At 39.6% G+C, this 576,716-nt stretch overlaps 9 protein-coding genes, 1 long non-coding RNA gene and 5 other non-coding genes across 24 annotated transcripts in view; 5 read left to right on the top strand and 10 right to left on the bottom strand.

Annotated features, from left to right (window-relative positions):
• Positions 1 to 103,132: 103,132 nt before the first annotated feature.
• SPTSSA (serine palmitoyltransferase small subunit A) lies at positions 103,133 to 124,525 on the bottom strand. Of its 4 annotated transcripts, none has more exons than XR_009051457.1 (2): positions 123,964 to 124,092; positions 103,133 to 104,280 (listed from the first exon to the last, which is right to left on the bottom strand). XR_009051457.1 is itself a non-coding variant. In XM_057723431.1 (2 exons), exons 1-2 carry the CDS (start codon positions 124,457 to 124,459, stop codon positions 104,177 to 104,179), a joined length of 207 nt encoding a protein of 68 aa, XP_057579414.1. In that variant the 5' UTR covers positions 124,460 to 124,525; the 3' UTR covers positions 103,133 to 104,176. The 4 variants fall into 4 exon arrangements, 1 of the variants encoding a protein (XP_057579414.1); XM_057723431.1 differs by lacking the exon at positions 123,964 to 124,092 and adding an exon at positions 124,357 to 124,525; XR_009051459.1 differs by lacking the exon at positions 123,964 to 124,092 and adding an exon at positions 124,107 to 124,172 and having other exon boundaries at positions 104,162 to 104,280.
• Positions 124,526 to 165,520: 40,995 nt separating this feature from the next.
• On the bottom strand, positions 165,521 to 185,511 carry EAPP (E2F associated phosphoprotein). Its single transcript, XM_057724460.1, has 6 exons — positions 185,331 to 185,511; positions 182,217 to 182,398; positions 181,062 to 181,157; positions 179,224 to 179,341; positions 175,754 to 175,867; positions 165,521 to 166,099 (listed from the first exon to the last, which is right to left on the bottom strand). Exons 1-6 carry the CDS (start codon positions 185,402 to 185,404, stop codon positions 165,823 to 165,825), a joined length of 861 nt encoding a protein of 286 aa, XP_057580443.1. The 5' UTR covers positions 185,405 to 185,511; the 3' UTR covers positions 165,521 to 165,822.
• Positions 185,512 to 190,537: 5,026 nt separating this feature from the next.
• On the top strand, positions 190,538 to 190,701 carry LOC130847411 (U1 spliceosomal RNA). The gene has a single exon (XR_009052175.1). It is a non-coding gene; the product is annotated as a U1 spliceosomal RNA (small nuclear RNA).
• A 3,778-nt stretch (positions 190,702 to 194,479) lies between these two features.
• Positions 194,480 to 196,467, top strand: LOC130844567 (uncharacterized). The gene is made up of 3 exons (XM_057720745.1): positions 194,480 to 194,514; positions 195,140 to 195,731; positions 196,210 to 196,467. Exons 1-3 carry the CDS (start codon positions 194,480 to 194,482, stop codon positions 196,315 to 196,317), a joined length of 735 nt encoding a protein of 244 aa, XP_057576728.1. The 3' UTR covers positions 196,318 to 196,467.
• Positions 195,405 to 195,495, bottom strand: TRNAY-GUA (transfer RNA tyrosine (anticodon GUA)). Its single transcript is given in 2 exon segments — positions 195,405 to 195,440; positions 195,459 to 195,495. It is a non-coding gene; the product is annotated as a tRNA-Tyr (tRNA).
• Positions 196,468 to 197,512: 1,045 nt separating the features above from the next.
• On the top strand, positions 197,513 to 197,676 carry LOC130847400 (U1 spliceosomal RNA). The gene has a single exon (XR_009052164.1). It is a non-coding gene; the product is annotated as a U1 spliceosomal RNA (small nuclear RNA).
• A 17,139-nt stretch (positions 197,677 to 214,815) lies between these two features.
• On the bottom strand, positions 214,816 to 214,979 carry LOC130847388 (U1 spliceosomal RNA). Its single transcript, XR_009052153.1, has one exon. It is a non-coding gene; the product is annotated as a U1 spliceosomal RNA (small nuclear RNA).
• A 2,016-nt stretch (positions 214,980 to 216,995) lies between these two features.
• TRNAY-GUA (transfer RNA tyrosine (anticodon GUA)) lies at positions 216,996 to 217,086 on the top strand. Its single transcript is given in 2 exon segments — positions 216,996 to 217,032; positions 217,051 to 217,086. It is a non-coding gene; the product is annotated as a tRNA-Tyr (tRNA).
• Positions 217,087 to 229,830: 12,744 nt separating this feature from the next.
• SNX6 (sorting nexin 6) lies at positions 229,831 to 289,023 on the bottom strand. 3 transcript variants are annotated; one of them, XM_057721561.1, is made up of 14 exons: positions 288,938 to 289,023; positions 288,737 to 288,784; positions 277,480 to 277,584; positions 276,736 to 276,846; positions 274,860 to 274,981; positions 272,790 to 272,913; positions 266,664 to 266,759; positions 264,192 to 264,297; positions 257,456 to 257,531; positions 256,244 to 256,283; positions 243,648 to 243,734; positions 237,241 to 237,400; positions 237,073 to 237,158; positions 229,831 to 230,536 (listed from the first exon to the last, which is right to left on the bottom strand). In XM_057721561.1, the coding sequence occupies exons 1-14, from the start codon at positions 288,941 to 288,943 to the stop codon at positions 230,483 to 230,485; spliced, it is 1,221 nt and encodes a 406-aa protein (XP_057577544.1). In that variant the 5' UTR covers positions 288,944 to 289,023; the 3' UTR covers positions 229,831 to 230,482. The 3 variants fall into 3 exon arrangements, with proteins under 3 accessions (XP_057577544.1, XP_057577545.1, XP_057577546.1); XM_057721562.1 differs by lacking the exon at positions 276,736 to 276,846 and having other exon boundaries at positions 288,938 to 289,015; XM_057721563.1 differs by lacking the exons at positions 276,736 to 276,846; positions 288,938 to 289,023 and adding an exon at positions 279,681 to 279,720 and having other exon boundaries at positions 288,737 to 288,931.
• Positions 289,024 to 290,732: 1,709 nt separating this feature from the next.
• LOC130845479 (uncharacterized) lies at positions 290,733 to 342,508 on the bottom strand. Its single transcript, XR_009051409.1, has 5 exons — positions 342,309 to 342,508; positions 334,204 to 334,488; positions 292,137 to 292,328; positions 291,094 to 291,172; positions 290,733 to 290,924 (listed from the first exon to the last, which is right to left on the bottom strand). It is a non-coding gene; the product is annotated as an uncharacterized LOC130845479 (long non-coding RNA).
• Positions 342,509 to 343,795: 1,287 nt separating this feature from the next.
• On the bottom strand, positions 343,796 to 348,089 carry CFL2 (cofilin 2). The gene is made up of 4 exons (XM_057725258.1): positions 347,973 to 348,089; positions 346,573 to 346,880; positions 346,382 to 346,458; positions 343,796 to 346,301 (listed from the first exon to the last, which is right to left on the bottom strand). Exons 1-4 carry the CDS (start codon positions 347,973 to 347,975, stop codon positions 346,189 to 346,191), a joined length of 501 nt encoding a protein of 166 aa, XP_057581241.1. The 5' UTR covers positions 347,976 to 348,089; the 3' UTR covers positions 343,796 to 346,188.
• Positions 348,090 to 362,415: 14,326 nt separating this feature from the next.
• On the bottom strand, positions 362,416 to 363,041 carry LOC130845314 (cell division control protein 42 homolog). Its single transcript, XM_057722336.1, has one exon. It carries the CDS (start codon positions 362,989 to 362,991, stop codon positions 362,416 to 362,418), a length of 576 nt encoding a protein of 191 aa, XP_057578319.1. The 5' UTR covers positions 362,992 to 363,041.
• Positions 363,042 to 371,405: 8,364 nt separating this feature from the next.
• BAZ1A (bromodomain adjacent to zinc finger domain 1A) lies at positions 371,406 to 454,780 on the bottom strand. The gene is made up of 27 exons (XM_057720864.1): positions 454,542 to 454,780; positions 453,899 to 454,069; positions 442,351 to 442,629; positions 416,149 to 416,292; positions 414,155 to 414,256; positions 410,733 to 410,820; positions 408,281 to 408,418; positions 407,387 to 407,486; positions 406,440 to 406,606; positions 404,058 to 404,153; positions 403,221 to 403,359; positions 401,765 to 401,911; positions 397,458 to 397,553; positions 397,117 to 397,341; positions 395,845 to 396,010; positions 395,503 to 395,616; positions 390,987 to 391,111; positions 387,809 to 388,405; positions 385,873 to 386,036; positions 385,006 to 385,157; positions 383,740 to 383,888; positions 378,168 to 378,415; positions 377,849 to 378,075; positions 375,530 to 375,999; positions 374,351 to 374,493; positions 372,831 to 372,918; positions 371,406 to 372,390 (listed from the first exon to the last, which is right to left on the bottom strand). Exons 2-27 carry the CDS (start codon positions 454,009 to 454,011, stop codon positions 372,194 to 372,196), a joined length of 4,674 nt encoding a protein of 1,557 aa, XP_057576847.1. The 5' UTR covers positions 454,012 to 454,069; positions 454,542 to 454,780; the 3' UTR covers positions 371,406 to 372,193.
• Positions 454,781 to 510,528: 55,748 nt separating this feature from the next.
• Positions 510,529 to 537,780, bottom strand: LOC130844744 (uncharacterized). Of its 2 annotated transcripts, none has more exons than XM_057720848.1 (8): positions 537,258 to 537,780; positions 523,937 to 524,058; positions 522,261 to 522,399; positions 519,848 to 519,969; positions 517,701 to 517,811; positions 516,111 to 516,217; positions 512,735 to 512,825; positions 510,529 to 510,843 (listed from the first exon to the last, which is right to left on the bottom strand). In XM_057720848.1, exons 1-8 carry the CDS (start codon positions 537,352 to 537,354, stop codon positions 510,727 to 510,729), a joined length of 906 nt encoding a protein of 301 aa, XP_057576831.1. In that variant the 5' UTR covers positions 537,355 to 537,780; the 3' UTR covers positions 510,529 to 510,726. The 2 variants fall into 2 exon arrangements, with proteins under 2 accessions (XP_057576831.1, XP_057576832.1); XM_057720849.1 differs by having other exon boundaries at positions 537,186 to 537,298.
• Positions 537,781 to 537,786: 6 nt separating this feature from the next.
• LOC130844741 (signal recognition particle subunit SRP54) overlaps positions 537,787 to 576,716 on the top strand; it is a 70,329-nt gene continuing 31,399 nt past the window's right edge. Inside the window, exons 1-17 of one of the 4 annotated variants that reach the window (XM_057720840.1) lie at positions 537,788 to 538,040; positions 543,289 to 543,425; positions 547,627 to 547,737; positions 549,975 to 550,066; positions 551,047 to 551,131; positions 556,243 to 556,347; positions 557,135 to 557,201; positions 557,282 to 557,339; positions 561,766 to 561,916; positions 562,990 to 563,138; positions 563,439 to 563,539; positions 564,044 to 564,130; positions 567,118 to 567,191; positions 567,395 to 567,503; positions 571,930 to 572,100; positions 574,820 to 574,915; positions 575,804 to 576,311. In XM_057720840.1, the coding sequence (XP_057576823.1) occupies positions 547,660 to 547,737; positions 549,975 to 550,066; positions 551,047 to 551,131; positions 556,243 to 556,347; positions 557,135 to 557,201; positions 557,282 to 557,339; positions 561,766 to 561,916; positions 562,990 to 563,138; positions 563,439 to 563,539; positions 564,044 to 564,130; positions 567,118 to 567,191; positions 567,395 to 567,503; positions 571,930 to 572,100; positions 574,820 to 574,915; positions 575,804 to 575,895 (1,515 nt within the window). In that variant the 5' untranslated portion in view covers positions 537,788 to 538,040; positions 543,289 to 543,425; positions 547,627 to 547,659 and the 3' untranslated portion in view covers positions 575,896 to 576,311. Of the gene's footprint in view, positions 538,041 to 538,975; positions 539,090 to 543,288; positions 543,426 to 547,626; positions 547,738 to 549,974; positions 550,067 to 551,046; positions 551,132 to 556,242; positions 556,348 to 557,134; positions 557,202 to 557,281; positions 557,340 to 561,765; positions 561,917 to 562,989; positions 563,139 to 563,438; positions 563,540 to 564,043; positions 564,131 to 567,117; positions 567,192 to 567,394; positions 567,504 to 571,929; positions 572,101 to 574,819; positions 574,916 to 575,803; positions 576,312 to 576,716 lie in introns of those variants that run through there. The other 3 variants (XM_057720841.1, XM_057720839.1, XM_057720845.1) reach the window with 3 other exon arrangements.

The raw sequence follows: 576,716 nt of genomic DNA, 5'->3' as shown, positions 1-576,716 counted from the left end.
CTACAGGAGGTGGTCCACAGCAGGTGGAGTTAATGCTCTCAGTGGAGGTGGTGAAGCCAGAGGTCTGCAGTTCAGACTGAAGGTGCCAATGGGGTGTACATATAGAACAAAACCACCTCGTGTGGATATAGTTCAGGCATAATGAACATGAATGCAGTCATGTTAATGCCTAACATCTTCTATCTTGTGCCTCTTCTCAGGGATCCCCTCCTCAGTTCCTGAGGTTCCTGTGACTCACATACAGAGGAATGGAGAGTGGGCTCTGTCCAGTCTGAGGCCTGAGTTAGCCTGTGTGTAAGTCTGCTCGGGGCTGCCATAACAAATACCCCAGACAGGGTAGTTCAAACAAGAGACCTGTCTCCTAGTCCTGGATGCTGAGATCAAGGTGTTTCTCCTGAGGCTTCTCTCCTTAGCATATAGACAGCCATCTTCTCCTCATGTCCTCACATGGTCTCCCCCTGTGCCTATTGGTGTCCTAATCAGTGACACATCATATTAACAAATTGAAGGATAAAAACCATATGATAATCTCAATAGACACAGAAAAAGCTTTCGACAAAATTCAACATCCATTTATGATAAAAAACTCTCCAGAAAATGGGCATAAAAGGACATTACCTCAAATAATAAAAGCCATATATGACAAACCAACAGCCACCGTCGTTCTAAATGGTGAAAAACTGAAAGCATTCCCTCTAAGATCAGGAACAAGAGAAGGGTGCCCACTCACCATTATTATTCAACATAGTTTTGGGAGTTTTAGCCACAGCAATCAGAGAAGAAAATGAAATAAAAGGAATCCAAATTGGAAAAGAAAAAGTAAAATTGTCACTCTTTGCAGATGACATGATATTATACATAGCGAACCCTAAAGATTCTATCAGAAAACTGCTAGCACTAATCGATGAATTTAGTAAAGTAGCAGGATACAAAATTAATGCACAGAAATCTCTTGCATTCCTATACACTAACAACGAAAGAGCAGAAAAAGAAATTAAGGAAACTCTCCCATTTACCAATGCAACAAAAAGAATAAAATACCTAGCAATAAACCTGCCTAAGGAGGCAAAAGACCTGTACACAGAAAGCTGTAAGACACTGATGAAAGAAATCAAAGATGATATAAACAGATGGAGGGACATACCATGTTCTTGGATTGGAAGAATCAACATTGTGAAAATGACTATCCTACCCAAAGCAATTTACAGATTCAACGCAATTCCTATCAAATTACCAATGGCATTTTTCACAGAACTAGAACAAGAAATCTTACGATTTGTATGGAAATGCAAAAGACCCTGAATAGACAAAGCAATCTTGAGAAGGAAAGACAGAGTTGGTAGAATTAGGCTTTCTGACTTCAAACTATACTACAAGGCCACAGTGATCAAGACAGTATGGTACTGGCACAAAAATAGAAAGGTAAATCAATGGAAGAGAATAGAGAACTCAGAGGTAAACCCACGCACATATGGGCAGCTTATCTTTGACAAAGGAGGCACGAATATACAATGGAAAAAAGACAGCCTCTTCAATAAGTGGTGCTGGGAAAATTGGACAGCTACATGTAAAAGAATGAAATGAGAACACTTCCTAACACCATACACAAAAATAAACTCCAAATGGATTAAAGACCTAAATGGAAGGCCAGACAATATAAAACTCCTAGAGGAAAACATAGGCAGAACACTCTATGACATCCATCAAAGCAAGATCCTTTTTGACCCACCTCCTAGAATCAGGGAAATAAAATCAAGAATAAACAAATGGGACCTCATGAAACTTCAAAGCTTTTGCACAGCAAAAGAAACCATAAACAAGACAACCCTCAGAATGGGAGACAATACTTGCCAACGAAGCAACGGACAAAGGATTAATCTCCAAAATATATAAGCAGCTCATGCAGCTTAATACCAAAAAAGCAAATAACCCAATCCACAAATGGGCAGAAGACCTAAATAGACACTTCTCCAAAGAAGACATGCAGATGGCCAACAAACACATGAAAAGATGCTCAACATCACTATTCATTAGAGAAATGCAAGTCAAAGCCACTATGAGGTATCACCTCACACCACTCAGAATGTCCATCATCAAAACATCGAGAAACAATAAATGTTGGAGAGGATGTGTGGAGAAAAGGGAACTCTCCTGCACTGTTGGTGGGAATGTAAGCTGGTACAGCCACTATGGAAAACAGTTTGGAGGTTCCTTAAAAAACTAAAAATGGAACTACCATATGACCCAGTAATCCCACTACTGGGCATATACCTAGAGAAAACCATAATCCCAAAAGAAACATGCACCATAATGTTCATTGCAGCACTATTTACAATAGCCAGGACATGGAAGCAACCTAAATGCCCATCAACAGATGAATGGATCAAGAAGATGTGGCACATATATACAATGGAATATTACTCAGCCATAAAAAGGAATGAAATTGAACTATATGTAATGAGGTGGACACACTTGAGACTGTCATACAGAGCTAAGTAAGTCAGAGAAAAACAAATACTGTATGCTAACTCATATACATGGAATCTGAAGAAATGGTACTGATGAACCCAGTGACAGGGCAAGAATAAAGATGCAGATATAGAGAATGGACTTGAGGACACGGGGTTGGGGGGGTGGGCGTTGAAGGGGAAGCTGGGATGAAGTCAGAGAGTAGCATAGATATAGATACACTACCAAATGTAAAATAGATAGCTGGTGGGAAGTTGTTGTATAACAAAGGGAGATCAACACTATGATGGGTGATGCTTTAGAGAGCCAGGACAGGGAGGGTGGGAGGGAGTTGCGGGAGGGAGGGGATATGGGAATATATATATAAATACAGCTGATTCACTTTGGTATACCTCAAAAACTGGTACAAGAGTGTAAAGCAATTACATATCAATAAAGAACTTTAAAAAAATAAAAATATATATAATAAAAGACATCAGCAAGAAATCTCCCTGGTTAGGAATCCAAAAAAAAAAAAAAAAGGAAAATGGCAAACTTTTAAGAAGACAATTTACAGAGGTGAATTTTACTCACACTTTCTTTTCAAAAAGGACAGGAAAAAATGTTCATCAATTATTACACATATGCAAATACAAACTACAATAAAGTATCCACTCACACCACCCAGTATAGCATTCAGCAACAGCCTACTAACAGCACACGCTGAAGGGGTTGTGGTGAAGTGTGTACCCTCTATTCTGTAGGTGGGGTATAAATTGGTAAGAGCCACTAATGAGAATAGAATGGAGGTGCCTTTTGAAGGTAAAAATTGAGCACCATATGATGTGGCAGACCCACTACTGGACCTATAACCTGAGAAGACCAGAATGGAAACAAAACAGACAGCCAAACGTGGATGGAAGCAATATTTACAATAGGCAAGACATGGAAGTAAATAAAATGTGCATCAAGAGATAAATGGACACAGAAAAGTGGTATATGTTCACAAACGAATATTATCCACAAAAAAAAACAATAAAACAATACCCTTTGCAGCACCGTAGTTGAGCCTATAAATCATCAGACTACTTGAAGTAGTAAGGTGAAACATAAATAACATCTATAAATATAATCATAGTTTATCTTAAAATTAAAGCCAATGAACATATTTCCACAGAGAAAGAAACTCATAGAATTACAAAGCAAACTTATGGTTAACCAAATGGAAAGTTTGGAGGAATGGATAAATTAGCTATTTGGGGTTAAGACATATATAATAATACATATAAAATACATAATCACCAAAGACCACCCTATAGCAAAAACGTCTACGCAGCAACCTGTAATACACTATATGAGAACAGGATCCTAAGATGGATAGATATATAAATGTATAAATGAACCAGATTCTGTATACCCAGAACAAACACAACATTGTAAGCAAATTTACACCAATATAAAATAACAATTAAATTCAAAAAACAAATAGAAACTAATAAGGCCTAAGGATTTGGGGGTTTGTCCTGGTACATTCCACTCTAATTTAGAACCTAGAAACAGGACTTCCAGGAAGGCTCTATTGCCCTAGTAACCAGAGTTGGGAATGGAGAAATCCTGCTGCCTTGTGGACATTTCCCGCCACAGCAGCTTTAAACTCAGTGCTAAGGGTCACTTAATATTCACAAGGACTGCAGGTTTGCAAAAGACACCTGCCCTGGACAAATCTCCTATGTTGGTAATCAACAATAACAACAACAAATATTTGCAGACGAATCAACAGACAAAGGATTAATCTCCAAAATATATAAAGAGTTTATCCAGCTCAATATCAAAAAAATAAACAACCCAATCAAAAAATGGGCAGAAGACCTAAATAGGCATTTCTCCAAAGAAAACATACAGATGGCCAAGAGGCACATGAAAAGCTGCTCAACATCGCTAATTATTAGAGAAATGCAAATCAAAACGACAATGAGGTATCACCTCACATCTGTTAGAATGGGCATCATCAGAAAATCTACAAACAGTAAATGCTGGAGAGAGTGTGGAGAAAAGGGAACCCTCCTGCACTGCTGGTGGGAATGTCAATTGATACAGCCACTATGGAGAACAGTATGGAGATTCCTTGCAAAACTAAAAATAGAACTACCATATGACCCAGCAATCCCACTCCTGGGCATATACCCAGAGAACACCATCATTCAAAAAGACACATGCACTCCAATGTTCATTGCAGCACTATTTACAATAGCCAGGACATGGAAGCAACCTAAATGTCCATCAACAGAGGAATGGATAAAGAAGATGTGGTACATATATACAATGGAATATTACTCAGCCGTAAAAAGCAACGAAACTGGGACATTTGTAGAGACATGGATGGACCTAGAGACTGTCATACAGAGTGAAGTGAGTCAGACAGAGAAAAACAAATATTGTATATTAACACATATATGTGGACTATAGAAAAATGATACAGATCAACTGGTTTGCAAGGCAGAAATAGAGACACAGATGTAGAGAACAAACATATGGACACCAAGTGGGGAAAGCAGGGAGGGTTGGGGGGGAATGAATTGGGAGATTGGGATACCAAATTGTACACTCTAAATATATGCAGTTTATTGTGAAAAATAAAAAAGTAAAAAAATAAAAAAAAGTAATGAGACACAAGCTTTTGGGGGTTTGTCCTGGCACATTCCACTCTATTTTATAATCTAGTAAAAGGAGTTCCGGGAAGGCTGTGTTGTCCTAGTAACCAGAGTTGGCATAGGAGAAAACCTGCCTCCTTGTGGCCATTCCCCACAACAGCAGCTTTAAATGCCGTGCTAATGGTCACTTAATATTCACAGGGACTGCAGGGTTGTAAAAGACACCTGCCCTCAAAAAATGTCCTGGGGTAGGGAATCAACAAAAAGTTCAAAACAGAGCAAAGGTTCAAGAAGACAATTTCCACAGGTAAATTTTACACACTCTTTTTTTTTAAGGACATGGAAAAATGCTCAATCAACATCACAAATTATTAGAGACAAGCAAATCCAAACTACAAAAAGGGATTACCTCACACATGTCAGAATGGCTGTAAACCCATTCAATATAATTCAAAACGGAGTAACACCTGTCAAGGGCCCCTATCAAGTTTCTTTCAGACATCCAAGAACTGGAAAATTACTGTGAACAGCAGGCTTATTCTTGGAAAAACCACATCCTATAGAGATACAGCAAGCCCGGATCCTGCTGTGGACCACAACAGACACCAGCTCACCCCCTCTTTCCTGCACCTTTCCCTTAAACCTCAATAAAAGACTCAAACTCCCACCCTTTGGGTCCAATGCCATCTATGTGTCTGGCCCCTTTTCTCCCATGGAAAGTGAATAAAAACTTTCTTTTCTTCCCTTGTTAATATTTCTGTGAATTCTTTCACAACCCCTGTGGGCTCACCAAACATTTTGGTTGACGGTATGGGGAGAATCTTCACTAATCAAACTCCTTTCGTCTCCACCTCTGGCTCGACCTTCATCATCACCCACTAAGACATTTACCAAACTGTAAGTTATTATCTTGGATGGGTCTTTCTCAGGAGAATAGTGGCAGCATCTAGGCAGCAGAAAACTCGGTATCAGGTCTGCCACTATCTGGGTCAGAATTTGGCCTCCGGAGACATCCCTGTCCATCTTCCTCTGGTCACTGATTCATCTCTGACTCGGGGACACCAGACTCCAGAGTGAACCCTTCTAGGTCTGTCAGAGTGGGGATGCTCCTTCTGAACTCTGGGATCCCAGAACGCCCCTGTCCTCAAAATTTTCTCTTCACTCTTCTTCCTAGTTGTCATTATGGGCAACTGTCAATCCGCCCTGGCGAAGAACTCCTCCTTCGGATGTCTCCTCAAACATTGGAAAACTCTCAAATTAGATGACCTTAAACCCAAACGAATACTCTTTTTCTGAAACATGGCTTGGCCTCAATATAAATTGGGTGACCAGGAGGTCTGGCCCCGGGACAGCTCTCTCAACTATAATACTATTCTCCAACTCGATCTTTACTGTTGCCACCTTAGCAAATGGTCTGAAGTTCCTTATGTCCAGACCTTCTTTCAACTCATTCAAGACCCCAAACTGCGGTCCTCTTGCCGCATGCTGCTACTACCACCCCCTCCTTCCCTACCACCAACCGCTCCTCCGCCGGCCCCTAGTTCTCCTCCTCCTCCCCATCACACCCAGTCTGGATGTCCCCTTTAGCCTACTCTTGAGCCAGCCAGCCAATTTCCTTTACATGAAGTGGGTGGTCCCAAAGGAATCATTTGCATTCATATTCCTTTTTCTATGTCTGATCTCTCCCAAATTGAACTCAAGCTAGACAGTTTTTCAGAAAACCCCCTTCTTTTCCTGTCTCACCTTTCAGAGACACTACACCTTTTCACCAATTTAGATTTAACCTCTGAGGAAGGTAAAATAATCTTGGCAATACATTTCATCTCCCAGTCAGCCCCTGATATCTGTCACAAACTCCAAAAATTAGAGCAGAGCTCTCAGACTCCCCAGTCCAAACTCACCGACCTGGCCTTTAAGGTCTCTAATAACTGAGATGAGAACAGACAAGGGAAAAGAGGGAACAAGACTGACAATGGTCTCCAGAGCAGAAACAATCTTTCCAAATGATTGCCTCTGCGATGGGAGCCTCCCTCACCCTTCAGGATAAGACTTATCCAAGGCCCCCCAACCAACAAGAAAAACAGCCACTGGGCGCCAACGCTGGCTCCTGCTTCAACTGCAAACAAGTGGGGCCCTGGAGCCGAGAATGCCCCAGGGAAAGGTTACCCCCAGGACTGTGCCCACTTTGTAAACTAAAGGGACACTGGAAACAGGATTGCCCTCTCCTCAATAAGAGGGGACAAAATCCCCTTCCAGAGCCAAGGAACCCTCCTGTGAGGATCTCCTCCATCCCCAGAGATCTTCAAGGACTTCGGGCTGACAAGCCCTGACGCTGGAACTGGCTCCACAACATAAGATCAACTTGGCCAAGCCTCAGGTAACTCTATCCACGGCAGGTAAGAAAAGCATTTTCTTTTCTTTTTTTTTTAATTACTTAATTTATTTATTTATTGGCCGCATTGGGTCTTCGTTGCTGTACATGGGCTTTCTCTAGTTGTGGTGAGCAGGGGCTACTCTTCATTGTGGTGTGCAGGCTCCGCATTGTGGTGGCTTCTCTTGTTGCAGAGCACAGGCTCTGGGCACACAGCCTTCAGTAGTTGCAGCACATGGGCTTAATAGTTGTGGCTCATGGGCTCTAGAGTGCAGGCTTAATAGTTGTGGTACACGGAATCAGTTGCTCTGTGGCATGTGGTATCTTCCTGGAGCAGGGATTGAACCCGTGTCCCCTGCATTGGCAGGTGGGTTCTTAACCACTGTGCCCCCAGAGAAGTCCTGAAAATCATTTTCTTAATTGATACTGGAGCCACTTACTCTGCTCTTCCCGAGTTCTCAGGTCCCTTAATTCTCTTTCCTATCACCATTATTGGAATAGAAGACAAACCTCAACCTACGCGCCAAACCTGTGACTTACCATGCTCACTGGGACATCAAATCTTTTCACATTCCTTCCTCATCCTTCCCAATTGTCCCACCTCCCTCCTAGACAGGGAACTTATAACCAAATTAGGGACTCAACTAATTCTCCATCCACAAGCCTCCTTCCCTGGAATCTTAGGGGACCCTCCCTCTGATGCTCAGCCCTCCCCTCTCCCACCAGAAACACTCAAACAGTTTCCCTCAGTTGTATGGGACATTAACACCTCTGGGAGAGCTTCTCACATAACTCCCGTCAGTATCACCACGAGGGACCCCTCTCACTTTCCCCGCCACTCTCAATAGCCTTTAAAACTGGAAGATCTTAGGGGACTCAAACCCCTCACTGATAAATTCCTAAATGCTGGACTCCTTAGACCCACCAACTCCCCTTATAACACCTCATTCTACCCGTTAAAAAGGCAGATGGTACCTGTCATCTAGTACAGGACCTACGCATAATTAACGAGGCAGTTGTCCCTCTCCACACAGCAGTCCCAAATCCCTGTGCCATCCTCAGTTCAATTCCTCCTAGCACTCAAGTCTTTACAGTCCTCGATCTAAAAGATGCTTTCCTCACTATCCCTCTCTCCCGAGATTCCCAAGACATGTGCTTTTATATGGATGGACCCTGACACTCACATCTCTCAACAACTCACCTGGACCTCCCTTCCCCGAGGATTTAGAGATAGCTCCCACCTCTTTGGTCAAGCCCGAGCCTCTGATTTATCCACCCTGTCACTTCCAGGCAGCATTCTCATTCAATATGTTGATGACCTCCTCCTCTGCAGCCCGGACCACAACACCTCCCTTACCAACACCATAGCCCTCCTCACCCACTTAGCTCTATGAGGCTACCGAGTTTCTCCTTCCAAAGCACAAATTTATCAGGTCACAGTCAAATAAAATCTAGGATTCTTGGTCCCCAGGACAACAAGCAATCACTACTCAATGCAAAGAGCTTACAGCCTTTCTCCTTCCACCTCATAACAAAAAGGAATTAAAGGCCTTTCTGGGCCTCACTGGTTACTTTCCCATCTGGATCCCCCACTATGGTCTTACAGCAAAACCTCTTTATGAGGCCCTCCAGGAACCCAAAAATGAACCCCTGGAATGGAAACCCCCTCCAGTCACCCTTTACTTCACTCCAGACAGCCCTCGCCTCTGCTCCAGCCCTGGCCCTCCCAAACTTAGATAAGCCCTTCCTACTATACACCTATGAACACAGAAGGATCGTCCTGGGAGTCTTAGGACAAAAATATGGCCCCGATTTTAAAGCCGTACCTTACTTCTCAAAGAACCTAGACACCACAGCTAGAGGTGGCAGTAGCTTGAAGGCACTAGCCGTGGTTGCCCTCCTCGTAACAGAGGCCAACAAACCCACACATGGACAAAAACCTCATGTTCTTACACCTCACCAGGTGATGGACATCCTAAACAGTAGGGCGGATCACTTTCTCACCAGCAATAGAATTACTCAATATCAAACTCTTTTACTTGACAGTCCATTACTCGGTCTCTCTACTTACGCAATTCTCAACCCTGCCACATGACTGCCAGACTCTTCTCAACCCCAAAACCCAGATCACTGTTGTTTAGGAATCCTAGAACTGTCCACTGATGCCCGATCCGATTTAACAGACACCCCCACACCCTCCCCGGATCACACTTGGTTTATTGATGGCAGCAGCTATATGGTCAATGGACAATACAAAGCAGGGTACACTACTGTCACCACCACCCAAGTAATAGAGAGCTCCTCACTGCCACCCAACACCTCTGCCCAAAAGGCCAAATTAATAGCCTTAATTAGAGCTTTACAACTAGCCAGAGACCTTAAAGTCAACATACACACAGATTCTAAATATGCCTTCCATATCCTTCACTCACACACCTCTGTTTGGAAAGAAAGAGGCTGAGTCACTACCAGGGTACTTCTATTAAGCATGCTGATCTTATCCTAAAACTCCTACAGGCAGCTCAGTTACCTGCTCAGGTGTCAGTCATGCACTGCAAAGGACATCAATGGACCCAATCCTTAGAGGCTGTAGGCGACAACAAAGCTGACAACGAAGCCAAACTGGCAACTTCATGGCCTCTCCCTTCTACCCAGGCTCTCTCTATCCCTTATCTCTCTGAAATCACCCCTACGTACTCACCTACTGAGGCTGAGCTATACTTAAAACCAGGAGCCATTTGGGAGGGACCATGGCTTTTACTCTCAGGAAAATTTATCCTACCCGAACAACAACAACAGGCCATTCTAAAAGACCTCCATAACTCTCTCCACATCTCTCTTTTAAGGGCACAAAGCCCTTAAAGGTTCTCTTAGCCCTTCTTCTCCATTCCAATAACTTAGAAGTGGCCCTAAGAGATATCACTGCACATCATCCCATTTGCAAACTAGTATACTCCCAGGGACATCTAAAGCCTCTGCTGTCTCTCCCAACCCACCAATTAAGGGGACACCTGTCGGGACTGGACTGGCAATTGGATTTCACCCATATGCCCACCCATAAAAAATATAAATACCTGTTAACACTCATAGACAATTTCTCCGGATGGATTGATGCTTTCCCCACTACATCCGAAAGGGCTTCTGAAGTAACTCAGGTACTTCTTCAAGAAATCATTCCTAGATTCAGTCTTCCCACCTCTCTCCAGAGTGACAATGGCCAAGCTTTCACCGCTCAAATTACCCAACAGGTGTCTCAAGCTTTAGACATTAAATACAAACTACATACAGCCTGGCATCCCCAATCTTCAGGGAAAATAGAAAAAGCTCAGTCTTCCCTTAAAAGACAACCCACCAAACTCACCTTGGAACTCAATCAGAACTGGCTAGAATTCTTTCTCTATGCCCTTCTCTGACTCCGGATTTCTCTGAAGGCTCCCTCATCCCTCAGTCCCTTTGTACTCACTTACAGATGCCCAGCTCTTCTCAATCCCTTTCTATCACAAAGCCTCCTCCTCTGGGCTCTTACCTCCCAGCCTTAGAACTAACTCACAACCTCTTACAAACCCATGCTAATAGATACCTACCTCAACTTCAAGACTTGCCCCCATCTACAATCCTACAATCTGGGGACTCAGTCCTATTAAAGGACCTCTCCAGACATGCCAAGCCCCTCCAACCTCCTTGGAAGGGTCCATTTCAGGTATTACTTACAACTCTGACAGCAACCAAGCTCTCAGGATATCCATCCTGGATCTATCTGTCATGACTCAAGCCCACTGGTCCTCCAGCTGTGCCCTCAACACAGTCCTCTCCCTTACACCTGTCAACAGTTATCCAACACCAGAACCCAGAGACCACCAAAACCTTGAGCACAACTCCAGATTAATATGCCCTGTTGGGCTTACATACTTCTTACTCTCTTATTTCTCCTTTTACTCTTTATAATCTTTTATAACTGCAAACATAACCCTTCTCTTATCCCCAGAAGAAAATTCCTAGCCCCTTGCTGGACTAGTCTCGAAGACTGCTAAGACAAAATGCTTGGTCTCTTTCTCACCTTACACCTAACCACGCTCTTTCACATCAGCCACCCCTCCTTAAGTGCCACTCATCACCTCTACTTCCACACAATAAAAGAAACTGCAGCCCTTCTTCGAAGGCCAGTGGCTCACAATATCGCAACTGCTGGCTGTGCGCTAACATGGGCAGGACAGGCTTCTCCGGATTCCCAGCACCACCTCAGACATAGGCAACCTCGTCCCTACTCACAGCCGCCTGATTGGGCCCCTACCCCTATGATACTTCCAGCCTCAGGCTGTCTCATGGGTCCAAAAGAACCTCTTTGACCCACTTCCACAACTGCCTCTCCCCATCCAGGGACCTATTTTCCAGGACATTTCTTTACTAACCCAGTCTCCCCTATGTGTTACGGCCAATACTACCTCATGGGTGGTCCCCTGGTCTCACATCCAAACCACCACCTTTACCCCCAACTTACAACAACCACAACCAATTGGAAACCTAGCTCCTCCCAACGGCAATCAAACTCTAGATACTTAAACCCCTCCAGGCAATGGGACAAACCAAAACACAAAGGTTAAATAAATAATTTCCCTAACAACTGAATTTACCTTCCTGAACCAGACAACTGGGAACTCTCATCCTCCTTCAATGAACAGGCCTTTCATAGGACTTCTATTTGTCTGCCTGTCAATTACACTGACTGCCCTCTGGCCTCCTCTATAAGCAACTTTTGGCACTTGCCCGACGAGGGTGAAACTAGGACCTGTCACAAGTACATTGGCTCTTTCTTTCCACAAAAAGCTTGGGGCTTTGACTTTTAACAACAGCTTCTCACCTGGGAAAATAACACCTCCAGCCTCCCAAAAACTTCTGCCTGCTTAAACCTGCTGGCGGGACTTTCCCTAACTGCCACATACCCCTCTACTAAAAAGGTTCTTTTCTTCCCTTCTTAACATTTCTGAGAATTCTTTAACAACCCATGTAGGCTCACCTAACAATGGCCATCAGCAAAAAGTTTACCAGCAATACATGTTGAAGGGGTTGTGCAGAAATGTGTACACTCTATGCTGTTGATGTGATGCAAACTAGTAACCGCCACTAATGAGAACAGGATGGATGTGCCTTACAAAGGTAAAAATTGAGCCACCATTGGATCTGGCAGACCCACTACTGGGCCGATTACCTAAAAGACCAGAATGGAAAAGACACAGGCACCCAAACGTGGACTGCAGCAATATGTACAGTAGCCAAGACATGGAAGCAACCAAAATGTCCATCAACAGATGAATGGACACAGAAGAAGTGGTGCATGTCCACAATGGAGTATTAGCCACAAAAAAGAATGAAACAATACCCTTTTCAGCACCATAAACGAGTCTAGCGATAATCATACTGTGTGAAGTCAGAAAGAGAAACACAAATATCCTCTGATATCATTTATAGCTGTTATCTACAAATTGATACCGATGAACACATTTCCACAGAGAAAGACACCCCGAGGCTGAGAAAACAACCTTGTGATTAACCAAATGGAAAGATGGGAGGAGGGTATAAATTAGCATGTTTGGGTTAACATACATATACTAATACGTATAATATATATATGTATATATATTATATATATATAAACCAGAACCTACCGTATACCAAAAAAGGTCTACACAACACTCTGTAATAACCTACGTGGGAAGAATATCCAAAGATAAATAGATATATGTATATGTATAAATCAGATTCTGTACACCTAGAACAAACACAACACTGGAATCAAATTTACTCTGATAAAAAATAAAAATTAAATGATAAAAACAAGAAGGAATGAGATATAAGCTTTTGGTGTTTTGTCCTGGCACATTCCACTCTAATTTACAACCTAGGAACACGACTTCCAGGAAGCCTCTGTTGCCTATCTAAGGCCCTGATGCTGTCAACAACGAAGGTCCTGACACTACCCCTAGCTGATGTCCTGACGCTGTCCCTAACTAAGTCCCTGAGGCTGGTCCTACCTAAGGCCCTGATGTTGTCCCTAAAAAGGTTCTGATGCTATCAATAAATAAGTCCCTGACAGTATCCTTAACTAAAGCCCTGACGTATCCCTTACCAAGGCCCTGACACTGCCCCTGTGTAAGCCCTGACACTGTCCCTAACTCAGGCCCTGACACTGACTTTAACAGAGACCCTGTCACTGCTCCTAACAAAGCCCTGAAGCTGTCCCTAACTCAGGCCCTGACACTGACTTTAACAGAGACCCTGTCACTGCTCCTAACAAAGCCCTGAAGCTGTCCCTAACTCAGGCCCTGACACTGCCCCTAACTCAGGCCCTGAGGCTGGTCCTAACTAAGGCCCTGTTGCTGTGCCTAAGGTAGGCCCTGTCACTGTCCCTTACTAAGGCCCTTAGGCTGTTCCTAACTCAGGCCCTGACACGGTTCCTAGTAACATGAGCTGTCCCTCAGTAATGCCCTGATGCTGTCTGTAACTGATGCCCTGAAGATGGTACTGAGGTCCTGACGATTGCACTAATGACCCAAAATGTCTCTTCCTAAGGCCCTCGAGTTACCCCTAACTGAGGCCCTGAAGATGTCCATAGTAAGTCCCTGACACTGTCCCTAACTGAGACCCTCAGGATATCTTTAACTGAGGCCCTGACGCTTGTCCCAAACAAAGGCCTTGATGCTTTCTCTACCTAAGGCCCTGACACTGCCTATAATAATGGCCTGACTCTTTCCCTAACTAACACCCTGACAGTGTCCCTAACTAACACCTTGACGCTGGTCCTAACTACGGCCCCGACACTGGCCCTACTGAATGCCCTGATGATGTCCTAAGGAGCAGCCTAAACTGTGTCTAACTAAGGCCCTCAAGTTCTCTCTAACTGAAGACTTCACACTGTCCTTAACTATGGTCCTGACATTGTCCCTAGCTATGGCCTGTGCTGTAAATTATGAAAGAACTACCCTGTCCCTAAGACCCTGAAACTGTTCCTAACTTAGGCCCTGAAGCTGTCCCTTATAGCCTAAGCTGCCCCTAAATAACACCCTGATTCTGTCTATAACTAAGGCCCTGAATACGTCCCTAAGAAAGTCTCCGAAGTGTCCCTAACCAATGGTCTGAACTGTCTCTTACTAAGGCCCTCAAGTTACCTCTGAGGCCCTGACACCGTCCCTAAGGCCCTGTTGCTGGCCCTAACATCCTTATGCTGAACCTCACTGAAGGCCTGATGCTCTTTCTAACTAAGGAATTGATGATGACTCGACCTAAGGCCCTAACACTGCCTGTAACTAACGACCTGACTCTTTCCCTAACTAACAAACACCCTAATTTTGTCCCTCGTTAAAGCCCTGACACTGGTTGACACCACAGCCCTTATGCTGGCCCAATCTAAGGCCTTGATGATGTCCCTAATAGCCTTAGATGTCCCTCACTGTTGGCCTGACCCTGTCCCTAACTAAGGCTCTGACCCTCTTCCTAACTAACGTTGTGATGATCTCTCTGCCTGAGGCACTGACACTGTCTATAATAATGGCCTGACTCTTTCCCTAACTAACACCCTGAGGCTGTCCCTAACAGCTTCATATATATCTCAATAACACCCTGATCCTGTCCCTAACTAAGGCCCTGAATATGTCCCTACGTATGTCTCTGACGATGCCCCTAACTAACAGCCTGAACTGTCTCTTATTAAGGCCTTCAAGTTATCTCCAAGGCTCTGACACTGTCCCTAACTAAGGCCCTAATGCTGGCCCTAACTAACGACCTGACACTGGCCCTTACTAAGGCCTCACCCCGGGGTTATCCCAGGTTGCTAGGCAGTTTTCTCTTGTCCACATCTCTAGCCAGCTGCCTGTCATTGGCCAATCTAAGATACTGCGACGCGGTGGTCCCACGTGAGATGTGCCTGAGTAGGCTCAGCTGCGGGAGGAGGGTCATGGCCACTCCGCCCTCCAAGGTACCACACTCAGGGTGGGAATCTCTCAGCCAGTGTCTGAACACAGGGTTCTGTGTCCTTGTTTGTTGTAAAACCCTTGGAGTTACCTCTACCATTTTTTAAAACGGATCTCCCTCTTGGCACAGTTACAATATAAATTATTTACTGCATTAAAATTTAGTACCAATATTGTCAGAATGAGCAGGAAGGCACAGAATGCCCCTCTAATGATCTATTATTTGGAGGAGTCTAAAATTCGAATAAGAAAACACTCACTCTCATCACCCTCTTGGGCATCATCGTAAGGTGGGAATCAGCTGCATTCTTTATTTATCCCTCTGATTTTTCCAGAACATTTCCTTCAAGGAGAAATCTCTGGGCTCTGCAGGAACTATGAGTGGTGACCACCAGGTAAAGCTGAGACTGAAAAGTAAGAGGAAAAGAGACGGGAGGAGAGAGAATTGGTGACAGGGAGATACAGGGGCATCCACGTTCAATCTCAGGGTAAGGGTCTGGGTTAACTTCCAACGAAGGTCAGGACAACCAGGAGCTGGCCCCACTGGCCTTGGCACCTGGTGTGGGCATTGGGGACAGCCAAACCACCATGGCCACTTTCAGAGAAATAAAGAAGGTGGGAGGGCACCCCTGGGAGCCAGATTGAAAATGGCCATGCTGTGAAATAAGATGCACTTTTCAGAAAAGTGAAGACTGTTCTCTTGTTTTTCAAAGATTTGCAAACACTCTGTGATCTTCTGGAGGCATGCTGAAGCCTTAAGCCTTTTTTTTTTTTGTGGCACACGGGCTTAGTTGCTCCGCGGCATGTGGGATCTTCCTGGAGCTGGGATCGAACCCGTGACCTCTGCATTGGCAGGTGGATTCTCAACCACTGCGCCACCTAGGAAGCCCTGAAGCCTTAAGCCTTTGAGGGCAGTTAACAGAAAGAACCCGGGCTCCAAACAATCCAGCGCTCCCCCTTGAGGGTGCTGAGGATGACTAGTGTCCACCCCTTGGGTGCTGTGGGGCCTGAAATCCCCTTATCACCTAGGATGGGCAGGGCCACACAGACACTCCACTGGACCAGCAGGGGGCTTGGCTGGTGGGCTACAGACCTTTATCAGATACATGATTTGCAAACATCTCATGCTATTTTGGATGGTGGATTATCTTTTCCTCGCTCCTTTTATGCACAACTGTTTTTCATTTTGGGGAAGTCCAACTCATCTAATTTGTCTTTTGTGGCTTATGCTTTTGGTAGCAGATCTAAGAAATCACAGCCAAATCCAAGGTCATGAAGATTTACTCTCATGCTTTCGTCTGTGAGTTTTATAATTTTGGTTCTTACATCTAGGCCTTTGACCCATTGTGTGTTAATTTTCTATATGGGGGGAGGGAAGAGTCCAAATGTGTTCTTTTGCATGTGGGTATCCAGCTGTCCCACAACCTGTGCTGTTTGGGAGAAAATATCTGCAAATGATGTGACTGACAAGGGCCTAATTTCCAAAAATATACAAACAGCTCATACAACTCAAAAAAAAATTAAAAAATAGGCAGAAGTTCTAAATAGACATTTCTCCAAAGATGACATACATATGGCCAAAGGCACATGAAAAGATGCTCCACATCGCTAGTAATTAGAGCAATACAAATCAAAACTACAGTGAGGTATCACCACATAGTGGTCAGAATGGCCATCAACAAAAAGTCTACTAATAACAAATGCTGGAGGGGGTGTGGAGAAAAGGAAACCCTCCTGCACTGTTGGTGGGAATGTAAATTGGTGCAGGCACTATGGAATACAGTACGGAGGTTCCTCAAAAAACTATGAGTTGCCATATAAATCAGCAATCCCACTCCTGAGCATATATCCAAGCAAAACTATAATTCAAAAAGCTACATGCACCCCAATGTTCATAGCAACACTATTCACAATAGCCAAGGCACGGAAGCAACCTGAATATCCATCAACAGATGGATGGATGAAGAAGATGCGGTACATATATACAATGGGCTACTACTCAGTCATAAAACAGAACGAAATAATGCCATTTGCAGCTACATGGATGGACCTAGAGATTATCATACTAAGTGAAGTAAATCAGAGAATGACAAATGCCATATGATATCACTTATATGTGGAATCTAAAATGAGACCCAAGTGAACCTATCTACAAAACAGAAACAGACTCACAGACATAGAAAACAGACTTATGGTTGCCAAGGGGAAGATGGGAGGTGGGGATTAATTGGGAGTTTGGGGTTAGCAGACGCAGTCATGTAGAGGATGGATAAACAAGGTCTTACTGTACAGCACAGGGAATTATATTCAATACCCTGTAATAAACCATACTGGAAAAGAATATGAAAAACAGTGTGTATGTATATATATGTGTGTGTGTGTGTGTGTGTGTGTGTGTGTATCTGAATCACTTTGCTATACAGCAGAAATTAACACAACATTGTATGTTAACTATACTTCAATAAAATAAATTTTTTAAAAATTAGGTTGAGATTATACCGTCAATTCATTTGAAGGCACTCTTATAAAGTAGGCCTATTTCTCTTTTCCTTTCATACTGGAACAAATGTATGATAGATGGAAACTAACCAGGATTACTCCAGTCTGAACTCATATCACACAGAACTTTAATTGTTGAACAAACCATGAATACCAGTTACACCATTGGGATGTCCTGATCCAATATCAAGGTTGTAAACCTTGTATCAAGACTGCAGAATCCACTAAATTTGTAAATTCAAATTGAAATAGCACCAAATATCCCATGACTTCTCCAAAACTAGTTATACAATAATCAACTGGAAACCATATGCAATCAAATGAATGTAGACAGAAACAACTATACCCTTCCTTTTTTTTCTTTTTAGATGAAGATGGTATTTAAGGTGATGTCTTGGGCCACTTCAGGGTGTTACTCAATTTCCTGGGTATCTCCCATGCACACAGGAGATACACATGTTATTTAACTTGTTTTTGCAACTATATGAAGGTAGTTCATACCACAAAACTGTATATGTAAAATGAATTAAATGGTAAATGTCATGTTTTGTATTTTTAATGACAATGAAAAAAAGTGTAGTGCTGATATTTGTTACAATATAAGTGAACATTAAAAATACCCTTAGTGAAAAAAGCCATGCTGAAAAGGCCACCCAGATCCCATAGTCATCTTGTCTGCTTTAAATCCATCAAGGTTGTCCAAATGAGGGAAAAACTCAGTAATGGTTCCAGAAAAAGAATACTGGATCAGGAGGGAAAAACACATTTTCATACAGTTGGGACAGCAGGTGAAAGCTGAATGGGCCTGTGTATTAAATTATAATGCGGACATCAGGATTTCCTCATTTAGGGGTCATGTGCTGGTTCCTCAGGAGACTGTCCCTGTTTTGGGTAAAACACACTGAGCATTTTGTGTGAAGTGGCAAATGTGAGTACTCTTTGCCATTATTAAAACTTTTCTGTACATTTTAAATTAGTGGAAAGTAAATTACTTTACAAAACACCCATGTCAGTACCATGCCAGAAAAATCAGATAAGACAGCCATCAAATTTTGTTATAGAGGCCAAGACTTACCCAGACCAAGTTCAACTTCAAATTGTGATTCTTATTTCCCTTGTAGCAGTCTACATGGTATTAAAGACACCATGGGAGGTATATATTAGTAGCTACCATGTCTTGGGTCCTGTGGATTACCTGGGATGCAATAGAAACAGTGAGACTTCAGCATTACAATTTTTCACACTACTTCAAAAAAATGTTAAAAAAATTCAGTAAAGTTGCAAAATATGGAATCAATATGCACAAATATGTTTTGTTTCTATACACTAAAACAAAACAAAACAAGAAACACCAGAAAGAAAAATTAAGAAAAGAATCCCATCTACAATTCGATCAAAAAGAACAAACCATTTAGGAATAAATTTAACCAAGGACATGAAAGACCTATACTCAGAAAACTATAGGGCATTAATAAAAAAGTTGAAGACACAATAGAAAAAAATATTCCATGCTCATGCATCAGAAAAATTACTATTATTAAAACATTTATTCTACCCAAATCTAACAAACAGTACCAGGAAAACTAGACACCGCGCTGCAAAGAATGACACTGGTCACCATCTATACTGCACATAAAACTAACTAAAAATACACAATATTCCACATTAAACCCTGTCTCTCCTGAGTCCCCTGAAGATGGACCTCCCCCCTCCCCCAGCAGTTAGCTGCACACAGGAAGCTTCTCCCCACTTTCTCATTTTTCCCTCTTGTGGAGTCTCCTCACAGGTGGGTGCTGAGACAATGCAGTTCCTGTCCACACTGTCCAAAAACCTAAGCCTTGACAGGTCCTCAGGAGACAAAGCTCCTGTCCACTTGTCACAGAGCAAAGTCTGTGGGCAGGATGCACCTGTGCTCCAAGGGTCAGAGAGGTGGCTTCTGTGCCCCCTGTGGGATGTCAAAGAAGTGCCAGGAGTACCACACTCACAAATCCAGAGGCCTCATCCCGAATGCAGTTCTGCTGTGCATACTGTTTGGAAACCCAAACTGAAATGGAGCCAAGTATCTCACCATATCTTCTCAAAAGATGGTTAAGGAACAATTAATTAGGAACCATATGTAATGAAATGAATGTAGATACCAACTTTACAACTTAAACCAAAATTCACTCAAAATTGCCCATAGACAAATTTAAATTACTGAACTATAAAAAGTCTAAAAGAAAAAAGAAAATCTATATGACCTTGGGTCTGGTGATGCATTTTAAACACACAATACCAAAAGTCCATCAATAAAAGAAAAATAATTAATAATGTGGACTTTATACAATTAAAATTTTCTACTCTATGAAAGACCTTATTCAGAAAACTGAAAGACAAACCACAAACTGGAAGAAATTATTTCCAAAACACATATCTGGTACAGGAGTTGTACTCAAATTATACCAAACAATGCCAGTAAAATTTGGTAAAGACTGAAACACACACCCGGCCAAAGAAGATAAACAGTAAATAAGCATACAAGCATATTCTCAGCCACAGACTAGGAGAAAATATTTGCAAAAGACATAACTGACATAGCACTGCTATGCAAAATATACAAAGAACTTGAAATTCAAAAATAAGAAAACGTGGTTAAAAAATGGGCCATAGACCTTAACTGATACCTCGCCAAAGAAGGTATATAGATGGCAGATTAGTAGTGAAAAGATGCTCCACATCATATGTCATCAGAAAAGTGCAAATTAAAACAACAAAGTACCACAACATACCTATTTGGATGGCCAAAAGCCAGAACCTTGAAACACCAAATGCCAAGAGGATACTGAGCATAAGGAAAACTCATTCATTGCTGATTGGAATGCGAAATGATACAGCCACTTTGGAAGACAGCTTGATGGTTTCTTACAAAACTAAACATACTCTTATAATCCAGCAATTGTGCTTCTTGCTATATTTATGCAAGGGAGAGGTGGTGAAAACCTATACACACAAAAACCTGCTCCCAGATGTCATTTATACTACCTTGAATTGGTTTAGCATAAAAGGACAGCAAGACTTGTGATTTATAGACTTTCCTTTTAGTTTGTAACTTAGGAACTCAAGATTGGCATTTACTTTTTGTTGATATTCCCCAAGCTTCATTGTACATACACAGCTTCTGTCAGATAGGATTGCACATAATTCACTGAAAGTTTAACTGCTCAAACACAAGACTTTAACATTATATCTTATCAGAAAGTAGAGTGAGTCATTTATTGATGCATTAAAAATAAAATACATGTAAATTACAAAAAAAAAAGAATATACTTAAGATGCTGGTAGAATGCACGTACAACCAACTTTGGAAGACAGTTTGGCAACTTCTTCGAAATCTGAACAGTCTCACCTTAGGATCCAAGAAGCATATCTCTTATATTTAAACAACTGCTAACAAAAACTAGCATCAAGTAACGCCCCGCAGCTCTATTCATAATGGCTAAAAACTTAAAGATATTGCGATGTCCTTCTGTAGATGAATTCATAAGCAAATTAGGGCACATATATGTCAAGGGGAGCAGAATACACCACCCCAAAATATGCCCAGCTGACAAAAGGATTATTTTGGACACATTAATTTAAAAAACAGCAGACCCAGGAGAATCTTTTAAAACCAAGTAGAAAATGCCCTTTTATGAGATAAATTTACATTTATTAAGGATATCTCCATTTGTAAGGGTGTGTCCCTCTCTGGACCAGGAATTGAATGATGACTAAATATCAAGAAAGTCTTGTCGGGGCTTCCCTGGTGGTCCAGTGTTTAAGACTCCGCACTCCCAATGCAGGGGGTTTGGGTTTGATCCCTGGTCGGGGAACTAGATCCCACATGCATGCCACAACTAAGACCCAGCACAGCCAAATAAATAAATAAATAAATTTTTTTTTTTAAAAAAGAGCTTGTCAATGAAATAGGCCTGGATGTAAATCTGCATAACAACCATACCCTTGTTTACTGTGCCTTGCCTAATTACCTCTCTTAAATGGCTTCCTCCATTCCCTAACATCTTTCTTTTCGTTCTTAGCTGAAGATAGCATTTAAGGTAAAGGCTTGGGCCATTTCAGGGAGTGACTCAGTTTTCCCGGGTATCTTTCAAGTATACAGGAGGTATTTGTGGTATATATGAAAGTTCTGGTTGGTTTTCTCAAGTTCATCTCCTTTTCATTACAAGGGGGATCTCAGTGAAGAACATAGAAGAGTAGAGGGAAAATTATTTTTCCTCTCATATACACGCAATGCAATAGTATTCAGAGTTATAAAGGAATGAACCCATGCCAAAAAAAAAAAGGATGAATCTAACACCTATATTGTTAAGTGGAAGAATCCAGTTTGAAGTGCTACACACTGTATGACCTCATTTATATGACATTCTAGACAGGCAAAACAGACATGGTAAACAGTTTATGGAATACGTGGTTGAAATAGTCCATTCGATACTTTAGTGGTGAATACCCGTCACTATGCATTTGTCTACACCCACAGATTTTTTTTTTTTACAACCCAACAAGTAAATTATAATCTATTCAAATTTAGTTACTTAGGATATGGGAGTGTCAAAGACTGGAATACAGAATGTAACAAAGAATCTAAACTGATTTAGAAATGTATGGAAAAACCTCACTGTTGGTGGTGGGACAAAATGGGCTGACCTAAGTTAACTTTGGAAATGAATGGAATCTGTAGGCCAAAGGCAAACTGTGCCATGCATAAACGGTGGACTCCAAGTTCTTTCCCATGGGGGTGGTAGCTAACAGTACTGAAACCACTACATCAGTAATTGAATGAACAAGCACTGAATTCAATAAATGACAAACAGTAGAAGCCAGGTTCCTTACCACTGGAGTGGGAAGTTACATACAAACAAAGGGAGAAGGTTACAGTATTCAGGTCATAACAGATCAGGTTGGAGACATCAGGATAACCTATCTTTAGCCTAATAGCAAGATATGCAGTTCCACATGGAAATCTTTATAATTAGGTGTATATGCATAGACTGGGATACGTGCATATATTTCCACGCATTGTCAGCTGTAGCTTCCACATATAAGTTTTTAATACCATTCCTAATAAAAGGAACAAGGGCTCTTTGAAGAAAGGGCTGATACAAGGACTGAGACAGTAAATATGCAAAGCAGAAAAGCAGAATAATCTGCAAATATCAGAAAGTAAAGAAGGACCAAAAAAAAAAAAACCACACAAAAGAAAAATTATGTAAAATGAAAACAGGAGCGAATACAAAAAGCTCAACAGTCAAAGCAAGAATGAACTAAGCAGTCTGATAATGTAGTGCTGGATTATAACCAAAAGTTTAAAATGATTATTTATGTGTCCAAACTGGTAAAAATATATTACATAGTTTTTGGTGAATGGTGTTAAATAGAAATCTTCTCTGCAGCAAGATTCTAAACAATTCATATAGACACTCAGCTGTCCATCAAGTACGTGAAGCTAACTCCCCTCTCCTCCCTCAAGTGTGGGTTTTCCATTATGACTTCCCCCTAAATAAGACACACAGGAAGGACATGGAAAAAAAATTAACTTCACTGTGGGAAAACTTGAAAAACACTACCTCAGCTAGGTGACCAAAGTTAAGAATGTAAGTGATAAGTTCCCCTGAGAGCCTGTTCTCTTGATATATAGTGAAGAGGAAGCACTTTACCTCTGTGATCTGCTTTTTCAAAGCCCAGTCTAATCACGACAAAAACACCAAGCAAATCCCAGTGCAGGGAAGTCTATGAAATAGCTGACCAGTCCTCTTCCACACTGTCAAGGTCATTGAAACAAGGAGAGTCTGAGCAACTGTCAAAGCCCAGAAGAGACTAAACAGACATGATGACCACATCCTTTTTGATCCTGGAACAAGAAAAGGTACAACAAAGGGAACATGAATATGGACTTCAGTTAATAATAAAGTATCAATATTTGTTAATTATTTGTGATGATCTGGTAGAAAATCAGACAGAAAAAATTAAAAGTCAAGTAAGAGAAACCTATTGTAACAAACTGGAAATCTAGAGGAAACGGGGGATTTCTTTGTAAAAAACACATTACCAAAATGGACCCTAAATTAAGGAAAATACAAAAAAAACCAATTAACCACTGAGGAACCTCTTCCCCCTACTGGTTATCCTATCACTGTTCCAGGGTCTCCCTCTCCCAGGACAGGGAAGGAACAGGGACACAGCTGTTTGGAAGCTCCCCTAATATCTGACCCCACCCAGTGTCTTCATCTCCCCCAGGCATGCCTTACCCAGTGAGGACACCTGAGGAAGTATCAAGGATTACTGATTCGGGTGTGTCAACTAGGACTTTTTGTTGTTGTTGTTCCCAGTGACTGGACACACTTACTGAAGTAAAGTAAATTCGTATTTACTGTAATGGCAGAAATAAATTAATACTTGCAAGTGGCAAGTGTAAGAATGGGTTTAGACCTGGCAGGTCCAGTGGCTCACACTATCTCAGTGTGACCTTGCTCCTCTCCAAAACTTTGTCCTGCTCAGGGCCTTTGGGGACCCCATTCACAGGCACAGTCTCTCTCACTGCCCCTTGGGCCAACAGCAATTCTAGGCTGACAACCACTCACCATCCGTTTTCTGAGAAAGAGTTTCTCCTTTTCTTGGGTTCCAAGAAAAGTTATGGTTTTAAATGCCTTTGGCCTGGCTTGGGTTACATTCTCATCCTTGACCCCATCACAGGAACCAGAAGATGGAAAATGGGACTGGCTAGATGTGGGTTGTAAACCCATCTTTGAGCTGGGTGGAACATGGGGTCATCCTTCTGGAACCGTTCAGACCGGAAGCAGGTGCGATGTAATTCCCAAAAGAAAACCGAGGCACTAGACTTGGGCATGAGAACAGATCCTGGCTGGGAGAAAGCAGCCGATTCTATGTCAATGACAGCTCACTGCACAGCATAGAACCTGACACGAAAGGAAGAAAGGGGTTCACTTAGGGCCAGGGGCTGCAGCTACTCATTGCTCTTATTGTCCGCCCAAGGCCGCAAGAAGCTCTTTCCCTGCAGAAAAGCAGTGAAAAAGTGAAAGAATCGCCGTTTGCGAAACTCAAGTTTCCGGCCTGGGGCACTGAGTCCTCACATCTCAGAGGTTGGTCCAGAACAGCCCATGTGCCCTCAGAAGACACACAGCCATCATTCCTGCCCCTGAGAGGTGGGAGCCCTTGAGTCATGCCAGCTCCCTGGCCATATTCATTACCCATCCCTGAAGAACAATACTGCTCATTTTCCGGTTTCTTCTCTCTCCTTTACTAAGGGAAGAAACCAAATGCTAGGGTGGTAAGGAAAATCTCGTGCAATGAAGTACTGGGAGGCTCAAGAATTATTCCAGGCCATGGAACCCATGACTGGCAGGTTTCCAGAGGCCACATGGATGCATGTGGCTCTCCAAGACCTCACAGCCTCAGTGTGAACCTCCCATGTCTTTGATTCTTAATGAATATGAATGTCAAAAGTTTCTAACAACTGAAAGGCTAAAGGACTTCAGGGCCATGACCTGCTGTAAGGTTGTTGTGTCAGGGACACACTCGAATGTTTAGAGAGTTATTACCTCTCTTGGCAGGCTACGAGCTGTGAGGGGGAGGACTTTTTCTCAACCACATGGACGTTGATAGTCGAAATCTGCATGGCCCAGGTAGCTGTTCAATTGCCCAGCAGCATGGTCAGCTCAGTTATTGTACATGAGGACCTGACAATGCCCAGGCCAGACTGAGCTAGACGACCACAAGATGCCTGCCTGGGTAGTCAGAGGTCAAGGGCTGTCCTGCCTGAGACTTGACTGTCTATTGATGCCCACTCAGATGGGACAAAAGGGCCCCACCAGCCCTCGAGAAGACAGCATCTGGGGGCTGGCAGGTCACTGCACCCAGTCCTCTATGAACCCACACACGTCCACCCAGTGCCCTCCTGTCTGGGCTCTGCTGGAACCTGGGGCTGCCCATGCAGGGTAGGGCCGGCATCACCCTTCCCAGGTGGGAGGGCAGAAGGAAACCCCGCATGACTTCTGACACCCTCCCCAGTGCTTGACTGACGCTGAGATGGATAAGAAACAGTTCAAGACAGGAACAGACTTCATTCTTCTCTCAGAGCCCAGGACTAGCGGAGGGGAGGCCCGAAAAACAATTATCGAGCTCAGCTCCCTGACTCCTGTGTGACCCTGGGCAAATCCTATTCATCCTGGAGGCCTCAGAGAGAAGGAGAGGGGAGGGCACTGAGGGCCAGGTGTGCTTAAACCTAACTCTAACCTTAACCCTAAGAACCCCAACCTCTAACCTTAACACTCTAAGACCCAGACCCCTAGACCCTCGCCCCTGAGCCCCAAACTCTAATCCCTGACCCTTTAACCACAACCCTCCACCATGACTCTCCTACAATGACCTGTAACCCTAAACCATGACCCCTAAACCTTCACATTGACTCAGACCCCAGACCTAAAGCCTGGGATAGTGGGTACTGAAGAATGACTGCATGAACTCTCAGGTAAACCAAGGAATTAAGTCTTCATGACTTTGCACTTAGCAATGGCTTCTTGGATTTGACAGTAAAGCATAAGGAATGAAAGAACACAAAAGATAAAGCAGATTTCCTCAAAATTACAAACCTTTGTGCATCAAATAAGGCTATCCAGAAAGTAAAAAGACATCCCACAGAATGGAAGAAAATATTGGCACATTATATATCTGATAAGACTCTTCATCTATAATATATCTAGAACTTTTACAGCTCATCAACAAAAAAAGACAAACAATACAATTCTTGTAACAGACAAATGACTTGCATGGACTGTTCTCCAGGCAAGACATACAAATGGTCACCAAGGACATGAAAAGATGTCAAACATCAGTAGTCATGTTGGAAATGCAAATTAAAGCCACAATGTGATACCCCTTCACACACACTAGAATGCTTATGTTAAAAATAAATAAATAAAAATTACAAATGTTGGCAACAATGTAGAGAAATCTGAACCCTTAAAATTTACTTGTGGAGATGTACAAGGGTGCAGTCTGTGTGTACAAAATTTGAGCATTTACTCAAAAATATAAAATACAGTTACCATGTGGTTCAACGACTCCACTCCTAGATATATACCCAAACAAGGGAAAACAGGTGTTCAAACAAAAACTTGTACACCAATATTCACAGCAGCACTGTTCACCATAGCCCAAGGCAGAAAAGATTTAAATGTCCATCAGCAGGTAAACAGATAAGCAAAATAAGGTAGATCCACAAGCTGCATTATTCTGTCTTATAAAGGAATAAAGTAAAACTGTGCAGCCGCTGTGGAAAACAGTATGGCAGCTCCTCAAAAACTGAAACATGGAAATAATGTATGATCCCTCGATTCCACTCCAGGGTGTACACCCAAAATACTAGAAATCAAGGACTGGAAGATATTTGTATCCCACATTCATAGCAACATTATTCACAAGAGCCAAAAGGTGGAAGCATCACAGTGTACTTCAACAATGAATGAATAAGTACAGTGTAGTATACACACTATGGAATATGATTCAACCCTTAAAACTAAGGTAATTCTCACACATACAACAATGGGGATGAACCTTGAAGTCACTGTGTGAAGTGAAACAAGCCAGACACAATAGGACAAACATTCTATGATTCCACTAGTATGAAGTATCCAGATAAGTCAAATTCAAAGACAAAGTAGAATAAGACTGCCAGGGGTTGAAGGGAGTTAGTGTCTAATGCTTACGGTTTCACATGGGGAAAACGAAAGAGTTCTGGAGATGGATGGTGAGGATATTTTTACAACAATGTGAATGTAGTTAATGCCATAGAATCATATACTTAAAATGGTTTAAATCATAAATGCTATCTTTTTTTTTTCTTTTTTTTTTCTTTTTATAAATGCTATCTTTTTAATCACAATGAAAACAATGAAATAATGATAAATGTTACAATGTGGATAAACACTGAAAACATCCTAAGTGAAAGAACCCACACAGGAAAAGCCACCCAGATCATGCCTGTCTTGTACACTTTACATCCAACAAGGTTTTAAAATGAAAATCCCCGTAATGGTTCCAGGAAAAGAAAACTGGATTAGAATGGAAAAAGACATTTCCACACAGTTGGGGCAGCTGGTGAAAGTTGAAGTCGGTCTGTGGATAGCATTATAATGTGGAAACCATAATTATTCCTCATTTGGCGCTATGTGCTGGATCCCTGGGAGAGTGGCCCTCCCACTCTCGCAGGATAAAACACACTGGAGTATTTTGAAAATGTGGAAAACTTCGTACTGCTATTTAAAGTTTTTTTATTCACTTGCAATTTACTAGAAAATAAACTACTTATCAAGACAACCATGTCATACCACGTCAGAAAAACAGACATCAAACTTTGTTACAGAGGCCAAGCCCCACCCAGATCCAGCTCACCACAGTGGTGACGCTCCTCGCCCTTGAAGGTGCCCTTAAGAGGCACCACAGCAAGATTATATTAGGAGCCACTATGTCTTGGGTGCTGTGGATGACCCAGATGTATTTGAAACAGGGGGATTTCTGAATTCTAGTTTTCCACATCCAACCACGAAAAAACCGTTAGAACTAAAAAATGAATTCAGTAAAGCTGCAGGGTATCAAAAAAATCAATACCCAAAAAACATTTGTGATTCTATGCACTAATAATGAACCATCAGAGAGAGAGACTTAAAAAAAAAAATCCCATTTACAATTGCATCCAAAAAGATAACTAGCAGTAAATTTAACCCAGGACCTGAAGGACCTGCACTCTGAAAACTATAAGACACTGATAAAAGAAACTGAACAGACAAAAATAAATGGAAAGGTACCCCGTGCTCATGGATGAAAAGAATATTGTTAAAATATGCATTCTAAGGTGGGACTTCCCTAGCAGTCCAGTGGTTCAGGCTCTGTGCTTCCACTGCAGGGGCCACAGGTTCCATCCCTGGTTGGGGAACTAAAATCCCACATCCTGCATGCCGTATGGTGTGGCCAAAACAATAAAAAAAAATTATGCATTCTACCCAAATTAATGTACACATTCACTGCAATTGCTACCAAAATTCCAATCACATTTTGCATAGAAACAGAACAATCTTAAGATGCGTGTGGAACCACAAAGGAGCCAGAATAGCCAAAGTGACCCTGAGAAAGGAGAACAGGCTGGAGGCATCTCGCTCCCTGACTTCACACTACGTTGCAAAGCTACTGTCCCCCAAAAGGTGGAATTGCCACAAAAACGGGCATAAAGACCAGAGGAACAGAACGGAGAGCCCAGAAATAAACCTACAGTTATGTGGTCAGTTAATTCACAGGAAGCGAGCCAAGAATATACACCGGGGAAAGGACAGTCTCCTCAATAAATGGTGCTGGGAAAACTGGACACCACACACCAAAGAACAACACTGCACTCTGTCTACACCACACCCACACCCACACAAAATGCCTAAAAACCCAGTTTTCCGAACCAAGTCCCTCGTCTCCTGGGTCCTCTGAAGACAGACACCCTCAGCGGTCAGCCACGCACAGGAACCTTCTCCCCCACTTTTCCTCACCTTTTCCTTCGGTGACACCACTTCCCGGCAGGTTCTGAGGAGACCGGACTCCTGTCAGAGAGAACTGGACCCCACAATGTCCCAAAGCTGAAGCCCCAGCAGGTCCTGTGGACTCGGCCCCGCGTTGTCCCGAAGCCCAGACCATCAGCATGGACTCAGCCCTGCATGTTCCAGAAGCCAAAGCCCCAGCAGGTCCTGAGGAGATGGGACTCCCCGTCAGCTGTGCACGGAGCCAAATCCAGGGCAAAAGGCACATTCCCACGGTGGGTCAGGGAGGCGGGCTCGCGTTCCCTGTCAGCCAATGAGAACGTGCATACCAAGCCGCCCTCTCAGTTCAGCGGAGGCCACGCCCTCTCAGTTCAGCAGAGGCCCCGCCCTCTGAGGTCAGTTCTGCTAGATCCACTCAACTGTGGAAACTCAAACTGAAATAGAGTCAAACAGCCCAAGACCTCTCCAAAACAGTTAAGGTACAATTAACTGGAAACTGTATGAAATGACTGTAGACACAAACTTTAAAACGTACACCAAATTCACTCAAATTTATTAACAGACATTTAAAATGTGAAACTATCAAAATTATAAACAGAAAATCTACATGACCTTGGATTTGGTTTGTAAGTCATGAGCTTTGAGTTTTTTGTTTTGTTTTTTTAAGAACTTTTATTGAGATATAATTGAGATACAATAAACTGCATATATTTAAAGTGTACAATTTGATATTTTTTCTTATTAGTAATGTGTATATGGCAATCCCAATCTCCCAATTCATCCCACCCCAACCCCCCCTGCTTTCCCCACTTGGTGTCCATATATTTGTTCTCTACGTCTGTGTCTCTGTTTCTGCCTTGCAAACAGGTTGATTTGTACCATTTTTCTATATTCCGCATATATGTGTTAATATACAGTATTTGTTTTTCTCTTTCTGACTCACTTCACTCTGTATGACAGTCTCTAGGTCCATCCATGTCTCTACAAATGTCCCAGTTTTGTTCCTTTTTACGGCTGAGTAATATTCCATTGCATATATGTACCACTTCTTCTTTATCCATTCCTCTGTTGATGGACATTTAGGTTGCTTCCATGTCCTGGCTATTGTAAATAGTGCTGCAATGAACATTGGGGTGCATGTGTCTTTTGGAATTATGGTGTTCTCTGGGTATATGCCCAGGAGTGGGATTGCTGGGTCATATGGTAGTTCTATTTTTAGTTTTGCAAGGAACCTCCGTACTGCTCTCCATATTGGCTGTATCAACTGACATTCCCACCAGCAGTGCAAGAGTGTTCCCTTTCTCCACACCCTCTCCAGCGTTTACTGTTTGTAGATTTTCTGATGATGCCCATTCTAACCGGTGTGAGGTGATACCTCATTGTCGTTTTGATTTGCATTTCTCTAATAATTAGTGATATTGAGCAGATTTTCATGTGCCTCTTGGCCATCTGTATGTCTTCTTTGGAGAAATGCCTATTTAGGTCTTCTGCCCATTTTTCTATTGGGTTGTTTTTTTGATATTGAGCTGAATGAACTGTTTATATATTTTGGAGATTAATCCTTTGTTGATTCGTTTGCAAATATTTTCTCCCATTCTGAGGGTTGTCTTTTCGTCTTGCTTATAGTTTCCTTTGCTGTGCAGAAGCTTTGAAGTTTCATTAGGTCCCACTTCTTTATTTTTGTTTTTCTTTCCATGACTCTAGGAGGTGGGTCAAAAAAGAGCTTGCTGTGGTTTATGTCACAGTGTACTTCCTATGCTTTCCTCTAGGAGTTTTATAGTGTCTGGACCTACATTTAGGTCTTTAATCCATTTGGAGTTTATTTTTGTGTATGGTGTTAGGGAGTGTTCTAATTTCATTCTTTTCCATGTAGCTGTCCAGTTTTTCCAGCACCGCTTATTGAAGAGGCTGCCTTTCCTCCACTGTATATCCTTGCCTCCTTTGTCATAGATTAGTTGACCATAGTTTATTTCTGGGCTTTCTATCCTGTTCCATTGATCTATATTTCTGTGTTTGTGCCAGTATCATATTGTCTTGATTACTGTAGCTTTGTAGTACAGTGTGAAGTCAGGGAGTCTGATTCCTCCAGCTCCATTTTTTTCCCTCAAGATTGCTTTGGCTATTCGGGATCTTTTGTGTCTCCATACAAATTTTAGGATTTTTTGTTCTAGTTCTGTAAAAAATGCCATTGGTAACTTGATAGGGATTGCATGAATCTGTAGATTGATGAGCTTTGAGCTTTAACACACCGCATAAAAAGCCTATTCACAAAAGAAGTCATATTACAGACTTTATAAAAGAGAAAATGACAGAGTAATTTTTTGAAATTATGTCAGAGCTAAAAAAAAGGCTGCTAGCATTCAGTCTCTGACTCCTTCTTTCCCTCTGCTCCTCAGAACTGCCTGGCCCAGGAGCTCTTCTTCTCTCCAACTCTTCCACCTCCTGCTGCTACCTCTTCCTCAGTATAGGAAGATTTTTTAAAAAATTCAGAATGATTATAGCTCCCTTTAAGAAGAAACCTATTGCAGGGACAGTTGAACCATCCTCAGTGCTTACTTACATACCCTGGACCAGAGCAGAACTTAGAGCCTTGGCTAAGGTATTTCCTGATTGATTGAGATTTGCTAAGGAATTTGAGTTAACCATCCAGCTCTACGAGCCTCTGTATCAATTAGTATTTACCTAATTGGAAATTAAGAAAATCTCACCCTAAAAATGAGGAGGCTCTTTTTATTGTGTACACAGTTGAGTTAAGGTTAAAAAGCTGGCTAGGACTTCTTAGGTGGTGCAGTGGTTAAAGAATCTGCCTGCCAATGCAGGGGACACGGGTTCGATCCCTGCTCCAGGAAGGTCCCACATGCCAGGGAGCAACTAAGCCTGTGCGCCACAACTATTGAGCCTGAGCTCTAGAGCCCACAAGCCACAACTACTGAGCCCATGTGCAGCAACTACTGAAGCCCACGCACCTAGAGCCCATGCTCTGCAACAAGAGAAACCACTGCAATGAGGAGCCCGTGCACCACAACGAAGAGTAGTCCCACTCGCCACAACTGGAGAAAGTCCGTGTGTAGCAACAAAGACCCAACACAGCCAAAATTAAATAAATAAATAAATAAATAAATAAATAAATAAATAAAATCTTAAAAAATAAATAAATAAAAAATAAAGGAAACCAATAGGGTTACCTGAGCCACACAATAAGTAAAAACTGGGAACTAACATTTAAGGACTAATAAAAAATAAAAATAGTAATTTTGCTCTGGGCCTAACTTATAAACTTAAAATGAAGGTCTTTGCTGAATACCTTATACAAATTTTGAAGGCATATTAAATTAAACTCTAAAGTTCTAGAACATAGAACTTGTAAAATAAATTTCAGTTTAGTTAGAAATCTTGTCACTGATAAAATCCTTAGTATCATTTAGGTGACAGACCTGTTCTTTGGGGAACTAAAAACAACTGTCTTTCTTCTGCAAATCTCTATGAACCAGAATGTAAATGCAGGCCACAAGGACCTGAGACTAAGCCTAATTGGCTTAATCAGGCAAGACCTGAAACTAAGAAGAAAAAAAAAACTGGCAGTTTTAAAATTCAAACTGCTGAAAACGCTTCCTGGGCCAAATTTTACAAATAGCAAAGCCTTGTCTTCTAAGCAAACAGCTTTAATGTATTCCAACTATTTGTAAACTAGTAATTTTATATTGTAATACCTGATTCATAACAAAGTTTCTAAGTTGCCCGCTTATATTATATGCTTGTGTATACATATGAGACTCTGAAAAGTATTATCAAAATTGAATTTATAAAGAGCTTTATTCAACTTAAAAGTAAGTGCTTACAGGGACTTCCTAGGTGGCGCAGTGGGTAAGAATCCTCCTGCCAATGCAAGGTACACGGTTCGATCCCTGCCCCAGGAAGATACCACATGACGCAGAGCAACTAAGCCCATGAAGCACAACTATTGAGACCATGTGCTGCAACTACTGAATCCCACGCACCTAGAGCCCGTGCTCTGCAATGAGAGGCCATCGCAATGGGAATCCCGCACACCACAATGAAGAGTAGCCCCCGCTCGCCACAACTAGAGAAAGCCTGTGTGCAGCAACGAAGACCCAACACGCCAATAAACAAATAAATAAATACATTTTTTAAAAAAAGTAAGCACTTACAAATTAAATACAAAAGAAACGAGCCAAAATGACTTTCAGGTTCACATGAACTGGGAAATATTCACTGTTAAGTTGATACCTGGTATTAAAGTTTGTTTGTTGATCTAATTAATATAGACTTGTCTTCAGAGTCATCAATATTAAGTATAATACTTTATTGTACCTAGGTTTAAAAGAAATCAAATAAGACCTTATTATATCTGTTGCAAGGAAAATAACTTGATATGATGAGACTTTAAATGTAAATGAGATAAGAACTTTTAGTAAACTCTTTAAAAATAATTATATTTTAGAAATGTCTACTGAAAATAATCTTTAGAAATATTTGGTAACCCAAAGTTCTAGAGTTATGCTAGTTTAAGTAATGGAAGTTTACTGAATAGATAATTTCCAAAAGAAAAAAGAAAAAAGAAATTAAGATACTGAACTATCAATTACTAAATAGAGAAACTAAAGGTGTTTAAGACTAATAATGAAAATGTTTGGTGCCACCCTGAGATGTTTTCTATAAGAAAATAAATGTTTTTAGAAATTATTGCTGATATTTATGTTCATCAATCTACAAAATGCTGATGTAAAAAAAATGATTCATAATTGTTTACTTCTTAACTTTCACTAGAAATTAAGGTTTTTAAGAGTTGAGGATTCTAATTTAAATGTGTAATTAAAGCCTTTAGAAATAATACGGAAACATTTTAGTGTACAGTAGGAAAATAAAATGTGTGTTTTCAGTAAAGAAGGTATGAAGAGAGACTTCCCTGGTGGCCCAATGGTTAAGAATCCCACATGCCATGAAGCAACTAAGCCCATGCACCACAACCACTGAGCCTGCACTCTAGAGCCCGTGAGCCACAACTACTGAGCCCGTGTGCCACAACTACTGAAGCCTGGGTGCCTAGAGCCCATGCTCCACAAAAAAAGAAGCCACCACAATGTGAAGCCAGTGTACTACAACAAAGAGTAGCCCCCGCTCACCACAACTAGAGAAAGCCCATGCACAGCAATGAAGACCCAATGCAGCCAATAAATAAATAAAATTAATTAATTTTAAAAAAGAAAAAAAAAGAAGGTATGAGGAAATAAATTACATTTTATTGAGGGAAAAGAAAGAAAGCATGTCTTAGCAGTGGTTGGTTTATTTGGATGGCAAAAGAAGGTACTAAAACTAAAATTAACTTCTAAGGAAACAGGTCAGGTTTGTATTTCATCATTTGTGTGATTGGATAAGATTGTATCTTTTGGTCCTATGTGATGACATGATCACAGCATGCTCTTGCCTGTGCCTAACTCCATCACATCCAGTGGCCTTGTCTGATGACAGTGTTGTTTAAAATGGTTTCTGTCCAGGGAAGTCCCTCTGAAGTGTATTTTAAAATATGGAACTAATGGAATGCAAGATAATTTTGTTTTTAACATTATGTTCCAATCTATCTTACTGCAAGCTCTAACATGTCCACTCACACCACTGATTTTATACTTTCTTGGACTGATGACTCTTTCCAACATTCTCTTTTCTCCAGTTCTTAACATATTTGTGTTAGGTCTGATTTGTGCAGTGAACATCTTCTTATAACATTTCCGGAGATCCTGTGTTCCTGACTTTACCCCGAAAGTTACAACTGTGATGTCAGGAAACACGTAGGACTTTATTTCCTGATGGCATTTTTGAGTGGTTGCATTTACCCTGGACTTTTTGGTCCCAGACTATTCCACGTGAGAAATAGGCACCATGCAGATATATGAAGCAGATTGTGTGAGTTTCTGTGCCCTTAAGGGATCCATATTTGTTCTCTTTTAATCGTTTTGTGACTTTGGTTAAATGAATAAGTATTGTTTCACAGTGACCTATGATCCTGTTGTGTTTTAAAACCTTTTTTTGATATTTTTAACAAACTTCTCAAAATCTAACTAAAGCTCTTTTAGTCTCTAGCTGTCTCTGGAATGCTTCAAAGGAGCATCCTAAGACATCTCAGAGATGAATGTTAAACTGACTTAGTTTATTTGGTATGTTTAATTACTTCAGAAACATTGTCAAGTGACTGGAGAGGAACCTTGGGTTATAATGTATGAATACATATTATGAGATGTCCTGATATAATATCATAATTCTAGTTATTCTAAAATGTAATATGTCACAGAAATATCCAATTTCCTACTAATTACATTGTACTCAAATCTTTAACCATGCTATTTTAAGTTTTATCCAGATGCTCTTACAAAATGAAAATTTTCAAGAAGACTCATAAAAAGAACTTTAAACATAAGTTTCTGATGGCCTTTAGATGATACCACTGAACTATGTAACAAATGTTGGAAAGCCTGATTACTTCATCCAAATCAACAGGAATCAATTACATGGGATTAAATGAACTGATGAATATTATTTATAAATTTATGACTTTGGGAAATACACTAGCCCACTGAATTCTTAGGTCTCTATGAGGAAAAAAAAAAAAACACAACCTCAGAAAACTGAGATCGCCCTTTTGTGAAGGACATTTACAGTAAAGAAATCTCCATTTGTAAGGGTATGGCCCTCTTTGCACCAGAAATAGCAGTATAATTAAATCTCAAGTAATTCTTTTTTTTTTTTTTTTTTTTTTTTTTCCCACAAACAGGAACTTTATTAAACTATACATTACATAAAAGAACATATAAATGGACCTTTAAATACATTCAGTTCATCTTAAATTTATATAGAAACTTATTTACACTTCTGCATTATATACTTAAATTATTTTTCCAAGCTTACTACCAATAAAAGGTAACAGAATGATCACCTGCCCACACAGATGCAGGCAAGCTGTCCACAGGGCTAAGCAAAACACCACTTCTCAGGACACCCAGCTTCTTCAATTTCAAAGCAACAACTCATTCTGAAGGTGCTTTCTTCTGAGCGGGCCTTTACGTGGGACCTCTGCTGTAGAGATGCTGGGGTTAGTTCTGGAAGCTGATCCCAGGGCAGAGAAGGGTCCTTGGTTGTTCAGGAAGACTTGGACTCTTGGCCTTAGAAGGACCCTTGAAGACCATGATCGAGGCCATGCCCCCACTTTTGCAGACTGGGAAACAGAGGATGAAGGAAAGGGAGCGACATGCCAAAACCACATGGCATCAGTGATGGAACAGGGACTTGGACTCTGGTTTCTAGGGTCCCCCCAAGGGGTCCCAACCCTGGCACTACCCACAAATCCACAAACTTCTGACCTCTTTCACAGGTCCTATGTTTTGAACATTTTTGTCTGCATGGTTAAAAACATGACTTTTTAGGCTTTTTGAGATGGTGAAAAATGGCTCAGGAGTCTCACAGCCGTCTACGTGGAGTCCTGGAAATACCTGCTCAGGGCTGCTTTTACAAGAGGTTTGTGGTCAGGTGCCTTACTTCTTCAACCATAAAGTCTACCTTTTCAATTTAGCTGACTTATGGAAGCTCAGAGTTTCCAATTAATTTGGATGGAAGGCAACACTCTGCAGGAGGGAGACTGTAACATTAACCGTATGGATTCCTCACAAATACATTGTATTTGCCAAAATCCACCTACCACTGTCAGAACTAAAATAAAGTTTCACTCATAAGTGATCAAAAGTGAAAAAAAGTGAGGGACAAGTTTTAAACAACAACAAAGTTTCAAGAATTCCCCCATTTCCCAATTAGAGGGAAATAGTGAAATTGGCACTGAGCAGAAATAATACATTTTCCTCTTTCTTTTGAATGAAGCCTGACTCCCCGCCCCCCCCCCCAAATTTCCTGATAATATAAAATCTTCTGAAAGAAATTTCATTTTTTTGGTCTGTTTTTAAAAACTTGATCTGGTTCTTCTCAGGATTTAAAACCACTGCACCAAAGAACAGATATCAACATTAAAAAAGTATCATCGCCAGAGGGAGAGAAAGAGGAGAGAGATCCTCTCCAGGCTCCAGGTCACATTAGCAAAGTAGAAAGGCTGGGAGACTGAAGGGTTTGTTCTTCCCTGTAACTAGAGTGAACACAAGTCATAGCAGCCTTCACTCAGTTTTACAACAGATACTCAAATGAGAAAACACAGAATGGGAAAGATGTGCTCAGCTGAACAGTCCCTGATGACCTTCCATCAACATATGGCACCTCTAAATTCTGGAAGCTTCCGCATCCTCCCAGGGGCTGCCACCCATCTGCTGGGAGGCTTGCCCCACTGCCCACGGCGCCTGCCCCAACACACGGGAGCATCCGATTTCCGTGCACCAGTCTCTTGCCCTCCTGTTCACACCCAAATCCTCACCAAAGTCAGCAGGGGGAGGTGAGCAAGGAAGAAAGTCTTCAAGAAGACGGAGCCAACCACAGGACACCCAAGGGCTCTCAAGTAATTCTTATCAATGGAGAAGTCCTGACTTAAATCTATAAACAATCATACCCGTGTGTACAGTGCTTTGCATGATAACCTGCTTAACTGGCTTCCCCCTTTCCCCAACGTCTTTCTTCTGTTTTGAGCTGAAGAATGGTTAAGGTGATTGCTTTGGTCATGTCAGGGAGTGATTCAGTTTTCCCTGGGATCTCCCCTGTATAAAGGAAGTATACATGTTACTAAACTTCTGTTTTCCTCCTGGTAACCTTTCATTATTGGGGGGCAGGGGACAGTCTCAACCAAGAACCTAGAAAGGTAGAGGGAAAATTCTTTTTCCTCCCAGACACGTGCAATGGAATATTACTCAATAGTAGAAAGGAATGAACCATCAACCCTTGAAACACATGGATAAATCTTCAGTATATATTGTTAAGTGAAAGAATACAGTCTGAGGAGGCTGCACACAGTATGTCCCCATTTATGATGTTCTAGGAAAGGCAAGGCTACATAAATGATAAGTAGATCATGGGGTGGGGGGGTTGAAGTATTCCATGTGATACTTTAGGATGGACACCTGTCACTATGCATTTGTCTAAGCCCACAAATTTGTGCAGCCCAAGGGGCCAATCCTAATCTATTCCAATTTAGTTATTTAGAAGGTAGGAGTGTCACAGGATGGAATACACAAGGAGACAGAATCAAACTGCATTAGAAATGTATAGAAAAAACTCACTGTAGGGGATGGGGTAAAAGGTGCTGACCTAACCTAAATGCCCATCAACAGATGAATGGATAAAAAAGATGTGGCACATGTATACAATGGAATATTTCTCCGCCATAAAAAGGAATGAAACTGAGCTACTTGTAATGAGGTGGATAGACCTAGAGACTGTCATACAGAGCGAAGTAAGCCAGGAAGAGAAAAACAAATACCATATGCTAACTCATATATATGGAATCTAAAAAAAGGGTATTGATGAACCCAGTGACAGGGCAAGAATAAAGATGCAGATGTAGAGAACGGACTTGAGGACATGGGGTTGGAGAGGTGGGGAGTGAAGGGGAAGCTGGGATGAAGTGAGAGTGTAGCATAGACATATATAGACTACCAACTGTAAAATAGATAGCTAGTGGGAAGTTGCTGTATAACAAAGGGAGATCAACTAGATGATGGGTGATGCCTTAGAGGGCCAGGATAGCGAGGGTGGGAGGGAGTCACAGGAGGGAGGGGATGTGGGGATATGTGTATAAATACAGCTGATTCACTTTGGTGTACCTCCAAAACTGGTACAAGAGTGTAAAGCTATTATATTCCAATAAAGAGCTTAAAAAAAAAAAAAAAAAAAAGGTGCTGACCTAAATTAACTTTGGAAGTGAATGGAACCTGTAGACTAAAGGCAAAATGGACCGTACATAAACAGTGGGCTTTATTTTATGAAGTTCTTTCCAGGGTGTAGTAGCTAATCATTTTGAAACCACTGCACGTGTAATCTGAAAAGGAGAAATGAATTGGTAAATGGCAGGTGGAGCCAGGCTCCTCACCGTGGGAGTGGGAAGTTACAGAGACGCAAAGGAACCAGAGAATGAAGCTGAGCCCCTGATGGCCACGTCTTTCTGGCTCTGAGTTGCTTCCATCAGGACCGCAGTCACCTGCATGGAGTCTGCTGTGACCCACCTGCCCCCACTTGGCCTTTCCTCTTTCTCCCTGTGATGATTCCAGTGACATTTTCAGCCTGGACCCCGCTCCCAGGTCAGACTCATCTGTTCAGCTACTGCATCCCCGTCTCACCTTGGGAGCTAACAGGCCCCTCAGAGGACTGTGACCCTGCTGCTCCCCACACCCCAGGAAGCAGCCCCACCTCCCCTGGTTCCTAAGCCCGGACACCTGGTGTAACCCAGCAGGACCACAAAGAAGAGTAGCCCCACTCCCTCCCCGCTCGCCACAATTAGAGAAAGCCTGCGTGTAGCAACAGAGACCCAACGCAGACAAAAAAATAAAATAAAATAAAAAAATAAAAGGTAGTTCTCTAAGGAAAGCTGATGGCCCCACATTTAAAACTACTACCTCTGGCAATTCAAAGGCTCTAGAAGCTAAAATTAATCCCACAAGAGCAATTAAGCCAGTTCAGGTGACCCACAGGAATTTGGCTGTTTTTCAGTTACCTGAGGTAACTCAGTCCTTGTATGGGAAAGAAAACAAAATCCATGAACTAAAATCCATGATCTCCAACATTCCCAATTTTCTGATATTAATGAAGACTCTCTATCAACCCATATCTTGACTAGAAGGAAAGTAAGTATGAAGGCCACACTAAAGAAGTCTTTCTGCCTTAATCTTTCCATGGATTTAATTTTAGACAATGCCCAGAGGTTCTTGGATCTGTCTATTCCAATTTCTTTGAGAGATTAGGCTACTAAGAAGTCCTCCTATGCCAATCTGACCAACAGTCCAGAAGGATTCTTCTGACAGATTTTCCCAACATCCTTCCCTCATCAGGGACACGAAGGGGAAGCTGTACAACATTATTCAAAACTAGTCTTTAAAACAAAAGTGGCCGTAGTCCTCTGGGCTCCCAACAACAGACACAGCCCAAAGCAGCCCCAGAGCCTTCAGGTACGGGAACTCAGGACTCCTCCCAGCCCAAGGCCCCACAGAGTTTCTGATGCACAGAAAGCATTTAGGATGGGGGTTAGGGGGGATCCTCTAAAGCCCTTTCTGGCCTTCAGGCATGTAAGAGCTGTGCTGGGGAGGCTTGAGACTCTTCAAAACAAATCATTTAAGACCCTTAAACTCCCCTCACTAAGAATCTTTTCTGATATAATTCTTGCCAACTAAATTTCCCACGCATCCTGTCTTTGTCCAATTAGTTCCCAAATGAATCGTTTACACTGGCCCATCTGGGGAGCATATCCTGATGCTGGTCTCATTGAATGGCCACTGGATCCCCTCAAATGTTTTCTTAGTTATCGCTCCAATCCTGCAGGCTGAGCCTTGGCTGTACAGTCTTCCGGTAACAGGAACCAAGACATCCTCAGCGCGCAGCTGACTCCTTGATGAACATTCCCTTCCCTTCCTCAGATGGACTACAATAGGAAGCCCATAAATCTTCCCATTAAGGATCAGCCTGCTCAGATTAGTTAGGTCTGCCTAAGTGGTGGTTTTATACATCAGGAAGTGTAGAATCACAAAACCTTTAGACCCAAAAGGAATTAGTTGCATTTTTTTTCCTGACTCTCAGAGTATTTTGGAATCTGCTCTTCAATGCTTTAGAAATCCTGGAATGTGGCAGAATGAGGACATAAATGCAAGTGTCCTGATCACCAAGCCAGGCTCCCACATCACCCATAGATTACTACAGATCTAGTTTGGGGGAAATGATTTACCCAGGTCCAGGATTTCTGGCCTTTTCTTTATCCTGCTTTCTGATAGGTAACTGTGATGAAGAAAACATAATTTATCATGTTACCTCCAGTTAACCAAAGTGGAACCACTTTTAAGCTACTCGTGGGTCTGTCTTTCTTTCCTTTTCTTTCTTTCCTTGTTTCCTTTTCTTTCTTCCTTCCTTTCTTTCCTTCCTTCTTTCCTTCTGTGTCTTTCTTTCTGTGTCTTTTCTTTCCATTTATTTTCTTTCTTTTTTCTTTCTTTTTCTTCCTTCCTTTTGTTTCTTTTTCTTCCTTCCTTCCTTTCTTTTTCTTCCTTCCTTCCTTTCTTTTTCTTCCTTCTTTCTTTCCTTTTCTTCCTTACTTCCTTTCTTCCTTTCCTTTTCTTTCTTTCTCTCACTGGTTCAAAAATATCTATATGCCAGGCTCTCTTCCAGGCTCTGAAGAGACAAAGAGTGGGCAGGCCCCTGCCCCCAACTTCATGTCCTATTGGAGGAATCTGGACAAATAAATGTGCAATAATAATACAGCAAGATAACCTGGTGAGGAAGTAAGTTCAAACAGCACACAGTAAGGGGTTATTACTCAGGTCAATGGATCCAGGGTGAAGAGGAATCAACTGGGGAAAGAAGTATTCTGGAAATGGGGAAGGACATGTGAAAGAGAATCAGAGAAAAGGACACAGTTCAATGGGGACCGGGATGTGGTCCCAATGGGCTGGAACAAACACGGGATGAGAGGCTAGAGAAACAGATGGGGGTTCTCATGGTACCTAGAGAAGGAGACAGGACTTAATCCTAAAGGCAACTGAAGCTATTAAAGGGCTTTAAACACTCGCTCATTCATTCTAGGCGCTTGGCAGACAAAAAGCAATTTCAGAGTGTGAGAGCACCCTCAGGAAAGCAACAGAGCACAGCGAAGCAGGTGCCTGGGGAGCAGCCGCTCTGGGGCCCTGACGAGACCCACAGCATCCCCACTTTAGCAATCTGGCCGCTGTGGAAAACCTGCTGGAGGAAAGCCAATCCGAAGTCTACTGCTTAATTCAGAGAGAAAAACCTGTATGGAAAAGATCATTTCCCAAAGGATCGTTCTCCAGGTACAAGCTGCATGAACAAAAGTGGGGAAATCATGATCCCAACTCACTTTTCAGCACAGTCTAATCATCTTAAGTAACAGAAGTTGTGAGAAGAATGAGTGATATGAGTGGATTTCAAGTGTATCTTTTACAAAGGGGTTGGTATTTTTTAATTACTTAAAAATCAACTTTCCCTTGCTTATCTACATTATTGAAACTGATTTTTTTTTTTTTTTTGGCCATGCTGTGCAGTTTGCAGGATCTCAGTTTCCCCACCAGGGATCGAACCAAGGCCCCTGGCAGTGAAATTGATATTTTAGACAGAGTTGACTGTGATTCTTTATGCCCTAAGCCTCCCTGTAAGGCAGACAATAGGATTAGGGTTAAACAAAAGTCTTCTCATTCCTACAAACAACCTTTTGAGAATTAAAACAATATAAACTTCTTTTCTGGAGCATTCTCCCAACTGCCTATCAGCAGATTACAGCACTGAAACCAGCACTGGCTTTTCTACGTCCCAGCAACCTCACCTCAATGCCCATCCCACTCCCTGCTTTGATAACTGCTGCTAAGAAAAAGAAAATCCTGTCAAAGTAGTGAGATCACTGACACAAGGGAAGAAACAACATTAACCACTTTTACTGATCGCTGAGATTTGAGGGCAATTAATTCTTTTCTCTTGTTGACAGCTAGGAAGACCCAAACTAGCAAGACCATCTCATTTGTATGCCAGCACCAGTGGCTGCATGGTGGCCGCCCGAAGCATCGTGCTGGGAAAGGGTGGAGGGTTCAGGGTTTGGTGAGACAGCTCAGGTGCTCTGGTAATGAGTGCTGTGAACACGGAGGCACAGAAGATAAGAATTTGCCCTCAAGGAGGTAAGTCCTACTTACAGTTACCCTGAGGCAAGTACATCTGGCGGAATTAATCAGAAACATTCGGCAAGGATAGATGACTCACAGGGCAGAAGAGGAAGGATTTGGGTGGCAAGGAATCTTTTCCCGAAGCTCTTTGCTAAGTCTGGATAACTGATTTCATGTTTTTAAGTAGACAGGGTTATTGAATCCCAGTGAGGGAGAACCCCACTGTTTTGTAGCTAAAACATGGAAAAATCCTGCAGAAGTTAGGATTCAACAGGTTGGAGCTGTACTCTTAAGGTCTGTGTACTTTAGCGCATAGATAACTCACTTTTTAAAAGTAAATTTAAAATAATCCCCACGCAATGCTGCTGATCAGCCTGTGGTGCAGTCAACACTGTTACCATGGTTTTGGTGGTGGTGGTGTTGACTCCTGTCTCCAGTGTCCCACCCAGCGCCTGGTACTAGTAAGCAACCAATAAAGAGGAGTTGAATAAACAAATAAATGCTCTACACGGGAATTCTTTTAATGGTTAGAGTAACCAATAACGCCTGCTTTTGCATTTTCTTCAGGTCCAAATTCTCTCTCCCGGACAACAAGGTACAAAGTCTTATGGGTCTCAAAACAGTCCAAAAGCTTGGAGCACGTTCAATATTTCATTTCTGAGAAAAATTGTCACCTTCCCCATAGCCATCTAAATCATGCAGTGTACATGTTCACATACTTGTCTGTTTGGGCCTCCAGCAACCATTTCTTCAGCTTTGGCCTCAGCTCCCAGGTTTCCCCCAGAGAGCCCACCCACTCTCAGTCCCCAGCTCTCCAGAAGCAGTTTACTCCACACCTAGCCCCACAGTAAGTGCATGTCCCACCTCAAGCCTATTAGCCTAGCACATTCTCTTGGCCACAATAATTTCCTCAGCGGAGGAAATTATTTGCTAGGCTCACGGGAATGAGAGGCTTTCTCTTATCTTCCTCAAGACTGTGTCAAAAAGATGAGACGCTGAAGATTCCAGGGACCACTTCATGGAGGCTTAGGTGGGGCCAGCACGGAGGAGCAGAGCCAAGAGGGGCGTCCTGCGAGCATCACCTGGGTCCTGACTCAGTTCTCACCTGAAGCTGCTTTACCTGTGGCCTTCTCAGTGACAAGAGCCAATGAATTCTTTTGCTTGCTTGCTTTCTTTTGTGTAAGCTAGTTTATTTGGGGTTTGGGGTCACTCACGATCAGAAGATTCCTAACCTATGTGTCTTCCACCAAGCAAATGTGAATGAGGACATAAGTCTGACTTCTCCATCTTCACCGAAATATTGATAGGCAGTGTCTAAGGCACACAGGGATGCTTTGCTCCAAGACTTGAATGATCAGCATCCTGACACTCCTGAGAGAGTTCCGCTGTGACATTATCTAGAGGTTCCCTTAGTCAACTGATGGGTGAAAAGCACCCCTCTCAGAGTGGCTGAAGTGAACTATTCAAAGGTGCCATGAATGCAGGGTAAAATGGTTGAAAGTGATGTAAAGAACCTGTTCACTATCCTTCTCTCCAGGTTCGCCTTGCTCCCTCTCAGTGTTAAATCAGATGCTCAGAAAGCACTAGCCTGACCCCAATTACTTGTTTCCCTTAAAGGAATTGATTGATTAAATCTCCGTATTGGGTTCTTTGAGACTTCACATAATGGCCTGGGGGTTTGTAGAGAAGAGAGGAAAAGGAGGGTCAATCCACAAAGGAAATTGCTAGTGAAAGAAGGTGAAAAATGGTCCATGAGAACAGAGTAAGTAATCCTAAAGAAGGAAAAATGTTCAGGATTCAAGTATAAGAAGCCAGGTACCACCCCTACATTATCCATAGAAAAAGGAAAGCCATAACAAGACTATTACAATGCCTCAGAGTCAACTTGTCTCTCCTGTTATTCTTCTTATCTCCATTGAGTTGAGGAAGTGGGGGCGATTTCATGGAATTGAGGGCTGTGGGCCTTTAGGCTTTGCATTTAACTCCCAGGTTGCTTGGCGGTCATATCTGCCTGTTGCTACAAACAGAACTCACTGAACAAAGGGCCTCCTCGTGTGGAGGCCTCTTCCCGGGTTACACTGGCTGGTGATTCTTCCATCCAACAGGGCTATGAAGCACTTAAAAACAAAGGGCACATGTTTCTGGACCACAGCCTGGCTACAGGAAGAGACCCTACAATGCCAGAACACAAGCCTCAAGGCAGAAGAATGAGAAGCCATTGAGGGACTTCCCTGGTAGTCCAGTGGTTAAGACTCCATCCTCCCAATGCAAGGGGCCTGGGGTTTAATTCCCTGGTTGGGGAACTAAGGTTGCCATGCCGTGTGGCCAAGAAAAAAAAAAAAAAAATTAAAAGATAAAAAATCCCCACTAAAAATAAACTCACAATTTAACAACCAATAATAATAACACATACAAGAGTCAGTAGATACAACAGAGGTAAGAGAAACTGAAACAAGAAATACATTCTTAAGTATTAGAGAAATAAAAGGGGAATAGATACCAAGATGAGAGCTGCCCCTGTCAAACCCTAACTGCTGATAAGTAGGGCACCCAGCCAGGTCTCAGCCCCGGCAGGACTGCGGGAGCATTCCTCTAGACTGGCTATCCACGTTTCTCCTCGGCTGTGTCTGCAGGAGGGGGATGGGTCCAGTTTCTCACTGAGGGGCGTCTCGGTCATGGATGTTTACAGATACGCAGGGTGTTCACAAAATGAAGCCAAGTGTTGCCACCTTTTCCCTTACGGTCACCTGGAGACCTGGGGTCTCTTCCCTCTCCCATCTCTCTTCTCTTCCTCCACTAGCCCCTTGGTCTTTTCCCATTCGATCTGTCCACCCTACAGGGTCCAACTGCCTCCCGGAAGGACAGTGGTGGGATCTCACTGGGCGTCTGGAGGAGACTTTTCATCTCAGAACGGAGTGACCATGGAAAAATCCATTTTCTGTTGTTTACACTGACTGTCTCATAACATGACGTCAGCGCATTACTATGTTCCTGAATATTCTGTGTTTTCCTCTATTTTACCAAAAGTCTCCTCCTAAGGCAAACGAGGAAATCCTGCACTGCCTCTTACCACAAGTGGCTGGGCTCTAAGCCACAAGAACAGTCCGCTCCTCCCCCTCCCATTGCTGCGGGGAAGCCCTTCCCAAACACGAGCCTGCCGTGCACACCGCCTGTCCCGTGTGAGGGCCACGGACAGGACCCGTGAGTCAGGGGACCCCGGAGGCACGCGAGGGTCCCAGAGGGCCTCGTCCTCTTTCACCAGAGCAGGGAGTGTCAGGCTGCTCCCGGCCCAGGAGGACCCTCTGCTTCCACATCAAACAAAGGTCACACCTGCCAGGTGCAGGCAGCCACAGTAGCCAAGTTCTGAGTTCTCACCTGCCATTTCCCATACCCACTCCCTCCGCAGGGCCCTTAGTCATCCTGCTACGTGCCTCTTCCGCCTGGATGGTAGCCACCTGCCTCTCACCCCGCCCTGCCCTCCTGAGCCACACAGCGGAGATCCCCAACCATTCTGTCTGAGGTTTGAGACAACCAGTGTTCTAGCAGGGTTCTCCATAGCAACAGAACCCTAGGGTGTGTGTGTGTGTGTGTGTGTGTGTGTGTGTGTGTGTGTGTGTGTGTGTGTGTGTGTGTGTGTGTGTGTGTAGAGGATGGGGGAAGAAAGGGAGAAAGACAGAGGCAGGATGGGGCAGAGGGGTAAGGATTTAAGGAAATGGTTCACACGATGATAGGGGCTGGCAAATCCAAACTCTAGGGGGCAGACTGGCAATTCCAAAAAGAAGTTGATGCCTTGAATCTCAAAGCAGTCTGAAGGCAGAATTCCTTCTTCTTCAAGGGACATGAGTCTTTTCTCGTAAAGCTTTCAGCTGATTGGATGAAGCCCACTACATTATGAAGGGTAATCTGCTTTACTCAAAATCTACTGTTTTAAATATTCATCAGTTTTCAAAAATGCTTTCAAAGCAGCATCCAGACTGGTATAGGACCAAACAGCTGAGCACCAGAGCCCAGCGCAGTTGACACAAAATTAACCATCACCACCTGGGTAGGGGAAGCTGGTGACCATAGAGCCTCTAAGTGAGAGATGGGAGTTCAATGCCGACATATGCACCCCTCCCCAGCGGAAACCCTGAAACCCCTCAAAAAGGGATTTAGAGAAAGGAGGGGGAGAGGCAGGGCAAAGAGCAGGGGCTCAACAGCAGTAATTGTCTAGAAAGGCCGAACCCCCACAGTCAATATTCTGAGCACAACACCCCCCTTCTTAAGCCACTGGATGACGTCTTCATCCTCATTAGATTTAAGCCGTTCAATTTAGTATCATATAAACTGCTCACAAGAGACAAAAAATAACTCCAAAGAAATCTAAAGCTTCACACGTACATCACTTCAACTCATATAGTGTTATTGTCAATAGTGATGTTAGTATTTCAATTTTGCAACTGTTTTATGTAAGTATAGAACAAAGCAAATAAAACATATCGATGTTATTAGGAACCAAGATTCTCAGCTTAAGAGAAAAAAACAGAGTTAAGGAAAAAATCCTGCAATGTTGAATTGGAACTGTCAATTCAAACACATGATTATTCTCTTTAGTGAATTTTCTAGCTTTGTCCACTAAAGGGAACTAAAAGCAATGACTTCCCAGTATCAATGAGCACCACTAGCACACAGACCTGGGTTTTTAAATACTATTCCCTATTCAAAAGCACCAGGGCTCCTCAGAGAAATGGCAGATTCCAGAGCTTGGGCAGGGAACATACAAGATGAACCCTTCTGCCAGAAAGTAAAAGTATACCAAGACCGATGGGGTTATAGCCAAAGGAAAAACTTTCTGGCAGTATTGAATAAAGCTGAGCATACCCTATGAACAAGCAATTCTACTGTTAGGTATGTCCCCCTTCCAAAAACAAAAAGCAAACAAACACGCAACGATGTATTCACCCAAAGACAAGTATGAGAACGTTCATAGCAGCCCGGTTTTAACAGTCAGAACCTGGAATCAACCTAGGTGCCTACCTACATTAGAATGGATAAATAAATTGCAGGAGAGATGAAAAAGAACAACTACACACACCATAGATGTAGCTCATGAACAGAATGATGAACAAAGCAGACAGACACACAAGGGTACGTGTTCTATGATCCCATTAACACAAAGTTCCCAAGCAGGCTAACTGATCAATAGGTTTAGAAGTAAAGCTCTTGGTGGTTACTCTGTGGGCGGCAAGATAGGAAGAGGGTGTGATGGGGGCTTCTGGGATACTGGCATTGTCCTGTTTCTTGATCTGGAAACTGGTTACACAGGTGTTTGCTCTGGCAAAATTTTAAACTATAAACTTGACTTTTTGTGTATTTCTCTATATGTTATAATTCAATGAAAATTTTCACTTAAAGAGAAAAAAAAGCCAGCTTGAAGGGGCTCCCACTGGCCAGATTTGGTGTACTTGGAATATCAAAAAGCATAATGATTGTAGCTGGTTAGTAAATGAAAATACATGAGTCCGGGGGTGGGGAGAGGATTACCAGGATAGCTCTTCTCTACAAAAGAAAGTCAAATAAATTTGGAAGGAATGACAAGATTAGAAGATCACCATTTATAACCCCCCTTCCCCCAATATAATACTTGATCCAGGTAATAATCACCAGTGGAGGCTAAAACCACTGGATTAAAACTTGTTAGCAACACCAAGGTATCATCCCAGAGACCACTTACCTTTGTGAATGGGAGCAATTGTACCCTGGAGATGAAGAGGTGATGAAGAGGTCTGAGGTGACCACCTTAGTCCAGTGACTGAATTTAGCATCACAAATAATGGGTGTGACTTTACGTGTCTCCCGGTAAGATGCAAATTAAACAAAAAAATAACCTAGGCCACGCTACCAGACCAACTATATCAGAACCTCTGGGGTGGGCCTCAATCATCAGTATTTTTTAAAGCTTCCCAGATGACTGCAATGTGCAGTCAAAGTATTCTAGACAAAAATGTACAGCCTAACTTCTCATTTATAGGATCTGCAGGATAGAGCAGCAGTTCTCAGTGCTGACTGCTTACCAGCATCACCTAGAGAATTTTGAAACTAGGGCCACCTGAGCTTCAACGCCAGCGATTCTGATTTACTTGGTTTAGGGTGGAACTTGGGCATCAGTATTCTCTTTTCTAGGCTTTCAATTTGACTTAAATATTCTCCCGTGAGAACAGAGCGGGCCAGTTAATCCCCGTTCCTTGTGATGCCAATTAATGAAGACAAGCAGTTCTGACGTGCAGCCAGGGCTGAGGATTACCAGGAGAGAGGAACAACTGAACGTCACGGAGAAACAGACACATCTAGAATGTGGGACATTCATACGACCACTAGCCTGGATTCTTCAGAAGGTCAATGTCAAGGGAGAAAGAAAAAAAAAAAGGAGGAACTATTCTAAGTTAAAATAGGTAACAACCACGAAAAAAAAAGGAATTGTGCATTTGATTAAAAAAAAACAGCTATAACGATGAGGGGAATTTAAACATTAAGTTGATTTTAAATGGTTTTCTTAGTACGGATAATGACATTGTGGGTCTGTAGACAAATGTGTGTATTCTTGAGTGATGTATGCTGAATATTGAGAAGTGATGTGTCATAATGTGTACATAACTTGAGAATTCATTGTACTAATGCTGGGCTGCACCCCACAGGCCTGTAAGTCTTGTAATTGCCCAGACACAAGACTGAAGAAAGAGCCCAAAGACAGGGACAGAGGCATCAATGGCTCGTCAGACAGGGAATCTTACAAATCATAAGCAAAAGGTCCTGGAGCAATACCACACCGTACGCAGGAGGCAGGACATGGCAGCAATCTTCTCTGCTCGAGGAATAAGGCAGCTACTATTTACAGGGGGAATTGACATAATTGACATCAGGCTAGCGCATCAGTTACCAAGAAGACCAGGGCCTGGGACAGGGCGCAAGCACGTAGGTAGTTACTGCGTAAGCTCTGTGATTAAGAGGATTGGATAGCCATGTGAGTAGCTGAAGCAGGGACTGGTCGAGCAGGAGATGTAGTGAGAGCAAGAAAACAGTCATCTTGAGTGGCCTGACCACACAACTAATCTTTCAGTTCTCCTGTATGTATGAATTAGTTTATAAGAAAAAGGTGAGGAAATGGGAAATCCCAATTTTTTTAACAGGGGTAAACACCTATTCAGCGGTCCATGTAACTTCCATCTGTGTTAGTTCTCTCTTGAGAATTTTCCCAGAAAACCCACTCACAACTCAACCTTACACAACCAACCTCACAACACACCCAGCAATTAAAGCTGTATTTCTCAACCTTTGCCCACTGCATTTTTCCCATTAAATAGGAGTTATCTGGGGAAGATCTCTTATTCAAATGAGCTTGAAAAGTGCTGAATTATGCAAGGTTGTCTTGTTACCAGATGCCTCATAAATCTTAATATATTTAACGTACATTGTCCCATTGGGGTCAGGGAAGGACATCTGCATAGTAAAGCAACATTTTTAACCCTATTTTGTTTCAAGCCCTTTTTGGACACCAGACACCTTTTATCCCAAAAGATCCTGCAGCTGAAGTGTTCTGCAAGCATTTGGGGAAATGTTAGCATGAGACATCTTCTCCTTCATTTTGTATCTCCTCCATCTTTGATTTACCAAAGAGCCCCTGGCTTTCCAAATGCACCCTAATGGCACATGGGCAGCCAGATGAAGATCCATCTCCCAACTAGTGCAATTTCCTACTCAGCAAAATACAAAATGTAATTTTTTTCAGGAAGATTTTTTTTCAAATATGTATGCACTGTTTTATGTAATTTCTATGCAAGCTTTGTTTCAAGTGTACTAAAGATGTCTGTTTTAAATTATGAGTTCCTCCCTCCTGCACTGCACTGTTGGTGGGAACGTAAATTGGTGCAGCCACTATGGAAAACAGTATGGAGGTTCCTCAGAAAACTAAAAATAGAACTACCATATGATCCAGCAATTCCACTCCTGGGCATACACCTGGACAAAACTATAATTCAAAAAGATATATGTGGAAATTCCCTGCCAGTCCAGTGGTTAGGACTGTGCGTTCTCACTGCCAGGGGCCCAGGTTCAATCTCTGTCAGGGAACTAAGATCCCACAAGCCATGTGGTGTGGCAAAAAAAAAAAAGATACATGCACCCCATGTTCATAACAGCACTATTCACAATAGCCAAGATATGACAACAACCTAATTATCCATCAACAGATTAAGAAGATGTCATACATATACACAATGCAATACTACTCAGCCATAAAAAAGAACAAAATAATGCCATTTGCAGTAATACAGATGGACCTAGAGATCATCATACTAAGTGAAGTAAGTCAGAAAGACAAACACCATATGATATCACTTATATGTGGAATCTAAAACATGACACGAATGAACCTATTTACAAAACAGAAACAGACTCACAGACATAGAGAACAGACTTGTGGTTGCCAAGGGGGAGAGGCTGGGGGAGGGATGGACTGGGGGTTTGAGGTTAGGAAATGCAAACTATTACATTTAGAATGGATAAATAACGAGGTCCTACTGTGTAGCAGGGAGCTATATCTATCTCCTGGGATAAACCATAACCGAAAAGAATATTAAAAAAGAACATGCATGTGCATAACTGAGTCACTCTGCTATACAGCGGAAATTAACACAACACTGTAAATCAACTATACTTAAAAAGAAAAAACTTTTAATAAATAAATAAATAAACTATGAGTTCCTAAAAGACCATCCCACGTGCCTCCTTCCTTTCAGCATCCAGGATGGCACAGCCACCGCAGACAGAACACCTCCTGATACCCAAACACCAAGAAAGAAGGGGATAAGGACTCTCGTCCAGGGTGTGCCCCCGCCCCCAGCTCAGCGCCCCCAGCTCAGCGCCCCCAGCACTGTGGTCTACAGGCATCTCCCTCGTCCTCCCCCCACCACCCTCTCAGGGTGTGTGTTTTGATCACAGTTGAGGTTCCTGAGAGTCAAAGAGCCCATGAGGCTTGCCCGGAGCCAAATAGTGGAGAAACAGCAGGCCAGGATCTGAGCCCCAAGCTCCCGCTCTCACGACAGTCACCACTGTGCTTCCTGCAACCTCAGCCTTAATCCTCTGCTACAGCTTCTGCGTTGTCACACACACTGTCAGGAATTTCAGTTCTTCCAGGAAAAGCAAACTCAAGTGCAACCTGTGCTTTTATGTGGCCCAAGGAAGCTGGCAAGCGGCAAGTGCAGATTCAGAAGCGAAGTCATCAGGGGAGTCATGCTTTGACTAAGCCAAGTTGGCCAGCCCTGCGGTTCATCCAACCTGTAAAAATCAGCTTGCAAATGAAGGACTAATGGCAAGTGTTAAGACAAAGGAGCTCATGGCGCCACCGCCCAGAACTGCCCGGCCAGGGCTCGTCTTGAAGTCTTCGAAATCTTGAGGGTACCTGCAAACCCTCCTTGAACTCTGAATAACAGCCTGCCACTTCCCCACTCGCTCCCCTCCCTGCAAAAACATAGAAGCACTGTCGAGCAAGGCATATGGATTTCACTCTACCAGGACCGAATTAAGACTAAAAACTGACCTTAAACTAAAGAGATGAGAACTCATTCTCAGCAGACCTCAGACCAGTATGGACTTTTCAGTGGTCAAAGGAAGGAGGGACTCATAATATTTCCCCAGTTGTTCAGGGGAAAGGGAGACCCCATACCATTCTGTGCAACTCTTAAGCCTGCACCAGAGCCCCAGGCTCTTGAGCTGAAGTCAGTCAAAGCCGAGTGAGTGGAGGCCCATGTTTGCCACCTACCCAGAGTTCACAGTCAGTCCAGAATTTAAATTCCTGCCCAGGATCTGAATCAGCTTGTGATTCAGATACGTAAAGTCGTGGAGTGATGAAACAGTGAAATTTTAAGTTCAACTCCAGGCCATGTAAAACTAGTTCCTCAGCTTACATTGCTGCTCTGCTCATGTCCGGTCAAAATGATGGGCATTGATATCTGTCATAAGGAACACTTTTAAGCAACGTAAATTCCTGTTATTCAATAACCATTTCCCAACCACCTGCTCTGTACCTGCTCTGTGTTATGTGACTGTACAGTATCCTGGTGTTTTAGCGACAGTTTTGTCCAAATATCACGGCAGTCTTCCTTCTCCCATAAGCCCCCAAAATGGTAGGCAGGTTCTTTTTATAAATTAAGTTGTAAGAGGTTCTGAACTCTGAGACATCAAACTGAAGGGCTTTACAGCAAAGTCTCTTTGTTTCTACTCAATATTAAGGAATTAGATATTACTTATATTGGTTTCTCAGACTTCCAATGCAAATGTTCTCTCCTTAAATATTCAACATTTTAAAGTCCAAGTGGACTTTTGGGTCCAAATGACTTGGGGGTCAAGATCCCCCAAGTTAGAAAGGATGAACTATATAACAAGAGCTGTCCACAGTCAAGCCTGGCGAACACCACCTAGAAAGCGCTTCTCTTTTCCGGTGACCCACCTCCCTATCATGTTGAAGATGATTGACAGTGACAGTATCCAATCACAACCTTTCCAATCTCCTTTGGGCTTGGGAAGTGGGCTGCTTCTAGTCTCTGCCAGAGGCGCTTCAAAGTAACAAGTCTGAAAATGCTATGATGGAATACAAACCACATGTAAAATATGAAACTAATCTACAGCCACACCCTGCCTAGTCTTGTGAGATGGAAATGCCCAGCACACTGGTTGGGCTCTCCTGGTAACTATTTAGCAAAGGAAAGAAAAATGTGGAACATGACAAATGGCCAAAGGCTCTCCATCTTCTCTCGCAGAATCTTCAGGGGCTCTGCCCACCCACTGAGAACACAAAGGCAGGTAAAACATTGCCAGTCTGCAAAGAATTCACAGTCTACAGGGATGAGCAGACACCCTGCTTTTAATTAGACAGATGGTGATAACGGCCACAACAGGGATGTTTCCAGAGTGGTGTGGGTCTGCAGAGAGGGTGGTATTCACTCTATTTCTGTGTTGGGGAAAGATACTCAAGCAGTTCCTGGGCTTTTGACCACTGAAAATGTTGGGAAAGTGAAGGGAAAGATGTTCTGGGCAGAGAAAACCATGTCATCGATTGCACCAGCAGGTGAAAGGGCCTGGTGTGTGGGGGTGGGGGTGGATGGGTGGTGGCTGCTTGACAAGCAAATTGTAGGCATCAGAGCTGGTGATTCCAGGTCACCACAGGTCTTGGGCTGAGGAGAGCAATCCTGGAATCTAGGTCACCGAGTCCTAAAAGTAGGACAATGCAGATGCTACATCCTAACAGCAGATGAGTTTATTCAGTGTTTTAAACTATATTAACTTTACAAATACTCTTTGTAAAATAAAAATAGCTAAAGTTATTTATGCCCAACACTTTTGCATATCATCTCTTTAAAAACTCCCAAGAATTCCACAAAAGAGGTACCACTATTATGGCCATCAGAAAACAGGCTCAGAAAAGTTCAGTAACTTATTCAAAGTCACACAACTAGGAAGTGGAGCATCTGGGACGTGAATTTCTTCAGTCCAACTCCAAAGTCTTTACCTAATCTCTTATGTTAAATCCATAAGATGCAGTTAAATAATGGTTCTATTGTGTTCCGATCACTAGAAACAAAAAAAGAAGCTTTTATTTTCTGTATTTCAGAGTTGCCACATTCTTGCCAATCTTTTATATTCCCCACAGCACACAACATATTACTGGACACCATTGTTTATCATTCTTTTTTTTTAATTTATTCATTTATTATTGATTGATTGATTGGCTGTGTTGGGTCTTCGTTGCTGCACACGGGCTCTCTCTAGTTGCCTCGAGTGGGGGCTACTCTTCGTTGCAGTGTGTGGGCTCCTCATTGCCATGGCTTCTCTTGTTGCAGACCACGGGCTCTAGGAGCATGGGCTTCAGTAGTTGTGGCTCGTGGGCTCTAAAGCACAGGCTCAATAGTTGTGGCGCACAGGCTTAGTTGCTCCACGGCATGTGGGATCTTTTAGGAGCAGGGATCGAACCTGTGTCCCTTACGTTGGCAGACAGATTCTTAACCACTGCGCCACCTAGGAAGCCCTCATTTGTGTTGATTTTAAGAAACATGTAAGAAAACATCATACTGGACCCACACTAACAAAAGAAAAATTTGAGAGAAAGGGCAAGAGACATGATCAATGGCTTGGTATGTCTGAATTCTGTACATCTGTGTCTCTGTCTGTCTCTCTCTCTGCCTCTTTCATTCTATGTGTAACTTAGTATGTCTGTTGCTTTTTAGCTTGTTTCTCTTTTTACCTTTGTCTCTCCATCACTATCTCCATCTCTCTGTCTCTCTTTCTCTTCCCCTCTCCCTGCTCCCCTTCCCCTCCTTCTTCCCCTTCTCTCAATATCTCCCTCCTCCGCCCCCCATTACACTGCAGAGTGGCACATCGCTTCTTAGATCTTAAACAGACCAATAACCTGGAATTGATTCAATATCATAAAACAGTCCCACAGGAAACCTAGAGACCCCCGGAACTCAAGTTAAGCACTGAAGAGCAAATGAGAGCAGCAGTGAATAATGTGGACTCATCTCATGAGTCACACATATCTAAACCTTTTCAAGCTACATGACCTAGGGCAAGTTATAAACCTATCTGGACTTCGGGTTCCTTTTCTGTGAAATGGGTACTGTTGTAACCATCACATACTGCTGTTGTGAGGATTAAATGCAATAATGTATATAAAGCTCTTAATACAGAGTCTGATCCATGCTAAGCAGTTAGCAACAAGGTCAGTTGCTGTTGTTACTACCAGTATTCACAGGGTCTTGTATGCCTTTGGACTCTCAGAATCTAGCACAGTACTTGGCACAGAGTTGGAGTTCAACATCTGCTCAGAGAAGCAAAATAGAAAGAGAGAAGCATGTTGAGATATTCACAGAAAGAAACAAGACAGAGAGAGTTACAGCAAAGGAGAGAGACTGAAAGAGAGACAAAGACAGAGACACAAGAGAGGAAGGAAGAAAGAGGCAGACAGATGCACAGCCCAACAGACATGCCAATCCACCCACTGACCAAGTCTCTAGCTCTGTCTAAATTTTCCTTCAGTAGTATGGGTCCAGTATAATGTTTCCTTACTGGTTTCTCGTAAATCAACATAGATGATGAACAAGGAGGTCACATTCTCCATCCTACCACCAGGCTTCCCATGCCACAGAAGGGGAGCTGAGAAATAGGGGGACTTGGTACCCACATCCAACATACAACAAAAGCAGTGAATAGTCACTGGAGCAGGTTGTCCTGGCCCTCTCTGAGGCATCCCTCAAGAATAGGGCAATGCTGTGTTCAGCCAGGTTCAGGGGGTAAAGAGTCTGTGACCTTGAACTCACTTGCAGTGGACTCTTTAATCGAATGAAGACACCCATTTCCCTCCCTGGCAGAGCTACTGGTTCTGAAATGAAATGAGAAGTTCTGAAGACAAGAGGCCCCATTGGACACTGACCTTGTGAGAGTCCACAGTAGTCCAGGATTTGCATTACAGCTCAGCCCCCAGGCCCTCACAGCTATTCTGCTGACAAGATGAAGTGGGGTTTATTTGGAGGGCAGAGGAAAATTCCCAGGTTTCTGTAATATCTGGAGCTGCGGAGCTGGGGGGAGTTTGATGCTGAGTGACGTGGTGGCAGCAACATTGATGGCCCGAATCAGTTGCTGCAGCTGCCTGTGTGATGCCACACAGAAGCGGTAGGAGGGAGGAGGGAGGTGGCTGGGAGGGGACAAAGTGGCACAGGATCTGTCCTCAGGGAGTGAGAAGGGCACTGCCCCAGAGTGCTGACTAGAGGAGAGAGAGCATACCCAGATGCTTGAAATCAGCTTCACATCCTGTTGGAAACTTCCCCTTTCTTCCCATGCAAGCTGAGAAATGCCATTAGCTGGGACCAGGGTGGAGAGTAGTTTAGAAATTTCAAGCATAGAACTCTGATGGTCTTCAGCTCTTTCCCGATGATTCAGTCTTTCTCTGGCATCATACAAAAGAAAGATATCATCTCCATAATGTTTTGCTCAATACCTGTTTCCTAAAGACTGCCTTGTTCCAAATGTAATTTCATCCATACTCACCCTTGTTTTATCAAAGAGAATTATGACAGGTGTTAAAAAACTCACAATTTGGGACTTTTCTGGTGTTCCAGTGGTTAAGACTCTACACTCCCAATGCAGGGGGTTGGGGTTTGATCCCTGGTCAGGGGACTGGATCCTGCATGCTGCAACTAAGACCCAGCACGACCAAATAGATAAATAAATAAATGTTTAAAAAAAACAAAAACAAAATCTCATAATTTACAGCCAGTATTGTACTGAAGGTCAACACAGCAAAGAGAGGACCCTGGTGTCCTCCTAACTGGGTTAAATGTCTTCTTTGGAGGACTGGGTTGTTTCTCCCTTTGATGTGGGGATAAAAGTTTGCCCTTTATATTTGTGGAGGAAAGTTTTATGTTACATACATTTTACCACAATTTTTCAAAGTGAAGAAATTTAAAAAGAATAAATTGAATGCAACACATTTTTTTTTTAAATGAGGTACAACTAAGTCCCACGTGGCCTAATGATCACTGATTTAGTATTATTAAAATTTTCAATTGAAGTATAGTTGCTGTACAATATTATATGTTATAAGTGTACAATAGAGTGAGTCACAATTTGTAAAGGTTATACTCCATTTACAGTTATTATAAAATACTGGCTGTATTCCCTGTGTTGTACAGTGTAGCCTTATAGCTTGTTTTATACACAATAGCTTGCACTTCTTACGCCCCTACCCCATCCTGCCCCTCCCCCTTCCCTCTCCCCACTGGTCACCACTAATTTGTTCCCTAAATCTGTGAGTCTGCTTCTTTTTTGATATATTCACTAGTTCATTGTATTTTTTAGATTCCACCTATAAGTGATATCACACAGTATTTGTCTTTCTCTGTCTGACTTAAAGTATTATTCAATTATTTTTAAAGAGAATCTCACTAGCACAGAAAGGTTACTAGCTTTGAGGGTTTATGAAAATCGAAAGTAGGAAATATATGCCCTTATAATCAAAAATGCCCTTAAATTAAAAAACAATATGCTCTGTCTGGTATATGAGTATTGTCCATGAGTACAATTTTCTGAAGAATGTCACAGAGCTTTTCTTTCAGAAACCGGTTCTTCCACAATTGCAGCTTGGAGAACCTTCAGATCACAGGAGTGGCCTATAAGGGTTTCCAGCTCTCTCTAGCAATAACGTGTTCAACAGACTGTTTTCATGGTACCTCTCTGAAGGTCAACAGACACAGTCCCCCTTTAACATAAGTGGAAAATATTATTTGCATTGGCAGATGGTAAAATTAAGGTTTGGTGAATCTAAAAGACAGAGCTGAGATCATTCCCAGAGATGAGAAGTTCAGATTCCAGATCCTGAGCTCCTGGCCCAGAGGTCACCCTTTCCCTGCCTTCAGGCTTGAGATCATTTAAGAAACAAAGGTCACTCATTGTAAATTAATTAACTTCGATAACCCACCTAAGCATCATATCTATTAACTCACTCTTTGCCAGGAGACTCTAACACAAGAAGCCCCAAACTGCAGGAAAGTCCTGAATGCAGCTTACCTTTAGGAAAGGGAGAAAGTGTGATGATTGCTCACACTAGTCAATTTCACCTACAAGGAGTACTGAGTGACCTATAGAAGGTCTTAGGGGCAGGGCAGGGGGAGAGCTCCAGCACAGGTCAGGTTCTAACTTGCCATGCATGTCAGGTACCAGTGACAAGGCACATCAGTCAGGAGCAATCATGGAGGCAGAAAGCCCAATGGCAAGCCTAAGAAAGAGGACAGATTATGACCGTCTCTCAGGCAGCTGTCCATAGAGAGTTTTTATCCTGATACCAGACCAAGATGGACCAAGAAAAGAGAGAGAAATACAATGCTCACAGTTTCCTGTCATGCTACCCACAAAGGCGTCCGCATCTGCCCTGGATTTCACATCTTTCCTATGGTCTCAGCAGAAAAAAAATATCAACCTCTTCCCAAGAAGGGTAATAATTTCCTTTGAGATCTGGTTTCCACCCTGCCATCCTCCTCAAAGGCATGCTCCAGTTATCACCTCTCTATTTCTTTCACCTCTCCCTTTCTATTCCACACTTTTTTTACCAGTGGTTCTAAATGTCTGTGGGTAAGTTCTGCATGCCATTCCTAAGGGGCTGCTAGATTCCTAGGCTCATGGAGCCCAGGTGAGCAATCCCTGCTTTAGCAAGTCTCTTCCACTCTAGACCTTAGCTGCTAGTGGACACCTCTCCTTCCTTTCCAGGCAAGCTTCTAGAACACAGACCTCTCTGCTTCCTATATCCTATTTCTTCCTCAATCCACTGCCCTCGCTCCACTACAACTAATCTTGCTAAAGTTACCACTGACATTCCAAATGCCAAACCCAATGGGTACATTTTTCTCTCTCATTTGACTCCCTGCTGTATCTCACAGTGACCCACCCCACATCCTAAAACTCTTCCTCAAATATCTTGGCATCACAGCAATAAAGCCCTCTTAGAGCCTGATTAACAATTTTCCCTTCCCTGGGAAATGTTCAAACCACCCCGCTGGGCCCCCCGGCTACGTATTTTGTATACTTAGATGCCTCTACCTCCCCGCCATAGTTGACCAGCCCAGGGACGGGCTCACCAAGCAATACCAATCAGTGACTTCCCTGAGATTTTTTTTTTTTTTATTGACGTATAGTTGGCTTACAATATGATATTAATTTCAGGTGGACAACAGTGACTCAATATTTTTATAGATTATACTCCATTTAAAGTTATCACAAAGCAATGGGTTATTTCCCTGTGCTGTACAATATATTCTTGTTGCTTATTTATTTTATACATAGACTTTCTTGACCCTTAATCCCATACCCCTATCTCACCCCTTCCTCCTTCCCTCTCCCCACTGATAATCAGTAGTTTGTCCTCTACATCTGTGAGTCCACTTCTGTTTTGTTATATACATGTGTTTGTTTTATATTTTAGATTCCACATATAAATGATGCCACACAATATTTGTCTTTCTCTGACTTATTTCACTGAGCAAAATACTCTCTAGGTCCATCCACATTGTTGCAAATGGCAGAATTTTATTCGTTTTATGGCTAATATTCCATTACATAAATATGCCACATCTTCTTTATTCATTCATCTGTTGACGGACACATGTTGATTCCATATCTTCGCTATTGTAAATAATGCTGCTATGAACACTCTGGTGCGTATATGTTTTCAAATTAGTGTTTTCATTTTCTTTGCATATATAACCAGCAATGAAATTGCTGGATCACATGGTCATCCTGTTTTTAGTTTTTTGAGGAACCTCCATTCTGGTTTCCATAGTGGCTGCACCAATTTACAATAGCACCAATACTAGGGTTCCCTTTTCTCCACATCCTTGCCTACATTTGCTATTTGTAGACTTTTTGATGATAGCCATTTTGACAGGTATGAGGTGATATCTCATTGTGGTTTTGTTTTGTATCTCCCTGATGATTAGGGATGTTGGGCATTTTTTCATTGCCTGTTGGCCATCTGTATATTTTCTTTATTTTGCATACCATTCATTAGTTTGTATAATGAATAATGCTATGTATTCATTTGTTTTAACACCCTTAACAAACTGTAGTTTTGTATTTTTTTAAGCTCTTTATTGGAGTATAATCACTTTACACTGTTGTGCCAGTTTTTGCTGTACAACAAAGTGAATCAGCTGTATTTACACATATATCCCCATATCCCCTCCCTCCCAAGACTCTGTCCCACCCTCCCTATCTCAGCCCTCTAAGTCATCACCCATCATCAAGTTGATCTTCCTGTATGCAGTGCTTCCCACTAGCTACCTATTTTACATTTGGTAGTGTATATATGTCAATGTTACTCTCTCACTTCGTCCCAGCTTCTCCTTCACCCCTCACCCCCCTGAGAATTTTTGAACAGAGAGGAAAAACAAAACAAAACAAAACATCTTGGGTTTCCCATAATGTATGGTAACAAATTCCAGTTACATGCCCATACCTACACACCCCATATCTTTAGCATACATTTTCCATTTTTCTTCTGGCCAGTTTGCACTTGGCTTCTGTCACCTGCCATCAAAAAGGGTCCTAACTGATATAAACATTCTCTCCTCTCTCAACCACCTCCCCTCTCTCTGGCTGCTCCTTTTAGTCTTCTCAGCAGGCAACTCTCCCTTTGTCCACCCCTCAAACATGGCCTTATCTATCACAATTATAGGGGACAATGGTTGGTGAGACAGAATCATAGCTACATCAGTGAATCAGATTGACCTAAGTAAGGCTTTGGATTTCATTAAACCCCACCAGGCTTCACTCAGGATAAGCTATTTGCAACACAGGTTTCTATGGGAAAATAAAATCAAGAAAAACAAAAAACAAAACAATGGGAATTAACAGCAGCAAAGTTGACTTAGTTTAGACTATATTTTAGTTGTGGCGTGCAGGATCTAGTTCCTGACGAGGGATCAAACCCAGGCCCCCTGCATTAGCACAGAGTCTTAGCCACTGGACCACCAGGGAAGTCCCAAGACTGTATTTTAAAAATGGGAGACTCAGAATATGTATCACTTTGAAGAAAAGACCAGAATATAGATATAGATAGATAGATGATAGATAGATAGAAGGACATATAAAATTTGGATTCAAATACATGTATTTGTCAGATCCAATAATTTGGGCAGTTTCTGATAAAACAGTCAAAAACCTAACTATAAACATTATAACCTCTCTGACATGATTCAGTGGGAGGTACAAACTCACTTACTGATGAGCTACTGGAAATGGCTGCCCTAGGGGTTTCCCTGGTGGTCCTGTGGCTAAGACTCCACCTCCCAATGCAGGGGACGGGGTTCGATCCATGGTCAGGGAACTAGATCTCACATGCCACAACTAAGAGTTTGCATACAGAAACTAAAGTTCCCACAGGCTGCAACTAAAAAGATTCCACATGCCACAAATAAAAGATCCCTCACGCAGCAATGAAGATCTCACATGCTGCAACTAAGACCTGGCACAGCCAAATAAATAAATATTTTTTACAATAAATAAAAAAATATATATGTATACATGTTAAAGAAAGAAAAGAAAGAGAAAAAAAGAAAAAGAAAGAAAGAAAAGAAAGAAAGAAAAGAAAAGAAAAGAAAAGAAAAAAGGCTGATCTAAATCTAACTATGGTCCAGAATGTGCAGTGTCCTGTAGAACAACTGGCCTGGACCCTCAAAGCACTCAATGTCATGGAGAATAGAGGGAAGTGGAAGGGAGAAGAGGGAGACTTTCTAGACTGAAACTACAGAAAGGTAGCATTCAAGTGCAATGCATAAAACTTGAGTGGAGCCAAGATTTTAAGAAATATCTTAAAAGAACATTTTCGGGAATTTGAGTATGAACATGATTTTGAATGTTATTGAAATAACAAATTGAAGTGTAAAAATGTCATGCACACTACTGTATATAAAATAGATAACTAGTCAATAATAAGAACCTGATGTATAGCACAAGGAACTCTACTCAATACTCTAATGACATATATGGGAAAAGAATCTTTAAAAAGTTGACATATGTATATGTATAACTGATTCACTTTGCTGTACAGCAGAAACTAACACAACATTGTAAATCAACTATTCTCCAAAAAAAAAACTTTAAAAAAAAAACCCACAATGTCATGGTTTTCTAGGAAGATCTTTTTGTTCTTGAGAGACACAAGTTGAAATACCTAGAGTTGAACTGTCCTGATGTCTACAGCCTGGGGCTCTTTCCTTATCCCTCTTGTCTACTGACTCTTCTTACTCAACTCTACTTGTACTCGCCTGTTCTCCTCACACTGACTTACCACACCTATGGACAAGCATGACTCCCAAACCAATCTCCCCAGCTTGGAACTCTCAGCTCCAGAACTCTGCAGTCCACTTTCTACCCAACATTCCCACCTGAATGTTCCAGCAACTCCTCACACTCACATTATTCAAAGCCAAACACATTTTTCCTCTTCTCAATCCCTGCCACTGCCCCCCCCCAAAAAAAAAACCTACTCCTTTTTCTGTCTTCTCTATCTTAGTAAATGTCAAATTGACCAAGTCAGAAACTTCCCTCTTTCTTTCCCCATACCTAATCATTACCAAACCCTGTGTACCTCATAAACCTCTCTTCTCCATCTCCCCCCCACTATACTATTCTTGCTGTCTTTGTCTCCTGAACTAAATATTATGGAAGCAGCCTCCCTGGCCTTTCTTCTCTCCAGTCTTGCTGCCTTCTAATCTATTTTCCACCCTTCCACCAGAGTAGATTTTTCTAACATACAGGGAACTGTAGTCAATATTTTGTAATAACCTATAAGGGAGAAGAAGCTGAAAAAATATACATATATATCACTTTCCTGTACACCTGAAACTAATACAACATTGTAAATTAACTATACTCCAATTTTTTAAAAAAAATCATATCAGTACACTGCTCAAAATTCTTTAGCGGCTCCCCAGTGCCTCCAAGATAAAATCTAATAAACTCCTTTTGCATGATACTCAAGATCTTTCACAATCTTTTTCCCCACCTTCCTTCCAAGTCTCATCTCCTTCTGTACCCCACCACACAGCCAGCTCCTCAAACATACTACACTCCTGTGGTCCCTCTGCGCATCCCTTATCCTCCAGGGCTGCTGGGCATTTGTACATGCCATTCTCTCCTCTTAGATGCGATCCCCGGCCACCTCCGTTCCAACTGCTCTCCACACTGCACACATACATTCCTACTGGGGAAGATAGTCCTGTTGGAAAGCTGCCTCGACATTCCCCAGGTTGACTTATGAGCTCCATTTCTCCCATGGCCCCATTGATACCGGTACACAACCACTTTAAAGCCATTTAGCTTATTACATTAGGTTATTTGTTTATGTAATTGGTTTCCCACAGACTGTAAGATTCTTAATAACATGGGACCTTATTTTTAGTTTGTTTTTTACTAGTCTATTCCTAGTAAATAGCAGGCACTCAACAGTTATTTATTTTAAAAATTGACAGGGCGAAGGAGGGATGAATAGGTGAAGCAAAGCAGATTTTCAGAGCAGTGAAACTGCTTTGTATGATACTATCAGATGGACATACGTCTTTAGACATATATCCAAACCCATATAATGTACAACACCAAGAGTGATGTAAGTGACGAGCTCTGGGTGACAATGATGTGTCAGTGTAGGTTGATCAATGGTAGCACATGTACTCCTCTGGTGGGAGACATTGATGATGGAGGAGGCTGTGCGTGTGTAGGGGCAGGGGGTATATGAGAAATCTCTCTACATTCCATTCAGTTTTGCTGTGAACCTGAAACTGTTCACAAAAATTCTATTACAAAAAAAAAAGAAATACACAGAAAGAGAGAGAGAGAGAATCACCTTTGAGAAAGAAAGTACAGAAACAGAGAAAGAGAAATGAAGATACATATAAATCCCAGGATGGACTAGTGCATAGCAGCTATTCAGTGCCAAAATGAAAAAAGAAATGGACAGCCAGAGATGACCTTTGAGAAGAATTTGCTAAAAAACTATTTTAGATGAATTACCATGGAGGTACTACTAACAAGCAGGGCAATTTTAAGAGAAAATTAGGAATTCAGCCTCCTGCATTCAGTTGTAAGGGGCAAGAAACTAGTCAAGTGGTGGAGATGAGAGAGAAGCCAGAAATGAACAATTTGAAAGTCCCTTGCACAGACATAGCAAGATAATTATTTAAACCGTGAAGGCAGTAATTTAGGTCTAAAATGTCACCACCATCAATTCTAAGTTTTATTGTAGTCTGTTAGGGAAGAGTTCTCTGGGGATTATGAATAACTGCTTCTTGAAATGGAAACTCTGCAAAAACAACTGACATTTCTCTAATCCTTAAGGAATAGGACTTAGAGGAAAAATGACTATTCAGGTGGCTCTCTGAACATCAGTGTCTGAATAGCTAATATTCATCCTTGCTTTATATCATCCTCATTAATCAGTTCCTATTAAAGATAATGCCATACATGTAATTATACGGCATAGCATTATGTTAAATATTTAAGACTTTCATATTGCACCATCTCAGGTGTAGTGATATATTGCCCTGATTTGAATACATGTGTCAATTTTTCATAGACTTCATCTATTTTCATGGCTCAAGGCCCCTTAGCAAATTAATAACCAAAAGAGAATGGACTCCTCTATTTGTAAGTCCATAGTCAGTTGCTTAGCATATTTCTTCACACTTGCTTTATCTCTAAAAATCCTATTCAGCTTTCTAAAAATATGCCTACCCTTTGTTTTCTAATTGCCCTGGCTCCCATGTTAATTTTTTAAAATCTAATCACACATGATTTCAAAATTGCATCACACTTGTAAACCTAGTCATCAAAACAGACTATAAAGGAAATAAACAGTACACTATAAGGGAAGCCAGATTAAACCAAGTCCAAGATTTACAATAAAATCTAACTTATCCCGCTTACTCTACATTTTTCACATGCAATAAAACTCATCTTTAAAACAAAACTCATGTTTATAAAGTTTCCAAGTGTTAACACAGTGTTTCATTCATTACTCCTTACAACAACCTAATGCAAAAAAGTCAGCACTGTCCTAATTATATAACCAGGAAAACATAAGGCCAGAACCCTAGGCCAAATTTCCATAACGAATAGCTGAATGGGGATTAACATTCTGTGTTTGCACGCTTATAGTCCATTTTGTCCTGCATATTTTCTTGTGAAAATTCTGTTGTCAGGTACCTGGACTCCCCGAGGCCACTCACATCAATCATTAACCACCATTAAATCAATAAACTCCTGCTGCTTCCACCCTAAGCCCAGTCCACTCTTGGGAGAAGCAGCATTGTCAGAATTCGGTGCCTGACACCGCTCTGAAGATGGCTGCCTCTCTGCAAAGGACCCCATCCTTAGGAACTCCCAAAGTTCACTTCCTTTACCCTGTCTTTTAGGTCAGACAAGCCCAAACATGCTCTTCTAATTTGATGAAATCTATCCAGCTGTTTTCACTTGATGTAATAAAGAACAGGCAGAAACTTTGTTCTATCCAAGTGAGTAATGTCCTGGACTCTGGGGCAAACTCTGCGGCAGTCAGTAATGCATGTTCTAATGCAGTAAACGCTGTTTCAGTATGCGGTGCTAATTAGAAGGCTAGATTATTATTTTTCCATGGGTGCTTGTTAAAACACAGATTCTTAGGTCCCAATTCAGACCTACTGAATCAGACTTAGGGGTGATGATACATTTAAACCCACAGCACTGTGATTCCTCTGCAACCAGAAGGAGGAAAGCCCTAGGCTGGACTAGGGCTTCTCACACTAAACTGCATGCTTCTGAGAACAGGAACCAACTCTTATTCATCCTCATGGCCCCGGTATCCAGCTGAGGTTCTTAACAATGTTCAATGATTGAATGCATATGAATTGATTGTGTTAATCATATGTGCAGTAGAAGTGTCCAAAATCTTTCCTGTTAGAATTCGTTCATGCACAGTTACTTAGGAAGCGGTGTAAACACTTATAAACCCTTTATACTAATGTTTAGCTTTGTCCTTAGTGCAGGGTTGAATGAGCCAAAGCCATGACCTCTGCAAAAGTCAAGCGTAGACCTTCTCCATCCCAGCCCGAGGCTCAGAGGTTCTCCAGTCACTCCGAACATAAAAGTCCTTTGGTCATTTCATGCACAAAGTCTAGTCTGGTCAAAAAGCCAAGCTCACATTCAATGAAAACTCCTTTCTTCCCCCAGTTGGGACCTACCTCAGCTGGGAAAACTGCTGCGAGTGTGACGCATGGGTCAGCATCAGCTCCTTCTCTGCCTCCCCCACTGTGCCCTCTGCTGCCTCTGGATCCCCCAGGGGCAGGCGGTACTGGGAGGGATAGGGACGGTGATGTCTTCTTCCACTGCTGGGGCTGTCATCCGAAAGCAGGCCTCAGCACAGCAGACACACAACTACCAACACATCTTCCTCACGGGGGAACCCTCCTTCCCCCCTGAGTACCCCAAGGTAGTTGCCAGTATAGGTGGTACTGTTACCAGTCCAAGCTCATTCTGCTTGCTAGACAACAGGCTAATAAATCAAAAGATGAGTTGTTGGGGCAAGAAATAGCAACTTTCAGAAAGCTGGCAGACCAAGAAGATGGTGGACTCATGTCCCAAAGAACCATCTTGCCTGAGTTAGAATTTAGGCTTCTTTTATACTAAAAGGGGAGGAGTAAAGTCAAGCATTTCCTGGTTCCCATCCGCCTCCAGAGGGGATGTGTCTTCCTTGCCATTCCCAGAGGGGAATTTCTTCCTTCCTGCAGTCTTTCACAGGTGGGCCTGGTCATGAAGTTTCCAGTGAGGTAAACAAAGGTATTTTAGCTTAATGCTCATTACCTGGGAGGCAGGGTTCCCAGAGAGGGGCCATTATGTATAATTTAAGCTTACGGGCAACATACCTTTAGTGATTAACTTGTAATAGAATACAAAGTTTCTTCCCTAATCTGGCCACAAAAGCCTTCCCCTCAGCTCTGGTGTCCATACTATCCACCTCCATCTCCTGATGCTGGGTTTACCTTGTCCCTCTACGAGATCCTCTTCATTATGATAAAGTCACACTGCCTCTCTCATGGGTCTTCGCCTGTTCATACCTTAGTTCGTCTGCCCATGGGATTTCAGCTCCTCCATCATTGCCTTCCTGATTTATTCTGCCAGATCTTGCAAGAAAGAAACAGGTAACAGTCCCTTCACCTGAAACTCTGAAGGCTCCCTGATTTGGCTTACTACCCTGAAGGAGCTCTCTCCCCCATCCCCGAGGAAGATACACCGAAGAAGATAACTCTCTCTCCAAAGGATTCTCACTGTCCACTCCCATGGTGAGTCTCCCTCCTCTTTCCCCTCACCTGGAGCACATAACGGGTGAATGCCGGCCACACCAGTTCCACAGTCTCTTAGCACATCCAGCATAGGTGGTCCAACATCTCACAAGAAAGTAGGGACATTTGCCGCCTGTTGTAGTATCTGCGGAGACACATCTAATATCCAGTTGCATTAGTCAGCCTCTTAATTACAAGTAAAAAGACTCACTCAATTCATCTTAATTAGTGGAGGTTTGAGATAAGAACACTGGTGGAAATAAGGAATTCTAAAATACCACGGCAGCCCAAGGACAGACCTTGGCTCACGACAACTGGAATGCAGTTCAGAGTGTGGAACAGCTCTAATGACCAGTAACTTAGAGCCGCGACTGTTTCTGCTGCCATTTCTCCTTTTGTTCTCACCCACGTGCCAGCTCCCACTCCAAACATTGTCCCCTGGAACACAGTAAGATGTGAACAGCTGAGAGTTCTGTTGTCAAACACACCTGGGAAACACTGAGTTAGTGCGTAGGCCAGATTCTTACTGGGGGATCTTCAGAATCTTTAAAATGCTAAAGCACATTGTGACTCTCCAAGAGGGGATATGGATGTGGTGTTTCCCAAATGCACTGGCCTAGGAAACCCCATTCAAGGAACACCTGTTACCATGCTCAGGAGCTATGCGTGGCTGGGAGTTATACATGCCCTTCCTTTACCTCTTGACTTCAGCTTACTCATGGTTTCGAGGCCCCATGGCCTCTGCAGACTGCCCTGTCTAGGTATTTTTGGCTCCTGCTCTCCCTACCAACCAACTCTCTCTACATCTTGATCCTCTTAAAAACAAAGAAATTGTTTATTCCAGTGTGGTCACCATCAGGACAGTTTGGGCGGATCCTTGGTATTGAACCATCTTACAGGCCATTGACCAACCTGCCGCCTGATTCACCTTGGCCTGGGTGCGCACCTCTGACCAGGAGGGTGGAACGAAATATGACCTCCCACCCTGAGCAGGAGACTGTGCACAGGACAACACCAGTGCTGACCCATAAACACCAAGTCTCTGTAAGCCCTTTGTGACAGCCAGCCACTAACTGAAGGAGGATAACGGGGAGACTTAAGTCAAATAACTGCTTTTCATGTGTCCTGAGAGTTCACCCCCACCCTCACCCCTACAGCCTAGTGAAGTATACTGTGATCAAGATGAAACCAGGCTCGGGGCTTCCCTGGTGGCGCAGTGGGTAAGAATCCGCCTGCCAATGCAGAGGACACAGGTTCCATCCCTGCCTCAGGAAGATCCCACATGCCACGGTGAAACTAAGCCCGTGAGCCACAAATATTGAGCCCTTGTGCCACAACTCCTGAAGCCCGTGCACCTAGAGCCTGAGCTCCACAACAAGAGAAGCCACCACAATGAGAAGCCCACGCACCACAATGAAGCGTAGCACCACACTTGCCACAACTAGAGAAATATCGTGTGCAGCAACAAAGACCCAACACAGCCAGCAAGTAAATAAATTAATTAAAAAAAAAAAAGATGAAACCAGGCTAGATACAAACTACCATATATAAAAAACAGATAAACAATAAGGTCCTACCATATAGCACAGGGAATTATATTTAATATCCTGCGATAAACTATAATGGAAAAGAATATATATGTATAACTGAATCACTTTGCTGTACATCAGAAATTAACACAACATCGAGAAAAACAAATAGCATATAATATCGCTTATTTGTGGAATCTAGAAAAATGATACAGAGGAACATATCTGCAAAGCAAAATTAGAGACACAGAAGTAGAGAACAGACATATGGATACCAGGGGGGAAGGGGTGTGGGATGGATTGGGAGATTGGGACTGACATATATACATATATAAAATAGATAACTAATGGGAACCTACTGTATAGCACAGGGAACTCTACTCAATGCTCTGTGATGACCTAAATCCAAAAAAGAGGGGATATATGTATACATACAGCTGATTCACTTTGCTATAGAGCAGAAACTAACACTAAAGCAACTACACCCAATAAAAATTAATTTTAAAAAAAGAAATTAACACAACATTGTAAATCAACTATACTTCAGTTTTTTAAAAAAAGAAAAAAGGGAATATACGAGTAGAGAATCTGTGTTTCTGGAGAATTAGGCTCCTCTAAATTTTGATTTCAAAATAAATAAATAAAAATAAAAAAGATAAAACCTGGCTCCATATTAATACCTCTAAGTTTCTTTACTGAATAGGTGAGCCACATTTTAAGTACACAGAGCATTTTAACTCTGTGTGTGTGTGTGCGCGCACTCTATAAGAGAGTACATTTTAAGTATACATAGTATATATGCTTATATAACATTGACTTCTTTCCTTAACCCACGATGTAGCTCATAGTCAAGGGTGAATTGTTTCCATGTTTTTGATTACTACTTACCCACATGCTTAATGTCAAACAGCTAGTGGATGATTTTTTAACAAACAATTCAAAGTAAAAAGATAGGTGCAAAAATGTTTTGTAGGCTTCTGTTTTCACAAATGCTTATTGGCAACACTGCATTTAAAATGTCCGTATGTGGCCTTTGGTCTCCCTGGCACGAGCTTATGCAGCCCCGTTCCAGTTAAACAGCTCGGCCCCCCTCATCTTCACCTCAGCAGTCACATTCAGCCCATGTGACGAAAGTCCTGGTTCATTAACCTCATTCGACAGATTGGGTCATAAAAATGCACCTTTGACATTATAAAAACAAGCTGGCCAATGTGATCGAAGGTCAATTTAAAAAGTCATGCCCTCTTCCGGTCACTCCTTAAAAGGGCCATCTGTGAGCCGTAATTAACATGCAATGTCAAGACAAAGGACTCCCCAACCAGGAGAAGGTTAGTGCAGTACAAAATGCATGGGGCTGGAGTCAGACTAGCTCTGTGACTACGAGCAAGTGTGTTACATTTTCTAAGTGTCAGCTTCCTCTTCTATAAGATGGTGAGTATCATACGTGATGTTCAGAGAGAGGCTCTGTACATAAAGGACCTGCTCTGTGTCTAGAACACAACAGTTGTCCAATAAACAGAGATAGTGGTAGCAAAGAACATAGCAGTGGTGGTGGTGGTGGTGGTGGTGGTGACAGGGGAGATATCTCTTTGGTTTTCTTTTCTTTTTTTTTCTTTCGTCTACCCAACATGTCTTTCCTCCATGTTCTAATAACAACATCCCCACTTCTTTGGGTGACTGCCCCCCCAGTGCTATGCAGTTCTGGATGAAGTGCCAGTCACAGCGCCCCACTCCTTGACCATAGCGATGGGCTTCTGATCTCAGGCCTTTGTAGTAAGTGGTGTTCCTCTTCCTCCTGAACCAGGGATTGAGGAGGGGCAGGGAGCAGGTAGGATAAACGAATAAAGCAGAAGCAGAGTCTTTCCTCCGGATTTTATAGGGAGATATTGAGGGAGAGGAGCTCTCATTCCTCTACGGTGCTGGGCTGGACTGACACAAGTTCAGAGCTATCTGCAGCCGTGCCACCCTTCACCTCCTGCACAGGAACGCGTCTTGAGATACGAGAGGATGTGGCCAATACAGAGAGTAACAAAACAGAGAGAGAAAACAAACACACAATATTTGTATCCCTGGATCCAGCTCTACCCCTAGATTTACCGGTTAAGTAAGTTAATAAATTCCTTTTTTAGGCTTAAGCTAATCTAAATTGACTTTCTGCCCTTTGCATTAAAAGATTCCTGTCTAAAGATTACAGAGAACAAACGTATGGACACCAAGTGGGGAAAGTGGGGAGGGTTGGGAGGGGAACAAACTGGGAGATTGGGATTGCCATATATACATTACTAATAAGAAAAAAAATACCAAATTGTACACTCAAAAGAAAGAAAAAAGAAACAAAGAAAGAAGCAAAGAAACAAAGAAAGAAATTTCCTGTTCCAAAGAATATGAAAAAGAATGTGTGTGTGTGTATAAAACTGAATACATATATATATACACACCCATATATATAACTGAATCATTTTGCTGTACAATAGAAATTAACACAATGTTGTAAATCAATTATACTTCAATATAATAAATTTCTTAAAAAAGAAAAAAGATTCCTGTCTAATATAAATATACGATTTTTTGAAGTTGTTTTTGTTTTGTTAGTTTTTTGTTTTTGTTTTTCTTTTTGGTTGTGTTTTGGGGAGGTTTGCTTTTTGGGTTTTTTTGTTTTTGTTTTTGTTTTTAATGTACAAAGAGCTAGTATTGTTTCTGTGGTAAGGTAGCTATCTTGGGTAACCCATTCCAGGAAGTTCACTTAGTCCAATTAATGAAGCCAGTATCCTTGGGGTACTGTCAGAAACACTGGCAGCACACACTCAGGTGGTATTTCCAGATCAGATAGGTTGGCTTGAGCAGCAGCTACAAGAGGAAAACCCTGGCCGAATTTTCTCAATGGCTACAGGAGAGCTCCTAGTGACCCATCTTGCTTTCTCAGAAGCAATGAGGCAAACGACTATACTTTTTTAAAAGGGAAGAAAGAAAAAGAGGAAGAGGACTAGACAGGAGAACACAGGAGCAATACCCAGAGGCACCCTCACACACTCATTTGAGGTCAGAAAACAGAAGCCTAGGGCTTCCCTGGTGGCACAGTGCTTAAGAATCTGCCTGCCAATGCAGGGGACACACATTCGATCCCTGAGCCGGGAAGATCCCACATGCCTCGGAGCAACTAAGCCCAAGTGCCACAACTACTGAGCCTGTGCTCTAGAGCCCACGAGCCACAACTACTGAGCCCACATGCCTCAACTACTAAAGCCCGTGCACCTAGAGCCCGTGCTCTGCAACAAGAGAAGCTACTGCAATGAAAAACTCACACACTGCAATGAAGAGTAGTCCCTGTTTGCCACAACTAGAGAAAGCCCATGCGCAGCAACAAAGACCCAACACAGCCAAAAATAAAATAAATAATAAATAATAAATCTTTAAAAAAAAGAAAGAAAGAAAAGAAAACGGAAGCCTGCGTGTCTGCATCACTGCTACACTGAAGTGAGCAAACGCTGGAGCAGCACGACCACGAAATCAGAAGCAGGCGACCTGCTGGGGGACATAAAACACCGTGTGGCATCACTGCGATTTCTTGCCCACGGCTTGGTCAGTGGAGGGAGCGAGGGGAACCCTGACCCTGCTTTCCTGGCCAGGATTGTCCTCCTGCCCCACCCCTGGGGCCAGCAGAGCTGGAGGAGTTGATAGGGACCATGTTATCGTGGCCTCACTGTGAAATATAAAGGATCTTGGATTTTCTCTAGGAAGCCATGGGAGCCATTGAAACTTTTTAAAAAGGAAAATGAGGGCTTCCCTGGTGGTGCAGTGGTGAAGAATCTGCCTGCCAATGCAGGGGACACAGGTTCAAGCCCTGATCCAGGAAGACCCCACATGCCTCGGAGCAACTAAGCCCATGCACCACAACTGCTGAGCCTGTGCCCTACAGCCCTCGAGCCACAACTATTGAGCCTACACCCCACAACTACTGAAGCCTGCACGCCTAGAGCCCATGCTCTGCATCAGGAGAAGCCACCATAATAAGCCCACGCACTGCAATGAAGAGTAGCCCCCCGCTTCCCCCCAACTACAGAAAGCCCGTATGCAGCAATGAAGATCCAATGCAGCCAATAAATAAAAAATAAAATAAATATTTTTTTAAAAAGGAGAATGACATGAATTTTGTGTTTTTGAAAGCGTTCCCTGGCCTCAGAATGGTGCCTGGATTGGAGGAGGACCAAGCTGGAAGCTGGGAGACCTGTGGAAAGCTTTAGCAGCAATCAAGTGAGTGCTTGAACAAAGAAAGCCAGCCATGACAGAGAACAGAGAGTGTATATTTGGCAGGTGATATCTACAAAACTTCGTGTGATTGAATGTATGGGTAAGGTAGGGGCATGGAGGTAGGAAGAAGGAAGGAACCCAAACCATACAGTCACCGCTGACTTCAGTGATCCAGAAAGAAGGTCTGACCATAGGCGTGGAGGAAGGAAAGGAGTTCAGGCTGGCCGTACTCAGCTGGAGAATCCATGGGCATATCCAGGTAACGACGTCCAGTAGGAAATCAGGTCATTTGAGTCACTGCTTCTGTGATCAGGGATGTGTTACTTAACTTCTTAGTGCCTCAGTCTCCTTATTTGTCAAGTGGGAATAATCTTCCCTAATCAGAGATTTTAAGTAATTTGCCCAAATCAGCCCAGCATAAAACATCATCCTTAAACAGAGAGGAAGAACTGATAGAAAATCCTAACTACTCTGAGAGTGAGAGTCCTAGGAGGTCGCTGGCCCTGGGGAAGCCTCCTGCTCCCCCGAGTCACGCCCCAACTCCTGGCCTGTCCTAGTGAAGCCCGAAGACTTGAGGAGCTCAGGCTTTGCCCTTGAGGGTTTTTATGTAACTCAGCCTTTTTTAGGGTTTGGACCCAATTTTTGGTCTTTGCATCTCTTGTTCTTTCTCACTGGAGAATCCTTCTTCCACTGGTTTGCCTAAGGAAATCCTTTGCATTCTTTGAGACTTACTTCCTATCACCAGCCCTGTGATTTTTTTATCTGCCTCATCTCCCTGGAACAAGTCTTTCTCCCCTTAAGTCACCAGATTGTCCCTTAAGTCATTGAAGTCTTTAGGCCTTATGTATAATGCTAGCTGACACAACTTGCAACAATCTGAATTTAGACACCACTGAGGTGTGTGCCAGTTACTAAGCTATAGTCTCTCAGCTTCAAACCCATCTTTCCATGTTGTGCCCTATGGTGCTGAGACTGGGCGTCTGCAAATCACGTTTCTGCTTGGCCAGCAGTCTCCCTGTTAGGTTCTACTCTGCTTGAGGATGACTGGGAGGCTGGAGGAGGGAGAAGGGACTCCTTTCTGTCTGCTCGCAAGTCATGTAAGCATCACACCAGCAATGTGTCTGCCCTACCTCCCACCCCCAGGAGGATTTAAATCCAGTTTACAATTTTTCCAACACATGCAGTACTAGCCTTATCCCAGCTGCTGTCTCCTTCCTAGTGGTCCAGTTCTCAAGCCCACAGGGCTCCTTCTCTGAGCTCAGAGACACTGGTCCCAGCAGAGCTGTGCCTCCTCCCCAGAGGTCTGAGCACCACTCCATGGGTCCCTCCTCCAAGCACCTAAATTTTAGTAACCCCAGTCTTTGCTCCCCAAACCCTGTGAGTGGTAGTTTCTTCCTGCAATTGCTATCTCTGCGATGCCTTGGTGCTCTTTTCTTGCCTTTTCAGTTACTTAGTTAACAACTTTATATCTAGTCAACAGTCTGTATATTAAATTCTCTTTGCCCAAACAACTGGTGTGATTTCCGACTTGACTGGACAATGATGGTACAAAGCGTTTTGGTTTGGTTTGGTTTGGGAATTTTTAAAGAGTTTTTTGATGTGGACCATTTTTAAAGTCTTTTATTGAATTTATGACAATATTGCTTCTGTTTTATGTTTTGTTTTTTTGGCTGTGAGGCATGTGGGATCCTAGCTCCCCGACCAGGGATCAAACCTGCACCCCCTACACTGGAAGGCAAATTCTTAACCACTGGATTGCCAGGGAAGTCCCACAAGGTGTTTTTAGTGTAAGTGTGGAATTGGCTTGGATCCATATATTTCATAGTATCAATGAGTTATGTTTGCCTGGGGAGTCCCAGCTCCTAAGTATCTGGCCCTTAATGTGACTGTGTAACCCAACCCCCAAAACACCTGTCTACCTTGATATAGTAATTAGGCTGCCTAGGCCACCTGCACAGATTCTTTGCAGAGCTGGAACCCTACAGCTGGCCCCATTCAAGGAGAGCCCAGTAGAACAGCCTAAGGCATGCACCTGGATCTTATGTTGCCTCTTGCCTTCCTAGACTCAGTGGGGAGAGGCCCTAGGCAGAATGGCAAGGGTTTATAGGGCAAGGTTCCATCCATACCAACAGTAGAGAAAGGAGGGTGGTGACATCCCAGTGGACCGTGGATACTAGGCAAAGCCTGGGTATTTCTTATCCTGCCCTTCTGCTAGGGACCCTCCCTTTCCTTCCCCACTGAGTCTAGGAAGGCAAGAGGCAGCAGAAAAGTTTGCTTGTCTCTTACTTGTACCCTGTGTATTTGTGTCTCATCAAAAAAACAAACAAAACACCCTTATCTGAGTTTTTTCCCTCATTTGGAGGAAAAAAATGAATCTGTTTCCAGTTCCAGAGCCAACCAATTAGTCCTGAACTAGCTGAACAAATGGTGACTAGGACATAGTGTCCATCCTCAAGGAGCTTCAGTCCACTGAGGAAGACAGACAATAGGTTTTTAATTAGAATACAGGTTCAGATGCATGAAGCAGAGACCCCAAATTGCAGTGAGTTAAATAAGATTTATTTCCTCTCATGAAACAGCCCAGATATAGGTATAGGGCTGGCAAAACTGCTCTCTATTCTATGAGGTTGTCCAGAGACCAAGGCTCTTTCTATCTTGTCGCATCACCATCCTTTGAGGGTTGCCATTGTTCACAAGGTCTAAGATGACTTGCTGTCATGTGCACATTCTACTCAGCACAGTAAAAGAAGGGAAAGAGACAGGGCATGGCCTTCTTTCTAGAAGCTGCACACATTACTTTACCTCAGAATAGAGTCATATGGCCACAACCATCTGCAAAGGGTGCAGGGAAATGTAGCCTTTATTCTCAAGGCAACCATGCACCCAGCTAAAAACTAGAAATTCTATCTGTACAGAAGAAAGAAAAAATGGATATTGAGGGGAACTAGCAGTATGTATCATAACAGACAATTATAATAATGTGGAAGGTGGGGAATAGTGAAGAAAGGGCCTGAGAAAGCCTGAAGGAGTCTTCATTTTCCTGTGCCCAAGAAATGCTTAACATACTTTTATTTTAATAAATTTGGACAAACACAAAAACAAATAGGAGTTCAGATGCAAGCGGAATTAAAATCAAGTACTACCAAGAAAAAGTCAGTAGAAAAAATATATACATAATGTATCACTGTGGCAAGGCTGGACATCAGGATATAAGATCTTCTCTTTCTGGAGGATTAAGATGTGGGAGTAGGAAGACATGCACTCATTCCCTCTTGGAAGAGCACCAGAATTACAACTAACTGCTGAACAATCAACGACAGAAAGACACTGGAACTCACCAAAAAAGACACCCCACATCCAGAGACAAAGGAGAAGCCACAATGAGACAGTAGGAGGGGCGCAATCGTGTTAAAATCAAATCCCATAAATGTTGGGTGGGTGACTCACAAACTGGAGAACAGTTATACTGCAGAAGTCCACCCACTAAAGTGAGGGTTCTGAGCCCCACGTCAGGCTTCCCAACCTGGGAGTCCAGCAACGGGAGGAGGAATCCCCAGAGAATCAGACTCTGAAAGCCAGAGGGATTTGATTGCAGGACCTCCACAGGACTGGGGGAAACAGAGACTCCACTCTTGGAGGGCACACAAAAAAGTGTGCTCACCAGGACCCAGTGGAAAGGAGCAGTGACCCCATAGGAGACTGAACCAGACCTACCTGCTGGTGTTGGGGGGTTGCCTGAGGAGGTGGGGGGTGGCTGTGGCTCACCGAGCAGACAGGGGCACTGGCAGCAGGGGTTCTGGGAAGTGCTCATTGGTGTGAGCCCTCCCAGAATCTGCCATTAGCCCCACCCAAGAGCCTGTAAGCTCCAGTGCTAGGTAGCCTCAGGCCAAACAACCAACAAGGTGTGAACACAGCCCCACCTATGAGCAGACAAGCAGATTAAACTTTTACTGAGCTCTGCCCACCAAATCGGATTAAAGTCTTACTGAGCTCCACCCACCCAGCCCTACCCACCATCAGTCCCTCCCATCAGGAAGCACCCATCAGCCTCCTAGATAGCCTCCTCCACAAGAGGGCAGACAGCAGTATCAAGCAGTATCAGCAGTATTTCATCTTGTGGAACTGAAAACCACAGCCACAGAAAGATAGAGAGAATGAAAAAGCAGAGGACTTTGTACCAGATGAAGGGACAGGATAAAACCCCAGAAAAACAACTAAATGAAGAGGAGATAGGCACCCTTCCAGAAAAAGAATTCAGAATAATGATGGTGAAGATGATCCAGCACTTTGAAAAAAGACTGGATGCAAAGATCAAAAAGTTTACCAAAGACCTAGAAGAATTAAAGAGCAAACAGAGATATGCAACACAATAACTGAAATGAAAAATACACTAGAAGGAACCAATAGCAGATTAACTGAGGCAGAAGGGCGAATAAGTGACCTGAAGACAGAATGGTGAGAATCACTGATGCAGAAAAGAATCAGGAAAAAAGAATGAAAAGAACTGAAGACAGCCTAAGAGATCTCTGGGACAATGTTAAACACACCAACATTCGCATTATAGGGGTCCCAAAAGGAGAAGAGAGAGAGAAAGGACCCGAGAAAATATTGGAAGAAATTATAGTTGAAAACTTCCCTCACATGGGAAAGGAAATAGCTACCCAAGTCCAAGAAGTGCAGAGAGTCCCAGGCAGGATAAATCCAAGGAGAAACACGCCAAGACATATAGTAGTCAAACTGACAAAAATTAAAGACAGAGAAAAGTTATTAAAAGCAACAAGGGAAAAATGACAAATAACATACAAGGGAAATCCCATAAGGGTAACAGCTGATTTCTCAGCAGAAACTCTGCAAGCCAGAAGGGAGTGGCATGATATATTTCAAGTGATGAAAGGGAAGAACCTACAACCAAGAATACTCTACCCAGCAAGGATCTCATTCAGATTCGACGGAGAAATCAAAAGCTTTACAGACAAGCAACAGCTAAGAGAATTCAGCACCACCAAACCAGCCCTACAACAAATGCTAAAGGAAATTCTCTAAGCAGGAAACATAAGAGAAGAAAAGGACCTACAAAAACAACAACAAAACAATTAAGAAAATGGTAATGGGAACATACATATGGATAATTACCTTGAATGTAAATGAACTAAATGCACCAACCAAAAGACATAGGCTGGCTGAATGGATACAAAAACAAGACCCATATATATGCTGTCTACAAAAGACCCACTTCAGACCTAGGGACACATATAGATGGAAAGTGAGGGGATAGAAGAAGATATTCCATACATATGGAAATCAAAAGAAAGCTGGAGTGGCAATACTCATATCAGATAAAATAGACTTTAAAATAAAAAACGTTACAAGAGACAAGAAAGGACATTACATAAAGATCAAAGGATCCATCCAAGAAGAGGAGATAACAATTATAAATATATATGCACCCAATATAGGAACACTTCAATACATAAGGCAAATGCTAACAACTATGCAAGAGGAAATGCAAGGCAGAAATAGAGACAGAGGTGTAGAGAACAAACACATGGACACCAAGTGGGGAAAGTGGGGAGGGTTGGGGGGGAATGAATTGGGAGATTGGGATACCAAATTGTACACTCTAAATATATGCTGTTTATTGTCTGTTAATTGTATCGCAATAAAAGTTCTTAAAAAAAAAAAAGATCTTCTCTTTCTGATCCTGCTACTTTCTTATTTTATTGATAATCGTAAATCCAGTGTTACCCATGATTCAATACTTTGAAGGACATGCCAATAGGCTTTCACTTCAGACAAGCCAGAAGTACAAAGAGTTTGACTCTGAGGTTTCCTCAAATTCGTACGTGATAACATCTTTAAACAAGGGGGATCCAGAGTATCTCATCCTCATTTCTACTAATGACTAAGGTATCTTTCAATCCTGGGACATACAGAAAAATTAGTTTTGGTTTCTCCTAACACAGTTAATTATGTCTGAAGAATGAGACAGTTTGAAGAATTCTAGAGGGTCACCAATAACAGATATTTCTTTTTCTCTCAAATTCATTAAAAGGGAAACCAAATATCTTGGCCAGGAAAAGAGCTGACCCTCTTGGCCAATCCAGAGCTCCTTGAATCAAAAGAGAATTGCAAGGCCACTGCTTTTGAAGATAACAAATCGGTTCAGTCAAGGAAAGATCGTAGATCTGACAAGGGAAAAATGGCATGCTCAAGAGAAGATGAATTTTTCCATATTTCATTATAGAAAGCCACAATGAAAGAAAAATGACTTCATCAGTCCCATTCTAGGAGCCCTGGTGATGCTAAGGATAAAAGGAGAAAGCCTGTGGAACTGGCTTCCTGTCACACAGGTTGCATCCATCAATTCAGGGCAGCTTCAGAGAGGCACATGCAATCACCGCTGACAGTGGATAAATCACAATTATCAAGACCTTATTAGCTATTGCCCTAGAGTTAAAGAGGGTCATTTGCCTCTATCGGGTAGCAATCGATTGCTTTGTATGGGCTACAACTTATAAGGCCAAGGTCAAGGTATGGTGATGGAAAATTAGGTTAGATATCATAAATCCTCCAGCGCCAATCCTTCTTATCTAAACAAGAGTGCTATAAAATATTAACCCTGAAGACAGGTTTGTGGGAAATATAACAGTATCCAAAATCATAGTGAACTTTTTGATGGATAATACAGCACACCAGAAAAACCTAGAAAGACTGACCTTTCTTCACTTGATAAGAAGAAAAGAAAATTGAACTCACTCTGCCTTGACGTGCATGGCTAATTCTTCAGACTAGCAAGTACTCACCAAAAAACAGGAGGGGGAGGGGAGAGAGGCACTTTATAGAGAGAATATTCTCTTATTTCCCCTCTTCTTCTCCTCTTGCTGTAATACAAGAGAACCCATGCCCTAAATGGATGGCTCTTAAGTGGCAGATACCATGAGGTTGGCACTGACCAAAGTGAGGGGATGATTCTGTTATAGGGTCTTTTTGTCTCTGTAGCTAATCACCAAGGAGCAAACTACCAAAAAAATAAACAGAAACAAAATATAATTCTCAACTGCCCAAATAAAAGATGTAACTTTTTAGATTGTTAGAAAATATTAACAATCAGTAAATGGAGGTAAAAGGCACGATTATGTGGTTACGTGTACCATTCTTCCAACACTGCTGAATTACTGAAAATATTCCAATTTAAAAGTTGGAAAAAAATCTTGTCATAGTTGGTGCTAAAGTAAAAGTAGCTGTGATTTAATTCTAAAAATAATTTTATGTGCTCCTGGTATTTGTTTTTCTTATAGTTACTTTCCTTTTTACTTTTATACCTGGAATTGTACCAAATAGAAATATTTATAAATCAGTACTTTCATACTGATCATAACAAATATTCCAATCAGTGAAACTACCTATGTCCTTGGCAAGTTTAAAAAACTTTGAAAATAAGACACAAAGGAAAAAATTAACATCATCTCTGATGACTGTTTTTAACATAGTTGAATTAAGCAAGAAAAAACATGAATAAATTTTCTAAACTTTTACACAGCTGAAAAAGTATAAAGTTTTTTTTAAGTCCATGAGAAATGAGAGATATTTTTCAAATGAGTCTTGTTTAGAAATGTCAGAAGTTAGAGATTGTCCTTAAAAACAATGAGCAATGAGAATGCATCTGGTAAATTCTCCAGGCCCAGAAATGGAAACAAGAAAAATGTAAATCCAAAGTTGTCTCTGGGTTCTTAGCTAGTTGAACAAATCCTGACACAATCAAATTTTGCTTAAATCAAAACTGAATTTTTCTACAGATTTCTGTAGAGATAAAAGCAGGAAGCTTCAGAAACACATAGGTATGAAAACTTTCAAGGATTAAACATTTATTAGTTTGCAATCTCCCACTGCTTTCTCCCACTATTGTTGGACACTATTATCTTAAGTGACCCACTGGAAATGCTAGATTTATCATCTACTGCTACATCTCAGAGTCTCACTAGCCTACACATAGTTTTAATTACTCAGTGACAATTTATGTTTGCTCTAGCAATCTTTCAGTTTTAAGTATAATTTTTGACCAGAACCTTCTATTTTAAAATATTGGGATCCTCCACTACCATGTCAAATTAAAAATAAAACAAAAACCTGGTTACTCTGCTAATTATGAGCATGAGTCAAATATTATCTGCACTCTGGTTATATTAAAACTTCTGCAGGGACTTCCTGGGTGGCGCAGTGGTTGGGAGTCCGCCTGCCAATGCAGGGGACACGGGTTTGATCCCTGCTCCAGGAAGAGCCCGCATGCCGAGAAGTGGCTGAGCCCGTGCACCACAACTATTGAGCCTGCGCTCTAGAGCCCGTGAGCCACAACTATGGAGCCTGTGTGCCACAACTACTGGGGCCCACATGCCTAGAGCCCGTGCTCTGCAATGGGAGAGGCCACCGCAATGAGGAGCCTATGCACCACAGTGAAGAGTGGCCCCCACTCGCCGCAACTTGAGAGGCCTGTGTGCAGCAACAAAGACCCAACACAGCCAATAAATAAATAAATAAATAAATAATTTAAAAAAAAAAAAACTTCTGTAAATTCTACAGCCAGCATGCGGATAATTTTTGACTCATCCTCGTATAAGAAGTTTTAGAAGACTTTAGGGCAGTATAAAATCTTTCTAGATTTAATTACATTTTTATATTATCTATGCTGAGGATTTAGTAAAAACAGATGAGTAACTATAAGGGGAAAATTGTCCTAGAAATGTAGTTTCTTCTGCTAGCTAAATTTCAATGGTAAATAATAAAGTGAGCTTTTCCTTTCTAGGCTCCTAACAAAAGGACTGATGTTTCAGGGAAGACTCTTTTTTAAAAAATTAGTATGAGGGGCTTCCTAGGTGGCACAGTGAGTAAGAATCTGCCTGCCAATGCAGGGGACACAGCTTCGATCCCTGCTCTGGGAAGATCCCACATGCTGTGGAGTAACTAAGCTCATGTGCCACAACTATTGAGCCTATGTGCCACAACTACTGAAGCCCACGTGCCTAGAGTCCGTGCTCCACAACAAGGGAAGCCACCGCAATCAGGAGCCAGTGCACCACAACGAAGAGTAGCCCCTGCTCGCTGCAAATAGAGAAAGCCCGTGTGCAGCAACAAAGACCCAACACAGCCAATTAATTAATTAATTAATTAATTTTAAAAAAGACAATGGAGAAATTTCTATAAAGTAATAAAAGAAAAATAAACATCAACCTAGAATACTATATTCAGTGAAAATAACTTTCAAAAATGAAGATGAAATAAAGATTTCCTTAGGAAGATAAAAGTTGAGAGAATTTGTTTCCATTGCACTTCTAGACTTTTGTACTCGTGCCTAGATGGGATGATTCTATAAACCTATTTGCAATTTTTTTATGTGTCCTTTGTTATGTTTTGTTAACTTGCAATGTATTCTGGACATCTTTCCAAGTCATTTCAGAGAGTTAGGTCATTCTTTCCAATAACAGTGTGGCATTTCATGCATAGATGTACTATAATTTATCTATCAAGCCCTATTGATGAACATTTGTGATGTTTCCAATTTTTCAATATTAAAAACAATGCTAGGACTTCCCTGGTGGTCCAGTAGGTAAGACTCCACACTCCCAATGCAGGAGGCCTGGTTTCCATCCCTGGACAGGGAGCTAGATCCCACACATATGCCGCAACTAAGACGTCCATGTGCCACAACGAAGATCCCGCATGCCACAACGAAGATCCCGCATGCCCACAACTAAGACCCGGTACAGCCAAAATAAATAAATAAATATTGAAGAAAAAAAAAACAGTGCTGTAGTATGCAGTTTATATTATGTCAGTTATATCTCAATAAAAGTTCTTAAAAAAAACTTATAGTTTTCCCCCAATAAAAAAAAAAAAAGAAGAAAAGCAGTGCTGTAATTCTCAAACACTGCTAGTGGGGGTATAAATTAGCATAGTATCATGGATAAACAAATTGTAGCATATATTCATAAACTGGAATACTATACATGAAAATGAATGAATCACAGTTATATGTAAGAGCAGAATTAATTACATAAGCAAAAGAAGCGAGATATGAAAGAATACATAAAGCATTTTCCATTTATATAAATTTCAAAAATTGGCAAAAACTAAACTATATTATTTTACAGATACATACACAGGTGGTAACAATTTAAAGAAAAGGAAAAAAATTATTATCAAAAAGTCAAGATAGGGGGCTTCCTTGGTTGCGCAGTGGTTAAGAATCCACCTGCCAATGCAAGGGACATGGATTCGATCCCTGCACCAGGAAGATCCCACATGCCTTGGCACAACTAAGCCCATGCGCCACAACTCTAGAGCCCGCGAGCCACAACTACCAAGCCCACACACTGCAACTACCAAAGCCCGTGTGCTTAGAGCCTGTGCTCCACAAGAGAAGCCACTGCAATGAGAAGCCCAAGCACCGCAATGAAGAGTAGTCCCCACTTGCCACAGCTAGAGAAAGCCGTGCACAGCAATGAAGACCCAACACAGCCAAAAATAATAAATAAATTAAATAAATAAATAAATACACAAACAAACAATAAAATAAATCTTGAAAAAAAAGTCAAGATAGTGGTTACTTGTAGAGCTGTGCTGTCCAACATAAATATAATGTGAGCCACGAAAGCAAGCCATAAATGTAATGCTACATTTTCTAGTAGTCACATTAAACAAAGGGGAAAAAGTGGTGAAATTAATATACATTTTATTTACTCCAATACATTCAAAATATTGTCATTTTAATATGTAATCAATATTAAAAATTATTAATGAAGTGCTTTACATTTTTTTATACTGTCTTCATAATCCATGTGCGTTTTATACTTACAGCACATCTGAATTCCACCTAGCTACGTTTCAAGTGCTTATTAGCCATGTGTGGCTGGTAGCTACTATACTGGACAACCCAGTTCTAGCAGATATGAGTTAGGAGAGAAATTATCTCTATAGGAAAGAAGTAGGATTGTAACTGAGAAGGACACCTGGGAACTTCTGGGGAACTGGCATTATTATCTTTCTTGATATGAGTGTTGGTTACATGAATGTTCCCTTCATAATTATTCATTAAACCATAATGTGAACTTTATGAGCTTTTTAAAATATTTATTTATTTATATTATTTATTATTTATGGCTGCGTTGGGTCTTCATTGCTGCACTTGGGCTTCCTCTAGTTGCAGCGAGCAGGGGGCTACTCTTCATTTCCAAGCTCGGGCTTCTCATTGAGGTGACTTCTCTTGTTGTGGAGCACGGGCTCTAGGTGCGCAGGCTCAGTAGTCGTGGCACACAGGCTTAGTTGCTCCACGGCATGTGGGATCTTCCCGTGTCCCCTGCACTGACAGGTGGATTCTTAACCACTGCGCCACCAGGGAAGTCCCTATGAGCTTTTTTAAATGTGTTTTGTTTCATAAAAAAAAAATTTTTTCTTTCAATACTGAATGTATATTCTTGTAATTTATTGTTATAAACGAGCAAGTATTTCTGAAGGATAAATTTATAGAAGTGTAACTACTAGATCAAATAATACAAACATTAAAACACTGAATAGTATTAAATTACCTTCCAAGTGCTTGTACCAATTCTCACTCCTACCAATAACCACGAGTGAAAACTCCCATTTCTCCTCGTACTTACCAACACTGGCCTTAATCAATTTTAGGGCATTTTTGACAGGTATGTGTACGAACATATATGAAGAGTTAGGGTCACTCAAGGAGTATGTCAAGAAATTACAAAGTATTCCATTCAGTACAAGTTCTCCTTTTGCACACGCAGGCACTAACAGTCAGCTTGTTGGTCCTTCTGGTGCCTCTGAAACAGATGGGACACCTGGGTTCTTGGGTTACCACTGCCCTGCACCAGCAACTTTACCCTGCAGCTAGATAATATGTGAAATAGCCTTTCCTTGAAAGTAAATACACCAGCCTTCCTTTTGACTGAACACATTAGCATTCGTACTTCACCTCAGGGCTGTTCATGCTTGTCAAGCTTTGGCTTGAGCGGTGGCCAAAAGCAAAGACCTCAAAGCCAAAGATGACCTTGATTCCACAGAATGAAAAAAAATCTTCCATCTTGGCACTATTCCAAACTTTCTCCTCTAGTGGCATTACAGTTCCGTGTCCTCTTATGTGACATTTTTAAATGTTTAGAATATATGTTTGGGACTCCCTCATAAAACTGCCTTCAGAGATGGACTATCAGCCGTGTAGGAAAAATGAGTCCTATTACTCTAGAATCACAAAATACCTCTTTGTCGGATTCCTCTCTCTCTCCCTCCGCTTCTCTTTCCTGCTTCCCTTTCCTCTTCCTTCTCTCTCCCAACACTGCTTAGCTTAGTTCTGACCTCTCTTTCCTTGCTCTTCAACAGCCTGAGACTCCCAGAGGCGCCATCCCCCACCAGAAGGTGGGCAACAGAGAAGTAAGGAACCCCAGAGACAAACTGAGACGTTAACCACAGAAGGACTCACCCTGAACATTAGCAAGCACTACTGTACAGCCGATTGTGTTAGTTGCACTTACAAACAAACTGGACTTACGAACGCACTCTCGGAATGGAACTCATTCGTATGGAGAGGAATTACTGTAGCTCCATAGAGAAGAGCATCTATATATAGTACTTATTTGCTGGCAGGAGTCAGTAACATGGGCACAAATAACTTGGCACCCAAGTGAGATAATCAGTAATTAATTCAGGCCTACTTATACTTTTCTCTGAAATAAGGAAAAGAGACTATCTGGTATTGAGGAACTGTAATTACAGAACAGCATATCTGACTAGTAGGAATTTCCAGGCTCCATTGCAGAACTCCTGAATCAGATACATCAAGGATCATCCTCCTGGTTAGGAACCACTTAAGAGAGGGAGGCACGTAGAGGTTCAGCCTAACAGCCCAAGGTATAAATCTCCTCACACACGGAGGCCCATCACTTATTAGTATGTGACTTTGAAAGTCGTTATGAATCTTGCATTTCTTGTCTGTAAGACAGAGATGATGCTTACCACACAGGGATAGTTTAAGGATTCTGTGTGTAAAGCACTTACATATAATAGGTTCTCAACAATAAGTACGTATGATCATAATAAGATAATGATTGTAACATGATAAGTGCCATCCAATTTTTCTGAAATTTTTATAAGAAGCTCATATTATTTTTATACTTAGGGGAAAAAATTAAGCTCCTTCTATTTTTAATGGGTCTTGCTTTTTCAAGAGCATAGCCTTTAAGTATCCATTATAGCATCTGCTCTTAAAATTTTAAAGAGGAGGGGGAATGTGGGTCAGTTTCACGGAATAAGAACTAGGGAAAAAAGTAATTTCCATCTCTTCAAAACATAACTTTTTTCACCCAAGTTATATTTACAGAAATGAACAAGACAGACACACAATCTACTCTCAAAGTTTTTATAGAGCAGTAGGAAAGCAACAACGTATAATAGAAATCACTGGAATTGTGCTAAGTGACACTGTGTCACAAGGCCCCTTACTGGGTCTGGAGGGTCACAGAGGTTTCCTGAGGAAGAGATACCTCTGCTGGGTAGAAAAGAGAAAATCTAGAAGAATAGTAGGGAAGCACTCACCAGGTAGAGGAAAGAGCCTGGGTAAACACCCTCAGGCGGAAAGAAGAATGGGAGAGGGAGGGATATTTGGTTGAGAATCATAAAAAAAGCATGTGAAGCACAGAAGGGCAGATCATCCAGGCCTTGCGAAAATGTTAAGGATTTAGGACTTGATCCCAAATGCAGTAGAAAGCCATGGGTGGGTTTTAGGTAGAAGTGATATCATACAACCTGTTCTTTCATAGATCAGTCTGAGTGCTTTGTGAAGCATTGAGATGTTGTGATATAAAAAGAAATACAGGGACTCCCCTGGTGGTGCAGTGGTTAAGCACCCACCTGCCAATGTAGGGGACACGGGTTTGATCCCCTGGAGCAACTAAGCCCGTGCACCACAACTACTGAGCCTGCACGCTGCAACTACTAAAGCCCACACACCTAGAGCCTGTGGTCCACAACAAGAGAAGCCACCGCAATGAGAAGCCCATGCACTGCAACAAAGAGTAGCCCCCGCCTGCCACAACTAGAGAAAGCCTGCATGCAGCAACGAAGACCCAACACCGCCCAAAATAAATAAATAAATAAATTTTTGAAAAAGAAAGAAATACATACTTGGTCCTCATCTCAGGTTCTTGGCACAGAGCTTCTAGAATTCTTGGAATTTCCTGAGTGGACAGAGGTGAGAGGAGTGTTTTTTGTTATTCATAAGAAATCCTTTTCAACCACAGCTGGGTTGAATTAGGAACTCTTGATAAGGCCCTAGATAGCTTCAGGATGGGGGCTGGGGGAACCAACCATGTGACTAGAGTGTGGGGACTTTTAGCCCCACCCCTCCAGAGGAGAGAGGCTGGAGATTCAGCTTAATCATCAAAATCACAGCAATATCTTTTTGGATCCACCTCTTAGAGTGATGAAAATAAAAGCAAAAACAAACAAAAGGGACCTAATTAAAAGCTTCTGTATAGCAAAGGAAACCATAAACAAAATGAAAAGACAACCCACAGAATGAGAGAAAATATTTGCAAACAATGCAACTGACAAGGGATTAATCTCCAAAATATACAAACAGCTCATGTAGTTCAATATCAAAAAAACAAATGGCCCAATCAAAAAATGAACAGAAGATCTAAATAGACATTTCTCCAAAGACATACAGATGGCCAAAAAGTATGTGAAAAGATGTTCAACATTGCTAATTATTAGAAAAATGCAAATCAAAACTACAATGAAGTATCACCTCACACCAGTCAGAATGACCATCACCAAAAGGTCTACAAACAATAAATGCTGGAGGAGGTGTGGAAAAAAGGGAACCTTTCTGTACTATTGATGGGAATGTAAATTGGTACAGTAACTATGGAGAACAGTATGGAAGTTCCTTAAAAAACTAAAAATAGGGCTTCCCTGGTGGTCCAGTGGTTAAGAATCTGCCTGCCAATGTAGGGGACACGGGTTCAATCCCTGGGCCAGGAAGATCCCGCATGCCACGGAGAAACTAAGCCCGTGTGCCACAACTACTGAGCCTGTGCTCTAGAGCCCACGAGCCACAACTATTGAGCCCAAGTGCCACAACTACTGAAGCCCATGCGCCTAGAGCCCGTGCTCTACAGCAAGAGAAGCCACTGCAATGAGGAGCCTGTGCGCTGCAATGAAGAGTAGCCCCCACTCACCGCCACTAGAGAAAGCCTGTGTGCAACAATGAAGACCCAATACAGCCAATAAATAAATAAATAAATTTATGATAAATAAATAAATCTGCCATCATGTATTAAAAATTATATGTTCAGATCTCCTTCCTGTATGACAGAAAAAAACAAAAAAACAAACAAGCAAACAAAAAAAAAACTAAAGATAGAGCTACCATATGATCCAGCAATCCCACTCCTGGGCATATATTTGGAGAACACCATAACTCAAAAAGACACATGCACCTCAATGTTCACGGAAGTACTATTTACAACAGACAAGACATGGAAGCAACCTAAATGTCCATCGACAGAGTTTAATCACTAACGGTCAATGATGTAGTCAATCATACCTACATAATGGAACCTCCATAAAAAGCCTAAACAATGGGGTTGGCAGAGCTTCTGAGCCAGTGAACACATCAAGGTGCTGGGAGGGTGGTACACCTGAAGAGGGCATGGATGCTCCGTGCCCCTTCCCACATACGTTGCCCTATGCATCCCTTCCATTTGGCTGCTCCTGCATATTCTTGGAGTCAGGCATGATATCATTTCAACACGAGGTCCCACTAAGTATTCTTTATAATGTACCAGTAATAATGTGTTCTTATGAGTTCTAGCAAATAATCGAACCCCAGGAGGGAATCATGGGAATCCCTGATTTATAGCCAGTAGGTCAGAAATAAAGGAGGTTCAGACTTTCCATTGGTGTCTGAAGTGGGGGCAGTCTTGTGGAACTGGGCCCTAAGCCGGTGGGATCTGACACTAACTCCAAGTACACAGTGTCAGAATTTAATGGAACTGTAGGACACCCAGCTGGTGTCAGAGAATCCGTCTTGGTGTGGAGGTAAAAAAAAAAAACATACGTTTGGTTTCAGAAGTGTTGTGAGTACAGAGAAAGAGTGTTACTTTAAGAATGGATTCAGGGAAGGTAGGAATTAATGTAATAATGGCCGTATAGGTAAAAATGAAAAATGGACAATTCTGATCGATTATGTAGGAGGTGGAATCGACAAAACTTGTTGGTGGAAATGGCAAATGAGGAAAAGGGAAGCAACAAGGGTAAATCCTTTGTTTCTGATTTGGATAACTATGCTTGGGAGTTTCATCTACTGGGATGGCAAACACTGAACCAGGATCAGGTCTTAGGGGCCAAGAAGAGGAAATTAGAGTGTCCAGTACATAGCAGGAAATAGGCACTCAGAAACAAGGTCTGGACTGCATTATAAATTTGGGAGTGGTCACCCCAGTGATGTGTAATCAATGTCCCCAAACCCCACCTCCTCTAACTGCAAAGTGAGGTCACATCTCCATGAACATCTACATTGCTTCATCCTTTCCCAGGGCTCTCCTCCAGAAATACCCAAAGACTCTCAGGGCTGCTCACACTGGCCTAGCTCTCCCAATCCCCATGTGTCTCTTGCTGTCACCACAGCAAGGGCAGAGGACTCAGATGTGCCCCTCAAGGCAGGTCTCCACCACCACTGACCCCTCTGTGGCCAAGCCTGCAGGTCACCTCCAGCGCCTTCTCCCTGGATGTCAGAATCAAAGGCCAGTGTTGCCATCAATTGCTCTCACTTCTGATTTCCTTGAGGAAAGGTTTTCCTTCAGTGCACTCCTGGCCCCTCTCCACTTGGGGAGGTAAAACGACTTACCCCGTTGGAAATTCGGAAAGAACTGGAAATGCAAGATATTCACTATCTTCTTGGGAATGAGCTACCCACCAGGAGACCAGTTTGGCTGCTCCTCCAGAGCCTGGCTCTTCCCCCTACACCCTGCTCCAGCACTGCCTGTGACTGATAGGGAAATTCTGCCTAATTCTGAGCTTTGAGATGAGCAAGCCCATTTTGAATAACAGACCTAAAGTACATCATGCCTTTTGACAGTAAAGTGGGGGGGGGGAATGGATTTTGGCCCATTATGGTATCTAGTACATACTATTTACTACTTGCTATCTCTCCATAACATAAACTAGATGTGTACATCATTTTTAAGTATAAATACATCATAATTGAACTAGTCCTCTATGAACAGTCATTCACTTGTGACCATTTTTCTACTATTTTGAGCCTCATCTCAATTAATATCTTTGAACAAGTAATTTAATATAACTGTCTATATACTAAGAGTAGAGCCGTTGGTCAAAAAGATATATATATATGTTTGTTTTTCTTTTTTCGCTTGTTTTTTATTTTTTAAATATTGATACATCTTATCTGAGACAATATATACTTCTACCTGCATGAATGTCTTAGTAGTATTGTATTGCTGCATAATAAACAAAATTAAAAGCATAAAAGTGTTTGTGGTTGGGGAGTACAAGTACAGCTGTCCTGTGTCCTTCACTAAGAGTTTCACAAGGTTGCAATCAAGGTGTCAACGGAGCTGTGTTCGCATCGGGACACTCAACTAGAGGCAAATTTTCTTCCGGGTAGCTGTATGAATGAGGGTCTGACTTCCTACCGGCTGACAGCTAGAGGCTGCCCACAGTTCCCTACTACACGGTCCTTTCCATAGTAAGCTCAAAGCACGGCTCTTTGCTTCTTCAAGGCCAGCAACAGAATCTCTCTCAGTGTTGTCACTGAAGCACACCATATGTCCTACCCACTTTCAAGGGGAGGGGGTTTTAGAGGACATAACACCAGCAGGCAGAGATCACGGGACCATCTTAGAATGGTGCTTCCCACTGTGAGGGTACCCAGCTCCCCATGCTAGGTTATCAACCTCTGCCAATCTGACAGGTAATGAAAGATATTTTATTTTTATGGGGATTCTTTGATTACTAGTGAAGCTAAATACCTTTTTATATATTTTCTGGTTATTTCCTATTTCTTCTTTTGTGACGTTTCCTCTCTTGCCCAATGTTTTATTGAAACAATCTCTTATCAACAGTCCCCAAAATCAGAAACACTCTGAAAATCTTAAATTGTTCACAGCCCATTTGGTAGCATGATCTGGCTTGATCTGAACTTATTTGCCAGCAAAGCCTTCTCTGGACTGATGCAAAGTTATTTATAGTTTTATTTACCTCATTTACTGTGAATATTCATATAGGTCAATGTAGAACTAAAAATATATTTGATAAACTGCATATTGCCCTGGGCCTCACTAGGAATATTAAATAATATACACAATTTACCTTTCTAAAGCCCCCAAAAATCAGAATTCTGAAATATCTATAGTCCCAAGTGTTTTTGATAAGGGGTTATGGAACTCTATTTCTTACTGATTTCCAAAATGTTTTTGTAGATTAGGAAAATAAACATATTTTCATAGGTATTGCCAGTTTTTCCCCATTTTGCCATGTTCCAATCTATCTTACAGTATCATAGGTTTTTTTAAATTACTAATTAATTCATGTTCATTGCAAAAACTTTCAAATATAGACTAAGTGGTTCTTAATCCTTTCAAGTAAGTGATAACTTTGAAAATCTGATTAAAGTGATGGGAAAGCTCCCCAGAAAACTTACATATAGTTTTGCATATAATTTCAGGTGCTTTATAAGCTTAGACATCAGATTAACAGCCTTTGCCTTCTATGCTCTTCCTTGGAACTTTCATTCTTTCTTTTGACTTCAATTATCATCTATCTTTGACATATATATATATATCTTCAGCCCAGATCCATTTCCTGATTATTATATCTCCATATTCATCAGACTACTAAACATCTCTCCTCTGAAATATTTCATTGACCTCAAACTTGACACATCAAAAACTTAAAATCATTTTCTCCTATGCTAAACCCATTCATCCCTTTATATTAATTTTTAATGAATCAAAATTCATTAAAAATTCACTAATCACTCAGCTGAGTCAGCCAAAAATCTGGTCAGCAACCATGACTTCCAAATCTCCTCCACCCCAACATCTCTCAATTTTATCCACTTCTCATCTCCATTGCAACAAACTTAGTTTCGCCACCCTGAATTACTCTAACAGCCTCCTAAATAGTTTTCCTATCAGAGATTTTAATCCCTTCCAGTCCATGTTTAACATTGTAACCAGAATGATCTTTCTAAAATGCAAATCTAAGACTCCTAGGTGGTACAGTGGTTAAGAATCCACCTGCCAATGCAGGGGACATGGGTTCAAGCCCTGCTCTAGGAAGATTCCACATGCCACAGAGCAACTAAGCCTGTGTGCCACAACTACTGAGCCTGTGCTCTAGAGCCCGTGGGCCACAACTATTGAGCCCGTGTGCCGCAACTACTGAAGCCCATGTGCCTAGAGCCTGTGCTCCACAAGAGAAGCCACTACAATGAGGAGCCCACGCACCACAATGAAGAGTAGCCCTCGCTTGCAGCAACTAGAGAAAGCCCACGTGCAGCAATGAAGACCCAACACAGTCAATAAATAAATAAAAGAAATAAATTTATAAAAAATAAAATAAAATAAAATAAAATGCAAATCTGGGGAATTCCCTGGCAGTCCAGTGGTAAGGACTCCATGTTTTCACTGCCCAGGTTCAACCCCTGGTCAGGGAACTAAGATCCCACAAGCCATGCCGTTTGGCCAAAAAAAAAAAAGGAAATCTGATATCACTCCCTCATTTAAAACTCTCTAATGACTCCCACTGCTCTCTTTAAAATGGCTTACAAAGTCCTTTATCGTCTACAACCCACTCACTCCTGCATGAAGGTCCCTATACCTGATCATTTCCCCCCAAGTCCCTGTGTAAATGAATGTCACCACTTACCAAGACTTACCAAGTTGTTCAAGACAGAAACCTGGACTCTCTCCTACCCCTCACCCTCTGTATCCCATTAGTCACCATATGTTGTTTCTACCTCAGTGCCACCACCTTGGTCCAAGTTATCCTCTTCTTCTCACCTAGACTACTAAAGTAGCCTTCCTTCATTGATGAGGGAGTGAAACAAATGGTTCTCATGACTAGTTTAACCAACCATTAGTAAAGAGTTCAATTTTGTACCGTAACAATGTTTGTGTAAGGACATTTGACATATGCTTTTAAAAACCCTGGTGAATATTTAAGAATAGACATATTTACACTACCAACTGTAAAACAGATAGCTAATGGGAAGTTGCTGTATAACAAAAGGAGATCAACTTGATGATGGGAGATGTCTTACAGGGCCAGGACAGGGAGGGGGGGAGGGAGTCGCGGGAGGAAGGGGATATGAGGATATATGTATAAATACAGCTGACTCACTTCGGTGTACCTCAGAAACTGGTACAAGAGTGTAAAGCAAATATATTCCAATAAAGAGCTTTAAAAAAAAATCATAGAAACTAGAGTTTCCATGTAAACTATAAAATAAAGTAAAATTTAAAAAAAAAAGACCAAGGCTTTGTATACATTCCAAAGACTGAAAGCTGACAAATCAAGAAAACAAATACCAAGAAAAAATATTATGCTTTAATTAAACCATGGTACTATCTTATTATGCAAGGTAAATGCAGCAAAGAAGTTTAAAGGAATTGAGATTTCATTCTGCTTGAAAGCTGACGTTAGCTTATTAACTGATGGCTGCTAACAAAGACAGGAGACTCCGGGGTCAGAGACAAAGGTTTTTATTGCCCTCAGCAACAGCAGTAGCTGGAGGACAGCATTTTCTTGTTAAGGATCCTCAAGCTCCAATTCTCACAGAGAGACATAAAGAGGGCCTAGGTAACATCTACACATACAATGGGTTTCATTACAGGCCAGAACCCCTGAACTTCAAGAACCCAAATCTTTGTATACTGAATAGTAAGCATGTCTCTGCCTTTTACTCCAAAGATGGACATTGTATCTGCCAAGGTTCTAAGCAAACCTACCATTCACTCTAAAAGGAGACCCAACATCTTCCAAGGCTGTTCCGTTAACAAACATCCTTAAAAAGATAGTCTGGAACAAACGCAATCAAAACCATTGTTCATAAGACATGCAGAAATGTGAGAGGCCCACAGAGAACTATCTCCCAACAATATCCACTCCACACACACATTAGTTTCTATACAACCCTCTCTCTCTCTTTTTTTTTTTTTTTTTTTGGCCGCGCTGCACAGCATTTGGGATCTTAGCTCTCTGACCAGGGCTCGAACCCGCACCCCCTGCATTGGAAGCACAGAGTCTTAACCAGTGGACCGCCAGAGAAGTCCCAGTTTCCATACATCATTATGCTGCTCCATCAGCCACTCTAATTAATCTAACCAACAGAAACTGGAAACAAATCAACTTGTCTAGCACAGCATTTAATTAATTAAGGCTACCATCAAATAGGATTCTGACAGCAGGATAAGGCCATCCTAAATATTGATCTCAACCATGGCCCCCAGCATCCTAGAACCAACCAGCTTAACAAATCCCCCAAACTACCAGGGTCTAATTTAGAAACTCATGTTTCCCACTTGGCCCAAGGCATTAATGCAGGCACAGCAAGGTGTACTTGAGATTGCACAAAATCCACCTTGACCCATAAGGAGGAAGTCTAGGGCAATTCTCTCATCCGTAACAACTTTGGCTAATGAGCTGGGGCTGACCTGAAATCCTTCCAGGGGCAAGGCAGTGTTACAGATTACTTCAGCTAAAATCATGAAATTTTGTACCGCCTTTTCTAATTGGGTGACTGCTATTATGGGGACCACTGCCCATAAGGTGTGAATGAAAAATGAATCAGTTACCTTTCTGGAGAGCCTTGTTGGAGAGTTCTCTGCAGTCATCTGAGGGCCACATGATCTGTCAGGGGTATGTTTTTCAGGTGACAAGTTAACTCCTGGCTTCCACACAAGAAATAAAGTCCAGAGGTCATATGTGATGTCCCTAGAAAGAAAATGTTTTTACAATTGTTGACCTCAAGTGAGACCTCCATCATTCAAAGGGCATAGGTTGACGGTTCCTCCAACGGGGCCTCCTGGCAAGCTAGTACACCTTAGGTAGGGATCCCAGTTCAAATAATTGAATCTAGTCTCTTTATTTTTGGAGGGATTGCCTGAGGGCCGACAGTCCAAACTGTCCTGTCTGTCCAATGCCACCAGAAAGGTGGCATCTGTTCACCCCTCACCCCGGAGACTGAGCAATGGCTATGGGAATGAAAGCTATCCACAGGTGTTAACCAGTGTTTCACATGGGAGATAGCTGGGGCTATCCTCTGCTTTATTTGATAGACTTCTTGGTAAGGTCAAAGGGAGTGGCGATCAAAATCACTGTCAGAGCCATCTGGAGGCGGGGGAGGAGGATGGCAGATTCAGCGGTCAGTTCCATTTAAGGGGCTTGCACCAATGAGAGAGCCACACCAGGGCACTTTCCTTCCTGAGGGAGGCTCCAGGGTAGCTCTGAAAGACAAAAGATCATTAGAGTTCCTTCCTCCCCACCCTGGGGTCGAAAGTGTTCTCACTTCAAACATTGGAGTTGTTCTTTCCCTCCATCACCACAAAATCAGTCTGTCCCAACTTCACCTTTTTTTTTCCCAATCATCTCTACTCATACCCAGACCTCTTTATTTGGAAGAGTCAGGTACAAAAGAGATAAGACATTCTATAAAACGTACAGAAACTCATCATGCCACTGACTTTGGCCTGCACGAACCACTGGGTGAATCCTGAGGTGGTGTATTCAACCAAGCACTGATTAGACTTATGATATGCAGCTATATCAATCCAACACGAGAATCCAGGTGGCTGCGCCAGTTTGCAAGCCATAGGTCCCCTTTTCACTGGGCAGCCAACCTACCAGCCTGGGGTTGCCCTGAATGAACAGAAAAGCATCATGCCCAGGAATGGTCCGGGAGGAATCCCAAACTGTAAAATAATAACAGATCATCCTAATCATTAACCAGGAAGTGGCTGAGAAGAGATGGTCCCTCTCAGAGCCCAGCCACATACAGTGACCAAACTGCCTTATTAAGCCATATGGATCAGGAAGAGATGAGGGAGCTGAGTCAAAAATCTATTTAAATTGTTTTTTCAGGAGGCCATTCCAATGCTCAACAGTATCAGATGCCTGTGAACGGCAGGAAGCATGAAATGTCTCTTGAATACCTTGACTGTCAGTGCACTGTTGGGTAGCTTTTGTGATGATTTAAAAAAAAGCACACCACTGTCAAGCTGCAAATGAGCCATGAATTCATGACACTCAGTTTCAAGGGTCACAACGGCGTGGCTGGAATCAGTTGATTAGGCTGGAACAGCAATATCATAAGTCCCAAAAGCAGTGAGGCACAACAGACTGCCTCAACAGGAGGTCAAAGCCTGATGTATTCAATCGGGCAAGAGCAAAGAGGTTGGGGTGATGGCCCACACTATGTCACTTCCCTCATCGAAACACTTCTGGCAGGAGTCACAAGTCTGGCTTGCAGTGGTAGCCTCTGCATAAGAAACAGAGTTCTTTACTCTGCACAGAGCCTACAAGGGTAGATGTGTTGCTACGTCCAGTACAGTGACGGACCCAGGCAGTAATGGTGGCAATCTGGGTAGCAGTCTTTTTTTTTATATATATAAATTTATTTACTGATTGATTGATTGATTGTCTGTGTTGGGTCTTCCTTGCTGCACATGGGCTATCTGTAGTTGCGGAGAGCAGGGGCACTCTTAGTTTTGGTGTGTGGGCTTCTCATTGCATTGACTTCTCATTCACAGGCTCTAGGCATGTGGGCTTCAGTAGTTGTAGCACATGGGCTCAATAGCTGTGGCTCACGGGCTCTAGAGCACAGGCTCAGTAGATGCGGCACACAGGCTTAGTCGCTCCATAGCATGTGGGATTTTCCTGGAGCAGGGCTTGAAACTGCGTCCCCTGCACTGGCAGGCAGATCCTTAGCCACTGCACAACCAGGGAAGCCCTGGGTAGCAGTCTTGATGTGAACAATAGCTTTGCACTGTGCAGGGAGCTCCCCCAGAACAAAGTAACAGTAGGGCCCAGAGGCCATAACTCAACTAGAAAGGAATGCAGTTGGATCCTGCCATTATCTTTATGTGCCCATTAACTCTGAAGCCCCTCCTGCATGGTTCCTGCATAAATCTGTTGCTATGTAACTCCTGCCTAACTCTGTAACTTAGCAACGGCCCAGAGGCCATAGAAGGGGAAGTACCCAATCAGGTTATACGCTCCTTTGCTTTTTACCTTATTTGGGAGACAAAAAATTCCAATGTATAGGAGTTTAACGAAAGTATATAAGGGGGTGCCCCGCTGTGTTCGGGGCTCAGCCTTTGGATGTGAATCTGCTGAGCCTGTGCCAGCACAAATAAACGCTGCTTCCTGCATATAGCCTCAGTGTCTTGCTTCACTCTGTAAAATCCTGCAACAGTACCAGGGAACTGGCCCATATTATGGGTATCTACATGGGTGACCCAGATACTTTGATCAGCAGCTGTGATTTATCACATTTTGCAGCCCCAATGAGGGGTGTCTTTAACCTACCAATCTATAGTTTTCCAAGTGACAGACTAAACTGCTAGATCATTCGCTACAGCCCAGGGGTCAGTGAAAAGATAACAAATTTTATCAAGGGAAGTACTGGCCAGGTCTGTGATGACAGCCTTGAGTTTGTTGTTGCTGTTGTTGTTTGGGTCTTCCTTGCTGCACACAGCTTTCTCCTTGCGGTGCATGGGCTTCTCAGTGCAGTGTCTTCTCTTCTTGCAGAGGATGGGCTCTAAGTGTGCTCATGGGCTTCAGCAGTTGTGGTTTGCGGGCTCTAGAGCACAGACTCAGTCATTGTGGAGCATGGGTTTAGTTGCTTGGTGGCATGTAGGATCTTCCCGGACCAGGGATTGAACCCGTGTCCCCTGCATTGGCAGGCGGATTCTTAACCACAGTGCCACCAGGAAAGTCCTGCAGTCTTGAGTTTTAACAGCAAATGGAATAAGCACACCCGTGTTTGGTTCTGCAGAGGTGGCACTGAGGCTGAATTACGTAGCAAATGCTCAGTGAACGCCATCAGGTTTAAGCTTAGCCAAACCATCAGTGAAGTAGACCTTGGCATTTAACATAATCTCTGTGAATCAAGGTCCCCATTGAATCAGCAGTTTTGCTTCAGGCAGCAGAGCAAGAGATAAAGTATCCCCAGAGGGACAGTTGCCACTTTTTCATGTAAAGCTGAGGTGCTGCTGGAGCCCAGTCAGCTGCACGCTAGAATACAGCATTTCCCTCTGACAATGAGGCTGGTTTGGCCTCCTCATCCTGTTTTCTGAGTCCAGTTGATTCACCCTGAAATGAGACTCTCATGCCGGAAAGTCACAAGGCTTCCGTGGGTCAGTTCTGAGAATAGCCCAGTTGCAAGTTCCTAGCTGCTTTTCAAAAGAAAAGCCACCATCGGGGGCAAGAGGGCCCAGGAGTCCAGATACCCAAGAAGCACCTCAGATGTAAGATGCCTTTTTTTGCCAGACTCTAAATGCTTAAATCATTAGTCATAGAGACTTGTAGCTCAAAGGGGTTATTAGGGTTGTGTGGATCCAAAGGTACTAGTATTGCTACCAAAATGCAAGTCCACATGCCAGACATACAGTGAGGCCAAACAAGACCAAAACACTGGAGTTTGGAACAGAGAAATGTTTATTACAGGGCCATGCAAGGAGATGGGTAGCTCATGCCTGAAAAACCCCAAACTCCCTGAAAGCTTTCAGCAAAGCCCTCTTATAGGAAAGGTAAGGGAGGGGTGTCGTCAGTTGTTGCAAACTTCTCTGTCAGATCCTTTGTTCTGGAGGTCAGGTCATGGTCAGATAAGGATGTTCCTGTAAATCTCCACCAAACAAATGTTACTCTCTGTGCTGACAAGAAAAGGCAAGGTCCCAAGGCACAACTGTCACCCTCCGAGGTCCAGGCCTGGCTAAGAGAAGGGCAGTTACTCTGCCCTGGAGCGTTCTTCCAGCACCCAGTCTGGGTCCTCCAACCAGTGCCCAGGCCTGGCTGAAGAGGCAGATCTCAGTTGGTGGCTCCCTCAGGGCAAGGTCCCCAGACCCTGCCCAGCTGTCATTGATGAAGGAGCTGGGCGCCCAGGACCCAACCGGCCCTCAGGCTCCTCAGTCCGCTCCAATAATGGAGCAAGGTCTCCCAGACTGTGTCCCATGCAGACTGCGACTGCTGTAGGTCTCAGAGGCAGGGATGGGGGAGAGGTTCATGGCTGCCTTAGGGCCTAAGGCTGGTCAGTGGGCGGTCTTGGCAAGGGTTCTGGAGCCATGCAGGACACAACCCGAAACCTGCTCCCTGGGCCCCCCAGCTCACCCACAGGCCTGAGGCCCTGGGGAAGAAGGCCAGGATCTGCCTCTTACCTCACTCTCCACCTGACCACCACCACTGCATCACCCATTGTCTCAGTGCCCTGCTGAAAGGGGCCCACTGTGGTGAACCATTGGCTGAGCAGGACCTCTAACAGGCTCTAACCATTCCGCATTAATGGTGTCCTGGTAATCATTGCCTGGTAATGGGGGGGGAGGGGTAACGGCTCGCAGCAATGGCCAGTGCTAAGGGCTGTGCACTGCACCGCTCTACTACAGTATTTCTCTACATACATCTCTTCCCAAACATGAGTATCACCTCTGGCACTTACAAGCATTCATGGCACAGACATGTAAACATCAATACCCATTACATATTGACAGTATGGAAGCTACAACAGTACGCTGAATAGGCTCAAAGGGCTGCATCCAACAGGGTCATATAAATTTGCCTTCTCCGCTGCAAAAATTGCCCAAACTCCACTAGTTGAATTCTGATGCCCCTCCTCCCACAGGAATGGGTAGAATAATGACTTGGGTAACTATATCCAACACAGACATGAAAGTTTGACTTTCTCCCCACTGCGAAGCATCCCAGCATACTCAAGCAGGGGGCACTGGGTCTCACCTTTGATCGTCCTCCTCCTTGATGAAACAGAAGCCAGCATGGAAGAGGGGCACAGAGAGCAGCTCTGTGCCAATAAGCAATGCTTTGTATTCAGTTCACCTGAATAAACATGGATGTTTCAAACATCCAAAGTTCTCTGTTGAATGACATGCCCCTCACTGCTGTCACCACTTATCTCCATTTGGGGTTCTTTGGCTGAGCAGCCACAGCCACATCGTCTTTAGAGTTGTCCCATTATCATAAGATTCCTTCTTCCACCTATGCAGCAGAACATGACCAACCACTAAGGCACCATATAGGCAGCTTGTTTCAATCATCTCACTGCTCAGCCTCTAATGATCAATTAACAAGTAGAATAGTGGGGGACCCTGGTTCCACCAACCCACCCAATAGTTGAGCAAGGGCATTTACTACAGGATACCAGGGTGTGTCTCATCTCCAAATCTGGCCTGTGGGGCCATCATCCTTCCTCTTCTAGGAGATCACATCTCTTCTTCGTTGCATTCTCACCACTAAAACTGACAAGAACTGTGAAGGGTCTGCAAGCTAACAAGTTAGTTGCACACAGTTTTGTGGGTACTGGCAGAAGACATGAGGTTCCAGGGGCAGACACAAAGAATTTAATCACTTACAGAAATAGTCTAAGTACCATTTTCTTGTTCTGGTTTCCAAGCTCCAGTTACCACCGAACAATGCAGAGGGCCAGGTGACACCTGTACATGCAGAGGGTCACATTGCAGGAGAGGAACCCTAAGCACAGTGAACCCAAATCTTTCATAGTGCCCACTGCTTCAGAAAGAGGTGATCTTTATCTTCCAAGGCTCTAAGCAAACCTGCCCTTTGTTCTGGAGGGAGATGTTATCTCTTCTCTATCATACAAACATCCTTGAAAAATATTCCAGAAAAAAGGCAGTCAGTACCTCTGTTCAGAAGACACACAGAAACATAAGTGACCACAGAGAATTGCCTAACACCTGCTTATAAACAGAAAAAGTGAAATGATCTCCCCATTTGTTACTTACTGACAAATAGACCAGACCCTTGCATCAGCAAGAATGTGCTTCCCTGATTACCTCTCAGTGCACCTGCTCCAATTTTCTCTTTCTGACTCTTCTCAAGATTCTCTGTAAGGACTTCCCTGGTGGCACAGTGGTTAGGAATCTGTCTGCCAATGCAGGGGACATGGGTTCGATCCCTGGGCAGGGAAGATCCCACATGCCGCGGAGCAACGAAGCCTGTGCGCCACACCTACTGAAGCCCGCACGCCTAGAGCCCATACTTGGCAACAAGAGAAGCCGCAGCACTGGGAAGCACACGCACCACAACAAAGAGTAGCAGCCTCCACTCGCCACAACTAGAGAAAGCCCACATGCAGCCATAAATAAACAAATAAATTAATAAAATTGGGGGGGAAAAAGGATTCTCTGTCTTCCATCTATCTCACAGGGCAGTGTTTCATAACAACCATCAGCTATACAACAGCAACTTAATGGATTTCAGCAGAGTGAGGATGAATTAACGATTTCTGAGTAGAGGGCTAGGGTAGATAATCTGGATATCCATCTAAACTAGTGATTCTCGAATTTTCTGTCTTCAACTCACCAGAGATTCAGGAGGATGTCAACAGAGGCAAGCCAAATGTGAGCATTAACTGAACAAATCCAGACAAATCCTCATTTTCATCACTTTGCCTGAGACAGTATGAATACTGTAATTACTCCATAACCAGACATAACCATATCCACCTCCCTTTAACCACTTCAAAGCTAAATAATTATATACTATCCTCACCACCCCTATCTGATAGCGATGATAGAAATTGATTCTCTAAAATTACCAGACTTTTATATATTACTTAGTACCTCTGGACTAGAAAACACTTCAAAAGTCTAATCCGTACAATTTGGGGCCAAAAGTACTTACTTGAAAAAAAAATAGCAAAACATTCTGGGAGGCATGTCAAAAATACATATATAATTTTTTTAATTAGCAATACTTTTATGTTGAGAGACATGTTAAGATACACTTATTGTTTATCTGCCCACAGCAATCAATTCAGAAGTATAAATATTAGATCAATATTTAACCACTGAGAAAAAATGTTGCCACATCAGCTGATTTTTCTCTCTTTGAATTTAATGAGTTTACATCAAAAAATTAGGTAGTCATTTTACATTTAAGGAATAAAAATCTTTAAAAAAAAATACAAAGAGTGAGAGGATTTTAACCAAGTTTACATTTCTTTTTGCTATAGTTCACAATTCATCTCTTCATATTGCAATGTGCAAATGCATTTGCAGCACCCATTACAATCATGAAACTAAATTTAAGGAAGTACATTGTTACTAATGGCCCTCAAACTGATTTACCTTCTATTAAAAACTCTACGGTACATAAGCCTTATGTAATAATGCTACTTAACAACCATGTGTCACGAGAACCATCACCAAAGTTTTCTGGAAATAAGTCCACACACAAATTAAATATTTAAAAACTGAAATGTTCCTATTTTAACTTTAGCAAGATCTTCCTTTTTCATTGTTAAGAAACACTTTAACAGTTTTAAAGTAAAAGCTGTTTAGAGTAGAGTCCAGATAGCTAAAACTGTACTCCTGAGTTCAAACTTACAGATAAGTCTTTAGTAAATAGTTCTCGATAAAATATCCTCCCTCCCCAAACCCCTGCCCCAAATCTTGAATTTTTTCTTACAAAACTTTGGTCAAGAGTAGAAATATATCCAGGCAGATATGTATGCCATACGATAGCAAGAACAGTAAAGCCCAACTAATGACTTTGGGTTTTAGAAATAGAAGGCAATTAAAATGTACTCAAAGTTACATTAAGAAAAGCTTTCACTGGATAATATTGAAACAGTCACAAAGGTTAAGAAAATACTGATATCAAAGTACAAATGACTACAATGTTAAAATAGACAAAAACTACTATATAAGAGCCTCTTTTAAAATTAAAAATAAAGAACACAACACATGAGTCAGGATCGTCCTGTTCTACTCATGAATTTTAAATTTAGTCTTTATATTCATAGGGTTGGTGATGTTGACATCTAGTAGAGTTTCTGGTGACATCTGATGAAGTCTCGTTCCAACTTCAGAAGGTGGCTCTTCCCTAAGGAACTCCTTGATTGCGGTCACATCTTGGTCACTGTACTATTTCAAAGTAGTGTAGTATGGCCATGATGTGCTGAGGCATGAAGACATATCCTGTGTACAGTGCCATCCCCACGATGGAAACCAGCATGGAATCTGAGTCGTAGTTAAGGAAATTTCATTTACTTTACTTTTTCTCAGTTTATTCAAAACTAAATCCCCAAATTTTTGCAACAATTGTTCTATGCAGAAGTACCCATTCATTTAATGCTTTCTCATACCTATCAAGTATTCATAAAGAACTAATAACTATAATTATAGCCACTAACCTTAGCTATGCCTGACACCATTCTAAGTTTTTTAAGCTCATTTTATCTTCACCGTCACCTTACACAGTGCATACTATTATTCTCCCTATTATATTTCAAAACATCAGGCTGCTTAAAATGAAGCAGCGAAAGTGACTCTGTTCAATCTAAGAAACAGAAATGCATAGGAATAAAACTGTACAGTATTTAATGGCGGCAAAAGGTCTACAAACTTGAATAATAAGAATGTCTGATCCAAGAATTTTAGAATTATTTAGACTAGAATGTGGCTAAAATATTGGTTTAGAGCCAAAGATAAGATCAATCATATACTAGTGACATAAACTGATAACACCTGTTACTATTAAACATTTATTATTATCACTAAACTTTGCAACAACGTCAAATAAAAGTCATCTTGATAACCGAAACCATAAACATTCTGCACTGTGGTCCTTTCTCCGCACTCCGAAAGGAATTAAAACTGTATATGTACAAATCAACACGGCGCCCTCTTCTTGGGCCACATGAAATACTGCTAACAAAAATTATGTAAAACCTAAGGGCTTTTTGCTTTGCAGAGTCACGTAGCCAAGCGAAGGGGAATAGGTGCTTCTGCACTGAGACTGTCTTTTATTCATTCACTCACTCATTCCTTCATATTTTCTCTCTCCCCTCCTCCCCCATTTCGTCTCACATATCTTCAGCTCTGCATGTAGTTCTATAACACCTTACATTCCTTTATGAGAAGATAGGGTTTAAATAAACAACGTGCTTACTTCCAACTAATATTTGTATAACTGTTTAGTTGACAAACCTCTTTTATGTATTATCTTGCTTGACCCTTACAGCTTTCCCGTCAAATGTTTATTGACTACTTCTCACCAGCGATGGACAAAACACTGAGGGGACCTTGTCCAGGGCCACACAAGAAGCTGTCTTTAGAGCCAGAGCTCAAACCTGACTCAGACCCTAAGTTCATTCCCCTCATTTGGCAAACAGGGGTGAAAAGTCTCCCATAATTTTTTTGAAATGCAATTAAAATCAATGATTTTGGGACTTCCCTGGTGGTCCAGTGGTTAAGACTCTGTGCTCCCAATACAAGGGTCCAGGTTAGATCCACGGTCAGGGAACTAGATCCCTCATGCTGCAGCTAAAGATTCTGCATGCCACAATGAAGATCCCACGTGCCACAACTAAAGACCCAGCGCAGCCAAATAAATAAATAAATAAATATTAAAAACAAACAAACAAAAAACACGATCCCACATGCTACACGGCATGGCCTTAAAAAAAAATCATACTGATTTTATAGTGAGATTTTACAGTCTTCATGGGAGGATCAGCCTCATTCAGTCTTGGCTCTTTATTTATTTGCTTATTTACTTATTTTTATTGGCTGCATTGGGTCTTTATTGCTGCACGCGGGTATGGGCTTTCTGGGGCCGCTCTTCGTTGAGGTGCACGGGCTTCTCATTGCAGTGGCTTGTCTTGTTGCAGAGCACGGGCTCTAGGTGCGTGGGCTTCAGTAGCTGTGGCGCACAGGCTTAGGTGCTCCACGGCATGTGGGATCTTCCCGGACCAGGGATCGAACCCATGTCCCCTGCATTTGCAGGCAGATTTTTAACCACGGCACCACCAGGGAAGCCCCTCAGTCTTAGCTTTTAAGCTAAAGCTGGTCAAGTGCAGGTCCCGAGGTAGGGAGGGCAGGTTCTTGCTGATTAACCCAATCCTGATTTGGCGACTTACATTTTTCTGGTGAGGTAGGAGGGGTAGTGGGGTGACGGGTAAAGCCTTGGGGACAGGGACAGAGCCAGAGTCGACATTCTTAGGCCTTCAGTGTCCCTCACGGTGCCCAGAAGAGTGACCAGGACAATTAGGACACAGGGCTCTCCTGACGTGGGATTTATGAAGAAGGTGGACAGGACTCTGGAAACCGCCACTGCACAAGGCAGCAGAGGCCAGTGCCACGTCTGGGGTGAAACTGATGACCCTGTCAGGGGTGCCCGGGGTGGTGCTGCTGTCCCTGTGAAGAACGTCACAAGGGGGAGGGTGTTTGCAGCAAGGAGATGTGCACTGAGAGAGATGCAGACGTCAGATGTGGGTAGTTCTCCTGTGATAATTTTTTTAATTTACTTTTTAGCCTCCCTTAATCCAGTTCTTTCTTAAACAACCACCTTGTATTCACCACTTAATTTCTTTCAAAAAAGAGAAAAAAGTACATACTTGCTGCTTCCCTATCATTGCTCATCACCCACACAACCATCTGCCTTCTACCCCTCCAGGCTATAGACACTGCTCCCCGGTCAGCAACGATCCCCTATCAAATTCAGTGGCTATTTGAATTGACACAGTTTTCATCTTTCCTCTTCAAAACTCCCTCAACTCTAGGCTGAGGTACTTCTCTGGGACTCTCCTCCCTTCTCTAGCACCATTTTCCTATTTCATTGGCTCTTTTTCTCTGTCTGCCACTAATGTGTAAGATGATTTGAGTTAATTTTGTGCTTTTCTCCCAAACATCAACTCCACCCCTCCTGCTAGTATAGCAGCCATGCTCTTTAGGTGGGTCTAACCCTATCCCCTCTCCACGGATAAGCCCTGACTGATCTGAACCAGTTAAGATCTTCTCTTTGTAACAATGCCCACCCCCTAAATCTAATCAACCAGCTCAAAGTTTAGACTTCTGCCAGGAATTCAGGAACACAGATTCTCCTTCTAGAATATGCAGTTTGCTGATGGAATCCAGAAATCACTGGAGTCACTTTGCCTCCATGAGAAAAATGCCTCCGTTTTTCTGGAGCTAGAACCCTGATCAAATGACCTGAAGCCCACCCTACCACCAGATTTTCAGATACATAAGCCAATGCATAGGCCCTTTACCTGTAAACCACCTTGATATTCTTTGCCATACTGCCAGCTGAAAGGATTCTAAATGATAAAATGGGGTTCCCAGTGATCTGTCTTGGTCCTACACTCTCTTATAAGTTAAACAACCACCTTAACGTTGTTGACCTGACCCCACCTTCCATACTGCAGACAAGTATTTCTTACGATACTGGACATTTTCACCTGTGACAGCCTTAAATCCACAGCGCCAAAACGGAACTCATTAACTTTCTCCAAAATTACTTCTTCTTATAGGTCCTATTTTTCCAACTATTTGAAAATAGTTGACACACTAAGTATAGATTAACTCGTATTTGCCTAGTCACTCAATCCAGAAACTGCTTTGATTCCTTCTCCCCAAATTCAAATGATTTAAGACTTCTCAATTCTTTCCAACCCCTGCAAATGACTTTTATCTCATGTCCCCCTACCCTAATCAATGATAAATGACTGAGGTATTTACCATTCCTTACTTAATCATGTAAAAGCTCCCATTTTAGGCCTCTAGCCGTTGTCCATGTCTCTCTTTACTAGAGTGATCCTTTTAAAATGCATGCTTCCCAATGCCTCTAGGATTGCACTTGGAATTCTAAGCCAAGCATCCAAGGACCTTTCCAATCTAGCTCAAGTACCTGTCTTCGGTTGGAGTGGACAACCTCAAAAGGTTGTAGACAAGAACTGAGTGATGGGAACAGGGATTCTTGTATAAGCTGTTCTGAAGGGAGTTTTACCAGAAGGGGAGTGAGCAGAACAGAACAGAGCAGGGGGGAAAGCTAAGAAGGTTCAGGAGCTCAGCTCCCACAGGTCATGAATTGTACCACATGTTGGTGTTGCTTTGAGGCAACAGGCCTGACCTTTTTTAACCCTTAATCTGTCAATCACTGGCTGTATGATGGGATGAGGAAAAACCACCTGGACAAAACAGCTGCCTTGGCCAAGGCAATAGTCTGGAGAAGGGGGCAGCTAGAAGGCAGTAGCAGACAACACTCCCAGCAGCGGGGAAGAAGTGCATCACCTGGCAAAGGGGATCAAGGTGGGGACCAAAAGCATCTACAGCTGATCCTTGAATAACACGGGTTTGAACTGCACAGGTCCACTTATACGTGGATTTTTTTCAATAAATACCTACTATAGCACTACACAATCCACGGTTGAACCTGCCAATGTGGAGCCACAGATACAGAGGGCCCAACCGTAAAGTTATACTCAGATTTTCGAGTATGCAGCGGTCAGCACCCCTAACCCCTGCCTGTACAAGGGTCAATTGTACCATGCTGCTTTTCCTTCATACCTCCCAATACTCCAAATTACCTCCCCATAAACACACATCATCCTACTCACGCCATATTATGTGAGTCTCAGAAAACAACGTTCTATATCTTCATACTGTGCTGCCTTTGCTCACGGGTTAATGATATGAGTAAGGATAATAGCAGTAGCAGCTTTTTATTTTGTGAATGTCTAGTGTGCTCACGGCACTGTTAAGCCCTTCAGTAACATCCCAAAATCAGAGTAAGCAATGGAGCCAATTCCAAACCAAATCAGTCAGACTCCCAAAATGTGTTCTTAACCATTGCACTATAATATGTTCCTATATATGAAAAGTCCTATTCCTCCAGGTAAAACCTAATCTCTATGAGAGCTCCGCTAGTCATCTCCTCCTGTATGAGGCCTTCCCTAGCACTCATACCATCTGCATTCTTACCCCAGCGTCCTGGCAAAATTACTTACTCCCTGATGCTCAAGCTCTTTATTCATATCACACAGTGCTTATCACCTGACATTACCTATTTGTAGATGTACTGATATTTATCTCATCCAGATTATCAACTCCTTGAACACAGGAACAATGTCTAATCATTTCTGTATCTCCAACATCTAACGTAACACATGCTTAATAAATATTTGGTGAATAAAGGAATTGCTTAGGAAATATTATTTGACTCCAGATTCACTGTGGTGCTTTCTGCATATTCCACATATTACTGTGACCAACAAACTCTATAGAGACTACAGCAAAGAAAAACAAAATCTGTTTCTAAGCAATACTATATTTTCAAAATGCGTTTTGGGTTTTTTACAGCTTTTATGTAAGACTTATGAATGTATACACCAAGCAAATGAAATGGTATAGTAACAATCTTCAGGTCATTGGCTCAAATTCAATTCAAATAAGAAGTAATTACTAAAAACAGCCATTTGAATGATTATATTACATACTGTTTATGGCACTATAATTCTTCAACTTAGTATGGAGAATGTATCAGTTAACATGCATAAATTAGCTTAACAGGGACTTCCCTGGTGGCGCAGCAGTTAAGAATCCGCCTGCCAATGCAGGGAACACAGGTTCCATCCCTGGTCCAGGAAGATTCCACATGCCACAGAGCGACTAAGCCCATGCGCCACAACTACTGAGCCTGCATGCTGCAACTACTGAAGCCCACAAGCCTAGAGCCTGTCCTCCACAACAAGAGAAGCCACCACACTGAGAAGCCTGTGAACCGCAAGGAAGAGTAGCCCCCACTCGCTAGAGAAAGCCCGAGTATAGTAACGAAGACCCAACACAGCCAATAAATAAGTAAATTTATTTTAAAAAATTAACAGAGATTGTTCCACTACAAGACAGCTCAATTTTGTGAACACTAAATTGTCAAACCTTTAAACTTTTATATACATATAAAATCAGGATATTTTTCCAAGTGAAACAAGAACTTATTGAAACTTTTTTTTTTTTTGGCCACACCATGGGCATGCAGGATCTTAGTTCCCCCACCAGGGATCGAACCGTGTCCCCTGAAGTGGAAGCATGGACTGTTAACCACTGGACTGCCAGGGAAGTCCCCAGAAAAAAAAAAAAAAAGTTAAAAATATATATATATATATTTTTTTGCCTGGTTAAACTACTGGACACTAGAGTTCATGACCTTCTATAGCATTATGTTGTGATGGATACATATGGAGTAAGAGCAATAAGAAATAAATGGCAATTATATATGCTGAATTCAGCATAGTGGTTACTTAATGGGGTGAAATGGAAAGAGGAAGAAGGGAGACCAAGTGAGAAGCGGCATAAAGAATCTTCAAATGTATTAGTGATGTTTTTCTTCAGCTAGTTGGTGGTATGGGCACACTTTCATTATATTATCCTTTACGGTTTTTTTGCATGCTTGAATAGTCAATAACTTTTTTTTAATAAGTAAGAACTGTAAAGGAAAATGGAATTGTATACAGTACTAGACTAAAACTGTTTTATCTGAAGGACTGAAGGATCTTCTTCCTTGACAAAGTTTGGGTTAGGCATCACTGGATTTAATTTGTTACTAGGAAATAAATAGAAAATCTTAGCTCTCAGAAACAGAATAAACAACTCTCAATTCTGACCAGATAAGCAGAAAATTACCAAAAGTCACTTGAACCTAGATGCAAACGCCAATTATTAGCTGCTCAAAATAATAATAAACCTAACCTTTTACCCAGAGCCACTTATTAAATTTAACTTTTAATTCCATTTCCCTCAAAAAAAGTTTCTATATTCTGATCCCACTTCTAAGTATTTCCAGAATCATAATAATTAAATAAGCCTCTAAAAGTAAGTTTTCTATGCAATTAAATTTCAAAATTATTCCCCAAAATTACCCTAAAGCTCTCAACCAAAAGACAGTATTTATTTTTTTTACTGAAGTAATGTTTGATTTACAATGTTTCAGGTATACAGCAAAGCAATTCAGATATACATATATATTCTTTGGCAGATTCTTTTCCATTATAGGTTATTACAAGCTACTGATTATAGTTCCCTGTGCTATATACAATAGGTCCTTGTTATTAATCTACTTTATATATAGTAGTGTATATCTATTAATCCCAAATTCCCAATTTATCCCTGACCCCCCAAATAAGAGACTATTTAAAACTGACAACTATACAGTGAAACTCATATTAAGTGAACAAGTAAACGATGAGACCATAGAAATTCCATGAAGAATTTCTACTAGCCTTATAATCACCTTGCAAAACACGCAAAAGAAGTGCCTTTTATAAGTAACTTTCTACAAATGCAATGTAAGCAGTTTTAGCCGTGTACTTGAAATAGGTCCAATATACCGAGTTAAACACTCCCTGAGATAATGCCTGGCACCATTCAAAACGGCAGCTTTACGGACAGTCTTAAGCATTGGTTTCATTGTGACATTTGCAAGGTTGGGGAACACGTGACCTTCATATTCTTAGAAATGTTCTCACAAACAGAACTAAACATACACCATTTAGAATATAACGGGTATTATTTGCTATCTGTGTACTTGAGTGGATTTCTCAATCCACTGCGTTCTTTCACATACCTCTCAAAGTTTAAAGCACCCTTGACACACCGAAGTAAGAAATGGATACTGGAATCATCATGGCACTGGAAGAGACCTAGGCGTGAGCAGCAATTCTGTCAATCCCTGGTTGTGCCAAAAGCTCTCTGATCACTAGTCTCCTTATCTGTGATATGGGGACACACATTACCTACCTTTCAGGGTTGATACAATAATTTGGAGTCAAATCTATTCTGCAACAAAACATAATATAATCTTTATTGAAAATACTGTTTGAGGGCTTGGCCACTTAGCATTATGACTCAGACCTCTGTTTGGAAATTGCCCAAGGTCACCCTGTGATGAATTTGTTATTTATATTATAATCCTAGGGCATCACAACCTCTCTGGACCTGAGTTTCTTCTCCATAAAATGAAATTCCTTCCTGCAGTATGTTAGGATCCCACTTGCTTGGAGAAGGCATTTAGGCACCACTTCTCAATCATCCTTAATGTAATCTTCTCTTTGAGACACTGAGATGCACACACACACACACACACAGAAAATGTTATATAATACACATATATTGGAAGGTAATACACAAAGTGTATTAATCAGGTTTATGTTTTAGAGGGGGCTCCATGATTCAAGAAATATACAATAAAGCTAGTGAAATCTAGACTATAACAAACCAGAAACCTCAACAACTATAAAAAAAAAAAAGTCTTTTCCGTTTTGTGTGTATGTAACTCTCTCTACCACTGAATTTTAAGTGCTTGAGAGTGAACGCCCTGGCTGCTCTTTGCTTCCAGCTGTAGTGCATTGTTAGTCAAAGCAGGCACTTCATCAATCATTCAAGAAGTGAGCAGATAATGTGCCAGGACTGTGCCAGCACTGCCGATAAATGTTTGTTCAAGGGCTGAGTGAAAAATCAGAGGTTATTAATAACCTGGACATAACATAAATATTTTATGGGTTCAGTGGATTAAAAAGCAAATAGATGCGAAACCACATATCTGTGTGTTGTTTGCTGTTTTCTTTAAAATGGATCCCCAACTAATCATGAGCCAATAACATCCCAGTTACATAGGACAAACAAATAAATAAATAAAGACACTTTGCCCATCCAAGGGATTGGCCATTCCCAGTCCTTTTCCCAGCAACTTAAATAAATAAATAAATAAATAACAAAAAGAGGAAATGCCTTAAAGATAAGTACAGTACATCAGAAGTAAGACCACACTAACTAACATTTCCAGCCCTAACCAGTAACTCCGCACTATCACCACCTACCTTAGCAAACTATTCGCAAGACTTTGGAGAAACCAAAAGTAGCTCCTCATTGGGAAAAGGGCAGGGGTCTTTGTTCCACTGAGTAGGACTTATTCCTCTTCACTAGTCTAAATAATTTCAGTGTTTTCAGTCTCTGATGGCCCTGGTCACATCAAAAAACAAAGCTAAAATATCATCTAAAACAATCCAATCTTCTATCAAATTCCTTTTGTAAAATCAACTCTAAAATGCTACTTTCATTCTTAGAAATATCCAGAAGCTTTGATAAATCTAATTTATTGTAAGGAATCATCGTTATGAAAAAAGAAAACAAAGCATCTGACAAAGTATTACCATAGGCTGCTTGGTGAAAAGCAATCAGAGCTCTAAGGGAGGGACTTCCTAGGTGGCGCAGTGGGTAAGAATCCGCCTGCCAATGCAGGGGACATGGGTTCGATCCCTGCCCCAGGAAGATACCACACGCCTCGGAGCAACTAAGCCCGTGCGCCACAACTATTGAGCCTGTGCTCTAGAGCCTGTGAGCCACAACTACTGACCTGTGAGCCACAACTACTGAGCCCATGCGCCTAGAGCCCATGCTCTACAAGAGAAGCCACTACAATGAGGAGCCCGCGCAACACAATGAAGAGCAGCCCCCGCTCGCCGCAACTAGAGAAAGCCCGTGTGCAGCAACGAAGACCCAACGCAGCCAGTAAAATAAATTAATTAATTAATTAATTTTAAAAAAAAAGCTCTAAGGGAAAGCAGATGTTGGCTGCTGAATGATGCTCCAAAAAGGAATCTTTATTATTGCAGGTTTTGTCCCTTGAACTTGAAAAACTGGAGATCATCACCAAAAGAAATGTTAAGAAAGCTTATTTGGGGAATTCCCTGGAGGTCCAGTGGTTAGGACTGCGTGCTTTCACTGCCGAGGGCACAGGTTCTGTCCCAGTTAGGGAACTAAGATCCCAGGACCAATTTTTGGCGTGGCATGGCCAAAAATTTTAAGAAAAAAGAAAGCTTATTTTTACCAAATATATCACTTTTGATACTTTCCTAGTTGCCATAAATGAAAGCAAGTAGAAGATAATGATACAATTACAGTTCTGTGTGTGTCAGCCAATTTGATATTCTTGGGCCATAGTAAAGGAGATCACTTCAGCATCATAAGTTAATATTAGCAAGCAAAACCCATTCTCTGAGCTTTCTGTAGTGTTGGCCATACCTAAGTATGGAAGTTGATTTTAGAACAACTTGATGACAAACCCTTTAAAAACTAAACAAACAGGGCTTCCTAGGTGGCACACTGATTAAGAATCCGCCTGCCGGACTTCCTAGGTGGCGCAGTGGGTAAGAATCTGCCTGCCAATGCAGGGGACACGGGTTCGATCCCTGCCCCAGGAAGATCCCACATGCTGCAGAGCAACTAAGCCCGTGCACCACAACTATTGAGCCTGCGCTCTAGAGCCCGTGAGCCACCACTATTGAGCCCATGTGCCGCAACTACTGAAGCCCACATGCCTGGAGCCCGTGCTCTGCAACAAGAGAGGCCACCGCGATGAGAAGCCCACACACCACAAGGAAGAGTAGCCCCCACTCGCTGCAACTAGAGAAAGCCCGTGTGCAGCAACAAAGACCCAACACAGCCAATAAAATAAATAAATAAATTAATTAATTAATTAAAAAAGAATCCACCTGCCAATGCAGGGGACACGGGTTCAATCCCTGCTCCAGGAAGATCCCATATGCTGCGGAACAACTAAGCCCGTGAGCCACAACTACTGAACCATGTGCCACAACTACTGAAGCCCACTCGCCTAGAGCCTATGCTCCGCAACAAGAGAAGCCACAGCAATGAGGAGCCCCTGCACCACAACGAAGAGTGGCCCCCGTGCACCGCAACTAGAGAAAGCCCATGTGCAGCAACAAAGACCCAAAACAGCCAATTAATTAATTAATTAAAAAAAAAAAAAACTAAACAAACAGAGCCTGCTGCTGAAACCAACAATGATCACGTTCAACTCTGAACTGAAATCCTAGAAATGGTTTGTAACTCTGAGCCTAAAGACACCAAGGCTATGTATCGTTATATGCCTTTCTAATTAGAGCTTCTATTAATCTCATGAAGTTCTGAAGTCCCTGAGTCAAGGGGGAAAAGTTACCTGTCTTCTCTAAAATATAATCTGTTCTTGCAGAGAATGAACTGGAGAACTCAAGGTTTAGGGGGACGGGGGGTGAAGGGGAAGCTGAGATGAAGTGAGAGAGTGGCATAGACATATATATACTACCAACTGTAAAATAGATAGCCAGTGGGAAGTTGTTGTATAACAAAGGGAGTTCAACTAGAGGATGGATGATGCCTTAGAGGACTGAGACAGGGAGGGTGGGGGGGAGTCGAGGGAGGGAGGGAATATGGGGATATGTGTATAAAAACAGATGACTGAACTTGGTGTACCCCAAAAAATAATAATAAATAAATAAATTAAATGAAATTAAAAAATAATAATAAAATATAATCTGTTCTGCTATAACGCATTTCTGGACCATCAATTAGCTCATATATGACTAGGACAGCATAGCAGCTGTATTGTTTCACGTGGGATTTTTCGTAAATTAGGAGAACCAGATTAGTAAGAATTCTAATTTTCAGCAACAAACATCCCTCAGCTTAGCAGCTGCAGTCCTTTTAGCTCTATTTTAAGAAAATTAAAAATCAGCACCTGCACCCAGGCGCCTTCTCCAGAAAAGTACACCTCGAGGCTAGCACAGCTCTCGACTGATGGCAGGACTGCACTGCCTCCTGCACCTCCTCGATGGCAGCCCACACCATCTCCACCACTTCAGCAGCTCCACTCAACTCTGTCCATGCATTTTTTTTTTACTTTATGTATTTTTTTAAGCTCTTTATTGGAATATAATTGCTTTACATTCTTATACCAGCTTCTGAGGTACACCAAAATGAATCAGCTGTATTTATACATATATCCCCATATCCCCTCCCTCCCGCGACTCCCTCCCGTTCTCCCTGTCCTGGCCCTCTAAGACATCACCCTGTCCGTGCTTTTTTTTTTTAATTAATTAATTAGTTTATTTTATTGGCTGTGTTGGGTCTTCGTTGCTGCACACGGGCTTTCTCTAGTTGCAGCGAGTGGGGGCCACTCTTTGTTGTGGTGCACGGCCTTCTCATTGCAGTGGCCTCTCTTGTTGCAGAGCACGGGCTCTAAGCGCATGGGCTTCAGTAGTTGCGGCACATGGACTCAACAGTTGTGGCTCACAGGCTCTAGCGGGCAGGCTTAATAGTTGTGGCGCACGGGCTTAGTTGCTCCGCGGCATGTGGGATCTTCCTGGGGCAGGGATCGAACCCGTGTCCCCTGCGTTGGCAGGCAGATTCTTACCCACTGCGCCACCTAGGAAGTCCTGTCCATCCATTTTTAATGTCCCCTAGGGCAGCCCCCAGCCTGCCTGCCCAAACTATCCAAGTTGTCCCCCAAGATGCCAATCATTGTTTTTCTAAGCACCTGCCTTACAAAGTTGCATCGATTTTGAGGGGTCTGCGCCAATGGTATTTTCCCATAAACTCTTCTATTTGAGTTTTCAGGAACACACACAACATGATGGCCAAAATTCTTGTATCAGTAGTAATTCTACTTTTCATAACTATTGATCATAAATACTATCTTTCTATCATTCCATAGCTAATATTTTTTTAAGCATTCCAATTCATGAAAAGTATATATCCTCTACTTAGTAGATCTGGAATATATAGTTTTAATTATTAAATTTGAGCATTTTTTTTTTCCTAATCAAAGAATTTATTTTATCCTTGCTGCTAAACACCAAAAATGTTACAACACTCACACCCTGAGCTAGGGTAGGGTCACAAGGTCTTTAAGAATATGAAGCAGTGGAGACAGGATCCACACTCGCCTCTACTGAAAAAGTCACTGGTATCACATGCTGAAACACTGTAGATTATTGATATGTGTTTTGTCCTCATTGCCCGTAACCTCCCATGACTTTCCCTGACATCCTGGTACAGATCACCTAGTTCTTACGTAGCATAGTTTTTATCTTCCACCTTTCCTACTAAAGTTATCCTAAGGAACACAGGTAAGAGAGTCTAACATTCTCTTGTAGCCAGCAAAGTATCCAGGTAGTATAAAACAGGCTAGAGCAGTTGTTTTCAAACTCAAGCACAGGACCCTGGAGGGACTTTTCAGAGGATTACGATCAGTTAAGAGGAATCAGTTTACAAATCTTCAGTTTCCACTGTAACCTCTCCTGAAGCTGATCTGAAAACTGTGATCTGCTATTTCTCCTTCCCATCCCCCCCCCCCCATCCCACCCCTACAACTTCACTTCTCCCACTTCACTTCTGGAACCTTACAATTACCCATTTCCCCAGGGTATAAAATAACCTCTGGGACAGCAAATAAAGGAATAGTAACTAACTTACATTGTACTTTATTTCCTTCAGGTAACAAACTCCTGGCACAGATCCAAGCCTCATCTATCTATCCATTTAATACTGTGAATTTGGAAATGAGACATCTTTCCAATCTGGGCCCCACAAAATGCCTCCAGCAAGGATGATGGCTAGAAGGGTTGTTCTGCCATCACTTAGGTAGTGACCAGAGACTCCACTGTCAACATTTACAAGCGCACCCATGGAGTGGGCTTTACTTTAAGAAGCGTGCCCCTCAGGCACTGAAAGAGATCCAGAAATGTGCCGCAAAGGAGACAGGAACTCCAGATATGCTCAGTGACACTGTTTTCAACAAAGCTGTCTCAGCCAAAGGGATAAGGAATCTCCCATACTGTATCCACGTGCAGTTGTGCAGGTGTCCAGAAAACATAATGAGGCTGAAGATTCACCAAACAAGCTCTATACGTTAGCTACCTATGTACCTGTCACCACTTTCAAAAATCTATAGTTGGACTTCCCTGATGGCGCAGTAGTTAAGAATCTGCCTGCCAATGCAGGGGACACAGGTTCCAACTCTGGTCTGGGAAGATTCCACATGGCGCAGAGCAACTAAGCCCGTGCACAACAACTACTGAGCCTGCGCTCTACAGCCCACAAGCCACAACTCTTGAGCCCACGTGCCACAACTAATGAAGCCCGAGCGCCTAAAGTCCGTGCTCTGCAACAGGAAGCCACCACAATGAGAAGCCCACGCACCACAATAAAGAGTACCCCCATTTGCCGCAACTACAGAAAACCCATGTGCAACAACAAAGACCCAACGCAGCCAATAAATAAATAAATAAATTTATTTTGTAAAAAATCTATAGTCAACGTGGATGAGAACTACTAATTGTCAAATAAAATTATAAAACAGCAACAACAACAAAAAAGTGAGACAGGAGTTAAGGTGCTTACATAATTATTTGAATAGAAAAACAATGCTGAGCTTTTTCTGAAAGAAATTAAGGCTGATTTTGCCTGTTTGGCTTCACAGTGAGGACCAGCTTTGCCAGTCAGGTCATGTGATGAACATTTTCTACAAATTGTATATGAAAAAAATCATAGTTTTAAGGTTTTTAGCAAAAATACACAATAATTTTTAAAAAGCAAAAAAATTAAATATTTTGTGATTGTCTTAATTTACTAAGAAAGATTTCAGATGTCAGCTTAAATGAGCAAGAGGATACACAGTACGTATTTTCTGTTCTTTTAGGGGATATACAAATGAAAAGTCTGAATACCACTGGGCCAGAGGATTGGAAGTATTAATTTATCAGTTACAGTTATTCCTACCTCTGCTTTCCTCATTTAGCTCTCCCTGGTAACGGAAGACTGCATTCATTTCTACAAAAGGAAGATCAAAAGGAAACGGCATAAAATACAAAAGAAAGATTGTTGGGAAGAAATTCTTTTTCTATCTAAGTTTGAAGGTAGTGCAAAATGTTCAGGTTATTTCAAGGTTATTCAGAAATCACATCTGACTTGAAGGTAGCTTGATAAAATCTTTCCAAAAGGCACTAAGCTTATTTACTAAGAATGTTTTTCTAGAAGTAACTTTCTGATATTAACAATTTTGCCTAGGTACTTCCCTGGTGGCACTGTGGTTAAGAATCCACCTGACAATGCAGGGGACATGGGTTTGAGCCCTGGTCTGGGAAGATCCCACATGCCACAGAGCAACTAAGCCTGTGCGCCCCAACTACTGAGCCTGCACTCTAGAGCCCATGAGCCACAACTATTGAGCCCACGTGCTGCAACTCCTAAAGCCCACGTGCCTAGAGCCCATGCTCCACAACAAGAGAAGCCGCTGCAATGAGAAGCCCGAGCACCGCAATGAAGACCCAACTCAGCCAATAAATTAATTAATTAATTAACTTTTTTTAATAAAGAAGATATGGTACATATATACAATGGAATATTACTCAGCTGTAAAAAGGAACGAAATTGGGACATTTGTAGAGACATGGATGGACCTAGAGACTGTCATACAGAGTGAAGTGAGAAAAACATCGTATTTATTAACACATATATGCAGAATATAGAAAAATGGTACAAATCAACTGTTTTGCAAGGCAGAAACAGAGACACAGATGTAGAGAACAAACAAATGGACACCAAGTGGGAAAACGGGGGGGGGGGGGGGGAGAGGGAATTAATTGGGAGATTGGGATTGCCACATATACGTTACTAATAAGAAAAAAATATCAAATTGTACACTTTAAATATATGCAGTTTATTGTATGTCAAAAAATAAGTAAATAAATAAATGCATATGCACAAAAAAAGAAAGAATTTTGCCTAATCACACACTGATTTTTACTGGAAATATTAAAATTGTCAGATGATTCTATGTGTACAAGCATTTTCTTCAAAAGAGAAGCTTATTGAGAAAAAAGTTCTTGCAGAAGACTCTGGTGAATTGGAGTTTTAATAATTCCCTTTACTGACTAGTTCAGGGGAAGCTCCCCAAAAGAGAGACAGGCAATGATCTAAAGGTCCCCACTGGCCAATATATAGGGTTTTTCTTGGTCAACTTTGTTTTGTTTGTTGTGTTTATTTACAAACTACATATAGAAAATATACAAAAAACAGAGACACTTCATTGTATGGAAGCATATCAATCATTATTAGTACTTCCAAAAAGGCATGGCAAAATATATTCCTCAAACACTTCTCTAGTGGCTTATAAAACCTTGATTTCACCAAACCATGCATACCAAAACAACATTATTTTCCAGGTGTTCACAGAATGATGATGCAAAGGAAACTGCTGACAATGGTTGCCCCAGGGTGGCTGGGGTGGGGATGGAAGGAAGGCTTTCACCATCTACATTTTTGCACCTTTTGAGTTTTGACCTATGAGGATGTATAATCTATTTTTCATTTATAATTCAAGAATTCACATTTTCTAAACTCTCAAACATGTTATTCTAATATATTGAGATGTGAAGAAAAAATCCTCTCAACTCTAGCTACAAGCATTTGAGGATACAGCAAAAATCTAAGAAAATAAATTAACTTAGTCACTACTGAAAAGAACATACAGCTTACAATATGTACTGCTGGGGAGGGGCCCTGTGAGGGGGGAGGAGGAGGCACAAGCTACTGAGTGCAAGACAAGCTCAAGGACGTTTTGTACAATTTGGGGAATTTAGACAATATTCTGTAATAACTGTAAATGGAAAGTAACCTTTAAAATCGTATAAATTTTTTTTAATTTCTTAATTTAAAAAATGTAATGCTCTTTTTTTCATTATCATTCAAAGCCTACCTCAAGCCCACCTTTGCTACTACCCTTACCTCCCCGAGCCACCCTTAATTTATTCCAAATCCTGCAACCAAAGTAAACCTTTTCAAAAACTTAAAAAGTCAGACTGGATCACTCCCGTACCAAACCTTCCAAGAGTACCCTTTTTTACCAAAATTAAAAACTGAAGTCCTTACAAAGACCTCCAGAACCTCCAATGAGTCTGACTTCATGGCCTACTACTCTCCTGCACGCTCAGTCTGCACTAGCCATACCTGCTTCCGTAATGGCCTTCACCCATGCCAGGCAGGCTCTGGACTTGGACTTTGCAATGGCTATTCACTCTGCCAGCTATGCTCTTCCCTCAGATTTCTACCCTGCTAACTCCCTCACCTCCTTTATGTCTTTACTCAAATATGCTTTCACAATGAAGCCTCTTCTGATATCCTCTTTAAAAACAGTAACTTCACCCCATCCACACATTTCTTATTCCCCTGACCTACTTTTCTATTTTCCATAATGCTTACCACCTACCATTATGGAAAATAATGTGCCACAACTAAGACTTCACATGCCATAATGAAGACCTGGTACAGCCAAATAAATTAATAAATATTTTTTTAAGTAAAATAAAATAAATTAAAAAACCCTGTTCCCAGGATGTGTGTCTATGTTCGTTTTTTTGTTTTTTTCATTCAAAATGAAACAAGTTTTGAGTCTCATGGGGAAAAGAAATGTATTTTGGATGGCTTATTTTCCTACTTTATTAAATATTTAAATGTCAGGGAGAAAAAATGTCAGTGAGAAAACTTACTGGACTTGAGTGACTCTAAAGGTATGAGCACCTCCCTTCATCTCTAGAACTCTTACTCCATGCCTAGGAGGCCCTACCTGATCGGAACTGACCTCCTCTCCTACTACTACTCACGCCTACTTAAGCCGCCCCAGCCACACCAACCATTCAGCTATCCCAGAAACAAGCCAGAATGCTGGTGCTTCAGGGCATTCGTAGTTACTGTTCCTTCTGCCTGAATATTCAATCCCCTGGAATTTTTTTCCTGCTTAAAGCTTTCTAAATGTCCCCTTCCTGACCACTCTAGCGAAAATCAAAGAGCATGCCTTCTTCCTTAGTTCCTATCCTTCTCTTCATTTTATTTTTCTCCATAACAGCTATAACAATCTAATAATCTATGTTTTTTACTTATTTATCTAGTGGCATTAGAATAAATATTTTTATCTATTTTATTCATAGGCAAAACCCTACTATCTAGAATAGTATCTGGCAATTAGAAGCATATAATACTTGTAGAATACAGAATTCAGCAAATGTACATATTTTACAAATGAAAAGACAGAGTAATACAAATGTTAACATCTCCAAAATAAAGTTCTTTCAGTCTATAGCCTTTTCTACTTCTTTAAGTTTGAATTCTCTACAAGAACTGAATGTTGTTCATCAGAAACAGTCAAGTTCCAAAGTTATTCTAAAAGTAGCTTAAAATCAGTACTTCTGCAATTTCTTTGAAATGACAAATCAACATATAAACAAATGTTTGTCAAGCCTTATTTGTGTGTCCAGCACTGTGGTTGAAAAACACCCTTTCCTTAAAGAAACATGTACTGTCTTTCAGGGGGAATCTAATTCCAAATATAAACCAAAAAAAACTGCCTACATTTTGCTTAAAATAAATAGAAGTATAAAATGCCATGGAAACATAAGCCATGGAGAATATTTTAACAAAGTATTTTTAATTTTCCATCTCCCCTCAACAGCATGGTTACAATGTTACTCAGTGAGGCACTACAGGGAGTGTCTCACTGGTTACAAAACCTGTCTTGGCTACAAAACTTGGTCTTTTCCTTTCCCACTGATGGCTGCCAGTAGGGAAAGGGGACTTCTGAAACATGCTAAAATTTCCCCTTCAGAGGTGGATGTCAACAGGTCCCAGCAGGTCTCTTTCTAGTTGGCTGCAAATCTCACTAGTTGTGTTTTTTTTTTTTTAAGTGAAATCATGTGCTCACATAAACCAATGAGAAGTCAAATGCTTCAAATGCAAAAATCCAGGGGTACTACATATCATTTCAGAATTTATTTCTCCATCCCCCCTAAAGAAGCCATCAAGGAGGTATTGATTGGACGCTATTACTATTGCAACATAATACAGAAAAACTCTAACACTACTGACACCGTAGCAGTTATCCACGGGCCAACAAAAGCCTTTAAGAGTAAAATCAGAGTGTAGACTCTGATAGTGAGGCACTACATTCAACTTCTGAATTAAAGAGTTTCAATTCAGCACAATATTGTTTAAATTCACTTTTTAATACCTTTAACTGAGTCAAGAGATGGTCTACATTTCAGAATACATTTTAAAAGGATGACCTCATGAGCTGCAACCGATAGAACTCAGTGAAACTAATCTACAGCTACAAGAAAATAGTGCAGGACATTAGAACATATTTTATATTCAGATTTTAAACACAAAATATGCATTCTGGTTCTTAAACTCCAGGTTTAGAAAGAAATGCCAACAATAATAAAACTAAATTTCCTTGTAAAACAGCTAAAATGCTTCAAAAGTGTAGAAACAAAAGACTCAGCTTTGAGTACAATCTTATGCTAGTTCAATACAAATAAACACACTTATTAAGGCTTGGAATGAAATTACCTCAGTCACTCTAGCACCACGCAACAACATATTTGCAAAGCTGTTCTGAAGCTACTCCAAACTAAATCACACTGAAAAGGAGAGGCCCTGTATGAAGTCAGCATGCTATGTAAAACATTTGCTTAATACTGGCCCTCGAGTTTAAAAAAAAAAAAAAGTTATATCTCATTATTAGTATTTATTCTGCAAGAATACTACCGAGGTATGTCAACACAGACAAATGGAGACAGACTTCAGGAAGCCTCTCTTCACAACCTTGAGTTATTAATTTAGATTATGAAAGTTAGATGAGTTAAGATACAGGCAAAGTACTTCGGACAGTTGCTTCTCTGGTAGTAAACGCTCAACAGTCATTAACAAGTACTTATTAGCTATCTACTAAAACACAGTTTCAAACACTATCTCCAACTAACCACAAATTCCTTTTCGGGCTCGACAGTTACGGACTGTGCAAACAGCACATTAATGAGTAGAACACACTTTTTAAACTAACCATCTTGAAGACCAAAAAGGTACAATTAACAAAGTGCTTTCAAAAACTGTACTGGGACGCCATCAACACAAATTCACAACCTGACTTAAAAGCTGATACACTGGTTAGCATTCTCATTAGGACCAAAGCCAGCTAAATCAGGGACAGTTAAAGGTCAAAAAGCGTCCAAGCCGGGAGCGATGTGCTCCACTTACACGGTCCCTGCCTCCCACAGGAACAGGAGACTGAACCAAAGGCTGGCACAGCCAAAGTGCAGGCGAGGGCACACCAGGCAGACATCGCCCTAGGGGATCTCCTCCAGCAATAAAGATGCTTCTATCTCGGTCCAGCGACTCACCGGCAGACTCACCCTCAGATCTCAAGGGTTCTCGCCCCCCACCCCCAACCGCGGGAGCGCCGCCCTCGGCCCCGAGACCTCGGCCCCGCGCGCCCGCCGCGGAGAGGCGCGTCCGCGCGCGCAGTGCCCGCGGGGCCGCCTCTCCGCCCGCCCGCCCGCCCGCCCACCCGCCCGGCCCTGGGCCCGGGAGGATGCCGCCCGGGCCCCCGCGCCCCACCCCGGCCCCGCGCCCGCGACCCGGGCAGGATACTGAACACAGTCCGCTCCCAGGGCTCCAGCATGTAGAGCGCCGTCACCAGCAGGTACTGGTAGTAGAACCAGGACATTTGCTTCCAGGCCCGCGCCAGCGCCATCCCCGCCACGCGCCGCCCGCGTTGCAGCCAAACGTCAGTCTGTCCGGCCGGCCTCCGGTTCGCGTCCTAGAGCCCCTGGCCGCCAGGCCCGCCTGCCCGCCCGCCACCCCGCGCCCATTGGCCGGCCCGGCCCGGAGCGTCACCCGTGGGCACGCCCAGCCCCGCGCGCTCCCGCGCAGCCGGCCGCGAGCCCCGCCCGGCCGGCGCCCATTGGCCAGGCCTCGGCCTCGCGCCGCGCCCGCCCCCTCCGCGCTTCCCCCTCCGCGCTTCCCCCTCCGCGGGCCGCGCCCACGCGAGCCCGAGAACTGTCCCCGCGAGAGCGCCCCGCCCGGCCCCGCCTCGCCGGGCCGTTGGTGGGCGGGGCGGTAGTGCCGGGTGGGGTCCGGCCGCGGGGGCGGGCGCAGGCTCCTTACGCGGTGGGTCCCCCCAGTAGGGGCCAGAAACGCCAGTCGAAAAAGTGTTTGTGGAATACCAGTGACGTCTTAGGCGTTCTGCTGGGCTGGGGGGTTACAAGGGTGAATAGGAACATACTAGGGTCTTACCTCGTGCAGTTCACGGTCTAGCGAGGGAGACAGGCATTCATCACACAAATGCAAGTAAAGCTGTGATCCGTGCAGAGGAGGAGAATAAGGTGCTCGGAGAGGGTGGGGAGGCGAACATCACCCAGGCAAGGAGGTCAGGAAAGGTCATCTGTGAGGAGTGAAGCACACGTTGCCCTCTCCCTGCCTCCTCACCCACACGCGGGCTCACACACACAAAAGCACACCCACGTAGATCAACATACCCTGTGCACTCCTTAACCTAAAGAGAGAGATTACCGTAAATATTTCTATCTGCCGGCCTCTCTTAGTGGCTGTAGGTGCCGTGTAGGTCAAGGCTGGGAGAAGGACACTGATCTGGCATCTTGAGATCTCCCTGTGGGGCAGATACCTCCTGGAGATGCACTGTTAAATGTCCAGATTTTCCCACTGGCGAATAGGCCAGCAACATTGCACCCACCTTCAGGAATGAAGAGGCACGATCAGCATGTGAAATGGCACAATCTAATGGCCTGCTATTTAAATGTTAAAAGATTTCTAGGTTGGGACTTCCAGGGTGGTCCACTGGCTGACTCTGTGCTCCCAATGCAGGGGGCCCAGGCTGGATCCCTGGTTGGGATCGCCTGCAACTAAGAAGCCTGCATTCAGCAAATAAAAGATACCATATGCAGCAACTAAGACCCTGGCACAGCCTAAATAAATAAATGGGTTTCTAGGTTAAGTAGCCTTCTGCCTAAACTTTAAAACTTTGATGGTTGATAACTATTTATTTAGAAATATCAAGTACTGTTCATGAGCTAAACATTGGGGATAGAAAACCAGATAGACTGAGATCTGCCTTCATAAAGTACCCAGTCTGCCAGGGAAGAGAAGCAAGTTAACTGATTGCAGTGAGATGTGGTAAAGGGTATTTTTATGTTATGTGTAGGATGCTGTGATAGCCCAGAGAATATCATATTGGGATTGTAAAAGCCTTCTGGGAAATGGTGCTTAAGCTGACTATTGAAGGAAAAGTAGAAATGGCAGAATGAATGGGGTGGGGTAGATATTACAAACACAGGAGTATGGAACCCCTATATGAAGGCCTGGTGCTTTTAAAGAGCTGGAAGAACTTCCATGTGGCTGAAGCAAAAAGAATGTGTAGGCAGAAGCAAGAGATGGGGCTAGATAGTAACCAGGGACCATATACTGAAGGACCTTGTGTGAGGAGCAAAGGAATTTTTAACTTGCTTTCCAAAAGTTAAAAGAACCAATGGCTTAATAAGATTTGTTTTTTGGACAAGACACAGGGGTGTACAGTAGCCTGGGGGAAAAGAGGATTCAGTTGGAGATGTTACAGAGGTAGAAACTGTAAATGGGACATGTATGAACCACACTCGCTAGGGGCCTCCTTATCCTTGAGAGATCCAAGTACTTCTTGGCCCTCCCACTTCTGAATCTTACTGTATTGGGCTTCTCTCTACCCCTGATCCTCTTTGAGCTCTCTCTGTCTTCAGATCTGTTTGAGCACTGGCAAGCTCTGTTCCTTTCTCTCCAAGAACTCCAAATACCTCAGCCCTTGGTGATGTTCAGTTAAGTTTACACAAGATTGGAAGCATCACCCATAGCTACCCTTCCCTCCCTGGGCCAGCTCCCTAAGTGCCATTCCTACCATGTGGACCTCCCGGCTGTATGTAGCCCCCAAATCCAATGCATCTGTTCAGGAGAGCAACCCTATGAAGTCAATCTCCATCACTCAGCTTCCCTGGGATTCCAGTGAATATAAATCCCTCCATCTCTCAAAGAGTTGATGACTGACTAGAAATGGTAAAAAGAGGCCAGGATCATGGATAATGACAATATTCACAAAGAATCCAGGAGAAGTCTGGCTTAAAAGATATGAATTCTGTTAGAAAGAGGCTGAGCTGAAGTACCTAAGAGACATTTAAGTGGAGGTATCCAGAGGGCATTTGGACATGTGGGTCTGGAACTTCAGAGAAGCCTGAACAGGACCTAGAGATGTAAATTTTCAATAAGCCTTGGTAATTGAAGCCATGATTACAGACAGGGTCAGCTAGGGAAAGCAGTCAGAGTGGGGAGAGCAGAGTACAGAATAAACCCAGCAACTCTGCATTTAGGGGATGAGAGTCCAAAGGGAGCCAATAAAAGGCACTCAGAAGGAGCTAACAGATTTGACAGCAAAGAGGATTAGATAAATGGGCAAAGCCAAGGGAGGAAGGGACAGCCAGCAGATCAAATGGCTCAGGGAGGACAGGGGAAGGAGGAAGGGAAGTGCCAGTTTGTTTTGTCCACATGGGGCTCAACTGCTGACTCATTGATTGTGGAGTGATAAGGGCAGAAAGTGCATTAGAGGAAGACAGGGAGGTAAGAAAAGAAGAGAGCTGATGGGTCCTGTCTTTGCAGGAGAGGGGAGAGAGAGAGAGAGAGAATGATAACAAGGGTTTTTGTTTGGTTTGATTTTCAGACGGGGAAAGTGTGAGCAAGTTTATGAGCTTAGAGTAAAGATACAGGCGAAAATGGTGGGATGGGGGAGAGGGCAGATCTAAAGCCTTAATAAACAGGAATCGGTAGCTCTTTTCCTAAGAGGGGAAGGATAGGAAGACAGGAACCAGATGGACATAAACATGGAAGAGTAAGTTAAGGCATTCCCTGCTTTACAGCCTCAGTCTCAGTGAGCAAGAAAGGCCTTTGAAAAGTAAGGCCTTCTGTTGAGAATGAGCGAGATGTTGAAGTGGGCAATTGGAAAAGGAAAAGGGGGGAGTGGAAGAAACTCCCTAAAGCTTCATGGGGACCATCAGGCAGAGAAACATTTTGCCCATTTATCTAACCCTCTTCGCTGTCAAATCAGGCACATCAATTTCACCAGCAATCCACGGGTTCCATGTATAGAACTAGAGAGGATGAATTAGGCGGCTTGCTCCAGGGTGGAGTCTTCTTTGCTGGCTAAGTACAAGGGAGAGACAAGAATGCAAGAAGGTTGATGGGAAAAGAATCATTGAAATAACGGCTGTGAGAATTGGATCAGAGATGGAAGTAAAGGCAGAGAAGTAAAAGTGGAATTGTCAAGAGCTGTGCAAGGTTGGGGACTGTAGGAGTACATGAGCGGGAGAGCTTCTGTCCTGGAGGAGAATAACCACGGATATGGTGCCGCAGCTTGAGATCAGAGAGACGGGCCAGTCCGAGGCAAGGACAGGCACAGGTTGTGACCATGGAACAGGAAGCCAGAGTGGGGTAGAGGGGAAGTAAGGGACGGTTGTTTCTGACGGACAGTCGTCAGGGCTGGCCACGTGAAAGTTGAAGTTATGCAGGATGGTGGCAGGACTAAGGGTTGAGAGGAAAAGTCCACGGACCAAATGTCAAGGTCTTTGGGGAGCACTGAGAAGGCTCAGGAGAGAAGTGGAACAGAGGGGACAAAGTCTGGTGGCATGTAGTCTTGCATAGGAGGCAGTAATGGGGACAAGAAGAAGGCCAACCTGCCCTGCCCACAGCACCGTGGTGGGAAGAGACGAGCCCCTCAGGGGACAGGGAGGAGGTGGAGTGTTCACGATGAGGTTGACGGTAGAGGAGACTTTGTTTACGTGGGAAAGGAGAGTCTGGCCCAAGAGAGGGTTGGCAGGGACGGCTCGGTGTGGAGATGTGTCTGGAAGAAGGAAATGCCGGAGCAGAATGGGACGGTGGGACATTGGTACCACAGGGAGGTAGTGCTAACGACAACATGGGCCAGGCTGACCTCCAGATCTGGCTTCCAGAGAAGCATCAGTGTGGACACGGCAGGGCCCAAGTGGTGTCCGGGGCTAAGGGGTGACCACTGACTGCAGTCCAATCAGCAAGCCAGGACCTTTGCTCATTCGCTGCCTGTCTTTCAATTTCATGTTAGTAAGAAGTCACTTTGGACCTCAGCAAAGCTCAGTCCTGGAATAGCCGGCCATGCAGTTGATAAAAGTGACCAACAGCCCATGCAAACCACCCGCCTCAGGCTCCTGCCCAGACAAGGGAGGGGCAGGAGGAAACACATCAGCACAGGGCTTCCAGCTTCTGAAAAGCGGAGTCCTGGGTAAAAAGTGAGAGGCACAATGAGGTCTAAGTGTGAAAGAAAACAATGTATACTGCTGCCTCTTTAAAAGAAACACACACACACACACACACACACACACACACACACACACACACATCCATGAACAACCACATAACCGTATTCTTGCATACGATCAATGCCTGACTGACATATCATAAAAGTAACTTAATTCAACCAGCATTTATTAAAGATCTAGTTCCTTCCCATCTATATTTAGATTCGTATGAAAGCTAGTAGTTCTTAGTTGAATGTGACAAATGAACATTTGTATTTGCAAATCTTTGTATGTGTTCTGTACCACAAGAAACATTTGCTAACTACCTAGCTCTCCTTCCCAGCACAGTTTCAGAGCTTCTCTCCCAAACTGCCCAACTTCTCTGCAGTTCTCTCTCACTCTGTGCTGACGGGTGGCCTCCACACTTTCAGACCCTCACATTCCCCCCCAGCCTCCAAAGGGTTCTCTCTAATATGTAAAGCTACTCCCTCTGCCTAGACTAAATGTCACCCTTTCTCCAGCTCCTCAAGAATCTCCTCTCTCCCTCCATACTTCCCTGCACCCTCAGTACACTCTCAGCCAATCTTTCTGCCCCTACTTTACCCCTCAAATCCTCTTTGAAGTAAGAGTATTAAAAAAAAAATTATCAAGCTGCCTTCCTTTTGCCATTAAGCACCTACAGTTGTGGTGATACCCACAGCCTCCACCTCCTCTCTTACAGGACCTTAACATGTAGCCCCAGCCACCCCTCCAAAATACACAAAGTCTGGGTTCTACCTCTACCCTCTCCAGAAACCATTTACTCAAGTTTACCAGATTCAATGTAGTTTAATCAACCCTCTTATCACTCAATCTCTCTGCAGCATTTGACACTGTTGAACATTTCCAGCTTCTAAAAATTCTGCATAGTCTTGGTTTCTACTACCCCACAGTATCCAACCCTGTCTTGGAGTTCTCACTTCTCTCGATTAAACCCTTTTTCCTCCCCCGTCCCTAAAGACTTGCTGGCCCCTCTAGCCCTCTCCACTCGTGCCTGATCCTCGGTTGTCTCATCCAGCCCTTTGCATCCCAAATGTCACCTCAAGTCTTTTTTTCTAACGGCTGGCAGAATACGTCTAAGTATAATTAAAATAGGAATAAAAGCTTATTGTTACATAATTGTCTAGCCCTTCCCAGTTTTCAAATTTCAAAGTGCTCTCACATCCATTATCTCATTTCCTCAGAAATGAGAGCAAGTACAATCCCTATTTAATAATTACGGACACTGGAGTTCAAAGACATATTCAAGCCTAAACTAATCTTGCACCCAAAATTCACTTTTCTTATCTTTATTAATGATGAAAAGTACTTTGAACTCTAGGCCAGAAATCATGTACCAGTTTTAATTCTCTTGTCTTCTCCCCACCTCTGATTTCCCTCCCTGAGTGATATGCAGTCATCCTCCCAAGTATCTTAGATTTGCTTCCTTTCATAGGATCTGTACATAATCTCACTCTTATCAAGATAAGGAGCTGGCTATTGTCTCCCAAACTTGGTTTATCAGCTACCACTGCCTGTTCCTGCTTCAAAACTTTCTTGCTGAAAATGCTTGTAGCCTATGAGAAAAGAATGACAGGTTTTCAAGAAATTATCCTATGTTGTTTGCATCCTGAAAATTTTCACTTAAACCATCTTTTCAGTTAAAACAACCCAGTACTTCATCAATGCATTCACCGACTGCCCACATATGGTGGCTGTGCCAAGGCTGACTTACAGAAAAATCAAAGCAACATGACCTCTGCCTGCAGAGTTTATGGTCTAATGAATAACATGTCCCTGTGTCCCATGGAAAGAATGTTACAATCAGGTTTAAAACTGCACTGAGTGCCTCCTTCGCCAGGGGCTGTGGGAGTGATAGGACGGGTCACCCAGAGCCACCTTTTAAGGAGCCACACATAATGCCAAGGAAACACGGAATTCATCCTGCCCACTAGGTTTTCACGATATTCCCGCACCCGCAGCCATAGAGGACCCTGTGTCTTGAGAAATCCGAGGCTGAGGAGGCGAGGAGGCTGGGGAGGCAGGGAAGCCTGAGGAGGCAGAGGCACCCAGGCTGCTGGGAGAAGAGGAAGGCAGGGAGCATTGTCTGGCTGGAAGGGTCCTGCAGGTAGATCCCAGAACAAGAGCCAAAGATACCCTTTCAGCTGCCCACAGTTGCAAATCTGCTTGTTTCTTTAGCAAATGAATGTAAACTAGAGACCCCACGTAAGCCTCACATACAGCTCCTACTTCCTGTAACTCAACCTACTTTCCAAGTACAAATACAATACTGATTTCATGTTTAGTTTCCTTTATGCTGCAAATAAATAGCTGGCCTAGTCCACATGTTATTCTTTGTAGCCTTTATTATAACCTCTATATAAATATATAAATATAATTTATCTTAAAACTTTGCTGTGAAAAGTGAATCATTTTGACAGGTAATCATTTTGACAGTTTTAGGGTGCTGAGCTTTTCAGTCTAAAATTCATACGCAGGCGATTTGGCTACTTTAGGGAGATATTTGAACTGATCAGCAGTTCACCTATGAGGCAGAATTCTACAGAATACTCATTTGGTAAAATAAAATTACCTCCCTTCTATGACTTTGAAAATTATGTCAAACAAATTTTGAACTCTGCTATTTATTCTAGACATAATTAAATCAACTTAAGGTCCTGGAAGAGCTCGTCCAAAACTTAAGGTGGAGGTGGTTTCCAACTATTTGCTTAAATTGCACATCTGCTCATTAAAACTAATTTGTGTTTCCTGTCATTAATGCTAGAATGCCAGCCTTCCTACTGCTGAGTTTCAGTCCCATCTGGAACATACATCACACAGGCCAGGGACTCAGGAGCAGCTGCCCTGTACCATTATGTCACATTACATGTTATCTCATTATAATTTTATAAATTATATGTATAATAAAAGCTGGAGTGATTATATGACATTGACCTAATAAGTTCTAGGAATTGGTATCTCTGACACTCTCCTAAAACAAATCTTTATGCTAGCTGAATACTAACACTGAGATTCAACCAGTGTCAACACACTCTGAAGACCTGTCAGAGTTCTCTCAAAGTCTTTAGATAAGCAGAGTAAGACAAGAAAAAAAAAAAAATCAATCAATCTTTCTCCCACAATTCAAAAATAAGAAAGACTTCAGAAGCCACTATGGAGAACAGTATAGAGATTCCTTAAAAAACCAAAACTAGGACCTCCTTAGTGGTCCAGCAGTTAAGACTGCGCTTCCACTGCAGGGGGCACAGGTTCCTTTCCTGGTTGGGGAAGTTCTGAATGCTGCCACAGGGAGGCCAAAAAAAGAAAAAAACCCTAAAAACAGAGCTACCATATGATCCAGCAATCCCACTCCTGGGCATATATCTGGTACAAGGACTTCTCCTGTGGCTCAGTAGTTAAGAATCCGCCTGCCAATGCAGGGGACATGGGTTCCATCACTGGTCGGGAAGATCCCACATGCTGAGGAGCAGCCCATGTGCCCTAGAGCCCGTGCTCCTCAACAAGAGAAGCCACCACACTGAGAAGCCTGCGCACTGCAACAAAGAGTAGCCCCTGCTCTCTGCAACTAGAGAAAACCTGCACAGCAGCAATGAAGACCAGCCAATAAATAAATAAAAATAAATAAATTTTTTTAAAAAAAGATGTGGTACATTAGATAGATAGATAGATACAATGGAATATTAGCCATAAAAAAGAACTAAATGATGCCATTTGCAGAGACATGGATGGACCTAGAGATTGTCATACTGAGTGAAGTGAGTCAGACACAGAAAGACAAACACCACATGATATCACTTACATGTGGAATCTAAAAACACGGTACAAATGAACCTATTAATAAAACAGAAATTGAATCACAGATGTAGAAAACAAACTTATGGTTACCAAGGGGGAAAAGGGGTGGAGGGATAAACTGGGAGATTGGGATCGACATATACACACTACTATATATAAAACAGGTAACTAATAAGAACCTACTGTATAACACAGGGAACTCTGCTAAATACTCTGTAATGACCTTTATGGTAATAGAATCTAAAAAAGAGTGGATATATGTATATGTGTAACTGACTCACTTTGCTGTACAGAAGAAACTAACACAACATTGTAAATCAACTATACTCCAATAAAATTTAAAAATAAATTCCATTCCTCCAACACATAAAGTAACTAAAGCTTGTAATGTGGCATAACATTCGGGTATGGTACGAAAAGGACACTAGTGGGTGATGTCTAAAGTTAAGAGTTTCCTTTTTTCCCTTTAAGTGGAGGGCTGCCCCAGTGGTAGGAAAGTTGGCACAAAATAGAGGGAGATTTCCTGGTTCTGCTCTCCTAGTCAGTACCAGCCCCTGACCTTCCGTTGCTGCCATGACAAGGCTGTGAGTCTCCTTAACTCTCCCATCACCCCCACAGAGAATATCTCAGCTGGTCCTTTCACCCTTTACCACTGAGGTACCCCAAAAGGCAGGGGAGTGAGTCTTCCCCTGAGGCTGGGGGCTGGGTATAGCCTGAAGGAACCAGCCAGAACAGGCACAACATTTATTTGAAACCTCATTCTAAATTTGCATTCTACTCCAAAAACATATATCTGCACTTGCTCCCCATCCCCTCTAAGCCTTCCCAGTGAATCCAATGTTCCAGGAAGATGGGAATTGTTCCTACGGTGGCTTCAAGTATCCCCAGCACACACACCAACTGAGATTCAAGTTTGAAAACCTGGCCACAGGCTTCTCCCACCTTAGCTTCAACTCAGATTTGATTATCAAAGTCTCCAGGCAATTCCAGGATTCCAGGATCTGCAGGCTTTAATCAACCACTCACACCATCTCCTAAACACATGGCTGGTCCTCTTCTTTCTGCTCAGAAAGCATAGGGGGCCCCTATTTCCTTCGGCATTTGGTACAGATTTCCTTTGCTGTGCTTTCCAGAATCTGCACAGTTAGACTGCACCCTCCTGGGTACTGCAGTCTCCGCACCTGCTGGTTGGCACCACCCTCACAAACGGCCTCTCCATTCACAAACTTCATGCTTGCTCCCACCTTTATGCCTGGAATTTCTTTCCCACTGGCCTCTATAAATGTCCAAATCATGTTTTTTCAGGCCCAGCTTAAGTTTTCCTTCTCAAATTTAATGATTCCCTGCTCTTTCAAAATGTAGTAACAGCTACAGTCTGTGCCAGCTGTTGGACTCATCACATGACTTTTTTCTCACATTTTGGGTAACGTCTTCTTCACTCTGATCCCTAAGCGCCCTCCCTAAATCATTCCAGTATCCCCTTTCCCCCACTCCCCCAACCCAATACCAAGTCCTTGCCTTACTCCCTGTCTACCTTGCCCCCCAGGCCTTCCAGAGGCAGTAATCCTGGCCCCGAACCCGAATCCACATCCTACTTTCATTTCACTTCTCCCTGGTGCCCACCTGTTGCTATCGCCAGGTGCCCAGAGGTTCTGTCCCCTGGCTGGGCACCCTCATGTAGCCTCCTCATGGTGAGCTCTGAGTTCCAACTCTCCCAGGCAGATGGAACATTCATTACCACATTTCTGAATCCGCTACAACTCAACCAAATGAATGAAACTTATGCTAAATCCAGGTGTGTGAATGATGGTGACTCAAAGATGGGCATGTGAGGTCTCCATTAAAAGAGTGCACAATCAACCGGAGAAAACAGCCTGGAAGAGGCAGTGATTTTCCTGCCTGGGACGTGAGAGTGTAAGGAAGGCAGAAGAGGTGACATTGAACCTGGGCCTCAAGGGATGTATCTGATTCCCCAGTTAGAAATGGGAAGGAGGGTGACGTGTGGAGACTCTCCAGGCAGGAAACTGCCTGAGTCAGAGGCACAGAGGCCATAGTCTCTTCAGAATGTCAAGCACACCAGTGTTGTTAAAGACTGAGTTGGCACTAAATTTTTCCAATTATAAAATGTTTTCCCAGTTCTAGATAAAAGGAGAAAACGTTTTATAGGACAGACCTAGGGCGTGTTCTCATGCAGGTCCTCACTGAGGGTAAACATTACGCTTTGAAAGCAAATCCTTTCTGTAAATATCCCGAAGTCAATTTTAAGCAGAGGATGATCCCGTGATTCACGGAGGTTATCAAACTGGTTCGTGCTCTATGGGATAAGTAAAAAGAGATGACCAAATGAGTCATCTTTCATGCTCTGCGGAGTGAGTAAAAAAGGAATGAAACTCATCTTGTTGGCCCATAAAAGAACTCAGAAGGCAATTTTAAAAGTCACTGACCAAGCTGGAAATATAGAAATTATCCTAGAGTATACTCCTTCAGCCCCTAACTTCATCTAAAATTACTGACCAAGATCTGTAATCATTTGCCCAACCACTGAATGACTCCATTGTCCTGGCCACCTCCTTCCTTTCCTTCCCAGTCCCTACCTCAGGTTAACCATTGACTCTTACCTGGATGGACCAAAGATGCAGCATGACTGGCAGGTGTTTTTTTTTTTTTTTTTTGGCACACGGGCTTAGTTGCTCCGCGGCATGTGGGATCTTCCTGGAGCAGGGATCAAACCCGTGTCCTCTGTATTGGCAGGCGGATTCTTAACCACTGCGCCACCTAGGAAGCCCCTGGCAGGTTTTTTGATTGGGTGAAGGATGGGGGAAACCAGGTTGTCGTTTTCTATCTTGATGAAAAATGTTCAATTGTTAGGTTCCTACAGAACACGTGGAGCCGTGGGCTACATTTCACCATGTACATGTACGGTTCACATATGGGATAGTTATCCTGTGTCTGAGACTTATAAAAGTATACAAGATACACACCACTATATATAAAATAGATCAACAACAAGGTCCTACTGCATAGCACAGGGAACTATATGCAATACCATGTAATAACCTATAATGGAAACGAATCTGAAAAAGAATTTTACATATACACACATATATAAATTATATATATATATATATGAACTGAATCACTGTGCTGTACACCTGACACTAACATAACATTGTAAATCAACTTTACTTCAATTAAAAAAAAAAAAGTATTTCAAGTATCTCTAGGAATCCAGGGAGGAGGGTGCATATTCCCTCGGGCACCTCCCACCACACCCCGCCGCCCCAGCTGGTACAGATAAGCAGTATTAGCCTCGTACCTCATCTTCCTGTCTTGCCCTCAAAGCCAGTCCTTCCTCACTACTGCCGGAGTTGACTTTCCAAGAATCTTCCCGCAACTTTCATCACCTCAGCATGGTGGGCAAGGTTCTTCGCGCTTCTGCTCTCTCCCCTCAGCACACTGCTCTCTGTGGAACACTCTTTCTCCGTTTCTACATTAGAGAATTTTTATTCCCTCTGCCAGGAAGCACCCGAGTCGCTACTCCTGCTCCCCCTGGCGAACTCCAGCTCACTGTTGCAGCACCAGCTCCATGGCCCCTCCCCACAGGTGCCCTCACTGTCTCCTTCAGACCCCAAGCAGCCCTCCCTCCCCTAGAACACCTGCTACCTGCATTGTCACTGTTACTGCACTGTCACCCCACCATTCAGTGAGCTCCTCGAGGACCAGCCCTAGGCCTCTTCATCTTTATGGCCCCAGCAGTGCTTGGGACAAAGTAGATTCTCAACAAATGTTTGTCAAAAGATAAATAAAGAATGAAGAGCTCCGAGAATACTTTAGCAACAAAAGTATCAGAAAAATAAGCACACAGTTTTGCAAAGTCACTGCCATATATAAGAATAAAATTAATTTTTAAAAACTACTTTTAGTGAATTCCTTGGTGGTCCAATGGTTAGGACTCCATGCCTTCACTGCTAAGGGCCTAGGTTCAATCCCTGGTCGGGAAACTAAGGTCCTACAAGCCAAGAGGCATGGTGTAGCCAAAAAAGAAAAGAAAAAAAGAAGTTAAAAAAATTATTTTTAAAAATAGTGTCATGTTATAATTACATTGGATGTTGCAGGGGGGAAGTCATGTTTTGATTCTATTTTTAATACAAAGTTTTCACTGATACCATCTCCTGATTTTAAAGATATTTAAACTGTGTCGTACTTAAACACCTAAGAGTCATGAGTAATTAAGCCAGAAATGATCACCCTTCTCTTCTTTTTCCAGCCTGAAGTAAAGATAGAAATCAGAAGGTATAAAAATTTGATGACTAGAAAAATGCAAATGTCTGATGTACTGATATCATTCTAAGTACTTAGTAACATACACATCAAATCAACAAACTAGAAGACTTTTGCCTTCTCTGTCGACTTTTCCTTTCTTCCTTCACAGGTCAGCCCAGCTGAGAGCTCATGTGATGAACACGGTCAGTGTTCTGTGCAGGCCCCGTGACGCTCGCTCCCCCCACCCCGTGCCCCGACCCTGAGGAGCACTCACTCCAGTCTGAGAGACGTTCCCCGGACGTAACTGTAACTGCTCTGATGAAGGGCCCAGAGAGGAGGCACCCAGCCCAGTGAGGAACACCGCCCATCCCCCAAGGAGCTCAATTTGTCACTTTATTTCATCAGCAGGCTGCCCTTGATGTTCACGGCGTATTACTTCCACAGAACTTGCATTTTTCAAACTTACATGGGTGCCCCCAAACAACCCTTAAAAGAACAGAATTCAGCTCTCTCCCCAACTTGACCAACGTTCTCTCCTGGTACTTCCCATTCCAACCAAGAGAATCTTGCCATTTTCCTAAGCATGATTTGCTCATTCCCAGCTTACAGCCTCCATAAATGCCATCCTCTAGAAAGCTTCTCCCTCAGGTAATCCAATGCATTTCCTTCCTATCAGGCAGTGGTTCTCATGCAAGGGTGATTTTGCCCCCCAGGGAATATTTAGCAATATCTGGAGACACTTTGGTTGTTAAAACTAAGGGTTGCTACTGGCATCTAATGGGCAGATTCCAGGGACACCGCTAAATATCCTACAACGCACAGGAAAGCTCCACACACAAAGAATTGCCTGGTCCCAAAAGGTCAATAGTCAATAGTACCCAGACTGAGAAACTCTGCTTTAAGTTGAGCTTTTTTTTTTTAAAGGTAGTTGTCAGTCATATTCTTCTTCTTTTTTTTAATTAATTAATTTATTAATTTATTTATTTATTGGCTGTGTTGGGTCTTCATAGTTACATATAGGCTTTCTCTAGTTGCGGCAAGCAGGGGCTGCACTTCGCAGCAATGCGCGGGCTTCTCATTGTGGTGGCTTCTCTTGCTGTGGAGCGCAGGCTCTAGGCACTTGGGCTTTGGTAGTTGTGGCACACGGGCTCAATAGTTGTGGTGCACAGGCTTAGTTGCTCGGCAGCATGTGGGATCTTCCCTTCCTGGAGCAGGGATCGGACCCATTTCCCCTGTATTGGCAGGCGGATTCTTAACCACTGCACCACCTAGGAAGCCCCATTAAATCTTTTCATGTCTGTGCACTTTGCAGACATTTATTGGGCACCTACTGTGTACCAAGCACTATTCTAGGCACTGGGGACCCAGTGATAATTAGACATTGTCTCTGCTCTTATGAATATTAATTTTAGTGAGATAGATATATTTTTTTAATTATGTAACTTCCACGGTGATAAGTGCTCTAATGGGAAGAACGTAGTTTACCTGATAACAGAAGCTCCTTGACCTGATCTGTGACATCAGACAAGGTTTCCCTGTGGATGGGACTTTCAAGCACCTATTAGACACTCAGTCATTATTGTTGAATAAACAGAAGTGAAGCATGAAAGATAAATAGAAGTTATCCAGGGACTTCCCCGGTGGTCCAGTGGTTAAGACTCTGCACTTCCACTGTAGGGGGCACAGGTTCAACCCCTGGTTGGGGAACTAAGATCATACATGCTGCACAGTGCAGGTTGGGTTGCGGGGCTAAGATGTCATCCCAGTAAAGTGTGCAGAGGTGGGAGGCGGACTGCAGGGGAGCTGAGTGGCCATGATGGGTTTGAGGTGCCAGTGAGACATCAAGACAGAGAAACCAGGTGCCCCATTGAATGTATGTATCTGGAGCCCAGAAAGAAAGGCTGGGACCACAGCCAGGGGCCCTCCAACTCCAACATGTAAGTCAGGAAGAGGAGGAAAATCCAATGAAAGACTAATTAGGGGAGGTCAGAAACACAGGCAGAAAATCAGGAAAGGATATGCCATAGAAGAAAGCTTTTCAAGAAGCAGCCAGCCAGCTTCCAAGACTGATGGGGAGGCCCATTCTCTTGCTGCCCACATCTTCTCAGTGCTGGGAAGTGAGCAGCCGGGCCTGACTATACAAGCTTCCTATAGGACAAACAAACTACTGTTTTTTCATTTTGAATTAAGATAAAATCTTTCTTCCTAATGAATTTTCTACTTCAAAATTAACCATATTGATTTAAGTAGCAATTAGCGTTCAATTTTGTGCGTGTTTTCATTTATGACACTCAAATTTTAAAAGATAAACTCTACCTAATCTCAGGTTCATTTTAGGCCTCTGTCACAATGCTCTCCCAGTTTTAGAGTATCAAAGGGAAAGAGTTTGGAACTAGGATTTCAGTGGCTCAGTAAACAAAAATGCATCTAGCAACATGAAAGTAGACCTTGATTATTTGTGCCAGTGAGGGGTAGGAATATATGAATAAAATTAATGAAATCTAAAACCCCAAGTTCAACCTTTTTTCCAATTAAATACTTATTTTTTAAATTACTAAACAAATACAGAAAATCTTACAGTAATCTCACTGTCAGTTTCCTTTTACCCTGATCTGGAAGAGATGAAGCTGCTGAAAAGGTATCTAGATGTGGGGAAATTAATAATGTGCCAGATAAACTAGAAACTGAGAAATCAACTCCTCAATAATATTAATATAGCTACCTTTTATTGTTTCAGGTTAGATCTCCGAAGAGTGCTTCTGTTTCTAATTTTTTTCAGCAAGCTTTCACTGAATATTTACCCAATACAAGACACTTGCTAGAATTATGAAATAAAAAAGACATTGTCTTGCCTTGAGGGGTCTTCGATTCCACCAGTGAGACAACAAGCTACAAGGCTGAATGCACTAAGTCTAACAGAATCACAGACAAAACGGTGGAGCACAGCGGAGGAAATGACTTACATTCCAACGTGTGTGGTGCCCGGGGAAGGAAGTGGATCAGGGAGGCCTTCATGGAGGATGATGAGAAGTCAGGATAGACCATTCTGGGTGAAGGAAGAGCAGGAACAGGACTTTCCAGTTACTCTGTGAGCCTAAGGTAAAACTCTTGATTAATTTGGCTGAAACGCAGATGCATGAGGAAACGTTGGAAGAGTGGGTAGGAAAATCTGTTGGGGCTGAAGCATGAAGGATCTTGAGGGTCTTGAGGATGGACCATACTTTTCATGAAAATGGAGAAGTTTTTTGAGAACTGAAGTGCCAAGATTGGCTTTGTGAGTTAGAAAGAAAAGCGTGGCAACAATATAAATCAGGGGGCGTCCTAGGTGGTGCAGTGGTTGAGAGTCCGCCTGCCAATGCAGGGCACACGGGTTCTATCCCTGCTCCGGGAGGATCCCAGGTGCCACGGAGCAGCTGGGCCTATGAGCCACAACTATTGAGCCCATGTGCTGCAACTACTGAAGCCCACGCGCCTAGAGCCCACACGCTGCCACGAGAGAGGCCACGGCAGTGAAGAGCCCGCGCACAGCAGCAGGGAGTAGCCCCCCCTCACCACAGCTAAAAAAAATAGCCCACACACAGCAAAAAAGACCCAACACAGGCAATAAAATAAATGAATAAATAAATAAATTAAAAAAAAAACAATATAAATCGGGGGTTTAGTATAAAAGAGACTGGAGACAAGGAAAAACCCCTCAGGCGGTTATTGAAATGACCCAGTTCAGCATTGCCCAACATGTTCCAAGGAACATTGGTATTCTCAAAAGAAAGATGGGGTAGGACAGTCTTCTGGGGGAGTTATAATGCATATTAGCTTATTAATTGCTCTTAGAAGTCCTGCAGTAAAAATCTAACTTTGGACAACCCAATGTATCCTAAACTCATTTGACCAAAGCATCTTTATTGTCATGGTGGTGGTGGTGGTTGTAGAACATCGGTTAATACTCTACAAGACTAGGGTTAAACAGGGTATAAGTCATGAAATGTAGGTCAGGTAGTAGATGATGAGATTCTGAACTAGGATACAGCAATGTAAGATACAGCAATCAGTCCTATATTTGGTATTTAAAATCTTGAAATATTTCCAATATAATGATTTTCTCAGTTCAGTCATTTCTCTTTGTAACCTGTACATAGGAAAACCCAAGTTGAGAATTTGGGGCCACAGCAGGAATTGGGGATCCTGGGTTCTGCTGGAGGGCTGAGGGAGTGACAGGAGAGGCTGGGGACTAGAGAACTGGTTAAAAGACTGGTTAAGAAGCTGTTTGGCACCAGTTCTCATCACCACCCTGGAAAGCCAAGCGACTTTCCCTTTCCCCCAACCCCTCAGGAAACAGGAAGTAAAGGTAAATTTTATCTCAGGAAAAATACAATGTAGAAGAAAGAAACTGTAACCATCTTACAATGCTTGGTTCAGCCATAATAATGTAATGATTTAATATTGACTTGAAAGGCTGCACTACATTCACATTGAGAGGTGGCATGGTATGAGAGAGCTCTAGGTCCTTGCTGATCAGAGAGAAAGTAAACAGCATGATCTAAGGTTGATGCATCAAGAATCCATGGTATAAGCATATTATTTATTTATTTTTATTGATTGATTGATTGATTGGCTGCGTTGGGTCTTCGTTGCTGTGTGTGGGCTTTCTCTAGTTGCAGAGAGCAGGGGCTACGCTTCACTGCGGTGCTCGGGCTTCTCTTGTTGTGGAGCACAGGCTCTAGGCTCACAGGCTTCAGTAGTTGTGGCACTTGGGCTCAGTAGTTGTTGCTCATGGGCTCTAGAGCACACACTCAGTGGTTGTGGCCCACGGGCTTAGTTGCTCCATGGCATGTGGAATCTTCCCAGCCCAGGAATCAAACCTGTGTCCCCTGCATTGGCAGGCAGATTCTTAGCCACTGTGCCACCAGGGCAGTCCCTAAGCATATTATTTAGATAGAAGTGAATACCAGAAAAAACAATTACATTAGAAGAAGATGCCTTTGGGTAGTTGCATCATGGCTAGTGGAGGGAAACACTGGTTTTGTTGTATTTTAATACTATTTTATTTTTAAAATCGTTATATATTAGCTTGATAAAAACTAAAATTAAAACATTCTAAGATTTGCAGTGATAAAGAGCAAAGCTTTATGCATTACCTAAAGAAGAAGATCATTCTTTTATTCAAGACACATCGGCAAAAGGCATCTTCTATGCTAGTCTGGATCATCCACGTAGAGTTCTCTTGAGATCCCCAGATAAAAGCTACTGAAGGCACAAGCTATATTTTGACAATGACTCTCCCTATGAATTATTTATCATATTTTTATATAGTGGAAAACTACCTTGGCAACTGATGTATCATGGTTACATTGTAGATACAGATGGTTAATAAGCAGGGACTGGTATATCTGATTCAATAAAATAATTCTAAACCAGAAGCTGAAGTCACTTTAGAAAGCAGCTTACTACCGTAAAAGGAGAAAGGAAATCACTGTGGCCCTAGCGCCTAGACCCTGTAAAAGCTGACATTTCTGCATGTGCAAGGAATCCCAGGTCAAGCGCCAGACAATTGAAAACCCAATAAAAAGTGATTTAACTTGAAAGCCTTTAAAGAGATTCATGTTAACTACTCCTATGACAACATAGATGGATTACACATCGATGAAGTTAAAGAGGCTAAGAGTTCATTTAACTATGAGACTGCTCCTTTTAAACTCTGTAAATTGAGGACTTCTTAGGTGGCGCAGTGGTAAGGAATCCACCTGCCAATGCAGGGGACGTGGGTTCAAGCCCTGCTCTGGGAAGATTCCACATGCCACAGAGCAACTAAGCCTGTGCACCACAACTATTGAGCCTGTGCTCTAAAGCCCATGAGCCATAACTATTGAGCCCATGTGCCACAACTACTGAAGCCCACGCGCCTAGGGCCCATGCTCCACAAGAGAAGCCACTACAATGAGGAGCCTGTACACCACAATGTAGCCCCCACTCTCAGCAACTAGAGAAAGCCCGTGTGCAGCAACGAAGACCCAACGTAGCCAATAAATAAATAAAACAAATAAAAACAAATAAATAAATAAACTCTGTAAATTGAAAATCCATGCCTGTTGCATACCTGTTTGCATTTTTTTTTAATATCTTCCAGAAAAGCATCATCTCACATTCCCATGACAGCCTATGCCTGGAGGGAGCTTCAGTACCATACCTGCACAGCTAAAGAAGAGGCCTTGTTTGTAAAGGTTGGGCCAGGGATTCTGCAAGAAGCTCAGAACATGACTTAAGGTTCTGTGTGAAATCAGCCGATTTTGACACATATGCAAATGAATTCCCTTGCCATTCTTCACTGATCAAGTAACACCTGGAGTCAAAAGCGCTTTTACGGGGACTTCCTTGGTGGCCCAGTGGTTGGGAATCCACCTGCCAATGCAGGGGACACGGGTTTGACCCCTTGTCCTGTAAGATCCCACATGCCAAGGAGCAGCTAAGCCTGTGTACCACAACTACTGAGCCCATAGGCCACAACTACTGAAGCCTGCATGCTGAGAGCCCATGCTCCACAACAAGAGAAGCCACTGCAATGAATAGCCCGCACACCACAATGAAGAGTAGCCCCCGCTCTCCACAGCTAGAGAAAGCCCACACACAGCAACAAAGACCCAACATAGCCAAAAAATAAAAATAAATGAAATAAATAACCTTATTTAAAAAAAAAAACACTTTACAGTCCTTGGGACTCTAGGGACACACTGCTTAGGTGACTGGTGGTGCTTGCTACCTCCACCTTGGATGTGTTGAAAGAGTGGCAGATCAGTAAAAACTTAGGGGTGAGCAACCCTGATGACTCGTCTATGAGTTCACTCAACATTGTGTGCCAGAACTGGGAGGACAAAGGGAATCTCTGAAAGGCCCAGCACTCAGGAAGCTCACAGTCCAGATTCATAGCAGATGATTACATACCATTCCATTACAGAGGTAAGGCTGAGGCCGGGAGCATGGAGGCCCACCAACCACAGGCTTCACAGAGGAGCACCCATCTTCATCAGACCCCCCTCTGCCTTTTGTCTACAGATCCTGCCTTATTATAATGTGAGCACTGAAAAAGTCAAAATTTGGTAGGACTGAGAAATTTTAAAATCTGCCTTGCCATTACCCAGGCTAGGATAACAGACATAGCTGAAGGCAGCTGCAAAATAACAAGAAAAGTGTCTCTCCCTGTGACACATTACAGCTTTAAAGTATCAAAATAACAGCCTTCTTTGCATGACTCCTGCTTCTTACTCACTGAAAGCTTTTGTTCTCTAAAACCACAGATTATCAGAAACTTTCCTATTTGAAATTATATCCATAAAAGTGAAACATTCCATTTCTGATTGAGACTCCAAGACACTCTTACACAGAGAAGCAGCCTTGATTTACAACCCAGGCATAAAGTTTCAGAAAAGGAGTTGTGGACACAGCATTCCGCAGCTAAACTTTTAGTTTCCAAGGAAACATCACTTTGAGCTCCTTTCCACAGTTTAAACCTGACACTGACCACATGAGCCCTGCTTTGCTTCAGCCTATCAAAATTCTGCTTCATTTAAATTTTACCTCCACTCTTCTCTCAAATCCTGTATTTTTAAAAAATATTTATTTTTCTTGCTGCACCATGTCTTAGTTGCGGCATGCAGGATCTAGTCTCCTGACCAGGGATCAAACCCAGGCCCCCTGCATTGGGAGTGCAGAGTCTTAATCATTGGATCACCAGGGAAGTCCCTCAAGTCCTGTATTAACTCTATACTTTGGTCCTCTTGTGTGTAGCCTCCCTCATTGTAATGGGTTAATAAACCTGACTTTGTCAGATTACTGGTCTGTGGGTGAGCTAAGACAGCATCATAATCTATGAGAGCCTTGTTGATTGCCAGAATCCTATCATAACAATCTAGGTAGTATTTGGGATATGATTATACAGCTGTGACAGGGGGAAAGATTAGCAAATTTATACCTAAGGTTTAGTTTCTCAGTAAATCTAGCCATTTGTTAGCTTAAAATTTGATTCCATGCTTGAATTACAGTTGAAATGTGACAACAGTGCTTAAAGAGCCTTAAAGTCTACCCCCACCCCCCACACACACAAAAAGGAAAATTTTCATTGAGAAAAACTTTCCCAAAGAAGAGTTTGATCTAACAGAGTTAACAACCTCAGAGGACTGAATTCCTGGCCAATTCATACCAATCCTGTAAAACTCAGCTCAAACATTACCTCCTCTCCAGAGCTGTCCCGAGTCCCTCCTTTTCTGTACTCTGGCGGCACCTGGTGTTACATTTGCACCATGGCACACACCACACAATATTGTGATTGTTGGGTTGCTTGTTTTCCCCATTGATCTCCACTCCTTGAGAGCAGCCCCTGTCTGTAAATTCCTAGCACCTGACACAATCCCAGGCAGAGAAGAGCTCAGTTAATGTTGATGAACCAATGAATGAAGGGGAGACGGGGAGCAAGAAAACCAGCTGGCAGGTGGTTATAAGGGTCCAAAAGGGATGGAAATGACCTGGATTCAGTGTGACTAGAAGAAAATGATAGATAAATATGGGACATTTGAAAGGAAGATGAAAACATACAAACAAACAAAAAAAGACTTGATAACTAAGTGGAAGTGGGAAACAGAAAAATTTAAAATTTTAAGCCTACACAGCTGAGAAGTGGATACCACAACAGGCATAAAGTGATCCTAGAGTAGATAATTTTGTTCAGTTTTAGGGTTTTGGGGGAGGGGTTTGTTTTTTGTTTTTGGCATGCCCTGTGCAGCATACAGGATCGTGGTACCCCAAACAGGGATCTAACCTGAGCCCCGTGGAGTGGAAACTCAGAGTCTTAACCACTGGGCCGCCAGGGAAGTCCCTGTTCAGTTTTAGATAAACAGATTTTGCAAGGTCCTAGGAAAATCCAGTGTGCGTCTAGACATTCAGAATTAGAGTCAAGGCTCAAAATAGACTTGGGAACCATTAACATTGAGGCTGAAACTTTTTAAAAAATTGGATGAACTCTTTAGGAAGAGACTATGCACTGAATGGTTGATGGACTGAAACTTGGAGAATGAAAAGGTCTAGAGGAAGAGAAGTAAAAAGGCAACAAACAGAAAGCATGTTCACAGAGGAACAGGGCAGTACAATATCCTGGACACCAATGAAGAAAGACTGCCTGCAGGTGAGAGGAGGAAAACCCAAGAAAGTCACCTGAAAATCTATTAGAACTCAAAGTTCAGCACAGTAGTGTTCTAAAATATAGCAATTGCTTGCAGTGATCAATGGCTTTCCTCCAACTGTTACCTGTTAGAAAATGTAATGGACAAAAGATCCAAATTGCAATAGCAAAAACCAAAACAAAAATACCTAGTTGTAAACTTTGAAAATGTGTGGTAACTTTTACAAAAACTGAAAGATTTTTTTTTAATATTTATTTATTTATTTATTTAGCTGCACCGAGTCTTTTTTTTTTTTTTAAGCTCTTTATCGGAATATATTTGCTTTACATTCTTGTACCAGTTTTTGAGGTACACCAAAGTGAGTCAGCTGTATTTACACATATATCCCCACATCCCCTCACTCCTGCTATTCCCTCCCCACCCCCTGTCCTGGCCCTCTACGGCATCTCCCATCATCAAGTTGATCTTCTTTTGTTATACAGCAACTTCCCACTAGCTATCTATTTTACAGTTGGTAGTGTAAATATGTCTATGCTACTCTCTCACTTCGTCCCAGCTTCCCCTTCACCCCCTACCCCAGCCCTGTGTCCTCAAGTCCATTCTCTACCTCTGTATCTCCACTCTTGCCTGTCACTGGGCTACCATTTCTTCAGATTCCATATATGTGTTAGCATACGGTATTTGTTTTTCTCTTTCTGCCTTACTTCACTCTGTATGACAGACTCTAGGTCTACCCACCTCACGACATATAGTTCAATTTCATTCCTTTTTATGGCTGAGTAATATTCCATTGTATATATATGCCACATCTTCTGTATCCATTCATCTGTTGTTGGGCATTTAGGTTGCTTCCATGTCCTGGCTATTGTAAATAGTGCTGCAATGAACATTATGGTACATGTTTCTTTTGGGATTATGGTTTTTTCTGGGTATATGCCCAGGAGTGGGATTACTGGGTCATATGGTAGTTCCATTTTTAGTTTTTTAAGGAACCTCCAAACTGTTTTCTATAGTGGCTGTACCAGCTTACATTCCCACCAACAGTGCAGGAGAGTTCCCTTTTCTCCACACCCTCTCCAACATTTATTGTTTCTCGATGTTTTGATGATGGGCATTCTGACCAGTGTGAGGTGATACCTCATAGGGGCTTTGACTTGCATTTCTCTAATGAATAGTGATGTTGAGCATCTTTTCATGTGTTTGTTGGCCATCTGCATGTCTTCTTTGGAGAAATGTCTATTTAGATCTTCTGCCCATTTGTGGATTGGGTTATTTGCTTTTTTGGTATTAAGCTGCATGAGCTGCTTGTATATTTTGGAGGTTAATCCTTTGTCCGTTGTTTCATAGGCAACTATTTTTTCCCATTCTGAGGGTTGCCTTTTAGTCTTGTTTATGGTTTCTTTCACTGTGCAAAAGCTTTCAAGTTTCATTAGGTCCCATTTGTTTATTCTTGATTTTATTTCCATTACTCAAGGAGGTGGGTCAAAAAGGATCTTGCTTTGATGGATGTCATAGAGTGTTCTGCCTAAGTTTTCCTCTAGGAGTTTTATAGTGTCTGGCCTTACATGTAGGTCTTTAATCCATTTGGAGTTTATTTTTGTGTATGGTGTTAAGAAGTGTTCTCATTTCATTCTTTTACATGTTGCTGTCCAATTTTCCCAGCACCACTTATTGAAGAGGCTGTCTTTTTTCCATTGTATTTTCTTGCCTCCTTTGCCAAAGATAAGCTGCCCATATGTGCTTGGGTTTATCTCTGAGTTCTCTTTTCTGTTCCATTGATCTTCCTTTCTATTTTTGTGCCAGTACCATACTGTCTTGATCACTGTGGCCTTGTAGTATAGTTTGAAGTCAGGAAGCCTAATTTCACCAACTCCGTCTTTCCTTCTCAAGATTGCTTTGGCTTTTGCGTTTCCATACAAATCATAAGATTTCTTGTTCTAGTTCTGTGAAAAATGCCGTTGGTAATTCGATAGGGATTGTGTTGAATTTGTAAATTGCTTTGGGTAAGATAGTCATTTTCACAATATTGACTATTCCGTTCCAAGAACGTGGTATGTCTCTCCATCTGTTTGTATCATCTTTGATTTCTTTCATCAATGTCTTACAGTTTTCTGCATACAGGTCTTTTGCCTCCTTAGGCAGATTTATTCCTAGGTATTTGATTCTTTTTGTTGCAATGGTAAATGGGAGAGTTTCCTTAATTTCTCTTTCTGCTCTTTCATTGTTAGTGTATAGGAATGCAAGATTTCTGCACATTAATTTTGTATCCTGCTACTTTACTAAATTCATCGATTAGTGCTAGCAGTTTTCTGGTAGAGTCTTTAGGGTTTGCTATGTATAATATCATGTCATCTGCAAAGAGTGACAATTTTACTTCTTCTTTTCCAATTTGGATTCCTTTTATTTCATTTTCTTCTCTGATTGCTGTGGCTAACACTTCCAAAACTATGTTGAATAATAATGGTGAGAATGGACACCCCTGTCTTGTTCCTGTCCTAAGAGGGAATGCTTTCAGTTTTTCACCATTTAGTATGATGTTGGCTTTTGGTTTCTCATATATGGCTTTTATTCTGTTGAGGTAATTTCCTTCTATGCCCATTTTCTGGAGAGCTTTTATCATAAATGGATGTTGAACTTTGTCAAAAGCTTTTTCTGCATCTATTGAGATTATCATTGCACCCAGTCTCAGTTGCTGCATATAGGATCTTTTAGTTGCGTCATGTGGGATCTTTAGTTGCGGCATATGATCCCTTAGTTGCAGCATGTGGGATCTAGATTGAACCCAGGCCCCCTGTGTTGGGAGCACGGAGTCTTAGCCACTGGACCATCAGGGAAGTCCCAAAACTCAAAAGATTTTAATAATGAAGAGATGTGGTAGATGAGAAACATATTATGAAATGTTAGCGTCTTTCAAATTTACACATTAAATACAATTTAAAGCCAGAATAAATTCCAAGTGGACCAATAAGATATTTGAAAATAAAAAACAGATAAAAGATGTATAAATGGGGGAGGGGAGAAAGAGAGAACATTTCCTAGGCATAATCCCAAAAGCAGGACTGGTTTAAAAAAAAAAAAAGGATTGATAGATATAATTGTGAACGAACCTGATCCTAGAGCCCAAGCATCCCAGCTCAGGCCTTTAAAATGTCCTCCTCAGTCCCTGGATCTGTAATCATTACAATTTGCCTGCCCCAATTCACCGCCTGGCCTTAGCTCAAGATATTTCCATCCCCTGTACAGACGAATCATCTGTAAGTATTCATCAATGACCTTCACAATCCCACTGTAGATGAATCAACACTGCAGACCCTCAAATTCCAAAGCCACTCCCAGGGACTTCCCTGGTGGCACAGTGGTTAAGAATCCGCCTGCCAATGCAGAGGACACAGATTCGACCCCTGGTCCAGGAAGATCCCACATGCCGAGGAGCAGCTAAGCTCATGTGCCACAACTACTGAGCCTGTGCTTTAGAGCTTGCGTGCAACAACTACTGAAGCCCACGCATCTAGAGCCCATGCTCCACAACAAGAGAAGTCACTGCACTGAGAAGCCTGCACACCACAAGGATGAGTAGCCACCGCTCGCTGCAACTAGAGAAAGCCCACGCGCAGCTACAAAGACTCAATGCAGCCAAAAATAAATTAATTAATTAATTAAAAAGAAAAACAAACCCACTCCCAAAGCCTTGTGATACAGCTACCCCTCAGCCCTGGCTGAGAAATGGGATCAAGAGAAAAAAACAACAAGGTAATGGCTGGCACCGATAAGCCAAAAGCCAAAATTCCACACCATGAGTGTTCTGGCTCTAGAAGTAACAGCAACACACCCCACCTGACCAAAAGCAGGAACCAAAAGCAGGGGAAAGATAGTAGCAAGTACCTATTAGGATAAATGTTCAAATGTTCTCTGGCTTGTTTTTTCCTTGACTTAAAAAACAAACAAAACAAAAACAAATAAGCAAACAAAACCAACAGTCTTTCATAGCAGTTCTCAAACATCAGAATCACCTGGAAGTTTTGTTAAAAAGATGGCTGGGGGACTTCCTAGGTGGTGCAGTGAGTAAGAATCCGCCTGCCAATGCAGGGGACACGGGTTCCATCCCTGCTCCAGGAAGATTCCACATGCCTCGGAGAAACTAAACATGTGCGCCACAACTATTGAGCCCATGTGCCGCAACTACTGAAGCCCACATACCTAAAGCCTGTGCTCCACAACAAGAGAAGCCACCGCAATGAGAAGCCCATGCACCACAATGAAGAATAGCCCCCACTCGCCGCAACTAGAGAAAGCCCTTGTGCAGCAATGAAGACCCAATGCAGCCAATAAATAAATAAATAAATGGCCAGGCCCCACCCCCCAAGTTTCTAACTTACTTGGCCTGGAGTGGGACCTGAAGGTTTCCATGTATACAGATGAGTTAAACCAAAGTTTGAAAGAACAAATCAGCACAATCTCATACAAACACTCTCAGAGCGCAGAGAAATAGAGTTCTCCCCACCTCGTTCTATGAGAGGAAATAACCTTGATCCTAGAAACAGATCAGCTAAGGAAGGACAAGTACTGGATAATATCACTTGAGAACACAAGTAGAAAAATTAAAATTGACAATCTGATTCTAAAATTTCTGTAGAAATACAAAGGGCCTAGGATAGCCAAAAGAACTTCAAAAATAACAAAACTGGAGGGATTATACTACCTGATTTCAAAGCTTATTATAAAGCTACAGTACTCAAGATAATGTGGTATTAGCATAAATACAGACCTATATTTCAATGACAGAGAACAGAGTCAGGAAACAGATCTACACATATATAATCATTTCATTTTCAACAAAGGTGCCAAGGCAATTCAATGGGAAAGAATAATCTTTTCAACAAATGGTGCAGGAACACTATTGGGTAGCTATAATACAAAAAAAACCCACTCAACTTTTATCCCATATCACATACAAAAATTGACTTAAGATGCTCACAGATCTGAATGTAGGAACTCAAAGTATAAAATTTGTATTTTAATTATTTTTGGCCTTGCTGCATGGCATGTGGGGTCTTAGCTTCCCAACCAGGGATCGAACCTGTGCCCCCTGTAGTGGAAGGGCAGATTCCTTTTTTTTTTTTTTTTTTACAATAAACTGCATATATTTAAAGCATACAATTTGATTTTTTTTTCTTATTAGTAATGTATATATGGCAATCCCAATCTCTGTAAGGGCAGATTCTTAACCACCGGACCACCAGGGAAGTCCCTAAAGTATAAAACTTGTAGAGGAAAGGACTTCCCTGGTGGTCCGGTGGTTAAGAATCCACCTTCCAATGTAGGGGGCATGGGTTCAATCCCTGGTGGAGGAAATAAGATTCCACATGCTGGGGGCCAACTAAATCCATGCCTCAACTAGAGAGAAACCTGCGTGCTGTAACCAGAGAGAAGCCTGCCTGCTGCAACTAGAGCCCACATGCCACAACTAGAGAAGCCTATGCAGTGCAACTAGAGAGAAGCCCACAATGAAGACCCAGCAGAGCCAAAAAGAAAAAAAAGAAAAAAAACTTGTAGAGGAAAACAAGAGAGAAAATCTTAGCAACCTTGGGTTTTGCAAAGATTTCTTAAATATGACACGAAAAGAAAACATTGATAAGTTGGACTGCATCAAAATGTAAAGCTTTTGCTCTGTTAACTAAAACGAAAAGGCAGGCCACAGACTGAGACAAAATATTTGCAAAATACTTATCCAACAAAGTAGACCCAAATAGACAGTTCACCAAAGATGGCAAATAGACATAAGAAAAGTTGATCAACATCAATTAGTTAATAGGGAAATGCAAATTGAAACCATAATGAGAAATCTCTACACACCCAATTGAATGGTTACAATTAAAAAGACAGACTAGGGACTTCCCTGGTGGTCCAGTGGTTAGGACTTGGCACTTTCACTGTCTGCCATGGCCCCAGGTTCAATCCCTGGTCCTAGTCAGGGAACTAAAATCCCACAAGCTGTGAAGCACAGCCAAAAAAAAAAAAAAAGACTAAAAAAAAAAATAAAATTAAACTTAAAATTAAAAAAAAAAAAAGACAATACTAGGACTTCCCTGGTGGTACAGTGGTTAAGAATCCACCTGCCAATGCAGGGGACAAGGGTTCAGTCCCTGGTCTGGGAAGATCTCACATGCTGCAGCGCTAAGCCCATGTACCACAACTACTGAGCCTGTGCTCTAGAGCCCATGCTCCTCAAGGAGAAGCCCCTGCTCACCGCAACTAGAGAAAGCCCCTGCAAAACAATGAAGACCCAATTCAGCCTCCCCGCAAAAAAAGAATAAAACATGTTATATGGAAAAAAAAAAAAAAAGACAGACTATACCAAATGTTGTTGATGTGTACCAGTTGGAACTCTCATACACTGCTGGTAGGAATGCAAAGTGTTGTTATCACTTTTGAAAATAGTTCAGAAGTTTCTCAAAAAGTGACACATATACCAACCATGCAACCTAACCATCCTACTCGGAAATGAAAAAAGAAGGCATGTGACCATATAAAGACATATACATGAACATTTATAGCAGTTTTATTCGTAATGGCCAATAGTTGGAAACAACCCAAATGTCCATCAACAGGTGATAAATTGTAGTATAATCCATACAAAGTTCATACAATAGAATACTACTCAGCAATAAAAAGGAACACCTATCTGTAATATGCAACAACATGGATGAATCTCCAAATAAGTAGTCTAAGTGACTGAAGTCATACAAAGAGTGTATACTGTATAATTCTATGTATATAAAATTACAGAAAATGCAAATTATAGTGACAGATCAGTGGTTATCTGGGGTGAGGGGTGCGGAGGAAGAGATGGATTACCAAGGGGCATGAGATAACTATTGGGGTGATAGATGTGTTCAGTATCTTGACTGTGGTGATGGTTTCATGGGTATATACATATGTCAAAACTAATAAAACTGTACATTTTAATATGCATTTTATTGTATGTGTTATACCTTAATAAAGCTATAAAGACACTAAAATATGCAAAGCAACTCCAGCAACATATAAACACTATAATTTGAACCTAAACCGCTCTAAAAAAATTCAGTCTGTTAAAAAGGAAACCTGTAATTTGGTCAGGGAGAGGTTCCCAAGACCACCCCCAGTTTCAATGATCCATTAGGAGGACTCACAGGACTCAGTGTGTAGTCACATTCATGGCTATGATTTATTATAGCAAACAGGTACAAAGCAAAATCAGCAAAGAAAAAAGGCAAATAAGCAAAGTCCAAAGAAAACCAGACACAAGTTTCCGAGAGTCCTCTCCCAGTGGAGTCACCAGGACACACTTAATTCCCCAGCAACAAGTTGTGACAACATGTGTGAAATGTTCTCTACCAGACAAGCTCATTAGAGACCCTGTTCCCAAGGTTTTTATTTGGGGCTGGTCACGTAGGCAACCTTGGTCTAGCAGTACCAAAATTCCAGACTCCCAGGAGGAAAGCAGGTGTTTAGCATAAACCATATTGTTTATACAAACAGTTCAGGCACAGTGAGCTATTCTCATCAGTCAGGGTGGTTGGAACCTTCCCCAGATTCTTAGTTTCCAGAAGCCAGCCAGGGCCAATCTTGTAAGCAGGCTTTTCAAAGGATAGCAGTCAGGGGGATTTCCCTAGTGGTCCAGTGGGTAAGACTCTGTGCTCCCAATGTAGGGGACCTGGGTTCGATCCCTGGTTGGAGAACTAGATCCCAAATGCATGCCGCAACTAAGAGTCTGCATGCCACAACGAAAGATCTCATGTGCCTCAGTGAAGATCCCGTGTGCCACAACTAAGACACGGTGCAGCCAAAATAAATTAATTTTTAAAAAATTCTTTTCAAAAAAAAAAAAGGATAGCAGTCAGGCCTGCTATGTTAACTCTTTCTCACATAATAATTTAAACTAGTTGAATTTATTCCAGGAAAGCAAGGGTCGTTAATATTTATAAAATCTATAAATAGCATTCCTTATATTAAAAGAAAACCAGTCATTTCAAAAAACAGAGAAAATATTTGATAAAATTCAATATACATTTATTATAAGCCTTTTAGCAAACCACAAGTTAACTTGATAAAATATATCCACCAAATACTTACAGCAAACATTTTTTTAATTAATTTATTTTATTTATTGGCTGCGTTGGGTCTTCATTGCTGCATGCCAGCTTTCTCTAGTTGCGGCGAGCAGGGGCTACTCTTCACTGTGATTGGTGGGCTTCTCAGTGCAGTGGCTTCTCGTTGCGGAGCATGGGCTCTAGGCATGCGGGCTTCAGTAGTTGCGGCTCGTGAGCTCTAGAGCGCAGGCTCAGTAATTGTGGCACATGGGCTTAGCTGCTCCTCGGCATTTGGGATCTTGCCATCGGACCATGGCTCAAACCCATGTCCCCTGCACTGGCAGGCGGATTCTTAACCACTGTGCCACCAGGGAAGCCCCCAAACATTATTTCGTAAAACATTAGAAGCATACTCTTTAAGTCAGGAACACACAATAATGCTTCTATTTAACATTTTACTGGAGATCCTAGCCAGTCCAGTAAGGTAAGAGAGGGAGAAATAAAAGATACAAGGATTGAAAAGAAAAACAAAAAAGAAATGCCATTATCCACAGATGATAGAGCTGTTCTATCCCCCAAAAAAGCCAAGACAAAAGTTTAGGGAAACAAGAGTTTAGCAAGATGACTGAATATAAGATCAATCCATAAAAATTAATTGGCTTTAGGGACTTCCCTGGTGGTCTAGTGGCTAAGACTCCACACTCCCAATGCAGGGGGCCCGGGTTTGATCCCTGGTCAGGGAACGAGATCCCACATGCCGCAAGAGTTCAAATGCCACAACTAAAATACCTTGCACGTGACAATGAAGATTCCGCGTGCTACAACTAAGACCCAGCACAGCCAAATAAATAAATAAATAAAATTAATTGGCTTTAAATGGGAAAATTGTATACTGTGTGAATTATATCTCAACACAGCTCTTGTATTTTTTTAAATCAGTTAGGGCTGGTGAGCTTTGGTGAGTGTGGACTGTGTGACTGAACATCTGCAATTCCCAGGCTTATACTAACAGCTGGGATGGCTCCACTTCCCATCCAAAAGAAAATACCAGATTTTTAAAAATATAGCAGATGTATAGAGATACAATACACATATCATACAACTCACCCATTTAAAGCCAACCTATTTTTTTATATATCAATCTTATATTCAGTCTTCTAGCTAAACTCCCATATTCCTAAAAATCTGTCTGGCCTTTTTTAAGTAGAGAACGTTATCACCTACGAATGGCATTTCTTTTTTCCTTTCCAATCCTTACATTTTTAATTTTTTTTTCCCCAGCCTCATGGCTTGTGGGATCTTAGTTCCCCAACCAGGGATTGAACCCGAGGCCTGGCAGTGTAAGCGCTGAGTCCTAACCTCTGGACTGCAGGGAATTCCTTATATTATTTTTCTTATCTTACTCCACTGGCAAGGAGTGCCAGAAAAGCAACCTAGGCCAGACACTTATTAAAGTTTGGGCACTCTAACAGAGACCATGATAACGATATTGTCTAACCATACCTTAAAAAATCCAAACTTAACCTGGAGTTAGATACAAAAATTAAGTTCAAAATTGAAAATCTGAAGATGCTCCACTTCAAGTGAAAACTCCATCCATAAATAACAAGCTCTGTCAGAGAGATTTAGAAGTTCTATCAGCATTACCAGTGAAGGAACCATCAACAGTCTCCAATGGTGTGCCAGGGGTTCAGGGTAAAGGAACTGAAAAGTGTGGCAGTACTGAAGCAAAAACAATGAGTAAGCTTTCCCATTTCTCTAATTGTAGCACAATTAGTGATTATCTGAATTTGGATAAAATTACTGAGGCAGATGATTTGCATGATAGTTAATGCTTGAGTAAAACAGAGGAACATTCTTTTGAGAGGAAGCCCTAGATCCAGTATTAGTGACCTGACTTCAGTGAGAGTGGGGAAAATGATGAAGAACTCACCATGAGTAAAAATAAAGTTTGTTTTTAGTGAAGGAAAAGCCCCCGTAAAAAAGAACCCACCTAAATTAAAATGTGATACTTTGAGGATACCAGTAGATGCTGCTGCTGTAGCAGCCAATGAAATAATCAACTCACACCAAAGAAGTGTTTCTTTCACTTCAGAGCCTATAAGGAAACCATTACAAATATTCAGCCCTGCAGCTAAAAGCAAGAGGTCAAAATAGGTTCCAACAGCAGCATCAGGAAGTAGTGGCAAGAGCAGCAGCCTGGGGCTTCCCTGGTGGCACAGCGGTTAAGAATTCACCTACCAATGCAGGGGACACGCGCTGGATCCCTGGGTCGGGAAGATCCCACATGCCGTGGAGCAACTAAGCCTGTGTGCCACAACTACTGAGCCTGCCCTCTAGAGCCCGCGAACCACAACTATTGAGCCTATGTGCCGCAACTACTGAAGCCTGTGTGCCTAGAGCCTGTGCTCCTCAACAGAAGAAGCTACCACAATGAGAAGCCCATGCACCCCAATGAAGAGTAGCCCAGCTCGCCACAACTAGAGAAAGTCCTCGCAGCAACAAGAGCCAACGCAGCCAATAAATAAATAAATTTATTTTTTAAAAAAGAGAAAAATTTCTTTAAAAAAAAAAAAAGAGCAGCAGCCTACTTGTGAATATTTGTATTGTCTTGATAACTGGTACAATGTTTTACAACAATTTCAAGCATATTCCCGTAGAACACAACATCTGCTGAAACAGAAACACAGTGCAATTAAGAGATCAGCACTTCCATTTAAGGTGTGGAGGACAGCTATGTGAGTGCCTATGTGTGCATGTGTCTCGTGTGTCTGCCTAAATAATCACTTTATATTAAATCAATGACATAGGAAGTGCTTCTCAGGTACTTTGCCCTACTATAATGCCAGGTAATATCTTTTTTAGGTAGATCTAAATTTATCATGAATAGAGTTACAAGTATTTTATATAAAGGTGTGAATTTTAATCATCTGCTAGTTAAAACTAATTTATATCATACATAGAGAGATATCATTTATATATGTCTCAGATCTTGTTAACCATTAAAAATTAATAATACCTAGCCAAGTTTATTGTGCTTTGTAAAAACATAGATGTTAACACAAAAAAAGCAATTCAGAATTATGATTAAAGTGGGCATTTGCCTTTTTATTAAAAAGCAATTGCTCCTTCAGTAGCTGAATGGCTAAACAAACTGTAACACATACACAAAATGGAATACGACTCATCAATAAACAAGGAATGACCTGGTGACACATGCAACAATTTGGATGGATCTCAGGGCATTACATTGAGTGGAAAAAAAAAAATTCTTCTCAAAAGACCACATACTGTATGAGTCCATTTAGAGAAATTCCTCAAGCTGATAAAGTTACAGATATGGAGAACAGATTATTAATTACCGGGGTCTAGAAAAAACAGTGGAATGCCAGGTAGATACATCTACAAAGGAGTAGCATGACAGAGAGCTTTGTGGTAATGGAATAGTTCTGTATCTTTTTTTTTTCCAGCAATGCAATTTTAATGTTATCAGTAAAATATTACCTGAACACCTACTGTGTGCAGGGTACTATTTGAACTATTTTCTGTACAATTTAAAATTTAACACAATAAGAATACCTAACTGCACTATTCCACATTATGGTTACAAATTAAATACCATATCTGAAACGTATTACTTAAAAGAAGTTGGACAAATGCCTGAGCATTTGAAGTTAAATTCCCAGTTCTGATTATTTTCTTTCTACATTTGGAGGGGGAGGAGAGGAGACAAGGTCAGGAAGCTCTGACATAAAGATGGAAATCAGGAGACTAGATTCTGGTCCTGGTTCTGCTTTGTGATCCTGGGCAAGGCACTTAACCTTTCAATCCTAGCCTACTCATCTACAGAGTTAGGCACTCAGTAAATGATGTCTAAGGTTCTCTGCTTCTAAGTGTTCTTGATCAATAAATGTGGGAGAATCATAGAAAGAAGGTAAGGGTTGTTGTGAGGCCCTTATGCTCTGTGAGGATAATATTCACTCCCATGGAAGATAACACTCATTCCCATGGGCAGAATAGGGAATCTCAACTATGCTATCAATCGGGAATAGTTCTGTATCTTGATTGCAGTGATGGTTACAGGAATCTATACATTTGATAAAATGGCATAGAACTGTATAAATGCATTGTACCAATGTTCACTTCCTGGTTTTGATATTGTACTATAGGTATATAAGACAGAACCATTGGGAAACTGGGTAAAGAGTACATGGAACTCTCTACATTATTTTTATAACTTCCTGTGAATCTGTAATTATGTAAAAAAGTTAAGAGAAAAAAGAAGTTGGGAATTCCCTGGCGGTCCAGTGGTTAGGACTCAGCGCTTTCACTGTCATGGCCCTAGGTTCAATCCCTGGTGAGGGAACTAAGATCCCACAAGCCACGTGGCATGGTTAAAAAAAAGAGAGAGAGAGAGAGAGAAAAGAAGTAAAAAAGCAATTGCATATCTATTTAACAAAGTTAGAGAGTAATGTTTTTAAAGATACTATTTAAAGGAATAATAAAAATCATTAGTCACCTAGGAATAAATCTTTTTAAAAAGACATTCAAGAGTGGTATGTAAAAAATTATAAAACTTCATTGAAAAATAAATGGAGAAAGGGACTTCTCTGGTGGCGCAGTGGTTAAGAATCCACCCGCCAATGCAGGGGACACAGGTTCGAGCCCTGGTCTGGGAAGATCTACATGCCGAGAAGCAACAAAGCCTATGCACCGCAACTACTGAAGCCTGCGGAACTAGAGCCCATGCTCTGCAACAAGAGAAGCCACCGCAATGAGAAGCCTGCGCACTGCAACAAAGAGTAGCCCCCGCTCGCCACAACTAGAGAAAGCCGAAGTGCAGCAGCGAAGACCCAACTCAGCCAATAAATAAATAAATAAATAAATTTATTTTTAAAAGTTTAGAGGACTTCCTAGGTGGTGCAGTGGTAAAGAATCCGCCTGCCAATGCAGGGGACACGGGTTTGAGCCCTGCCCTGGGAAGATTCCACATGCCACGGAGCAACTAAGCCTGTGCGCCACAACTATTGAGCCTGTGCTCTAGAGCCCGTGAGCCACAACTACTGAGCCCATGTGCCACAACTATTGAAGCCCACGTACCTAGGGCCCATGCTCCACAAGAGAAGCCACTACAATGAGGAGCCTGTGCACCACAATGGAGAGTAGCCCCCGCTCGCAGCAACCAGAGAAAGCCCATGTGCAGCAACGAAGACCCAGTGCAGCCAATAAATAAATAAAATAAATTAATTAATTTAAAAAAAAGTTTAGAAATGGAGACACATATTCATTGATAGGAAGATTCAATATTGTAAACACATTCAATTTCCTTAAAATGACCTAAAAATTAAATGAAATTCCAATGAAGACCTCAAATAGTTTTATAAAACTGACTAGCTGATTCTAAAAGTAATAGCATGACTTACCATAAAACCACAGTAATAAACATGGTATGGTATTGGTACAAAACAAACAAACCAATAAAACAGAATGAAGAGCCAAGAAGTAGATCCATGCATATTTGGAAATTTGATAAGATGCCTGCATTGGGAGTGCAGAGTCTTACCCACTGTGCCACCAGGGAAGTCGCCAGAATATACTTTAAATTTATTTTTAAAAAGTAAAATGAAAAACAGATTGTAATCAGGAAAATAGAATTAAGATCACAATGCAAAATTGTTTTATACTCTTTAGATTGGTAGAAATTAAATCTGCTAAGTATCGACAAGAATTAAGCTTTTTATGGGAAGTTTGGGAGATTCTTAAATGGGATTTCTTTTGTTTTCCTCGTAGGTACGTAAATTGGTATACCTAATGTGGAAAATGATTTGGCACTAACCTGAAAACTAAACATTCACATACAGTACAACCTACAATTACTACTCCTAGATTTAACCCTAAAATTCTTGCAACTATGCATCAAGAAACATGTATAGGAAAGTTCATAGCATTAATGTTTATAATACCAAAATAAATAAATAATAAGTAAAGCAACCCAAATATCTATCATCAGGAAAGTAACTCTTCTTATCAATGGGGGGATTTCAGCTCAGATATCATTTCATTAGGCATTCTCCAACACCTATCTAAATTTAAAACACACACATACATAGTCACTCTCTTATAGCAGCTACCCCTTTACTTTCACATCAAGACACAACTATCAGTTACCATCTAAAGACAGTGCATTTTTTTAAAGGTCTGTCTTCTCCCCACTAGACAGTAAATTCCATGAAAAGAACATTGTGTCTCTTCTTACTTTGTATCTCTAGGCCTTAGCACATAGTAACACTGAAAGTGAAAAGGAAGGTGAAAAAGAAATCAAAAAAGAGGGGGATGGGTGAGGTGGATGAAGAAGAGTTCATTGAGAACTTAGCTATGAAACAGACTCACAGACATAGAGAAAAGCCTTGTGGTTGCTGGGGGTGGGGGAGGGATGGATTGGGAGGTTTGGGTTAGCAGATGCAGCTCTTGCATATAGAACGGATAAACAACAAGGTCCTACTGTATAGCACAGGGAATTATATTCAATATCCTGTAATAAACCATAATGGAAAAGAATATGAAAAAGAACGTATATATACATATAAGTGAATCACTTTGCTATAGAGCAGAAATTAATACATTGTAAATCAACTATACTTCAATAAAATTAATTTTTTTAAAAAGTTCATTTAGATCTCAGACAAAAGGAGAAAAGGGAACCAAGTTATAAAATCTACCACATGGAATGGAGTAACTCTGTATCTGGAAGGTATGCTCATCATCTAAGGAAAGGCTATAAAGAATGACAACAGAAAGAAAAGACTTGGTAAAACTGGAAGAAGAAAAAAAATGATTTGGGGGTAGGATCTGGAGGGTACTGAGGAATTCAAAATTGTTTCCACTTTCTAGCTTAAGGTCTTATTCCAGCTATTGATATGTCTCTTTAAGGGGTGGGAGGACAGTGTATTCCCAATGGAAGACAGTAGGAACTAAGATTCACCTTAATTGAAATGTGCTTTATCTTCAACTTTGCTGTTGCATAAAATAAAGGATGACAATTGTTATGGGCTTGATTGTATCCTCTCAAAATTCATATGTTGAAGTCCTAACCCCCAGTGCATCATAATATGACTGTGCTTGGAGATAGGATCTATAATGTGGTAATTAAGATAAAACGAGGTCATACAGGTAGGCCCTAATCTACTATGACTGCTATCCTCATTAAGAGGAGATGAGGACAGACACACATACACACAGAGAAAGATCATGTGAAGACACAGCAAGAAGGCAGCCTTCTGCTAGCCAAAGAAAGAAGACTCAAGAGAAACCAAACCTGCTGACCTTGATCCTGGGCTCTCAACCTCCAGAACTGTCAGAAAATAAATTTCTGTTGAGCCACCCAGTCTATGGTATTTTGTTATGGCAGCCCTAGCAATACACCAATCTAAATAAAAAGTACTCTGCCTAGAGTTGCTTTCACGCAAAAGAAATTTTCCTGTGCTTCCCTAGGTCCCATAAGCCAACATCTATTAAGAGACAGTAAAATCTTGGGACTTCGTAGATGGCGCAGTGGTTAAGAATCTGCCTGCCAATATAGGGCACATGGGTTTTATCCCTGCTCCAGGAAGATCCCACATGCCGCGGAGCAACTAAGCCCGTGTTCCACAGCTACTGAGCCTGCGCTCTAGAGCCCATGAGCAACAACTACTGAAGCCCGTGCACATGCCTAGAGCCCACGCTCCACAACAAGAGAAGCCACTGCAATGAGGAGCCTGCACACAGCAATAAAGAGTAGCCCCCCCGCTCTCTGCAACTAGAGAAAGCCTGTGTGCAGCAACGAAGACTCAACACAGCCAATAAATGAACACATCAATCAATAAATACATTTATTTTAAAAGAGATAGTAAAATCTGTCATGCTATTAAAAATTATTGAAATTGCTCAATTATCTGAATATGGGATGTTGACAAACTGCCAACTTTTCATCCCCTTACTGGATCCATAGAAAGACTCAAACAAATCCAATTTATCTATTGGCATTGCAGGCAGAGTGCCCAAGGGCCACAAGCTTTTCCAGAAAAGAAAATGTGCAAGAAAATGTCTGAGATCTGGACAAGAAAAAGGCAGGTACCAGTTCTAAATAAGAAAATAAAACTACAAAATTAGATGTTTCATTAAGTTCATATATGAACCTAATTTTTCATTTTAAAATACAAATTTCCTTACATCTGAAAATAATTAGGACATTAGATTTTTGGATTTCTCAGGAATTCTCACATATGCACAATGATTGCTTAAAACTCATATCAAATCATAAATGAGTCAACATAGACAAATAACTTCAAAAATAAAAATAATCCATTCAAAAAGCTCTTTGAGAAAAATATTCAACATTGGATATGGGTGCACCTTTTTTATTTGTTTGTTTGTTTACTGGCTGTGTTGGGTCTTCGTTGCTGCACAGGGCTTTCTCTAGTTGCGGTGAGTGGGGGCTACTCTTTGTTGTGGTGCGCAGACTCATTGCCGTGGCTTCTCTTGTTGCAGAGCACGGGCTCTAGGTACATGGGCTTCAGCAGTTGCAGCACATGGGCTCAATAGTTGTGACTCATGGGCTCTAAAGCACAGGCTCAACAGTTGTGGCGCATGGGCTGTTTCTCTGAGGCATGTGGGATCTTCCTGGAGCAGGGATCGAACCCATGCCCCCTGCATTGGCAGGCAGATTCTTAACCACTGCGACACCTAAGAAGCCTTGGGTGCATCTTAATATTTGATGACACAGGGTAGGGTCTCCCTTTTCTCCCTCCATTCCCTAACTGCCTGTCTCCTTTAGTTCCAAATCACTGATAATAGTTCAGAGAGGCAAGGGCAGTGATTCCTGCCAGAGTGGGCTGGGGGTTTGTGAGGGCAAAACTTCCAGGGCCTAAGAGAAGGAGGAGCTCAGAAAAGAAACAAGCATAGGGACTTCCCTGGTGGTCCAGTGGCTAAGAAATTGCACTTCCACTTCAGAGGGCACACTTTTGATCCCTGGTCGGGGAGCTGAGATCCTGCATGCCTCAGGGTAGAGCCAAAAAATACCCAAAAAAACTAAACTGAGGTAGAAAAAACTGTTGCAGCCCTCTCTGCTTCAAGTCAAAACAGCGTTGACCACCATTTTTCTAAGTTAGAGGGACATAAATTGTTATATAGTTTTATATTTTGTAATACTTAAATGTATTATAGTCTATTCATGGATCACTTTATATTTTCTAATTGTTGCAACATCTTCATGGTTACCCTGGGGATTACAATTGTTATCTTACATTTCTAAGAAACTAGCTTGAACTCAGCTTCAGTAGTACATAGTTATATTCTACACAGTTCTGTCCTTCCCATTTATGTTGCTACTATTAAAACAAACTTTATCTTTGTACATTGTGATTTCCTGCCTCACATGTATTATTTAGTCACATTCTGAGTAGGGCCTCAACGATGTGCCTTTTTTTTTTTAATTGGTTGCATTGGGTCTTTGTTGCTGCACAAGGGCTTTCTCTAGATGCGGTGAGCAGGGGCTACTCTTCGTTGTGGTGCACATGCTTCTCATTGCAGTGGCTTCTCTTGTTGCAGAGCACAGGCTCTAGGTGCATGGGCTTCAGTAATTGTGGCATGCTCAGCAGTTGTGGCTCACGGGCTCTAGAGCGTAGGCTCAGTAGTTGTGGCGAATGGGCTTAGTTGCTCTGCGGCATGTGGGATCTTCCTGGACCAGGGCTCGAACCCGTATGCCCTGCACTGGCAGATGGATTCTTAACCACTGCGCAACCAGGGAAGTTCCAATGTGCCTTTTTAATATCTGCTCCAGGTGATCTTTATGTGTAAGACCACTGAGATACTCCTACTGAAGTGGAAATAAGAGTACAATGAGGGTGCTTGAGCAATGTAGGAAGAAAGTGGAGTTTGCAAGGATAGTAAGACAGAAAGAGATATTACAAAGCTACAATAAGGCAAAAACAAAGTTAAAATAAATCGACTAGTAGTGTTATTCTGTAACGTATCATCTGACAATATGTTGAAACATTTAAAAGTATATATATTGCTTCCAACTGGACAGATACCAGCACATTATAAAAATTATCAAATATGCTATTAAGACATTAGAAATTTTCTCCATCCAATTCCTACAAACACCACACCATCACTGGTTCCAGTTCACCTTATGTGTAGCTTTTAGAAAGTGCAAAAGACAAGGAGGTGGGAAGGATATGTTTTCCCTTCTGGAGGTGTATCATTCTCTGAGGGTGTGTGCAGAGGTCCCCCTCAAGCTCTGTTGACCCCTAACCTCTATGGGGAATCACTGCTTTCCTCCAACTTTTTCATTTTATAAATGAGAAAACTGGGGCTCAAAAGAACAGACTTGCCAAAGATTAGCAAGTTGAGCCTGAATTAAAACCTATTTCCTGATACCTTTCCACTCCATCCCATCTCTATTAAACAAGAGGACCCTGAGTTTCCTAATGTTGTTTTTGGAAACAGTGCAATCATACTATTTTAAAAAGCTAAAATGTACAGATGCCTACAATGCAATTTCCTCCAATAATGATTTCTCTATTATTAAGAGCAAAAACAAACAAACCTTGGTTGCTGGCAACAGAAATTCTGGAATAAATGCTAGCACAAGAGACAGCAACGAAATTTTTAAGTCTGAGCCTAGAGGATGAGTTTTGCTCTTCCTTACCACAAATTTCTATTTTACTATGTTAATTCATTAAGTTTAGAATACTGACAAGTACCATCCTTCTGAGGAAAGACCTATGTTAATTACTCAAGGTACCCCAATACTAACTCCATGTAATTGTAACAGTTACTAAATACTGTTCACTCCATTCTATGGGGTAGAAAGGAAATAAAGATACTTCTTTGCAAAATCAATACAGACAGAGGGGGTGGGATGGAGGTCCAAGAGGGAGGGGACATATGTATACCTACAGCTGATTCACTTATTTGCACAACAGAAACTAATACATCATTGTAAAGCAAATATACCCCAATTAAAAAAAACAAAAAAAACCAATATAGACAAAAGTGAGGAAACAGTTTCTAGTTTAAGCACACCAAGGGTATATCCAAAATAAAAAATAAAAATAACACTCTGAAACAAAAGTTACCTGTAATTCCAGAACATTTTAATTCTAAAGAGCTTTAATAAATAAAAAGCTCCAGTTTCCAAATATCTATCAACAAGGGAATGAATAATGAGTCCCATTAGAGCTGGTGAAAAAATTTTTAAAAGGAAGGGGAGGGATGAAGGTAGATAACCATGTTCTTTCAAAAAAAATAAAAATAAAACACTGCTTCTTCAAATCACTACTCAGAATGACATCTGAGATGAGTAGGCAGGAGGAATATAACTGTTCATATTTGCCTTGTATACAGTACTGGGCAACTAAATGCCAACTTAGCTATTTAGGAATGGCTTGCTAAAACGTTGAAAAAATGAAAGACTTCGTCCTTGTCATAGACTGCCACTTCAGTGGAACATTCAGTGCACATGACTGGGTGATAGATTTCTTCCACATCTGTCTCTGCCTGCTCCACAGCATCTTCTTGGTTAGACCTCATTTTCTTATGGCCTCGCCTTTTCTTCCTGTTTTCTGTGGTTTTGTATCTTAGAATCTCTTCTTTGTTGACAGAACAATTCATTACAAACATCGCTCTATATTGAGTTTTGTATGATTCATGCCTAAGAGGAAAATGAAATGGAGAATTTGGATTTACGTTCTATTTTAATAGTTACACATTTAGATAAAATTTGAGAATACCAAAAACTTACTGAAATACCAAAGTAAAAACATGAGAACAAAACGAGAAATTAAAACACTTCTAAGAGTTATTTTAAGAATACGAAGACACTTGTTAGTAGATAATAAAGAATGAATATATCCTCTTTTCTACTGCTTAAAAAGTAACATATCTCAGAAAAAAAAATTTTGATTTGCTCTTCCAACTCAGAAAGACAAGAAAAGTTGCTGAAAACTTGAAAGGTAATGTTTAAAAAAGTCTTCGACTGTGTCTTTTCCTGTTGTGGCCTGAGACTCTGCCCTCCTCTCATAACAGGTGGTGCCATTCTGGTCACTATTTTAGCAAAGGCTACAGTTTGAAAAGTTTAAAGAGCATCTGAGTTTATTTTTTATTTTTTATTTTTTTTGAGCATCTGACTTTATAATGTCCACTCTTGGCTTTACTCCAACAGTCTAAAGAATAGATAATGCTTTCTTTGTTCTCCTCATATACTTAATATTTTCCTACTTCCTTCTCGACTTACAGTATGTTATTTTCCTTTTATTCCCCTTAAACCTCATGAAACAGAAGTATCTATCTGGCCAAGAACAGTGAAGTCAAGTTATGCCTTCATTAGTTCTGAATACTGATCTTCTCCTCTTCCACCACCACCACCAGGCTGGTGCTTCTCCAGGTGAGAATAAGAATGTCATTTATACTCCACCTGGAATCCTGTCTTAATATGGAACACAATTTTTACCAAGTCCCATTTCTACTGTTAGATCATGAAGCAACTTCTCTTGGTAACATGGTAACATGTAACATGGTAACATGGTTTAATTTAAAAGAGAAGCAACTTAAGTACAAAGATATTTTATTTTTTCTTTATTTCATATTCTAGGTGTCAATTTATATACAAAAAGCTTAAGAGTTCATATGGAGAGTACAAAAATTAATTGTTCCAGATGATCAGAAATCTCAAGCTAGTTAATAAGAGTAAACTACATCTGGCTACCCACTAGTGACTAGAATAAATCCACCACCTAACGTCATCATTTAGTTTCAGTTAACCTGATTCAGAAAACGGACTAAGCTAGACATTTATAAGGCTACCAGAAAAAGAGAAAAGAAAAAAAAAGAAAAGGGCAAAAGTATATTTGGACTGACAGACATGAAACACATGATCATCTCAATTGATGCATGAAAAGCATTTGAAAAATTCAACATTCTTTTATGATAAAAACACCCAATAAGAACTCCCCTGCACTGTCGGTGGAAACGTAAGTTGGTACAGCCACTATGGAAAACAGTTTGGAGGTTCCTTAAAAAACTACAAATAGAACTACCATATGATCCAGTAATCCCACTACTGGGCATATACCCAGAGAAAACCATAATCCAAAAAGAAACACGTACCATAATGTTTATTCCAGCACTATTTACAACAGCCAGGACATGGAAGCAACCTAAATGCCCATCAACAAATGCATGGATAAAGAAGATGTGGCATATACATACAATGGAATATTACTCACCTATAAAAAGGGATGAGATGGAGCTATATGTAATGAGGTGGATAGACCTAGAGTCTGTCATACAGAGTGAAGTAAGCCAGAAAGAGAAAAACAAATATTGTATGCTAACTCATATATATGGGATCTAAAAAAAAAAAAAGAAGGTACTGATGAACCCAATGACAAGACAAGAATAAGGATGCAGATGCAGAGAATGGACTGAAGGACATGAGGTTGGGGGGGGGCAAGGGGTGAAGGGGAAGCTGGGATGAAGTAAGAGAGTAGCATAGACATATAATACTACCAACTGTAAAACAGATAGCCAGTGGGAAGTTGCTGTATAACAAAGGGAGTTCAACTCGATGATGGATGGTGCCTTAGAGGACTGGGACGGGGAGGGTAGGGGGGAGTCGAGGGAGGGAGCAAATATGGGGATATGTGTATAAATACAGCTGACTGACTTTGGTGTACCTCAAAAACTGGTACAAGAGTGTAAAGCAATTATATTCCAATAAAAACAAACACCCAATAAACTAAGAACAGAAGGAAACCTCAATATAATAAAGACCATATACGAAAAATTCACAGCTAACATCATACTCAATGATGAAAGACTGAAAACTTTTCTCTAAGACAAGGAACAAGACAAAAATGTCTGCTTTCACCACATCTACACAACAAAGTACTGGATGTTCTAATCATAGCAATTAGGTTAAAAAAAAAGAAATAAAAGGCATCCAAATTGGAAAGGAAGAAGTAAAATTTTCTTTGTTCACCAATGACATGATACTATATGTAGAAAACTCTAAAAATTACACAAAAAAACTATTAGAGCTAATAAACTAATGCAGCAAAGTTGCAGAGTACAAAATGAACACACAAAAATCTGCTGTGTTTTTATACACCAATGAACAATTCAAAAAGGAAAGTAGAATAGAGATTACCAGAGGTTGGGGTGAGTAAGGGTGGAGAATGGTGAATTATTGTCTAGTGGGTACAGGGTTTTTGTCTGCAGTGATGAAAAAGTTCTGGAAATGGATAGTCATGATGGCTGTACAATTGTGACTGTAGTTCATGTCACTGAATTGTACACTTAAAATGGTTAAAATAGGGAATAAGATAAGAGTGCCCATTCTCACCAGTGCTATTCAACATATTTCTGAAAATCTTAGCCAAAGCAATCAGGTGAAAAAGAAAAGAAAAGAAAAAACAAAAGAAAGCAAAAGAAAAGAAAGCAAGGAAGATAGGATTAAGATGGCGGAATAGGACGACGTGCGCTCACTCCCTCTTGCAAGAGCAGCAGAATTACAACTAAATGCTGAACAATCATCGACAGAAAGACACTAGAACTCACCAAAAAAGACACTCCACATCCAGAGACGAAGGAGAAGCCACAATGAGATGGTAGGAGGGGTGCAATCACGTTAAAATCAAATCCCATAAATGCTGGGTGGGTGACTCACAAGCTGGAGAACAGTTATACCGCAGAAGTCCACCCACTAAAGTGAGGGTTCTGAGCCCCACGTCAGGCTTCCCAACCTGGGAGTCCAGCAACGGGAGGAGGAATCCCCAAAGAATCAGACTTTGAAAGCCAGCACACAAAAAAGTATGCTCACCAGGACCCAGGGGAAAGGAGCAGTGACCCCATAGGAGACTAAACCAGACCTACCTGCTGGTGTTGGGCGGTTGCCTGCAGAGGTGGGGGGCGGCTGTGGCTCACCGAGGAGACAGAGGCACTGGCGGCAGGGGTTCTGGGAAGTGCTCGTTGGCATGAACCCTCCCAGAGTCCACCATTAACCCCACCAAAGAGCCTATAAGCTCCAGTGCTAAGTAGCCTCAGGGCAAATAACCTACAAGGTGTGAACACAGCCTCACCCATTAGCAGACAGGCAGATTAAAGCTTTATTGAGCTCTGCCCACCAAAGTGGATTAAAGTCTTACTGAGCTCCACCCACCCAGCCCTACCCACCATCAGTCCCTCCCATCAGGAAGCACCCACCAGCCTCCTAGATAGCTTCCTCCACAAGAGGGCAGACAGCAGTATCAAGCAGTATCAGCAGTATTTCATCTTGTGGAACTGAAAACCACAGCCACAGAAAGACAGAGAAAATGAAAAAGCAGAGGACTTTGTACCAGATGAAGGGACAGGATAAAGCCCCAGAAAAACAACTAAATGAAGAGGAGATAGGCACCCTTCCAGAAAAAGAATTCAGAATAATGATGGTGAAGATGATCCAGCACTTTGAAAAAAGACTGGATGCAAAGATCAAAAAGTTTACCAAAGACCTAGAAGAATTAAAGAGCAAACAAACAGAGATATGCAACACAATAACTGAAATGAAAAATACACTAGAAGGAACCAATAGCAGATTAACTGAGGAAGAAGGGCGAATAAGTGACCTGAAGACAGAATGGTGAGAATCACTGATGCGGAAAAGAATCAGGAAAAAAGAATGAAAAGAACTGAAGACAGCCTAAGAGACCTCTGGGACAATGTTAAACACACCAACATTTGCATTATAGGGGTCCCAGAAGGAGAAGAGAGAGAGAAAGGACCCGAGAAAATACTGGGAGAGATTATAGTTGAAAACTTCCCTCACATGGGAAAGGAAACAGCTACCCAAGTCCAGGAAGCACAGAGAGTCCCAGGCAGGATAAACCCAAGGAGAAACATGCCAAGACATAAAGTAGTCAAATTGACAAAAATTAAAGACAGAGAAAAGTTATTAAAAGCAACAAGGGAAAAACGACAAATAACATACAAGGGAACTCCCATAAGGGTAACAGCTGATTTCTCAGCAGAAACCCTGCAAGCCAGAAGGCAGTGGCATGATATATTTCAAGTGATGAAAGGGAAGAACCTACAACCAAGAATACTCTACCCAGCAAGGATCTCATTCAGATTCGACGGAGAAATCAAAAACTTTACAGACAAGCAACAGCTAAGAGAATTCAGCACCACTAAACCAGCCCTACAACAAATGCTAAAGGAACTTCTCTAAGCGGGAAACATAAGAGAAGAAAAGGACCTACAAAAACAAAAAAAAAGCAATTAAGAAAATGGTCATAGGAACATACATATCAATAATAACCTTGAATGTAAATGAACTAAATGCACCAACCAAAAGACACAGGCTGGCTGAATGGATACAAAAACAAGACCCAAACATACGCTGTCTACAAGAGACCCACTTCAGACCTAGGGACACATACAGACGGAAAGTGAGGGGATGGAAAAAGATATTCTATGCAAATGGAAATCAAAAGAAAGCTGGAGTAGCAATACTCAGATCAAATAGACTTTAAAATAAAAAACATTACAAGAGACAAGAAAGGACATTACATAAAGATCAAGGGATCCATCCAAGAAGAGGAGATAACAATTATAAATATATATGCACCCAATACAGGAGCACCTCAATACATAAGGCAAATGCTAACAACTATGAAAGAGGAAATGCAAGGCAGAAATAGAGACACAGATGTAGAGAACAAACACATGGACACCAAGTGGGGAAAGCGGGAGCGGTTGGGGGGAATGAATTGGGAGATTGGGACACCAAATTGTACACTCTAAATATATGCTGTTTATTGTCTGTTAACTGTATCTCAACAAAAGTTCAAAAAAAAAGAAAGCAAAAGAAAACAAAAGGTATGCAAATAGAAAAGGAAGAAGTAAAACTGTCTCTATCTGCAGATGACATAATCTTATATATATAAAACTCTAAAGACTCCACCAAGAAAATGTTATAACTAATAAACAAATTCAGTAGAGATTCAGGATGCAAAAACAAAAATCTGTTGTGGACTTCCCTAGTGGCACAGTGGTTAAGAATCCACCTGCCAGTGCAGGGGACACGGGTTCGAGCCCTGGTCTGGGAAGATCCCACATGCTGTCAAGTAACTAAGCCCATGCACCACAACTACTGAGCCTGTGCTCTAGAGCCCTCTAGCTACAACTACTGAGCCCACAGGCTACAATGAAGAGTAGCCCCCACTCTCCGCAACTACAGAAAGCCCATGTGCAGCAACAAAGACCCAATGCAGCCAATAAAATAAAGTAATAAATAAATGTCTTAAAAAAAATTTTTTAAATCGGTTGCATTTTCACTAACAACAAACTGAGAAATTATGAAAGCAATCTCATTCACAATAGCATCAAAAATAATAAAATACTTAGGAATAAATGTAATCAAGAAGGTGAAAGATCTATACACTGAAAACTATAAGACAGTGATGAAAGAAACTGAAGAAAACACAATAAATGAAAAGCTATCCTGTGTTCATAAATTGGAAGAATGCTGCTACAATGTCCATGCTACCCAAAGACATTTATGGATTCAATGCAATCCCTATAAAAATTCAATGGCATTTTTCATAGAAATAGAAAAAAAAATTCGTAAAATTTGTATGGAACCACTAAAGACCCCAAATAGCCAAAGCAATCTTGAGAAAGAGGAACAAAGCTGGAAGCATCACACTTCCTGATTTCTAAGTATACTATGAAGCTACAGTAATCAAAACAGTATGGGACTTGCATAAAAACAGAATCATTGATCAACAGAGCAGAATCAAGAGCCCAGAAACAAACCCATGGATATACCATAAATTAACATTTGACAAGGGAGTCAAGAATATTCAATGGGGGGCTTCCTAGGTGGCGCAGTGGTTAAGAATCCAGCTGCCAATGCAGGGGACACGGGTCCGATCCCTGCTCCAGGAAGATCCTACACGCCACGGAGCAACTAAGCCCGTGAGCCACAACTATTGAGCCCATGTGCTGCAACTACTGAAGCCCACGTGCCTAGAGCCTGTGCTCCGCAACAAGAAGCCATGGCAATGAGGAGCCCATGCACCACAACGAAGAGTAGCCCCCATCCACTGCAATTAAAGAAAGCCCATGCACAGCAAAAAAGAACCAACACAGCCAATAAAATAAATAAATAAATTAAAAAAAAAAAAAAAGACTTCAGAAAGAATATTCAATGGGGGGACTTCCCTGGTGGCACAGTGGTTGAGAATCTACCTGCCAATGCAGGGGACTCAGTTTCAATCCCTGGGCCAGGAAGAACCACATACCACAGCAACTAAACCGTGCACCACAACTACTGAGCCTGTGCTCCAGAGCCCATGATCCACAACTGCTGAGCCCAAGTGCTGCAACTACTGAAGCCTATGTGCCTAGAGCCTGTGCTCTGCCACAAAAGAAGCCACCGCACTAAGAAACCCATGCACTGCAAAAAAGAGTAGCTCCTGCTCACCACAACTAAAGAAAGCCTGTGCACAGTAACGAAGACCCAATGCAGCAAAAAAAAAAAAAAAGAATATTCCATGGGGAAAAGATAGTCTCTTCAATAAATTGTACTGGAAAAACTGGATATTCATATGCAAAAAAATGAAATTGGACCCTTAACTTACACTACTCACAAAAATTAACTTGAAATAGATTAAAGACGAAAATGTAAGATCTGAAATCATAAAACTCCTAGAAGAAAACACAGGGAAAATCCTTGACATTGGTCTTGGCAATGATGTTCTGGAGCTGATACCTAAAGCACAAGCAACAAAAGCAAAAATAAACAAGTGGGACTACATCAAACTAAAAAGCTTCTGCAGGGCTTCCTAGGTGGTGCAGTGGTTGAGAGTCTGCCTGCCAATGCCGGGGACATGGGTTCGATCCCTGCTCCAGGAAGATCCCGCATGCCGTGGAGCGGCTGAGCCTGTGTGGCACAACTATTGGGCTTGTGCTTTGGAGCCCGAGAGCCACAACTATTGAGCCCATGTGCTGCAACTACTGAGGCCCACACGCCTGAAGCCCATGATCTGCAACAAGAGAAGCCACGGCAATGAGGAGCCCGTGCACCACAGCGAAGGGTGGCCCCCACTCACTGCAACTAAAAGGAAAGCCCGCGCACAGCAAAAAAGACCCAACACAGCCAATAAAATAAATAAACAAATAAATTTATTAAAAAAATAAAAATAAATTAAAAGCTTCTGCATAGCAAAGACACAATCAACAAAATAAAGAGGCAACCTATGGAATGGGAAAAAATATTTGCAAATCATGTGTCTGATAAGGGGTTAGTATCCAAAATATATAAGGAACTCAAACAACTCAATAGCAAACAAAAAAAGAAAAAAAAAAGAAAGGAAAGAAAAAAAGGAAATCCCATCAAAAATGGGCAAAAGACTTGAATAGACATTTTTCCAGAAAAGACATATAAATGGCCAACAGGTACACAAAAAGGTACTCAAATCATCAGGGAACTACATATCCAAACCACAATAAGATATCAACTCACACCTGTTAGAATAGCTATGATCAAAAAGACAAGAGATTAAAAAAAAAGAAAAAAAAAAAAAGACGAGATAACAAAAGTGAACCCTTGTGCACTATTGGTAGAAATGTAAATTGGTACAGCCACTATGGAAAACAGTATGGAGGAGACTCAAAAAGTTAAAACTAGAACTATCATATAATCCAGCAATCCCACTTCTGAGTATGTATACAAAGGAAATGAAATCACTATCTCAAAGAGCTATCTGGGCCGCCACCTCAGCCAGGTAATCAAGGTCAGCATTAATAGTCACAAATTATGTTAATAGTTTGTGCCCATGATATAACAGTGATGAAAATAACACTTTATTTCTGTGGTCTTCCTCCCCCAAACCTATTGCAGCATCATTTACAATAGCCAAGACATGGAAACAACCTACATGTCCATTGACAGATGAATGAATAAAGAAAATACGGTATGTATACACAATGGAATATTATTCAGCCATTAAAAAAAGGAAAAAAATCCTGCCTGAACTCTGAAGGCATTATGCTAAGTGGAAAAAAGGCAGAGAAAGGCAACTAGTGTATGATCTCACTTCTTTTTTTTTTTTTTTTTAATTTATTATTTTTTGGGGGGTACACCAAGTTCAATATGATCTCACTTCTATGTGGAGTCAAAAAAAAAAAAAAAAAAAAAATGAACTCATAGAAACAAAGTAACTGGTGGTTGGTGGGGAAGGGCAGATGGATGAAGGTGGTCAAAAGGTACAAACTTCCAGTTATAATCAGTAAGTTCTGGCGATGAAATACACAGCATGATGATTACAGTTAACAACACTGTATTGCATACTTGAAAACTGCTGAGAGTAGATTTTAAAAGTTCTCACCACAAAAAAATAAATAAATAAAATAAAGGTAACTATGTGAGGTGATGGCTATGTTAACTAACCTTATTGTAGTAATCTTTCTGCAATAGATTTGAATATCTAATCATTACATTGTACACCTAAAGCTTATACAATGTTATATGTCAATAACATCTCAATAAAGCTGGGAAAAGTGCTTTTATTTAAAATTAAAAATAGGGACTTCCCCGGTGGCACCATGGTTAAGATTCTGTGCTCCCAATGCAGGGGGCCCTGGTTCAATCCCTGCTCAGGGAACTAGATCACACATGAATGCTGCAACTAAGAGTTTCCATGCTGCAACTAAGGAGCCCAAGTGCCACAACTAAGGAGCTGGTGAGCTGCAGCTAAGGAGCCTGCCTGCCACAACTAAGCCCCGGCACAACCAAAGAAATATATAAATATTTAAAAATATGTAAAAATAAAACTAAGAATAATTTTTAAATTTTTTTTAAAATTAAAAATTAAATTAATTTTAAAAATTAAGATTTTTAAAATTTTTAAATGGTCTAGTTGACAACAAATTGAATATTCAAATGAAGTACTGTTTTAAAGCAAAATTTTTTAAATGGTTAAAATAGTAAATTTTATGTTACATATATTTTATTACAATAGACAAAAAAAATAAGAGTGTATTTGAGAGATTTTTGTCATTCCACAACACATATGCAGTTTTACTGAATCCTTTATTAGAAAAGCTACTTATAACAGACTACGTATAACCAAAATTATTTGTATAAAGATTAGTCATGTAGCACCAAAGATATATGAGGACAGAACTTTATCAAAAGTCCTAAGTACCTCAAAAGTCTATTTCTGATTTAAACAAGGACCACCGAGTGGTTTTATTCGTGTGTGTGTGTGTGTGTGTGTGTGTGTGTGTGTGTGTGTGTGTGTTGTTACCCTTTATCCATTACCTTTGGCAGTCAAGACACAGTGTGGTCATGCAGGCAGGGCAATTCAAGACAGCATCACTATTTGGAACAGGCTGTTGTTGCTGATGTGGCCGCTGTATTCCAAAACCATGGTAGCTAGAACAGAAAAAGAAAGTGAAGGGGGGAAACACATTAAAGCCAGATCTTGCTTTCTAATGCCACTCTTCCAGTAAAAGAAACCAGTACCCCTTAGAGAAATGATTGATTCTAGGAATGGGGCATACAAGATGGACCTGGAACATCCTGTAGTGCCAGAAAGTAAGGAAGTGCTCAAAAAGAAAAAACAAAGACAAACCCCCCCCCAAAACCCCACAATTAGACAGGTATGTTAAAGGGGCACAGGAGCCAACTGAAAGAGCTCCAATGACTGAAGTCAAAATAATTAAGCATCAAAATAAAGTAGTATTAAATTATAACCAAAGTATAAATAAATACAAATGAGTCCATGCTGACAAAAATGACTTAAATAAATAAATAAATAAATAAATGGGGGAGAACAGACACATCTCCTGTACATAAGAATTACAAATAATTTATGAAGATACTCTCCCCTCAAGGAGGAGGAGCATAATTCCGGACTCATTACGTCTAGGCTAAACATAGTAACATCCTTCCAAAGAGAATGGTACAGAAAGGGGTGGAAAGAGTAACTTTACAGTACAAATACTACTTCACCATAATGATCAAGGTCAACATTAACAGTCATAAATCATGCTGATAGTATGTGCCCTCGATACAAAGTGATGAAAATGGCACTTTATCTCTGTGGTCTTCCTCTCCAAAACCTCTACTTCTAGTCTGATCATGAGAAAAACATTAAATAAATTCCAGTAGAGGAGCCTCCCATAATATACCTGACCAGTGCTCCTCTAAACTGCTAAGCTCATCAAAACCAAGGAAAGTCTGAGAAACTGTCCCAGCCAAGAAAAGCCTAATGAGATATAACAACTAAATGTAACATGGTATCCGAGATGGGCTCTTGGAGCAGAAAACTGATATCAGGTAAAAACTAAGGAAATCTGGGGGAATTCCCTGGTCATTCAGTGATTTAGGACTCTGTGCTTTCACTGCTGAGGGTGGATCCTGCAAGCCACATAGCAGGGAAAGAAAGACAGGGAGGGAAGGAGGGAGGGAGGGAGGGAGGGAGGAAGAAGGATAAAAAGGGGTCACTTGAAGCCCATTGGGCTTCACTGGAATGGTGCAGGATCGATAATGTGACAGAGATGAAATGTACTTTAAACACAACTGCTACCCAAAGGTAAAATAGGATATTACAAAAAAAAAAATGAACAACAAAAACACTAAGAAATCTGAATGAAGTATGAACTTTAGTTAACAATGATCTATCAATACTGGTTTATTAATTGTGACAAATGTACCATATTAATGCATGATGTTAATAACAGGGGAAACTCGTGTATGTGTGTGTGTGTGTGTGTGTGTGTGTGTGTGCGCGCGCGCGTATATGTGGTGCTGTTATTGTTGTTGTTGTTCGGGGTGGGAAGTAATATGGAAGTTCTCTGTATTATCAGCTCAATTTTTCTGTAAATCTAAAACTACTCTAAAAAATAGTCTCATTAAAAAAAACCCCACACAATAAAGCTACATTTAAAAAGCAAGGGTTGTAAGCTCTAAATGCCTAAGGATTTTAGTCTGTTTTGTTCTGCTGTATTTCAAGAGTCTAGAACAGTGCCTGGCATATAGTAAGTGCTCAACAAATATTTGCTGATTGAAAGAATAAAGCATGAATTTACTTATGAAGACACTAAAGTATAAAAGTATATATTCTTAAAAGGGGCTTATGGAAAACACCTAAAAATTGAACAGCAAAATGCAAGTCATTGGACCATACTTCCTAAACTCTTTAAATATCTGTGGGGAAAAAAACTGAGGACACATGGTATATATTTCATAATTGTTGTTAAATACCTCCAGTGCTTAGCAAATTTCAAAACCCAAACCCCAAGAAAATAACTTAAGCATTCACTCAATAGATACTGAGTGCCCATATAACAGTGTGCAAGATGCTTGGCATACAGCACTGAACAAGACAGGTATGATCACTGTCCTTGTGGTGATTAAAAGGTAGGGAATTCATTATTTGAAGCTGGTTTCTGTGGTCTTAAAAGGCAACTACTACTTGACACAGAAATGTGAGTAAGTCAATAAAATGTTATATATCTTCCCAAGATTATATAACAATGAAAATACATTCCATCTTACTTCATTGACAAATTCTGTTACCAGAATAAGGAGTTAGACCATAAGCTCCTTAATTATTTCAATAGCACTCATAGCACTTAAAATGTTCATTTCACACTGTGAGTGTGAAAAATATTCATCACATAAATACAAACGGCAGTTGGAGGAAGCAGTGCATGGGTGAAACTAGGAGAGGAAAAAAGAACAAAGTAGGAGGGTAGAAGCTAAAAGGTGGTGCACAAAGACCCACACAACATCACAATCCCTCTGGCAAGTATAGATTCCTGGGCTACACCCTAGCTGAACCAAAACCTCCTAGAGTAGGACTCAAGGATTTGCATTTCACTCTCACCAGGTGATTCTGAAGCACAGCCAGGTTAGGGAACCATTAGGTAATAGTGATAAATTGCCTAGCTTTCACTTCTATGATAAATCAGCCTTTATCAAAACAAATTTGAAAACAAGTATGGAATTTCCTCTTAGGATGGTAAAAATGTTTTGAAATAAATATAGGTAGTGGTTGGACAACATTGTGAATATACTAATGCCACTAAATTGTTCGCTTTAAAATGGTTAACATTATGTCATGTGACTTTTACCTCAACTTTAAAAAATCAAATTTGTAAATAGTTAAAAACAACAATTCAAGTATTCAAGTAGAAAACATAACATCCATTCTTCATCCATATAAAACTCTTTTTTTTTTTCGGCCGTGCCACAGCACGCAGATCTTAGTTCCCCAGCCAGGAATCGAAACTTTACCCCCTGCAGTGGAAGCTCGGAGTCCTAACAACTGGACTGCCAGGGAATTTCCCACATAAACTCTTAATCCCCAAATAATTTTAAATTGTTTATCTGAAAAAAGCCAGCTTTGTTTCTCAAACAGAGAGATTGGCTAGCTACAGCAGTTTGAATTCAACAACAGTTTTTAAAAAACCAATAGTCTAAAGAATGTATATATGTATACAACTGAGTCACTGTGCTGTACAGCAGAGATTGGCACAACATTGTGATTGAAATGTGAATCATCCATACTTCAATTATAAATAAACAAAGTTAAAAAAAATAAAAAACCAATGGTATGACTGAAATTTGCTTTTCTCTTTTAAAATAAACTATTCAGCAGCTTTTTCTCAAACTTTATGCATGTCTATATACACATATACACATACACTCAAAATGTTACTATAGTGATAATCATCTTTTAATCATACTTCCTAAAGATTCTAATTTTAAATTTAAGTTCTTACCCTCTTCTCCGTGCATCAACCCAGGCCTGATCTCTGTTATCTTTTTCAGGATCATATAGTAATTCATCATTTGTTGGAATTCTGTGCTGTTTCTTCTTCTTTTTCTTGGTCACCTGTGCTAATTTTGAAAATGTTAACGATATGGCTAAGTATCATGTCTAAAATGCACACCTCTTTTACCCAAAATGAAAAATCCTGCTTCCTAAGATACATATTTTTTCTATTTATATTTTCCTAAAAAAACTTTTTAAACTATTCCTTCAAATAAAGTTCAGAACTGAGTTCAAATAACAAGTAGTCAAAGTCTCAAAAAGACCACTCAAAGCAAGTCAAGAATAAAACCTTTTTTTTTTTTTGGCTGCGCTACTCGGCTTGTGGGATCTTAGTTCCCTGACCAGGGCTCGAAACTGGGCCCCTGGCAGCAGAAGCACGGAGTCCCTTTATGTAAGTTCTCATACATAAAATATTACTGAAATCAGAACAAAATGAATGAAGAATGAAAAAAAAAAAAAAAACTACAGTCATCCACATATAGACCTACTTGAGCAGGTCAATATTTATGTAACAACATATAAAAATATAAAATTGTTTATTTACCATATAAATCTGTTATTTGTGTATTCCATCATAATTACTGATATAATTAAGGTAGTTTTAGTTTTTGTCATTATGTTCAACCTTGCTCAGATTTATACAAAATCAATTCCAAAGAACAGAGAGGTTGATTTTTTAAAAAAGCAACAAGTTAGGGAAAATTCTGCAAGAGGTTAAAATCTAAGAATTCTTTGCAGCTGTGAAAGCAAATGTTGCTGAGAAAGAACCTGAACGAACAGGGGACAAGAGCCCTGAGGAAAGAGGTACTGAGTCAGGACACACTCCTCCTCTCCCCAGACATGCCTCTGCAACACCGCCCTTGGTCGCATGTCCTCAGGTGCATTCCCATCTGTTCTTATGCGCAATCCTGCTTTTGTTATCGCATCAACTGCCCGCAATTTCTTAAAAGATGAAACTCAAAGGGAAAACCTAATATCAAATAATTGCTAGGTAAACCTTCTTTCATAAAATATAACTGCTAGGCCTCCGCCCAGGACCCTGCGTGCGGGGGTGGGGAGGGAGCAGCCGGTGGCGGCCGCACCGAGCGCCCGGAGGCCTCCGCCTCGCAGGCTGCGGTCGCGGGTACGCGCAGGATGCCACTTACTCGCTGGGGGCGGCCGGCACGGTCCCCAAGTCCCTGCTCCGCACGCAGCGCCGAGCCTTCCACCCTTCTCCTCACGGCTGTGAAGGGTGGGTGCCACCTCAAGGGCCGGAGGGAGCCCTCGCGGGGGCTTCTGGGAAGCGCAGTCCCGCTGCCCCAGGCTCTCCGTCCGCCCCAGGACTCCGGTTGTCGTGGTAACCGAGGCCAGCGAGGCGTGAGCCTGCGTCGTCGCCAAGGAGATGGCAGTCCCTGACGTTGCCAACTGGCCCACCCGGCCAGGGAAAAGAGGGTGGCACAGTTGTTAAGAATCCGCCTGCCAATGCAGCGGACACGGCTTCAATCCCTGCTTCAGTAAGATTCCACAAGCTGCAGACCAACTGGGCCCGTGAGCCACAACTACTGAGCCCATGTACTGCAACCACTGAAGCTCGCGCACCTAGAGTGTGTGCTCCACAACAAGAGAAGCCCCAGGAATGAGGAGCCCACGCACCACAATGAAGAGTAGCCCCCACTCGCTGCAACTAGACCAAGCCCATCTGCAGCAATGAAGACCCAACACAGCAATAAATAAATAAATAAATAAATAAAATTTAAAAATAAAAGTAAAATCAAATCAAATATAACTGCTAAACATGTTACTTACCTGCTGTGTCTTCATCCTCAGAATCAGAATCAAAATATATATTGTCATAATACTTTGTCAGAGCTGTTCCTCCTTTCCCATTTCCTGAGGAACACCCTAGTCAAACCACAAGGGAAGTTTAAAGACTGAACCATACAGAATTGGCAAGAAAAAAACTCCATTCTTCCATCACTTCAAAGAGGTATCAACTCATTCCCACTTTCATTTGCATGGAAAAATACTTTCATGCCAATAATTTACTGGATTTCTGTGCCCTATGCAATTACAGAGAACGTCCCCTCCTTGAATAAGTGTTCCAAATTATGAGAAAATAATTCTCTCTCTCTTCCCACAAAAAGACTGAAAGCATATATAATAATGATAAAAGCACATCTAATTAAATAAAATAGCCATATTTTCACATTGCCAGCATATATATCTCTACCTTTCAGCCATGCAGTATACTGTGGAGAGCAGGGAATAAACATCTTGTTTTAAGGAACTTTAGAAGAGGATAAGACTACAAAGAGTCGGAGGAATGAGTCAAGGACACATTCTTCCTCTCCTCAGTTGTGCCTAGTGCCATGATATTACCTATACTTATGCCATCATATGCCTGCACCCCAATTCATCCTCTTAATTAACTTCTGCTTTTGCTTTTATCATTATCAAATATGCTTTCAATTCTTAACAGTTAATATCTAGCATAACAACATGGAAACCAATGCTGAGAAGTCCTACTTTCACAAACCAAGTTTTCACGTCAGGTATATTTTACATAGAGACCAAGTATCAAATGAAGTATGTTTCATTACTTACTAAAATAAGACAGGAATTTGTGGTGACACATCAATCTTCTATATCAGTGCTATATAACCTTAAAAATATTTCTGTAAGCTAGTGTGTCTTTTTTTCTTTTACCCTAAGGTAAAAATTACAAAACGAAATCATACAAGTAAAGAATTCTATACAGTCTCTTTCCAGCAACACAGGAAACTTCTTCACTAGCAATAAAAGAAAACCACTTAGGTTGCCAAGCACGTTTACTCATTGACTCAATAAGTATCTAATGAGCACCTACTGAAAGTGCTGGGGACATAACAGAGCACAAATAGGGGTCCCTGCCATTAGGGAGCTTAGAAAAATATCTATATGAAAATCTAACTAAAAGTTTACCTGTTTCTAGAGAGGATAACTTGTCCTTCATTGTTTTTATGGTAGAATTTAATTCAGCTTCCATTTCTTTTTCAAATTCATCTTCACTTGAGGATTCACTTTCTCCAGTAAGACATTCTCTGATAAGTTTTCGTTTTTGGTCAGGAGTTCCATGTAAAAGCACATCCACCTCATCTTCAGAACTAGAACACATTTAAATCATAAAGAATATGAATATTAAAGAACTAAAATAACTTAAAAATGCCTACCATCTCACTACCCAACAACTTTAAGTCTTACAAGGTTGGTTGCATTTGATTGAGTTAACATCACATACATCTCTTCTCACTTAATAATTCAACCATTTCTGTATATTTCCAAATATATTTTTTAATGTCTGCATGACATTTCCTCTTGCAGATGCTGTACAGTTATTTCTCTTTGCTATTAAACACTACAATGAACATCTCTGTATATATAGTTTTGTTTCTGTTGATTTCCCTAGGTTAAATGTCTAACATTACATACTAACATCTTTCTGACTTCTGGAATTATCACACAACTCTCCAAGAATATTGCACCAATTCATAATTCCATCAGCAATGAAAAATTTACCTCACAGAACTAGGAGTTTATTTTAAACTCTGGATACTTAAAAATAAAACTTTACATATGTAACAAATAGGTAACTAATATATCCCCACAAAATGTTAACAGATAGTAAGTAAATACTACAGTTTAAAAGGCACAGTGCTACAGAGAACTATAAAGAGAGAGAGGACTAAATTATATCCCAAATTTTCCTGAGCAATTCCTGCCAATTTACTTGGCCTTTTGTGCCTGGGTTTCCCCATCAATAGCAGTATGACAGAATTAAACCAGATATCAGAAGGAATGAAATGTTATCAAGATGAAATGCCTTAAGACTCTCCTAATATAATCAATAGCACATACATAGCATTCAATTATTCATGATTTGATGAATGGTTAACAGACTATTCCTGGGTTTTGCTTCTCTATTTTTCTCTTCTACAACGATGCTGTGAGCCTTCAGCAGAAGGTAAATAAGGAAAATACAATTCACACCAATCAATTTTGCCTTATCCAGATTCTACTCCCAAGAAAATTCCTCATCTGACATTCCTCATCCTGACCAGCATGCTCCCTTTCTCCATTACCACTATATTCACTCAGGTCCTCTTAACTCTGCCTGTACCACCATGACCTAAGTATCTCCAGGTCTCAAAACTCTTTCTGTTTCATTCCATCCTTAACCCTGCTGCCAGAATGTTATTCCTAAAGAACTCTCATCACATCACTACCCAAATCCAAAAGAAAATCATCCATGACCAAAACTCTGAGTACAGCATTCAAAAGAACCTTCCACAATCTGGTTTCAACCTATCTTTTCAGCCTTACCTCTCACTATTACTCTTGAACTACCCCAGTACTCTTCAACTGGGGACAATTTTACCCCCCCACAGAACATATGGCATAGCTAGAGATATTTTTTGATTGTCACAACTGGGAGGCGGGAGGAGGGGCTACTGGCATCTAGTGGCATATTTGCTGCCTGCTGTAAAAAAGGTGGATTCTCCAAACTCAAGTGGTCCTCAGCCATGATACCAACCCACTGAATGTGTAGCACCCATCTGGGCCTCTCCACGTAACCCCTACAGGAGCTGGGAGGTAAGAGCAACCAACACAAATATGATGCTCACATTGTTTGCTCTGCTGAGAGGTGTCTCTGACTCAGAAGATTCATTTGTTCCGCCAGCTTCCATGAAACAGTAACAGGCTATAAAAGATTCACTTCTAGGTATGGTAAAATCAAATCCTGACAGACACCTCTTAAACATCTAACACAATCTCCCTTTTTAAAACAGGCAATACTGCCTAATAACATTGCTTTGTTTTCAAAGTGTTTGTTTTTAGTTACCTTACCAGCGGCAACAGTCACAGGAATATAAAGACATTTAACTACACCGGAATTCCCTGATAGTCCAGTGGTTAAGATTCCCTGCTTGCACTGCTGGGGGCCAGGGTTTGATTCCTGGTCGGGGAACGAAGATCCCACAACCCACAAGGCCAAAAAAAAAAAAGACATTTAACTACAAAAATGTAAACTGACTTAAAGAAAAATATTAAATAAACAATAATATGAGTGAATATGGGGATGATAATGGCAGAATAACTCAAGTTCAGGAAACAATGAATACAATCAAACTGAATTACTAATTAAGGCCTACTTTCACAGACTGGACCCATTAATTGAAACTCTTCATAGAGGAATTTTGGAATCCATCCTTACTCCCCACAAAAGAAATCTTCACAGCCGTCTGATCTCCCGTGCGTATAACCCCTCCCCAAGATAGTATGAGGAAATATTGCTATTGAAGGAAGGTCAGTTTCACAGAAAGCTTAGTTGGACAGAATGTTTTAAAGTTCATGAATAGGATCTGCTGACAACTTTAAAAATGGCTAAATTTGCCTGGAAATCTGTTGTCAACACAACTGCAATTTTCCCCCATATAAGATTAATCCTCCCCTTCTGGAAAGTCCCATAGTACTTCATCTGTGGCATTCCCAGGTCATCTTTTTCTACATTGCTCTTCTGAGATACACGTTTATGTCCGAGACATATATCTTCCGATATATATATACATATATATATATATATACACATACTGTATATCTCATGTCCCCCACTTTACCGTTAAACCTGTCAAAGACAAAAATCTTATGACTGACCTCTGCAGCCCATAGTCGCCATGCAATAGGTGCTCAAAAAAAAAAAAAAGTTAAATATCCCTTTATTTCTGCTCATGGCAGTTCAGTCTTCACGATGGTCACTTCACAGTAAGTCCCATGCACCTCACAACTCTCACGGCTTTTGAATCTTACGCGTAATTCCAGAATATGCCCCTTCCCCGCGCCGGTGTCGGTCCCGCCTCCCCCGCGGCTGCGCGACCTCACCAGACCCCCTCGGCGTCCCACAAGCGACAGCGGGGCGCGACAGGGGCCCGAACCGCTGCACGGAGGATCCGCACCGGCCTGGCAAGCGCAGCGAGTGGGGGAGGCCTCGGCCTGTCGTCGGCCCGAAGCCTCGGGGCCCCGGCCGGGGCAGGGGCCCACCTGCTCAAAGCCGGCTCCTCGTCACTAGGCTCTTCAACTGCGTAGGGGTCATAGTCATCTTGGAGGCGGTTCATGGTAGGCAGCGCCCTCCGATACCTTCCACAGGCGTCGGCAGAGTATGTTTACTCCGCAGGTCCCTCCCTAAAGCGCTCCGGCCCCACTTCCGCCCGCACTTCCGCGCCCTCGCTGCGCAGCTGCGCAGATCTTCTCAGCGAGGGACTGGGAGGGGGGAGGCGGGGGGAGGCGGGGGAGGGGCGGGGAGGGGGCGGGGGGCGGGGAGGGGGCGGGGGGCGGGGAGGGGGCGGGGGAGGGGGAGGGGGAGGGGAGGCGGGGAGGGGGAGAGGGAGGAGGCGGGGGTAGGGGCGGGGGTAGGGGCGGGTCCCAAAGTCCTGCGGCCGCCCTCCGCAGCTTCTGCTCCCTTGGAAACAGCTACCCTGTTACTGGAAGTTGCAATCAGCACCCTCTTAAGAGGCAGTCTCTGAGACTGTCATTACATGCATGTCATTACATGCACTGTCTCACCTTGTGACGTGAAAAAGCAGAAATCTATACGCTGAGGGACTTGCAACCCGAGATCAGGGCCAGTAGGTCTCCAGACACTGGCCCCCGATGTCCCTCCAACCTCCTCACCTGAAGGCCTTCTGCGTTTTTTTTCACGTGTGACTGCTTTGCCTTCACAGTACTCACTTCTAAATGACTTCGGCCCCGTCTGTCTACCGAAAAGTTGCTAAGCTGTCACCACTTACTTCCTAATTGCCCTTTCTTGACCTCTTCTTAGTCCCAACCATTGCTCAGCCCTTATTGGATTCCACTGGATATGTGAAATGAGGCAGATGACAGCCTCCTGATTGTGAGACCGTTTCTTCCCCTGTTTCTGTACCGGCATATACTCTAGTTCATGCCTCTATAGGGACAACTCTCCCCTCTTCATGATCCAATTCAGATGACTACCCGTATTATTTTATTCTTGCCCTCTCCTCCGATACTTTGTCAGATTTCCAATTGCTTGGCTAGATATCTCCACCTGCTGCAATTCAGTCAATGTACCCCAAACCCAACTCAGCATCTTCCACCCCATTCCTATACCTGAGCCAACAGCTACTTTTGACTCAATTTCTGCTCTTGCCGCCTCCTCACATCCTTAGAGTTGCCATAGGCTGAAAGTCTTGGAATTGATTGACTCGTTTCTCTCTCCAGGAGTCCTCAGTTCCCAAGTACTGTAGATCTGTTACCAACATCTTTCTCATCAACATCCCATCTCTTCACCCTTCACCTTGACTATTGATATAGGCTCTTAATTGACAGCCTTGTTTTACTATTGTTCCCTCTCCACTCCGTGCTACTCTCTATCAGCACAGCTTTGCTGTGGACGATTTCCTTCCTAAAAATCCTAATATTTCATCTTTACCTGCTGATTTGTTCACCTCATCCTGCAGTATTCTTGGCCCTCCACAATATGCTTCAACCCATCATACAAAGCTGATTTCCTACACATATCCAGCACGACTTGTTGATTCAAGAATATGTGCTATGCCTTCCACAATTAGGGCTTTGCTTATGCTATTCCCAAGCCCCCTGCAGTGGAAATGAGGTATCTTAACCACTGGACCACAAAGGAAGTCCCACCCTCTCCTGTTTTTAACTCTATCCAAACCCTACCTGTCCTTCAAGATCCATCTGCAAGCAATGGATGGGTCAGTAACTAGACAGAATGATCCTTTAGTATTCCCTTCAGCCATGAGATACTGTAGTTTGTGGTAACTCACACTGTACCATTGCTATGATGCCTTTCCAGATTCCCTCTCTACATGGGAACTTTCTGTGCTTTGAAATCTTGTAGGATGATGTACCACTCACATGCTATATAGTTCTCTGTTTTTTGCTTGTTTGTTTGTTTTGTCTTGTTTTTGCTTTCTGGCTGTGCCTTGTAGCTTATGGGATCTTAGTTTCCTGACCAGGGATTGAACCCGGGACCACGGCAGCAAAAGTGTGGAGTCCTAACCACTTCCTTCCCTGGTTTTCAACTATTGTTCCACCCAACTCTTTTGAGAGGTACAATACTCTCCCATGAGTCACAGTAACATGAAGGAGACACTTGTTGGGGAACCCATTTTTCTTTTTCTGAGAATTGTGGCCCTCCTCAAGGATGTACTTTTACATCCATATTCACTTTGATCCACAAAAGTTGTCATTACTTATTATTATTATTTATTTATTTATTTATTTATTGGCTGCGTTGGGTCTTCGTTGCTGCACACGGGCTTTCTCTAGTTGCTGAGAGTGGGGGCTACTCTTCATTGCTGTGCATGGGCTCCTCATTGTAGTGGCTTCTCTTGTTGTGGAGCACAGGCCCTAGGCGCGTGGGCTTCAATAGTTGCGGCACTTGGGCTCAGTAGTTGTGGCTCACAGGCTCTAGAGCACAGGCTCAATAGTTGTGGCGCACGGGCTTAGTTGCTCCGTGGCATGTGGAATCTTCCCAGGGCAGGGCTCGAACCCGTGTCCCCTGCATTGGCAGGCGGATTCTTTACCACTGCGCCACCTAGGAAGCCCTGTCATTACTTATTTACTCCCATAAACTTAAAATTAAGAATTAGATATTCTCAGTAGTTAGCTGTAATCCTAGGACTAGTAACAAGAACAAGTAAACTCAGGGGCTGAGCCTGCCATTTTTGGTGGCTGTTTAGGGGTTACATGTGCTAATGACAAGCAAGCAAAGCAAAGCAGGAGTATGTAGTAAACAGAAGCAGAGAGGCTTTTCCTGACCCCCCTTAAGCCCTCAACCCCAATCCCTTCTCTCCATCCCATCTTCTCTATCCCTTAATCCACTTTTCCCCCTTCGACTTCATGTTATTTATTTGTTTGCTTACTTCTGTCTCCCTCTTCCATTTCTCTATTGTTACACAAAAACACCACCCCAAAACTTAAAAGCTTTAAAACAAAAACACTCATCTATTTTCACCCAGATCTGCAGTTTTGGGAGCTATTACTCTGCTCCCCAATGTCTGGGGGCTCGGTTTGGGACTGAAACCTGAGCATGTCCCTTTTCTGTGCTTTGTTCTCCACAAAGCCTTGGGCCTCTGTTGAAGGAGATGATCGGTGGGCTGTGACCACTGGTTGATCCTTGAGCTGGACTCAGACAATTGAGGTTCCTCACCTGCTCCCATCCTTGCAATGTATGCTCTGCCTACTATTCCCACAGTGGGAGGTGTCTGAAGGATGAACCCTTGAGGGAGTAAGGTTTGTTGAGACCATCTGGACAGTATACCTGACAACCCAGTTAAGGCCTCTGTATAAACTTATGAGTTGACAGGCAGCAATAGAAATCTACTCCTCTTTCAGCTGCCCAAGACAAGCCTAGTAAGTTCCCTTGCCTCTTAAACCTGTCATCTACCAATTTAGAGTGGCCTGCCTGTTTCTTTACTCTCTCCTTAGGGAGGGAGGCAAGTCAGTTTGTAAACCAACAGCTTCCTTACAACATGGCAGCCCCAGAGTTGTCAGTCTTCTTACTCGCAGCTCAAGTCTCCCACACAGGATTCTCAGAGACCCAGAAGGAAGCTGCAAGTCTCCTGCTGACCTAACCTCAGAATCCCCTGAACATCACTTTGGCCTCATTCTATTTGTCAGCCTAGACAGTAAGTCCAGATTCCAGGAGAGGGGCAGACTCCACCTCTCAATGGGCAAGAGTAGCTGGGATATAAAAGGTCACAGTTTATGGTCTTAAAAATTGTGTTTGGAATTCCCTGGTGGGCCAGTGGTCCAATCGTCAGGACTCTGGAACTTCCACTGCAGGGGGCCAGGTTCAATTCCTGGTCAGGGAAGTAAGATCCCAAAAGACCCACCAAGCAGTAAATACATACATACATACATACATACATATAAATTGTGTTTGGCTCACCATCTAAAAATAAAATGAGAGGGACTTCCCTGGTGGTGCAGTGGTTAAGAATCCACCTGCCAACACAGGGAACACGGGTTCGATCCCTAGCCCAGGAAGATCCCACATGAACCCACATGCCACAACTACTGAAGCGTGCTTGCCTAGAGCCCATGCTGCACAACCAGAGAAGCCACTGCAATGAGAAGCCCGCTTACCACAAGTAAGAGTAGCCCCCACTCCCCACAACTAGAGAAAAGCCTGCACCCAGCCAGTGAAGACCCAAAACGCAGCCAAAAATTAAAAAAAAAAATTTTTTTAAATGAGTTCAATGGATTAAATGGACTATTTCAGAAGTCGTGAACTGACTATTAAACATAATAGTGTATTACAAAGTAGTGTATTTACAAAGTTTAAGTGTTTTAAATGTTTCAAGTGTTTTAAAATACTTTGTGGGTGAGTTCCCTGGTGGTCTAGTGGCTAGGATTCCCGCTTTCACGCCGTGGCCCAGGTTCAATCCCTGGTCAGCGAACTGAGATTCCCACAAGCAGCATGGAACGGCCAAAATAAAAAACAACAACAACAACTGTGTTTGACAGTTTTATATACCTAACTCAAGCACGGCACAACTTGCAAAGTGGGAGAAGTTTGTACTTTTCTTCAGCGTTAGAATTTTGACTTTTTTTAACCTTTAGGTTTCACTAGCTTTGTGTGTTTTGAAGCAGTTCATGTGTTGAAGTAGTTGAGACGCTAACTCAGGAAGACGCCACGAAAAAAACCCATCCCTTTTAAGTTTGACTGGGAAAGTCTTACTACTACCTAAATGTTTAATGGGGGTGCGGAGGAGGGAAAGGTCCTCATAATAACCATGCCCAGTGGGGATGAGCTCGGTCGGCTGCGAAAACAAAACGGGGAGGTAAGACCAGACCGGAGCCCCCACTTACACCCTCAAATGCGGGACGCCGGCAGCGCCGAACTCCCGTCTTCTTGGGTCCCCCCCACCAGGTCCAGAATCTTCCCCGCGCGGCCACGCCCTCCGGCCCTGAGACTGCGCCTCCCCTGGGGATTAGTAGGTGTCGCTGCCATCACAGAGCGCGTGGCCTATGCAGATGAGGAGGCGCGCAGACCCTGCTGGTCCCGCGTCTCGCTCCGCCTGGGCCTCCGCGTCCGGTTGTGTGGAAACGCGGAGGCTCGCGAGGTTGTCTCTAGGGGGGCGAGGCCGGGGCGAGGGGCGTGCAGGGGCGGAGGGCGCCGAGGCGGCGTGAGCCAAGTGACCGTAGGTGAAGAGCGGGGCGAGCGGGGGGTGTATGGGCGATGGCGCAGACGGAGACTCATACTTACCTGGCAGGGGAGATACCATGATCACGAAGGTGGTTTTCCCAGGGCGAGGCTCACCCATTGCACTGCGGGTGTGCTGACCTCTGCGATTTCCCCAAATGTGGGAAACTCGGCTGCATAATTTATGGTAGTGGGGGACTGCGTTCGCGCTCTCCCCTGATTTGCTGGTTTTGTCAATTTTAGACAAGAACTATTACTTAGTGTTTAAAATCTGTTATTCTACGAGCATTTTCTAAGCTGTGATTTTCTGTAATTGTAGTAGACTTACTTCAGATGTTACTATGTTGCTGTCTGTTTTGCATTAGCTAGTTGTGTTTTTTAGGGGAGTGTATTTCCTGTGGCGGTTTAACGTACTTTTTAATGCTACGTAAGAGACGTACAAAAATGTCTTCAAAAGCGTTACTTGGGAGAGGAGAGAGTTCTCTGAATCCTGTTTTGTGCATCAGACACTAAGTAAATATTTCTTCTTCTGCGCTAATCATACTTTTTCTTTTCCCTACTTAATTTTTTAGTTATCGTTTTCCTGCTTGGTGTGGTTCTTTAACCAGCAACTTCACCATTACTGGTACCTGTGAAGAGTGCAGATTCTTAAAAAAAAAAAGGCAGGAAATACAGCTATTTGCAGCAATATGAATGGACATAGAGATGATTATACTAAGCAAATCAGAGGGAGACAAATATTATATACTATCATATGTGGAATCTAAAAAATAATACAAATTAACTTACAAAACAGAAAGACTCACAGACATAGAAAACAAACCTAGGGTCTTCCTAGGTGGCAGAGTGGTTGAGAAGCTGCCTGCCAATGCAGGGGACATGGGTTTGATCCCTGCTCCAGGAGCTCCCACATGCTGCGGAGCAACTAGGCACCTGTGCCACAACTACTGAGCCTGCGCTTTAGAGCCAGTGAGCCACAACTGTTGAGCCCATGTGCTGCAACTACTGAAGCCCATGCGCCTGGAGCCTGTGCTCCACAACAAGAGAAGCCACCACAAGGAGGAGTGGCTCCCACTCTCTGCAACTAGAGAGGGCCTGCGTGCAGCAACGAAGACCTAACACAGCCAGTGGGAAAAAAAATAATAAATTTATTTTTTAAAAAAAGGAAAAAGAAAACAAACCTGGAGGGGAAGGGGGAAAGGGCAGGGGGAAAGGGGGAGGCGGCGGGGGGAAGGGGGAGGGGGAAGGGGGAGGGGGGAACGGGGGAGGGGGAAGGGGAGGGAGTAGGGGAAGGGAAGGGGAGGGGGAGGGGGGAAGGGGGAAGGGGACAGGAAGGATAAATTAGGAGTATGGGATTAATAGCTACAGAACACTATATATATAAAAGAGATAAATGACAAGGATTTATTGGACTTCCCTTGTGGCACGATGGTTAAGAATCTACTTGCCAATGCAGGGGGACATAGTTTCAATCCCTGGTCCAGGAAGATCCCACATGCCATGGAGCAAATAAGCCCACCCCCGCCACCCCCGCCACCCCCGCCACCGCGACTAGAGAAACTCAGCCAATAAATAAATTTATTTTAAAAAAAACAAGGATTTACTGTATAGCATATTGAACTGTAATGAATATCTTCAAATAACTTATAATGGAAAACGATCTGAAGCTGTACACCTGAAACTAACATACTATTGTAAGTCAGTTAGTCTAATAAATAAAGATTTTTTTAAAATGCAGAGGGAAGGGACTTCCCTGGTGGCGCAGTGGTTGGGACTCAGAGCTCCCAATGCGGAAGTGGGGGGGGGGACCCAGTTCAATCCCTGTTCGGGAACTAGATCCCACATGCATGCCACAACTAAGAGTTCAAGTGCCACAATTAAGGAGCCTGCCTGCTGCAAATAAGACCCAACGCAACCCAATTAATTAGTTAATTGAAATGTTAAAAGAAAAGTGCGGAGGGAGATCCCTGGCAGTCCAGTGGTTAGGGCTCCACGCTTTCACTGCTGGGGCCAGGGATCAGTCCCTGGTCAGGAATTAAGATTCCCCTGAGCCACAAGGCCCGGCTCAAAAAAAACCAAAACCAAAACACCACCACCACCAAAAAGAAACCAAAAAAGAGTTTTACATGTACATGGCAGCCCCCATAGGAAAATGAAAACCCAAAGAAGTGGCTCAGTGGGTCTCCAAGGAACCCCGGTTCCTTTTATTGGCCCTGGTTCCTTTTGTTGGAGAATGATATTTAGAGACCAAAATCTGGTGCCTCCTGTTGACCAATGCTGGTGTGTCACTGCTATTAGGGCCCGTACCTATTTTACTCAATGGATTACATTCCATTATTATCATTACCTTGATTGGGCAGTGGGAACCCTTTCAAACTGGCTCCTGTGTGCTTGACATGCCCCTGACTCAGTCACCGCACATTTCTTTACTTTTCTGGCACAGCTGCATGTTCCGGGCTTGTATATTCCTCCCCTGAGAGCCCCGCCTCCCCTTCTGCCCTCCTGCCCACAACGGCTTTCTGTCACAGTGAGGCTTACTGGGGAGCGATGGAAAGGCACTACGGGGCTAAGAGGGGCGAGCACATCCAGGGCTCAACACGGCCCATGGATATACAGCCTTGGCTCCCCTCCTTCGCCCACCTACCCCCATTCCTTTGGCAGAGGCAGCTGCTTCCTGAAAGAGGTCAAGGTTCTGTGGGCTTCCTGGAGAGGCACTGGAGTCCAGAGGGAGGGGCAGAGGCCACAGGTGTCCAGGTTGGGCTCCTTACAAACGTTTCAGATCCCGCCTGGCGTGCGCCCACCCCCCAAGACCACTAACCCATCCAGCAAAGGTCCCACAGAGGCACAGCAAGTCACACCGAAGTGGCCTTCCCTCAACTGCGTGTGTCCCACGCTCTGACAGGGCAGCAGGCACCTCCGCCCCTTTGAGGGTGAGGGGCAGTGCCCCGGAGGTCCCCCGCTGCTCTCCGTGACACCCAGACAAGAAGAGTTGGCCGTGCTGAGGCTCACACTCCCGTGTGCTGGTCACCGAAACCCGTGGCCCCCGCCCACTCCCCCAAAGCCAGGTTCCCAAGGGTCCCACAGCTCCGCAGCCTGCCAGGGGTATATCCAACGAAGGCCTGAGGGTCTATCTTCGGTCCCTGTGCGCTGGGCTCTGCAGGTGGTGACATTTGAGGCCGGGGTCTCTGTAGCTGCAGAGCAACAGACTCTTCCTGAAGGTCACCTGTCAGACGGCAGTGGCGCGGCCTCCCAGACCCATGGAGACGCCACGGACTCCGGGTCAGGTCAGCCCATCTTAGTTAGCCGTGGACCCTGAGGAGGGCTGAAACGGCAGGGGGGCGACTAAAGGAGCTCACCAGGAGAGGAAGATGTGTGGGGAAGCACAGTCTCCAGTTGGAGAGACACAGAACAGAAAAGGGGCTTGCGGGCTCAGGGGTCGGGGGAGGGCAGCGCTGGGCCCCTGAGGTTTCAGAGAGCCACACTGCCATCCTCGGGGTTCTGCTGTGACTCCTCTCGCTGAGTCTCTGGAGTTCCCTCCCCACAAGAAGGGAGGGAGCAAGGACCCCTCCCCGGCGTTCTTCTCTGCACCCCCACATCCCACCCCAACCAGGCTCCGTTCCCAAGGTGAAGCTGCTCCTTCTTGGTGAAAGCCCAGCCCATCTCCTCCTGGGTGCTCTCTGCTTGGGCCTCAGCACTGTCCTCTTTGCCCTGCCAATTCAGCCTTAAGGACCCAGCGCTAAAGTTAGCCAGCTGGTCAGAAGCCACAGGCCAGTGGTCTGTGCGAGGCGGTGAATGTGTGTGCCCCTCCATGGTGACAGCTCCCCACTGGCTCCCCCCCCCTTCTGCTCCCTGCCATCAGCCCCCATTGCCCCCGACTCTCTCTCTCTCTCGGGGCTTTCTGAGCTCTGTCTGTGCTTTTGCTGTCAACCTTCCTTTCGCTCTCTTTCTGCCCCCGCCTTCTCCCCCCATATATATATATCCATCAGACGTTAGAACAATGGGTGCGGGCGTTTTCCCACCCTCGTACAGAGTGTGAGCAATCGTTGCTCTTTCGGCGGGAACTCACACCCTCCAGGGGCTACCAGAAGAGGTGAGAAGGCATACGAACGCTGTTTCCCGGGGGCCAGCCCCCTCCCCGCCGCCTCCCTCTGAGACTCACAAGACACCTGAAGGGGCCGCAGGAGTTCTCATCAGCACTGTCAAGGCCCACCGAGAGCCCCGCTGCGTTTTGCCCCTGCCGCTGTCAGCTTCCGCGCAGGTGCACCATTGGCAGTGGCCTGGAAGATCTCGGGGTGGCACTTCTGCCCCGCAAACAGATGAAGACGCCTGGGAAGGGCTTCTGTCTCCCCGGGTCTGCACAGGTAGAGACCATAGGAAAGACAAGGAAGGAGAGAGAGAGAGGCTGGGAGACTGAAAGACTGTGACTGGGAGAGACAGAGACAGTGACTTCCTTCGGGGGGGGAGGGGGGGGCAGAGCTGGGGCTGAGCCCGGGATCGAGAGGGAGTTTCAGGACGGGTGCGGTGGTTGTCCCTGACCGTGTGATGGCCTGTGTGCTCGTCGGCCTCCAGGGCTTTGGGTGGGCAGCCCCTGCGCGCCCACCTGCGTGGCAGGGCTGTGCGCGTGTCGAGCAGAGCGGGAGACGGGCACTGGGTGAAGGAACGTGGAGAGCGCGCGGGCCGCGGCGGGGCGGGCGGGGCTGCGCTCCACGGCGGGAGCCACCGGGCTGCGGGCGGGAGCGAGGCGCAGGCGTGCTCCCGGGCCACGGCCCCCACGTGGCTGTGCCGGCGGCCCCCGAGGGCTTCCCCGCCTCTGGCCGGGAAGAGAGGCTGCTACGCCGCCGCAGGGCCTTGGGCGGGTCCGAGGCGCCGCTTGGCGCGGGGGGCGGGCTGCCCTCCACCAGGGCGCAAAAGCGAAAGGCACCTCCTTCGAGCCGGAATCGAACCAGCGACCTAAGGATGTCCACACAGCGTCGAGCCTACAGTCCTCCGCTCTACCAGCTGAGCTATCGAAGGGTGCGCGCCTCCAGGCCCGGGCCCTTCCTTTTTCTGGAAATGCCGGAGCGCGGCACCGCGACGCCGGAGGTGACACAGGCCCTGGGCTGCTTGGAAGCCCTTTGAAGAGAGCGGTGGTCCGGCGTGGCTGCGGCCGAGCCTTGGCGCTGGCCGGCATCCGGGCGACGACTTTCAAGATGCCTGGGCCCCGCGCTCACCTGTGTCCGCCTTTCCCCTCCCCACGCCCCTTTCGACAGGTGGGGTCCACGGCGTTCTGCGGCCAGAAAGCCGGCAAGAGGGCGCGAGGAGGGGGGTTGGCGAAATGAATGCGCCCGTGAGAAGGGGGACGCCTGGCAGAGGAGTGGGGAAGCCACAGGGAGGGGCGCCCGGGAGCCGGCTGGCACCGCCTAACCACCTGGTGCTTTTCAACTGCCAAAGTTCAAAATACTCCTTTGGCTTCCAGTAGCATTAGGTGCTGTCCCTGGGCTTGACATCCTTCCCCGTTAAAATGCCTGCCTGAGGGACTTCCCTGGTGGTCCTTTACAGGGGGCCTGGATGCCATCCTTGCTAGGGGAACTAGATCCCCGCATGCATGCCGCACCTGAGAGTCCGCATGCTGCAACTAAAACTCGGTCCGGCCTAAATAAATAAACAAATGAAAATTTTAAAGATGCCTGCCGGAGAAAGTTCACCACCTGACACAGGCCCCTGACCCCCCCCCCCCCTTCCTTACAGCATTTATTTAAAAGGGCTTACAGCTGTGAATACGGTTCTCTTACAACCCCAAAGTGTCTCTCTCAAGGACGGGGAGCCACTCCTTTGACACGTGATCCGGAAGGATAGGGCCGCGGTCTCCCAGTTTCTGCGCGTCGAGCCATCCGAACTCCACTTACGGCCCGCTGACAAACACAGACCTGCGTCTGTACTGACCTACCCTTTGCAGGTTTCCACTTCGGACTCTACTGAGGCCCCTGCCTCTCCTTCTCCCTTTAAAACGCCCCCCAAAAATTAAAAAATAAAAAAGATAAATAAAAATAAAAAAATGAAACATAAATAAAGCGCCCAGATCCCGTGGCCCAATTCTGAACGGAGCTCGGACTGTTCTTTCCCCTGTTGGCAGGACTTACTGAATCAAATCTGCTTTCGCCACTTTAAATACTGTCTCCTGGGTTTTTCTTGGGCAGAGTCGACATCGCAAAGGCCCCGAGGCCGCTTGCGGGGCCGCCCTGTGCGCGCGCTGGGGCAGCACGAGGGGGCGCGGCCGAAGGGCAAGGGCGCCGGCCCCTGAGCGCCGCGCTCCGGGGGCCCCCGCCCGGCTGCGAAGGAGCGCAGCGCTCGGCGCTCTCGCCCGGTTTTCTTCCTCTGCAGCCGAATCCCGGGTTTCCGTGCCGGCGCCACTAGGTTAGGCTACATATCCTGAAGCACGCTGGTTGCTTTTACGTAGAAAGGCCCCATGAAAAACCTTTCCTAGGCTTTCCTATTAAAGCGGCTTTAGCGCTCAGCGTCAACCGGCAAATAGGCCTGTACTGAGCCTTCGATGTAGAGGATGAGCTGGAACAGGCGAGGGCGAAAGGGGGCTGCAAGCTGCTTCTCTGCCGAAAGGAAGGGGAGAGCAGACCCGAGCCCCGACCCACCCCCTCAACCGCCGCGCGCCCCTGTCTTCCCGGGTCCCCCCTCCAGGTCCCAATGCGTCGCCGCGTGCTCACGCCCTGCCGCCACGGGACACCGGCGCGTCTCGGGTGGGGGATTAGAAGTTCCCGCGTCCCCTACCGGGACGAACAGGGCGCCCGGCAGGTGGCGGCAGGGGCGTGGCGTATGCAGATGAGGACGCGCGCAAAGGCTGCTGGTCTCGCTCCGCCTGGGCCTCCGTGTCCCGCGTGTGGATACGCGGAGGCTGGCGGGGGTTTTTCCTTGGGTGGGCGAGGCCGGGGCGAGGGGCGTGCAGGGGCGGAGGGCGCCGAGGCGGCGTGAGGGAAGTGAGCATGGCTAAAGAGCGGGGCGAGCGCGGAGGTGTGGGGCGAGGAGGGGCGAGAAGTTCATACTTACCTGGCAGGGGCGATACCATGATCACGAAGGTGGTTTTCCCAGGGCGAGGCTCACCCATTGCACTGCGGGTGTGCTGACCCCTGCGATTTCCCCAAATGTGGGAAACTCGACTGCATAATTTGTGGTAGTGGGGGACTGCGTTCGCGCTCTCCCCTGATATTCTGTGTTGGAAAAGTGAGATTTGTGGTCTTTCGTAGTAGTGTTTAACTAAGTGTGTATGACATGTGTTGAGGTATGTGGAAACCCACTGTTTTGTCGTGTTTCTGTAGTAGCGGTTATGTAGTTGTATTCTAACACTGCCAATTAAGAGAGTGTTTTTCACTAGCGCGGTGAGATAGACATGAGTTCCCGTTTTGATCTAACAGAACTGCGTACGTCTCGGAGTAATTAATTCCGTTTGTCCTATAGAGTCTGGGTCCTAGTGCCAGTGATCTACCACCACTGAAGTCTGTACATCTAGAGCCTTTGTTGGCTTCAACTGCAGTAAAATAAAAAGCTCAGCGCATAGCAATGAATACCCAACGCAGCCAAATAAATACCTTTAAAAATAAAAAACTAGTTGAATCTCAACGCGGTGAGTTTGGCTGATTCCCACTTAGAAGGTTAACCATGGTTATAGAAACTCGTTGTGGGATAGAGTATATTTCTTGTGAGATATTAGAATTCTTGAAGTGCTGTTTTCACTTTGGCCGGTTTGATGTAATTCCCAGCAGGTTAGATATATTGTACTGTAACTGTTTTACAGCTAAGTTGTAAGTAGTTGCACTGATTACAGTTTCTATCCCAGCGAAGGTGAGAGAAAGCACTGGTCTCGTGGAGTAATTTTTACAATTCTCTTGCCATTTAGTTGAGGGATTCCTGTTTTCTATACAAATTCTTAAAATCAAGCCAGTTAGAACATTTTCTTTTTGGGGTGGGTAGTTGCAGACTATTACATTTAGAATGGGTAAACAACAAGGTCCTACTCTATACCACAGAGTACCATATCCAGTCTTCTGGGATAAACCATAATAGAAAAGAATATTTAAAAATATGTATGTATGTTGTAACTGAGTCACTTTGCTGTACAGAAGAGATTTGCACATTGTACTTCAAGTATACTTCAATAAATTTAAAAAATATATGTATTTTTGTGTCACACTTAGAGCTTGAGAACATGGATTCATGTTAGTTTTATTGGGTTGGCCAAGGAGTTCATTAAGGATTTTCCATAACATCTTTACTTTGGTGTTATAAAAAGTAACAAAGGTGGCGTTGCTTTTGCTCTGCCAATAATCACCAATAATTGAATTGAGTCAAACAACTACTGAGCCTGTGCTCTACAGTCCCACGAGCCATAACTGTTGAGCCCACGTGCTGCAACTACTGAAGCCCATGCGCCTAGAGCCCGTGCTCTGCAACAAGAGAAGCCACTGCAATGAGGAGCCTGCACACCGCCACAAAGAGTAGGCCCCGCTCACCGCAGCTAGAGAAAGCCCCTGTGCAGCAATGAAGACCCAATACAGCCAATAAATAAATAAATTCATAAAAAAAAAATCACTACCTTTTCAGTTTAGTTCAAATGTCAGTTATTCTAGAAAACTTGTGTCAAGTTCTTGTGTAAATCACAGTCTGGTCCTCCTGAGGTACCAGTTTCACAGGGGAAGCACGAATCCAACTGATTTTCTCCTTCACTTTGATAGCAAATAAGTGACCTAAGGTAAGGGTTTGAGCCTTTTCAAAAATTGTGGCAGCTGCTGCCATAGCTTAAAGTCACTCAGGCAGACACTCCCAGGGCACTAACATCCAGAACTGAGAGCTATGCTATTTCGTTTATAGTCTAATCCCCAACTTTTGAATTAAAATTCCATTAACACAACTTTGTTTTCATAACAAAATAAGTGAAAAGTGTTTTGTTGTTTTTTTCCAAAAACTAGAATACCCACGGCTGAGGGAATGAGTATAGCTGATTTCATTTCTTCAGAATCTTTTTTCTAGGGACCAAACCAGTAGATCTGGGGAATTCCCATGCAGTGCTTTGTCAGAGGTTTTGCCTCTGTAAAAGCTGAAACCTACTGTCTAAGTTACCTTACTAGTACCGCAAATTGTCTTAATTTTCTTTTTTGTACTAGATGCTTTACTGCAAAATTAGGTGACTCCTAGCTTGTAACACTTTGCAGCCTTCTGCTGACAACATACCCTAAATATTTTACTTCAGTTTCACAATATTGCAGTTTGTCTAGTGAGGCCTTGTGTCTCTGTGAAGCAGCGAATTGGAACAAAGCTGAGGTGTTGGGTTTCCACTGTTGTTTAGTTTAGGAGGCTGCAAACAAATCATCTACATATTGAACAATTATGGACCCCTCTGCTGGGACATAGTTCTCTAGGTTTTCCTGTAAATTACTAGAGAAAATAGAAGATTCCTGAAACTCTTTAGGAATCCTTTGCCATCAGTATGGGACTCCAGAAGTAAAAGCAGACTCATCCACTAGAGGCATAGAAAGACAAGCAGAACACAGATCAACTACTCAGATAAACTTCAGAGAGTCAGAATAATTGCAGGGTTAGATGCTTACAGGCGTTAATGTTAATGGAATAACAAATTTATTTTTCTAAGATCTTGTACAAATCTATATATTGGTCAATTATTTTATCAAAGTTAAATTACTTTTTTAAAAATAAATTTATTATTTATTGGCTGTGTTGGGTCTTCATTGCTACACACGGGCGTTGTCTAGTTGTGGCGAGCAGGGGCTACTCTTCGTTGTGGTGCATGGGCTCCTCATTGTCATGGCTTCTCTTGTTGCAGAGCACAGGCTCTAGGCACGTGGGCTTCAGTAGTTGGGGCTCACGAGCTTAGTTGCTCTGAGGCATTTGGGATCTTCCTGGAGCAGGGCTCGAACCCATGTTCTCTGCATTGGCAGGCAGATTCTTAACCACTACGCCACCTAGGAAGTCCCTAAATTACTTCTTTATAAGGTGAGTGCTCTTTTAAAATTCTCATTTTTCTAATTCTTTTATAACTGGTTTTATTCCTTCTTTAAAAAAAAAAAATTATTTGTGCCAGGTGGGCTCCTTAGTTGTGGCTTACCAGCTCCTTAGTTGCAGCATGCAGTCTCCTTAGTTGTGGCATGTGAACTCTTAGCTGAGGCATGCATGTGGAATCTAGTTCCCTGACCAGGGATCAAACTCAGGCCTCCTGCATTGGGAGCTCAGAGTCTTAACCCCTGTGCCACCAGGGAAGTCCCTTGTTTTAGTCCTTCTAATTGAGTTTTTGACAAAGGATATTGTTTTATACCTGACCATGGCTTATCCCTTTGGTGAATTATTTTTATTGGTTCTAATGAAATAGAATTTATATTTTAAGGCAGAGCAAGAAAATTTAAGCATAACACATTCCCTGCCCATTTGGGGCCTCCCTAATGTGCGATGTGCATTATACATTAACCAGACCTCCTTCAAGATGATAAGGCTTGCTAGACCATAAAGATCCAATTTTTTCCCCTTTCTTCTGACACCAGCAATATAACTTCTTAGAAGATTAGCATTCTTTCCCAACTGTTTTGCTGAAAATTTTACTTTCGTTTTAGGTTTGAAGGATTCGTTAACAAAAAGACCACTCATCATACAAATAAACAGTTTTAGCTCAATTTTAATAGGAAATCATCAAAAAGAAAGAAATATAAATGAGAGAGAGAGAGAGAGAAGTAAAAGCATTTACATCACCAAATTGGGCCGACAGCTACATCCACACTGGAACAGTGCTGGGAAGTCCTGGAAACAGCAACCTGGAATCCCAGTTGGGCAAGGTCCCGCGCAGTGCGTCCACTCCACGGATGAGACTTCAGATTGTAGTCTAGGAGAGGGCCACTTATAATCCCAGTTAGCAAACTTGTATCATCAGTTTGTGTGCAAATATGCAGCTCTGGTTTTCTTCAACAATACTGTTTGTTTTACCTTGTGAGTCACAAGATTTTCCAGATCCGGGGAACTGGCCAGATTCTCAGGGCTCAAGAAATTCCAAGACCCACTCCCTTTCTTTATTTTATGTGCTGTCAGACTTGCTGATGGCAACTTACGAGCAAGCATGTAGTCCAGGCAAGGTCACGAATTGGTCAGAGGCCTAGTATTGCCTCTAAAGCCTGAACATTTCAATTTTCCTAATAGTAGGCCTCAGAATTCTTTAGGCTGAAGAGCATAGGAAAAAGGCAAAATAACACCAGCAGTTTTCCTGATTTGGTACGACAAATAGCAATTCCAAATAGTTAACAGAAATAGTACAATCAATGCAACTAATAAAGGATTAAACAGTGCAGAGAATAGTTTTGGGGCACTAGGGGACTGAGTGAAGAAAACGTCCCACCAGGAGTGAGATGTGTGTTTTTGGACATTTACATTTACATCCAGCGATTTGTTTACAGCAATGGTAGTAATTACAGAACGTTCTAATAAAGAACAATTACATTTTGCAATAAATTTGCCTACATTTTTTGCGTTTTCTAGTATCTTTTTTAAAGGTTCTAAAGGTAAAGTAGCATTAGAGTCGGCAAAGTAGGAATTAACAATTGTGTCTGCAATAGCTGTTCTTTAACAGATAAAAACTTATACCAAGATAGCCAGTGGGAAGTTGCTGTATAACAAAGGGAGTTCAACTTGTGGATGGATGATGCCTTAGAGGACTGGGACGGGGAGGGTGGGGGGGAGTCGAGGGAGGGAGGGAATACGGGGATATATGTATAAAAACAGTTGATTGAACTTGGTGTACCCCCCCAAAAATGATTAATTAATTAATTAATTAAAAAAAAAACTTATACCAAACACCTTTCCAATATAAATGATCAACATGTGATAAGCAACCAGAAAATGGAACTTCTAAATGATAAGCTGAAGTAGTGTTTTCATCATTGGTGGCAATACATACCAACCGGGGAGCCACTTCAAAACACAGAACAAGAATGAGGGTATATAGGCCATTCACAACAGTTGATAGAATGTTCCAACAAACAGGGTTCCCATATCCTCGAAGTCTGTCTGCAGGCTAGTCCTTCAGCAGTTCGCTCGCAGTCCAGTAAAAGGTGTGTTTGATTATCTGAATCTAGATAATTTCCATTAAAGTGGGGTAGCCAATACTCGTCATTAAAAACAACTGGGAACACATGAAATTGACGCATAGTAACATTATCTAAAATGCTATAATGGTACAAGTTGCCTATATACCAAGTATCTTTACATTTAGTAGTTCCTTCTGGAATCAGTAACCAGTGATTTGTAGGGACCCACTGAGTAAATATTTTTCTCCATGCATATACATTATTAGACATTAAGATTTTTTTTGAGCCTTATTCTTTTGGGCCATATAATATAACATCTATATAGAGCATACTGTCCAATCGAAAATTTTACTTATTTGATGAGTTTCTTCAGCTTTCCAATTTGGGATATGTTAAATAATTGCAGGAATTCTTTATCATAATTCAGAGTTAGTTCATGGGGTTTCATAGTAGTGGGCATCCACTGAGCATTAATAGTTAAAGCTTGAGCTATGTCCTTTCCAGTATTATGTAATCAATTAGCTAGAGTTTCTACACCTATGGAATTAACTAGGCCTATACCAGTTCCGGGAGCACCTAATAAAGTATCATACCAAGCTCTTTTATTTTTACATTTAGGTTGGGCAGGGAAAGAAATATTAAAATGTAATAGGTGTTTTTGATATTGTTGCCCCACTGCGATATAAGATTGAGGAATCTTTACCAAGGAGTCGGGGGTTACAGTTGGATGGTTTTGTAAAATTGTTATATGATCATTCCACCATGGCCCAATTTTGATTTCCATGCCATTAATACATAAAAGGAATGACTCTTCATGAAGGGAAAGAACATTACTAATAGAAGACCTATTATATAAACACTGATTGCTGAAAGTACAATGAACGATTAATCTCGACCACTGTTCTAGCAGAGTTCCATTTCGATGGACTTGAGTGAAACAAAAGTCATAGCATTTTATAGAAACTAAAGAGTTGATTGTTACGCTTAATTGTGAAGACTCAGACGTTTCTACAAATACTCCAGACATAATTGAATTACCTAACCATAAAGTTAATTTAGGTCCATAGAAGATGAAGTTTGTATGTCCGCAGAAAGAAGAATTAGCTATGCAGGTGTAGTTATCTCTAGTGCGTTCTCGCAAACACCAAACAGAAAAATTATGTCACCTGAACTTGATTGGAGATAAAATCCAGGTTTTCATGGGATAGGCAGGGGTGAAAGTTATTATCAAAGGCAGCATCCAAGTTGCCATAATAAAAGGCATAATTCGAAAAGCTATGTACGAGAATAGCAATGGGTTAAAGGTACATATTTCCTTTGGCGGGGGAGGGGAGGCATCACCATTAACACAGTATTATCCCTTCCCTGTGCAATCACATCAGCAGGTATGGAAGGACCATTAGGTTGCTTTACCCACACTTTAGCTCCAATTGAATGTACTTCATTCATGGGTCCAAACCCTCCACTTCTAACCGTTAGTAACGTGGGAGGTTTTCCTTTTTCAATTTTGCCGATAACATAGGGAAGAATAAGCAATTGGGCAGTCCGATCATATTTAGTAATAAACAAACAGGTCATCATTTGCTTCATTTAATAAAATTACCGTAATTTCTGCTCGGTAATCTGCGCCTATTATTCCCCGATGGACACAAATCCCCTTTAACATTAAACCAGAGCGTTCTTCAATTAATCCAAAGTGTCCAGGAGGCACTTCAATTCCAATACCAGTTGAAGTAGCACACGTAAATCTTTTAGTAAGTCTGTGTTCAGTCATAGAATACAAATCCAGTCTGGCGGCCTTACGAGGAGCTCAGAAAGGAGCTGATGCCCCGGGACTAACATCCCAATGCTCAGTTGCCTCAGGATGGATGTCTACTTTATGAATTTGTAAGTTTGGAATAGTCATCCTCATCCAAGGAATTTCTGACTCTCCTATGGTCTATTATTTAAAATGTTGAGGGCATTATTCAGATTAGTTCTCCAGTTTTTTACAAGCCCTCACCAAGTTTCATTAACTGCTGTTTAAGTAAACCATTCATTCTTTCAATCAAACCGGATGCTTGAGGGTAGTATGGAATATGAAATATCCATTGAATATTGTCATCTTGAGCGAATTCCTGGACTAATTTGCCTTTAAAGTGTGACCCCTTATCACTTTGAATTTGAAGTGGGACACCATAATAGAAATTAATCACTTCTAAAGTTTTAATAGTATTTGATTAGCTTTGCCAAAAGGTAAGGCGATTAAATGTCCAGAGTAGGTGTCCACAGCAGTACATACAAATTGGCGTCCTTTGTCGAAAAGCGAAGGGCTGATATAATCTGTTTGCCAGATCTGTCCAGGTAGTTTGCCACAGGCAAATTGCCCTTTAACTTATTGAGGTGAACTCCTATGTTTAATATGTTGACATATAGGACATTGCAAGATAACAGATTTTATGAGCTCCACAGACAGAGAAATTCCTCGATCGTGTGCCCACCTGTATGTTGCTTTTTCTCCCAGATGGCCACAGTTTTGGTGTGCCCACAAAGTCAAACCTTTCAAGTCGCTGGAGTCTGGGTCAATATCTACGACTTGGATTCAGGTTTGTTCATTTGCAATAGTTATACCATCATTCCATGGAATTTGTAACACTGCGCGCATCTCCATGGAAAACTGCAACATTAGTGGCTTGAACAATTTCCCAAATATCAGACCCTAACTCCTTTCCCCATAGTTCTTTAGAGTGAATTGGACAAATATTTTTTACCAACAGGGGGAGCCAAGTAGCCAATCCATTTGCTACTGACCAAGAATCCATGTATATATGACATTCGGTTAAATTCTCGTTTTAACACGTGATACACAGCATATAATTCAGCAAATTGACTACTCTTGCCTTCCCCAGTAGTTGCCAGCAATTTAGTGGTGACTGGATTATATGCCACTGCTTTCCAATAGCGAGTGGATCCTATGTATTCGGCTGACCCATCAGTAAACCATGCATGCTGTTTTTCTTTTGCTGTCTAAGAGTCAAAAGGCTTTCCCCATTTTACAGGCTACTCGCGATCTTGGGTTTAGTCCTAGCTTCCTGTTCAAGGCCGTCAATGGGGAGTTCAGAAATCTTTTCATGTAAGACAGCGAACTCATGTGGCCCAGGTTTAGCTCGGTCCTGAATATACCATTTCCATTTCATTATACTGGACTCCTGGGCTTGTCCAATCCTGTGGGTCTTGGGAGAGCTCTGTACCCACTGCATGACTGACACTTGAGGCCTCAGTATTAGAGTGTGATCTGTAGTCAATTGCTATCAATCAAAGCCCAATAACAAGCTAACAGCTGTTTTTCAAGTGTAGTATAATTTTATCCGGCCTCTGAAACTTTCCTACTCTGGAAGCCCAGGGGCACTCTTTTGCCTTGTTGTTTTTGCCATAAGCTCTAATTAGCATACAGTTCACTAACTGACACATATAATCCTATATCCCCCATTTGTAGCGGCCACAAATTTAGTGCATGTTGAACTGCACTTTTAGCTGAGTCAAAAGCTTGTTGTTCATTGGTCTACGGAAATTCATATTTTTCCCAGTTACTTTATGAAGCGGACTCAATATTTGGCCCAAATGTGGTATATGTTGTCTCCAGAACCCAAATAACCCTATAAATTTGGGGGCCTCCTTTTTAGTCCGAAGAGTTTTAAATTCCATTATCTTTTGTTTTAGCCTTAGGTAAAATCTCCCGATGTCCTTTAGTCCACTTATTCCCCAAAACTCTACAGTTTGTGTAGGTCCCTGAATTTTGGAGAGATTAATTTCCCATCCCTTGTCTTTTAGAACATCCACACATTGGTTTAGAGTTTTTAACACTATTTCCTCAGTTGGTCATTGTATCATAATATCATCAATATAATGAGATATTTCCATTTCATCAGGTATGACCATTTGATCCAAATGTTCATCTGCAAGGCAGTGACAAATTGCAGGACTATGCACATAACCTTGTGGCAGGGGCTGAACTGCCCCTGGCAGATGAAGGCAAATTGGTTCTGTAATTGTCCTATAGGTATAGTAAAGAAAGCATTGGGCAAATCAGCTACTGCATACCACTGTTCTGGATGGCACTCTATCTGCTCTATCAAGGTTACAGTATCCGGGACTGCAGCAGTGAGAGGTGGAGTTACTCTATTCAGTTCCCTGTAATCTACAGTCATTCTCCGAGAGCCATCACTTTTCTTCACCAGCCATACAGGGTTACTCCATTCAGTACAGCTAGTAACTAATATTCCAGCCTCTAATAAATCTTTCATAGTTTAAGTCTAATAAATCTTGTATAGTACCAAATTCCCCCTAGGAATTTGGTATTGTTTTAGTTGAATTAACTTAGTGGTGGCCGGGAGTTTTACAGGGGGCATAATTAATTTTCCCACTATTAGAGGAGATGCCCCCTTTAGAGCACGCACTCCAAATTGGTATTTTCCACCTTCAAGATTTAAGGTCATGCCAGCCAAAATGTCAATCCCAATGATATATTCTAGGATAGGAATGATCATTATGGGATAAGTCCTTTGAGGTAATTGCCCTATTTTTAAATCAATTTTTGTTTGTACAGCTTCTATTTGTTTACTTTCTAGCCCAGTTATTATCACTTTTTGTCCTTTAAAATTCTTGGCATTTCCATAAATTAAAGAGGCCTCTGCCCCGGTATCAAATTAATGCTCTAACAGTCATTTGTGAGCCTTTTTTCCAAAAAATCATCACTTTAACATGAGGCCGCATATCTTTTCTGGCCCAAGTCTACTGGGGCTCGACTCACCTGTCATTGTTCTTTGTTACTTTTCCTCCAATTCTTCCAAGGATAAATGGGGGAGGGCAACAAATCTGAGTATTTAGATTCATCTTCACCATCATCATCATTAAACGGGTTATTTCCTCTTAATTTTCTTTTTCCCTCCTCCTGATTTTTTTTTCATTGAAGTGTCCTGGGAGGCCTTTTTACATCCAATCCCTTCTTACAGTACATGTCCCACAGCTCTTTAGTGGCCACTCCATCAATTTTCTCTTTAGGGACTCCTTCCTTGAAGAGGGCCATGAACATGTCCTTTCTGGATACTGTTTCATTCCTTTTGTTTCTTTCCCTATCCTCTTTCCTCTCAAAATTCCATTCTCCTAAATCACCCAGTTGCTGAACTTTATCAATTACTTCATTGATGGGAACCCCTGTTTCATTTAACAAGAGTTAAAATGATGAGCTCGTAGCTTGGAGGGGCCGTTTTAAAGATCTTAATTTCTCATTTGTACTGTCAGAGGCATGTGCGACATCTCATCTGCATGTCCCACAAAGATGGCACTTTTCATGGCCTCCTCCTTCAATCTCTGAACACAATCTTTTAATGTGTACCACGGGCGGTCACTCCTGGGCCAGGTGGATTTTAAAGGGTGTTTCTTAAGGCACCCTTCAGCCACCAGCTCCAGCAAATTTGAGTCTCTGGGACTTTTACTTTTCTCTCTAAAGGCTTGTTGCACAAAAGAATCATTGCTGATAGTGCCATATGTATTTGCATCCCATCATCGATAAGGATTCCAGCTGCCCCAGCATCGTATATGTGCACTACCCAAGAAATAAGGGGCTCTCCAGACCTCTGAGTGAATCTGCTTAAAATGTCATTAATTTCACACTGAGTATAATCTTCAAGAGTATCCTTTCTTACCGCATTACCTTGGGCGTCAGTTTCCATTTTCTGACACCATGCCGGCTGTGCATAAAACTTAGGTGGGTTCAATTCCTCCTCGGCCAGTATAGGCCTAGTTTTTGCACCTAAGTCTGCATGATCATCTGCCTCTGAATTTGAACTATCATCCCATACATCTGCGTCCCAAGCATCAAGGTCCCAATCTACCAGTGCTTTAGCTCTTGCCAGATGAGCTTTCTTTTCATTAACCTTATCATGCTGCTTTTGATATTTAGCTGGTGCGACCTTTACAACAGCTTTCTCTGCTACCGACTGGAAAGCGGAGGCTTGCTCAGCTAAAATGTAATCCTGACATTGTAACATGGACAATTGTCCTTGCAAATCACACAATTCTTCCTCCTATTTGGATTTCTCTTCCACCAATTTTAATTTGGCTTCATGTACCTTACGGTAGGCAGAGAGGAGGATCCAGCCTCTCCGACCCAGTGCAGTCCATTCTTGTCCTTTCTCAATTGGCACAAGCCACAAGCATTTAATAACTTCTAAAGGTTCGGCTCGCTTTAATTTAGGGTACCAATTCTCACATAATCCAGCCGATATTCCCCATTCAGTAGCTAACGAGCAGTAAGGCAAGTCTTCCCATCTGGGAATAAAAACTTCATTAGTTTTAACCTCTTTCTTTTTCAAGAGTGGCATTTTGTTTTACGAATCCCGCTCACAGCGCCGAAGTTTTGCCTAGAATTCGCTGGCAAAATAACCACTCTGCACTCAGTTTAAGCAAGAACTTAGAGTATTTATTGAATTAACAAAAGATTACAGTATACTAATTAAGAAAATAGTAAAAGGTAGAGGTTTTTACGTCACCGCATTGGGGAAGCACCTACATGCAGATCCAAGCAGTGCTGGGAAGTCTCTGGAACAGCAATCTGGAGTCCCAGTTGGGAACGGCCTGGGCAGTCTGTCCACTCCATGGGTAAGACTTCAGCTTGCTCCTGGAAGCAGTCCAGCTTTTAACACCAGGCCACAGGCGGACAACAATCAGCCTATATGCACGTTTGCAGCTCTGGTTGTGTCATAAATGCCTTGGCCTTAACTCGTAAGTCTTGGAATGTTCTCTGATCCCCTGGGGCTGGCCAGGCCCTCAAGGTTCAAGAAGCCCCATGACTTACTCCCTTTTTTATCTAATGATTTACAATGTGTGCTGGCGCCTCCCCTACTGGCCTGCATGTAGCTCAGCAGTTTGGCAAGCAGCCAGTTTTAGGGTCATTGCCCGGTCAGAGAAAGACCTAGTACCACCTCTGAAACCTGAACAAGACTACATTACTAGCTTCCCCTGACGCCAGTTGTGTAAAAGGGTATGGAGACTTGCTTGTCGATGTGTATGTGCTTACCTGGACTATGCATCTTTGGTGAACTTTATGTGAGATGCCAGTATGTCATTCTGATGTGTGATCCTTTGTCTCAAAAATATATATGACTGTGCCTTTGGCTTCTAGTGAGCAGAACAGTCCTCAGAGCTTCTCCTGCGTGATAATCCTCAGTTTGACTGGAATAAAATACTCTTTTTCCTTCTTAACTTGGTCATTAATTGAATTTTTGTTAATAGTTCTATATCTCAAACTGTTGCAGCAAAAATAGAAATGAGACTTTTCTGATAAAGGAAAATAAGCAAACAATGAACAGCCTGGGGAAACAGTATCAACAGACCTGAAAGAGTTAAGTAATCTTGATTACTCTTTAGCTCTTACTACCAACCAATACCTGCAGCTAGACTTCTTCACAAAGCTAAACAAAGCTAATTACTCTCTGATTTCATATGAATTATACTCTGCACCTGCATTCTTCTCCCTCTACACTCTCTTGTAACATTAAAAGAAGGTCACAAGCTGATAATTTCAGGGACACCAAGACCCGGTTGCCTGATGCCAGCTGTGGCCGTTTTAAAACACTGCAAGAAGAAGAATGCAAGACCTCCACCACTTTGAGCCTTATCACTTACCCTGGACTTCGAGTTTCACCTATAAGACCCTCTGTAATTCCCAGGGCAGGGAGGGGTGGCGGGTGTGCACAGTTCTTGAGGCACTAGCCTACTGTGTTTCCCTCTTGCCTGGCAAAAAGAACAAAGCTACTCTTTTCTATTTCCTCCAAACTCTGTCTCCATATTCCTAGTTCCATTTCTATTCAGCATCAGCGGACAGGGAGCCAAGATTTTGGCAACAAAACTAAAAAAGGATCATTGTTTGCTAAGGCCCAGCTCCATCCATGGATGTCAGTCTGGAGCGCCTTTCCCGTGCAGGGCAAGACGTTCACTCTCTGCCATCCCTCTCTTGCAGGAGGTACACAGTTACCAAATAAGGGGCCTTTTTCTCCAGGAGCTCCACCTACGCTCCATCTACATAGCATAGAATCTGGTAGCCTTTAATTTGCACAGCTAGTCTTTCCCCAGCAGGTTAACAGGAGGATCAGGAGAAAGTAAGAATACATGCTCCTCAAGTCAGAGGAAAAGGAACAACTAGAAAGGTGACCCAAAAATCAACAGCGTTTATTACTCTATCACCAGACAGAAACTAAGACATTTCCAGGAAATTGCAGAGTAAGTAGAACCAGCATCTATGAGAAAAGACAGTGCTATAATAGGCCAAGGAGAAGTTTTTGACACAATATGGTTAGTTCACCAGTTCCCACCTCTGAGATTCCCTCAATCTGCCAACTTTGAGCCAATTTACCAATTATTTCTTAGCTGAGGGCTTTGACTTGATTCCTTTGTTTCAGAAATGTCTGAATTCTGCAGCGTCTCTTTCTGGAGTCCTGGCTTCTTGCACTAATGACATATAGCTCCCCTTCTTCCCTTGCTCCCTTCATAGACTGTGCAGAGTGGGGATTTTTCCCTTTAGTGAATAGTTTTGAGTAGCTAACAGAGCAGTTTTAAATTCCTTAATTTCTTCTTTATCTTTCTCTAGATTGCCCCAAACACTGAGTAGCTGCTGTTAAGATTTGAGCAATAGCTTGCCCTTGCCATCCTACCAGCATTCTCTAACTTGAGTCTGGATAGTCGGTAAGAGAGCTGAGACAAAAGGTTAGACTAAGAGCAGTTTTGATCTGCACCTGGATCCATGACAGTACGTACTGAGAAATTTCAATCATCAAACTGCTGATGGAAATCAGTGGGGACTCCAGGTCTTATGGGTACACCACTGTAATTTCCCCCAGCTTACCTTTAGCAGGAAAGGCTTCAAGTATGCCCACCAACACCCTCTGGATGGTTCTCTAAAGGTCTTAGTTCTACCACAGTCATGGGGGCTGGCTTCCCTTGGTCACAAGTACAGTCCCCTTTGTATGGTGGGTCACTGGGTCCCCCATGTGCTGCTCCATCAAAGCAGCCAAGTCTTGTGGTTGCAGAGCTCCACGCAGCAGCCGGTGCACATCCCCACAAGTGGGGCTGTTAACTGAAAGCACACTGGGGAACACTTGTGCAAACTTCTGTTGATCTTTTTGGAGCACAGAAAAAGAAGCCTGTAAGTTGATGAATATCAGCTGGTGAGAAGGGCACATGGATTCTTGTTTGTTTGGTTAGTATTTATTTATTTGTTTATTTGGTTGCACCAGGCCTTAGTTGTGGCCCGCCGGCTCCTTAGTTGCAGCATGCGAATCAGTTGTGGCATGCATGTGGGATCCAGCTCCCTGACCAGGGATCAAACCCTGTGCATTGGGAGCTCAGAGTCCTGACCACTGTGCCACCAGGGAAGTCCCAGGGCATGTAGATTATTATTGTTTCACAGGGGGGTAGGGGTGGGGAGTTGGGGTCTGGGTAGCTTCTCAATGGCCTTAGCTTTGCTGGAGATCAGATTAGGAAGGGCTGATTTACCTCATGTCGAGAAAAGAAAAAAAAAAAAGGAGTTATATTGCACGTCTCTTTCTTTTCCCATATTGGATTTATCAGCCTAACCTTTTTTGTTTGCCTTTTTCTAAGTAACTGGTACAACTGCTCTCCATCCTGTGCCCTTCATAGGGGACACATTCTTTTATCCAAGTTCTCAATTACTCCCTGATCATACCTCTGAGTCATGTCTGCTATCCAAACTACATGGTGTGTGTGTGATAAGGGAGTCTTGGAGGTAGAATCTGGACTGACATGAAGTGGACTCTGGGCTTGGACTAGAGGCACACAAATCTGTGTCCTCAAACAGAGCAGCTAAAGAAGTTGTGCCTTCATCCCCTTTCCCTCTTCCCAAGGGTTGCTTTAAGGCTGGGAGGGATAAAGGGATGCTGGAGGACCAGAGGGATCAGGGACAGCAGAGGAAGAAGAGGAAGAGAGTAGGAGGGTCCTGCGAAAGAGAAACTGTCATTCTCACGTTTCCTCTCCCATTGTTCTCAATCTTTTCTTCTACCCTAAGAAATTATTTAACATTCCTCTTGAATAATATTAATATTATAAATACCATAATCCATTTGCTTGGGATGAGGCCCTTCTTAGAACCTCTACAACACAAAAAATCCAAATCAAAGGAAGCATCCTCAGGCCACTGTAAGAGTGGATTCTCATATGCATGCCTTGGGGTGGGGGGAGTGACAGAGAGAGAGAGAGAGGGAGGGAGGTGGAGAAATTAGCCATTTAAGATCAAGACATGTCTGCAACAGATCTGGTTTCCTATATTTTTTACCCTCAATTCTAACAGTGATGCTGACAGGATTTTAGAAGCTATATTACCCATGCTTCTCAATATGTTGATACTGAAGAGGGTGGTTCCTCCAACTAGTATTCGAAAAGAGCAGAGAGCTATAGGGAGGCTTTAAAAAATAACTACTCTGGGTCTCTTACCTGACTGTTGTGTGGCCACAACACTTTCAGCTGATTCAGTGAAATCAAGAACTGCCAGACCAATCCTGTCCTCCTTGCCAGACTGTTGAGGAGAATAACATCTCTTGCCAACCCAGGGAATCCTCTCCACAAAGGTAGGAAGAAAAGAAGTCAACATTTTTATTGAGAAGCTACTAAACCAGACTGTAATGTGTGTCCCAAGAATCCACCAAAGAGATTGCAAAGACTATATTATTTGGCTTGGGCTGCCATAATGAAATACCACAGACTGAGGGGAGGCTTAAAGAATGGTAATGTTTCTCAGTTCCAGGGGCCGTAAATCCAAGACCAAGATACTGGCAGCTTTCCTTTCTCCTGAGGGCTCTCCTTGTCTTGCAGCCATCCCTGATGTGTCCAATTAAGGACACCAGTCATACTGAATTACAGCCCCACCTTTATGAACTCATTTAACCTTAATTACCTCCTTAAAGACCCTGTCTCCAAATACAGTCACATGGGGGCTAGGACCTCAACATATGAATTTGGGGTGGAGGGACACAGTTCATCCCATAACAGTAAGAACGTTCCCTGCTATGTAAGCAGGCAGATACAACTCACTACATATACATTCTCAAGAATGTGTCCTCAATAGGAGGACTGCAGCATTTGCTATACATATTTCATCCTAAACTGTTCATTGGAGTGGCCACCGGTGTGCCTTTATTCAAAGGGAAATAAAACTCACAACTCCGTGACAAGCAAGTACTTACAACCTGGAGCCAGCCACTTAACCTAAATTATCAAGAGGCACTACCTTCCTTAATTTTCACATTTCAAAAAGATGGCTTTCAAGGCCTTCAGAACATTCTTAGGTTGCAAAACTAGCAAGAAATTTTAGCTGTTAATAACATTTGTATATGTCTTGAAGTGACAGAACAAGTATTCGCAAATTTTCTAAGCGGGAGAAATGTCTTTCCCTTTATGGAACCAAATTTTTTATTTTTTCAAATTCTGTATTCACTCATATTACACATGCCACAAGTGCCAAAGAGTTCAGGAGAGGCCTTGGACATAAGGGACTTACAGTAGCAAAATGGCAACATTATCATTGGAGATAAGTTCCATACCAGGATGGTGATCAGGAATTCTAAAATACAATCGCAGTCTTCTGTTTCTCCCTGGACATATACTTCTAGACAGACAAACTCCGTAAAGTATTTACAAGAAGTTTTTCGAAACAGCCAGTGTATCTTACAGCCAATGTCTTGCCTAGTTTCCCGAATACATCAAAAAAATAAATATAGTCCGCTGTTTTGGAAAGGCCTCACTAATATGCTCTCACCATCATCACATGTTAACAAATATTCTAATTACTGAAAAAAAATAGGCTAACCAATAAACTTAGTAAGTAAAACAAAAAATGAAAGCAAACATACTTCATGTTGGTTGTGTGGAATACTTTTAACACCCTGTCTTCTACAAAATCAAGTAACAATACGCCCACGCTATTTTTTAAAACTTAAAACACCAGTGGATGAGGACCCAGGCTCTATAGGACAAACGGAATTAATTACTCCGAGACATTCGCGGTTCTGTTAGATCAAAACTGGAACTCATGTCTATCTCACCGCGCTAGTGAAAAAAACTCTCTTAATTGGCAGTGTTAGAATACAACTACATAACCGCTACTACAGAAACACGACAAAACAGTGGGTTTCCACATACCTCAACACATGTCATACACACTTAGTTAAACACTACTACGAAAGACCACAAATCTCACTTTTCCAACACAGAATATCAGGGGAGAGCGCGAACGCAGTCCCCCACTACCACAAATTATGCAGTCGAGTTTCCCACATTTGGGGAAATCGCAGGGGTCAGCACACCCGCAGTGCAATGGGTGAGCCTCGCCCTGGGAAAACCACCTTCGTGATCATGGTATCGCCCCTGCCAGGTAAGTATGAACTTCTCGCCCCTCCTCGCCCCACACCTCCGCGCTCGCCCCGCTCTTTAGCCATGCTCACTTCCCTCACGCCGCCTCGGCGCCCTCCGCCCCTGCACGCCCCTCGCCCCGGCCTCGCCCACCCAAGGAAAAACCCCCGCCAGCCTCCGCGTATCCACACGCGGGACACGGAGGCCCAGGCGGAGCGAGACCAGCAGCCTTTGCGCGCGTCCTCATCTGCATACGCCACGCCCCTGCCGCCACCTGCCGGGCGCCCTGTTCGTCCCGGTAGGGGACGCGGGAACTTCTAATCCCCCACCCGAGACGCGCCGGTGTCCCGTGGCGGCAGGGCGTGAGCACGCGGCGACGCATTGGGACCTGGAGGGGGGACCCGGGAAGACAGGGGCGCGCGGCGGTTGAGGGGGTGGGTCGGGGCTCGGGTCTGCTCTCCCCTTCCTTTCGGCAGAGAAGCAGCTTGCAGCCCCCTTTCGCCCTCGCCTGTTCCAGCTCATCCTCTACATCGAAGGCTCAGTACAGGCCTATTTGCCGGTTGACGCTGAGCGCTAAAGCCGCTTTAATAGGAAAGCCTAGGAAAGGTTTTTCATGGGGCCTTTCTACGTAAAAGCAACCAGCGTGCTTCAGGATATGTAGCCTAACCTAGTGGCGCCGGCACGGAAACCCGGGATTCGGCTGCAGAGGAAGAAAACCGGGCGAGAGCGCCGAGCGCTGCGCTCCTTCGCAGCCGGGCGGGGGCCCCCGGAGCGCGGCGCTCAGGGGCCGGCGCCCTTGCCCTTCGGCCGCGCCCCCTCGTGCTGCCCCAGCGCGCGCACAGGGCGGCCCCGCAAGCGGCCTCGGGGCCTTTGCGATGTCGACTCTGCCCAAGAAAAACCCAGGAGACAGTATTTAAAGTGGCGAAAGCAGATTTGATTCAGTAAGTCCTGCCAACAGGGGAAAGAACAGTCCGAGCTCCGTTCAGAATTGGGCCACGGGATCTGGGCGCTTTATTTATGTTTCATTTTTTTATTTTTATTTATCTTTTTTATTTTTTAATTTTTGGGGGGCGTTTTAAAGGGAGAAGGAGAGGCAGGGGCCTCAGTAGAGTCCGAAGTGGAAACCTGCAAAGGGTAGGTCAGTACAGACGCAGGTCTGTGTTTGTCAGCGGGCCGTAAGTGGAGTTCGGATGGCTCGACGCGCAGAAACTGGGAGACCGCGGCCCTATCCTTCCGGATCACGTGTCAAAGGAGTGGCTCCCCGTCCTTGAGAGAGACACTTTGGGGTTGTAAGAGAACCGTATTCACAGCTGTAAGCCCTTTTAAATAAATGCTGTAAGGAAGGGGGGGGGGGGTCAGGGGCCTGTGTCAGGTGGTGAACTTTCTCCGGCAGGCATCTTTAAAATTTTCATTTGTTTATTTATTTAGGCCGGACCGAGTTTTAGTTGCAGCATGCGGACTCTCAGGTGCGGCATGCATGCGGGGATCTAGTTCCCCTAGCAAGGATGGCATCCAGGCCCCCTGTAAAGGACCACCAGGGAAGTCCCTCAGGCAGGCATTTTAACGGGGAAGGATGTCAAGCCCAGGGACAGCACCTAATGCTACTGGAAGCCAAAGGAGTATTTTGAACTTTGGCAGTTGAAAAGCACCAGGTGGTTAGGCGGTGCCAGCCGGCTCCCGGGCGCCCCTCCCTGTGGCTTCCCCACTCCTCTGCCAGGCGTCCCCCTTCTCACGGGCGCATTCATTTCGCCAACCCCCCTCCTCGCGCCCTCTTGCCGGCTTTCTGGCCGCAGAACGCCGTGGACCCCACCTGTCGAAAGGGGCGTGGGGAGGGGAAAGGCGGACACAGGTGAGCGCGGGGCCCAGGCATCTTGAAAGTCGTCGCCCGGATGCCGGCCAGCGCCAAGGCTCGGCCGCAGCCACGCCGGACCACCGCTCTCTTCAAAGGGCTTCCAAGCAGCCCAGGGCCTGTGTCACCTCCGGCGTCGCGGTGCCGCGCTCCGGCATTTCCAGAAAAAGGAAGGGCCCGGGCCTGGAGGCACGCACCCTTCGATAGCTCAGCTGGTAGAGCGGAGGACTGTAGGCTCGACGCTGTGTGGACATCCTTAGGTCGCTGGTTCGATTCCGGCTCGAAGGAGGTGCCTTTCGCTTTTGCGCCCTGGTGGAGGGCAGCCCGCCCCCCGCGCCAAGCGGCGCCTCGGACCCGCCCAAGGCCCTGCGGCGGCGTAGCAGCCTCTCTTCCCGGCCAGAGGCGGGGAAGCCCTCGGGGGCCGCCGGCACAGCCACGTGGGGGCCGTGGCCCGGGAGCACGCCTGCGCCTCGCTCCCGCCCGCAGCCCGGTGGCTCCCGCCGTGGAGCGCAGCCCCGCCCGCCCCGCCGCGGCCCGCGCGCTCTCCACGTTCCTTCACCCAGTGCCCGTCTCCCGCTCTGCTCGACACGCGCACAGCCCTGCCACGCAGGTGGGCGCGCAGGGGCTGCCCACCCAAAGCCCTGGAGGCCGACGAGCACACAGGCCATCACACGGTCAGGGACAACCACCGCACCCGTCCTGAAACTCCCTCTCGATCCCGGGCTCAGCCCCAGCTCTGCCCCCCTCCCCCCCCGAAGGAAGTCACTGTCTCTGTCTCTCCCAGTCACAGTCTTTCAGTCTCCCAGCCTCTCTCTCTCTCCTTCCTTGTCTTTCCTATGGTCTCTACCTGTGCAGACCCGGGGAGACAGAAGCCCTTCCCAGGCGTCTTCATCTGTTTGCGGGGCAGAAGTGCCACCCCGAGATCTTCCAGGCCACTGCCAATGGTGCACCTGCGCGGAAGCTGACAGCGGCAGGGGCAAAACGCAGCGGGGCTCTCGGTGGGCCTTGACAGTGCTGATGAGAACTCCTGCGGCCCCTTCAGGTGTCTTGTGAGTCTCAGAGGGAGGCGGCGGGGAGGGGGCTGGCCCCCGGGAAACAGCGTTCGTATGCCTTCTCACCTCTTCTGGTAGCCCCTGGAGGGTGTGAGTTCCCGCCGAAAGAGCAACGATTGCTCACACTCTGTACGAGGGTGGGAAAACGCCCGCACCCATTGTTCTAACGTCTGATGGATATATATATATGGGGGGAGAAGGCGGGGGCAGAAAGAGAGCGAAAGGAAGGTTGACAGCAAAAGCACAGACAGAGCTCAGAAAGCCCCGAGAGAGAGAGAGAGTCGGGGGCAATGGGGGCTGATGGCAGGGAGCAGAAGGGGGGGGGGAGCCAGTGGGGAGCTGTCACCATGGAGGGGCACACACATTCACCGCCTCGCACAGACCACTGGCCTGTGGCTTCTGACCAGCTGGCTAACTTTAGCGCTGGGTCCTTAAGGCTGAATTGGCAGGGCAAAGAGGACAGTGCTGAGGCCCAAGCAGAGAGCACCCAGGAGGAGATGGGCTGGGCTTTCACCAAGAAGGAGCAGCTTCACCTTGGGAACGGAGCCTGGTTGGGGTGGGATGTGGGGGTGCAGAGAAGAACGCCGGGGAGGGGTCCTTGCTCCCTCCCTTCTTGTGGGGAGGGAACTCCAGAGACTCAGCGAGAGGAGTCACAGCAGAACCCCGAGGATGGCAGTGTGGCTCTCTGAAACCTCAGGGGCCCAGCGCTGCCCTCCCCCGACCCCTGAGCCCGCAAGCCCCTTTTCTGTTCTGTGTCTCTCCAACTGGAGACTGTGCTTCCCCACACATCTTCCTCTCCTGGTGAGCTCCTTTAGTCGCCCCCCTGCCGTTTCAGCCCTCCTCAGGGTCCACGGCTAACTAAGATGGGCTGACCTGACCCGGAGTCCGTGGCGTCTCCATGGGTCTGGGAGGCCGCGCCACTGCCGTCTGACAGGTGACCTTCAGGAAGAGTCTGTTGCTCTGCAGCTACAGAGACCCCGGCCTCAAATGTCACCACCTGCAGAGCCCAGCGCACAGGGACCGAAGATAGACCCTCAGGCCTTCGTTGGATATACCCCTGGCAGGCTGCGGAGCTGTGGGACCCTTGGGAACCTGGCTTTGGGGGAGTGGGCGGGGGCCACGGGTTTCGGTGACCAGCACACGGGAGTGTGAGCCTCAGCACGGCCAACTCTTCTTGTCTGGGTGTCACGGAGAGCAGCGGGGGACCTCCGGGGCACTGCCCCTCACCCTCAAAGGGGCGGAGGTGCCTGCTGCCCTGTCAGAGCGTGGGACACACGCAGTTGAGGGAAGGCCACTTCGGTGTGACTTGCTGTGCCTCTGTGGGACCTTTGCTGGATGGGTTAGTGGTCTTGGGGGGTGGGCGCACGCCAGGCGGGATCTGAAACGTTTGTAAGGAGCCCAACCTGGACACCTGTGGCCTCTGCCCCTCCCTCTGGACTCCAGTGCCTCTCCAGGAAGCCCACAGAACCTTGACCTCTTTCAGGAAGCAGCTGCCTCTGCCAAAGGAATGGGGGTAGGTGGGCGAAGGAGGGGAGCCAAGGCTGTATATCCATGGGCCGTGTTGAGCCCTGGATGTGCTCGCCCCTCTTAGCCCCGTAGTGCCTTTCCATCGCTCCCCAGTAAGCCTCACTGTGACAGAAAGCCGTTGTGGGCAGGAGGGCAGAAGGGGAGGCGGGGCTCTCAGGGGAGGAATATACAAGCCCGGAACATGCAGCTGTGCCAGAAAAGTAAAGAAATGTGCGGTGACTGAGTCAGGGGCATGTCAAGCACACAGGAGCCAGTTTGAAAGGGTTCCCACTGCCCAATCAAGGTAATGATAATAATGGAATGTAATCCATTGAGTAAAATAGGTACGGGCCCTAATAGCAGTGACACACCAGCATTGGTCAACAGGAGGCACCAGATTTTGGTCTCTAAATATCATTCTCCAACAAAAGGAACCAGGGCCAATAAAAGGAACCGGGGTTCCTTGGAGACCCACTGAGCCACTTCTTTGGGTTTTCATTTTCCTATGGGGGCTGCCATGTACATGTAAAACTCTTTTTTGGTTTCTTTTTGGTGGTGGTGGTGTTTTGGTTTTGGTTTTTTTTGAGCCGGGCCTTGTGGCTCAGGGGAATCTTAATTCCTGACCAGGGACTGATCCCTGGCCCCAGCAGTGAAAGCGTGGAGCCCTAACCACTGGACTGCCAGGGATCTCCCTCCGCACTTTTCTTTTAACATTTCAATTAACTAATTAATTGGGTTGCGTTGGGTCTTATTTGCAGCAGGCAGGCTCCTTAATTGTGGCACTTGAACTCTTAGTTGTGGCATGCATGTGGGATCTAGTTCCCGAACAGGGATTGAACTGGGTCCCCCCCCCCACCCACTTCCACATTGGGAGCTCTGAGTCCCAACCACTGCGCCACCAGGGAAGTCCCTTCCCTCTGCATTTTAAAAAAATCTTTATTTATTAGACTAACTGACTTACAATAGTATGTTAGTTTCAGGTGTACAGCTTCAGATCGTTTTCCATTATAAGTTATTTGAAGATATTCATTACAGTTCAACATGCTATACAGTAAATCCTTGTGTTTTTTTTTTTTTTTTTTTTTTAGGCACACGGGCTTAGTTGCTCCGTGGCATGTGGGATCTTCCTGTAGCTGGGATCGAACCCGTGACCTCTGCATTGGGAGGCGGATTCTTAACCACTGCGCCACCTAGGAAGCCCAAATCCTTGTTTTTTTTTAAATAAATTTATTTATTGGCTGAGTTTCTCTAGTCGCGGTGGCGGGGGTGGGGTGGGTGGGCTTATTTGCTCCATGGCATGTGGGATCTTCCTGGACCAGGGATTGAAACTATGTCCCCCTGCATTGGCAAGTAGATTCTTAACCATCGTGCCACAAGGGAAGTCCAATAAATCCTTGTCATTTATCTTTTACGTATCTAGTGTTCTGTATCTATTAATCCCATACTCCTAATTCATCCTTTCTGTCCCCCTTCCCCCCTTTTCTCCCTTCCCTTTTCCCCTTCCCCCCTCCTCCTCCCCCCTCCCCCTCTCTTTTCCCCTCCCCCTTCCCTCTCCCCCCTTCCCCCTCCCCCTCCCCTTCCTCCCCAGGTTTGTTTTTTTTCTTTTTTTTAAAAATAAATTTATTATTATTTTTCCCACTGCCTGTGTTAGGTCTTCGTTGCTGCACGCAGGCCCTCTCTAGTTGCAGAGAGTGGGGGCCACTCCTCCTTGTGGTGGCTTCTCTTGTTGTGGAGAACAGGCTCCAGGCGCATGGGCTTCAGTAGTTGCAGCACATGGGCTCAACAGTTGTGGCTCATCGGCTCTAAAGCGCAGGCTCAGTAATTGTGGCACAGGTGCCTAGTTGCTCCGCAGCATGTGGGAGCTCCTGGAGCAGGGATCGGACCCATGTCCCCTGCATTGGCAGGCAGCTTCTCAACCACTCTGCCACCTAGGAAGACCCTAGGTTTGTTTTCTATGTCTGTGAGTCTTTCTGTTTTGTAAGTTAATTTGTATTATTTTTTAGATTCCACATATGATAGTATAATATTTGTCTCCCTCTGATTTGCTTAGTATAATCATCTCTACGTCCATTCATATTGCTGCAAATGGCTGTATTTCCTGCCTTTTTTTTTTTTTAAGAATCTGCACTCTTCACAGGTACCAGTAATGGCGAAGTTGCTGGTTAAAGAACCACACCAAGTAGGAAAACGATAACTAAAAAATTAAATAGGGAAAAGAAAAAGTATGATTAGCACAGAGAAAGAAATATTTACTTAGTGTCTGATGCACAAAACAGGATTCAGAGAACTTTCCCGTCTCCCAAGCAAAGCTTTGCAAAACATTTTTGTACGTCTCTTACGTAGCATTAGAAAGTACGTTAAACCGCCACAGGGAATACACCCCCCAGAAACACAACTAGCTAATGCAAAATAGACAGCAATGTAGTAAAACCCCTAATAAGTCTACTTCACCAAGGAAAAAAAAGCACACGACTTCCATAAACGCTAGTAAAATAACAGATCTTAAATCGTAAGCAGCAATTTACGTCTAGTTGTAACAAAACCGGAACATCTGAGGACAGCGCGAACGCAATCCCCCACTACTGCAACTTCCGCAGTCGAGTTTTCCACATTTGCAAAAATCATTGAAATTAAACACCAGCAGTGCGATAGATAAGCCTCTCCCTACAAAAAAACACTTACGTAACCACAATACTTTTTCTACCTGATAAATATGAATATCTGCTTCCGCCTCGCCGCACCCCCCCGCGCTCGCCCCGCTCTTCACCTACGGTCACTTGGCTCACGCCGCCTCGGCGCCCTCCGCCCCTGCACGCCCCTCGCCCCGGCCTCGCCCCCCCAGAGACAACCTCGCGAGCCTCCGCGTTTCCACACACAGGCGCGGAGGCCTAGGCGGATCGAGACCAGCAGGCTTTGCGCGCCTCCTCTTCTGCATATGCCACGCCGCCCTCCGCCTGTCCCAGGGGTCTAGTCTTTCCCCAGCCTGGTGCGGAAGGTGGGGAGAACCGTGGAGGGATCTGCTGAGTCTTCTCGTTAAAACGAACATTAGTTTGTTGTCTAAATTTCGATTGAGGGGTTTGACTTTTCTCACCATCTATTTCTCACCTTTTCCCTCTGGGAAATCACTGTGTTTGGGGGTAGTTAGCCCTCTGGAGGGTTTCTAGTTTATTACTTTCTCTTTGGCTTGTGCGGCCTCGAGGAGGTTAGGGCAGATTTCCTTGACCTACAGGTTTCTGTAGGTATTACGTATTGACGAGGTTTGAAAAAAAGTGCAAACATATATGCAGTATGCTATCCTTTGTCTATGAAAAATATGAAAAAAAGAAAATTATACATCGTCTAGCAAAAAGAAACATGGGAGTGTTAAACCAGAACTGGTGAAATTACCTATATGGGTGAGTGCAAGGAGAGAGTGACACTTTTCTGAGTGTACTTCTCTATGTAATTATTTTTGAAACTCTTAACATTTTGGATATGTTTTAAAAATACAGCGGGAGGGACTTCCCTGGGGTCCAGTGGGTAAGACTCCAGTGCTCCTGTTGCAGAAATCGGTCCATCGAGAAACAAGCACCACACTCGGAGGGTTGGAGAATTCAGGTTTATTAAGCCGGCGGCACCAGACGAGCTAATGCTCCAAAGCTCTGGGCCCCGAACTCAGGGTGAGCTTTACTTTTATAGTGCACATGTTTACAGAGCATGGAAGTTTCCAAACAGAAACTTAGAAGAGCAGGTGCAGTACATCCCATTTTTTAGCAAAACATCTTAAAGTTACATTGATTTGTTAGGTCATCCTTTCTGTTTTTCTCAGCACAGCAAGCATATTTCACAAAAGCAAAACAAGCATGGAGTTGTTTTTATCTGAGTGTAAGTTTCTAACTCTCCTCTTCACTGCCAATACAGGGGGCCCGAGTTCCATCCCTGGTTGTGAACTAGATCCCACATGCATGCATGCCTGCATGCATGCCACAACTAAGAGTTTGCCTGCTGCAATTAAAGATCCCAGCTGCTGCAGCTAAGACCTGATGCTGTGAAATCCGTCTAGGGGTGCAGATTCGTGATCTCCGGAAGAGAAGAATTTCTCCTGGGATCAATAACAAGCTGCTGCTCAAGTTTAAGTAGCAGAGTAACAGTTTACTAAGGAGAGAAAGTATGATAGCTTCTGGCCCAGCCTCCAGGAGGGGGTGGAGAGACCCACTATGGAGTCCTACATGTGTCTTACATACTCTAAAAATAGAGGAGTTAATTATAACCCCCACCTAGTTACCTCTAACTGTAGGAATTTACAACAGTAGTGGACTGATTACTAAAAACAATGACTTTAGCCTGAGGATTAAGGATTGATTGTTCCCCAGAAGGGTCATGATATTCATCAGAGTTTAGGAATTTTATAACTCAGTGATCTGGGACGTCCCAAGTAATCATTGCCCTAGCTTACAATTAAGATTATGAAGGAGTGTTGTAAGAATCAATCTGAAAGAAAGAAGGGGCTTTAAATCACATTCTCAAGTTTTTCCGCCCTTTCCCTGGCCAGTCAGGCCCTGAAGCTCTCAGACCCAGCACAGACAAAATAAAGGAAGGAAGGAAGTAGAAAGGAAAGAAAGAAAAACTGCTGCTTTAAAAAATATATACAGGAGAAAAGATCCTAAAATTGGATATAAACACAAATGAACCTAACTGTATCTCAGATGACAAGTGTAAACACACTGGAGTAGAAAAAATAACCGACTGAAATGACTTTTGAACACAGTACATCGACCATAAGCATCTTCAACTCTAGAGACAAGAATTGCAAATACTGAAGTGTCTCCTAGTAGGTTGGTATTTCATAGCTATGTGGTTGTAACAATTCTGCACTAATGCTGTGTGTATTGTAGGATTGAGCTAATGTGTTAAATGGATGTGGGGAGTCAAGGTTTTCACTGTTGAAAGGAGATACAAATACAGAATGGTGGAGGGCAAGGAGGAACCATGTGGTGTTAAGTTGAAAAATTGGAATTGAAGATATCCGTATGGACCCATTATTTTTAATAGATATAGATATGTGTAGGGAAATATAATATTTCCTGACTCTATTCACTGAAGGGGCCTGGAAGCAAAGATACCAAGTAGCAATGAGTGAACCTACTGTCTCATCTTGCTTTCTAAATGTCATTCTCCACTAAAAAGAACCAGGACTCTTTGGAGAAATAGGTGATTTTCAGGAGTCAGGGAAGGTACAAGATGAGCTTGGAATATCTTGTGCCAGAAAATAAGGAAATGCTCCCAAAATTGTATGGACATGTCAAAAGGACACAGTAGCCAACCTAAAGGGTCTTTCATAGGCCCAGTCTGAGAACAACCCAACATCAAAATAAATGAAAACAGTTGTGGATTAGAAACAACTAAACACAGCCATGAGTTCATGTTGATTACATAGTGAAGGAGGGAAAATTCTGCCTTACAATAGAGTTCCAACTAATAAATGTAGAATGAATGATGGAGTTAGAAAGTCAACATTTGGCAACCATAATGCAAGTCATCAATGGATGCTAAAAACTATTGTGTTAAGGTTTTGTAAAGGATATTTACATATCCTCAATGATCTCCACATGAATTACTTAATAATTACAAGGGACAAACCCGGTAACACCCCCAGTGGCAGATAGTTACAATACTGGCCCTGTTACCATGTGCTTCTGCAGCACCTTCCAGGTTGACTCTGGGCTTGGCTATGTGACTTGCTTTGGCTAATGGAACATTAGTACATGCAATGGAAGCAGAAGAATGAAAAACAGTTGCTCATTGGCACTTGTTCTCACTTGCTGTCCTGAGACCACCATGAGAAGAAGCCTTAGTCTACTGGAGGATGAAATTATGGGACTGAAGATGAATCATGGCAACTAAGGGCCCTTAGACTGACCTGCCCTATTGTCCCACAAGCTGACAGCAGCTGCAGGAGTGATCCTACATCAGAGCTGCAGCACTGTCCAGCTGAGCCCAGCTGTAATTGCTGACCCAAAGAATGGTAAGCAAATAACATCGTCGCTATTTTAAATCACTAAGTTTTAGGATAATTTGTTACCCAGCAGTGGAAAACTGATACACCGCTTTAACCAAGTATCAATATTAATTCCACCAGTAACTGAACAAACTGACTTCACATGCCTGCGATGTATGCAGGACACAATCAATGTGATAGAGCTGTCATAACATACCACAATTTGGGTGGCTTAAAACAACAGAGATTTAGTCTCTCACAGTGCTGGAAGCTAAAATTCCAGAATCAAGGTGTCAGCAGTGCCATGCTGCCTCTGAAATTCTGGGTAGAATTTTTCCTTGCTTCTTTCCAGCTTCTGGTGGTGACGGTCAATTCTTAGCTTGCAAATACATCACTCCAATCTGTGCTTTGTCATCACATGGCATTATCCCCATGTGTCTCTGTCCTTACATGGCATTTTCATCTTGTAAGGAGAACATTCATATTGGATTAGGGCCCACTGTACTGACCTCACCTTAACTTGATTGTATCTGCAAAGATTCTATTTCTAAATAAGGTCACATGCATAGGTACTAGGGGTTAGGATTTCAACATATTTTTCTTTGGAGGGACATAAGTCAACATGTAAACAGTTACAGTATTATTTATGTTATCTATGTGTCAAAAGTGCACATTCAAATGTAATTATGAGGAAATACAGGACAACCTAAAAACCAAGGATATTCTACAAAATAACTGGCCTGTAATTTTCAAAAATGCCTGCATAATGAAATAAAAAGACGGGTCTGAGAATTATTTCAGATTAAAGTAGGTTAAAGAGACAGGATGCAGAATGCAACATGTGATTTTGAATTTTCCTTGGCTATAAAGGACATTACTGAGACAACTGATGGGAATGGAATAATGCTTATAGAGTAAATAATAATATTGTATCAGTGTTAATTTCTTGATTTTTATAATTGTACTGGGCTTAGATAAGAAAATCTTCCATTTTTAGGAAATACACACTAAGAAAGGAAGCTTTCTGAGACAACCAGTAATCAAAGAGGGTGCTTGGGACTTCCCTGGTGGTCCAGTGGTTAACCCTCCGCGCTTCCAGGACAGCTGGGCTCCGGGTCGATCTATAGTGGGAGAACTAAGATCCCACATGCCTCGCGGCGCAGCCAAACAAAAGAAAAAAGGGTGCTACAATACGTTTCCTCGGATCTTTTCGCACTTAAGATCTCAGGAAACCTTCCCTGACCCTATAATTTCCAGTCCTGTTTCTCTCCTCGCTTTGTTCCATAGCACCAAACACGATAACATAATGTAGCACAAGGTCCACTGGAAGTCGACACACAATAGTTCAACTGTTTTGTTCACATCTGGGGAGGATCCGCTTGATCTGGAGAAAGAATCTTCCTGTATGGAAGAGGAAAAGACAAATCCAGGAGGCTGAAAGAAGCAACTTAGTCCCTCAGGAAGAAAGCATGACATTTGCGTGCATTTGACTTTCAGAGATCATTCAACACCCCTTCCCGGCCCACACATCTACCCGCTGGAGGGACGCTTTGCCCTGATAGCCTCTTCGTTCTTCTTTCGCTGTTGCAAGATTAGATTACTAGATAATCTGAAAGAAAGATCATAGATGAGGACTAAAACAATTTCATATTAAAGTGATGACGAAACTCTGATCTTACTATTTAACGTTTGATTGACATTCTGTTGCGTGTCATTTTCGCTGAAAGGAAGGTGAGCCCAGACCCGAGCTCCCGACCTGCTCCTCAACTGCAGGGCGCCGGGAGCCGTGAGCTCCTGTCTTCCCGGACCCCCCGCTTCAGGTCCCGACCAGTCGCCGCTCGCCCACGCCCTCCCGCCGGAGCGCCTGAGCACGTCGGGTGGTAATCAGTTGGTCCGGTGTCCCGCAGGGCAAAGAACCGGAAGCCGAAAACGTCCCGGTAGGGGCGTGGCGTATGCAGATGAGGAGGCGCGCAAAGCCTGCTGGTCTCACTCCACCTGAGCCTCTGGGTCCTGTGTGTGGAAACGCGGAGGCTCGTCAGGTTGTTTCTGGGTGGGCGAGGCCGGGGCGAGGGGCGTGCAGGGCCGGGGGGCGCCGAGGCTGCGTGAGCCAAGTGACCGTAGGTGTAGAGCGGGGCGAGGGCGGGGTGGGGAGAGCGAGCGTCGACAGTAGTCTTTTATTTAGCGGGTGAGAAAGGTGCTGAGATTGGGGAGGTGGTTTTTTTCTGCGGTGAGGCTTATGTGTTGCGACTGGGGTTTGGTAAACAAGCCTGGTTTATTCGTGGTATTGAGCGGTGCGCTCGTGCTTCCCATAGTTGTAACAGGTTTTTAGAGAACAGATTGAGTATGATGGGTAAGTGTTCGTGGTTTCCCGTGTACCGGTGACATTAATTACGCGTTACATTTTATACGTATTTATTTTGGGGGTAAGCTTTACACGTGAGGTGTTCGTTCATGTGAAGCTTTTGTGCGTCATGATGGGAAGTGTGTTTTAGGTTACATACTTGGTGTTTTAGTATGTAGGTCTGGTTTTTCGGAGATGTGAAAGCGAAGGGTTGGTGAACAGATACTACGCGGAGGCAGCGAAACAGAATTTTACTTGTTTTTACAGCGCGTCTAACTTTTTCCCTTTTACTCCCCGCCCACCTCCCTCTGAAAAAAAACTTTTGCTTTGAGCTGAACCTCCGTAGTTTTACTCCGGAACATTAAGACTATAGCATAAACTTTCTTACCCAGTTGCTGCAGCCTCACTGGTCTACGGGTAGCCTTTACCCACTTTCCCACCCCCACCCCGTCAAATTTCCTCTCCTGCCATCCTCCGCTCTCAGTGCATAACTTCTAATAATTCCTAATCCCAGTTCCTTGGTTCCCACTGTAACCAATGTTGACTCCCCAAGCCATTCGCTCCTTTCCCTCAAGAGCATAAAGCGTCACCTGAGGGAAGCCCCGGACTGTCCATTGCTGGTCTGTTTCTGCCGCTAGGTGTCTTCCCGTGGCACCTTTGCCTCCCTCAAGCAGGAGATGGTTAGGAAGTTCTATGAATGCCACAACTCAATAGCAGTGAGTCCAAGGTTGGCTTTTTTTTTTTTATCAGATACTAGCAGTGGGCTATCGAATAAACGTTTCAATTGTTCTGGACGTACAAAGTAAATCTCTCCCGTATGACCCCGAGGGAGTAACATACATTCTTTCCCTTATTTGTACGTTTTGTTAGTGAGAAGACCCTTGGACAATCATCAACTCATTTATACATGTATTTATTAAGCACCCTTCACCTCCCCACACTCATGTGTGATACACAGTTGCTGCTTCCAGTCTACCCCCACCGTCAGTAAACCAAAGGGCCAAGGGACATTCTTTCCACTGTACTTCCTTCCCAGAAAAAGGCCACCTCGGTAGAAACAGATTAGCTGATGGATATGTAGAAAATTGAGAGGCTTTCTGCTCTTAACTTGCTAGTTTTTAGCATTTACACAGCATCTTCACATTTCCAAAGCACTATACCAACATTTATTAATCCTCACAACACCCCTGTGAGGTAGGTCAGTATGTCCTTTATGGTAGAGAAATAGGCAGAGAGATCGAGTAAACTTTGTGGTCTGAGGCCACAAGGGCAGCCAGTAAAGGGACTGCCCCCAAATCTAGACGCTAGGGCCCTCACCCCACGTTCACCCACTGGTGGGCATCGCAGGGGCATATTATCATCAATGGAGGTGACATGGAGGACAAAACACAATCTCTCAGCCAACACAAACATCAACAGTTCAAACGCACCGAGGAACGCCAATGAAAGAGAGCAACATTGACTAGCATACCAGCGAGGCAAGACGCGAGCAGCAGCGCGGGCTGGAACCATAGAGACTAGCCCTGAGAACCAGGCAGGTGTTCTTCAGATGGGTTTGGGAAAACATACTAGGAATGCAGTGGAGGGGTGACCAACCCAAATACCAGCGGTTTCCATATGGGAGACAAGTTAGAGAAATACTGTGGAAATATCCAACCACTCGATCTAATTTTAAACTAGGAATAACAATGTTCATTCACATTAGAAAGTCCAGTATCTGTAATGTAGCTACTGATAATTAGTATCCTTTTTGTACCGTAGCTTTTATTCCAAATATTCCAACTTTTCCCCTACTAACAAGTGGTTTCCTACAGCAGGCCTTTTTCTCTCTACATACCAATCTATACACTAGCATATGTTTCACGGTTAAATGACTGAGCTAGGGATGAAATCCTGGAAATCACAATAGACGACACTTTCTCTTCCTGTTTTAGAAACAACTGTTTCTAACCTGTCTCTAACCAATTCCACCTTATATGAAGTGCTAAAAGCACACAGAGAAGAAGTTTCATTCTTTTGCAAAGTGGTGAACTTGGTTTGATATGCCATTTTAAAAGAAATAAGAAAAAAGAAAAACTAAGACCTGCACTGTAAAAGCATAGTATAGGAGTAGGTTAAGCTACTCCAAATTTTAGAGTGATACAATGACCACAGAGTTAAAAACTATCACTGTTATCACTGTTTATTTGACAATAGTTCGTTTAGTCTACAAGTTTAAGGCAAACATACTAATGCATTTGCTTTTCTTGAGAAATCATACTTATAAAGATTACATAAAGTCTGTCCCAAAACTTCTAAGAAACGTTCATTAATTAAAAATAAGTCTGATTAAGATGATTTACCAGGATATAAGAGTGAACTAAGGTGGTGTACAATGTTTTTTTAAAACAAAATTCAAAAAAAGGTAATGGCAATCCTTATCTTGTTTGAACAATGTATTTTGAAAGGGTTAAACTTCAGAAATTACTTAAAGGTAAATAAGATTGGCAGCCATAAGGAATACTGTTCATAAAATAAACACAGTTATAGAGGCTACTTAAAAAAAGAGAACTTTTGGCTTCTGAAGAGGAGGAGGGCGCGATGATCAGTAACTGTCCGGGGCGCAGGCGCAGGAGCACAGGTCCCACCGAGCAGCCCGCAGCACCCGTGGGCGGCACCGCTGCATTGTTTCTCAGGAAAAGGGAGAGTAGATGCAGTTTGTCAGCTGTTTCTTTTGTTTCCAGTGAGCAGTAAATGCCTAACATCATTAGGGAAAAAAATAAAATCTGAAGGAAGGCAGCCCTTTTTAACCGGAAGGTGGAGTGTGGCTTATGTGTCTCCATTTAACACTGCCAGGCAGTTCTGCAGCAACTGCAGGTTACCCTAAAAGGGAGGGGAAAATAAACGATGAAGTTCAAACAGTATGAAAGACTCTTACTAAAAATATACAGTATTAGAAATCACCTAACTTTACTTCTAAGACATCGGAATTTTGAAAAGTCATTATGCAGAAATAAAGGTTTAAAGACATAAAATTATACAATTTGCTCCGTGCATAATATTAATAATGTTTTCTACATACCAGATTCTTCAGTAAATTTCCATCTAAACCAATATTAATATCTGGCACGCTCTAGTGAGGGTTATAAAATATGCCCTTTGTATACAGATTAAACTACTGAGTATATTCTGATTGTAAGATAGGTTCTTATCACATTCCTTTAGCCATTAAAATATAGCATTAGATTTATAGCGGTTTTATAAAATAGTAAGATTACATACAGAAGTATTCTGTAAAATTCATACCTAAATGCCCATTTGTAAAACATATGAACTGGTATCCAAATTTAGAGACATATAAAGGTGAATTTAAGTATATTTAGGTTACATTAATATATAAACAGGTGTGAAGAAAAACGTCCTCCTTAGAGTAGAAAGTCAACTAAAATGTATAAAGAATGATGGAATTAGAAAACAACCATTTGGCAATCATCATTATAATTGACACAGGAAAAAATCATGAATGGATGCCAAAAGCAGTATGGGATTAAAATGCCAATATTGTAGCCATTAGCTATATGCAGCTACATAATTAAAAATTCTGCCTTCCTTCAGATTTAACTAAAATTAAATAAAAACTAAGTTGTCCCTTAGTTGTACTACCCACCTTTCAAGCGTTCAACAGCCACACATGACTAGTGTCAGCCATACTGGACCACGCTGATACAGAATATTTCCACCACAGCACAAAGTTCTATTGGTCAGTGCTGGTTGAGTGATGGAGGTTCATTTGATTTGATTTTATTTTTTTAGTTGTGGCGCACGGGCTTAGTTGCTCTGTGGCATGTGGGATCTTCCTGGACCAGGAATCAAACCCGTGTCCCCTGCATTGGCAGGCGGATTCTTAACCATTCCTGAGAACAGGAATCAGGAGTGTCATCAGAGCAAAGAAAAACTTCTGTTTGTGTTGCTATCACCTTTAATCAGTGTATTAATTTGCCAGAAGTTCCCTAACAAAGTGCCACACACTGGTGGCTTAAAATAACAGACGCATGCTCTCTTACAGTTCTGGAGGCCAGAGGTCTGAAAACAAGGTTTTGGTAAAACCGTGCTCCCTCTGAAGGCTCTAGGAGAGGATCTTATTTACCTCTTCCCAACTTCTGGGGGTTGACATCAATCCTCAGCAGTCCTCGGCTTCTAGCTACATCCTTCCAACCTCTGCACCTGTCATCACATGGCCTTCTTCCCCGTGTGTCTCTTCTCTGTGTATGTCCAAATTTCTCTCTCCTTTCTCTTTATAAAGACACCTGTCATTAGATTTACGGCCCTCTCTGATCTAGTATGACCTCATCTTAACTTGATTACCTGCAAAGACTGTATCTTCAAATAAGGTCACATTCACAGATACTGAGGTTAGGACTTGAACATATCTTTTTGAGGCATACAGTTTAATTCACTACAATCAGGGATCAAAACATTTTTCTCAGAAGTGCCCAGCAAGGACTTCCCTGGTGGCGCAGTGGTTAAGAATCCGCCTGCCAATGGACACGGGTTTGATCCCTGATCTGGGAAGATCCAACATGCCATGGAGCAACTAAGCCCATGAGCCACAACTACTGAGCCTGTGTGCCACAACTACTGAAGCCCATGCTCCTAGAGCCCATGCTCCACAACAAGAGAAGCCACTGCACTGAGAAGCCTGTGCGCTGCCAGGAGGAGTAGCCCCTGCTCACCACAACTAGAGAAAGCCCGCACACAGCAATGAAGACCCAATGCAGCCAATAAATAAATAATCTATAAAAAATAAGAATAGTTATAAAAATGTGGACGAAAGTCCTGCTCAAACATTAAAAAAAAGTCTCTGGATTAGATAACCAAATTATGTTGATATTAATTTCCTCAACATTATAACTACTGAGTATTTAATTACTTGGTTTTAGGAAATTCACACTGAAATGTATAAGAGGGAAGAAGCACCATACCTGCAACTTAGTCATATAGTTTAAGACAAAAATAGGTGGTATAGGGGTGTGGGTGTGTGAGTGTGTTTAAAGAGAAATAGGGAGGAAGGGAGGGAAAAGGATGAAGCAGATGTGATAATATGCACATTTGGGGAACACGGGTGAAGAGTATCCAGGAATTCTTTGTACCTTCCTTGCAACGTTCCTGAAAATCTAAAGTTAAGTGAAAATAAACATTAAACATTTTTAAGTGTTTAAGTTACTGTCAATTTTTGGCCAGTATAACAACAGAACTGTGACAAATGACTTTGAGCCTGTTTATAGTTATGAAATCACCTTCTTATAGGTATATTCCTCAAGTAGAACCACTGAGTCACAAGATGCACATTCAGTAGGCTGACACCTGCCAAAATGCCCCCCCCCAAAAAGGTGGACCTAACTCCTCAACTGTGATGGGGTACGTGGTGAATCACATTACACCCTCAGTTGGCTCAACACTTTTTTTTTCCTTAAATGCCCTTATTATACATTTTTTACTTCCTTAATAAAGAATCTGACCCTATTTTCAAGGACACAAAAGTGACCTAACTACCTATTTTTCTGTTATAACTAGATTTCAATTATGTGGCAAAGACACATATACTAGTTATAATAAATAAAATCCAAAGTAGTTTCAAACTATCTTGCTTCCCTGGTGGTCTAGTGGTTAGGATTTGGCGCTCTCAAACGATCTTGCTTTAAATGTAACTATTATCTACTCTTTTTGGAATAATTTATGTGGATCCTGGGACCAAAATAAGACTTTGTTCAGATTTACAAAATCATTGAGAAATCTCAGACAATATAGTAGAGTTTCCCAACCTCAGGACTCCTGACATTTGGGCTGTGTTATCCTTTCTCGTGGGGGCTGTCCAGTGCATTGTAGGATGTTGAGTAGCACTCCTGGCCTCTACCCACTACACACCAGCCATAACCCATCAACCCCCAGCTGCGACAACCACAAATGTCTCCAGAAACTGCTCAATGTCTCCTTCGGGGGGGTGGGGGGGGGCCCCAAATCACCACTAGTTAAGAGTCTCTGGACTAGAAGACCTACCAGGAATTTGAACACAGAGAACACACTTCAGAAAGAATTTGAAAAAGCACAGTATCTGGAAACCAGAGGCTGACATCAATCTAAAGCAGGGTCAGCAAACTTTTTTGTAAAGAGCTAAATAGTAAACATTTTAGACTCTGAAAGACATTTGATTTCTGTTTCAACTACTCAACTCTGCTGGAGTAGCATGAAAGCAATCACAAACAAAGCATAAATGAATAAGCTTAAGCTTATTCATAAGCTTGGCTGTATTCCAAGAAACAAATTTAATAGATTAAATCTGAGTTTCATATAATTATCTTGTCATGAAATATTATTCTTTTGATCTTTCTTATAATCATTTGAAAATATGGGACTTCCCTGGTGGTGCAGTGGTTAAGACTGCCAATTCAGGGGACATGAGTTCGATCCCTGGTCTGGGAAGATCCCACAAACCACGGAGCAGCTAAGCCTGTGTACCACAACTAGTGAGCCTGAGCTCTAGAGCCTGTGAGCCGCAACTGTTGAGCCTGCATGCTGCAACTACTGAAGCCTGTGCACCTAGAGCCCATGCAACAAGAGAAGCACTGAGAACCTTGTGCACTGCAACAAAGAGTAGCCCCCGCTCTCTGCAAGTAGAGAAAGCCTTTCTATGCAGCAATGAAGACCCAACGCACGCTGCCAAAAAAATTTAAAAATAAAAATAAAAATATGAATGCCATTCCTGGCTCACAGGCTGTATAAAAATAGGTTGTAGTTTGTTAATAACAAAATCCTTGAGAGTTTATAACCTCCTTAAAAAGAACACAAACAGTGAATGCTGGAAAACAACACAGGCTCAATAAGGATAAATTTTGCCAGGCTTATCAAAACATTTTCTTTTGACAGGGTTATTAGCCCAGCAAATCAGATAACATATATCTTGATTTTTTTTTTTTTTTCTTTTTTTAGTTGTGGTGCACGGGCTTAGCTGCTCCGCAGCATGTGGGATCTTCCTGGAGCAGGGATCGAACCCGTGTCCCCTGCATTGGCAGGCGGATTCTCAACCACTTCGCCACCTAGGAAGCCCATATATCTTGATTTTAATGAGGAACTTGATACTCCTTATGTCCTTCACAGATACAATGGGAAAATAATGGTTGATAATAGTATAAATAAATGAATTCATAACTATCCAAATAAATATACCCAAAGAATATTAATAAGTTAATAAAAATTAGTATAGAAAGAAAGGAAGGAAGAGAACTAAATTTTTTTGGTGCCACTTACTTTCATAAATTAGATTAACAAATATTGATTCCTTTAATCTTAGATGAAGACATAAAAGGGAAGTTCATACAAATTACAAATGTCCATCACTTGACAGGAAAAACCAGTATAACAGTCAAACACTGTATGATCAAACTCAAATTTCCAAAGATTTCAATGCACTGGGCTAAGACTAACAAGCTAAAATTTAAGACCTAAACATGGGCTGCAAATACATTTTTAAAGTAAGTGCTCAACAAATGAAAAAGTTCTAGAGAGCCGTTGTACAACAACATGAATATACTTAATACTACTTAACTGTACACTTAAAATGGTTAAGATGGCTTTATGTTATGTGTTTTTTACCACAAAAATGAAAATAATTCGTAAAAAAATTAAACACACAACCACAGGGTGGAGGTTCAAGAACTGACTTAGAAGAGAAAGAGAGAAAAAAAGTGTGATTATACCCAAATCAAGCTGGTGCAACATGGTAGTTAAAAAACCCCTTATCTTATACATATAAAACATGCCTGGCGGAGGGAGAGAGAAATTAGGAATTTGGGAATAACATATATATACTACTATATATAAAATAAACAACAAGGACCTACTGTATAGCACAGGGAACTATATTCTGTAATAACCTATATGGGAAAATAATCTGAAAAAGAATATATACATATATGTTTAACCAAATCACTTTGCTGTACACCTGAAACCAACACAACAGCGTAAATCAACTAGAGTTCAATAAAAAATAAATTAGTTAAAAAAACAGAATAAAACATGCTATAAAAAGAAATGTGTAAAATAATCATTCCATGTATGTAAATGTGTTTCCATTTTCAGGTATAATATTTTAAAAGAGCAATGACAGCAGGGCAATAATATAATAAAAAACTTGTTGAGGTGTATGAGATGAAAAATATTTAGCCAAAGGGTGTCTGGCATGGAGAAGAGAAGATATATACAGAATAAGAAGGATTTAAATATCTGAAGGGTAAATTGTGAAAGAGGAATTAAACTTATCTTATTTTAGATGACAAAACTTAGACCATCAATATGTCAAAGTTACACAGAAGTAAATTTGTGCTCATTATAGAAGTGTCCCAAAAATATCAGTGTGAGGGCTTCCGTGGTGGCACAGTGGTTAAGAATCCGCCTACCAATGCAGGGGACACGGGTTCAATCCCTGGGCCGGGAAGATCCCATGTGCCACAGAGCAACTAAGCCCGTGTGCCACAACTACTGAGCCTGTGCTCTACAGCCCGTGCTCTGCAGCACGAGAAGCCACCGCAATGAGAAACCCTTGCACCTCAATGAAGAGTAGCCCCTGCTTGCCACAGCTAGAGAAAACCCTTGCACAGCAACGAATACTCAACGCAGCCAAAAATAAAATAAAATAAATTTCAGTGTAGTTTAAAGCTTTAATAACTTTATTTTATTTTTAAAATAAATTTATTTATTTATTTATTTATTGGCTGTGTTGGTCTTTGTTACTGCACAAGGGCTTTCTCTAGTTGCGGTGAGCGGGGAGCTACTCTTCGTTGTGGTACGCGGGGCCCCTCACTGTGATGGCTTCTTTCGTTGTGGAGCACGGCTTCAGTTGCTCCGTGGCACGTGAGATCGTCCTGGACCAGGGATTGAACCCACGTGCCCTGCACTGGCAGGCAGATTCTTAACCACTGCACCACCTAGGAAGTCCCTAAGCTTTAATAACTTTAGACTTTATAAATGGTATAAATTTATCACAAAATAACATTTAAAAGTTTTAAAAAATTTCTTTAATATTTATAGTTTGCGGAATTATGAATACATTTTAAAATTTCAGTCCCTTTCACTGAAGATGGCAAATGTTAAATAAATTTTTAAGTGATGTTTTTATTAAGGAAAATTTATTTTTTTAACAACTAAGTCAAAAAATGATATTGTTTTTCCATATTAGTTACTAGAGTCTTGCAAAACTGACCATTAGAGACATTATAGATATTATTCTTGTTTAAATTAGATGACCTTTAAAAGCCCTCTCAATTCTAAGATTCTCTATTTTTAAAATTAGTATAAGGTTTCATAACTGACTCATTCCTAAATTATAAGTCACTTAAATTATTGAATCTTTAATATGACACTACCTTTGCATGCTTCAGTTCTAACTCTGCCAGTTCCACTAAATTTTTTCTGAATGCAGCAACTCTTCTTGTCTTAAAATCTATAAGCTCTGTGAACAAAACAAATTAGGATTAACTATTTATATAATAGTCTAAAACATACCTTATGATTAAAGGTTAATATAAGAGTACCTTGTTTTGCAGATTCAGATATTTTTTCAAATTTCTGACAACATAACTGTTGGGACGTTTCAGCCTGCAGAACATCTTTATTTTTCGCTCTTGCTTTATCCAGTGCTTTATTAGCATTTTCATAATCCACTAGTGACCTAGATCTTCGATAGAGGAGATCCTATAAAACAGAATGCTTCATAGTAACATATGCTACACGTTTCTAGCAGCTGCCCTCAACCACCCCTCCCATCATCAGAGCTAACACATAGTGAATGCCACATGTCAGTTACTCTTCTAAATTTTTTTGGTAACAGCTTTATTGAGATATAATTCAAATCACCATTTAACATTTATTTATTTAGTTAGTTATTTAGTTAGTTAGTTGCACCGGGTCTTAGTTGTGGCAGGTGGGCTCCTTAGTTTTGGCACATGTGCTCCTTAGTTGCAGCTGGCGGGCTCCTTAGTTGTGGCATACAAACTCTTAGTTGAGGCATGCACGTGGGATCTAGTTCCCTGACCAAGGATCAAACCCGGGCCCCCTGCAGTGGGAGCTCAGAGTCTTAACCACTGCGCCACCAGAGAAGTCCCTAACTCATTTCAAGTGCATGATTCATGGTTTGTAATATGCTCACAGAGTTGCATAACCATCACTATGCTCAATTTTAGAACATTTTCATCACCCAAAAAGAAACCCCATATCTGTTAGCAGTCACTCTCCATTTCCTCCCACACCCCTCACCTCCAGCCATGGACAAACATTAATCTACTTTCTGTCCCTATAGATTTGCCTATTTTGGACATTTCATTGAAAAAGGAATCATATAATATGTGGCCTTCTGTATCAGGCTTTTTTTTTTCTCTTTTTTTCTTTTTTGGCTGCGCTGTGGCTTAGTTCCCCGACCACAGATTGAACCTGGGCCCACAGCAGTGAAAGCGTGGAGTGTTAACCACTGGACTGCCAGGGAATTCCTGTGTCTGGCTTTTTCACTTAGCATAAAGTTTCAAGTTCATCTGTTTTATAGCATGAATCAGAACTTCATTCCTTTTACTGCTAAATCATATTTCATTGTATGGAAATATCTCAATGGTTTATCTGTTCATCAGCTGCAGACATTTGGTTTGTTTCCACTTTTTGGCTATTTCATAATCTGTTATGAACATGTGTGTACAAGTTTTTGTGTGGACATGTTTTCATGTTTCATTTCTCTTTCATATCTCATTACTTAGGAGTGGAACTGCTGGGTCACCTTGTAACTCTGCTGAATCTTCTGAGAAACTGCCAGACTTCCCACAAAGTGACGGCACCATTTTACATCTTCCCACCAAACTATATGAGGTGTCCAATTTCTCCACATCCTTGTGGACACTCTTATTTTATGTCTTTCTGATTAGACCACCTAGTGCGTGTGAAGTGATATAGCACTGTGGTTTTAATGTGCATTTGCCTGATGGCTAAAGATGCTGAGCATCTTTTTATGTATTCATTGGCCATTTGTATATCTTCTGTGGAGAAATGTTTATTCAAGTCTTTTGCCCACTTTTTAATTGCACTCTTTTTACTGAGTTAGAGTTCTTTATATATTTTGGATACCAATCGGTTATTAGTGACGCACATGATTTCCAAATATTGGGCTGACCAGAAAGTTTATTTGTAACATCTTATGCGGACTTCCTAGGTGGCGCACTGGTTAAGAATCACCTGCCAATGCAGCAGACATGGGTTCAAGCCCTGCTCCAGGAAGATCCCACATGCCGCAGAGCAACTAAGCCCATGCACCACTATTGAGCCTGTGCTCTATTGCCCGTGAGCTACAACTATTGAGCCCATGTGCCACAACTACTGAGCCTGTGCTCTAGAGCCCGTGCTCCGCAACAAGAGAAGCCACTGCAATGAGGAGCCCTCACACCACAATGAAGAGTAGCCCCCACTCACTGCAACTAGGGAAAGCCCATGTACAACAATGAAGGCCTAATGCAGCCAATAAACAAATTAAATAAATAAACATTAAAAAAACAAACAAAAAACCCCAAAAAACATCTTACAGAAAAAAATCAAACAAACTTCCTGGCCAACCCAATATTTTCTCCTAGTCTGTGGGTTTTTTCATTTTTCTTGATAGCGTTTTTGATATACAAAACTTTAAATAAAAGTTTCTAACTTTAATAAAGTCCAATTTATTATTTTTATTTGGTTGGTGTTCTTCTGGTCATATCTTATGAAATCAATGCCTATTTGAGGCAATTAAGAAGATTAATGTTGGGACTTCCCTGGTGGCGCTGTGGTTAAGAGTCTGCCTGCCAATGCAGGTGACACAGGTTCGATCCCTGGTCCAGGAAGATCCCACATGCTGCAAAGCAACTAATAAGGTTGTGCGCCACAACTACTGAGCCCATGTGCCACAACTACTGAAGCCCGTGAGCCTAGAGCTTGTGCTCCACAACCAGAGAAGCCACCACAATGAGAAGGCCGCACATCGCAACAAAGAGTAGCCCCCACTTGCTGCAACTAGAGAAAGCCTGCACATAGCAACAAAGACCCAATACAGCCAAAAATAAACTTTTAAAAAAAATTTTTTTAAATTTATGTTTTCTTCTAAAAATATTATAGTTTTAGCTCTTACATTTAGATCTTTGACCCATTTTCAGCAAACTTCTATCCATGTTGTGAGGAAGGCCCAAGTTTATTCTTTTTCATGTGACCATTCAGTTGTTCCAGTACCATTTGTTGAAAGTCTATTGTTTTCCTCACTAAATTATCTTAGCACTCTGTCAAAAATCAGTTGACTGGGCTTCCCTGGTAGCACAGTGGTTAAGAATCCACCTGCCAATGCAGGGGGCATGGGTTCAAGCCCTGGTCTGGGAAGATCCCATATGCTGCAGAGCAACTAAGCTTGTGCACCACAACTACTGAGCCCATGTGCCACAACTACTGAAGCCCGTGAGCCTAGAGCTTGTGCTCCACAACAAGAGAAGCCACTGTAATGAGAAGCCTGTACACCACAACGAAGAGTAGCCCCTGCTCATCACAACTAGAGCAAGCCTAGTTGAAGCTATGAAGACCCAAATGCAATGAAGACCCAAAATGCAACCAAAAATAAATAAATTCATATAAAAAATACCATTTACATTCATTAGCACTCCAGAAAATGAAACACTTAGGTATTAATCTAACAAAGTATGTACAACTTTGGAGGAAAGCTACAAAACTCTTGACAAAAGAAATCAAAGAACTAAATAAATGGAGAGATACTCTACGTTCATGGATAGGGAGACTCAATATTGTCAAAAACAGTTCTTTCCAAATTGATCTACAGATTCAACATAATCCCAATCAAAATCCTGGCAAGTTATTTTGTAGATATCAACCAAATGATTCTAAAGTTTGTGTGGAGAGGCAAAAGACACAGAACAACACAAGAGTGAAGGAGAACAAAGTCAGAAGGCTGACACTACCTACTTTAAGCCTTTCTATAAAGCTACAGTAATCTATAAAGCTACAGTAATCTAGACAGTGTGGTACTGGTCAAAGAACAGACAAATAGATCAATACAACACAACAGAGAGCCCAGCACCAGACTCACACAAATAGAGCCAACTGATCTTTTGACAGAGGAGCAACAGTAATACAATGAAGAAAAGAAAATCTCTTCAACAAATGGTGCTGGGAAACCTGAAAAGAAACGAATTTATACACAGACCTTACACCCGTCACAAAAATTAACTTAATGGATCACAGACCTAAATGTAAAATGCAAAACACAGGAGAAAATCCAGATGACCTCAGGCTTGGTGATGACTTTTTAGATACAACCCCAAAGGGATGATCCAAGAAAGAAATAACTGATAAGTTGGATTTCATTAAAATTAAAAATTTCTGCTCAGCAAAAGACAGTGTCAAGAAGATAAGCCACCAGACCAAGAAAAATTTTTTACAAAAGATATTTGATGAAAAGGACCACTATCCAAAATATAAAAAGAACTCTTAAAACTTAACCATCCAAGTTAAAAATCAGCCAATGACCTTTTTTTTCTCTTTTAAACAGACACCTCACCAAAGACACAGAGATAGCAAATAAGCTTGTGAAAAGATGCTTCCCATCAAATTTCATCAGGGAAATGCAAATTAGAACGAGATACCACTACATACCTTGTTAGAATGGCCAAAATCTACAATTCTGACAGTACCAAATGCTGGTGAGGATGTTAAGCAACAGGAACTCTCATTCACTGCTGGTGGGAATGCAATGATATAGCCACTTTGGAAGACAGTTTGACAGAACTCAACATACTCTTACCATATGATTTATCAATTGCGCTCCTTGCTATTTATTACTCAAAGGAATTGAAAATTTATGTTCACACAAAAAGCTGCACATGGATGTTTATAGCAGCTGTACTGAAAATTGCCAAAACTCAGAAGCAACCAAGATGTCCTTCAGTAGGGTCAGTGGATAAATAAATTGATGTATCAAAGCAACGGAACATTATTCAGTGCTAAAGAGAAATGAGCTATCAAGCCATGAAAAGACATAGAGGAAACTTAAATGCACATGAAGCCAATATGAAATGACCCAACTATATTACATTTTGGAAAAGGCAAAACTATGAAGCTAATTAAAAAATCAACAAGGGTTAGAAGGCAAATGAATAGATGAAACACAGGATTTTTAGGGCAGTAAAATTACTCTGTGTGATACTTATGTCATTATACATTTGTCCAAATCCACAGAATGTATAACACCAAAAGTGAATGCTAATGTAAACTATGGTCTTTATTGCTGGGCTTCTTTCACTCAGCAAAATTATTTTGAGAGTGATTCATTTTGTTGTGTATAGACATAGCTTATTCCTTTTTATTTGCTGAGTAGCATTCCATTTTACGACTATACCACAATCTCTTTATCCATTCACCTCTTTGTTGGTGGACACCTGTGTTGTTGCCAGTTTTCAGCTATTACAAATAAAGCTGCTGTGAACATCTGTGGGGATATATGTTTTCAAATACCAGGACTGAAATGACTGGATTATAGGGTAGATATATGTTTAGTTTTTTAAGAAACAGCAAAAGTTTTCTAAAGTATTGTACTATAGTCCCACAAGCAGTGTGTGAAGGTTTCAGTTGCTATAATTTCTGTCAGAATGTTTCATTTTAGCCATTCTAATTAAGGTGTGTAGTAATATCTCACTGTAATTTTAATTCTCACAATTAAGTTTCAATTTTTTCTTGTGGTTACTAAAAAATTTCGATTCTCTTAAAGCCACATTTTAGGGACTTCCTAGGTGGCGCAGTGGGTAAGAATCCGCCTGCCAATGCAGGGGACACGGGTTCAATCCCTGCCCCAGGAAGATACCACATGCCGTGGAGCAACTAAGCCCGTGCGCCACAACTATTAAGCCTGCGCTCTAGAGCCCATGAGCCACAACTATTGAGCCCATGTGCCACCACTACTGAAGCCCATGCTCCTAGAGCCCATGCTCTGCAACGAGAGGCCACTGCAATGAGAAGCCCGCACACCACAACAAAGAGTAACCCCTGCTCACCACAACTAGAGAAAGCCTGTGTGCAGCAACGAAGACCCAACACAGCCAATAAAATAAATAAATAAATTTATAAGTAAATAAATAAATAAATAAAAATAAAGCCACGTTCTAAAAAGTTATCTATTAACAATTATATATCATAATAGAGTCTTCAAAAGCAAATTTATTTTATCCCTGCCCATCCAATGTAAATAGTTCATAAAACACAATCCGATTTAAAATAAATTTGATATGGACAATGTATCTGCAAGTATTTAAGTCCTCAAAGTTAAGAGGATTATTTATAATTTGATAAGAATGAAAGAAGGGTGTTCAAAGCACCACTGAACAGATGGGAATTTTCTATATCTTTCAATTCATAAATTAACATGGAATTTGGAGTATCTGAGCTACTAAGTTTTTGGTGCTTTTTAGATGTTTTTGTTAAACATTTTTTTGATTAGTAAGAGTTTTAGTTTTGTACATAATTTTCAAAAGGAAATTTGAGATGACTTAAAACACATTCCTGTTTTATGGCTCTCTCACCCTCAACAGAGGACTTAGATAAACAAAATTAGGAATCTTTTAGCTGTACAACTGTTGTTTGGTGGGGGGTGGGGGGATTTACTTTTGTCTTTGCAGGTATTTTACCTGACTAAATATACCAAATTTAAGTAAAAAAAAAAAGGTCCCAGACAAATTCTATCAGAAGTTTATAGACAAAACTTTCACGTGGGGTTCCGTGACATACAATTTATAAAAGGAGAAAAAAAATTCATACTTAAAAATATAATTTAAAATCAAGAGGTAAGTCATCTTCAACAATCTTAAATCTAACAAGCTCTAAACAGATGATGGCTTTTTGTAAAGCAGTCCATTTAAAAAAAATGAATAAATAAAGTTACCTTAGCTGCTTGAGATTCTCTTAAGTAATATTTTAAAAGGTCAGAAAGTTTGAGGTCCTCATCAGCTGACACTCGTGCTTCTATTTTCTGAAAAAGGGAAAAAAAACTGGGTATTTAATCAGTACTTACATTCTACACTCAGTGTTTTCTTTCTTAATAATTGTAAAAAAATTAAAGTTATAAGTAACTACAGTATCAATTCCTATTTAAACTGTTTCCTTTCCTTCTCCTATTAGCCTGTTACTTTTCATTGTAATTGACAAAGAAATGAACAGAAAAAAGATGAGACCAAATTAGATTAGCAAATTTATGGAAGGACTCTATATTTGACTCAAGTTCAATATCATCTTTCAGGTTCACCTGTATTTTTCTCTCTATTCATTTCAACTGCAACTGATATGTACACATGATTATATAAAGTAACAGAGGTTGGCAACAATAGTAGACTAGGTAATTCAAACTGATCCTCCTGCTGTGGACAACCAGAAAACATGAAAACATGAACAAAATGTACCTGAAAATACCAAATAGTAAAAAGTAAAAAAATAAAAAGTAAAAAGATGTGGTTAGTCTGAGCTGAGGTGAAGCAGGAAGTAGCCATGTCAGACTAAAAAGATGAAAACTCGGGACTTCCCTGGTGGTGCAGTGGTTAAGAATGCAGGGGACACAGGTTCGAGCCCTGGTCCTGGAAGATCCCATATGCCACAGAGCAACTACACCTATGTGCCACAACTACTGAGCTTGCGATCTAGAGCCCGCGAGCCACAACTATTGAGCCCATGCACCACAACTACTGAAGCCCATGCTCCTAGAGCCCACGCTCTGCAACAAGAGAAGCCACCACAAATAAGAAGCCCAAGCACTGCAATGAAGAGTAGCCTGTGCTCTCCGCAAGTAGAGAAAGCCTGCATGCAGCAACGAAGACCCAATGCAGCCAGTAAATTAAAAAAAAAAAAAGAAAAAAGAAAAAAAGAATCTGCCTTCCAATGCAGGGGACGCAGGTTCGATCCCTGGGAGGGGAACTAAGATCCCACATGCCGCGGGGGAACTAAGCCTGTGCACAACAACTAGAGAGAATGCAGTGTGCCACGATGAAAGATCCTGCATGCCGCAACCAAGACCTGATGCAGCCAAAAATAAATAAAATAAATAAGTAAATAAGAACAAGGATGACTTAAAAAAAAGAAAATAAAAAAAATAAAAAAATAAAAAAATGAGAACTCTTCATTCAGTCTAGAGAGAGAGAGGATAAAAGAATGTATTATGGGGGCTTCCTAGGTGGCGCAGTGGTTAAGAATCTGCCTGCCAATGCAAGGGACACAGGTTCGATCCCTGCTCCAGGAAGATCCCACATGCCACGGAGCAACTAAGCCCGTGTGCCAAAAAAAAAAAAAAAAAGAATGTATTATGTTAACCAAATACAATATGGGAACCTCATTTTGATCCCGACTCAAAAAGTCCACTGTAAAAAGCCATTTATGAGACAACTGGGAACATCTGTATACTAGATATTGAGGACACTAAGGAGAATCATTGATAATCATATTGGTACAGTAAAAAATTTTTTTTAATATTTATTTACTTGGCTATGCCAGGTCTTAGCTGCAGCATGCAGGATCTTTGTTGCCAAGTGTGGGATCTTTACTTGTGGCACATGAACTCTTAGTTGCAGCATATGGGATCTAGTTCCCTGACCAGGGATTGAACCCTGGCTCCCTGCATTGGAAGCACGGAGTCTTAGCCACTGGACCACCAGGGAAGTCCTGGCACATTAAAATTGATTCTTATCTTTAAAAAAGAGAGAAATGTGCACAAAGGGCGAAAAACAATAAATATGGACTTTTTTGGAAGAAAAGAACTCTAAGTAATGTAGAAAGTGTTAACATTAAGGAAATCTGGGTGACACATGTACAGCAATTCTTTGTATTATTCTTGCAACTTTTCTGCAAGTCTGAAATTACTGTCAAAATTAAAAGTTAAAATAGAAAAACCCCTATATATCCACCAGAATGGCTAAGAAAACAAAAAACAAATATTATCACCTTGTACAGCAGCCCAATGCTCACATTCATTCTGGTGGGAATGTAAGTTGTTACAGTCACTTTGGAAAAGTTTGGCAGTACCTAAAAAAGCTTTTTACATGGATATCCTATGTAAAAAGGATCCTATGAACCATCACTTCCTATCCTAGTCACATACATCTAACAGAAATGCATACTTATGTTCAGCTGAAGATAAATAAGAATGGTCTTAGCAGTACTCTTTGTAAAGAGCCCCAAACTAGCAACTATCCAAATGCCTACAAGTAGAACAGATAATAAAGTTAGGTATATTTTTGCAATGGAAAACTATATAGCAATAAGAATGAAGGAACTATACCTACATGCAACATCACCAATGAATCTTATGTACATAACATTGAGTAAAAGAAACCAGACATAAAAATACATAGTGAATAATGCATTTATATAAAATATGAAAATAAAACTAATTTTTGCTGTTAGAAGCTAGGACTACCCTTGCAGGAGGTGGTGACTCAGAAGGCAGCTGAAAGGGGAACAGGGCATCTGAGTTGCAGGTAATGTTCCATTTCTTGATCTGGGTGTTTATTATGTGGGTGTGTTAAATTGTAACATTTCACTGAGCTGTACACTTCTGTTATGTGCTTTTTTCTACATGTATAATGCACTTTAATAAAAAGTTAGAAAAAACTTGAAGTTTCTTTATGGAGAAACAAACTTACAGAACTTCCTGACACGCTGATGATGTTTGGTGCTTTTAAATAGGGCTCCTCTCCTTCTGTTAAGAAATAGGGTATGTGTCTCCTCCCCTTGAATCTAGGCTCTAAGATTGCTTGCCCAATACAGCAGTGACGCGTGCCAGATTCCAGGCCCAGGCCTTATGAACCAGCAGCTTCCACTTCCCATCGTTGGGGGTGCTCACTTTTGGAACCTCTTTACCATACTGTGAAGAAGCCTAACCGGCTCCACGGGAAAGCCACATGTAGGTGTTACAACCAACAGCCCTAGCAAAACTTCCAGCTGATAGCCAGTAACAACCCCCAGACGTATGAGTGAAAGAGCTTTTAGATAATTCCAGGCCATGACCTTCACATCTTCCCTGCTGAGGCCCCAGACATCATGGAGCAGAGGCAAGCCATCTCTGCTGTGCCCTTTCTGAATTCCTGAACCAAAGAGTTCACTGGCATAATAAGATGGTTGTTGTTTAAAGCTACCAATTTTAGGATGGTTTGTTACACAGCAGTAATAACCAGAACAATGTGCAAACGCTAAAGGAAATAAGAATTTGGGGGCTATGGAAATGTGCCACCCAGATCTCCTTCAAATGCTTGCTGCAAGAAGCACAGCTGACTGACAGCCCCAAACGCAGTATCTCTGGATCTGGAACCACGTTCACATGAAAGGTATGTTCCATCCTCCCCACTCAGCCCACTCTTGCCTGATGCAGAACTACTCCAGTGGGCAGCTCTGGCTCAGGGGCTCCTCTCCGACCTGGACAACGCCTTCTTAGAACTGCGCTGTAGTCTGAGACTCCTCACACCCAGTCCTCCTTCCTCTCCTTCACCTCTTGCAGGTATAGACCTGTACTGTTATCTGATGGCTCCTCTTGTCTACCCCTGCTCCTTCCTCTTCGTTTTTCACAATACATCTCTTGTACATCTAATCCCATCTTGACACCTGCTTCCAAAAGAATTGACACATAGGCTCTTTTGTGATAGATCCCTATTCTTTTGATGTAAATGTATACACACACAAAAACAACTATATCTTCCCAGAAAATGCTCACTGGTACAAATATCAAAGGCAGAATAATGGGCTATACGGACCCCAGTATAACATTTATGTATTTAAGAACTTTTTCCTTTGTGAGAGAGTATCTCCTTTTCTTCAACTTGTCTCCACTACACATAACTCAGTTGACAAGATCATGATGAAATCGGATTTCTACAATGGACTAGCCACCACCACTCTCAACTAAGTACCACTGAACATCTAGCAAACATTTTCACTATTCTATCGACTGATAAAAACGTTAAATATTATTTAACGGTCATAATGATCATAAATAAACATGAGCCCTGAAAACCAAGAGGATATCAGTATCAAATTATCACTACTGGAGAAAAAGATGGCGGTGAAGTAGAGAGACGTGGAGTGCATCCCTCTCCACAGATGCATTGGGAATGCACGGAAGGACGCAGTCATTCCCACAGAGAACCAGCTGAACACCAGCAGACGGCCTCGGACACCAGAAAGGGCTGCGGGGAGCCCGACATAGCCGGTAGGGAGGCATCTACGAGGGCTCAAAGAGGGTGAAGCGGCGGAGCTGTGGCAGACGGGAGGGAGTGAGAAACATACGGAGGGTCCGCAGCGCAGTTCAGCGTTCCCGGACCGAGACATCGATCCGCGGCTGAACGGAGGGTCCAGGAGCGGGAGCGTGGGAACCGGAGAGCTGGTTCAGGGTGAGAAACATTGTTGCCGGTAGGGTGACGGACCGAGAGGACAGGAGGGAGGAGGTCCGCGGAGAGGAGTGCCGGTCCCTGAGAGCTGCCCAGCCATGATGGCGGCTGGAGGCTGCAGGCTCCCGGGCGGGGGCGAGGAGCCGCGCGCATAGCCTCTCCCTCTCTTTCATAGCCTCTCCCTCTCTTTCGGTGCCTCTGCAACAGGCAGTGGAGAGACGCCCTGCGGGCCACCTAAGGCGCTCAGGGATAACAAGCACCCTCAGGCGCTCAGGCGGGGCTAGATTAAAACTCCTTGCAACGCCAGCAGCAGGGAGGCTGCCGAGAGAAAAAAAAAACCAGCACCAAAAAGAAAAAACCCCGAGAGAGGCCCAACTCTAAGACTTTCTGTGTACGCCTGAGCCACCAGCGCCCTCTGCAACAGGCACCTCCAAGCCTGACTGAAACAACAGTGCACCACTGCTTGTGGGAAGACATTTGGGAACCTTTCTGAAACCTTGAAAATGTTGAAGTATGTGAGCCGAGCAATGGGATTCAGAATGTCCTGCTTGAGCAGTGGAGGAGCTGAGGGTGTGGGGCGTGGAGACTAATATCACCCTGTTTGGTCCTGAAGGATGGCTGGTTAGCCAAAGACGGGTAAGATTCCTCAGAGGAGGAACAACCTAAGACAGGCACAGCCGCAGAGGGGCCAACAGGGGTGGTGCATAGAACCTTCCTTATATCACCGTGTTTGGCCCTGGAGGATGACTGGTTAGCCAGAGATGGGTAAGATTCCTCAAGGGAGGAACAACCTAAGACAGGCACAGTCGCAGAGGGGCCAACACGGGTGGGGCACAGACCCCTAATATCTGAGAGAGGTCTCCTGCCCCCAGGGCTGTTTTGCTCTCCACCCCCAGCTCAAATCCACACCTGCTCAACTCAGACCCAGGAAGTAAACAAAGATAATTGCCTCAGTCATGTGAGGCCTTTGATTGTTTATGAGCGTAACCTGAGAATGTTAGCCCAGGAACTCAATAAAAGCAACCTGGGATGAGTCAGCAGGGCTCTTGATCTGAGAGGTCTTGAGCCCCCCGGTCCCACTTTTCTCTTCAGTCTGTGTCTGTGTCTTCTTCAAGCTTGCGGCACCCGTCACTCACCTCGAGTCGCCGAGCTGGTCTCGGCAACTGCTCACTCACTCCCAGGAGAAGGAGCCACTATTGCACCCTCTCCCTCCCCACACACCGAGGCTTACAGACGAACAATAAAGGACCCTCTGCTGGTCACAGAATAACGCAAAAAAAAAAAACCCAAGGCAAGGAGAAGGACACTTACAGCTGAGACGCTAAGGAAACAGAAATAGTAGTATCAATACCTATTGAACTGGTCCATTCTGGGATCAGTTCTGGATTTTTTTTTTTTCTTTCTCTCTCTCTCTCTTTTTTTTTTTTTTGATTTATTAAATATGATCTTAGCCCTAAGGGATCTACAAGTTTTACAACATAATTTTTTAAGGATATTTTTTATTCTTTTTTTTTTTTTTTGCCTTTTTATATACTTCTATATCTAGCTAAGTTTTTGGTAGTACGGACAAAATATCTTTCATACTTTCCTTTCATCCCTTTCTTTTATACACTTCTATTCCTTTCTTTTTCTTTGCATATTTCCAACCACATTACGCTCTTCTGTTCCCCTTTCTTCCAGCCATTTTAAGTGTATTTTATCTTAACATACTTATAAGCAACACTATTGGTCTGCTCAGACTCCTTGCTCTATTCTCCAGATGATGCACTGCCTTGGTATTAATATTAGGCTTTTGTCTTTATCTTAGTTCTTAGTACAGTTGTCTAATTACATTCTGAGAATCTCCATTCTCTCTGGTGGTACTCCAGCTCATTTCTATATTTGATCCTAGCTTACAAAATCTCCCTGGATTGATGTTTGTATGTGTAGGGTGTTATTTGTTGTTTGCTTTTGCTTTTGTCTCTGATTTGTTCTGTTTCAGTTGTCAATTTCTGCTGGGTTTCTCTTTGAATATCTGATAGCACACTAGGGTTCTGTCAGGTCTTTCTAGAGCCTTATGTCCTAACGGATTCAATAATTGTGTGTCTTATACATGTATGTGTTTCCTAGACTGAATATTCGTTTAATCCAATACTTGGACATTAGTCTGAGGCTTGGACAGTCTTCTATAAACACCTCTATCACCAGGACAAGCAACCCCAAAAGCTTGGACAACCATGAGGAAACAAAGAAACACCATGCAGGCAAAGGAGCAGGAAAAAAACCCACAAGATCAAATAAATGAGGAGGAAATAGGAAAAATGCCTGAAAAAGAATTTAGAGCAATGATAGTAAAAATGATACAAAATCTCGATAACAAAATAGAGAAAGTACAAGAAACAGTTCATAAGAACTCAGAAAAACAAACAGCAATGGATAACAAAATAACTGAAATTAAAAATACTCTAGATGCTCTAACCAGCAGAATGACTGAGGCAGAAGAACGAATAAGTGAGTTGGAAGATAGAATGGGAGAAATAAACGCCACAGAGCAGGAAAAAGAAAAAAAAATAAAAAGAATAGAAGACAGCCTCAGAGACCTCAGTGATAACCTTAAACGTACCAACATTCGAATTATAGGCATCCCAGAAGAAGAAGAAAACAAGAAAGGGTCTGAGAAAATATTTGAAGAGGTTCTAGTGGAAAACTTCCCCAACATGGGAAAGGAAATAATTCACCAAGTCCAAGAAGCACAGAGAGTCCCATACAGAATAAACCCAAGGAGAAATACACCAAGACACATATTAATCAAACTAACGACAATTCAACACAAAGAAAAAATATTAAAAGCAGCAAGAGAAAAGCAACAAACAACATATAAGGGAAAACCCATCAGGATAACAGCTGACCTTTCTACAGAAACTCTGCAGGCCAGAAGGGAATGGCAGGATATACTGAAAGTCCTGAAAGAGAGAAACCTACAGCCAAGAATACTCTACCCAGCAAGAATCTCATTCAGATTTGAGGGAGAAATCAAAAGCTTTCCAGACAAGCAAAAGTGAAGAGAATTCAGCACCACCAAACCAGCCTTACAACAAGTGCTAAAGGAACTTCTCTAAGTAGGAAACACAAGAAAAGGAAAACACCTACAAATACAAACCCAAAACAATTAAGAAAATGGTCATTGGAACACACATGTCAATAATCACTTTAAATGTAAATGGACTAAATGCTCCAACCAAAAGACACAGACTGGCTGAATGGATACAAAAACAAGACCCTTCTATATGCTGCCTACAAGAAACCCACTTCAGACCAAGGGATACATATAGACTGAAAGTGAAGGGATGGAAAAACATATTCCATGCAAATGGAAGTCAAAAGAAAGCTGGAGTAGCCATACTCATATCAGACAAATTAGACTTGAAAGTAAAGACTATTAAAAGAGACAAGGAAGGGCACTACATTATGATCAAGGGATCCATCCAAGAAGAACATATCACAATGGTAAATATCTATGCCCCCAACATAGGAGCACCTCAATACATAAGGCAAATGCTAACAGGTATAAAAGGGGACATCAACAGTAACACAATAATAGTGGGAGACTTGAACACCCCACTTACATCAATGGACAGATCATCCAAACAGAAAATAAATAAAGACACACAAGCTTTAAATGACACATTAGACCATCTCGACTTCATTGATATTTATAGGACATTCCATCCAAAAACGACAGACTACACTTTCTTCTCAAGTGCACACGGAACATTTTCCAGGATAGATCACATCTTGGGTCACAAATCAAACCTCAGCAAATTCAAGAAAATTGAAATCATATCAAGCATCTTCTCAGACCACAACGCCATGAGACTAGATATCAATTACAGAAAAAAAACTGCAAAAAATACAAACACATGGAGGCTAAACAATTCACTCTTAAACAACCAAGGAATCACTACAGAAATCAAAGAGGAAATCAAAAAATATCTAGAAACAAATGACAACGAAAACACAACAACCCAAAACCTATGGGACGCAGCAAAAGCAGTTCTAAGAGGGAAGTTTATAGCAATACAGTCCTACCTTAAGAAACAAGAAAATGATCGAATAAACAACCTAACCTTACACCTCAAACAACTAGAGAAAGAAGAACAAAGAAACCCCAAAGTGAGCAGAAGGAAAGAAATCATAAAGATCAGAGCAGAAATAAATGAAAAAGAAAGGAAAGAAACCATAAGAAAAATAAATAAAACTAAAAGCTGGTTCTTTGAGAAGATTAACAAAATTGATAAACCATTAGCCAGACTCATCAAGAAAAAAAGGGAGAAGATGCAAATCAACAGAATTAGAAATGAAAAAGGAGAAGTCACAACGGACACCTCAGAAATACAAAAGATCATGAGAGACTACTACAAGCAACTATATGCCAATCAATTGGATAACCTGGAAGAAATGGATACATTCTTAGAAAAATACAATCTTCCAAGACTGAACCAGGAAGAAATAGAAACCATGAACAGACCAATCACAAGTACAGAAATTGAGGCAGTGATTAAAAATCTCCCAACACACAAAAGCCCAGGACCAGATGGATTCACAGGCGAATTCTATCAAACATTTCGAGAAGAGTTAACACCTATCCTTCTCAAACTCTTCCAAAATATTGCAGAAGGCGGAGCACTCCCAAACTCATTCTACGAGGCTACCATCACCCTGATACCAAAACCAGGCAAAGATGTCACAAAAAAAGAAAACTACAGACCAATATCACTGATGAATATAGATGCAAAAATCCTCAACAAAATACTAGCTAACAGACTGCAACAGCACATTAAAAAAATCATACACCACGATCAAGTGGGGTTTATCCCTGGGATGCAAGGATTCTTCAATATACGCAAATCAATCAACGTGATACATCATATCAACAAATTGAAGGATAAAAACCATATGATCATTTCAATAGATGCAGAAAAAGCTTTTGACAAAGTTCAACATCCATTTATGATAAAAGCTCTCCAGAAAATGGGCATAGAAGGAAATTACCTCAACAGAATAAAAGCCATATATGACAAACCAAAAGCCAACATTGTTCTCAATGGAGAAAAACTGGAAGAATTCCCTCTAAGAACAGGAACAAGACAAGGGTGTCCACTCTCACCACTGTTATTCAACATAGTTTTGGAAGTGTTAGCCACAGCAATCAGAGAAGAAAAAGAAATTAAAGGAATCCAAATTGGAAAAGAAGAAGTAAAATTGTCACTCTTTGCAGATGACATGATATTATATATAGAAAACCCTAAAGACTCTACCAGAAAACTGCTAGCACTAATTGATGAGTTTAGTAAAGTAGCAGGATACAAAATTAATGCACAGAAATCTCTTGCATTCCTATACACTAACAACGGAAGAGCAGAAAGAGAAATTAAGGAAACTCTCCCATTCACCACTGCAACCAAAAGAATAAAATACCTAGGAATAAACCTGCCTAAGGAGGCAAAAGATCTGTATGCAGAAAACTTTAAGACATTGATGAAAGAAATCAAAGACGACACAAACAGATGGAGGGACATACCATGTTCCTGGATTGGAAGAATCAACATCGTGAAAATGACTGTACTACCCAAAGCAATTTACAGATTCAATGCAATCCCTATGAAATTACCAATGGCATTTTTCACAGAACTAGAGCAAGAAATCTTACGATTTGTATGGAAACGCAAAAGACCCCGAATAGCCAAAGCAATCTTGAGAAGGAAAAATGGAGTTGGTGGAATCAGGCTTCCTGACTTCAAACTATACTACAAGGCCATAGTGATCAAGACAGTATGGTACTGGCACAAAAATAGAAAGGAAGATCAATGGAATAGAATAGAGAACTCAGAAGTAAGCCCAAACACATATGGGCACCTTATCTTTGACAAAGGAGGCACGAGTATACAATGGAAAAAAGACAGCCTCTTCAATAAGTGGTGCTGGGAAAATTGGACAGCAACATGTAAAAGAATGAAATTAGAACACTTCCTAACACCATACACAAAAATAAACTCCAAATGGATTAAAGACCTACATGTAAGGCCAGACACTATCAAACTCCTAGAGGAAAACATAGGCAGAACACTCTTTGACATACATCAAAGCAAGATCCTTTTTGTCCCACCTCCTAGAATCATGGAAATAAAATCAAGAATAAACGAATGGGACCTCATGAAACTTAAAAGCTTTTGCACAGCAAAAGAAACCATAAACAAGACTAAAAGGCAACCCTCAGAATGGGAAAAAATAATTGCCTATGAAACAACGGACAAAGGATTAACCTCCAAAATATACAAGCAGCTCATGCAGCTTCATGCCAAAAAAGCAAATAACCCAATCCACAAATGGGCAGAAGACCTAAATAGACATTTCTCCAAAGAAGACATACAGATGGCCAACAAACACATGAAAAGATGCTCAACATCACTCATCATCAGAGAAATGCAAGTCAAAGCCACAATGAGGTATCACCTCACACCAATCAGAATGGCCATCATCACAAAGTCTGGAAACAACAAATGTTGGAGAGGGTGTGGAGAAAAGGGAACTCTCCTGCACTGTTGGTGGGACTGTAAGTTGGTACAGCCACTATGGAAAACAATTTGGAGGTTCCTTAAAAAACTACAAATAGAACTACCATATGATCCAGTCATCCCACTCCTGGCATATACCCAAAGAAAACCATAATCCCAAAAGAAACTTGTACCATAATGTTTATTGCAGCACTCTTTACAATAGCCAGGACATGGAAGCAACCTAAATGCCCATCAACAAATGAATGGATACAGAAGATGTGGCATATATATACAATGGAATATTACTCAGCTATAAAAAGGGATGAGATGGAGCTATATGTAATGAGGTGGATAGAACTACAATCTGTCATACATAGTGAAGTAAGTCAGAAAGAGAAGGACAAATATTGTATGCTAACTCACATATACGGAATCTAAAAATGGTACTGATGAACTCAGTGACAAGAACAAGGAAGCAGATACAGAGAATGGACTGGAGAACTCGAGGTATGGGAGGGAGCGGGGGGTGAAGGGGAAACTGAGAAGAAGCGAGAGAGTAGCACAGACATATATATACTACCAACTGTAAAATAGTCAGTGGGAAGTTGTTGTATAACAAAGGGAGTCCAACTCGAGGATGGAAGATGCCTTAGAGGACTGGGGCAGGGAGGGTGGGGGGGACTCGAGGGGGGGGCGTCAAGGAAGGGAGGGAATATGGGGATATGTGTATAAAAACAGTTGATTGAACCTGGTGCACCCCCCCAAAAAAAAAAAAAAATAGACCTTAAAAAAAAAAAAAAAATTATCACTACTATGAATGAAAGCTTTCTGCAGTTATATACTTGCCTTATATTGATACAGCTCACTTTTTTTAAAATTCATTTACTTATTTATTTTTATGTATTTATTTCTTGGCTGTTTTGAGTCTTCGTTGCTGCACGCGGGCTTTCTCTAGTTGTGGAGAGCAGGGGCTACTCTTAGTTGCAGTGCAAGGGCTTCTCAGTGCAGTGGCTTCTCTTGCTGTGGAGCACGGGCTCTAGGCACGTGGGCTCTAGGCACGTCGGCTTCAGTAGTTACAGCACAAAGGCTCAGTGGTTGTGGCCCACGGGTTTAGTTGCTCCACTGCATGTGGGATCTTCCTGGACCAGGGCTGGAACCCGTGTCTCCTGCATTGGCAGGTGGATTCTTAACCACTGTGCCACCAGGGAAGCTCACAACTCACTTTTAAAGCAGTGTGTCGTGGGGGATCAAAAGCAATAATCTTGGTAAAGTTATGGTGAATCCAAGATTTTCTTCTAGCTTACAAAGCCCAGGAAAAAATGGTTTTTCATAAAAATAAACCCAGCCTCCTAATGAACATGTTTTCTGATCAAGAATATGAACTTTTAGACATATATCAAAAGACCATAACAAAAACTGAATTTCCTAAAAAACTCTCATTATTTTCAAATCTCAATCTGCCTCTTGATCCTTCTAAAGTATAACTCATCTTCCTCAATAAAGTTAAACACAGCCCAACAAGTTAAAACACTACTGTTTGCAGAGATTTAGACTCCCAAAGGTTAATTAATAGTACTTACTCTTGTTTTATCAAACAGTTCTGAAACTTTAAGAAAAAACCTGGAAGGGAAAAATATTTCATCATAAATAATTTTCTATTTCAAATGTTCAGAAAATATACCCCACACCATATTAATAATGAACATTTCTTACCTCATTACAATAATACTTAATGGTCTTATTCACTGCAGACTTCATTTAGTTCAACAAAAATCTCTATCCACCCATATAACAGATTCCTTTTGATGTACTGTTACAGAAAAGCTTCCCATTTCAAGGTAACAGTCTAAGCCATACATTAAAAACTTAAAAAAATTGTCTTGATATCCTTTAGTAATATGCCACATAATATTAAATAAAGCCTATACCTTTAAGTTATTACAGAAATACAGAACAATGACATCCAAAGAGTTACGTTTTAAATATTTCCAAATAGAGCTGCTTTGTTTTGGAAAACAACAGAAATGAATAGCCAATTTCTATTTCAGAATTCACTTTCACCTTTTTTTTTTTTTTGCCGCACAGTGCAGCTCCACAGGATCTTCCTCGATCAGGGACTGAACCCAGGCCACCACAGTGAAAGCCCGGAATCCTAACCACTAGGCAACTATGGTAGTCCCCACTTTCACTTTTAACTAAAAAGCCCATCTCTCAAATGCCAACACCAACTAAAAAATATTCCAATGCCAAACTATTAAATGGTATTCTGTAAAATATGTAATTATAGATGATATTATATTTGGATTAGGGCAAATACTATTGAAAGCTAAACTTCACTTTACTAAAAAGAAAACCTGCTTTGACAGATTTATGTAAGATAACATATACCAAAGTTGACTTTTTTCTGTCCTATCAAAGACTTAAGAACTAATTCCAAAACAGCATTTCTTATTTATAATAAATGTTATCAAAATCTAAGAACTTTTTAACATAAATTCTGTCTCTCAGACACACAAATTGGCAAATTTTCATCAAATAAGACACTGTAAATGTTAAAATTACTAAGTTCAATTTTTATTTCTGATTTAAAAAAAATAAGAGAAAGGGAAGAGAAAAATGACACAGACCTAAGTTTATAAACAAGCTCCATATTATCAATGTGTTCTGACAAAAATATCCCAAAATGCCTGCTGGATCAGAGGTATTGTGTGTACCTGAGCTGCCAACAAAAATTTTGTTTTATTTATATTTAATTTTTTTTTATATTTAATGTTTTAAATCCAAATCCTTACTTGCATATATCTGTAGACTCCTGAGTTCCTAAAGCATATAGTGAAGAACCAATTCTATTGTAATCGTCTGCAGCACCTACGGAAAAAATTTTAAGAATTTAATATATTTATTCATTGATTAAAAAATAGTTACTGAATACCTACCTGCCAAAAAAAGTGTATGTAATATAAGATACCCAAAGTCTAGTAAAAGAAACGACAAAAACTATAACACAAAATGATGAATATTATATTAGAAGTCGGTAGAAACTACTTCAGGAGCAGGGGAAACAGACAATTCCACCTGAGGAGGTCAGGGAAGGATTTACAGACACTACAGAAGGAACTGGAGCTTGCAAGATGAGCAAATCTTTACTAAGCAAAGAGGAGGAGAGAGCTTTCTGGATAAAGGGAAGGGCATGGAAAAAGGCCAGGGAGACATAAAAGAGCGAAGTATATTCAGAGAGCCTTCTGGGACTATGGCACTGCAGGGTACAGAGGGGAGTGGACAGAGTTGGAGATGGAAAAATAAATTGGAAGTATCTTGGGGGAAAGAAAAGTTTTGTAAGCCATGATGAAGTCTGGATTTGATCTTGTGGGAATGGGTGTTATTAAACATTTTCAAATCCTAGTAGTGGTGAAATCAACCTGATAAGGACTTTAGATTTAAAAATTCTGCTGCCTGGAATAAGAGTGGAGAGATACAGAAGGCACAGTGACCAACCAGGAAACTGCTATGTCAGATGCTGAGGGTCAGGATGAAGATAGTGGGAACATTAAGAGCAGAGAGGAACTAACAAAGCTGGAAGATATGTAGGAAATGTAATAGGTAGGATTTACAAACAGTAGATCTGAGGCAGGAGCTTGGGAAGCTAGACAAATGGTGGTACCATTACGCTTGGGTGTCAGGAAGCAAAGTACTCAACATGAGCACAGTACCCCCTCCTAGGGCTTGCCCCACAGGACAATGCACTTGTTGAGAAAAGATTATAATTTCAGAAAAGGAATAGTATAGTGCAATCGGTAAGAGCATGGACCTAGAACCAAACTGTCCAATCCCAGCTTCCTAATTTATATCAGCTGTATGACCCTGGGCACATCACTTAACCTGTCTCTGCCTCGGTTTCCTCATCCAGAAATAAGGATAATAATGGTACCCAATTCACATAATTATTTGGAGAATTAAATGAGTTAGTAAATGTTAAAATAAACCTGGCACATAGTATATACAGTACTATACAAATGTTTGCTATTATTAATGAAATTCAAGACATGCCTACGTTGTATTCCCACTTATACTACCAGTATTTTCACAAGGCTTTTATGTGTTTATTCCCTAACAAAACAGTAATCCTTACATTATATTTTCTTATGTTGCACAAAATTACATTCAACTGATATGGCTGAAATTTGATAACTATTTACTTATTGTTAATCAAATCTTCTATCCTGATATCTTTTAGAAAGAAACTCCAAGTACAAACTTCTGACTCTGAACAGTAACTTACATATGAGACCCTTCACTGTTATCTTACCCTAAAAGGTTAAGTTAAAAAATAAATAATACTAAAAAATCACTTAAAGGTTGGTTTACTGAAAGTCAGGAATCAAAAATGGTTTTTGTGTTTAATATCAAATACATTAATATTTTATGTTTAAGCTGACCCTGAAATTATTTTTTAGAGAAAGAAATTCCTGTATTCTAAGTAACATTAGGCTCTGAGAACACTACCCTCTTTAGTTACTATGGCATTCTGTGATCACGAAAAATATTCAAACTGTCCTGATTTTATATATCACAGTGATACTGAACAGCTTAATTTTTCACCATCCAGGCCAAGTTCATTAACTATGAAAAAATAGTTTTTACTTTATAATTTTGGAAAATTTTATTACAATGCAGGGGTTAGGAGGCGCCAACCCTCCCCGTAGTGAAAAATCCCTGTTTAACTTTACAGTTGCCCCTGTATCCACGGTTCTGCACCTACAGATTCAACCCACCTCGGATTGTGTAGTACTTTTGCTATAGTATTTATTGAAAAAAATCTGCATGTAAGTAGACCCACATGGCTCAAACCTGTATTGTTCAAGAGTCCACCACATAGGTAAGGTAATTAATTATATGTGATAATTATATTTTTGTAAAACAGGTTCACTTCCACCTCTCTTAAACCACCAACCCATTTGGTCAAATAAATAGAATTAGTAGGAATCACTAATACTCTGTTTTCTTAACAGATGATTCTTATGGTTCTTTATACTTCCACAGCACTACCATATACCTCTATGATAGGATTAATTTCAATATATTGTAATTTTTTGCTTCTTGTGTTTATCTCACTGGCAAAATTATTAACTCTTAATGTCAAAGACTGTTATTTTCTTCATCTTGCAATCATCAATGCCTAACATGATGGCTGACACATAATAGATATGCCAATGTTTATGAATTAAATAATTTTGTAAGAAATTTGAAAAGTGTATATAGTAGCTTTCCATTTTTAAATTATCAAATTAAACTTAACGGTATTTCTAATTATTACAAGCAACACTAGCATGTACCATTTCGTATTTACAAAGTTTCTCTTTTTGGGGGGAAGGAGGGGTACCTGCAGGCTGGGGCCAGGGCCTGGTGTGGGTGGGTGGAGTGCGGGGTTTCCTAGTAAGGCAAACAGGGTGCGGCTGGAGCCCTCAGGGTGCACTGTGTGACTCTGGGTGTGTGGGAGGAGTAGGGAGTAGTGTGGGTCCTGATGGAGGAGCCGGGAGAAAATGGGTTGGGACAACGTTTTCCTTAGCAGAGGAGTAAAAGCATGACATATTTTAACCTTATTGTCATTTTATAAACAAGGAAACCAACACAAGACTAACTATGTGACTTACTCAAGGTTCTAAAGCAAATCAGTAATGAATCTAGGAAGCAATTCAAGTTTCCCACACTTTTACTATATAGTTCTTAACTACCGAACAGGCAACTAGGAACTACTATTTCATTAGAATAAATCTGTAGATCACAAAGATGTGGGTTTTACCTATCAATATGTATTTTTTTTAAAGTAAAACAAAAAATTTAAGGATATTTATTACTTTAAAATAGCAGTATTAAGACCATTACTTTTTTTTTTTTTTTGACTGTGCAGCTTGTGGGATCTTAGTTCCCCGATCAGGGTTCGAACCTGCACCCCCTGCACTGGAAGCATGGCATCTTAACGACTGGTCTGCCAGGGAAGTCCCATAAACCATTATATGTTAACATAACATTATAAGTGAAAAATAACTATATTTTTTTAAACTAGTGAGCATAGTGACACTGTTAGATTTTTGCAAATCTCTTTTGTGTCTAGGTTAACAGAGGATAGCTCCATTCTCTTATCTGTTTCTGCACTCACTCTACTGTGATACATTGTTTTTGTTCAAGTATGTAGGGAAAAATCTAGCCTCAAACAGCTATGTTGTTGGAAAAGGAGGAGGCATTTTACTAATATTTTCAGTTAATTGTGGATACTCTACTCAATAAGCAGCAGTTTCTTTAAGGGTTGGTTGTAGTAGGGAATCTAAAATCCTATCAATGAACTTTGTGTACTCTATTACATTAAACTCCAATGATATACATGATATCTACCCCAAGAATAAAAGGTTGGCTTAATACCTGGAAATCAGTCAACATGATTAACCATACTGATAGACTGAAAAATTATATGGTTATCCCAATTGTTGCAAAAAGAGCATCTGACAAAATCCAATATTCATTCCTGACTTAAAAAACAAAAACAAAAACCCTCTCAGAAAACTAGGAATTTAAGAGAACTTTCTCAACCAGATAAAAGGCCATCTAGGAAAAACCTACACCTAACATCATAATTAATGGCTTAAGACTGATGCTTTCCCCATAAGATAGGGAACAAGGCCAAGTTTCTTGCCCTCACCACTTCCATCAACATTGTACTGGAGGGTACAGCTATAGTATAATGCGGCAAGGAAAAGAAACAATTCAAATTGGAAAGGAAGAAGTGTAACTGTTTTTATTAGCAGATGATCATCTATGTAAAATATCCTAAGGAATCTACAATATAGTTAATACAACTAACAAGTGAGTTGATTTAGTAAGGTTGCAAGATATAAGCTCAATATTGAAAATACAATGCATATATACTGGCAAAAAACAACTGGAAACTGAAATGTAAAGAACACATTTACAATAGCATCAAAAAATTAGGGATCTAACTAAAGATGTACAAGATCTGTACAAAGGAAACTATAAAACATTGCTGAGAGAAGACCTAATTAAATGGAGAGATATACCATGTTCATGTATCAGAAGAACCGATGCTGTTAAGATGTCAATCCTCCCCAAACTGATCTACAGATTCTACACAATTCCAATCAAAATCCCAGCAGGCATTTTTGTAGAAAGTGACAAGCTGATTCTAAACTCCATATGAAAATGTAAAGAACCTTGAGGGGCCAAAACAACTGGGGTGAAGAAGAACAAAGCTGGAGGACTCGCACACGAAAGGATGGTCAATATCACCAATCACTGGGAAATGCAAATTAAAACCACACTGGCCTAGCAGAATGGATAAAATTTAAAAGACTGATTATCTTTGGTGGCAAGGATGTGACGCAACTGGAACTCTCGTGTACAGCTGGTAGGAACGTAAGCTGATACAATCATTCTGGAAAAAGGTTTGGCAGTTTTTTAAAAAGTTAATTATACATTTACACTTTTGACCTAGCCAACGTACTTCTAGGTATCACCCAAGAGAAATGAAAGCATATGTCCATACAAAGACTTACATATAGATGGTTCATGTCAGCTTTATTTCAAATGGCCAAAAGCCAGGAACAACCCAAATGTCCACCAGCAGCTGAATGGATAAACAACTGTCCACACAATGGACTACCACTCAGCAATAAAAAGAATGAACTACTGATACATACAACAACATGGATGAACCTCTCAAAATAATTTTGTTGAATTTCAAAGCCAGACTATAAAGAGTACATACTGTATGATTCCATTTATATACAACTGTACAAAATACAAGCTAATCTATAGAGACAGAAAGCAGATCAGTGGTGGCCTGGGGACAGGGGCAGGAGGAAGGGATTACAAAGGGCCACAGGAAACTTTTCGTGGTGATGGACATGTTCATTATATTGATTGTAGTGATGCCTTTATACATATGCCAAAACTTATCCAATTGTATACTTTGAATATTGCAGCTTATTGATATCAATTATACCTCAATAAAGCTGTTTAAAAAACCTATTAGTCTATCTTGTACTTTTTTTTTTTAGCTCATTGGAATATAATTGCTTTGCACTATTGTGCCAGGTTTTGCTGTACAACAAACTGAGTCAGCTGTATTTCTACATATATCCCCATATCCCTCCCCCGACCCCCCAAGATTCCTTCGCACCCTCCCTAATCCCACCCCTCTAAGTCATTTCCAATCATTGAGTTGATCTCCCTGTGTTATGCAGCAGCTTCCCACTAGCTATCTATTTTACATTTGGTAATGTATATATGTCAATGCTACTCTCTCACTTAGTGCCAGCTTCCCCTTCACCACCCCCCACTCCTGTGTCCTCAAGTCTGTTCTCTACATCTGCATCTTTATTCTCGCCCTGTATCTTGTATTTTAAATGGATTTTTTACATACATAATTTTGATCATTAAGAAAATACTAGTGCAATGAATCACATAGCTCTTCCAAATGTTAATGTACTTCAGTATATAATATCAAAAATATCACACTCACTAATATTATCATCAGATAATCTCCTCAGATAAGTCTTTAATTACTGAAAAGCAAACTCATGGTGATTGATACAAGTTTTCCAAAATTCTAATTATTGCTGGAAAGCTTGACTTTTCATTGTCAACAAACACTGTCAGTTGTTTTCCATGAAGTGTCAAGCTCATTTAATTAATTTTTAATAAAATGTCTACCAAATACTCAAGTGTGAATAATCATAGTCTGTCTGTCAGTTGCTCTTTCAAGTAAAATGGTGTTTTATGAAAAAAAGCAGCTAGTTCAGTTGCAACTCATTGACTAAAATGCTCTTCTAGTGCGAACCATCATACATCTGTATGCAAAGTGCTATATGTGTACCTCCCATTTCATCACTCAGGATATTTAAAAAGTATACTCAAGGGAGGAGACTTTCCACAAGTAATAAGTTTCACTACTTCATCAAGGACATTCTTTTTTAATTTAAATTTAATTTTTATTTTATATTGGAGTATAGCTGATTTACAATATTGTATTAGTTTCAGGTGTACAGGAAAGTGATTAGTTACACATATATATGTATCCATTCTTTTTCAGATTCTTTCCCCATATAGAGGTTATGGAATATTGAATATAGTTCCCTGTGCTATACCATCAAGGTCATTCTTAATTGAATTTTTAAATTGCAAATGCACTGTGGGAAAGAATACAATGCCTATTAGTACAGTTTGGTGCCACTGCCCTGATGTGTGCTAAAGCACCAGCAATTTATCCGCCACAACTTTTGCAACACCGGTATTAATGTCAACATGGTGAAAAAGACAAAAAGCATCATAGTATTATTATGAAAGTAGTTTTGACCCCATAGACTTGCTTAAAAGGGCCTTGGGATCAAAGCTTCACAGACCACAGTTTGAGAATCACTGTCCTATATCAAGACTTTTACAAACTGTAAATAACATAATAGCTTTATAAGTATTCCATTAAACAATGTAAACTTTAGCCACAGAGAAAAACCTTACTTTTGTGGGATCTTGTCATCCTATCAGATTTAGCAGATGCATCCTTAACTCGGTTATGATACTCTAAAAGGAATGTTCGTTCATGCTCAAAGAAATCATCTACATCCTATGGGATCAAAAGAAAATATGAGCTTTTTTCACTTATTTGCTTTAGTCTAATATGTAAATCACTTTGTTATTCTTATAATCATAAAAGATCATCAGTAAAACACCAGCGCTATCCTCTAATAATCAGACATTATATTGATTTCACCAAGTTCAGACTTTAAAAACATGTGTTTCTATCTATCAAGTAAGAACATATCTACGGTTTTGCAGCTGAAAGCTTAGATGTCCCCATATGGTTCATGCTCACATGTTGTACTCAAATGTGTTCCTACTTGAGCTCCACCTCTACAACCCTGCTTCTCCAACAAATATACTTCTGCTAGTGGGAGTGATCAACTGCTTTTGAGAAAAAAGGGGAAAAAGCCTGGCAGACAAGTGAAAATCCATTTCTCTTGGTCTGTTATGCATTCTATGGGCCATTCCCGAATGCTGCCAGGCCTTAGTCATTAGGGCCCTCTCTGGCTGCTTTGGGGAACCTGGCCAAACTAGTTATCTGGGAGCAATTTTCATATTAAACATTATTTTCAATCTTCTCTGGAACAAAGCTAGAAATACTTAAAAAATAAAAACTATTAAGTACTTTCCTCCTTTCTAAAACAGCAATTGTTTATTGAAAAAGCACCAGCTGAAATGATATAATTTGAGACTCACATCAACACAACACAGAAGCAAAAGTTGGCACTGACAAAATGTCATTTAAAATGTTAATTTATGTGTACCAGTTTTCTTAACTGTAAAAATGGAGATAAAACTAACTTGCAGAATTGTAGTGAAGATTAATGAAATGTGGGTTACCAAACACCATGCTGCAAATGTTCAAAAAATGTCAGCTGTTACTTTAATAAATTATCAAAATCATAATCAATATAGTGGTTTATATTTAATGTTAAGAAAAAAGTTCAGGGACTTTCCTAATGGTCCAATGGGTAAGACTCTGCACTCCCTATGCAGGGGGCCTGGGTTCAATCTCTGGTGGGGAACTAGATTCCCCATGCATGCTGCAACTAAGAAGTCCTCGTGCCACAACTAAGAGTCTGCATGCTGAAACTAAGAAGCCGTACGCTGCAACTAAAAGATCCTGTGTGTCGCAACTAAGACCTGATGCAGCCAAAATAAATAAACAAATATTTTAAAAGAAAAGAAAAGTTCAACATTAATGCATAAGCATCAAAATGGAAGTAAGTTGAGTCTTTTTTTTTTTCCCCTTCAGCCCTGCCACACGACTTTTGGGATCTTAGTTCCCTACCAGGATTGAACCCGGGCTCATGGCAGTGAAAGTCCTAACCACTGGACCACCAGGGAATCCCCATGCTGAGTCTTTATTATTAGAAAGTAGCCACAGCACATGCACTGCCAATATATCAACTGACCTGTCTCTGCAAAATCAAAATATAAATCAAATAGTACTTTACACCCAAGTTTTACTGTAGATGTATTTATAAAAACAGGCAATGATGACAAAGCATTATTTACCTCTTTTTTATTAGTATTTGCTTAATAATGTAATATAAACATTTTTCTCATATTTTAGTGGTAAGAGCTTTCAGAGAAATCAATTTTTGTACCATTTTTAGAACATCATTAAGAAAATCTAGGTAAATAATTAACTTTGTAAGTATATTCATACATCCTATCTCATCCAATCTTTCCAACAATCCTATAAGCTAGATGGCATTACTAACCACATTTTGAATATGGGAAAATAGATTCAGAGAAAGAAAGTGACTTTCTCCAAGGTCATGTAGCTACTATGAGACAAAACCAAAACCTCAGCTGAGCTCTTCTAACTCCCGAACCCAGGCCTGCCCCTAACATTTGTAAGGCCAACTGGGTAAGTGTACAAATGGAGGCAGCCACTCTGTGCCCCACCCTGTGACTCTGTAAGGCACCCAGAGGGACCTCATGTGCACGCGGCTGGACACTCATTCCATCCTGCACACTGATCTTCTCCCCTGTGCCTCCCCTCTACCCCCTGACCACCTGGAGGACACATACTGGTGGCACAGTCTACCCACTGGCAGATGAACTCAAGGAAAAAGCCCATGCAGGACCTGAGAGAAGGCTTGGGATTTGGGCAAGGAAATAGGGGATTCTAGATACCTGCAGAATTGTTTGGTTTGGAGGAAAGGGGCATGGGCACGGGGTGGGCAAACCCCCTTGGACCTGCAGATCTATCACCCCTTAGAGAAGGGAGCTCTTGAGGAACCCAGGGCGAGGGGCCCAGTTCCCAGGCCTAAGAACTCTACCATCCAGACTTCTTTTACTCTAATATAATCGTCTGCACATCTGAAATCTCAATCTCTCTCCCTGTTAAAAGAAGTAAATTCTCAAACCAATACCTCTGTTAATCAAATAAAGTCTTACCTTTACTCCGGAAACAATTACTCCATCTGCTGATTTAACCATGTTTTTAAAGAAATCTTCAAGTTTCTCTTTTTTATTTTTTCCTCGTACACTCAACTGAAAGAAAGGTAAATTTGAGTTAGCATTTCTTTTAAGATTACAAATGGGAAGTTAATGCCTCCTTTCTTTTCTGACATCAAAATGGCAATCTCATAAGGACTGCAGTTTTTAAACTTCAATAAAGTGGCAATTTCATCATGTATATCAGTGATTTTTAAATTCTGGGACATTAGAGAGGAGTCTGGCCTCGCTCTCAAAGATTCAGGTTCAGCGGATCTACAATAAGGCCTAGCTTTCCCAAATTTTATAAGCATATTTGATAATTCTGTTGTAAGTAGCCCTCTCATCATACTTTGTCAAACACTGCTATATCACACCAAGTCAACTAAAAATTAACTCAGGAAGGAGTTCCTTTGAACATGTAAAAGTTACTGGAGTACAATATACTATCATATGATTCTGTAAGAGCTCTGAAAATATATTTTGCAAATTCTTCACTTCCAACCCATCCAAATATCATCTCTTCACCTGTTTTGGGGTCAACAACTCATGATACAAAGGACACAAAAGATGACTGAATGACATGGATGGCATATCTAAAGGCAAAACCGAGAAGCAGCTAACTCTTTGATTTTACCACTTGCTACATCAGGGGCTCCATGAAGGAACATCCCATCTAATGTCCTTTCCTACTGCCGCGGCTTCAATGCTTACCTTTATGTAAGTGAGTCACAAATCTCTCTCACTACCCCTAAGCTCTTTCCTGAATCTTAGAGCCTATTTCAAATTGCCTACATCATATCCTTACATGGAGATTCTGCTAACCACACATTAGAAAAATCTTAAAAGAGTACTCATTATAATCTAATCTCCAAGTTTTCCCTCTTCCTGGCTCCCTATTCATGCCCACCCCCCCATTCAACCAGTCTCTCAGATTCTCGTGTTCCCTAAAACCTATACCTTTCATTAAAAATCTTGAAGTAATCTACAATTTATTTCTTTCTCTTTCTCTCTCTTCTTTCTTTCTCTCTCTCTCACAGCTCAAATTCTGCCAGCAAATCTCTGAAATGTGTCCCTTTCCACTCCCACTGTCCTATAAGAGTCCTCACTGTCTCCTGCTTAGACTACCACACTGGACTAGTAGACAACACCCCTCATCTCCCCCATCCAATCCATTCTGCTACTTGCAATAACTTTCCAAAATCACACTTTGGAAACTTAATAAGTTAACAAAGTTTCATAATGTTCAGAGAATGGAGGCAAATCTCCTTAGCACGGTACTCAATACTTAGAAAAATCTGGTTCAACTTACCTTTTCACTTATCACCCTACCGCTAAAGAGCCTTATGTTCCAAACTGTTCTCAGAAGAAGCTCTGAACTTTTAGGTTCCTCTGTGTCTGAAATATCTCCTCTTCACCAAAAATTCTTTTTAAAAAAAAGTTTTTTGGCCTCGCTGCACAGCTTGCAGGATCTCAGTTCCCTGACCAGGTTCGAACCCAGGTCCCTGGTGTTAGAAGCTCAGAGTCCTAACCACTGGACCATCAGGAAATTCCCCCAACAAAAATTCTATTCAGACTTTAACATTCAAATTAAAAGGCATCTCCTCATGAACCCTCTCAAAGTCCCAGTTAGAATTCACTGCTCTATCTTAGGCCTCCCAAAAGAGGTTGTTTTGTTTTGTTTTGTTTTTTACTGAATTTTTGATATTAATTATTTCACTAATTCATTCATTTAACAAACCATAATGAATGTATACTATAACCATGCACTGTGCTGAGTGTTAGGAATATTAAGGTGATTAAGGGGTGGTCCCCATTCTTAAAGTAACTTATGGTGCAGAGGAGGACAGAGAGAAGTAAACATAATTACATATAATGTGAGGCGTACAGTGTTAAAGGTATCCATGGGGCATTAGGGGGACACCCAAGGAACTTAATACAGACTGAGCGGATGAGAAAGATAAGAATGGAGGTTGAATGACCAGTCAGGGGCTGCTCTGATGACCCAGGCAAAGTCAGGACTGTTCTTTAGGTTTAGTGATAGAAGGAAGCAGACACATTTCTAATATAGTAAAATAAAACAGAGAGAACTTGGTGACTCCTGATAGGAATAGGGAGTAGGAGTCCTGAGTAATTTTCACAGTGTAAGAGGCTGGGAATTAGTGGTATCTTCTTTGAGATGTACAGAGAATATAAAAGGATGCATGACTTTAAAGAAGAGTTCAGCTGAGGGTAAAACACCAAGGGGACATCTAAATGGAGCTTTTCAGGAGGCTAATTAATAAACAGGGCTGGGACTGAGGGGTGATATAGATTCCTTTCTTTCTTTTTTCTCTTTTTTTGGCTGTGCCACACAGCTTGTGGGATCTTAGTTCTCCAACCAGGGATTGAACCCATGCCCCCTACAATGGAAGCGCAGAGTCCTAACCACTGGACTGCCAGGGAATTCCCATAGATTTCTAAGTTAATAGTGTATTAGAGGAGATGGAGCCACAGGAGTAGATGATATTACTTAGAATTTACAGAATTAGAAGTCTAGAGAAACTTTTAGATTTCTACAGAACTCAATGAGGAACCTTGAAAGAACCAGATGTAAATGAACGGATACATGGAGGAAAAAGCCCCTGAAGGAGAATGGGAAGTAGCCATAGAGTTAAGAGGAAAACATATCAAGAGAGATTTCCATAGATCCACAAGTATATGGGAGCCAGCATAACTAGAAAGATATCTTAGTCAAATAGAAAAGAATGATGTATTTCACCACATTAACAGAATAAAGGATAAAAACCACATGATCATCTCAATAGATGTACTTTTTCATTATAAAACCACTCAACAAACTAATAATAGAAAGAACTTCTTTAAGCTTCTTCCATAGATGACAAATGGCACCTATGAAAAAACCCACCATTAACATCATACCTGACGGTGAAACAGCGAATGCTTTTTCCCTAAGATAAGGGACAAAACAAGGATGCCTGCTTTTGTCACTTCCATTTAACACTGTACTGGAGGTTCTAGCCAGGGCAGTTAGGCAAGTAAAAGAAAAAAAAAAAAAAAAAAAAGGCATCCAGACCGGAAGGAAGAAAGTAAAAAAGAAAGAAGAAAAGAAAGCTATTAAATGAGTGTGGTCGCCAAGATGGTTGAAGGCTGTGGGGGATACAGGAGGTTCAGGGATTTGATTTCCAACTGGTGTCCACTCCCTGTGAACAAGGTCACTATCTGATCAAGAAGAATTATTGTAATTAGCTTTAATGGAAAATGGGAGAGACCGGTCTAAAGTCATAACCTTGTTATAAGTGAAACAGCAGGCACTCTAGGTGAGATGAGAAAGACACAAGGGCTATTGACAGGGTCAAAGTGCAGGAGAAGTCAAGGGACTAGATGTAGCAGTGAGTCAAAGAACAACTATAATGGGAACAGGGAAAAAGGAAGCTGTGAGGACAGGAGGCTATGTTTGGAGTCTGTATTAGGGTTTAAGAACTCAGAGGTGAGATAAGGATCTGGGTGCGGTCACTGATGCAGTAGGAAGAAATGAATGAAGGTTAGGGTGTCGGATAGGTTAAATATTTAATCTACTATTAAGCAGACTAAGGCTATATGTACTAGAAACAGAAGGGGCACAGCTACATAAGGAAAGCAGTACTACAGCAGTGACCATTTCTCATAAGACTAAATTGTGGAACAAACTTTTCTAGGCCTTCCAGATACTCCACAGCCTTTTTAGATTTCAAGACACTTTCACTCTATTTCAACAGCTCATCAGCCCCATGACCCCCTGAAGCTCAGATATTAGAATAGCACAGACAGATTTCTTTTCCAGCACCAAACTGAGTAAAGATCTGAAAGACAGCATTAGAGACAAGGTTGAGAAAAACCTTTCAATTTTGGGCCTATGATCTTCTACAACCTGTTAACGTACTTGTTATTGACTAATTAAAGAATATTTGCAAAACACTTTCCAGTACATCTTTCTAGGCTTTCTCCAAAACAACCATTTGCTGATATAAAAAGGGTTACTAAAATGCATCATCATCATCATCTCTATTAAGCACATATTAATCTGTAAGGAAGAGGGGCTTCCCTCGTGGTCCAGCGGTTAGGACTCCATGCTCCCAACACAGGGTGCCCGGGTTCGTTCCCTGGTTGGGGAACTAGATCCTGCATGCATGCCACAACTAAGAGTCTGCATGCTGCAACTAAAAAGATCCTGTGTGATACAATTAAGACCCAGTGCAGCCAAAAACAAACAAACAAACAAACAAATAACTAACAACAGCTACACTAAATAAAAATAAGGAAGGAAGAAAAATAAATCTACCTTGGTGGGAAAAAAATTTATGAAATCCTAAGATTTCTGAAAGCTATTTATAAAGGTGAACTAAACACTTAATAATCTTTCACTTATTATTTTAACAAATATTAATTTTACATCTTAATGGTCAGGCACAATTCTAAAATAGTGAGGATACAGTGTGAAAAATTCAAGTCTTACTTTCAGAGAGCTTCCTTTTTTAGTAGAGGGAGACAGATAGTGTAAATATAAACAAATTTAAAAAATAGAGATATACAATTTCAGATAATACTAAGGGCTGTTGCAATGGGATAGAGTACTTGGAGCCTGAGTACTCAGGTGGCCTTCTGCTGGTACCACCACGCCTCACTTTACACCTGTTGCTCTACCAAATTATTGTTAAGGTTTTTAGCCCAGGCCATAATAAGGGCCAGCATAAACAAACTCTTAAATGTAAAAAAGTGATGACAGGAGCTTCATAGGTGGCGCAGTGGTTAAGAATCCTCCTGCCAATGCAGGGGACACAGGTTTCATCCCTGCTCCAGGAAGATCCCACATGCCGTCGAGCAACTAAGCCCATGCACCACAACTACTGAGCCTGCACTTTAGAGCCCGTGAACCAAAACTATTGAGCACATGTGCCACAACTACTGAAGCCCGGGCACCTAGAGCCGGTGCTCCACAACAACAGAAGCGACGGCAATGAGGAACCCGTGCACCACAACCAAGAGTAGCCCCTCCTCACCGCAACTAGAGAAAGCCCGTGTGTAGCAACAAAGACCCAACAGAGCCAATAAATAAATTTAATTAATTTTTAAAAATTAAAAAAAACAGTGATGACAGCATTCTAGCATGTATTCATTAGCAACCCTATTCACGAGTCATTTTTAGATTCTTATAATTCACGATATAGCCAGTATTCTTTACAATTCCTAGTTAAGTGACCACAGACCAGTATCACACACCACACTTATGCTTGTGAAAGCACCCATGCTAAAGTGCTACATTTCTGTAATTTTGAGGTACACTTCATACCCTTTAAAAAGTTTTCTCTACTGCTAGACTTAGGACATTTTATTGTCACAGCTACTAAAATCAAACCAAAAGGGAAAATTTGTAGACACAAAATTCTTTGATCTTGATGTTGACTTGTAAGCAAACAAGCACTATGCTTACATTTGTTTTCTGCTAAAATTATGAGTTAATCTTGTCATACAAATATAGATCCTAAGATCTGTATCACCCATTCACTGAAAAGATTTTTTCCAGCACCACAAATGAAGAAACCTTTAAAGTTCAACCACCTCAAATCTCTTTTTGCGTTATAACAGAGTTTTCAGGCAGGGAGGAAGGGAGGAAAATTAGGAGCAATGAGCACTAAAGAAGGCAGGTTAAACAGATCAAGAGGCAATGATTAACCCAAAAGCAATCTGGAATTCTTTAGCTCAAGTACTTCTTTGGAATTCTCCATAAGGCTTCAGAAGCCTCCAAACTCAAACTTAAGAAACATTAATCAATTTAATAACCCTATTTCTTAAGAAGTTCACAATGCAGGATGAAAATCAATATCCCAATAACATAATTTACCATTATTTTGAAAATTAATCTACTCAAGTTCTACTGAAATACTGCATTATCACTGAAAAAGAGTCATTTTAAACTGTTTGAAAAAATCAGAACATTTTATCAAATGTTTGTATAAGGCCTTAAGCCTTTTCTAACAACTCCCTACTCTTTCCAATGACTCCTTAAAAATAAACCTTGATCACTACTTTGATCAATTCAATACTCACATCCTGATTATATTCCAGGAAGACATGGAAATTTAAATCTTTCCTCAAAATAGGATGTGCTGCCACACGACACAGGAACACTTCATGCATTGCAACAGTCTTCTTGAATATTGCCAAATACTCACTAGAAACAATACACAAAATTAAAGGTAAAACACTGCAGAAAAACATCTGTAACAACTTTTTCAGCAAATATTCTTTGAATTATTCTAAATACAAAATTAGAGATACAAAGATATAATCCATGTAAACAAAGGTTTTAGTTGAACTGTTAATGAAATATTCAATATATAAAACCCAGCTCTGAAAAGACTTCATGCTAGTTAATAGTATTTATTATATTTAAATGTTAATATTTTTAGGTTTTATGAACCTTTCTTCCTATGCAAACTGAGGTTAAAGGTAACTATAAGGGTTTTTGTTTTCAGCTCCAGAGAAAGTAGACTACAAATTATACTGTACAATTTTAATGACTCAACTTCTAGATAATTAATGCTTTTAAACATCTGCGTACAAAAAAAAAATCAAAAAATCAAAAACCAAACTTCAGTAAGTATATTTTCAACATTAATAACTATTTTCATCTAATGACCCAAGCATACAAGAAAGAAACACACTATGGAGAGACTAATTTTTGCCATTACAATTGAAGAATTGTGTTTAAAATATTTTAATATCATCAGTGAATCACAGCGATCACATAGTAATACATGTCAGTTTGGGAAAAAAAAAACACTTCAGGAAAAGGCCCAATATTCTTGCTTCAACTATGTGCAAGGAGGATAAGTTTTACATACCAGCAAACCAGCAGGACCAATGTTGGGAGAAGTTTGATCTCTGTGAGGGTAGTCATTCAGTGAAGACAAAAAAGAAGGATGCAGAGGATGGAAGTAGCAGGAGAATAGACCCAAGGTTCTCTGTTATCCAACCCCTAACCAGACCACAAAAGAATCATGATCAGGGCCACTGGAAAACCACAGATTTTTTCAATATTAATGTGCTCTGCTAATTTCCAGCTTTCAGTCTTATAAACTATAGAAGCATATATATCTGTCTGCTATCAGACTACTGCTTGCACTCAGTATTGACAGACTTCTTAAAATATCTGTCACCTTACACTTTAACAAAGAAGACCTACTTTGTTAATTTATCTTGCCAAGAGTTTAGCAGCCTTAAGAGGAGTCTAGTAGCACTGTGAATATATGCTTAAAAAATGAAATTCAGTGGAAGAGGAGAAAAGGAAATGCACAAAGGAGGGAAATGACCAGAAAAAGAGTGATGGAGGTGATGATAATGCAAGGAAAGTTATTTCCTTGTATAACTCTCAAAATACAGAACATTATTCAGCAAATCCAAAATTATTTCAAATGTTTAATAAAAGAGGAAAAACTGTATTTTCAGCAAATATGCTAAAAATGAAATAGAAATTATCTCAATTTTTTTCAAGGACTTAATATATGTCTAGTATATACGAAACTAGTAATAATTTAATAAAAAACATTAAAAAACTATTCTATTGTTACTTTGCTCCTATTCTTTTCCCTTTAGCCAGAAGCCACAGGCAGAGAAAAGAGGAGGGGGAGAATTATACACACACGCGCACACGCACTTTTAGAAAAAGAAAGAATTTATTTGGAGTTGCCCAGTGCACACTTCTATGAGAAACAGAAGTCTCGGTAGTACGCACTTGTCAAAAAAAGAAAACCAGGTGGGTAATGACTAAGGCCTTGTAAATAAAAAACGAAATGATTTACACTGTGCTTTAAAAAGTTATTATTTCCCTTTCTACTATTATTTATGAACTTTTGGATCCTCTATTTTCAATTTTCAGTCTATTTAAAACAGTCATTTAAAGAATTTTACAGTGCAGATAATTATTCTATAATTTTCCTGTAGGCTCTGATCATGATTGCTAATACTGGTTGTATGGCATATACCTGAATCTTCCAGAAAGGGTCAGTGTGGTGACATGATTGAAAGGATGGGATATAAGAGAGCAAAAAAGCAAAAACAAAAACAAAACAAAAAAAGGCATTAAAACAAGCACAATTAACAACAAAAATCACATACGCTTCCAGCTCCTGTTTCATCTTTGTGAATTCTTCCTTTGTCATAGACCCTTCTCCTTCTCCAAGCTTCTGCAGTTTTTCCCTTGAGGCATCAAAATCAGGTCTTGGTGGTGCTGGAGGGATCTGTAATAGAATCAAATCACTAGTTTTTTCTTTGTTTGTTTTTGCTGTTGTTGTTGTTTTGATCGCATTGTGAGGCATGCAGGATCTTAGTTCCCTGACCAGGGATCAAACCCACACCCCCTGCAGTGGAAGTGAGGAGTCTTAACCACTTCACCGCCAGGGAAGCCCCCAAATCACTAGTTTTAAAGACTTTAATTTCTTGCAGCAGTTGTACTACTGCCACCATAAAAGACTGTTGTCTGAGAGAATTAAAGTCACTCTGAATGAACTGGATACGGGGAATATATATATCCTTGAGGTCATTTACACCAAAGAAGAAACAGAGCAGAGCACTATTTCCTGGTATTAGAACAGCAGTACCCAAACTTTAGTCTGCAGATTCCTATGTGGCAACCTAGAGTCCTCAAATGTACATGCCCATTAAGCTCTGAGTACACACTAAATAAATGTGTAGCAAATACGCATATTATTTTTCAAAAGTATGTAAACAGTATGATTAGAGTGTACCAGCGGCAGAAAGCACTGACTTAAAAATAAGAGAACAAGACCCAGGCTAATGACTAAGCTCATCCTACCCACCCACAGTAAGCACTTACCTTGAATAAAAATGTAAGATCTAGAAGAGACATATCATTCAAGGGAAGGATATAAGAAAAACAACTTATCTTAGGAGGAAGAGTCTACAGGTAAGAACTGTTAAGGGGAAATGGTGGAAAGCAAAGAGAGCAAGTAAGAGGAAGAAACGTTAAGTAGGGGAAAGTTAAAGTAACAATGACCTGAAGAAAAGGATTACACCAAGGAAAGCAATGAAGAACGAAGCATCAAGTACAGATCAGCACACATTCACTGATGCCCACACACAGCATCTGCTATGTGCCAGGCATGATGCTGAGCAACTGACAGGTAAAGATAAATAAGACATGGTCTTGATTTTTGAAGTGTTTAGTCTATGGGAGAAAAAATTAGTAAGAAAATGCCATCATACAAGAAGATGAGGGAAAAAAAGGTGGAAATAGGATGGAAACAGGAGGAGCTTCCAGGCTGGTGAACACATTGCTATGCTGGGAAAATGGAAAGTGGGTATGTCCTGGAAAGGGCATGAAAGTTCTGTGCCAACCACCCACCCAAATACCTCATCCTATGCATCTCTTTCATTTGGCTGTTCCTAAGTTGTATCCTTTATATAAACTGGTAAATAACCAAAACAAACAAACACACAAAAAACACTGTCACTTGTCTACCAAACTCAAGTTGTAGAAAGAAAAAAAAGCAAATGACTGAGGAGGGGCCACAAGGATAAAGATGGAATCAGGTCAGGTCAGGATGATTTCACGGAAATCAAACAAAACTAAATTTCAGAAATCTGAGTGTGTCCAACAGCTAAGGCCACACAATACCTGGTGCATATTTATATTAGATAACCTCTTAAGGAGCCCTCCAAACCTAAACATCTGTCTGCCTAAGGGTTTAAGACCAGTATGGTTTGTAACGCCCCTTTAGTTACCCCCGGGACAAGCCCATTTCAATTCTAATAAACAGTAAGAATTTAAGTTTAAATGAGCATAACATAACCATATCCCCACACTCCCAAACAAGATAAGACAACTAAAAGATGGTAGCCAATTATGTTTTGTAGCTGGCAATTTAAAAAAATTAAATCAGTTCACTAAAAGTGCTAAACAAGATTTCAACACAAAGTAAAGTATCTAAAAAGCTCCTAGAAAATGGAATTAAAATGGAACCTCAGCACTTACAATGTAACCTGCATAGTCTTCATTTTCAACGAAGGAATCATGAAGCCAGATAAATTCCTCATGTTGTCGAACAACAGAAAACTCATTTTGTTTAAAATTTGGCAATGAACTCTGCAAAGACAGAGATTCTCTCAAATAAAAATCAAAATTATATTTAAAAAGCTTTTAACAAGCATTTTATACCTTATTTTATTTAAAATACTCTTTTATGAAAGATTATCAGTGCTTTTACACTCTATTATGAAAACCCTGAGACACTGAGACAAAATTATCCTGGCATCTTTGAGAAAATAAGCTGACAGCCTCTTATTATACTGTACTTCTACCATTACTGAAAAGTTATCCTATAAATATATCAAACTCAACTATTCAAACAAAGAAAAATAGATCACAATCTGAAAATGTGCCTGAGAACTTGAATCTAAAAAGAAAATAATTTGTTAAAACAGCAATTTAACTGCAGGAATGTAACAAAATTGGAAATAACAAGAATGGTAAAAGATATTAAAAGTCTAGAGAAAATTAAATTTCTATCATGTTTAAGTTCTATGATTAATTCTCAAATGTTAATCTTTAAAAAGTACATTACCCTAAAACATTTTGTTAAAACAGCAGCAGTGAATTATAAACTAAACTACAATTTCTAATTATGTCCAAAACCAAAATTCTAGACAATATATTATTACATACGTAACATTAGCACAATAAATAACTAAAATAACACAAGTACAAAATCCCATTTACCTTTGTGTGAACGGTGAATTTTACTTTATCTCTCTCACTAAGAGCATCAGAAATGTCCACCTGCAGAGCAGCATCACTTTGAAGATCTACATTTATTGCTTTAAGCTAGAAAAAGAAAATAATACCTCAATGAAAATTCTGTAGGCTTTTATACAACTTCATTCTTCTCCCAGACAGTAAGACAATGCAAAAACAAAACTAAACTAAAATAACAAAAGAATCTTAAATTTGAAAAGTACTCAAGTTCATTTAATCTATCTATCTATCTCTATCTATCTACCTATCTATATATCTATCTTGGAGGAGGTGCTTTGGGTATGTTATTATCTTAACCAATTTTCATTCTATACCATTCAACTATGCTTTGCTTTGTATGAGTCAATGTGCTAACCAGGATTTATTAGTTTCACCCAAAAAGTAAACTATTTTCCAAAAAGATAGTTCTTTAAAAGTTCGTTTTAAAATTAAGGGATGTATCTACCTTTAAGAACAAGAAAAATAATAAAAAGAATACTGCCCAATCATTTAAACTCTATTGCTTATTTTAATTCAGGAATATACTATAAAACTATTAATGATAGTTAAATATATTACATACATGTATTATGTGTATGTAAAGTGCTAAGAGAAATGCTACCACAATAAATACTCAATAATTAACTCCTGTGATATGAATTAAATTTTACTCTATACCTTTAACATATTAGAATTAGGTATATCCTCTATTTAGTGCTTCTACTTACTCACCTATGAGAAGACTTCTCCACTTATAATTCTAATCATAATTCTACTTATTATTCTTAAATTTCATCCATTTTCCTTCCCTTTTAAACAAATAAACATTCTAACATTTTTGAGTAATTTGGAGATTTACAAAAGAAGCAAATACACTAAAAGATAAAATAAAGTCTTAGCCAGCTGCAAAGATATGAAATACTTAAAGTCTAACTAACTAGTCTGCTTCAAATACTCTAGTTGTAAAAGCCAGGACTGACTTTGGAATCTTACCTAGTCATTAGCGCTTCAAATTTCAACTACAATGTAAATGGAAAAAATGCTGGAAGCAAAACTGTTTACTCTGTGATCTCAATTATATTTTTAAAAAATGCATACATAAAAGGCTCATAGGAAATACAACAAAATTGCAGTGGATTTACTTCTTTATATATTCTTTTATTCTCCAAACTTTCCATGATATGCATGTATTACTTCTATAAATAGGAAAAAACTAAGCCTTGCTTTAAGAAATCTTGTGATTTACCAAAAGATGAATTTTGTGCAGTTTTTCATTAAATAGAGTTGTGTATTAGTAATGAAAGTAACATACTATTTCATTTTTGCGCTACTGGTTCTGTATTGAGTAGACATGTTTTCAAATAATAAATACCATTTATTACATACAATCTAACTTAAGAGTCAGAGAAGAAATTAATCACTATTTAAACTGCATGATACTATCCATGATTGCCTTTAACAAAAACTTTATTGATAACTTTAATAAGTTTACATTAAATTTTAATCAGTAACCATATTTTTAAAAGTTAATACTATAAACTTACATAAAAATTTAAAATGTTTTAAAAATTACTATTGTACTCAATGCTACATGTAGCCCATTGTCTGATAAAAGAAATGAAATTAAAGGTTGTCTTGAATTACAAAAAAGTTTTCTTTTTCATTTTCCAACTATCTTCATTGCTTCTGCAATACTGGAAACATTACAGAGTACTTTGTTCTTTGGTTTTCTTGCTTTAATTTAGTCTTATCAAGTCTTCAAACTGTCCTTCCTACCTCTTCTCTAACCCCTTACCTTAATTCTAAGTTAAGAAATCTGTTTCTTTATTTCTCTTTACTCACATTCAGGCCATTCTTAAGATGTTTATTGTGCTAGGCTGAATTATAGCTCCCCAAAAGACATCCACATCCAAATCCCTGTGGATGTTACCTTACCTGGTAAAAAAGATGGGGCAATTACCCCGGATTATCCAGGTGGGCCCTAAATACAATTACACGTATCTTTATAAGAGGGAGGCAGAGGGAGATTTGACACACACAAAAGAAGAGAAGGCAACTTAACTACGGAGGCAGAGATTAGAGTGGTAAAGCCACAAGCCAAGGATTGCAGGCAGCCACGAAAAAGCTGGAAGAGACAAGTAACTAATTCTTCGCTAGAGCCTCAGGGAGCATGGCCCTGCCAACACCTTGATTTCAGCTCAGTGATACTGATTTCAGACTTCTGGCCTGCAGAATTGCGAGAGAATAAAATTCTGTTGTATTAACCCATCAAGTTTGCGGTAATTTGTTACAGCAGCCACAGGAAACTAATAAATTTATCATATGATTTTTGGAATAATAACCTTGGCAGTTCTCCATTTCTTATGTTTTCACTGCCTAGTCTAGCATTTCTCAGACACAACTGATAAGACTCAACGTGGACGCTTGTTAAAAAATACAGAATCCGGGACATCCCCAGTGGTCCCGTGGTTAAGACTCCATGCTCCCAATTCAGGGGGCCCAGGTTCGATCCCTGGTCCGGGAACTAGATCCCACATGCATGCCACAACTAAAGATCCCATGTGCCACAACTAAGACCTGGTGCAGCCAGATAGATAAATAAATAAATAAATATTATAAAAAACAAAAAACCAGAATCCTATGCCCTATCACAGACGTATCAAAACAGAATCTTCAGAATGAGCTATACTGGAGGAACAGTAGCCTAGATTTTCTGGGTTGTCTTTGTCTTTACATTCTGTCAAAACTTTATCTCAACTGCTAATATTTTCTTTTTAATGATTATATAAAATATCTCTGCCAGATTTCACAACTCTAAGTACATTTTAATTTTCAGGTTTCTTTATTTTTTAACCATTGTGCTATCAATTTGGAAACACACCTTTCAGGATTTCTACATATGCACAGCCGTCATTTACTCTTCCAATTAAAGACTATTTTAAATTATTAAAATACTTCTCTGTCTTCCACTTTGTTATCCTTTTATACCAAAAACAGTTTCCCTTTTTTTGCTTTGCTTTTGTCTGATAGTAAAACACTTGGCTTTTTAAAACTGTAACTCATCGATAAAAAATATTCCTGGGACGTCCCTGGTGGCACAGTGGTTAAGAATCCGCCTGCCAATGCAGGGACACAGGTTCGAGCCTTGGTCCAGGAAGATCCCACACACCACGAAGCAACCAAGCCCATGCACCACAACTACTGAGACTGCACTCTAGAGCCCACGAGCCACAACTACTGAGCCCGTGTGCCACAAGTACTGAAGCCCGCGAGCCTAGAGCCTGTGCTCCTCAACAAGAGAAGCCACTGCAATGAGAAGCTTGCACACCTCAACGAAGAGTAGGCCCCACTCGCTGCAACCAGAAAGCCCACTAGCAGCAACGAAGACCCAATGCAGCCAAAAAAAAAAATCCTATATTATACATTTACCACTTTTGATCTTGTACTTTATTTTTTAACATATAGTTTACATATAATGAAATGCAGGTTTTAAGTATATAGTTTAAAGAGTTTTAATAAATATGTAGGTTACAGCCCTGTAATCATCACCATAATTAAGATACGGAACACTTTCATCAGCTCCAGAAGCTCCCTCCTTTGCTTTTATTCCTCTACTTCTTACTTTCTAACTCTTTGATAAATTCTCTCTTGTATGCCTTATTAAAGCATCCTATATAATAGCCTTAACAGCTATTAATTCAGTCTACCATTTGCCTTTTTCATTCTTTTAACAACTGAGTTCTAGAACTGCTCTTGGGAAAATGTACATGAATCACAAATGTGGTCACAGCAAAATGCTGATCGTAACATTCTGATTCATTTTATCTACATCTCATAGTAAGTTTACCTAAATATTAGCAGAAGCATTCATTTTGGTATTGCATGTTCCTATGGTCAGTTCCTATATACACTTCACACCTCAAATAATTTTTTTCCATTTCCTGAGCCTACGGAGAAGGATTACTTTGTTTGATCATAAGATTTGTTTCACACACAAGGGCTTGCCAGCCAATAACATTATCCCCCACATCAATATAAAACTTTCACTGAAAGATAATCTGGATGGATAAACAAGGTATAGCACAGGGAACTAACTGTATTCAACATCCTGTTATAAACCATAATGGAAAAGAATATATATAAAAAAAAGAATGTCTATATATGTATAACTGAGTCACTCTGTCGTAGAGACTGGCACAACATTGTAAACTGACTATACGTCAATAAAAAATAAAATTAAATTTAAAAAAGAGAAAGATAACCTGCTATCATATTTCATCAATTTCAGATGCATGTTTTCCACATTTTAATGTATCTGAAATAGGGATGCCTTGCAATTGATGACAAATTACAAACTGTAATTGGCCATGTTTTCTTTCTTAGTGGTACATAAAAGAAAATATATCTTCCGATCAATTGCACCTTAGACTTAATAAAATATTATACTGTAAATTTAGTGGGGTTTTTTTTTTTTTTTTGCCACACCATGCAGCTTGTGGGATCTTAGTTCCTGAACCAGGGATGGAACCCAGGCCCCCTGCAGTGGAATCACGGAATCCTAACCTCTGGACGCCAGGGAATTCCCATAAATTTAGTGTTAATTACATAAAATGTACACAGATTTTCCTGGTGGATTTTCCTCATTTAGAGAAGAGTCAATAATTTTAGACAGTTTTTATTAAGGGGAAGAGTCAAAGCAAACAACTTGTGATTCATCAACATTTAATTAACTTTGTGCAACTAGTGAGGTCAGTTTGAGGAAATTCTAATTAGACTACATTCCCTAGTTTAATCCTTATCTGGGCCAATAATAAACTTTGTACTTTCTTTGGTCAAAGACTGACTAGGTTAAACACTTGTGTCCTGGTCAAGAAACAGCCCAGGCAGAGAAAATGGATTAAGCAACACAAATACACAATCCTTAGGGAAATAATTTAAAGGCATTGCCCTACTGCTGACAGATTAATTCTTCACATACAATTACTTAGTAAAGAAGACATTCACTACCAGTTTACTACACTGATGTGTTTACACATTAAAGTATCTACCTTATGACACTCTTAAAAAATTAACTGTTAATCTTTTGCCAGAAAAGTACATGTAAAGAGATAGATGGATGGATGGAGGAAGGAAGAAGGAAAATAACTGATTATTACAACAGCCTCCCAACTGGTCTCTTGCTTCTGCCCTTTTCCCTCTTCAATCTATATTCCTTATAGAGCCACTGGAATGATCCAACTAAACTAGAAATCACTGCTCAAAACATCAGGGGTTCCAACTTGGAGAAAAACCTAGTCCTTACAGTGGTCCCCCAGGCCCTATTCTTCTGGCTCACTGCAGCCCTGAAAGAAAGGTGTGAACCACAACAGGGCTAAGAAACTATTTCTAGGGAATTATAAGCACAATCAGTGAGGTGGACAGAAATTCTGTTAAGTTCACTAATTCAGGCCAAAATTTACATCTATTTTACTCCTAGTCCAGTTATGATTTAAAAAAAAATTTATTGCAGTACAGTTGATTTACAACCAGTTATGATTTTCAAAGTCCTATAATAAATTATTTCCATTATTATACACTGTATACTCAGCAGTCAAATCAATGGTTGATTATACATATACTTTCTGGAAACTAGATTTCCTTTCATCCGCCATACCAGAAATAACAACACATTACTAGAGTCACATGATGTCATTCCAATGCCTTTCTCGTGGGTCTTCTCAATTCCTACTGTTCTTTTGTCATACCTGGCTTGCAAATTCAATCATCGACTTTCTTTGCTTTTTGAGCTGAGTGTGGCTAGAGAAAAGTCACCACTGTTTGTACTTGTCCACTACAAATTATTGGTCTCCAAACTGCATTAGATTCTTAAAACCATTCAACAGACCTAGGCTGATCTGCTCAGCTCCCTTTCTGATTCCCTGAGCAGCCTATTCCAAACCTTTACTATCTCAAACCTCTACCACATCTCTACCCCTACACTCAACAGGTGACCCTACCTCCCACATCCCCAAGAAATAAACACTAGCAGCTGTTTTCCCCTCAGATCCATCAATAAACCTTTCTATAAATAGATCTGGACTCTCCATCTTCTCAGCATTCTCAGAAGTGATGTCCTAAGGAGAGCTGAGCTTTTTGGCTACCTGAGCATGTAATCTTCTTGTCTGCTCTAGGACCTGCTCATACACTGCTCTTCTAGTCAAATTAGCCCTGGTCTCACAAAACCTCCGCCCAGTGAGGACCTAATTTTCAAATCCAATACTTTGCACTCTTCTTGATCTCTTTTCAGTATTTTGCCTCAATGATTATTCAGACCATTTCCTTAAAACTCTCTCAACTTCTGGAGTTCTTCTCATCCTCATCCCACCCATCTTGGCCCCATCAATGAATCTATTTCTTCCCCTTGGCCTGTGAATGCTGTTCACCCCTGGGTACTATCTAGCCTTGGCAATCTCAGCCATTCTTCACTAATAACTCCTAAATTTATACCTTCAACTCACATCTCTTATTCTAAGTCCCCAATCACAATTTCAAGTTACCAACTAGACATATCCACTTGGATGTATTTACTTATTAAACAACTGAGTGTCTTCAAGGTGCCAACCACTGTCAGAAGTGCTAGGGATACAGCAATGAAAGGACACAATCTTCACCCTTTCAGATCTTACTTTCTAGTTCACGGCAGGGAAGGGATTAGACACTTCACAGGCACTTCAAATCCAACATATCTGAAAACCAAACTTATTATCTACTTTCTAACTCTACTCTTCTCTCCTATATTTCTCATCTCCTTCTCCTCTGCCCAACCCATGTATTTATTCAGCCACTATACCCTGTTCATTCTACCTCCTAAACATCTCTTTGCTATGTCCCCTCCTTCATCCCTTCTTCCACTGCCTTAGTTCTACCTTCAACATTTCTCATCTGGACTGCCGCAACAGCCTGGTAACTGGTTTCTCTGCTTTCTGCAAAGAAGAAGCAATTCACCTTCCACATCAGAGCCATCTACAGTGCTGTTTTCATCTGGGCATATGTCCTTCCCAGCTTAAGATCCCTCAGGACTTCCCACTGGCTGGCTTCTTTATCATTATGCACTTTATCTGTTCTACTCGTATCTACTCTTGCTTTCAGGAGGAATAAGTGCTCCAGGTGGAACCAAATGACCTACCTACACGTGCTACCCTCTCTGCTGGCAAGCGTTCCCCTTCCCCAGAAGCCTACACAATTCCCGATCAACATTTAAGGCTTAGCCCCTTTAGGCAACAGCAGGACCTATAGCTAGACTCTCCGATTTTAACAACCCAGGACCTATAGCTAGACTCTCTGAGTTTGAACCCAGCTTATACTGGCTGTATGAACCTGGGCAAGTTATTTAATCTCTCTGAACCTTACTTTTCCTTTCCAAAGCAGAAATAATGGTAGCAGTTACTTCGCAGGGATTTGAGAATTGAGTTAATATATGGAAAGTCCCTGGCATGCAGAAAATGCTTCATCAGTGTGAAGCTATCATCATGTCTTCACTCTCCTTCACACTCCCACAGCACTTTACCATAAGCCCCTCACCACACTGCTGTGGTCCCAGGGCAGGAACTTTCTCTTCTTCCTCTGCCAACATTCATCTCATCCTCTGCCAACAAAATCTATGTCACATTTTTATCTGAAATAACTATCAATAAACATGGAATGTGTTCAAGCTAAATGCTGAGTAGGTACAAAAGAAAATGCAAACATCTGGGCCAAGTCTTAAAAGACAAGTCAAATTTCATGTGAAAAAAAAAGCTGAGGGGAAAAAAACACTCCACAACATTGAGAAGCATGCATACAACAGACATTAAAGTGCAGAAGTGCTTGGGCAATGACAAGTAGACTAGACTACGCCTACAGAGTGAGTGTGTGAGTGTGTGTGGGGTGTGTGGGTGGGTGCCTATAGGCCTATAGTGTGTGTGTGTGTGTGTGTGTGTATGGGGTGGGGGGAGGGACGGCAGCATCTTGAGAAATGAAGTCAGCCAGAAAGGGTTATGAATGGTGCTCAATGCTAGCATAAGGAGTTCGGACTTTACTGCAAAAAGAACTGGATCTACGTAAGTCCTTGACTACGGGTGTCATATGATTTAATCATTTCAGTTAAGTAACTAGCAGTCATGTGAAGCATGACTGGAAAACAGAGAGATTGGAGACAGAGACCAATGACAGAAACTGCTACAACCCAGGCAAGAGACAGCAGGGACCTTAACTGGGGCCATGTAAATGAAAGATGGGCTAAACAGCATTTCTGAGGTGAAATTATCTGGCCTCAGTGACTGTTCTGGAATGGGGATGAAGGATATGATTCAGGGGCTTCTTGCTTGCAGGACTGGAAGTGATGGCATTAATGAAGATAAGGAATACAGAGGGAGGAGCAAGGCTAGGAGTCCCGGAGAGGTGCTGTTCCTCCACCTGAAGTCACTCTGAAAACAATACACATATTATTTAGAATTCAAATCAAATGCTAAGAGAATTATGCCATCATGCTGGCACCTGCTGCTCTATTTAACAAGCACATCAGAGCAAAATGTGTCCAGTTCAAAGGGCTCATTTGTTTACTAAATAATATGTTACTGTCCTTCCTTTGGGAAAGAAAAAATAGCCTATTATGTAGAGGTGTAACTGAAGAGATCAAAAAGTGGCCAATAATTTTCAATATTGTATATTCTTAGTTTGCTTTTTAAGTTTCTCACAAAACTGTATCTTCTTAAGGCTGTAAGGTTCTCTTCTGTTCCAAATAACATAATGAAAATTTAAGGCTGCTTAAAAATGTATTTAAAAATGCTGTCTTTAACTTTGCTTACCTGCTACTTTGAATGAAATGCTTATTATTTTTGAATCTGTGACATCCCCCCTACAATTTGCATCAAATATGTACTTCATGCTTTTGCTCTATCAAGACTTTTAAAAGGCTGAACAAGACAGTCTAAACTAAAAGTGCAATGCCTACAAGTTCTCATCTATTTATGGCCATCTACTTCTATCAGGGCAAACACAATATAAGGAAATTTATACCCGCCTGAAATCTCTGTTCCTGAAATGAGGAAACAGCAGGATAACTTTGCACAGCCATAATCAAATTTCAGCATACAACGGAATCTTCTTGGCTGTTAACAAAGTAGTTACCTGTCCTCCCCACCGCAAGAGATTGATTTACTAGAGGATGGGCCCAGAAACTTTTGACTTTAGTTTTTCAAACACCCCAGGTGATTCTGATGCAAGTGTTTCAATGCGACTTTGAGAAATATGTGCACTGGCTTTGATGTCAGCAACATGGTTGAAAGTCCACCTCTCCCACTCACTGACTGTATGACTTCACACTACTTACTTAGTTTCTCTGAGGTTCGGATTTCTCATCTGTGAAACCGGGATACTAAAGGCTTCACAAGGATGATGACAGGATATAAAGAAAAGATGCTGATACAGTACTAACACGGGGTCCAGCTATGACTATAACTATGATCCACCCAGTTCCACAGGACAAAAATAAGGAAGAACTGGACATGTAGACATATTCACCATGACATTCTAAACACTTTCAAATTCATGGTAATTTTTTTTTCCATCTTCATATTAAAATTTTCATCCACAAGATTCTGTAAGAACCTCCTGGTCACACATGCTCTTTGTCTCCCTCTCCCTTTAATTTATAATACATGGAAAAAGTTTTTGGACACATGACTTAAGTGGTTCCAGTTCCATAAGCAAATCTCATCAAAGGCACACAGCCTGGAACACAAATATTCACCAGAAAATACTCTACTTTTCACATACACATAAGTACTCAAAAAATTCATAGTTTTAGTGAACATTAGTCAGATTTTACAAGCGAGGAAATCTTGTTTGCTTTTCCTGGTAGACCACAAAAATAATACATAAAGTTGTTATCTAAATAAAGAAGGCCATATGCTTTATATTTAGAAAAATCAGTCTGTGTTATAATCAATTCTCATTTCACTAAAGAACTGTGCTGGTTACCAGTATTTTAAAATCCAGAATATGATTTATAAGTGGTTATCTAACTCCATTATCTTACCCCAGAAGATACAGATACATTCACAAGCACTTTGTCTTAAAATTATTAGAAAAAAAAACAAAACATTCATTAGAACTTAAAACTTTAAGAAATAACCATAAATCCTACGTGATGCTTTCACACTAACTAGAAATTCTAAATGATGCTTTTGTGTAAACTGAGAAATTTATTAATTCATCGTTTATAAAAGTATGCAGCACCCTCTGCATCTTTCTCACCATTTTAAAGCTTTATAAAAGTCATCAGGTAACACTAACTACTTATCTATTATTCAAAAAAACAAGAATAACATCCTATAAGAATATTTTATCGCCTGCCAAAAAGCGACTAACAGACATGTCTCTCACATTGTCTAAGATAAATAAGTACAAGCAAAACGGAAAACTAAAGTGCAGGCTGTTAAATGTGAAGGAACCTTGGAAGGCTGCTGAGCTGCCATCATCATGTATCAGTATTTTTCAAGTGCTCACTTGTGCAAGGCACTATACAGATTACCACCCTTCGGCCAAGGTAAATGCGGGGAGAGAGTGGGAGGGAGGAATCATAGCCCTGAAGGCGCTTTCCGAAGTGAAATGCAATTTGCCTCAAATCACCATCAAGGGACCTCTGCAAAAGATATACTTTTTGGACATTTGGAAAAGTAAAGGTACTGTGGGCTACCAGCACTTTGCAAAATCTGGCAGGATACTGCAGAAGAGTTAAGATTCGGCGACTGTAAAATCCTTTGCAAAAGGGTAATTTAGAACAAGCCTGTACTATAACGTTTTAGAGAGAGAGAAGGGTGGGCGGGGGCGGGTTCGAGAGGTCCCCAAGGGGAAATTGAGAGTGACGGCAGGAAGGTCTGACAATGGGTTTTCATAGCCCCCAACCTGGGCGGGTGGTGTCCAGCTCCAGCCTCCACCTCCACTCCCCCACCTGCACCTGGACCAGGCGACGGAGGAGGTCCACGGGAGGGTCGGAGCCAGGGCAGGGGACAAGAGCGGCCACGGGTCCCCGGGAAATCAGAACCGAACGGCCCCAAGGGAGGAAGGGCTACAGGAGGGCGGGGCGCTGTGCGGCGAGGAAATCGAAAGGAGGCCGGCGGGGAGGGGGTGCCGCGCGGCCGGGGACCCCCCCCCCGTACCACACCCCAGGGCCAAGGTCGGGGAGGGACGGTCCCGCGAGCCAGAAGGAGGCAGAACTTACTCCGCGGTCCTCCTCTGAGAGGAAGTCGGGGCCGTCGTCCAGGCCTTCCTGCGGGGTAGCGGGGCCCGGCGCGCCGGGGGAGAGGATGGAGTGGGAGAGACACAAAGGGAGACATTAGTGCCAGGCCGGCGCGGCCCCCGCGCCCGCCCCGCGCCCGCCGACCCCACCGCGCGCCCGGGACTCGGCGTCGCGAACACCCACCATCATGGCTGCTCCGCGGCGAGGGCCAGCGCAGGCGCGCACCGCACCGCGGGCCGGAGGGAGCCGGCGGCAGCGGGCAGGCGGGGCGGGGCCGGCGGCGGGGCCTCGAAGCAGCCCCGCCCCGCCCGCCCCGACGCGGGGGGCCGGGGTCCCAGAGAGCGGAAGGAGAAAGGCGGTGCCCTCCGCCCCAGGTCGCAGCACGGGAGGCCGGCAGGGCCCGGAGGCCCAGACTCGCGAGTCTGGGGTCAGCTCTGGGCTGGTCGGCTCTGATTCGGGAAGGGCCAAAGGCCACCCGGGGAGCTGTGCAGTTCCCGTTCCCTGAGGGCCGCCGCGAAAAGCCAGGCGGGCGCTCTCCCGAAGCCACGGCAAATCATCTAGTCTTTGTATGGTGCCACACGATAATTCATCGCAATTAATATTAGTAATCATAGTTAACATTTTGCCCGTAGAAGTTATGGGAACCAAGGCCCTTTACACAGTCATCCGTCAGGGGTTGTACTCAAGCTTTTACTGCTGGCGAGGTAGTAACTATCTCAGGGTTGGGGCGCTAAGGGTTGAGTACTGTATAAATGAGCTGTTCACAGCACAAGAGTATTCCTTTCCTTTATACCAAGACATGTCCCCAGACCTACTCTGTTCAGTTCTGTAGCACCGCACGTGTGTCCACAGGCACTTGAAACAAGGCAAAATCATTCCTTACCTCTGCCCACCTTCTATTACACACACACGCACACACACGAACAAGCAATCCTGTGCTTCCATTCAGTTAATGGCATAAGCAACTTGAGATGTTCAGGCCAGAAACCTCAAAGTCCCATTCAAGTCCTTCCTTCCTCTCCCTCACTCGTTACACCATTTAGAAGCCAAATCCTATTACCTCTATAATTGATTATCTGCCGTTACCTCTTAAATTGGTCTCATTCCTCCTCCCACCCCCTTCCACAGCAATTACCCTCAGCATCTCTTGTTTGGCCCATTTTTTGTTTGTTTGTTTTTTCTTTGTTTTTAATATTTACTTACTTAACTGCAACTGGGTCTTAGTTATGGCAGGGGGAAGGCAGGGGGAATCTTCCTTGCGTCATGCGGGATCTTTTGTTGCTCACTGGCTTGTCTCTAGTTGTCATGGGGTGGGGGGGTGGGGTCCTCCAGAGCACGCAGACTCAGTAGTTGCCTCCCAGGGGCTTAGCTGCCCCACTGCATGTGGGAATCTTAGTTCCACCACCAGGGATGGAACTCGGGGTCCCTTGCATTAGAAGAGGGATTCTTAACCACTGGACCACCAGGGAAGTCCCTGGCCCATTTTTTTTAAATGATTTTTAAAAATTGAAGTAGAGTTAATTTACAATGCTGTGTTAGTTCCAGGTTTACAGCAAAGTGATTCAGATATATAGATAGATAGCTATTCTTTCTATCTATATTTATATCTATATATTCTTTTTCAGATTCTTTTCCATTATAGGTTTTTACAAGATATTGAATATAGTTCCCTGTGCTATACAGTAGGTCCTTGTTGTTTATCTATTTTACATATAGTAGTGTTTATATGTTAATGCCAAACTCCTAATTTATCTTCCCCCACCCTTCTCTGGCCCTTTGCAATACTCTCATAATTTTTCTTATTTCCATCTCTCTTTTACCATTCTATACATTGCTGACCTGGGAGTTTATGCTACAACAAAATTCTCTAAAGGAGATTGCTGAACTCCATTGTTTCCAGGGTGTACTGTATCATTAGGATGCTTTTAGTTGAAGGTTAACAGAAACCACCAATTCAAATAAACTCGAGCAGTAAAGAAATTTATTATCTCACAACAAAAAATGAAGACATAAGGAGTTTCTGGGCGTAGTATAATCGGTAGCTTAATGGTGCCATCAAGGACCTAAATGCCTTCCAACTCTCCACTTTGCCATCTTCAGTAACAACCTCGTTCTAAGACTACTTCTCTTCATGGTCCAAGATGACTGCGGCAGTTTTCGGTTTCACATCCTGAAGGAATAACAACAACCAAAAGCAGAAAAGAATTTGCTCAGAAGACCCCTCCCTTTTGTAGGCCTCTCATATCTCCCAAATAGAATTGGGCCACATGCCCACCCATAAAGGGGATGGGTATGACTATGATTGTCAGAGTCTTACCCTTAGGCCAATCAGGAATTACCTCTAGGATGGGGACTGGGGCTAGCCTCCCAAATCACAAGACTTCTTAGAAGAACGTGGGTACCTGAATAAAATTAGAGCTTCCAGGAAGGAGAGAAAGAGAAGTGGATGCGGGATAGAAAGCTATAAGTGCTATTGTATAATAATAAAATAATATTGTATAATAGCAGTCAACAAAGCAATCAACAAAGGCATGTTCTCTGACACTGCTCAAATCTGTTAGTTTCAAAGGTAGCTCTGAAAAAATGAATCACTTATAATACACTACTTGGAGATAATCACTTCATATTTTGGCAAATGTCCTTTTAAATGTTTTCCCATGCATTTTTATTTACCTAATCAAGACTTTTTCTAATATTATATCATATTATTAAGTATATTTCTATTCTTCAGCATGAATTTTAATAACTATAATATTCAATCAACTAGATGTACATATCAACGTATTTAACCAATATCCATTGTTTGAAATTGACATTGTTTATACTTCGGTTTGTTATTTTAAAAAAAATTAGTGTAAAGCACATCCTAGTAGATAAATCTTTTAAAATATCCCTGATTATTTTTTATATGTGTGATTATTAAGTCAAAAGTTTAAAATACACATTCCCAAATTACTCTCTAGAAATGGTATACTAATTTACATTGCCACCAACATTGTATAAAGTCCCTCATACTGCCTTCCTACATGGGCATTCTATATCTAGCACAGTGCCTGCCACATAGCAGGCATGAAAGAAAACATTTATTGAACAATTTATTTACAAGATAAGAATGAAATCTCACTGTTTTAACATGTGTTTCTTGAAAGACTAGTGACTTTGAACTTTTGTTTGTTCATTAATTTGATATTTTTATTTCTTCTCTTGTGAATTACATATTTCTGTTCTTAGCCTATATTTTTACTATTGCTTTTGAAAGCTCTTTATTAAGGGTAAAAGCCCTTTATTAAGGATGATAAAGATATATTTTAATGTTAACTTTGCCTTTTAGTTTTGGGTTACAATGTTGACATGTCCAAGTTTTTAAATTTAGTGTACTTACATCCATCAGTCTTCTCCTCTAGGCTTCTATTTTAGTGATAATGCCAAGAAAGATCCTGCCTCTTCCAAGGTTACATAAATCTCCACAAATTTTTTTTTTCTAGTAAGTTTCTTGATTGAAAGTTATTGACTTCCGTTAATGGACCAAATCAGATGAATAAATTTCTCATTCTCATTGCTCCTTGATCTTCCCCTATCATTTAGGAGTTAAAAAAAAACGGCAAACCACACCTTACTTAAATAAATCAATAAGCAAGCAAGCAATACAGACACCATATCTAGAAGGTTAAAAAAAAAAAAAGTCATGTCTCAGAAGATTGAGGGTGGAAAGGTTAATGTTCCAGAGATGAAAATTACTCTTAGAGAAACAATCAGCTCCCACTCCCCTGGGATTCAGACCTGGGAATCAGCACCAACAGTGAACCAGCTGATCTCGATCATGGTGTCTGAGGACCAGCTGAAGAAGCGACATGATATCTACAGAGCCCAGACCCCAGAGCACATGTGGATTGATTGATTCATATTGCTACCTCTAATTCTATTTGGAAGAATTCTATTTGGAAGCCAAAGATTGGTGAACTAAAGTCTAGCACACTTTCTTTTGCCTATACTTAACATGAGTTCCTTAAGGGAGAGATGTGGAGAACAGTTTAATTTTGCTCCATGCCTGGAACAATAGCAGCACATATATTACATTAAATTATTTCTAAGTTATAGTTTGATATTCATGATTGATGACCTCATTTCTCTGTCACAGAGCTGCAGTGGAAGCACAAGACATAACACCTGAAGGAAATATGAGAAAGTACCTGAAATATGACACTCATAAGTGGTCAGAAAATATGATATATTATAATATAATATAATATAATATAAATCTCAAATTCAAGATTCCCCAACTCCCTATGCCCAGATGCGAAATGCTTAAAGAGAAGGGAAACCAAGCCCTATTTAGATATACTTTCTCTCATCTTTTGTCGTATTCCATTATTTCACTTGAGGATTCAGCCCTACAGAAAAACAGCAACAAGAGTGCAAATCTTTCAAACAATTATTTGAAACAAAATTTGTTGTGCAATGACTTAATTTACATTCTAGGTACAGTGGAGCAGGCTAAGAACCCTACTATTTATTACCTGTCAGAAGAATTCTATCCAGAGATCACTCTGATTTTCTTTTAAAATCAGAAAACTTTCAGACATCTAAAGTATTTAATTTCAAAAAATTACATTTTTACTCAGATTTTCAAGCACACACCTTTTGTGCAACCTAAGATGGAGCTGCGTTTTTTAGACCATAGAAAAAACGATTTTAAAGATTTTACAAAATTATTGGACTCTATGCAGCATGTAACCCATTATTCCTCTAGCTAAGAATTTCTACCCTCAAAATAAGACATTCTACTATACTTCTCTAGGGTTTCCGGCCCTTTGTCAGTTGTGTGTGTGTGTGTGTGTGTGTGTGTGTGTGTGTGTGTGAAGCTTTTTCACTTCCCCTTTTCTCCATATTTTGAAATCTGAAATATTTTTTACAGTCCTTGTGTGCAAAGAATGTTGATGACTCAAGCTGTCTCCAGAAAAAGTGATTAGTCCAAAAGCCAAAAACTTAACTACAAATCATTTTTAGATACTCTGTCTACTCACAGTGCACTGTCATCAATACTATATGTTTTCATCTTTTGAAGACTGAATTCAGGAGTGAGAAACCCCTTGACTTCTCTTAATCACATCACATTAACTTTTTAGAGCTAGGTGCTTTTATTCTTTTGGTCACTTAACAGATAATTAACCTTAACATTGACAATTACATTCACTATGCTGACAAATACTGCTTTCATAATTTTTCAACACCAGATGAGTTCTTCTGGATGAAATTTGTGAGGCACTGCAGCTTAAAAAAAAATTGTGGGACTATTAACAGGTTTCTATAAACATGCTTTCTAAAGTATTTGTTACAAATGAGCTGTCAGATTTTTTTCTTTTTTGACCCCATACACCATTTCGAGCCTGTACCGCTCCCCATCGTCTGCCTCTGGCAACTACCAATCTGTTCTCTGTATCTATGAGCTCAGTTTTTTTGTCGTTTGTTTTTTCAGATTCATATATAAGTGAGATCATACTGTATTTGTCTTTCTCTGTCTGATTTATTTCACTTAGCCTAATGCTCTCAGGTCCATTCATGTTGTTGCAAGTGGCAAGATTTCATTCTTTTTTAATAGCTAAATAATATTCCATTGTGTGTGTGTTTGTACATAAAAATGTGTGGTGTGTGTGTATATGTATATATCACATTTTCTTTATCCATTCAGCCATCAATGGACACTGAGGTTGTTTCCATGTCTTGGCTATTGTATAATGCAATGAATGGGGGGCTGCATATACCTTTTCAAGTTAGTATTTTTGTTTCCTTTGGATAAATACCCAGAGGCGGAATTGCTAGATCATATGGTAGTTCTATTTTTAATTTTTTGAGGAACCTCCATGTTGTTTTCCATAGTGGCTGCATCAGTTTACATTCCCACCAACAGTACACAAGTGTTCTCTTTTTTCTACATCCTCTCCAATAAGCCAACACATTGTTTCTTGTCTTTTAGATAATAGCCGTTCTAATGGGTGTGAAGTGACATATTGTGGTTTTAATTTGCATTTCCCTGATGATTAGTGATATTGAACATCTTTTCATGTACCTGTTGGTCATCCGTAAGTCTTCTTTGGAAAAATGTTTATTCAGATCTTCTGCCCATGTCGTAATCAAATCGTTTGTTTTCTTGCCATTAAGTTGTATGACTTCTTTATATATTTTGGATATTAACCCCTTATTCGATATATGATTTACAAAAATTTTCTTCCATTCAGTAGGTTGCCTTTTCATTGTTGATGGTTTCCTTTGCTGCCCACAAGCTTTTTATTTTGATTTAGTCCCACTCATTTTTTTGCTTTTGTTGCCTTTGCTTTCAGTATCAGAACCAAAAAATCATTGCCAAGACTGATGTCAAGAAGCTTACTGTCTATGTTTTCTTCTAGGAGTTTTACAGTATCAGATCTTACATTTAAGTATTTAATTCAAGTTAATTTTTGTATATGGTATAAAATAGTGGTCCACTTTCATTCTTTTGCATGTTGCTATTCGGTTTTCCCAACATCATTTATTGAAGTGCCAGATATTAACTGATCTGTTTTTTAAGGAGAAAGATCAGAAAATAAATTGAAAATTGTCCCTTCACACACATACATCTCTAAAAGTAGATAGTGATTGCCAGGAACTGAGGGGTGGGGGAAATAGGGAGTGACTGCTAATATATATGTGGTTTCCTTCTTAGGGTGATAAAAATGTTCCAGAATTATATAGTGGTGATGATTGCACATGGTGAATATATTAAAACCTCGGAATTATATACTTTGAAAGGGTGAGTTTTATGGTATGTGAATTCTATCTCAATTTAAAGAAGAAAGAAAGAAGTGACTTTGGGGAACTTTTTTCTTAGGATCTTATACATAGTGTTTTTAAGAATGATATTCCAAAAGGTCACCACATTCTTTACTGAAAAGATATCTGCATCTTTGCATAAAGGGAGGATGACTAATGTTTACAAACCCCAGGCCTTGTTTGGAAAACTTGCTACTTCCCTACTGCTTTCGTCTTTTTAGGAGTAGCCTATCCCTTTGTTTAAGATCTCAGAATACCTGGGCAAGAACCATTTTTCCAGCAAAGACTAATAGGGTCAAACCCATTGTGTAGTGGCCTCAACCTGTGTCATAGGAGTCCCAAAGAAAGGGACTTTCAGGGATCAGGAAACCCTAGGGCAGAAGGCCTAGAAATTCCTCAAAAAGGCTCAGCTTAGGCCCTGCCTTTCCTTCTGTCTGTCTCTTCAGTACTATTGCTCAACCCCAGCTGGGCTCAAGAGTGTCCAGACATACAGTTTTCCACTTCAGGAGTGAGTTTGAAGTAGTATTTGGACACTGCATTCAGTAGGGAATAAAATGGCAGGTCCAGAAAACCCTTTGCTTTGTGGTGCTAAACCTTCCCTCTTGCTGTAATCAGTAGAATCAGAGTACCTTTGGCCCAGAATGTGGAGTGGCCCAGATTTTGCTATGTGGCCTCCTCTGTTCTCAAAGCCTGAATTGACTTCCCTCTCATCTTTGCCTCTCCCACCCCTACGCATCCTTCAAGATGGGCCCAGGGGTTTCCTCTATGGCCACCACTCCTTCACCTGTAATGGTTAGGAAAAGATGTGGGCTCTGGGGACAGTCTCCTGTTCAAATCTTGGCCCTGTATTCCGTGACTATGGGTGGGTCAAGTTGTCTTTCTGAGCCTGTTTCCTCATATGTAATATGGCAACAGTATGGTAGACTCTGGAGTTAGACGGCCTGAGTGTAAATCTCGGCTTTGCCATTTGATTATCATGGAGCCTCGAACATTTTTCTAAACTTTTTTTGTTCTTTAGTTTCTTCTTCGTTAAAATGAGAATAATAGCACATACCTATCTCAAAGGGTTTAAAGAGATTTAAAATAACCCTTATAAAGCACACAGCAGGGTCTTATTTGTTTTAATGCCATTGTTACCATTTGCTTAGAACTACCTGTCCCACTCAAGAGATAGTGGGCCTCCAAAGCCATATTTCAATCATGGGCAGTAAACCCCTGGTCACAGATGGCTGGACCAGACAAGGACATCTGACTCAAGCTGGCTGGACCAATCAGATTCCTCTGCCTAAGGATCTCAGCAGAGACATGCAGCAACAGAGCTGGAAGCTGAGTCTTGTCAATGGCAGGGCCTATCATAAGAGGCAAGCATCCCAGAATACGACTGAGGTTCCTAGAGCTGCTCTGATCCCAGCCCATTAAGAAGCCTGATGGTTTACCTTCTCCTTTATCCAGTGAGATATCTCAGCTCTTTTCCAGTAACCTCTCCTTCTTTGGTTAAGCTTTTGGTTACTTGTAAGAAAAAGAACTTTCAATTAATACAAATATAGGTACTTTTGTATTGTTAGTTATTACATGTGTATATATATAAAATTTAATGCTTAAGAGCCATATCAGTTGCAATAATGCCAACTGCTTTAATACATAAACCTAAAACCTCAATGGTGTAACCCCATATGATTTACTTCTAACTTAGGCAAAATGTATTTGGCAATGGTGGTGGTGGTGGTGGGGGGAGCTAGTTTGAGAGTGGAGTCCTGGCTACATGCAGATATTCAGAAACTCAGGTCTCCCATCTTGTGGTTTTGCCATCTCTTTTAGAGCAGTCATGGAGGCTACAGAATTCAGAGAATCTGTAAACTTTGATGGGAAAGAATTGATGTCTCTATTTTCTCTAGCTTTTACTGTAGGCAACAAATCACAGTAGCATTAGTGGTGCACATGACTGCCACCAAGACAACTCACAGATACTTTCATGTTATATTACAGCTGTTACAGAATCTTGAAATAATGTTTATGCTCACCACTATTTCAAAGATAGTTACTAGATCTAGTTATGTAATATGTGAATAAAAAAGCACATATATTATTGTATCACAATTTTTAAAAATTCCAATAGCTATATTTCAATATGATTTGTTTTCTTTATAATCCTATTTTATGCATTTAAAACATTCTGCATATATACAATGGAATATTACTCAGCCGTAAAAAGGAACGAAATTGGGACATTTGTAGAGACATGGATGGACCTAGAGACTGTCATACAGAGTGAAGTAAGTCAAAAAGAGAAAAACAAATATCGTATAGTAACACATCTATGCGAAATCTAGAAAAATGGTACAGATCAACCAGTTTGCAAGGCAGAAATAGAGACATAGATGTAGAGAACAAACATATGGACACCAAGCGGGGAAAGTGGGGGGGGAGCAGTTTGGGGTGGGATGTATTGGGAGATTGGGATTGCCATATATACATTACTAATAAGAATAATATCAAATTGTACACTTTAAATATGTGCAGTTTACTGTATGTCAATTATATCTCAATAAAAGTTCTTAAAAAAATAAAAATAGGGACTTCCTAGATGGCACAGTGGTTAAGAATCCTCCTGCCAATGCAGGGGACATGGGTTTGATCCCTGCTCCAGGAAGATCCCACATGCTGTGGAGCGACTAAGCCTGTGTGCCACAACTACTAAGCCTGCACTCTAGAGCCTGTGAGCCACAACTATTGAGCCCATGTGCTGCAACTACTGAAGCCTGCATGCCTAGAGCCTGTGCTCTGCAACAAGAGAAACCACCGCAATGAGGAGCCGGTGCACCACAATGAAGAGTAGACCCTGCTCGCTGCAACTAGAGAAAGCCCGTGTGCAGCAAGGAAGACCCAACGCAGCCAATAAAAATAAATAAATAAATAAATAAATAAATAAATAAATAAATAAATAAATAAATAAAGGTTTTTAAAAAATTAAAAAATAAAAAAATTTAAAAAAAGGGAAATGTATGTTAACATAACCAGAAAACAACAACAACAACAACAACTAAACATTACTCTGGAATTCCGCAAAATACCTGACCAGAACACCTCAAAAGTACCTCTCAAAGTCATGAGAAACAGGAAAGACTGAGGTGTTGTTACAGACCAGAGGAGGCTGAGGCAACATAACAACTAGAGACAATGTGGTATCCTGGATTAGACCCTGGAACAGAAAAGGGATATTAATGGAAAAACTGTGAAATCTGAATAAAGGCCAGAGTTTACTTAATAATACTATACCAACGTTGGTAGCAAATGTACCACAGTAACGTAAGATGGTAACGTTAGAGGAAATTAAAGCTGAGTGGGGAGTAAATGGAAATTCTGCTGTTGCAACAGACTGAATGTTTATGTCCCCCAAAATTCATATGTTGAAATCCTAACCCTCAAGGTGACAGTGTTAGGAGGTGGTTTCTTTGGGAGGTGATTAGTGCCTCCCATGAATGGGATTAGTACTCTCATAAAAGAGGCCCCAGAGAGACCCCTCACTCCTTCTGCCATGTGAGGTTCCAGTAAGAAAATGGCCATGTATGAGGAAGTGGGCCCTCACCAAACACTGAATCTGCTGGCGCCTTGATCTTGGACTTCCCAGCCTCCAGAACTGTGAGAGATAAATTTCTGTTGTTTATAAGCCACCCAGTCTATGATATTTTGTTATAGCAGCACAAATGGACTAAGACACTATCTTTTCAACTTCTCTGTAAATCTAAAATTATTCCAGGGACTTCCCTGGTGGCACAGTGGTTAAGAATCCACCTGCCAATGCAGGGGACATGGGTTCGATCCCTGATCCAGGAAGATCCCACATGCCATGGAGCAACTAAGCCCGTGCGCCACAACGACTGAGCCTGTGCTCTAGAGCCAGCGAGCCACATTCGGGCCCGTGAACCTAGAGCCCATACTCCACAACAAGAGAAGCCACTGCACTGAGAAGCCTGCACACCACGATGAAGAGTAGCCCCCACTTGTTGCAACTAGAGAAAGCCTGCGTGCAGCAACAAAGACCCAACGCAGCCAACAAATTTAAAAATTAATTAATTAATTAACATTATTCCAAAGTGAAAAGTTTATGAAAAAAGATTCTAAGAAGGGATGTAGGTATCCATGGCACAAAATAGTTAGGAATGTCTGCCCAGGAACTTCAAATGCTTTGCACAAGAGCAGAGAAAACACCAGGATCAAGCGGGAAGCTTTAGTGGGCCAGGCCTGCCAGCAGGAACGTCTCCTCTGCCCATGGTCAGGCCCCTCCTGACACAAAGGGTCTGGGAAATGACAGTAACCTCGGAGCAGGGCAGCAACAACTTCTCACTTTGGAAGGGCGCGTGACTCAGCCAGCCATCAGCCACTTGAGTTTCCAGCAGTGGAGTCACATACTTCCTGACTATCAGTCAACATTCTAATAGGAAACAGATGTCACACTCAACTTAAGAGATTCAAGGAGGGTTCATTTACAAAGTGAAAAAGTTCAAGGGTAGGACTAGGGCTAGCAGAACCGAGGCCAGCAGAAGTCCCAAAGGATTTAAATCTTCTTGAGGACTGGAGTAAGTCCACCAGGGCAATAGCATAGTCAGGAGTCCTTAATGGATCCTCAACAGATAGTCTGAACTAAATTGCAATAAAATGGAATTTGAAAGCTGGGAAATACACTTGATCTTAGCCAAAAGGCCGAGAATGAAAGCTGGGAAATAGATATGGAATAGTCTCCAAAATACATTGTGGGAATTTTTTTAAATTTATTTTTAATTAATTAATTGATTAATTTATTGGCTGCATTGGGTCTTCGTTGCTGATCATGGGCTTTCTCTAGTTGTGAGGAGCTGGGACTACTCTTCGTTGTGGTACACAGGCTTCTCAGTGCAGTAGCTTCTCTTGCTGCGGAGTACGGGCTCTAGGCATGCGGGCTTCAGTAGTTGTGGAATGCAGGCTCAGTAGTTGTGGCACATGGACTTAGTTGCTTCCCAATATGTGGGATATTCCCAAATCAAGGATGGAACCCGTGTCCCCTGCATTGGCAGGTTGATTCTTAATCACTGTGCCACCAGGGAATTCCCATTGTGGGAATTTTTAACTGATAGCTGCATAAGGTATAAAATTAAAAGATAGAAAAGTAAAAAAAAGCTGAGGAATATAAAGCAAGGCTGACCTTGAGCAAAAAAGTTAAAGAATGACTTCAAGTGCAAAGAATTGAGTCAGACAGAACTGCATTTGAGTACTGGCTTTGCTACTTCTTAGTGAAATAGGACTTATTTTTGCAAATGTTAAAACACTGAATGTAAATACATCCCTAAGTTGTCTTCCCTAGCTTTCCATCTCTGGTTTGAGACTAGAGGTTTACTGCCCCACAGCAAGAAAGAGTGGTCCCTTGCTCTTGTTTGCAGGACCTCGACTGGTAGAGTAGTTATAATATAGAGCTCCCATGACAGCTGAAATAAGTGATTTTTAAAAAAAAATTTTTTGGGACTTCCTAGGTGGCGCAGTGGTAAAGAATCCGCCTGGCAATGCAGGGGACATGGGTTCGAGCCCTGCCCTGGGAAGATTCCACATGCCATGGAGCAACTAAGCCCGTGTGCCACAACTATAAAAAAATTTAAAAAAATTAAAAAAAAAATGTTTTTGGTCATGGCTTGCAGCATGTGGGATCTTAGTTCCCAGACCAGGGACCAAACCTGCACCCCCTGCAGTGGAAGCATGGAGTCTTAACCACTGGATCACCAGGGAAGTCCCTGAAAGAAGACATTCTTGCCTGCTCCTAAGACCTTGCCATGGGGCTGGAGTGGAGAGGGAGAGAGTATCACCAGCCCCTTTTAGCCATGATGGGGAGAAAAGTAAGCGAGAGAAGAGGAGGGCATGGACAGTCACATGGGTCTTGATTTCCTCTCTTCAGACTTCAGGTCTGGAGAGAATGGAGGCCTCAGATGCATGGAGTACGCGCTGATGTAGGGAGATGTTCTTGCTCAGGTTTTAGAACTCAGAGAGCTGCCCCCTTGCTAACCTAGCAGTTCAGCCCCACCAGGCAGAGAGAAGTCTTGAGGTTTAGCTTTCCTTGGGATAAGATTGAGGCCCAGAGTTTTCCCATCCCTCAGCCCTTCCTCAAAGTCAGAAGGCAACTGAGTTGGGTGCCAGCAGGTCTTCCATGGGTAAGAATATCTTCCTAGCAGATATTAGCATTGAGTATGTCGGCTATGAGGACTCAGACAAAACTTTGAAAAGGTCTATACAACCTTCTCCATGCTTAAAGATCTTGGAACAGAATACATGATATCTTCCTGTCTCTACCCCCAGCCACACGCCATCTGGGATGATTTCCATCTGGGCCTTCTCAGAAACAGAGAGTTGGGTCAAATGACCTCTTGAGGTTTCTTTCTGCTTGTTGATTCAGAAGGGGTACTGAATTATTTACTCTTTTATATTCTACAACCCCATTTTTTAGTCCCTTGTCTGACCTTGCTATTTACACAATCTCCTCTGGCTTGCTTGCAGTTTCTAAAAAGGAGAGTTGGAACATGTGTATCCTCATTTTAAACAGCATCTTGGCAGCCTACACTAAATTCTAAATCATTAGAGATATTTCTTTTGCCCTCTTGCCTTTAACTGAATGGAGACATTGTATAAAATTGGTATGAGAGTGTCTCAGAAATTCAGGTGAAAACCACCATCACCCGCCACAGGATTTACTGCAAGACAGGCTGTAGTAATTGTAATTGTAATGGTCTGACATGGGGCAGGAATGTGGTGCTTTTTTTTTTTTTTTTTTAAATAAATTTATTTATTTTATTGCTGTATTGGGTCTTTTTTGCTGTGTGTGGGCTTTCTTTAGTCGTGATGAGTGGGGGCTACTCTTCATTGCGGTGCACGGGCTCCTCATTGCCGTGGCTTCTCTTGTTGCTAGCACGGGCTCCAGGTGCATGGGCTTCAGTAGTTGCAGCACATGCGCTCAACAGTTGTGGCTCACGGGCTCTAGAACACACAGGCTCAATAGTTGTGGCGCACGGGTTTAGTTGCTCCGTGGCATGTGGGATCTTCCTGGAGCAGGGATTGAACCCATGTCCCCTGCATTGGCAGCTGGATTCTCAACCACTGCACCACCTAGGAAGCCCCAGGAATGTGGTGCTTTTGAGGCACTAAAAGATATTCAGTTTGACTGTTGGGATCCATGGTTTGGAAGCTTTCATGAAAGGCTATGGAGGAGACTGGCCAGATATTCACCAAACCCTCTTTCTTTCTTTTCCTGGCCATTTGAGGAGATTACATTCCCCAGATGTCATCAAATAGGAGTGGCTGTGTGACTAAGTTCAATGAGCTAAGAGTGAAAATGATGTGTGCACGTCTGCCCCTGAAAAACCTCTTATGTAATTGCATTAGTTTCCCATTACTTTTTTTTTTTAATTTTATTTATTTTTGACTGTATTGGGTCTTTGTTGCTATGCATGGGCTACTCTTCATTGTGGTGCAGGGGCTTCTCATTGCGGTGGCTTCTCTTGTTGTGGAGCGTGGGCTCTAGGCACACAGGCTTCAGTAGCTGTGTCACCCAGGCTCAGTAGTTGTGGCTTGTGGGCTCTAGATCTCAGGCTTAGTAGTTGTGGCACATGGGCTTAGTTGCTCCTCAGCATGTGGGATCTTCCCGGACCAGGGATCGAACCCATGTCCCCTGCATTGGCAGGCGGATTCTTAACCACTGCGCTGTCAGGGAAGTCCCTCTCATTACTTCTGTAACAAATCACCACAAACTTTGTCACTTAAAACAACACAAAATTGTTCTCTTATTTCTAGAGGCCATTAGTCCCAAATCAGTTTTACTAGCTAAGCTAAAGTCAGGGTGTCAGGAGGACTGGTTTCTTCTGGAGGCTCTAGTGGGGAATCCATTTCCTTGCCTTTTCTTGTAGCTCCTGGAGGCCACCTGCTACATTCCTTGGCTCCTGATCACTCCAGCATCTCTGATCTTCACATCTACTTACTTCTTCCTTCTTTGACCTTGCCGCTCTCTAATATGAGGACGTTTAGGGCCCACCCAGACTATCCAGGATAATTTCCCCAATTTAAGACCCTTATCACATCTGCAAAGTCCCTTTTACAATATAACATCCACAAATTACTCGGCCTACCACAGTGCTCCTACACACTGTCTCTCTTTCCAGGTCTTCAAGCTGAATGCAGAGAATGATAAAGTCCAAAGAGATGAAAGAACCACACAATAGAAGGTAGTTGTGTTGCTGAATGACTGGGTAGGCAGAGTTCCCCTACAGATCATACTGGATGAACTGTGAAATAAGGGAGAAAAATCTTTTATTGTGTTAAACGAGTGTGGTTGACTGGATTTTTGGCTCCCATGTTTCCACCCTCCCTGAGTCCACACTCTTGCTGTGACCCCTTGATGTTGGGCTTCACCATGGCACTTGCTTTGGCCCATAATGTGTGCATGGAAGTGACTTACAGTGTGCCTAACTTTGTCTCTGCCACTGCCATGAGCTCGTCCTGATCAGCCAAATTCCAGCTGACCCACAAATCTGAGTTCAAAATGAGTAAGTGTTGTTTTAAGGCAATAGATTTTAGAGTGGTTTACTACACAGCAACGACTAACTAATACAATCACAGAGATTTTAATTTGTTTATTACAGCAGATTGACTGAAACAAGGGCTGGGTGAGGGAGCCGGAAGAATAGAATGCTGTGGCTGGAAAGTAGGGAGTTGGAGTCTATTGTTCCAGTTGGGTAGCAGTTCCCAGGGTATGACCATGGAAGGGAGCAGCTAAAACTGAATGGAGGCAAAGGTCAAAGATAGTGACAGTCCTTGAGCTGGAAAGGAAGACTCCAAGCCAAGTGCATAAGCTACCACTGAGTGAGGGGACCTTGTCTTGAGACTGGAAAGCTAAGCACCAGCTAACTCTGGAAAAAAGAAACTTTGGAATTGCTAGAATGACCCTATGAATAGTAATTGGGAGTGGAAGACCTCCTCCTAACTTCTGTTGTATGGCAACAAGGGAAGGTGAAGTAGCAACTGGGAGGTGAGATCTTAACTTGGAAAGATAAGCTGTCCTTTATCACAGTTGTCTGATTCAGTGCCCCAGAGGAAGGAGAAAGGCAGTAAGGATGGGAAGCCTTCACTAAACTATACGTGTTGTGAGATTATGTTGAATCTTCTGCTGAGTAGACCAAAGAACTGTAGCACTGGCTGGGTACCTCAATAAGGCCCAAATTAAATGCAAGTGCAAAAGTACCTTCCACTAGCACATTTATCTGATAATTGCTTTTGTATCAATTGTCTCATTATTTCATTATTTCAGAAATTTGAAACGAACAAGAAATAGTATGAGTATTCTGTATGTCCCTTATAGAGATTAAGTTTACTGATAAGACAATCCTAGGATAAATGGGCTTGCTGTTTGAAGTGCTCCTAAGAAAGATCTGAAAGTACTCAAAAACTTAGTTCTTTCTGCAACTCTAAAGACACTCTAAAGATACCAAGTTCATTTGCCAGTAAAGTTGCCCAAAGCTGCCCTCAGAAACAGGCTACAGCTTCCTGTCCTCAATACAGATGACACTGCATGGCACATTTCTAAATCCAAGTAGTTTACGTGGTGTGGTAGACAGAATAATGGCCCCCGAAGAGATCCATGTCTTGATCCCTGGAACCTGTGAGTATGCTACCACATGGCAAAGAGGAATTAAGTTTGCGGATAGAATTAAAGTTGGTAATCAGTTCACCTTCAGATGGGAAGATTATTCTGGATTGTATTGTGTGGGCCCAATATAATCACAAGTGTTCTTATAAGTGAAAGAGAGAGGCAGAAGAGGGAAACCAGAGAGATGGTAGTCTGAGAAAGACTTGGCCCAACATTGCTGGCTTTGAAGACAAAAGAAGTAGGTCACGATCCAAGGAATGTGTCCAGCTTCTAGGAGCTGGAAAAGGCAAGGAAACAGATTCTCCCCTAGAGCCTCCAGAAGGAAAGCAGCCCTACTGATACCTAAAGTTCAGTCCCATGAGACTCTTTTTCATTTTTGACTTCCAAAACTATAAGATAATAAATTTGTGTTGTTTTAAGCCACTAAGTTTTGTGGTAATTTGGTACAGCAGCAATAGGAAACTAATATATATGACATTCCTCAATTCTGTGAGCTATTCCAGGATTTTTCCAACAAATCCCCCTTTTTACTTAAGCTGGGTTGAGTTGGGTTTCAGTTTCCTGAAACCCAATGTACAAAGATACTTCATGATAAAACCGTTCTTCTCACTAGGAACAGAAAATAGATCTCCAGAAATAAAATACATACATTAAACCTTAAAGAATTATGACTGGATTGCTTCTGCATGATGATTGGATATGAAAAATAGAAGGGATTCTATGAAGCGTAATAAATTAGCATTTGAGGAGTAAATTTATTTCACTGAATTGAAATGTAAATTAAGATGCCATGTTATAATTTCTTTCTGATTTTTTCTTTGATCCATGAGTTACTTAGAAGGGTGTTGCTTGGTTTCCAAATATTTGGGCATTTTTCAAATATCTTTCTGCCACTGACTTCTAATTTCATTTTATTTGGTCATAGAACATACTTTGTAGTATTGAATCTTTTTAAATATATTGAGACTTGTTTTATGGCCCAGAATATGGTCTACTTTGATAAATGTTCTGTGTGTCCTTAAGCAAGAATGTGTATTCTGCTTTGTTCTGTAAGTGTCAATTAGGTTACATTTGTTGATAGTGAGTTCAAGTCTTCCATAGACTTCCTAACTTTTTTTCTATTTGTTTTATCAATTATTGAGAGAGATGTTGAAATCTCTGACTATAATTGTGGATTTGTCTATTTCTCATTGCAATTCTGTCCATTTTTGCTTCATGTATTTTAAAAGTCTGTTGCTCAGGATAGAAAGCCCAGAGATAAACTACGGTCAACTAATCTATGACAAAGGAGCCAAGGATATACAATGGAGAAAAGGCAGCCTCTTCAACAAGTGGGGCTGGGAAAACTGGGCAGCTACATGTAAAAGAATGAAATTAGAATACTCCCTAACACCATACACAAAAATAAACTCAAAATGGATTAAAGACATAAATGTAAGGCCAGACAGTATAAAACTCCTAGAGGAAAACATAGGCAGGACACTCTTCGACGTAAATTACAGCAAGATCTTTTTTGATCCACCCTCTAGAATAATGGAAATAAAAACAAAAATAAATAAGTGGGACCTAATGAAACTTCAAAGCTTCTGCACAGCAAAGGAAACTATAAGCAAGACGAAAAGACAACCCTCAGAATGGGAGAAAATATTTGCAAACGAATCAACAGACAAAGGATTAATCTCCAAAATATATAAACAGTTTATCCAGCTCAATATCAAAAAAATAAACAACCCAATCCAAAAATGGGCAGAAGACCTAAACAGGCATTTCTCCAAAGAAGACATATGGATGGCCAAGAGGCACATGAAAAGCTGCTCAACATCACTAATTATCAGAGAAATGCAAATCAAAACTACAATGAGGTATCAGCTCACACCGGTTAGAATGGGCATCATCAGAAAATCTACAAACAGTAAATGCTGGAGAGGGTGTGGAGAAAAAGGAAGGCTCTTGCACTGCTGGTGGGAATGTAAATTGATACAGCCACTATGGAGAACAGTATGGAGGTTCCTTGCAAAACTAAAAATAGAACTACCACATGACCCAGCAGTCCCACTACTGGGCATATACCCAGAGAGCACCATAATTCAAAAAGACACATGCACTCCAATGTTCATTGCAGCACTATTTACAATAGCCAGGACATGGAAGCAACCTAAATGTCCATCAACAGATGAATGGATAAAAAAGATGTGGTACATACATACAATGGAATATTACTCAGCTGTAAAAAGCAATGAAACTGGGACATGTTTAGAGACACAGATGGACCTAGAGACTGTCATACAGAGTGAAGTGAGTCAGAAAGAGAAAAACAAATATTGTATATTAACACATATATGTGGACTATAGAAAAATGGTACAAATCAACTGGTTTGTGAGGCTGAAATAGAGACACAGATGTAGAGAACAAACACATGGACACCAAGTGGGGAAAGCAGGGAGTGTTGGGGGGGAATGAATTGGGAGATTGGGATACCAAATTGTACACTCTAAATATATGCAGTTTATTGTAAAATAATAATAATAATAATAATAATAATAGAAAAAAAACCACAACCACATGGCAAAATCCCACATTCTGATTCAAATATTTAAAAGCGTTTAATGAACTCAGTTTATCAATGGAAACAAGTATGACAACAACTGCTTCTCCTTAGCAAGTGATTGGATTGGTACAATTTACTATATTTATAAATAAAACTGTAAAGTTTCCAATGGAAAAAAAAATAAAAAATAAAAGTCTGTTGCTAAGTGCATAAACAGTTAAGATTATCCTTTGAGGAACCAACTTCTTTTCCATTATGAAACGAACCTCCTTGTTAATATTCTTTGCTTTGCTATCTACTTTGTCTGATATTCATGTAGCCCCTGCAGCTTTCCTTTGACTAGTGTTAGCTCGGTATATCTTTCTCCATCATTTTAACTTATTTATGTCTTTATATTTGAAGTGGGTTTTTTGTAGGCAGCATATAGTTGGGTCTTGCTTTGTACCCAATCTGATAATCTCTTCCTTTTCATTAAGGTGTTTAGGCCATTTATATATAATATGACTATTGATATGGGATATGGTTGTATTTAAATCAATCATCTTGCTATTTCTTTTCTATTTGTTCTTTTTCCTTTTCCCTCTTTTTCTGCCTTCTTTTAGATCAACCCACTATTTTTATGATTCCATCTTGTCCCCTTTATTGACTTATTAGCTATTAGTCTTTGCTTTGCTTTAGTGTTTATAATATACATCTTTAACATCAGTCTGACTTGAAGCCATATTATATCATTTCACATGTAGTGTAAGGACCTTATAGCAGTATGCCTTCATTTCTCTCCTTCCATCCTTTGTTGCTGTACATTTTATTTCTATATTTGTTATAAACTCCATAATACATTATTATATACATTATTTTTAATCCATTTTGTTTAAAGCAAAAATAATAAACATTGTTTATGAAAAATGAGTGATTTTTAAAATATTTATCCACATATTTACCATTTTCAGTACCCTTAATTTCCTTGTGTGGGTACAGATATCCATCTGGTACAATTTCTCTTCTCCCTGAAGAACTTTTTTTTTTTTTAATTTTTTTATTTTCTTAATTTATTTTTTGGCTGTGGTGGGTCTTTGATGCAGCACACGGGCTTTCTCTAGTTGCAGCGAGCAGGGGCTACTCTTCATTGTGGTGCGCCGGTTCCTCATTGTAGTGGCTTCTCTTGTTGTGGAGCACAGGCTCTAGGCGCGTGGGCTTCAATAGTTGCAGAACAGGGGCTCAGTAGTTGTGGCTCACAGGCTCCAGAGCACAGGCTCAATAGTTGTGGCGCACGGGCTTAGTTGCTCCATGGCAAGTGGAATCTTCACAGAGCAGGGCTCGAACCCGTGTCCCCTGCATTGGCAGGCAGATTCTTTACCACTGCGCCACCTAGGAAAGTCCTAGACTATTTTTTAAAAGCAGCTTTAGGATCACAGCAAAATTGAGTGGAAAGTAGAGAGATTTCCCTTATGTCCCCTGCCTCCACACATGAATAGTCTTCCCCATTATCAACATCTCCCACCAGAGTGGTACCTTTGGTATAATTGATGAGCCTACACTGACTCATCATTACCACCTGGAGTCCAAAGTTAACACTAGGCTTTATTCTTGGTATTGTACATTCTATGGGTTTGGACAAATGTGTAATGACAGGTATTCACCATAGTATCATATAGAGTAGTTTCTCTGCCCTAAAAATCCTCCGTGCTCCACCTTTTTCTCTCTCCTGGTCATCCCAAACTCTGGAAACACTGATCTTTTTACTAGCTTCATAGTTTTGCCTTTTCCAGAATGTCATATAGTTGGAATCACACATTATGTAGCCTCTTCAGATTGGCTTCTTTCACTTAGCAATATACATTTAAGGTTCGTCCATGTCTTTTCATGGCTTGATAGATTACTTCTTTTTAACACTGAATGATATTCCATTGTCTGGATGACCACAGTTTACTTATCTATTTACATACTGAAGAACATCTTGATTGCTCCCAGGTTTTGCCAATTATGAATAAAGTTGCTATAAATATCTGTGTGTAGGTTTTTGTGTGGACATGAGTTTTCAGCTCCTTTGGGTAAAAACCAAGGCACATGATTTCCAGATCGTATGGTAAGAATATGTTTAGTTTTGCACAAAAAAACTGCCAAACTGTTTCCAAAGTGGCTGTACCATTTTGCATTCTCATCAGCAATGAGTGAGAGTTCCTGTTGCTCTGCTTCCTCACCAGCATGTGGTGTTGTCAGTGTTCTAGATTTTGGCCATTCTAATAGGTGTATAGTGGTATCTCTCTGTTTTAATTCATGTTTTCCTGATGATATATGATGTGGAACATCTTTTCATATATCTATTTGCCATCTGTCTATCTTCTTTGGTGAGGTATCTGTTAAGGTCTTTAGCCCATTTTTTGATCAGGTTGTTTGTTTTCTTATTGTTGAGTTTTTAAGAGTTCTTTGTATATTTCGGAAAACAGTCCTTTATCAGATATGTCTTTTGCAAATATTTTCTCCCAGTCTATGGCTTGTTTTTTTCATTTTCTTGACAGTACCTTTCAAAGAGCAGATTTTAATTTTAATGAAGTTCAGTTTATCGATTTTTTCTTTCATGGATCATGCCTTTGGAGTTGTATCTAAAAAATCATCAGGAAACCCAAGGTCATTTGGATTTTCTTCTGTGTTATCCTCTAGGAGTTTTGTAGTTTTGCATTTTACATTTAGGTCTATGATCCATTTTGAGTTTGTGTGTGTGTGTGTGTGTGTGTGTGTGTGTGTGAAGAGTGTAAGGCCTGTGTCTAGATTAATTTTTTTGCATGTGGATGTCTAGTTGTTCCAGCTCCATTTGTTGAAAACTCAAATACTTTTAAATGATATTTATATGTGTATAATATAAATGTCAGCACCATGGATGTTCCCAAGCGCTTTGAAATTCAAATAACTTTTGGTTCAAATACCCATTCCCAGTGTCTCTGAGGATACTCTAGGGCTTATTCTCCTTTTGGTGTCCTCTGGTTGAGGTCTTCCTTCCAGCAACACTATAGCCCTTCTACTCAGTGTTTCTTCTCGCTTTCCCCCACCTTGTCCCTGGAGACTGCCCCAATCTCCTCTCCCTGAAGCATCACTCATCTACACTATATGTAAGCAGATGTTATCAAAGTAAGAGAGCCATGGAGGAGATGATATTCTAGGGCAGAATGATCTAAACAGGATTGTAACATTTCTGAACTTCAAAATCCCTGGTCCATTCTTTCTTATGGAGAAATCAGCCTTTACCTGTTCCATCCACGTTGTGCTGGTCCCTCTTGGGGTCACTGCTGGCCCATATGACACTTTTGTGCACATTTAGAAAAAGGCAGCCCTTCTTCAGAAGGTTGAGCAATATTCAGCTTGACAGCAGAACGTGCGCCAGATTTCAGCCTTAGTTCCCCCTTCATCTTGCTTTAGCCCCTATGCTTCCCTAACTTACTGGTCCTCAATCCCCCAAATTCTCATTCATTTCTTATAGAGCAGCTTAGCTCTTTCTTTACTGGCTCCAGGCCGTCCAAGTGATTCCCAAAGGTCTCATCTTCATAATTAATTTTAAAATGTGCTCTTCAACTTTAATAATTAGAACTCTGAAAGGAACACTGGGGTGCTGAATTTTCCCCTCACTACATGCACATCATGATGATGGTGACAGTGATAGTCTGTCTTTCCTGGAAAAATGGTCTTTTCCAGGAAAATCACCTGTCCTTTCTTTGACACGTAAGAGATCGTATATTATACCCCTATTTATCATAGAATAGAAACCAGAGTCTCTGAAGTGCTTTAAGCTCTCAAAATTAAAAATGCTAGCAAGATCATTGCCCTACCAACGCCTTCATTTTGGACTTCCGGATTTCAGAACTGTAAGAAAATAAATTTCTGTTATTTTAAGCCAAAAAAAAAATTTAAAATGCTGAACTCTGCAGATGCTTTCTGTAAATGTATAAGTATGGCAGAAAGCCAGGAAGTTCCTGGAAGACAACAGGATGTCAGCCCAGCTTTATGAAGCATATGTATTGTCATCACATTCTTTAACAGACCAGGAGGAAACAAAGGCATCTTTGACATAATGTACTTCTGCAATTCTAAGGTGCACCGACAGCATGTGGGAGAAACAAAAAAAGGCAGTGCATTAAATGTTCATACCAGCAATAGGCTATATCCATCCTGCTTTCGGAACTTTCAAGTGAGAACTATAAGACTGTATCTTAGAATTAAGGAGTATTGTACTTTCTGTTTAGGTCTTCTACGGCACATTACTCTATATTCTGAAGAAAAAGTTATTTCAATAACAGTGTTTCTAAATACATGCAAAATCAGCTTTCAAATAGAAACGATAGAATCAGTATATTCAAAACTAGGCATAAGGTTAACTGAATAGTCTTTTTTTCAACTCAAACTATGGACTATAAAGAATTTGTTAAGGCTATGAATAGTAGAGACCAACTTCTCTAAGCCTAGTTTTCTCACCTACAAAATGGGTAAAATAAAGTCCCACCATCATAAGACTGATGTGAAGACTGAATGAAATAATATGTGTAAAGCACTGAGCATAGTGCCTGGAACACAACACTGTCTCCTGCTCTGCAGAAATTCAGAAGCAACTGCAAATAGAGGGCTGGGGATTACTTATTCCTGGTACTATTCAATCGGATCCTACAAATATTTCATGATGATCTACTTTATGATAAGAATTGGGCTACAGAAGGAAATAAAGATACTATAGAAGGAAATAAAGAAGAGTGCTGTGCTTATCTTGTCTTAGGAAGAGAGAGCAGATGAGAAATATTGGGTACATTTTATTTTATTAACTGAAATTTGTATTTAAATATTGAATATGCTATAGTTAAGTTACCAAATATATTAAACTTTAGGTATTAAGTATGTTATGTTGCTCTAAATATACATACTTAAACTGGAGGGGGTGTGACATGCTTCAGCTGTTGAGCTCTTATCCTCCAGGTTTGCAATTGCATTGTGAACAGACTGGAATCAAATGCACAGATTATGGGACCACCTAACAAAACAAGCATCCCAGTAATCAATTTCTGAAATAATACAAGCATGAATTAAAAAAATATATATACATACTTAATTTAATGTATACTGCTTTATATACATGACAGAGATAATTTTGTATTTATCAATAATGCTAACCAAAGAATACTTTATTTATAAGTGGTACACTCCTGCTTTCACAAGAAAATTAAGATAAGTGGGCCAACTGGAGTAGAGCCCTCACCTCTAATTACTGGGCCTTGGGAGTAAATGAATGAAAAACTACCCCTTACTAGTGAAATAGCAAACTTGGGAGATGTATGTACTAGGACATGGCAGGTCCTTGATCCTGATAAGGGTGAGTGCCTTAAAGGACACTTTAAGATTAGACGTTATCCTAGGTATGTGTACGAGCCAGTTTCCAAGACTGCCCCCAGGGACCCTTGCCTCTGATAACAGCTGCCCCAGTCGAAATCTAATTGCATCCTCATGAAAGACCCCAAGTAAGAATTTCCTGGCCAAGCCCTTTCTGAATTCCTGACCCATACGTGATTACTGTTGTTTGAAGCCACTACATTTTAGGATAATTTATTATTGATACAGAATGTATTGAGGTGAGGTTAAATCATTGAAGTTTCCTAAGTAGAGAAGTAAATGGTCAGACTTGCATCTTAGAAATAAGTCTGCCTGCGAGGTGGAAGTTGGATGAGGAGGATGGACACTGGGAAACTAAAGGCAGGACACTAGTGAGGAAGTGATGGTACCACACAGGGCTGAGGTGGTAGGGACTAAAACTGCGTGGCAATCAAGCTAGAGGTTAGAGAAACAGATCGGTAACCAACACTTCAGAAGTGGAGACCTGACTGAAATAAAAAATGTTTAATTGGGGTTTGTTAGGACTGCAGCCTGGGAGATACAGATTCTAGAAGCACTTGAGTTGTGTTCGGCTGTATTACAAAATGGGAGAGGCTTATGGAGGCAAAAACTGCAAGATTACAGTCACTTAAATGAGTTGTTCATCAAGAATTATAATTGGAGCTGGCAAGAAGTAAAGATGCTTATTAAGTAAGGATTGGTCTGGGTCTGAAACGGTTGCACAGTTACAGGGGGAGACCTTGAGATCATAAGGTTGCAGCTGGCAGAGGTTGTTCTGAAGACAGCTGGTGGAGTCCTTGGGTCTGGTACAATTCAGTAAAGTTCAGGTTCTCAGTGGTGCAGAGACTATTTGAGACCAGATTCTCAGTGGCTCCTTGACTCCATTTTTGTATGCCTGAACTGCAATTACTCCATTAAAATTTCTATTTCTCATCAGGAACAAGACGTGTTTATAAAAGATAGAACTTCCCCCACTAAGTGACTGATTGGCTATGGCAGGAAAGGTAGAGACTAAAATGATTTCTGTGCTCTTTTTTTTCTTCTCTAATCTTGCCATATATATAGATTTCCCAGCTTTGACCATTTGTTGAAGAAAAAGTCAGTTCCACTCTGCTTCTCCATCTCAGCTCGGAAATCTCCCTTTGAAAGTTTCACTCATATCCAAGATAAATGTATTTACCTAGTTGCACTTTGTGGATTTACAATAAGTACTAGCTGTAAATATCTTCCCATAGCTTGGGGGCTATGTGGGTGTTTTCCTTAAACTAAGTGTTCTTTAAAATATTTTGCTCTTCAAGATTTTTCTCACATCAGCGTTTTTCAATTTATTTGAAGAAACACTAAAAATGTAGTCTGCTTTCAAATGTTCTTTTAAGCTACTTAAAGAATAGTTTTAAGACATCAGTGATGTAATCTGGTTTTAAGAGCCAACTGACTTTAAAATTTAAACATATGCCCATTAAGAAATTAGCCAAAAAAAAAAAAAAAAAGAGAGAGAGAGATTAGCCAAGAAAAAACAGTAACATTAATCTCCTAAAGGTTTTGTTTTTTTAAAAAGGTTTTCTTTTTAACTTTGGAGAAATCTTTTGGGAATAACTAGCTTTTACTTTGAAAAAACATTTATCAGAAGTTCAGCAATTCTTTCCATTTTAAGTCAGGCTCTCCCTTCGGAACCAATATACACCTCTGAACGCGTTATGGCTTTGATTCTAAACAAGGCTCTCCCTCTTTGCTCAGGTAGTACTGTGAGGGACTTCCCAGCTACCTGTGTGAACCTTAGAAACTATAACACTTTCCTTTAAAAATCCCCCTGTTTGAGCTCATACAACTCAATAACAAAGAAAACAAAACAAAACATCCAATTGAAAAATGAGCAGAAGACCTAAATATATATTTTTCTAAAGAAGACATACAGATGGCCAACAGTCACATGAAAAAGATGCTCAACATTGCTGATTATTAGAGAAATGCAAATCAAAACTACAATAAGGTACCACCTCATGCTGGTCAGAATGGCCACCATTAAAAAGTCTACAAATAACAAATGCTGGAGAGGGTGTGGAGAAAAGGGAACCGTCCTACACTGCTGGTGGGAATGTAAATTGGTGCAGCCACTATGGAAAACAATATGGAGGTTCCTCAAAAAACTAAAAATAGGGACTTCCCTGGTGGTGCAATGGTTAAGAATCCACCTGACAATGCAGGGGACATGGGTTCAATTCCTGGTCTGGGAAGATCCCACATGCCGTGGAGCAACTAAGCCCGTGCGCCATGACTACTGAGCCAGTGCTCTGGAGCCCACGAGCCACAACTATTGAGCCTATGTGCCACAACTACTGAAGTCCATGCTCCTAGAGCCCACGTTCCACAACAAGAGAAGCCACCGCAATAAGAAGCCGTGCACCGCAACGAAGAGTAGCCTCCAAAAGCCTGCGTGTAGCAATGAAGACCCAAAGCAGCCAATAAAACAAACAAACAAACAAATAAATATATTTTTTTAAAAACCCTAAAAATAGAGTTGCCATATGATCCAGTAATCCCTGGGCATATAATTCAAAAAGATAATGCATCCCTATGTGCATATCAGCACTATTTACAATAGCCAAGACATGAAAACAACCTAAATGTTCATTGACAGATGAATAGATAAAGAAGAAAAGAAGATGTGGTACATATATACAATGGAATATTACTCAGCCATAAAAAATAATGAACTAATGCCATTTGCAGCAACATGGATGGAACTAGAGATTATCATACTCTAGTGAAGTAAGTCAGAAAAAGAAAGACAGATACCATATGATATCACTTATATGTGGAATCTAAAATATGACACAGATGAACTTATCTATGAAACAGAAACAGACTCACAGACACAGAGAACAGATTTGTGGTTGCCAAGAGGGAGGTGAGAAGGGGGAATGATGAATTGGGAGTTTGGGATTAGCAGATGCAAACTATTATATATAGACTGGGTAAACAACAAGGTCCTACTGTATAGCACAGGGAACTATACTCAATATCCTGTGATAAACCATAAGGGAAAAGAATATGAAAAAGAATATATATATATATATAATATGTATATATATAATATATATATAGTTGGCCAGAAAGTTCATTTGGGTTTTTCCATAAGATGTTTTATATATATATATATATATATATATAAAACTGAATCACTTGGCTGTACAGCAGAAATTAACACAACATTGTAAATCAACTATATTTGAATAAAAATAAGTTAAAAAAAACCCCTATGGGGTATTCCCTGGCAGTCTAGTGGTTAGGACTCAGCGTTTTCACTGCCAAGGGCCCAGGTTTGACCCCTGGCCAGGGAACAAAGATCCTGCAAGCTGCACTATGTGCGGAAAAAAAAAAAAAAACCTGTGTTTGAGTCATTTCAAAGAAATATACAGCACAGATCACAGTAAGTTTCACTCAAGGATAAGCTGTGTAGTATGAGTCTAGGACACTTGGGAAAGCTCCCTTGCAGAGATTGCTTTTCCTTTGTTTTTCCACAGAACCTGGGATCCCATTATTAGATGAGTGTGATTCTGGCATTAACTCTGATGGATGGGTTTTTTCCCCACACTAAGCAATTCTCAGACACCAGCTGAGTGTCCTACAATTCAACTCAATTCTGACACTATCTGCTGAAAGACAACATCAGATTCCACAGGTTAAGGGCTCAGTCCTGCAAGACTGCCCCTATTTCAGATGCCAAGCACAAGTCCGGGTTGTTACCTGTGCTTCTGACTCAATAGCTATAAATTAGAGGTTTCCATGACCCCCTTCTTGGGTTCGACTAATTTGCTAGAGTGGCTCACAGAACTCAGATACCAGTTTGCTCACTAGATTACTGGTTTATTACAAAGGATATTAAAGGATTTGAATCAGCCAGATATAGAAATATATGGGGGGGGTCTCGAACAAAGGAGCGTCTGTCCCCACGGAATTTGGGGTCCAGCACAGTGGCAAGTGGAAGCATTCTGGTTCACCAACCTAGAAGCTCTCCAAACCCCGTCCTTTTGGGTTCTTATAGAAGCTTCATTACATAGGCATGATTGATTAAATCATTGGCCACTGGTGATCGATCAACCTCTAGCTCCCCTTTCCTCCCCGGAGGTGGGGGCGTGGGACTGAAAGTTCCAACCCTCTAATTACTCGGTTGGTTCTCCAGGCCTACTGCCCTCAGTTTGAGGTGCGGTCCATAAGTCACCATTAACATCACAGAAGACACCTTGGTCACTCTCTTCACTTGGGAAATTCCAAGGGTTTTAGGAGCTCTGTGCTAGAAAAGGGGACCAAGACCAAATATATATTTCTGATTATGAATGGCAATAAAAACCCCAATGAGTCATCATTGGATGACCCCAGGAGTCCCTTACTAAATTGTATGTGACCTTTATCAATGAAAAAATTAATCAATAGTAGGTCTAAGAAAGAAATGGAAAATTGTATTGGCACCAACCTGAGGATAACCTGGGAGACAGTCTTTCAGAAAGCACTGAGGACTATTTCCCTCTTTAGAGGTCAAAGAATAGTTGTATGTATTTGAGACAAAGGGCTACAGTCAACTGACAGTTTATACAATCCAGATTTACACATGGGTCTTGGCCCCTTACGAGATTAAGAAGAAGGGTTATTTCCTAAGGAGTTGTGACCCTTTATGAGATTAAGAAAGAATGTTATCTCCTAAAGAAGTCTGGTTAAAGCAGATGCACAACATGCACTAAAGCAGAGGGAGATGGCCCAAACAGGCAGAGAAAAATTTTATGTTTAAATTTTTCTTATCTTGCCATAAAACATGAATTTTACTTCATCACCTTGAAGAAAGGGGTTTCCCACTGTCCCCTAGGTTCACCCTCCACCCTTCTTCACCCTGCTCTGTAGGGTGGCTGACCCATACCGACTAGTTCAATGCCTTTAACTTCTAGTTGGGTTCAACCAATGAAGATCCTCAGGAGAGATCACAGGAAGAGCAGTGAAGGTGCTATTATAACAGCCCAACTTCAACCCTGAAAGGTCACACTGGGCTGTTTGGGACCCCTGACCAAAAATCACGCTCCTCTTCTGGAAAGCTCCATGTCTCTCCAAAGAATCTGCTCCCTCCATTCATCCTGCTGGGAATAAGGGTGGGAATAGCCCTGGGACTACTGTCCCTTGTGGTCTCTCCCTGCACACTACACACACTTGTGTAAGTAGTACCTTTATTAAACCCACCTTGAATTATCCTAATTTGTGTGTGCCATCTGTTCCCTCCTGGGACTTTGACAGATACTCCTTGATAGAAGCAATTTACCAAGCTATTGTTGGCCATAAACATCCAATTATAAATTATGAGATTGCTTTTCAAGGTATAACTACCTAAGGTTGGGCTTGGAGGGAATGGGACCTAGGACAAATAAATCTTCCTAGAGATAAAAGAGAAACAACACAAAGCAACAGAAGGAGCAAGAGGTTTGAAATTAGGAGACCTCAGTTTGAGTTCCAGGTCAGCAGTTTAACAACACTTCTAGGCCTTATTTTTCTCACTTATAAAGGAAGAGTTTTTTAACTAGATCAGTGGCTTTCAATTTGTATTTCACAAAACCCCACAGTTTCACAGAGGTACCTCAATGTCCACCAGTGTGGGAGGGGAGAGATGCAAAGTAAAGATAGGAGGAAAGAGACAGAGCCCCATCCCTACTCCAATCAGGGCAGCTGTGCTGTCAGCTTTATGTGGAATGAGATAACCAAGGATGTGACTGAGGAGTCCAGAGCAAGGATAGGCTACTTTGCTCTGCAGATTTCTTAGGTCATGGATGCAAAACTGGGTATTCCTGCTGCCGGTCCTCTAGGGAAAGGTGGGCTTCGGGGTGTGGTGTGTGTGTGTGTTTAAAAAGCAGTTGGGGATTTCTGCCCTTTGTGTGCAGTGACACTGGGTGGGAAGGAACATCCTCCTTCCCTCTTCTAGGACCCATTGCAGGTATCCATGGTGGAGGACAAGGGGGCGATGGAAACCAGTCCAAATCTGAGTCCCCACACTCCCAGCAGAGACCAGTAGGCAAGCCAAGTGGAGGACTGGGTCCCAGCCTGAGTCAGCCCTCTGGTGTTCATGGATTTATTACAGAGAGGAATTCTGGGGAGGGAAAAAAAAAAAAGATTTTCTTGGGATTGGGGGGTGGGGGTGTGCGCATGAGTGTGTGCGTGTGTGTTGCTAGTTTTAATGTTAAAAGGAATGTGATTAAATTTTAAACCCCTCTTCAGTAGAAGCAACATGTATTCATGACAGTGTGTAGCACATAATAGGTGCTCAATAACTGTGGAATAAGTGAATGCATAGATGAATGAAAAGTGGATGAATTCTGGGTAACACTGCATTAGAAGATAAAAATTCTGCTTTTAAACACATGTATGAAAAGCAGTAAGCTAGTTTACACTGGAAGTCCGGTTTGCTCTGATGGCCAACAAGCATGGGCATAGCTGTTCTGGCCAGATCTTTGCAGGTTCCTCAGGGACTATCCGGAAGGCTACTGGCCACCAGTAAGAGGAGAACAGGGAAAGAAAAAGAATAGAAAAAATCAAAATTTCAACTGATGTACATTTTTCAAATCTTTGGTACTTTCTTTCCATTACAGTTCAACAAGCTCGAAGAATGCTTTAAATGATTTAAAGCTGCAAAGTAAAGTCACTAGATTTTTTTCCAACTTTCCATTTTGAAATAATTATAGATTCACAGGAAATTGAAAAGCTAGTACAGAGAGACTAGTGTATACTAGAAACTGTATATCGTACAACAAAATACATTTTTAATGTAAAATCTAGTTAAATACTATGAGACTACTTTATTCCATTTAAATATTCTTCTGAAATTCTGATTACTTTAAAACTTAGGATCCAACAGACAGAATTGATCACATTTAAAATGGTATCTCAGGCGCACTTCTGATTAAAAAAATCAAGCTGGTACCAAAAAAAAAGTCATTAGTCTCTCTCTTTCAGATGATAAGCCTTTAGAAAAAGGCCACTCAATGGGAAAATTACAGAGATAAAGCGTTGTATTTATGGTGTTTCCAATAATTTAAACTATCAGCTGCCTGGCTTTTTGGAAGGCAACCAGTAGAGGGCACTCTAAGCCTCAAAGACTGCAGAAAAAGCTCTGGGATCTCCAAAATCCTTAATCTTCTACCTTTTGTAAGATACTTTCACCTTATTATGAGCTTGCCTGTTGGATGACGGTAGAGTAGTTTTGTGTGTGTGTGTGTGTGTGTGTGTGATGAAAATAAAAATTATGAACTCCCAAATAGCCACGTTAATATCACACAAATAATTTTTTTTTAATCCAATGTTCTTGCATCAGTGTTCCCCAATTATTTAACTTGATTTTTGAATCAGTTACTTTTATGACACAGGATTCCTGGAGATGACCTACCCATGGTTATCAGGATTTCATAACCCTGAACACCCTTGCCTGAATCCACATACATTGCCGGAAACTAAGTACAATGCAGATCTATTTCTACACCAGCCTTTAATTAACCTATAACATACTGACAGTTTGGCAGGGGAGCAAAGCATGCTCTTTTTTCACCTTTTATAAACAGTTTACAAAATAGGATTATAACTTCCCCACGAACACGTAGCTATAACTAGAACTTCACCAGAAACAAACCAACGCGTGCCTTAGATGCATCAAATTTCCTCTGAAAGTGGGAGGAAAACTAATACTTGCCAAAGATCTAGCATAGGTCAGGCACTTACTAGGTGTTTCCTGTACACGAGCTCATTTCAGGCTCCTATTGTCATGCCTACCTTACAGCTGGGGAAACAAAGGTGCTCAAGGACATCCAGCTAGCTAGTGGCAGGGGGAGAAGCAAACCAGATGTTTCTGGCCTCGTGTGCCTTTTTTTTTTCCCTGGGGAGTTGTGTGTTCAGTCACTCTGCCATGATTTTCCCTGGCACTTTCTGGGACTGTACTTCATTGGTGGGTTCATTTTCAGTGATTCCTGGTTGTCTATATTTTGGAATTTGCCTGTTGACTGCATATACCATCTGCTGTTATGAAATTGCCCCAAACAAGGGTAATAGAGGTCTAAAAAAAAAGAAAGAAAGAAAGAAAGAAAGAACTTTTTTGTAGGGGCTGAATGTTGGGAGAGGGAGGTTGGGCAAATGCAGTGAAGGGAGACTTTTGTTTTTCACTCTGTTATTTCTGTAACATTTGAATATTTTATGATTCGAACATATTCATGCAATACTTTTTTTTTAAATAGAGAAGGAAAAAAAAAGAACCTTTCCAGGAAAATATAAAAAAACAAGGTAGAGAGGGCCACAATGCAGTATATCTTCTATTTTTATGATATATTTATAGTAATTTGAAGATAAAGACCTCTTCTGAGAGAGGAAAAAAGAGGACCAAAGTTTCATTATGTGGCTATTCTCTTCTCTTCGTCCCTCACACCCTACACTCAGAAACACAAACAAAAGCCTCTTATTGTTTCCCCTGATGGAACAACGATGACTAAGTGAATAAATCATCCAGTCACCAAAACTTCATTCCCAGTCATTTGACACCATTTAGGGAATAGTATGTTGGAAATGTGCAGCTGTTCGAATCCCTACCAGCACCACTCCTTCAGATGAGCGGAGCTGAGCAGTAGGAAAGAAGCAGTCAATACTACAGTTTCTAAATGAATGGTGGATGTTCCATTTAAACAGCTATACTGTTAATCTGAAGGTGAAAATGGTGAAAATATGTTCCCCCCTTTCTTCTCCTCAACCCCAGCACAGATTATTTTCATAATAAATTAAAGGAAATAAAGTTAAATTTTTTAGGGTTAAATTTACAAACTACAGCCTGTTAAATTCATTCACGGTCCTGTAAACAACTCTGAAGTAAGGTTTGTACCAGGAAACTGAAGTTCAATGGGGTTAAATTTTAGACATGAAAAGAGTTTAATAATCTCCCCCGATGATTCAGTATCTGCTGAGAAGAGTTTACCGCAGAGAAACTCGACAATAGGAACAGTGTCATGACACTTCCACCTCCTCTATTACTCATACTGCTTTGAAACCTTATTAAAGCTGGTGCATTATGAAAGCCCTGTTTATTCTAGTTATTCTGGCAAAAAAAATCCCTTGCTAGGTAGTAAGGGAATCTTAAACCTCTTTTCAACCTTCAGCAATCTGTATCCTACTTTCCTTTGCTCTCACCACCCGAATAATCCGGAATGCTCATGTATTCAGCGGTGCTTCCTGTGTGGGGCAGATTTTGTTCATATAAATTATTATACACACATGTATACGTATGTGTGTACTGTGTGTATACACACGTGTATATGCTCACACATCACACACATATGTATATACGTGTGTGTATGTTCACATGTCTTGTTTTAAGAAACTGAGGTCCTACAGAGCAGATTTTCCTTTTGCCTGCCTTTACTGATTTTCTCTCTGACCCTCCTAAAATCGATGAATTACTGGCTGATAGGTTTGTTCTTCAGAAACTTTTCAAAGTAATCATATGAGTAAGATCTAGTTAACAAGCTGAGTGGATTTGCTGCAGTCATTGTGATTCTGTTATGTTCACCTATTTGATATTTTTACTTCATTCTCTTGGTTCACAAGACTTCTTGGCAATATGACTTTCAGAGAGCTTCTTAATTCATCAGTTTAGGTGGCCTCTCGTTTTTCATAGTACGAAAATTTATTATTTTACGTAACAAGAAGTCCAGAGGTGGGGCGGCTTTGGAGTTGGTTAACTTAGTGGCTCAATGTTGTCAAGGACACAGATTCTTTCCACTTGTTCCCTGGCCATCCCAACTGAATTGGCCTTTGTCCTCCTGCTTATCCCTTCATGGTCTCCTCGGCAACTTCTCTTTCTGATAATGATTCTGGATTCCTTCTCCAGTTTCCTTACCTGAAGGAGTTTTGGCTCAGGAGACCTGAGGTCTAGGGTTTTGCACCTCTAGCCTACTCTCCTCCCTTTCCCTCCAGAAGATTACCTGATCTGACTCCAGCTGGCATATCTCTGGGTCCCAAGGCCCCTCTCCTGGCCTGGTCTTGAGAATTAACTTGCACCTTGAATTTAAAACCATATGCAGCTCAGGGGTGGGATTAATTGTTTCTTCCTCGTTACTTGGGCACCCCACCCCCTGGTTCTTCTGGGTCTCCAGGCTGCCCTGCTGCTTCTCTGGCCTGGAAGTCTTCCAGGGTTCAGACTGGTCCTCCTCAAAGAATGGTTTCTCCTCTGTGAAAGTCACCGTTCTGTGGCTCCTCCACTCACTCCTCTGTGACTCTCTCTCTTTTTTTTTTTTTTTTTTTTTTATAGTTGTGGCACATGGGCTTAGTTGCTCCATGGCATGTGGAATCTTCCCAGGGCAGGGCTCGAACCCACGTCCCCTGCATTGGCAGGCAGATTCTTTACCACTGCACCACCTAGGAAGTCCCTCTGTGACTCTCTTTACCTTACCTAGGGAGAGATTCAGGTTCCCATCTCCAATCATGAACTGTTGGTCTTGTCACCTGCATGTTCTGTCATTACTTTGACTTGAATGTGCCCCAAGCTGAACGCCCTATTCCTTCCCCACCCAGATTTGTCATTGTGTAGCTGCCGTTAACATTTATTATTTTATTATTTCAATATGGTTTAAAGCTAAGATCTGAAAAATAGTGGGATTATATTCAGTACAAGCCACTTTTTAAAAAAGTACATGGGCCAAAAATAAAGATGAAAAATTGCTGCATTTAGTCATGAGGTCCATTGATGTAAATAAAAATTAAGAGGAAAATAACACCTCTGGCTCCAAAGGGGGAAGGCCTGAATTTCAGAGTGACTGGATGAGATGACAATTAAATGCAATGTGTGATTTTTTTTTCCTTTTTGAAATCTAGATTAAAAAAAAAATCTACAAAGGATATTGTTGGAACAACTGGGCATATTTGAATATGGACTGTATATTAGATTATACTAGTGCATTAATATTAAATTTCCTGCGGGCTTCCTAGGTGGCGCAGTGGTTAAGAATCCGCCTGACAATGCAGAGGTCACGGGTTTGATCCCAGCTCCAGGAAGATCCCACATGCCACGGAGCAACTAAGCCCGTGTGCCAAAATAAAAATTAAAAAAAAAAAAATTAAATTTCCTGAGAGAGATTCTTATTCCATGTAGGAGGAATGTCTTTGTTCTTAGGAAATACATGCTAAAGTATTTTGGAATGAAGTGTCAGTGTCTATAATTAACTCTGGTTCAGCTGAAAATAAAAAATTAAAAAGCAGAAAGAGAGAAAGCAAATGCAGTGAAGTTCAAATGATGAATCTAAATGAACAGCATATGGTGTTCATTGTACTACTTGTAACTTTTCTGTTTGCAATCTGTTTGAAATTTTTCAAAATAAAAAGTTCGGGAAAAGCAGTGACCAGTGGAAAAAATCATTCTTCTGATTCAAGGATTTCTGTATCAGTGTGTGTGTGTGTGTGTGTGTGTAGGGGGTATCAGGGTTTAAGTTTATATTTAGAAAATTCGGAGGTATAATCATTCAAGAAACAGATGTGATCATTGTCTATTTAAAACCAATAACAGTTTGAACTGTTCTAATGGGTGGAAGGGCTGCTTAGGAATGCTGCTTCCTGGGACTTTCCTGGTGGCGCAGTGGCTAGGAATCTGCCTTCCAATGCAGGGGACATGGGTTCAATCCCTGGTCCAGGAAGATCCCACTGCCCCAGAGCAACTAAGCCCGTGCGCCACAACTACTGAGCCTATGCTCTAGAGCCCACAAGCCACAATTACTGAGCCTGAGTGCCACAACTACTGAAGCCTGAGTGCCTAGAGCCCACGCTCCTCAACAAAAGAGAAGCCTGTGCACCACAACAAAGAGTAGCTCCCGCTCACTGCAACTAGAGAAAGGTTGCGCGTGGTAACAAAGACCCAAAGCAGCCAATAAATAAAAGTAAATAAATTTATTTTAAAAAAAAGGAATGCTGCTTCCTGAAGGCAGGGGTTGCGTCAATCTGCTCTCTGAAGGCCTCTACCACTTGGCAGATAGCCCTGTTCACTGGACAGATGCCCATGAAGGAATTGGGCTGCATATCTCCCTGCAGTAGCCGTGCTCAGATATGGGCGTGGTTGCCTGGTTCTGTCCCATGGATTGGGTCACTATGGGAGGTGGGAGGCGGGAAGTAATGCATTGATCTTGTCAGTTGTCAGGCTCTGCTCTAGGCTTTCATGTACATCATCTCTTACCGTCTGCACAGCTTCCTGGTATGGTAGGAATTATCATTCCCAGCTACAAATGAGAAAACTTTTTTCTTTCTGAAAATACAATTGAAACTAGATATGGGTTTTATTTCCATTTTTTTCTTTCCCAAAGAAAGGTTTTTTTAAGTTTTAAAAGCAATATTTTTACCAGATCAAAATCTGTAACAAGAGCTGCTATTTATTGATATGGCATAAAGTAGTCTAAGTGATTTATGTATATTATGTCATTTCCTTCTTGCAACAACCTTGCAGGTAGGTATTCCTCTGAAGGGGGGTTAAGTCACTCACCCAGGTCACTCAGCTACTAGGTGGCAGAGGTAGAGCTGGAACTGGAACTCAGATCAGGCTAACACCAATGTCCATCTTCTTAACTACACCTGCCTTCTAATTATAAAAATGTGTTTATTGTAAAAATATTTGAAAAATACTTAAGTCTGAGGAAGAAATTCCCCTGAAATCCTGTCTACCAAAACAAATCACCAGTAACATTGTCTTCAGCCTTTTTTACTGCATATATATCTTTTGCATATATAATATATATTTGCATAAATATTAAGTTTAAAGCAACAAACAAAACTATACTGAATAATTCTACTTTTCAAAAATACACAGAGCACTTCCCTGGTGGTCCAGTGGTTAAGGCTGAACGCTTCCAATGCAGGGGGCATGGGTTCGATCCCTGGTTGGGGAACTAAATCCCACATGCTTTGTGGCATGGCCAAAAAATAAAATTAAAAAAAAAAAAAAAGAAATGCTTATTAAAAAAATGTGGAAATGATAGATAGGACTCTTACTCCACATTGATTTTTAATATAACATTATGTAATGAATGTTTTCCAATATCATTGAATATTACTCAGAAACATGATTTTTTAATGGCTACATATTTCATTGTGTAAATTTTCTGCAATTTAGCCTTTATATTGATTCTTTTTTTTCTATCATAAAATTGTGGGAAATGTCTACATAAATTTTTGTTCTATTCTTATGAATGACCAAATACATATTGAGCTCCTACTGTGCGCCAGCTCCTACTGAGCTAGGCACAAAAGAGACGACGGTGAGCAAAAGAGGCACAGTTCCATCCTCGGGAAGTCAGCAATCCAGTGGGGGAGATTTCACAAACATTAATCCACTGATCATATACAAAACTGGAAATACACCCTGTAAGTAAAAGGGAAGGCACATGCTGTAGGACAGCACACACCACCAGAAAGACCCGCCCTAGTGTGGGGATCAAGGAAGGTCTCTCCAAGGAAATAATATCAGGCTTGAGATCTGAGTGAAAAGTAGGAGCTAGCTGAGTAAGGAAGCTGGACAAGAGCATTCTAGGCAGTGGGAAAAGTGGATGCAAAGTCCCTGTGACATGAAGCAGCGCCGGGCATTGGAGGGGCAGTCAATGTAGCAGGTTTAGAGGAGGGGGTACAATCATGAAGCTGGGTTAGGAAATCTCTTTTTTTCTTTTGTAAAGAACCAATTTTTACAATCGTGATTTAATTGTAAATTAAAAATTTAGGAGTTGTTTAATTGCCACATATTTGTGAATTTCCTAAATTTCTTTCCGTTACTAATTTTTAATTCCACTCCATTGTGATCAGAGAACATACTTTGTTTCAATCCACTTATTCAAACTAGAAAAGCAAAGATAATTTTTTATTTGTTTTGTTTCCCTTTAATCTTCCAGGACTTGGCATGGCACACAGTGGCAGTAAATAGGACGAAAATATCACCCCACAAATTTGCTTACTAGTTACAGGGGAAAACACAGCTTTGTAATGAGAGGTATTAGGCTTCGATCATATGACTGCACTAATCGATCTTGGCTTCAGTATCAGTGGGGCAACCAGATATTGTGTGCACCTGACATGATGTAGTACAAAGGACACAGCTTTACCTATGAAGTATTCTTACCAAATATGTTTAACCTGAATCTAACCAACCTTTTATAGACAACTACCAGCTTACAAGGAATAGAGGAACAAGGGAAGTGACATCCCAAGGAAACCAACAAAGTGAGAAAGTAGGACATTCTTCAGGACATACTGAGTTTCTTTAACAAGTCAATGGCATTAAAAAAAAAAAAGTGGGGCTTCCTAGGTGGCGCAGTGGTTAAGAATCCGCCTGCCAATGCAGGGGTCACGGGTTCGATCCCAGCTCTAGGAAGATCCCACATGCCGCGGAGCAACTAAGCCCGTGTGCCAAAAAAAAAAAAGTGTTGGAGATTTTCTATTTTTTTTTTACAGATTTATTTATTATTTTATTTATTTTTGGCTGCATTGGGTCTTTGTTGCTGTGCGCAGGCTTTCTCTAGTTGTGGCAAGTAGGGGGTTACTCTTTGTTGCGGTGCGCAGGCTTCTCAGTGTGGTGGCTTCTCTTGTTGTGAAGCACGGGTTCTAGGCGCTCAGGCTTCAGTATTTGCGGCACATGGGCTCAGTAGTTGTGGCTTGAGGGCTCCAGAGCACAGGCTCAATAGTTGTGGTGCACGGGTTTAGTTGCTCCGTGGCATGTGGGATCTTCCCGGACCAGGGATCAAACCCGTGTCCCCTGCATTGACAGGCAGATTCTTAACCACTGCACCACCAGGGAAGTCCTGGAGACTATTCTACATTACAAGAGACTTATGCAGAATAAAACCAAATGCAACGTGTGGATTTTGTTGGGCCATGGTTTGAACACACCAGCGGTAAATGACATTTTGGGGAAAACTGGAGAAATTTTAATATAGATCAGGTATCAGATTATATTAAGAAATTGTTCATTTTGTTAGGTGTGATAAAGATCTCTCTCTGACACACAGCCAGGGCTCAGAATCTCAGGTTCAGGCTCAGTGAGACTCAGGCAGCAGAGCTAGGTGTCCATAAGACTAAGAGTAGTCATAATCTCACTGCATTTATCTCAGCAGTGAGAGAAAACCACTACCTCAGGAATATCTCTGGATAAAAAAAAGTGGTTGCTAAAGGTCTGATATCTGCAAAGTATGGATGGCAGGTCTGTAATACATAAAAATTCCATAAGTCCAATAGATTCTTGGGAAGCACGTGCATTTCACTGGAGTGAAAATTGTTCTGGAGCCCCCAGGATTCAATATCATGATTGATTCTTCAGAATAAATCAATAAGTTGAGTCATGTGCTGCTCTACTTTTCACCTGTTCTATGTCACTGTCCAGGAAGAAACTAACCCTTCCTGTTGGCATTTTTGGTAAAACTTCAGCTGTGGTCAGTTCTCTCTCACAACTCCTTCCTCATGTCCACACACGAAAAATGGGGATGTGAAAAAGCCCATATTAGTAAATGGGATTTCTTAGTTTGCTTCAGAATAGGCTTGTTTGTGCACCATATGAGCTGAAGTTCATACTACCTTAAAAAAAAAAGTTGTGATTGTTTGAATTGTCTGTTTTATGTTAATGTAACTATTCATAGGATCCATCACTCTAATAAAGTCAACTACAAATTGGACAGCTGGATCACCACAATTTGGATGGCCACGTATCTAGTTCCACTGACTCTGGTCCAAGAATACTGTGGAAAGTAAGGTCCATGGATCTTTATTTAGATCTCACTTCTCTTATCTTGATGGAGAGCTTGCAGCCCAGAGTCTACATGTTTCCAAGTATTGGGCAAAAGAGGAAAGGAGGAAATTCATATTTATTGAGTAGCTATTATTGGCCAGGCATTATATTAACCACTTAATCTATTTTCACTCATTTAATTGGGGATGAATATAAAGTAGTAGTTAAAAAGGCTGCCTCTAAAAAAATGAAGTCAGAAAGAGAGAGATAAGGAGGGAAGGAAGAAGCAGGGATGTAAAACCGGTAAAATATTAACAATTATTGAATCTAAATGGAGGGTATATAAGTACTCTGTACTATTCTTTTAACCTTTGAAATTTTTCACAATTGAAAAAAAAGAATGTCCTTAAATAGTTAACCATAGTTATCATGTGACCTAGCACATGACTGCTAGATACATAACCAAGAGAAATGAAAGCTTACATCTGCACACAAAAAAACTTGCACACAAATGCTCATAGCCCCATTACTCATGATAGCCAAAAACTGGAAACAACCCAAAAGTTGATGAATGGATAAACAAAAGCGGCATATCCATACAATGGAATATTATTTGCCGAAAAAGAATGACATTCTGATATACGCAACAACATGGATAAATTTTGAAAGCATTATGCTAAGTAAAAGAAGCCAATGATAAAAAAACACGTTTTATGATTCTATTTACATAAAACGTTTAGAATAGGCAAATCTACAGACACAAGAAGTAGATTAATAGCTGCCTAGGGCTAGAAACGGGATTGGGGGTGGTGTGGTTGTTAATGGATATGAGATTTCTTTTAGGGGGGATGAAAATGTTTTAAAGTTAGATTGTAGTGATAACTGTGACTATAATGAAAACCACTGAATTTTACACTTTAAGTGGGTGAATTGTATGATATGTGAATTATATATCAATAACGCTGTTTGAAAGAAAAGAAAAAGGAAAAAAGAATGACAAGTCTGGAGTCAAGACTGCCGAAGTTTGGATCCTGCCTCTACCACTTTCTTTGTCATGTAACCCTGGGCAAGTATTTAACCTCTAAGCAACAGTTGCTAATCTGTAGAGAAGTAGTAGCACCACTAATAGGCTTGTTAGGGGGCATAATCTATGAGAAAGTCTATGTGAAGTGCTCAAAGTAAATACCCACTAAATATTAGCTATTATCAATATTACTGATTATCCAACAACCCTAGAGGTTGGTACTAATCCCATTTTTCAGATGAGAACTCTGAGGCCCAAAAACATTAATACTTTGCCTATGGTCACACATCTAATAGAATGTAAGAGTGGCATTCTGATGACACATGACTGCAAAAGCCAGGCTTTTCCATCATGTAATTTTGCCTGCCAGAGGATGTACCTTTTGTGGTATAATATGCATTTATAGAAAGTGTTTTAAGACTCACGCAAGCCCAGGGCACACACATGGCTGGAGTTTCCTCAGCACACAGGTGGGGGACGCGGCGAGAGCGGGGTCATCAGTTTTGGTGTGTGTTGGCCAGTTCTGAAATCTCCTTGAAGGAGCCCTACACCGAGGAAGATCAAAGCATCAGTCTTTGCCAACTGGGAATGGACCATTTGAGTTCCTTTAGCAATGATCCCTCTGATAAGCCACCTGACGAGGCTGCTCCTCCTGCCTCATGGAGCCTTACATCAAGTGTACTGAATGTGGGCCACCTCCTTTTCTCCTCTGCTTACAGTACTGCACTCAAGGATTTGAGTACAAGAAACATCAAAGTGATCATACTTACAAAATAATGCACTGAATAATATTCTGTTGTCTGGATGTACCTCAGTTTATTTCTTCATCCACCTACAGAAGGACATCTTGGTTGCGTCCAAGTTTTGACAATTAAGAATAAAGCAGCGGACTTCCTAGGTGGCGCAGTAGTTAAGAATCCGCCTGCCAGTGCAGGGGACACTGGTTCGAGCCCTGCCCTGGGAAGATTCCACATGCCACGGAGCGGCTAAGCCCATGCACCACAACTACTGAGTCTGTGCTCTAGAGCCCGTGAGCCACAACTATTGAGCCCACGCGCCTAGAGCCCATGCTCCACAACAAGAGAAGCCACTACAATGAGGAGCCTGCGTACCACAATGAAGAGTATCCCCCGCTCGCAGCAACTAGAGAAAGCCCATATGCAGCAACGAAGACCCAACACAGCCAATAAATAAATAAAATAAATAAATAAATTTATTTAAAAAAAAAAGAATAAAGCAGCTATAGGGACTTCCCTGGTGGCACAGTGGTTAAGAATCCACCTGCCAATGCAGGGGACACAGGATCGAGCCCTGGTCCCAGAAGATCCCCCATGCTACGGAGCAACTAAGCCCGGGTGCCACAACTGTTGAGCCTGCGCTCTAGAGCCCACAAGCCATAACTACTGAGCCCATGTGCCGCAACTACTAAAGCCTGCGCACCTAGAGCCCACGCTCCGCAACAAGAGAAGCCACTACAAGGAGAAGCCCGCGCGCTACAACTAAGAACAACACCCGCTGGCCGCAGCTAAGAAAAACACCCGCTGGCCGCAACTAGAGAAAGCCCTCGCACAGCAACGAAGACCTAACACAGCCAATAAATAAATAAGAATCATAATTCATGTGAGAAATCAATATTTAAAAAAAAATCCACTTCTAATTTTGACATAGCCTTTTATGCCAAGTGATCTTATTTATTTAATATTCCCCGAACTTCTCTAGCTTGATCATCTGATATAAAGGGGGCCAATAAGATCACAGTTTGTCTTAGTGATAAGCAAGCAGGCTTTGCCTCTATTCATGTGGCATTTCTGAATGGCCCTGGGCTATTTTTACAGCCAGGTTAATGGAACTAATAACACATTATCTAAGCACAGCACTGAATACTTTCCACCTGTGATATGGCTATTGACATATTTCTTCTCTTTCCTTCTCAGCCAAGCTCCTTTAGGGCAGTTAAGGATTTTAAACATAAAATGTATTCAGTAAATTGTTTTTAAATGAATGAATAAATGAAGGAAGGAACAAATACATGCAAGCCACACCCTCAGCAGTCATTGGCTCTAATGTGGCAATAGATTTTCCTACAGATTGGGTACTTTATACTAAAGACCAGATGGAGAATAAGATTTACAACTAAAAAGTTGAGGTCCTCCTCATTCCAGAAATGGGCAAAAAGCCATAATAATCCTTATTACGCTGTAAATTCAACTACTACTTATTTCCAAAAAATACTAAAAGTTTCATTTAATCATATCCCTCTACCCCACTCCCAAAACCAAACACACACACACACGGCTGGGATTTTCCTGCTTCTTAACCTGTTAAACAATGTCTGATTAATGTTAACAACCTAGAATAGGATGTACTTGAGAGGCATAAGTGGTCCACACTGTGGAAAGCCTTCCAGCTACCACAGGAAACAAGCCTGTATGAATACTTAAATACAGAAGTCTAGCCTGCTATACCAATTAGACCTGAGTTTTACACCTCCCCAGAGGGAAATTATATACCTGGCACATACTAAGCATTCAGCAGTAAATGTCTGCTGCCTGAATGACAGAAATGGTCTGCTTTTCTTTGGTTCCTATTCATATTGCTCATATTTTAGATTAGAATTCTCACTTTTCCAGGTACAAATTTGAGTTCCACTGTGTGGGCTAGGGGCAATGCTGTAGATGAGAAAATAAGAGGAGGTTTGAAAATCAGGCCCATTAGAGAAAGAAGAAAGTGAAGAGATTTACAGAAAACCAGAGTCTATACTAGAATATTCTCTTGGGTTTTAACTCTCTGCCAATCAATTCAGTTCTCCTTATTCTGTGGTCATGGTATGGCCCCCAAACCTGCCTAGTCTTCTGTTAATGTATGCCTATGAAGAGGGGAGAGGAGGCAAAGCAAGAGGCAACTCCACTCCCAATTTTGAGAAAACAAAAAATCAAACAAAACCCCTCAAAGCACAGGTCTTACTAAGCAAAAGTCAGTGATGTCATCTTCGCAAATAGAGGGCAATGGGTCTTCCCTGGTAGTTCAGTGGTAAAGAATCTGCCTTCCAATGCAGGGGTCTCGGATTTGATCCCTTGTCGGGGAATTAAGATCCTACATGCTGTGGGGCAATTAAGCCCGCACGCTGCAACTATTGAGCTGGTGCCCCTCAACTAAAGAGCCCATGTGCCACAAACCACAGAGCCCATGTGCTCTGAAGCCAGTGCACCACAACTAGAGGGAAGCCTGCACACCACAATGAAAGATCCCACATGCTGCAACTAAGACCAGACGCAGCCAAGAAAGAAAAATAAATAAAAATTTAAAAAAATCTTTAAAAAAATTTTAAAAAATAAAATAAAATACAGGGTGATGATTTAATGCACCCAAAGACTATAAAGATTATGGGCCTCCCTGATAAATTCCCTGACCACAGGCAAAATAAATATCCAGAGATTAAATGAGGCAGGATATTCTACTGTAAAATCTGGAAACACAGGACCACTTTAGATCCTCCACAGGTCATAGGAAATTTCATTCACTTGTTCAACAACCTTTTAATTAATTAATTAAATACTTTTATTTCTTTAATTTTTTGGCCATGCCATGCGTCTTATGGGATTTTAGTTCCCTGACCAGGGATCGAACTCAGGCTGTGAGAATCCAGAGTCCTAACCACTGGATGACCATGGAATTCCCAACAATCTTTTAATTTAAATGCTTTCTATGTACCACACCTTTTAATTTAAATGCTTTCTATGTACCAGGGGACTATTTTAGATGTTGGAGATCCAAATTAGGGGCTGAAAAGAATGTGAAGCATGAAGAACATTAGGAGATAGCTGTAAGAAATAATATTGGTAGAAATCTTCTCTCAACCCTATAAGGCCCCATAGAGTACTGGCTATTTTCCCTTTTCCTTGACAGGTAAGCTTCTTGAAAGAATAGTCTGTACCTATGCTACTGTACACAATTAAGAATAAGAATTTAGAAGCTTGTACAGCAATGTGACACGGCCATGACACCCAAGCCTGTCATCAGTGGACCTGTCTGGTTGAACAGCGTCTAGACCAGTTTGTCATCCAACCCTTAGGGCAGCTTACACCTGGTGCAAGTGGCATGCTAATCACGCATAGCAGACTGCCATCACTCCATGACAGGTTAGAAATTACAGATACTGTGCTTCACCACAGACATTTGAAAAGCGCAGGTCTATATCACACTGTCTCCACATCATCTCTCATTCGGTCTTCAAGCCTTTTTAACCTGGCACCTGACCTCTTCACTGCTGAAAATGCGGAAGGAAAGCTCACTCACCTCTTTGTGGCCAGGTTCGGTGGATTCTTTTGTCATCATCTGTGACATCTCTGCAGCACTGACACCCTTTGTTTCTTCCACATTGCAGAAATTGTTCTCCTCCTACCCCTCTGACAACTCCTTCTGTCTTCTTTCCAGGCTTCTCTTCTTCTGTCTACTCCTTGGCCTGTTCCTCGTCTCAGGCTACACTTGTGTAGATTATTGCTGGGTAATCTTATTGATATTCCATGCCTTCCACTCTATCCTGTTGACATCTAAATCTCTATTTATAAACTTGGTGGTATACTAATGTGTTGAGAATGTTTACAAAAGAAATAAGTTTTAAGTTAAAAAAGCAAGATAAAGGATCAATTTTTTTGTTTGCAATTGTTTTCAAAATTATATACTATTTAGCCCCAGAAACCATTTTTGCTCTTAACGAAATTTTATACGAAATTCTAATATACAAAACAAAATAAAAGCAGTTTCTTTGAAATGGAGGTGAGCCCTTTTCATTCAGTCTTTTAGTTCCTTGGGCTTCTCAGTAATTGCTAAACTACAGGGTTTCTTAACCAGGGGCCTATGGACCTCCCAGGGATCCATGGAAAGAATTCAGAGGACTCATGAAAAATTAAAACTTCATTTTAACTAACCACTACTTGAAATCTACCAGTTCCTTCAATTATAAATATAGGCCATAAACCAGAGTAGTATCAATAGTATCCATGCGTTTACCATCAATAAAAATCACAGACACATACAGGTCATGTTATGTTGTTGCAGATATCTCAAAGTATCATTTACCTTCATCACATTACAGTAGTTATTTACTGCCCTAGATATTATTGTACAATCCTAGCCAACAAAGCAACGGACAAAGGATTAATCTCCAAAATATACAAGCAGCTCATGCAGCTTCATACCAAAAAAGCAAATAACCCAATCCACAAATGGGCAGAAGACCTAAATAGACATGTCTCCAAAGAAGACATGCAGATGGCCAACAAACACACAAAAAGATGCTCAACATCACTAATCATTAGAGGAATGCAAGTCAAAGCCACAATGAGATACCACCTCACACCAGTCAGAATAGCCATCACCAAAACATCTAGAAACAATAAATGTTGGAGAGGGTGTGGAGAAAAGGGAACTCTCCTGTACTGTTGGTGGGAATGTAAGCTGGTACAGCCACTATAGAAAACAGTTTCGAGGTTCCTTAAAAAACTAAAAATGGAACTACCACATGACCCAGTAATCCCACTCCTGGGCATATACCCAGAGAAAACCATAATCCAAAAAGAAACATGTAGCATAATGTTCATTGCAGCACTATTTACAATAGTCAGGACACGGAAGCAACCTAAATGCCCATCAACAGATGAATGGATAAAGAAGATGTGGCACATATATACAATGGAATATTACTCAGCCATAAAAAGGAATGAAATTGAATTATATGTTATGAGGTGGGTAGACCTAGAGTCTGTCATACAGAGTGAAGTAAGCCAGAAAGAGAAAAACAAATACCATATGCTAACACAAATATACGGAAACTGAAGAAATGGTAGCCCAGTGACAGGCAAGAGTGGAGATACAGAGGTAGAGAATGGACTTGAGGACAGGGCTGGGGTGGGGGGCAAAGGGGAAGCTGGGACGAAGTGAGAGAGTAGCATAGACATATTTACACTACCAACTGTAAAATAGATAGCTAGTGGGAAGTTGCTGTATAACAAAAGGAGATCAACTTGATGGGAGATGCCTTAGAGGGCCAGGACAGGGAGAGGGGGAGCGAGTCGCAGGAGGGAGGGGATATGGGGATATATGTGTAAATACAGCTGATTCACTTTGGTGTACCTCAAAAACTGGTACAAGAATGTAAAGCAAATATATTCCAAAAAAGAGCTTAAAAAAAAAAGCATACATATGAAAGTATCACTCTTGATTGATATATAAGAGGTATATTACTGAAACATTATTCTGAGAAGGGATTCATGGGCTTTACCAGACTGCCAAAGGGATTAATGGCACATAAAAAAGATAAGAAACCCTGTGGAAACTCAGGGCTCCATGACAATTTACCCAGAAGGAACACAGAGCTTCCAGAGTAAGGTCTCTACTTTGGCCCTAGTCCTTCTCCAAAATGATTTAATGAAGTGGTGATAAAAAGGCTCTTTTTGTTCTTAATGTTAAGGAGATATTCTCAGTGAAAAAAGCCTCTTGGAATCTCATTTTAAATAATAATTGTGTATTTGAAGTGAAAATATCTTGATTTTTAAAAAAACATTTTCTCCAAGTGCTATTTAAAACTCACTTCCAGGAAATCTTTTCTCTTTTGATCCTTCCTTTTTCCTGCATTCTCTCAATGTTTATTCAATTGTTTACTGCTGCATGCTTATTAGTTCACAGGTCTATTTTGTCTCTCCAGCTGGATTATAAACGTGCCCTTGAGAAGTTTATTTCTCAGGATGGCCAGAATAGTGTTCTACAAATAGACACTCAATAAATGCTTCCTGATGAGTGCAAGGCTTTTCAGAAAAGTGAATTTATTTACCATAAAAGCAATATTAAAAACCAATATGGTTGATTAATTTTATTACAAGGCGGTGAAAAAAGAGGAATCTCAGATTCTGGACAGTACTTGTGAAAGGAATTAACACACTATGTTTATAAATAACTTTTATTTACTAGTAAGGATTAAAAGTCTTCTTTAATAGAAAGCGATCCCTCAGATGACCTGAAAATTCCACTTTCTATCACCGGCAGAGTGGGCCAGGCCTTTTCTGATGAGTAGATTATGAGATGAAGAACATTGCTAAATTCTTTCTAAAATCTTCAATCCAGGAATTCAGCCATGGCTTGTATGGGAACAGACATGAGTTTTACAATAAAAGCTCAAGCACAGAATAATGGAAAACACACCCATGATTTTTCAAATCTCATTTCAAAGATGCTATAGTTATCATGCATTGAAAGTTTTCTTATCTATTGAAACCACTGTTATACGAAAACTACTGCAAAGCAGGCTTGTAAATCTAAATTCAGATAGCAGACCTATGACATTTTAGTCAATGATTTATTTCATGCTTTCAAAATGTTACCTTCGTTAAAAATGTATTTTAATATTTTTTTCTTTCCACCTTTACAAATTCCCTGTTGTCTTTTCTGAGCCAATCTGACGCTTAAATGCTCTTAAATATCAATAATACTAAAAAAAAAAAAAGCTAACATTTTTCTAAATGACAATTAAAGCTTTGCACCCTTTCATTTAATTATGAAATTAATCAAGTCCTATCAATTCTCCTACATATGTCTCAAACATACCCACCCCAAATGCATTTGCCACTGCCTCAATTCAGGCCTAACTGCCTCCAATTTCTTCAGTCTCCCATACATTCTCAACATGGTCACAAAGTGATCAGATTTGTGTTTCAGAAAGATCACACCACCCTTCTGCTGAAAACCCTGCCCTGGCTCCTCACCATGTACAGGTCTCATGTTTGTTAGCACGGTATCCATGGCCCTCAGTGATCTAGCTCATACCCACCTCTTCTGCACTTCTCTCGTCACAGTGCTTCACGCTAGACTAGTCAGCTATAAAGAGCTATCTGCAGGGCTCTGTACAGCTTTCCATTCTCCAGGACCATCCTTTCACACTGAGTTCTGGTGAACTCCATCATCCTTCACAACTCAGCTCAAACATGACTTTTTCTATAAGGCCTTCTTGAAGCCCATCCAACTCCAAAATTATTCACTCCCTCTTCTAAATCTTGAAACATATCATTATACTTCCCACATTGTATTATAAGTATTTGTTTATATGCTTGCCTTTTCTGTATCACTGTAAACTTTTTGAGATCATGAAAGGTGTCTCATGTTTGTTAAACTGAACTGAATTTGATCTAACGATCTGAGTAATTGGGAAACAGATGGGATGTTTCCAGAGTGATTCATAGTGGCCAGGATGATCATGTTTCTCCACAGCAAACATAAATCTTATGTTTCTTTAATCACAGGGATTACCAGATCCTCTTGGAACAGCATACAAAACACAAACTCTTAAATACAGATTGAGTATTTCTGGCTTATGCAAAATATATACATTATGTTTTATCTTAAATCTTTTGGCAGGGTACAAAGTAGATTAAAGGATGGTTTACTTACACTGTGCACTAGGAACTAGCATCTATTAAACTTTATCATACACATACTGGGAGAAAAGCAGAGTCTTAAAAACACTGGAATCTATTTTGTAAAATAATTCCTTTGGGGAAGAGTAAAAATTATGCAAGGGGTGCCTATTATCAAATCCCAATGGAACAAAAGTAGGTCGCATGAGAAATACAGGGACATTTTGTGGCTTCAAATATTTACAATGGATGGCCCCAAGTCATACAGGAAGCATTCAAGTAGGTGCAATGCATAATTTTCAAGATCTAAATCTGCTCCTCTGTATCTAGAGCCATAACAAAGTTCTTTCCGGGGTGAGAAATACTAAGGAATATGCACAAATAATATTTAAGGATAAAATCTCCCCTCTTACAAGCATATACTAATAACTTAAAACTAGTTTTAACTATAGGAATCTCCCAGTCAATAATTCAACATGAGAAATTAACTCATGATTCAACTTTATTTGTTCTTTTCTGTATTTTGCAGAGGTTCCACACTGAACGTGTTATTTTTGAAATAAAAATACAATTGTTTTAAAGAGTTAACCAGAAGAATATCAAACATATTAGCTTAGCCCAATTTTTAGGATTTTCTTATGAGAATGTCATTAGATTTTCTTTGTTTCGCCTAAGGCTCAGTTTCAAAACTTCTATTCATTTGTTTTCCATACTGCCAAGAGAAAATCTGAGTGAAATAAAATATCCAGCTCAGAGAAGGAAACTTTTTGTTAGAGTAGCAATTAGTTGAAGTGACACTTCAACTAATCCCAAAACTTTTTTTCCATAGCCAGGGCACAGATATCTAATTCAGTCACCTGGTTATTTCTTAAGAACTGCTGTACCATGATAACCATAAAGCATTTTTCTTCAGCAGGTGGATAAAAACAAAACTAAAATAAGGGGGGAAGTACTGCTAAATCAACTTCATAACAAATACAATTCTAATGCAGCAATTATTCAAAGTGTACATATTACTCAATATGTAATAGCATTAAAAATGGTACACCAATAATTTTATTTCTTTTAACTTTTAAAACTCAGTTAAGCTTTAAAAACAAAACAAAAACCTAGATACATTCTATAACCTAAATATATTTCAAATTAGGAAAATGGCTAACACCAGTTTTGCTAGCTCCTCATCCCCCTTCTCCCTCATGTAAAAGACTTTTTGAAATGGAAACTATAAAATTTCTATATATTCCCTCATAATGCAGTTATCAATAAGCAGTAATGAGTAAAGGGACTATCACTCTTTTTCTATCCTTGACCCATAGCTACTTCACACACAAGAGGTTTAATTAATTTAATCTTCACATATAATTATTTTCTACTTATTTCATAAAGTATGCATCTCTCGTATCTTATTTCTTGTGTGGTATAGCAGAGTTTTATGATTTCTAGAACAAAACACTCTGCTGTCATTTCTACACTTTATAAAACTGTGTCTAATTATGCCAATTTGGGAACTGTCTTTTTATCTGGTGAGTTAGTTTGCAGCTAATAAAAAAAAGCCCCATCACTTCACAGGAACACATAGAAGGCTTTGGGCCACGTGCCCAGGAATTTTGTGATTCACTCAGTAACTATCATCTTCCCAAAAGAAATATTTGAAATTCCACTATTAAGAATACATAAAACAAGAAAAAAAGTGCTACTAGAAAATATACCATTAACATAAGTGCTTTTTCATTTCTGTGAGAAAATTATACATTTGAAAAAAATCTGTTTCAAATTTTTGTTACGCCAAATAAAGTACTAAAATGTTGTATATGCAAAATCAAATTAGCTGACAGAAAAGAGTAAATGAAAAGTATTTACATATCTAGATGAAAAGTAATCAAAGCTAGGGTACATGTAAGAAAAATCTAATAAACTAAATCTAAAAAGTCTACTGGCAGTTTATATTTTTAAAAATTTATCAAACATTTGTTCTCAGATCCTACTGTTTCAATAAGCTAAAGCAGTTGGATCAAGAATAAATCTTCTTTCTCTTAAACACGTACCATAATGTTTATTGTAGCACTATTTACAATAGCCAGGACATGGAAGCAACCTAAATGCCCATCAACAAATGAATGGATAAAGAAGATGTAGCATATATATACAATGGAATATTATTCAGCTATAAAAAGGAATGAGATGGAGCTATATGTCATGAGGTGGATAGACCTAGAGTCTGTCATACAGAGTGAAGTAAGCCAGAAAGAGAAAAACAAATACCGTATGCTAACACATATACACGGAATCTAAAAAAAAAAAAAAAAAGGTACTGATGAACCCAGTGACAAGACAAGAATAAGGATGCAGATGCAGAGAATGGACTGGAGGACACGAGGTTGGGGGGGGGGCCGGGGGTGAAGGGGAAGCTGGGACGAAGTGAGAGAGTAGCATAGACATATATATACTACCAACTGTAAAACAGCCAGTGGGAAGTTGCTGTATAACAAAGGGAGATCAACTCGATGATGGATGATGCCTTAGAGGGCCATGACAGGGAGGGTCAGGGGGAGTTGAGGGAGGGAGGGAATATGGGGATATGTATATAAATACAGATGATTGACTTTGGTGTACCTCAAAAACTGGTACAAGAGTGTGAAGCAATTATATTCCAATAAAAAAAAAAGAATAAATCTTCTTTCCCTTAATAATGGGAACAAATTATTTTGTTTGCTTTTAATGACACAAGTACAATCAAAAACAAACATGACTTCTTTAGAGATTAATGACATTTTAGACACCTCACTGGGACACAATAATGTCTCCTTTACCCACAGCTCAGCTATCCTACAAACCTTACTGATAAAAAAAAATAAACCCAAAACCCAGACAATACACCAAGTTCTTGAACAGCCAAAAGGAATGTTAGAAGGCTCTTGTGCTCAGTCAGGCATTTTGCTCTCAAGCCCTCACTCTGAGTCTATTCACGTCCCTCTCCACGGTTCTAACAAACTTAGCTTTCCAAGTCCACATAAGATGAAAAGCAACAATGAGAGAAGCTGCTACAGGCAAAGCATACTGATAACAGCCAAATGCGATATCTGAGAGTTTATAAGTATGAAAATCAAAAGGAAAGGGAAAAAAAGTCATAAAAAGCCAAAATTGACCCTTCTGAGGTTAATTACTTAAAAGCAATTACATATTTCAAGAGACTCTCAAGTTAGTATGCTAGCACATTATATAATTGAAATGAATGATGACCTTGAGTCTTCAATACAGTTCCTTCTATTTAAGTATCACATGTTGGTATCAGCCTACTTTTTGATAGGGAAACCACATCTGGTTTGCTTGGGATTGTACCAGCTTAAGCCTGTTGTCCAGGCATAATTATTATTAGCTCTCCCTTTCACTCTCAAAAATGGTTTGGACTGTAAATTTTAGGGTCATCCTACTGAATGCTTACTATGTGCCAGGAACTGTTCCAAGGACTTTCATTTATCCTCATAGTCCTATGAGATGCAGTATAATTTATTATCCCCTTTTTTAGATGAACTAAGGCTCTGAGAGGTTAAGTGATTTTCCTAAGATCATTCAATTAGGAAGTATTAAAGGCCAATATGTGAACAACCCAGACAGTCTGATGCCAAAGTCCTAGTATTTAATCATCATAATACACTGCACTATTTCTCTTTAGAAAGATAGGTAGAGGAACAGAAGGAGGGAGATATCCAAGTTTTTGGAAAAGGATTGAGGCATCAGCTTTCTAGAAAATGTGTCTATACTATCCGTATGGTTTTCAGTCCCATAAACTTACAATACTGAAACATCTAAGAAAATCTCTGGTGTAAAAATATTTCAGATTTTTATGAGCATGGGCTTCCTTAGCAAACAAAAATTCCAAGACTGTTTTTCAAATATTCTTGAGATGCTACTTTTAAAATATACTAAATAATTAGTTTTGTCCTACTCAAAAAGTCAGATTATTCCATCTTTTAAAAAAGAAAATTAGTAACTCACTGTATGTTACAATATGAAGGCAGGATGAAAAGTATATTGGACTGGATTCCGTTTTGCTACTCAACAGCTGGGATGTCCCTTAACCTCTCCAAACTTCAGTTTCTTCACGTGCAGTATGGAAACATGGTTTAGCTTGTTAAGAGGACCTAAGGAGATCAAACGGATTTCAAGTGCCTTGAGAACTATAAAGGATTATCCAAATTTAGGGTATTAATTAATAAACAAAGATTTTCAATAACCTGGATCATAAATTTATGCCAAGTATTTCAAAACAATATTTATTTCCTTTTATTTTTTCCTTCAAAATTTTGGGGAAAAAACTATAGTCTCTGGTCACATGTGAAAAAGAAAATTACACTAGATTAAGAGCAGCCGTGAACAACTCAGTGGCTACACTTTATACTTCAATCTGTAAGACAGATGCTATTTATCAGCTAATCAGTCCTTAACCAACCTGTGAGATTAAGTAAAATAGTTACAATAATAGAATGAGGCTCAAAGACTTACAATAAATCTTATTTTTAATGTGGTTCTTAACTATATTCACTTTAGAGTGAAGTTTAAATAATTACATTTACATAGTATTTTCCTGCCTTCCAAAAAGCATTCCTTATTTGATCTTCAGCAACCAGGTATGGTAGACAGATAACATCATTCTCATATAAAGAAGACACTGAGGCTCAGAGAGATTAATTGTCACAACTGCTTTCTGACAGGAAACTGAAGTAGAAGGATGACTCCTGATCTACATGGAAAGCAAGCAATTATCTGGATGCTCTAGAGCAAAAGAAAAGCCTCACACCTATTTATTGGCTGAGATGAGACAGAACATTTATAAATTCACGCTATCTCAAAAGCAATATTCATTGGAGCCTGCCAGCTCATCTCTACTAGCTTTAACGTTCATAGAAAAATGAATATTCATGTTTGTTCGGGATCTCAAACTACTGTTAAATTTGCAAGCAAAAATAGGACCTATGAAGAACTGAACCAGAATAGTTTTTCCGTGGCAAACCTATTGAAAAGTGTCCCAACCTCTCTATGATTTACAACTGCTGAGATTATTCCTTACACTTAAAACAATTTTCTCCCAGAGCTCATTTGCTAGATTCCATAAATTAGCTGTTACAAAGAATCTATATTAGAGAAATTCAAACCTAATAAGAGGCTTTTCCTCCAATCTACTAAAAAAGGCACATTAAACACACAATGTTGACCACGTTATTTTAGATAATGATGGAAAACAACAGCTGACAGCCAGTTTGGGACAAATGCCAACTGTTTCCACTTGTCTGAAAATGTCAAAATTAATTGCTACAACACTCAGTTTTAAAAGAATATTGCCATATATAAATGAGAAAGTATATCAATCAAAAATCCCCCCCAAAATAGAGACTAAAGATAATGGTGCCTCTCTGATCTGCAATATTAGTTTGAACAAATTTTAGTGTCCCAAAGTATAAGTAAACACATCTCAACAGCTTTACATATTTTCATATACTTTATTTTTTAAACACTTATAATTTTGCAAGCTGGCAGTAAAATATTGTCCTCAATATTTTACTAATTAGCACCGTATACCTTTTAAAGCTAACTGTAACATTGTTTCATTGTAAATGATTAATAAAGAAAAATCATTTCAAATGCCAAATTAGTCTCAAGTAACACATGAACCATTAATTATCATTATTTTTGGCTTTATGCACAAAGATGTATTTCAAAGATGAACCTAATGTTAGTTATCAGTTCTGTCAATCTAACAAATCAAAGTACCACAGTTTAAAGCAATATTTCACCTCTGAAATTATTATATAATTAAAGAGGCATATAAGAAAGTTGAGAAATCACTATAAAAACAAGAGATACTGCACAACTTTAGAGTCCCTTATTTTTTAGAAGAATGAGAAAAATAATGAAAAATTTCATGGTACAAGTATCGGTTACACATATGGTTTAGTATATGTCAGTATTCTCATGCTTTACTTATGAGTCTGGCCTTACCAAAAAGCCATCAAAATGTCCAGGATAATTCACAGGGACAGCTGGAAGCCTGAAATAAAGCTGCTCAGTGCAAAAGATCCCAAGCCAGTCATATAATTTTAAACGGAAACCTAGACATTTAACTCCTATTTTTGTTTTCAATGGAAACCCTTTTGAAAATCTGGAAAAAAAATTTAATTAAACTCAAGTTACTTCCACACACTAAAAAAAGGGGGATTTTTCATTTCCTGTTTTCTAATAAGCGCCTTCTTCAGAGCTATGGGGTTAAGTTCTAAGCTACAATCCGCTGCTTACTAGCACGCCTGTTTTGCATACCAGTAGAATCAAGTCCAGTTTTGCCATTTGTGGATAACTATGACAAGATACAAAAGCATGTGTTTGCCATAAATAGCTCTGGCTAACAGCAAACTGCTCACACTGAACAGATCAAATTCTCTATAAGGAGAGCCGCCTGGACCACAGCCAAATCCCACTACTAATGTTTAAGACTGCTCTATCAATTGTTTTTTCGAATTTGTGAAATATATTAAGAAACAGTAGCTGAAATGAAAGTTCCTAAACATGAGAAGTATTATTAAAATTTTGAAGGACAACATTTCACAAATTATTTTCATTATGACCAAATATGCAGTAAGAGCTTCCTGCTTCTTCTACTAGTCAACTACTTAGAAATGTAAACGTGAATTAAAAAATAACTACCCTAATTTATCCAGAGAACAAGTCAAATATTGAAGAGTATTTATGTCAAAGTGCAAAAAATAATTCCTGATCATCATATTAACACATAATGAAATAAATAAACTAAAGCTTATAAAAGTACACCTCTATAATAATATTTTGTATTAGTTGGCTTTAGGATAGAATATTTTAAAAACCAAATAAACCCAATAAACTGGAAAATATCATGCAAGAATGTTGTACAAAAAAATTCCTAAATGACCAGTGCAGAGATTAATAATAGCTGTTTACCCTAGGAGTTGCTTCACATGGTATTTTGCAAAATGTCCAAGGAAAACAAGGCAACGTTCTGTAATATGCCACAATTTTTATTGCAACGTGGCCATCTTTGTGAGGGTGGGAAGTTTGATCTCAAAAACAATGCTCCGTTTAAGGCTCTTTTATACAGAAATTGCCATCATGACTGATATTCAAAATATCTTTAGTGTTGCAAGACTTACACGGTAAACACAGACTCCTATACTTATTCAGTAGTGTACAAAGGAAAACAAAAAGGCATTAATGACAGTTATTTCTTTTAAGAAGATACGCAGGTAACAGGAATGAACACTGAGGTACTAGGATAGGTTGATGACACAGTCAGCACAACTTAATTGGCATTCCTTTTGGGGTGGGGGATGAAAATCATTACAAAAAAAGTGCTTTCAATGCATAGTGTTATATCCGTGCTGCCATGTCACAAAAAATAGGCTTGCCAAGGCAGGTGAGGTGTATGAATGCTCAAGCCTCATAGAACTGCAATCAAGTGCAACTATAAATAATACTGAATAAAGTTTACCATCTCACCAGTGGATAATACTTTCAAGGCATTCAATTAGCTTAACCCTTTGTAGTGTTCTAAGCTATTCACATTGACAATCACATTTATTGTAGTGTTTGCTGCAAGGGAGGCATATAACCAGTTGTTTTGGCTAAAATATGATGGGAAGGCATTCCTCGGGTTCTACATAAAAGTAACAGTATTAAACAGTCTAATGGCAATCACTGATAGGCTGCTTACATGAATGATATTTCCTTCATTCATTGTGTTGGAAGGACCCAGGGGGAAGAGGAAGAAAAAAAAAAAACACCGAATACTAATCCAATTGACTGAGCTGGAGAAATGGAAGCTCCTTAAGATCCAGATGGCACTTGACTGTTTTTATAAGGGTTTTCCTTCAAGTGAAACTACTACATTGCCTCCCAATTTCTCTCCAAGTGTTGAACGGTCCTTTATATCATCCAAGCCATTTACTTGCCACTCATGTTTAATACCTAAAAAGAAAAAACATCATCCCGTTACTTTATTATAAGTAAGAAAGAGCAATTCTGCACAAAATATTCAATGTTTGTACCTGTAAACTTCTTTTTAATGGCATCTTTAGAGCTAGCATAAATCATCTTGCTTTTTAAAGGTGCACTTTCAGGAGCCCTACAGGGGGGAAAAAAATTGTTGAATCCTATTTAAAAGAAGAAGAAAGGCAAAACTGACTATGTTAATAATCCTTGCATTTTAAAAGTACTTTTTTCTTTTGTTTTTACACACCAGAATATAAATACTAGGTCTTCTTTCTTAGACTCTTTTGTTTCGTATGTGGCATCGTACAAAGCATATCGGCAATCATTCAGAGGTAGCAACTTCACAAAAGATGTGTAGGGGTCCTCTACAGTATCACCAATGTCACCCACCAAGATCTGCTTTGCTTCCTCTACAATTATTTGTCTTTTGTCATCGCTTAAACAGAAGAGAACTGCTTTCTTTCTTTTTTTGATCTCCTCTTGTGTGGAAGATTTCCTTACTTTCATATCATTAAAAACTTTGATGACTTCATCATTCACTGTAACTCCAGAAGCCTGAAAATAAAGAAAGAACAGTAGTTCACAAAAAGCATTTTGGTTTTAACCAAAACTACTGCTTGCCTAGAGAGGATTCACTTTAGTCTGGACATCAAAAGTTGCATCATCCCATGCAAATAGTCCAATCAGATCTGCCACATTTTGAGTATCAGTATATGATGCACCTAAGGATTCTAACTCATCCTGCCCCATTCATCCTTTTTTCAAAAAGGGGTTTGGAGGGTGAAGTAAATGGAAGGTAGAGGGAAAGGGACAAACACTGGCTGTCCCATCCCTGAAATGTTTCCTATTTCACTGGGTGATGTCAGAGCTTCAGGAGCAGCAGCAAAAATACCTTCTGTATTGTGTCAACCCAGCAGGCCTTAAAAAAACACTTTTGGATTTCAGTTAATGCTTCTACTATTTTTTTCTTTAAAGTCATCCTAGCCAGTGCCGTTTCCTCATAAGGAAAGAGAATCAAGTGTGAACTCCAAACCGCCCACAGCTACAACATAATTGCCTCACAGCTCAAAAGCAGACACTTCAAAACTAACGGATCGCGTGTAAAAGCTTTTTTTACGGCGTGAAAGCATTTTCAAGAGTTTTCCCACCTCCTTAATCTCCCCCTAAGGGTTTTATGACAGGCCCTCAAGACCCTCACTGAAAGCCTCCAGCAAGAGCTTTACAGCACGTACCAATTTGGGACCTCGCGTGGGAATAAAATTAGCAAGGGGAGGGCAGAGGCGGCGAGTGGGGTGGGGGGAGAGCTCGACGGACCCTCCCGCGCCCCCGGCCTGTGCCCGCCCGCCCCACCCTGGCCCCGACCCCGGCCCCGCAACCCCCAACCCCACCCTCCGCCCCGCGCCCGGGCCCTCCCCGCCCCCAGGAATCCGGAGAGCGGCCGGGCCAGGCCTGACGGCGGGAGGGCAGGCCGGCCGGTGGAGAGAGAGCAGCGGGGCCGCAGCGCAGGAGCGCCCACCCTGGAGGCCAAAACCAGGTTAAAATGGCAGCCTGAGGCCCAGGGCCCCGCGGTGCCACGCGGGGGGCTGTGCTCGCCGCGCTCCGGCCCCCCCGCGACCCCTCGACCCTCGGTCGGCGCGCCCGCCTTACCATAGTGCCCGCGGCGGAGGCTGCGGCGGCGGCTCGGGCTCCGGCGGTGTGGCGCTGCGAGGAGAAGGAGGGGCGGGCGGGCGGCGGCGAGTGCGGGGCACGCCGGGAGTGCGGCCCGAGAGGCGGCGGCAGCTCGGGGGGCTGCGGCGCGGGCGGGGCGGTCACGTGGACACGCCCCGGGCCGGCCCCCCCGCGTCCTCGGCCTGACCCCGCGCGCGCCCGGCAGGCCCCGCGGGCTGTGCGGCCGCGGTCCGAGCCCCGGGCCCTGGGGGGGAGGCCGCCCGGCCCCGGGGCACCACGCGTCCCTTCGGCCGGCTCCCAGGGGGGCGTTTCCACACGGCCTCCCTAGGGCCGGGGCGTTGCTCCCGAGGTTGGTCGCCTGTGAGGAGAACGGCGCTCCAGGGTGTCTCTTTTATTCGCTTGTGGTTTCCACTGAAAGGGGCTGGATTCCAACGTTGTGGGTCTTTTTGGAAAACCCTCATCAGAGGTGGCGTGAATTATTCAGATCTCCTTCCATCAATTCAATGAGAATAAACACTAGGGGTGGGGGTTACCCTAGTTGATTGAATTACTCAGCAAAAACAAAATGATAAACAGAGGTTGGAAATAGCTTTCTAAAACTCTGTGGTTGAAATAATAATAATAGGAGGAAAATTGGGGTCGTAACGCCGTTTGGCAATATCGTTTTATGTATTAGTCTCGGTTAGGAAATGGACTGCACTCTCTGCTAGTTGTCTTTTCCGCATGAGGCCCCAGCTATGACAGCTGGCATCAAATAAGTGGACCCAAGAGTAGAGATTCCTCCCTCTTTTTGGCAACCGCAACCTCTTCTAGCAAAACCGGTGTAACTGAGCCAAGGCTCTTCTCGAACTAAACCTTTTTGATACTTATTACAAGTATCCATTGCATTTATCATAGAAAAAATTGTCACCTGTATCCTTTGAGGAAAATTTTCAAGACGCTTCAGTGCTTTATGAGTTTATAATGAAAATGTTTTAAATGAAACACTTTATGTGATTATGTTTAATAAAAGGAAGATTTAATAAAGTATTTCATTCATCAGTGTTTGGGCTGATTTATGCTACCTTTTCTCCTGAACATTTGTCACTTCTACCTTACTTTCTTCACTTGTAAAACTGGTAAAATGAATTTAAAACTCTGATTAATAGTTGAACTTATTTTGTGAGGAAGGCTTGCACTAAAAAAGTAGAATTGTTATTGCCCAAAACTGTTGGAAACAAAATAATAAGTCCAGATAAACCCTAAGGTGAACTAAGCCAGAAGTGCATGTAACAGCAAGAACTTTGGGCTGGGAGTTGGGAGACGAGTGTTAATCTTGACATTGCCCCATCTCTGTAAATTCGAAGGGCTTTCAGTCCCTGCAGACCTTCTTAACCTGTGTTGTAAGCTGTGATTATCTTTAAAGTCCTTTCCAGCTTTAAAAAATCAGTTCCTTAGGGACTTCCTAGGTGGTGCAGTGGTTCGATCCCTGCTCCAGGAAGATCCCACATGCCTCGCAGCAACTAAGCCCGTGTGCCACAACTACTGAGTCTGCGCTCTGAGCTTGTGAGCCGCAACTGTTGAGCCCACATGCCGCAACTACTGCAACCCATGTGCCTGGAGCCCTTGCTCCGAAACAAGAGAAGCCACCGCAGAGGAGCCCACACACCACAATAACTCGAGGTATGGGAGGGGGCGGGGGGTGAAGGGGAAACTGAGAAGAAGCGAGAGAGTAGCACAGACATATATATACTACCAAGTGTAAAATAGTCAGTGGGAAGTTGTTGTATAACAAAGGGAGTCCAACTCGAGGACGGAAGATGCCTTAGAGGACTGGGGCGGGGAGGGTGGGGGGGACTCGAGGTGGGGGGAGTCAAGGAAGGGAGGGAATACGGGGATATGTGTATAAAAATAGATGATTGAACCTGGAGTACCCACCCAAAAAATAAATAAATAAATAAAAAAAAAAAAAAAAAAAAAGAGTAGCCCCTGCTCGCCGCAATTAGAGAAAGCCCATGTGCAGCAACGAAGACCCAATGCAGCCAATAAATAAATAAATAAATAAATAAATAAATAAATAAATAAATACAATTCCGTTTCCTAGTATACCAGTGTTTCTCAGGAGATGGTGTGTATATGTTCTCAGGATTAAGTAAATTTAGGGATGGAAAATCATAATGAGAAAGGTTATGCCCTAGTCTTTGTGATAAATTCTTATATCCAAAAGTTAATATGTTGTAAGTGTATTTATGTCCATAGTTTCTGCTTATTTTCTTAATGGGAATGTTGACTTAGGGACAGTCAACATTGAGAAAATTGAGAAGAAATTTCCCAATGTCTAAGCATGAATCCTAAGCAAGTAGGTAGTAATACTTCCCATCAGGTAGTACATTACAGTTTATGAAACCTTTCCCTTTCTTGATCTCTCAAGAGAATCATGGAGAATGCACCTTCATGGCTCCAAACGTTTGCTTTGTGTGGGTATCACTAGGTTTCCTTCCTGAATTCTTCCTCTTAGCGTCCCTCTCCCTTCTCAGCCTTGAATTTTGCATCAAAGAGATTCTATAGGGGCTACGGCCACAGCAGAGACCAGGTCTGGGGACACGAGGAGCTAGATTAGGTGCTAGAACCTCTCCTACCAAAGCTGGGGATTCCAAAGATGTTAATCCCCCCCCACCCTCAGTTGTGATATCAACCCCTCTCCAAGCCTCCCTGTCCCTCTCCCCTTCCCCTGAGTTCACACATCCTATGTGCTAGGATTCTTTTCCTGAAGATATTTTTTGTCTTTGCACATATTTCACTGCACTGTAATGACTTATTTCTGTGTTCTGCCGCCCCACTAGACTGGAAGCTCCTTCCAGGATCTGAGTCCTACTCATCTTTGGATTTGGGGAATCTGGTACACAGTAGGTGCTCAATAGATGATAAAGTAACAACTTTAAGATGGTTTAGTGCTATCAAGAGAACAAAAAGGAAGCTCCTGTAGACTGTGAGGGCTTTCTACATGCCCTTGTGAGACCGGCTCTTAGAACGTCACAGCCAGTACCAACTCTTCACACCTGTTATTTATAACCAGAACTTACCGCCACGTGGTAAAGGGACAGTGTTACCAAGCATTGCTTCATGAATTATGGCCCCTGTGTGGTGGAGGGAGCTGAGTGTCAGACATCATGTGTATCAGTTTCCTGTGGCTCCTGTAACAAATTACCACAAATTTAGTGGCTTAGAACAACACAAATTTATTGTCTTATAGTTCTGGAGGTCAGAAGTGACAAATGACTCATGGACTAAAAGCAGCACTTCATTACTTTTGGAGGCTGTAGGAGGGAAATCTGTTTCCTTGCCCTTTCCAGCTTCCATAGGCTGCCCACATTCCTTGGGTTGTGGCCCCCTGAGAGCACAGTCTGCTTCAATCATCACATCTCTGATTCTTTCTCTCCTGCCTCCCTCTCTCTCTGCTAAGGACCAGTGAGGTTTCTTTGGACCCACTGGATAATTTAGTATCATCTCCCATCTCAAAATCATTTACTTAAGCACATCCACAAAGTCCCTTTTACTGTGCAGGGCAACGTATTCACAGGACAGGGACCTCTTTGGGGGGCCATTATTCTGCCTACCACCCCACATCTGTTCTCTTTAGCGAATGATTAACAGATGGGACAGAAGGACCCTAAGCAATCTGTACTGGAAGGCTCACGTCTAAACTCTAATTTTCCATTTGCTGAACCACAAATGGTTGGTAGCAACAAAAAACCATTAGGAACTAAGTGAGAGTAACCTCAAAGAGGATGAATCTGAAAGGAATCTCAGCTCTGACACAGCAGTAGTGCAATCACAGGCCATTTACTTAACTGCTCCACAGCTGTTTCCTCATGTGTAAAATGGGGATTATGTTACCTCCTTCCTCTCAGGGTTGTGGTGAGGATTAAGTGAGATAATGTAAGTAAAGTTCCTTCCAGCTCAGGAAAAGGAACCCTGGGGGCTATTACCACCAGTGCAGAGTGAAGGGGAGAGCATGATTTCACCAACTCACAGGCAACAGTCATGAAGCAATCCCAAGCCTCAGTGATACTGATTTGTAAGGCTCAGCTAAAGTGTGTTTGCTCACAATTTCTTAGAAAATTGGAAAAGTGAACACCCATAATGCGTATTCTCCCACGAAGCAAACTAGATGGAGTTTATGTGGCATGTAAAAGTTCAGAATCATTTTTCAAGTCTTAACTAAAACAATGAATCTGGAAGATTATGTAGCTAAATTCTGTTTGAGCCCCACTCCCTGTCAAGTCACATCATACTCAGCTCCCACAGTCACTTCCTGACAAAGACAAATGTAAATATAAAGATGCTCATCACTTGCAAATGCACCTGTCTACCCACACGCCTGCTTCACCTGACATCTTCCTAACCCACGCCTGAGCTAAAAGACAGGTCAGGAGGCAAGTCATGCATTTCTCTGAATCCAAGTTTTAACTTAGGACTAGAAAATAAACACAGTGGGAGATGTTGTTGGAGTCTGATCTCTGTGACTCACTCCCTGATCCACAAAACTCATCTTGAGTCTTCCATGTCTCATCTTCAATTCTTGCTTATTTAGGAACATGACCTCACAATAAAGGAACTTAGCAGTCTATGGCAAGGGAGGAGGTGATGAGGTAGAGGGTAGCAGCAGTGAGATGCAGTAAGTAGTGAAGTGTAGTTCAAAATGGTCTCAGACTCTACATTTATAAATGCTAGTTTCAATTTATTTACAAACACATTTATCAGATCCACCTATCTGTCGTTTCTGATATTAATTGAATTAGTGATAATAAGTAGCAACCAGTTACCTAAATTATACAAACCATACAAAAACAGCATATGAGAAAAGAAACTTGCTAGTAATTTAAGGTGGAGAGCCTTGTTTAGCTTCCTTTGTTACAAAAGCTGCGGATTTTTATATACTAGAAAATCATACAGACATGAAAAATGTAACATACTAAAACTGTGTGTTAACAGACATAAATAAGAGTAGGCAAGAGATAAAACACCAAATCAAGAATGAGAAGAGTTGATTCGTTTCATTCCATTCATTCATTCATTTATTCATTCCTTTATCTCATTTACTGAGCATATCTGCTCGGGTAAAGAATGCAAAGATAAGAATAACACAGTCGCTGCCTTGAAGAAAGTCAGTTCTGTGAGAATACATTGAGGAAGTCAGTATCTATGGGACAACCCCATGCCTGCTCCAGTGAGGTACAAACAGGATGCCTAGGGAGCACAGCGGAGGACCACCAACTCAGCTGGGTCTTAATCAGGGACAAGTGGAATTAACTAGGCAGATACGGACAGGACATCCAAAGCAGAGGGAACCAAATGTACAAAGCCTCAGCAGCACATATATAAAGCACAAGAAAGCCCAAGTTGTTAGCTGTTGATACAGCTGGAGCCTGTACACTTGGTAGAGAATAAAGATGGAGTGGTGAGCAATTGTGAGCCTTGTATACAACCCGATGTCAGAATTGTATTCTGCAGGGGTAAGGGAGACAGTAAAGATTTTTCAAAGGTGTTTTTTAAATAACAGCTATGTTGAGATATTATTCACAAACCATAAAATTTCCCCTTTTAAAGTGCACCATTCATTGTTTTTGAGTGCATTCACAGCTGTGCAACTATCACCACAACCTAATTTTAGAACATTTTAATCACTCCCCAAAAGAAAATCCCATATCCACTAGCAGTCCCTCCATAGTCCCTCCTTCCCTCACTCCCTGGCAACCACTAACCTAGACTTTTGTAGACTTTCCTGTTGTGAACATGAATGGAATCATATGATACGCAGTCTTTCGTGACTGGCTTTTTTTGCTTAGCATAACATTTCCAAGATTCATCCATTTTGTAGTGTATGTCAGTAATTCATTCTTTTTTATAGTCAAATAATATTCTGTTGCATGGATATACCACATTTCCTTTCTCCATTCATCAGCTGATGGGCATTTCACTTGCTTGTACTTTTTGGCTATTGTGAATTTTGCTACCATGAACATTTGTGTACAAATTTTTGTGTGAACATATATTTTCATTTCTTTGGGGTATATGCCCAGGAGTGGAATTACTGGGTCACGTGGTAACTTCATGCTTAACCATCTGTCAAACTTTTCCAAAGTGGCCACACCATTTTGTTCCAATTTCTCTCCATCCTTACAAACACTTGCGGTATTGCCTTTTTAATTTTAGGCATCCCTGTGATGTGAAGTGGTATCCTGTTGTGGTTTTGATGTGCATTACCCTAATGGCTAATGATGTTGAGCATATTTTCATGTGTTTATTGGCCATTTGTACATCTTCTTTGGAGAAATGTCTATTAATATCCTTAGCCCATTTTTTCCACTGGTTAATTGTCTCTTTATTGAGTTGTAAGGGTTCTTTATATATTCCAGATAAGTACCTATTAGGCATACGATTTGCAGAAAAATTCTACTGTTCTGTGGGCTGTGAGCTATCTTTTCATTCTTAATGGTGTCCTTTTTAAAACTGAAGTATAGTTGATATACAATATTATATTTCTTAATGGTGTCCTTTGAAGTAGAAAACTTTGAAATTTTGAAGTCTGGTTTATCTAGTTTTTCTTCTGTTGCTTGTACTTTTTCCTAGTCTGTGTTTATAAAGTTTACTCCTGTTTTTTTTTTAAGAGTTTTATAGTTCCAGCTTCATGAATAGGTCTATGATCTATTTTGAGTTAATTTTTTAGTATATCAAAGCAGGGGGTCCAACTTTATTCTTCTGCTTGTGGATATCCAGTTGTCTCAGAACCATTTGTTGAAAAGATTATTCTTTCCCTCAAATTTGTTTTTTAAATGCCATTATAGGTATGCTGGCAATCACATTCTAAAATGCTATCAACTCAGATTTATAACTGCTTGCTGACAAATGGAACTGACAATAAGAAAGGAATTTCTCTTGTATTTCACAACTGGATTACTTGTATGTCTGAAAATTAATTTCTTTTTCTTTTAAGCTCTTTATTGGAAAATAATTGCTTTACACTCTTGTACCAGCTTTTGAGGTACACCAAAGTGAATCAGCTGTATTTATACATATATCCCCATATCCCCTCCCTCCCGCTACTCTCTCCCACCCTCCCTTGTCCTGGCCCTCTAAGGCATCACCCATCATCAAGTTGATCTCCCTTTGTTATACAGCAACTTCCCACTGGCTATCTATTTTACAGTTGGTAGTGTATCTGTGTCTATGCTACTCTCTCACTTCGTCCCAGCTTCCCCTTCGCCCCCCCCCCCCCTCCGCCGCCCCTCCAACCCCGTGTCCTCCAGTCCGTTCTCTGCATCTGCATCCTTATTCTTGCCCTGTCACCGGGTTCATCAGTACCATTTTGAAAATTAATTTCTTAATAAGCATTTCAGTAGGAATGTAGTTTTCTTTTCTTTTGTTTTTTAAGTGCTGAGTTTCTACTATGTGCCAGAAAATGTGCTAAGCGCTGAGTATAAGATGAAGAAAACAGACAGTCCCTGCCTTCATGGATCTTGTAGTCTAGTGAGAAATTAACAGGCGACCCTGATATAGATTAGGGAAATTGAGGAAGGTTTCTCTGGTTGAAGAGTCCCCCAAACAAAACAACAGCATGAAAGAAAAGACTGAGCAAGGAAGGAGCTTGACCTTTGGGGGAAAATAAAACGCCAGCGGAGCTACACTGTTCCGGACAAAGTACAAGATGAGGCTGAATAAGTGGTCAGGGCCAGTGAATGGAGGACCTCTAAACCATGTCCCAAACTGTCCCTTAAGCTTCCCTGAGTGTCCCAGCAAACTCTCAGGGGCGCCGTGGATGCTTTAAATTTGAAGGGAAACATAGCGCCATCTGTCGGACACAAAGGGAACTACTAAATCGTTTCGTCTACACTTCAATTTCAGATGCCTCTACGTTCCTTCCGAGGGGTTCTCCGCAGCTGATAGGATAAAAAGCAAGTCCCTCGGGAAAATCAGTGTGGAGCTGGAAATGAGGGTGATTGCGTCCAACCCAATTCCAAGCTTTTAGAACTTATGCAGTGCCCAGCAGGTGCAAAGCTGCTAGGACATAAATATTGTTTGGACAGAACTACTTAGTAAACAGAACTGTTAGGTATTTCTTGTAGCGCATGAGCGCCCTGAAAAAATGATTACGATACTAACGACACCGTGAGTGGAGAAAAGTTGGGAGCTTCTACTGTTAAGGATTTGGGGGTTTTATTCCAAGTTTTACAGGCAGTTATTAAAAGGTTTGAAACAGGGAGAGTAGCATGGAGGCTTTAATGTTTTCTAGTAAAGTGATATTTTAAAAATATAGACATTTTACTTAAAATGATTTTGCTTTCAATAACCTGTTCAATTATAAAAATGTCTTAGGTTTAAACTCTTATTAAGGTCTCCAATATTTCCTTCCCTAACAGACAATTTTGCCCCAAGGTTAGAGACCAATAAAGAACCGAAGCAGAGATGGGCTGCTTTCACTGGCTTAGAATTGTTTCTTCCTCCACAAAATGTCTACAAAAAGGTGGGGAGGGGCAGGACCCACTACTCTGATGGCTCTTGGTTCACTTAATGTTGAAAAGGATGGAACAGAATTCTAAACATAGATCAGGCCCGGAAAGCTGCCTCCTTTTTAAGTTGCTTGAAATTTGTATCCTCTCAAATGGATCTGACGATTGTAGCAGAGATTGCTGGTGCTACAAGTGTCCACCACTCACCCCCTTCTACTTTACTAGAAGAGCATCAGTCTCCCTTTCATTTAGAGTTATGTCCCCCAGCTAACAGACTGAATTTCCCAGCCTCCATTTTTTTTGTTTTTTTTTGGCTGTGTTGGATCTTTGTTGTGGTGCGTGGGCTTCTCAGTGCAGTCGCTTCTAGTTGTGGAGCTTGGGCTCTACACGTGGGCTTCAGTAGTTACAGCACTTGGGCTCAGTAGTTGTGGCACTTGGGTTCACTAGTTGTGGTGCATGGGCTTAGTTGCTCTGCAGCATGTGGGATCTTCCCAGCCCAGGGAAGATCCAATTCATGTCCCCTGCATTGGCAGGCAGATTCTTAACCACTGTGCCACCAGGGAAGTCCCATGATTCATTTTTTTTATATACATATATGACAGAGAAATTTGTGTCTTATTCAAACTGCTGTTACTAGGCCTAGACTGTTTTTTGTTTTATGCAACCAAATCTATCCTAAGAGTCCCATGTATGATTACCCAAAATAAGGTTCCAGCCATTGAACCCTTTCCCCAAGGTGGGGGTTGACAGTTTCACAGATAGGTTTTATTCAGTATCAAAGAATATTTGTTTCTCTGGAAACTATTTCAGCCCCAAATGTATTCTTAACATTTCTAGCCAGTGCCCTTCTTTGTCATTATTTAGGTTGTTGGGGGGGGGGGGGGGGAATCCTTTCCAATCTTGATATAAAAATATTTTCCTATATATTCTTCAAATAATTTTAAAGTTTTGTTTTTTGCATTTAGGCCTCTAATTCCGGGTGACTCTGAAGAAACACCATAGAAGAACATGGGAAAACAGGCATTTATTGGTCTATCCAAATATGCTCAAGAGGAATGCTTGTGTGATTGGCTGGGTCCTATGACAATCTTTGTCCTTGGAAAGCCCTTTCCAAACCAATGAGAACAGTTTGCCTTGGCTGTGTAGAAACATACTTTTTGACCCAAATTTGAAAAATCCCTATGAAATAGGAATAACCAAAGGAAGTATTTGAAATTATTAAAAGATTTTTAAACCTTGGTCCTTTTTTTTTGACCATTTATCCTTTTTTGGCAATAGGTCAGAATATTTTTAAAAATGTAATAATTGTATTATTTATCTCTGTAAGATAATTTTGCTAAAGTCTTCATCTCAAAAGTTCACTCTTCAAGATTCTGCCCCTGGAATTCCTACTTTCAAAGAAACATGCCCATTTAGAAACAAAGAGCTCCTGTTAGGTTTGGGGTTGGGGGAGTGGCAGATGTTTTTGAATCTACTAGGAAAGACTTCAAGCTCAGGGTCTTTGATCTGCTGGGATTTTTTCTTTTTTCTTTTTTCTTCATGTGGAAGCTCTTTATTTGAAGGAACAGGGACCATGGAACATGGGTTAAAGGGATATGAAGTGATACAGGGTGAAAAGTACCTCCAATAAAGCTTAAGTCAGGTCCCACAGGAGTGAGGCAGTTTTCATCCTGTAGGGAAATTCTGGAAAATGGCACAAAATCCAAACTTCAGAGTGATCCCAGCTAAGGGGTGAAGATGGTATACCCCACACATCTGCATCAAGAACTGTCCCTCGTGGGGCATAATTCTCCAGCAGGTCTGCCATCACACGTTGGGAAAAGTAGGTTCCACCTGGTGCTGCAGTGTCAGTCCGGCTGCTGTGCAGTGGGGATGGTGAAGGGATCCCAGGGAATGTAGAACTGCTGATGGCTTCTACCACTCTACCCTTCACTGCACACTCAATTCTATCAGTATTCTTCTCAAAAAGTGGACTAAGTTCTGAATACATTCCACAAGTGTGTGACTACCACTCCTGCTGGCACCTCCAAAGAGTGCCCTGCCCCCAAAATAATCCATGTAAGCAAACAAATTTTATTCTTTTGGATTCATTATAGATGTTTTAAGATTTTGGAGTATATGTTAAAACTGCAGTGATGGGAAATCAATGTCCCATAAAACAAGGAAAGGAAAGAGGAATGGAAGGAAGGAAGGAGGAAGAAAGGCAAAGAATGAAGCAATATCTCAGAATTTCCCAATGCAGTATATTATTATGAATCACCTGAACAAATTAGCTTTCAAACCTAGATTCCCACTCTTGAAGTTGAAAATCACGTCACTGTTTTCAGGAAAAGTATGATAGCAAAGTCAGGAATGTGGGCTCAATGTCAGGTTTCCAAGTTAGAGTCCATTCCAATCTCAATCTTTTTTTTATACATTTATTTATTTATTTATTTATTGGTGGCAATGGGTCTTCATTGCTGCGCACAGGCTTTCTCTTGTGGTGAGCGGGGGCTACTCTTCCTTGTGGTGCGCAGGCTTCTCATTGCAGTGGCTTCTCTTGCTACAAAGCACTGGCTCTAGGCACGTGGGCTTCATTAGTTGTGGCACACGGGCTCAATAGTTGTGGCTCATAGGCTCTAGAGTGCAGGCTCAGTACTTGTGGCGCGTGGGCATGTTAGTTGTTCTGCGGCATGTGGGATCCTCCCAGCCGGGGATCGAACCTGTGTCCCCTGCACTGGCAAGCGGATTCTTTTTTTTTTTTTATAGTCAGGAATAGTTTTATTTTATGTAAAACAAAAAATAAATAAATATGAACGCCCGTGTGATGAAAAGAACTCCAGCTACGTGTCTAATTAAGTATTAATTTGCTACACTAAGATATATTTATATCATCTTTAGTTATTAGCCTTTAGACTTATGATGTCCAAAACAATACTGGAATTTTTTTTTTATTATTGAGATACAGTTAACATACAATAAACTGCATATATTTAGAGTGTACAATTTGGTATCCCAGGCAGATTCTTAACCATTTCTAACACATGTGAACCCTCAGCACACTTTCGCTGATTCTACCAGATGTAGCCATGTTGTTCAGAAAGAGTCCATCAACTCATAAGTTGCTTTAGTTACAGATTTCTTGCTTATATTATATAGCATGGATTTCCAGATGTTCTTTTGATTTGTAGTTTGCTCATTTCCCTCCAAGAAATTGTCAAGAAATGATCTGGACTGGTGGACCCTTTATCTTTGTTTGCCCTAAGAGATGGCATTGTTATGGCACTCGGTAAATTAAATACAGTATTTTACAGACTCTGATATTATTATTGTTTAGACTTTAGCGAGAAAAAGAACTGTGTTGAAATGGAGGAAGAGTATTAGGAAAGAAGAATACGGCTTAAACAAGAATTTTTTTTCTTCCCCTGAAATAAAACGAGACTGCACAGCCTTACTGAGATCCAGGAGATCTCAAGTTAAATATGCTGTTGTAATATGACCCAGCAACACATCTCTTGCCTTTCTTTCCTGCAGATTTAACAGCCATGCTATTTTATTGAGTATCCACTACGTGCCTGGTACTTTATTGGCCCAGTTCTTTCTACAGAAAGGCTTAACCAACACATTACTAACTGTAATGGTAAACTAAGCAGAGAATTCAGTGACTGTCCTTCAAGCAGACATACAAGTGTTCAAAAAGGTACATTCTGCTTATATCTGCTTATCTGTCCTTTCAATTCAGAATAGATACTTGAGACTTAGGAGACATTCTCATTTCTACCAATTCTCAACTTTTAACAATCCCAAATAAGCGCCATTATAAAATGAGATAGAGAATATCAAATACTCGACTGTCTCTGAAGCTTCCATTTTGCCCTGAGAAAGGCAAAAATACTTCATTGATGAGCTTATGTCACCAGTATATTTCTTATCATTTGATCCATAGACTAGCATCAGCATCCAAGAACTTTGAAAGTGTTAGTCTTTTGCTACCATAGTGTTGCAGACTGAATCATTCTGAATCGTATTGCTTTTTAACCCTTCAGATGGAAACTTGCAAGCTTGGGATGAACATGGAAGAATAACACAAAATGGAATAGTTGAATAAAGTTCAGGGGTAGGGTAGAATCTGAAACAATGAGAAAATGACTATAGGGGTAGTTCCATCCATTTGTTTATTTACACTGAAAATTATTCCAAAAAATAAAAAAAGTTTATAAAGTTGCTTAAAAGACACAGGGTTGAGATATTGCACTTCCTTATCAGTAAACTATATTTCAATTTTAAAAAAGGCACAAGGCTGATAAAACAATAATGTTTAGCCTTACTTTTCCTGGTGGTGAGGGAAAAGGGAAAGTCCTTGAGTTAAATATCTCTAATTAGTTAATAAGAAGAAGCATAAAGTTTGTAAGGAGAAAGTTTTTTTCTGCGACTAAATTCTAAGAGGAATTCATTTAAATACAAAAATTAAAAGTTGTGAGGAGTTTTTGCATGTTTTTTCTCATTTAATCCTCACAAAAGTACTGTGAAGCATATTGTGTTATACTCATGTTAGAGATGAGAAAACTGATGATAAGAGCAGTTATGTTGATTAGACAGCTAAATTTTAAACCCTCATATAGTTGAATTGAAAGCCTACACTATGTCTGTCACACCACATTGCCTCTCAGTGAACACTTATGTATATTGTGTAATTTTGGACTGAGTAGTTCATTTTCTTTTCTTTCTTTTTCTTTTCTATTTCTTTCTTTCTTTCTTTCTTTTTTATATTTATTTGTTTGGCTGCACCAGGTCTTAGTTGTGGCATGCAGGATCTTTGTTGCAGCATGCACAATCTTTAGTTGCAGCATGTGAACTCAATTTTGGCATGCATATGGAATTTAGTTCCCTGACCAGGGGTCAAACCATGGCCCCCTGAATTGGGAGCATGGAGTCTTAGGCACTGGACCACCAGGGAAGTCCCCTGTGAGTTCATTTTCACTGGAGCTTTATCTGTGGCAATATTCTGTAGCCTGGGTTGAGGCATAGTTCATCCAGAATAGTTTTATATTTGATTTTTTTTTTTTTTGTGACAGGGAAAAAAATGTTTTTTAATTACGTACTTGATCCATTTGGTGTATTTCAAAAGGTGCAATACTTTTCTTCATTTATCAGTGAAAGAAGTCAGAAATCAACTTCAAAAAAAATCAGCAAATGGTAAACAAATCTCCTTGAGAGTCACAGTCACAAATATAGTGCATCCTAGAAAAGAGGAGGTGCAAGACAGGTTCCACCCACTTGCATGAGTTTCATCAAATACTGGACCTACTCAACGGTGGAGAGAAAAGGCAACTTTCAAAAAGGAGTATATTATTAACTGAGGCATTTACTAGACTCCTTCCTAAGAGCACCAGGTGGGGAACATGTTTTCTAAACTAGATCTAGGAAGTGGAATGTGGAATCAATCCGTCCTCCTCCCCTTAAAGGCTGTCCAATGGTTAATGAATTTTAAAAAATGACTAAATAAAAACAAATCCCCCACACACTCCCCCGCCCCCCCCCCCAAAAAAAAGGAAAAAAAGAAAAAGAAAAAACAAAACAAAAAAACCCCACTAGATATCCCAGATCACTCTCCAGAGTGGAACCCAGGAACAGCTTCAAGAACCCAAATTAGTCTGTTACAGAGTCATCACAAGCATGCTTTGCTTTTAAACAAACAAAAAACTAATAATTTTTTTGAAACAACAAAACAAAAACTAGTACTGATCACTTTTCTGACAATACACAATTACTCAAAATTAACTGGTATTGAGAGGGGGAATGGGGCCATACCTATGGGCCTTGTCTCACACGGGTGTCTGTGGGTAGGTGCAGGTGCAAAAACGAATTTTAATTTTTAATCTTTAGTTTGATTTAAATATTGCTTTTCGTATGATGCCAACACCAGCTGTGCAGAAAGGGCTCTGGAGAGGCGCTCATAGCAGAACACACCTGCAGCTCTTCTTCGGTTCTGGAGGCTCCAGGGCAGCCAATATTGCTTCGTTAGATACATTCTTTAGGCCTTTCTGTGTGAGTGCAGAACACTTCACATACTTTACAGCCTTCAGGTCACGGGCCAGTTCTTCAGCAGTCTCTGGAGTGATAGGCTTCTGTTTATTCTTGGCAAGTTTCTCAATAGTAGAGGGGTCATCTCTGAGATCACTTTGGGTCCCAACAAGCAAGAAAGGAGTCTTTGGACAGTGGTGAGTTATCTCAGGCACCCACTTTTCTTTCACATTTTCGAATGAGGATAGAGAGACCACTGAAAAACAAACTGGAAATACATCTGTTTGTGGATAACTCAATGGTCGTAATCTGTCATAATCCTCTTGCCATGCAGTATCAAAAAGTCCAAGAGTGTATGGCTCTCCACCAATCATAACTGTGACTGCATAGTTGTCAAAAACAGTCGGTACATACTCAGATGGAAATTTGTTTGTTGTGTAGGATATCAGGAGACATGTTTTACTAACAGCACCATTACCCACAACAACGCACTTAATTGTCTGCATTGCGGAAACAGTTTTGTATCCACTTCAAATATTTCAAATTTGATGATGACCTCAGCTCCTCCGCCGGGGCATTGGCAGCACTCTGTTTTTGTTAGGCACTTCAGGTATGACTAGTCCCCAAAGGCTTCTTTTTCTAGGATATTGAGGTGAGAGCTTAAATTATTATTTTATTTTTTAATTTTTTTTTTTGGGCACACGGGCTTAGTTGCTCCGCGGCATGTGGGATCTTCCTGGAGCTGGGATCGCACCCGTGACCTCTGCATTGGCAGGCGGATTCTTAACCACTGCGCCACCTAGGAAGCCCAAGAGCTTAAATTATTAACCTGAGACTTTTCCTCTTTCCTAATGGATGCATTTAGTGCTATAAATTTCCCTCTTAGATCTGCTTTAGCTGTGTCCCATAGATCTTGATATGTCATTTTTTTTTCATTTTCATTCTGTACAACTCTTTTTTTTTTTTTTCCACTTCTCTCGTGTTTTGCTGAAAGCCTTACTTTCGGTTTCAAGGTTCGTAGGATTTGCAGGCAAAATAACCACTCTACACTCAGTTAAGCAAGAATTTAGAGAGAATGTATTAAATTAACAAAGATCACAGTATACTAATTAAGAGAATAATTAACTAAGAAAGAATAATAAAGACAGAGACTCATACATCACCGATTGAGGAAGCACCTACATCCAGATCCAAACAGCACTGGGAAGTCCTGAGTGACAGCAAACTGGAGTCCCAACTGGGAAGGGTCCCGGGCAGTGTGTCCACTTCACACGTGAGACTTCAAATTGGAGTCCTGGGGGCTTCTGCTTATAATTCCAGGCCGTAAACTGATATCATCAGTTTGTGTGCAAAAATGTAGCTCTGGGTTTACATTAACAATATTGTTGTTTTCGCCATGTGAGTCACAAGATTCTCCAGACCCGGGGGGACTAGCCAGGTCCCCAGGGTTCAAGAAATTCCAAGACCCACTCCCGTTCTTATCATAAGCGCCACTTGCCTTGCTGGCAGCACTTGTTAGGTGTGTAAGCAAGCACGCAGTCCAGGCAAGGTCACAGGTCTGTCAGAGGCCTGCTTCTGTCTCTGAGGCCTGAACAAGACTACTCTAGTAGCTTCCCCAACATCTCAATACTTCCTTTTGACCTATAGATTATTTAGAAGCATATTCTTGAGTTTCCAAGTGTTTGGAGATGTTGTCATGTTTCCAGTGTTGATTTCTAGTTTGATCCCATAGGGGTCACAGAACACACTCTATATAATTTCAGTTCTTTTAAATTTGTTAAGGTTTGTTTTATGGGCCAGGATATGGTCTATCTTGGTATATGTTCTGTTGGTACATGAAAAGAATGTGTATTCCACTGTTATTGGGTGGAGTGTGCTATGAATGTTGATTAAATCCTATTTGTTGATGATGTTGTTTAGCTCTATATCCTTGCCGATTTTCTGCCTAGTTGTTCTACTAGTTGCTTTTTTTTTCATTTCCTTTAACTTTATATATATATACATTACTGAATCACTTTGCTGTACACCTGAAACACTGTAAATCAACTATACTCCCATTAACAAAAACAAAGAAGTGATATTAGAATTGATAGGAAAGTATGTAGAAAGTTGCCATGGAGAATATAGATGCTATGGAGATGACCCTTGGGCAAGGTAAATCAGTAGTATATATAAAATCATGAATATCAATATGTATGCATTGTATGTTTTTATAAAGCTCTTTATTGGAATATAATTGCTTTACCCTGTTGTGCCAGTTTTTAAGGTACATCAAAGTGAATCAGCTGTATTTATACATATATCCCCATGTCACCTCCCTCCCGTGACTCCCTCCCACCTTCCCTACCCTGGCCCTCTAAGTCATCACCCATCATTGAGTTTATCTCCCTATGTTATGCCGCAACTTCCCACTAGCTATTTTACAGTTGGTAGTGTATATATGTCAATGCTACTCTCGCATTTCGTCCCAGCTTCCTCTTGCTACCCCCCCCACCCCCGTGTCCTCAAATCTATTCTCTACATCTGCATCTTTATTCTTGCCCTATCACTGGGTTCATCAGTACCATTTTTTTAGATTCTATATATATATGAGTTAGCATACAGTATTTGTTTTTCTCTTTCTGGCTTACTTCGCTCTGTATGACAGACCCTAGGTCTACCCACCTCATTACAGTTAACTCAATTTCACTCTTTTTTATGGCTGAGTAATATTCCATTGTATATATATGCCACATCTTCTTTATCCATTCATCTGTTGTTGGGCATTTAGGTTGTTTCCATGTCCTGGCTATTGTAAATAGTGCTGCAATGAACATTATGGTACATATTTCTTTTTGGATTATCGTTTTCTCTGGTTATATGCCCAGGAGTGGGATTACTGGATCATGTGGTAGTTCCATTTTTAGTTTTTTAAGGAACCTCGAAACTGTTTTCCATAGTGGCTGTACCAACTTCCATTCCCACCAACAGTGCAGGAGGTTCCCTTTTCTCCACACATCCTCTCCAGCATTTATTGTTTTTGGACTTTTTGATGATGGCCATTCTGACTGGTGTGAGGTGATACCTCATTGTGGCTTTGACTTGCATTTCTCTAATGATTAGTAATGTTGAGCATCTTTTCATGTGTTTGTTAGCCATCTGCATGTCTTCTTTGTAGAAATGTCTATTTAGGTCTTTTGCTCATTTGTGGATTGAGTTATTTGCTTTTTTGGTATTAAGCTGCATGAGCTGCTTGTATATTTTGGAGATTAATTCTTTGTCTGTTGATTCATTTGCAAATATTTTCTCCTATTCTGAGGATTGTCTTTTTGTCTTGCTTATAGTTTCCTTTGGTGTGCAAAAGTTTTTTAAGTTTCATTAGGTCCCACTTATTTATTTTTGTTTTTTTATTCCATTACTCTAGGAGGTGGGTCTCCAGTTTACATTTTTAATGAAGGCATAATCCTATGAGGGTTTTTGCTTTATATGTGTTTTCAGTCCAACTCTGATTTTAATGAGCCCTAGGCCTTATCTCCATGTAAATTTTGTTTTTGTTTTTGTTTTTAAGCTCTTTATTGGAATATAATTGCTTTACACTCTTGTACCAGCTTTTGAGGTACACCAAAGTGAATCAGCTGTATTTATACATATATCCCCATATCCTCTTCCTCCCACTCCATGTAAGTTTTATAACCCAGGCCCCTAGACCATCAGCTCTCCTTGAGTTGCTGCCCATCCACCCTGGTACAGCTGCAGCTTCAGTTCATGTCACTGCCAGAATGTTTTTTCAACTTGTGAACTCAGCTATGAATTTAAACATATGCTTGCTGTGTTTTAGTTAGCATTTCTAGGTGTTTAAAAAGTTATTGTGGTAAAACATATACAACATAAAACTTCCCATTTTAACCATTTTAAAATATACAATTCAGGGGCTTCCTAGGTGGCGCAGTGGTTGAGAATCTGCCTGCCGATGCAGGGGACACGGGTTCGATCCCTGCTCCAGGAAGATCCCACATGCTGAGGAGCAACTAAGCCCCTGTGCCACAACTATTGAGCCTGCACTTTAGAGCCCGTGAGCCACAACCACTGAGCCCATGTGCTGCAACTACTGAAGCCCATGCGCCTAGAGCCCATGCTCCACAACAAGAGAAGCCATGGCAATGAGGAGCCCGCGCTCCGCAACGAAGAGTAGCCCCCACTCACCGCAACTAAAAAGAAAGCCCCCGCACAGCCAAAAAAGACCCAACACGGCCAATAAAATAAGTAAATAAATTTATAAAAAAAAAAAATATACAATTCAGTGGCATGAAGTACATTCATATTGTCATGCAATCATCATGACTAACCATTTATAGAAGTTTTCATCATCCAAACAGAAACTCTGTTCTAGGTGTTCTGAACAAGTTTTTAGGTTATCTGCTTCCTGCTGGTGAAGTGGTAGTTGAAAGACATTTCAGGTGGAAGACACAGCAAGTGAAAAGGATGAAGCTTAGAAGAGTCCTAATGCCTGAGAAACAAGAGTCCAATGTGACAGGAACCAGTACATAGATGATGTGGTGGGAAGTGACAGATGAGGCTGACAGAATGGTGACAGGTTGTGCAGGCCAAGCAAATCCCATTGTAGGTAATGAGCAAAGAAAATTTGTAAATAAGAAATTGAGTTGCTTAGTTTTGTTACTTAGGAAGATTGCGCTAGTGATAGGGAGATGTTGCAGAAATAACAGTCCTGTTAGGAGAACCACTGACAGAAACCACCCACCCTGGCCCTGACCGATAGTAACCACTTGCATGAGTTATCTTACCACAGGAGGTCCTGGTAAGGAACGTGGAATTAACAAGCTACCATCAATAGGAAGAATTCCGGAAAGGTCAAAAGGAGAAAAAAGACCCCAGTCCATATGTCCTACCAACCTCCCAGAATCCTTCTTGCTGGAATCCATCTTGGCTGAGCCATGTGCACACCATCAGGGAGGACCTTGAGTGAGAGTGATTGGCCAGAGACAACCCGGAAACCAACCCCATTACCATAAAACCTGAGACTGTGAGCCATGTGACAGAGCAGTCCTCCTGGGTCCCCTTACCCTCTTGCTCTCCGCCCGGCCACCCCTTCTCAATAAAGTCTCTTGCTTTGTTAGCACGTGCGTCTCCTCGAACAGTTCATTTCCAAGTGTTAGACGAGAGCCGGCTCTTGGGCCCCGGGAGGAGTCCCCCTTCCTGCAACAGTCCTACACTTCCTATTATCCAATGTATGAAAAGTTTGTTGATATATTTTTAGTTTCCTAGTTGTTTACAACAGGATGTCAAATCCTGTACCAATTCCTCCCTCATGAGTGGAAGCAGAGGTCTAGCATAGGGTAGTTGCTAGGTTTCACCATGGGACTGTATACAACTGCTCAGGGACTACACATATACAGCTGGATTAAAAGACAAGCAAGAAGGGAGGAAGTACGGGGATGTGTGTATGGAAACAGATGATTGAACCTGGTGTACCCCCCCCCAAAAAAAAAAAAAAAAGACAAGCAAGGCTGAGAGTACCGGTCAACCTCGACTTAAGGAGAGGCTAGAGCAAGGACCAGTGAAAGGAATTAGGAGTTCTTCCTATTTGTCAAACACCTTTGTTTAAATTGTCTCTATGTATTATTATTCATTCCAGATCAGGGATTAGCAAACTACAGCCTGCAAGCCAAATCTGGCCCACCACTTGTTTTTGCAAATATAGTTTTACTGTAATACAGCCACACATCAGTTTATGTGTATCTCTGGCTACTTTTGTGCTACAGTGACAGAGTTGAATAGTTATGTCACCGGTAGATGGCTGTCAAAGCCTTAAATATTTCCTACCTGGACCTTTGTAGAAAGTTTGCTAAGCCCTGTCCTAGAGGACTGTGGGGACTGAACAGTGAAAAGTACATGGGATCAGGCAAAAGAAGAAATACCACAAGAAGCGGAGGCAGGAAAATATTTAAAATTAAATGTTTATTAGCTGTAGAAATGCTACACTGCCCCATTATCCAATTTTTAGTTTGTTACTCTTCTGATCATGAGATCACTTTTAATGATCTGATTACAGAAGCAGTTACATACATGAAAATGACCAGCTGGTTAAATAAATGCAGGACTGGGGCATCTGAGAGAACGGTTCGAAATGAGGTGAGTCCTAGACACAGTGGAATATAGCACACAAATGAATATAGGTATCACAATGTATTCCGCTAAGTGAAAAAAACTGCTTAAAATTGGTGCGTATACCATGATCCCATTTTTGCTGAAGAAAATAATCTGAAAAATTATACACCAAATTTATTTCTCATATATCTATTGTTTTCTACTTTTTTGGACAATGACCATTAGTTAATTTTATATCTAGAAGAAGTAAATTTTTCATTTTACTGGGGAAAAAAGTAATACACCTCCAATAGTGACCAAATCAAAGGCTTAAATCACAACCTTAAATTTTACAGAGACTTATCCATCAACACTCTGAATAGATTTTCTCAAATTTCTCTCATAGGAAGAGTTGCTGGTTCCCAAGACAAAAATTTAACTGAGGAAAAGAATGAATAGAAAGATTATAAAGAGTTGCTCAATCATTTATATACCATTAAATTACTTTTACACTGATGTTCCTGCGTATTTCTTCTAGAGGTTTGTTTTGATATCTTTACTTAATACTACAAGTTCTCTTCAGCAGTGAGTATAAAGGCTAATGTGGAATTTGTATTTTAGGTACAATCTTTCTGCCCATTTTTCTGAAATCAAACAGCGTGCCCATATGTGTAACTCACCATATCTCCTTTGCTCTCAAGAAAATGTCTAACATTTTAAAATATTCTAACACTGGAAAAAAACAGCAAACAAATGAGAGAATGAACAATACTGCAAGAACTGCTACCTTCAAAGCTTGGTATAGGTATTAAATTTCTGCTTCTCACACGTTTCTGCATATGCTTATATATTAATAAGGACCCTGTAGCCAAAATACATGGTAAGTAAATCCAAAGTTTGGAAGACAGCAGCTTTTCCGATACCCATGCACCCTTCAGTACGTAGTCTGAGCACATGACTAAAGAATATGAGGACAGAGATCCTGAGAAACTACAAATAAAAGAGGAAAAGAATCATGTGTTTACAATGAATATTGCTCCAAAAAATGCGGTGTAGGTTATTATCTGACATGAATGCACATATATATACATTCTCTAGTTTCCCTTTTGTCCACCCTTTTATATTGTTCACAAAGATAAATCTCCCTATTTCTCATCTTCTTGGAGGCACCCTAGGGTACCAGAAAGATGGAACGTTGACAGTCTGGTGTCATTTACTCTGTGATCTCAGGCAAGTACTTAGAAAAACAAAATCTATCTGAACCTCATTTGAAAAGTAGAGAGAATAACAACAACAACAAAACCAATTGCCTTATTTAACATAAAAAAACATTTCCCATTGTTATTAGATATAAAGGATAAAAATCTTTTATGTTAATGGGCTTGGTATGTAGCAGGATGTGTTAATTTCTTTCCCTTCTGGCACTCTGTTGGAATTACAAATCAAGTGCTGTCAGAAATATAATTCATCTGAACTGGGTAAGAAGTATCCAACTGACTGAAATGTCTCCTTCACTGTCTTGGACTTAAGTTTTCTCAATCATGTTTTCGTTCTACTTGTTTCATTATGCTGTCCTGTCTCTTTGATTAAAAACATAAAAGCAAAATAAAAGTCAAATAATGCTGCTTCTTGATATATCAATGTGACAGTCTCAGCCATTACCATACATCCTCGTGTGTTAACTTTGTTGTATAAAATTACAATTACTGAAGATATGCATGGGAGTAAATGCTGCTTTTTGTATATAAGACAATCTGGCTGGGAGGTTAAAAGGCAATGTCCTGGGAGTTCCCTGGTTGCCTAGTGGTTAGGATTCTGGACTTTCACTGCCGTGGCCTGGGTTCAGCTCCTGGTTAGGGAACTGAGATCCTGCAAGCTGTGTTCCCCCCAACCCCCCACCAAAAGGCAATGTCCTATTTTAACTGAGTCTGAGAAAGGCAACATATAAGATAAATTGCATGTTTTAAGACTGACTTTCAGACTGAATAATTCAACAATTAGTTGATCAGAAATGATCCCTTCTTTGTGTTTGTCTATAAGAAAAACAAAGATAAAAGTTACTTGTTATTAAAGAATGAAGAATATTAAGTAATCAGATAATTTACTATTAAAATGTAATTATATTTTAGAATTCTCTTTTGAATATTTAAATGTGTTTTTTCCCCTTCTTTTTGGCCACATGGCTTGTAGCTTATGGGATCTTAGTTCCCCAACCAAGGATCAAACCTGTGCCCTCCGTGGTGGAAGCTCGGAGTCCTAACCACTGGACTGCTAGGGAATTCCCTTAAATGCTATTAAGTAAAACTTTCTAAGAAATTTGGTTATTGGCATATGAAATGATTGCAAATTTACCAATGGTTACAGATATGAACATATTCATGTAAAAAAGCCAGGGAATTGATCATCTCAGAGTATATGAAAAAGAAATGAAAGCAAAGAGGGGTAACTTCCCAAACAAATGAACCTAGTTAAATCCTCAGGATTTTAGATGAGAAAATAGAGGGATGGATCTCTCCTGACTCCCCAGAACCCCTACAGAGGATACCGGACCTCTGCATCCTAAAAAGGAACAGCAACTCCCCCAAAATTGAGGCTCCTATGTTTTCCATAGGAGCTCCTATGTTTTCTCTTTCTAAAGAGAATCCCTGCCATACAATGTTACTGTTACTGACAGGAGGTATCTTACTCCTCAAAGGTTTGGGCAGAAGAAGATGCAAATCACTGCTACAGAGACTCGGGTACAATAAAACATTGGTTCCTATGGTCTGTACTTATCACATGTATAAGTCCAATTCTGATTTGTAAAAAATTCCAGAAATTCAGAATACTTGAAAAAAATGTATCATTTTATTTGTACACTTAAAAAGTTGTACATAGAAACTTACAATACAGTTCCGTAAAACTGAAAGAACTGCCAGGGAAAAGGGAGGGTGTTACTTTTTATTGATTGATCATTAAGGAAGTTAGAGAAATAAAACAAAAACACAATAAAATGTTTAAAAAATTAAAGAACATTTTCCAGGTACAAATTTTATAAATACAAAACAAATTCACAAATTACTTTGAATGCTAAATAAATATCTAGTTAATAAACTCAGACTCAATACCTCCAGCCAGCACTGGTACAGCACTTCAAGGATATAAAATTGGATTCATTCATGTGTAGTGTTGAGAGAATGTGCTCATTAAACAATTCTTAGACGTACGCATTTTTTTCTAAACTGTGCTATAATGGAAGATTTATCTGCATAGATAAATCTCCCTTATTATCACACTTATAAAAAAAAGTCAATGACAAAATAAATCATAGGTGAAAAAATATTTTCTGAGATATTGGGACACATGAATGATCTCAAAATGTACAAAAACCTCTGTAAACCAGTACTGCAGCCAATACATCTATCAAACTTATTAGATACTGAACAAAATTGTAGCAAAGGAAATCTTTCCTACATTCTCCTGAGTGCTTAATATTAAAGTTGAGAATATAGTGCAGGCCACACTTCAGTGTGGTCAATCGGTTGTTATTGCTTTATACATATATGTCTGCTTTAGAGCATGATTTAATGTCCCATTTTCATGAACAATTTGTTTTCTTCAAATATATCCTTTAGAAGGACAAAATTAGATTCGTGACTTTTTTGCAGCCGGTGGTGTGCTAACTTGATCCACGTTCCCAGGTGTGACGTGGAGTCCAAGTTTTTGAGCCTGAATATGAAAAAATGCTTGAAGCCTAGTTCCAGCTTTTGCTTCACTTGTGTTACGAGGGTTGTACTCAAAGCAGTTCGAAAACATTAACTCAATATCATCGATAAACTCAGCTAGAATGAAAAAACCAAATGAGATTAGAATGAAAGTAAATTATAAATACAATCTTTGTATCATATCTGCAAATGTCATTAAGAAAATGGAAGTTCACTTTTTTCTTTGGAAACTGAAGACTCTGAAACAAAGTGGCAGGTCTGAAGCTTAAAATTGCTTACAAATACCTTAAAAAATGTTTTATGGAAAATTATACAATTTAATTAGATGTATTTTATATAATTATAAAGAACATCTGTTAAGATCAGATTCTATAAAACATCTTTAATTCATTCAATCCCCATTCATCTTTCATTTCCATATATGCATATATAAGCATTTTAGGGATTTCTTGGGATGCCATCTACTCAATTACTTTTATACCATTTAAATAAAAAGAAAAACAGCCTCTACTTCCTTAAAGAAAAGTAATTATCACAGAAAAACATAAGTTACTCACATGCTAGTTTATATTCACATTTGTTCACTTTTTCACGAATTATATTTAAGGCAATGGGCTTTTTGATGATGTCATAATAGTCTGGGACCTGTAAAATAATTCAAATATATCTCTCCTATAGAAAATTTATTGTAGTCAAATATATGCAAATTTTGCACTTAAAAGCAACTGAATATTAACCTCTGAATACTATTATTCTATTAAAATTATATAATACATTTCAGTCATAATAATGTTGTAAAAGCTTATTTGATACCATAAAAAGTGTTAACAATGTATTGTGGAAAAATAGATGATGGGTTTGCTTGTGGGTTCTCTTCCTTTCTCTGTCTGTCTCTCTCTCTAGATACATGTATAACTATTAAAAAAATTTTTTGTAATGAGCATGACTGCATTTGTAATAAAGAATAAAATGTATGTAACAAAACTTAATTCAGCACAAAACTACTCAGGAAAAATAAGTTACAGTCCAACTGAGAGTTAATTTTTATAAGACGCTATTCAATGTTAATTAATCCTTCACATTCTGGATCTAGAAATCTCAAAGTAGAATTCTGATGATGTCACTTTTTTTCATTCAGAAACCTTCACCTGACACTGACAAATGAGGCCCTTTACAATCTAGCTGTGTCTGAGCCTAACACATCCTCTGCTCCATTTGAACTATCCATCCTTCCCACATGCTCATTTCTAGATCTTTAATTTATTGTCCCCTTCCTAAAATGTCCTTATTCCATTTCTCACTGTTGAAATTCCATCTTTCTTCAGTGACCAGGATCATACACGTTATTCCATAAAAAAAACTTCCTAATTCCTGCTATTCCCTCCCCCTGAAATGCTCAAATCAATCTCCTTTTCTTCTCTACTTCTGAAACACCATTCTAACTTGTAGTATAACTAACACTGTCCTATCTCTGCTATGGCACATCGTATCCTGCCATACCTATATATAAATAACCACAGCACCATCTCAAATCCCTTAGTTAGGTTATGCCATCTCTGTTATTTAGGAATACCCATCTTTTACATCAATGTTTCTAAAAATGTGGTCCCAGGACCAGCACCATCAGCATCACTTGGGAACCTGTCAGTAATGCACATGGTTGGGCATCATCCCAGACCTAGTGAATCAAGAACTCTGGGGTGGGGCCCAGTTAGCTGTGTTTAACAAGCCCTCCGTTGATTCTGGTGTATGTTAAAGTTTAAGAAACACTGTTTTATATAATAGAAATACCAATAATGGTACTCAGTTGAATCAACTCTATTCATATTCATTACACAGAATAAAAACAGTGAGGTTATTTCAACACACTGTCATCATTTATAACAATCAGTCACAGGACTAGAAGGGACAGAAGAGACTATACTAACTTTTTTTCAGTATAGGAACAAACTTTCCAAGTTTTGTTTTTTAAGTAGACAGTGACTAAACAAGTATTTTGACTACCTCAAAGTTGCCATGCAGACTAAATCAGATAATATACACGACGGATACATTTTATAAAGTCTAGTAATATTACCTGGATTTTAGAAACAAGTTTCAAAAAAGGCCAGCTGTCATCATGCCGTACCAATTCCACAACCAGTTGCTCAAAAGCAGACAATTCATGAACTCCTCCCTGTCGACCTGAACTCCTTCGATTAAGTGTCATAGGAGATGATTCTGAATAAATAATTAATTCATTTTAGGTGATGACAAAACAAAATATTTGATCACCATAAGATAAACAGGGCATTCAAACAGAAAATCGACACTTTATAGGCATACTATTTTCCAAATAGCTTGGGGTTCAGGATTGGGAAAGAGAGAAACACATAAGGGGATAGGAAAAGCTAAATCAGATCTTGGTGCAAAGTTATCTGATACTTCTCCCCACCCAAACCTGACAACCTGGTGACTGCATTATGTTTCATTCTTTCACCAATGAATTCCTTAATCCTGTCATGTGTTTGAATAATGCAATACAAACTGTCTAAAATTCTTCAAAGAACAGAAGTAGCATTTTTTACATTTAATTTCATTTTTTTGAAATATCAGTTTTACTACTACTACTGCTACTACTACTACTACTGACATTAAAGAAAAAAAGAGGACAGGATTAAAGAGATAAATGGGTAAAGAGACTGTTACATGGATAAATATTACAAACAATTTATATAATATAAACATACCTAATATATAAACAATTTATATAATATATATATTAAAAAAACAATTATCAGAATCAAAAAGATAGCTGATGATCACTCCCTAACAATATTACTGTTCCCAACTCTCCCCTGCCCCCAAATTCAGTATGTCAGGTGGGAACCTTATCAAATTACCCAGTGTAGCTTGTCTAGGGGATAATGAGGATGTGTGTTTTGAAGGAAGCAAAGGTGGAAAAGAATGAAATGTTATGATGTGATATACCGACGCTGTTCAAGTGTTGACCAAATCTCTCCAATAAACACAGAACACTGTTTGAAAATTCTTACAACTACCTTGCTACACTAGTAGAAATACTAGTAATGTAGTTTACCTTTATTTCCTGAATAGCTGCACCTTCCCTGAACATTGTGTGTCAGGTTAGGTTGCTCCCTAGTAACTCTATACAGTGACAGCCTTTCAAAAGTGATACAAAGTATCTCAACATTCAATCTTCCCAAATTACTCAATTTTCTTATGTAAGAATAGCTTAAATTAGACTTCTTCATACCTGTAGATTGTCTTTTCCTGCCTCTTCTTTTGGATTCGCTATCTTGGAGAGAAAGTTTTGAAGCAACATTTAGAGATCTTGACTGCTCACTTGATTTTGCGGCAATGACTCTGAAGTTAGGAAAGTTGGGACTATTTTCTGGTGTGTTATTAGCACTTTTCCTGCCTCTGCGTTTTCTACGAGGACTAAGTAGTTCCACGAATACATCTGCTTGCAGTGCGCCATGACTCTGGCGAGTAGAACGACTGGCAATTCTTAAAGATTTAGTTTCTGTGGGAGGAGCAGATTTTATCTTTCTTAGGCTTCTACCAGTAGTTCTAGAAGAAACAGCTGTTTTCGGTGTACTCTGCTGACTCCTTGAAGTATATCTTCCAGGATCTTGTCGTTGGCCACGACTTGAGAAAGAAGAGCTAAGTCTCCCTCTTGTTTTAATTGGTAATCTAACTTGTGGTCGTCCTCGTTTTGGTGGGCTATGAATAGTGTTAGAAAACAATTACTGTACAGAGCAATGACGAATGTATGATTACTTCCATCCCCCTTGTTCTACTGTTCAGACAATGAGTTCTACAATCGTAACTTCTGTGTTACGGAGACTTATCCTGTACTCAGTTCTCTAAACTCAGAATCAGCAAACTCTTCACGGAAATCTAAAATGTGCTTTCATGTATTTCTTTGTAATACAAAGAGAATGTTTAATAATTTCCTGGTAACTCCAGAACATCATCATGAAAATCAAATCCTAAGTTATGATAAACTGTAATAAAATCCTCAGGAGAACCAAATACATGGACTTAATCATGTTGAAAAACTTAAAAGGCAAATATTTTGTCTCTTTATGCCACAGGAGACTCACTTTTCATCACTATTGACACTGAGGTAACCTACAGTTTTGGCCAATGGATCCCACAAAACTAGGCCTTAAACCTACTGCTCCTCAACACGAAGCCAAGAATCTCTTTGCCATCTTGTGATTCTTACTGTAAGATACAAAACTAGAATCAACCTTTTAATTGCCTTTAAGTTGTAGACAAGGATGATACAACTCCATTAAGTCTCCTTATGTCCACTTCCCTACATAACTGAACTTCCAGTTTACTTAAAATATTTACAAGAATTTTCCAGGTTTTTTTTATCATCTTTATGTTTAACACAATACTGCCATTACAAGCTACAGGGAAAATGGCTCCTGCTAGCTGGAGCTATTGAACAACTTGTTTAAAGTAGACGGGGTAGCTCCCTCTACTCATCCTCCTCAGACTGCAGCCTTTTGTACTGCCCTTGCTTCACATTCACTTTCTTGATTCCACAAGAAGAGAGTTTAAATGTTAAAAAGAGGGGGAGTTCTTACGGACAAATAAGGGGAGATTGCCCCAGTGCTGCCACAGCAGGAATAACCAAATTCATTCATTAGGCCTGGGTGACACAGAGAGCTAAGTTGCAGAATATTGGCTATACAGTAGTATATGAGTTGTTTCTAGGTGCTGATGTGGTAGGAGTATAAAAGTACAATGTGCTTCCTGGCACTTCTCTCTCTCTCTCTCTCTCTGTAGGTTGCTAAGATCACCAACATTTGGGTATAACTCCTCGAGAAAGCAAAAGAGGCATCAGGAGCTACATTCATCTGTGTTTCATGAATATCCTCTGGACTGCTTATTTGCTGCTTTAGGCAAAAAATAAAATAATATCAACCTTGATGCGGCTCTGAATTCACATTCTATCCAAGCTTAAACTCATACTTGATTTTATGATCTGGCTAAGTTCACACAGGGACTATACTCCCTTGAGAATAATTTCATATGTTGATAATACATAAAAAGCAAGGGGAACTTTTATGAGGTTATATTGCACACTAGTTTTCTTAAAAAAATTATGGGCCCCATGGGCTTCTTAGGTCGCGCAGTGGTTGAGAATCTGCCTGCCAACGCAGGGGACATGGATTCGATCTCTGCCCCAGGAAGATCCCACATGCCGCGGAGCAACTAAGCCCGTGAGCCACAACTATTGAGCCTGCGTTTTAGAGCCCGTGAGCCACAACTATTGAGCCCATGTGCTGCAACTACTGAAGGCCACGTGCCTAGAGCCCATGCTCCGCAACAAGAGAAGCCACGGCAATGAGGAGCCTGCGCACCACAACAAAGAGTAGCCCTCACTTACCGCAACTAAAAGAAAGCCCACGCACAGCAAAAAAGACCCAACACAGCCAATTAAATAAATAAATAAATAAATAATGGGCCCCAACCATTCCTTTGTATTTGAAAAGTCAAGAGACTGTCTAGTTAAGACTTACGAACTCTCATTTTATTTCATGTTGGGACTTACCTGACTTCTTCCTCTTCTTGAGAATCATCTCCATCTTGTTCTATCTCATACTCCTCCTCCTCACTTTGACCCTCTTCATCACCATCATCAACTTCATCATCCTCACCTTCCATACTACCTTCCATCTCGTCATCACTTTCCAAGGATGGTCTCTGTCTAGAGGAGAGTCTTCTAGAACGCTGCTTTGGCCGACACTCTGGACAAAACCAATCTCCTTCAGGCACTGTCTGATAAATCATATAGATGATCATTAATTATCTGTCACTCAAAATCTCAATGTCTCAATTCTAATCTGAGAAGTAAAAGAAGTAAAAAATACCTTGAGCTTTGGTCGAACACAGTAGGTATGATGACCCCTATCACAACCATCACAAAGTACCATGTTTTCAGCATCACCCTTCTTTCGGCATATCTTGCAACGGGCGTTCAGTATAGATTTAGACCATATCACACTGCGATCCAAGGTGGAGAGATGAAGAAAGACTTGGGATAGACTGGCAGAAGAAAGGAGAGACTCTCTCCAACGGTCCAGGACTGTTTTATAAGAACGCCCACTGTCACTGGCATCTTAAATGAAAAGGGAAAGTGATTAAACTTCCTAGGCAAATCCTAGACGTCTCCTAGAACTATTTTCCTGGTAGTGTTAGAATTTACAGTTCTTCTGTAAATAGGTTAGAATTTACAGTTCTTCTCTCCTAATACTTCACAAAAAGATCATGTTGATATTAAAAACAAAAACTTCATGTTAAAGAAAATTTGCTGAGCCACATCTTGTTTATGCTGTAAGGAATTACTTAAATCTATAAACCAAATTCTTGGGGATTTCAATAGTTAGAGAAAAATAACTCGGGCAATGTGTTCTTAATCTAGTAATCTAGTTCTTTGTATCAAAACCTGATCTCATTTAGAAAGCTGGTTATACACGATTACAAGTCAGCTACTATTCATGTGAATCAAGAACGTTACTGCCTCATTTTCAGATAAAAGATGGACTGCTAAGTTAAGTATAAATCATATTTGAGATTTCCTTTGGGGCTAATGAAAATGTTCTAAAATTAGATAGTGATGAATAACTGTACAATTGCGAATATACTAAAAACCACTGAATTGTACAATTTAAAAGGGTGAAATTTATATATGTGAAATATCTCAATAAAGCTGTTATTAAAAACACCAATTATGCATACATGCCAACTATACTGTCTTCTATATCTAAGAAAATATTACTTTTAAAATAAGGTAAATTTAAAAAAAGTTTATACCCCCTTAAAAAGAACTTCCAGCACCAATTTTTATACACACATTTGAATCTATTAAGAATCATTTAATTGGATGCCATTAATCTAGCTAGTCTATCATTTTACATTGGCATGTGATATCCACCTTCATTTGATCTTCAATACTGCAACTATCTTGGTTTTCCTAAGACATTATACTTAATTATAAAGGGCCTACCATATTGTGTTAAAATTCTGCAAGATATATAAGACTCTACACACAGTTTGGTCCTATCATGCCATATTTTCTACTATTATCCTCGAATAAAACCTCATGGGTGCAATAATTAAGAGAATGTAAGCAATGGAGTCAGTCTGCCTTGAGGTGAGTACTAGCTCCCCAATGTGAGCCTGGGCAAGTTACTTAACCCCTCATGCCTCAGGTGCCTCAGCAATAATATGTGGCTAATTTATACCTCTGAGAGCTGTTGGGAAGATTAAATGAGATAATGCACAGGAGACATGTAAACTGTCATGAGGTAAAAGCTATTGTTGCTATCATTATTCCTCCACCATATTGTTCCTCCAATATGCAGCACCTTAGAAGATATGAAACAAATCTATTCTATTGTCCCTGCCCTTAAGAAAATTTTAATATAGCTAGGAGGGTGAAGATACACACAATGAGTTGAAGTCATAAAACAAGAGACCTGCCAAACACTAGTGGATCTTGAACTTTTGTTTGACTGTTGGGCAGGGAGGGAGAGACAGGACATGAAATCTAGGGCCCACTCAATGTGGTGAGTCCTCTCTTAAAAGTTAGGACCCCAAAAAGCTACACCTGTAAGCGTCAGCGTGGAAACAGGGACCACAAAGTATAAAAGTGGTCCAGGGTTGGTTGTAATCTCAAATAAATGGCAGAAACAAGGGCAAATCTTTGCAAACTCTCTCTGAAGAAATTTCCACAGATTAGGTTCTGAGGAATGAGCGTTAAGAGTCAAACCCCACAAGGCACATGTGGAAACAAAACACTATAAGCGAGAGCTTGCAGAATTTGACCCATAAAGACATAAGACACAGCTTTAGACACAATACAAAATAACTATGTTTAATATGCCTTAAGAAATAAACATTTGAAAGTATGAGTAAATGATCAACCTGTTTGAAAAAGCATCTGGACCTCTAAAAATAATTGAGATTTATAATTCAATGAGAGAGGGAAAAAATGGACTCTTTAGACAAAGCTAAAGACAAATATTAGCAAAGAGTGATATAAATTCAATAATACAGTCCGTTTGATTTATTTCCACCCTCTCATTTTGAGCTTTCTATTTATCTTGATTTTCTAATATAAGCCTTCATAAAAAGTTCCGGTCTGAGTGGGACCTCCAAGGAAGAAGGCAACGAGAATTGCGAGTTCAAAGATCTTGAAGAAATCTTTCTGGATAAAAGAGAGCGCATTCTTACTGGTAATGGCACAAAATAAGGTTGCAAAGGCCAATGTGGAAGAATGGAAGAAAAATTATGAAGAACCTTTGGAACCTTGAAAGTCAGCTTGAATGGTTCTTAACTCAAACACTATGGGTTTTGATCAAAGAGGTGCTTTAAGAAAATTAAACCACTGGTAGCTCAAGGACTAATTTTTATTCCACCTAATCCTATCCATTTTAAATATTCTAAAATAATATCACACTGGGAGATTTTATACCATTAACTGCCACTATACAGTAATCCATGTCACCATGCCATGTAGGCTTCTCTAGGAGATAAAACAGTAACATCTACTCCATAATTCTCCCTATGCTAGTAAAGGAAAAAAAACTGTGGGCTTCCTAGGTGGCGCAGTGGTTGAGAATCCGCCTGCCAATGCAGGGGACACGGGTTCGATCCCCGCTCCAGGAAGATCCCAAAAGGAAAAAAAAAAAAATTACTGTGAATAAACACTATATGTAAAATAAGTAAACATACATTCCATAGCTGCTCATTCTTTTAACTAATAATTAAGAATACTAAGGTTCAACAATGTCAATTTTTTATATACCAGCTTAAAAGAGTTTGATTAGCTGAGGTATGAAATGTAGAAAGAAAAATGTCAGGAAGACGTTATTGCCCCCAACCCCACTCTCTTCCAAAAAACCAAATTCAAGGTTTTTCTTTCAAAAGCTAAATACGTAAACCAGTATTCAGCTATAAAGAAAGTAAAATCATAATTCTTTAGAAGTACAAAATTCTTTAAAAAGTTAAAAATTTACCATCTCTCTCACTAGACTGATCTTCCTCTCTCTTTTTCTTGTCCTTTTGTTTTCTATCTCCCTTTTGATCTTTATTAATTTCTGTGTTACCTAATTTCAAATTGATACAGTTAGACAATTTTTTTCCCATAGCTTAAGGGTTTAACCATAAGCACGACTTTATATAAATGATTAAATTATCAATCTAAACAAATAATTCTCACATCTTACCTAAAATCATTAATTGAAATATGATTATGTTCCCCAAGTTAAAAAATGTGATTGATCACTAGAATAAGAGCAACATATTTGAGAAGGTGGAGCATAAATATAAATTTTATTTCTTACTTGCTTTCTCAAGAAAATGAAATAATTTCTGAAGCTAAACTGGGAAAATTCCTACTACAGTTAATTTGCTATGTTGAAAAATTATCAAGAGAATGGAGAATTTTAATATATATTCTATCTCAAACATTCACAAAGTGGAACTGCCTTTTCTTTCCTGGATTAAGGATATTTTTGATTACCTTGCTCCAAATATTTAGACTACCTTAAAAGCCTAGAGGCACCTCCATTTCCTGCTGTCTCATGCGAAACAGACCACTCAAACTCTTAAACATAAAGAGTAACAGACACCAGTTCTTCTATTAACTTTGAGGCAGCAATGGTAGATGGTAACATCCATATTACACATGACCAACATCTGACTGACCAACAATGACAACGAAAGTAAGGTAAGCTGAACTTGTCTCATTTATTTTTTAAGATCCCAAATTAAAACTGTTTCTATGTCTCAAGAGGAAATGAATGTTCTAACACTGCTGTATACAAACAAGCACAAGGAACACTATAGTTCTTTGCTTTTACATAACTTAGATGTAAGTTGCAACACAGTGTTAACTTTTTCCCTTTGTCTAAATATTTAATAAAATGTACTGATGAAAATAAAAACTCACTAAATAATTAATTTGATCCCCCCAACTTATCAATAACTTTAATTGATGGCAATTTCAGAAGTGGAAAAATCAGCAGAACTGCATTTTATCCCTCACTCTTTTTGGAATCACAGAATTAATGAGTAATAATAACATCTTACATTTACAAGAGCTCTGTGACTCACAAATAACTTTTAATTGAAGTAACTGTAAACCCACATGTATTTATAAGAAACAATACAGAGATTCCTTGTACATATAATTTGATTTGGACACAGAAAATATTAAGAAATACTGAAGATGAAATAGCAGTGATACAACAAATACAAACTTGAACAGCTCTGTGATATGCATTTTATTTCTTACAAGTCCTACTTTCGATGTGAAAAGTGAGTTCTTAAGCTCATGGTGGAATTATCAATTTATAAAAAATATAAAAATATAGATAGGCTTATTAGAACAATGAGATACTAGCCACAAATCCTTCAATTTAAAAAGAGACATTTTGGGGATATGGGGATATATGTATAAATACAGCTAATTCATTCTGTTGTACAGCAAAAACTGGCACAACAGTGTAAAGCCAGTATACTCCAATAAAGAGTTTAATAAAAGACATTTTACAAACATATTCATGTTCCAAAATTGCTCTGATACCACCATCTATTTATGAAAATTTTGTTCTTACTACTCAGCAAAGTAACATTGATGTCATTTTCAAAGAATTTTCGTCTACTCAAGTTGCTCTCTCAGTATGAGACCAAAAAGATATGGCTAAAAAAAAATGTTTCTTCTAGTACCCTACTATTGAGATATAAACTATCTCAATATGATGAATTGTAAATTAATCCAAATTTTCAGAAAGGCCACAGGGAAGTAGAGGCAGTTATGACAGGAAAATTGATTTGGAACTTAAAACATGTATTTTCCTAAAGACATAATGATTATGTTCCTAGCTTAGTCCCTAAAAGCATATTAATTTCATAATTGCTGAAACACATTTCTGATAGCATTATTTCTGTCATCTTAACCATAAATTATAGAGCATTTCCTCATCTGTGTATCCTTTAACACTTGGTATTTCTGGTTTAGCACTTCATAGACAGTGCTCAGGTGAGTGATTCACATGTTTAACTATACCCCTAACGGGGGACATTTAAGTAGCTTCTTAAATGTTCTGTTTTAAATGCCAACAACAGGGTTTGGCTAGTCACAGGATTTGGTAATCTTTCTTTGGAAGAAACATTCATAAAAGAAGAGATTGACAGAAATAAACATTCATTAAAATGAATGAATACCTAGAATAAATTTTTTTAAAGTATTAAGTATTATTAAAAAAATAAATCTCACCTGAAAGAACTTATATTTTAAAATGAAAATGCAATCTCGAAATTTTCAAATTAGTCAATCAATTTTATTATGTCAGCCAATAAAGTCCTATCAATTAAAGGGCAATTCAAAAACATTTAAAATATAACCAATATTTTGAATTAAAAACAAATACTTACCAAGTGGAGCTTTGAGAAAACGCCGTTCAATGCCCTGCTCTATTTGAAAAAGTGCCATTGCAAGATAATGAACCACGTTGCTCACTGACTGTGGTGTACTTGCATTAGTTGAGACAGTACTTGGAGATTCTGTTTTTATGCCCAAAAGTCTACAATTAAAACATTGAAGAGTTTATAGTACTTAAAAACACTACTAGGTGAAACTTGAGTCCACTTATTCATCCAAATGTTTACTTATATCTGTGTGAGAAATAGTTTCCTCAATCTCTAGGAGTTCTCATAAGCTAGTAGGAAAGGGGGATAAAAACATGCATCAAGAGCTAAGCTAACTATCAAGTCATTTAAGGACGTTACAAGAGTAAATATCGAGAGGAGGGGAGGTAGATGAGACAAGGCTTAGGGGAAAGGTTTCAGAGAGGTGATACTGTGATGGGCTTTAAGGGATAAGTATCTAAGGGAGCCTATCTCTATTTCTCGTGCTTCAACTTTTACTTATAGCTGCCTCCTAACTAACTAGTCCCTTTGCCTCCAATCTTACTCCGTTTGCAATAAATCTCCATGCTGCAGCTAAAACAATCATTTAAAAGTACAAGCTCATTCACTCAAAGCCTTTGGTATAATGTCTTGCCCCCCAGTCTCATATCCTCTCCACCTCCAGGTCTCAGGATCAGTCACTTCGTCTAGCACTTTCTTTGCTATCTTCCATCTTCTACCAACATAAGAAGCCCTCCTGTGTATTACACTGGCATTGGGTATTTACTTGTACCAGAACTCTGACCCTGTTCTATAATTATTAGCTTAATGTCCCTCCACCATTTCCTTCTAGACAATAAACTTATCTTTAAGGGCTATCCAAAATAACTCTGAAAAAGTAAAAGTATCTGTTTATAGCCAAATAGGTTCTGATTAATAGCGCAAATAATATTTTAGTCTATTACTATTTTACTGAGTTTTCCTACAGAAAAGAAAAAACGGATAGTGTAAAGCTACTTTCTGAAATTAATAAACCTTAAGTTCAAAGACTTTTAAAAAACTTGAGTAACTATCATTATCCTAACAAACTGTCTTTTGGCTGCTTTAGTACTACGTGGAGTAACAGAGAACCTGAGGTTTAGCAAAATCATCATTTCAGTGGTTACAAATATTAAAGTCCTCACAATAAGATTTTAAAACAATTTTTTGAGGAAAAAGAAAAATTTACTTAAAAAAACCCTTATAAAACAGCATGGAAAAGTGATGATTACTCTAGAAAAGTCCTTTTTGTACCTGTCTTTTACTATGACCTTTGCTTGCTCATCAATTTCCATCTCTACATCTTCATTCACAGTTTTAATTATCCCATTTTCCTTGTTTTCCTCATTTAACAGCTCATACCGTCCACTTTCTAATGCTGATCTCCAGACGTTTCGGTCTGTTACCTGTAACAAAACCCAAATTTACTAACCCTGAAAAATGGCATATACTGTTCCTAAGAAGATGAGGTTCAATGCACATGTGAAAAATTCATGAATATTCTAGAACAGGTTGTGAATCAAAGAGGGATCTAAAAATAAGGTTACTAAGTGGCCAAAATGAAATTCATATCATTCATAGATGGAAGCTTTAATACCTTACTCTCTATACAGTGAAATCATAAACAATTCTAAAACGGGTCACCTGACTAGCAAAAAAGTGACAGATGATAGTAAAGGAATGAACAGAACACACATACCAAGCATGAATTACTTACAGATTTTAAAAAGGTAACAAAGAAACCAATAAACAAACCAGACTCAGCAGAGCAGGCAGGAGCTAGTCAAGGAAGAAGAAAATATCCTTACACATTTCAACATCTCGGATGAAAATTCCATAAAACAGATATTTTTTTAAATGCCAAAAGTTAATATTAGAAAAGGTCAATTATGTTCATTAAATTCTGTTTAAGAAAGCAGATAGTCATAAAGTATATTTAAGAAAGATTCCTATCTATATATAAATGATTTGATACAGGGGAATAAAGTTAGTTTTCATAAAAAATATATCACTCCCTGGTATTTACTCAGAACACACATGCCTTGACTATATCAAATAAATTAATAAATACGACCAAAATTCTGGTAATTAGGCAAATTAAAAATGGGAACAGGTACAAACCTTGATTGCTCCTAATGTTCCTTGGTAGATTCTGTCTTCAATATCCAAAAGAAAATCTCTCAGCCTCAACTCAAGCTGCCTTTCTGCAGACATCTGAGATGGATCATATGCATTGGAAGATCTTCCCCGACTATATGTAGGTTTGCTATCAGTGTGAGGTTTGTCTGAAATAGTTGCCAAATATCTTTATTATGATTTCTCATTAAAAAATACAATTACCCACCTGACTGTATGATTGTGAGACAATGGATATAAAAAAACTTAGTAAATCCTCAAGTGCAGGAAAAAAAGGAGAAAATGTTTGTACATCATTTATCTGATAAGGGACTTGTATCCAAAATATATAAAGAACTCTTGCAACTCAATAAAAAGACAAATAATACAATTTAAAAATAAGCGAAGGACCTGAACACACTTTTCTTTCCTTTGTTTTTTTTTTGGCCACGCTGCGAGGCTTGAGGGATCTTAGTTTGCAGACCAGGGATTGAACCCAGGTCCACAGCAGTGACAGTGCTGAGTCCTAACCACTGGGCAACCAAGGAATTTCCCTGAACACACTTTTTTTAAAGAAGATATACAAATGGCCAATAAGACCATGAAAAGATGCTCAACATCATTAGCCATTCAGGAAATGCACATTAAAACTGTAATGAGATACCACTTCATACCCCTAGAATGGCTAGAATCAAAAAGTCAGATACTAACAAGTGTTGACAGGGACATGGAGAAATTTCAACCCTCAGTATAAAATGGTGAGCCACTTTAGGAAACAGTCTGGCAGTTCCTCAAATGATTAAACAGAATTACCTATGACCCAGAAATCTCACTCTTAGTTATATACCCAAGAGAAATGAAAACATATGTCAGCAAAAATTTGTACATAAATGTTCATAGCAGCATTATCCATAATAGCCAGCATTATCCATAAAAGGTGGAAACAACAGAAATGTTCATCAACTAACATATGGATAAGTAAAATGTAGTATAAAATGAACATTATTCAACAATAAAAAGGAATGAAGTACTGATACATGGTACAACCTGAATGAACCTTGAAAACATGCTAAGTGAAAGAAGCCAGTCACAAAAGACCATATGTTATGTGATACCAGTCATATTAAATATTCAGATGGGGAAATATACAGTGACAGAAAATAGATTTGTGGTTGCTTAGGTCTATGGGGGTGGCAGCTAAAGGGTACAGGATTTCTTTTTGAGATGATGAAAATGTTCTAAAATTGACCGTGTGATGGTTGCAATACCTAAGAATATACAAAAAACCCCACCGAATTGCACACTTTAAATGGGTGAATTGTACGGAGTATGAATTAAATCTCAGCTTTAAAGCTGTTAAGGAATTCTGATCAACAGTTTTTAATTCTGAAGAGAACTAAAGTAGTCATGGTAATATGACCCTAAATTTAAGAGTTCTCTACCTAGAAAATCTCATTTATACCTAAAAATGCCTTACTGCTTTCTCTTATCTGTTATCAATAGACCAACTATCAAATAGGAAATACTGCTACTGATCTGTCCTTGTAGCCCATCTCCAAAGACGTGATCACTAGTGGAACTGTCCCTAGATGCTCAGCTAAAACCTTCAGTGAGTGACCTCACTCACTATTAGATCTCAAAAACCGATGGTAACCTTAGTGCCTCAGATATTCAATCTACTGATCAAGGAATGAGATCAGCAAGAGTATGTAACTTCCCACATTGTTAGATGTTTCTCATAATCCAAATAGAACCCAGTGGAATCTAGAAAGCCTTATTTCTCTAACTGGCAAACTTTCTCTAACTCAGGAACTGAAAGCATAGTCCAAATAGATGAGAAGCTGTTTTAAATACAGCTCTAATAGTTTGAACAATGTTTAATCCTGAGCCAGAGATTACTGGGAAAGAAAAATAAAGGGAATAGGTTTCATTGAAAATTTACCTGAAAAATGAAATTTATCTTCAGAAAAACAGGCTAGCTGTGTACATATTCTGCTTTTCTCTTGCAACAAAGTTTCTTTCAAGGCACTTTCTCTATGTCCTCTAGAATTAAGAGCTTCAATAAGCTGGTCCAGCTGTTCACAGGAACTGTAAAAGCACCATCGATTTGGCTTATGCACTGGTTTTGGCAGCTGCACAGAATCATCACATGGACCTTGGTCAATGCTGGAGGTAGATTCAGACATCAAAGAATCTCCAGTTTTATGGGATACCTGAGGATCTTGAGACTGTACATTATTCTGAAATGATGAAGGTCTAGGCAACAGCATGTCTTCAGTGAGACCAGAATAATCCTCTTCAATAAACAATCCAGGAATAGAAGGGAAAATCCAATACCGCCTATACATGCGGTCGCGGCCCAAGGGGAAGATATTGGTACATGCTATGGCACTTTGGATTTTTTCTAAGAGCTCTTTTTCTTTTCGTTGGTGTTCCTGTTTTAACACTTCTTCCTCATCAGCAGTAAGAGGCTCCCTTGCTACACAGTTGACCTCTTCTTGCCTTGTAAACTCTTTAAATTCATTTTGTCCCCTTTTCCCTATAATCAAAACAAACTTTGATCACCATCACCATATTTAAATTTGCATTAGAAAAATACGATACAAGCTACCCAAGTTACTATACGTTATGCACTAAATTGTACGCACCACCCCCCATACTCCGAATTCACAGGTTGAAGTCCTAAACCCCAATGCCACTGTATTTGGAGACAGGGCCTTTAAAGAAGTAATTAATGTTAAATGGGATCATAAGGGTGGGGCCCTAATCCAACAGGATTGGTGTCTTTAAAGAAGAAGAAGAGAGACCAGAACTTTTTCTCTCTCCACTTGTGGGCACAGAGGAAAGGTCATGTGAAAACATAGTGAGACGGTGCTATCACCAGCTGAGAGAGACCTCACCAGAAATCAACCCTGCTGGCAACTTGATCTTGTACTTCCAGCCTCCAGAATTGTGATAAAATAAATTTGTTGTTTAAGCCACCCAGTCTGTAACATTTTGTTATGGCAGCATGAACAGATTAACATACTACGTTAATAAGAAAATGATACACTTAAAGGGACACACAAAAATCTTCCATCTCCATACTGGAGAGTATGGCAGAGTCTGTTAGTTATTCTGCAACATACATTCAGTCCTTCCTCTAAGGCAGGAATTAGCAAACTACTTCCATGAAGGGCTAGCTAGTAAATATTTTAGGCTATGTGGGTCATATGGTTTCTGTCACAGCTACTCAACCCTGCCACTGTAGCATGAAAGCAGCCATAGATAACATGTAAATGAATAAGCATGGCTATATTCAATAAAACTTTATTTATGGTCACTGAGTCTGAATTTCATGTACTTTTCACTTGTCACAAAATATCATTCTTTTAAAATTTTTCTCAACTATTTAAAACAATAAAAACTGTTTTTAGCTCATGGGTAATATTAAAAACAGGGAGCAGGGCAGACTTTGCCAATGGGCTGTAGTTTACTAAACTTTGCTTTAAGGTAACAGAACCTTTAATTATTAGCAGGCACCTAGCAATCCAAAAGAAGGACAACATTTCCCAGACCCTCTTTCCCCAGTAAACATGGCTATACTAGAAACAACTCGTCAAGGAGATGGGAGCAGAAGCATGATATGCAACCTCTGGGTTATGCCTTTTTCTTCTTTCCCTCTTCCAATTAGATAGAATGGAGACAGGGTGATAAATTACTTTGGAACATTTTTGAGGAAAGCAGCAAAACCCTAAGGATGACAGTCCGATAAGACAGAAGGAACCTGGATTCCTGGTGACCTGCCTGGCCTTTTATGCTGTGTTGAAGAATTAGACTTCTGTCTTGTTTCAGTCATTGTCAAATTGCTTAAATGGTTGGGGAGTGTTTCTTCTTTCTATTTCTTTCGCCTGAAAGAGTTTGTGTAAGATTGGAATTATCTGCTTCTTTAAAATTTGCCAAAATTCACCATAAAATTGCCCAGGACTGATGTTTTCTTTATAGGAAGGTTTTTAATACTAATTCAAGATCTTTAATGGTTTAGGACCATTCACATTTTTAATTTTTTCATTAATCCATTTTTATAATTTGCATTTTCCTAGGATTTTGCCCCTTTTTGACCTCTATTTGCAAATTTACTGCTATAAAATTATCCCCTTATCTTTAAATTTCTACTCTATCTGTAGTTATGCTGCTTCCATTTTTAGTCCTAATTTTGTTTATCGTGACCCCTCACCCCCTCTAAAAATCAATTTCAACAAAGGTTTGTCTAGTTTGTGTCTTTTTCAAAGAACCAACTTTTGGCTTTGTTGTTCTTCTCTATTGGAGTTTTATTTTCTATTAATTTCTACTCAATTCTATTGTTTCCTTATATTTGCAGAGATTATTCTAGTTTCTACCTCTAACTTCTTAAATGAATACCTAGCTCAATTTGCCTTTCTTCTTTCCTAATATGTATTAAAGCTACAAATTTTCCTCTAAGTGTTAATATGCAGTATTAATTAGTTTTAAATACTTTCTAATTTCTATTAGGGTTTCCCCTTTGACCCATTACTTGGAAGTATGTTTTAAACTCTAATAATATGAGGTTTATTTGTTTTGGATTTCTAAATCAATTACATTGTAATCAGAGAGTACAGCCTCCATACAAGAGATTTTCTGTCTACTTACAATAACCATTTAGAAAATACTGTAACAAAAACAAAACAAGATACCACCCAAATTACAGACACAAAATAAACTTGAGGTTCTCCTTTAATAATTATCAATTGAAGATGGTTAGAGATCCTTAGAAGTAATTTGTATAACAAGCTTTCAAAAAAATGTATTTCCTTTGATGGAGCAATTTAAGAAATTATTTTGCGGCAGCAAAGATTTCCATTCTCAGCAATATGACACCAATTACAGGCATTACCGATCTTTGTATCTCCAGCATCTAAGAGGTATTCAATGCATGCTGAATGAGTACTTTATAGAATAAAAATTTCTATTTGGTCAATATAAAGTAGTAAATACAAAAAACAAACACACCTTGGAATCACAAACGGAAGTAATCTAATACATACTTCAGAACAGTGAATTAATAAAGTGCCTTATCAATTAAAAACAAGCAAGCATGCCCTTGAGATATTCTATATTACCCCTTCTGCTTCTTTTATGTGGTCCTGGGTCATCTTCATCTTCAGTAACTGTATCTTGATCTTGTTCCTTTTGCTCTATTTCTTTGCTCTCAGTGCTAGTATCAAAATCTTCCCTTTCTTCCTCCCTTAAGGATACAAATAAAAATCACATTCGTTAATGAATACAGAATTCCATTCATGAAATACAGCCTGCATATGAAGTGCCAGGCATTTTGCTTAGGAAGCAGTGGGCAAGATAATACAGAGTTTACAGTCTTGCAGAGAAAACAGATAATTACTGTAAAACTAAAATATGTAATAAATACTAAAAAAGGAGAAATTAAAAATGCTACAAAAGCATTTCAAGGAGAACCAAATCTAGTCTTAGGGATCAAGAAAGGTTTGCTTAACGAAGTGACATTTAAACTGTGAGACTAAGGAGACTGGGGAGGGGTGAGGTGACAGGTAAGAAGAAATCCTCATTTCTAGCAGAGTGGATAACATGCGAAGGCACTTTTCAAGGGAAAGGGAAGGAGCTTTTAATTTTGAGAAGAATGTAAACAAAAAAAAAGAATTCAAGATATGAATGAGAAAAAGCAGGGCTAGATCATACTGGGCCTTGTAGTATTATCTGAATAACATTATTCAAAAAGCAATGGGAGGGACTTCTTTGGTGGCACAGTGGTTAAGAATCTGCCTGCCAATGCAGGGGACACGGGTTCGAGCCCTGGTCTGGGAACTACAATCCCACATGCCTTGGAGCAACTAAGCCTGAGCACCACAAGTACTTGAGCCTGTGCTCTAGAGCCTGAGAACCACAGCTACTGAGTCCACACACCTAGAGCCCATGCTCCACGACGAGAAGCCACTGCAATGAGAAGCCTGTGCACCACAATGAAGAGTAGCCCCCGCTCACCACTAGAGAAAGCCCATGCACAGCAACAAAGACCCAACACAGATAAAAATAAATAAATAAATAAATAAATAAATAAGATAAAATAAAAATTTTAAAAGCAATGGAAGGGATTTCCCTGGTGGTCAAGTGATTAAGAATTCGCCTTCCAATGCAGGGGATGCGGGTTCAATCCCTGGTTGGGGAACTAAGATTCCACATGCCATGGGTCAACTAAGCCCATGCACCACAACTACTGAGCCCGCATGTTCTGGAGCCTGCGTGCCACAACTAGAAAGAAGCCCGCACACCACAACAAAAGATCCTGCATACCACAACAAAGATCCTGCATGCTGCAACTAAAAAACAATGGGGAAAAAAGTGGAAGAGTTTAGAAAAGGGAAATGACATGATTAGAAGGCACTTTTGCTGATATGTGGAAAATCAACTGAGAAAGTAGATGAGGTGAGATCAGTAAAGAGACCACTGTAATAGTCCCTGTAGCTGGGTGGGAGGTGATGGTGGCTCAGAGTGTAAAGGAGATAAGTGCAAAATCAGTGGAGGAGAGAAGCTGACAAATTTCAGATACAATGGGAAGAATGAACACAATATGGATGTTTTATCTAATCCACTGTATTGTCCAAATCAAAACTAACGTTGTAGAAACTTGAATTAATTCCATCATTTATGTTCTACATTCAAAGAGAATTTTGCAAACTCACATGTATTCAGGAGCCAGAGAGACAATGTAAATGAGTGAGGCTAGGTGAGTATAAAAAATATGAAGTGGTAGGATCTATAACATGCCTATTTTCCTTTTCTAAAAAACTGAGATATCACAAGGAAAAAAAATTTGTAACTATGGTACAAATTTATAACTATGGTAACCACTTCACAATATATATCAAATCATTATTTTGTACACCTTAGATGAATACAATATTTTATGTCAATTATATCTCAATATAATTGGAAAAAGTTTACAAAATGTGAAAAAAATTGAGATATAATTCATATACCATAAAAATCACCATTTTAAAGTGTACAGTTCAGTGGTTTTTAGTAACATTAACAAGGTTGTACAATCACTGCCACTATCTAATTTTAGAACATTTTCCTCATGCCGAAAGAAAAACTACGTAGCCGTTTTCATTTCCTCTTCTCCGCTGCCCCTGGTAACCACTCATCTACTTTCTGCTATGGATTTGCCTACTCTGGACTTTCCCTATATATGGAATCATTTAATACATGGCCTTTTGTGGCTAGCTTCTTTCACTCAGCATGTTTTCAAAGTTCCTCCACATTGTAGCATCCATCAGAATTCCGTTCCTTTTTATTGCTGAGTAACATTCTGCTATATGGATATACCACAGAAGGGATATCTCATTTTGTTTATCTATTCATCAACTAATGGACATTTGGGTTGTTACCGTCTTTTGGCTATAGAATAATGTTTCACTTTGGTGTACTTCAAAAACTGGCACAAGAGTGTAAAGCAATTATATTCCAATAAAGAGCTTAAAAAAAAGAAGAAGAATGTTTCTATGAACTTTCACGTATACATTTTTGGGTGACTGTGTTCTTTTTTCAAAAATATTTATCTATTTATTTATTTATGGCTGAGTCAGGTCTTAGTTGTGGCGTGTGGGCTCCTCTCTAGTTGTGGCGCACAAGCTTCTCTAGCTGTAGCATGCAGGATCCAGAGCATGCAGGCTCAGTAATTGTGGTGTGCAGGCTGTCTAGTTGTGGAATGCTGGATCCTAGTTCCCCAACCAGGAATCGAACCCACGTCCCCTGCATTGGCAGGTGGATTCTTAACCACTGGACCACCAGGGAAGTCCCGCATGTATGTTCTTAATTCTCTTGGGCATATACCTAGGAGTAGAATTGTTTGGCAGTCTGAAGAACTGCCAAACTTATCCAAAGCTGTCACACCATTTTACACATCCCTGTGAGCAATGTATGAGAGTTCTAATTTTTTCACATTCTCACCAATGTATGTTACTGTCCCTCAACTGAATTATAGCCATCCTAGTAAGTGTGAAGTAGTATTTCATTGTGGTATTGATATACATTTCCCTAATGACTAATGATGTTGAGCATCTTTTTATGAGCTTCATATATATCTTTTCTGCAGAAATGCCCATTAAAATCCTGTGCCCAATTTTTAAACTGGGTTGTCTTTTTACTGTTGCGTTGTATGTTCTTTTTTAATAAATTTATTTATTTATATTTTTTTATTTTTGGCTGTGTTGAGTTTTTGTTGCTGTTTGGCAGGTGGATTCTTAACCACTGTGCCACCAGGGAAGTCCCATATGTTCTTTTTTTTTTTTTTAATTAATTAATTAATTAATTTATTTATTTATTTCATTGGCTGTGTTGGGTCTTCATTGCTGCACACGAGCTTTCTCTAGCTGCAGAGAGTGGGGGCCGCTCCTTGTCGTGGCGTGTAGGCTTCTCACTGTGGTGGCTTCTCCTGATGCGAAGCACAGGCTCTAGATGCGTGGGCTTCTGTAGTTGTGGCACATGGGCTCAACAGTTGTGGCTCATGGGTTCTAGAGCACAGGCTGAATAGTTGTGGTGCATGGGCTTAGCTGCCCCACGGCATGTGGTATCTTCCTGGGGCAGGGATCGAACCTGTGTCCCCTGCACTGGCAGGCTGATTCTCAACCACTGTGCCACCTAGGAAGTCCCTCCCATATGTTCTTTATATATTCTGGATATCAGACCATCATCAGATATGTGATTTGCAAAACTTTTTTCCCATTCTCTGGGTTTTTTTTTTTTTTTTTACTTTCTTGATAACTGTTTTTTACAGCACAAAAGTTTTCAAATTTGGTGAAGTCTATTTCTTTTCTTTGGTTGCTTGTATTTTAGGTGTCATATCTATTAACTTTCTTAACATATCCAAAAAAATTCCTTAAAGTATTACTGATGGCCATATAAAATACAACTGTTGGAAGTCTGCAACCTATGATTTTAAGATGTAATAGGTATTTTTACATGTGAGTACAGCCAAAAGTCAATACACTAAATTTGGAATACTGAGATTTTTAGCACTTCCTTTGCAGATTTTATTTAAAAATGATTATTTCTGCTAAATTTGAATATGATTTGCCATCTACAATGTGGGAATAATTCCCACTTGTTTTCACAGCCAATCTTCATCCCTAATATGCTGAAATGCAATAAAATACTTAGGCAGTCACAATTATTTAAGGTACTGACATCCTCTGTGTATACCTTCTACCAAAAGCTCCAATCTCAACTCTATTCCTCAAAGGGCTTGAAGGAGCTCTGTGAAACACAGTGTACAACCGTGATGGTGATGGAGGGGAGAGATACTACAAGTAATTCTAGAAACTGGTTAAAAATAGCCTATTCAAAGTTTTCTGGGAAATTATAATTTATAAGATGAATTTTATGAGAAAATGAGTTGTAGATTCCCTGGAAGTTTGTTTGTTTGTTTGTTTTTTAACATAACATGTATATCTGAGGACTGTCTGTATGTAAACTTCATAGGGTTGCTGACACTATTATATAACTATAGAAAACTAGTTTTCTAAAAATTTTGAAAGCAGTTTAGAGTTTAAGGTGCTTTTATTCTTCACGTAATCCAGATAAGCGGTGTAATTCAAACCATACCCAACAGATACATCTGCAACTGAACTTCTCTGCTCATCTTCCTTTAGTTTTTCCTGTTTCTCCTTCATTTTTTGTTCTTGCTCCTTAAGTTTTTCTTCCTTCCGTCTACGAATTCTGAAAGTTAAAATAAAATATTATAGTCTGATACTTTCAACTTTTAGCATCTTGTCTTTACTCATCAAATTATAGAAAATGCTCCAAATGTTACCACAAAACCATAAAGTAGTTACTCTATTCATAACCTCTCAGTGTGAGCCAATGCCACATTGTAGCCCAACTTGGTTTTAGATGCAAAGAAATAAACAGCTTTCATTACCACAACTAACTATACTTATCACTTACCTAGCAGCTGCTTCTTCCCTCTCTTTTCGATGTTGTTCTGCTTTTAACTCCCGGAATTCCTGCTTTGCCTGTCGTAATATGTCAACATAATCTTCAATGAAATCCCTAGTAGAAACTAGGGTCAGTAGTTTCCCACAGAGAGCATGAAGTATCTTCATTTTCTCTCCTGTCAAAAATTGGTAAGTAACTTTTGGATTATCAATGACAGGAAAAATTTTAATTTGTGGCTCAACGTGAAAATGTTTAATAAAGACTAGGGAAAAGTCTCTTAAGATCAATGGCATATACGGAAAAAAGCAACTTTGATTCCAATTAACAGTTATGTGATACACAAGGCATTTCAAATACTAATGACCACCTTATATACTAATTAAAGACATGAAAAATTTTCTAATTGCAAATAATTAACTTTCAAGTTTTAATTTTTAGGCTCATGTATGAAGTTCAAATCAAAAGTAAGTTATAACCACGTGAATTAAAAATAAAAAGGCGGTAGGCAAATTGCTACTCTGAAAGACTGTACAAAAACACTACCATAAATTATAAAAATTATATATGAATGTTAGATCAACTATACCTCAATAAAATTTTTTTTACTATATGAATCTTAGGAATTAGGTACTCTTATTATATGTTCTCTTAAATAAGCATATTAAATTCAATTCTATGTATTTGTACATTATGATTTCTTATTTAAAAAAGGAAGTGAAAAATAACTTCACCTAAATTTTACATATTGTGCCTCACAGCTCAAACACTTACTCAAATGAATATTAGAATTCTGCAGCTACAGCTTAAATTTCTGATATACTAATAAATAGAAGTGAAAGCTAGCTAACTCTCACTTATCCTTCTAAACTTGTATATGTAGTAAACTAACCACAATTTTTTTTTGTTTCTTTTGGCTGCACCATGCGGCATGCGGGATCCTAGTTCCCGACCAGGAATCAAACCCACTCCCTCCTCAGTGGAAGCACAGAGCCTCAACCACTGGATTGCCAGGGAAGTCCCCACAAATTTTTAAAATAATAGAAAATCCAAATAGAGAAAGAAAAAAACATAAATAATTAAAGCTAATATGAATAACAACAGTAGTTAATTTACGTCCCTATTTGTATTCCAACAATTTTTTTAAAGACTGCTTTCTCCCTTTCTCTTTTAAAACTGAGTATTATCTGAAATTTTCTCATCAGCTACTGAGTTTTCTGGGTGTAAGAGGATAAGAGGGTAGGAAGTAGGTAGGTTATACAAATTCTAACTTGCCAAGTTTACCTGGTGTCAAATCATATACTGAAGTGCTTGACAGTTTCTTCACTAGACTGGGGTTGCTCAAACGAAGCTCCATACAGGCATCATCTGTAGCATCAAATCCTCCTCGTTTTTGATACCTGTACTTTGCATTTGCTGATGTTACATCAGCACCTGAAGCTAAGATGTGTAGTCTGAGGATTTCAGAAAGAGTGCAGCTATCAAGATCCAAGCTTTTCAAACTGCAGCCTATAGTTGTTAAAAATGAAATAGTCATTTAGAATATAAACAATAAATACTCAGCAATGTAAAATATACCTTTATAAAAATAAAAAGGCAATCAAAAAAATAAAACCCACACATACCCTGGTGCAACTGCGGCCATGCAGCTGCCAAAGATGCAACTGCAGACAGTGCAGATTTTGTGGGGTCTGCATCTTCGTCCAAAGCCTCTGTTAAATCTTTAAGGAAATAAATACTTTATTCTAGTGCGAATCAAAGCTTGAATCTTTGGGAATAATGCCCTTTTAAAATGATGAAAGAAACAGCAAACAGCTTAACATTCAGGAACCTCAAAAGAACCAACACTAGGTACAACAAGCATCATTCACATTCTGCCTAGTCTCCAACTAAAACTATAAATCCTAAGACATGCACTACACACTAATTTTTCCCTTACTTAACACAGAGAAGACAATTTTCAAGTTACCAACAAGAGGCACATACACATTCAAAAAAAAAAGGTAAAATACACTTTGGAATGAAAAACAAATCTCCTTGCTCAATATAACTTTAGAAAAGTCTACTTTGAAAATCTGAATCTATTTGAAGATACCCAAATCTTTTATAGATATTTTAAGATTGAATCATAACAAAGTATAAGAGTAATCATCACGAAACCAGCACAGAAAAAGAGCTAAAAGAACTTAAAGACAGCACTGCTGTCACTTAACCACAGATTTATCCTCTTCAAATTGCTTGTCTTTATTTTGAAAACTCTCTGATCCATGAAACAACAAGAAGATATTCCTGTATTTTCTAAGTAAATTGTTTTAGCTTTGGAAATGGTGCTTAGCCTACAAACAGAACTAAAGAGCAAATCTACTGGCAGAAATGTATTTAGGATATATAATTATTCCTTGCATAGATAATAAAATTAAAATGTTACCTATGAAAAAACTTTTAAGCTGATTAAAAGCCCTTCTGTTATACCACAGTACAGTAGACACAGCTTCAGACTAAGAGTCAGATAATGTACATTCTCTTCTTAGCTCTGCCCATCCCTAGTTCCTAGTTACATAGTCTTTAGACCAGTCACTTAATTGGCTTCATTTTTCTTAAAGGGGTAAGTCTAGATCAGCAGTTTCCAAATTCTTCAAGTATTTCTTGGAAGCACAATATAAGAGATAAAAGATGCCCTTGTTGAAGTAGGGAATGGAGGTGACAATCCTGCCCATTCATCTTTCCAACTCTCCTGCAGTAAGTAGCATGGAGGAATCCTTGTACAATTTGTAGGGCTCCATGGATTAGAGCTGGAAAATCATTGGGCTAACCTGGTTCTGTGGTTCCTTAACTTTCTACTATATGATTCCCTCCCCAAAGTTCACAAACTGAAAAAATGAACCTTAGAGAACAGAACTGCGGTCCTTCACTAAAGGAAAAAGGCGGCTCTGGGATTATGTCTGATTACAATCACTGTCAATTTCATGGCATTTAAAACATAAACACTACCACACAGGAGAAGTCATCTGACTAAGGTTACAAAGGTGCATAAGTTATTCCTACCAGGCCATGAATCTAGTCAAAGTGACAGACATTATGTTCCTCCTCACCAGGGAAATACTAGACCTAAAACTTTTTCAATTTTCATTTTACATTTAAAGCCAAATAAACTTAAAATTAATACAGGCACTCTAAAATTAACAACAGTCTGTATAAGTGTATTGGCTCTCTTCCTTTGCAGCAATTCAACCTATTTTATCTATAGTAATTATAATTTACTAGGACAAAGGCTATAAAGGCCTTAGTAAATGGACAACCAACAAAATGAGTTTACTTTTAGTTGTGTTTAACATGTTAAAATATGTATTCTTTAACTCAATTACCTACCAAATTGCATTCTCAAGAAACTATAAATATCATTCTAGGATTTGCTGATACAGTCACTTGGGCATAGCATACCAAGAAAGTATAGCTGAACTGTATATGGCATGACTACCTGAAACAGATACATTTACCATCATCGTAATCTAGAATTAGGTACACACAATTTCAACACTAAACAATAACATCTCGGCAAATACACAACACTCTTCTATGTAAGAAGAATGCTCTTGTTCCCATACTTTGAAAGGCATTTAAGTTCATGATGTAAGACTAAAGAGAGGAATTGATATTTTTAACATAAGAGTTAAAAAACTGTTCAAAATTTCCAAGATTTGATATAAAAACAGAGGGAAACCAAGGGCCAAAGAAATGAGATATTCTTGAAGACAATTACTTCTTTGCCATATTATATGGTAATATAAAGTAGTCATTATGAGGCTCTAGGCCAGAGTCCCTGAGTTTGTATCCCATCACTTTATTAGCCATATGTCTTTGGGCAAGTTAATTAAAATCCTTAAGACTAAGTTTCTTTATATGTAAACAGCAGAAAATAATTACATCTTCCTCACAAGCGTGGTATGAGGATTACATGAAACAACGCATATATAGTGTCTTACTAGCTATGTGATCACTTACTATCTATGTGATCTTCAGTAAATAACCTCACTGAACCTCAGTGTTTTCATCGCTAAGATAAATTCATGCTTTTATCTTCTGCTCAATTTCCCCGTTTCTAAAAATAGCAAGAAACACCTTACATAATAAGACCAGCTAATGAACAAGTAAAAGAATATTCAACCCCATTTGATTATTCAGTTGCTTTCAGGAAGACTATGGAAAAGCTTTTTCATTACTGAGATGGGAGAACACATGAAAAATACCTGGGGGAACAGTCTAGGGCCCTTAATGAAACTGAAATAACCATATAAAATGTGGCCAATAATAACAGGCAAGTGAGAGAAGGGTGAAATTTCCAAAATATTTTTTTCTTCTTAACATTTAAAGAATTTCAAAAGGAACATTAAAACCATTACATAATGGTCAATACTTATTCAGAGGTAGACTTTATATTTACAGACAGTTCTGTATAGGAGTAGAGCTATAAAAATTACAGATCAAACAAATCATGAATAGAAAATATAATGGAAATATAAACATCAACAGTTACATATATTTTTCCTTTACATTAGCTGATTTTCCAATACAATTTCCTTTCGACTCCACTTTTTGTCATCAAGACTTCTAAAACTACAAAATTCACCTGCTTCAAATCCTGAATTAAAGAAAGCTTTATGTCTTATATTAAGGTCAGAATTTGGTCAATAACCCTGTAATGTTATTGGTCATTAAGACAACTTAAAGGCTAAAAGAATGAACATATGTTACACTGTCTATCTTAGATAATCCATTTTTAGTGCTGGTACTTGTCATTAGAAAATCTTTAGATGTTTTATAAATGGATTTACCTTTCTGTCTTTCCTTTGGTAGAGTCTCATTTAATTGACTAAATCATCTGTGATGACAAAGGAGAACCACATTGCTAAAATGGCCTTGATAAGGAACCTATGGTGATTCGCACTCAAGCTAGGGAATATATTTTGCTTGAACTCAGGCTGCAAAATCAAAAGGCAACCGACATTGGCTACATACTCATGATTATCCTATTGCTTCATCGACCAGGTATAAAGGAAATTAGCTCAAATTTTTAAGGCTAACCATGCTATCTGAATGGAGGAATGTCCCATTTTTTTCTGCCAAGATTCTGCTATCAAGATGTCTCCATACAGCTATTTTTTATTATAAATTTTTATGCAATACACTATTGTTTAATAGTCCTATCTCATATGTGGCAAAATTCAGAGAGTATTATTCAGGAAGTCAAATCAATCTTTTAATATAAATGCTTAACAATTCCTCTGACGGAGGTAAATCCTAAATAAAACAATAAACATACTCTACTCTGTATGAAAAATAAAAAAGGGTTTCTCCAAGAATTATTCCTACATTAATATATACCACACATTGACTCTAGATACTTAACTGTATAGAATTTAAAAGAGCAAAATTTCTAGTTCAAACTACTTAGTGAAATTTAAAAATTAAATTTTACTTAACTCTGATCTAAAAGCTGTCAGATAGGAAATGAAATCAGTGGTAATATTTTCAATTTGAAGTATTAATAACAACAACTGAAGTATTTCCTTACATGGGGGTGAAAAAAATCAGTGCTATTCAGTAGAATTTCTTGGAGTTACAGATACTAGTTAATGAAATCTGTAGTGCCCCTAAATCTAAATTCCTTTAGAGAAATCTAAAGGAATAAAAAGCAAGATAGATTGGCGGGGTAGGGGCTGCAGCATTTTCAGGGTGATCAGAAACAGTATACACAAAAACAAAGTTTTTCTGAAACAACTGATAATGTGTTGCTAGCATAAGACTCAAGAATCAAGTAACTTGAACAACCATATTTTATAACTGTAAAAGCCAAGTTAACTTAAAAATTAACTAACTGAAAATTCGTTTCACTAAAAGCTACTATCAGCCGGCAATAACATTGAATTCTGACCTTTGGTGTCAGCATCAGTTATTTGCTCTTTGGCTACTTCCTCTTCTTCTTCAGCTATCGCCTGGAAGATGGCAGTCAGGAAGAAAAAAAGCAATTCACATAGTGGGCCTTCACTGTCATTTCCTACAAGAGCTTCCTCTAACACTTCTGTGAATAAAATGTTTAAAATGAATTTAAAGTTCTGGTCATGTACTGAAAAAACAACTCCATTGGAATAATAAACATTTTAATCAACAACAGCCTGTGTAACTATTTTCTTAAGCGCTTATTTATCAAAGTAGAGCCAAATATTATTCAAGGCAAAATCAAAAATAATTTATAATGATTACAATACAATAAAATCATACGCCAAAATCACTGCATTCAAAGAAAGCCAAATTATTCTCAGTAGATCAGTATAATATTTCATCTAAGTTTAAATTTGAGATGTAAATTAAGGCATATATTAAAAATTATAATTTTACTTTAATTTGAATAACAATGCCAAAGATTTGTTATTGTTGTCCCACTGTTCTAAAGAGCTATGTAGGACATTACTGTTTACCAAGTAGTGCACATAAGAGGTAATCATCAACATTAGGTGTAATCCTAAAATTGTGTTCAAGTCATAAATGTTTCTTATCTAATTCAGCTAACCTAAACTTCTTACCTAAACCACCACTGTTCAGACTTCTTGATTTGTAAGGCACATGATTCATGCATCCCCTAGCTCATAGAGAAAAACTAAGGGAATGTGAAAGCCCTCCTGAAGAATATACTCTTCTTAAAATGAGACTGGCATTTTAATTCTGTCTGAGACTCTTTACTTGGATTTTAAGAAAATTATTTTGCTATTGGTCAGCTAAAAATCTAAAATGGGATCTAAAGCCCTTCTCATACTAATTTAGCTCTTATAAATGATGTAAATACAAAGTAATAGTATGTAAGTGCAGAGGCAGAATGGAATCACAAATTCAAGTTAGGCAACTTTAACTTGTGTCCAAACACGGCTGTCAATTTCTTCCCTTCCTGCACTTACATACCATGCCACCCTCAAGAAGCAGAGTCTATTCCTTCACCTCCTTGAAACCCAGCAGCCCTAACTAATGGAATATGGCAGAAGCAAGGCTTGCTAGTTCCAGGCCTGGCCTTTAAGAAAACTGGCAGTTTCTGTTTTCACCCTCTTGGAGCACTCAGCTGCCACATAAGAAGCGCAGGCTACTCTGATGGACTGGAACGCCACGTGGAGGAGCACCGAGGCACCAGGCATGTGTGTGAAGAAGCCATCTGAACATCTAGCCAGGTGACCCTTCTGTTGACTCCAGTCCCAGCTGCTGTCTGACTGTAATCACATGAAGGACCCCAAGACAGGACTGCACAGCTGGGTCCAGTGACTCCACAGAACTTTGAGAGAGAATAATTTGTTCTTTTAAGCCACTAATTTTAGGGTGAAATATAACACAGCAATAGCACTTGCCTAGAGTTACTCCCTCAGGAAACTCATCTTGAAGGTCAAAAAGCTCCCCAAATGCATTCAGGAACTCCAAAACCATCAGAGCATCACCAAAGATTTCAGGAGGTAGTCTAGTTTTCACTGGAGTTGGTTCTGGAAGTTCCTGCAAGATTAAACAATTTATCTAACTATTTGAACCAAGTACAGGAAATTGTAAAAGTCAGATATGATATACTCTTCACCAAATAAGAATTATTTTGTTTAAAGAATTATTTCATGTGGTTCTCAACCCTGGGTGTTTATCATAATCCCCTTTGGAACTTCAAAAATTATAGATGCTGTGGCTTTATTTCCGCTTTACTAAATCACAGTCTCTAGGGATGTTTTCCTTCATCAAACTAAGAACGTAACTTTAGGCTGAATTGTACTTCTGACAACATTTCCTAGTTAAGGGGGACTCCTAACCTAGATGCTGAGATCAAGGCATTAGCTGTGTCAATATGATCTTCAATGTGGTATTTTCCTTAGGATATGGAACAGAATTAACCCACCATCTATTGACTTAGAAATGGTTCCTTATAAACTGAGATGAATGAGTTTGGACTGGATACTTTGGTTTTTTCTGGAGATGGGCAGAATCTTTGTCTAGCAATCAAACTAAATGTATGCCTGGCCCCAGTGGTTACTGGACTACCAAGTTTAGCACAGATGACCAACTCTTTCCACAGAATAAGAATTATTATCAAAGCTTGTTATAAAATACTAACAATGCTACCTTGGAACTCTAAATATAAACATTTGCTTAATTGGCTATTTCCTCTGTTACACAGGTGTGTGAAATATCACATAACATGCTTATACCTTAAGATCATCACATTCCATATCTTCTCTAGGTTTACTCCACTGTTTTAAGTATTCCATATATTTTTTCTTTTCTTCACGCAATTTCTCTCTTTCCTAAAATAAAAGGTTAATAAAAATTCTTATAAGAAATTTATAAGGGGATTTCCCTGGTGGCACAGCGGCTAAGAATCCACCTGCCAATGTAGGGGACACGGGTTTGATTCCTGGCCCAGGAGGATTCCACGTGCCTCAGAGCAACTAGGCCTGCACACCACAATTACTGAGCCCACGCGCTGCAACTATTGAGGCCCGTGCGGCTAGAGCCCGTGCTACACAACAAGAGAGGCCACTGCAGTGAGAAGCCCACGCATCACAACGAAGAGTAGCCCCCGGTCACTGCAACTAGAGAAAGCCTGCATGCAGCAACAAAGACCCAAAGCAGCCAATTAAATAAATAAATAAATAAATAAATAAATAAATAAATTTATAAAAAAAATTTTATAAGGCAGCATCAGCATCACCTCAGAACTACTAAGAAATACAAATACTTGAGCGCTACCTAGACCTATTGAACCAGGAACTCTGGGGTTGGGACCCAGCAACTGATGTTTTAACAAGCACTTCTGGTGATTTTGATGCACATTAAAGTGTTAAAACCACTGATCAAAACAATGCCTACCTGACAGAACTGCTACAAAGATGAAAAGTATCCGACACATAGTAGCTCCTGGATAAATATTAATTCAATGTGACTCTGTCTATAGCAGTTCTCCCTCTACTTTCAATCAATTAGATCTTAACTAAAGAGGTAAGAAATTACTAGAGTACCTAAAATAAAACTTCCCCTTATATTTGTAATACATTTGTTTTCAAGATTCACTTAAACCTGCCTAACTGCCTAGAGACACACAGAGGGGACAGTAAGTAAAAGCAATATGAGAATACAATTGGTGGACTTTTCCCCCTCACTTGGTCTTTCGAAACACTTATTTCTTGGTGCTGGTATTTGAAACTGCAAGATAAATATTGACCTTAAAAGTCTCTAATAAAGCAGAATGTAAACAAAATATTTTATTATAATTATTTTCAATAAACCTATGTTAATGTACGTAATATATATATGTTTAATATACATTAATGTTCTCTTTCCTTGAAATTTAGTAATGCTGAAAGCAAACAGGTATACGTTTATTAAATTTAACATAAAACAACTAGATAGTTGCAGAACTTACTAACTGTGCTTTGAGTGGTCTGTTGAAATAAGCTCCCCCATCCCCCAAATAATTCTTGTAGGATGTAATAAGATGGGTATTTTTATTCACTGTTGCTAAGGGTACGCATAAGTACATTTGACAAACAAATACTATGTCCACCATGTACAGAAAGTTTTAAAAGTGTTCTTACCTTTTGACCTATCATTTTACTTCTACAAATTTATCCAGAGACACAAGCCAAAACCAGGAAAGACTCTGGTTCATAAATTTGAACAAAGTGTCATTATTTATGAGCAAAAATATGTAATTGCTTACCTATATCTATTTGATTTTTTTATATGCAATCACTAAAAATTTTTACTTGTTTAGTTTACTCAATACCATGATGGAATATTTATAATAATGTTAAATAAAAAATATATATATACAAAATTTTAAATGCTGGATCTTATTTTCCAAAGCCCAGAATAAAAACTAGAAATAATCAAAGCGTTAATGCTATCTCTAAATGTTACCACTTAGATTACAGATGGTTTTTTTTTCTTCATGTTTTCTACATTTTCTGGAGTAAACATGTATCAGACACTCCCCATCTCCACCAAAGGGCCTATGTGAAATAATGCAAGAAACATATGCAATTTAAATAAGCACTATGTGTAACATGATCACCTAGGCTCCTTCTGAATGTCCCAGAAAACCAATGATAATGACTGACTTCAGAAGGAACCAGCTATAGAATTCTCTAAGGGATATATACCACTGAAGATTATAATCAAAGATATGCTGAAAACCCTATTATCACAGATACCTTATTCTTCAAGAAGAATAAGAACAACGCAGTAATTCTAACTAATCATACATGATGCATTTTACTTTTGAAACTTTTACATATATTGTCTTCTCTAAATATGAAAGTCTAAATAATGAAAATAATCAACTTTAAAACTGTACTTTAGAAGAGGCTTTGAGATGTAAAGGCAGGCATATATGTTGAACCTTGAATCATTCACTAAATTTTCCAAAGCAAAAGGGAGATAAACCAATACTGCTTATCAGTGCTCTATGTACAACTATAAGTGTAAATGAAAGTGATGAAAGTACTGTATTTGAAAATTAACCATAAATTTAAATATATAAAGTACTATTTACTATTTGTGGAGAGCATAACTAATAAACTTGAATATACCTTTTCTCTTTCTATTTTAAGCCTCTCTTTTTCTTCTTTCTTCTTCAGTCTCTCTTCTTCAACAATTTTCTTCAATTCTTCCTTCTTTTTCTCTTTATCTTCCTTTTCTTTTTTCTTTGCCTCTAAGGCATCTGCTTTTTCCCTTTTTAATTTAGCCTTTTCAAAAGCTGTGGAGAAGGTCAAACTTAGAACTGTACACAGACAGAAAATAACACACTTTTTTTTTAATGTAACAAAAGAATCCCTGAAATATCTTAAGGTTAAATGAGATCAAGAGCGACCCACAGGGGTTGTAAATTCCTGGTGGGAGTCAGCAGGTGATTACAATGGGAAGAGCAAGTCGGCTGTGTTTAAGACAAACATATATCTGTCTTTGAAAGCCCTGCAACTGAAAGTGTGATCCTAAGACCAGCAGCAAGGTATCACCTTGTTAGAAGTGCAGAATCTCTTTTCCTACCCAGGCCTACTAATTTAGATTCTTCATTTTAATAAGATTTTCAAGTGATTCATGTGTACAGTCACATTTGGGAAACAATGTTTTAGAAGGCTGTAGGAATCAAACAAAAATGGCCCAAAACAGTTTGAAAGCCCTAGGAACTGCCAACTTATGCTTAATCTAGCATTAGGTCAGTTTAACAAGGGATATGTTATACCCCGAAATATTGTTTTAAGAGATAAACAGAGGTCTCATTTATCAAAGAAATTAATAGTAATGTGAGGGAAAAACTATGCTTAAGACAAACAAAAACAGAAATATGCCATTTTAAAAACATCCCCTACCTGGGCACAGAGAAACATTTTTTTCCTGTAACTAAACAGTTTTTGCAGAGAAAAAAGACGTTAAGAAGGCAGACAACAAATGAAGGTGAAGGAATTGGAGAACTAACATTTATTAAGCCTCTTCTGTTTGCCAAGACCTTTGGTATATCCTTTACATTGAAACTCACCTAGTGACTTCATTTCTTCTTGTTTCAAAAGTTTGTCTCTTTCTTTAGTAGCTTTGTTCCTATAACCTGCAATAGTCTGTTTATTAGCAATACTGTCCTCCTAAAAACAAAACAAAACAAGAAACTGAAGTTGTAGAACCACAACTTTTACAAACTGATGATCTGCTTTGTTCTTACAGTAAAAATAAAAAACAAAAAAATTTAAAGACCTCATCAATTATAATTTTATACTAAGGTTTTATTCTAAAGTATAACTGAACGGTTAATAACTCTAATCACAGTACCATACAGAATGAGTTAATCCTATAGCTCTACAAATTAGTACCAAAACCTCCCAGGGAAAACAACCAGTAATATATATGGGGAGTCTTAAAAATATGCATTAGAAAAACAAAAAAATCTTCCAGGATACTTTATAAACTAGATGGCATAGACATCAAATAAGAAGGACAGAGAAAAGACATGTGAGACATTCTTGTAGTCAATGTTAAACAAGTCAGAAGTTTATTTTTACTTTATTTCTTGGGAGATTAAGGTCTCTAGCCTGCTTAATTTTGATATTATCATCTCTTATCTTTTAAATGATCTTCACATTTCAATTCCATAACTTATTCCCTGTATTTCATTCTGCTTTATATTTTAGTAATTGCTTATAGGCTTGCTTCCACTTCGGTACACAATCCCTGTGGCATGAGAATCGTGTCTGATCACACCTGAAACTTCTACAAGCCTCACTGCTAAGCAGTTATCAACATACAGTATATACCTTTTTTGTGTGTGAAGGAATGTGTTTCTTCATACAGGCTACAGGGGTGAAGGGAGCCAAACCCTACTCTTAATTTTGCTTAGTTTTATTAAGAGCTACAATGTCGTTTTTATCTATTTTTTACTTACCTGACTAACAGTTACTCGTTTGGGAGGTCTCCCTCTTCTTCTGTTAGTAGTGGTGCTGAAGATAAATGTGGGTGGGTCATCAGGGAAGAAATAAGAAAAATCTTGTTCTGCTATTTTATATGTTGAAAGAGATGATGCCTTCATTAAAAAAAGACATAGGGTACAATAGTAACACATTAGTAAATCATATATGTTGATAGATATGCTATCTAACATCATGATTACTGTAAAGACCATGTCAAAAACATTAGAATTTATGTTTATTATGGAGCAATATACACTTTATTTCTTGATCCTTTTAAAAACTATATAATTATTCAGCATTACCATAAAGAAAACCATAATTCAAAGGATTGCTTCACCATAAAATACTCAAGAATACTTCCACTGTTTCCTGAATTCTAAAACTTTCTCAAAATTACACTTATTTTATTTTTTTAGAATTTATTATTTATTTACTTATTTGGTTGTGCTGGGTCTTAGTTGCAGGAGACAGGCTCCTTAGTTGTGGCTTGTGGGCTCCTTAATTGCAGCATGTGAACTCTTAGTTGCGGCATGCATGTGGGATTTAGTTTCCTGACCAGGGATCGATCCCAGGTCCCCTGCACTGGGAACTCCAACTCTACCTTACGTGTTTTCAAGTTCTTATACTTCATCCACTGTAAATTTTAATGTCTGTCTATTTTTCTAATGGGGTGCTTATGCTTTATAATTGATTTGAGCTCTTCACTGTACTCACTGAAAGTATTTTTCCTCCAGCACATGCCCTTGAAGTCTATTCATGAGATTTTTAAACCTACATAAGTCCATATTGTCAAATCAATCTCATCTTTGGTATTTCTTTTCTATTGCTCCTCCTTAGTACTTTTAGCGTAAATAACATTAACATTTATTTCATGCCTTTTTTTTTTCTTTGAATTAGACCCAACTTCATTTTTCCAAATAGTTAACCAAGTGTCCCAGTTCTATTTATTAAATAATCTATCTTGGTCTCTAGAGATTTGAAATGCTACTTTTCACACAGAGTAAACTCACATATTCTTTTTCTTCATATCTTTTCTTTCGATGTAACATTTACATATGCTGAAATGCACAAATCTTAAGCATACAGTAGCTGATTTTTTTTAAATGAGAACTTTAACTTATTTATTTTTAATTTATTGGCTGCACTGAGTCTTTGTTACTGCATGCAGGCTTTCTCTAGTTGCGGCGAGCAGGGGCTACTCTTCGTTGTGGTGCATGGGCTTCTCATTGCAGTGGCTTCTCTTGTTGCAGAGCACAGGCTCTAGGTGTGCAGGCTTCAGTAGTTGTGGCATGCGGGCTCAATAGTTGTGGCTCTCGGGTTCTAGAGCTCAGGCTCAGTAGTTGTGGTGCACAGCCTTAGTTGCTCCATGGCATGTGGGATCTTCCCGGACCAGGGATTGAATCCATGTCCCCTGCATTGGAGGGGAGGATTCTTAACCACTGTGCCACGAGGGAAGTCCCTGATCTTTTTTTTTTTAGTATTTATTTATTTATTTGGTTGTGCTGGGTCTTAGTTGCAGCTCTAGGGCTTCTTAGTTGTGGCATGTGAACTCTTAGTTGCGGCATGCATGTGGGATCTCGTTCCCTGACCAGGGATAGAACCTGGGCCCCCTGCACTGGGAGAGCAGAGTCTTAACCAAAGTGCCACCAGGGAAGTCCCCAGTAGCTGATTTTTGACATAAGCATACATCTCTCTAACCTATTCTATTGCTTTTTCACTTAGATAGTGTCTCTCTCCCAATATGAGCTAAATATATCTAATTTTTAAAAATCAGTTTTAAGTTTTATCATTTAACTTTTTACTTAATGTACAATGTGAGGTTTCTAAACTTTATTTCTTCCCTCTGAATGGTTATAAATATAATCTATCTCCTTAGTAGTGGTCTCTGAGATTCTTTTTTATTATATATATTTGTTTTCCTATCTAGTAGAATCTATTTTAGCCTTGTTCTTTGAATCTGTTTTTGTGAGCCAGCACTAAACTGTCAGAAAACTCTAGTTGCCCTACCCCCATTAACGTTTTTTTTTTTTTTTTTTGGCGACATGGCTTGTAGGATTTTAGTTCCCCAATCAGGGATCAAACCTATACCCCCAGCAGTGGAAGGGCAGAGTCCTAACCACTGGACTGCCAGGGAATTCCCCCCATAACTTTCCTTTCTCCAAGTTTTCCATCTATTCTTACCTGTCTTGGCTGATCTTTTTTATACAAGGAAAACAGTAGAAGTACCTGAGCCACCTAGCAGTTCTAGCAACTGCAAAAAACAGTATTATATCGAATGAAATACAAAGAAAATTACTAAAAACGAGCTCCAGATAAAAAGAGAGCTATTTTCAACCAACTTTGGAGTAACATTTCGGCAATGTTACAATTTTATAACATTATTCATTTTTCTCTCTTTCCAACAAATAATATCACTGTTCTGATTACCTTAATTTTAATGACTCCATCTTGTGGTTCACAGTGTTGCTTCAGAAAAAGCTTTAGTTTATCACGAGAAAATAGGTGTTTTCTCCGGCTACAAGGGGAAAAGGAGGAGAAAGAAGAAAGTGTTAAAGAATTTTATCTGAACTCCATAATCTCTTTGAATCCATAACCTCAATTTCAAGCCTAGGAAAAGAGGAACATTTCATTTTCTAATAGAATTTATGTAGAAGTTATGAGAAACTTTATATAGAAGTATTTATGTAGACTGTTATGGGGACTTCCCTGCTGGCCCAGTGGGTGAGACTCCACGTTCCCAATGCATGGGGCCCAGGTTTAATCCCTGGTCAGGGAACTAGATCCCACAGGCATACTGCAACTAAGAGTCCACATGCCACAACTAAACATGCTGTAATGAAGATCCTGCATGCCGTAACTAAGACCTGGTGCAGCCAAAATAAGTAAATAAATAGTTTTTTTTTTTTTTAAAGAATGTTATAACTTCCACTTGAGTGGATTAATCATAGAAGTCCATTACAAAAATAGCATATGTATTTGTTGCTTAGGAACCACTTAGAAATCAATAAACCTCAAGGAAAATATACTACACAGAGTAAACCAAAATCATATGATCATCCCTACAAGTATCACCATTAAAATTCTTAGCATAATTAAAATTCATAGACTACCAGATATCACACAGTACTATGTAAATCAATATTCACATGGATATTGTGAATAGAACTGAACATGGGTTTTATCAAATTCTAAAATATTTTGTATTTAAACTTCATATGGCAGCCAACAAATTCATGGGATTAAAATTAAAGAGTTAAAATTATTAAGATTCTAAAAATATACTATTTTTCATTTTTCCTTGCCCCCAAATTCAAAAACAGCAACCACAATAGTGCCACCACCACATACAGAGCAAAACAAAAAAAATAAACAACACATAAGTATTTCTGGAAAGGTTCTGGAAAGAAAGCAAATGTTTCAACTGAATTTAAGGTACTGCTTTCAAGAAAAAGCCAAGGGGACTTCCCTGGTGGTGCAGTGGTTAAGAATCTACCTGCCAATGCAGGGGACACGGGTTCAAGCTCTGGTCCAGGAAAATCCCACATGCCGCAGAGCAACTAAGCCCGTGAGCCACAACTACTGAGCCTGAGCTCTAGAGCTCACAAGCCACAACTACTGAACCCACGTGCTGCAACTACTGAAACCTGCGCACCTAGAGCCCGTGCTCCACAAGAGAAGCCATCACATTGAGAAGCCCACGCACTGTAATGAAGAGTAGCCCCCACTCTCTGCAACTAGAGAAGGCCCTCATATAGCAATGAACACCCAACATAGCCAATAAATACATTAATTAATTAAAAAAGAAAAGAAAAAGCCAAGTTAAAAGCTGCTATGAGTAAACAAACAATACAGAAGTTCTTAAGTAGTGGCCCTCTCCAAAATACATATTCTTTTCCTAAACTATAGGAAGGGCTATATGAATAAAAGGATCTTAAAAAGGATGTCAGCACCATATAGTAGCTGAGAAGGAGAAGGTAATTATCTTTTGACTACTGACTAAATATACTAGTCCTCAAGAAATGTATTGTCCTACATGGCACCTGTTAGTCATATTTTTTTAAATAAAATTAAAAACCTCAGTTTCTCACTATTACTAGCCACATTTTCACCATACTGGACAGCACACATATAACCTTTCTATCACTGCAGAAAGTTCTACTTGTCAGAGCTACTCTATCATATCAAGTCTTCCTTACAGGAGAATTACCATCTCTTTATTATAGGAATAGTATTACCTTTTGATGCTAACAGAGCTGCAAGTCATTTAAGTCTTCTATTATCAACTATAACTTTCTCACCTTATAATTCTTTCCCTCACCAATTAAGAATAAAACGAGTTAATAAGATTGTAACCAAGATCTAATAGAATTATACTTAAAATGTAAGTCAAAAAGTAAATAGAAAAGTGAAAAATATTAAATAGGGAATTACATTATATAAAAAACATATCTTAAACTAAAAGCAAAGAAAAAAAGGAAAAAACAATAAGGAAAACATTAGTTGTCTCAACTATTCACTAGCCCATAAACTGAATAAATTCAAAAGGTTGAATAATTCATGAGCATTATCTTGGAAATGCTATTTTCAATATACAATAAAGTGAAGAATGCTCCAGAGAGCTTACATTAACGATAGGCCCCTCAAAAACAGTTTATAGAAAGCAATATACCTGACTCAGGATCCACTCAATACTATCATCACTTTTCTTTGGACTCATGAGTATATGGGGGGGTGGTAACAGGGATGAGAGAATAAGTAAAATTATTGTACATCAAAGAAAATGCAAGACTGATTCTTAGGTGTCAAGTTGAGAGTTGGCTGATAATGTCAACTACTTACTATCAGGTGACTAAGGGCCTAACCTCAACAGGCAACAATAGGGATTTTCCTAAAATACATCAATGTAACTTAGAGCCGTTCTTTTAAATGTTAACCATTCACTACCTATTTTTATTTTTAATTTTTTAATTTTATTGAAGTATAGTTGATTTACAAGGTTGTGTTAATATCTGCTGTACAGCAAAGTGATTCAGTTATACATACATACATATATATATATATACACATTCTTTTTCATATTCTTTTCCATTATGGTTTATCACAGGATATTAAATATAGTTCCCTGTGCTATACAGTAGGACTTTGTTGCTTACCCATTCTATACATAATAGCTTGCATACTTATCCCAAACTCCCAATCCATTCCTTGTAGATAAATTCATTTGTATCATATTTCAGATTCTACATATAAGTGATATCACATGATGTTTGTCTTTCTCTGTTGACTTAATTCACTTAGTATGATAATCTTCAGGTCCATCCATGTTGCTACAAATGGCATTATTTCATTCTCTTTTATGGCTGAGTAATATTCCATTGTATATATATACCACATCTTCTTTATCCATTTATCTATTGGTAGATATTTAGGTTGTTTCATGACTACTTCTCTTCTTTGATTAGGTCTCAAACAGGAATTTTTAAAGATACTCATTTTTTATTACTTAACTTCCTTAGAAATGGGGAGAAACCGATCAGACATTTGTGTCTAATGAACAAAATATTACAAATGTGACACTTCTAAGCAGCTATGAAAATTGAGTTCTCCTACAAGAAGTACTTCATAAATAGAATCCTTCTTAATTTTTCAGATGTGAAGACTATTTGGGGTTAGTTACTAAAGTAAACAAAGGGCTCATGGTTCATTAGGATTCACATTATCAGTCTATGAGCATATAAATATACATTTATTTTAAAAAGGGAAGCAATTACCCATTTGTTCCACATCAAATCTCAATTGAACATAATTTTTCTACTTTAAGCCAGCACAGAGAAGATATGGAATTTTACCTGATTTGTGTTGCTTTAACAATAGCACACTCGTACAATTCTTTTTTAGTGGGTTGCACCTTGTACTTGAATAATAAGGGATCAACTGCATCTTTTTTCTTCCTAAAAAGAGCAAAGACACAAATAAGTTAATAATTTGTTTGGAAACATAATATTTTAAATGAAATCTAGTTTCTAAGAACATACTATAACAGAATCTAATACATTTTTAATTATGATTTTATAATATATATTTATAATATATAAAATATATATTTATAATATATAAAAATATATATTTATAATATAAAATATATAAAAACTGATATGTCTCACTATTTTTATTAGTCCAAATAGTAAAAAGCATTGCTTTATGTTAGGTACGTACTTTAATTACTCATTCAATAAATTTTCCTTGGGTGAAGAAATTAACTCCAGATGAATAAGCAGACTACCCAGTTTATATTAGATAAATTCATAAATAAACAAATAGCTCTTGGATATACTTTTAAACTCTTTTCTTCATAGCTATGTAATCTAAGAGCAAAAGTGGAGATAATGTAGTTTACCCTGTTTCAAGAACTAGCAAAAAGGCTATACATTTAATTCCCACCTTCATCAATTTCTCATTTTTTTCTTCCCTTTGAGGGTACAGTCATTCATTTTTCTATCCACTCACTAAATAGTTAAGAGCCTACAATGTGCCAAATACTAAACAATAAGGATTCAGTGGTGAACAAAATAAAAATACAGTGGGCAAACAAAATACACAACAGGGTAGATGGAAAGTGCGATGAAGGGAATAGAGTGCAGAGTGAAAGGTCTCTATTTCATATAGGGTGATGGTCTCTGATAAATTAACCAAGTAGGCCTTCCAAGAAGTTGACACTGAAGCAGAGATCAGAAAAAAATGAGGGAACAACCCATGAGAAAAATCTTGGGTAAATGAGTTTTTAAAGGAAGAGACAAAAGAGTATGTAAAGGTCCTGAGGGAGAAGCATGCATGGTTTGTACAAGAAGCAGAATAAACAGGGAGAAAAAGAAGAAGGTTCAATCAGAAAGATAGCAGCAGGGCCAGATTATGGGTCATTAAGGGCTTTAAACTTTACTCTGAATAAAGACACCAGAGGATTCTGAATAACGGGGTGATGATTTCACTTACACTTCAGAAGGGTCATTCTGCCAATGAGGGGACCAGAATGCAAACAGGGATATCAGTTAGAAAGCTAATGCAATAAACAAGTGAGAAAAACGTTGGCAGTACAGACTAAGTGGATAGTGGTGGCAGTAGAGAGAAGCGGTTAGGTTCTGGAAAAGCTGCCTCTGTGAATGCAAGCGTATATGTAAAGGGGATATAAGTGGAGGTTATAGAGAAGAAAATGATATGAAAGGATGATAAAGAGAAGCATTGGGCAAAGAAAATAAGATATAGTCAAAGTGATATAAATATAGTACACACACTGCCGACAGTGCCAATCTATATGGATTTATATGATTCTTCTCCAAGAGCACTCGGCTGACCAAAGCTGTCAACTGACTAAATTTCAAAAAGTTAAGTTTCTTTACTATACACACCATAAAGTGAATAATAAAGTAGAGAATGAATTCTCCCAAGTAAATAAAAGAGGACTGTATAAGTGTAACTGAATGAAGTGAGCTTCAATTGCTCTTGAGCAACTGACGAGAATTAACTAGAAAAAAAAAAGAATTAACTAGAGAAGTTTCATTTTGCAAATTCTAACGTGTTGTTGAACATTGTTTAGATGCATAGCATACCAGTGTATGACTAGAAAGGAAGAAGAAAAAATTATTTCAATGGGATGTTAGTACCCAACCTGACATACATACACACATACACACTTACTTGCTTATTTATTTCTGTATGCATGCATGCCACGCCACGTGGCCTGTGGGATCTTAGTTCCCCGACCAGGGACTGGACCCGGGCCCTCGGCAGTGAAAGCATGGACAGCCAGGGAATTCATACATTTAAAAAGTTAATAAAAATCACTCACCCATTTTGAAAAGGACTGTCTTGTGTTTCTGAATCGTCGCTATCACTGATGATAATGGTTTCTCCATCTATATTGCTGACATGTCCATTAGCAAAACCGTTTTGGTGTGAGGGAGGGAGGACTTCCAAAATCCTACACTGTAACCTAAAAGAAAATGATACATTTAAAAATGCAAAACATCTGATACTTTATAATCAAACATTTCAGAGCAATCTATTTTGAACAGGTGAAAAGCAATTTTGTAGAAACTATGGTTAATTAATATAACTATGGCTGATTAATATTAAATATGGCAATTTAATAAGAAAGAAAATCTGTAACATACAATTTAAGTAAAGGTTAGCTACAGTTTAAAACAATACTATTTTAAAAGTCAATTTATCAAGATTCTTAGCAATTATATTCATCACTAAAGTTACTGTTTAGAAAATCAAATACTTGGCATAATATCTCATTATACAGATTAAGCCTTACAAGACTTTTTCAAAGCATTCAATATTTTAAATTCTAAAATTCTCCTTATCATAACCATTTTAATTCTCACTGTAATTTAAAAAAAATTTTTTTTGATGTGGACCATTTTTAAAGTCTATATTAAATTTGTTACAACACTGCTTCTATTTAATGTTTTGGTTTTTTGGCCAGGAGGCATGTGGGATCTTAGCTCCCTGACCGGGGATGGAACTCACACCCCGTGCACTGGAAGGTGAAGTCTTAAGCCCTGGACCACCAGGGAAGTCCCTTCATTGTAACTTTTATTGTGATTTCTGATGTCTGGAAAGCCTCCTATTCACTAACTCTACCATATTTTGCCTTCCCTTACCTCTGCCTGCTGTATAGATTTTACACGCTGCAATTTTAGACTCACTCACAACAACTGAAATATTCCCCAATCTCATTTTTATTGTGCCAATTTTCAATTGATAAATAAATGTGGTATGGCCATACAATGGAACATTATTCAGCAAAAAGAACAGGAATGGAATACTGATGCATGCTGTAGTATGGATGAACCTTTAAAACATTATGGTAAATTAAAGAAACCAGAGAGAAAAGGCCATATAATATATAATTCCATTTACATGACATATCCAGAATAGGGAAATACACAGAGACAGAAAGTAGATGAGTGGTTGCAAGGAACCTGGAGGTAAGGGGTTATAGGGAGAGGTGAGAAAGGAGACTAAAGGGCAGTGCCTGCTAATGAGTGTGGGCTTCCTTTTGGGGGTGTTAAAAATGCTCTAAAAGACACAGATGTAGAGAACAAACATATGGACACCAAGTGGGGAAAGCGGGGAGGGTTGGAGGGGAATGAATTGGGAGATTGGGATACCAAATAGTACACTCTAAATATATGCAGTTTATTGCATATTAACTGTATCTCAATAAAAGTTCTTTAAAAAAATGCTCTAAAATTAGTTTGTAGTGATGGTTGTACAACTCTATGAATATACCAAAAGCCACTGAACTGTATGCTTTATTTTTTTAAGATAATTTTAAAAAATTTCTTCATTTATTTTATTTATTTGGCTGCGTCAGCTCTTAGCTGTGGCACGTGGGATCTTCATTGAGGCATGCGGGATCTTTTGTTTGTGGTGCTTTGTGGTGCATGGGCTCAGCAGCTACAGCATGTGGGCTTAGTTGCCCTGTGGCATGTGGGATCTTAGTTACCTGACCAGGGATGGAATCTGTGTCCCCTGCATTGGAAGGCGAATTCTTAACCACTGGACCACCATTAAAGTCCCCTGAACTATATACTTTAAATGGGTGAATTTTACGGTATGTGAAATATACCTTAAGTTATACTTAAAAAAAGAAAAGAGTCACAAGTAATAGCAGGGTATAGTGGGGACTTAAAAAAGAAAAAGAGAGAGCATTTCTGGAATTATAGCTATGGCACCTCTACAACTCTCAGGCAATCCAGGGGTTTTTCTAATAACTAAGAATATATTAAACATATATACACCTACCAATGGGATAAATCCCTATTCTCTGAGAAAAAGAGACAATCTGCTCACTGTATCATTCATTTGGTTACCCCATATCATAAACAAGTTCTGATATATTGTGGGGATTCTTAAGACTGCCTGTCCATTCAGCCCTCCTCTTCTAGGAACTTCAGTCTCTCCATATTCCCTCTTCTTCCACATGATAGTAGAAGAGTTGACATGCTCCCACAAGACCCTGGCCACAGTCAGTTGCTGCCGGGTGGGCACCTTTTTGCTGAGCCAATACATCTTTTCCAAGATTTAAACACTTGCAATCTAGAAAGTAAAAATCAGTCCCTCTCCCATCATGGAATCTGTTAAGATATAAATTCTAGTGCTGTCGGCAGCCATGTTTTCTGCCATGTGGAACAGGCTGCTGAGCAGTGAGAGAAGAGAGGAGAGAGGGCAAGGGTACTAGAGGCAATTTGTTCTCTTATTCCTGTTCCTCAGACTTAGCTGCACCTTGCCCGATCTCAAGTTTAGCTGTTTAATCTTTCCTTTGATTCAATAAACTAATAATCTGCCCTTTTGCCTAGATGCTTTCAAAAGAAATTTCCGCATTTACAGCCAAAACAGAATGATACAATTCCATAAAGACAAATAGTATATTTAGAGCTGATTCATTCTGGGAAGCTGGTGGATTTTTATAAGATAATTGCACTTATTTTCATTAGTGCACATTTTAGCATACGCTTGTTTATATTCTCCTTTAGGAGAATATCTTTAGCCTCCCCAACAAAGTCTAATATTGCTATTAGGCACAGAGAAAAATCAGGACCATGGATTTCCTGCTAGGAACTCTGCACTATACACAAATAGAAGAAAGCAACTGGGAGATAGGATCAAGATGGCGGAGTAGGAGGACGTGCACTCACTCCCTCTTGCAAGAGCACTGGAATTACAGCTAACTGCTGAACAATCATCAACAGAAAGACACTGGAACTCACCAAAAAAGACACCCCACATCCAGAGACAAAGGAGAAAGCTTCAATGAGACAGTAGGAGGGGCGAATCACATTAAAATCAAATCCCACAAATGCTGGGTGGGTGACTCACAAGCTGGAGAACAGTTATACCGCAGAAGTCCACCCACTAAAGTGAGGGTTCTGAGCCCCACGTCAGGCTTCCCAACCTGGGAGTCCAGCAACGGGAGGAGGAATCCCCAGAGAATCAGACTTTGAAAGCCAGCAAGATTTGATTGTAGGACCTCCACAGGACTGGGGGAAATGGAGACTCCACTCTTGGCGGGCACACACAAAAAAGTGGGGGAAGGAGCAGTGACCCCATAGGAGACTGAACCAGACCTACCTGCTGGTGTTGGGGGGTTGCCTGCAGAGGTCGGGGATGGCTGTGGCTCACCAAGGAGACAGGGGAACTGCCAGCAGGGGTTCTGGGAAGTGCTCATTGGTGTGAGCCTTCCCAGAGTCTGCCATTAGCCCCACCAAAGAGCCTGTGGGCTACAGTGCTAGGTGGCCTCAGGCCAAACCACCAACAGGGTGGGAACACAGCCCCACCCATTGGCAGACAAGCATATTAAAGTCTTACTGAGTTCCGCCCACCCACCCCTACCCACCATCAGTCCCTCCCATCAGGAAGCACCCATGAGCCTCCTAGATAGCTTCCTCCACAAGAGGGCAGACAGCAGTATCAAGCACTATTAGCAGTATTTCATGTTGTGGAACTGAAAACCACAGCCACAGAAAGAGAAAATGAAAAAGCAGAGGACTTTGTACCAGATGAACGGACAAGATAAAACCCCAGAAAAATGACTAAATGGAGAGGAGATAGGCACTCTTCCAGAAAAAGAATTCAGAATAATGATAGTGAAGATGATCCAGGACTTTGAAAAAAGACTGGATGCAAAGACCGAAAAGTTTACCAAAGACCTAGAAGAACTAAACAGCAAACAAACAGAGATATGCAACACAATAACTGAATGAAAAATACACTAGAAGGAACCAATAGCAGATTAACTGAGGCAGAAGGGCGAATAAGTGACCTGGAAGACAGAATGGTGATCATCACTGATGCAGAAAAGAATAAAGAAAAAAGAATGAAAAGAACTGAAGACAGCCTAAGAGACCTCTGGGACAATGTTAAACACACCAACATTCACATTATAGGGGTCCCAGAAGGAGAAGGGAGAAAGGACCCAAGAAAATAATGGAAGAGATTATAGTTGAAAACTTCCCTAACATGGGAAAGAAAACAGCTACCCAAGTCCAGGCAGCACAGAGAGTCCCAGGCAGGATAAACCCAAGGAGAAACACACCAAGACATATAGTAGTCAAGTTGACAAAAATGAAAGACAGAGAAAAGTTATTAAAAGCAACAAGGGAAAAATGACAAATAACATACAAGGGAACTCCCATAAGGGTAACAGCTGATTTCTCAGCAGAAACTCTGCAAGCCAGAAGGGAGTGGCATGATATATTTCAAGTGATGAAAGGGAAGAATACTCTGCCCAGCAAGGATCTCATTCAGATTTGAAGGAGAAATCAAAAGCTTTACAGACCAGCAACAGCTAAGAGAGTTCAGCACCACCAAGCCAGCCCTACAACAAATGCTAAAGGAACTTCTCTAAGGGGAAACATAAGAGAAGAAAAGGACCTACAAAAGCAAAAACAAAACAATTAAGAAAATGGTCATAGGAACATACATATCTATACTTACCTTGAATGTAAATGGACTAAATGCACCAACCAAAAGACACAGACTGGCTGAATGGATACAAAAACAAGTCCCATATATATGCTGTCTACAAGAGACCCACTTCAGACCTAGGGACACATATAGACTCAAAGTGCGGGGATGGAAAAAGATATTCCATGCAAATGGAAATCAAAAGAAAGCTGGAGTAGCGATACTCATATCAGATAAAATAGACTTTAAAATTAAAAATGTTCCAAGAGACAAGAAAGGACATTTCATAAAGATCAAGGGATCCATCCAAGAAGAGGAGATAACAATTATAAATATATATGCACCTAATATAGGAGCACCTCAATACATAATGCAAATGCTAACAACTATGAAAGAGGAAATCGACAGGAACACAATCATAGTGGGGGACTTTAACACCCCACTTACACCAATGGACAGATCATCCAGACAGAAAATTAATAAGGAAACACAAGCTTTAAATGACACAATAAATCAGCTGGATTTAATAGATATCTATAGGACATTACATCCAAAAACAGCAGATTACATGTTCTTCTCAAGTGCACATGGAACATTCTCCAGGATAGATCACATTTTGGGTCATAAATCAAGCCTTGATAAATTCAAGAAAACTGAGATTGTATCAAGCATCTTTTCCAACCACAATGCTATGAGATTAGAAATAAATTACTGGAAAAAAACTGTAAAAAACACAAAAACAATATGCTACTAAATAACCAAAAGATCACTGAAGAAATCAAAGAGGAAATCAAAAAATACCTAGAGACAAATGACAATGAAAACGCAACGATCCAAAACCTATGGGATGCAGCAAAGGCAGTTCTAAGAGGGAAGTTTATAGCAATACAATCCTACCTCAAGAAACAAGAAAAATCCCAAATAAACAATCTAAACTTACACCTAAAGAAACTAGAGAAAGAAGAGCAAACAAAACCCAAAGTTAGTAGACAAACTGGGACATTTGTAGAGACATGGATGGACCTAGAGACTGTTATAGAGTGAAATGAGTCAGGAAGAGAAAACCAAATATCGTATATTAACACATATATGTGGACTACAGAAAAATGGTACAAATCACCCAGTTTGCAAGGCAGAAATGGAGACACAGATGTAGAGAACAAACAAATGGACACCAAGTGGGGAAAGCAGGGAGGGTTGGGGGGGCATGAATTGGGAGATTGCAATATCAAACTGTATACTCGAAATATATGCTGTTTATTGTCTGTTAACTGCATCTCAATAAAAGTTCTTAAAAAAAACTTATACCACAAAAAAAAAAAAAAAAAAAGGAAGAAGAAGAAGAAGAAAGCAACTGGCTCCACAGCACCCTGACGTTTAAGAATCAACAAAATGTAGACTATGTGGGTGAATGCAAAACTCTCAAAGCATCTTATCTTCCTCCCTCAACTCATTTCCTCTCACTCTGAGACTTACATGCATTCAATTAAAAGTATCATATATGACTCCTTAATAATTTGCTCCTAAAAAAGAACTGAGAAAAGAGAGAAAACACTCAAATTACTAAAACCAGAGTGAAAGTTAGGAAAGATTATAAGAGAATACCATGGACAACAGTACGCTGACAAACTGGATAACCTAGATGACATGGACAAATTCTTAGAAACACACAAATTAACTCAAGAAGAAATATAAAATCTACATGGATCTGTAACTATTAAGAGGGTTAAATCAGTAATCAAAAACATCCCAACAAAGAAAAGCCCAGGACCACACGGCTTCACTGGTAAGTTGTACCAAACTTTCAAAGAATTAATACCAATTCTCCTTAAAACCTTCCAAAAGACTAAAAAGGAGAAAACAGTTCTTAACTCATTCCATAAGGGCAGCACTACCCTGATTGACAAGGCAGATAAAGACATGCCAAAACATATAAAGAACGCTTAAGACTTAAAAAAAAAATTCAATTTAAAAATAGGCTAAGGACCTAAATAGACATTTCTCCAAAAAGGATACAAATGGCAACAAGCACATGCAAAAATGCACAGCATCATTAGTCATAAAGGAAATGCAAAATAAAAACTGCAATGAGATACCATTTCATACCCCTAAGATTCCTATTATTTTTTTAAAAATGGAAAATTAAGAGTGTTGGGGAGGATATAAAGAAACTGGAACCCTCATGCATTACTGGTAGGAATGTAAAAATGATGCAGCTGCTGTGGAAAACAATATGAGGGTTCCTAAAAAAATTAAACATAGAATTATCATACGACCCAGCAATTCCTCTTCTATGTATATATCCAAAAAAACTGAAAATAGGAACTCAACAGATACTTGTACACCAGTGTTCATAATGACTTTATTCATAACAGCCAAAAGGTAGAAACGACTCAAGTATCTATCAACAAGTCAACAGATTAAAAAATGTGGTATACACATATACAATGGAATAGTATTCATAAAATAGGGATGAAATTCTGATACATGCTACAACACAGATGAACCTTGAAAACATGCTCAGTGAAATAAGCCAAATACACAAAAAAACCAAATATTGTTATGAATCCACTTATATGAAGTATCTAGAATAGGCAAATTCATGGAGACATAAAGTAAAATAAAGGTTACCAGGGGCAGGAAGGAGGGAGAAATGGGGAGTTATTGCTTAATTGGACCAGAGTTTCTGTTTGGGATGATGAAAAAGTCCTTGAAATAGCAGTGATGATTACACAACACTGTGAATGTAGTTAATGCCACTTAATTATACACTTAAAAATGATTACAATGCTAAAGTTTATGTTTATTTACCACAATTTAAAAACAAGCAAACAAACTTTTTTTGTCCTAACAGTAAAGCTGAAGAAGGCCCAATTACCAAGCCTACATTAGTAGCAAATGGAAATGGTTTCAAAAGAACTGCAGGCTAACTTTTGCCACTGGCTGATAGAAATAAACCAGTGTTTCAAAAAAGGAACAGCTACAGGAAATTATGTAGTCTAATGGTTAAAAGGTTCTGTAATTTAGTGACATGAATTGCACAAAAATAAGCAAGGAATCAAATGGACCCACTTTAGAAAGGCCTAGGTATGATATCCACGGATCACACGACTCAGGGTTCCATGAGGTGATAAAGGAAGCTTTTCAGTGAACCTGTGACAAGGTTCTTCAAGTTAGAAAAAGAGATGTTTTCATTCAGCAGAGTCCAGGTGAGTGCTCCTGAATGGCAGCAGTGGTTGCCATCAGGGAAAAAGTAAACGGGTTTATGCGGGGCACAGGAACAGTTGGTGTGGTGCCTCAAATGGCCTGACAGTCCATTGAAGGGAATAGTCTATGATTCCTGTAGGGCCCACACAGCTACAATAGTTTAAGAACGAATTCATTTAAAACTAACATAAAATTGACAGAAATATAATTTCTTGATAAAGGAATAAGGGAGAAGGAAACCAGTACAGCTTAGAGACATTGCCTATAAATGTTGTAAATGTTTTATATATAAGTTATACTAGTTATTATCAATGCTACTATTAACTTTGCACCACACCCAAACCACAGGTCAATTCTTGCTAATCTAATCAAGGCTTGGCCTCTCATTGGTGCTTAGCTAAACTTCAGTTAACTGCAAGATGTCAAGTCAATGCGTTCTAGTAGATTTTCAAAGAGACTTAGTCTATGTTTTTCAAATCCACTTGCTACAATTTCTTGGTTCTAGGAGTCCAAAGAAGATTGGGATATAAAAAAGGTTAAAGAATCACGAATTAAGACCCAGCTAGTGGGTCTTGGAGAGTACAGAAACTCTAAATTAAAGTTATGCTCCATTATTTGAGGACACAGTGGAGGCTGACAATCAAAAGATGGTCCTTATTATTATTAGAGTTCCTGTGTGCCAGATAAGTACATAACTTACACATATTTCCTTCCTCATAACAACTCTGCAAGGTACACATTTTTCAGTAGATGAAATTCAGGGTCAGAGAAGTTAAATCATTTGCTTATGGTCATACAACCAATAATGGTACAACCAAAACTTTAACTATTTGACTCTGAAGCCCATATATTTTCTAATCTTCTAATTACTGGAGTTGAGGGAGAATACAACACTATATTGACCCAAGGGTATTTCAGAGCTTTAAGCCCAGGTAGTCAAGAGGCACTTTTGGAGCCTCTCTGAAACATGTTTCAGAGTGAAAGCAAGTCTGTGGAACAGCAGCAAGCACACAATGAAGATATAGCAGACGTTAGCCATAAATTTCTAATAGTGACCAGCTAAACATGGAAATAGCCTTTTATGAGACTATTCTGGAATGGTTTATATCTCTCCCCTCAAAAGCTGTTTTTGTTTTAATAGTCATATAATAATAGTTATGGTTCAATTTATATCTCAAAATACAAATTCATTAAAATAAAAGCAAATTTTAGAATTGAAATATGCAGAATATTTACAAGGTATCTGGGTAGAAGATAAATAATCAACAGCAAAAGGAAAGAAGACTAAAAACCCTGGGGAGACCTACCTGACATAAAAGGACTGCCCCTCTCTGTTTGGGTCTCTAAAAATAGAATATGCTGATTCTTTGGCATGCTTCATTCACACCTACTCACCTGTGCTGCCTCATTGACCTTTTATTTTCTTGTACTAAAAGTGCCGAGAATATTTATTTTTAAAATGCTACGCTTGAATAATTACTTCAACTTTATAGGTAGAAACAGAGTAAACCTGCTTAATTTGAAGTTTAGAGTTTAAAAAAATTCAAGTTAAGGAGGTTAAGTGATAGCTTATTGTACGTGGAAGAAACTAGACCACTCAACAAGTCTGCTACTTCAAACAAAAAGACTGTGAGTTATGTTGATTACTTGTCAGTGGGGAAGAAGAGGTCAGAAAAGGTTGCTTTGTTTGTAACCTCTCACTTTTTAGACAAATTGATCAGAGTAACTCAAGGAATGTTTCATTTTGAACTGTTCTTAGACTCTTTTTGGACCAGAGAATCATGTCTTATTACTTCTCCAATTGCCATTTGACCTATTATAAGCCTAAATATCATAAGACAACTAGAATCATTAGATTCTTATTAAATATTAAATCTATTATTAAAAGATATATATAATTCAAATAAAAATCTTTGGAAAGAAAATTCCAGATATAAGATATATGGGTTAAATCCTATGTACCTCGAAAGTTTCAAACACCTGGATATTATCAATATACTGTCTAAACTCTTTAGTATTCAAAGTTATCATCTTAAAGCCACGTGAGTTAGTGTGGTTAAAGTATCAACCAAATTAATGAAAGCCTCACCAAAATATTTTAAAATTCCAACTAGTGTATTCAAATCAATAAGTATTCAAAGCGCCTGTGGGCTCAGCTTTATGTTGACCTGGCATACTGACGCCAACAGATACAATAACCTTGGAGGAGGCAAGACAAACACAGGCAGATCCGAGAAAACAAAACATTAAATATAGTGAAAAGCCACCACAGACTTAGCAGCAAGTGACTTCTGTTTCAAAATGATAATAGTATTTTAATTAGAACACTTAACTTGGCCTCAATGTGAAGGATGGATAGGAAAGGAAGAGAATCAGGCTTCTTGCCTTTCCTCTATCTTGCTGCCATCCTGAACAAGGAAAATAACGGTCACAACCTTGGGATGACAGAGCAGAAAACAGGAAAAAGCCGGGGTTCCTGACAACTTTGTGGACCTGCCCTAACACTACAACTCCTGTACTTAATTAGTTCTACATGAGAGAGAAATTTCTGTTTTGTTAATGCCATTAAAATTTTTCCTATTACAGGCACCCAAGTCAAATTCCAGCTGAGGAAAAGCGATATAAGCAACCTCTTAGGTATACTAGGTATTTTTATTAAACAGTAATCAGTTTATAACCTGATCTATGTTAAATTTACTTTGAGTCACAGTAGTGAATCATTCAATTCAGCCAAAAAAGCTGAATAAGATTTTCAAACTTGAAAGTTACCTTGTCATTGGCAATACAGATTTTTCAAGCCATATTTGTTCCAGAAAAGTCTGAAGTAGAAAAGTAAGTTTAACAACCTATGACTTGTGGGTGTGGCATAAAAGAGCAATACGAGGGATGCTTACAGTGACAGAAATATTCTGTAGCATGACTATATTAATATCAATATCCTAGTTGTAATACTGTACCATTGGCAGAAATTCTGTATTATTTTACAACTCCATGTGATTCTACAGTTATTTTAAAATAGTTTAAAAATGCTAATGATAAACATTAGGAAAATATTAACTACAATTAAAAGTATTCATTTCACATCATGGGGGGAAATCAATAAAAGATGAAAGTAATGTATGTGTATCACTCAAAAACTATAGTAAATAATGACACTGTAGTTTTGGCAGGATAGCCATACAGCTCAACAGAAGGGAGTCCAGAATTAGACCCAAAATTCCATTTATATTCATATTCTGGAAAGGGCAAAATTATAAGGACAGAAAACATATCAGTGGTTGCCAGAGTCTAGAAGGTGGGGGCAAAGAGTTGACTACAATGAGGCACAAAGGCCACTGTAGGAGGCACTGGTTCAATACCTGGTCAAGGAACTAAGATCCCACAAGCTGTGTGGCGCAGCCAAAAAAAAAAAAGAGGCACAAAAGAAGGTAGAAAAAATGTGTATGCGTGATGGGTTACAAGACTATGCATCAAAAGTCAGAACTATACACTAAAAAGGATAAATTATATCATAAGAAAGTAATGTACTTTAATTAAGCTTTATTAATTTAGATTACTTAGGATAAAGGCCTATCTGAATGTAAGTTACTTAATTTAAATTATTCTTTAACTTAAAAGAAAACCACTTATTGCTTTTCTTAAAACAATATATATGAAAATGGCTAACTGAAGTAGGTCTACTTGTTAGATCTCATTGAAGTATAGATGGGTCCTGCTGTACTTTTCAGAAGACTAGCCAGAGAGTTCTTTGTAATACAAAAACTATATAGAGTGAGTCCTTTTCTATCATTTGTTTCCATTTCAACTATAAACATCATAAAAATTTATCTTAAAATCCCTATTTTTCATGGAAAGAAGTTCAATATATTGGTATTCTCTCTTACAACTTGAGGTAGCCAAATTGAATAAAGTCAGATGATTTCTGTACATCAAAATATAGTGCATAAAAAATAACTACAAGAATTTGCAAAGAAATTATTACATAAGTAACAAATTAAAATAATAAAATTATACTTATTACTCCCTGCATTCTCAAATTCTTTGAACTGGAAGCTCAAACAAAATAACCTGAATATTTTTTATTATCCTATGGTCAATAAGCACTCTTAATATGACAACAATGAAATCAACATGCTGACTGACTGACTAGAATTAGGTAAAGAAAGATACAAACACATCTTTATAAAGATAAGTAAAAGGTAATCATCAAAAACAGATGATTAAACCTGATGTACCCCCCCCCCAAAAAAAAAAAGGTAATCATCATTCTAATGGCCAATCACAGCAAATTATTAACGGAGACTAAATTAATTTAGCATTGCAGTACCTCTTATTCATTCTATTTGAATGTTAGTGATATATTCACTAGCCAAATAAGACTTACCTATGCCCTTTTGTTGAGAAATAACTGACATATATCACTGTATAAGCTTAAGGCATACAGCATGATAGTTTGATTTACACATACTGTGAAATGATTACCACAATAGGTTCAGCTAATATCCAGCATCTCATATAGTTTTTTTTAAAAAAAAAGAGAGGGTGGGGGGGGACTCGAGGGGGGAGTCAAGGAAGGGAGGGAATATGGGGATATGTGTATAAAAACAGATGACTGAACTTGGTGTACCCCAAAAAAAATAAAAAAAAAAAAAGAATCATGCCAAAAATAAAACAAAGTCTACCCTTAAAAAAAGAAAAAAGAAAAAAAATCTCCTTGTGATGAGAATTCTTATAATTTACTCTCAACAACTTTCCTATGTATCATATAGCAGTATTTAGCTATAGTCATCATGTCGTACGTTACATCCCTAATACTTATTTATCTTATAACTGGAAGTCTGTACCTTTTGACTACCCTTCCTTCAATTTCCCTTGCTTCTATGTCCTCTTAATGCATTTATCTTATTCAGTCCTTTATTAGTCATTCATATGTATTTCACTTATCTTTGACCTACAAATTCTATTCTACCAACAGATTGTATAATGCTGGAGAACAATAAGTACTAATGCTTTCCTCATATTTGATTATCCACTTGCATCTAACATAGTGGTTTTCAGAGAAGATACAGAATTTAATTGGCTAAAACAAAAAATGACTCAAAACTATCCCATCAAGTTTTATTTTCTTTGTAGCAGTGATCAGTATCTGAACTTATCCTGATTTGTGTTTCTCTCTCTTGCACTTGAATATAAGTCCCTAGTCCTTGTCTTATTCACTACCTTCTTCTCAATACCTACAACAGCACTGAGCACACCATGTTTATTGAATGAATCACAGAAAATTTGGCTTTGTGTATACTTTCAGTACTAAATCAGAATATTCCCTACCACCTATAAGAAAAAAGTCATAAATAATTACATTTTTCATCCCTGGAAATTGTGCCAAAAGAAAGAAAAATAATTAATAAATAAAAATTCTATTTCCCCCCATGCTTGCAGTCACCTTTTTTTGCCACTAGATAGCATTCTTTCATCTGCAAACAAAATATTCAAAAAGAAAAAAGCTTAAACAGCTCAGAATGCAGAAATGAAATTATTAAGGCACCCTCTGATGAGTACAATGGTTAAAAATATGAATAGCAGGAGAATCTGTTCAGATGCAGGAGCTTTTTTCCCTTTGAATCAATGATCATAAGATGATGCTGATTTTCAGACACTCAACAATACGGATCACTCTTAAAGTGAATGATCAAAAGCTTAATCTAACCACATTATATACAATCCTATGCTGCTTCACACTTGACAGAAATTATAAAATGCTCAAGTAAAGTGAAAAGTAAATAGTAAGTAAGCAATTAAGTATATTCAATTTATAATCTTCCAATCCTGCTTAAGGGCTATCTTTTAGTATTTTTTTCATACTCATTCCTCCCACACAGAAGCATTGCCTGTGCTTGATAACTTCATCACTTGCAACCTTGGGCAAGTTTTAGTTAATTAAGCTCTGTGTGTGAACTCTTCAACTGTAAAATGAGCAAACGAGCATCTATCACACATGGCTGTTGTGGGAATTAAATGAGATAGTATAAGTAAAAATCTTAGAACAGTGCCTGGCATATAATAAGCTCTCAAAAATTTACTGGTATTGTCATCATCTCCCTAAAATGACATATAGTGAACTCTGAAGAACAGTGACTATGATGTAAGAAAATTAGGGACTGGCTACAAAAAAGGATGAGTCATCACAGCTGGCAGGCTCTTCACTTGTCTCTGACAAGCACAGGAAGGATCTAACATCTACTGAGTGTTTTATGTGCCAGGCACTACACTGGGCTCCTAAAAAATACTAACTACGGTAACAGACTGTTGCAGTTATGGTCCCCACTGAGTCACACATCTCCTTGATCCCTTCCCACAGTAACGCTGGATTTGCTCATGTGACTTGCTTTGGTCAATGGAACACCAGCAAACATTAGAGCAAGCTGAGGCTTGCACACCGGAGCTTTGCCCTCTCTTGCTGCTGGGAACTCTATTCCTACTCGGGGAACAAGTTTAGATTAGCCTCTTGAAGGATAAGAGGCCCCATGAAAATACCCACCCCAATTTGAGGCCCCAGACATGTGAGTAAGGCTAGAGTAAGCGAACTAGACAATCCAGCTCCAGACAATAAGAACATTCCAGCCAACTATGGAATGATGAGAATGTTTATTGATTTAGGCCACTAAGTTTTGGCGGTGGTTTGTTATGCAGCAAAAGCTAACTAATAAATGAACGTAGATATTACTTGTTTTACAGATTAGGAAAGAAGATTCCCAGACTAGTAACTCAGTTTGGCTCCAAAGGCTTTTTCAACCATACCAAAACACTGCTACATGCCATACTCTGAGGTTCTAGATTAAAAGGGGATCTCTGGGGACTTTATCCTATAACCCTTATTCAAGCAGTAATCTTACCTCTCTACTGGGAGTCAGTACACTATGGCCAATGGGCTAGATTCAACTCACTGCCTGTTTTGTGTGGTCTATGAGCTAAGAATGGCTCTTACATTTTTAAATGGCTTAAAATAAAATTAAGAATATTTTGTGTCATGTGAAAATAGCATGAAATTCAAATTTCAGCATTCATAAAGAATTACTAGAATACAACCATGCTCATTCATATATTGTCTATGGCTGCTTTTGCACTATAACAGCAGAGTTGGCTGGCTGTGACGGAGATCATATGGACATCGAAGTCTATAATATTTCCCATCTGGCCCTTTATTTTCTTAAAAGTGTGCTAACCTCTGCTCACAGCTATTCTCTTGCCATATGTTCTTAAGTTAAACAAAGGATCCTGCCTGGCCTTTAGAGATGAGTAGACTTTTTTTGTACTTTTATCACTCCTTTCCCTTTCATTGAAAACTATTTTAGCTTATGTCATTTCTCTTAGTTCTCTTTTAAATTTTATCTCTGAATAGTCTTTCAATTTGTCTATGACAGACAGATAACCCCATTTTTAAAATAGTCATTCAGAACCCCTATAATCTTATATTGGCCAAATGGAACAAACCATAAAGGAGGTAGAAAACGATGTAGAAGAGAGATTTTATTCAGAAGACCTCTAATTTCCCAGACCTGAACCTGTGTAATAACCACATAGAAATGGACTTTCCTTTTATTCCTAATAGGGATTTCAGGACAGAAGTAGCTATATATAGTCTCCTCTCTTTTGTGAGATTCGTCTCTCATATTCTCCTGCCACAGTGAACTAAAAACTTCAGGACTACTAACTAGTCTATTTCACCATCCTGCTGCTAATCAGTTCAATGAAACACAAATTGAAGTAAACATCGATTTTCTTTTATAACAGAAAAGAGGTGAACCTCAATTTACTTGAAATCCCCCATTTTTATCACTTTTCTTACTATAAGTAAGAGTCCCACAATAAAGACCATAAGTCCTGGTGGATAGTCAGCTGACTCTTTACACTTGGTATTAGTGCAAAAGATCAATAAAGAAGTTGTCATAGATGGGCTTCCCTAGTGGCACAGTGGTTAAGAATCCGCCTGCTAATGCAGGGGACACAGGTTCAATTCCTGGGCCGGGAAGATCCCACATGCTGCGAAGCAATTAAGCCCAAGCACCACAACTACTGAGCTTGCTCTCTAGAGCCCACGTGCCACAACTACTGAAGCCTGTGAGCCTAAAGCCCATGCTCCACAAGAAGAGAAGCCACTGAAGTGAGAAACCCGTGCACCGCCAAAGAGTAGCCCCCGCTCACGGCAACTAGAGAAAGCCCGTGTGCAGCAATGAAGACCCAATGCAGCCAAAAATAAGATAAAAAAAATAATTTAATAAAATAATAATAAATCTTTAAAAAAAAAAAGTTGCCATAGAAACCAACCACCCTCCTCCAACATTTACCATCCAAAGACTTTTGAGAGACATTAAACAGATGCCCCTAATGGCCAATGCAAATTTGATGGTCCTTAGAACACTGAAGAAAATGAATACATTTGTATGATCAGTCTAAACTTCACTGAACTATTTTGTTAAGCATCAAGCAGTTGAGACCATACAGAAATATTTACAACAGAGGCTTTATATGTTATCTGAATTAAACATGTTTAGAAAAACAATTCATTTTCATTTATTTTTGTGACTACTTAATAGGGATTTTTAGGGTATAAAAAAGGTTTCCCAAGATGGCTTCCCAATTTATATCATTATACAAGTAAATAAGGATTCTAAATTTTAACTGTTAAACTTGCAACAACAATCAAGCAGTCAGGTTGTAAGTCTGGGCCTCTGATACATAAAACAATATATATCTAAAGAATATGGTTCCACTCTAACTCAGAATTCCAAAGAAAGAACAACTGTCCCAAATAAATAGCCTTTTTTTTCTATTAATAATTATATCATCAACATACGAGGGTCATCATAAACCAAAGACTGAAACAACAATTTGAGGATGTTCCTTAGGATTCTACTTGTCTAAGAACCAGGAATTTTTACCTTAAAAGGGCAGTAGTATAAGCTGACCAACAGAAAGACTTCTATCTGAAAGAACTATAACAAACTTAACTAATATACATTGTTAAAAGTTATATACTATCTTTGCACCTAAATAAGAAGCCTTCCTCCTCAATCCTTTCTACTAATTTATATTTTACTCTGTCTTCAAATTTCTAGTCAAATAAGCCTTTTCCATAAACTTCTTGGATTAATCCCACCTGGATCCAGTCACTGATATCCAAGCATGTATGTTTAAATCAAAATAACGGTATTGTTCCTTACTTATACCTTTTGTTCATCTTATCTCAATATATTTAGTATTTCTCTTTGTCTGCAATATTAATGCATTTTAATTAATTATGATTCACTAATATCATTTAGGTTAGCAATACAAAAAAGAGCTCAAAGATAAAACGTCCATTTTCTCATTTCTAATATATGATAAGTTACCTACTCTCTATATTTTAGGATTTTATGCTAATTTTGTCTTACTTCATTAGACTGAAGTGCTTGAAGCATTCCACCAATGCAACATAGAAAGCCACAGGGACTATACCTTGATAGTTAAAAAAGATAAGAGCTCTAGGTCCATATTTGATGCCAAAATTGATATCAGTTTGTAAGATTAAAAAGAATTTCATAATCTTCATTTTACAAGGCAGTTCTAAAAACAATAGTGGGCTTCCTAGGTGGCACAGTGGTTAAGAATCCACCTGCCAATGCAGGGGACATAGGTTCGATCCCTGCTCCAGGAAGATCCCACATGCCACAGAGCAACTAAGCCTGTGCGCCACAAAACAAATAAGTAAGTAAGTAAATAAATAAATAAAATAAAAAATAAAAACAATACTGAACTGTAGTCTCTTTTGTTTTTTGACTAGATAACATTTCTATATGCTAAATCTAAATAGTATGGGGATAATATTTGGGAAAATCTAACTATAAGTGAAACTCCTCCATGCAAATCCAATTCTGCTACTGTATTGATTTAACCTGCACTAGAGAAAAGGTCTGTCACTAAGTCATAGGTCAGAGATTATGTGGAAGAAAATGCAGTTCATTATTTTTAAAGAGCAAATTCACACAAGGCTAACAAAAGGAATAACTTTCTCCATCCTCAGAAAAAGGCAATATTCCAAGTAAGCTTTTTAGGAACACACAGTTTAGCTAGGATATGCAAAACCAATTAGAAATGGTGCATATAGCTTTTTAATGTAAGAAGACATCCAAACCATTACAGAAAAAGCTACTTTTTTTTTTAATTTAGTGTAGTATAGGAAAAAAGAGAACTATGCACTAATGTTTTGACCATGATTGTCTCTGAAAGGAGCATTTGGGAAACGTATTGCAAGCCTTCACCTTTTACTTTTCTCTGCTATATATGAATCTTTACAGGAAAAAAAGCAGATTTTTAAAACAATTATAAACTTCAGCTCTAATAAGCAGAGCATACTATTTTTTTTTAATTTGAAGACTTCGGTTTTTTAAAGCAGCTTTAGGTTCACAACAAAACTGAGAGGAAGACACAGAGATCTCCCACATACTTCTCCTTGCCCCAACACATGCATAACCACCTCCCCCTCTATCAACATCCCAGACCAGAGAAGTAACACTTGTTACGATCAATGCACCTACAATGACACATCATTATCACCTGAAGTTCATAGTTTACAGTAAGTTTCACTCTTGGTGCCTACATTCTATGGGTTTGGACAAATGTATCCATCATTATAGTACCACTGGAGTATTTTTACTACTGCCTTAAAATCCTCCCTGCTCAACCTATTCATCTTCCCTCCACCCTCCTCAATCCCTGGCAACCACTGATCTTTTCATTGTCTCCACAGTTTTGCCTTTTCTAGAAAGCTATAAAGTTGGAATCATACCATGTGTATCTTTTTCAGACTGACTTTTTTCACTTAGTAATATGCATTTAAGGTTCGTCCATGTCTTTTCATGCTTGAAGGCTCATTTCTTTTTAGCACTGAATAATATTCCATTGTCTGGATGTACCTACACTTATTTATCCAATCACCAACTAAAGGATATCTTGGTGCTTCCAACTTTTGGCAATTATTAATAAAGCTGCTATAAACACTTGTGTGCAGGTTTTTTCTGGACATAAGTTTTCAACTCCTTGAGGTAAATACCAACAAGCAAATAACCTTTTCGAAAATTCTGGGTCACCCATCAACATCATGAGAATTAAAATGAAAGCATCTAGCACACTGCCTAGCATACAAGAAAAGTTCAATAAGTGCTAGCAAATTTTCATTCCTCAACATCTTCTAACATTACCAAATTACATACTCAGCCAGGCCAGTATACTTTGTAGTTAATGTTTATTCAGTCTCCTCCTTTGCTATGAGGTGCCACTTCTTGCTTCTGTCAGTATATCTATTGTACTTTTAGAAGTACCTTCTCACACCTGTTGCTTTACATTTCCTGTGAATCTTTCAGCTCCCAGAACATCTTAACTGTGCTTGTAAAATGTCTGAAAACAAGTTGCCCAAAGCCTACTTTAACTAAAAAAGAGGACCAAATACACAATTATATTCTGACTCATTTTTTAGAATTCTTTCAAACTCTTGTCCTTTCTTTACACTGAATGATGACTCATCAGTCCAACATGTTTACTTGTTGTGTGATTTCTACCTCCTTCTTCCTGATTTAATTCTCCAGTTCTAGAGCTGGGGAGAGAAGATGTGCTTATCATGCAAGCATTTGAGTTATAGCTCACCATCCTCTCAATCCTTCATTAAACAATGGTTATCAGGCTTGTCAAAATAATAATAAAGTTAGTTGAAACTTGGATGTCTTGAAATCTCCTTGTATAGTATATTTAGAAGATCACATACAAATGTGGGATGACTGTCTTCAAAAACAAACTGTCTTTCGAAGACACCAAAATTGTTAACTGTGGCGTTTCTTTTCAGAGTTGCAACAGAGAAATTTGATTCCAAGTTACAGTGTCCCAAGCAGCTACTGTAGCCTCACATCACTACTGGCATGTCACAACAAACAAACAAAAACAAAACAAAAACTAACAAGACACATATATCAAAAGGCAATATTATATAATACAGCTTTTAAAAATTCACATTCATTATGTCATTTTATCCTGTGAGGCAACCCTGTAAGGCAGGGGTCCATTTAACATAGGAAACAAGACTAAAACGTGAAGAGTTTAAATTACTTGCACAGAACCATACAGCTAATCACAAATGGTAGAATCCAAAACCAAGGACTTGGGGCTTCCTAGGTGGCGCAGTGGTTAAGAATCCACCTGCCAATGCAGGGACACAGGTTCGATCCCTGCTCCAGGAAGATCCCACATGCCACGGAGCAACTAAGCCTGTGTGCCAAAACCAAGGACTCAGTGATACAGAGAGAGAAATGACTTTGTAAGTCAGCCCTATCTGAATTTTTTTCCCCCTCTCTGGAGGAAGTTTATTAATAGTTTTTACTAAACATGCCCAGCTAATTATTAATGGAAGGAATACTGGTAATAAAGATATGTTTGTTCTTGAAGCATGTTTGAGATGTAGCCCTACCTGAATTTAAATCCTACCATTCACTACTTGTAAGATTGGAATGGAAGCTCCATGACTTTGCTTTGTCCACTGCTGAGTCTCCAGTGTCTGGAACAGTGCAAGTGTCGATAAGTAGCAGGTATCAGTGAATATATGTTAAACAATTACCAAAAAAATCACAACTTCTTTGGATCTCTGTTTCCTTATCTGTAAATGGAAATGGTAAGTCCTTGCCTCACATCTGCTGATATAATGTATATACAAAGTATCTGGTAGTTATTTAAGAATTAACAGACCTGATTATCAGTTCAGTGTCTTTTTCACAAGACCACCCATCCTCTCACTTCTCCCATAGGCTCTAAGGAAGTAGCAGAAAACAAATTTTAGCATGATTGGCAGGCAAGCTGGTGGTAATGAGGATGGGGCATGTAAAGAACTAAACTGGTGTGGTTCAGTCAAGTGGTCTGCTGTTCTCTTTACTTCATCTGCCATAGCAATGACAAAGGATCTTCTAGAAGAATCTGGTAGCTGATTGCTAATTTCAAAACAGAAAGTCTTGGTGGGGAGGGAAGCACCTAACCTATACATGTGAGATGCAAGAAGAAAGGAGGGAGGGATATCTAAGGTAAATGAGACAATAAGAACACTGAAGTGAGAAGATCCAGAGTACCCGTGCTGAAATAATTCAGCCCAAGAATGGGCCCATCCACTTCTCTGTAACGTAGCATGTTCTTTCCAGTAAATCTAATTTTAATGGATGAAGAAGTCTTTAGGACCACTGCTAAGTTCTGCCAACAGAGATAGGAACAAAAGGTAGATGCTACTGACAAGTAGCACAAAAATTAAAAGCAAAAGGAGATGGTGCTGCAAATGGTATCATCAAGAATGTGAAAAGTCAACTCACAGAATGGGAGCATATATTTGCAAATCATATATCTGCTAAGGGACTTACACACAAAATCACAAAGAATTCTTACATCTCAGTAATAAAAAGATAATAACCCAATTTAAAAATGGGCAAAGGACCAGAGTATACATCTCTCCAAAGAAGATACACAAATGATCAATAAGCACATAAAATGATGCTCAACAATATAGTCACTAAGGAAATGCAAATCAAAACTACAATGAGATACCACTTCGCACCCACCAGGATGGCAAAATGAAAAGGATGGACAATAATAAACCATCCATACGTATGGCTTGGTGAGGATGTGGACAAACTAGAATGCTCATACAGTGCTAGTAGGAATGTAAAATGAGGCAGCTGCTTTGGAAAAGTTTGGGGAGTCCTCAAATGCTAAACATAGAGTTACCATATGACTTAGCAATTCTACTTCTAGGTACATACCCAAGAGAACTGTAAACATATGTACACACAAGAACTTGTACGGGAATGTTTGTAACAGCATTATTTTATAATTGTCCAAAAGTGGAAACAGCTCAAATATCTATCAACTGATGGATGGATAAACAAAATGTGATAGATCCATACAGCAGAATTTGTCTGCCAATAAAAAGAAATAAAATTCTGATACATGCTACAACTCAGATGAACCTTGCAAACATAGTTAAGTGAAAGAAACCAAACACAGAAAGGTCCATACTTTATGATTCCATATACATGAAATATCCAGAACAGGAAATGCACAGAGACAGAAAATAGATTAGTAGTTGCCAGGAGCTGAGGGACGAGTACAGTGGGGAGGGCCTGTTAATGGGTACAGGACTTATTGGGGTGATGAAAATATTTTAGAATTGGATAGTGGAAACAGTCACATAACTAAAACCCACTGAATTGTACACTATTTTTTTTTTAAGCTCTTCATTGGAATATAATTGCTTTACACTCTTGTACCAGTTTTTGAGGTACAACAAAGTGAGTCAGCTGTATTTATACATATATCCCCATATCCCCTCCCTCCCGCGACTCCCCGCCCACCCTCACTGTCTTGGCCCTCTAAGGCATCACCCATTATCGAGCTGATCTCCCTTTGTTATACAGCAACTTCCCACTAGCTATCTATTTTACAGTTGGTAGTGTATATATGTCTATGCTACTCTCTCACTTCATCCCAGCTTCCCCTTCACCCCCACCCCATGTCCTCAAGTCCGTTCTCTATACCTGCATCTTTATTCTTGCCCTGTTACTGGGTTCTTCAGTACTGTTTTTTTAGATTTCATATATGAGTTAGCATACAGTATTTGTTTTTCTCTTTCTGGCTTACTTTGCTCTGTATGACAGACTCTAGGTCCATCCACCTCACTACAAATAACTCAACTTCATTCCTTTTTATGGCTGAGTAATATTGCATTGTATATATGTGCCACATCTTCTTTATCCATTCATCTGTTGATGGGCATTTAGGTTGCTTCTATGGCCCTGGCTATTATAAATAGTGCTGCAATGAACACTGTGGTATATGTTTCTTTTTGGATTTAAATGGGTGAATTTCACAGTGTATGAATTATATCTCAATAAAGCTCATTTAACTTAAAAAGCAAGGGAGATAAAAATGTATGCACTATGGAAGCAAATTCTTCTAACTTCACATTCTAACTTTCAAAGAGTGGAAAGTGGGAGCAGGAGCACAGACATCTCATACTGTGAATCCTATGGATCCCATGAAGATAGTAAGTGCCTGCTACTCCTCAGCCACTGGGAGAAATCCACTGAATTCTCTAAATAAGCCCTGTAAGGATAAGCCTCAAGCTATAATCAGATACAAAGGCCACAGGAGCCTGCAGATAAAAGTCAGCAGGGGTACTGAGGAAACTCAACCTGGAGCTTCTCATCACTGAAGCTGGGTTTGTCCTAGCCGACCAGAACCTTATCACTAGCATCACCAGCTCAAAATTGAAGTCAATCCCCAAAGTTACACAAGCAGATGTGAAGCCAGAAGGGACATATGTTCCTTGGGGGTGTAGAACACATTCTAGATGAAAAACATTATGCTAAATCCTTTCCTCACATCTCTGTAACAGAATAAGAGTTTACAAGCATGACGGAGAATTAAAAAAAATCAAAATGGAAAAAGACTGACTTTATACATGTTGCTTATTGAATACTTGCTGTGTGCCTGGAACACAGCATCACATCTCAGTTAATCGTCACAATAATTCTACTACATACACAAACAGATAAGTGATGTTAGATAACCTCCCCCAAAGTTACGCAAGTAGTAAGTAGGCGGGGGAGGTACAAGTCCAACGAAAGGAAATCTAGTTAAGTTTATATATTAAAATTACTTTAACTGAAATTTTAAGTGAAAAAGGTGAAAGGATAAGGGTGTATACAGGAACTAGTATCTAAAGTTGAAGAAATCTCAAGTCAAGCTGAAAACTTAATTATAACGTAAAATAACAGAAAAAAATACTAACTTCCATATAAGCCTCTTGGGCCAACATGCAGCATTATTACCCCAGTAAAATGCCGCTATATTCTATTTATATAGCAGTTCAAAAATGTGTGCCCCATATACACACTCTCATTTTAGTCTCACAATAACCTGAAAGGATGTTATTGTCCAACAAGGTCAGTCTGACTCCAAAGCCTAAACACTTCACTATCACACAATTCTGCTTCCCATAAAGTTAAAAATTTATAACTTCCCCCAAACTATAAACAAACATCAAAGATAAAGGTAGTCTATTAAAACCAAATGCTGAACGCATATTTATTAAATTTTTATTCATTATTCCTTAATTCTATCGTTATTCTTTATACGTTTTTAAGTCCTTTTTACATTTACTGCACATTTAAGAAAAAGCAAAAAATGAAACAAAAATATTTGCAACAAGGTGACAAAGAGTTTAATATGCCTAGTATTTAACAAAGACCTCTCACAAATCTACTGATGACAAGCCAAAAGAAAAATGAGCAAAGGACATGAAAAGCAAATTAAACACTGAGATACCATTAGATTTGACAAAGATGAAAAGACTAAAACAACGAGTGCTAGAGTGAGTGTAAGGAACCCAGGCCTAGCCTCTATGACACTCTGGACCTGGATGCTCCTGAATTACCTCATACATATGTTTATTTTAATACCTGGCAAGTTGACATGTTTGTTTCTCCTTTAACTGAACTCTTTAAGGACTTCTTAATCCTTTTTATACCCCCAGTAACGAGTGTCTAGCTCTAAGTGACACTCATGAGTCACCTAAGCAACATGTCTGTGAAAAGCAAAGTCAGAACAATCAGAAATATCTGGGCCTGAGATGAAAGCAAAGATGGCTAGACTCTGATAGTATTATTTCCTAAGGCCTCTGCATCTTACTATCCACCCAGCTGCTGAAGTCAAAAAAGTCAGTGAGTCATCCAAGATTTCTCCTTTCCCACACAAAGATTAAGAATGGCCAATATGTGTTATGAAAATTAAACCTTAAAATTTTTTAGAAAAATACCAATTTCTTATACTTTACAAAAGCTTCATAAGCCAGAAGAAGTATGTTTCTAATGAATAATCAATAAAATCGTGACTCAGATTTCCCATTTTTACAACATACCCTAGTTTACTACTGTCATTAAAGACACAACTATCTGAAACCCATTTTTAAGGTACAACCAAAAAAAGCTATGCAAAAAACACTGAATTATATTTCTAGATGTAAGCAATACTTAACCTAATGTTAAAGGTTAAGGTATCCCAATGATTTGTTAGTTAGAAAACATTTTTGGCATAAGTCAAGTAAAACAATGACTATAAGGAGAAAAAACTGTCCTGCTCCCCAAACAGGACCTATTATTCCTTTTGGTGATATAGATTGGTATGCTCTTGATGGGATTACTGGTGACATACCAATCTTTCCTCTTGAAAATAAAGATAATTTTTTCTCCCCAAAAGTCATGAGACAAATGAAAAATACTTTGATTTTTACCATTTGTTGCTTCTACAATTAAAAAAAGAACTTATTCAATTCTTCACCAAAATCAAATCCGAACAAATTCGGATCTTAATATAAATATCGCTTGGCTTTTTAACATCCATGGAGAGTAGCATTTAGTAATGAAAATGGATTATGTAAAAGATATTATTCTGAAATTACACATAAACTCATGATGATTCTCCAAAATAAGATAATAAGAACATAACTTTTTACACATAAGAATATATGTTTTGACTGCTAAAGTTTAAAATAAAAGCACCCCAAAATAGTCACTGCCTCAAAAAACAAGACTATAAAAAAGTTTTAATGCAAATAAAGATTACTATAATAAATATCAGTGACTAGCCAATCACAAATGCTTAAGATTTCAGGAAAGCAATGATAATTTTTAACTTAGTGTCACAGATAAACTCATTTTAAATTTTCATATATGAAAAATCCACTTTTTTCTTGAAGACCTGGGTAAAAGAGGACGTAGTAGAGTATATAAAATTCTGTCTATCTTATCAAAGAACTACTAAAACCCAGCAAGAAATACAGCCATATTTAAACTAATAGCTAACAATAATGAGAACACAGTAGATAATCTTTATCTAAGATTGTTTTACTCTTAAATAGAAATGAAACTTCAATATAACAGAACATACAGTAAATTAAAAAGAAAAGGAAGGTGGTTTTTAAAGTAATGGACTACTCAAGATATTTTGAGTGAAAAAAGGTATAAACTACAGTATGTTACCTTTCATGTTGAAAGGGGCTGGAGATTTTGTGTCTGTGTGCACACGCATGTGTGTTTGTATGTATATGTTTTGGCGTATATAAAAATTAGCTTAGGAAAAATACATAAGAAACTGTTAACACAAGGGCTATCTGGGGGGAAGGTAACATGGTAGCTGGAAAATAGTAAAAGATAAGCTTTTCCTCAGTTCATCCTTTTGTGTATTTTGAATTTGAGCAGTGTGAGTGTATGTATATCAAAAGAAAAAATTAAAAGTACTTTACCTTGCACCATTGTTCCGAATGACTTCCACAGTTTCTTCAACAAAATATCGATCCTTCACATATGCAAAAATATCATCACAAATTTCATGTAAGCGTGAACGATGGGTAAGGCTGGTCAAGTATAAAACTGGAATAATTAGTGGTTCTGGAAAACTCTGAAGATTCTGTCTTGCTTTTTTTTCTGACTCAAGTGCTTCCTGATAGGTCAGTCCAGGTCTACCCGTCACAGCACAACTCCACACAAGACTGTTGCACAGAATAGTTCGTTCAAAAAAGTCACTGATTAAAAAACAAAAACAAAAATCCATTACCTATCATTTCACAAATTTTACATTAAAAGCTGATAAAATATTGTGCCTTTATTGCAAATTTTATATAGAATCACAGAACTCAAACAAAAGTTTAGTAACTGGTCAACTTACACATTAACACAAACAAAAGAAGAAGTATATTTAAACTAGACATTTATGAATTCTGAAAGGCTTTAACGTAATAGTGAAAAACTGGGAAATCTAAGCATTTAACAATATGAGTAAAGTTAAATAAATTATAGTACTTCGTATAATGAAAAATCACAATCCTTGAAAAGTAGAAGGAGAGTTCTTAAATAATGTAAATAGGAAAAACAACTTTCCTGTCTGCTACCCTCCTATATTTTTTTCAAAGTAAAAGCGTATCAAAACAGTATATAAAATACGGTCCCACTTGTGCTAAAATAAAAAAAGAGAAAGGAAGAAAAAGGAAAGAAGGGTAGAAGGAAGGAAAGAAGGCAAGAAGGAAAGAAGAGAAAGATAATCTATGGAAGCATAAAATATTTCTGCAATGTTATACAAAAATCAAGGTAACAACTACAGAATGGGGATGGGACTAAGGGACCATTCTACTCAATGCTTTTCTGCACTGCTGGGATTTCTTACTACAAGCATTGATTTTTTTTTCAAAAATTCTTCAGTCATTTTTAAAATGCAAGAGATCTAACATATGGAAAGACTTCTAAGGTATATTAAGCAGAAAAAGAACTCAAAATCACTGAATGACATGATTTCATATGTATTAATTATAGTAATAGGAAAAATGTGCAAATGTTCTTATTGATACAAATACCATAAGCAGATATTCCCTATGGAGAAAGGGAGGGACTAGAAAGGAATGAAAAGGAAAATTTGTTATTCTAAACATTTCCATATTGTTTGAATTTTTATAGTGAAGCATGTATTCATATTATTTTTATAATAAAATATTTTTTAAATAGAAAAGATTAGACATATGTAAAAAGAGTAACAACAGTTGCCTCTATATGGGTAAATATTTTGCCCTCTTCTATATTTTGGTCTACTTTTCAACAATTATATGTAAGCAACATAATTCACTATTCTTTTTCTCCTTCCTGAAATCCCCCTTTCCTTCTCCCATTATTCTAAGAATTATTAAAACTGTTACATGTTTATTTCCTTGTTAGTGTATCTGTACAGGTTACCCCTGTAGTAGTCTGATCTCCAAAGAAGATTTGGAGTAATTCCATTAAGATGGTTTCATTTGTATATTTGTCTGTAAATTCTACAAGAACAACAAAAAATGAAATCTATGGAAATAAACTAATCATACTTTAACATAAGTGAGATCTAAAGAGATAATATACATATGCCAAGTTACATGACTAATTCAGTACAAAGAAAATCCTTTTGAAGTATGTACCTGTTAGTAATGGAGATAATGGGTATATATCACTAAAATACAAAGTAAAGAGTGATTATCTTCACAAGACAGAGGCAGATATCCTTCGGGAATTCAGAGGAAGGGAAGGAGGAGAGGCAGCCACAAAAGAACAAGAAATGCTAGAACATCTTTAGGAGGAAGTGGAATGAAGAGTTAGGACGAAAAGGAAAAGTAGAGTTGACAAAAAAAAATGCCAGAGAAAAAAAGATGAATATAATCTGGTTCTCATAAGAAAATCTATATCAGATAAATAATTTATTAGCTAAGTGAGAGGCAACAGACATACTCAATAGAGGGTTATTGACAGTGCAGAAAAAAATGAATGAATGGATGGATCTTGTAGGAGGTCTTATTTTTACTGCCTAAAACTGCAGTTCACTTAGAAAGCTTTATAAAAGTTTTAAACTTTTTCCTTTAGAAATAAACATAGAGTCCCAAGCCACATATACAATGTGCATGAGGTATTCTAATAATTTAAACTATATCTAGTACTACAGGTGACCTCTGAACTTTGGGGGAAGGGGAGGATAGGAGTGCTGATCACCACACAGTCAAAAATCTGTATATAACTTTACAATCAGCCCTCCTTATCCTCAGTCAACTGCAAGAAAAATATACTTCAAACCTAGATATCTTACACATTAACTAGTCTCTAAGCCAGTGCTAACAAAAATAGAATACTAGCTACAGGTATAATTGAAAATTTTCTAGTGGCCACATTTAAAATTTTTTAAAGAAATACTAATGAAATTAATATGTTTTATTTAACCCAATATGTTCTAAAATATTTCAATATATAATCAATATTGAAAATTTTTTTTTGGTACTAAGTCTTCAAAATCCAGTATGTATTTTACATTTATTGTGCATCTTAATTCTGACTAGTTACATTTCAAGTTCTTAATAACCAATGGCTCCTGCACTGGACAACACAGCTCTAGCCATAGCAGGTTGGTATTTGATAGCCTGAGGTATTTGGTGCCATGGCAGGGGGACAGACTTTAGACTGAGCGGCAATAAACACTAGATTTGTTACCATTGTTCAAAATACCAAGGAGAGGAATGGTACAAGTGCCACAAACCTCCACTAAACATGTGGATAGACAGTAATGAGTGATGTACAGCTAGCCTTCTTCACCAAGGTTTCCACAGCCTCCGGTAAAGTGTTTGAACTGTTTGTTTCCTTTGTGTCTGTCTACTCTGCAAAGTTGTTGTTACCTTAGAGCTCTGCTGTGCACAAAGATCCACCCTCAAGAAAAGTGAGGCAGGACACACTACCACAGTGGCCATTTTAAAGCCAGGGAAAAAAAGCCCAAGGCTATTTCTCCCTATTTATCACTCCCTACCAGCATGGTACCACCTCTAACATTATATACCTTCACTTAACTCCCACTTCTATAATTCTGCTCTTCACTCATTTCTCACACACATTCAGATGTGTAGAATTTTGTTAATAATACTGAACTCTAGGGGACAGGTTATACTGCCCCTTCAATTTCAATATTATAGGAATATAAATAATGAAAATTTTACAAGAAGCACATTTTTATTATTGTGAGTAAACATTTATAAAATACAAAGTCCTATTTTATATCAGTTTAGCCTAATATAGATTATTTTGTCTCCAATACTTATTGCTATATTGCTTCGACAATCCTCTTTACTAGAGAAGGGCATACTGGTGGCCCAAAGGTCAAATCCAGATTTCCACCTGTTTTTCTAGTTTTTTTTGGAACACAACCACACCCATATCTTTAGGTACTGCCTATGACTGCTTTCTCACTACATCTGTAGAGTTGGGTAGGTGTAACATAATTAACAGCCTGGAAAGCATGAAATATTGACTATCTGGCCCTTTAAGAAAAAGTTTGATGATCTCTACCCTTTACCATTATTTCTTAAGGAAAAATTGCTTCTGAGTTACCAGGTCAAGTACTGGTAAGAACACATTTCTAAAATAAAGTCAACAAATTAAGGAACAAAGGACAACACTGTTAACTTGCTGGGTATTTGGAAAACTAAAAACCTAACAGAGGAAGATTAAGGATGAAGTGACATAAAAACCAGAAACCAAATACAATACAAGAAAGATAAATGCAAAGCATATTCTATTTACTTAATGGCCCAAATTACATTAACTAGATGTAAAACAAGATAAGATCCTGCAAATAAAAGATCTAAGGGACATAAGCAAACTCCTCTGTCTACAAAATAATTAGCACCGAGAAATGCAGCCATGGGTTAAAAACTAACATAATTCCTGACTCAAACAGTGTATGGTATGTGAGAGACGGCAAGTATGGTTTATAAACTTGGAAAAGTAGTAATTGCTAAAAGACAGCCTGGATTGTTCTAACAATTTCCTTCACTGAAGGGGTTATAAGAGCAGGAGATCAGGTGATCAAGGGCATGGCAGACTAAACATGCCTTATATAGAAAATAACTGCTAGATGAAAATTACATTTATTACATTTATTCATAAATGGTGAGGGGAAAAGTTCAGTTAATGAAAAATATAAAGTTTAGGGACTTCATAGGTGGCGAAGTGGTTAAGGATCCGCCTGCCAATGCAGGGGACATGGGTTCGATTTCCGCTCCAAGAAGATCCCACATGCCACAGAGCAACTAAGCCGGTGCACCACAACTATTGAGCCTGTGCTCTAGAGCCCGTGAGCCACAACTATCGAGCCCATGTGCAACAACTACTGAAGCCCACGGACCTAGAGCCCAGGCTCTGCAACAAGGGAAGCCACTGCAATGGGGAGCCCACATACCACAATAAAGAGTAGCCCCCCATTCGCTGCAACTAGAGAAAGCCTGTGTGCAGCAATGAAGACCTAACGCAGCCAATAAATAAATAATTTTAAAAAAATCTGCAGATGACACTAAGGTGAGCAATAGCAATAAAGATTTTTTATATCTAGACACTAAAGCCTTAAGCAGAAATCAACAAAGGTGAAACATTATAGTTCCATCTCTCAAGACCCAATCTGAGAGGCTGGGTCCTATTTGAGGGCTTCCTCAACTACCCAGCAGTTATCAGCTCCATTTTCTATGTTTCCATTACACTTGCTCCACAGCACATATGTGATTTATGCCACTGTGTTATAGACATACATTCACTTCTCACTAGAGGGGGACACATTATCTCAGCATCTCCAAAGACTTTCCAAAGAATAGTGTCAAGAATAAACAAACACAAAGAGAAGGCTAGTTCAGGGAAATGTGATATAAAAATGCAGGATTATTGGAAAAAAAAAAAGAATAAACAAACTCTCATTGGCAGTCCACATTTACTTTTATGTGTATTTAAAATGAGAAAGTGCACATATGAATAGGAAGAAGAAAGGAAAGTATCTGAATCTCAGCTTTGCCACTTATACAATATGACTTGGGTAATTTATACAAACTTCACTGAACTTGGTTCCCCTTCTGTAAAATGGGGATAATGTGTTCCACAAACAGTTAATGTGAAAATTAAATAATACAGTATGCCCAACATACTACATGTGCACTCAATAAACATATCAATTCTTACTGTTTAGGTATCCTATTTCCAGAGAGATCCTAGAAGAATACACAGAAGAATAACCTGTATGGTAGAGGAACAGCCTCAGAGGAACACAAAAAAGACGGGAAGTTTGGCATTGGGAAGGAAGGTAGGAAAACGGATTGATTAACTGCACAGGGATTATCAGTGAACACCCAAACTCAAATCTGGATGACCCAAGAATAAAATCTTATTAACTGCATAGCGGTAGACTATTTGCAATGAGGGCTGAAGGTGTGCAGGCTCCTTAGAAATGATTTTCATACTCTTCCCACAAGAGGTAGAGTCTATTTCACCACCCCTTGAATTTGGGCTGGACTTAAGATTGGTTTTGACCAACTTAATACAGAAATGACATTGAGAGATGTCTACTCTCACCCTCCTGGAACCCTGAGAACCAGAGTCTCAGGAAGATGCCCAAGTTAGCTTTCTGAGCATGAAAGACCACATGGTGAGAAATTCCATCCCACTACATTAAATCATCACATAGTACACAAATTTCTTGCAATTCTATTTGTCAATCATACCTCAATAAATCTGGAAAACACACACACACAGAAAAGTCATCCCAGCTAAGGTCCCTGACATATGACTGAGGCCACCTCTTCCTCCATCTAGCCTCAGTCAAGCCTGGCTTCATCTGACATCAGCTGAATGAGTGAGCACAGAGGAAGCAGCAGAAACCACAATGGCAACCCAAAGAACAGTGGACAAATGAAATGGATGGTTGTTTTGAGCCACTAAGTTTTAAGGTAGCCTGGTATAAATAACTGATATACATATTTTGTCTGCAGAAGAGAAACATGGCAGCCTCTAAGCAGATAAAAGGTTAAAGCGCAAAAAGAAAACTATTTAGGAATCTGTTATACCACCCACAGAAAAAGGACTCAAAGACCCAATATCTGGGCTATGTGGCCGACTTATTCCTAAAGAGGAGCTAAACATTTAATTGGAAGACACTAGCTATTAAGATTATCCAACATTCTTTGAAAACCCTATTCTAACGAAAGGGCCTTCTGATAATAACTAGATTTTATACATAGCTGATTATCAGTCTGGGAGCTAGTCTATGTGAAGGGCATTTTCCCCACTGTAAATTCATGGCATTCTGGCTTGTACTTATAATATCTAGAACTTAATCACTTAGGGTTGTAGCAAAAAAAATCAAATGTCTGAGCAGACAGTAGATAGTGGTACCTACGCAAAGATCTAGGCAGCCAGCTTGAAATCCAAGCAATGCCTCCATGTTAAAGTTTGCATAAGTATGCACCACAAACAAATATTAGGAAGAATTCTCTATAATAAGCACTGTGTGATGGTAAATAAGAACACAAACTCTAGAGTCTTAGGTATGTGAGTGAGAATTCTAGTGTCACCAACTGCTAGATGGGTAGTTTTTGACAATGATCTTGGACTTACTCTTCCTATCCCAATCCCAGCTTCCTCATCTGTGAAAAGAGGACAGTTGAAAGGACTGAATTAACAAGTGAGGAGCTGATGAACAATGAAAACAAGATGCTTTATAAACTAGTCAAGCACTTTTCACTGGACAGCCAGGTTGAAACATAAGCTGGTTTGTCAGTGATGTGGAAGAGATTCTTACATTGTAGATGAAAAGTGTGACTCACTCAAAGATGGGAAATACACTCCAATCCCAAGACTCTAAATGCCTAAAAAAAAAGTCATTTTATTAAGGAGATTAAAGTCACTAGATAATACAAATCATTTCCCTACCCCACAAATCTAGAATTTCTGGTATTCAGACCTGACTGCTCCATTTTTGAACAATCCACAGACAAAAAAAAAATTTTTTTTAAACAAAACTGTTGTTGGCTAAATTACAGAATAAATTTTTATTTCATTTAAGAGATTAAATTATGCACGTCATTCTGTTCTCTATCTTTGAGCTTCATTTTTCTTATATTTTCCCCCCTAGGTTTCATATATAAGTTAGATCATACAATACTTGCTTTTCTCTGTCCAACATTTCACTTAGCATAATGCCCTCAAGGTCTGTACCTACTGTCACAAATGGCAAGATCTCATTCTTTTTTAAGACTAAATAATATTCCATTGTGTATACGTACCACATCTTCTTTACCCATTTATCCATCAATGGACACTTAGGTTGTTTCCTTATCTTGGCTATTGTAAATAATACTGCATTGAACATGGGGATGCAAATATCTTTTTGAATTAATGTTTTCATTTTCTTTGGATAAATACCCAGAAGTGGAATTGTTGGATCATACGGCAGTTATATCTGTAATTTTGGGGGGAATCCCCATACTATTTCCCATAATGACTGCACCAATTTATATTCCTACCAACAGTGCATGAGGGTTCATTTTTCTCCACATCTTCCCCAACACTTGTTATTTCTAGTCTTTTTGATAACAGCCGTTCTAACACGTGTGAGGTGATATCTCATTATGGTTTTGATTTGCCTTTCCTTCTTTGATGATTAATGATGTAGAGCAGCAGTCCTCAACCTTTTTGGCACCAGGGACCGGTTTCATAGAAGACAACTTTTCTGTGGACCAGGGTGGGGGGGGGATTGTTTCGGGATGGTTCAACAATTATATTTATTGTGCACTTTATTTCTATTATTATTACATTGTAATATATAGTGAAATAATTATACAACCCACTAAAATGCTGACAGGAGGCGGAGCTCAGTTGGTAATGCAAGCGATGGGGAGTGGCGGTAAATACGGATGAAGTTTCAACCGCTCGTCAGCCGCTCACCTTCTGCTGTGCGGCCCAGGGGTTGGGGACCCCTAATGTTGAGTACCTGTTCACTCTCTGAATATCTTCTCTGAAAAAATTCCTATTCAGATCCTCTGCTCATTTTTAAATCAAATTGTTTTGTTTTTCTGCTATTGAGTTGTATGAGTTCTTTATATATTTTGAATATTAGCCCCTTATCAGATATAAGATTTACAAATATTTTTTCCATTTAGTAGACTGTCTTTTCATTTTGTTAATACTTTCTTTTGCTGTGCAGAAGCTTTTCAGTTTAATGTAGTACCACCAGTTTAGTCTTGCTTTTATTGCTTTTGGTGCCAGATTCAAAAAAATCTTTGCCAGGACCTATGTCAAAGAGCTTACCACCTATGTCAAAGAGCTTACCACCTATGTTTTCTTCTGGGAGTTTTATGGTTTCAGGTCTTATGTTCAAGTCTTTAACCTACTGAATTTAATTTTTGTGTATGGTGTAAGACAGCAGCCCAGTTTCATTCTTTTGCACTTTAGCTTATGCGTTCACCTACAGTTAACGTGCTATTTTTAATGAGTCTTCTTTAATTATGGAAAGCAGGTCAAACAAGAGTTAGCAATAAGTTAAAAGGCATATAGTTAAAAAACAAACAAACAAAAACAAAATAATGGAGTTTGAACTGTATAATCACTAAGGATCCATCTTTGTCCAAGTCCCTGTCTCAAAGAATTCAGGGTCTAGGAAAAGAGAAAATGTGATGCAACAAATACATTGCACTAACCTTGCAATAACTGTAGATGTTACACTAGATAAAATGGAGGGGGTGACTATTGCTGTAAGATGGACAAAAGAGGAAGTGTTAGCCTATAATATCAAGTAAGATAGCCAAAACATGATTTAGCAATTGAAAGGTCACTGGCAACGTGTACTAACCCAGAGTTAGAGGCAGTTACTTTGCCTTGTGCTGGAAAGTGAACAAGGTGGGGAGGTGTAGTAAAACTCTTTGAGACTGATTAGAGAAAGTTATATTCAAGAAATCAACAACCTGAGCAAATAGGTGGGCATAGCAATCTTCAAATAGAAAACAAAAATATTCAAAAGAATGCACTTAAAGGACAATCTTCAAACCAATTCACATAAACCAATCTGTGACTGAATGAATTAGTGAAAACAGAGGTTTTCCTTCATAGTTTCTCCAGACTTGCGCGTCAGATTACCATAATCTGCAGACCACGCTATACCATCCACCATGAATGCATTTTTAGAAAGATCTCTTTGTAATCATATAAGGGAAACAGAAAGTAATCCAAATTTTAACACAATTAAATGGCAGTCTTCCTCCAATTTTGCCAATTCAAAGTCACAAACATTAATAGCCAAGAACAGCAGTAGTTCTGCTTTGCTTTGGGTAAATGATTAAATATCTTTGCTACCAAACTAATGGTTTCTCCTAGACTGCTCGTAATTTCCAAAAACCCAAACATTTCAGCACAGAGAAAACAGAAAACAAAACAAAAACTAGTTTTTTGTTTGTTTTTTAATTTTAATATCATCAGACTAGAGAGGACACAGTTCCTTAACCTTAATGGAAAGTAGGTTTGGAATACCAAAAATCTCTTCCTTTATCATCAAGAACCTAAGTTATTTGAAAAGCATTTAATTCAAAGAGACTAATGGCCATATTTATGCTCCCTTCTAAAGTGAGAAGAGTGTCTCAAAAAGATAAGACTGCTTACACAGAAGAAAAGTTTGAAATTTAAGCGCATTTCCTATCTTGTTGGCACTTTTAAATGCGACTTCTTGAAAAAATTCAGAATTACCAAAGATTTTAACTTAAATCTTCTTTAAAAATAAGGGTGGGGGGGACTCGAGGGGGGGGCGTCAAGGAAGGGAGGGAATATGGGGATATGTGTATAAAAACAGTTGATTGAACCTGGTGTACCCCCCAAAAAAATAATTAAAAAAAAAAGAAAGAAAAAAAAATAAATAAGACATCATCCTTGTCAAGTTACTTAATCCAAATTCACTTAAGTAGTTACAAGAGTGAACTCTATTTGAGTAATAAAGCAGGTCTGTACAGGAGCAGAGTAAGATGTGCTCTCCTATTTAAAAGTACTGCCTGCTGAAAAACTTCTCTAGATATAACATGTTTACATGTAACTCCTTCTGTGGAGCTGAAGAAAAAGAAGGCTTGCTGAAAATAAAAGCTCAAAGGATCCGTCTTTTCTAACTTCGCCAGTCATTTCTCAGACAGGTGCAGCGTTTGCCTAAAGCCCTCCCTCCATCAAGCCCCCACTCAGAAAAGGTGCCCTCCTACACACAATTTATTTAGTTGCTATAACAGTTGGTCTCTAAGCCACAAAGGGATTCCTTCTGAGTGGAGAGAATAAAGCATAAGAAAAAGGGCGGATCAGGCTGTTTCAGCGATTGATCAACTCAGGTTCTCACTTGGAGATCCTGTTTAAACACAGAGCTCTAAAACGCCCCGTTGTTTAGTGTCACGGGACGAGGGGATCTCTTGGGATAAACCAAGCATGGCACTAAAAATTTAGGGGTTGAAACTACACACGCAGCAGCTCCGGATTCTTATCAAAACAATAGCGAGTGGCACATGTCAGGCGGCCCACATGCGCAGAGGGATAAAGAGGAGGCTGGCTGGGGTTGGAGTTGAACTTGTCTTAACCCCCTCCCCCAGCTCCCACCGCCGCGCTCCCGGCTACGCGAAAGTGAAAACGAGGGGGCGCCCGGGGCCCTGTTCTCTCCCCCTCCTTTTCCCCCGCCCAGCCCCGACTTCTTCCTCACCCGGTCTCCCGGGGGCGGAGACGCCGAGTTCCCCGGGGCCGGGAGTTAGTCACCAAGAAGAGGCGGTGACAGAGCTCACGGCTCGCTTCGCACACTCCGAGGCCTAGCCGCACCGGACGAGAGGAGGCCGGCGGAGACGCCAGTGCCCCGCGCCCCACGGCCCCCGGCCCGCCGGGGAGCCCCCTCCCCCGAGTCTCAACTCCGCTCCCACCCCCGCCCCCACCCCCTCCCCTAGCACAGGCAGCTCCAACGTCAGGCTCCACTCCCGACCGAGGAAACGACGCCCAGCCCGGCCGTTTCCTGCCCCCGGGGGCGGGGATTCCCTCCCCGGGCCGGGGGACTGCGGCTCCGTGCCGCTGACCCGAGCGGGGATCCCCTCGGCCGCCGGGCGGGGATCCCGGAACTGGCCCCGGAGCGCGCGTGTGGCCGCGGCGGGGAGGGGCGAGGCGGGGAGTTTCCGCCGCTCCGCGGCCGGGCGGCTGCCACGACTAGAAGCGGTCCCCGCGCCTGGCCGGAGACCCCAGCCTCCTCCGCCCCGGCCGGCTCTCCCCACGCGCGTCTCGGCCGGCCGCGCCGCCCGGGGGCCCCGCGCAGTCACCGGGTTGGGCTCGGGGGCCGGAGAAACGCGGGCCCGGGGCCACCCGTCACTTTCCAGTCGCCCCGCCAGAAACCCGGGGCGAGGAAAAGGAGAGAGACAAAAGGACGCTGGGCAGGGAGTCCCCACACTCCCTCGCACCCCCCGCACCCGGCCCAGCCCTTACTCGTAGTGGCGGAAGATCTCGTTGGTGACTTTACAGTAGAAAACTTCCTCGTCGGGCCGCAGGTCCGCGGGCGGCTTCTGTCTCACAAACGGCTTTCGGTGGAGCAGCGGCATCTCGCGTCCGCCCGCGGGCTCACCCGGACCCTCGGCCGCCCGCGCGGGCCCCGCTTCCCTATGAAAATTGGAGGGAAAGGAAAGCCGGTAAGGTGGGGAGCGCTCGGCGGCGGCGTGGGCCGGTCCGCGCGCCGGGGGCAGCTCGGCTGCCTTTTGTGTGACTGACGCGCCGCCGCTGCCACCCGAGCCGAGGTCGCTCCTGTCGCGGCCCGGGTGTTGAACCAGCGGAGCCGCCCCACCTCCGCACGCCCGGCTGCCGGCTCACAATGGGGCCGGACGCCCCGCCGCGGGCGGGCCGGCAGGCGGTGCGGGAGCGGCGGCGGCCCCCTCCCCCAGCGCCCGCTCCCTGCCAGCCGCCGCCGCCGCCGCCGCGGGGCTCACAACGTGCTCGGCGCGCAGCCGGCCGGCCCGACGCCGCGAGGGAACTTGCCGCGGGCGGCCCCCGGCGCCGCTCCGCTTTGTTCCGCCGCTCGCCTACGCTTCCCCGCCGGCGCCGGCCGGCTCCCGAGCGGCCACACCAAGCCCCTCACCTGCGAGCACGCCGGCTGCCACTTCTCCACCTTCTCAACTACAAAGGCGGCGAGGGGAGGCTCTGTCCCCCCGGGGGGTCGCTTCTCGCCGGCCCCGCCGCGCCGCCCGCCGCCGCTTCTCCCGCTGCCACGGCCTGGCTCCGCGCGGGGGATCGCGTCCCACCGCCACTTCCCCGCCTCTCGGAGCTCCTGGGAAGTTTCTGATCTACTTTCGGCTCAGAAGGAGGAAGAGCTGTTGGGAGGAGCTTTTCACTTCTCGCTTCTACCTTTTTATTGGCTACTCGATGACTTTTACAGCCTGTCACTGATACAGGAAGAGACGGCGGAGAGCCTGGGAGAGCTACATTATTAATTAATGGAGCAACCCCTTGTGAAGAATCAGAAGCATCCTCCATGTTTGCGATTATCAGCCCAAAGATCTGGGGAGAGCACAGGGGTTTCATAAACACATGGCTAACAAAGTAAAGCCTTCCTCTTCAAGTCTGACACCCGAGCTTGGTTCCACGATGGGAAAAGCATTCCAATTAAGATTTAACTTGTATTTTAAGGATGGGAAGAGAGATGAGGAATAAGAAATGAACAGTGGTTTGAAATTTGCTTCTTCAGAATTGGAATTCACATGTCAAAAAAAAAAAAAACTTTGCTCGTGTAAACATTCATCTTGAGAAGAAAATACCTTTCTTGACAACGGTGCTCTTTAATACTTAGGAATTCAAAGACTTAGAGGAAAAGACCAAAAAAGTATACGTCAGAAAATGTCATCATGCCTCTAGGACCCCCACATATTTAAAACTGAAAACCACACCTTTAAAAAGTAATATTTAGAATACGCCGGTGAATATATTATGCAAGCGATCACTATTTAATTCAACCACTCAGAATTTTAAAGGTTATTAATTTACTAATGAAATTTCCCCTAAAACCATTTTCCCATATCTATGATTTCCATTTGTGGAACTAATTTGAATTCATATAATATATATGACTTTTGAATTAAAAAGAATTGTTGAAACTACAAGTAACTCCAAATGTTTGCCAGCTTTGTATTACATGGTCATTTTTGCTACTGCCCTTGACTTTTGCTTATTTGCAGATTAACATGTAAGAATGGGTCTAAAAGTAAGTTTGAAGAAGTCCTTCAACAAAGGATGCAACTAATTACTAATACTATGAAATGATCTCAGTTGTAGAAAAAATGTGGGATCATGTTTCTATCTTCAAATTCAGTGCATATATACATTGGAACAGAAAATGTAAGGAATCTATCCAAATCTCAAGTTATCATTTTTAAACTTCTTTTAACATACTTCTGTGGTGGCTAGCAACATTTTGTGATTCAAAAATCATTAATAAAATTAATGCACCTTAGTGTACAGATACAGAAGTCAAACAGGCTTGGAAATGCTCTCAGTAGCAAGTATATTCTTTAGCCTGGATAAACTCTTCAAAAAACTATGCATGCAAAGATTTGGCGTTTTAAACTGGCCTCCAACTAGTACACTAAATGACAATATAGAATTCCCTACCTGGAAAGTAATTTCCCAGGTGAAAAATTTAGAGCCCACAAAAATAGACTCAAAATGGGGACAAGGAGGATGGATAATTTTCAATGGATATTGAAGCATCGCTCTCACAATTCAAAATCCCACTTTAACTGTTAAGCTAAAAATAGATGAAATTTTATATGATTATATAGTATTTATATTTCTTAGATCTCACTATTTGCTAAGCTCCTAAGATAATCTTGGCAAAATCATGATCAAAAATAGTAGTGTTGATTTTACTTTTATTAAATACAAATTTTTAAACAATTGGATACTTTTTTTATACTAACCTAAAATTGAAATTTTATTCTACTTCAAAATACTATCATCACGATTTTCCTACTACCACCATACTCAAATTTCAATACCATCATTACTCAGTTCTCTGAGTTACATACATAGGATTTATTTTTATTTATATTTAATCAATGTTATACATAGTTATTTCAGAATTCATTTAGTAAATTATAATTAACACATTAAAAGGTTTAGTTTTTATATGTTTATAATGTTTGATCAAATTGATAGCATTCCTAAGCTACCTAAGAATAACACTTCTCTTAAAGTTAACCTGCATGTTTACTACTAAAAACTTACCTAATGTATTATTTATTTCATATTTTGGTATCATGATCACCTCATTGCTTTATTACTACTTCTAGACTTTTAAGAGTGAAAAGCTCATTGCTGTATTCAGAAAGTAAAGGATACTGTCATGAAATAGGACTTCGTGTAAAAACAATTGAAATATTGTAAAGGAAAGTATGAAAGGGTATCACAAAGAAAAAAAAGAAAACAATGAAATTAAAATTTTAATAATTTAATTCAGTTAAACATTTGTCCTCCATTTATGTGCCAAGACACTGTACTAGCTCATGTAAAGGATACAATATAAGTGTATCCTGGCCTCAAAAAATGTACAATCTTGTAGGTAAGAAATGATGTAAAGACAGATAAACAACACAAGAATTGTGTGAGTCCTACTGATTATGAGTAATGTAACACAAAAAGAGAAGCAGAAAAGATTAAAAGTACAATAGAAGGGGGACCCAGGGTCTATCCTAAATGAATTCATCCACAGTGCATGATTTGAAGGGCAACAGAAAGCTCTTGTTCCAGCATATCCTCCCCAGTCTCAAAATGCAACCCTCCACCCTCTGTCACCCCTCTGGGTGAAGACACCACTGGCCCCCACTTAAGTGTAAAATGTAAATATACTAGTTTGGCAGGACATAGATCAACCTAATATCATCAGACCTAGTTTAATATTTGAGAGGGTATACTGCCTTGGATAGGTAAAGACAAAACAAGACTATGAAATATATATGTGTTTAAAAGCTTGAGCTAGAATACTTTTTCTTTCTTCCATTGACTGACTAAGAAAGGCTTTACTTAGGTGGTTTGGTGAGACAGTAATTACTTAAAACTGAAAGAAACCTTTGGGAACTCTTAATTCTCTCATTTTGCAGCTGAGGAAATGGAAGCTCAGGAACTGAAATCTAGGCCTCCTGACTCCTTGTCTAGTCTCTTTAGATCACACTGCTCTTTCTGTGGATTTGATAATATCCAATTTTCTTGTATACCCTACTCACACTGTATCTGTAAATAAGCTAAAATACTATTACAAATCCTTCCTAAACTGCTAAAATTGTAAGGGGATAAGATATACTACTCATGATCAGAAATAATAGTTCTTGAGAATTATCCAGAAAAGCAATAGGAGTAATACAAAGCTTAAATTTGTCCAATCAAAGAGCTGACAAGTCCTATCTCCATGCTTCAGTTAACACATCTAACAAATATAAACACTTCATGTCCCTTACCTCTAAGTAGCAGTTATACGAGTATTTAGAGTATAGCTGAGAAAGATGTCATAAATATATACAAGGAGTATCTTTGTAACTCTGTTCCTTAGTATCTTTATCTGACACCTGTCTCAACTCTTCTATGATCTCTTTGTAATGTCTTTCTAATTCATGGCATCTTGCCTAGAAAAGATTTTTATATATTGTTCTTTAGAAGTAATGAATATCTGAAACCGTTGGCCTAGTATTAGGATAGTGGTGTTAGACCTTAGCTGCCCATTGAAATCACCAGAGGGGTTTGTTGAAAGATACTGATGCTTGGGGCATACCCTAGATTAATTAAAACAATCTCTGGGGTAGGGACCCAGGCGTTTGGGGTTTAAAAATCTACTCAGATGATTCTAATGTACTGCCAAGATTAAGAACTACTGTGCTTAGAGGAGATTGGATTGTTAATGCTGAAGTAGAAACGTTGGCAAATTTGGAATTCCTTTTTTATTTAACCCCTTGTGATTAAAGTCATGAATTATGGGATGGTAGTAGGGGTTCAAAGAGTGTCTATGGCCATCATCATTATCATAGTAATAGTTTACATTTAATGAACACTTCCAGCTGGTCAAGCATTGTGCTAAGGGCTTTGAATCATCTCGTGCAGTTGTCACTACAAAATACTGTTTATCACTTGCATTTTACAGATGAAGCCGTTGAGGCTCAGAGAGGTTAATTAAGTAGCTTGCCCAAGGCCATACAGCCCTGAAGTAAAAAAGCTGAAATTATCAACTCTGGAGTCCAAGTTCCTTACTATTGTATTACTCTATTTCCATAGGACTGATTTGCTAATCTAGCTCAGATATAAATTGAAACAGGGAACTTGAGCCAATGCACTAAACAATTTAGAACTTGTAATGATTGACAATGTTTGTTAGAGGAAACCATGGAGAATTTAAAAAATTATCTCAGAGTGGGGAAAGCCTAAGTACTATAATGCAAGCCCAGAATCCGTAAGGATAATTCTATAAAATAAAAATTAAAAATTTCTGCATGACCGAAGCAGTCACAAAGTTGGAAGGCAAATATCAAACTAGGAAATTAATTATTTGCAACTCACTGACAAAGGGATAATTTCCCTAATATATAATTTCCTATTTCCCTATTGTCTGATAATAAATCACAATAACCTGACACACAGAAAAAGAAATATAAATGGCTTTTAAAACATATAAAAAGATTCTCAGCCTCACTCATAATAAGAGAAATGCAAATTAAAACTACACTGAGATGACATTTTTCATCCTTCAGATTTGCAAAGAGCACCATCATATATTGCTGAGTATGGGGAAACAGGCACAACTTCTATAAAGGGCAAATTGGAGATATTTATCCAAAATTACAAATGTACATAAAAGTTCCATCTCTAAGATATCCCACAAGTATATTTGAATATAAGACTATTTTGGCTTTGTTAGGAATAGCATAATATTAAAATTAATAGAAATGTCCAAGATTAAACAAATTATGATGTGTTCATACAATGGAATGGTATGCAGACATAAAAAAGAATGGGTTTTAAAAAAAAGTTCATTACAATATATATGGGGGCTTAATGTATACACATATTTGATGCGTAAAAAGCATCTGGAAAATAACACACTGGTTGCCTCTGGAAAAAGAGTTGCTAGGGGACAGGAATCAAAGGAAGACTTTTCACTTTGTAGAAAGATGAATAAAACTTTTTAAGATACAGAGATTTGATGGTAAAGCGGCAGGTCAGGACTAACAGCTGATGTGATAAAGTCCTCAATGCAACAATTGGAAATAGGTTTAGAACCGCAAATAAAAAGTAAAAATATCTGTTAAATATTTTACAGGGCCTAGCATAGTGCTTTTCCCATGACAGGAGTTCAATACGTATTTGTTGATTGGATGAACAGTTAAATGGATATATAAAATATAAACTTAACTTGATTACAGTGAAAGAGTCATATGAGTGGCTGCTGTCATCTTAACCTAGAAATAGAATTTAGAATACACATTTCCAAGAAACTCTAGACTGTTTATGTTAATTATTAGCTATATACCAATTTACAGAACAAGTCATACTATATTCAGCCAAATAGATCTATTATTATTTTTTAAAATAAGACATATAAGGAACAAGTAGAAGTTTTTAAAATTTGAATTATAAAATTAAGTGTTCTTTTTCTTATTTTTATCAACTGTAAAACTAATTTTTATGCTTTAATTTATCTGGTAAAATAGCTACCAGATAAAAGTTGCACTAATATTTACCATTTGATTTACTAATTTCTGTTAATACTGAGTATAATATACTGGAATATACTACTTTGTTTCTCTTTTTTTTTAGTGTTCAGGCTATAACCTATTACCAGATATTTTAAATATTACTATATAATTTTTAAAATCTTTTAAAAAAGATTTACTACCATGCCTAGAACACAGTAGGCATTCAAAACCTATTATAGAAAAGTACTAAGTTCCTTCATTTTTCTTACTTTCTTATAATATTTAAATAATTATTATTTATAATATTAAATTTATAACATTTATAATTAGGGCCATATCTTTTTCTACCAGTTAGCTCGAGTGGTTGAAGCATGGTATTCATGGCATACTACAAGTTTGACACCAATAACTAGCCCTATGTTGTAATGCATACATGGACTACCTGGCAATTATGGATGAAGAGATAGAATTAAGACAGTTAAAATTCAGAAACCAGTTCTGAACATGTTACTGCTAAATTCTAATCTAAGAGATCCTGGTGAAACGTGCTAATGCTACAGGCACTATAAGATAAAACATTTAGGGTTTTCTCCCTTTTATCTCTGTTGCCATCATCATACCTAGAACACAGGAGTTCTACTATCCTGTTTTCTCTAGTCTAAATGTTTAGGTCAAAACAACCATCTTGGGTGTATCCTGGCACTGTGTCTTGGCACAACTGAAATTTATCTTTTTCAGCCAGAAAAACTTTTTTAGCTACCATTAAACTCCTCAATAACTTTTTAGCATCTAGACACCACATACCTGGCATCTAGAAACTAGTTTACCTACCAGAACAAACATCTTGCCTATTTCAAGTACAAAAACTAAATTCCCCAATACTAAACACCTCTCTTTTTACCATTCCAAGCTTCCCTCCTAAAGACCTCACTCTCAGTTCCAGTGTGGTAGGCAGAATAATAGCCTCCCCAAGATGTCCACAGCCTAATCCCCAGAGTCTGTGAATGTTTCATCATATATGGCAAAAGAAACTTTCAGATGTGATTAAGGTTAAAGACCCTGAGATGGGGCAAGCTGCCTGGATTATCCAGGCCCAGTCGAATCAGTTGAGTGCTCAAATGTAGAGAACCTTTTCTGGGTGTGGTCAGAAATAGATGGGAGAACTGAGTAAATGTTAGAGGAATACGTTGTTGCTGGTTTGGAATGAAGAAAGGGGGCCACAAACCAGCGAATGTGGTGGTCTCTAGAAGCTGGAAGAAGCAAGATAACGGATTCTCCCCTAGAAGCCTCCAGAAAGGAACATGAACCTGCCTACAGCTTTATTTTTGCCCAATGAGACCTGTGTTGGACTTCTGACCTACCACTAAGTTTCTGGTAATTTGTTAAAGTAACAATAGGAAAGGAATACATTCAGCATGAAAATATTCTTAATTCTCAGATGATTTTCATAGCAATAACAAATGATACCTTTGAGCTTTAATGAATGATTTAGATCTTTCAAGCTGAGGTTATTAGCCACTCCTATTTCTAGATTTTTCTGTCATGATTCATCCTACTGCTGCCCTTCCAAGTTGCAAAAATTCATCTAGTCATTTTATAGTGCATCTTTACCTTAACCATATACAACCATAACATACACACAGTCAGAATTAGCATGTATACAGTAAGAGGATGATTAGAAATGGACAGCCTTTTTTCCCTCATTAGTTTCTATCTCCTCAGATCTCCGTAGGGATCTTGCTCCATCAGTCTTTCCTTTACCCAATATCAGGCTTTCCTTCACCACTGAGATCTCTGCCCTTAGCCTGTAATCTAGTGCAAGTTTCTTTCATGGGGGTGGGTGTTGTGGGTGTGTACACCTTTCTTTATCTTCAGCACTGTTTCTCTTCTCTTCTCAACCAACATTTAAAAAAGGAAACCTATGCTCCTTGTTTCTACTTCTTTATTTCTCAGTCCTCTGTAGCCTCCCCATCCTTGCCGAAAGCTGCTTTTGATTCTGAGCCCCTAATTGCTTAATCCAGTAGACTCTAACCAAGGAAGAGTCCACCTTACTCATTCTGCTCCTTGACATGCTTTTACCTTAGCCTTTGTGACACACTCTCACCTGGCTTTCCTCCAACCCCTCTGAACCACCCCCAGTCTCCTTGGCATCACCTCTTCCTCCTCAGCCTGTTCCCTAAACCCTGCTGTTTCCCAGCTTTCTTCCATCCATTCTCTTCTCCTGTCACTCCTCAGAGGAAGCCTTCTCTAAATCAACACCTCCTCCTGACTACATTAACTGCCCTCATTCTCACTGGACTATGAGCTCTTCTAGGGTCTTCTTGTTTCCTTGGGGACTCTACCACAGCTTCTTAAAGATATTTTGGGATGAGGAATGAGTCATCAAACTGACATATTATGAAGATTAATATGGGTGTGGTATGTAAGACTGTATTGGATAGAGCCTGGAGGCAGGGAAACCAATTGAGAAGGCACAGGAGAAGTACGAGTATGGAATGACAACAGCCTGAATTATTGCCTTGGCAATGGAAGGAAGAAAAGCCAGGAGAAATATTTCAGTGGACGTGTTTAGTGACAGAACTTGATGACACATTAAGGAAGGGAGAGGAAAAGTCAGAGATGACTCAAAAATTTTAAATCTGGGAGACTAGAAAGGTAATAACATTAACAAAATTGGGGTAATCAGGTATAGAAATAGGTTTGGGAGGAAGATGAAGCATTGGATTTTAGACATAGATTAGCAAAGCAGTTGGAAGACTGGGCTCTGAAATCAAAAGAGAAATCAGGATTGAGGCTATAGATTAGGGAACTATTTCCAGAAATATGATTTTTAAAGCAACTAAAGTTGATGGGTATACAGTAAGTAATTAGTACTTGCTAAATAAATAAACCTCGATATTCTTTCCTCTACTCAAGTGCTCATCCCCAGTACCAGGATGCTCTAGACACTCACCAGCACTCTTTCTCCCACCAAGAGTAACCCCCAGCACTTGCCCTCTGTTGCCTCTTCCTGACTGATCATTGAAAGGTATTACAAAACGTGCTCTCTAATGTTAGGGCCTCATAGATATGCTAACCTCCTTTAAAGTCGTCTCACGTTGACATTCTATTGAACACCCTACAACAGTTTTTCTAAACCTCTTTTCTCTTTTTGCAAGCTTCTCACCTGATCTTTGTTTCTTAGCCACGCCTTCCTTGCCTCCTAATTGATTTACAAAATCTGGGCCATTCCATACGACTTCTGTTCTCAACCCAAATTTTCTTTTCACCCCACCTTCTTTTCCTTACCTATTGTCTTCTCTTTCCAAGGCTACAGCTGTGCATTTGATCATATTTCTTTCGACCTCTAGGTTCTTATTCCATGACTTCTTTCTCTTGAATCTCCCCACTTCAGTTGCTCCTTTTTTTTTTCTTTTTTCTTTTTTTTTTGCCTACTAACAAATTCCAGCCCACCTTATCCTTAAAAAACGCTTTTACCTTCACTTTGGTTTCCTCAGAGATACCATCTTATTACTACTCTTTTTTGGTGTTACTAAGTATTATAAACATTACCACTATATGTCATCTTGATAGTGGTTCTAATTCTTGCTAGAGCAGTTTTACTTATGTATGTCCTACATGTTTGTGTCATAGCCTCCAAAATGTAAGTTTCAGTAGGGCAGAAATCATGTGATAAATTAATCATAAAATGTTTTCAGCTATGACTAATCAAGAAATAGTTGTGAGATTTGGGATACTGACTTCTGAGAAACAATAAATAATATACTACTACTTTGCCTTTATCTGTTTCCAAGGATTTAAAATTGTAAATGCATTTAGAGTTGCCATGTGATGGTTATCTCTTAGTCATAAGTCAGGATTTTTCTGATGTCTTATAACAATAGCAACTGTACTCATTTAAGTCTGTAAGCAAGAGTCTTGGGCAATCCCTATGGCCACAGATGCATGAGAAGTGGGCAATCAAGTTTTAAACCTACAAGGTACCTTGAGAACACTAATTCTTTTCCATTATTAATTTAGATACCATTCATCTTGCTTCACAAACGTTATTTATATTTTAGAATTTTCTAGCAGGAAAGTCAACAGTGCCTTCCCGTCTGTACACTACACATACACCTACATTTCTCCTCCTATCATAAAAAGCTACCTTTTCGCCCTGGTCCACGGTAGCTGCCTTCCTAATTGTTGATAAAGTTAGAGAAAATGCCAGAATGTATCGCTAAGTACTTGGATTTAAGAGCTAAAGAATGAGCTATGTAAAAACTAATTTGTATAACCAACTTTTAGAAAAAGTTATTTTTATAATTTTTATAATAATAAAATATGTATTTTATGTTATCTCAACAAAATTAAAGCCCCACAACCAGAAAACTTCTGAAAAAATCTAAAGATATTATGATCTATAATAAAGCAAGTTTATTCCTTATAATTAAGTATAAAAATTCAATTAAAAATCATTTAGAGGGACTTCCTTGGTGGTACAATGGATAAGACTCTCTGCTCCTAATGTAGGGGGCTGAGTTCGATCCCTGGTCAGGGAACTAGATCCCACATGCATGCCACAACTAAGAAGCTGGCAAGCCGCAACTAAGGAGCCCACGTGCTGCAACTAAAGAGCCAGTGAGCTGCAACTAAGGAACCCGCCTGCCACAACTAAGACCCAGTGCAACCAAATAAATAAATATTTTTTTTTAAAAATCATTTAGAGAGCAACTGCTAGGTATAAAGCACTTTGCCAAGCAGTGAGCTTGATATTTAAGTGTAATATAAGAAAGTCATAATGGCTCAGATTCAAGTTCTGTGTTACAAACATATATAGGAGAACTACATTCCATATTATTATTCTTGTCTTAGAGATAATAAAGCTGAGGTATAGCAGGGTAAAGAAATCATCCAAGACTCCACAGTATGCAGGTGGAAAAGCTGGGATTCAAATTCAGATTAGCTGTCAAAGTCTATTTATTCAACAAATATTTCTGAGTGCCTTTTACATGTTAGATACTGTTCTGGAGACTTGGGCTACATCAGGGAAGAAGACAGAATAAGATCCCTGCATTCTTGGTGTTTCCATTTGTTAGCAGACAACTCCTCTGTCTTCTCCCCTGCCACCCATCTGCACAAGTAAAGACGAAATTACTTTCCCAAGGTCAACCCTTCTATCGAGGTTGTTGATTTTATCACCTTTATCATGTCTCCTTTGAAACCTGGCTTAATTATTGCCTCTTCCACTGGATCCATCTGACTACCTTAAATACACGTCTTATCTTGAAAAATGACTCTACTTGTCCCTATTTCCATTCCTTTTTCTTGTTCCACACTATACCCCATATTCCACAGCACTCTTCTAACCCTCTGCTACTTTGTTTTCCTTTCAAAGGTTCTTTACAAGTCCTCATGCCTCTCAATTTGTCTACAACATTTAATCATTCTGACCGCTCCCAAAAACTCCTTGCTTGATTGATGAGAAGTCACTTTATCCTGGCTTTGAAAGAATTGTATTTCTACATCCACCTTCAAGAAAGGAATAGGACCATCTCCTGTGAATACTGTCATCACAGTAAGATGTTGAAAAAGTCAGAAAACTGGCTAATTTTTTTCTTGAAATCATCCAGAGGAATTTTTCCTTTCACATTTTTAAGAGCTTTCTAATACAAACAAGAAGATACAAATTCATATTTATTGTATCATGTATTTCATTGGAGGTAGAGATGAGTACAAACTAGTATAAAAGTCAAATATCATTTCTACCACTCAGAAGGTGACTCAGATTGCTTCTGACTCAAGGTACACACTCAGAACCAGACACAAGAATTTAAAAAACATGGATTTGGAGTCTTTTAATGGTAGGACAGAAAGTTCTACATAAATCAAGTGTATCCCAGTCCAGTAATACCAACAGTTTAGTGCCTCTAAATCATTAAGAAAAGATAAAATTATACTCAACATATTATTCAAGAGTCTGAGTGTGTATATACTATACATACTATATATACTATATATGTACATGTATGCTATACACACTTTTTAAAAAATCCTTTCTATTGTGAATTACATGAAACAGTGCACAAAACAAATATACGGCTCAATGAATTCTCTCTCTCTCACACACACACACACAAGCACTACCCAGGTAAAGGAAGAGGATATGGCCTGTAGCCCAGTGTTTATGAGATTCATCTGTGTTGTTACACGTAGCTATAGTGTATTCATTTTCATCACTACCTGGCATCCTAGCATATGCATTCACCATAATTTATCCCTTCTTCTGTTGATGAATATTGGTTGTTTGCAGTTTTTGCTTATGAATATTCTTGTGCATGTCTTTTTGGACATGTGAATGTATAGACAGGAGTGAAATTGCTGGGTCATAGGATATGCATATTTTTAGCTTTACTAGATAGTCAAACTCCCCCAAAGTGGTCATACAAATTGGCACTCTCACCAGCAGCATTATATAAGTTCTAATAACTGCATATCCTCACTAGTACTTGGTATCGTCTCTCTGTTTAGCCGTTCTGGTGAGTATGTGATAATACCTCACTGTAGCTTAAATTTGCACTTTCCTGATTGCTAATGAAGTTAATTATCTTTTTATATATTTATTGGCCATTTAGATTTTTCTTTGGTAATACCCTTTTTACATTTTAAAAGATTTTGATATTAAGTGGTTGAAATAAACAATAAATTCTGTTGGGTGGAACGGGGACAAAGAGTAGTCATTAAAGTGCTTTAATTTTGCTATTGGGCTCTCTGAGCAAGACAAGAAAAGGCCAAAAGTTGCTCTGCACAACAAAGGAGAGCCATTGTTTCCATTGACTGGGCTTGAGGCCAGCAAATATAGAGAAAAAATTATTTTCTCAATAGGCTTTAGAAAAATTTATCTATGTTTTAAAGCTTAATTTGTAAGTTTTGTGGAGTCTAAAAGAACAAGGAGGCTGGAGCCAATAGGGATACTACACTCTCATGCCTCCTTACAGGCCTGAGGAGAGAGAAGGCATTAGCTTAAAGAATGGACTTCAGTCAGTTTCTAGTGGCTTTTGGTAGCAGCAGAGAGTGTCATAACCAGAAAGAATATTTTCAAGAGAGAGTATAAGCCTGACTGGTCCTCCCCTATAGGCTAAAAGTGAAGCTGCGGTGGGGGCTGGGATGGGAGGGACAGCTAACCACTGGGTGAGCATATATGGGAAATTCACAAATACAGAAGTTTCATTTCCCCTCCACGTCAGACTATTAAAGCTTTTGGTAAATTCTGTTCTATCGGACGAGAAGAATCCCTTATTTGCCAGATATCCCTATAATAGTCAAGGATAATCAATTATTCTAGAGAAACAATAGGCTGTTTCAGAAAGCAAATGCCTTGGTAAGACTGGGGTTTTAAATTTGCATTTGGCACATCAAGCCTTGGGAAGTGAAGTTTCATCTAGAAAGAGTGGAGGTAGATTCCAGGCTCATAAATGTTTCTATGCAAATTCAATCGAAACTTTGAGGCATATATACATTATACTCAATCATATCTAATCTACTGTAGAAAATAGAATGCTATGGAAAGCTTTATTATTATTCATTTTATAGTTAACATAACCTGAGAACAAAATCTGAGACACATAGCACACACAAAAAACGAAACCACAGATTAACATCATTTATGAAAACTGATGCAAAAAAATCCCAAATAAAATATTTGCAAGCAAATTCAGTAGTCTATTAACAGAATAACACATGCTAACCAAGAGGGCTCATTTTGAGAAAGAACAGATGGTTCAACATTAGGAGATCAATAAATTAATCTCACCACATTAATGGATCAAAGAGTGAAAATCCAAGAGTGCTTTGAGAGAGAACAAAAGAGAACTTGATTAAATGCAATGTCTGTTCCTGGTTTGTAAACAAACAAAAGTGTAAATAAAGACACAATAAAGCTTATGCTTTATACAGCAAATTTCAAACTTAACATTAAAACTTTATTTACACGTCCACCAAAATCAAGAACAATAAAAAAATCCCCACTCGTTGCTATTCTTCATATCTGTTCAGGAAGCTAGCTAATAAATAAGACAAGAAAAATAAATAAGAGCTATTAGTGTTTAAAAAAGAGAGAAATTTATCACTATGTGTAGGTGATCTAATTGTCCAGAAAACAAAGAGTAAACTAAAAAACTATTACTACTAATAAGAGAGGTTCAGAAAGATATTTGGTTACAAGAAAACTTTCCTATACAGTAGCAGTAACCATTTGGAAAATATAAGGGAAGAAAGATCCCACTCAAAAAGAGCCCAAACTGAGGGTGAAAGGTACACAGAATCTCTCTGTACATTTTTTAAACAATTTCCTGTGACTCTACCATAATTTCAAAATAAAAAGTTTAATATGTCACACAGCTCACAAGTGGAAGCTAAGAAAATGAACTTCTAGTGTCATGGTATGCCAGACCCTTATTGGACCCACCTAGGATGCTCTTGCCAGAAAAATGGGACTTAAAAAAACCAAACGGACACATAGAGGTAGATGGATTCATTGTCCTATCTGGAATGCAAGTTTTTAATTCTAAATTGAACCATCATACCATCATGGTCTCTATTCTACCACAAACAGACCACCCTCTCTACAAAGCAGAAAAATCAAAGTGGTTAATGTTTTCATTCGCCCTCCCACTAAGAGTGGGACTCATCATGCCTTATCTCTGCAACCTGAGAGATCTCTTGTCTACTTTTAGACTTTCATGTTCATTTTTACTGGATTTTACCTTTTAAAAAATGCTGGCACATAGTTTAACACGATCTGGGCCCAACCCTCTCTATAAACTGTCCTAGCGTCCTCCCCTCGAAGTTACAGCTGCACTCACACATTTCACCTCTACTCCTATGCTGTTTCTATTCTTCCTCAGAGCTCCTGTAGGACTCCTGATCTAACTCACTAAGATTAGCTGTTCTGATGCCTCTATGCTACAGCAACAGCAACACTTTACTTTTCTAGGAAGGTCCTTGAGTCATATGGTAGCTCTGTGCCACTCACTTTAAAAGTATGATTCTTTGGGACTTGCTATCTATGGAGTGTTTATTTAGTCTCTGACTCTCCCAGGATTTAGCTTCCCCCCAAAAGCATATTCTCTCTATTCTAACAAAGTAGCAGGTTTTGTTTTAGGCTCAATATTGCTTTTCTGTCTTTTGGGTGGCTTCAGGCTTACAAAGCGCCTATTTAGTAACATAACTTTCTATGCATGTCCTCAAGGACAGCCTAAAATTTTGCCGTAATTTTGCTGTAACTCTGTTCTTCATAATAATGGGGTTTTATAACTAGGTAGGCTCCTGTATCTTCTGGAGTCCACTCCTACTGTATGCTTGGACCTTGGGAAGTATATTCAAATGTTAAGATTTCCAAGAGTCAATCAGCACAGAAGGTTCTCTGCAACTTGCACTTATCTGTTTTTTGCATTATCTGTGTACAAAGTCTGAAGCAAAGTAGCAGGTCTGATAAAAAGCAAATTTTGAACGGTAGTGTTTTTGTTTGTCTTTTAATTTTACAAACACATTCCAAAGCTGTTGCAACCAGTTTGCTCAAGAACAAAAGCTCATTAGCGTGTCTCAACAGTCAGAGAAAACATAAATTGCAATAAGTAGGGCTAAAATTTCCAAAATAAGCAGGACCTAGGAAAGTTCTTACATAACTTTAACTGGCCCGAAAAAAAACTTCAATTGCCTCCAAATTTTGTACAAGTCAGATATAATTGCATAGACCAAGTCCTTGTTTTGCAAGTACAGATTAAGAAAATATATTAGACTAAGCACTATCTTCTCAAGGAAGCACTTCCTGTACCCCCTGCCCCCAAACATTCATAATACTGAAAATCTCTTTCTCTTACTTTGCCCTTCCTCCCCTACAGAGCTCCTATAACACATTGTTCCATTTTTTTATATGCCAGTAATCCTGGGAGGGGGTGGGTGGGCAGGGACTGTGCCTTAGTCCCTTATTTAATGTATCCTGGATGAAGGAATATGAATGAATGAACACTATGAAGAATCTGGACTGTATTTTTGCACCTCTGTTGTACGAATTTATAGAGATTTGAAATCGTTTTTCCTTTCTTGACTCATGAACAAGGTTGAAATAAACACATATTAAAGGTGGGATGGAAAGAACACCAGTGGAAGCCAAGAGATTTAGTCTCTGCCATTGATTCTATTCACTAAACTTCTGGTGGTGGGGGCACTCAGTTTTCTTAGTGGTGGGTTAACAAATCGGTCACATAAGAGGTTTCAATTAGATGCTTGTCACAGAACCAGCTGATTCATAGATTTTGTGAGGCCCCTCATGACTCCATAGTACAAAAATGTAGCTTTGTGCTCTAGAGAAATTGGTATTATTAACCGTCTTTGGAGTGATTGTTATTAATTATAGGAAGGTGTTTTGTCTCTTCCCATAACATTGTCCTTGTGCGTTAGTGGAATAACACGTTTGTAAATACCCCTGTTACAGCACTTGTCACTTAGTATTATAACTGTTTGTCGCCTTCATGGTTTCCTTCACTAGACAGCTAGCTCCCCAAGGGCAGGGGCCAGTGCTGCTGTATCTTAGGCATCCTTGTATTACCCCCTCCAGCACCTGTCTGATGCACAGTGGGCCTCTACAGTTATTTCTTGAAGAATGAATTAATTTTCAATATCTTAGGTCCACCTTGAAGTAGTGTAAGCATAAGTTTTCACGTATTTCTAAAGGAGCTCTATTTTTGAATTTAGGAGTCTTCATGGTTATTTTAAACTCCTTTGTATTTCTCCATTGTTGTTATTTAATTTTTTAAATTTCACTTTAAATAGGTAAGAGAGCATATTAACCAGGAACTGATTCATATATCAAGAGGGTAGATCACAGAATTTAATTACCTACTGTTTGTCAGAGGGGTTGTGAATTTTAATATCTCCAAAGGCTTTTACCACGCCAGCATGAAAGACAGTCAAGACTAATGCATCGCTAGCAGCGGAGAAACCACAATCTCCACGCACAAATTTGAAAGTACGTCTAAAATACCATTTCAAATTTTGTAAGAAGACATGTAAATGTGCCACACACATCACAGCTACCACCAAAAATAGAAATCATTTAGATTTTTACTAATGCTTTTTATAGTCAACAACTTCTAGATAAAATATTTTATCTTTGTTAATAGAACTTAATCTTCAGCTACATTTTAGGAGGGTTTTTGTTTTGATTTATTGCTGTGGTTGTTGTCAATACAATTAGCTCCCACATTACTTTATCTCTAAAGCAGGCCTATATTTCATGGTAAAACCACTTCATTGTCCCTTAATTCCCATGATCCATCTATGAGAAAACCTTTTTTCTTTTAAATATCCCTCAAATCATATTTAATTTTCCTACTATCACTATGATCACCATACAAATGCAAACCGTTCATCTCTGGCCTGAAATAGTCCCACGCCCTCTTACTCTACCTGTAGTTATTCTTCCTTCTCTCTAGCAGCAATGCATGCCACAGATTTCTTTTTCTTAAATAAGACCTAATCATGTCACTTTCAACTCTACAACCTTCAATGTTTTCCCATTGTCCTTAAAGCCCACACTCCTTAAGACAGACTTCAAAATCCTGGTCATTCTGGTCCCTCACCTACTCCAGGTTCCTATTCCAATCACTGCTCAGGCGCCCTTCTTCGCCAGACTCACTTTCTTTCAGTGCCTGGTACTCCTGATCTTTCCTGGTGCTCCTTTCTCTGTGGGGAATATTCTTCTTACTGTTTTTTGCTAGTTACTTGGACTCATCCGTCAGAGCTCATCTGTCTCTTCCTCATGGAAGCCTAGCATGACTTCCTTAACTAAATTAAATCTGTTTTCTATAATCTCTCATAGCACCATGTGCATCTCTTCATAGCCCTCACCACAAGGACAGCTTTACATTTATTTGTGAGATTACTTGATTCTTCTGCTTCTCCCGCAAGACTATATACTCCATGAGGGCACCATTCGCTCATCATTAAAGCCCCAGCTCCTAAACAGTGCCTGGCACATAGATGCTTAATAAATACTTGTTAATTCTATTCTATTAATGCTTCATCTAGATTTGCCATAGGCATTAAAGTCATAAAGATTTTAAAAAGCAGAATCCTAAAAAAGTCATTTTCCAGAAATAATTTTATTAGTTTAATTAGTAAATCTGATAATAGAGAATTATATGAGATCAGATTTATGTTATAAAATTTTTCACCAGCAATGACATTTTTACTAGCATATATCAATGTTACTCTCTCCTTCAAACTGTTACTATGAAATAATAATAAAAATAACAGATGACATGTATTGAGCTCTTACTATGTGCAGGCACTGTGTTAAGTGTTATACATGTATTATCTCATTCAATCCTCATAATACCCTTGATATAGGTATTATTAAACCCGTTTTACTCATGAGAAAATTAAGGCTCAGAAAAGTTAAGTTGACTTGCTCAGTCGGACAGCTACTAAGTGGTAGAGGCCATATAGCCAATAGTCAACCCAGATCTGTCTGACTCTTGATTCCCTTCCCCATCCTCTCTTAACCACAAATACCAGTATACTAAGAGCTACTAGGACATCATAGGCTACGTTAGACCAGCTCTGACTTTGAGACTCAGCTCTGGAACTGACCAGCCATTTGATCTTAGGCAAATTAAGATAACCACCTCACTCCCACCCCCAAACCTCAGCTTCTACAAGTATAAAATGGAAATAATGGCACCAATCTTGCAGGGTTGCTATAACAGGTATACTACACTGTATATAAAGTGTCTGACATATAACAGACATTCAATAAACCACTTTTTATTATTGCCTTATATGATGTCTTAACTTTTTTTCAGGTAATTTGTACTTGGCAACATTGTGTTTTAGATAGTTCTCATTTCTATGATGCAGAAGCACAGTCACCAAAGATACATTTTGTCAGAGCATGTGTCCTTTTTTTTGGTTTAGAAAATAGCATCATTATGCTCAAGTATCTTTTAGCTGAGTGCTACGCCTATAAAAGATACCTAATAAATCCATGTTAGATAACCAAATAGTTATTGCACAGCAAATGTTTGAAGAATTCACAGGCAAACAGAAGAATCTAGGAAATAGGAAAGAATAACCAGAGTTCACAAATTACCTCTGAGTTTATTTCTGATTTATTAAGTTCTGAAACTATAGATCCAATTTAATTTTTACAATTTGATGCAATAATGAAAAAGCAAGCTCACTGTCCACATTTAAGTCTATATTACTGATTACTCAAAAAGTTATGATTCACCATTCATATGAGCTAAGTAGACGAGCAAATATAATGTTTGTTAAAATGATGCACAATATTTAATCATGCTTATGTGAAAAAAAGAAAATTTTTTATTTAACTGAAAGAAATACATATGATTCAAACTGTCCACAAAAGTATTTGAAAGTTAATTAAACTATCTGGGTGATGGTAAACATATACAAGAACCTTTCAACATAATTACTGAAAACAATTCTGCTTTCAAAACTATGCCAATTTCCTCCCCCCAATTTCTCCCTTAGGGAGAAAGTCAAATTAAGTACTATAGCTTAAAGCCAGATTCATGAGGTCTGCAACTGAAATATACACTGTGTATTAAATTTAAAATTATAACTCAGTTTATATCAATCAGCAGTATTGATTTAGAACCTATAGCACTAATGTACAGTGCTAATCTGTTTCTTATTTTATTGACTTGCTAAGTAAGGAAAAATTTCACACACACAAAAGTTAAATTCTGTAGGAAATTAATTTTGAGTGTCTAATACTTCCAAAGTTTTATCCATCCTGATTTGATATTGATATGAATTAACATATTACACACGTTTTAAGTTATAAATTTATAATGCTATATTTAAACCTGTGTACTTTTATAAATGGTAGTATTGTAGAAAACCACAAAATCATGATTTTAAATCTCATAATTTTTTATTTTATATATATAATGTAATGAATAATCATTAATTTCCATGAAATTCCTATGAATATGACCACATATTATTCCTATTTTATAAAATATTAATATAAGAATGTATATAGGATAGCTAATAGTAACAAAGCCAGAAAAAAATGAAGTTTCTGCTATGTGATTTTGGGATGAGTTTCCTAATTCTCACTTCAAATCTGGATGTTAAAAAAAAAATTCCCACATGGAAGACACAAATTTAAGCAACAGCCTCTTAATAAAGAACTATTTTATATTTAAACAATACATTCTTTCCAAATATACAGTACTTGTCAATTAATTTGGTTAGGAACAAGAACACTCTTGGAGATAAGCTAATTAATCTGTTGCCCAGGTGGGATTTGAAAGCCATAGGGAGATGCCTTTCCCAAACCTCTTCCCTAGATTCCCAAGGCAGCTGTCAGCCATTAATATGTTAGTTTGAATTAGTTTATCAGTTACCAACCTGAGGAAGACTTGCAGGAAACAGGAGCTCAGTGCAGAAAGGGAAAGAAAGGATAGCTGCTGAGCTTGTGAATCTGCAGTGGAGACGGTAGGCAGTTTGGGGAGCAGTACCTGGAAGAATGGAGAATGCAGAAAGATGCCACAGAAAAGGAGATAAAGGATTCAAGGAGAAAAACTTCACCTAGTTCACAATTTTTCACATAAACTGGAGTATTTAGACAGTTGATTCCAAGCAGTATTCAAAAATGGTCAAACTGTAGATACTAAATGCAGTTACAGATAACACAAGTCCTAAACAACTAAAAAATACTTAAATAATTACCTTTTTTTGGTGTTGGAAAGTTATAGGCTGAATTTCATACTGCTGTGAATGTGTTCTATTTATTCTACTGGTCTTTTCCTTCGAACAGTTAAAAACCAGTAACCTGCAGGAAAACAGTAGTATAATCTCAACATTCTATTACAGCTGCACCAATACTGAGGTGGTAAAGTGGTTTACTGTCAATTATAGTGAAGTAAAGATATACATGTGTTTTTAATCCCTTTTATTAGAAAAGATGGGATTACTCAATCTTTAATTTATTAGAGAAAAACATATTCTTACTCTCCTTTCTCAGTTATTCTTTGTACACAATTCTTAGGTACGGGCTATAATCAGGTGTTGAGTTCAAAATCTGAAAATGTAATATAGATGAAGTATTTGGGGGAGGGTATACATCCATATTTTTGTGCAGGGATGCCAAGGACAGAAAAGGAATCTTATATTCAAATAGGCCCCCTGGGCACTATTGAACCCATGAAACGCTCCTCAAAGAATAGAGCAGAGGACCTAGAAAAGGACCATACCCCCACCCTTCTGTTTTTCATATTTTGCTGAAGGAAAACAGAGTGTTTTATTAAAACAAATCCAAAAACCAAAACCCACCACTACAGACACATTAACAAGAGATGAAATTGCTGAGTCAGCAGCTTCCAAGCATCATTTCAGATCCGAGTCTTCAATATCTCCCTGACAACTTGAAGACAGGCAGGAAGGTGGGATTTACCCACTCGTATAGCAAAGAACAACAGCATATAAGAGAGTAGTTTGTATGACTTCAGCCCTGAAGTCATGCAGGCTTGGGTTTGAATTCTAACTCTGGCACTTTAATAGCTGCAACTAAACAATGTGTGTCAGTGTTTATTTCCTGATTCTGTGCCTATTTCCTGATCAGTAATGGAAGTTAGTGCCTTCCTCAGAGGGTGGTTCTGAGGATCAAATAAAATAGGTGCCTGGCACGGAGTAAATATTAGCTATTCAGGCATCATAATTAACTCTCCCCCCTACCACTATTCCGAAGTTGGAAAAGGCAGATTTCGAGGCACATCATAAAATGTTATGACTTATTGATAAATATTTATTGAGGCAAGTCTGCCTGTAGCAATCTAACTGTATGCCCAAAATACCAAAGATGTTAAATTTCCATCTTGATAATAAATTATCTTTCACCTGCAGCTTCTCTTCAGGAGTTTGTGGGAAGAAACACTTCAAAGAAGAAATAGGCCTCCTGCTTGAGGGAAATGATATGATTTTAGTAGCTGAAAAAAAAAAAAAGAGTTGAGCTACTTATTACTATATTGCTTCCATCTTCTAAGAAAAAAGAAATATTTTCCAGCTGGAAAAAAATCAAAATACTACTTGGAAACGGGTCTCCAGCCCCTGTAAGATAAAACTGAGCTTTATCCACACCCCTAGGACAAGCTTTAAAAATCTGCAAATCCATGATATCAGTATCAGAAATTCAGAACTTTAAGGCCAGCTACTTTCACACACAGAATTTTATCTACCGCATCCAATCTACTTCATTCACGCAAGAATGTGTATTGGTTGGGAACATACGTATTGCCACCTTCAAATGGAGGATAAACTCCTTGATTATTCAAGTTTGTCCAAGTTCAGCACACTATGGTGCTTCATTCAGGTATGTTAAGTGAACAAACCTAAAGACTAGAAGCTCACAATATGTGAAGAAATAGTAAGAATTAGCCACTCCAACAGAGTTCAAGACTCCAGGATTACTGAGAATTATACATTTAGATGCTGAAACAATCTGACCATTGATTTCAGCATCAGTGTTAGTAATCTCTGAGAAATAATGTTTTAAAAAGAGATAGGGATGAACAGGTTTCTGGAAAACTGTAGACTGTTATTTTCCAAATTCTCAGTAGTATATATTACAGTCATTACTCAGTGTGAAGCTTGATTCTGATAGCCTGCAACATGGAAGTACATAGCGATTATTAAAAGTCAAAATGTATTCTCTCAGAATGTCATTCAAAATGAATCCCCTTTCCTCTTTTGCTAAAGTTATTGGGTTGGTATGTCAGGGGAATTCTATAGCCTGCCTTCACTAATCACCGTGGGAGAACAGGAAGAGGAGCTGACCACTGTCATAGCTATTCATAAGTATGTAATTTTAACTGTACCAGGAATTAAAATCTCTCAAATCAAACCTGGAACTAGCAGGCAGGGATCAAATTGTACCAGCTTCATGAACAGGAATATTTAAGGCAGTAGGACAGAAATACAGGTAAGAATCAATCTGTGGCTGCTTATTAGAAACGGCAGACAAACCAGAAATCTTTATTGGGTGTCAAAACAGAAACATGAAGAGGTGGTTATCAGGAACCAAGAGTCATTTATCAAGGAAACCAAATAAATGGTGAGGGGAAAAGCCAAGCGAGGTAGGCGTGACAGCTAAGTTCTGGGGATGCAAGTTACATGGGTAATGATTTTGGATCACAGTTTTTTTTCCTAATGACACCCATCAGATGATAAAGGCTTACTTCCTTGTTTCTGAGTAACCAAGACCCTAACCAAGGCAAGCTGTAATTCTAGAGCACCATTTCTCAACTCTAGCTGCAATTAGGGGTTTTTAAAAATACCAATGCCAAGGGTCCCAACCCAGGACCAATTAAATCAGTCTCTAGGGGTGCAGTCCAATCCTCAGTATTGTTTAAAAGCTCCCCCAGGGGAATTTAATGTGCAGTGAAGGTTGTGAATTACTATCCCATAGGGAAGTCTCTATTGTCCACTGCTCTCAAACTTTTACGTGTGTTCAAATCACTTGGGGAATCTTGTTAAAATGCAGATTTTGAATTAGTAAGTCTGGGTTAGGACCTGAGATTCAGAATTATAACAAGTTCCCAAACAATATTAGTGGGGTTGTTGCATAGACCATACTTGGAGTAAAAAGGCTCTAGGACAATGCCATAGGACTCTATTTCTAGCCCTTTTCTGTTGAAAATTTGATACTGGATTAAAATCTATAAGCATGGTTATCAAATATTATGATCATACACAAAGAGAGACAGCAAACAGTATCTCAGAATTAACATTCAAAAATATTTTCACAAGCTGAAATAAGATGAAATATATTCCTTAACAGGGACCATCTTAAGTTTATCTTACAAGCTAAGGCAATTCTGAAAAAAAATATTAAAATATATTATAAAGCAGTAATAATTTCACACTGTGGTAATGGCTTATGAATAGACAAATTAAACTAAATTGAATAAGTAGAGAAATACATTTTAAAACAAAATAATTTGGAATATGATAAAAGTGGCTATTTAATATGCAGAGGATTCTTGAGTTAATCAAATTGAAACAAAAGAAAAAATGTCTGGCTTATTTCACTTAGCATGCTGTTTTCAAGGTTCATCCATGTTGCACCAATGTATCAGAATTTCATTCCTTTTTAAGGCTGAATAATATTCCCTTGTGTGTATATATGACATTTGTTTATTCATCTGTGGGTGGGCATTTGGATTGTTTCTACCTTTTGGCTATTGTGAATAACACAGCTATGAAAATTGATGTACAAGTATCTGTTTGAGGTCCTGTTTTCAATTCTTTTATATTTACCCAGAATTGGAATCTCTGGATCTTATGATAATTCTGTTTAATTTTTTGAGGAACTGCCACATTGTTTTCCAGTATGCACCATTTTACGTTGCCACCAGCCACGCACGAGAGTTCCAATTTCTCCACATCCTTACCAACATTTATTTCCTTTTTTAAAAAATAATAGACATCTCAGTTTGTGTGAAGTAGTCTAAGTAGTATCTCATTGTAATTTTGATTTGTGTTTCCCTAATGATTAACATCTTTCATGTGATTATTGGCCATTATATATCTTCTTTAAAGAAACACCTACTCAAGTCCTTTGCCCATTTTTAAATTGGGTTGTGTTTTTTGTTGTTGTTGTTGTTGAGTTCTTTATATATTTGGGATATTAATCCCTTATTAGACATATGATTTGCAAATATGTACTTTAATTCTGTGGGTTGTCTTTTCACTCTCTTGATAGTGTCCTTTGACGTGCAAAAGGTTTTAATTTTGATGAAGTCCATTTTATCTATTTTTTTCCTTCTGCTGCTTCTGCTTTTGTTGTCATATCCAAGACAACCCTGCTAAATCCAGTGTCATAAAGATTCCCTGTATATTTTCTTCTTAGAGTTTTATAGTTTTAGCTGTTACATTTAGGGCTTTGATCCATTTTGAATTAATTTCTGTATATGGTATAAGTTAAAAACCCAACTTTATTCTTTTGCATGTAGATATTACTATGTCTTTTAGAAATATTTATTTTTCTCATTTATAAACAGGATTGTAATAGCTACGTCCTATATTCTCTTTTAAACTTATTATATATAATATATTGTTAATAAGTTAACTACACTGTGGGCAATTTAAAAAGTAGATTTTAATTCAATAAGACATTTTTTATTGATTGTATTTCATAGGCTGACTTACACTCTACACCACAGTGTCTTACAGGCCTGTAAAGAAAGACATCAGGTGTGTGGAAAAAAGAACTGGACCAGGGGCTGAATTTAAACAAACAAACAAACAAAAACAAAACCAGAGGTTGTTAGGAAGAGTCAACTCTAGAGATGAGTGCTGTGCTTCAGGAATAGGTCTGGAGACAACCGGTGTCAAGACCCCAGCACTGGTTTACACCATTAAGGACTTTTATATTTAGAAACTCAGTCTAGAAGCTGTCCTCTGATGCCCTTGTGGAATAGAGGCATTTCTTGGTAGTTTGCAGCAGATCAGCTTTGTTTTCTGCCCAGCGTTAACCCAGGAACTTGACTACTCACCCGGGGAGGGCGCGGCCGCCCTCCCGCCAGGCCCGAGCTCACCCCCAGCGTCCGGGTCGCCCTGGTTGCGGTCCTCGCATCCTCCCCGGAGGACGTGCTCCTGCCCAGGCCTTGCCATCCTCCTTTCCCTCCTCGGAGCCGGCCGCTCCCCTTGAGCCGGGGGACGCGCTCATCTCCCGGCTCCCCGCGGCCGCCGCTCGGCTGCAGAGGCCAGCGCTCCACCCGGGATAACCCCGGGGCGGTTTGCAAGGATGCGCCGCTCCAGCTCCGGCTAGGCGAGCCCTCCGGCGTGGACCCCGGCCCTGGAGGGAGGCTGCGAGCCCCAGGTGACGTGCAGATCTCTTCAGGTCATCGTGTATCTTTCAGGACAGGTTTCTGTGGACAACGTTTGGAGTGGCTCGCGCCAAAAGCAAAACAAAACACTCGGGACGACAGAAGCTTAACTCTGCTTCCCCCCCCCCCCCCCCACCCGCAGAAGGTGGGGCAGGTCGCGGGCGAGCAAGGGAGGCCGGGTGGCTGGGTCGCTGCGGGGGTGGAGGTAGGGGTTGGGGGAAGCAGAAGGGACCTGAACACGTTGACAAATCCAGCCTCTTGTGAGGTTATGAATTGTGGCTTGGTCATACGGTTATGACCCAGTGAGACAATTACCTCCCCGGTCACCTAAACAGTACTGCCTTTGATTGAACGATACCTCTTCAGAGCAGACGCTCAGGCTGCCTCTGTTAATACGTACGTGTGGGGTGGAGAGCCCAAGTCACAGAGCTTAGTGAGCAGAAGGCTCACAGTCATCAAAAATGAAAAAGCAAAAAAGAACCTCTGGATGATTAGGACTAACAAGTCTGCTTACCGACTGGGGAAAATGATATAAAACATATTCTCTTCTTGAAGATTCCTAAGAATGGAGATTTTAAAAAGATTATTTAGATAGTTAAGTTCTTCAACACATTGAAATGTAGTGCATGTACTAGTAAGGCAACATGAGATAACAGGAAAAATCTAGAGCTTGGAATCAGAGCAAATATAATCGAGTCCTGGTTCTGCCTCTTTTTAAATTGTGAGCTGGGGCAAATCACGTAACTTCTCCCCCCCACCTTGATTTTCTCATCTTTAAAATAAGAATCAGAACAGTATCAGTGTTATAATACTGTTACAAGAAATAAATGAGGTAGAGTATGCAACAAGTGTATTGTAAAATGCTATGCAAATATTAACTTTTCAACAAATTTGTGTTTTGTACACAACTTATACAGGGGCCGTTTATTCCCATAACCACTTATTTCTGCTTTTTATCTTTATAATCAACATTGACACTTTCCCTTTTCTCTACATCACTGTATTTGTCAATGCACACCACTTTAAAATGGCTTTTTGTTGTCATGTTATAGATTTAATTTTGGTAAAGCCAACTTTACGAAAATTTATTGTTTTCTGTGAGCTGCTACATTTACAATTCAGGTGCCTGTTTTGTGGTTGTGTGGGCTTACTGTCTAGCATATTCTCTGATTTGGATAAAAGCATAGGTTAGTCCACAACTTAGCCAGTTTTTTTCTATCATATCTATTTTTAAAAACTAATAGTCCTAAAGTATGACCTACTTAGTTACTAATGGCATATGTTGGAAGTCTTATTCAATAAAATATAGAGACACAAACACTTATATCCAAAGCCCCTCCCTCACTCAATTTCAACTCTTGTTAATAACAACTTGCCAAAACCATCAAAGGTTCTTTTGGAGCTGAAGTCAGAGTTGGAATGTTGCAGCTATTAGAATGGATGAAGGTGAAGACAGCAGAGAGCTACTGGAGTGGTGCATTCCTGAAAGCCTGGAAGAACAGGTGGGTCAAGTTGTCAAAGTAGAGCAGGTAGAGTAGGAACCAGAAGGGAGCTGTGGTATGCTCAGCATTAGTCACTGGGATGTTAGGGAGAATGTTGACCTCAAGTCAGTACCAAAATGAGGCAGGAAATTAGGAGACCAAAAATGATGCCTTACCAGGGCAGAAATGAGGGACCAAGGTGAATCAGGGATCAGGCTGCCACAGGAAAAAGCCAATGTATCCTTGTATCAAATCTTGTATGCAAATAAATGCCACCTGGAAAATACAGTCTCCCTATGGGCTGATGTCAACAGCTTTCCATATTTGTCTTTCTTTTTAAAAAATCTGATATTTTTTAACTCAAAAAAATTTTATTCGAGTATATTTACTTTACAATGTTGTCTTAGTTTTTACTGTACAGAAAAGTGAATCAGCTATACGTATACATATGTACCCACTTTTTTGGATTTCCTTCACATTTAGGTCACCACAAGGCACTGAGTAGAGTTCCCTGAGCTATACAGTAGGTTCTTATTAGTTATCTATTTTATATATGGTATCAATAGTGTATATATGTCAATCCCAACCTCCCAATTCATCACACTCCCCCTTTCCCCCTTGGTATCCATACTCTTGTTCTGTATGTCTGTGTCTCTATTTCTGCTTTGTAAAAAAGATTGTCTATACCAATTTTTTCAGATTCCACGTATATGCATTAGTATGCAATATATTTTTTAAGCTCTTTATTGGAATATAATTGCTTTACACTGCTGTGCCAGTTTTTGCTGTACAACAAAGTGAATCAGCTGTATTTATACATATATCCCCATATCCCCTCCCTCCTGTGACTCCTTCCCACCCTCCCCATCCCAGCCCTTTAAGTCATCACCCATCATCAAGTTGATCTCCCTGTGTTATGCAGCAGCTTCCCACTAGCTATCTATTTTACATTTGGTAGATATTTGTATTTCTCTTTCTGACTTACTTCACTCTGTATGACAGTCTCTAGGTCCATCCATGCCTCTACAAATTGAAGGAGTAGGAGGACGTGGAGTTCATCTCTTTCCGCAAATGCATCAAAATTTTGATATTTATTGGGTGCTTGGTATGTGCCATCAATGTTCCAAGCATTTTATTTGTATTATCTCTTGTAATTTTTACAACAACCCGATGAAGTATACAATCTATTTATCTGCATTTTATAGAAGAAACTGAGGCAAAGGAGGTTAACCAGCTTGTCCAAGGTTACTCACCCAATAAATATTAGAGCTGTGACTATTTCAGGCAGACCACAGAGCCTACGCTGTAAACCATTATAGGACATGGCTGCTCACAGGTTTTTTTTGTTTTTTTTTTTAAGCTTTTTATTGGAGTATAATTGCTTTACACTGCTGTGCCAGTTTCTGCTGTACAACAAAGTGAATCAGCTGTATTTATACATATATCCCCATATCCCCTCCCTCCTGTGACTCCTTCCCATCCTCCCTATCCCACCGCCCTAAATCATCACCAATCATAGAGTTGGTCTCCCTGTGTTATGCAGCAGCTTTCCACTAGCTATTTTACATTTGATAGTGTACATATGTCAATGCTACTCTCTCACTTCATCCCAGCTTCCCCTTCACCCTCTACCCCATGTTCTCAAGTCCGTTCTCTACATCTGCATCTTTATTCTTGCCCTGTCACTGGGTTCATCAATGCCATTTTCTTAGATTCCATATATATGAGTTAGCATACAGTATTTGTTTTTCTCTTTCTGGCTTACTTCGCTCTGTATGACAGACTCTAGGTCCATCCATCTCACTACAAATAACTCAATTTCATTCCTTTTTATGGCTGAGTAATATTCCATTGTGTATATATGAGCCACATCTTCTTCATCCATTCATCTGTTGATGGGCATTTAGGTTGCTTCCATGTCCTGGCTATTGTAAATAGTGCTGCAATGGACATTATGGTACATATTTCCTTTGGGATTATGGTTTTCTCAGGGTATATGCCCAGCAGTGGGATTGCTGGGTCATATGGTAGTTCTATTTTTAGTTTTTTAAGGAACCTCCAAGCTGTTTTCCATAGTGGCTGTACCAATTTACATTCCCACCAGCAGTGCAAGAGGGTTTCCTTTTCTCCACACCCTCTCCAGCATTTATTGTTTCTAGATGTTTTGATGATGGGCATTCTGAACAGTGTGAGGTGATATCTCATTGTGGCTTTGACTTGCATTTCTCTAATGATTAGTGATGTTGAGCATCTTTTCATGTGTTTGTTAGCCATCTGTATGTCTTCTTTGGAGAAATGTCTATTTAGGTCTTCTGCCCATTTGTGGATTGGGTTATTTGCTTCTTTGACATTGAGCTGCATGAGCTGCCTGTATATTTTGGAGATTAATCCCCTGTCTGTGGCTTCATTGGCAAGTATTTTCTCCCATTCTGTGGGTTGTCTTCTTGTCTTGTTTATGGTTTCTTTTGCTGTGCAAAAGCTTTCAAGTCTCATTAGGTCCCGTTTGTTTCTTCTTGATGTTATCCCCATAACTCCTCGCAGTTTTAGCTCATGCTTGTCACCTGTCATCTCACCGGGCTCAGCCTCGAGACAGATGCCTGGAGACATTGCATATAAGGTCCAGACATTATTTAGCCTATTTTTTTTGTTAAGAACATAGTATTTTAAATTTTTTGAAGAAGTATAACTTAAGGGAAAACAATCTTTAACTTTATTCCCTTTGAGGTTAAAAAGCCTCTATATAGTTTGCTGCACAAAAGCACTTGAAATTTTGCCATCAGAATCCAAAAAGAAACATGTACCACAGTGTCCACTGCAGCACTGTTTACAAGAGCCAGGACATGGAAGCAACCTAAATGCCCATCAAGAGATGAATGGATGAAGAAGATGTGGCACATATATACAATGCAATATTACTCAGCCATAAAAAAGAATGAAACTGAGTTATTTGTAATGAGGTGGATAGACCTAGAGTCTGTCATACAGAGCGAAGTAAGCCAGAAAGAGAAAAACAAATACTGTATGCTAATTCATATATATGGAATCTAAAAAAAAATGGTACTGATGAACCCAGTGACAGGGCAAGAATAAAGATGAAGATGTAGAGAACGGACTTGAGGACATGGGGTGGGGGGTGAAGGGGAAGCTGGGACGAAGTGAGAGAGTAGCACTGACATATGTACACCACCAAATGTAAAATAGATAGCTAGTGGGAAGTTCCTGCATAACATAGGGAGATAAACGATGATGGGTGATGACTTAGAGGGCCAGGATAGGGAGGGTGGGAGGAAGCCACAGGAGGAAGGGGATATGGGGATATATGTATAAATACAGCTCATTCACTTTGGTGTACCTCAAAAATTGGCACAACAGTGTAAAGCAATTCTATTCCAACAAAGAGCAAAAAAATAATAATAATAATAAGTAAATAAATAAATAATAAATAAAATATACCATATTGCTAAAAAGATGCTAAAAAAATAATTCTTCATGGCAGATTTGGCTCAATTTTGTCCATTTATGGAAGACAAGTTGGCTTTATTGTTCCTCCTTGAAGGAGAGACCATATTTACCTCTCTGCATTCTAAACTCTCAATCCTCACGTCTTTTCTTTCTGGAGGTATAATATTGGTTTTAAAGGGATTTCATGATATCAAAATGAAAACGTCAGCAAATGAGTTATCTGGGGTTAGAAATCGAGAGAAATTAGGGGTAGAGATATGAATTTGGGTGTTATTCATGTAGTGGTTATAGTTGAAGCTGTGGGGAAATATTCAAAAAATGAAAAAAGGGAGCTCAGTCCAGGTGGAAAAATTTATAGATCATTCCAGTACAGTCCTTTCCACAAATCTCAACTCCTCAGCACAAAAAGGTCCAGCTCTAGTGCAGTACCTGTGATGATGGAAATTCATTACTCCCTACATTAGTTTCCTCTAGTCACTGTAACAAATTACCATGAGTTTAGTGGTTTAAACAACACAAAAATGTAATCCTATAGTTCTGGAGGTCAGAAGTCCAAAATAAGTTTCACTGGGTCAAAATCAAGGTGTTGGGACTTCCCTGGTGGCGCAGTAGTTGGGAGTCCACCTGCCAATGCAGGGGACACGGGTTCAAGCCCTGGTGCGGGAAGATCCCACATGCTGTGGAGCGGCGAAGCCCATGCGCAATGGCTGCTGAGCCTGAGCTCTAGAGCCCAAGAGCCACAAATGCTGAGCCCATGTGCCCCAATTACTGAGGGCTGTGTGCCTGGAGCCCGTGCTCCACAACAAAGAAGCCACGGCAATGAGAGGACTTCGCACCGCAGTGAAGGGTGGCCCCTGTTCACCACAACTAGAGAAGGCCCACACACAGCAATGAAGACCCAGTGCAGCCAATAAGTAAATTAATTTAAAAAAAAATCAACATGTTAGCAGGGCCAAGTTCCCGCCACAGGCTCTAGGGTAGAATTTGCTTTCTTGCCTTTTCCAGGGTCTAGAGGCTGCCTACATTCTTTGGCTTATGGCCCCTTCCTCCATCTTCAAAGGCAGTAACAGAGCATCTTCACATCTTCCTTTGTCTCTGCCCCTCTGCTTCCATCATCTCATCTTCTTTGATTTTTCTGCCTCCCTCTTTCATCTTCTCAGGACCATTGTGATTCCATTGGGCTTATCTGGATAATCCAGAATAATTTCCTTAAAGTAATCATATCTACAAAGTCTCTTCTGCCGTGTATGGCAACATATGCAGGGGTTCCAGGGATTAACATATGGACACCTTTGGGGGCCATTAGTCCACCACACCCCCCCAAAGTAGCCCACATCCTAATGGCTAGAAAGTTCTTATATTGAGCTAAATTTTGCCTACATTTAGTTTTTGTGCATTGACCCTGGCTTTGTCCTCTAAAGTCACGAATATTAAGTTTAATATCTGCCACATAACTTTCCTTAAGATACTTGAAGCTATATTGACCCCCTCTCCCCCAGATAACCATTTCTTCAGCAGCTTAATAGGATATAGTTCCAAATCCTATTATCTTGGTTAGTCTCCTGTGGAAAACTTTGGTTTATCAATGTTTGTTTGAAAATGTGATGTGGCCTGATCAAGCAAGAATAGGTAGGGCCAACATTCCTCTGGTTCCAAGCACTGAATTTTAATTTAACAAAGCCTATGATTGTAGTCTGTTAAATTCCTCTCTTTCCAAATACTACTGAAGGACATGTTTACCCTAGCTATAATTGTAAAGTTGATTTTTAACTAAAATACTGGCTTTTACAATTATGTTTATCAAATAACTCTTTAATGTCAATGAACAAATTAATAATCCTTAATTACATGTGATCTACACTTAATTATATGTGAGTTTCTATCCAAATCATTAATAAAAATGTTAAGTGTGATGGAGCCCATAACAGAGCCCTGCGGCATAACTCAAGGACTCATCCAAGAGAACATTTATCCTTCAAATAAAATCTAACTGCATTATAATCTATCCAGTTTTTCATCTTGTCCACAAAGAGTTCAATGTTTTATGCTCTTTGTACAGCATTCTCGTTGACTACCAATCTACCAATATTGTCTGAAAAAGAAATAAAGTTAGTGTAGCTTAACTTATTTTTGCTAAACTTAGGCTGGTTACAAGTGATCAACGTCTTTTCCTTAAGTGCTCTCAAATCACCTGTGAAAATCCATCCTAGGCTTTTTCCTGGTACTAATATTAAGTTTGCCAGAATACAGTATGCAGACTGTATTTTCCTTCCTTTGTTGAAAATCATCTTGTCCTGACTTTACAGTCTTTTAATCTTTCTCTTCTTCCTTACAGTTCCTCAACTATGAATCACTGTGATGAGGTACAGTGGCAATGGCCTCATCTGGAAACCCTCTTGGTCCAGGCTGGGTCGTGAGGCAGGTTCAACTCCTCAGAGACTAATGGTAAGGAATGCAAAGAGCAGTTCCATCATGTGAGAGGGATGGGGTAGATGGTATATGTGGAGGCTATATCGATGATTAAGTACAAAGTAAATTTCACTGTTTTCAATTTAGTTGTCTATTTACTTAGTTTCCTGACAAGTCTACAAAGAAGTTGGGAGGTGACTAGAGGAGCAATAGGAAGCTTTTTGTTCTGAAGCCTAGAGATCTTTGAGCAAGTACGTATTGGCAATAGACATACTGACTGGCAATATATAACCAACACAGCCAACAGTGAATAGGTTTTAATCACAATTTATCACTTTCCAGGCAAAAACCCCTTATTTTTACATGTGAATGGCTTATACTCGTACCATTAACTAAGAAGATATGGCAACAGAAGCATAATCTACAATTTTAATGATTTTTAATAAATAATCTGGTGAAAGACTTTAATGTGATAGGTGCAGTTAGGTACATGCCTGGTTTGGGTACCGGTGCTCTTAAACTTTTGTGGAGGTTATCAATTTAGTCTGTTTCCACAATATAAGAATATTTAGATATTGAACACAGACTAATTTAAAGACTGACTTATTTAAATGTCAAATGAGAAAGATTTTTGGAAATGGTTATTCTCCTCTCAGGAAAACTTGCTCATGGTAGACTTCTAATTGATATTTGTTAAATGATTAAAAACTTGATAGTACCATCCAAATTATTGGTTTAATTTAAATTTATCTATGTTAGCAAACTTTCTCTCTAGCTCCTAAGGGCAGTATTAATGACTTGCATACTCAAGAGAGAGAGACACTTGGTGTAATGAGATGCCACAGACATTTCTAATAATTACAATTTTATGAAAAAATATATAAAATATAGAGGAAAAATCCATTCTTTAGAAATTGAGATGTCTTTGCACTTTTTTAGATTTTTCAACTTGTTTTTCTTAGTTTTTATAACATATTTCATCTTTCAGCAAGGAAAATCTTTAAAAACCTCTGGCATGTATAGCACCATGTTTTTAATTAAAATGTGAAGACTGTTTATTCTCTTATAATGCTAGGCGGATGTGTTCATTAGAGCATAAGCTCTCGAAGCATAGAACTTTGTGCTATTTGTCTTCATATCCCCAGTACCTGGGGCAGGAGGAGTTCAGTAAACGTTTGTATAAATGAAAACATCACCTTTCAGATCATCTATATGAGGAGAACAGAATAAAAGAGGATGTATAAAGATTTTCACTTATCTTATTTAGTACTTCTTCTTTACAGATGTTTGGTGTTTATTGTGTCTGGAGAGCAAAAATAGTCTGAAGCTGAAGAGACAGTTCTTCATTACTTAAGCAATGCCATGAAGAGAAATGAAGGACTAAATTCCATGTTTACCCACTTGACTTGCTCTTAAACTTTAGTCTGAGTTCTTTATATCCCCTCGGCAAAATGGGCCAAGTCAGTTAAATAAGGTTACCAAGAAGTTTTGAGGTTACGTGAATGAATGTGAAAAACCACTACACAGATATTGTACACATTTAAGAAAAGAATAGTGCTATGTAAATTTTATATGTATACAAAAGTAACAAATCCTCTTTAGTCTATATCATCCTAAACAGTATTTTTATACCTACAGTTTGGGTCTTTGGCCTTTTGGTTAATCCAGAAATTTGGTCCAGTTAGTTCTTTCACACACAAGTGCATGGCTGTGTGCGTGTTTGTGTGTAAATTTTGGTTTTGCTCTCACATCAGGATTTCTCATTTGTCTCTGTCAGTTGCAGATAGCATTGCTTCACAGAGCCACTTTAGAAGGCGGTTTAGAATAATTATTTAGATTTATGGTCTTGTGAAGCTAGATTTGTTTTTTGATAGAATGTATGTAATATAAATCTTTCTCATGAATGTCCCCCTAACAACAGAGAAAAGTAAGTATTACCTATCCCAACTTTCCACAAAAGATCTGGAAGCCAATGTAGTCCTAAGATGTTCATCATTTTCAAGACCTAGTTTTAGCTTTAAAAATTCTTAGACTATTTTGCTAGAATAGATATGTTTTATTATCTTGATTGTGGTATTGCCACAGGTGTGTATATATATCAAAACTCCTCAAATTATACACTTAAAATGTACAGTTGATTGCACATCATATATCCTAATAAAATTGTAAAAAAATGTAACTTTGTGGAAGAATGAGTGAACTATAATTACACAAAACAACATAGATGAATGCCACAAACATAATGCTCAGCCAAAAAAAACCAGGCAGATACAAAAGAGTACATAGTATGTGATTTACTCTTAGGGGACGGTAGTGACACAAAAGGAGTATAAAGAGATCTCCTGAGCTGACAGCAATTTTGTTTCTTGAATTGGATTACACGTGTCCATTTACTTCATGAAAATTCATTGAACTGTGCTTTTATGCACAGGATCTTTGTGGTGAGGGAATAGTTCTTTATCTTGATTATGGTGGTAGTTATACAAATCTACAAAGATGTGATAAAATCTTGTAGATTTTTTATACACTCATACAAACGAATGCATATAAAAGTGGTGACATCTGGGTCTGAGTGGGGAAGTCTGTGGATTTCACCAATGTCAATTTCCTGGTTTTGATATTATACTACAGTTATGCAAGATGCTACCATTGAGGGAAACTGGGTGGAAACTCTCTGTGCTGATTTTTCAACTTCCTGTGAATCTATAATTATTTCAAGATCAAAATTCTATTGTGTAAAGTAGTATTCTAGTGTGTGAACATCTTTTGAATTTTCTGCTTACTACTTTCTAGTAGTTTCCCTCCTCCCCCTGCTCAGGATTGTGGTGAAAGCTGTTATGTTTGGTCTAAGTGGTCCCAAAGCCAAATGGCAGTTGATTAGTCTAGGGGTGGGCATCTATCCCAATGAGGGAATTAGAGCCTTTTCCTGAAAAAAAATGGCATTTGGACTGAGAGCCATCACTTTTCGTGTGCCTGTACCTTGTGAATTTAAGCACTTTCCAGGGTGTCTGTATCTTGATGATGGTGGTAGTTATACAGATCTACAAAGATTTAGATCTGTTTTTGGATCAGTTTTCCATCATGTAGTCATGGGTAGCAGAAGAACCTGGTCTACAGAGAAAAGGTGGGATGAAGCAGATGTACAAAAAGTGGGAGACCCGGGAGAGGGAGAGTCCTTTGGACATTCCTGGCTCCTATGTGCAGCTGAATTACTGTCCTTCAGTTGCGAGACTCTTCTATGCCTTTATAATAAATTCATCTTCCTATCTAAACAAGATCCATTTAGATTTCTATTACTTGCAACCATAACAAATCCAAGTCAATATATCTAGGAAGATAAAACCGTATTTATCCTGAGGCTTACACTTAGAATATATTTTTTAAATTTATTTTTTAACTTATTGATTTTAAATTTATTTTTTAGTTGATTTACAATGTTGTGTTAATTCCTACCGTACAGCAAAGTGATTCAGTTATACGTATACGTACATTGTTTTTTTAATATTCTTTTCCATTCTGGTTTATCAATTTTTTTAAAGTTTAAGAAGTATGACTTTACATATCTGAGATAAAGATTTCCACTTCCCCACAGTACAGTGGCACAGGATGTACTAAAGATTTAACCCATCCCTCACTTTTTGAGGTGAGAAAATTAAAGCCAGAAAAGGTTAAGGGACTCAACCAAAGTCATACAGCCAGTTTCTAGAAGATCCAGAACCTCTGCCCTGTCACCTCCCTCACTTCACTATTGCATTGTGTGTCCTGGAGAGAAGCCCCAGGATGCCCCAGTGAAGGTTTTATTTGCTTGTTTTTAGTGTAGAACCTGCATAACTAATGACTCAGAACCTGGTTAATAAGGACCTACTTGAGAGATCAAATGAATAAGGGGTAGGGAATAGGGCTATAAATAGAGTCATAATTATAAGCACTTAATACTAAGAAAAACTTTAACTTTTATCATTATTAGTCATAGAGATATTCCATTTGTCATGAGAACAGATATAGTCTTTTGAAAGTCAAAGGAAACATAACTTCAGGACAGATTACTCAAACATTTTAATTCAAATAGTGAGTATCTAGAATTGAGGGAAAACTTTGAGACTATATTAAACAGGATGTCAATACTCAGTTTGACGTACACTTCCTGAGAGGTGGAGGTTTGCTCTGAAACTTCCTGCTTGGTCATAAAGGGGAACAAAGCAACTGGAACACGTTAGTCTTTCAATCTGGTCCAATGTGGTTGATGAAAAATGCTGATTTGGGATTATTCTTAAGAAAACAAAAGTAGCTGAAACACAGCTTTGTGTTGACTATATTTCAGGAGGCACCTGTAAGGTGGGAAAGATGTATTTACCCAGTTTTTAAATAAAGAGACATCTGATAAACACGTGACTTGCTGGAAATTAAAGCACTGAATAGAAAAAGGGTAATTTGCAGCTTTCAGTTCTATGTTCCCTTAATGGAAGTAGCTGCTCTTATCACTGCCAGTGCAGGGGACCCCCAAAGCTGTCTGCTTTTTGATGACAGTTGTCTATTGATTGTGCCACACATCTCTCTGCTGGGGCTGTGGACCATCAGATAGCCCCCTGTTAACGCGTACCTGCAACTCTCACTACTCTTGTTCTCCCCTAAACCACAGATCGTCTTATGTTTTCAGTAATTCCGCTTGTAGAGGGGTGTTTTAATATTAATTTCCCAGGAGTAGGGAACCCAGCTCCATCACCACCTCAGGAGCATGTGGGTTGTGGTTGGTCTTGATGTCCTTGAGCTGTACTCTCCCAGAGAGCGAGCACTCACCCACTCACTTGCTTGAGAGCTTTGGGCTAGGGGGAAAGAAAAAAATCTTCTCACTATAGTTTCCAAAAAATAAGTAAATAAGTAAAAAAAAGATATAAAAGGAAGGAAGGAAGGGAGGGAGAAAGAAGGAAAGAAAGATGGGAAGGAGGAAGGAAAGATGGGAGGATCAAAAAAGAAAGAAATAAAAGCTTCCCGGTTTCTTAAGATGTCTTCTGGGGGAGGGGTGTAAACAGGGCAGGAAAGGCTTCTTTGGCCGTCATCGCAAGTACATTTCTTCTAGAGTACAGGCCCAACACTTTCATGTTCAGTTGACTTCCCAGTGTTCACACTCCTTTCTGGAACATTTTCTCTCTCTTCCTGGCCTGCAGCATTGCATCTTCATAATATTTTTTTGCAAACAAATGTATCATGTCTGTGGCTTTGCTATTGGTATTTGGCATAATATTAATTCACAACCCCCCAAGTCCCCATGAGGAGACAGTTCCACCTTGCAACTCTGTCATAGAGTTATCCTTATAATTGTATTCAATTTAATTTAGCAAACACTTGTTAAATAGAGAGATACGGTGAGATAAATCAGAAGCTCATCATCCTATAACTTCGAAACTGTGATAAATATCAGACATTGACAGATGATATTACAAAGGTACAGACAATAAATAGACACTCAGTGATGACAGGAGAGAACAATTCCAAATGAGGATGATGGAATTTTAGCAAAGTAGAGCTTCATTTGAAAAAAATTACTAGTCTTTTCTTTAATGACAAAAAGGATACCAGCTTTTCATTCTTAAAAGTTTGAAAAACACAGAAAAGCAGAAAGAAAGAAAGAAAGAAAGAAAGAAAGAGAAAGAAAGAAAGAAAGAGAAAGAAAGAAAGAAAGAAAGAAAGAAAGAAAGAAAGAAAGAAAGAAAGAAAGAAAGAAAGAAAGAAAGAAAAAGAAAGAAAGAAACCTTCTCCTGAGATAATCACTATTGACATTTTGGCATACACACTTTGACATTTCATTTACATACACACACCAACATACACAGACATACAACTGGGATCTTATTTATGTATCCCTCCGTAACATCAATTTTTTTAAACTGTTGAACTTTAAAAAAATTATTTTATTTAATTTATTATTATTATTATTATTAATTATTATTATTATTATTATTATTATTATTATTTAGGCTGCGTTGGGTCTTTGTTGCTGCACACGGGCTTTCCCTAGTTGTGGCGAGCAGAGGCTACTCAATTTCAGTGTGCAGGCTTCTCTTGTTGTGGAGCATGGGCTCTAGGCATGAGGGCTTCAGTAGCTGTAGCACTCAGGCTCAGTAGTTGTGACGCACAGGCTTAGTTGCTCTGCGGCATGTGGGATCTTCCCCAACCAGGGCTCAAACCTGCGTTGCCTGCCTTGGAAGATGGAATCTTAACCATTATGCCACCAGGGAAGTCCCGGTAACATCAATTGTTAACCTAACAATATATTGTGAATATTTACTTACATCCTGAAATATTCTTCTATACCTGATCGTCAATCCCAGAATACGGATGTTCTATACTTAATCAACCCCTGCTATTAGACATTTAGTTTGCTTCCAGTTTTTAAACATTATAAACAACACTGTTGTTAACTACCATACACAAATCATTTTGTAAATATCAGGTTATTTTCTTAAGTTCCTAGAAATTGAAATGCTTAGTTAAGTATTTAAATATTTTAAGACTTTTATGATACTCCTACCAACATGTGAGGATTTCCTACTCTGATGGGTAAAACTTTTCTAGGGGTGACAATATCGCTTCTTTGAAAACTTGATTTATTTTGAAGATACAGAAATTGTATAACAGAGATTTTCCTTCTTGGCATGTCATACCAGGAAAGAGACACAATGCTCTATCCATTTTACCCTGCCAGCTTTGTGTTTGGGTGGGGAAGGGTACGTTTGTGTTTAAGGTGGTATCACACCCTTGTAGCATGAGCTGCACTACTTAGATCAAAGAGGAGAAAAGTTTAGTGTGGTTCTTTTCTTTTCCAGTTTACTTTTGCTTAATGCCTTCTGTGCAATATTGAGCAGTCTACTACAAGTGGACAATATGGGTCTTTCTTACCTGAATCTTCTCCCCTTCAAAGATAACAAATTTTATCATTTTCATTAAGTATTCATGAACTGAAAGATCAGGTTTACGCAAGGTTAGAGTTGGGGTTTTGTTTGTTTGTTTTGTTTTGTTTGGTATTTACTTGTAAACTGTGTAATTTTTATTAAAAAGAAAAAGAAAACCAAGTGGCATTAACTTGGTTTGAGTATATGCATGATGAGGGTTAATCCTTTCCTGTTTTAATGAGTATGGCATTAAGTATATATATATATATCTCAATTTTTAGTGCAGTGCAACCTATCATTGAGAAATTTCAAAACTATTATTTAAGATGTTGATTATATGATATATAGGTGTCATATGTGTGTGGTTTAACCAAAGACACACTTTGAAAAGGGACAAAGTATATTGTGGCGTTATTACAAACCTGTATTAAGAGATAGATAATTATATATATATATATATATATATATATATAGTAATCCTTGAATAACAATAGGTCGTATATTATTGGAAAATACTAAGTCAAGCAAAGTTTCAGCTAGTGATTTATTTTACTTGTCTAGCACTGCCGCGCCCATCCCTCCCCCAAGGAGAATATACACTCCATAAGGACTATGAGCTTGTCAGTCTTGTTCACTGCTGCATTCCTATCCTGAACAGTTCCAGATATGTAGTAAAAGGCCTACAAATATTTGCTGAAAGAACAAAAAATAGAGACATAATTTTAAAAGAATAAAAAATGGCATTAATTTATAAAAGTACTATAAACAACAGTTCTAAGGCATCCAGTTATAAAACAAACCAGATTTCTCAACAGAGTTGCAAGTTTAATTTAATTCCAAACCTTAAAGTGGTAGCACACATTACTGGTTCTCAGTGAATGCTGTACTTGGATATTAGCAGTAGTGAAAATGCAGATGACTAATAAAGGCATGGAGAGGTTCATAATACCAGTGCCAAATGTATCCTTTGGGGTTCTGACTGAATATTTGAGAAAGGGCAGAGTGTCAGTCCATGTGGGCAGATGTTTAAGCCTATAGAGGATGAAAAAGGAGGTAACTTCAGGAGTAATTTCTCTTTTTCTGATTTTGTGGGCTTCTATTTAACTTTTATTTTTCACCTTTTATCATCCCACATTAAAGGATTAATTAACTCTGGAGGACCTGAGTAACTGATCTTTGGTAACTTGATAACTTACATAATTTTAGGAGAATTAATTAAAATATGTTAAATGTAATGAGGCTTAGAAGGTCCTATCTTTTTTCAGATGACTACCATATGCACCCCTTAAAACCCGAACTTTTAGCCAAAGTCTTTAATATAAGAAAAAGGCAGATTTTTTAACATAATTTTTATTATGAGAAACATCATATACACCAAAGAGTATATAAAACATAAAGATTTTTTAAATAACTAATGAAACATCTATGTACCCACCAGCCTGAGAATAATTTCTTAAATTAACTATTTATGAAAACTGCCAGATGACTTGTCTGTTCTCTATTCCCTCTGTCTGAGATTTCACAAAATGTTTTAATTAAATACATAGGTCTATTAAAATCCACAGCTCTGGTAATTTCTGCTACAGAGTACTTATTTCCAGAATTGAAGACAGTTACTACAGAGTTAGGGGTATACTATTTTTCAGAATAGTGGAGAGCCAATTAGATACCTCTGGCTTGTAAAAATAAAACCTCATGGTTTTTTAATGGAAAAGTATGACTGGAAACTATGATTCTTTAATATTAATTTCTAAACTCAGAAGTGAGGTCATGACACAATCTCTAGGCAAGTTTCTAAGATTTTTCTGGGCAATAACTACCTTAACTGGGTAAAGAATAAATCTCGGATGAATGTTAATTACTTCTTTGAGTGAGATTTGAGCTAAGGGTAAGTTAGTTTTATCAAATGGAATCTGTATTAGTTATCTATCACTGCACAACAAATTACCACTTAGTGGCTTGAAGCAATAAACACATTATCTCACAGATTCATTTCATTTTGAATAATTTCAATTGCTATATCTAAAAGTTGACTAATCTTTTCTTTAGCAGTGTCCAGCCTGCTGTTAATCGCATCCAGAGAGCTGTTCATTTTAGATGTTGTTGTTGTTATTTATCTCTAGGAGTTTGATTTGGGTCTTTTTTATATTTTACTTACCTTTTCTTATCATGGTAGTACCTTCCTCTACCTTTTTGAAGGTATGAAGTATATTTATAATGGCTGTTTTAAGTACACCTCCCAGAATTTATGGGTCAGGAAGCTGGTTATGGCTTAGTTGGGTCTTTGGACTGTGTCTCTTGCAAGGCTGCAATCAAGGTGTTGGCTGTTGTTACAGTCTTCTTAATGCTTGACTAGACCTGGATCTACTTCTATCTCACTCAGGAGGATGTTGGGAGGATTTAGTTCCTCTCAAGGCGTTGCTCTGATGGCCTCAGTTCCTCACTGGCTGTTGACTGGAGGCTGCCCTGTGTTTTCTCCTACCTAGACCTGTCCATTGGGCAGTTCGCAGCATGGCAGTCTCCTCCATCAGAATGAGTAAGTAAGAGATCAGGAAAGAGAGGAAAATGGAAGTTATCGTGTATTGTAATCTAATCTCAGATAAGACATCACTTTTGCCATATTCTGTTCATTAGAAACAAGACACTAGATCCAGTCCACCGACAATGGGAAGAAATTACACAAGGATGTGAAATCCAAGAGGTGGGGATCATTAGGAGACTCAAAAGGGAGGAAATGTTTAGTTCTCGGGCAATTAGCAGAGGATAATAACCACATCCCAGCCCCTTGACACCCTTATATAGTAACATTTCCATTTTCATCAGTAGTCCTGTGGGCTCGTTTCATCCCTTTGACAGGAATGCTGACCTTACAGCGTTTACGTCATTACGATCCAGGAATGCCTACTGCAGAGGCCGCTGTGTGACTGTCCCTTTTCTGCTGCACCACCCTGTGTGAAAACTGTGTTTGAAACTTTCCATGCCTTTTGTCAACCTGGAGATGATTATTTTTGTGTTTGGAAAATGTGAGATAACTCATCCGAGGTGATTTTTAAAAATACTTGCAGGGGAAAATATATTTATTGTTTCATTTTGAAATTTTTCTGTTAAAATAATTTCTTCTGAGTTGCCATCTCTGCTGTGTCATTCTGTGACCTGTGCTGGAAAATGACCCTGCTTGTTTTTGGCTTCATTAAAGTAACAACTGACTACTTGACAATTAAGTTTTACACTCAATGCCTTCTATAATTTTAAGCAAATTTGTCAAATTTTATGAGCAAAACTGCAGTTGAACAGTGGGTTTTTAAAATGCTGCTAGACCTAGAACATGTTTAAAACTTGAAGCTATAAAATCAAGATATAATAAATGATTAAAAGAATTTTTTATGTGTTTTCTAAAAGCCTTTGAGGTATTACCTAAGTTGCTTAATTATTAGCTGGTACTGTATTTTGGCAAAGTACCATGATTGTTTTTCTCATTTCTCAATTGTTCATTTTAGGTTTTTTTTCCCTTTCCCTTTTTTTTTTTTTTTTTTTTTAGCTTCCTCTAACTTGGGAAATGACTTAGAAATTTTTTAATGTGAATTGTTATTTAAGTAAGAAAATACTAGGAAATAAAAAAAATTTTGGTGTGACTTCTGTTATCAGCAAGGATGGCATAACAGAGACCAGGACTAGTTTCCCACCTAAACAAAATTTTAAACTGAACAAAACGTGTGAAATAATAGTTTTCAGAGAGCAGATAGCAGGCAGTGCAGGACGGTGATTTCTCAGAAAGGAAATAAACAGGCTGAATCCTATGATTGCCCCTGGCTGCAGGAGATTTTGCAGCCCTCAGCATAAGGAGAAGGAACCCAAACAGAGATCAACCGCCTCTCTGAGTTGAGGAGACAGAATCTGAGGATCTGGGAGGTGAAGGTGTCAGATTTTGATGGTGAAAACCAGAGGAAAGAGCTACACAGGAGAAGATCTTGGCTCTTCAGCTGAGTACTGATCAGTACATGCATGTGAGAAAACTACCATGGCTGGAGAAAGAATCACTGGAAACGAATAAACAGGATACAACTTGGAGTCACACAGGCCAGGAATAATCTGTGTTCCAGTCATACAGAGTGGAAAGACCTCCTAACATGCAGGGCATTGAATACAGTCTTCAGAAGGTTATTGCCTCAGTAGTTGGGCCAAATAAGTCCTATATTAAAGGCTGTTCTGCACCTGCCCAACAAAGCTTAAAAGTAAGCTTTGAAAGGATCAAATTGTTTTCAAGTAATGTAGCTGCATCCCAGAATAACCCCCCCCCCCAATATGTAAAGAAATACAAAAACTCCAGCACAGTGGCATCTAGTCAAAAATTAGAAGGTATTCAAAAAAGCAGGAATTTGTAATGAGGAAAAAAATCAATAGGAACAGTCCCAGAAATGATACAGATGATAGAATTAGTTAAATTAGTTAGGGATATTAAAATAGCTATTATGAGCATACTCCATATCCTCAAAAAGGTAGAGGGAAGTACAAGCATGATAAGAAGAGGTATGTAAAATATAAAAAGACCCAAATCAAACGTCTAGAGATAAACAACAACAACAACGTCTAAAATGAACAACACTCTGGATGGGACTAACAGCAGCCTGGACATTACTAAAAAATTAGTAAACTATTGCTATGAAGACATATCAATAGAAAATTTTCAAAATCCAGCACAGAAAGATAAAAGACTAGGGGGAAAAAAAAGTAAAGCATCACTGAACTGAGGGATGTCATACAACTCAACATATATGTAGTTAGAGTCTCTAAAGGGGAGGAGAAAGGTGAAAGGATGGAATAAATATTTGACAAAATAATAATCAAAATTTCCCCAAATTTGATGGAAAGTATAAACTCACAGATCCAAAAGCTCAATAGAATCCAAGTCAAGGAAACATAAAATAAAACACACCAATGCACATCAAAATGAAATTGCTGAGCACCAGTAACACAAAGAGAATATTAAAAAGCAGACAGAGAAACAAGATACAATCACAGAGAAACAAAGGTAAGAATGACAGAAATAGTGCAAGCTGGAGTACATAAAGCAACATCTTTAAAGTACTGGAAGACAAAACTGTCGATGTAGAATTCTAAATCCAACAAAAATCTTTCAAAAATGAAGTCAAAATAAAGACGTTTTTAGATATGTAAAAGCTGAGAGAATTCATCACCAGCAGACCAGTTGAAGAAACGGAAAAGGAAGTTCTTTAGGCACAAGGAAAATGATAACTAGTTGGAAATGTGGATCTACACAAAGAACTGAAGAGCACTAGAAATGGTAAATGTGTGGGTAAATATAAAAGTATTTTTCTTTCAAAATATTTTTGAAATAATGGTCTGTTTAAAGTAAAAACAACAATAACATATTGTGTGATCTGTATGGAAGTAAATACATATGACAGCAATAGCATAAAGCCTGGGTGGGGACAAAGGGAAGTACATGGTTATACATGACGAAGGAATATATATGGTTAGTATATAGCACAAAGGCTGGGCAGGGACAAAGAGAAGTATATGGTTATATAATCTTTATGATGTACAGGAATTGGTGTATTTTTTCTTTTTTTTGGCCACGCCATGCGGGGTCTTAGTTCTGTGACCAAGGATCGAACCCTTGCCCCCTGCATTGAGGGTGCAGAGTCTTGACCACTGGACCACCAAGGAAGTCCCAGGAATTGCTATATTACGTAAGGCAGACTGTGATGAGTTAAAGACGTATACTGTGAACTCTAGAGCAATCACTAAAAAAACCCAAAGATCTATTGCTGATAAGCAAATAAAGATAAAATCATCGAAAGTATTCTAATTAATCCAAAAGAAGGTAGGACAAGGGAAAAAGCAAAGAACAGATGAGACAAATAGAAAACAACTAGAAAAGTGGTACATTTAAATTCAATCCTATCAATAATTATAGTAGATGTAAATGGTCTAAACATACAATTTGAAGGCAGAAATTGTCAGAGGCAATCATTAGCCTAACAATGACAACGAACAAAGACATTTCAAGGAAACAACTACAATCTACACACCAATATCCCTTGTGAACATGGATTAAAAAATGCTAGCAAATCAAACCCAATAATTTATAAAAATGGTAACACATCATAACCAAATAGGGTTTATCCTGGGGATGTGAAGTTGGTTTAACATTTGAAAATCAAACAATGAAGTTCACAATTGTTACAGACTTATAAAAAAAATCATGTAATTGTCTCAATAAATGCAGAAAAACAATTTGACAAAATTCAATATCCACGCAGGCTAAAATTCTCAGTAAACTAGGAATACGGAGGAACTTTAACTAATAAAGGACATGCACAGAAAACCTATAGCTAATATCATACTTCAAGGTGAAAGACTAAATGCTTTTCCCTCAAGACTGAGGAACAAGACAGAGATTTATTCTTACCACTCAGGTTCAACATTTTACTGAAAATCATAGCCACTACAGTAAGGCAAATAAAAGAAATAACAGTATATAGATTGGAAGAAAAGAAAACTTTTTTCTAAAGAAATCAACAAGAAACCTATTAGAACTAATAAATGAATTTAGCAAGATTGCAGAATACAGGTGAATATACAAAAATCAACTGTATTTCTATATACTAGCAACAAACAATCAGAAATAGAAAAAATTTTACATGCCATTAATAGAAAATATTAAAAATATGAAATTCTCAGGAATAAATTTAACAAAAGAATTACCAAATCTGTATGCTGGAAACTATAAAACATTGCTGAGAGAAAATAAAGAAGACCTAAGTAAATGGAAAGAGATACCTTCTTCGTAGGTCAGAGGATTCAGTATTATTAAAATGTTGATCCTCTCCAAGTTGATCTATAGACTCAATGCAATTCCAATAAAAATCCCAGCATGCTTTTCTGTGGATATTTACAAGTGGATTCTGAAATTTGTATGGAAATGTAAAGGACCTAAAATAGCCAAAACAATTTTGAAAGAAAAACAAAGTTGGAAGTTTTACAATGCCTCGTATCAAGACTTATTACAAAGCTATAGTAATCAAGGTAGTGTGGTATTGGCATAAAAATAGAGGAATAGACTAATAGAACAGAATAGAATCCAGAAATAGACACACATTATATGGCTAAATGACTTCTGACAGAGTTTCCAAAGCAATTCAATGGAAGAAGGAATAATCTTCTCAAAAAATGATGTTGAATAATTGAATATCCATATGCAGGAAAAAAACCAAACTAGTTCCTTACCTCATACCACATATACATGGGTGAGCTAAAAGTGTAAAACTTCTACAAAAAAACATAGGAGAAAATCTTAGTGACTTTGAATTAGACCAAGATTTCTTATACAGGAAGGACCACAAAAAAACATAAACTAGAAAGAAAAAATTGGTAAAGTAGACATCACTGAAAACTTTTGCTCTTTAAAAGACACCGATGAGAAAATGAAAAGTCAAGCCACAGACTCGGAGAATTATTTGCAAAACATATCCGATAAAAGAATTTGTATTCAGAATATATTTAAAAACTCTTACAACTGAATAATAAGACAACCCAGTTTTAAAATGGGCAAAAATATTTGAACAGACACTTCCTTCCCCAAAATACACAGATGGCAAATAAGCACGTGAAAAGATGCTCAACATCATTAATCATTAGGGAAATGAAAATTAATAGCAAAATGAGATACTTCTATATATCCATTAGCATGCTTAAAATGAAAAAGATTATACTAAGTGTTGGTAGAACTGGAACTTTCACACACTGTTGTTTGCAATACAAAATGATACATCTACTTTGGAAAGCAGTTTGTCAGTTAAAAATTTAAACTTATGTCTCTCATATGACCCAGCCATTCCAGTCCTAGGTTTTAACCCAAGAGAAATGAAAGCATATAATCACACGAAAACTTATACACAAATGTTTATAGCAGCTTAATTTGTAGTCGCCCAAACTGGAAACAACCTGAGGTCCATCAGCTGGTGAATGGATAGAAAATGGCAGTACATCCATACCATGGAACACTATTTGTCAATAAAAAGGAATAAATTATTGATATATGCAATAACATGGATGGATATTAAAATCCTTATGCTGAATGAGAAAAGTTCGACCAAGAAAGTGTATGCGGTATGATTCCACTGATATAAAGCAAACTGATCCATCATGACAGAAATCAGATCAGTGTTTGCCTGGGGCAGGGGTCAAGAGAGAGATGGATGACAGAGAAAACACTAGAGGGGATGGAAATGTCTATCATCTTGATTGTGGGAATGGTTTCAAAGGCGTATGCTTATGTCATGGTGTAGTTACTATATTTATTGCAACTTACTGTATGTTGATTGTACCTCAGTAACACTGTATGGTTTGATACCAATATTAACATTAGATGCAGTACATTGAAGAACTAGTTAGAATTATAAATGCATATCTTAATAGAGCCCTACAAATTGGTTTCTGCAAATTGTTGTACCTGCAAAAATTGTAGTCCTTTTGCTGTAATCAAACATATATTTTATCAGTGCCACCACTTTCTCACACAAATCACTCTGATTCTTCAATTTTGAGTATGCATGCATCTACCAGTCCTAGTGGCTATGATCAGTTTTCCCAGAAAATTGTTATTAAATACAGAGGAAAAAAGACAGCATATACCATTGCTTTTAGGTCTGCTGCCTCATTGGTTTTTGGGAAATTTGCTCTCTTTTAGAACTTTGTCAGCCAGACATGTTCAAAATCTTGTTTCAGGTCTACAATCATAAATGTAAGAGTTATCATTTTTTTTAATTTTTAATTTTTTACAATAAACTGCATATACTTAGAGTGTACAATTTGGTATCCCAATCTCCCAATTCATCCCCCCGCCAACCCTCCCCACTTTCCCCACTTGGTGTCCATATGTTTGTTCTCTACATCTGTGTCTCTATTTTTGCCTTGCAAACCGGTTCATTTGTACCATTTTTCTATAGTCCATATATATGTGTTAATATACGATATTTGTTTTTCTCTTTCTGACTCACTTCATTCTGTATAACAGTCTCTAGGTCCATCCATGTCTCTAAAAATGTCCCAGTTTCATTGCTTTTTACTGCTGAGTAATATTCCATTGTATATATGTACCACATCTTCTTTATCCATTCCTCTGTTGATGGACATTTAGGTTGTTTCCATGTCCTGGCTGTTGTAAATAGTGCTGCAATGAACATTGGAGTGCATGTGTCTTTTTGAATGATGGTGTTCTATGGGTATATGCCCAGCAGTGGGATTGCTGGGTCATATGGTAGTTCTATTTTTAGTTTTGCAAGGAACCTCCATACTGTTCTCCATAGTGGCTGTATCAATTTACTATAAATATAAGAGTTATCTTTAGTGCTAAAAAATGTATGAAGGCTATGAAAATTCTGGATATCCATCCAGGGGCCTCAGAGGACTTACATGAGAGGAGGAATAGAAGATCACTGGTTTACAGTGTTTTCAGAGTTATAACTTTATGTTCACATATACATAAAATAGTAGGTGATAGTACTAAAATTATCTCATTTCTCCTAATGAGCCTACTGAGATTAGGATAATTTTTAATACAATTATTTGCTTTCTGAAAATCAAGCATGTGCTTATTAAACTAAGCACAGGTAGTTCTCTCACTTTATGATTTAATAATATAAACACTGCTGTGCTAAATAATTACCCAATTGTTACAGGATAAAGCCACAGATATTGTTTACAACCTAAGGTACTTTTTTTTTCCTACCTCACTTTCTTGTTGTTTTTTTTTGTTTCATTGAGATGTAATTCACATACCATACAATATATCGTTTCAACCATTTAAAGTGTATAATTCAACAGTTCTTAGTATATTCACAGAGTTGTGCAACTGTCACGAAGATCTAATTCTAGACTATTTTTATCACTGCCAAAAGAAACCTCGTATCTTTTAGTATTCACTTCCCATCCTCCCGCAGCCCCACTCCCAGCCCTAAACAACCACTAATGTACTTTCTGTCCCTGTAGATTTGCCTGTTCTGGACCCTTGACATAAATAGAATCATACAATGTGTGATGTTTTGTGACTGGCTTCTTTCACTTAGCATAATGTTTTAAAGGTTCATCCATGTTGTAGCATGTATGAATATTTCATTTCTTTTTATTCTGAATAAATCAGCTCCATTCACCAGTTGATGGATGTTTGTTGCCCCTACCATACTTTGTGGCTATCATAACTATCGTTCTGTGAATATTTGTTCATAGTACAAGTTTTCGTGTTGGATGTGTATTTCCCTTTCCCTTGGGTATGTATCTAGGAGTGGAATTACCGGTCATATGGTAATGCTATGTTTAACATTTTGAGGAACTAGCAAAACTTTTCCAAAGAAGCTACACCATTTTATATTCCTACCAGCAATATAGAAAGGTTCCAATGTCTCAACAACAACCTAAATTACTTTTCAAGTTTTGTTTTATTCCACAAATTGTGGGTCTCATGTTGTCAGAATACCGATATATTTTAAGGAAGTTGCTTTTTCCCATTTAGCAAAGAAGCTCCAAATATAATTTTTCTTTCTCATAGAAAATGCAGTTAGACTAGTTTATCCTAAGATGTCCTCTAACTCTAAAAGTCTGTGCTTCTCTGAATCCTTCATCTTCCAACAGAAAGAATGGCTCTTGTTATTTGCACCTTACAGTTTGACCTAAATAATGATGTCTGTTTGGCAAGGAAAAATAAACAAAGCTGGAGTCCAAAAACTGAATCATTGTTTTAAGTAAATCATGTATAGTCTCTCTCTACTAGTTGCCCTTTCTGCCTGTAAGCCAAAATCTTGGCATACTTTCCATGTCTTCAGTTGCTTTTGAAAAGTTCAAGTTTTATTTTATTATGTATGCACAATTTAGTAAATGGGAGAAAGAAAGGAAGAGATTGAACCTACTTTCTGTATAGGTAACTTTCAACGTGAAAATAGAATCACATTAATAATTACCATCTGGGATGTTATATTCATAGTATCAAGCAACACCAATAAAAATATTAAAGCCGTACTGTGCTTCTCTTTTATTCAAAAGCCACAAATTTTGAACTAGGACCTAATTGCCATTTTTCCTCTTGGATTAAATGCCTAACAGATTTACACATCACAGCTGTAGCTCATACGTTTGAGAATTACTCAAGTAACACTTACATTGATGAGGAATCCAAAGGCAAAATGAAGAGGCTTCTCTCCATTAGAATCTGTAGATTTTGTCATTAATATTAGACCATGAATGTAAAATACAGAGGCAGCATAACAAAAGAGCACAGGCTTTGGAGTTCAGATAGAAAATAGGGTTGAATCTTGGCTCTGCCGTTTACTAGCTGAACAACTTTTGGAAAGTTTCTTCCCTTCACTGAAACTTTTTTTTACTCATCTGTTAAATGAGATCAACAGCTCTTACTTCACTGGGTTGTTGACACAATCAATAGATAATGTGCTGTGTATAAAATATGTGTCAATAAATTTTAGGTTTTTTTTTTTTTCCTTGAGGTAGGGCTCGGGATTTAAATTCATATCACCTTCCTGGTCTGGGAGTCAGTCTGTCGTCGATTTAGGTCAGCATGGAAGTGTTTTCATAGAGTCTAGTTAAGAGTTGATTCCCTGGCTTGGGATGTTTTCCTTCCTTTAGATTTAGGTGAGGTTTTTTCATACATTTTGTTTCTTCTTAGTCTACAGGGTTACATTTTCATTAATCTACATTGAATTTATTCCTAGGAGCTTATTACCTTGGGCATATTTTTATTTTCCTTGTCTTCCTCCGAGAAAGTAGAAATTTGAGAAAACCAAGAAGTTTTAGACAATTTAACCACCAGATGATGAACCTCGTTGTTGACAAAAGCAACTGGAAGTGTGGTGCTCTTAGAAATGAGCATTGACACCAGTGATGCATGCAGTTATGATTATTATATCTATCAATTTTCTTGGGAGCCTTCTTCAGATAAAAAGACTAAAATCAATTTCCACTTCTATTTATGTGCTTTTTCATGTGTGTATCTCAAGATATTTTTCATGTACATAATACTCCTGTGACACTCATGGTCTGAGAACATTAATTATTTTACAACTGGGTAAACTGCAGCCTACAATGGTCGAGTTGCTTAAGGCATCTGGACAAGTCTAGGGGAGTTAACAGCAGCCAAAGTTCCAAGGCCTGTTTAATTAATATCGTATCCAGGAAATGAGTTCCTCTTAAAAGCAGAAATCTTTCACTGTGCTAGCACTTCCCCAGTGAACCACTTAAGGGTATTTTTTGTTTTGTTTTGTTTGTTTGTTCTCCTGGCTAGATTCTTACTTATTTACATGAATAATGTTTGAAACTTTATGCCTCACCCAAGTCCTTTTCTTCAATGCTAATAACGTTGTTTATCTGTGTGTTTCTCACTCTTGGTACGTTCGTTTTCAAGCGTTTTTCTTAATTTTTGCTTGCCGGCATTCTTTTTTTGGCCATATACTTAGTATTCAATATTTAAGCATTTTCTTATGCTGATAGTATGCAATTCCATTTGATTTCTTGCTATTATCTTTTGACAACAAATTTGCTGTAATGCCTCAATGATTTTCCTATGTATCTTTAGAAATGTAATTTTAAAAATTCTATTCACTCTGGGTTTATGTACTCCCCCAACAAAGTGCCAAGGCCTCCTAAATATCTCTGACTCTTTTTTTTCCCTCCATCCCCAGAGATGCTGTCTTAGTTCATTCTTACTGGATTCACTGGACGACCACAGTGGCTTTCTGGCAAGGGTATCCTCTTGCCTGTTGTTTTTAATCACCATAGATAATGTCTCCAGAATCATGTTTCTATAGTTTTATTCTGACCATATCAGTATGCTGCTTAAAACCTTTAAGTGGCTCACCCTGACTCACAGTAAGCTGGAATCTCCTTGGCACACCATGCCCTTCCTGATCTGGCATCCATTCAACTCACCAGCCTCATGTAGTCCCACCCTGGACTCTAGTCACACTAGAATACTATCCCCTATGCTTCTGCATATGCTGTCCCCTCCACCAGGCACATCTTCCCTGTATCTACTGTATCCCTGTCTCCGCAGAGTGTGAGTTCTTTCAGGGTGGAGCTAAGTGTACCATTTTTGTATTTGTAGAAGCTGGACGAGTGCTAGGAATACAGTGGGAGCTTAATACGTTTGTGTAATGAGTGCAATTAATAGTTGAATAGCTGTGGAATTCACCATTGAGAGAAAATACCTTATAATGTCTACTGATAAAGTTTTCATGAAATTCTGAAATGTTTAAGCTGTGGTATCCCAAAACAGGACCCGGTTGGGACCTCAAGGGGTCTGCACTGGTAGAGGAGATTGGAAAGGAGATTGGATGAAGGAATGGGGTGACAATTTGCACACACTCCATGAAGTTTCGTCATTTTAAAGGAACACTGGCAGAAAAAAAGTTCTAATAGACAACTTTATTTTGTTTTCTATCAATTTAACTTTCATCAAATTGGTCGTATATTTTTATAAGGCAAAGAGCTAAATAATTTAAACATTTACTATAATCAATGTTTTCAGTTGTTTGAGCATCAGTAATACTATATCAAAAAATGTTTTTCTTTTTGTTTTGTGTGTTTTTCATTTGGTTGCTGAAATATGAAAACATCTTAACTCTGCTACCCTTCCCCAGCCCCCGGAACCAGAGCCTTCAGAGACAGATTTCATCAGAGGGTATCAACATCAGCACCAGAGGGTAGAGAGGGAGGTTGAGGCTTAGGAGTGGCAAATGGCAAGAAGTGTGAGACTTCCCATACCAAACGTCTCTCAAAGTAAGAAACAGCCTTTTTACAGACAGTAATCATCTCTAGAGAAGTATACAGACATTTAAAAATTAAGTTAAATGTACTTCCTAGGTGGCGTAGTGGTTAAGAATCCGCCTGCCAATGCAGGGGACACGGGTTTGGTTCCTGCTCCAGGAAAATCCTACATGCTGCCGAGCAGCTAAGCCCGTGTGCCACAACTATTGAGCCTGCGCTCTAGAGCCCGTGAGCCACAACTGTTGAGCCTGTGTGCCACAACTACTGAAGCCCGCGTGCCTAGAGCCTGTGCTCCGCAACAAGAGAAGCCACGGCAATGAGGAGCCTGCACACCACGATGAAAAGTAGCCCTCACTTGCCACAGCTAGAAAAGGCTGTGTGCCGCATCAAAGACCAAATGCAGCTGATAAATAAATAAATAAATAAAAATAAATTTATTTTAAAAAAATTAAGTTAAATAATTCCACATAAAGAATATTACTACTGGTATAGGAATGTCTCCTCAATATCTTATAGTTCTAATATTTGCCTCAAGCATTTGTTTAAAATGTATGCATAAGCATTTGATTATAGTTTCACATACGTCACACAGAATACTTTCCGATATGTTAGACCGTTTGTACCTTTTTTCCTACTCTATCAACTAAAGATCTATAGTTCAACATCTAAAATCATAGCAGTGACAACAGTATTTTAAACAATCATCCATTTTCTCCTGTAAAATTAATCACATATCTATGGGAACCACCTATAATCTGTACTCTTGACCACAGTCCACTAACGATAGCTGGATACTTTTATTTTACAGATGAGGGTCTGAATGATTTGAAATGAAGTTTACAAGTAGACCTCCCCCCTCACGATCCAGGGTGTTGCTCGTCCTCTTGCTCTTTCTGACCTCTCAGGGCCTTCTGAAACGGGAGTTCTGGCATTCAGCCAGGGCCATAGCAGCAGGTGCTGCTTTAGAGGTTCATACTTCTAGGAGCAGTCAAATCAACACTGGGGCAACTGAGATTCAGAGATTGGCAACTGTAGTTTCTTAAGAATAGGCACAGCATAAAGTGAAATTCAATTAAGTTATGTCCATAATTATGTGTCATGTTACTACAGAACTCGCTTTTTGATAGATGATTACCATTTGTATCTTATGTAATGCTCTCGCTGTTGGCTATAGCCAGTATTCTTTGTTGTTTGACATTTAAAGTGCCTAAACATATTATTACAGTAAATCAATAAATATCTTTAATCACATATAACACAATCATATAAATAACAGCTACAAGCTATTTTAAAATACTTTAAATTAAAATGTCTCCTTTTCTGTAAACCTTGCCAAAAATCTCAGAATATCTGCACAGCCTCCTGGAAACATCTGTCAGTTGTCACTCAGAGATGCCAGAAATGTTTGGGTTTTTTTGTTTTTATTATTGTTATTATTTTTGGCCATGCCACGTGGCTTGTGGGATCTTTGTTCCCTAACTAGGGGTCTGCCGGGCCCTTGGCAGAGAGAGCTCGGAGCCCTAACCACTGGCCCGGCAAGGAATTCCAGAAGTTTATAGTGACTTCTTTTTGGGTGGCTACCAATGATAAGAATGTTTAATGGCTTAGCAGGAATAAGTGATTCCTGTATGAACAAGAAATTACTGGAATTCCAGCATTTATTCTGGTATTCAATATTATACCAGATCCTAAACATTAAACTTATTATCAATAGTAAAGGTGACGTTCCAAACTTCTGTCTTTTTATTCTTAGCATTTTCTTTGGCTACTGACCAATAACTTTGTTTTAAAAGTTAGAGTTGACTGCCATTGCAAATTCTTTTTCATAAGCAAGTGATGACAAAAAGTGTATTAGATGAATCCCTTTCAAAAGACAGATCTCCAAAAGGTTCTGTAATTCCAAAATGTGGATTAGTTTAGTTTAAAAAAGTAATTTAAATATAATACTAAATGTGAAATTTCTGGAACTAGCTGTGTTCAAGTTTTGATGTTTCACCGTATTCTTTAAAAAAAAGTTTTGCTTTTCCTGATTTTGAAAGAAATATTATAGAAAAAACAGAAAATTATAGAAAAACTGGAAAATTCAAAAAAGCACAGAAAAGAAAAAAATAATACATTACCAGTAATTGTTCAACCTAGATATAACTCCTATTATATTTTAGAGGCTTTCTAGTTTTGCTCTTTCCAACCAAATACAATTATTTTTTATTTTAGTCTTTGTGCTAGCCTCCTCAGATAAAGCTGTGTTTACAAGGAATCTTACAGAATAGAGACCTAATAAATGAGATACAATGTAACCTACCTCCCCTCCACCCCTCTGTCATGACAGAAGCTACTTCTGGTCTTTTTTTTTTTTTTTTTTGGCCATATCTGGACTTGCTATGCAGAGTTAGTGACTAAAGAAGGATACATGTTTACATTTTTAATAGAATAAAAGAAACCAGGGGAAAACCCAAATTTTTTTCACACAAATATTTTAATAAAATTAACACGCAAAGTTGTATACATACATATACAACTATTTACAAATGTGAAAGCATATGTACAAAGACTAGAAAGGAATACACAGAAAAAAATATGTGTGAGGATACTGGGGTTCTGTTTCTTTTAAATTATTTTCTAATTATTTTAAACTGAGGTAGGACTATTTTTGTGTTAGAGAATCTTGTATAAATGTATTTGTTCAAGAGCCTCCCTGTCAATATCCTTTTCTGGGTACATATCATAGTTCAGTGGTACTTCTTCAACCCAAGAAGACAACTGTATATTAACCTGGAAAAAAAAGGTTATAAACAAATATGAAAATTGCAGAATGAACCTAGTCTCTTGAAGTTCGAAAAATCATGACTAAGTAATGGAATACAACAGATTTTTATTACAATGAGAGGGACTCAGTTCTACATGGTGCCACATAAACCATTCTTTATTGTACTAAATGGTAGGTTTGTGGATTCAGGGACTTAATTAATTTACCTTGATTTTGGAATTTGAAAGAATAAAGAACGTATAGAATAACTAATGTAAATAGTTTAATAATTAAACTAGCTTAAACAATAAAAGATTAAAACAACGGGAGTACACAGAGAAACTGTTCATATACGCACAGTGACGGTGCTCCATAACCTTCATCAGGCCCTTCCCGTCACACTGCAAACCTGGGTCTCCAGGGCACGGCAATTCTGGAGCCACCAATGGATATATTTGTTTATAGAGGTTTCATTAAATAGGAACGCAATAACGTTATTCAAGAATTCATGGAACTTCCCTGGTGGTCCAGTGGTTAAGAATCTGCCTTCCAACGCAGGGGACGCAGGTTCGATCCCTGGTTGGGGAACTAAGATCCCACATGCCACAGGGCAACTAAGCCTGCACACCGCAACTACTGAGAAGCCCATGCCTGACGCAGCCATAAATAAATAAATAAATAACTAAAATATTAAAAAAAAAAAGAATTCATATGTAAGGGCTCTCAAAAATATTCTGCTTTGGTGAGTGAAAATCACTGAATTATTTCAATACACATAGACACGATAAATTGGAGAGCACATATTTTAAAAGGTATGTTTTTATGAGTATGGAAAACTATGGCAGAATCACATCACTCATGGGGTAGGAATCTCATGGGGAGGGAATCAGGTGGGGGGAAACTGGGAAGACTAACATCATTTCTTTACATATCTCTGGATTATTTCCCCTGCTATGGCAAACATGAATTACCTTTGTAATTTTGATGACTGACAAAAATTTTTAAAGAAGGTATTATTGATGACTTTAACTTCTTAAAGGAAGAAATATACACTTAAATTTGGCAGTGCTTATATGCAAGGAAAGCAATATTAAAGAAAATAAGATGACTCTGTACTAAGAAATGCTACAGTATCTTTCATCTAGGCATCTCAAAGAGCTTTACAAGTGTTAATTAACCTTTACAAAAGGGTCAATCTATTGGGCTGATTCTTATTATTAAGTACCAGCCTTATTTTCTATGGAGAATCTGAAAAACACAGAAGCAGTTTGTGCAAGATTCCGAACTGACCTAGAAGCTAAACTGTGTTCAGGATGTGGGCCTCCAGCCCACTTACTGATTCTAGAAGCCTGAACAACTCTGTTCCTTTGGTTCTCAGGGAAAAAGTTATGGTAGGTGTTCTAAGTCTCTTACAAATATTTAATAGCATTTGTTAACCTAAAACTATAACCCCACAGTTGGAAAAATTGGGTGGAGAATCAAAGGAATCTGTATTAAAATCAAAATTACACTTTCAGAGCTTTTTTTTTTTTTAATAAATTTATTTATCTATTTATTGGCTGCATTGGGCCTTCACTGCTGCGCACAGGCTTTCTCTAGTTGCTGAGAGCAGAGGCTCCTCTTTCTTGCGGTGCGTGGGCTTAGCTGCTCTACGGCACGCGGGATCTTCCCGGCCCAGCGATCAAACCCATGTCCCCTGCGTTGGCAGGCGGATTATTAACCACTGCGCCACCAGGAAAGTCCACTTTCAGAGCTCCTGATGCCAGTGAACAAACCAGTTCTTAGGCCATAAGGTTTTGCTGTTCTATCATCATCACTACATTCAGACAGAACATTTCTAGAATATTGTAACAGCTATCAGAAAAAAGCAGAGGAAAAGTTTTGACAATAAAAATGCTGACAAAGAGGCTTACATACCTGAAGACCTGAGAGAGAATCTTCAAGACTTGGCACTGTCACTAATAACGATCCTTGTTTCCTTACATTATGGCTGATATATTCCCAGGCTCTGTAACACATTAAAAACTTATATGCTAGGCATTATCAGACACTGGATATGTCTTCAAAACGAGGATGACAAAAGAAAATGCAGCACAGGTGATATCTGCAAATCCAGTCCCTGGGGACTTCCTTGGTGGCACTGTGGTTAAGAATCTGCCTGCCAATGCAGGGGACACGGGTTCGAGCCCTGGTCCAGGAAAATCCCACATGCTGTGGAGCAACTAAGCCTGCAAGCCAAAACTACTGAGGCCCACAAGTCTAGAGCCTGTGCTCTGCAACAAGAGAAACCACCACAATGAGAAGCCCGCGCACCAAAACGAAAAGTAGCCCCTGCTCACTGCAAATAGGGAGAAAGCCTGCATGCAGCAACAAAGACCCAACGTAGCCAAAAAATAATAAAGTCCTCTAAAAAAAAAAAAAAGGTTTGCCTGCAGAAACAGGACCATAGCAAGATACTATAAATTGGTAAATCCAGTTCCTGAAGGATGTTGGCAAAATTGTGAAGTTACAATATTGAGTGAGATTTAACAAGATGGGGATTACGGGTAATGCCAGGGATTGTAAGGCCAAAAGGAAGTTTTCAGAACTGATACAGAAGTCAAAGCTGGATCAGCGTTAAAGCCCCTTCAATTCTTTATGAACTGTCAAACTTTCTGTAGAATGGAACAGGGCTGAGGGGCATACGTGGGAAAGAGTCACGGAGAAAGGCCACAGAAGCCAGAAAACAAGCCAAGACTAACAATAAGAGTATAACATATAGATTAGATCTTTTAAAATAACAAGAGTGAAATCATACTTTATTTGGCTGTCAGAAATATTCAATGGAAAGACTTCTGGACAACATGGCACCTGAGACGTTTAGTGAGATTAGCTGGATTTAAAGCACGATGGCGTGCCGCGTGCATGTGTGTGTGTCAGAGGGCAGTGTCTGACCAGTTCTGATTAACCTGTAGTGTAGACATGAATGGGATTTCTACACTGTGCACGAGTCTTGATAGTACACCCCACTATTGAGGAGCAACGGTCAAGCAAAGCAGGGATGTGCGCCCCTTGTAGTGGGGCAGATGGGCAGCAGGATCATTTGCATTTACTTTAGCTGTAGCAATGGTTATTGGGCTTAGTACATTCTGGACCTTACTAGGCAAAATGATACAAATGTTCTTTTTCTTAGGCTAGATCTAAAATCAAATAGTAATGTTTGATAATAAACATCACCGTGCGTGGGCTCCAGCTGTTTGTTGTCTTGATGTAGCTCCTTACAAATTATGTATTTTACAAGTCTATTTAGTAAAACCGAAGAAGCGGAGAAGCTGAGTGTATTGGCACGGTTGGGCATGGCTCTCAAAACAGCACTCGCTGTTTCTGAGAAGCTGTCATTGTGGTAGTTGTATATATTTCATCTACTGAAAAAATACATAAAGGTACCTTTTAAACTAAGAATTAACTCTACTTGCTACAATACAGAATAATATAGGTAATTGATCAATTTTGTCAGAATGATTCCAATATTAGAATGCTTTACTGTATCTTTTAAACTTTCTCACGTGTACTGTCATTCATGATGAAGATAATTAACCATGAGAAGCTATAACCTCTTTATATTTAGAATTCATTGAACTTGATTAATTTGGAGAAATGACTGAACCAACACCGAATAATACCTATTCGGTGAGTCATGCAGTGTTTGTGAATGAATTTTCCAAGATAGTTTTTAAAACAACCCAAACATGCAGTATTTCCAGCGTCAAGTTGACAGGTAGCGTTCGTCATTCTTCAGCATTCAAAATCTTCCTACATGAATCTCCAAAGAGTGTTAAGGTATTTTTCTCTTTAACTTGTTATACAATATAAACCTGGTATTATTTCATTCTCCAACAATTATGTAATATTTTGACTACTGGCCATGAACTTAAAAAGGTAAAAAGCTATGCATACTTTGTCCACTGGAAATTAAGCTTAAAGAGTGCACTATGATTAAAATGACTTTGTTCATGTTGTGTTTCTGGTCTTTAGCCTGTAACCAAAAAATCATCACCCATTCTGGCTGAGCTTTCACAATACAATTAGCTTTTTGTTGAACTAGTTTCTTTTTAAACCATTCACATTGTGAATTTTGTACTGACCTTAACCTAGAAGTAATGGGTGTGTGTGTGTTTGTGTGTGAAAGAGAGAGAGAGAGAGAGAGAGGGAGGGGGAGAAAATATAGATGGTAAAAGGTGGCAGGATAAACAGGTTTAGTCATTCAGGGTTCTATTCCATATTAACTGTTTACGGTCTATAATTATATGCCTTTTTATTTCTCAGCAGTAGAAACCTCACTGATGCACTAATCCAAACATGTAATGCCCTTTCATACATATGGAAGGGAGCTTTCCTGCATCTAGAGTATACATATGTCATCATGATAAATAAGTCAGCAAGCCTAACTGACCAGAAAAATCAGTATCTTGGACTACAGGAATTTTCTAATTAGAGGGACCTATAAGTCCTGATGAGAAGTCAGAAAAGTGATCACAGGGAATTCCCTGGTGGTCCAGTGGTTAGGACTCCATACTTCTACTGCCCAGGGTGAGGGTACAATCCCTGGTTGGGGAACTAAGATCCCACAAGACTCGCAGCACCACCAAAAATTATAAAAAAAAAAAAAAAAAAAAGGTGATCACAGATTTGCTAGTTTTTCTATTACTTGAATAATGGATTAAACTTCAGGAACCTGCTATTATCACCTTAGGAACATTTTAAAAATTTAATAATTATTCACTGTTTTCTAGCTGAATATTCTTATATCTTGTTTTATAGTTATTTATAGGCACCAGTTAATTCCTATTATTTTGTGATAGGATAGCATAGGACATGTTTTTTCAAAGAAAAGAAAACTGAGGCAGAAAACAATAAGTATAAAGACCCACTGGGAACTGATAACTTCTTGCATCACTGACTATAAAGTGAAGCTCGGGTCGTGAAACAATTTTATAACTACTCAAAACTAGGTATAATATTTTACAAGGTTAGACAACCAAAGTTTATTTTTATTTTCATTTAGACATAACACATTTCTTTATTAATACAATTTCCTGAGAGTTGAGGTCATTTCTAAAAAGTTTAATATCACTGCCGGGGACCCGGGTTTGATCCCTGATTGGGGAATTAAGGTCCCACACTCCCTGCAGTGTGGCCAAAAAATAAAAAAAATAAATAAAAAGCTCAATATGAAAACATTTCTACCAATCCCTTTTCATACTTTGTTGGATATATTTTAACAACAGATTTCTTACTTGAATAAATAACATACCTGGCCTGTTCTGCCTCATTAAGAAAATATTCGAAGACATTATTCATTATAATAACATCAGCATTTTGCAGAAGTGAACCTTGGGTACAGATGTCTGCATGGAGCACCTAAAAGAGAAGGAGTTCACGTAAAAGAACAAAGACACCATATCATACAACCATGTAAGAAACAGCTATTGATTCAATGATGTTGTGAGGCAATGCGGGAGATTCACACTTCTTACAATGGGAGAACAGTATATTTATCACTACTACCTTTGGAAGATACTTAATATCTAATAAAAACCATAAACTTGTGAAAATTTTGTTTTAGATGGAATCATTTATATAGTTATAATTACACTCTTTTCACTTCCAGTTCAGAGCTTTTTCCACTATATCACTAGTTATGAGTCAAAGGACCTAGGTTCAAATTCTGGCTCCATCATCAACTAGATTTGTACATTTGGGTAGTCAGAGTCTTCATAAAGCAAACAAAACAATTTACTGAAAAACTATACACCTCAAAAAATTAACTTTGCTTATAATCAACAAGTCTTGTAGACCACAGGCAAGATAATAAGAGGAAACATTTGCTCAAGAGCAAAGCAAATAACTTTTATTTTAAAAAGAAGAGAAAAAGTCTTTTGTATCATATGATTTCTTTCCAAAACAAGAACTTAGTGTTACAAATAAATAATATTCAGAATGTTTAAACCTCAATTTCTACTTAAATCAATATTCCTGTTAGTTTTGTGATTCTTATTATGTAAGAGCAGTGTGTTTTCGTTCATTAAATACGAGATAGTGAGAAAAATCCATGAATTTATTATTGGACAATGAATTCTCTTTGATCACTTGCCTCTCAATTTCTAAGTTGAGAGAGAGAAAGAAAAGAAAAAAGCAAGGATGGAAGAAGGAAGAGAATGAAAACTTTTCCTTCTATAAGAAAGGGGAAAGCCAGATCCTTAATCTTACAAAGATATGTCTTTCAATAGTAGATGGCCCTGAACACCAGAGATCCTTAGATACTCAATACTTCTATGCATTGCCATTAGAAGTGTAGGATTGCTAGTGAAATAACAAGGATTACTGCATTAACCAAAATACTTCCTTTCCCCTTTTTTTGTTATTTTTTCCCTTACATATAAGAAACAGAAAATTTCTGTCATAGCCCAACCCAGGGCACCATTCTCCCATGAACTGCTATTCTGTGGCACCCACAATTCCTACTGAAAGCTTATAAAAAGATAAAAACCGTGAGCATTACTTAACCCTTTTGCTTACTTTCAACATTCAGAGTTTAATTAAATACACTTCTGACCAACATCAAGAGATTCAAACTGCTGCTACCAAAACTATAGTTGATATGAAGAAAATTAAGAAAAAAATTCTCCTTTCTAATAAAATTGGGGAGGACAAGAAAAATGTGAGTGGAACATAATGATAATAATTCATCTTTATTATTAATGTTTTAAAATATTAGCTCAATCTGTTTCTACACAACAGCAACTAAGAATAGATTCAAAAAGATTTTCCAACTCCAATGCAGAAGAAATTTGGCTAAGTTATGCTATACAAAGGATAACAGAATAAATATTTAAAAAGGTACCTTTATTCTGTCAGTGAACTGGTACTTTTTTATGACCATTTCCTGCAACTGGCAAAAGTCTCCATTCAATTCTACTCCATACAGTTGTGATGCTGAGCTGTAAAGATAACCCTAAAATATAAAGATACGTTATGATGCAAAAGAAATAACTTTCAGTTGTGGGTTTATTTCTATTTGAAATTTTAAAAGTCAAACTTTTAAAAACAGATTTCAATAAAGTAAAAGTAAAAGGAAAGATAAATAACATTTTATAATTTATGTAAAACAACTTCAAGAACTTAGACTCTTACTCATCCAGACCTTGACTGCAGTTTATCAATTTCCATTATTTAAAAGTAATCACATTTTTAAAGACTGATTTGCTACTTTTCCTGATAAAACTGTGCATTCAACAGAGTTGGAAATGAGGAAAGTGATCACATATAGATTCTTTGTTTAATGCCCTGTTTCTATAATCTCTTGGGACGTTACATCGGGGAAAGCAAGAAAGGTGTTAACCTGTGGGAAATATAATGGAAACTCAGGCACAGTCTGACACAAGAGGGTGGCTGCACCCCTGTCCTGTTTGGCTTAGAGAAGTCAGCCTGGTGTCTGGCAATCCACCAAAGATAACTGGCCATTAGTTAACAAGGATGATCAAGAACTGACTATTATTATTATGTATCTATTTTTGGTTGTAATAACAAAAAATAATCTGGAAGGAGAGGTCAAATCATATTCTGAAGACCATTTTACATCAACTAACACTTACATGGTAATCTAAATTTATATTTACAGCTCATCATGGATTTTGAGAATATGTTCAACAGAGCATAAGTAAGTATTCAAAAAATTTTGTTGATGGAATCAGTGACCTACTATAGAGGAAAATGACGTGTTAAAATTCATTAACACTGCCAAATACCTACATAGCAGCAATTATTTCAGCTATATACATTAAAAAAAAATAAATTTATTTATTTATTTTTGGCTGCGTTGGGTCTTTGTTGCTGCACATGGGCTTTCTCTATTTGTGGCAAGCTGGGGCTATTCTTCTTTGTGGTGCATGGGGTTCTCATTGTGGTGGCTTCTCTTGTTGCGGAGCACAGGCTCTAGGTGTGCAGGCTTCAGTAGTTGTGGCACACAGGCTTAGTTGCTCTGGGGCATGTGGAACTTCCCGGACCAGGGCTCAATCCCGTGTTCTCTGTATTGGCAGGCGGACTCCTAACCACTGCGCCACCAGGGAAGTCCCTCAGCTATGAAAGTACATACTTTCATAACAAATAAAAAAATTAACAAGAGTGAACAAAATATGGTAAACAATCATAATCTCTAATGTTCTCCAAACAAAGCCATCTGATAAACTGTACTTTCTATTTTGGCTATCTTCCCTAATTGTAGAATAAGTCAACACTGAAAAATAAATGAAGCATGAAAGAGTTAACTGTTTCTGTTTAGAGCAGGCAGTGACACTGGGAACTGATAGGGCCTGTTTCTGGCATGAACCTCTACTGCTGTTGGCCACATGTTTTAACATGTCTGCTAATGACAACCAGAAACCACATTCCAGTTTTTTGATAAAACCATTTAAGAATATTAAAAATACTCATGACTTGAATTTTTTTAAAAAAGCCACACTGAAGTGATATCTCAGGCACAAAAGCTTACATTCAAACTTTGGATCACGGAAAACTAAAGCAAGGTGTGTCCTGGATATCATTTAGTTTGCTCACTTACAGGTGAGGAACTTGAGGCCCAGAGGTATTAAATGACTTGCTCATGGCCATAAGCAATTTCCTAGGTCAAGTAAATTTGTCAGTTTCATAAGAGTTCTTATCAAAGCTCAGTATACGATACCATTTTAGTGCAGTACAGAAAACAGAGTTAGAAGGGCAATAAGTGACTGACAGAATAGCAAAGTGTTATGAGGGTCACCTGTTTCTGTTTTGCTGATATTCCTTCACTTGTGTCACAGAGACAAAGCAGTAAAGGAAATCAGAGAGCTGGCCTTTGAAAGTCCAAATTCAATACATCATTTTAACCATATTATTCTGTTACTCTAATAAATAAAGCCAAGCTGTCACCTTGGATGGTGGCAGGCAAAACTGTTGCTAGTAGGAGAAGAAAGTATTTCCAAATGTTGAGTACGTCCACAAGCTGGACTTTACCCCATAAAGGACGGTGCCAAGCCTGGAGCCAACGTCAACCAAGGCCTTTCCCGACAGATCAGGGAGTACGTGATGATAAATGAACTTCAATTCCATGAGAGAGAAGGAATGAGAAATAAACCCTGGAGAATTAGAACAGAGTAAACATTAAATTTTGCTTGGGGATTAACAATTCCATTCTGTATTTCTAGTTTGTTCACCTACAAAGTGTATTTCATGCTTTTCTTAATCAATGAAAGCCATTCAGAGGTTATTTAGAAAAAACTGCTGTGATAATTTTGTACTCATTCACTCTGAGCTATGTCAGACAACAAGAAATATGATGTCTCTGACATCTCACAGGCCTCTAGAGGGACTTCCCTAGTGGTCCAGTGGTTAGGATTCTGAGCTTCCGCTGCAGGGTACGTGGGTTCCATCCCTGGTCAGGGAACGAAGATCCCGCAAGCCAAGCAGCACAGCCAAAATCATCACCACCATCATCAAAGGCCTCTAGAAAAGCGCTACTCAGCTGCCTGTCCCCACCCCCACGCTCCTCATTTCTTCCTTGCTGCTGCTTAGGGTGTCCTGGGTTTTCCATTCCTTTTCTCCCTATGACCTGCTGTTCCCCGCGACTACTTCCTAACTCCCATCCCACCCTGCTTTCTCACCCTATCCCAGAGCCAACCATAGGGCCGTCACCTCTTGCTGCACAGACTGTAAACTACCAAACGAATGACTGTCTCTGGAGTGGAACAATGTGGCAGCCCTGACCAACCGAAAGGGTGTTCTGGAGTGCAGGAGAGGGGTGGTATGGAAGGAGGTTAAGACACTCCTAAACTGTTATTTCCCTTAGTTTAATTGCTACCATTTCAAGCCTCCTTGCCCATCTTCTCACTCCATTATTTCTGTAATGAAATACCTGGGAGAGCCTGCGTCTGTTTTTTCCGACGTGGAGGTAACCCAAAGCCTTTCTCTACTGTATGCTACGTAATATAATGGTCAGGAAGGGGAGAAACTTTGATCATAACTAATGAATGGTGGCAAAGAAAACGGAAGCAGGCAGGCTAATCCCCAGGAAGAAAATAAAGGGTGAGTGGGCCTCAGAAGTAACACTGGAGCTGGTGGGGTGGAGAGGGGTTGGCTTTATCTCCCCTCATCCTCACTACCCTCTTTGCCATGTCAGTGCTCCTGCCCTGGGCTACAGTCGTCATTACCGCCTTGTAGCTAGACAAGCCCCTTTCACGTAGGGAACAAGAGCCCCACGTGGCGATAGCTTTTCCAGAGTCATTACAGTCATCTAGGCTGGGCTGGGTATCCAGTCACTATTTACAACCTGCTTTTTAGGTGAAAATGCATCCTAATCTCCAAATTTTTCTTGGTCAAACACAGCTCTTCTATAAATCTCTGTACATCAGATCTGATATGGTGTTACAGTCATAAGTTACCTTTCAGTTTTCCCTCTGTTATTCTTATCTAAGTCCTTTTCTATTCTGTGAATTTTAATTACCTCAAATGGCAACTGAAAAAAATAGAATCTTAAACCAGTAAACCAGGGTAGTTTAATCCCCAACTACAATATAGGTACAATATATTACAAATCACACATTAGCAACATATTACAAATTTGTTAGTAGTTAACTTTCGAGAATAATATTATCTAAGATCAGTAATATGAGCACAATATTACCCACTCTAAGCAACACCTCTACATCTACGTGAGCAGGGAGGCTGAAATAGCACGTTTAGATTAATAGACTAGACAACAATATCCGGTTTGAAAAAATATATATTAACAAAAGAGTTAACATCTTAGCGGCATGCAGTCAGTCTAGTTTCCCATTTGAAATAAAGATGCTGCATGTGAGGGACAGAGACGCAGGAGACTGTCACTAGAGTTGTTCTGTGTTACAGACCGGAGATGCTCCACAAGGTCAAATCATGGCCTAAATAAACTCTCAAGATTATCTACCTCCGGCCTCTGAATCCATACCCATCCAACAATATCTGATTACTATCTGACTTCTCAAGTAGATGTTTTCATGGGGAGAACGTTTTCAGCCCCCTTGGCAGTCATATTTTTCATTGTAAATAAATCAGCATTATGGTTAAAGGTGAATCTCTTTTGAGTATATAAAGTATGAGTCAGTTTCCCTGAATTCATTCACTTCTGATTAGTTGCTGGACTTGAAATCAGCTCCAATTACAGATGTTCAGTGAAAAGCAGAAATGTCCCCTGGGAGACATGAAGTGGCCTAGCCTCCCTGGACAGTGTTTCTGTTTAGTTTCCCTGACTGCAATAGTTGGTAATAGCTAGGCTGCGGGTTGGCCTTTTGCTTTCAAAACACAGTGAATGCTTGGTCAAGAATCTGCATACTCATGACATCTAAGAAAAAGTACACGCAAGGTCATCAGGTTTGCAGGCCTGAATGCCCACCTAAAGGTGCCGTCTGGTGTGAGCCACACACCATACAGTAGTTTCTGCTCATTTTTCCTTTCTCACATAATGAATCAATAAAGTCTTCATCATAAAGGAATGCATCAACGTGAACTGTGGGTTCTGGCTGCTGCTCTATCTGGTGGAGAGAAGAAAAACATCAAAAGAAACAAAGTACAAAGAAGTCTCTTTTTATTGCTAAATAAGGCAAAAACATCAGTGGTTCATATGCTGAAATTCTGAGAGCAACAAGACCCAGAAAGACAAGTTTCACTTATGAAGTCAGCAACTCTGCTCTGCTTTTGTTTTATTTCTGAGACACTAGCAACTTGTTATTTGACATGTCATGATGCAAAATATGGCTATAAGAAATAGATTAAATTTTTAGTTGAAAGGAGTATTTTGAGACCATATTGTCCATCCTAAGTAGTATATTTTACAAATAAAGAAACTGATACCCAGAGAGATTTCTCCCAAGAAATGACACTAGTTAGTTAAGAGGGGGAAGAATAGAAACTAATACCAGGTCTTCTGAGTCCTACATGTCACTGACTTACCCATGAAAATACTTAGCAAGCAATCTTTGCCCAGAAGCAAAGTTTTCAAATAATAGAAATGTTAGTAAAACTTCATGCTTACAAATAATAGAACTTTATTAATACTAGTGGTACATGATATAAAAGCAAGCAGCTACAGAGAAAAAAAAAGTCTGATTCCTTCTACTTTAATGCTAACAATCAACCTATCTGCTTGGAAATCTACAAAATTATATCTACATCTACACACACACACGTATATAAAATGTACATATACATATGGACAAGAAGGAAACAAAGGAAAAGAAAAACAGTTTGTTGGGATGGGGGATTGTGGGTTCACCATTAACATGCAATGAATACTTTTCTCACTTTATATATTGTATTATATCATGAGACTACTAAGAGTGTTCTATTAATAACATTGAAACTGTATTATAAATATTTCTCTCAGTTTTTATACTATCCAATGTTTTCCTGCTGTGAATGACTGGATGTTTACTAAGATTTACTGAGTGCTCACAGCATGTACAGAACTACTCAAAATGTGCAGGAATTTTCATGCTGAAAAACCATATGGAGGGCTGCTACTTTCAGATTAGTGGGGGAGGAAGAAATTATTATTCTTAGTTTTGCTTTCAGAAACAATATTCATAGCATATGTATCCCATTAAGAGTTGGGATTTGAAGGGACTTGAATGAGGGCGTTGTCTGGAGAAGAAAAGTGAGAATTAATTCTAGGAATAAAGGAACCGAAGAAGCAAAAACTGTGCAATGCAAAAGTAGGAGAAGGAAACAAAGGGGTGAACTTCATCCTTGATAAAAGCCAGGGAAATGGAACAGGGAGAAGAAAACCAGGACAATGATTTAGGCAGGGACAGATGACTATCGGGCCTTGATTTTGGGGTGGGGGTGGAGGGTTGAGTGCTTGGCAAACAGGACACTCTCAAAAAATATCTGTTGAATGAATGGTACTAGGGAGCCAGAGGGTTACAGACTCAAAAGAATTGGGGACGTGGTTGAAGCATCAAATGAAAAAGTAGAATTCAGGACTGATTAGACTGGAAAAGCTAACGGGGCTAGGGAAGAACAGGAGAATCCTCAAGTAGCACGAAGAGTAAATTAATGTAACACATTTACTTTTTGGAGGGCTAGATGTTCTGAGGAAAGCATGGTTTCTAGCGGTAAGCAATTCCGAAGGTCTTCTGCAATGTTTTTCAACATAATGTCATTATTGTCTTGAATGAATTCATCAAAATCTCCTGGAAAAAAAAAAGATATAGCTTTTTATGGTTGTAGTCATACCTAGATTAAATGATTACAATGGATGGGTTTTTTCCCCATCAGATAGCATCAATTTATAACAATAAACCTTCTAACCAATGAAATATTCAAATTCTAACAAATGTTCCATGGAAAACATTGAGTTTTTCCTTTTTCCAAACTGCCTGAAAATATAAAATTTGACTATTTCAGCCTGTTATAGGAAAACAAAGGCATTTTTAAAATATGTAGTTTTTTTACTACTTTATTTTTACTTAAGAAAAGTACTGCCATTCGTTTTTTGGGTCTTAAACTTACCAGTAAGTAGTCAAATACTCTTTTTTGTGACCATGTAGCTCTTACAAGTTTAGGAGGCATTACACAGGCATCACTAAGAACATAACTTTAAGCTGAGTATCCCTGCCTCCAATAAAATGTACCCAAGACTTCAGATAATAAGCACTAACAGATGGCACCAACTATGGAATCAACTTTGCAAGGATCGTGTTGCTGCACTGTATCTGAACAGCAGATAAAATGATCATTCAAAGAGCACATTTCTGATGGCTGTGGCCTACCTCTGGATGACCTGGCAAAAAGGGGAGTGTGTGTGCATGCCGACATATACAGCAATAAAGATGGAAACAGTAAGAGACTCTACCTTTTGGTAACTGGCTCTACAAAAGTATGATTTCTAAGCAGTTCATATATAATTTTAAATAGAATGAGACTTATCTGGAAGTAAAATACTCTAAAAGTTAACTACAGCCTGAATGCCAAATATAGACAGACTGGAAAGGACTACTAATGAAAACATTTTACCTTTTCCTTAAAAGACTTTCTTATATTGAATTCTTGCTAGAGTAAAAGGACCTCAAGGGGGTTGTGTTTTTCTGTTTTAAAATAGCTAGAGAAGGAAATTCTGAAGAAAATATCACCCATCTCCACATCTCTTGCCCCCCAAACCTTTGGTTGCTTTTAAATAAGTTCACAATTTCCTTCTTAAACATAACAATTCTTGTGTTGGGTCAGAATGCTATTTTCATGTCACAAATAACAATTAAAATTTGGATAATATTTTCTAGTTTGCAAAGTTCTTTCACACAGAAACGAGGTCATTTAAGTACAATAACATCCAGGTGAGGAAGACAAAGCACGATTAATTCTCTGATTTACAGAGGAGGGAACGAGTCTTTTCAGATTAAATGAATTGTGAAAAGTTACAAAGCAGGCCAACAGCAGCATAAGATATAAACCTAGATTTTTTTGCTTCTAAATAAAGGTACTCATCTTTTTCACTTTTTCCACTCTGTGTCCCTACATACAGAGATTCTTTCTCTGCATAACTTACCTTTGAGCAATAGTAGTTAATACGAAGATACAGTATTTGGCTCCCTGAACTAATGTAGAAAGGCCTTTTAGCTCTTTTTTCTTTCCTCACCTATCTGAGGATCTAAACTGTTGCTTCAAATTTTTCTAGAAGGATGCAGAATATAAATTATAGAGAAACAAAACTACTATGAAGATTCATTCCAAATTGTTTTAGGTGGAACCCAAATAGCACCTGTGATGCATTGCTTAGCTTCTCTCCGTACGCAGATGGAAGACTGTCTGGAGGCCTCTGTGACTCACATTTAATCCTAATAATATCACTCATACCAGTGATTCTTAGCAAGTTCTCTCAATTTGTAAATGGTATAACTGAAGAAGCCAATAGAAGTCTCCTTATACCAAACTAAGATATTTCATAGCCCAACTTCTTTGGATTTAATTCTGTAACACAAACAATCATGTTAGGAAAACATAGTTTTCACTGGGTCAGCCTTATAGGAGTCTTACAGTGGAAAGGGAACTTAATTACGACCTGCTACCAAACGGCAGAATCCATTCATGCGTCTCTGACATACGATAGTTTTTCAGTCTTCACCTGAACATATACAGGGACAGCATTTCTTCTGCGTGCTGAGCCAGAATCTGCTTTTCCATAATAGCTCATTTTTCCAATTTCAGCCCAAGAGGAATCATTACCTTTAATGCTATACGGCATTTGCTGAATGAGCGCTTTAAGGCACGCTAAACTCTGTGCAGTGCTTTTCGAACAGTCATTTAATCCCAAGAATCTTGTATGTGGTACTATTATCACTTCTATTTTACAACTAAAAAAGAATGTGAGGTCAGAGGTTAAGTTACTTGTCTCAGGTCATACTGGCCAGAAAGTGGTAGAGGTGGAATTTGAATGTGGGTCTAACTCTGAACTCTCAGTTACTGTACCATACAGTCTCCCTAAGGGTGCTCAGAAGGCAGCTGGCTAGTAAGAGCTCCCCTATTACTACCTTAGTCTTCCCTTCTCCCTAGCTCTGACCATGGTTCCTCCTATAATGTGGGAACCATCTCCATTGCTATCTGGGTGCCATCTTCTGGACTTGCTCAACAGCCCCTTTAAATTTGGCCCTGGAACTGACCTCGATTTGGCAATCTAGGTCTCTAAACCATGACTACCTTAGCTTATTCTCCTCTTCTATCACTCTAGTGTCTAGGTCTCTGAATGCCACTGCTACTCCGTTATTAATAGACTTGGAAGGGGTGGTGGTGGTGAAACATCTTAAACAGAAATATGTGAAGACCGAGGGAGCTGGGAAAATGAAAGATGGGAAGGGCTGCAAATTCTGAACCATCACAACAGATTTCCAGCTCTCTCCCTAGTTAAATATGTTTATTTGGGAGTCAATTTCCCCAATTAATGTAAGCATTACCAGGCAAGATGAGAGATATTATGAAATTGTGTGTTAAATTACTCAGTCATTTTAAAAAGGCATTATTAAGTGAAGACTCAATCCCAAGGATATCAGGTGAAAATGAGAATTGACACCTCTTATCCTGGACAACAAACTCTGATTCAACTCCATTCAAGGGTAAAAAGAGATTCCTTCAGTTACAGCAGGGATTCCTCACCATGGTCCTAGTTAAGAGGATCCACATATGGGCTTTATGTGGTCCATAAAAGGCCTAAAGTTGTATGCTTGCTTGTATACCTAAATATGTATACTTTTCTAGGAAGAAAATTCTCAAAATATCTTTCACAATAATAGCTAATGTTTGTTGAGCACTATATGTAAGGCACTGTGGAAATTTTTAGCTCAAGAAGGCTAAAATTAGTTTCATTATCTGTTGTGGTTGGCAAGTAACTTCTGAAAAGAGCATGACATTTTTGCCCTAATAATAGCTTATAAAACAGGTCAAAAAAGCATGATATGATAGGATATTACTGAAGTGTATAAAACTGGAATTCATTCAACATTATATCATAAGTATTTACTTTGTTATTAAAATTAAATTCCTTAAAACATTATTTTTAAAGGCTGTGAGATATTCCACTATAGGTATATTACTTTACTATTCACTCCTACTACTCTACACTTAGATACAGTTATAACTGTGAAAAATTGGGAACATCGCACCCAACATTTTGGCATACATCATCTCTTTGCATTTATTTCCCTACTATAAATTCTTAGAAGTACTCAAACATTTTAAAGGATTTTGCTACATATTGTCAAATTTCTTTCCTGAAAGATTATACCAGTTTACTGTATCAGAAAATGGTAAGAATACGTGCTTCAGTAAAGCCTTACAACATTGAATAGTACCATAAACACAAACTTTGTTGTCTTAATTTGCATTTCTTTAATTACTAGTGAAGCTGAACATCTTTTAACACGTTTAATAACTATTTCAGAATGTGTGGTAACAGTACGTTGCTTGGAAAAAGATGAAAGACAGGTGTTAATCACTTGCCTGAGGACAGTAAGGTTTTTCTCAAATTACACATGCAGGTGGGAAGGGAGTGGAGAAAGAAGAGCTTCTCTAAAGAGCAAAATTCATTCTTTAAAAATTTCCTACTTATATTTAATTTAATACATAGGGAAAGAGAAGTCACCAAAGCTGACAGTCTACAAATTAAATCCCATTTTGTGTATCTAGTTAGGTATCAAGTCCCATCACTTTCTCTTTTGAATCCTACTTCCTCTTTATTTAACCGATTCAACTACCCCATAGGCACAGGCACCACCTCACACGTAGAATACCAGTATAAACTCAAAGTTAGCTCCTGAATTATCAGTTTCTCCCCAATATGAGATCTCTTACACACCTATTTTAAACTAATCTTGCTTAAACTTCACTTCATGTCACTCCTCCTCCTTACAATTTTGGGATAGTTGCCTACCTTTCAACGTATCAAGTCTTACTCTAGACTTTTAAGGCCCTCTCTGTCACCAGAGTCCAACCTTCCCGCTTTCTGCTCTCATTACTTGCTAACATAATTTTTGCTCAAGACAGGCAAATCTCCTCAGTTGTTTTCCATATTCCTTCCTGTTCCTTTCAACTGTATGACCCTGCTTTTTGCAAGAAGGGCCTGCTCAAGTTACTTCATCTCCATGAAGTCTTACCTTCAACCTCTAGCCTTCACTCACCCATATCCTTACCTCTAATGACTTACAATACATAATTAAACATTCGATTATATATTTCCTATTATTCATTCATATCTTATATTACTCTTAAGTTCTTATTCAAATTTAAAAAATTTCCTGAGGGGACTTCTGGTCCTGGACAAGATGGCTACTCTCCTCACTTTCCCCTGCTTCTCCCCTCTAAATACAATGAAATACCCTGGAGATAAATCAACAGGCAACCATAAAGGACTGTGAAAGCTAGAAAAAAGGTAAGCTGTCTAGGGACCTCAGGACTTAAGGAAGGAAGGTCACCTCAATGAATTTCCTCCTGGGTTTTCTTTTTATCTTCCATGTAGCCTGGACTGCGCCCTGGAGAGGCCTGCATCCCAGAACTACCAACAGCCATAGAATGAAAAAACAAAACAAAACAAAACAAAAACTAAGAAAAGCCTGCTTTCTCCCACCAAAGACTGGTAAAGGGTAAGAACAACAGAGATGTACCGAGGAGCCCTAATCCCTAACCCACACCTGGGGCAGTGGCAGACTATCTGGTAACAGCAGGGGAGGCTGCTGTCTCCAGGCCCTCTACCCAGCAGGATCAAGAGACTCAGGCCTGAGGTGTCCCAGCCTTCTGCCCAGTGGCAGAGCAAACCAGAGCAAACCAGGCTTTTCCCGCTACCCCCACTGATGGAAGGCAGCTCAGTGACATAGGGTGATCCAAGAAACTGTCTTTCTCCACACAGGCAACACAAGCATAGATTGAGCAGGAGCCCCAGCAGTGCCAAAGAACGAAGCAGACCTGAATAGCACTGCAAGGGCACTGAAAACTGCATTGTTATCAGAGCTACAGCCCACAAAAACAGGCCAGAATCAACAGGGTAAACCTAAGCAGGGTAACTGCCTACTAAGAGAGAAGATTTGCATAAGATCAAGAGTCAGCATAATATCTAAAATATCCAGGATAAAATTGAAATTATCCTAGAATACAATCAAAATATCTAGGATACAATGGAAAATCATTTATGCCAAGAACAGGAAAAATCATAATTTGAATCTGGCAATCTAGATGCTAATAGGCAAAGTAATCAGAATTTGGATGATCAAAGATTTTAAAGCTACAATAAAATGCTATAATGAAAATGCTTCAATAAGCAGTTATTATCTTGCAACAAGGGAAAAAAATAGAAAATCTCAGCAAAGAAGTAGAAGTCATAGAAAAAGAAACAGAAACTATAAAACTGAAAAATAAAATGATAAAAAAGCCCTTGTTGAATGGGCTCAGTAGTAGAGATGACAGAGGATAGAATCAGTCAACTTGAGGACAGGTCAATACAATTTACTCTATCTGAACAAAAGAGAAAACAGACTAGAAAAAAAAACTGAACAGAGCCTCAAGGATCTGTGGGATAACAAAAGATCTACATTAGTATCAGAGTTCCAGAAGTAGGGGAAAAAGTTTGGGGCTGAAAAGTATTTGAAGAAATATAGCTATTTAATAAAAACTCCCCAAATTTGGTGAAAGACATAAACCTACACATTTAAGAAGCCAAGCAAACTCCAAAGATGATAGAGCTGAAGAAATCCACATCAGAACATATCCTAAACTTCTAAAAACAAAAGAGACAAAGAACAAATCTTAAAAGCAACCAAAGAGAAATAATTCACTCCCCATAGGGAAACACCAATTTGAACAAAAGTGAATTTTTCATTGGAAACCACGAGAGCCGGGAGGTTACAAAATTTTTCAAATGCTGGGGAAAAAAGAGACCACAATTGTAAATTTTGTATCTGATGAAATTATCCTTCAGGAATGAAGGCGAATTAAAGACATCCTCAGATGCAGGAAAACTAAGAATTTGTTGCCAGCAGACCTACCCTTAAAGAATGGGTATAGGAAACCCTCCAACAGAAAGGAAATAGCAGAAGGCTTGCAACTTCAGAAAGGAAAGAACAGAATAGGTAAAAACAGAGTAAACATAATGGACTATCTTTCTCCTCATTAGTTTCTCAAACCATATTTGATGGTTAAGTCAAAATTTATAAAACCATCTGCTACAGTGCTCATGTAAATAGAGGAAATACATAAAACAATCATATTTTTTAAGTGGGGGAGGGTAAAGGGACCTAAATGGAAGATTTCAATACTTAATTCTAGTGATAAAACACTGATACCAGTAGATGGTGATAAGTTACATATGTATATTGTAATACTCAGAGTAACCACAAAGAAAACTATACAAAGAGATATACTCAGAAACACTATAAACAAGAACACAATTCTAAAACTGTTCCATTTACCCACAGGAAGGCAAGAGGAGATAAAAAGAAACTGAGAAACAGAAGGAACAAACAGGAAACAATAACATGCTAGACTTAAGCTCTAACATATAAATAATTTAATTGTAAATGGTCTAAATATATCAATCAAAAGACAGAGACTGGCAAAATAGATTTAAAAAACACAATCCAACTATATGCTATCAACAGAGACTCATTTTAAACATGACAGGAAGACAATGTAAAAGGATGGAAAAAAATATATTGTGCAAAAAGTTTTAAAAAATAGGAGTGGCTATATTAATATGAAATAAAATAGACTTTAAAGCAAAAAAAGAACCTTACATACTGATAAAAGGATCACTCTATCAAGAAGACAGTGATCTTAAATGTGTATACACTAAACAACAGAGCCTTAAAATACATGAAACAAAAACTGATAGAGCTGAAAGAAGAAATAGAGAAATCCACAGTTAGAGCTAGGGACTTCAACACCCTACTCTCAGCAACTGATAGGAATATTAGGCAGAAAATCAGCAAAGATATAGAAGAACTGAAAAATATCATCAACCAACAAGATCTGATAGATATTTATGGAACACTCCACTAAACTGAAGTAGAATACAGTTTTTTCCAAGTGCCCACAGAGCATTCACCAAGATAAACCATATCATGAGTCATAAAACAACTATCAAAAATTCTAAAAAACTGAAATCACACAGAGTATCTTCTCTGACTGTAATGGAGCCAAACTAACAGAAAGACAATAGGCAAATCTCCAAACACTTGGAAATTAAACAACATAGTTTTCAAAATAATAACAGCTACAATAATCAAGAGAGTGTGGTACTGGATGAGAATAGGGGAACCAGACAAAAATGCCCAACTAATTTTCAAAGATGCAAAAACAATTCAATGGAGAAAGGAAAGCCTTTTCAACAAGTGGTGCTGAAGCGAAGAGACATCTACAGAAGAAGAAAATGAACTTCAACCTAAACTTCACACACAATCCAAAAATTAATTTGGATCAAAGAATTAAATGAAAAACACAAAACCACAATTCTTTCAGGGAAAAAAATACCTTAGGACTTGAAATTAATACAGTATTGTATAATTTTTAAATAAAGAGAAAAAAAAAGCATCGGAGAAAATCTTCAGGATCTAGGGCCAAAGAGTTTTTAAACTTGACATCAAAAAGGAAAACTGGATAAACTGAACCTCTCAAAATTAAAAACTTTTGCCTTGCAAAGGCTCTGTTAAGAGAATAAACAGGCAAACTACAGACTGGAAGAAAATATTTGCAAACCACATATGTGACAAAGAGCTTATATCTATAATAAAGAACTCTCAAAACAAGAGTATAAAAAAAAATAGGAAACAGGCAAAAGACATAAACAGACATTTCACCAAAGAGGATATACAAATGGCAAATAAACACATGAAAAGATGTTCAACATCATTTGGGAAATGGAAATTAAAGCCCAATGCTATATCACTACACAACTATCAGATGGCTAAAATAAAAAATATTGAAAATACCAAATGCTAGTGAGAATGCAGACAAAACAGGATTACTCATGCATTGCTGGTGAAAACATAAATGGTACAGCCACTCGGGAAAACAGTTTCGCAGTTTCTATAAAACTAAAAATGCACTTATCATACGACTCGGCGATTGCACTCCTGGACATTACACAGAGAAATGAAAACATGTAAACACAAAAATCTGCACATGAATTTACAGCAAAGTTATTTGTAACAAAAGCTTAACTGGGCTGGATATCTCATATGGCTTCTTTACTCACATGCCTGGTGTGTAGGCTAGGATGGCAGGAACTCTACTGGCTGGTTGGGCATCTTGCTCTCCATAAGCTAGCGGGGGCTTCCTAACAGTATGACAATCTCAGGGTAGTCAGACTATATACATGATGGCTAGCTTCTCCCAGAGCAAGCATTCCAAGAGGCAGGAAGTAGAAGTTGCCAGTTTAAGTCCTGGGTCTGAAACTGGCATACTGTCATTTCTGTCATATTCTATTGGCTAATGCTATTGCAGAGCCCACCCAGATTCAAGGAGGAGAGAACAGAGACCTGACCTCTCATGGAATGAGGGTCAAAGAACTTGTGGCTGTTAAAGGAAAAAAAAAAAAAAAGCTTTACAGAGGTAGAATTGACATACAATAAACTGTACATATTTAAAGAGTACAGTTATTTAAGTTTTGACATGTATACAACCATGAAACATCACTACAATCAAGATAGTGAACATATTCATTATCCCCAAACGTCTCCTCATGTCCCTCTGTAATCCTTCCTTCTCCTCTCCAATCCCACCCCCCCACTCCCAGCTGCCAGAGATCTATTTTCTATCTCTATAGATTAGCTTGCAGTTTCCTACATCTTTAGATAAATTATATAGTATGCAGTCTTTTTTTAGTATCGTTTATTTCACTTAGCAAAATTTATCCATGTTGTTGCACATATAAACACTTCATTCCATCTATCTGCCAAGTAGTATTCCAGTATAAAAATACAGCACAATTTGTTTATCCATTCACCTGTTTCTAATTGAGATGCCTCCCTCCTTCCCCTTTTCTTGCCATACTGTACTGGCTAGAAGCTCTATTATGATGCTGGCTAGAAGTGAGAAGTACAAATCCTTGTCTTATTCTTAATCTTAGGGGAAAGAATTTGGTCTTTCACTATTAAGTATGATGCTAGCTGTAGATTTTTCATAGATCTCCTTTATCAGGTTGAGAATGTTCCCTTCTATTCCTAGTCTGATGAGAGCTTTTATTAGGAAGAGATGTTGGATACTGTCAAATGCTCTTCTGTGTCTCCTGAGATAATCATATGGTTTTTCCTTTTAGTTAATATAGTACATTACATTGATTTTCTAATGTGAATCCATCAGTGCATTCTAGGATAAACCCACTTGTCCATGATATATTACTCATTATATATCATGGCCATTTTCAATATACAACAAATGCGATCAAAAGTACAATTATTTTCACTTATTTGATACAAAAATTTTAAGAGGTACCCATTTGCTCAGTATATCTTTTTTAGTTTTTGAAAAAACAATCTATTCTATTTGCCTCATATATTGATACTTGATAACTTTCACAAATTCATATGGTTTCAATAAAGATTGGAAAATCTGTAAGTTATGTGGCTACTTCTTCAGTGGTAATACAATACAGAACTGGAGTAGTATGCTGTTTGACAAATGTAACTAGATCCCAGGCTTTGCTTTTTAGATTTGTAGGAATTTCAAAGACCCTCTAACAGCTCTGTTGCTCGGCAACAGGTCCAATTCTGCTTAGTGAAGATGTATTTAAAATACAGGAAACAGAGAAGCTTCTAAAAGCTTCTAGTCACCTACTATTATCTTCTTTTAAGAATTTAAATACTTTCTTGATGATTTTATTAACTTTCCTATAGCACATCTTAATTTTCTATCCTTTGTAACTTGATTGTTAATAGAAACTTCTACCAGTTATCGGTTTGACATAACTCATTTGTATTTGCATATTCAGAAAAAACTCAGAGGCTTCACAACAGCATTTGTTAACAGTTATCTGTAATTTTTAACATGCTTATGGGAGACCCCACATACAGTTCTGTCTCTCAGCTCCCTTCACTTAATGGATTGCAGGCACTCTCCTACCCTTTGAAAGCTAGATCAATAGCCTGCTTTATACATATACAAGAAGTAGAAAAGAACAGATGCTCTGCCACAAGATTAGAATCAATGAGCTGGGACTTCCTAGGGGGTGCAGTGGTAAAGAATCCGCCTGCCAATGCAGGGGACACGGGTTCGAGCCCTGCCCTGGGAAGATTCCACATGCCATGGAGCAACTAAGCCCATGTGCCACAACTATTGAGCCTGTGCTCTAGAGTCCGTGAGCCACAACTACTGAGCCCATGTGCCACAACTATTGAAGCCCACGTGCCTAGAGCCTATGCTCTGCAGCAAGAGAAGCCGCTACAATGAGGAGCCTGCGCACCACAATGAAGAGTAGCCCCCACTCGCAGCAACTAGAGAAAGCCCGTGTGCAGCAAGGAAGACCCAACACAGCCAATAAATAAATTAAATTAATTAATTAAAAAAAAAGAATCAATGAGCTGAAGTCCTGCTGTATTTTTTATTCCTTTTATTTATTTATTTCGGGGAGGTTGAGGGGGGGAGTTGTCTTGGTGCGCTTTGTCCCTCAGACTTGTTTCATCATTCATATATTGGTTCTCGCTTGTTTCCTAGGCCTTTGGCCTAAGCTGTACCAAGGTAAATACAGGCTCTATCTTTATTTTTTCTACATCTTCAGTTTATATCAGACATTGACAAATGCTTGGTTGTGTCCTGGTCCAAGCTTCTGGTTCTATCAGCCTGATCTTAAATGACCCCAGGTCTTGGTATGATAATCCCACTGTTCCTTCAGAGACAAAGAATATTATTCTTCCTTTTGTATATTTAAAATTATTGTGATTTTACCTGTTAGCAATATGTAGATATTTTTTAGTTTCAATAAACTCTATGAAACTCAAAACCAAAATCATAATGCCTATTATTATCTCTTGCTATTCCATTAAATGGTATACAAATTCAAGAAGAGTTATAATTATCAAAGGTCTAAGCAAATGTCATACAAGTAAGACATTATGCAGTAATTTTTTTCCTGGAAGAAGGAAAATTAATTAGGAAAATGAAAAATTGTTGATTGGAAGAATCTTTTGTGCTGTATTTCCTAAAAAAAAGTACACTGTGAGTTTCAGTTTGTGAAGATAATATTCTGGAGGTGGATGGTGGTGATGGTTGCACAATGTATATGTACTTAATGTCACTGAACTGTACACTTAAACATGGTTAAAATGGTAAATTTTATATTATGTATATATTACCACCTAAAGTAGGTATACCAATAAATTACACTAATTTTTAAGATTTATAGTAAAACATATTCCTTCATTTTAAGCTAAGTGGCACTCTCATTTCTCAAAATATTTATATAATAAACATTCTTCAGAAACTCAGTTTATTTTCTAAATTGTTTAACAAATTGTTTGACCTCCTCTGACTACAGGATCTGCTGGAGAAAGGCACAGAACGTGCTCTAGAAAAAGTAAAACTGTATTCTTTAGCCAACGGTATTGGGTCTTCTTATTTACAAAATCATCATCCAGAACATGCTTTCAAAGATTTTGAAAAATGGAGTTTCAACTGATGCCTCTAAAACTGGAGACTGAGATCACAAATGGCTCCACAGAACTCAAATCTTGAGGGCAAGGATGTTTTAGTAATAGTTCAATGTGCAATTGCTGGAACCAGGCAGTAGATGGCATTTTTGTAGGCACCCAAGGCTTTTGGAATACAAGACTTTGTAAATTCCTATCTGAATCTTGTCTGTATGTATAAATATGAAGTCACCTCTTTGGTTTTCTCTACTTTCCAGGCTAAATGTCACTACCAGATGTCCAAGTTAATTTCAGTTTGGTATCTTATCTAAAATGATCCTCCAAAATGTGCAGTAGTAGTAGTAATAACAATAATGACAATACCCAAACGACTGATTGGCTCTAATATCACGAAGAGAGAAAGTTCTAGGAAGAACCTCACGGATGGAAGTCTAAAATTGGGAGTCATCAACAAACAGGAATATTTCAAGTCATGAGTCTGGATGAAAATAAACACAGGAATCAACGTTTAGGGGAACGCAAGCAGAGCATGGTTTGGGAGAGTTCTCAAACAAGGAATATCCAAAACAAAAACAAAAAATAGAAAAAAACAAAAACAAGGAATATCCGATTTTCTTGTGCTTTCACCAGGCTTCCCTTTGCCAAAACAGATCTAGCCCATTCTTCAATAGCTGGACCTAATTACCACATTTTCTTGATTCTAACTTGTGCTTTTTTTTAGTATAACTATTATTCAAAATCAAAGTCCTCCCCTCCCTCTTTTCTCTTCTCCCTCTCCCCACCCCGGAACAACGATTAAATTGATGGGCCATTTTACAATTGAGAAAATAAATGCACTAGCTACCTGTGATTTTGCCTGCAGGGTAAAAACTTACAGCTCTACAGCCTAAAATTTCTCTTACAGAGGGCTTTTTCAGGTAATATCCTACAGGTCGTCCCAAATTTGTGGGAGCAATGGGGAGGAGGGCTAAACCATCCCCCCGCTTTTTTTTTTTTTTCCTTGAGAAAAGAGGTTAGACTCAAGGCGGCTCCAGCGGTCTGTCTGAAGTTTGCAGTGGAATCACAAACCCAGAGCCATGTCTTCCTGCACCCAATCCTAAACTGGACTCAACCTGACAAAGTCTGCGATGTGCCCCCGTCAACCCACCCCGTAGCAGAGCAGAGACCAGCGCAGCTACCCCACGGAAGGCTTCTGGCCTCACCCTAAGTCCCCAAGGTCAGAGCCCACAGCATATCCTTGCCCCAGCCTTCTGACTCTGGCTCTGATCGCTTACGGGTAGTTCGCATCCACTGGAGCAGAGCTGGGAGGTCGGCCGGAGCCACCGCACGGAGTAGCTGCAGTACCGCTTGCCGCGCGGAGCGGAATTCCATGTTGGAGCAGAAAGCTGAGCGGGGAAGGTTCGCGCTGCGCACGCGCAGGCAGAGGCGGGTCCAGACACCTGATTCGACCCGGGATGGAATCCGCCTCCCTTGGCTGCGAGAGTCTTAAGCTCCGCCCCCTCCTTGGAGTTCTCACGTGCTCCGGGCAATCCCTACACTCAGACATCCCTACACCCCTCCCCTCTTAGCTGGTGGTGCTCAGCCAAATCATGTTTTGTTAAGGTGGCCCCTGGAGGCTGGAGTTCTTTCCTGAGGTCGCATCCCTGGAAAGCCTCGTATCTGAATGCTAACTTTAATACCGCAGTTATTGAGCGATAGAAAACGACCGGTCAAAGCAAAGAAACACATCAACAAACCCTTTGGTAAACGCACCGACGGAACGCGGCGGGTGCCCCGGAAGCGGAAGTGCACCCTCTTCATGAAAGGCTGGACTACTGAGTGGTGACGTTTCCCCATTGGGCGGAAGGTTCGGTGGCAGTCGTCGGTCTTCCAGCTGGTGGGAGTTGGCGTCGCGGTGCTGGAAGCTGGGACCCTAGTTTATCTCGCTGGGGAAGTCGGGCTGTGGGGTCGCAGCTGTCTGTCTGATCCCCGCTTTCCTTGGTTTCCTCCCACGGCGTGGGGCTTCGCGAAGGACTCCCCGGCCCCTTTGGGCCACGGCGGTAGCGGTGCCTTTTGCGGTGAGTGTCTGCTTTTTCCCGCCCCAGACTACAGACTAGCAGCTAGGGGTAGCCCCAACCCTGCTTAGGGGGCTAGACACTCCGGAGGGAGTTGGTTTCCTTGGCCACCGGCTGTCGTCACCGAGACGGAGGTGCGCTGGCCCTTTTTTTCTTGTCGTTGTCCCCAGGCAGAAGTTTTATTGAAAGATGCGCTGTGACCCTCTTAAATTATCTTCAGATTTACCCGAGCGAAATTAAACGTAAGCAGTTGCAGGCCTGACTTTGTTTTGCTGTCGTGATCGAGAATTTAGATGTGGTTACTTCTCCGAAAATCTTTTGACTTGTACGAGATTTTATTTTTCCCTGTTAACTTATGCCTAATTAACAGTGTCCCGCCTATAGCAGGCTTTCAAAAATTAATAAGGGATATCAGTTAAGTGCCATTGACGACTTAAAGTGTACTGATGGCTCTCGGGTGCTACTAACCATTTCTTGAAGCTCTTTCCCCTGTTGGCATTCTTGATGCTATTTTCACCTAATTCTTTCATATGCTTCATTCAACAAAATATTTATTCATTCTTAGCTATTGGGCAACAGAAAGGAATAACACGAACCCTGGCATTGAGGAGCTAACAGTACAGTGAGAGAGAGGCACATAAATAAATATACGTTATATCAAGATGAGTAATGAGAAATTCTAGTAAGGTATAAAGAACCATGAGAGCTATAGGAACACAGATGAGAATGTGCACCTTAGGAGATTTGTGACCCTGAGCAAGCTGATGTTCTGTTCTAGTCTCAGTTTCTTCATCTACCTAATAAGCTTAGTGTGAGGATGAAAGATTCGGTAAGGTGTGCGGTATAGTGCCTAGAATACACCAGTGGTGGTGCCAAAGGGGAGAGGAAATATTTCCCTGAAACCTCTTTCCCTTGATTTTTTTGATCTGGTCAATTAGTATTTTACAACTGAATATAAAGTACTGTGCAAAAACATCTTCAGGCCCTCCTTCAAAGAGATTACTGCTGTAACTTCACCTATCTGGAAGTTCTGGACCTGCCACTGGAATACAGTAAGAGAACCGTAAGCGGTAGCTTTTCTTTGTTTTCAATTGATTTTCTTCTGTATACCTTTGGAGAGGGAAAGGGAATTACTAAAAAGCTTCTATCCTTTTGATTATTCGAAGTCTTAGCTGACTCTCCTTTTGGTTGGCCCTTCGCCATCGCTATAGCCCAGATGCTCTCCTTGAGAGCTCTCAACTACTTCCATGGTGTTATCCTTGAATGCCAACCATTTCCATATCTTTTTCTCTAGCCTCTGTTTCATGAAATAGTTCTTTAGTTTCTGCAAATTCAGTAGGTCCAAAACCAAATTCACTCTCTCCATCTTCCTTTTTTTCCCGTTTTTAAATTACATATGTCCTACACACAAAAGTATGTAAAAGCATGGATTCCTAGTGTATCTTTGAGTTGTGACCCTGTATTTCTAGTTGAATTTTGTGATATTTGTTCAGTTTTTAAAAAGATAATAAAATGAGCACTCAATATCCAACTTAGTAGTAGAACATTACAAATAACCTTTAAAGCTCCTTGAATCTTTTCTGTATTAACTCTAACTTTCAAACCAGCTTCTCTTTTGCCTTCCATTCATTGGTTAATGGCATCACTAGCCACCTGGTTATTCAAACTAGAGAGGGCCTTAGAGTCATTTTTGCCTCTGTTTCTCCTTCATTCTCCATAACCATTTGGTCATTAGGTCCTATAAATTCTGCGTTGTGTTTAGCCCTTGGCTTGAGCCCCTTCCCCCCCCCCCCCCTTTTGTGTTTTTCCTTAGTTCAAGCCCACATCTCTTTAATAGACTTTTGGAGTATGCTTGGTGTATGTGGTCTCGTGGCTCTCCAGTTTTTCTCCCTTCAATGCATTTGCTACATTGTCTCTAATTTTTAAATTATAGAACAGATTTTTCATTCTCTTATTTCCCTTGAGGAGTGTTGCTTCATGCAGGGATTATTAACCCTGGCTGCACATCAGTATAGCCAGTGAAGTGTTTCAAACCATAGGTGCCTTGTTTTGCTCTCCTAATCAAGGATTTAGATGAGGCCACTTCTCCCATATTCTTTTGATGTTACCATCCCTAGAGATTCTGATTATTTAATTTTCAGCTGACAGGTGTTAGTTGAATGTCATTGAAATTACCCACTGCTTGAGTATATGCCTCATCCCTCCTCATCCATATTTTCAGTCTGTCCTTTTCAACTTCAAGGCAAACTATTTCCAAGGAATTATTTTGACTTGGTTTTAATTTTCCTCTTGGTAATAGTTTACATGGGATGAAGTGTGAGAGTAGCTTTGACATATATACACCGCCAAATGTAAAATAGATAGCTCATGGGAAGTTTCTGCATAACATAAGGAGACGAACTCGATGATGGGTGATGACTTAGAGGGCCAGGATAGAGAGGGTGGGAGGGAGTCGCGGAGGGTAGGGTTATGTGTATAAATACAGCTGATTCATTTTGGTGTACCTCAAAAATTGGCACAGCAGTGTAAAGCAATTATATTCCAATAAAGAGCTTAAATAAAATTATTAAAAAATTGAATTTAAAAAAAAAGATTCTTTTTATGATTGACTTGACAGCCAAAAAGTATCTTAAAGAATTGATTCCCAGTGTTTTTCAGTTATTACCCATGGTTGCTAACTGAATTTTTGGTATACCTTTTAATATTAAGATGAGTTTTAAAATTTGAAAGCAGAATTATTTTAATAAAGAGAATGTTTCCAGATACTACTTTGGTGCAAAATAAGGCAGAGAAGTCAGTGGTGATACGATGCATAATTTATCTTCTGAAGTTAACAGAGGAGTCTTGTGTTTGTTAACTTGATGAAATTTATTGATTTGGAATTAGGACTTTTCTCATGCTGGTACAATTCCTGGAGCACATAGTAGGTGTTTAATGAGTGACTAAAATGAATACAAGTTGAAACTCCATCTAAACCTCTAGTATAATATCATTCTGTTTTGTATTTTTTTTTTTTGTATTTTATTTTTTGTCTTTAAGAACTTTTATTGAGATGCAGTTTTCTCTACATCTGTGTGTCTATTTCTGCCTTGCAAACTGGTTGATTTGTACCATTTTTCTATATTCTGCCTGTATGTGTTACTATATGGCCAATCTCTAGTATAATATTTTAATTCTCACAAAGAGCACTTTGAAAAATAATTAATTTTCCTTTTAACACACACATAAAAATATTCTTAGTCATTACCAACAATTCGAAAATTACAAAAAGATACAAATTAGAAAATAAAAATTACTAGTTATTCACCATCCAGAGATGACAAATATTATTTTCTAACAATTTCACTGAAATAAAATTAACATACCATACAGCTCACTTAAAGGGTACAATTCAGTGGTCTTTAGTGTATGTGCAGAGTTGTACAACCATCACCACCTACAATTTTAGAACATTTTTCATCCCTGCATGAAGAAATCCCATACCCACTAACACTCACTCCTCATTTTCCCTCAATTCCCAAGCCCTAAGCAACTATTAATTCACTTTTTTTCTTTATAAATTTTTCTCTTCTGGGCATTTCATATGAATGGAATCATATATTATGTATTCTTTCGTTACTGGTTTCTTTCATTTAGCATAATGCTTTCAAGATTCATCCATGTTGTAGCATGTATCAGTACTTCATCTCTTTTTATTATCAAATAATATTCCATTTGGTGGGTTTACCACATTTTGTTTATCCACTCATCAGTTGAGGAATATTTGGCTTTTTTCCACTTTTTGGCTAGTATGACTAATGCTGCTAATGACTATTCAAGTACAATTCTTGGTGGGAATGTGTGTCTTCCTTTTTCACAGACGTACCTAGAAGTGGAATTGCCGGGTCATATAGTAACTCTGTTTAAAATTTTGAGGAATTGCCAAACTTTTCCAAAGGGCTGTACCGTTTTACATTCCCACCAGCAGTGTATGAAGGTCTGATTTCTCCATGTTCTCACCAACACTTGTTATTGTAGCTATTGTAGTGTGGGTGAAGTGGTATTTGATTGTGCCTTTGATTTACATTTCCCTCGTGGCTAATGCCATTTTTTTGGATATTTGTTTATACAAAATATAATATATGCAGTTTTGTAATCTGGGTTTTGCACTTAGCATATTTTTAGCATTAGCAAGTATATTTACAAAAGATTTTCCTTCATTTCTGCTTTCCTCTTCACTCCCTCCCAAACCATAATTCTGGTGAAAACTTGCCTAAATTATATGCATAAAAAATAGAATCTATAGGAATGTATACCAGATTATTATTGGTGGTGATCAGGGGACGAAAGGGGGTAGGGTTAGGGGAATTATGTTTCTACCTTTAATGTTTCTGTAATGTTTGAATTTTTACCTAGAACGTGTATCCTCTTATAATCACAGAACATAAAAGTGAATTATTTCGGGGACTAAGTGTATTCAGAATGAAAAAATATTCTTAAATTTAAAGTCATTAACATTATATTAGTTATTCAGATATAATCGTTTTACCAAATGAAACACCAGTAGGCCACTTTGTTAAATTATTTACTTTTCCATGGTTCTAGACTATGAATACATATGCTATGCAGAATTTAAAATATATATATATATACACACACACATATTTAGTATTACAGTCAGGAAAACAAGTATTGGTTTGGGGTATTGACTAGTTTATAGAAAAGTGTATAATATAGAAGTCATTTTTCTAAAGATGTTTACTAATAATAGTATATTTGTATATTTAGTTCTTTAGTCTAATATTGATCCAATAAGTTAGTCATTGACTAGGGCTTAGAAGAACTTTTTAAAAGCGTTTTCATTCTAATAAAATTTGGAAGCTCTAATCATTAAAATCTGTTTGTATAATCTCAGATTGGGCAAGGTTTTGGCAGGACTATTTTTAATTGTTTATATAGAGAAAAGTGGTTGTTTGGACACGTCTGTTGAATAATAACCAGGTACATGTAATTTGCACTAAATATTAAAGATTCTGGGGCAGTGATTCCTGGGTATTGAGACAGGGACTTTAGTAGTGTTCAGAAAATTTCCAGTTTACTCACACTTCAGTTAACACTATAAGGAAAGCCAATTGATATTCAAGAAAGGAAGAAAAATAATAGTTAATATATTGTGCTCTTGCAGCCAGTTTTATACATACTGTCTCATTTAATCCTCACAACAGCCTTTCAGGGTAACTACCTTGATAATGGTATTATCTCCATTTTGCAGGTGAGGAAAGTGAGGCTCAGAGAGATTAAGTAACTTGCCCAAAGTAACCCAGCCAGTATGTAACAGAGCTGGGATTTGAATCCAAGTCTGTCAGACTCCAAAGCCCATGCCCTTTCCAGTACTTCACACTGCAGCGGGTAAGTATGATACTTGGCCCTGTGCTTGCCTTACTTAGGGCACCCCAAACTTGAGTGTGTTTCCATCACCTCACTATCCAACTCTTAGTCAGACTCCTGTTAGAGGAATGTGTGATGGGCCAAGATCAGTCCTTGTACATCCTGATTGCAGTGGTACTTATCAGTTCTTTCTGGACATTTGTAATTATTACTCTTCCATGAAGAGGAATGTGCATCTTTGCTTTCAAAATATGATTTCTTCTCTTGTAGTATAGCAGCAAAATTTGTCCCGGGAGTTTGCCAGCAGGGGTTTTCAAACCTATTGTCTAAAGCATCATTCATACTCTAGGACCTAAGGCTGTGTAGCCAAGGGACTGTAGGAAGTCATTATGCTTTTTTGTAGGAATGGCTGTTCCATTCCTTCACCTGCTTATATGGTAAAATTGTTGTGAGGGTGAAATGAGATAATAGATGTTAAACTGTATGAAGTACTATATCGTAATCCTGTATCTTTCCAACAGTCCCATGTAAGTAGAGATTCTTCTTTTGTGAAATTCAAGTACATGTATACGCATATTTACTTCTATAATTCTTAGCCGAGAGAATTTTGAGTGAGTGTGCTTGAATTGTAAATTATTCCAATTTGAGATTTAGGGTTAGCTATTAATATTAAAAAAGGTATTTTGTATTTTAGTGTGCATATTAGAACAAGGTGAAGTTAATTTTTAGGAATCTTGTTGGAAATTTGAAAAGTTATAATAAATAAGGCAAATAAATAATAATTGTACAATATGAATTATCTAGGTCATTGATTTTCTTTTGATTTGTCCTGTTATCTTCATTGGTTTATTTCAGTGGTCTTTGAGAGATATTTGTAAGGCCTTTCATGACTTTGGTTCCCTAGTCTTGCTTTTTACCTAAGGTCTTAAATACATCATTCATCCATAAGGTTCATTTTTACTAAAGGCTTACTACATAAGGCTGAGGGTAAATAAAGCGGTGAGCTCACAGGACAGAGCAAGAGAGGCAAAAATCCCTGCCCTCATGCAACGTACGTTTCAGTTGAGGGAGATGGACCACAAATAACATACAGTTGCCCCTTGAAAACAAGGGTTTGAACTGCGTGGGTCGACTTATGTGCAGATGTTTTTCAGTAAATATAGTACCTGTATTTTCATTTTATAGACCCTTAAATTAACTAAATGTGGGGAAAAGTTTGTGTTCAATTAGAGATCAACAATATGTGGAATCATAAGAACTAGGGTTTGAGTCAATTCTATCCAAACTGTTTCAGCTTCCTGCCTTTGGGTGAGTCATTTGTCAGTTCCTGTGTTTTTGAGGCAGAGATAGCAGTGTGTGGATTCTCCACTAGGATGGGGAAGGGGTCAGTGCCACTAACCTCCCTTTGTTCAAAGGTTAGCTGTGAGTAAATCACATTAGTTGGTAAGAAAACAATGAGAGAAAATGAAGAGAAGGGAGATTGTAGTTTTAAACAGGTGATGAGGGAAGGCCTCATTGATAAGTCGCATCCGGACTGCAACAATCGCGGAGGCAAAGGAGGGAGCTGTATTGTTAGCGGGGGGACAAGCATGCCAGCTAGTAATAAGGCCCTTAGGTAGAAATGTGCAGCAACCGCAGTAAGGAACAAAATCCTAGGGAGGGGAGGGGTTTGTTGGGGAGTGCCTTATAGGCCATTCTGAGGACTTTACCTTGGTGTAAAATGGGAAGTCGTGGAGGTTTTGAATAGAATTTTAATACCAGAGTTTTCAGAAACACATCCTCGGAAATTGCAGGGGAAATGCTGTATAAATAAAAGGTATTATTAGATAGTATTCCCCTACTGAAGTATAGATTTTTGTAATCAGGCAAATATATCTTTTGTATATCCTACTGAAGTATAGATTTTTGTAATCAGGCAAATATACTACCAATAAGTACTTACATAAGGAAAATTGTATTGGAAAACTTAACAGAATTTTTTTTTAATTTAAAAGAGCCAGTCAATGGGGGAAGATAAGAGTTAACTAGTGTAGCTTTTTTAAAATGGAGCGTGAAAAAGTAAATAAAATGGAGGATGATCTGTTTATGACATGATCTCTACAAAAGCTAATTGTGGTGTCATAATTAGGATTATATTACTCCTGGTAATGCAGTGGTAAAAGAGGTAAACTGAAACATCTGAATCTTATCTCTTACCTGAAGAATATTTAGTTAAGCAATTATAATTTAGCGTAATGAGTATGGGATAAGAAGGTAAAATTTTTGGATCTTTTCTATGAAGTGGTTGCTCTTCCAGCTTAAGTAACCATATAATTGGAAAAAAATATATATGTTAAGTACATTTTTTCAGTCCCATCAGGTATTGTTAGTAAGTCTTTAGGTTCTAAGTTACCAAATTTTACCTGAACGGAAGTGTAGTGTTTAATGTAGAGCTCATCCTGGGATATCTCTGCCAGAGATAGGTCCTCAAGTGCCTTTTCCCTTCCTGCTTCTTTGGACTCCCTTCATCTTTCCACTTTCTCTGTGTTGAATGAGTCAGCTCTTTTGTCCTCCTGTTTCTATTATTTTTAATCTTGTGTTTACTCTATAGATAGGATCTAGTCTAGGTAATCTTGCTTGATTAAATTAGACCAATTAGCTTGGAAGAGTTACCAAAACAGCTGTTTTGAACAATGAACTTTTCTGCCAGTATTGCTTATGTTGGACGATTGGTATTTCTTAACCTGGTTTTCAGAGCCCTTCACAACCTGTATTTCCTTCTAACTACATAGCCCTCTGTTCTGACCAGAATGTTTTATTTACTGTCTTCCAAATAGTACTCAACAACCTATAAGTACAATATATACATAAGATATGAATATATCCCAGGCTTTTCCATATCTCCATCTCTGCTTATGCCATTTCACCTTCTTCAAACTCCCTTTTTGTCCTCTTCTCTATCTTTCCAACTTCTACCCTATTTTAGGGTCAAATTCATGTTCAGCCTTCTCAATCAAGCCTGTTCTGTCTACCTGAGCTTATTTTTTTTTCTCCATTGAATTTTTACAGAAATAATTATTGGCAGTTGACCATAAACTTTTACTGCTAGCTTTGAACTACTACTTTACTGGTATTAGTCAAGGTTCTCCACAGAAACAGAACCAATAGGACATGTGTACACACACACACACACACACACACACACACACACACACACACATAAAAAGAGATGTATTATAAGGAATTGGCTCTCATAATCATGGAGGCTGACGAGTCCTAAGATCCACAGGGTGAGTTGGCAAGCTGGAGACCTGGGAGAACTAAGCTAATGGTATATTTCCAGTCTGCAGTCTGGCAGCGTGGAGACCCAGGAAGAGCTGATGTTTCAATTTGAATCTGAAGGCAAGAAAAAGCCTGTGTCCCAGTTCCAAGGCAGTCAGGCAGAGGAATTCTTAGATTTACTTTATTTTGCTGCTCATTCATGTGCCATGTCTTGCCAGCTAGTAGATAAGTGACTTGAGGGCAGGAAATACAAGTCATATTTTCTTGCTTACCATCCATGAGTCCTTGCATCCTGACATACGTGTAATAGGTACATTTATGTATTTTATAAAACTGTAACATTTTAGAGCTGGAAGGGGCGTTGGAGGTTATCTTTAGAGTTGGGGAATCAAGAACAGCTTTTTAATAATATATCTTTCCGTAATCGTTAGAAGAATGAAACGAGATAATGTAATGTGTATGAAAAGTTGTGATTTACTAATTTTAAAGCCTTTTTTTTTTTTTCCCACTTAGATCAGAAATCAAGATTAGTATTCCTGGGTGGAGATTTCACCTTTTTCTTTCTTTTTCTTTCTCACCCTTTTTTCATTTAAAAATGTACATACACACACACAAAATGTACACAACGCATTAGTTATTCATATTTACAAGTATGTCCAAAATGAAAACATTTAATTGGGGATGTCATCATTTCTTCCAAGCATATTGTCTGACATGTTAAATTTGCTGATTCATATAGCATATTCCAGTTAGGTAGTCAAATATAAGGCACCGTAACCAAGAGGTAGGTTTAGCTTTTGGACCTGACAGTATTCAAGACGCAGATTGAGGCTATAGAAGTTGAAATTATAGTATCTAAACACTAGAGTACTTTAATTTGAACTTACTCTTCTTTAGAAGTCTTCACTTATGGGAGCTGGTATTGATTGTTTTCAGATGTTTTAATTTTTTTCCTTCCTAGATTTTCTTGTAATCACATCTTAAAGCCTTCAAGATGGTACTAGCAGACCTTGGAAGAAAAATAACATCAGCATTACGCTCACTGAGCAATGCCACCATTATCAATGAAGAGGTATGTAAAATATGTAAAATCCACGTGATTGTACATCATCACTAACATTGGCGATAGATGATTACATTAATCTCTGTAAATATCTGTAGATAAAACCAAGAAATCGATACACTAGATAGTGTTTTTTATTGAGAAATTGACTATCTTAATTTCAACTTTCTGTAATGAATTACTCCCCCCAAAAAACAAAAATCACCTTAACGTACATGTAATAATGACATACATTTTATATTGTGAAAATGGATTCGATCTGGAAATATACTTTTGCTTTCTGTCTTGACATAGGTCTAAAACTTTAGTATCCTGCTTTTTCCTTCTTGGCTAGGCATGCATGTATCTCACCTTTTCTCCTTGACTTTTATTTAGCATTCTTATAAAAGGCTAGTATTTCCATCTTGGCTATTTTGATTCATTTTCTCTGTAATCCTCATTGAGTTTTATTTGGAAATTTTGTAAGCTGACTCATTATATGGTATCTGAAATACTTTCCTCCTGATTTTATTATTTTAAATTTAAGGTATTTCTTTCTCCCATTTTTTTCCCCCACATATTGTATCTTAATGGTTTGTCAACTGAAAAAAGATGATTATAGTCCACAGTGTATTTTATATTTTGTGGTACCAATGGAAAAGTACTGAATTTGGTTTTAGAAGACCTTGTTTAGCATCCCACTAGACAAATGGTAGAAATTTGAGCAACTTCAGATTTCTTAATATATAAAATGAGAAAATAGCATTTAACTTTCAAGATGATTTTAAGGAGCGAATGAAATAATAGATAAAAAGTACTTTCTAACTTGGAGGTTTAAAAAAAATTCTAATATAGAATTTGATATCAACACTTTAATAAGCTAATGAAATTAAATAATTTGGGGACCATCTTTGAGCTCGGCTAGTCCAGCCTCTCGTTTAACAGCAGCAGAAAGTCGGTTTCACATGTTTATTTATTGGGAGAACCAGGATTAGAATCTTTTTTCTAATTCCTATTTTTCTAATTTTCCTAATTTTTCTAATTCCAAGACTTTTTCTAATAATTATTATTAAGTAATAAGTCATAATTTAAATCATTGTTTAGCCTTTGGAATTCAGAATAAATAAAACAACAGCTTTCCAAACAGTTTTTCCTGTTGTGTAACCCTTGTGCTGTTTGTGTTTATGGTAGAAAAAAAAAAAGAAACCAGGGAGAAGAGGTTGGTGGGAAGTAAAATAACAGCTGTTGCTTGAATTGGCAGCTTCTCTGTTCTTGGTACTGTGCTACAAGGGAATTAACAAGGAGAAATCCCTCTAATGAAAGATCAGTTCCATTTTTATCAGATCCCTTTAATGAGGGATAGAGAAATCTGATAAGCCGCTGTATGACATATGACAGAAGTTGAAGATGAGAATTCATTCAAGAAGTACTTGAGGGCCTACATTTATGTCGACACCAGGGATATAACAGTAAACAAAAGAGACTAAAATTCCTGTTCTCATGGAGCTTACATTCTAATATGTAAACACTATTTCCATGAGCAGCTAAGACCTCATCTTTTTTAAAGACTTTATAGCTTAGGACCTTTTAACCACATGCCTTGCAACTCAACAAATATGTGATGATAGTGAGTTATTAATGGAGGATAGTTTTGTTTTCAACTTTGTTCCTTTGCTCTGAGTGGAAATAGTAGGGCTGCTAGATCAGACTGGGTCATTTTCTTTTGTCACATTTTCCTCCATGGTAGTCCAGTTAAGCAGATGTTGTGAATATATAGTGCTGCATATCAACAACAGGAATTCAATGACATAGAAAACTTCAGTGGCAACATGTATTGTGTAGTAACTTTCTTTGGCTTATATATTGTCTTTACTATTATTACTTTAATATAGGGATAAAATTGTAGTGGTTAATATCTGATTGAATAAAACGAAATGGAATGGTTTCCCCCCCACTATGCTGTGTTACTTGCGGGGTCTTAGTTCCCCTACCAGGGATCGAACCCATGCCCCCTGCAGTGGAAGCTCTGAGTCCTAATCACTGGACCACCAGGGAATTCCCTGCAATGTCTTATTTTGACAAAATGACTAGACATTTAATAAGATTCTCTCTCGGAGGCTAACTGAAAACCTTTCCCCTAGTAGTGTAGTATTGTTTTTATTAATAATAAGTTATGGTAGTATATGATGACTGGTCAATCATTGTTTTTATATGGTTGAAATGATACACTGGGTGTTTTAAGTTTTTATTTATTTATTTATTTGCAGGTGTTAAATGCTATGCTCAAAGAAGTATGTACAGCATTATTGGAAGCAGATGTTAATATTAAACTAGTGAAGCAACTAAGAGAAAATGTAAAGTAAGTTAAATTAATCAAGTAAAAAACAGGTAAAGCTAAATACAGTTTACTGGAATGAGAAGCTAATTAGAAAAGTCTGCTATATTATGAAACATTTTTGCTATACAGCACTGGGAAAGAATAGAATTCATATGTTGGAAGACTTTGTTTATAGTGCGTTTCCATTATCATGGTTCAAAGAATAAACTACATGTGGCTTTCATTTAATTATGGATTTCTTTCCATTCTTCTACTCCTTTATCTGAATGGATTCAATCATATACTGTATAGTATTTTAATAGAAATGCCTGTTAACAATTCAGATGCATTGTAGAAAAGTGGTGCCATTTTAATCCTCTTCAGACTAAAGATGACATTAATCAGCCTCCTTCATTATTGGAGAATTGTGTTCTCTTTTGTCCCCTTTTGGTTTCTCTGTCCATACTTGAATAAAGGAGTAATGTGTGTGGTTTCAGTTATTGTGTTAATTGGGAGAGGCACTGACTGGGACAGGGCATGTACAATAATTGAGGGCACCTCAATTAGCTGCTTGAATCCTAGCCTTTGTCCTGCTCAGGCCATCCTTCCTTTTTATACTGTCAGACTGGGTACTAAATATAGAACTACTAGCATTGAAGCATTTAGAACTACAGGAAGCAGTCTTATTTTCTGCTAGGTGTAAACATGTATGAATTCTGTATGCTGCAAGAAAAATAAAATTAATACTTCACAGTAATATGAGGACAAATTAATATTTGAACTTTAAAAAAAAAAAAAGAGCCTTGAAAAACTAACCAAAGTCTTACATCTAATATTTCATGGTAAATTCTTTATGGTATGGACTTATGACTTTGTAGTAATTGTATGTATGTTAATTAGAAGACTATTCATGTGAATGATTAAATATTCCTAACATTCTTTGGAGCAAAAGCTAATTCTTGTTCTTAGAGTGTTTTAACTGACTTTTCCCCCTTCTACCCTTAAAAACCATCATCATGAAGGTCTGCTATTGATCTGGAGGAGATGGCATCTGGTCTTAACAAAAGAAAAATGATTCAGCACGCTGTATTTAAAGAACTTGTGAAGGTAAAAGCGTATCTAGCTTGTGCTATGATTTTCTGTAGACTCCTGCATTAGCACTGCAAACAGGAATACTATTTCAGAATACTTTTTTGTGTTTTTATAGAATATGTGTATTAAAATATTAATTGAAGGATTATTAACTTTTCTGAGGTGCCTGTTTTTATCACAGACTTTTCTGAATACAAAATTCTGAGTACAGATATGAAGGCCATTATTATTCCTGCAAAAAAATACCAAAACCAAGTTACAAAAAGTAGAATTTCGCTGTATATTAATTGATGGAAGAGCCTCCATGAGTTTATCCTCTTTTAATATCAAGTTTTACCTATCGAAGGTCCTACTTTTGTACAGAAAGTCACGCTTGGCAAGAGTTCTTTTCTGTACTTTTATTGTGTCCAAAATTCCCTTTGAAAAAATCAAATATCCCTGCTGTTGCCTAGAGTTTAAGCAATTTTGAATTAGTGAAGTTTTATTTTGCAAATTGTAAATATAGCCTATTGCCCTGTTCCACCTTAGAACTGATATTGCTGCTGCTGTTGTGAAAATTATGATGAGAGTCTTAGAGCTTTAGAAAAAATGTTTGAGTCCAAAGGTAGGGGAAAAAAAAGAAAGGAACTAAAAAAAATTTTTTTAAGAGCAGCAGGTATCTGCTAGTGGTCTCCTAGTATTTTTCCCTATATTGTCTGAATAGTTTCATTTACTTCTTTGGTTCTAGCAGAACTGATTGGTACTTTGAAAAAGTCTAGTATCTCAGATGGTTGTGTCATTTCAGTTTTAGTCCTGTAGACTAATTTAAAAAGAAATTCAGAACCTAAAATAGGGTAGGAAATTTATCCAGTCTTACTTCTCAGTTTGTGGTTGAGAAAAGTGAGACAGTTAGTGGTAGACTAAGGTCTGAACTCCAAACTCCTTGTGTAGGACTCCTCACAATATTTCCGGATTGCTTTTCATCTAACACCTGAGGTCAACACATGATGAGTGAACATTTTTAATTTTAGGGGTTGGCATCTTTAGGCAGTTTTGGAGCATCAAGTGCTTTGTTAAAATGCCTTTACAGAGTACCTACTTTATTCCAGGCATTATGCTAAATGCTGCTGATAACAGAGATGAAAAAGGCTGGGCGTTATACTCAGAAGCTCATGGTCTAGGGCAGTGGTATACAAAGCAAGGCCAAAACTGTATTCATAATAACACTAAGACATTATTTGCCCTTTTTTACCTTCTTTACTGTAAAAGCATTAGGTAAAACTCCCTTGCATGAATTAAGGCAGTGGTACCAAATTATACTAGTAGTCATTGTACTCTTACTCCCACACATTTGCAGTGGAAAAAAAAATTGCCAGTTTTATTTAAGAATGTCATTGATAGAGCAGTAGAAATTATTAGTAGTATTAAATCTTTTTTTAAAAAATTATTTTATTTATTTATTGGCTGCCATTGGGTCTTCATTGCTCTGCATGGGCTTTCTCTAGTTGCAGGTAGCGGGAGCTACTCTTCGTTGCGGTGCGTGGGCTTCTCATTGCTGTGGCTTCTCATTGCAGAGCATGGACTCTAGACACACGGGCTTCAGTAGTTGTGACACTTGGGCTCAATAGTTGTGGCACAGAGCTTAGGTGCTCTGTGGCATGTGGGATCTTCCTGGAGCAGGGATCGAACCTGTTTCCCCTGCATTGGCAGGTGGATTTTTAACCTCTGCACCACCAATGAAGTCCCAAATGTTGACCCTTGAATATACATGTGTTTATAAGATTTTGTGTGGTGAAGTGGGAAGTATGCAGAAAGCCCTTTTGCTGTGTACTGAAATTTGATGGTTGACTTGAGGAAAGCAAATGTGTAATTACTTGATTGCAGTCTGAGCTAGCCGCTTCTTTCATAGAACACCATTTTTTATTTATTTATTTATTTATTTATTTATTTATTTATTTATTTTTGGGGGGGGTACACCAGGTTCAATCATCTGTTTTTATACACATATCCCCGTATTCCCTCCCTTCCTTGACTCCCCCCACCTCGAGTCCCCCCTACCCTCCCTGCCCCAGTCCTCTAAGGCATCTTCCATCCTCGAGTTGGACTCCCTTTGTTATACAACAACATCCCACTGACTGTTTTACAGTTGGTAGTATATATATGTCTGTGCTACTCTCTCGCTTCTTCTCAGTTTCCCCTTCACCCCCCGCCCCCTCCCATACCTCAAGTTCTCCAGTCCATTCTCTGTATCTGCATCCTTATTCTTGTCACTGAGTTCATCCGTACCATTTTTAGATTCCATATATGTGAGTTAGCATACAATATTTGTCCTTCTCTTTCTGACTTACTTCACTATGTATGACAGATTGTAGTTCTATCCACCTCATTACATATAGCTCCATCTCATCCCTTTTTATAGCTGAATAATATTCCATTGTATATATATGCCACATCTTCTGTATCCATTCATTTGTTGATGGGCATTTCGGTTGCTTCCATGTCCTGGCTATTGTAAATAGTGCTGCAATAAACATTATGGTACATGTTTCTTTTGGGATTATGGTTTTCTTTGGATATATGCCCAGGAGTGGGATTACTGGATCATATGGTAGTTCTATTTGTAGTTTTTTAAGGAACCTCCAAATTGTTTTCCATAGTGGCTGTACCAACTTACATTCCCACCAACAGTGCAGGAGAGTTCCCTTTTCTCCACACCCTCTCCAACATTTGTGGTTTCCAGACTTTGTGATGATGGCCATTCTGATTGGTGTGAGGTGATACCTCATTGTGGCTTTGACTTGCATTTCTCTGATGATTAGTGATGTTGAGCATCTTTTCATGTGTTTGTTGGCCATCTGTATGTCTTCTTTGGAGAAATGTCTATTTAGGTCTTCTGCCCATTTGTGGATTGGGTTATTTGCCTTTTTGGTGTTAAGCTTCATGAGCTGCTTGTATATTTTGGAGGTTAATCCTTTGTCCGTTGTTTCATAGGCAATTATTTTTTCCCATTCTGAGGGTTGCCTTTTAGTCTTGTTAATGGTTTCTTTTGCTGTGCAAAAGCTTTTAAGTTTCATGAGGTCCCATTCGTTTATTCTTGATTTTATTTCCCTGATTCTAGGAGGTGGGTCAAAAAGGATGTTGCTTTGATGGATGTCATAGAGTAGAACACCATTTTTACATGAATGAACAGCAGACAGATAACCTGTGGTTATTTAGACTTGGGCCTTTGGCAGACATTTTCTCCAGAGTAAATAAAGTGAGCCTGTCACTTTAAGGCAAATAACAGTATTGTAGCCAGTGATGAAATTTGAGCTTTCAAGTGAAAACTAGAAGCTTGAATCTCCACCATGAGTTTGACAGTGTCCCAATACTTAACTTTTCTGGTGAGATCAGTATTGATATTAATAAATAAAATGTTTTGATGTTGTGTAGTGAAATGTGTCAACAATGGGAGATCTGCCTAACTCAAGTGAACCAGTGTTTTCCAAGTGACTAGTGTATGATGTTATAAAAGCATGCACCAGTATAAGATCGATTCAAAGTCCAAGATAGGATAACAGATTTTAATGTAATAGAGTATGAAAGTTCAGTACTGCTGCTCTAGTATGCAGGAAGAAATCATTATTCAGTAAAACATATATGTTCTAAGTGGTAGGTTCATAGGGAGCTGAATGATTCTGTCATGGGCTGTAGAGAGTGGAGGTAAATATGGGGCAGCATTCTGTTCTGAAAGGATCTAGGAGGAAGGGCAGTGGATTTATGTTTTAAGTTAGATTTTGTTTATTTCAGAAGTTTGCTTAAGGGTAGCCCTTTGCCTGGGAAGAAGATAACAAAATGTGTTTTCTTTTCCTCCCTTTTCTACCACTTGGCTTTCATTGAAATTCAGTTATAATATGGATTGTGTAACCTTTATGGTATCATCTAGCATGCGCTCAGCAAATTTGTCTTAAGAACAAATAGTTTTGGCTTTGTGGGTCATATGATCTCTGTTGCAATACTCAGGTCTGGTGTTAGAGCACAAAAGCAGTAAATGAATGGGCATATCTGTTTTCTGTTAAAACTTTATTTACACAGTTGTAAATATGGTCTGTGTCCTCTGGTCTAGCTACTATTCCGGTTTTATCATATGGCAATACAGGTTGCAAGCTCCAAACAGCTGACTTGGAAACGAATTGTTTTTTTAAATGAACCTTAAAAATGCCTCATGCTTGTTAGTTTGGGGACCGTCCATATATGTATTGATACCTTAATTTTCCACTGATTGTCATTATAAAATTCACGACTATTTTTTACTAGCCCTTTAAACATAATAACTTTATAGAACAGTACATCTTTGGCATTGGAGAATTTAATAGTTGACTGACCTTGAAAGTCTTTCACATGTAATTTGTAATACATGTAATTCATATATAAACATTTGTCAAATTGAATATGAAGATAGGTGTTGTCCCAATATCTTAGCCACTAGCCACATGTGGTTATTGAGCACTTGTAATGTGGCTAGTTCAAATTGAGATGTGCTGTAAGTAGGCAATACATGCCAAGTTTTAAGACCTAGCATGGCACATTTTTTTAGGGGAGAAAAAAAAAGAAAAAATATTTCGTTATAAAAGACCTAGCATAATGGTCTTTTATAAGGAAATATAACAGATCTCATTAATTTTTAAATATAGATTACATGTTGAATTGTAATATTTTAGATATATTGAGTTAAATAAAATATTAGCATTAATATCACTTGTTTTTACTTTTTTAATGTCACTACTAGAAATTTAAAAATTCATATGTGGCCTGCACATATATTTTATATTATATTTTTGCAGTGCTGTTGTAGTTTGCTCCTTTGGCTCAAACTTAGTCTCACAGTCACACTCCAGCTTGTGCTAAAAAATATTTTGAGATCCTTACTTCTAAATTGGTTTGGGACTATAGGCTTGCTTATGACTTCATAATGCACTATTTTAAATTCTTAAATTTCACTATGTGTGTACAAAGGGAAGTAGAGTTGTATTAGAATGGTAGGATTGTGGTTGCTTCTTATATTGAAATGTCTGTAAATTACTTTTACAAGTTAAAAGTTGTGGGGGAGAAGGGTATTGAATGTAAGCGTATGTTAACCTGATTTTATTTTTGTTTTTGGTATGTAGCTTGTAGACCCTGGAGTTAAAGCATGGACACCCACTAAAGGAAAACAGAATGTGATCATGTTTGTTGGATTGCAAGGGAGTGGTAAAACAACAACATGTTCAAAGGTAAATTATACTTAATTGAAAAAACAAAGTCATGGAGAAGATATGTTTGTATAAATCAAGTTTTATGTTAATGTTAAAGTCAGGATTTGTAGTACTATTGCTTTACAATTTTGTGTTGCTCAATGCATCTATTATGTTTTTGTATTAGCTTTTGTAGGATAAGAGGAAAGAATCCCATAGTCTTTCTCGTGATTGCTTTTTGCAAGAATGGTAGACTTCTATATGACTATGCTATCCCTTTTAACGAAAAGACTGTTCCTGTGCTTTAAGGAGATGAGGTTATGATTTTTGGAGACGTGAACATAGAAAGTTTACCTTAACTCCTATGGCTCAAGACTCCCTTTTCACAAGGTCTCACCCAGTGTAATACGTATGAATCTTCATTTTGCTTATCTTTTTGCTAATTTTAAATTCATTATATCACCCCTTCCTCCATAATTGGGTGCCTCAACTTTGTTCCAGATTTTGCTTCACAAGCCTCAACTATGTGTAGTTTAGAAAGAAAAAAAAGGAAAGGATTATTTCTTAGAGGGTTATGTTATTTATTTTTAATTAATGTTAATTACATTTTTTACTATGGTCATTTGTTGCTTGATCACTTTATATCCTATGGCACTTAGAATTTAAACTCTTTGGGAAATTTTCTGTATTCAAAATTTAATAACATTACTTTTAGGAGAATATGAGAAGTTTTATTTTACTCCTTAAGTAAATAACAAATGTAAACAGAAACAATTACATATATAATAATTTGTATTTATTGATTTTTAAAATCTTCCTTTCCCAGTTAGCATATTATTACCAGAGAAAAGGTTGGAAGACCTGTTTGATATGTGCAGACACATTCAGAGCAGGTATTGTGCTGAAATTTGAAAACTGTTTTCTGAAATTTTTATTTTCAAGTTTGAGGACTCATTAACTCTTTATTTCGTAGGGGCTTTTGACCAACTAAAACAGAATGCAACCAAAGCAAGAATTCCATTCTATGGAAGGTGGGTTCCAGTTTTTATTTTTATATTCATGTGCCTCACCTTATCTGTCTGACTTTATTTTATGCTATCTGGTCACATTGTAGTATATACTTATAAGCTTAAATCCTTTCTGGAACAAATTAGAGGTATAATTAATAGATTGCTATCTTTTACTATTGTAAGGTGACTTTTGTGATCCAGCCTGATAGATCAGAGCAGATGTTTAGTTTATGATTCTGCCTGTACTTAAAAATTCTGCCTTGCATGCTTTCCAACATCCTCTGCTTCTATTCTAATTGTTTAAGACCTATCTGAAGCATTCCTCAGTTCAGCACACACTAGTGAATTCTATATTGTTTGTTTCTTTAGTACATCATTTTTTAAAAATTTATTTATTTATTTATTTATTGGCTGTGTTGGGTCATCGTTTTTGAGTCATCGTTGCTGTGCGCTGGCTTTTCTCTCATTGCGACTAGCGGGGGCTACTCTTCATTGTGGTGCATAGGCTTCTCATTGTGGTGACTTCTCTTGTTGTGGAGCACAGGCACTAGGCGCATGAACTCCAGTAGTTGTGGCACATGGGCTTAGTAGTTGTGGCTCGCAGGCCCTAGAGCACAGGCTCAGTCGTTGTGGTGCACAGGCTTAGTTGCTCCGCAGCATGTGGAGTCTTCCCGGACAAGGGATCAAACCCGTGTCCCTGCATTGGCAGGCGGATTCTTAACCACTGTGCCACCAGGGAAGTCAGTACATCATTTTTCAAAGTTTGTGTTTGATCATCCTAAAATGCTTTATGATCTTTAGTTATCTCAGAGATTCTGATCATTGCTACCCTTCATTTGCTACATTACTGTTCAGTTAAGTGGTTTGTATATGTTAAAATGACTAATTAAAAGAATCGAGTCAATATTGAATTTAGGACTTATTTGAGGGAATAGCATTTTTCTTAATGTTATTAATATAAAAAGCTTATTAGTATAGAAAGCTTAAAGAAGCTAAAGTTTGAGGTAAATGAATGATATTATTTTGTTAGTCATTATTTTCCACTTTTTTGGCTGACCAGAAAAACTGGTGAACTTTGGCTATGGTATGTTCTTTATTTAAAAAAAATTTTTTTTTTTGGCCATGCCACACAGCTTGTGGGGTCTTAGTTCCCCGACCAGGGATGGAACCTGGGCCCTTGGCAGTGAAAGCATGGAGTCCTAACCACTGGACCACCAGGGAATTCCCTTTTAGTTATTTTTTTATGATAATTTCTAGCAAGTAGATTAAAGAGTAATGTTAGGAATTTTATTTTTAGGATAAGAATTTTTTTTATGTAGATTCAAAAATCAAGGAAATTAAACAGCTATACCGTTAGGGTTCATAATTTGCAAATGATATAATTTAGCTGATAATTAGTTGAACTGCCAGCCAAAGCCAGAGCATTAATTTTTAACCAGTATTCTCAATACTATTTATTAAATAATCTCTTCTTTGCTTATGTAAACTTAAAAAACATACTACCTATATGGAGTAAAGTATTAGCAGTTATTGTTTCCTCAGGGAGAGATGAAGTGAATGGGGCTGGGGAAGGACTTGAACTGTATCTGCAATATTAAATTTACATATTAGCATTTATTGGGGGGGATAGATATATTTGTTCTGTTTTTTTAAAAAAACAATGCTATTTTAATTAAAAATTTTAAAGAAGTGAAAGCACTAACAGTTTCACTTCCCAGTTATCACCTTTTAGTATGTCCATCTGTGCTTTTTTCAGTGTCTATACAAACGGATATACAGAAATAGATAATTTTAAATTGAAACGGACTCTTGCATGCTTTGTCCCTTGATTGTAGTGGTTATATGGGTTGTGTAAATTTGTCAACGCTCATTGAAATGAATACTTAAAATAGTGCATTTTATTGTATGTAAACGTACCACTATATAGTCGATTAAAAAATGGGATCTTATGACACGATAGTGATTATTCTTGGGAGGGAGGGAGGTGCTAATTATGTTGTTTTCTTGATCTGGGTGTGTTTGCTTTGTGAAAATTCACTGAGTTTATAATTTGTGCAACTTGTCCACATATATGTTATACTTCATTAAAATGTTTACTAAAAAAATGAGATCTGAATAATGGGCAATATATTGTTTAAGATAATTCTTTTTTATGACATCATTGTATTCCGTCTTACGCATGTATATAATTAATCAGTCCCCTTGCCGTGACCATCTTTGATCATATTTCTTTGCACATTTGTAAGTTTTATGTTAATTATATCATTATCATATTTTAAAATATTTAAAAGTAGCTGATAACGCTAATTTTTGTCTTTTTCAACATTTCTTGCTTCTTTCACCTGCTTATTTTCCTGGGTAATTTTAGATTTTTTTTTATCAAGTTCTAGAAAGAAAAATGTCTCTAAGATTGTAATTAGAACTACATTGAAACCAATTAATTTAGGGCAGAACTGACATCTTTACTATATTTGTATAGTTGCATTTAGGAACCTCCTATGTCTTTTTTGTTAAAAAAATTTGTCCTTAAGTATAATAATTTTCTTCATTTAAGTCTCACATATATTCTTATTAAGTGTATTTCTGCTTGATTTTTGTTGTTAATTTAGGGGAAAAACTTTTTTTTAACATTATATGTCTTTTCATTTGACAGTATTGATCTGTATTAAAAGTTGCCACTAATCAAAAGAATGCAAATTAAGATATCTCATTTCTTGATTTTCAAGTTAGAGGGTTTTTTTTTGTTTATTTTTTTTAACTTGTTTATTTTGATTGCTCTGGGTCTTAGTTGCGGCATGTGGGATCTTCGTTGCAGCACACGAGATCTTTTAGTTGCGGCATGCAGGCTTCTTAGTTGCAGCATGCATGCAGAATCTAGTTCCCTGACCAGGGATCCAAGCTGGGCGCCCTGTATTGGGAGCTTGGAGTCCTACCCACTGGACCACCAGGGAAGTCCCAAGTTGACTAGAGTTTAGGATTGTGAAAATGTAGTAAAATAGGAATGAAATTGAAGTTTTGTGAAGGACATTTTCCTTTTAAAAGCCAAAAGCCTAAATGATCAGACCATTTGGTCCAAATTCAACTTGTAGGAGTGTGTCATAACAATTTCAAAGAACCAACATTATGTACAATTCATTTTGGCTATATTTTTAATACCAAGGAATTGGGAAACCTTAAGTGGCCAACAATAGGGCATTTATTTCATAAATGATAGTATAGCCATCTGATGGAATACTATGTAAAAGTCATGTTTTATAAGAATATTTAATGGTTTTATAAAATGCTTACAAAAGGATGGCTACCATCAAAAAGAACACAAATAACAAATGTTGGTGAGGATGTGGAGAAAAGGGAATCCTTATACACTGTTTGTAGGAATGTGAATTGGTGCAGCCATTGTGGAAAACAATATGGAGTTTTTTCTCAAAAAACTAAAAGTAGAACTCCATATGACTGAGCAGTTCCACTCCTGGGTATATATTTGAAAAATAAAAACAAACCCACTAATTTGAAAAGATACATGCACCCCAATGTTCATAGCAGCATTACTTATAATTACCAAGATAGGGAAGCAACCTAAGTGCCCATCAACAGATAAATGGATGAAGAATGTTGATATATGGATGTATATATCAATACAGACTCACACACACTTATACACAATGGAATACTACTCAACCATAAAAAGAATGAAATTTTGCTGCTCAAACAACATAGATGGATTTGGAGGGTATTATGCTAAGTGAAATGAGACAGAAAAAGCCAAATACTATATGATACCACTTATATGTAGAATCTAAGAAATATAACAAACTAGTGAATATAACAAAAAAGAAGCAGACTCATAGATATAGAAAACAACTAGTGGTTGCCAGTGGGAAGAGGGAAGGGGGGAGGGGCAATATAGAAGTAGAGGACTAAGAGATATAAACTATTTTGTATAAAATAAGCTACAAGGATATATTGTACAGCACAGGGATTATAGCCAATATTTTGTAACTATAAATGGAATATAACCTTTAAAAATTGTGACTCACTATATTGTACAGCTATAATGTATATAATATTGTACATTAACCATACTTCATTAAAAAAAGGCTTACAAAAGGGTGTTAAGTGGAAAAGCATGTGTGAAACACTATGTAATACAAGTTCAGTTATTAAAGATGATGTAAAAAAAAATTGAGGAATACACAACTCATTCCGAAAAGATACACAGCACAATCACACAGGATTTCATAATTGGAAAAATGGGTACTGCTTCATGCTGCTCTAGAGCTGGGTTGTTATATTTAATACTTATTAGATTTTATACTTCTAAATTGAAATTGTGATCATTATGTCTTTTTCAGAGTAGATTAAGGGTACACTAAGAATTTCCATATTATTAGTATTTGGAAGTTTTGCTGTTGTGGTTGTTGTTAAACCATTTTTCCATGTTCAATAGCTATACAGAAATGGATCCTGTTATCATTGCCTCCGAAGGAGTGGAGAAATTCAAAAATGAAAATTTTGAAATTATTATTGTTGATACAAGTGGCCGCCATAAACAAGAAGACTCTTTGTTTGAAGAAATGCTTCAAGTTGCTAATGCTATAGTGAGTAGCTTCAATTTAACAACATTATAAGGACTTTAATTATAGTTATAAACCCTGATTAAGTTTATGAACATGTAAATTATTTTTTGCCTGTAAGACAGATTCCAAGTAATTTATTTCTGTTTTGGACTCCTTGATCTGTATGATAAGGACTTAGTCTTTTCCACATTAATATGAAATTTTCATGAGTGTTAAAAAATTTCCTTTCTCACTTACTCATCTTATTAGTATGTATAAGAAAAAGTAACAAACAAAAAAATTGGGAATTAACCTTTAATAACTGTTGACTTTCCTTTCTGTAAATTATGTAAATTAAATTAGAAACATTTGCTTTAGATGAATTTTGAAAGATTTCAAAATGAAGCATTTAAAAATATTAAGCATCATTTAGTGTCTCCTTAAAATTGTGATGGAAATAACTTGGGGAGAAGTGGTTTATAGGTAATCTGTAGCACATATTATGAGCCCATGTTTTGCCATTGAGGTGTTGGCAGTAATTCTTTGGTTAATGGTTAACACAAATAAGTTGTTGTTGTTTTTGTTTTTTCTTAGCTGTGTCATTATTTTGACCTAGTTGAGCAGAGCTAAGGGAAAGAGCCTCACCTCTCTTTTATTCATTTTGGTTTCAGTATACATTCTTCTACTTTTTATTCTTCTCTGATTTACTTTTGCTGTTCAGTTTGCCTAGAGTGTGATTCCTCTAGATCGTGCCTTAACTTTTTCCTCTTTATTCAGGCCTCAGCTCAAATGTTACCTCCAGACAGGCCTTCCCAGACCCCTGTACTGAAGGAAGCCTCCCACACCTCGAAACTGATTTTCTCTACCCCATTTTAATTGTTGTATTTACATCTGAAATGTTTATTTGTCTGTTTTTGTATCTGTCTCCAGTGACTAGAATATAGGTCCCAGAAGGACAAAGATTTTCTTACTCATCACTTTGAGGGCCTAATACATAATATTCTCTCAGTAAATATTGATTGATTGAATAATTATAATAAATTTTTATAGCTTCTAATGAAAAAATTTGCTTGAAGTCAGTAAAAATATGTATCTTTTCTGTTTAAATTTTCTAGCAACCTGATAACATTGTTTATGTGATGGATGCCTCCATTGGGCAGGCTTGTGAAGCCCAGGCTAAGGCTTTTAAAGATAAAGTAGATGTAGCCTCAGTAATAGTGACAAAACTTGATGGCCATGCAAAGGGAGGTGGTGCACTCAGTGCGTAAGTATCATTGACGCTGTTGTCCTTTGTCTTCAGTTTACATGGTGGGGGGGTGTGTGTGTGTGTGTGTGTGTGTATGCCTTTCTTATTAATCATTTAAAATATAGTCTAATAGTGGACCTAATGTGACCTATGAAAGAAGTTTAAATAGAAACAGAATTTTGGAGTCGCTATGATACAGCTCTGTTTTAGCTAATAAAAAGAAACTTGAGCTATGTACCTTTGTCTAATTAGCTTTGAAGTCTGCTAGAAACTTGTTTTCCTTTTTGTGGTTATTTTGTGTTTTCTTTTTCTTTGCAGAGTTGCTGCCACAAAAAGTCCAATTATTTTCATTGGTACAGGGGAACATATAGATGACTTTGAACCTTTCAAAACACAGCCTTTCATCAGCAAACTTCTTGGTGTGTACAGTGGAGGGGATGTAGAAAAATCTCCAAGAAATAGTGTGAATTTTTAGGACAGATTAGGATTTTAATTCTGCCCTCTCACTAACTAGTTCAGGAAAATAATTTCCTTCTGTGATTTTTCTTCTTCACCTGCAAAATAGGGATGATGGATATCTGCTTCCTGTGGTGAGAGTGGTAAAATGAGCTATTAGATGGAAAGTTATTTGGAAAAGTTTTAGAACTCAATTCAGAAGCTTGTGGTTGTAGTAATAGCAGTGATAAGGGCAGCAAAACTTTCATAACGTCTCTAGGTGTTCAAGAACATGGATTGGAATTAAACCCTGGGCTGCAGTTCCTGTTTTGTCACCTAAGCTCTCTAGCTTCACTTTCTCCCCTGTAAAGTGTAGTAGAAATACCTGAGCTGCCTATGTCACAGGCTTATTATGTATGTGCATTCTTTTTGCATAATGTAAAACAGGTATACTATTAGTTACTAATTTCTGCTTTTGGGTCTTATAGGTATGGGTGACATCGAAGGACTGATAGATAAAGTCAACGAGTTGAAGTTGGATGACAATGAAGCCCTTATAGAGAAGCTGAAACATGGTATATGAGTAGCAAAAGACATTTAATCTCAGATGACTTCCCTTGATTTCTTTTGATAAAGCTACCATAATTTGTTTGAAATGATAAGTCCATTCAAGTCAATTCTCAAATGTTTATTTTTTTAGATGACTTATATACTAATCATTTAAAATCTCAAACATCTGAGCAGTTGTAGAATTGAATGTTTTTCTTTCTTGTGATCAAATTGCCTTAGGACTAAAATGGAAGCTTTCATTGGGTTCCTTGGAGTAAAACAGGTTCAGAGTTAGTTAGAATACTCTCTTCTAATTTGTTTCCTTATAAATTTTATATTTATATATAATGAAACATAAAAAGAAATTTAAAAGAATGGGATTAAATACACGTATTTTGTTCACTCCACATTGAAGACAACTCCTGTGGAGTATGATTAAGAGCTGAGGTTTTTTAATCTAACATATAATTTTTTCCAATTACTTAACCTCAGTTTCCTTATGTGTAAAAAGTAGATAATGCTAATTATCTTCTTCATAGAGTTGTGAAGATTCAATTAACTGATATATGTAAAATGTCCAGTACCTCAGAAGTGTTCAACGTATATTAGTATTGACCATTTCTGTTTTTCTCAAAATGATATTACTCTTAATTTCCATGGCCACATACTATCCTGCCTCTTTGCTTCTTCTCACTCATCTTGTCAGGTACCCATTATGCCTTTACCTCTCAAATGTTGGTGTTTTTCAGGGATCATTCTAGGCCATCTTCTTTCTCTGGAGCTTCAGACTTATATCTGTATGTTTGCTAGACCGTGCTTGGATGTTCCTTAGACACCTAGTTCAGCCGATCTTTATTCTCATGCCAACCTCCCACCCCATTGTTATCATCAAGAAAGGTTAATATCTATTGTCTTGTTGTCCAAGTCAGAAAGTTGGGTGTTGTCATCATCTCTCTTCCTCACTCGGCCCAGTCTTTTCCTATCGGTCAGTTAGTCCTAGTGATTCTACCTCCTAACTATCTCCATTTCCTCCTCTGCTTTCCAGCAACTGTGCAAGTTCATCTCTTGTCTAGATTGCTTATTCTAAGTCTTATAACAGATTTTCCAGTTTCTTGGACTTTTCCCCTTGGATCTATTTTTTATACTCCAACCGAAATGATTTTCAGAAATGCAAATTTGATCCTATTACTACCTTTCTTAAAAATTTTCATCAGCTTCCCATTGCCCTTAGAGTATTTTTGAATGACTCCATCATCTAACCCACATCTTCCAAGTCATGTTTTGACACTGTTGTTCTTAGCATTCTGTGGGCTGGTCATGCTGAATTTCTCTCAATTTCTCAAATGTACGCTACTGTCTCTTACCTCTGGGCCTTTGCCCTTGCTGGTCTCTCTGCCTGTTAGATAGTTATCCTCTCCTCTTCCTACTTCTGTCTTCCTTTACCCCAGCCAGGCTGGCTAACTCCTACTCATACTTCAAGTCTCTCCTTAAATGTGCTCAGGGACATTCTACCTTATCCTTAGACCGAGTTAGAACCCCCTGCTGTATGTTTCCATTGGACCCTGTAATTGTTGTATTATTCATCACAATTATTTGATGTCTGTCTTCCCTGCTTGAAGATGAAGTTAGGTTTCATAGCTGTGTTCTTCCTCTTTTATGTTCACAGTACCGAGTATAATTTCTGGCACTTAATAGGTCTTCAGTAAATATTTCTTGAATGAATCAATCTATCCTTTATCGCCTGATTCTTTCCCCCTGCCTTCCTCTATCATACATAGCCCAACCACTGCTTCTACTACCATACTGAACTGGGTAATATATTCCTAGTCAGTCTGCTTTCTGACTCCTAGGTCTGTCTTTATGTCTCTGCATTTTGCTTCTGCTTCTAACATTCTGATGTCATAAAGGGCCTCCTGATTTTCAGATGTAGTGACCTTTCTCTTATCTCTTTCCTGCCAATATTTAACAGTATTATCTGCCTTTTATGTTTTCAAACTCTTCACTTGGGTCCCTTGACAGTGGCTTTCCTATATTATCATAGCTTTCTATATTATTATTGTTTCTGTATAATGGCCAGATGCATATTTCAGCCTTAACCTTCTCTACCACTGTTTAATTCTGTATTTCTAACTGCCTACTGTAACATTTCTCTTAAGATATTGTACTGCTACTTCAAATTCAGAATGCCTAAAACCAAATACCTTTTTTGTTTATATCTTAGGACAAAAATAGAAAATAATCTTTCTCCTTTGTCTTGTTCTTTCTCTGTTGTTTTTTTTTACTGAAGTTAATTTACATAGTAATGAAATGCTTGGATTCTGAGCATATCATTCCATCAGTTTTGACAAATGCACAATAATCTGCACTCCATCAGGAAACAGAACGTTCCCATTACTCTAGAAAGTTTGCTTATTCCCCTTCCCAGTAAATACTTCATGTTATAGGAATCCTAGAGTGTTTTTTGCCCCACCTGGTTTCTTTGACTCAGCATAATATTTTTGATATTCGTCCATGTGGTTGTACTTAACCTGTAGCCTGTTCTTTTATTGCTGAGTAGTATTTCGTCCAGAGTCTATCCATTTTCCAGTTCCTGGGCAGCTAAGCTGTGTAAGAAACTCCAAATAATATTCTAAAGTGTTTTTGTCTTTTTACATTCTCATTAGCAGTATATGAGAATTCTGCTTGTTCTACATCCGCTTTAACTCTGGGTGCCGTCAGACTTTTTAATTTCAGTTATCCTAGTAGGTATAGTTTGTCTCCTTTGTTTTCACATTTCCTGTGTATTTGTTTATGTCCATTTTCTCTGATAGAATATGAGGTTCTCTAAGATAGGATCTGTCTCCACTGCATTCATCCTGTGATCTCGTGCATAGTAACTTCCCAGTGAATATTTATTGATTGGATATTTTATAAGTGTGCTTCAAGATGAGCGCTTGATTAAGGAAAATATTAGTTTTGTTGAATGGAAATGTTCATTCTCTAATATATCTGCATCATTTATATTGTATTTCAGGTCAGTTTACGTTGCGAGACATGTATGAACAATTTCAAAATATCATGAAAATGGGCCCCTTCAGTCAGATCTTGGTTAGTTATCCTAAAAAGTTTTCTTCTAACCTCTTTTGTTTTTGTTAAAATTTCTAAGAACAGATACGCTTGCTTTAATTACTTTAATACTTGGGTAAAAATAGATGCTTTTAAAACTTAGTATCAATATTAAAGCCATTAGTTAAATGTGAACAATTAATCTCAAGCTATTAATGATTTTATGTTTAAATACATCTGTTTAGGGGATGATCCCTGGTTTTGGAACAGATTTCATGAGCAAAGGAAATGAACAAGAGTCAATGGCAAGGCTAAAGAAATTAATGACAATAATGGATAGTATGAACGATCAAGGTAAGGTGGCAGATGACTTGACTTGGAGGACAATGATCTGAATATCAGCAAGTTGAGAATTTCACTGTGTTCTTGTGGACAAGATGGGAAAAATTTAGACTGAAAGACTATTGTTTGGGAGATTTGTAGCTGCTTGAAAGCTCTTACTCAGTGTTATGATTATTGGGTTGACTTCATCATTGAGAGTACAGTGCATCTCCAAATGAGTTCTGTGGAGAGAACACTAGTTCTGGGTGTTGATAGAAGTAACTTGAAAGAGAAGTTCTGTAGTCAGATAAATTGGGGGGAATGCTGAGATTTTTTAAAAAACTGAATAAGTTTATTTATTGTATGTCTCCTCAGAGCTCTACTGTGCTAACATGAATTGGGAATCTATAAGAGGGACAGTGTAAGCAAATGTTTACCAGCTTACTTTTCTCTGAAATGCTAAAGGTTTTGGTCTTCTCAAGTATGCTGCACTAGCCCTGTAATCCTACATTATCCCTCTCTCCTGTACTTCTAGGTCCTCAGCCCATGAACATTTCTAGGCTCATGACCCCTTTATCTTTTTCCCAGTTTTTTAGCACCCTTTCTAATTCATCCCAGCAGGCATGCCAAACATTTATCACCCTTTTAGGCCTTCTGCTCTACCACTTGACCTCTGTCCTTGTTTACAAAGAAATACAGGCTTTTGACATTGAATTCTTTCAACCTTTGGCCACCTTACCTATGAGGTTGTGACAGCCACAAACCATTCTTCAAGCTTTTTCAAGGACTTCTCTCCATCAGTAAAATCCTCTTCTGTATCTCCAGTCTCTCCTTAACTACTGACTTTTTCCACCATCAGCATATAAACACTCTTAAGTTCACAATTTCACATTTTCTGGACTTTACTTCTTCCTCATGCTTTTACTCTGTCTCTCTTTTCAGTCAAGCTTCTTAAAAGAATGGTTTGTGTTCTCAAACTACTGAAATCTGACTTCTGTCACCACCATTACTCAGAAATAGATCATATAAAGATTTCCAGTAACTTTCTGCTGGGTCTACTCTAGTGGATACTTTTCAGTCTTTTTCTTGGCCTTTACAACATTGGATGTTAATCACCCTTTTTTCTTAGTTTCCATTATACCATCTCCCCACTTTTACCCTTACCTTTCTTGTTAACTCAGTCTCTTTCACTAGTCTCATCCTCAGTCAACCTCTTAAATGAATATATGCTACAGGGTTCTATCCTTAGCCAGTGTTTCTTATTATTCTGCTCATTTTTGTTGGATAATTCGTCCACATCTGTACTTTGTCTACTACTTGATTACTTTTTGTAGTCTCTACCTTTCTTGATCTCTAGACCTTCATAGTAACCCAAATAAGGTTGTCTTTCTCATCTCTGTATCTTCAACATCGTAAAATCTTTTGCATGTAGAATTAATAACTGCAGCCATATCTAGGGTGTTTACTCTGCCCTAGGCACTGTCCTGAGCACTTTACATATATTAACTGACAGCAACTCTTAAGGGACAATTTTGGGGTCAAAATCCAATCTAGCTTTTAAAGAGATTAGGATACAGGGAAGTTGAGCAATCTGCCAAAGGTCACTAGCTAGAGAATGGAGAAGCTGGGCTTTTGGCTTAAGTGTCTATACTCTGGATCACTTTCTGTCTAGGTGCTCACTAAATATGGTGGACAGACATTTCTATTACATGTTTGAGGGTTTTCTAAGGTACCTAAGGTCCAAAACGTAGTGCTTCTCCTTTGGTGAGTGGCACTTCCATCTATCTACTCAGTCACCCAAGCTAGAGACTGGGGTCAGCTTAGATTTACATCCTTGCTGATTTTCTGGCTAGTGGTTCTGTTGATTATGGATATAGAGGTATTGAGATGCCTAAGTTTTCTCCTTTCAGTTGTGTCAGTTTTGCTTCATATATTTTGAAGCTCTTTTGTTGGGTGTACACATATTTAGGATTGTTATGTCTTCTTAGTGAATCTGACCCTTATATCATTATGTATGTAATGCCTTCCTTTGAATCGACCTGACCCTTTTATCATTATGTATGTAATGCCTTCTCTTGTCCTGTTCTACTTTATTTGATATTAGTGCAACCACTCCAGCTTTCTTTTAATTAGTTGTTTACATTGTATATCTTTTTCTATGCTTTTTCCTTTAACCTACCCATATTATTATGTTTGAAGTGAGTTTCATATCAATGTTATGTTTTTTCTTTTTAATAATTCTGATAATTTCTTTTAACTGATTTCTTTTGTTCTGTTTGTTCATTCTGATTTTTGTTCTTCTGTTTTCTCTTTTCTACTTTCCTGTGGATTGTTTGAACATTATTTTTCTTTTTTTTTTTTTTTGGCACACGGGCTTAGTTGCTCCGCGGCATGTGCGATCTTCCTGGAGCTGGGATCGAACCCATGACCTCTGCATTGGCAGGCGGATTCTTAACCACTGCACCACCTAGGAAGCCCCTGAACATTATTTTTCTATTTTAATGTATCTGTGTTTTTTAGTATATTTCTTTGAATAGTTTTCTTAGCGGTTGCTCTAGGTATTACAGTATATATATACATATTTAACATCACTCTATTCATATCAGTATTTTATCACTTTAAGTGGAATATAGAAACCTTAACATTACCTTGGAGTTAGTGAGTTATACTTCCTAAATATTTCTCATATCTTCTCTCTCCTCTGTCTCATCATTCCTTACCTGGGTTGCAACAGTAGCCTCCTAACATATCCCTTTCTCTTTTTCCACTCCTCTTGTAATCTGTCTTCCTCAGCGCCACAAGAGTAATCTTTCTAAACACAGCAGTTCTGGGATCAAAGTCTTTCAATGGCTCTTTGTAGTCTTCATGATTAATTCCCAACTCCTAAGCCTGGCATACAAGTTCTGTTATAATCTTGTCCTTACTTACTTTTATAACATCTTAAATCTCTCAGCTCTTATCCATGCTTGGTTCCTTCTATACAAAACCACTTTCATTTATTCTAGGAATCCATGTTCTGCTTCCTAGAATGTCCCTTGCTCCTTTCTCTTCTTTACGTAACTCATACTTGTCCTTTACGACTACACAGGTAAAGAGAAACCACCAGCATGGAGCCTTTCCTGACTTCCTTTCTTCTTTGAATTATGTCCACTTCTGCTTTTTGCTTATTAACTCGGTCATATTGCTTACCAGAATGTGCTGTTATTAGCTTGTCTTTGTTCTCTCACTCCATTTGAGCTCTTGAGAGGAATGTAATACACATTTTCTAAATATTTTATCATAAAGTTGTGGCTTAAAAGCTGCATTTATGAAATGGAATTTAGAGGTTTTAATGGACTATAAGTTTATTGTGAGATAATTTGATCTTTATTTGTATTGCATTGGTACTCAGTCTTCCTCTGGATTTCAGTTCACTCCTGGACAATATGCTTAGGGGCATAGATGAATTAGAAGATGTATTTAGGAAATCAGCATGATAAATGGAGTTCTAAACCATGTTATAAGAGGAACAGTCAAAAGAGTTGGATATTTGTCACCTAGAGAACATTCACAGGAGACGTGGTGGCTCGCAAATAATTTGAAAGCCTTATTCTTTGTTCCTGGCAAGGATATATCTATGCAAAATAGAAAGAAACATCAGGCAAACAAATTCACTGTAATACAGGAAAAGATTTTCTATAATTACAGGTATAATAGAATGGCATAGATTGAATTATTTCGGATAGTGGGTCACCTCTCATGGGGTTATTAAGATCAAGGTTAGGTGATCACTTATTGGGGGATATTATGGAGAGCATACAGACATAAAAGAAATTTTGTTCCCGAGATTGTATGCAACTAATGTCATAAGAAATGTAGCTTGCATTCTAAGAGTTATTAAAACACTGGAAGGAATTAAGTCATTCTTTATGTTACAGAAAGAATTAAAATACTGGTAGTAATTACTTGATTATATACGAAATACAACAATTATTCTGTTGATTATAGATAGAACCTACCTACTTCTACTTGCTTATATGCCTAAATTTATGATTTAAAGGATAATAGTTATTTAGAGCTAAGGTGAGCACTTTTGTTCCTTTTTGAACAAATATATACCTTGTTCTGGTATATACTCTGAGGAGCAGTTGGATATGAGATATGGAAAGGGTGGACAAAGAAACATTTTTTAAAGAAAAATTTTCAGAATGTTCTATTTTACTTAAACTGTAGGGTGTGTACATGTGTATTTGTTTCATTGTTTTTATAGCTTTTGGATACTATAAATTTTTTTTCAATATATTCCATGTTTAATTTTTAAAAATCAGATGCAGACATGGCAGTTGATAACATTTTGTTAAATCTGGTTGGTGGTTTGACCATTATATTTGTTTTTCTGTGTGTAAAATATTTGGATGTAACTGCTTTGACAATGAATGTTAATTGTGTGTACGTGAAAGTAATTGACCTTTGCCTACAGAACTTGACAGTACTGATGGTGCCAAGGTTTTTAGTAAGCAACCAGGAAGAATCCAAAGAGTAGCAAGAGGATCAGGTGTGTCAACGAGAGATGTTCAAGAACTTTTGACACAATATACCAAATTTGCACAGATGGTAAAAAAGATGGGAGGTATCAAAGGACTTTTCAAAGGTAAGAAAAATAACAAGCTCACCATTAGCTGACACACTGAAAGGAAAGAAAGAGGTTGAGAAACTAAAAATTAAAGCCAGGGAGTACTGCCAGTATTAGAAAATATACTGCTGAATTTCATGTTATATTCAAGTACTTCCAGGATTTATAATGCTATCTGTGATTTATTTGTTTTCAGATTCAAGGTAATAAACACTAATATTTTAAAAATCACACTTAAAGACTTTATTTTTGTGAAGTTATAAAATTTAGAGAATATGAGGAAATATAAGAAAAAAATTTAAAACAGCCATTACCTTTACTCCCCAGAGAATCCCATGGGTCTTATTGCAAATAACATTTGATATAACTAGTGTTTTCTTCTGACACGTCATGACTTCTTTTCCATATTGTCAGATAGTCTTCAAAATATAACTTTTAACCACTGAGTACTATTTCAGTTACGCATGGCATGTATCTGTGTTTAGCACAATGCATCTTTGTTGGATGTTTAGGCTGATTCATATCAGTATCAGTTCTATATCAGTATCAATTCTTGTATCAGTTTCTGTGCAGTTTTCCTTGAGGTCAGGGATTTTGTCTGTTTTGATCAGAAACATAGTAGATGCTGAATAAGTTTGTAATAATTTAGTATTTCCAATTTGATGGTCAAATGGTTTTCAATATGTTTTTTAGATTACTCACTTTTAACATTTATTCGTACATTTACTGGTTTGAATTTTCTTGGTGAATCCCCTCTTACTTAGATTCCTTGTCCATTTGTTTTATTTTTTCTCTTATTGCTTTGTAATAACTCTAAAATTCTTGGATTATATCTGCAGATATTTTCCCCAAATTTTCACTTGCCTTTCATTTTTATTTATATTTTTAATTAAAATGAAATTTTTTGTTTCATTTTTGTTTTTGTTTTTTTTGGCCGCACTGTGCGGCTTGTGAGATCTTAGTTTCTCAACCAGGGATCGAACCCGTGCCCCCTGCAGTGGAAGCGTGGAGTCTTAACCACTGGACCACCAGGGAAGTCCCTGAAGTTTTCATTTTTATTTATTTATTTTAAAAATTTATTTTATTTATTTGGCTGCGTCAGGTCTTAGTTGCGTCACATGGGATCTTCATTGCGGCACACGGGATCTTCGTTGCAGCATGTGGGATCTTCGTTGCAGCATGTGGGATCTTTTGTTGCAGCACTTGGGCGGTTCGTTGTGGCACATGGGCTTCTCTCTAGTTGTGGTGTGCAGGCTCCAGAGAGCATGGGCTCAGTATTTGCAGTGTGTGGGCTTAGTTGCCCCGTGGCATGTGGGATTTTAGTTCCCCGACCAGGGCTCGGACCCACATCCCCTGCATTGGAAGGTGGATTCTTAACCACTGGACCACTAGGAACTCCCAAGTTTTCATTTTTAATGCAGCTAAGCCTTTTGGTTTGATTTCTTTTATACTCATAAAAGTCTTCCCCATGTTGATACCACGATAGTCACCTATATTTTCTTCTGCTCATTCTGGGTGTTTTTATTTTTTTAGGTTTTACTTTTTAATCCCACCTAGAATTTATTTTGCTATGTGTTGTCTAAGGTAAAAAGATAAGTTTGTTTTTCGAAAGAGTTAAAATCAACTGTTCCTCCCAGCCCTGTCTTTAAAAGTTTTTCTATGTCATGAACACTGTTAAAATGAATTTATTAAGAAATATTGATTAGGCAAGCTCCAAAGATGAATAATACCACTGAATAGCTTTCTAAAAATGATGAGTATCTGCATAAGTTTTTATCACCTTTTGTCTTTGACAGTGTCCTTATTTTCCTTGCCTGCTATATCCTATTTTCTTTTTTGTGACGAGGAAGAAAAGTTAGACAAACATGTTTAAAATGGGTTGTAATTCCTAATATCACATGTTATTTCAGATATTGATTTGTAAACACATTAAGTCAGTTTAACATCTTTCCCAAATGACCCTGACTGTTCTTGATAAAACTACTGCAGATCCATTGGCCAGATCTTGTCTAAGCATTGACTGCTCAGTAAAGGCACAACCAAGATGAAGCGGGCAGTGGATATGGTGCATGTCCTTTTAACACCAAAGTCTTAATAATTTTTTGAAGTTTCAAGTCCTCAGAGACAAAATCTCTTAAAACGAATCACCAGTGGTCATAGAATTCACATCTTACACAAATTTATTAATTATGAAACATTTTTTACAGATTTTATCATGTTTTATAAAAATATATCTTCTTTCATTCATGGTTCTTAATTCATTTAATTTATTCATATTAGCCAGTTTTGATCAGAGAATCAGGATCAGCTTTGATTTGCATTTTCACAAATGTTCCTGAGAAGTACCAGAGTTAATGTTCCTTTGAAATAAATAGTTTTGCTGAAGCAGCTGTAGTTATTCATTGCTGTTGCATCAGTGATCTCCTTGGCCTTCTGTCTCTTAAGAGCACAGCAGTTATTTTCTAAAGGATACTCTTACCTTTTCTGCCCTAGTGTGCATCTCTTTCATTGGCTACCTTCTTACTGTAGAGTTTTGACTGAATTTCACTTGTTCTTTCTCAAAAATCTGTATGTAATTGGGATAAAGATTAGATGAAGATTAGAAGGGAATATGTACAAATAGGAATAACTGTGTTAGACTGATAAGATCATAGGGTTTTTTCTTTATATTTACTCAGTTTCTGTGATATCCTGATTATATTACTGTCTGTATCGACTCAAAACCTTTTTTATTCAGGTGGTGACATGTCTAAGAATGTGAGCCAGTCACAGATGGCAAAATTGAATCAACAAATGGCCAAAATGATGGATCCAAGAGTTCTTCATCACATGGGTAAATACAGAGTTGTTGCCAGTTGCTAATGCATGGTTTAGCTTATAAGGGTTGAGTTTTAATAAGCCTTCTGTTGTGAAATGAAAATCTGTTCAGACAATGTATGATTTGAGGAAAAGGGCCATCTAACTTCTAAGTTGAATGGTTGTAATAGTGCTGTATAAGCTGAGGTTTTATTCATGCCTCTGCTGCTGTTTGTGATTTTTGAGCGAGCTACTTAATCATCTTTTGGTAATGATTGTTCTGGTGACCTTTGGCCTTAGTTTAGAATCTGAATAGTTTCAGTGATGAGACTTTGGAATTATATAACGATTTTGAAAACCCAATTCCACTTTTACCATATAACCTATGAAAAGTTCCTTAAACTTTCTGAACCTCACTTTTCCCTTCTGTAAAATCACAGGTAATATCTCGTCAGGAAATTATGATGATTAAATGAGCTAATAGATAGGAAAGCATTTAGTACAGTTCTGGGCACATATAATAGTAGATGTTCAATAAGGGTGAATTGTTTTCTTACTTGAAGTCCTATGAAATAACTATCGCATACCCCAGCCCCAATTTATTACTATTTACAAGACTCAGACTTACCAGGAAAAAAAATTTTGTTTAAATTTACCGACTCCCTACTGTGTGACAGGTACTGTTTGCTTTAAGATCTCTTTGTGTAGTATGTATTCCTCATAATGTGGTGAGGTAAGATACTCATTCTCTTTTATGGATGAGAATACTGGTGATAGTACAAATTTTTATGTACTTTAAGGCTGATGACCAAATTGCAATCAGAACCCAGTATATTTCTTAGAAGTTCAAGTACTTATCAGGCAAAAGTAACATGTTTCAAATTCTATTTAATAATTATCTGCTTTTATTCTACTCTCACTCTAGGTGGTATGGCAGGACTTCAGTCGATGATGAGGCAGTTTCAACAGGGTGCTGCTGGCAATATGAAAGGCATGATGGGATTCAATAACATGTAAAGAAGATGCCTTAATATAAACTGACTCAGTTGATTACATTATTTGCTGAGACCTCAGAGTTTTCCTCCTTTTTGCAAACGGGAAAAAAAGTATTTTTCTTGCCTGTCTTGTCCCTTTTCTTTCTCTCCTCATCTTTATTCCCCCTCCTTTTCTTTTTCCTCCCTTTCTTTTCCCTTCTTCCCTTTCATATAAGGGAGGAATATATGGTTTTTGTGGAAATCATTATATTTTTGCTTTAGATTTTCTTCTGCTAGTTTTCAACCATCATAACATTTCTTAAGTTAAACAAATCATGATGTAAAATTCTAGTATTGATGCTTAAAAGTTTTTAATTGTCTCAAAGGCCAAGCATTACATTTGTAAACAGTCCTGGTCAGTAGTTACATGATGTCTCAATAAAAGTGCTGTAAAATAAACTTCAAAGTCGTTATAAGTTAAGGGGTTGTTAACTTTCTTTATGGTTTAAAATCACCAGTGTATCATGTTAAAAGGCAGACAGAAAGCTAATATTTAAAACTATTCCCAGAAATATACCTTTATTGGGACATATGGTAGAGTAACCATTAGTATTAGGAATTTTTGTTTAACTTGGAATAATAAAGATAATTTTGCCATAGAAAATCTAAGCTCTGCCATTTAAGTTGAAATTGTGAATTTGGTTACAGTTCACAATTCAATGTTTTGTATATAATGTGCATTTTTTTTACCTCATATTTTTGAAGCCTTAATGGCAATATTTGATTTTCTTGAAAAGCCAATTTTGTTATGTTTCTTACATACCAAAAATTTGCTTGAAGAAATTGATATACTTTGATGGTAAT

Source organism: Hippopotamus amphibius, chromosome 2 (genome assembly GCF_030028045.1).
Source record: "Hippopotamus amphibius kiboko isolate mHipAmp2 chromosome 2, mHipAmp2.hap2, whole genome shotgun sequence".
NCBI classification, from domain to species: Eukaryota; Metazoa; Chordata; class Mammalia; order Artiodactyla; family Hippopotamidae; genus Hippopotamus; species Hippopotamus amphibius.
Note: the sequence above shows the minus strand (reverse complement) of the source record. Positions and strands in the feature narration are given on the sequence as shown.

What these genes read in the sequence shown, in the direction of transcription:
- BAZ1A (XM_057720864.1), bottom strand. Translation starts at nt 454,011, where the DNA reads ATGCCGCTGCTCCACCGAAAGCCGTTTGTGAGACAGAAGCCGCCCGCG. An exon ending in ACATAAAAGAAGCAGAAGGG is followed by an intron (nt 388,406 to 390,986) that starts GTAATATAGAAT and finishes TTTTGATTATAG; the next exon opens with GGAAAAGGGGACAAAATGAA. An exon ending in CAAGAAGAGGAAGAAGTCAG is followed by an intron (nt 376,000 to 377,848) that starts GTAAGTCCCAAC and finishes CACTATTCATAG; the next exon opens with CCCACCAAAACGAGGACGAC.
- LOC130845314 (XM_057722336.1), bottom strand. Translation starts at nt 362,991, where the DNA reads ATGCAGACAATTAAGTGCGTTGTTGTGGGTAATGGTGCTGTTAGTAAA.
- SPTSSA (XM_057723431.1), bottom strand. Translation starts at nt 124,459, where the DNA reads ATGGCGCTGGCGCGGGCCTGGAAGCAAATGTCCTGGTTCTACTACCAG. An exon ending in CTGGGAGCGGACTGTGTTCA is followed by an intron (nt 104,281 to 124,356) that starts GTATCCTGCCCG and finishes ACTACGACTCAG; the next exon opens with ATTCCATGCTGGTTTCCATC.
- CFL2 (XM_057725258.1), bottom strand. An exon ending in GACCTAGTATTTATATTCTG is followed by an intron (nt 346,459 to 346,572) that starts GTGTGTAAAAAC and finishes TCCCCCCTGTAG; the next exon opens with GGCTCCTGAAAGTGCACCTT. An exon ending in CATTAAAAAGAAGTTTACAG is followed by an intron (nt 346,302 to 346,381) that starts GTACAAACATTG and finishes TTTTCTTTTTAG; the next exon opens with GTATTAAACATGAGTGGCAA.
- SNX6 (XM_057721561.1), bottom strand. An exon ending in TCCTGGAATATAATCAGGAT is followed by an intron (nt 266,760 to 272,789) that starts GTGAGTATTGAA and finishes CCTTTCTTTCAG; the next exon opens with TTGAGTGTACGAGGAAAAAA. An exon ending in AACTGTTTGATAAAACAAGA is followed by an intron (nt 243,735 to 256,243) that starts GTAAGTACTATT and finishes TCCCTTTTTCAG; the next exon opens with AAAATAGAAGCACGAGTGTC.
- LOC130844744 (XM_057720848.1), bottom strand. Translation starts at nt 537,354, where the DNA reads ATGGAATTCCGCTCCGCGCGGCAAGCGGTACTGCAGCTACTCCGTGCG. An exon ending in AACATCTAGCCCTCCAAAAA is followed by an intron (nt 522,400 to 523,936) that starts GTAAATGTGTTA and finishes TCTCTCCACCAG; the next exon opens with ATAGAGCAGCAGCCAGAACC. An exon ending in TTGGCACCGTCCTTTATGGG is followed by an intron (nt 517,812 to 519,847) that starts GTAAAGTCCAGC and finishes TTTATATTTTAG; the next exon opens with GGTTATCTTTACAGCTCAGC.
- LOC130844567 (XM_057720745.1), top strand. Translation starts at nt 194,480, where the DNA reads ATGGGTGCGGGCGTTTTCCCACCCTCGTACAGAGT. An exon ending in TTCCCACCCTCGTACAGAGT is followed by an intron (nt 194,515 to 195,139) that starts GTGAGCAATCGT and finishes CACTGGGTGAAG; the next exon opens with GAACGTGGAGAGCGCGCGGG. An exon ending in CCCCACGCCCCTTTCGACAG is followed by an intron (nt 195,732 to 196,209) that starts GTGGGGTCCACG and finishes CCTTCCTTACAG; the next exon opens with CATTTATTTAAAAGGGCTTA.
- EAPP (XM_057724460.1), bottom strand. Translation starts at nt 185,404, where the DNA reads ATGAACCGCCTCCAAGATGACTATGACCCCTACGCAGTTGAAGAGCCT. An exon ending in GAGGAGCCGGCTTTGAGCAG is followed by an intron (nt 182,399 to 185,330) that starts GTGGGCCCCTGC and finishes AATGTGTTCTAG; the next exon opens with TTCTGAAGATGAGGTGGATG. An exon ending in GTTATCCTCTCTAGAAACAG is followed by an intron (nt 181,158 to 182,216) that starts GTAAACTTTTAG and finishes TGGTTTGACTAG; the next exon opens with GGTGTTCCTCAGGAAATGGG.